Here is a 576,716-nt window from a genome sequence, read left to right as displayed (position 1 = left end):
TTAATTTACCAGTGACCGATAGTAGCCCATCCTCCTCAGGTATCTTATATATTAATTAATGTTACCCCCATAGTTGTTACCATGGCACAATACAAGGTAGGCCAATTGTAACCAGATCCATAAAGGTATAGACAGGTTTAATGTTGAACCAAACCAGTAGCTCTCCCTATCTAGGGCATTAGCCACTTCTCAAATATTGCTAAATACACTGTTTGTATACTTCCCTTACACATTCTCTCCACACTCCTAGCACAAGGAGAGGCACATAGCAGAAACTCAATGATATGCATCTCACGAGGTTGTTGTGGGAGTAAAATGGGATAATAAAGGCAAAGTACTATGATCTTCAAGCTACAAAAGTTCTAGAACTTTCTTCCCATGAAACTTTTCTTTTTGGACTATGGGCATTATGCTATTCATAGAATCTCAGAACTGGAAAAGACCTCAGAGCCTCTCTAGTGTACATAATATAACTGACGATTAGTTACCCAGGTTTTGCCTGAAGACCCCTAGTGAGAAGGAAACCACTACCTCCTGAGGCAAACCATTCCACTTTTGGACAGATCTAATTGTTAGAAAGGTTTCTCCCCCTTATTTGGAATCTAAATTTAAGTCTGCAACTTCCATCCATTATTTCTGGTTTTACCATGTAATGCACAAATTACAAAATAATTATATGAGTCATAAATAACATGATTGTAGTTTACTGCATACCGGTATTCAACAGCAAACAGCAGCTTCAGCTTCAGAATTCTAAAGTTGGTTTTATATCTAACTTCCACTGAATATCCTGCTCTATTCCATCAATTTTTCCACATAGTTATTTCTATACTAGTAAAATGAAGTGTACCATTTGGCAAAATAATACAGGCACAGTGATTGTTTTTTGCTAAAAATGTTAGTAAATACTTTAGCATTTCTGTAAAAGACCAGTGGCAATTTTTACTGAATTAAGTAATTAATTCAATAAGTATATATTTATTAATCATCTACTATAGGAAGTACCCTTGGGCTACTGAATCCAAGTAATGAATTATGTGGATACAGTATCACTCAAAGACTATTAAGTCACAAAGAAGCTGAGATCTACATCAGTGGACGGAGTAATCACACAGTTGATATCACAAACCCTACACATTTTAAAGTACACAGAAAGCATATGTATCACCTACATTTACTTTGTATGCCACCAGAGCCACAAGTAGGTTAGGGTAACCAGGGCTTTGCCCCAGTATTTCTCACATGAGGGATTAATTTCTTACATCTTGAGGTCTTTTGCTTGCCCCATTCCACAGAACCACCACATCTAATACAAAACCACTTCATGCCCTTCGCCTAGCCCTGGGCAGCCAACTCCTGACAGACTTTGTCTGTCTTCAGAGACCCAGTGGCCAGCTTGATGCCACACAGAGACTTTCTCACATCCCAGGGTCAAAGGAGATAACTATTGCAATACCTTTGCCCACCTCCATAGACAACCTCTATTCCCCCAGGCTTCTCCTCCTTGGAGCTGGGAGAGAGGGTCTGTGGGAATGGGTTAGAATTTAGGTCTTCTTAAGTTAGATTGCTTCTCCTCTAGTACAAACACCTAACCAGGGAGTACTGAATTCTGCACTATGACCACTAGCTTGGGAACCGGCCAAGATGGGAATCCCAAGAGCTTCAAACTTAATATGTAAAACCCTCTCTATCGTGGTACGTCCTTCAGTTTCTCTTTCCCCTCACCCCCCCAACCAATGAAAGTTCCTCTAAAAAGTCTCCCTTAAGTCTTTAAGGCATTTATTTGTTCTAAGTACCAGAATTTCTAATAATGGCTCTGTATACCACATAGTTTATACAACTTAAATGGAAGTGTTTTTTTTTTAAAGCTATTGAAAGGTTTACTATTTTAGAGCGAAAAATTAGCCAGACAAAACTAAAAACAGTCTCACACAATAAAAATTTCTGCCATGTACAGCTCATTTTAGCAGATGACAATATGACATACATAAAGCTGTCAGGTCTTCTCCAAAGGACAGTCCTCTAGTTCATGTTTCATATGCCAAATTAATTCTTTTTGACATTTAATTTATAACCTAAGGTACTGTGGATTTAAAACTTGACTATGATAACAGCAGATTAGAGCAGCGTTCCATTTGACAGAATCAATTTATCAAGGTATTTTCATTGTGAGGGTCTTGATACAGATTCCTGCACATCAAATGGACAGGACATTGATTCTTTTCAGCAAAGTACACTTTCTCACCCTCCTCCTCCCTCACATTCTCTGTTCATTTGGAATTAAGTAGCTTGATTCTCACTATGCATAGGGAAAACAGACTGATATAGTGATATATAACCATTTTCTCACTGTACAATCGGGGGAAGGGGGAGGGGATGATTGTCCCTCTCCCTGACAAACTGTCTATCTGGCTGGTTTGCACAGCATTCTGAGGAAGAATGCTCAGGGGGATACACAGATCATCTGGCTACAAGAGAGCTATGCCAATTTTCCCCCAGCTAGCTCTCTTAAAGAACAAAAATTATGCCTACTTCCTGTTGGCCATACTGAATTACGGAATTTTAGAGTGGGAGGGGACTTTTAAGATCATCTTGTCCATCTCCCTGATTTTGTAAATGGGAAAACTGAAACTCAAAGACATTAAAAGACTTGTCTAATTCACACATTTGATTAGTGACAGAACCCAAGTATTCTGACTCCTAGTTTTTAATTCTTTACACTATAAACATATATGCACTTTATTTCCCTTGTTACAGAGGTTCTAAAGTTGCCTAATCGTGACTGAAGGCAGAAGGAAAGAAGAAAAACATAAACATAACAACCTCCTAGGCTTGAAGACAAAATGGAGCCTATATTCATTTTAAATAGAAAAATTTTAGCAGCAGCTTTGATTCAAGTATACCACCTACTGGAATTATGAAGAACTGTGTATGAGGAAAACGAAATATGAAATATTATGCCATCAGAAATACTTAAGCCAATTCCTTGGGTGCTGTTTAAATTGCTACTTAGATTTCCTAATTCTTCCACTATGAAAGTTAATGTGATAAGTTAGCTTCTCCAAATTATCAATAAAAACAAACAGTAATAACAATATAATTTCAGTTAATAATACTATCAATTGATAATATCATCATTTACAAATAGCTTTTCTCCAAAATGCTCAAGCTTATAGCAATTGGAGGTAGTTTAATATAGCAGAAATAAAAATAGACATTTTATAAAAACCCTTATTTTGCAAAGTCCTTTATGGAGCAGGAATTGGATTTCAGCACACACCAGGGAGCATGCAGGGGAACATGGAGTATCACGTGCGGAGCTGAGCCTGAACCCTGACTACTCCAAGTGACACATCTTAGCTAAAATACTTCCTACAAAAGCGAAAATGTGCTCTGGTCCCTTCTGGGGCTCACACACCTTACTAAAGAATATGCACGGTGAGAGTTTCTTGGTCCTTTCCATGGTCCTGATCACTGGACACTAGGATAATTAATCACTAAAAAGGTCCACCCACTCAGTAGTCTTTACAAGAAGTGATTCTGTCCTTTGCTCTGTTAAGCATGTTGGGACTCTTCAAGGTCTCCTTTATACTTTCACTGAGAGATAATGACTTCTTCAACAGCTTTGGGGACCATTCAAATAAGACAAGGAAAGCATGTGCTTGTTTAGGTGATCAACTTGGTTAATCTCTTTCTGGGGGACCCTAGACATAAGCCAAACCTAAGCTTTATTTAAAAGACTGTCCTCAGGGCTCTGAGGTGGGGACATAATGGGTCAGAGACTGGCCAGAAAACAAAAGTCCAAATCTGATCTTTTCTTTTAAATGTTAGGCAGCTCCAGAATTGAATCTGTGGGAGAAATTACGATTTGGCTCCCTACTCTATTCCAATCAGCATTAATCATTTTGATATGAATCCATAGGGATAGTGATTATAAGTTCTGCATATTAGGTACCAGAGCTATGAACCACAGATTGTAAATTCACTTGTTCAGTCATAGGAAGCTAACTAGAGGTCTGCCACCCTTGTTTTTCCTTGTTATTCTGATCGAGTCCAGAGTGATGGAGGTGACTCAATTACATGGAAAGTCCTCCAACTTATTTTTATACCTTCAGACCATTCTCTCTTGTCTAACAGTGCAAGCAACCATTTTATGACCACTTAATCAGTGGAGATGTGCCACGTTTCACCCAACCTAAAACCCCACTGCTGATGGACCATTTCTAGTTGATGCATCATTTTTGGCAGAGAAGCAAGGTCTATCAACCAAGGTCTATAGTCCCTCTAAAATGTTCAAGTACCAAATCTGGTATGCAGCCTTATAAAAATAAAGCCCTTGAAGAAGAAGTCAACTCAGATTGTAAGGAAGATCTGAGGTTCACTTCATTAGAGCAGACCATTGGGCAATTATAATCTCCCACATATGGTCCAGAGGAGCCCAGAGATGGGGCCACTGAGTAGACAGAAGCACCCTACCCACTAGGCTGTGGGGTTTACACATATATTATTTCATGTGAATCTCATGACAACCTTATGAAAAAGTGCTACAATACTCTATGTAAATTGAGTCCCAATGCAAATTGGTATGCAACTCTCTCTGAACTGGCAAATATCAATTCACCTGCATTACAGGCAGGTGAAACTGGTGAAAGAAGAGAGTCTCTTCAGTCTTTGGTTTTGCTTTGAGTTTCTTCAAGTCTCTTCAGTTCTTGTGTCTCTTCTGATTCAAGCATTGCAGTCACTCCAGGCACTTCTGGCCTCCAGTTTCAAGAGAGAAGATGGAAGACATCAACCCCACTTCATGTTGCTGAAGGAAAAGACTGGGAAGAAGCCAGCATGAGAGGAGCCCACAGTCTCCAACATGTCCCTATCCTTGCTACATTATAGACTCTGAGGAGTTACCCCTTGGGTGAGATCTAGAACTCTATCTATCTATCTATCTATCTATCTATCTATCTATCTATCTACCTATCTATTTTGGTTAAACTGAGTTATCTCACTCCCAGTGAGAAACCTCCTTCACTCTGTATCATCTAGCATATATTCTCCTAAAATATTACTCAGAGTTTAAAAATTATTTTTTGTAAGACTGGTGTTTACATATATTGATACAGAAGAATGCAAGACTTTCACAGAGAAGGGTAAGCAACTCTGCCCTCAGGAACCCCATTGTTAACAAAACTGACTTCATCTTAGAACTTATCCATGTCTACTACTTTCATCTTCTAACACCCATACTCTTTCCCTCAAGAGAGTGAACTGCAACCTTGGCAATGCTCTTTAGTCCTGGATACACATTCTCTCATCACCATCACCCCCCAACATGGGACCAAGAAAAATAGTGATACTGCTTGTTCCCCATTGTTACTATCAGACCCTGTCTCTACTAGATCCTGGTGGCAGTTGTCCATCAACTCCCAATCCATTCTCTCTTTTTATTTTTTTGGTGCCTCTTTTACCCATCTGTTAATTCTCTTTTCATAATTTTCTTACATCTTCTCATTTCTTTTCCCACTTTTTCTTCTACTACTCTTATCTATTCCTTTAATTCTTCCAAGAATTTTGTTCAGCTTGTGACCAATTAGCATTTTCCTCTGAGGCTTTGGTTGAAGTTGTTTTTGTGTTATTGTCTTCTGGTGAGTTTGTGTCTTGATCTTCCCTGCTACAGTAGTAGCTTTTTATGGTCAAGTTCTTTTTTCAATTGTTCATTTTTCTAGCCTTTTGTTTTTACTTTGAACTTTATGTGAAGGTTGGTCTGGGTGGGGAGGCACTTCTTCAGGCTTCAGGCTTTTTCATGCTGCTGTCTTCAGAGTCAGCTCTGAGGATGCTAAAGTTTTCAGTGCTTCCAGGGTGCTGTGATTAGCGGAAAGGTGTGATCGCTGCTCTCCTAGTCCGAGCTCAATTCTTTACCCAGAAAGAGCCCCTGCAATGTGACCAACCACAAGTGCTACTCTCTGTCCTGGAACTGTGGTCCAGTATGGTTACCAATCAGTGCTAGCTGTACCCAGTGCCAGCAATGGGTCCCTGTAATCTCTTTCTGACCATTTGTCTGACCTCCTTACTGTTCTGGGTTGAGAGATCCCAAAGCTGTTGCTGCTGCTACTGTATAGCTATGTATAAGCTTTGTCATTCATTAAAATGTAAGCTCATTAAGGGCAAGGGCAGCTAGGCTGTACTGTGCATAGAATTCTGGGCCTGGAGTTAGGAAGACCCATTTTCAAATTCGGCTTCAGAGACTTACTAGCCATTACTATGGGCAAATCACTTAACCTGTTTGCCTGTTTCCTCAACTGTAAAATGAGGATAATAAACTACCTCACTGGGTCCTTGTGAGAATCAAGTCAGATAATATTTGTAAAGAGCTTAGCAAAGTGCCTGGCACATAGTAGGCACTTAATCAGTGCTTGTTGACCTAGCTTACCTACTATGCATAAAACAGTGACAGAAGTGAGGGTGCAAAGTTAAATATAGATGCTCATACACAAATAAATACAAAACATTTACAAAATGAATGCCAAAGGGAGCAAGAGCACTTAAAAACTAGAGGCATCAGGAAAGGCAAATGTCAAAGACAGCGGCAGAGCTGGGCTCTTAAGGAAGCTAGGAGTCCTAAGAGGCAGACGTAGAGTGAGCACCTTCCAGAAGGGAATGGCAACTCATGCAAAGGCTTGGAGGTTGAACATTGCCATAGGAGGGGACAGCTTAAAAGGCCAAGAAGGGGAGGAATATGGAATGACTGGAAAGGCGGGTCAGCGCCTGACTGTTGGTTAGAAAGAAGATTTTTGTCTTTCACCCTGGGAGCCATAAGGGGGAATACTTCTCAATCGAATGAATCATTCCCGAACCCAGGGTCCACCACCTGCTCTCCTGTCTTCGAAAGCTCCAGAAAGAAAAGGGGGATTTCCGGTGCCCTCATCCGAGAGCGCTGCTACCCGGTCTTCCCACACCCTAGGTCCACCTTCGCGCCTCCCTATCCAGCCCCAGAGTCTCCATTACAGCAGCTTCCCTTCCCACGAAAGCCCCGGAAGAGCCCCAACCTGAAACCCACGTGGCCGTCACCTCGGCCCCGCCCCGATCCTTCGCTCCGCCTCCTCCGCGAGGCACGTCCCACACGCCCCCCTCCGTCCAGCCAATGGCTGAGGGCGCTTGCGGCGTGCCTTACGTCCCCTTCTTTACGGAACTTCGTCGTTCTCCGTGCCCCGCGCGTCCTCCTCGGTGAAGTCCGCGAAGATGGCGGCGGCGGAGGACCTGACGCTGCTGGAGAAGTTGCTGGGCTTGAGGAGAGGGAACAAGTACAGCGCTCAGGGAGAGCGCCAGGTGAGGGGGGGAGGGGCGTGGGCGCGCGGCCGGTTCTGACGAAGGGACGGGAGGGCGCGAAGGGCGGCCGGGAGCATGCTGCTTCCTGGATTGCGTGAGCTGGGGGCCCGCACGTGGGCGCGGAGCGCGGCGCCTGTTCCCTCCCCTTCCCCTGCCTGCCGCTCCCGCCCTCTCCCTCCCCTCCGCTGGGGGGCTCTGCCCCGGGACTGAATGGAGGGGACCCACCTGCAACTGCCCCTGGAGACTGGTCCTCACCTGGACCTGGGAAAATGAGAGTGAAGGGGGACGGGTGCCTTCCTCATCCGTGGACTGAGGAGGCGGTGAATTGGGTTTGAATACAAATCCCCCTCCCCAGCTTTAGTTTTATTTGCCATCTCATTGGAGACATTTCCTTCCATTTGCAGAAAAAACGATGAAATTGATGACCCTGTCCCGGTTCAATGGCAGTGGGTCGAGGCTTGCCCTGATTACATAGTAGTAACGTTTTTGTAGAGCTCTAAGTTTCTCAAAGCGAAATATGTATCAAATCTCTTCAGATGCTCACGACAAACCCTGCGAAGTAGGTGCTGTTGTACCCATTTGTGGAGGAGGGCAGTTAGCCGAACTGACTGGTTAAGTGACTTGCCCAGGGTCACATCCCTGAGGATCTGAGGCGGAATTCCAGTTGGGGAAAGGGACCCTCTTTCACATTTTGGGAATCAGAATGCGGGGCGGGGGGCAAGTATGGGACCCTCTTCTCTTCGTCTGCACCGCGTTGTTAGAGTTGCTCAAAGCTTGCTTTGGCATAAAAAGCAGTGGACTAAGACGGACTACGTGAACGGACTAATACGTACACTGCATTTATAGCAGCCTTGTCGGGGCAAAAAGCTGGAAACGGGAGTGGGGTCTAGAGGGTGCAATCACTTGGGAATAACTGAACAAAGAGTATATATGAATGTTAGTGGAATGCAAATAGTGCTTCCAGAAAGGAGCAAGATAATATGGAAGACCCACATAGACTGAAGAACTGATGCAGTGGAGTGGTGCCAGGAGAGCTGTTTGTACCGTAACACCAGTATTAGAAAAGAGGATAGTTTTGAAAGACATAAGAACTCTGATCAGATAAACGGTTTGGATTCATAATTGAGAAGGATTGTTAAAGAACACTGCCCACCTCTTGACAGAGGTGATAGACTAATATGCAAAGTAGGAAAAGGGTTTTTGGATGTGACCAATGAGGGAATGTGTTTTGTTCAGTTGTGCTTATGTGATGTGAGGGTTCTGGTTTTTTGGGAGGGGTGTTTTTGTTTTTTGGCAGGGGGTTTTAAAAATGGTCGAAGGATACGAACAGGCAGTTTTCAGACAAAGCAATCCTATAGTCATACAAAAACAATTCTCTAAATCACTGTTGTTGAGAGAAATGCAAGTTAAACACCTCTGAGCTACTACCTCACACCTGTCAGATTGGCTAATATGACAGAAAAATGTTGGAGGGGGATGTGGGAGAATTAAAACACTAATGTACTGTTGGTGAAGTTGTATACTGATTCAGTCATTCCCAAGTGCAATTTGGAACTATGCCAAAAGGGTTATAAAACCATGCCTATATCTTTTGACCTCGCAGTACCACTACTAGGTCTGTATGTATCTCAAAGAGACTTAAAAAATGAAAAAGACCTATGTGTTGTACAGAAATATTTCTAGCAGCTCTTTTAGTGGTGGCAAAGAGTTGGAAATGGAGAGGATGTCCATCTATCAGACAATGGCTGAACAAGTTGTATATGACTGTAATGGAATACTGTTGTGCTTTTAAGAAATGATAAGTAGGATGCTCTCAGAAAAACATGGAAAGACTTAGGTGAACTGCTGCAAAATGAAATAGCAAAAGTAGGAGAACATTACACTCAGTAACAACAGTATTGTATGATGATCTACCTTGAATAACAACTATCCTCAGTCATAACAATGATCCAAGACAATTCTTTTTTTAAAATTTAATTAAGTTATTTGCTTTCGGTTTTCAACAATCACTTCCATAAGTTTTAAATTTTCTCTCCCCAAAAATACATACATTCTTATCAAACACATGATCCAAGACAATTCTGTGGAACTTAAGGTGAAAAATGCTGTTTACCTCCAAGGAAGGAACGGGTAGAGCCTGAATGTGGATCAGAGACTTTTTTTTTTTTTTTAGGGTCTTTTGTTTGTATTTTCTTTTTACAGGATGTCTTACATGAAAATGTGTTTTGCATGGCTACACATGTATAGCCTATGTCAAATTGCTTGCTTTCTCATGGGGGGGAAGGAAGGGAGGGAATTTGGAACTCAAAACTTGAAAAACAAATGTCAAAAGTTGTTTTCCATGTAATTGGGAAAAAATAAAATGTTAAATAAGAAAAAAAGTTTTCATCCTGAGATCTTGGTTCTAATCTCAGATCTGCTACTTATCTGGCTTTGTGATCTTAGCTGAGTTACTTCATTTCTCCAGAACTCAGTTTTTTAATAATGTATAAAGTGAGTGCTAGGATCCCTAGGATCATAGATTGAAAAAGCTAAGGATCTCAAGGTCACCTAGTCTAAAACCATCATTGTATAGATACAAAATTAATCTGGAAAGAGTTAAGTGATTTGTGTAGGAGTCAAACCTAAGTCCAGTACTTTTCTACATTTGTTATCTTTTTCCTCCTGTAGATATACTTGATGTCTTTGTGAGTACCTAGCCCAGTTCCATGACACAGGGTTCTTTTTTTATAATAATCAGCTACTCTGTGCCAGGAAACTCTGCTAGGCACTGGGGATACAAAGACAAAATAGTCTCTGCCCTGATGGAGTTCATGGTCTACAATGTATCTACATTGTGTATAATTAGGTAACATTATAAGAATATTAAATAGAGGTGGTATGTGTTTGGTTTTAAGAGCCAGAAAGATCTGGGTTCAAAATCTACCTTCATATACCACTAGCTGTATTGAGCATGATTTGATTACTCCATATCAGTATGCATAAGCAACTCTGTGGGATTTAACTGCTAAGTCTGTATCTGTGCCCACTAGTTTGTTCCCCACAAGCTGATGAAATCACAGGGCTTAAAAATAATAGTGTGACTTCTTTATAAAAGTCCCTTTTGAGATATTCAAAAGAGTAGGGTTGCAGAGAAATCAAGGATTCCACCTTCATAGCGTCTATTTGCATCCAGCCAATCATTCAATTTTCACTGTAACCCTGTAGTTCAGGCCCTCTTCTCTTCCCTCCTGAACTATTTTAATGGCTTCCTAGATTGTCTCCCAGCATTCATTCTAAATGTTTCTGCCTAAGTGATCATATAACTCCTGTACTCAAAAGTTTTTACTAACTTTACCCTATTAACTTCTGAATTAACTCTGCTCCTAGCCTTCAAGACTGTCCACAGTTCTGCTACAACTTACCTTTCTAGCTTTGTTCCCATCTGACTTCTGTTTTCATGTCCTATGCTTTCTCATCTTTGTGCTTTTGCTTGTGCCAACCCCACAGTCCTGCAATTAATTGACTTTTGCTTCAGCCCGCCTTCCCATTTCCATCTGTTTCAGCCCTGCTCTTTAAAGCCCTTAAGGGCCACTTTCTCCATGAAGCCTTCCCTGATCTTCCTCTCTCTTAGCTAAAGTGATCTCTAATTTTTCACTTGTACCTTTCACTTGCACTTATCACACTTCATTGTATCATGCTTATTTATGTACAGGTCTTTTTCCCACTTTTCGATTGTGGGCTTTCTGAGAGCAGGATTTGTACCTAGTTTGGTATCTGACATACTACAATACTTTGTATACCAGAGACCCTTACGTGTTTATGAAATTGAGCTGAAATTTAGGGTTTTAGTTCCACTGTCAAATTGTTAATGATTTAGTTCCTCCATGCTTTTATCAGTTTTTTTTTCAATTTATGAGGAAAATTTGCTTCAAAAAAAACCTGGTTTCCAACCCTGCCTTAGACACCTATGGCCACAAGCAAGTTACTAAACCAGTCTCTCTATGCCTCTAGTTCCTCATGTGTAAGATAATCAATACTGCAGAGCTGTTGTAAGACTCATGAGAAAATTATGTAAAAGCACTATCATTATCTTTAAATAACAATGCTTTCTGGTGCTTGAAAGGAGGAATTAAGTATTTAGTCATAATAATTTCATGGAGTTCATGTGAAGGATTTTTATTTTTCCTTTCAGATTCCAGTCCTTCAGACAAACAATGGGCCGAGTTTAACAGGCTCATCTACTATTGCAGCTCATCTGGTCAAGCAAGCCAACAAAGAGCATCTGCTGGGGAACACAGCGGAAGAGAAGGCACTCGTTCAGCAGTGGTTAGAGTACAAAGTAACTCGCATTGATGGACACTCCAATAAGGAAGATATCCGAAGTATATTGAAGGTATTGATCATTTCTTTGTCGTTAGAATAAATGGATATTTTTAAACAACTCATGGTTTAACTTGCCAAGAAACAGAATGCTATAACTCTACCAACTAATTAATTCCTGTTTATTGTATATGTGTGTGATATATATTGTTATATATTATATATGTATATGTTCTGTACATGTGTATATGTGTGTGTGTGTATATGAACTAAAATCCTAACTATTGTGTTTTAAACATAAATGTTTTGTTCATTTTATAAAATGTTATTTGGTCAGGCATTTAAATAGAAGCATTGTGATAACTGGAAATGGTCTTTGATTAGGAGATTTCTGAAAGGTATTTATTATTGAGTTAAAACATACCACACACATAGACTCAGGTTACACTTATTTTCTTTCATGCTGGCTAATGACTAATGTTGGAATTTATCCTTTTGTAATCAGTCATGTGTCCTCATTTTCTGAATTTAATGCCTTTTAAAATACTTAAATGTAATTCTAAACTTAGAATTATTGTATACTCTTTTTCTACATATAATTAATTTTTGTTCAATTAGCAGACTTTTAATATCTTGAAAATGAAATACAAAATAAATACAAAATATTTTGCCCTTCATATGGTGACATGATATTCTTGGATATAAATGTGTAACTTACGTTCTATTACTACTATGCCTGTATTTCACCTTACCGTATATAACCCTAAAAGCCAGCCTTTCAGTAGTCAAACTGGGTACGAGCATGTAAGGTTTAACACTTTTCCATTCATAGACTGCTCTGTGCTTACTAATCTAAATTAACTAGAAGCAGCTGACTGGTGAAATGGATAGAGCCCTTTACCTGTAGTCAGGAAGACCTGGCCTTGGATGCTTCACAGCTGTGTGACTGCAGATCACTTGGCCTCTGTGTACTTCAGTTCCTCAACTGAAAAATGGGGATAATAATAGCATCTGCCTCCCAGGGTTATTGGGAGACAACATTTGTAAGGCACTTAGCGAATAGTAAGCTCTCCATAAATGCTAGCTGTTACTAGTGTTATGTTGTTATGATGATATCACTACTGCTTGTTATTTGAATACTCCTTTAAAACCCACCCAAAGCATATACCCTCCTAATCTTGAAGGAGTTTTTATATCTGAAAAAAGTACATTGTATCACATGTATATTTTCTACGTGTGTTATATAGACCCTCCTCTGTTATCAGTTTATACATGAAACATGGGTAGTTTCTGTTATGAAGATCTTTCACAAAATACTGTGTTCTTCACTGACCTTCAGAAGGTCCTGCGTGCCTTGCCTCTGTTGCATAAAATGTTATGAAAGAGCTTTTATTACTGATTGTTTTATATGCTATAATGGATTACCACCAAACAGAGCTTTTCCTCAGTCCTGTCCTTTCAGTATCTTGACAGAATCAAGGATACAGACATTTCTTAACCCAGAGGAGCAAAGAATGAAAAATAAAATTTCTTTTAATATTTATGATGTCCTATTCTGAATTTCAAGATCTAGCTAGATTATCTAGATTTAGATAAAAAGTATAAAGGAATCGCAGTTACAGATGTAGAAATGCCTTAAACCATAAAGCTTTCTTATCTTTCTGAAGCCATAATTAATGTCAATATTTTGTAGTTTGTTACATCTCTGAAAATACGTAGAATTTGTTCAGGCACAGAAGTTAAAAGGAACAAAATACATGAAATTAGCAACATAAAGATAAGCAGATTTTTATTGTAGTATTTTAAATTTAATTACAATAGTATATAAATGCATCTTTTAATTTGTAGAATTTATTTTATCTAGGAAGATACTTGAAATCTTTTCTGAAGAGTATTAGCTCTGGCATTAGAAGACCTAAATGCAAAATCCACCTCAGACACTAACTATATGACCCTTGGCAGGTCACTGGGCCTTAGTTTTTTCTTTTGTAAAATGAAGGAGTTGGATGAAGTGGTTTTTGAAGTCATTCCCATCTCTGATCCTGTTTTCCAAAAGTCATGACACAAAGAAAAGATATAGATAGACACTAAGGATTATTTTTTTATGTCATATTATATTTTTATGTTACTTCTCAAGCTGGAAGATATTACCATTCATTCACATGGAAAATGTCATTTAAATACTTTGTCCAGAAATTTTTATTTCATCATTTGCTGCTAGCTCATTGATGTTTTTCATAGCTTAGAAAGTACACAGTATACAAAGTAGTCATCTGCTACAGTTTTTTTTCCTAATTTTGTGGCTACCCCAAAAACCAAACCAAGACAAAGTTCTTTTATATATATATCAAAACTGCACATTTTTAGGAGATGAACTGTCTCTCATTCTACAACTTAGCTATGGAAATTTTCTGAAGACATTTAGAATATTCTTTCCCTGTCCTCTCAATTTTTCTTTTATTTCTTCTGGCCTTCCTGCATGCATATATAGATATATGTCTCTTGACTCCCAGAAGTTTTGTTTTCATTTACCCTTTGAAAGATTTATTCTTTTAAAGAGAGGCAAAAGGTTAATTCTGTAGACAAGCTTATAGTCAGTGAGACTGATGAGTTCTGCCTGCTCACATCCTCTTTTAAGAAGTATGCAACAATAAAGACAGTTGTATTTTTAGAATAAAATCTTAGCATTTCATTGTTACCAAATGTGATATTCTGTCCATAGTACTTTCTTCCATTGAATTCAATAGTTCTCTTCAATCTTGAGAGAAATCTCTAAAAGAAGTCCTTGTTTGTAAATATTTGGTTGTAAAACATTTCTTAAAAGTGTATTAATATATTGTCATTATACTTCCTATTCTGTGATACTGGGAGTTGTGTAATACCTAGTAAAATCATGTTAAAATAAATTAGTGGGAAAGACAAAGCATTTTGAATAACTTTTTAACCTCCATTTTTCTTCCCAAGAAATAAGTTTATTTTTCTTTGCCCTGGCCTATGTAATATTATAATTTTCATATTGTAATAATATGATAATTTTAATATTATAATATTCAGGTTCAGGACTATTTAAGTTTTTGCTTTCTAACATAATTTTTCAAGACACTCATTGGTTTCTCTCAGGGATCCTTTTGCTTGGGGAGAATATTGTCCCACCACTTAAAAGTATGAACAGCTTTTTCCTTGTCAGAGAAGATTTTAAGCTAAGAAAATCATGGGGAGTTTTAAGAGTTCTGGAAATAAAAAGGTCATCAGCTTTTTCCATGGTTGTCAATTTAACATTGATCAATATGCCATGGATGTCCAGTGGGCAACAGAACAAGGGTATATGCCTCTATCACACCAAGTCAGTGAGCATTATTAGAGGAACCCAATGTGTCATTTACGGACAGTGTCTGTAGCGTTGTCATGATAGTCTCTGGATAAGGGCATTCAGGAAAGATTTTCCTTGAATTATTTTTGATGAGCCTTTGTTTGTAAAATAAACTTTGTTCATGTGTTAAAGGGAAATTAAAAGCATTTTCTAGTGACTGTTTCTTTTTAAGTTAGTCAAAACTAAAAGAGTGGTGAGCATACAGTTTGCAAATTTCTACTATTTTTGTTAATGTCAAAGATGGATGATGAGTTGAATTTTAGAAAACATGGTCTTCCTAAGTCATTAAGAGTTATCAGTATGTTGCCAGACTGCTACTCTCATTTGTAATTTGTTAATTTTTCTCTTTTAGGATCTTAACTCATATCTTGAAGATAAAGTCTATTTTGCTGGTAACAGTTTTACTGTAGCAGATATTTTATTGTACTATGGACTTCATCGTTTCATAGTAAGTATTTCCTAACTTTTTTCTTTTAGGGGGGAAGGTGAAGTAATTGGGGTTAAGTGACTTGCCCACAGTCATACAGCTAGTAAGTGTCAAGTGTCAGGCTGGATTTGAACTCAGGTCCTCCTGACTACAAGGCCAGGGCTCTATTCATCGTGCCACCTAGTTGCTCCTCCTGACCTTTTTTAATGCTTAACATAATTTTGAAATAAGAAATGATTTTTTTGTGTTAGTGTTTGTCACTTGGATTTGTATCAACAGGATTAATTTTTGCAAGAAACGTTTGCACAAACATCTCATTTGTTCCTCACAACAGTCTTTTAAGATAGATATTGTTATTACCCTCTTTTTACAGTTGTAGAAATTGAGGCAGGCAAATATTAAGTGCCTTCCCTAGGGCCACACAGCCAGTTAGTGTCTGATATCAGATTTGAACTCAAGTCTTTCTGACTCCAGACCCAGTGCTCTATCCACTATACCACCAGCTGCCATTAGAAAAAGAAAAAAAAAGTTACATTTATAGAGAAGGTATTACCATTTGTGTAGAGCCTTAAACCACACTTAAAAGTGTTTTCTTGCATTTTATCTCATGATCTTCATGAGCGTATTATAAGGTAGTCAAGGATGATGATAGCCCCACTTTACAGATGAGAAAACTGAGGTTCAGAGAGTATCTTGATCAAGGTTATAAGACTCATAATTACTGTACTTTGTGAACTTACTAGCTACTTAATCTCCTTGCAGTGCTCTTCACCATTTGGAACAAAAGAGTTCAGATTTATGTACTTTTTAAAAGTGTAGTATCAAGGTAAAAATGTTTTTAATAAGAATGCATGTGTAGAACCTATATAAGGTTGCACACCGTCTCATGGAATGAGGGGGGGGAAAATCTGAGCTATATGGAAGTGATTGTAGAAAACTGAAAACAAATTAGAAAAAGAAAAAGAAAGAAAGAAAGATGTAGTGTCCTAATTTTAGTCCCAGCTCTGCAGTAACTAGCTGTGTGAGCTTAATTCATTGATTATTTTTTTAATGTTTCATTTTCCTTATTAGGCACTATGTAGCAGGAGCCTAGAGCCAATTGACTTAGGTGCCTCATTGAATGGGAGTCCGGGCTAGGGACTCACCACTCAGGAGAGTTGTCATCTCTGGGTGGTTGCTGACATTGATATGGAGAAATCCACAGTGCAAGGGAGTGGATCTCTAAAATTCAGTAGTTCTTTGATTCTAGTACTGAGGCATCATCAGATAATCTGCCAGCTCTATAGGTAACACCGTGAGGGCAGGACTTGGGTATTTTGTATCTTTATATCATTGTATTTAGAGTAGTACCTTATACAGTGTTGAGTAAACTCAAGCTTTTTCTAACTAATTGTAAGTGAGGGGGCAGTGTTGTAGTGGTTAAGAGTGCTAGCCACAGAGTTAGAAAAACCTGGGTAGGTCACATAACATCTCTTAGTATTAGGAACTTCTTTAAGATTGTCCATTTAGAAATCTGAGTTAGTAAAAGGTTCCCATGCTAATGAAACCACAGGGCTTGATATTTATCTTCATGATTTATGGTGGTAGCAAAATTCAATTTACTGAGTATTTATTAGGTACCAACTACCCAGCATGATGGACAGACAATGAAACAAAATATAAGGTGTGAACTTTTTCCCAGAAGACTGTTATATATAAATTCAGCGTGCTAGCAGTAGCACATGAAACAGCATACAGAACAAAAGTACTAATTTATGGTAAAAAAAAATATTATGTTAGTAGAGGAAAGAAACAAGGAATCTAAAAAACCTGTGAAAATTGTTTTATCTTGGGCATCTGAGAGAAGTCTCATTGTTGACAGCTTCCAATTAATCCCTTAAGTAGTAGGCAAGATAAATAGGCTTGAGTTTTGGCTATAAGGATTAAGAATTTAAAGCAGTAAAATTAAAGAATGAGACTGTGAAGATGCTTCTAGCTTTTCAGAATTGAAGAAACCATTCTGACTGAAAATCAGACTTGAGCAGTAACTGATTTTAATTGGAAGAGATTGTCACTGAAAGATTCTTTTTATCCTATTTCTGGTTGAGTGCATACTGACTACTTTATACTTTAAAATAAAGCTCATGTATTTCTCTAGAACTTTTAAAGTTTCATCACAACCACCCTTGGAGATAAACAGTACACGTTATTTTACTTAATTTGCAGGTGGGGTTCAGAACAGGTTAAGTGTCTTTAAAAAGTTACCTCTAAAATTCAGTCATGTGACTTCATCGCATTTTAAAGAAAAATCCTCAGAAGCTGATAGAGACTTTGCCATTGAAATATTTCTATATGATTTTTGAAGGGGGACAGGGTAAAAAATCCTGTAGTATTTCACCTTGAAGGAGTTCTATAATGACAGTGGAAGGTGGACTCTACCAGAAATAAGTACTACCATTTTGTAAATGTGTGCCAAAGTCACTTCATAAAGCTATGTTTTAGTATAGCTGAGAGTTTTGTAGTTCATGCCTCATATTAGTGGCAAATTTGTACTTAATATCATCTATGATAAAAATGACTAGTTTGAAGAATAAATAAGATTAGAGCTTAGTATACTTTCTTATGAATTGCACTTTTATAAAAAAAATTAAAATGTAACCCTTTTAGAGTTAAACCTAACTATTCTTGATTGGTACTAATTATTTTAAAATATAAGGCACATTAGAGCAAGATTTTTAAAAATACAAATACCTACATATGTTTTAGGACTTTTCTCACCTCATTAATGCTTAATTTATCAATCCTCAATTACTCTAATCCTGATTCCTATCCTGCCTCCCCCTGAGTAGAATACTCAGGTCATAGCATACCATACCATGTATGGTAGACATAGTCTTGACCCAAGTCAGGAAACCAGTTTGTAGGTCTGGCTCTGCCACTCAAAAGTTGTATGACCGCAAATGAGTCATTTAACTTCTCTGATCCTTAGCTCCATCTTTAGTAAAATTAGGTGATTTGATTATATTTGAGGCATCTTAGGTGGCTCAGTGGCTAGAGTGCTGGACGTGGAGTCAAAAAGACCTGAATTCAATTTCTGTCTCAGGCAGTTAATAGCTTTGTGACATTAGATTCCTCATATGTAATATAGGTATAATAGCATCGCCTACTTCCCAAGGTAGCTGAGGGGATAAAATTTATAAAGTGTTTTGCAAATAGTAAGGTACTATATAAATCCCTAACTATTTTTATAGGACTTACATTATTTAGTTCTAAAGAAAATAAAGATTTCCAATAATGACCGGAGTTTCAATTGGACATTTATTAAGTATTTATCCTGAAGTACTGGTAGGCACTGGCAGTGCAAATGTAGATCTGACATCAGTTGCTTAAGATCAAATGGGAACAAAAAACATTTACACAAATAATGAGGACTATGAAGTGCTAGGGAGAGGTCACATACAGTAAGGGAAAAGGGAAAGCTCACTTTCTACAGGGAAGGATTCATGAAAGAGATGGTTCCTTAGTTGGACCTTGACGAAAGGGAAAGACTACAATGGGGAAAAAGAAAGGAGCAAGCATTTATTAAGCACCTACTATATACCAGGTACTATGCTAAACATTTTACAAATATTATCACATTTGGTCCTCACAACAACTCTATGTGATAAGTGCTATTATCATCCCCATTTTATTGCTGAGAAAACTGAGGCAGATAGTGATTAAGTAACTTTCCCAGGATTACACAGATAATAGATGTCTGATATGGAATTTGAACTCAGGTCGATCTGACTTCAGGTCCAGCATTCTCTCCATTGTATCATCTAACTGCCTCTATGGCGATGTGCGAAGGAATCAGTTATAAGCATGGGTGATATTTGAGCAGAGTCACAGAAACAGGAGCAGGAAGGAAGAAAATGAGATGGAGTATGTTTTTTTTACTCTAAAATATAGTATAAAGGTGAGAGGCAGATTGGGGCCAGATTCTAAAGGGTTTTGAATTGCTTGAATCAGGAAGTGGGGAGCCACTGAGGCTATTTTTTTTTTACCGTAAACAGTGCATTAGGAGTGTTCGTTGGGCAATAATATGAAAAGGAATAGTCTGAACTCAGAAGGACAAGTTCAGAAGTTATTGCCATAGTCATTTACAGAGGAGTGGGAGGGAGGGAGAGGGAACCATGACAGGCTCTTAGGGGCGCCCATCATTAAGAGGAAGGAGGAAGATGAAAATGAAAAGAGAGAAGGGTCAGAGAGATAAGAGGAGAACCATGAGAATGCATGAAGTATTACTGAGTCAGTAAAAAATTATGGGATGGGCAATAGTGTCAGGTTTGGGGAAGAGGGGAGGGGAATAGATGTAGTGGAAAAGTTATCTCCTGAATCCAAGCATTTTCATTGTCTGTCTCCCACACATAGAATGTTCTCCCTCCTCATTTGTCTCCTGGCCTTCCTGGCTTCCTTCAAGTCCCAGCTAAAATCCCACCTTCTACAGGAAGCCTTTCCTGATCCCTCTTAATTCTAATGCCTATCCTCTGTTGATTATTTCAGATTTATCCTGTATATAGTTTGTTTGTACATAATTGTTTGCAAATTATCTCCCTCATTATAGTGTGAATTCCTTGAGAGTAGAGATTTGTCTTCACCTTTTTTCACCCAACATTTGCACAGTGTTTGGCACGTTGTTAGGTGGTTCATAAATGCTTTTTGACTGATTCACTGAAATCCATCCAGCGATCAGTTATCTAGCCTCTTCCTGAAGACCTGACCTCCAAGAATTGGATGTCATCCATTACACTTTTGGACAAGTCTAATTGTTAAGAAAGTTTTTCCTGACATCAAGGCTAAATTTACCTCTTTTTGACACTATCTTTTGCTCCTTTCTTGTTGTACGCTCTAAGACCAAACAAAACAAGTCATTGAATCAGCGAGCACTTTTCAAAGTCATACTATGTACCATGCCAAATGCTGGAGATACAGAAACAAAAGCTAACTCCCCAGTGGATAAGCAGTCAAGGGCTGTGAATCTGACCTTTAGATTTTAGAAGAGTAAAGGAGTAGGAGAGGTGGAAGGACAGGAGATTTTTCTCAGAAAGGGAAATTTCACATTTGGATCAGATTGATAGCAGAAACCCTTAAAACTGGGAGTAGTGGGACATACTTGTTATTCCTGAGACTAGTAGATCCCTTGAGCTCAGGAGCTTCTGAGCCACAGTGAGCTAAAGCAGATCAGCTGTCACCAATATAGTGAACTAGTTGGGGTGAGGAGACTATGGGGCCACCCCCATTGCCCGGTAGTAAGGGTAAGCTGAACCAAGCCAGAAATGACTACTGGTTAGAACTTGGCTCAGTAGTGGTACTGGCCTGTGAGTAACTACTGCACTTCCAAGGAGTAAGAAGGGGAGACCCAGTCGGAAAAAAACCAAGCAAATCTCGCAGCTATGACCATAAGTACTTCAGGTTGTAGAATCATTCCAATTACTGTCCTTCCAGTGAGGCTGAAGAAATTCCTTACATGCTTTAATTCCCTTCTCTTCCAAATCCTTTTCCATTCCACATGACTAGTCAGAAGGCAGAAATATTTTTAGAGAGACACATTTGCTAGGATGAAACATTGATTGTCTTTTCCAATCAGAAGAAATTATTTCCGGTGTAACTTCTTGCAATGGAATAGTATGAGGTAGCTGGTGATCCAGGTGGAAAGACAGTTCCTGTCCTTTATAACATTACAAGATTGACTAAAATTTGGATTGGAACTTAGAACATAAATAAGTATATAGAATTTTAAGAGAGAATCTGTAAAAAGAATCTAGGAACACTAGCCATAAAAGCCATAGCAGAATGTAGCACTGACCATTCCAGCTTGTGTAACAAGCCAGCTAGCATTTCATCCTAGCATGATCATTTGAAGATTTTATTCACATTTGTGGGAAAATGGTAAATAAGATTATAATCTTAGGGCCTTAAAAGTTGAAAATAATCACAGAGTGCTGTTGTAAATAATATGGAAAGATTAGGAGCAGCCTGCCAGGTGCAGTTGAATAAGCAATGATGAAATGGTAATTAAAAATAGATTAGATTGATTATTGCAAACTAATCCTGCTAAAAAGGCAAAGTATAATACTGTTAGTCTAAGTGAAATGGTAGCCTACGGAATCCCATTAAGAAAGTTCTAAGTTTTCGTGTGTTTAAAATTCATCTGAGCTAAATATGTTATTTACAGTAACCTATTTACTATGTCTATATAACAAACATTAATGAGGAAAAAATTATGATCAATCACAATGTTCACTTTTCTCAGATTCATGGGACAAGTAGGTAAATCAAACCAGAAAAACAGAAGAGAAGTGGAAGCAAAAGTCTTTCTGAAATTTTTTTTTTTGTGCTTCAAATCTGTTTGTAACCTTACTCGTAAGACCCAAAATATGAAATTTTTATCTTGGGACATATTGATTGGTGTGAGGGGCTTGCTACTTGATGTTGCTCAGCAACGTTAAGATTTGTTTCCTTCTGCTTGTTTGTTGTGTCAGACAACAGGGAGGTCAGCCCTCTGCCACTTTGTGAAATAGTATTGAATGTGACATTTCCTTTGACTCATATTCTGAATATATATTTTATCAACCAAGTTTTCTTTTTAGAAGATCCTGGCAGCTCTCTTTAGTTTAATGTTCAAATCCAACCATTGAATAACTTGATTACATAATAGCTAAAGAAAAAGGAAACTGAGTTGTTTTTCTTTATACTGTTTTGTTAGTGATGGTAATGTCTGTTCTTAACTCATCTTTTGGGAAAACATTCTGAGTAGCATTTGTTGCTAAGCATCAACCTCACTAGAAAATTTTATTCAAAATAAAATGTAGCAAAGTGAGTAGAGATTTTAAAAAATGTTAAACCTCTTCAAAAAGACACTAGAGAATTATAAATTATAAGTTAACTGTCCAAATTTGGTTTAAACACCTGGCCTATTAAATACATTGTCAGATTCAGATTTGGTTGGAACTTAAAGAGATCTGCCAGAACTGCTAAATTTCTGAAATAAATACCAATTTTAATTTTATACCCCTTTTTTTGGAAGTTTAAGAAATCCTTCTAAATCCAATTTCACTACTAAATATGTCTGCACGTGGAAAACCAAAAATCAAGAATAGTTTTCCAAATTTTCACATAGTTCTGCTTTCTGGTTCCTAGGTGAGTTATATGAGAGATTTTACAATCACATTTAAATATTTTGCAATATCACATTTGAGAAATTTTGTAACACTCAATAGAAAAGTAAAAGGCAGCTTTGATAATCTGTAATGAGTTCAGAATAACATTTAACTAATGTGTAAACATGAACTTAGTCTGAATTACATTTTATAAAAAACATTCTCAGCAAGTATAGTTTACTGTGTATGATTCTGTTGGCACAGACAGGTAGAGAACTCTTTTGTGGCTTTGCTGCAGTCTCACTTCTATGAGAAAACAAGTTCATTTTGTTTTTTCTTTCTTTAAAAATGAAGACTGATATCCAATAAAAAGGACCAGCTAGTTCTGGAACCTAGAATACGACTGCTACACACTATTTTGCCCAGGTTTACACTGTTCTTGGAGAAAGCTTTGTTTATCTGATTCTTCAGACAGGATACCAAATTTAATATTTCCACAGATGGCACTAGTGATTCAGATGTTTGTTGATTGAGCTGTGGGGGGAGTAAAAGCTTTTCTTTTTTTTTTTGAGGGGTCAACAGTCCACCTTAATCAAGCACATATATATCATTCACTTGGTTCAGAGGGAAAAGTTATCACGCTAAACTTCAAAGAAAATACAGAGAAATACAGATCAACAGACAGATCCAACTGCCTGACTATGCATACATACCAGAGAGATAAGCAGTAACATCTGGGTTTTCAAAGCCAGGGGGTTCCTGGATACTTACAGATTTTCCACTCGCCGAATAAACACTTCCAATGAGTAAGCCCCAAAGTAAAACCTCACCTCAGAATACTTATACATTTTTCAGAGCCAGAGGGCATCACAGTCCTTGAGAAGCAGTGCATCATTAACAAAAGGTATAGGCCCTCCTAAAAATCTTACCCAATCAAATTCCCATTAATGGGTGGCAAAGATCTTTAATAACATTAAAATAATTAACAATGCAAATACATATACTCTTTCCCTAGTTAAAGACTCTTGATTAATTCAGTCAAAGGCAACAATCACTAATCAGAGGCACTTCATTATACTAAAACAAAAACAGCAAAAGATCCTACCTTGCTTGCCATTACACTCCACCCTTCCTGGATCCTTGGCCTTACAATTTAAGTGGCCCTGGATCCTGGAACGAATAGAGGTATTATACTTTTGCAATCCCAATCCAGGTGATTTAAGCAGATTAAGCCTATTAATGAATGGGAAAGATCTTCCCATTAAGAAGCAAAATTACATTAACAAAAAGCAAAAATGCATTATCGATACAGGGGAGAAATTGACTGTGCTCCTCCTGTCTGTGGTTTGTGTGTTAACTGCCTTTCTGTCTTTGTCCTCAACCTTATAACTCATAAAAATTAAGTCAAATATTTTCTCAAGGAAAACCTTCAGAGTCCCTTGTTTGAATTTGAACTTGTACTTACCTGACCATGCTGCTTTAAAATAACAAGGATCCACACCAACTCTCACCTCCTCCATCCCACTTTTTATTGCATGAGTCTATTTAAATCAGATTCAGAGGAATTTTTCCATTCAAATGTTAATTCCTTCCTGTGTTACACTGTATTAGGTCCTGGAGATACAAAGAAAATTAATACGAGTTTTTCCAGTCCTTATTATCTTATTTAGAAAAGGAGAAAAAACTGCAATATTCTTGTCGTGTTTGATAAAATGTATTCAGTTTTACTTTGAGTTCTTCACAGCAAGAAATCGTTAGTTCTCACATCATTTAGCATCACTCATTTGGCCTAACAACTGGTTCCAACAATACTTTCTTCTGAGTTGTGCACTATGACAAACTTTTGACTTTAGTTGAAGTGAACATTTCTCTCTGGATTGTTGTGCTCTGCTCTTTTGTTAGATAACATTTTATCTAACATAGTTTAATGTGCTTACATTAAGTGTGTCAGAAACACTGGGGAAATCAATTGTATCCTGGTCCTTTGTTAGCTCCCTTTTCCTTAGGAATCTCACCTCTTCCAAAAGCTTTTAGAGCTTCCAGATCCTCTCAGGATATGACTTTGATACGAACTGGCAGTTGATGAGCCTCGCTGCATCAAACATTGGTTTTGAAGTGAACAAAAAAAAACCAAGCCTATGCACACCTCTACCCAGTGGTTGGAACTTTAACTTTTATCCCATTGGTGGCCTCAGAGAGCTGGTCTTTGCAACTTCCTGCCTCTTACTCTAAAATTAACTGAGCTTATGTAATGTCTGTTTGGTTTTAGGTTGACCTTACAGTTCAAGAAAAGGAGAAATATATGAATATGTCTCGCTGGTTTTCTCACATTCAGCATTATCCAGGCATCAGACAACATCTGTCTAGTGTTGTTTTTATCAAAAACAGACTTTATACTAATAGTCATTAGAAGATCATCAAGATTTCCATGCCATACGGAAGAGTAATTGAAAATTGTTTAAAGAAAATGGAATTCTGGACCTTGTTATTAAATAGATATCCAATCCTTTGCAGGCTAGAACTTTTGATAGCATGTCAAAGTATGTCTAAATGTTTAATTTGTTCTTTAGAGTTTACTTTCCAGCTTTTTTACATAAAAATGCAACTGTAGTTTTTAAAAACTTGAATCAAAATCAAGTTCTAAATTGCCATGTTTTGTAGGTGAAATTTATTTTGACAAAGTTGAAATCAGTGACTCAATCTTAATGTGAAAAAATCTACGCTTTTAGTATTTGCTCCTGTTTAGCTATTTATTGACCTCTGTACCATATTTAAAATTTCATTTTTTTCATCCATAAATGTTTACACTAGTTTGTTTACTATAAGACTTTAATAAATTGTGCCAAGGATACTGAAAGGGAAGAGAGATTTGTTTGCAAATATTTATGTGATCTAGTAAATATGGTTGAAAAAAGTCTTTTTTGTTTCTTTTCTGCAGTCAGTATTCATTGGGGTGAAATTAAGAGCTAAATTGCCCTTAGGGGAAGTGGAGTGGGGGTGTGTGTGTGTGTGTGTGTGTGTGTGTGTGTGTGTGTGTGTGTGTGTGTGTGTGTGTGTGTGTGTGTGTGTGTAAATATATATTCTCTTGAGTCGATGGATTTTGTTGTTGTTGTTGTTGTTGTGTTCAGTAAAATGCAGTGAATAAAGAGAGAAGGATAATACCAGGAGGTTTCTCACTGATTTAAGATATAATGAAAACTGAATTTTCTAACCTAAGTCACATCACTCAAGAGTTTACTTCTTAAGTTAATGTAACAGGAATAAAGAAGGTCGTCAATATATGTCTGTATAGCTTTGAACCCATATTAACAAAGTCTCCCTTTCAAAGCAGTGACATTTGGGTTCTCATTATTCAATATTGCTTAAAGTTCTGACTACTATTACAATGATATTAGAAATATTCAAGAGATATCATGATAGAATTCTTAATGAGCCCTTAATTGTATTGCTGTGTAACTATCTAGAAGGGGATTCTTAATCTTTTCTCTCTCATAGACCCCCTTAGCAGTCTGACAAAGTAGATCAATTCCTTTGCAGAATAATTGAAGGAAATAATAGATTTCATTTAGAGGTTAGTCAAAATAAAGATGTAGTTTTTTCCCTATCCAACTTTACAGCCTCCTCCCCCAAATCAGTCCTCTCATCTTTTGAGGTCCATGTAGCCTGAGTTAAAAACCCCAAATTTGGAACATGTTTAATTTTCCAAAATGACATTTAAACCAGAAACTATGAGGTCTTATTACATTATAGTCACAACAAATATTGCTGCCCAGTCTCCAACTTTAATTTCTTACCCATTTGTGATAAAAAGGTACTCCTTTCCTAGACAGCTTCTATCCCCTACTCACTTTTTCACTGTATATCTTCCATCTGTACCCTAAATTAAGGAAGTGATGTTTTTAACGTGGAAGAAAAATTTCTCCTCCTACTTGCAGGGTTGCAACCAGCCAAATTCAAATGTTTGATCCATTCCCAAATTGAAATGAATTTTCCCTAGAAACATTGTTATAAATTGTGTTTAGATTCTCTGCTACTCTTGGTAGTATGTATATTTAGTCTACATTATAAATTGACTATCCTTGGCACTTGATTTGTTTGTTTCACTTATGCAATTTTCCTTGGTTTTATCCACTCCTTTCTTTAATGCCACCATTTAGGTAAAGACCTTTATTATCACCCACCTGAGCAGCATCTTCTAACTGGTTTCCCCACCAGATTCTCTCTCCTCTCCAATTTATTCTTCAACCTGATTCCCAGTCCTGGCCAACTGAATGACACATCTGTTGTCTACTGAAACACGTGCTTTAAGGTCCATCTCTACTACTTAACTCCATGAAGTCCACTGATTCTCTTGAGCAGCCAGAAATTCTTTAATTCTTTAGACATCTCATATCACTTAGTATTTCTCTTCTCTCATAGAGTTGTATAGATACAGATGTCATCTCCCTCCACTTTCCCTCTATTTGTACAAGTTATGAGCTCCATAAGGACAAGAGACCATGTTTTAATTTTCTTTGTCTCCATTTATAACAGTGACACACTCTTAATCACATTCTTCTAGTACTCCTTGTCATGATTTTCCTTTTTAGATATATATATTTTATACTTTCATAAAGTGACACTGAATTTTAGTTTAATTATTTTAAAGTTTGTTACTTTAAAATTTTTGTAACTGAAATAAATACCTAATTTAGTTTTACTATGGAGTCATAATACCATGCTTTGTATTTAGTAGGACTTTAATAAATTAAACCTTAAAATATGCTTGTGGGTTTGTGGTACCCAACCATCATTTAACATTTCTTTGGGGAATGGTGCTTCTAATTTTGAAACAGAGGACTCCCTGTATAGATCTTCAAAGGCTTAGGGTACCAGCAACATAAACTATACGGCCTAGAATTAAATCTAAAGTGACTTAGAAGGGATTTCACTGTCCGGCAGTTCCTCCTGGTCATCTATTATTTAAGTACCAATAAAGTTATAGATGATCCAACTTTTGTTAGCCCTGATAAAAAGTTTGGTTATAGAGAAAAAAGGCATACATTTTACTTAAAAAAAAAAAATTACGTAGACATGAGCTGCATTCTAAAAAAGTTGAGTCATTAGTGCATGGAGTTACAATAACCTATTGACGTCCCCTGATTCAATGGACAAGATGAAACCTGTTAACACTGCATTATTTTCTTGTCCTTTCAAACTTTAAGAAACTCTCCTCTACCCCCTATTTTTTCCTTTAATTTCCAACGTTGATCGCATTACACTAGAATGAGGTATTTATTGACTGTCAGATTTCATTCTTCATCCAGTATTTTCTGTTTCAGACAATGTTATCAAACTTGAAAATACCTATTCCTAAAGTTAACCAAGGCTAAAAGCTCTAAATCGAGTTAACCTGGGGTTCACAAACTGGTTTTGTAATATTTTAATAATTATTTCAATGTAAATGGTTTCTTTAGTAATCTATATGTTTCATTTTATGAATTTAGAACATTTTCTAAAAAGAGGTCCATTCACTTCAACAGATTGCCTAAAGAGTCCGACACAAAAATGGTTAAAACTCCTATTCCAACATCTAAGGCTTTTAATATTAACAGCTTCTGGCTAGAAAGCTGAAGAATGCCAGCTTTAGTTATGTTTTAAAATATAATACATAAAAAAATAATACCTAATACATCTGACCTTTACAAAAGGAAATTCTCAAAGCTGTTAAGATGTTTTATTAGCTAAAAAGTACGGAAAGGCATGAGGTGTTTTATATCTCCCCGTTCATCACTACAACATTCTCCTAATGTAAGCCAAGTTAACCTCATTTAATTTAACTTAGATCTTGGCACTGGTTTAGTGCTTATGCCTGCTTATCAATGATTGATATAAAAATAAATCAAATTCACATGGAAAATACTCAATATCCATGAAATCTAGCAAAAGAAAAGTAATGTGCTTCAATGTATCTTTGCCTAGTTATCGTCAGCAGTAGTCAACAGATATTAGATGCCTAATATATGCAGAATTTTATGCCATATCAGGCAAATTAGCTAAAACAATTGTCTTCATGGAACTTATAACCTAGCAGAGAAAATATATACAATTCTAAAACAAAATGGTGTCTGAGAAGGCAAAGTACTATGTGAGGTCTAATTAAAGGCAAGCCTTTATATGATCAAGTGTCTTGTGGAGTAGGATGTGATCAGGGGAGTTACATAAAGGTGGTGTTACAGCTGGTCTTTTAAATGTTTGGTAGAATTTCAACAAGTAGAGAGCATACTGTCATTGAATTAAAAGTTAGAAGGATATTTAATTCAACTCCCTTACTTTGTAGATCAGCAAAAGCACAGAGGTAGAAAATGCTTGGGGCACCTAGGGGACCTTGAGTAGTTCAGTTTGATTTTTTTGATTTGAGAAATAAGGTTCAAAAGGTAAGACAGCACTAGTTTGTGGGACTTTGAATGCTAAGCTTTGATGTTGACATTTTTTTTGCATAGGTATAGTGCAGAGCTATTAGAAGGCATCAAGAATTGAAGTTATAGAAACAGATCTACGCTTAAGGAAGATTAACCTTTTTCTTAAAAAAATTCTTCCGGATCTCTTTTATTTTTACACGACCTTCCTTTCCCAATGTATTCCACTCTCTTTCTTACCCAGAGAATCATCCCTTAACAACAAAGGGAGAAGGGTGCAAAGTAGCACAAGGTATACAAGTGGTACAAGGACAGATTATAAAGGGCTTTAAATGTCAAAAAGAGGATTTTGTTTTTAATCCTGAAGGTGATAGGAAGCCACAGGAATTTATTGAGTAAGGGAGGGGAGAGTGATATGACGAGATCTGCACTTCAGGAATACTACTTTGGCAAGTGAGGAGAAAGATAGACCGAAGTGGGGAAAACCAGCCAGCAGGCTATTGCAATAGTCTAGGCATGAGGTGGAAAGACCTGGTTTATTTAGGGTGGTGGCGATTTCAGAGGAAACAAAGGGGTATATTCGAGAGATGGGATAAAGCTAAAATTGGCAGAACTTGGCAACATTGGATATGGCAGGGTGATAGTGAGAGTAGTCAAGATTGGCATCTAGGTTTTGAGCATTGGTGAGTGGGAGCACTGTGGTATCCTTAGCAATAATAAGGAAGTTAGAAAGAGGGGAAAAATAATTCAGTTCTGGACATGTTGAGTTTAAGATGTCTACTGGACATGCAGTTCAAGATATCTAATTGGCAGTTAGGAGAAAGGAACTGGAAGTCAGCAGAAAGGTTAAATAAGTGGAGTTGAAAATCATCAGCATAGAAATAACTGAATCCATGAGAGCTAATGAGATTACTAATTAAAATAATAGAGAGAGAAGAGAAAAGAATCCAGGACAGAGTCTTGAAAGATCCCCACTGTTAAATATTCAAGGAGAGAGGTTAGGTAGAGAGGAGAACCAGGAGAAAATCATGTCACAAAAACCTAGAAATAAGAGAGTGTCAGCAATGTCAAAGGCAGCTCCTATCCCCCAGGAGCTTTGATCCCCATTCTCTGGAGGCAAAATGAGTGGTCTCTCTAAGAAGCAAGTCCCTGTAGATCAAACCTATTATAAGGTCCCCATATGCCTTTATAGAATATTTCTCTCCCCCATGCTAGTGTTCATCAGTCATACCCCTTCCCACTACTGAAACCAGATTTTCTTCTTTCTTTCTCCCTATTTCAGTCCTCTTTGCCTCTTCACCAATTCTCCTATAGGCTTTCTTCTTCCCAAGAGAATACAGGAGTTATCACTTTCAACTTTTGACTTGATTATGTTATATCACATATGTCCATCTTCTTCCTCTCACTCCTTTTATGTACCTTTCTGTTCTGTAATTTATTCCCTCAAAAACACTGACATCTATATGCAGGGTGCTGGGGATTCGGTTCATGATTTTCAGGTCTGCTTCTCCACCAACACTTCTGTTCACCTTCTGCCATCCCCCTTATTTCTTTTTGTACTTTTGGAGAGAAGTCTCTTAATGATCTCTCTGTTACTTTTTGTTATTTTCCTTGGTTGCCATGTTGGTTTACTTTTCTTGTAGTTCTGTAATCTAGAGTGTTTAGAAAACAAATAATTTGTTCAAGGCTTGTTTCTCTTTCTAGTACTGCTTTGAATGCCTTTTCTATTGAACTTTCGTCTTTTTTTCATTGTTAGACTCAGACTTGTAGAGTATGTCACCTTGGGTTGTATACTGAGATATTTTGCTCTTTGGAACACATTATTCCATTCCTTTCTGCAGTGTGTGGTGGGTGCAAAATAGTCTTATGTTATACAAATTCCCTTTCCTTTAGATTTGAAGGTCTCTTGCAGATTTTGTTCTTTGTCCTTGGAATTGTTAGTAATCTTAACCGGTGTATGTCTTGGAGTTTGCAGCATTTTTTGTTTGTGTTTTCCTAGAGGCAACCTCTGGATTCTTTCAGTTGGCACTTTATTTTCTGTGTTTAGAAGTTTGGAGCAATTTTCTTGCATTATTAATGCTCAAGTATTTTGATTTGTCATATTTTTCTGGGAGACCTATAATCCTTAAATTGTCTCTTTGCATCCTATCTACAAGATCAATATGCTTTGATTTTATGGTGACTTTTAAAAAAAATACTTCATTGCTTTTTTCTTCTTTTCTTCTAAATTGTCAATTCTGTATGTTTTCATTACCATTCAGTTATTCTCATTTTTGTTTCTTTGGTGAAATTTACCATGATAGATTCAAGTTTTTTCCATTGTGCAGACCATAAATTCTGCTTTCACAATTCTCATTTCTCTTTTAAGTCACTCAGGGATATCCTGCTGTAGTTCCATGCTCTCTTGGGAATCCACATGGCCCTCTGTCTCAACTGGTATTGAATCATTTTCCCTTGTCTTGTTAATATTTAATCATAGATGTTTGGACTCATTTAATCTGGAGGCCAAATTCCCTTCTGTTATCAATATCTTCCCTGTTGGTTTATCTGTTTATCTTCAAAGTCTTTAATTGGGTTTTATTCCTCCTGAGATCTTAGGTAACTTCAGGGGCTTCTTTTCCCCATATCTTCCCCTGTTGCTCACTTTCTGACTTTTTCCTCTTTAATGTTGCTTACCCTCAAAGCTGTCTCAGCTTTCTCCTATGCTGCACAATTCACATTTTGCTCATCTCATTCTCTGCTCCCAGTTGATTTCTGGGTGTACAGAACGAGCCCCAGCTGGATGCTGGGCCCAGTGTCTGGCAGGCTTGGTGAATCCATACACACTTTGGTATCCCAACCCAGTTTTCTGTATTCTTCAGTTTGCTGGCACTATTGCAGTACAGAGAATTTCACTCCCAGACAAAGCAAGCTTCTGCTTTTTGGTTCAGTGGCACTGGAATGTGGGGGAGGGGGAGAGGGGGAGAGGGGGAGAGTAAGTAGATTTGAGTTTTATTGCAAGCCTGTGGGTTGGCTTCTCTAGCCCTGCCAAAGTGTGGTAGACAGTGGTAGGAATCAGAGATTAGTCTTCTCTGTTGTTAGTTTATTGGATTTTTAACACATTAGGGTTCTTAGTAGCCTAGACCCTAAAGATAAATCTGAAATGGCTCTGTATTTTGCATAATTCTTATTTTAGACATATTTGAAGGTTGTGAGGATCAGAGAAGATGTCTAGTCCTCCATCTTTTTTGTCACATACCTCTAGATGATTCCATTTGTTCTTTATATAGTTCATATATTTGCATGCGTACATGTTGTTTTCCCCCAAGTATAATGTAAGCTCTTTGAGTTTCATTTTTGTCTTTGTATTCCTAGTGCTTGGAATATATTAGACTTTCAACAAATGTTTGTTCCCAATTCCACTTAATTTTAGTGTCTTGTGTTGTCTTCTCCATTAGATTGTGAGCTCCTTAAGAGCAGGGGCAATTTTTTACATTTCTTTGTATCCATCGCTCAGCACAGTACTGGCACATAGTTGGTGCTTAACAAATATTTGTTGATTGACTGTTATATTAAATAAAATTATCCATTTGGACCTTATTGCAATATATGGTATAGCATTCTTAATTCTTACCCAAGTAGTTTGTATTCTTGGGTTTACTGAAAACTCATCTACTTATGTTTGCATCTAGTCTGGTCCTTTGCTCTCTTTTTCTGTTTTGTTTTGTTTTTTAACCAGTACCAAATTTTTTTGGTGATTATTGTTTTGTAATAGAACTTGACATCTACCTTCTTTCCTGCTTTAAAAAATTATTTTCCTTGAAATTCTTGAACTTTTTTTTCTTCCAAATGAATTTTGCTGTCAGTGTTCTAGTTCTATAATGCCTTGATAGTTTGGCATATAAAACATTAATCCTGTACAATAATTTAAATGGTTTCCTTTCTATTATATTTCATTAGTCTAACATAAACAAATCTCTCTTGAATTGTTTGTTATCCTTTATTTCTCTAAAGAGTATCTTGTAGTCCTTACCTATATAGTATTTTTGCAGGTTAACTCCCAAATATATTATACATTTTTTACATCTTTTGAATGGGATTTCTCTTATCATTTCTTCCCTGTTTCTGTAAGTACTGTACAGAAATGTTGACAACTTTTTGCGGTTTATCTTACATGCTACTTCATTACTGAGTTAGCAATTGTCTTGATTAGTTTCTTAGTTTTCTTCTATTAAATCATCATTTTTGACTACACTATCTGTGAAATTGTCATTGCAGTAAACCCCTGGTATGGGAGTTTTCCTTTCTGGCTTCAAGATGGGATTGAATCCTACCTCCACCCAACTCCTGCTTCAAGAAAGCCATAAACATTTGGCTGCCATTGCCTTGCATGTTCTTTCTTGAGTGAGACCAAGTGACAACTTTTGAGATGAATGTGTCCAGAAAGTAATAACATTGTGAATTTAAAAGGTTCAGAGGTCTGAGAGTGTAGTGGTAGTAGGGTTCACTGCAAAGGCAGTGGAGGTGTTGCCCAAAGTGGATGTGACTGATGTAAGAGAAAATGTCTGCACTGGAGAGGATAGCCCCCAACAAGAAAACTGGGCTCAAGTCCAACTCATTTTACCAGCAAACAAGTAAAACCAGGAATAGTTGGAGAGTGTCATTGCAAGGCAAAATGTAAAATGACTTAATTGACAATTTTGCAGCTTTTATGGCCTGTGAAGTTTAAATATTAGCTTCTCAGCAGAGGTTACAAATTAAGATGCTAAATCTTCTTAATACCTACTTGTAAATTATTTTTATTTAAATATAAAATGTTTAAACATTTGGAATGTAGATGAATAAATTATTCCAACTCTGGGTTTACCCATGATTCATATTATACATTAAAAACACTTTTTAGTTCTCTTTTGGGGAACCCCTTAGGCTTGTGAGCCATAATCTAATTTACTATAATTAAAATTGTTCCTGGGATCAATATGGAGGCCTAACAAGCCAGTTAGAATGAGAAAAGGTAGCCCAAGAGGCAGACTTTCCAAAACTAAATCCCATGCAAACTACATAACTGAGTACTAGACAGACAGTGGCATAGTACTCTTGTGGGTCCAGCTGAGCAGTCCCAATGATAGACTTATTTTCTTGGTTTTATTTAAGACATAATCCCATCGTCTCTTCAAAAATACCAGGGGATATGTCGTCTTTAAAAAAATGGTATACCAAGCATGTGAAAAGATGGAAACAGTCAATATTAAAGGGGTTGTAGAAAGTCAAACATACTAAAATATTGTTGATGGAGCTGTAAATTGGTATTAAACATTTTGGAAAGAATATTGGCATTATGCTAAGAAAGTGATTAAAATATCCATAACCTCTGACCCAGAGATCTCACCACAGATATATACCCCAAAACAATAACAACAATAGCTAACATTTAACATTTGTGTCTAAGGTTTATACATGTCATATCAAGTGATCACCAAAGGGGTAGTGATATAAAGAAAAGTCCAAAATAAACTTTGTTGATGTTTTTTACATCACCAAAATTTCCCCTAGTGTCTCTCTCCTGAGCTATCCCATATAACAAATAATATTTTTTATGGAAAAAAAAAGATAAAATCAGTAAAGTTGATCAATACATTGAAAAAGTCTAAATTTAACTACATTCATGGATCTTTCACCTCTGTAAGGGAGTGGAGGGGGCTGTCTTCTCATTTCTCTTCTTTGGAACCATGCTTGGTTTTTTGCAATTTTATAGTTTTCATTTTTTCAAATTAAATTTTATTTTTTAATTAATAAGTCAATTAATTTAATTAATTAATAATTTTATATTTTAATTAATAAATTCCCTATTGCCAACCCCTTCCCAAAAGAGAAAGAAGCAAAACCCCTATAATAAACATGTATAGTAAAGCAAAACAAATTCCCTAATCAATCATGTCCAAAAGAAAAAAAAAGGTTTTGATTTGCTTTAGGAGTTCTCTACCTCTCTGTCAGGAAGTAGATAGCATGTTTTATTTTAAATCCTCTGGAATCATAATTGGCCATTACGATGATCAGAATTCCCAAGCCTTTTAAATTTCTTTGTCTTTACAATATTGCTGTTATTACAAAAATTGTTCTGGTTCTACTCATTTCATTATATAAAAATTCATAAAGTTCATAAAAAGAAAGTTCATAAAAATTTTCTCATGATTCTCTGAAATTGTTCCCTTCATCATTTCTTGCAGCACAATAGTATTCCATAATATTCACATATCATAAATTGTTCATCCATTGCCCAATTTATGGCACTTCCTTAGTTTCCAGTTCTTTGCTACTGTAAAAATAGTTGTCATAAATAGGTCATTTTCTGTATAGGTCATTTTCTTTATTCTTAGATTTCTTTGAAGTATAGACATAGTTGAAAAGTTATGCATAATAACATAGTGACTTTTTGAGCACAGTTCCAAAATTCCTATCCAGAGTAGCCATACCAATTGACAGCTCTACCAACATTGCAATAATCTGCCTGTTTTCCTGCAGCACTGCCCCTCCCCCAGCTTTTGTTGTTTTCTAATTTTGTCATCTTTGCCAATCTGATAGTTGTGAGGTAGGACCTCTGGATTGTTTTAATTTGCATTTCTCTAATTATCTCAATCCAGTGACCAGATATCCATCAGGATGACTGGAGATGACCCAAGATGAGAAAATTGGGGTTAAGTGACTTGCCCAAGGTCACACAGCTAGTAAGTGTCAAGTGTCTGAGGTGAGATTTGAACTCAGGTCCTCCTGACTCCTGCACTGGTGCTCTATCCACTGCACCACCTAGCTACCCATTTATCAGTTGGGAAATCCTTAAGAGATATAAATGATACAGAATTAAGATGAGACTGAAAAAACCAAAATCATATCATTCCAGGTTTCCAGCCTTCCTAGGGTGAAGAGGTTAGAAACAGGAGAGCACTGGGCATCTCTCATTTGGGCCAAGTGGAGTAGAATTACTGTTTAGTATGAATAGTATACAGAAAGGGAAAACTTCAATTTTGCTAATTTTATAATTTAGTTGAGGCAGAGAGATAATATACTCTAGGTACAGAATGAGACAAATTTTCAGACTTGACTAATATGGAAATTAGGTTTACTTGAAAATGCATATTTTTGTTTTGTTTTTGTTATAAGGGTTTTCTTTTTTTCTATTTTTGTTTCAGTTTAGAGGTGAGCTGGAAGGGAAAGAAAGGGTAATAAGAGAGTAGCTAAAAAGAAAAAGAAAAAAACAAAACAAGGTCATTGAAGTGTTTTATCTTGCTTTTTGTTTCTGTTTTAATACACAAAAGAGAACAGGTGGAAAGCCAGAAGGAAATACTGACAAGTAGGATAACTTTGAAAATTCCATATTGAGAATTTATATATACTAGAAAGGAAAACCAAATTTTACATAATAGAGATTTGCAGTTTCATGTACCATTCTTTTTTCCGTTCTACTTTGTATTCATGCCTATTTGATTTGGTTTTTTTAAGTTCAGAATTTTAAAAAAAAAATTTGAATGAGTGCAGATCTCCTTTTTAAAAAAAAACTGTGAATACCCAAATCTCAATTGTGCAGGGATGTTTTTGTCCTTTGTAGATATACCTGTTTGGAAATACTGATACATAACATATAAATGCTGTTTTTCAGGATTTATGAAGTTCGATGCTGAGAAGATTCACACTTTTGTGATAAAGATAAATATTTCCGTGTAGATAGAACTATTAACCTGTAAGCTGTAACCCACACATGTGATTAAAGGTGTCTATCAAATCTGCCATCCAAATTCAAAAGCACAAAACTGCCATCACTGATGTGGAGTACACAGCGATACTTAGTATCATGATGCAGCGAGTAAGTAGAAATTCCTTTACAAAGAATGATTCTGTATAGCAAAACTATTTCTACATGCCAGCAGATGGCAAGAGTATCGTGTTGATCTGGTTACAGTTCATTTGATGTGTTAAATCCATTTAATAAATGTTTTCATTGTTCTGGCCCAGATAGTAATAAAACTATAACAGTAGCTCTTGATTGTAAGCAGGGAGAAGAAAAGGAAAAATGGAGGAGCTCCATCTAAATTTAATTACTTTTTTGTCTTGGTCTCAAAGAGAGCCTTTAAACTTTGTTCCTTTTCACCCCAATCATAACCAAAAACTAGTAATGGAACAAAAACAATTAAAAACATAGTGGTGGGTACATGACACCTCTTTTTGTTCTACTAGGGTCAAAGGACTTTTAACTTCCTAATTTACTATCAAATACCTAGTTGTACTCTTTGTTCTAGATTCAGTTTCTGTGACCTGGCAATGGGTATTGTATGTTATAATTAAAATTCTATTCTAATTAACAAAGCAGTGCCCTGGTTTTGCCACTCACCATCTGTGTGACCTTAAATGAGTCACTATTCTTTTCTGAGTCTTTGACTAGAATCTAGATCTCTTGATTCCCAGGTGTCAGTGCTCCTTCCACTAATCATATTATTGCTTCTTAGTAGTAAAGTAAAAGCCTCCAAGTGATTTATAGGTAGAGTGCTTTTTATGTTCCCTCAGCCTACCTCAATTAGAGAAGTAGTCTGTTGTTTTATGAACATACCGCAGCTTAACTTATAACCTTATCTGGAAACTCTTCTCTTGCCCTACCATCCACCTCCTTAATTTGTGCCATCCTCACTGCTCCTCCCCCTCCTAAACTCGTAAAAGTAATACTACCATTGGATTCAGTGACTGAACCCAAGAAATATTCCAATGAAGTTGGGTTCCTCTCCCTCCTCAAATTTTCCTGGAATGCTTTATCTGGATCTCTCTTTACTCTCTCTCATATTTACATATTTTTGTGCATGTTGTATCTCCCAACACCAAACAGAATGTAAGTTCCATGAAGACAAGTACTTGGTCATTTTTTATCTTTCTATGCTCTGTTGGTATTACAGTACATGTGATGGCACTTACTAGATCTACACAGCTGATATTATAATAGGCTTATTATTTCTAATGATATATTTGACAGGCTTCAAAAGCATATTGAAAATACTGGGGGGGGGGTGTTTAAAATTATAGGTTAAGTAATTATAGAAAAGTCCTTTAACCATGTATATTTATAACAAGATGCTTATAAGACTCCAAGGACAGAGTGTCGCAGTTAGGAATATGCAGTAATCCTATATCAGGTAAGAACATCTGGCAAATTCATAACGTATATGTCAGGATACTATTTTGTCATCAGAGTTCAGTGTGTGTTTGATTAAGTTAGGACCTTTGCTTTGATCAAAATTGTTATTTCCTATAAGTATGTAGTAGCCTGTCTCACTGATATAAAACTCAAGATTCTGAAATGTAAAAAAAACCACTTTCATTGATTTTAACCAAACCATGATGTTTTACTTTAGCATCTTTCCATGGGAACAACACATTCACGAAAACACAACTTTATTAACTTGTCAATTTTCTTCTCTTTGGGCCTGTCTTCTACCATGGACATCCATTCTGCCTTTATGTCTACTATGCCTTATACATACATGTAACAGTTGGAGCATGTTTACAATTGCCCTTCCTGGCTACACAGAGGATGTGTTCCTATCCAATATGTAGATCTTTGGAAGCCTGTTTCCTCAGACTGATATCCATTATCTATTCTACTTACTTATAACTAAGTACATAGTTAACAATAAACAGTCATCAGCTTTCCTGCTATACCCAAAAGTAAATAGGAATTGATTCTCCACTCACTGTCCACTAACCCTCTCCAGGATGCACTTGAGACCTCACTTAACTCTCTCCACTGAGAACTTTGCATTATATTTAATAGGAAAAAATTGAGATCATTCGCTGTGAGCTCCCTCTTTTCCTCTCTTTCTCATCTTCCATCACTCAGATGCCTCCTGCCACTATTTCCTTCTTCACCCTTGTCTTACATGATAAAGTGACCTTACTACTGCAGTCTCCTCTCTCTCTAATTGGATAGCTTCTTTCAGAGCCTGCATTTAAAGAAAACATCCAGACCAGCTATGTCTCTTTCCTCTTTGGTAGTCTGAACTTCCTCTACCATCTCTCCTACCCACTCTACTCTTGTACCTTTTGTTTACCCCTCCCAGCTTTATAACTTATTTTTATATGTTGTCTCTGCCCATTAGAATGTAAGCTCATGAGGACGGGAACTATCTTTCTATTTGTACTTTTATTCCCAGGCTTACACACTGTACTTGACACATAGTAAATGCTTAATAAAAGCTGGCTGACTAACAATGCATCCTCACCCAGTGAACCTTGCCATCTGATAATGTTATTTTGCTAATGAGTAGTACTCCTACCATGGAAATTTCTCCTAATTCAGATCACTGCCACCTATGGTTTAGTAAAAACAAAAAACAAATTAAAAAAAAGTCCTAAGGAGTAGTCAGAGGATATACAGATAAAACTAACTTGCTCAGAGTCACATAGCTAATAAGTGTCAGCGATGGGATTTCAACCCAGTCTTCTTTACTTCACTCTCAGTATTCTCCCCACCATTCCACAGTGCTTCTAAATATACTTTGAAATAATTAACATAGTTTAACAAGGATTAATAACCAATGTCTCATACTTCCTACTAGTGTATCATCTCCCCAGCCCCAAGTTTTCTAATCTGTAAAATAAGGTAGCTGTACTAGACAGTCTCTTAGGTTCCTTTTAACTCTAGATCTCTGATCTGGAACTACTGAAAGGTCATCCTGAATTTTTTCAAGATATGTTGAGAAAAATTAAAGAGCTGACACTGAAAGAGGATGAAAAAATACAACTGTATTATCAGAGAGATCGCCTCAACATCTAGAGATCAAACTTAAATCACTTGACAAGTACAGTGTTTAAATTATCATTAACTGTAGCTTTTTCACTTATATTTTCTTTCCAGGGATCTACTTCATTTCCTAAAAAAAACCTCAAAGTCTACCCATGTTAATATAGTAGTTGCAGAGGTATGGTGGTTTAATGGATTCAAGTATTTGACTTCTTACCCCAGAAAGTAATATTTCTTCTTTGCCTCTATAATTAGATAATCTGCTCCCACCCGTTACCAGAGCACTAAATTTCATATTCTCCATACACCTGAGTACACCACTACATATCTGGCCATTTTCATTTGAGTCTTGATTTATTGAAACTGCATTATACTCCTAACTCTTCTTGGAGCTCAGGGGCAATTTTATTGCAAAAGCAATGGGGAGAAAGTTGCCATCATATATCTCTCTTGGTATGTCGAGCCCTTGGATACACACAGGGCTCCATAGCCTACTGTCCCACGTCTTGTGTGCTGGATTTATAATATTGTGTGCCCCATCTCTGGGGTGACATATAGGTATATCAGAAAGAGCAGGGAGAATTTGATTTTGCAATAATGATTACTTGTTGCTGCGACTCATTCCTGCAGGCTTGCTGTTATTTCCCATACTGATAGTGAGTAAAAATTATTCCAACTGCTATCTAGCCTGGCTAAACTCATCTTTCACTTGCTAGGGAGAGACCAAAAGGGGGATGGGGAGAAAAGGAGGAGAAAATTGAGATGCTGGTCAGTTTTGTTCTCCAGGGTTTCTGCTCTTGATCACAATATTGTCATAGCCCCTTTGGTAAAGCTCTAATATTACCCTCCTCTGTTAGAAGAATGAAGTTTTTTTCATCCTTTCCACCCTGGTGGACTAATTTGACAGCTCATTGGTGATGTCTCTCCAACTTCAAAGAAGCAATTTCCCTAGGGCTAGCCAATTGTATTGTGGATACTGCAGAGTTGACTTGCCATTCCTGCTGGGTGTCATCTGTCTTCTCAGTCTTGTAGTGGATAATTTTTGTCTTCCTTAGCATCATCTGCTTGAGCAGCCTATGCCTGGCAGGCCTGTCTGTACAGGTTGAACTCAAAATACAATAGCCATATAGTTAATTTGACAAGGCACGTCTCCAGACAGTGAAGCCCCAGGCTGGCTTTGACCAAGATCAGCATCATGGTCCCCAAACATCCAACTGTCTTGATTTCCATCTCAAACGTCCTCCCTGTTGCAGCCCATGAACTATGTTGCTCATGCATTGTAAGTTCCCAGATCTCCAACTTCTCGTCTTCTCACACACACAGAAGCAGGACCTTCTCTTAAGGGTTATTCTAATGACTTTATTCTCAGGAGTGCCTCAACAAGCTTGGGTTACCTATGGGTTTTTTCAACATTTCATATGATCTTTGGCACTCAGGAAGAATAGCCCCTTTAGTGAATGATTACTGCAAGAAAAACAACAGGATTTTACATATACACACATGTGTATGTGTGTTTGTAATGTGAGATGTATGTATGTATGAAATTATCTCATCTGATTCTCAAAACAACCCTGCAAGGTAAGTGCTATTATTATCCCCATTTTACAGATGGAGAAAATGGTGCAGGCAGCATTTAAGTAACTTACCCAGGGTCACATAACTAGTAAGTTCCTGAGGTAAGACTTGAACTCTTGATTCCAGGACAAGTACTTTATCTACTGCACCATCAGCTGCCTCTGTAAGTCTTCCAGGGCATGATCATTGGTCCAGATGACAAGGTGGATGGCCAAAAGAGTAAGATGTTAGGAAAGTTAGCAGTGATAATGAAAGGCTGGGCATCTGAAGGAATATTTTATATTGGTTATGACTTTATTATAGTCTACTTTTGTAGATTAGCACCTTTTCTAATAGCATATAAGCATCTTTCCAATAATCACTACACTAAATGGTAATGGATAGTTCTGATACTGTTCAAAATGCTAAGATTAAATATAAAATTTAGATATAAAATCTGGGTGTAAAACAGGTGATACTTCCATTTTAGATTTTTGATAGGCTGATTCGGTAGAATATAAGTTCTTAGAGGTTAGAGAGTATTTCATTTTTGTCTTTGCATTCTCAGCATCTAGCATAAAACAGATACTTTGCAAATGCTTATTGAATCAAATAAAAACATTCTATTAGCTAGAGAAATGTAATACTTAGTCTCTTCAACCACTATTTTCCCTCTCTAAGAATTACAAAGGTAGGTGTAAAAACCATGGAAATGGGAAAAAGTAATAAGCCCAGGAGGTCAAAAATATATGTAAATCTAAAACTAAAGATTTTTTTAAAATAATTTTTCCTCATATGACTCTTTTACCAGTCTAAGTTTAACCCAAGACAGATTATCATCATGAACTAGAGGTTATTTGAGAGTTTATCTTGTCTAAACTCTTCATTTTACAGATAAAAAACCTGAAACCCATAGACAAGAATTATCTTTCCCATACCTTCTGACATGAATCTCCACATCCAGGTATGACACTCTATGGGATTCTAACGTCACAGGGCTTTCCAGTGAACGACTGTGCCCTTGCCTTGTAATTTTGGGCAATTGAGTCATACTGGAAAGCTACAATTAAGGGCAACATGATGTGCCCTGTTACACATACACTTCCTATTTCTATTTTGTTTCATATTACTTCATCATTTAAAATGCATCTGAAATGATTGAATAAAGTGTTCAGTGTTACTGAGAGTCCTATTATCTCAGCTGTGCTGTTCTGGTTCATGTTTCTATACAGGAAGCATGTCAGCTATTAAGAATGTTAATGCTTATTTAAGTGAACATTCACTTAGCATTCTAAAATCATAAATTTGTTCCTCTAATGCATTTTCTTTGAAATGGAGGGGTGTGGGGTAGGTAATGTGGGTGATAAAACATTGCCAACCTTTAATAGTGCTCTTGATTCTGGATGTCTTTGTGCTTTTCTAGCAATGAAATATGAGGTCCCAAGAAGCATGACCTGAAGGGACATGACGTTTCAATGTACAAATCTGCCTTCATCTTCAAGAGCATCTGGAAGTTCTTTGGTGGGGAGGTGATATACAATGACTATATCAATGATCAAAGATGCTCTCTTAAGTTCAATGTGGTTTATCCTTCTGAATAACTCTCCATTATCTTCAAGAAAGAAAGCTCGAGTCAAACTGGAGGAACAGAAAGCTCAGTTCCATGGGCCTAAATGACCATTAGACAGAAGCAACAGAGTCTGATAATTCTGTATAACTGATATGCTGATAATACTGTGAGGTTTCCTCCCCTTCACATCATTTGTTGGGGCTCCTTGAGAGCATCATTTGGCAAAATGATACATTATGTACATATGGTAAGCCATATACCATATCTTTTATTCTCCTTTTAAGGATATAGTTCCTTTTACTTCTTCCAAGATGTCATGGCTGAACCTGATTTCACTTCACTTTACCAAGGCAGATCATCACCTGTTCTGCAATTCATGGTTTTAGAGAGTTATTTGGGGGTATTAAGAAGTTAAGTGAAACTGGCTTCCAGAGGCCAGTCTTCCAGACCTTCAGTCCCTACTTAATATTAAACTATCAAGCACATTAGAGTCAGAATAGCATTCCTAAAATACTGCCTACATCATAAGATCATAGATTTAGATAAAAGAGATTTAGAAGTTATTTAACGCAACCCTCTCATTTTGCAGAAGAAGAAACAAAGGCACAGAGACGTTAAGTGACTTGCGCAGGATCACAGAGCCAAACCATATGTCAGAGGCCGGACTTAAACCTAGTTTGAACTGACTCTGGGGCTAGTCTCTTTCACTCTGCACTGTCTCTGTTATGTAATAGCACAATATAACTTCTTAACTAAGATTAACAAGATCTACAATATAATGATATTAAGATTAATAATGATATTAAGATTAACAATGATGTTAAGATTAACTGAATATAAAGAATATACAGAATTGTGTGGAATATAACATATAAAGAAATCTAAAAACGTCTTTATGAAATAAATGCAAAGTGAAAAAATCAGAACCAGAAGAACAGAATACACACTAAGACCATAATTGGACTTATTGACCTCTGAGGTCACTTCTAACCCTAAATTTATGATTCCATTATGCATTTAAAAAGAAAGTGAATGAGAATAAACAAGGAATCCTCACTGAAACCTGGAGTGACTAAAAAGTTATGATATTTGCTGAAATTCAATAAATCCAGTATAAACTAATGTATGTCATACATTAACATTTATTTGTATCTCAAGCTTTTCTGAACATGCTCAGTTTGTCTAACATGGAGTCCACTGTGTCGCCTTCCATGTGGGTAGAGATAGCTTCCTTTGATTGGCTGCCTATGTCTTTAAAACTGGTAAGACTGAGCTGTCACTCTCCTTTGTGCTGCCCAGCTTGAATGCCATAAACTGAACTGTTGAGAGAGGAAGGAAAATTCTTCCCAGCTCCTTCTCTGCAACCCTGGCTCCAAGGAATGGATCTTGTTCTGTTTTGTTTGTCCCCAGTTTCAAATATGGAAGGTGATCCTCACTAAATCAGAGTTCGGGCCATAGTGACCTTGAAGTCAGGATTGCAGGTGAGATGGTGCAGCCAGCCATTCTGGCATGGAAACCCTGAGTAATCAGTGTCTAGGACTAGAGTCTGTAGGAGGGTTTTGGACTATGAACCTAATACTCTCCCCCTCCTCAGAGACTGAGGTGGTGCAAAGGGAGGGGGGAGATTATGCCTCCCACATGTTGGGGGAGTAAGTTTGAAGTATATTATACCTTTTGAAGTAAATATTTTCTGGTTTTTTATTAAATTATTTTATTTGTTTTCAGTATTCTACAATCACTTCCATATATCTTAGATTTATCCCTCTCCCTCCCCCTCCTTCCCTGAGACAACAGACAGTCTTATATAGGTTCTACACTTACATTCCTATTAAATACATTTTCACCTTAGTTATGTTGCACAGAAGAATTAAAATTAATGGGAGAAACCATAAAACAAAACAAAATACAAAAGAAAATGGACTGTTTCATTCTGTGATCCAATTCCATAGTTCTTTCTCTGGATGTGGAAGGCATTTTGCCTCAAATCCATTGGAAATTTTTAAGTCCTTGCATTGCAAAGAAGTACTAAGTCTACCAGAAAAATTCCTTGTACACTGTGGTTGCTGCTGTGTACAAAGTTCTCCTGGTTCTGCTCCTTTCAGCATCAGTTCATATAAGTCTTTCCAGGCCTCTCTGAAGTCTTCCTGTTCATCATTTCTTATAGAACAATAGTATTCCATTACATTCATATAACACAGTTTGTTTAGCCATTCCCCAATTGATGGGCATCCTCTTGATTTCTAGTTTTTGTCCACCACAAAGGGAGCTGCTAAAAATATTTTTGTACATGTAGGATCCTTTTCCATTTCTATAATCTCTTTGGGTTACAGTACCAGAAGCGATATTGCTGGGTCAAAGGATATGCACATTTTTATAGCCCTTTGGGCATAGTTCCAAATTGCTCTCCAGAATGATTGGATCAGTTCCCAGTTCCGCCAACAATGAATTAGTGTTCCAACTCTCCCACATCTTCTCCAACATTTATCATCTTCCTGTTTTGTCATGTTAGTCAATCTGATAGGTGTGATATGGTACCTCAAAGTTGTTTTGATTTGCATCTCTAATCAATAGTGATTCAGAGCATTTTTTCATATGGCTATATAGATAGCTTTAATTTCTTCCTCTGAAAACTCCCTATTCATATCCTTTGATCATTTATCAATTGGGGAATGACTTGTATTCTTGTACATTTGACTCAGTTCTCTATATATTTTAGAAGTGAGGCCTTTATCACAGGCAGCAGTTGCAAAAATTCCCAGTTTTCTACTTCTCTCCTAATTTTGGTTGCACTGGGCTTGTTTGTGCAAAAACTTTTCAATTTAATGTAATTAAAATTATCCATTTTGCATTTCATAATGATTTCTATCTCTTGTTTGGTCAAAAATTTCTCTATTCTCCATAAATCTGACAAATACACTATTCCTTGCTCCCTTAATTTGTTTATAGTATCAATCTTTATACCTAGATCATGTATCTGTTTGGACTTTATTCTTGTATATGGTGTCAGGCATTGGTCTATGCCCAGTTTCTGCCACACTGTTATCCAGTTTTCCCAGCAATTTTTGTCAAACAGTTCTTATCCCAGAAGCTGGGGTCCTTGGATTTGTCAAACAATAGATTGCCATATTCATTGCCTACTGTGTCTTGAGTACCTAACCTATTCCACTGGTCTACCCCTCTGTTTCTTAGCTAGTACCAAGTGGCTTTGATGATTGTTCCTTTATAATACAATTTGAGATCTGGTAGGGCTAGGTCACCTTTCCTAGCATTACTTTTTATTAGTTCCCTTGATATTCTGGAACTTTTGTTCTTCCAGATGAATTTTGATATTATTTTTTCTAGCTCTAGAAAATAATTATCTGATGGTTTGATGGCGTGGCACTGAATAAGTAAATTAATTTTAGTAGAATTGTCATTTTTATTATATTGACTCGGCCCACCCAAGAGCAACTGATGTTTTTCCACTTAATTAGATCCGACTTTATTTGTGCAAAAAGTGTTTTGTAATTGTGTTCATATAGTCCCTGGGTTTCTTTTGGCAGGTGGACTCCCAGATACTTTATAGTGTTGACTGTAGCTTTAAATGAGATTTTTCTTTCTATCTCTTGCTGTTTGGCTTTGTTAGTAATATATAGAAATGCAGATGATTTATGTGAGTTTATTTTGTAACCTGCAACTTTGCCAAAGTTATTTATTATTTCAAGTAGTTTTTTACTTGATTCTCTGGGATTCTCTAAGTATGTCATCATATCATCTGCAAAGAGTGATGACTTAGTTTTTTCTTTGCCTATTCTAATTCCTTCAGTTTCTTTTTCTTCTCTGATTGCTACAGCTAGCATTTCTAGTCCCATATTGAATAAGAGTGGTGATAATGGACATCCTTGTTTCACCCCTGATCATATTGGAAATGCATCTAGTGTATCCCCATTACATATAATGCTTGCTGATGGTTTTAGGTAGATACTGCTTATTATTTTATGGAAAGTTCCTAAATATTTTCTTTTTGAAAGGTCCTGTGTTGTTGCATATTTTCATATTACTATTATGAATGTTATATAAATGCATTTTATTTTTATTGAAATATATAAATATTAATTATATGATATGATAAATATATATATTCAATGAAATATAACTAATTGCAAAGTAAGTCTAGTTTGTATTGACATTTAATATTAGTTTTATAAAAAAATCACTTAAAGAGAGGGAATTAGGAGGGCCAGAGTCCTTAGGGAAGACAATTTTTGAAGTAGAAATAGAACTGGGTCATGAACTTTGGGTAAGTAAGGTTTGGAATGGCAAACAGAAAGAAGGACATTTCCAGCATGGGTAAGGACAGCAGCCAAAACAAGGAATCAGTCATGAGCATGGTATATTCCTAAGAATGAGAAGATTGTCTTGGCTAGAGTAGAGGATCCATATTGAAAGTAGAGGGAAATAAAGTTGGAGATGTAGAATGGGAGAAGATAATATTAGGTTTTCAAAAGCAGAAAGATGAGTTTGAATTGATATAATATAACAGAGAGCCACTGTAGGTTTTTTCTAAATAAGTTCTATTTATAATTTGTTTCTATATGACTTGAATTTTCCTTTGCATCTAACCTCCTCCTTCAGAGCCATTCATTATAATGAAGAATTTTTTTAAAAGAATGCTGTACTTGGTTGGAGAATTTAGTTCAAATCCTTGCCCTGTCACTTAGTTGTATGACTTTGGGCAAATCACTTAATTTCACTGTGCCTTAGGTCCTTCATCTGTAAAATAAGACAGTTAGGTTAAATGGTTTCTAAGTCTCTTCTATTTCTAAATCTATGATCCTAAGATGTAGGCAGTATTTTAGGAAGGGGGCAAGTAGGTGGTGCAGTGGATAGAGCACCAGTGCAGGAGTCAGGAGGACCTGAGTTCAAATCTTACCTCAGACACTTGACACTCACTGGCTGTGTGACCTTGGGCAAGTCACTTAACCTCAATTGCCTCATCCTGGGTCATCTCCAGTCATCCTGATGAATATCTGGTCACTGGATTCAGATGGCTCTGGAGGAGAAGTGAGGCTGGTGACCTGCACAGCCCTCCCTCACTCAAAACAAAGTCAAGTGCAAGTCATGTCATCATTTCTCTGATGGCAAGGTCTTCTTCGGCAATGAAGGATGAACACACACACACACACACACACACACACACGTTTTAGGAAGGAATTCAAACTCTAATGTGCTTGATGGTTTAATATAAGTAGAGACTGAAAGTCTGGAGACCTTCAGAATGGCCTCTGGAATCCAGTTTCAACTTGAAGAAACACTTATTAAGCACTTGCTATGTGCAGAAAACCTTGCAAGGATCTCGGAAATAATACAAAGACTGAGTAAGACGTGATTGCAATCTACATGAAGTTGACAGTAGGACAGGGAGACGCAACATACACCCAAGTCACTAGGAGGTAGTAAAATCAATCCTTGAAGTGATGTGTACTCAGAGTTGCTACAATGGGAATGGAAATGAAGGCATGATAAGAGACACATATCGAATGAAGAATCAACATTATCTGGTGACTGAATACAGTGCATTAAGGAGAGGAAGAAATCAAGGGTGTTGAAGAAAAATATTGTACTCTGTGTTTGTGGCAAAAGGCTACCAGAGCCAATTTAAAATATATATATTTAGTATTTTATTTTTTCTCAGTTACATATAAAAACAATTTTTAACATTCATTTTTAAAACTGAGTTCCAAATTCTCTCCTTCCCTCATTTCCTACCCAGCCCCTCATTGGGAAGGCATGCAGTTCGATTAAGGTTATACATGTGTAGTCATGCAAAACATTTTTATATTAGTCACATTGTGAAAGAAAACATAGACCTCCCCCCAAAAAAAACTCAGGAAAAATAAACTTTACAAAAGTATGCTTCAGTCTGTATTCAGACACCATCAGTTTTTCTCTGGGCATGGATAATATTTTTCATCATAAGTCTTTCAGAGTTGTCTTGGATCATTGTATTGCTGAAAATAGCTAAGTCATTCACAACTGATCATTTTATAACATTGCTGTTACTTTGTACATATTACATTTCATTTTATATTGGTTCATGAAAGTCTTTCCAGGTTTTTCTAAGAGCATCCTGATCATCATTTCTCTTAGCACAATAGTATTCCATCGTAATCATATACCACAATTTGTTCAGTCATTCCCCAATTAAATTTCCAGTTCTTTGCCACCAGAAAAGATATATATATATATATATATATATGTATACATATATATATATATATATATATATATATATATATATATATGTCCTTTTCCTTTTTTTAATCTCTTTTGAGACACATACTTAGTAGTGATATTGCTAGGTCAAAAGGGTCTGCATAGTTATAAAGCTCTTTGGGCATAATTCCAAATTGCTCTACTGAATGGTTGGATCAGTTCACTAATTCTACCTATCAGAGCCAATTAAAAAATAATAATAATCTGCTCTAATTCTAAGCATCTCTGCTTACAAAGAGATAATCCAAAAAAGACAGAAATCCTTCTTGCTTTTATCTGAACTTTGTCCAAAAAAAATTTTTTCAGTAGGAAAAAAAATGGTAAACTCAAGAGGAAACTCAGAGACAAAAAGGTTAACTTTCACATCTATCACCCTTCTCTGCAAGAAGTTTATAAGGAACATCCATCCAGTCAAAACCAACATGCTCTATTCCTTGAAATATCACCCAGGTTTTTTCCAAGAAGACCTTTGGATTGCACATTTGTCTTGGAATGTCCTTAGAAAGCTGTGTCAATGATTAGACAACAGGATAAACTTCCCAGAGTCCATTCAAAAAGCAGGGGAGAGGAACATGGGGGGAAAGCTATTTAAATTTCATTTTCTTTCCTTGTGACGACTTGTCTCTTCCTTCTCCTCCACTTCCTTGGAAATCACCCTATCTCCAAAGTTTCCTTGGCCTCTACCACCAAAGCCCCCGTGGCCCATTCTAGCACCATCACCACCACCATTGTCGTTCCAAAGACACTGCGTTTAGCCCAGTCCAGAGTTACTTTGTTTCCACCAGTTTTCTCATCTTCCAGGACCTCTTTCACAGCTTTAGCATTTTCTACTGAGTTGAAAACCACAAGACTGAACCCTTTAGATGTCCCTGTCTCCTTGTCTGTCTATCCTGGCACCAATGAAGTCATGAAATGAATCTTTAAATGTTTCTTTTTTTTTTTGTAATATTTGATTATTTCTTTTTTTAAAATTAATTTATTTGCTTTCAGTTTTCTACAATCACTTCCATATATCTTAGATTTTCTCCCCCTCCCTTCTCTCTCCCTTCCCCTTCACTCCCCAAGACGGTGTGCAATCTTATGTACACATACATTCTTATTTAATACATTTTCACCTTAGTCATGATGCATAGAAGAATTTAAATGAATGAGAAACCATGAAAAACAAAACAAAACACGAGAAAATAGTCTGCTTCATTCTTCAGTGTTTCTTCTGTTGTGTATTCAGAGAGACCACTGATGAACAAAGTTTTGTAGGACCAGCTCTTTGTGCTGTATTGGATCTCCTCTGTCCCTACAAACCATTTTTGAGTGACAGCTTATAGCATTCTTCCCCAAAAAAAGTTCACAATAAAATAAAACTCCAAAATAGCTCAGATGAAAAGCTCAGTTAATGTTTGCTTCCTCAAAAAGAATAAGAACACAACTTTAAGTATACCAGTGAGAACCACTTAACACATTGTGACAGATAGCCCAATAAGCAGGCTACTGCAGTAATCCAGTTGAGAAATGATGAGAGGCCTGGCAGCATCAGAGGAGATAAAGATATTGAGAACAACAGGACTTTGGAAATCCCTGAGGCAGTTAACTTCACTCAGTTTTGGAAAGCTTGCTCTGGGGTTGTGTTTTAGCCCACTATAACTAGCAGGTCTCAGACCAGACCATGTTTCACATCAAGGTAGATGAGCTTTGGAGTCTGGTTGTCAGGAAAGAATTCAGGGGATAGATTGTCCTAGTCAGGAGGGCTTTATTGACACAAAAGTAGAGAGCTAGTCCTGGAAGAAAGACTAGCAACTGAAGAAAAGATAGGGGACAAGGGGACTTTTATACACAAGTCAACTAGGAGTGAGGTATGCTCTTATGAGGTCAGTTAACTACGGGGAAGGATGTCAGGAAGGGAAAGCAGGTGTGTTGGTTCTTTACAAAACAATTTAGGGATGCGGTCACAAAGCAGGTAACTTAACTTGCAATGTTCAAGGATATGGGCATAAACCATAGGAGTTAATCAAGTATGCAGAAAATAACCACTCTAGTATCTCTGCCAGGAAAACCAAATGGGGTCAGGAAGAGTTGGACATGACTGAACAACAACAGCTTTAAATGCCAGGCAGAAAAAAAATTCTATTTAATCCAAAAGGTAATAAGAAGTCATTGAAAATGGGGAGTTAGGGGAAATAAGTGGACAGCTTTTATCAGAAAGGCTTATTTTCTCATTCTAACTTACAAGCTGTGACCTCTTAGGAAAATCAAAATGACAAAGTACTCCTTTCTTTATTTCCAGGACCAAGATAACAACTTTCCCAACTACCTTAGCAGGTAGTCTAGATTAAGTGAAACAACACGTGTGAAAGTGTTCAGTAAATTGTAAAGTGACTTTACAAAAATAAACTATTATAATTCCACACTAGCTGTATTTTCAGAGTCCATATAGACCTACAGACAAACCTACAAAGAGTCCAAGGACATTACCTAAATGCTGGTGAAAACCACCGCATGATAGCTAGATCTATTCGTTTTTATTGTTTTTTATTTAGTCGTGAACTTGCCCTGCAGGACTACAGAAGGATACAACTGGGCTAGGTTATCTAGTCCGGAGCTTCTCAGGCTTGTGCCAGGCTCAGCCCCTTCAGCGGCTCTTCAACTGCGGTACCAGAATGTCTAGTCCAGCTCTCTCCCTTGACAGACGGGAAAGTGAGACCTGGACAGGGACTTGCCCAAAGTCAAGCAGATACTGAATGTCGGGGCTGAGTCTGGTATTCTTTTCCGCTCTTAACAAGCTCTGTCTGTAATAATTAATAATGATGACGAGGGTGGCGATGATTATTATAACAATAATATTTATATATCTCTTACTCTGTGCCAGGCGTCGTACTAAACACTTTACAATGAATACTAATGCTAACATTAACATAGCTTACTCTGGGCTAAGTGCTTTTTAAATGTCGTTTATAAAATATAATAAATAAACTATAAGCTTTATGTCATTTGAGGCTCACAACACTGCGAGGTAGGTGCCGTTATTATCCCCATTTTACAGATAAGGAAAGCGAGGCACACTGGCAGAGGTCCCACGGCTGCTGAAGCATTTCGGGCTCTGAGCAAGTCTCTGTTTCTCTCCTCTGGCTTTCTGTCTCTGTCTCTCTGCTCGCTCTGCGCATGTCTCTGTACCTCTCACTGGGTCAAACCTTCCAGAACGCACCCCCTTTCCCGGTTCCCCAGTCGCACACACCACCAGCAGCTTCACCTCCCGCCGCCCCTGCCCTAACTCATCATGGCAGCTCCGGCTTCACCGCCCCCAGTTCCCTCCTGGAGCCGCGAGCTCCCTACTGCCACCGTCTCCTGCTCGGCTTCAAGCGGGCCCGGGCGCCCGAGGATGACGTCAAATAAAGACCTAAGTGGGATTCTGCCCGAAGCCCCGAGGTGTGAGCGAGCTGGGCAAGCGCAGTGCGCGCGCCGGGGAGGCTGTTCTTCCTTAGTCGGGATGAGCGGCGGAGGGACCGAGCCCCCTGCGGGGAGCGAGGTCGCTGCCGCCCCTGCCTCGGTCCCAGTGGGAGGCAAGAAACGAGACTCGCAGGGGCCGGCGAGCTCGCCAGTTCACCTCATTATCAAGGGTAAGGAGTGGTCAGGGCTCCCCTTCCCCACCGTCCACCTCTTCGGCCCGGAGGACCAGGCCAGGCCCCGAACCCCTGCGGCCTCCCAGCTGTGGTGAGAGGAAAGCCGCTCCTCCCCACCCCAGGCCCGGCGCGGCCCCCAGTCCCACCCCCAGTCTGCTGCGGCGCCCCCCGCCCCCGTCCCGCACTCGTCCCCGAGAGCCCCGCCCTCCCGGCCGCCTCCCCGGGAGCCCCGCTAGTTTCTGCCCTGGTCCGAGGGTGGGACCGCTCGGGCCTGAGACGTCCAGCAAGGGGTCGGCCTCTCGTCCCCTCCCCTCCGCGCTGCGTCCTCAGGCGCTCCTGCAGACCGTCCGCCGCTGTGATGATCAAGCGCCTTGTGTGTGCCTCGCGCTGTGCTGAGAGCGAGAAGGGCAAAAGAGCCCCTGCTCCCCAGTGTTCAGCTGCTAAATGACGTGTGCGTATGTCGTGCTCATCCGTTATCTGTATTGAGTATGGTAGTATGTATAATGTACTGTGATGAGATAATATAAAAATACAATATTACTTATATACGTATATATGTATTATCTCACTTGATCAGTTGCCAAGTGCTCTTTCTCCTAGACAGACACCATTCTGGTTCTCAGAACCTGGGTCCAGCCCACCTTCCATGGGTTCATGGACTTAGAGCTGGAAGGGGCCTGGGAAGCCTTCTAATCCCAGTCTCTCGTTTTATAGTGGAGGAAACAGGTCTAGAGAGGGGAAGTGATTTACCCAAAGTGACACAGGTAGCAAATATTAGAAGTCAGTCAGCCAACAAGCAATTAAGTGCTTACTGCGTACCAGGCAAACAGAACACCAAACCCAGGGCTCTTGTCCACAGTGACTTCACATTCAGTGATTGGTTAAATTTTAAAATAGTGATTTAATTCAACAGTACTCAAATCTTGTGTTCATGTTGCTCTAGTTCACTTCTGAATTTTATATTTCAAATTGAACGACTGAAAGAATGACATTTGAAGGGCTAGCCTTATTAAGATTATCCAATGAAAGAAATTTTGATGCATACAGAACAATTGTCTGTTCTAATGGGAAAAGATCAGTGATGGAAATGGCTGAGCAAGAGGACATCTACCAATCCACTGATCTGAGAAGTGTCATCTATAAAATTAAAATTAAAAGTGTATTAAAAATTCACAAAACAATAAATGTAATATAGATTTAAATAAACTTTATTTTAAAAAAAACTTGTAGCACTTATACCTCTGAAATTTTTAAGGCTTAAAACTGCACTAAGATGTAAATGGATGGTGATCTCAGAGAAATCCCTCCTCTGAGTAGATGGAAAAGGCTTCTTGCAGAAAGGGGGATTTGAACATAGACTTTAAAGAAACCAGAGAAAATAGAAGATAGAAATGAGGAGGTATAGCATTGGAGAGGAATGGGGGACAGCCAGTGAAAAGACAGTTAATGGAATAAAATGTCTCCTGTATGAGGAACAAGACCAGTATAGTTGGATTTTAAAGAATATATGGAGGAAAGTAAAGTATAAGAAGACTAAATAGTAGAAAGGGTCCAGGTTTGAAGGAGTTAATATGCAACGCGTATTTGACCCTAGAGGAAATAGGGGAGCCCTTGGAAGGTGTTGAGTGGCATGTTGGGTGATGAGGGTAGAACTTTGTTTTAGGAATCATTTTGTCAGTTGAATGGAGGATGGATTGGAGTAAGAAAAAACAAGGCAGGTAGACCAATTAGAGGGTCATTGTAAAAGAACAGGTGAGTGAGAGATGATAAAGCTTATCAAAGGGTGGTAGTTTGTGAATAGAGAGAAAGGGACATGTGAGAGATGTTGTAAAGGTTGCAATCTGGATATGTAGGATAAGTGTGAGTGAAAAGTCGAGTATGACAATGAGATTTTGAGCCTAGGTGAATGGGAAGATGGTGATGCCCTTGACAGTAATAGGGAAGTAGGAAAGAGAAGGTTGGGGCAGAAGGAGGGGAGAAAGCTAATGAATTCTGTTTGTACGTGTAGAATTTGCTCAGAATCCTGATCCTCTAACTCCATTAGGCATTGCCTAATGCCCTTTCCATTATATTGCTCTCTCTTAATTGATAGTCTTTATAGCTGCCAAATAAATATTCCCAAAGCACAGGTCTGATCATTTTCTCTTCTGTCCTGTTCAAGATGGTACAGATTTCCTGTTGATTAGGATAAAATACAGTGTCTTCTGTTTGACATTTAAAGCTTTTCACAATTGACTTATGTCTACCTTTCCAGGACAATTATACGTTACTTCCTCCTCGGGTATCTTATGTTCTTGCCAAACTGGCAGCCTTGCCATTGTTTCAGAATTCTACATTTATACAGGTTGGCCTTATGTCTGGATCATTCTCCCTCACCTCTGGCATTTGGAACCCCTTGAATAATTAAAGTTGAGAATTACCAGAGGGGAAATAGAGAAGAGAATCAGCATATGAGCAGGCTCTAGTACCTTATAAGGAAAGTATAGCTAGTAAATAGGAGGGCTACTTACTTAGGGAAAACAAGGGATAAATTATAAATAATCTGCTTGCTCTTATTGTTATCCCTGAAATCTCAGAGGAAATTGAGGAAGGGAGTCCAGCATGTTAGGTGGACTTCCAGTGATGAATTTATGAAAGGATATGGACAAGGTGTACAGGATGGGCAGGAATTGATGGCAAACCTACTTGATCAAAGGGAGTATCCATATGAATGAATTTACAGTTCCATAAAAGTATTAGAATATATATATGTTTTTATATATACCTATGGAAGACTACAGTTAAAAAATGCCAGAAGAGTTATTTTTGTGTGTCTTTGTTTGTGTGTTCTTTGGGATAGGTAGTACAGAAAATCCTGGACTTTAAGTCAGTAGAGATCTGAGTTTTGATCCCAACTCTGACATATTAATTATGAGGTATTGGACAATTCACAGTTCTTTGAACCTGAAGTTTCCTCACCTGTAAAATGAGAATAGTGTGCTTAAAGGACTGTAAGGATCTATTCAATTTAACAGATATTTGTTGGGTGCCTATTATGTGCAAGGCAATGTAGTAGGTGTTGAGTATACAAAGAAAACGATGAAACAGTCTTTAAAGGTTTTTGCATTCTGATATAGTAAGGAGAGTACAACACATACAGTCTGTGGTATAAGTATAATGCCAGGTAACAAGTGAGGGGACAAAGGAGGTGTTTGAAGAGGGAGAGCATTTTAACAGGGGGTTCAGGAAAGGCTTTGGGGAGATAGCCCCTGAGCTGAGCTTTGGAAGAAAATAAATGTAAAAGTTGGCAATGAGGTGGAAGTTTATGCCAGATTTTGTGGATGTTTATGTGAATGCAGGAAGGTAGAAGATAGCTCTTTGAGTTAGGAAATGTTAGGAAAATTCATTTAATACTAGTTTTCTGGAATTTAAAGTGGGTAGAAAGGGATTATTATAAAAGGAACCTAGAAAAGGAAGTTCAGCTAGATTGTGAAGGACTTTGATGCCAGGGTAAGAACACATTTTTTTTTTTCATCCTAGAAGTGATTGGAAAACACTAAGGCATTTTTTAAGCAAGCCAGTGACATGGTTGGACCTATGCCTTAGGTAGAATATTTTAGCCACTGTTCACGAGATGGATTGTAAAGAACACTGGCAACAGGGAGACCAGTTGGTAGGATATTACAGTAGACTAGACAATTGACAATGAGAATTTGAACTAGGAAATGGCATTGCTAGCACTGTGAAAGTAGAATTGATAGGACTTGATAACTGATTTGGAGGTGAAGGAGAGGAAGAATGAAAATGACTGAAATTATGAACCTAAGTGACTGGGAGGATGATGGTGTCCTGCATCAAAACCAGAACATTGGAGGTTGGGCAGGTTTAGGGTAGACAATGGTAAATTCAGTTTTGGACATGTTGAGTTTGAATACCTTCAGAACATACAGGTATATCTTTCTAGCAGGTATTTGGAGACAAAATAGTAGTACAGTAGAGACTGGGTATATAGATTTAGGAATTACCTTCAGAGGTGCTAATTGAACCCTTGGAAGTTGAAAAGATCAGTAAGGGAGAGGATAAAGAGAGAAAATAATAAAAGTCCAGTATTGAAGTTTGGGTGATAGCTACACTTACTGGAGAAAATTAGCCAGAAAAAAAGGAACTGAGAGGAAACAATCAAGTAGAAGAATCAGGAGTGGACAGTGCCACAGAAGAGAAGGAGGAAAAATACTTAGGAGCAGGGAGGTAAGCAATAGTATCAAAAGAAAAAAGAAAAGTCTAATGGAAGAGCAGTTTGAAAAGCAGTATTTAGGGCTGGGATTTGAAGAGAAGCTTTTACCCTTTTTTGGCATCCCCAGTGCTTAGCGCATTGCCTGGCGCATAGTAAGCAATAAGTGCTTTTTGAAAGACAGACTAGTGAGGAAGTTGTACCAAGTACAGATTAATCAGTCTGAGGACTTATTTGTGAAACACATAGCACTGATCAACATTTAACTGTATTTAATAATTCAGTTTCTCTAGAAATTTCAGGTTAGGCCTTGTACTTGTTAAAAATATAGAATGAATAAGTTGACCTGTAGATGACAGGTAAATTTCTAAATTATAACTTTCTTGAACTTTCTTGTTACTTTCTTGTAACTTTTCCTAAATCATAGAAGTTTTAGAAGAAATTTCAAACAAAAAAGCTTGTGGCATTACTTCTAGCTAGGAATAGTATCTAGATTTACAGCTAAAAAGGACTTAGGAGTCATCTAATACAGAGATGTCATTTCTGCCTCAACACTTCAAGTACAATCAAATCAGATTACAGTAACATTTTAGCAAACATTTAACAGAATAAATTTATAGTAAAATAACTATAAGAAAATAAATTTAACAAAATAAAACATTTAACAAAATAAATTAAAATACAATGGATCATCGATAACGTTAATATGTGTGTTTGTTTTTTTAAGTCAGTATGTGGCACTAAGGCTGTTTCTTTGTGAGTTTGACCCCACTGATCTAGGCTAACTCCCTCATTTTGTAGATGAGGATACTGATGCTCACAGGGATTAAGTGACTTGATCAAAATCGTATTGGTAATTAGGGAATAAAATTGAGGTTTGAATCCAAATTCTCTGACTCCTAATACAGTGCTTTTTTCCATTGTTCACACACATTACCAATAACCTGACTTATTTTGTCTTTATAGATCTGGGAGAGATTCATTCTAGGCTATTAGATCATCGACCAATTATTCAAGGAGAAACACGTTACTTTGTGAAAGAATTTGAAGTGAGTATTTATTTTTGAAATATTTTGATTAAAAATACCAATTACTGGTTAGAATTCTGAATTGGAGGGAAACTCCCTAAGTTTTAATTCCCCAAGCTCAATTCTTATGTCCACAGCATGGTAGAAAATAAAACCTTTAAAAATATAGAATAAATAGGTCAACAATATTTGAATACTTCAAAAGTATTATTTAAAGTATTTTCTTTTTTAAAAAAACCTTATTTATACTGGAAAAAATAATGCTGACATTTTCCAATCAGTACACCTCTCTTCCTTTCCTCACCTTCCAGAAACCCTGTGGTGAAAAGAAACACAGACCAGTACATTTACTATTATTTACCATATGCTTTATGCCCTACTAATAGTTTTTGCCTTCTGTGGAAAAGAGAAAATTAAATTTCATCATAAAACTCTAGGGCAGAGCAGTGCCATGGAAAGAATGTCATACTTAGAGTCACAGTCTTGAGACTCTGAGTCTGGTCTCCCACTTTTTAACTGCATGTTTTTGGGTAACTCACTTAACCTCTCTGGGCCTCATTTTCCTCAAATGTAGAATGAGAATATTGGACTAGATGACCTTTATGTTTTCTTCCATAGTTGTTTGATCTTTTGATTCTCTTGATTAATTGTTCATTGAATTCACCTCTACTTCTGATGATTTTAGTGTTTTCTTTTACATTGTTATGGTCATTTTGTATATTTTTTTGGTTTTGCCAACATTGATCTATGTCATATAAAGTCTTCCTAAGTTCTTCTGAATTGTTATCTCCTTCCTTCCTTTCAAAGGCTTAGAGACTTACTCCAGTTACTATGATGTTAAAGGATTTGTCCAGCATTACCCAAGCAGTGTCAGACAAAATATCTTCCTGACTGATGTTAACTCTCTATTCACTGTCTTTTTCCATAGCAAAAGACTAGAAACAAAGTAGGTGCTCATGTACTAAGAAATAAATGACTGAACATATATATTGGTATATGAATGTAACAGAACATTCTTATATCATTTCTTACTTATTGCTCCACCTCCATTTTCTGCACCACAAAGGGTGTCAGTATGAACATTTTGTTATACGTGAGACCTTTCTGTCATTGATCTCCTCTACTTGTTGGCATCATTGAATCCAAACTTATGAACAATTTAATGGCTATTGTCATTTCTCACATAGTTCCCAAATTGTTTTCTGCAGTGTTTGGACCAATTCACATATCCACCAACATAGTGTCTGTCATCTTATAGTCTCTCCAATATTGATTTTTTCTTTTTTTTAATCTTTGCCAATTGGCTGGGTATGAGGTTAACTTTCAGAATTGTTTTAATCTGCATTTCTTTTTAGTGATATGAAACTTTTTTTCATATTGGTGTTGATCATTTGCATTTCTTCTGAAGTGCTTTTTTCATATTCTTTTATCCTTCCTGTACATTTTCATTTTAAATGATAATTACTTAAAAGTATTAATTTTCTAATGCATTCTTCACTTTAAAGAATTATAACTTAAAACAACTTGTGGGTCGCAGTTATTTCAGGAGGTCTGTTAGTTCACATGTGCACTTGTTATTTGGCCGTTATTTTCTTCGTCAGTGAATACTAAGCAAACCTGCTATCCTGTCAAGAACTGTGAATTTTTTTGTTAAAAAAGATCTTTATTAGTCAAAAAAAAAACAAAACCCTGACATTTATATAATACTGTAAAGTTTACTAATTACTTCACATATTTTGTCTCACTTGAACTTCACAGTAACCCTGTTAGATTGGTACTACTCATACAGATTGCTTTTTTTTTTATTTTATAAATAGAACACTGAGACCCAGAGAGGTTAAGTGACTCATAGAGAATGTATGATACAGGATTTGAATCCAGATCTTCTTACTGTAAGTCCAACACTCTACTATGCCATACTGTCACTAGAAAAGCCTGGGAACCATTGCCTTAAATTTTAGAGCATGATGCAAGTAGGTGGCAAAGTGGATAGAGTACCTGACCTGGAGACCAAAAGATCTGAATTCGCATCCAACCTCAGACATTTACTAGCTGTGTGACTTTGGCCAAGTCACTTAATCCTGTTTGCCCCAGTTTCCTAGTCTGAAATAAACTGAAGGAAATAGCAAGCCACTCTGGTGTCTGTGCCACAAAAACTCCAAATTCAGTCATGAAAAGTGGGACATGACTGAAATGAGTCAGTAACAGGATGAAAACCTGTAAAATAGGCAGCTTCTCTCAACACTTGCCTAGAGCTCTCTCCTTCCTGATCCCTACCTTCTGGTTTCTCTGCAAGGTTCAGCTAAAAATCCTACTTTTCTGCAAGAAGCTGTTCCATTCTTCCTTAATCTTAGTGCCTCCTCTTTGAGGTTATCTACAATCTAACCTATAGGTATCTTATTTGTGCATAGTTGTTTGAATGTTGTGTCCCCTCTTAGATTGTGAGTTTCTTGAGAATAGGAACTGTTTTTTTCCTTTCCTTAATATCCCCAGTGCTTTGCACGAGGATTGGTACACAGTAGGTGCTTGATATTGACTGGTGAAAATATGTTTGTAAGGGGGATGCTTACTAAAGAGGGTATACTTTTAACACTTAAGAAAGTATCTTCACAGTGGTAGTGGATATGTATGCCCTGTTCCCAAAAAACCCAGGAAGGAAAGGATATTGAGGAGAAGAAGGTAATGAACAGTGTCAAAGGCTGCAGAGGGGTCAAGAAGTACAGACTGAGTAAAGACCACCGTGTTTGGCAATTGAAACATCCTTGATCCCTCAAGAGAAAGCAATTTCAGCTGAATGTTGAGAATGGAAACAGAATTGTCAAAAGTTTAGAAGAGAGTAAGAGGAAAGGAAGTGGAGGCATCAACTGCAGACAGCTTTCTCAAGTTTAACCATGAGGGGTGAAGGCACATATAGAAGAGTTTCCCTTGGCAGGGAGAAGGACCACCTCTTCATGTGAGACAGGAGTAAAGGAGGAGATGATGGAGGAAGGTGTCTGAGTGATGTGAGCTAAGGAGTAGGTGAGAACAGGAAGCTCTTGGCAAATGTCCTCAATTTTTTTCAGTAAAATAATGAGGCAAACTTCTCAGCTGGGGGTGCGAGGGTGGTATAGGGAGCCATGGGAGCCTTGAAAAGGAATGAAAAGGCTTGTAAAAACTGCCTTGGTGGAGGGAGTTTATTATTGCATGTGCATAAATGTAGTAAAACTGCATTTTTTTAAATAAACATTTGGATTTTCTAAATTTAAGACTGGCCTTCCCTCTGAATTATTACAAATTTCATTTCCCATCCGACTCAACTGTGTTTTCTGTTTTTCTTCTGTTAGAAGAAAAAAATAGAAATTTTTATGGAACCTTAAGGTTTATATGTAACTTTTAGAAAACTTTGATCTTAGTCTCTAATATACTTCATTATAATTTGTGGGGCTTTTGTAAGAGGTGCTTGAGGTTGAAGAAAAAAAACATTATTGTTCATGATTGTAATCATTGCTGTGTCATTTTAACTAATTTTAAAAGTATAGTACAATAGTCAAGCAATCCATGTGATCCATGGTTTATGGACAAGTCAGATTGATAGATGATTATATATAGTTCTCATTTTTCCTATTTATGTATGTCAGCATTTCCAATAGAAATTAATAGAAGGAAGTATATACCACATGGTGGCAGTATTTACTAGAGAATTGGAAGGGTTCTGCTATACATGTTTCTACTATGCTTTTGTGTTCCCTACTTTTAAAAATGATCAACCTTTCTCCTGGCTAAATGTATATTTATTCACATTGGTTCCCTTAGAAGTTATCAACAGAGTTTTAGAACTTCTTAGCTTTTTTATGGTGAACATTCTGCTGATAGATCTTTATCTAGTTATCACTCAGTAAAAGTGCAATAAGCTTCATTTTTCTGTGACTTCATCTTCCAGCATTTGAGGAGATTTCATTTTCTCCTTTCTTATACATAAGGAGGGACCTATTTATTAATTGATCGAGCAATCAAAAACATAGCTCCTACTCTGGAGGCACTGTTCTAAGTGCTAGAAGGTATATGTGAAGTTCTTGTTGGATTCATATCATTGTTCTAGTTGTTTGAAGTCTTTCAAGTGAAAATACTACAAATGAAGGAGAAAAAGTCATCATTTTAATATTCAGATAAGCATTGTAATTTCAACTTTGAGGAGGTTTATTGATGAGTTAGAGAGGAGATTTGCTTGATTAGGGAAACTTTTCTGGAAAAGGACTTTAATTTGAAATTTAAAAGATAGGAAAAATGAAGCAAGGGCATAAAAATCTGTGATCTAGAGAGGACTGTGTTCACAATTGTAACCTTCTATTTCTAGTGCACAGTGGGGGGAAAAACAACTTGCTAGAATTATCTATTTGATTACTTCTTAACATGCAGTATGTAGTTATAGATGCCAGGTAGGTGGATACATATTAGATTTAGTTTCTGTCTAGCTGGCTAATTCTTGATAGAAGGAAAAATTTAAATCATTTAGATCAATTTTTACCCCTTCTTCATAGTACCTCCAAGTAATATAAAGAACTAGGATTGCCTTAATAACTTTATAGAAGTAACTTGTTACTGTAATTAGTTTAATGAGAAATCAGTTTAATCTTCCTATTTACATTCTTGGAGTATAATCCACATACAACTGACAGGCTTTATGGTATAGTAGCCAGAGAGCCAATTTGTAATCAGAAAATCTAAGTTGAAGCCTGATACATACTTGTGAAAAAGTGGAAAAGTCACTTTAATCTCTCAGTGACTCCAGGCAACTCTTTAAAACCATAAGTTGGTCTTGAGATGTTATCAACCTACCTACATCTGTAGAAGGATTTTTCCATATGCTCAGTGATAAAATTGTAAGTATAGACCAAAAAAAATCTGCAAATGACTAAACTTCATTTTTTAAGGGGTATTTTCATGGAGCTATTATTTTAGTTCAAGTTCTTTTCTAAAACATACCAACATTAACACATATTCAGTAATAAAAAATATGCAAACTTCCATATACACATACTTATGCCAGATTTAAGCTTCTTGAGTAATCATATTCATTTACTAAAAGCCTGCTATGTACCAGGCATTGTGCCAGGCACTGGGAATAAATGACAAAAATGAAACAGTCTTTCCCCTTTAAGTATCCTCCATTCTAAAGAGGTTAACATTTACAAGTGTATTCAAAATACTGTACAAACAGGTTAATTTTCAGGAAGAAACTAGTAGCTAGGAAGAATCAAGGAAGATCTCAGTTTAGAAATTGGTGTTTGAGTTAAGCTCTCAAGGAAACTAGGGATTCCAGAGAGGCATAGATAAAGGAGGGAGTGCATTTCAGGCACGATGAAGAGCCTGTTCAAAGGCCTGGACGTGGCAGGGAGAGAGAGAGGAGAGAAGTCTGTTGGCTGGGCTGTAACGTATTCAGAGGGAAGTAGTCATTGAGGCTGGAAAGATAGATTTAAGCCTGATTGAAAAGGGCTTTCAATGCCAAATAGAGGAGTTGTTTTTGACCTTTGAGGCCATAGGGAATGAATGCATTTAATATGTACCTGTCACTGGGAAAACAAATAAAGAAATAAGATTGACCTTTGCTCAAATAGTTTACATTTAATCAGAGAAAACAGCACATATAGGGAAGTAATGGTCAGGGAAGGGAGTCTTGATTTGGGAATTCACTAGGATGGTAAGTGAGGCTATAAGGCAGGCAGTTGACACTCACCCCTTACAGAAGTAGTATTACTCTTGATTTGAATATTGTATTCAGGGTGAAAGATTGAAAACAAAGAATGAAATTGAGGATGCCCACATGTTCTGGCAAGCAGGGCAAGATGACCTAGGTGGGTGATTGGATGGTATGTGAAGATGAAACATTATCAAGGTCTTGGGGCTACCTAGGTGTAGTGGGCTAAACAGACTCGGTTGCATTCATTCTGAGCCACTGGAGTTTATTGAATCGGGGGAGTGACATGAATAGGAACTGTATCCTCTTCTATCCTGCCTAGCACAGTTCTTTGAATATAGTAAACACTCGGTAAGTAAGGAATGAATGAATACATGTTAAGGGGCAGCTGGAAAGAGTAGGATTCCAAGTTCTACTGCAGTGAATGCCCTTTGATGGGAGCTGATTTGGTCTTCTGAGCTTTCTTATTGTTTTATAGTTGAGGAGACATTAGTTCTCTTCCTATTCAAATAATTAATCTGCAAAAATAAGAGCTTAGGTCTTCCTTACCTTCTGCTTACTCCAAATTATAGTTGAGAATTGGAACTTATAGTAGTATACTGTAAAGCCATGTTTTTAATAGCTATTTGTTTCTAACAAACTACTTTTACCATCAACCTTTACATTTAGGAAAAGAGCAATAGTCTCGCTCAAAAGGTGTTTACATTTCAGCAAGAAGATTATATGTACATATGTAAGTATATAAAATATAAATGTAGCATAAATTGAAGTAGTGACTGAAAAGAAGAATGTATGAACTCTTAGAAAATAGAGTCTAAGGCACTTACCTTTTTTGTGTAACAAATCCTTTGGTATTCTGGTAAAGGTTATAGATCCTCAGAAGAATGTTTTTAAATACATAAAAAATAGGATTACAAGGAATTAATTTATATTGAAATATGATAATTTTTTTAGATCATGGACCCTAGATTAAGAACCCCACTTCTAAGATTTCAAACAACTTATATGGTAGTAACTTACCTTTTCATTTTTGAATAGGAAAAACGGGGTCTCCGAGAAGTGAGAGTTCTTGAGAATTTGAAGAATGTAATCCAAGAGACAAATGAACAGATTCTTCCTAAATGTACAGAAACAATGCAGGATTACCTGAGCCAAACTCTCCAGAGATGTAAGCCAGCAAGTATTTGTCTTTTAAATTAATTTTTGAGGAGTATAATGCCAACAGTTATGTCTTGGTGTTTTCTCTTCTAGTTCTATGTGCTTTCCTTTTGATTCTGTTTCAAAAGAGGAAAGGCTTTTATTAAGGGTAAAGACTAGCGAAATTGTGTCACAAAGAGGTAGGTGCTAAATGGTGAATGTTATGATATTGTTATCAGTATTATTAGAATTGTGTTATTAAATAGTATGAGGTTACAGAGAAAATATTTGTTGGACTGTTAGATTTTGTACATTTTTCTTATGTCTGTTATACTTGTTTCCAGTACACAAAAATGTTAAAGATATTTATTTTAGTCAAGAAGAGAATAAAGCATGTTAAATCATTTATTTTGTTTCTTTCTTTGAATGAAAAGATTTATTTATAAAAATGGGGGAAAAACCCCTAATAATATAGGAACAAACCAGGATCATAATGTCTCCTATTCATATGTCAGAACATTCAGACTATTCATGGTTAGTTACAATAAATAATGCCCATGTACAAGGAAACATCATTAAAAAGAAGAATCAGAGAGATGTCCTCCAGCTGTTTAAAAAAAAAAGTTGTCCTAAAACAAGAGAATAGTCTCCCTAGACACTTAATGAATATTTTTCCCTCGAGTAAGAGTAGAATCTCTTTTCTAGTTGAATTGAAATATCTCACTTATGGTGGGAGAACTCATTCACTCTGTATTTTCTGATATATCCTAATCTGTAGAACTTCACTGATTTCTATTTGCTCTGTGCTTGCAAGAATGAGTTTACTTTGTATTCACTGTTTGTGATGATCATTTATGTCATTAGTATTTGGTGGGAAGGAGTTGAGTCTGCATGTATATGGGGTGTAACCCTCTATCCTTAAGAGAGAGCAACCAAGAAAACTAGCAACTTTGTAGCTTTTAAACTTTAAAGATTTCCATTGCTCTGTACCAGAAATATTTAGGAAATAAGATTGGGGCAGAGAGATACATTTCCAGTCTGTTCTCCCCCACCACCCCTCCATCTCTCAGAGGAAAACAATGTAGCTAGCTTTATGACCCTTTCTCCTACTGCCCTCCAGGCAGGAATCAAAGTTTTCCTTGGAGAAGGGTGGGCAAGATTCCAGATATATCTGTATGCCATCCCCATACCACCGTATTGTGGATCTTGGGGAATGAATTCTAGGTTCAAAAGCAACAAAGCTACTGGCTTACTGGATCACTGTCTCTTAAAGGGAGACTTATAACTTATAATCACAGGTTTAACTCCTTCCCAAATGCTAGACCATCATGATGAATAGTGAGTAAGCCCATTTATCTAAGCAGGGAGCAAACAGAAATCAGAGAAATTATACAGATTAGAATATACCAGAAAATACACAGAATGAATGAACACTAAAATGGAAATGAGATAACTCAACTAAGCTCACCCAGGGGGCTTATCTCTATATTTCTTCCTTCCAAAATCTATGTGTGTCTCTCCAGATGTCTGGAATTGGTCAATCAGTCAGTATTTATTAAGCATCAACTATGTGTCAGGCACTGTGCTAAGCACTATGGATACAAAAAGAGGCAAAAGACAGTTTCTACTCTCAGGAAGCTTACAGTCTAATAAAAGAGACCACATTCAAGCAATACATACATGCACATATGTATGTATGTATGTATGTATATATATATATATGGAGAGAGAGAAAAGGTAGCTATGTACAGGTTAAATAGAAATAGGATAGAAATAATTAACAGAGGGAAGGTACTACAATTAAGAGGGGTTGAGAAAGGCTTCCTTTAGGGAGTGGGATTTTAGTTGAGACTTAAAAGAAACCTGGGAGGTCAGTGGGCAGACATTTCAGGCATGGAAGACAGCCAGAAAAAATACTCTATTGAGAGATAGAGTATTTTGTTCATGGAAAAGCCATCATAACTGGATTGGAGAATACATGGTGGGAAGTAAGGTATTAGACTGGAAATATGGTAGGAGGGGTTTGGATTCCAAATACAGTATTTTTTCTTTGATCCTGAAGACAGTTGGGAGCCACTGGAGTTTATTGAGTAGGAAGGTGACATTGTCCAACTTATGCTTTAGGAAAATCACTTTGGTGGTTGAATGGAGAACAGATTGGAGTGGGGAAACATTCATCAGCAGGCTATGGCAGCAGTCTAGGTGTGAGGTTATAAAGGCTTACACTAAAGTGGTATCAGTGTCAAGAAGAAAAGGGGACTTACTTGAGAGATGCTACAGAGATGAAATTGACAGACCCTGGCAGCAGGTTGGATATGAGGTTGAGAGATAAAACAGAATAGAGAATGATTCCTAGAGTGTAGTCTCGAGGGACTAGAAGGATGGTGTTGGTAGGAGATGGGGAGGATTTAGGGAGAAAGACATGTTGAGTTTAAGATGTTTACTGGACATCCAACTTGAGGTGTTTGAAAGGCCATTGGAGATTGGAGATTGAAGGTGAACAGAGATATTAGGGCAGAATAGATAGATTTGAGAACCATCAGCAAAGATGACTCTCCCAAGAGTCTGGAACCATACATGTCCTCTCTCAAAGGAGAAATAAAAAATATCACTGATCTCCAGTGCTCTTCCATCAACTTTATTCTACACCAGACATGCAGTGGGTCATCATTCTATCTCTCATTGAGTAAAATCTAGCGTGAAAGCCTCAAGCTTGAAATATGGGTTACATATATATTTTAGATGTGGAGGTTCTATATAGCATTATTCTTCTTCTGACTGTATTTGTGATGAATAAAGTTTTGGCATTGGAATTAGTAAAACCTGGGTTCAAGACATGATTGACATGCACTTGCTGTGTGACTGTGGGCATGTGGCTTAACTTCTTATTGCCCCAAGATAACTCTAAAACTACAAATTATAAAGAAGTCACTAATCTGCATTAATGGGAAGGGTTTCTGTGCCTGGATGAATTCACAGATGCTGGGATATACCAATGAAATTACGCCAATAAAATCACAAGTTCTGGATACAAATAATCAGAACCATTTTAAAATGGAGGTGATGCCACATTAAAATATACTAATTTGTTTAGTTGTTAGAGTAGTGGCAATTCTGATGTCATGGTCAACATCTTAAAGCGGGAATTCTTAAACTGGAGTATATGTCCATGGATCTGTGGACAAAGTTTAAGGAGTCCTAGGAATTTAGATGGGAAAAAAAATTACATCATTATCTTCACTAAACTTAAACTGAAATTTAACATTTTATTCAATTATGAATTTAGGCAGTAAATTATAATAGCATTAGCAGTATTAATAAGAAATTGGACCATACCCTCCATCTCTTGCTGTGGATGTCCTCTGAGAGAAACTGGCAAGGGGCCAGGCCAACTTGAATTTGCCCTGAATTAACATCCCCCTGCATCCATGAGATTTTCACTTCCTGCTGTCTCCCCCCCACACCCCCACTAGTTCATCCACTAGTCTCCTGCCTTAGTTGAGAAGAGAAGCAGGACCTTCCTTTGACCTTTAACAGAGCCTTCTATTTCCTGCTGCATGCATCTCCTGAGGGAAGGCTGCTAGAGAGCAACTGAGCAACTTCCATCTTTGCCAGTACAAGGCAGTTTCCACCTCCTGCTCTGATGTGGAGATCCTCAGCGCAAAGAGGGTCAACCTTCCTTTTGACCTCAGACGTTCCATCTTCTGCTCTGCCTGTCCTTGGAAGAGAAGAGAAAGAAGAAAGTCAGTGGGGAATGGGACTTCCTTCTGTGCAGATTTGACTTCCATCTCCTGCTGCATTATTTCCTGCCTTCTTTTCAGAGGGAATAGGAATAATGAAATGAGGCTTCTCGTTTGAGCGTTTGCCTTCCATCTCATGCTGTACTGATCTCCAGCCTTCTAGAAAGAGGAGTGAGTGGTACCTTCCAGTCAGTGATGAACATTTATTCTTACACCTGGTCATACCTTATACATCCCAGTGATTCTGAACCCTAATAGATCATCATCAAAACCCCTTTCCCTCTCCCCCAACACCTGATGCCTTATTCCCATCCCCCCCTCAACCCTTTCACCCCAAAGTTCTAACCACATGCCACCTACTCTTTCCAATGTGTCCTCTGGAATGCTTGTTCCATAGGCAACAAATTTACCTTCATCCTAAATTTTTTCCTCACCTATTCCTTCCGTCTTCTATCTGTCACTGAAACTTAACTCCTCACCGATGACACAAGCTCCTTGGACACCCTTCCCAGTGCCATCTACATCTTCACTTATTCCTCTTGGTTCACGTCAGGGTACAAGAATTGGAATACTCCATGCTCCGCGTTACCACTTCCATATTCTTCTCTTACCTCCTTCACTCAGTAACCTCTCTCTACTTTTGAAGTTCATGCATCCAATCAAAATCCTGGTAGGCAGTTGTCTACAAGTTACTTTCTTTACTTTGTCAACCACACACAAAGATAGTAAACCTTGATCTTGCCATCACCCACGTAGGTACCACCTCTGCGTTTAAGAAATCTGAAATCTCCTTATCTAACTACATTCTGTTGGCTTTCCACCTCTCCCTCTGCCTTCCCTTGCCAAACCCCACACTTCATCCATTCTGTAATCACAACTCTTCAGTTCTCTCACAGGCCTTCTCCCTTGCTCTTGCCACTTTTTCCCCATTTGACCCCTTTTGGTAAATCTTATCTCTTGAGTCCCTGACCCCCTTATTATTGCTGATTATGTCCTGTCAAGCCTCAGCTCTGGATTGCTCCTACCATCTGCTGACTTTGCTCTTCTACCCGTGCTACTGAACAAAGGTGGAGAAAATAAATCATAAAATCATTCCGACTAGGTTCCCTATAAACTTATGTTACATAATCTCAACTTTTGGGCCTTCATTGCTGCTAGGTAGTCCTACTATACTTCCTTTATCGACTCACTTTTTCCAGTCTCCACAGGAGCTCCTCCAAACCTTTTCATCCCTCCTTATAACTCCCATGGCTTTCCCTCTCACCACCTTCTCAGCTAAGAACGTAGCCTCGTATTTTACAGAAAACTTGGGACCATTTGTCTTGAGCTTCTTCTCCCCTCTTCTTCACTTGATATTATTCATACGCTTTTTGCCATTGTCTTCTCTTTCACCTTTGTCTCCGGAGAATGAAGAGGTGACCTTACTCCTTCCAAGACTAACCCTTCAGCCTGCATAAACAATTCCATTGTATCTCATCTCCTCTGACAGATTTTCTCTTCTGTAGGCTCCGCCCACTTATCTTCATTCTCTCCCTGCCTACTATCTTTCCTACTGCCTACAGATATGCCCACATCTCCTTTATTTTCAAAAAAACCTCATTTGATCCTTGCTAAATCATTTAGGTCAGGTCTGACCCTTCATAACTCCATTTGAGGTTTTCTTAGCTAAGATACTAGAGTGGTTTGCCATCTCCGACTCATTTATACAAATGAGGAATTGAGGCAAACAGGTTTAAGTGACTTGCCCAGGGTTACACAGCTAGTAAGTGTCTGAGGCCAGATTTGAATGTAGGTCTTTCTGACTCCAGGCCTGGTATTCTATCCATTTTCCCTCCTTTCAACCCCTCATAGTCTAACTTCCAATCTCAACATTCTACCAAAACTCCTTTTTCCAAAGTTATCAGTGATCTTAGTTGCTGAATCCTATGATCTTTTCTCAATTCTCATTCTCTTTGATCTCCCTGTAACCTTTGATGCTGTTGATCCACCTGTTCTCCATAGGTTTTCATGACATTATTCTCTACTGGGTTCTCCTGCTGCCTCTCTGAACACTTCTCAGTCTCCTTTGCTGCATCTTCATCCAGGTCATGCCCCATAGCTGCAGGTGCCCCATAGGTTTCTGTACTGAGGCTTTTCCTCTTCTTGTTCTATACTACTTTACTTGGTGATCTCATCAGCTCCCACTGATTTAATTACCATCTCTATTCTAATGATTTTCATTTTTATCTGTCTTGCACTATTCCATCTATCTCACATCTCCAGCTGCCTTCCAGACATTTCATACTTGATGTCTTATAGATATCCTAACTTCAACATATCTAAAACTGAATTCATTATCTTTCTCCCTAAAACATTTTTCTTCCCAGCTTCCTTATTACCATAGAGGCCAACACTATCTTCCCAGTCCTTTAGGTGCCCAACCTAGGAACCATCCTGGATTCTTATCTCTCATTCCCCATATCCAATCTGCTGCCAAGGCCTGTCAATCATTTTTGCAACAACTCTCAAATTCACCCCCTTTTTTCCTTTGACATTGACAATACTCTGGTGAAGGCCTCATTACCTCCTGCTTGCACTATTGCAATAGCCTGCTGGTCATTCTTCTTCTTTCACGTTTTTCCTTATTCCAATCCATTCTCCATTCAATCACTCAAGTGATTTTTCTAAAGTACAAGTACTTACTTAATAAACTCCAGTGGCTCTCAATTGTCTCCAGGATCAAATACAAAATGGTTTGGCATTTAAACTTCTTTATAACCTAGCTCTCCCCCTACCTTTCCAGTCTTCTTTCAGTTTACTTCCCATCATGTATTTTTTAATCCAATGACACTGGTGTTTTTGCTGTTCCACAGACAAGACTCTTAGTCTGTCAGCTCTGGGCATTATTTCTGTCTGTCCCGCATGCCTGGGATATTCTCTCTTGTCTCTGCCTACCAGATTTCCTAATTTTCTTTAAGTTCCAACTAAAACCCTACTTCTACAAAAAGTCTTTCCCAGCCCTTCTTAATTTTAATGTCTTCCTTCTTCCTATTTATCCTTTATAGAGCTTATTTGTACATATTTGTTTGCTTGTCTCCCCCATGAGACTCGAGGACAGGGACTATTTTTTGCCCCTTTTGCATCCATAGAGCTTAATACACGGTCTGGCACATAGTGCTTAATAAATGCTTATTGACTGACTGACCTGTGACTTTGTCACCAATAATTAATATTTTCATATCACATTATAGGTGTGGCAGAGATTTCAAAATATCATTTACATTCATCAGTACTCCAAAATTACTATAGCTACTAGGCTACATATGATCTAGATAGATTACTTTATCATAAATTTGTTATTTTCGATATTTTTCTAACTTTCCATGTAAGTGATTTTCTTTGTATATTTTATTTTATGCATTTAAAACCATTTTGAGAAGAGGTCTTTAGGTTTCATCAGTCTAGGAAAGGAGCATATGACACAAAAAAGACCAAAAATTCTTGTCATAAAGATGCAGTCTCAAAACACAGTAGAACAATAACATTAATAATCTGTAGTCCAGATTATGAATGTATTTCCTGGACTAGAAACTTAATAGAGTATTTAGAACTAAAACACAGAAGTTAGGAAATTAATAATTAATGTTCCAACATCTGTTGGGAACATTGGACTTCCTTATTACCAATGAGTGACTTTCCAAACTGTTTTCGTTATAGAGGCAAGAGAGGCTTCAACAGGCGCCAACAAACTTTCTTTTCTGGTTCCTGTTGTACTGTGGGTCACAGAGGGCTAGTGGAGATAATAATCTACCTACATTCCAGATGCAGCTTTTTGTAAAATTAAGATATATTTAGTTAAAATTAGATTCTAACCTGCTACTTGGGAGAAATATAGTGATTGTAATGATTAAAATATCATGTTGCACCTGAATGTTAAATATTACGATTTGCCCAGTGACTGAACAAAAAAATTGTATAAAAGATATAGCCCTATCAAAGTCATACCATGCAGTGCTTTTATGACTCTTGCTCTGTATATATATTATATATATATATATATATAGCTTGTTTGTAGCTATCACTTTCTATTCATGTTTGAATGAAGTGCTAAAGATAACAGTTGGCATGTTTATTAATTTTTACTAGTTCTGAAAAAACTCAAGACATTTATTTTTAAAAAATGTTTTATTAAAGTCCTTTATTTTATATCAATTTCATTTCTGAGTAATACTCTTCTCTCTTTCTCCCCTTACTTATAAAAGCCAAAAAAAAAATCATCAAAAACAACCAGTAGAGTGATTACATCAGACAATGTATACAACACTTTTCTTAAAATCCTCTGGCCTTTGAGGGGAGGGAAATGTTTCTTTGTTTCTTTTCAAGGGCCATTATTGGTTTATCAGTCACTTAGAGTTTGGCTACTTATCTTTTCGTTTACAGTCCAGAAGTTCCCAAACTTATTTAGCCTACCTCACCCTTTAAAAAATAAAAATTACTCAGCACCCCCCTGGAAATCTACCTTCTTTTAACCCTTTAAATCTGTTTTTTAAAAATTTACATCATTTCAAAAGATATATAAATTTTTAAAAGATAAATGATGCATCTTAATTTTAAAAATTTATTGTAAATTTGTGCATTTTTTCCTGTATTGAAATTTCCTGTATTGTATTGTATCATGTAACCGTATAGTATTGTATTGTAAACAAGTCATTACATGCACATATTCCTGCCAGTGCATGCTGGAGTTCCTGACAGTGCACAACATATTCACCTGCCAACACTTGCTTGTTAAGACTTGTCAGTGAACTTGACTACTGATTGGTTATAACTTGCATTTTGTGTGTTTATTTGGAAAATAATGTAATCACTGTAACTTTAATTGTGTTACACAACATGGGAAACCTCTATGAACTGTTTTTCAAAATTTTTTTAATCTTCTTTCCTTATGCCCCCTTCCACTGCCCCCTTATTTTTATTCAATACCCCCCTATTGCACTCAAGGTTACTGCCATCCCCCTGGATCATCCCAGCATCTTTCAAGGGGCAGTATCACCCACCGTGGGAACCTAACCATTCATACATGTTTTATCTGTTGCATACATATACATATATCCAAGATATATGTGTATGAAATATGTAATTGACAGAGGTCCTCGAATGACAGGCTGGATTCAGAACTTGATCCTATTAGCAGTTGTGACTTGATAAAATTAGTAAGACTAATCTGGCTATGAGATACAGGATTAATTGGAGTGGGAGAGACTAAAGATGGGGAAACAGTTTGGAAACTTGGATTAAGCTAGGTATGAAGAGATGCTTAGATTAGAATTGTGACAATTTAAATAGAAAAAGAAATATGGATAAAAGATTGAAAAAAATATTTGCTTTAACTTATCAGGCATTTTACATTTTTTTAGATCCTGAGAGGTATATAATAATCATAGGAATTTATAGGTTCCTTATCTCATTGGTTTCTAGAGTGCTTAAAGAATGAAGTTTCTGCTTTGGTTTGTAGTGACTTTCCTATATATATATTGGCAAACATTTTCTTGGCAAATTGATATACTTGCAAAATATGTAGTGATATTACAATACTTTAAAGCCCTTAACATTTTTTGATTCAGTTACCAATCTAGCTGTGTACCTACCAAGTTTCAGTCTTCCTCTCCAAATCAAGAGGGTTGGACTAATCGAATCCTGATATCTTTTTCAACCTAAAGTTGTAGGAATGTATTTTTTTCCCTATACACAGACTGACATCACTTTCTGTTCTATTTCAGTGCAAGCAGCCAGCCATTTAGTCTATAAACTTCAGCAAAAGGAGCAGGAACAAAGAAAGGTAAAATCAAATAAAGGATATATATTTTTGACTTAAGCAATTGTCATATTACAACTGAAAATATTAACAAAAATTTGTCTTTTGTCTAACTTATTAGTCATTTTAAAAAATTTTAAGATGATGAAATAATTCTTTAGCACAAGGTTGGCAAATTGCCAGAGAGCTAAGAATGGTTTTTTAAAATTTTTAAATAAATAAAGTTTTATTGTATTTAAAAATGTAAAAATTATACTTAGCTTACAAGCTGAACAAAACTGGAAGTGGTTGGAATTTGCTGACTCCTGCTCTAGATAAAGGATTGTGGAAAGAGGTAGAAGTACCTAACTTACCTGTATCCTGAAAAGCAGGATCTTTTTTTCTTTTAGCATTTTCCCCATTTGCTCTTAAAAGTGGTATTTCTCATGAGAGAGAAAATAAGGCTCACATGGAACAAAAATACCAGAATGGAAATGTAAGTCTTTCCTTGCTGGCCAGAAACATCAAATTTCTTATATATATTCCTTGTAGAAAAGGAAGTATTTCATGCCTGCAGAGATATTATTTTTAATGAATGATCATATTATAGGATGATGTGAATCATTTGTTGGGCAGTTCTTTGCTTATATGAATTAGAACAATAAGTCTCTTCTGATAGTTTGTATTTTTACTTTGAAATGTTCATAAATTATACTTGATTTTTAGTTGTTCTCTATTTACAAAAGTGCAATTTAAAATTATACAAACATGTTGGAAGTATTAAAGTCACTCTGGAAATAACTTCCATACAAAAAAACCCCATAATCTTCACATTTCCCTTTCTTTGGAATTTAATTTGCAATGAGCAGTGGAAGATAATAATTTTGAAATGATTCAATACTGCCACCCACCAAAAAATAATAAGAATAATAGACTCCATCAGGCTGAATTTTTCCTTGTTGTTGAGAACAAGGGCTAAAGTTTTCTTACTGTTGAATTCTATGTTGAGATAATACCAAGATAAAAAAATCACCAAAACCTTTGATCATGTCTGGCATATATAAAATTCTCCCGAATTTTGAAATGAAAGTTTAAAGAAAATCCATAAATTGGAAAAAAGATCAGTCTAACTCAAGTGAAGTTGGACAGCTGCTAATACTCTGACCTGAGAACTGGGTTAGGGGGAGCTGCTGAATGTCTTGAATGAAGAGTGTACTGCAGTCACTGACTCTTAGAGGTAGCCAGGAAGAAGGCAGAGTGCTATTGCATGGCATATAACTGATCTTTACTTTATTGTGAACATTGGGTGTGTGAGATTGAATCACAGTCCTTTCTGATAAGGGCCTCACTAGAAAGTTGGGATAGACTATTCTTCGTTGCCCTTTGTTAGATGTTTGATTGAGAAATGACTAAATGAAGTGCACTACTTAGTCATTTGCCTGTGAGCATATAGGAAGATATTAAAGCACATATTCAGACTTTTGGAATATATTTTGCTTCCATTATGTAAAATTTATGCTTTTTTCAGAACAAGGAAAATGCTATATTTATGACTGAGAAAAGGCAGAATTATTTGACTGTTTTGCTTCCATCTTTGCCATCAAGGATAATGATGTTCTAACTGAAAAGGATAATAGAACACAAAGAAAGAATTGAAGCCTAAGAGAGGAAGCAATAGCCATTTTAAATTAAAATGTTCAGGCTCAAATAATATCATAGGAAATAAAAAGAAGTCATAGATGTGCCTATAATCTTTAAGAGTAATGTCATGAAGAATATCATATACATTGCCAGTTGTTATCTGTATTTGATATTTTTGTTTCACTGTTTTTCTTTGTCACAAAAGGAGTTTCAGTTAGAGTAGGGGAGGTGGAAAATGCCTGCAATGTGAAGGAAAAGTCATCAAGTGTTATTATACATAGTATATATGTGTATATATGAAATGTCCCGATTTTTCAAAAAGGTGGTTTCATAAATAAACTTGGCTTTATTAGTTTCTGTATAAATTCTATAATGGATTCTTAAATGAATAATTTGAGTGCACTTGAGAAAAAAGTGGTGACTACTAATACCTTATAAAGATTCACTAAGAACAGATTATGCCTAATTAACTTTATTTCTTTTGCTTTGATAAGATGTTGTGTTAATTGATCATGGCACTGCCACAGTATTCATTGTTGTTGTTATTGTGTTTAGCAAAGTCTTGTGATGTCTTTGTGGGTAAGACGGGTAAGTACAATGGTACTGTATTATAGTACCACTGAGTGGATTTGCCCTTGTTTAAACAAAGGTAACCCAACCAAGTTAATTAATTACTTCAAATTGATTTCAGTGTCAGCCTGGTAGGAAGGTATTTAATGGCACAACAGTTAGCTGTGTCCTTGTCCCAGTTATGTTGAACATTTTTAATCAGTGGCATGAATGAAAACGTGTAAGTCACGTTTATGAAATTTGGAGATGATTAAAGCCAAGAGGACCAGGAAGTCCAATTGGTGAAATCAAGGTTCAAAATGATCTTGATCTTTTATGATGTGCTGAATTGGATAAGATTAAATTTAGCAGGAATAAATATAAAATCCTCCATATGATTTTAACACTATGGAATTGATTTATATTGATTAGAAATGCACATGAAAGAACCCTAGGTGTCTTAGTTAACAAATTCAGTGTATCTGTAGTGTGGTGAAAAAGATATGTAGTCATAGGCTGCATTATTAGAATGATGGTTCTACAGAATATTGGAACTCTAGGGAGCTTAGAGATCATTTTACAGATGAGCAAACAGAGGCCCAGAGAAGAACGGCTTGTTTCATGTCATATATCTATGAGTGGTAGTGTCAGAGCTCTTACCTAGCTCTTCTCATTATTCCAAGTTTGGCTTTCTTTTTGCTACATCAAACTCAGAACCCTATTGTATAGCTATCGTCCTCCTTTTCTTCTTCCTTTCCCTTTTACATTTCTTGAAAAAAAAATTCTGTACCTGATGCCCCTACTTCTTTGCCCCATTCCTTACCCCTACATCCTAGTTTCTGCTTTAAGTACTATACTGAAACTGCTCTCTTAAAAATCACTAGTGATATCATAATTTGTAAATCTAATGGCCTTTCTTTAGTTATCATCATCATCATCCTTGACTTCTCTGCAATTTTTTTATACTGTTGCCCAACCCTTCCTACTGGACACCTCCTTCCACTTGAAATAGCACATTTGCCTCATTCCTTTTCTACCTCTCTAATTTCTCGCTTAGTATTTCACAAGGGAAGAATCTTTTTTTAATCTAAATTCTTATTTTTTTTTAAAAAGAGAATCTTTTAATATACAAAACATCCCACTAATCACATGTATTGGTCTAGCCCCTTATAGCTAGATACAATGGTTTTCGAAAAAGGGACAAACTTTCTACGCTCTCCATTATCTAGCCCAGGGTTCATTATACAGTAGACATTAAATGAATACTTCTAGAATGAATTATAACCAGCTCTGGATAGACCGCATTTCAAGCATGGTCAGTTCTGGGACATTGAGGGGAGGGAGGGGCATTTTTAAACTTGAGTACTTTCAGAAGGATGTGGTCAGGATGACAAGAAATCAGAAATCCTTATCAAATGAGTGTTTGAAGGAATTAGAGATGTTTGAACCTGGAGAAGAGAAAACACTGGGGAGTATGATAGCTATCTTTGAATGTTTGAAGGGCTGTCATATAGAAAACGGTAATAGACTTATTCTTTGGTTCTCCAGAGGATAAAGGCATGGGCACTGGTTAGAAGTTGCAAGAAGGCAGATTTCAGTTCAATATATGGAAAAACTAATTTTTTGAGTTGTGCAGTAAAGGGATTGCCTACAGAAGTAGTGAGGTTCAAGTGCAGGTTGTATGACTGTAAGTTCATGATGTTATAGAAAGGTGGGAGGTTAGACCAGATAACTTCCAAGATCCTGTTCAATTATCAGATTATATGAGGAGAGGGTTCTGAAACAAGCAGATATTTGTGCCCTCTTATTTCACAACACAAAGAACAGTGTAAAAAGAGTAGGATATAATGTTGATTGATGGTGGTAAGAGACTGTAGTGAGATAGAGATGGAAAATGAAATGTGTGCTTAGGACAAACTGATTTTGTAAGTTGATAAAAATGTGAAGGGTGGAGTGCTTCAAAGAAATTTTCTAACTTATCTATAAGTCTACTTTAGAGATCCTTGTAACAGTCTATCCAAATCTTGCTAAAGGAATGAGGAAGAAAATCATGGGTGATGCAAAATGTTGAAACATCAAATTCTGGCTTTTGCTTGTTTTATAAAATAATAAAAGGATTAAGAATGAAATGTGTTGCCTGAGTAAAAGTTCTATCTTACTGTTAATATTTGCCCCAATTAAAAAGTGAAAACCAGAATATTTTATGTGAAAAAAAAGAACTCTAGGTTATAATGCTACCTCTAGAAATATAGGTCAGATAACTGGGACAAAGAGCAGGGCATTAGGATCATTAAGTATCTTTTGTTCATCGTCTTGAATTAGTTCCCATAGGAAAGAAATCCCTCTGACTATTTTAAAATTTAAAAGATAAAAGTTAATGGTGAAGGGAGCATTTATTTTTACTTACACTAAAATATTAAAAATTTTGATAAAAAGCAACATTAAATCAATCTTATGCAGTCATATCTTTATCAAAAGTTTTTCAGTTTGAGATCATATTTATTTGAAACTTCATGTTTAAATGCAAAAGAATTTATTCTAATAATATTTTGCTTTTTTTATATAAATGAAATCCAAAAACTCAATTTGCAGGAAGCAAAATCTAACGATGATTTTGTGGAGTTGAGCATTATTTTAGTCATGTTTAAATTGATAATGGGTAATGAAGTACTCACAAAAATTATGAGTTCTTACAAAGGTTTTCTTTTGAAGAGAAAATGTTCAAGAATGGTAGACAGTGTCTAGAGCAGTGATTTACTACTTTTTGATTTGTAATTGCCTAGTTTGATTTCTTAATGAATTTCATATTCCTATTGTAAGAGTGCCACATAGAATGTTTAGTTATTAATTATTCAAAATTAATTTTATTTAGAATTTTCTATTGAGATTACTGGAGTGTTTTAAAATTAGGGATCTCTTGTATAGAGAGATACTTGCCAGTAAGCTATATTATGTATATATATATATATTATATTTATATATTATTATATTTATATATTAATATTTCTGTTAGCATCAGATACTAGCTGTGTGACTTAATACTGTCATCAGTTTCCTCATCTCTAGTATGGAGATAATTATAGCACCTACCTCCCAGGGTGGTTGTGAGGATAACATCAAATAATATTACTAAAGTGTTTTTCAAACCTTAAAACACTGTATAAAGATAGCTGTTATTATTACCACATATATTTATATATACATATATATAAAACAATAGCAGTTGACATCTGTATTGCACTTTAAAACTTGCAAAATGCTTTACATATGTTATCTCACATGTAATGGGTTGTCATTCTCTTTTTTCTTTGATATTATTTATGCATTTATCATTTTTATATAAAATATTTCATCTTACTTTAAAGTCCTGCAATTACATACTATACAATAAGTGGCAATAAGATGTGCATATATGTAGATATGTAAGTATATACTTTTGAATTTAATATCTAGACTTCAGTATCCTCAGATAATGATCAATATATAATTGTGCTGAACATGTATAATGAATTTGTTTCTGTGCTATGGCTTATTAAAAATTATAGGCCATGTCTTGGTCTCAGTACTGAATGGGTAATAGCTGTTGTCCAAGGAAGATTCTGAATGACGTATTTTTGCCAAATATTTTAGTTCCTGAACTCACAGATACTGTATTTTCCAAACCACTGTCCCTGAAATGTAGCCCTTTTTCCTCCTTCACTCTTAATTTTACTGACTGTATCATATTGAGGGAGTGAAAAACTCACTTTGGATCCAGGTAATATTATTAAAGAATACTGAGCCCCATTTTTTTCTAAAGCAGCAGTCTACCTGGACCATTTCTAAACCAGGAAACAGGCTATCCTTTCTGTCTCTTCTTTTAGAAATTTTATACTGTAGTTTGTGTATCATTAAAGTTAGTGATAAGATTCCGATTCTGTGATGCTATGATAACATTTATCAAGAAGTTTCTGTTATAATCCCACTATGATAGATCTAAGTTTGTCATACTAAGCTGTAGCGGTCTCTCTTACTAAATCTTGACTATATTAAAAGTAATTAGGAGTTTAGATATTCCAGCCACTCTTATAACATAGTTACAGTTCCAAAATATCTAGAAATAGTTTTTTTTTACTTTATTGTGCATGACTGCCCCTTTTGTGAAACTAAGATGTTAATTCTCCAAAACAGTCAAATTGTAATAAGTAGATGAAAATATTTTAATGACTGTAGGTTATCTTTTCAGAGCAGTAATACTGTTTACACTAAGTCTGTTCTATCGAACCAGTTTTCTAGCTGGATTGACTTATGCACAGAGAAGTGGTGACACAACCCAAGTTACACAGTTAGTAAACATTTCCTGAATAACTAGACTTTGTGATCACTGAGGAATAAAGAAACCATCTAGTAAAAAAAATATGAAAAATATAAAAGCCAATTCTTTTTAATAAAAATACAAATGAAAGACTTTTTTGTGATCTATGAAATATCTTTAGGCAAAAAGTTTCTTATTTATTGTTATTGATATACTGATACTTTGCTATAAAATGATTCCTTTTGTTATTAATTTCTGAATCATGTATACACTGTGGCCTGTGGTACCTAAAAGTATTTTCACATGTCCTGTGTTGAAAATGCATAGTCAACAGAATTCAACATTGTTAGTCATCTTTTTAACATTTCATGCTATGTAAGATAAATGTATGTAAATGAAGTTTGTTGTCGTGTAGATGTCCTGATTATATGGTTCTCAGCTAATGTATAAGACAGAATGGAAAGATAGTGGTTATGTATATCATGTGTATTGAACCTCTAGGTATGAAAAATCTAAACTTAATTCAGTCAACCAATCAAGTATTTATTAAGTGACTACTCTGTGCCAGATACCAGATGCAGGAGATCCAAGTACAAAGAATGAAAAAGTCATTTCTTCAAATGACAAAAACAGGTACATATGAAAATGTAGAAGGCATAAATATAAAATATAAATACACAAAAAAATTAAATACATGGTGGTTTGGAAGGGAGAGCAGTAGCAATTGGAGGAATCAGGAAATGGCACTTGTGCTACATCTTAAAAAAAAGAAAAAGGGATTCTCTGAGGAGAAAGTAAATAGGAAATGCATGCTGGGCATAGAATTGACCAGTGCAAAGGTACAGAGATACAAGGTGGAGTTGCATGTATGAGGAGCAAAGAAAAGGCCAGTTTGACCAGATTTCAGAGTGCCAGCGGGGGAGTAATATCCAGTGAGACTAGAAAGAGAGGTTGGGGCTAGATTGGTAGGGTTTTAACAGAAAAACAGTACATTTTATATTTTATCCTAAAGGAAAATTCAGTTGAACAAACATTTAATAAGCACTCTGCTGTGTGCAGAACACTATAATTAATTCTGGGGGAAATACAAAGTTTAAATTAATCATGGTCCCTGCTGTCACAGAACCTACAGTCTTTTGGAGATACACAACACATGCACAGATAACTATTCTACAAAATAATCCATGAAGGTTTCATTAGATAGTTGCAAAGCAAAGTACTATGTAAGGTCTAGAAAGAAAAGGTTATTATTAAATGGAGAGATTAGAGAAGGTTTTGTCTAAGTGTCATTTGGGTTGGGCTTTAAAGAATAGGTTCAGCAGATAAAGTGGGAGAAGTCCATTTCTGGGAGAGGGTGAGGCAGGAAAGCACAGAATATGCTGTAGTCCACTTTGGGTACAGTAGAGAGTATAGAGGGACTGTAGGGAGGAATATGAAATAAGCCCAGAAAGGAAAGATCTCACCAGAATTTAGAAGACCTTGAATACCAGGCAGAGGAATTTGAAGTTTATTTGGTCAGCTAAATAGGAAGTCAGTATCTGAGCAGGAGTGACATAACCAGAAAAAGAGAGGCAGAAATATCCTGATACATACCTTAAAGAGGAAAATATCTTTTTGGTAGAAGACAGACTTTTGTCATCAGTTGCCCTACAGCCAAGACTTTATTCTCAGGTCTGAACATTTTTTTCATTTGGAATTCAAATGTTCAGAAGTGTATTTCTCATTGATTGTTGAGCTAAAAATAACATAGAAAATAATCATAACAGATTAGCGGCCCCTGTTGTTAGCAGTCTTTTGACACTCAGAAATAACACATTATGTACAACTCTATGTTGTAGGCAATATAAATATCTTCATTGTAAAGATGAAGAAATTGAGTCTTGGGTTATATGGTAAACAACTATTAAATATCAGAAGCAATACTCAAGCAGAAGTCTGAGTCCAAGTGTTTTTTCTGCTATCTTTCACTGCTTCCCAGTATACTTCACTGTTGCTCATGAAATACAGCTAAACCAGGAATGCTATTTCTTTGTAATTTGGCTTTGCTTTTTTTTTGTATTTGATGCATTCCAGAAAAGTTAAATACCAAAAAAAGATATTTGCATATTTGAATTACCATATATAATCCATGAGTTGCCAAATGTTTCTAACTCCGAATCATTTCTTGTATATGTCCCTATCTCTCCACTCACACAGCTACTACCTTGTTGAGACCCTCATTATCTCTTGCCTGGATTATTATAATAGCCTTCCAGTTGGTCTCTCTACCTTGTTACCGCTATATCATTTTCCACAGTTACCAAAAGTAATTTTCCTAAAGCACAGGTCTGATTGTGTCAGTCCCTTACTCAGGTTCCAGTGGGCCCTACTTATTTAAATTTCTGGAGTCAGATAGAAGCTCCTCTTTTTATTATTTAAGAGTCCTCACAACTTGGTCCTTTCCTGACCTTTGTATTACTTCTAACCTTCACATGGTGCAGTTCAGCTATATTGGCTTACTTGCTGTTGCTCACATGTGATGCACTGTCTACCATGTCTTTGTGTTTATAGCTATACTTCGTTTCTGGTGCTCTCCCTCCTCTGCTCTGCCTCTTAGATCTCTAGCTTCCCTCATTATTTGACTCAAGTACCACCTTGAGCTGCAAGAAGCCTTTCTTTCTTCCTCTAGCTAGTAGTAACTTTCCCTTTAAGATGGCTTTTTATTTACTTTACATATATTGTGTATATATACACTGGACCCAGATGGCTCAGGAGGAGAAAGTGAGGCTGGTGACCTTGCACAGCCCTCTCTCACTCACATCAAAGTCAGCTGCAAGTCATGTCATCATCTTGATGTCATGGTCCTCTTCAAGAACAAAAGACAAACACAACTTATGAGTGAGTAGCAGCTCCTCTCCCTCTCCCTTTCTGACTCCTTCCTTCTCCCTCTCCCTAGATTGGACAACAAGTCCCTGCCCACCTAGAATGAATGTAAAATACTAAATAGTAACTGTTTCTCTTTTGCCCAGGAACTCTGAGGGTCTTCTCCTCCCAGTTTTTTTTTTAAAGGGGCTATCCCTTGAGTAAGTACTTAAAGAGACCTATTCATTGAATGGGTATAGCTCACTCAAAGTGAGAATACTTACTTTTCAAAGTAAGAAAGACCTAAATGCTTTAAAAGTAAGTATCACCTGACCAAAAGTTTGAATTGCTTTATCTGTTATAAACTGTGTTAAAAATAAATAATTTTTAAAAAAAACCAAAGTAAAAAAAAGTCCTTAGCCAAAAATGGCAAGAGTCCCCCATTGAATCCTGGGTCACCTCCAGTCGTCCTGATGAATATCTGGTTACTGGATCCAGATGGCTTAGGAGGAGAAAGTGAGGCTGGTGACCTTGCACAGCCCTCCCTCACTCAAATCAAAGTCAACTGCAAGTCATGTCATCATCTTGATGTCATGGTCCTCTTCCAGAATGAAGGACAAACACAACAACAACCTGTATATATGCTGTACCTATATATGCACATGTTTTCACCACTAGAATGTAAACTCTTGAGGTCAGGGATTGCTTCATTTTTCTTTGTGTCCCCAGTGGTTTGCTCACTTAGTGCCTAGCACATCGTGAGTGTTTAATAAATGCTTGTTAATTAATATTTTCTTGCTAGTGGGATCCACACATGCTTTATTGTTTGTTATTTATATAAGTAGCTTCAGATTTGTGGAATGTTCATCTAGGCCTTTAAGTAGAATAATTAATGGAATTTTTGACTAAATGGAATACTTTGAAAGTATTACTTACCAAAAGGAAATGTTATAAAATATGGATCAATGTATATTGATACATCTTCATTTTTAGAAATATTAGCCAAAAGTTTATTCATTTAATCTATTATGGGTCCACCATGGCTGATAGAATTTATGTTTCTGAACTACAAAATGCTTTCCAGATAACCTTTTGATGTCAGTAGAACAATATTTTTATTCCCATTTTGTAGAGTTGAGGGTACATATTAGAGGTGGGGTTTAATCCTACATCTTATAAATCCCAAATCCAGTTTATTTCCATTACATCATATTGCTTCAATAAGATGGATTTTTTTTTGGTCTTTGATGAATTGTATGGTAATTTAATTTTAACTAGGAAAAATCCACTTATGATGTTATTAAGTAATTGTTTATTCACGAGTTTAAAAGGTTGGTAAACTTGCCTTTAATGACCTGGATTATGTAAAATGCTTGCTGAATAGTTAAGGGCCTTTTCATAAATTCCCTTCTTTTACTTCATTTAACCCTCTAATCTGGAAATCATGGCTGTTATAGTAAATAAAGGGTTGAAAATAATGGTTTCTTTGACACTGGTGCCTAAGAAACAAATTACTAAATTATGAATGTATTTACCCTTACATTATTTTGGTGTGTCAAAATATCAATGATTTTATCAGTGTGGATATTCCATCCGTAGCCCAGATTACAACCAACTGCTTTATGCCTTATCAGATGGCCAGAAGTTTCCATGTCTAAAAAAATCTATCACCTAATGACCAGACTTAAATAGATTACAGACATGGTTTGTTTTCAGTCTTTACAATTCAGAGGAAAACTATTTATAATTAGTAGGAACCCTTAGATTTTATATCCTCCTAATTTAGCATTTCAGTACTACTTGGCACTGCCATACCAGAGACACTGGGACAGGACTTTTGGGGAAATCTTACATAAAATCAAAGTAAATTATTTCTTTCAAGTTAACTGTTTTGAAACTATTAAAGTCATTAGTGCCCACATAGAAACGATATATTGGAAGAGGCAGGAATTATACACATCTTGAATTTCACAGTATAGATTTAGTCTTCAGATTATTGTTTTGCCTATAACCACAACATTGTGTCTTACTAACATGTTATTGCCATAGGATTAAGATCTGAAAAGGAGCCTTAGAAATCATCTTAGTCCAACCTGCTTATTTTACAAAGAGGAAACTGCAGCCAAGAAAAATTAATTATTTAATTAATTAAATGACTACATTACTCCTTCACAGTTTCTTTTGCTGGATCATCATTTTGTCATGTCTTCCTTATTGTACATGTACCCTAAGATTCTGCCTGGGTCCTTCTTCTTTTTCTCTGTACTCTCACTTGGTTTATTACCTTCCATGGATTTATGAACTCTGTAAATCTCCCAACTCTATTTATTCAGGCCTACTTTTGTTCCTAAGCTCTAGTCCACTGGACCTTTTGAACTGGATATTCTGTGGGTATCTCAAGAGTAGGTGACGTGGTACACAACAGAAAGACTGGAGTTACATCTCATACTCAGGAGTTATAGAATTTGGGTTCGAATTCCAGTTGTGCTACTTATTACCTATATGATATAGGACAAGACATTTAATTTCCATTGGCTTTGGTTCCCTCACCTGTAGAATGAGGATTTATACTAGATGGTTTATGGAGTCTCTTCCAGTTCTAGATTTATGTGATTCTCAGTCCAGCATAGAACCCATTATCTTTTCCTGGAAACTCATCCCTCTTCTGAACCTCTTCCTTTCTGTCCTGGCTACCACCATCCATTCACCTTATTGCTTTTCTTTCACCTGTTCTGTGTCTTTACATTGACTGTGTCCCAAGTCTTGACTGTGAGCTCCCTCCCACTTTCCCTAGGCCTCTTGGAATCTCTGTCTTTCTTCAAGACCAAGATCAAGCACCTCGTGTATAGCGTGTTGTCCTTCCCCTATTATCTTGTACGTTTTGTTTATGAAATTCAAGATGTATACAATTCCAACATACATGCTCCAATGATACATGATTCAGCTATACCTGAGCACCTGTAGATGTGCAAATAAGCTCCTTAAAGAAAGGGCCTGTTTGACTTTTGTCCTTCTATTTATCCGTAGCCACCAGCATAGTACCTAATGCATACATGATTCCTAATTGAGGCATTCTCTTGCATGTCCAAAGTACAAACATAACCCCATTAATATCAATTCTTCACTATTATATATTAACCAGTGTTACTTTTTGTATAAAACCAATGTCTTCAATTGCAGTCCAATATCAAACAGAGAATGACAAGTATAGAATGTTGTGTGGTTGAAGAGAAATTTACAATTATGAGTGAAACATACGCTCTTAAGCCATAGCTAAAGCAATTACAAATAATTTGCTTAAGATGTCCAAAAATATTTTTTCTTAAAGCTGCCAAACTCAGATAAAAATGGTATCTTTGACAGATAAATTTGTTTCCCAGGTTAGCTTTTAAGACCAAGGAAGTCCTTATATGAATATCAACTTACCTTGGAAATTAGTAATAATAAAACTTATATGGATCTTCAAATTAGTAACTTCTATTACAATTTCAAAGATAAACTATTATAATGAAAAATGATCCTAAGAAATAATAAAAATCATACTTAATCTTCACTTCAAGGGTCTCTCTGCTTTTGAAGTTCATAGTCTTTTCTATTTATTTCTTACAGAAATTATTGTAGAAGGATTGTTAGCCAAGGATTTATAATCATGTTTCTGTTAAAAGCTTAGTTATTTAAAATACACAGACCTAGTTATGCCTCTTTGTTTGGGAATTCCAACTAATCCATGAGATAGAGATTTTCAAAGCAACTACTCTAACTGTCATTATTCCAAGTATTCAGCAGACTAACTCAGTAGGAGAGCTATATAGGTAATTTTTTTTTTCAGTTAGAGGCCAGACAAAAGTAGTAGTTATTAACATTATTGAAATATGGCATGAGAAATTACACTATAAAAAACCTTCAGAATCAGTGAATCAAATTCAGATTCAATTTCAGACTCAGTCTTCCTCTCTTTAAGAGTGAAAGATAGAATAAATATGACACATTGAGACTGATTATATAGTTTGTGATTAATAGAGATATCATCCTACATCTCTTTTGCCATCCATTCTCAATCTCTGAATTTGTTGTCTCTCTCCAGATCAATTATATTTTTTTTCTTAAGTTCTTGCTGTCTTTTCCTTACTGATTCAGGAAAGATACTTAAGTATCTACTGGCAGCTTTAAAAAACATTTGTAGATGATGATTGATCTGTATTTGAAGACCTTTTAAAGTATTATTGGTAGCCATTTCGATGGTTCTTTTAAAACCATGACTTTGCCAGAAACTCCAAAATACGTTAATGTAAGACATTCAAGTATGAAAATTGAATTATTGGCCAACCTCATTTTAGACTGCTCCAAATTAATGTATGCAGAGCAAAATTGACCTCAACTTCAAAGCGTCAACTGATGTTATTCACTGCCTTCCATAATTGGATTCACTTTGTTACATACACAACAAAGACTGGAGTAGTGATTAGGTAAAATAAAATATTAACATTAAGCATGAATCCTTTTATGTCAAGACAATTTGTGGAATTCTGTGGGAAGTGAATTGTGATAAACGTCATTCTTACAAAATCGTGTTTCCCACAATTGATATTTAGGAAAACAATAATGCACATTCCCTAGTTACTTGACTTATGACTAGAAAATTGCCACTAATCCAACATTGGATTTTTCTATGCTGGCAACAAGAGTAATGAACAAATGGGAATTACAGGCATCTTTTAAAATCATTGACTCTTACAAATGTATTATCATTCTCAAGGGAGATGTAGGTGGTGCACAAATTTCCCCTTCCCTAGTGCATTTGTGTGGGAATATTCTAACCTAATATTATCCAAGTTTTAATTGTCCAGGAGTTTTAATAAAATTATGCTTGGTGATTATAATAGAAATATGACAGGTAGTATTTTAAATAACTTTGATATGAATAAAACATTAGATAAATCTTTGTAAACCCTAAACCATTATACAGATGTGAGTGACTATTGTTATTATTGTTATATTAGACCACTTTGGAAAATCACTTAGCTGACTTTTGTTTTCACTATTTCTCTATATTTGCATATTAGGGGGTTTTTTGTTTTTTTTTTTTTCTTGTGGGCAACATAATTTAGCAGAAAACAACGGAATTGAAGTCAGAAAACCTGGTTCAAACCTGGATTGTTCGCTAACCTTGGGCAAATCACTTAATTTTTCTGAGTCTCGGTTTCCTTATTTGTAGAATAGAAATAATACTATTTCTTAACCAGGGTTGTAGTAACTATCAAATAACAAAAGTATTTAGTAATTATAAAGCAATATATCTTTATTATGTTTTTAAGGAAAGAAGTATAGAAGAGAAATGTTACATTTTCAGACTAGTTTTTAATATTTTTGTTTTCCTACTATAGAATACTACTAGAAATAATTATTCCAAGACTCATGTCTTTAAGCAGTTTAACACCAGTTAATTTGTTCCCGAGGTAAATGTTCCCCTATTTCCTTTCAACATAGTATTATCTGCTTTTATTTAAAAAGTGAAATGTTGTGTTTGGTTTGGGGCACCACATTTTAGGGAGGATATTATTATGCCAGAGAAGTAGAAAATAAGAATGGAAAAGAACCTTGAATCCTTGTTATATAATGATCTTATGAAAGACTTAGGGGTATGTATAGGAGAAGAAAAGTCTAGGGTCAAGTAGATAAAAATTGGTCACATGGAAGAGAAATCTGACTTGTTCTACTTATGAATAGTATCCTAGGGTTAGAACTAGAAGGGACCTTAGAAATTATCTAGTTTCACTCCTATAAAAAAGGTTAAATGATTTGCTCAGCCACATAGATGTGGAAGAACCAGGATTTATATTTAAGCCTTGTGAATCCCAAGTTCAGCACTCCAAGCTAAAAATTCTTTTCACTGGACCACATTGCTTCTCTCTACAAGTCAGAGCTAGGAGCAGTAGGTAGGAGTGGCAGAATCAAATTTAGTCTTGATGTATAGGAGAACTCCTTAATAATTAGAACTGTCTAAAAAGGGAATGCTACTGGAAGTAGTAGACTCCCCTATATTATAGAAGCAGGGGAGCTTCAGGCAAATGCAGGAGAGCTGTTATGTTACAAAGGGGATCATTTTTCATTTATAGCTTGGTCTCGATGGCCTCTGCTGCCTGTCCCTCCCAACTGCAAAGCTCTGTGATTCTGTATAAAAGGAAATGAACAGTATAATAATAGGTTGTTCTTCAAGATCTCATTATTTAAAAATACATTTAATTTCATTTGTAGAGGGCCCCCAAACTTCTCTTAATGTCAGATCTTTTTAGAGCTATCTCTTCTTATCAGAATGAATAAAATGGAAAAAGTGTTGTTGTTGTTGTTGTTGATCATTCTTCGTCTTCAAAGAGGACCAGTGACATAATGGGATGATGTCTTGACTCACACATGAAATGGGATTTAAGTAAGGAAGAATATCATAGAGTCATCAGCCTCTTTCAGAGTTATTGAAGTCCAGTGACAACACAAAAGTCAGGATGACTGGCAATGGCCAGGAATGCAGTGGATGCATTTTGGCGTCTTTGATGCCTGACCAGACTCTAAGCACTCTCCCAGCTCCTGCTTCAGCCACCTTCTTGGTTGTTGGAACAAATTGTTTTCATCTGCCCCATTCCACTGGGGAAATCTTCATATGTGGGGTACACACCTCCCTAACTCATTAGTAGGTTTGAGATTTGAGGCCCCTTGATTACCCTCCAAATGCTGAGATGGGTTTACCAGGGTGTGGTCACTTTACATGCTACAGCTTCTTGGATCCGTAGGTGAGAGCTGAGTGACAGATAGACACCAAAAGGGAAATGCACAGCCCTGAAAAGGGCTCATCAAACCCACACTAGTCTTCCCTGAATGTTCCATACAGTCCCTGGGGGAAAAAAAAAAAAGGAAAGATGGCAAAACTAATCAAAAGGTGACAGCACTTTTCTTTATAAAAAGTATGTTTTATTCTGATCATCTAAACTTATATGACTCTTTGCTTCATGTTTTTTTCAGTCAGCTCAGAAATGCTGGTGGTAATTTTTAAAAAGAACTTAGCATCTTTCATTTCTTTGGTATCTTCCCCATCTTTCTGATACCTTGAGAATTGATATCTAAATTTTCTCAAAATTATGTTGCTTCCAGCATGGACTTCCTCTGTGTGTTCTTGGGCTAATCTAGCTGCTTTTTCCATCTTAGTTTTGTTCAGATTTATTTCCATTTCCCCTAGGAAGTATGTCCAGGACTGGGATTTTAAAATCCAGATGTGGTAATTGCATTGACCTTAATGATAAAAAGAGTTCATCTTATCAAGCTTTGTAGATTTTGTCCATCTTTTATCTGCCATGCCTCCAGCTTCATCCCTAAATGCACTTAGTCTTTTGCCAAGCTTTCTTCAAATTGTTTGTTCATTATACTACTTCTCTGTTTTAAGAGAGGAATCTCACCATCCTGCTCCATAAGATTTTACAAATAACTTTATGCTCCGAACTGTGACTGCCCTTAGCTGCCATATACCTCTGTCAAATTCAATCATGGGTTTCTTAACTGAGAACATTTTTAGTCTTTTTTCATTTCCTTAGTTGAGTCTTCTGGTTGATTTTCACTGTTAAATTACATTGGTCTATATAAAATCACTAATGCATGCCAGTACCTTGCCTCCATTTCGTGTGTGTGTGTGCGTGTGTATGTGACTTGTTTAAATGGGTCAGGTTGAAGTGAATTGAATGCCATCTATTTTTCTCATTTTTATTCTTCTAGTTTTGTATTAATTTTAATCTTTAACAATTTGGAGATACTCTTGTACATAGTCAACTGATTAAGAAATGAGCCTTATGTCAATAAGAAGTTGTTCTCTGTGTGTTAAAGTATCCTCATTCTGGGTTTTTTCTTTTCTTTTTCATTAATGTTATTGGATGTGTGCTGTATCCAGAGCATTCAGATCATTTTCTTGAAGAAAATACCCTTGATATATAGATTTGAGGCTTCTGTGTAGTATACATCTGATTTCCCTTGTTCCTTGCTCCTGAATCCTATTTTCTGATATATTTCTTACTGTCTTTACCTGTTTCCATCTTTACTTAGAAATCACCAACTGGCAAAATTTATCATGATTTAATTTGGAGGATTTATAGATTTCTTTGTTGAAATTTCTCTATACCTTCATTCTTTGTAACAACTCTTGGTGAGTTAGCTACAATTATTTCCATAGTGATCAATTTGCAAATGCTATCGCTGAACACAGCAATATGAGATAATCATATGTCCCATGTTGATTTTAGATATGTGATCAAACCAACTTCTGATTTCCTTTCCCCAGAGAATCCACAAGCCACCCTTTAATTTATCTGCAATATTTTTGTGATGTCTAGCCAAGAAAAATGCCAAGATTAATACAATTTAGTTAATCTAGTAGTTATGTCTATTGGATAAGATCTCACACTGAAAATACCAATTACTAAATTATTTTTTATAAATGGTCTAAAAACTATTTGATTCTCAGAGTCCTTTTCCTCCTTTTATTCTACTCTACAATTATCATTGCAAGAGCTGCTTTCTATTTTTCTTTTTTATAGGTTATGGCCAATAAGCTCATTATTAAGTGTCCAGCCTACCAGTAATGAGCCTCTCATATTTATCTAGACCTGTTGTCAAGAAACTGAGCTCATTGTTGGGACCATACTTGAAAGATGCGTAGTTTTTAGGGTGACAAATCAGAATAAGGATTTGTGGAGGAATTGCTTGTAGGTGATTAGCTCCTACAGTGTTGTGAATGACATTATGCTTAGTACATTGGACCTGGAATGCAATAGAGATTCCTAAATGAGATTTATAATCATCCTAATAATTTTGGCCTAACTAGCCACATAAAGAAAATGCTCATTGTCTAGCATATGATATGCAGTTGAATGACTCATAGAGCTCATCCAGACTAGTAGACTTGTCTTTGAATAAACAATAAGTTGTACCCAGAATTGAATAAGAGTAAGAAAGTAGGCTGGATTTTCTTTAGGAAACATTAAAATTATTTTAATTACCCCATGTTTCTCCCTTGAACAAGGATATCGTATCATCTTTTTTTTTTAATAGCATCTCTTGGCAACATTGTATAACTATGAGTTATAGAAACCTACATTCTCCACAGAATTTAAAAACCACCCAAAAGGCAATGGAAAAGTGAACAGACTATGACACATTACAAATGAGGAATTATAAACAAGGCATCCTATCAAAGAAATGTAAAAGTAAAAAAAGCTATAGTGAACAGGTCCCCTATGAGGGAGGGGATAAGTAATAGATAAGTCACATTCTTCATTGGTATGACAATGACAATTTGCAGTGACAAGAGAAATTGAGAAAACTCAGAAGGTACTTCTGTCACCTCCTACCCGTAAGCCCCTGATGAACTTTTAGGGGAATTGGATAAAAGTCACCCAAGATTGCGGGCAGGGATAGTTTTGTCATGATCTGTATTGTTGGAAGAAATAACTACATCAATGAGATCAAAGATCCTTTTGAGTAGAAATATGTTACTGATGTGGAATTCTTGGCATTAGGCTGTGGTGGCTGCAATTGTTTTCTGATCTGTTGAGTTTCCCTTTTGGTTATATGCAGTGCCATGCATTTTATGTCCACTTGTGCTGTGATACTTTATAAATTTCCCTTAAACTTGGTGTTCCTTAGCTTCAATACATTCTCTACAATGAAGATGTTGGTTAACATTAGTTATCATTGTTTGCACATTTTATTGAAAGATTTAAAAATAGAGCATTTACTTTTGTCATACTAAGTAAAAAGTAGCTTCATTTTTTCCCATGTTATTTAATATAACTTATATGTGCTTTCTTTTACCTTTTATAGAATGGCAATTCCATTCATATATGGAAAGATACTAGAATAGAACCAGTAAATTATTAACAACTTAGGGTATTAGTGGGTAAAGTAAGTAACATTAATATGTGAAAAACAAATTAGGACAAACTAGTGTAATTTCCTTTTGTGTTAGGATAGCAGGCACCTTTTGTAAACTAAAGGAGAAGAGGTAAATGTTATTTGTCTTTATTTTAGTAATTTTTTTGTCATATCACAGGTGATATTCAACAAGGTAAACAGGCAATTTTCCATGCAAGATAACATTTATTGGCAGGGCATTCTGCCTACCCATAAAGGAGTTAGTGGCCTTCCTCTGTATATACTAAAAATCCCTAGCAGATTCACAACTCCCCTTTTATAGGTTTTTGGGAGTCTGTATAGAACAAATTGCAGAACAGTGTGATGTCATAGAGTTGAGGGCAGCATGATTGGCTATGGAGCTTTGAGGTGCAGGGAACACATGATTGGTTGGAAATTTGGTAATGAGGGGTAGCAACAGTCCCTTCCTTCTTCCTTATGATCATTGTTTGATTCCACCAGGCATCCTTGAAGGGTAACTTGGTGGTGTAAAGGTTTTAGGCCTGACTTCCTTATGTTCACTCACACACATCATCCAAGGTCAGTTAAATTTCTTGAAGCAAAAGTAGATTTTCCATACTTGAAACACATCAAGAGGAGAACATTTACCTGCCTGAAAACATGGAGTTAGAATAATCTCTCAAAGTCTCTTCTAATTCTCATAATTTATGAGTCTGTAAAATCCACCATAGTGTAGTTAAAAATACTTTCTTAAATCTTTTATTTGTTGTTGAGTCTGTGATGAGGAAGAAGCATGGTAGAGTGGAAAAAATGCTAGACTTGAACCAAAAACCTGAGTCCAAATCTCATTTCTGACATGTGCTTGCATTGTGACCAGTCAAGTATGTAATCACACAGTATGAACGTAAGATGGGATATCAGAGGTCATCTATTCCACCTCTTACTTAAAGAGGAATCTTATCTTTAACATCTACAACAACAACAAATCAATTTCACAAGTACAGGATAGAAGTTGTTCACAGAAAGTAATGGGACAGTAAAAAATCACCATGCATTCATTTATTAAAAGTGCCTACTGTTATTATATAACAAAACACTGTGTTCTTCCTGGGTTTACCATTCCAAGAGAAAAAGTACCCTGAGGCTTCTACAAGGTTCATGCCTTCTTTCACCTGCCCAAGACCACATACTTTTCATCTAACCAGTCAGTCTTAGCTCCATAGATAATTGGACACTATTTGTATTGGGTTCAGTATTTGCTATGGACAGGATACTAGGACTAGTTTGCTTCAGGATGAAGTTTTTATCAGCAAATCTCTCCACACAGTTATCATCACCATCATTGTCATTGTGTCATGCTTCAGTTTCATATCCCATCCATTCATCAGTCCACTCAGTCCCAGACCATTCACTATCTAGGTGTACCTCTACCACCACCCTTACACTCCCCTCCACCTTCCCAGAACAAAACATTCCTCCCCATGTGGTTACTACTCCTTTATATAAATTGTCTTCTCCTATTAGAATATGAGCTCCTTAAGTAAGAAATTCTCTCTCTGTTTTTTTCTCTGTTTCTCTCTTTGTCTCTTTTTCTCTGTCCCCCTCCCCATCTTCCTTCCTTTCCCCCTTCTCTTTGCTTAGTATGGTACTTGGCACATAGTAAGCACTTAAGTGTTTTTTCATTCATTCATTTATATGAAGTCACCACACTGGCATGTGAAGCTAGGAATAATTCTGTAACAGTGTAGCCTTTGTAACCAGATTTTTCGTTTGTTTGTTTTTTATCTTTAGTGCTTAGAGGTGAACTTTTCTGTTTTCTTTTAGACTCTTGTCAGCAAAAACACAAAGTTGCTGTGTTCTACAGCTAACTTGTCTACACTAATGTCTGAAGAACATAATAGGGTTGGCCATGGGTTAATGGTGGGTCAGGCAAAGTTGTGAGGTGCATGTGGCAGTGTTTGCAAGCTCCCCTCTCCCACTATTTCCATCTCATTAGATAAGACCTCTTGTATTATATTTCTGTCCTATTTTTTAATATTTTTGCCATGCTTTCCAACTGCATGTTATCTGCAGATTTGATAAGCAGGCCAACCATGCCATTGGGGAGAAAAATTTGTTAAACAGAACCAGGGCTAAGGACAGATCCCAGGAACCTTTCACTAGAGAACTTAGGATCATAGGGACCATAAATTTAGAGCCAAAAGGAACAAAAGAGGATATCTTAATCCAACCCCCTCATTTTTCAGATGAGGAAACTGAGCCTCAGAAAGGTAAATAATTGAGAATCAGGCAGGTAATAAATGACAGAAGTAGGATTTTTAACCTATATAACCTGAGTCTATAGTCAGTTCTACAGCCACTGTAGTATACTGTCTGCAAGTTCTTTCAATTCATTAATCTACTCTTTGGGTCCTGTTATTCAACCAGTTCTAAATGTACATAGTTATACTTTAATCTAGCTCGTGTTTGTCTATCTTGTGCACAGAAATACAGTGAGATACTTTTTCAAATGCTTTATTAAAATTCAGGTACATTGTCCTTTCTTCCTTTTGAAAATAATCAAGCTATCATTTTCTAATACATTTAATCGTCTTGTTGGGAATCAAAGTAAACTCCCTTTTTTGAGAATCAGAGTATTAATCTACCTCCAGGACTATGGCAACTCTTCTTATTTCTATATATTTTTTAAAGAGATTATGAGGGATTTTTCAGAAATCCTAACCACCAGTTCTTTCAATACCTTTGGTTCAGTTCTGACCTAAATGCTTAAGGATATCTCATCTCTTATCTTGCCATTTCTTCGCTTATCTTGAGTTCAGCTCAGTTGACTGTTTTCGTTTATTCTTTTCCAGGCCAAAATCCTTCAAGATTCTTTTCCTTGGTAGGGAATTCATTTCATTTCACCAAACCTTTATTAAATACCTACAATGCACTAGACACTGTTCTAGATTCTGAAGATACAAAACCATAATATAGTTACTGCCCTCAAAGAGCTTACATTCCACTTGCACATAGCAACGTGTATACAGTACATGTTGAGAAGCAAAATACATCATGACTGCTAAGTAAAGGTATTTGATGCATTTGATGACACTGGAAGTAAAGGTATTTGATGCACTAGAACAGGATCAAGGAGAGCATTTGCCAAGACATTTGTTAACTCTGTATAGCTGATCATTATGTGAACCATCTCCACCTTCCTTTAGCAACTTTTTATCTCTAATTAGAAAATTTAGATCTTAAGAAACCAGGTCCAGTGTGTCTGCTCTGGTTTCACAGCATGTCTTAGTTTCCCATGATCCATTTCTTTGAGGTGAGCCATCTTCTCAGATTGGACTCAGCTGCTGGTATGTAGAATCTTGTTGAATAAGGATTGTCTTGTTTTGCTTTTGTCTTTGTTTTCGTTACTAATAGTTGTAACTATAAGCCATTTGGGTTTTGAGGAAGGATGTAATAAAGACCCAAATCCACAAAAGACTTGGGCCCAGAATAATATATCTTGTCTGTACATACAGTTTGCATGTCATCTGCCCCATTAGAATATGAGCTTTTTGAGGGCAGGGATTGTTTTGGCCTTTTTTTGTATCTTCAGTGCTTAGCACAATAACTGGCATGTAGTAAGTACTTGATAAATGTTTGTTGAAGTACTGATATGGAAATTACTGTGTATTATACATTAACTTTTCTTTACTGACATGCATTGGGGTAAAATTTCCTTATCTGTTCTAATTTTTCTTAATAGTTTTGACCTTTAGCTCTTAAATAAGACTTTGGTAGAAAGACAACTTGGTTAGCTATATGATTAACTCTTAGTGTTCTAGAATTAGTGACATTACTCCTACCAGCCCCTACATGATGTTCCTTTCATAGCTGGAAACTGGTGAAAACTGAAACAAATTTAGAATTAACTAGTTCTGCCTTTTCTTTGTCATCATCCTTTCCAAGGGGTAAAATATCCCTGTTTTTTTGTATTCATTATCAGCCTTGATTTGTTCTGTTTTAGTTCTGATACTAAGCTTATAAGACTAGGCCACTCTTGTGTTCTTCAGTTAAATGCCCTAATTTGATAAATGAGTTCCCTGTGTATACACAGTAGTCTCTTTAGACCGTATACCCCTCCTTTTCCTTCTTATTAGAGTTATCTGTGTTTGTCTTATCAGAATTTCATTCCTGAGAGTCTCTCACCCTCCCTGGCTTAATTTCCAGATGAAATTTTATACCAAAAGTTACTACTTATCTTTTCTCTGAACTTTTGAAATCTCTTTTCCTAAAACCTAGGCCATACTTTGGACTATACTTATCTTTCCTTATCTTTTGTGGATCCTAAGATAGAATGGACAAGTACCTCCTGAGGTTCTCATCACTTCTACTTCAGCAACTAATTCTTTCTTGATTTAAGTCAAAATAGCATTTCCTTTTGTTGCTTCTTCTGGTCTTTGAAGAAGGAAACCATTTAAAGTTGTGATCTTCAGTTTCTCAGCTGTAGAATGACAATAATAAGTTATTTGTTACCAGCTCCCTAGGTGGTTGTAAGGGAAAAAATATTTCAAGTGCTTTATAAATGTGACTTATTAACCTGGTTTTTTAAAATTGCTTGATATATTAACAAAAATGCATGTAACTCTAAGGGGCACAGAAAAGAAGAGATAAGACATATTGAAAAACACATTTTTTTCTGATGTTTCTATATATTCACATTTGTCTTTATGTTTTTAAAGATAAACTTTAAAAAAATTAAGAAATGTGAACATTCATGTTTATTCATAGTTAGAAGAATATCAAATCTACTATTCCTAATATGTTGCTTTTTTTCCCCATTTACTTTTCTAATCAGAAAGAAACCATGCTTTGTTATTATGGTAATTAACTATCAGTTTTGCTTTTTGTAATTTGGTTTAAGACAGAAATGTGTATGTCTTCTCTGAATGTAAAAACAGCCATATCTATGAAATGTTGCATGACCATGTTTTGTTTCCTCAGCTTAATAATCAACACTTACTGATTAGTGAAAAACAGCGCATAACCCAATGGGAAGATTTCATGACAGAGCAACACAACAAGCAGGCTGCAGTGGATGAAGAGCACAGAAAAGCCACAGAACGTCTTAAAGAACAATATGCTGAGATGGAGAAAGATCTGGCTAAATTTTCATCATTTTAGCATTTAAGTAACAACAGTACAACAATACAAAAATTTTTCTTTCCACTGTGCCAAAAAAAAAAAAAATCACCAGACTTACTTGTCCTACTGTAACCAAACTTAGCAGTATGTTTTGGTGGTAATGCTATATCAAAGAGTTGATAATAAAGATAAAAACTTTTGGTAGAGTTCAGATTTAATGTTCATTATAAAAAGAAAGGAGCCCTCTATGCCTCCAACTTTAAGTGCCTCTGTATAATTATTTAGGTGGGTATAGGAGGAAGAATGGGATGAACTGATTCTTAGACCATCTGAATTTGCAGTCTGTGCCTGCCCACTGAATAGATAAGAAGATGGCAGATGTAGCAGAATCCTCAGGCTATGAAAGATAATCTAATCCATATTCATACATGAGATTTCATTTAGCTTGTTTAGACAACGTATCCAGCTAATTACCAGTCATCCCCAGATAGAGGAGGCGAATGCAAATTGTTCTTGTGCGAGTATCGCTCACACACTACCAGCCTTGAAACAGCGTGGAGTAAAGAGTTGAAAATCAAAATAGTTTGAGCAACAGCAATATCTTTGTTGAACAATAAAGTGCTTACTTTAGGATATTAGTGTGAACTGTGCAGTCACATCATGACCACACACTCCAGTGGACTAAGACAGCAAAATTCTCTCCACAGAGACTAGTGGCCTTTTACCATGTAAGAGTTTGAACTTTCAAATTTTCTTTAAGGAAGAGCTTACCAAAAATCTGGGTTGTGCTTTTTACCCTTTTCAAGAACCATGATCTTACTCAGTATTTACCTCATTATATATCTGTTTTGCAGGGGATTAAGCTTTTTAGGTTAAATAGTATGCACACATTTTACAGCTATTTGAGTAATCAGTTCCTCTGGGACTGCATATGTATTCTGGCTCGGGAAGAACCAAAAGTGTTGGCTCATGTGGCATAAAGGCCATGTTAGATATCAAGATGTTTTTAGTGATAATGTGTGTTCTTATAAACAAATGTATTATGGTGTAAAATGTAACAATGCTGTCATCACTGTGATCTTTAAAATATGCATTTAACAATCTTACCAGGAGAATGTAAGTTGTATTTCTTTATTTAGTCTTTGTTAATCAAGAAGAAATCAAATGCAATAATAAGAGGATATATGTTGCAAATGAATCCTAAAGCATGGATAAATATTTCAGATTATATTATAACTGCTATGCAGTGAAGAAGGGAACAAGAAAAAAATATCCAGCCCTTGTTATCTCAGTGTTGTGACTACATAAAATCGACAATGGCTGCCTGTGTAAATTTATGGCTTAGTGTCAAAGCTCCATTCTTGGCAGCATGTTGAAAATGTGATTAAAGTTAGTAGAGGAGACAGAATAAGTATTTGAGATTTCTTTCAATAACACTGAACTTCAGCCAACTTTCTCTGTCCGCTACCGTAAGCCTGACAGGTTCATCAATCATCCTGTAGTACATGGAGTAAAAAGAGTTCTTGCCGACAGTAAGGCATGTTGGAATTTTGTTAATTCTCTTTAGTGGATGGAAAAGAAAAAAAAACATAGTTCTAAAATATCCCACACATGAGAAATAAAGAAAGCCTTAAATAAAAATCCCTTTTTGAATGGAAGGTAGCTTCTGGAATGTCTTTACATGTAAGCACATTCAACAATGAATGTAACTAAAAAATTAGGACTGTATGCTTCATCAAGAATATATTCAGAAAGATGATTGCCTGACTGGAGTATAATTTTTCTCTTTGCTTGTGTTCAAGCTCAGTTGAAATGAACTTACTTTACCTTATACAAACTCTAAAATCATTTGACAGGAATTATGAACATTCAGGAGTAAAAATGCAAAACATATTCTTTGTAACAATCCTAATAGTATCTCTTTTTCACTGGAGTTTGATGCTTGATAATGATTTCCTTGTAGTGCACACTATCCCTCCTATTGCCCAGAATGACCAAATCACTTTTGGTATATACTACAGACAAATATCAAGATAACAACAATAAAAAGTTCCAGAATTTGTTTCTGATTTTTCAGAAAAACAAAAGACACAAGTTACTATACAAAAACATAACTTTTGACGTATTTTTGTAGTAAACAAAATGAAGATTTAATAAAATCTACTGAAGAATTACCTTTTCAGTCTTAAAACATAACTGTGCTATACTATTAACTATATACATATGTATGTATCTCAAAGGCTTCACTAAATAGTCATGCCTTCTTGACATTGATAATGCCTTATGTATTATAACAGACTGTGTCTAGTTTTATTACTATTTGTAAGCAGGTGAAGGGGAAACAGAACAGGGCAGCATTGTATTCTTCCAGCCCATATGCTTTACAATTTTGGACTCTTTCCAGGTTCTTTGGATTATCATTGTGGTTTGTGGAAATGTCACTTCCAAATAACATGGATCAAAGATCACAGATTTAGAACTAGAGGAGACCTTAGATACTAGTGCTACTGCATCATTTGCAGACAAGGAAACTGAGGGCAGAAAGACTAAGTGGCTTATATAAACTAATAAATGACAGGGGCAGGATTTAATATGAATATATAGTTTCTACGTCAGTAGTTATGAACTAAAGTGCGGTGAAACACTTGGGTTTCTTAAGTACCAAAGGGTATTCTCTTTTTCACTTCTAGAAGGACACTAATTTTGCATGTAGGAAAATCTCCATCTACTTGCTGAAGTGTTTCAAGAGTGTTTGAACTTGTGCCATTAATGTTGCCCTTGATACTTGCGGCTGGGGCTGTTTATTTTTTTCTTAAGAGGAAAGGTGCAAGTAAAATATTTTAAAATGAATTTAAGTTGCCTTCAGTCAAAAAATTGGGGGACCATTATAATGGATATTTATCTGATGCTTTGCTGAGTTTTTCAGAACTTTGCAAACGTGTCATAATTTTTCAACAGCATTATTATGAATTGAAGCATGTAGCAAGTAGTATTCCCACTGTAAAAATGTAATCATTGAACTTTTGAATAGTTGTAACCCAAGGCAATAAATGTGTCCTTGCTGAATTGAGAAATAGAAGCTGGATTCATTAATACAATTCCACTGTATATTCTCCTTTTCTTCTCCAGCTACTAAATACCATGCTATTTTTAATGATACAACTATCAGCACTATCAGCTGTGCAAAACTATATTATACAAACCTTTGTATAGATTAAAATGTCCACTTCATAGGGAAAGGTCCTTTAAAATTATTCCAAAGACAGTGTTAAGTGTACTCCATAAATAATGGAAAAATACATATAGATTTTATAAGGTGATGCATTTCTATCTAAAATAAAATTATATCATGTTCTTTTAAATTGATCTGTAAAGCTGTGTTTTCTCATCTTGCTGCACCCCTGCCAAAAATGGATTTTAGGTTTTGAAGGAATAGGAAAGGCCTCTTCCTTTCTGTGCTATTCATGTTTTACTGTCCAAAAAATAATGGTTCTGAAAAAATAAGCCTGACCATAGAAAAAGACTGCAGTTCCTCTTGAAAATACATTTAGCTGACATGAATTTATCTTGATTTTAAACTTGGTATTTTCCATTCAACTTTTGGAAAGGTTTTTACAAAAGAACTATGCATGCAATGAGTATTCAATAAATGTTTTGGATGATAATGAAAGAAAACTAATCATTAGTAAGTCATAACCCTATTTATAAAAGCAAATTAATTCCAAGTTAGTTTATCTCTAAAGATAGAGTAAAAGCATAGTGGTCTAAGTCATAAACTTCAGTATATTAAGGTGAAGAAATATAAAAAATTAAAATCCTTCCTATTTGGTTCTATTTCAGAAACAGTAAAATGGGTAGGAAAAAGGGAGACATTGTTGTCCACTAATTTAGTAAATCATCAAAAAATTACCAGTATTGTGTAGCTGTCAAATGATGCTTCACATTCTAAGAGTGAATATTATTGAAACTGCATAGTGAAAATTTATCAAAGCAGAGTATTCTTTTTCCAGCTACACATTTTTTTTTCATTTACAAAAGCTTTCTCAGACAGAGAAAGGTAGTGTCTGAAATTCATCTATTATGGAGTAATATGGGCTTTAAAAATAATTTAATACATTTTTTAAAGTGGAAAATAGTGTGGGATATATGTTTTCCACCATCTCTCCTCAAAATAAGTGAGCATATTTGCTCTTAAGTTTTCCAGGAAAATTTCACCTTTAAGTTGTGACCAGACTTGGAAAATTTCAGCCCCCAAGGCAGATGTTTCAGCAGTTTTGAGTGATAGGTGTAGCTCTGAGAGTTTCATATATGCTGCTAGGTAGACAGGAAAAATGCATGGTTACAAAATTTTCAATTATGATAGTTCCTGTTTATTTTTATGACATTAGCTATACTTGTTAGAGTAGTGCAAAGAATGACATATGTCCTGTCTTTTTTCTTGGATTCAGTATAGTTATTTTCCTTGAAAAAAAGAACAACACGTAATTAACATTTATCTAACATTAAATGCAGATTTAACTATTTGTCAGGGATGTATTGTAAAAATACTTTTTTCAGGAAGTACCCCCACAAAAATTCTGCCAAAAAGTCACTAAGAAAAAAGTTTCCTTTGTTGTCTACCATACGTTTAATCAAATGATTTTGCAAATAAACTAATGTAATTTAATCTTCAGTAAGTAAATTTTTAAGGTTTAAAAGTTTGTTTTTAACTTGGATTTGAAATGTGCAACTAAAAACCAGCAGGTGTCACTGTATTAACAGATTTTTTTTTTTCTCCCCCATCTTTCCAGTATGTCTATGACCACAAAGTGAAATATTAGGAAATATATGATTTTACTAGACTTAAAAATAAGTTAAAATACCAGTTTTTGGACAAGAAAAAGATCAAAATCCAGTAATACATTATGTTTTTTTAGAAGTTGTTTAGTAATTATATTTAAAGTTGTCCTTGTTTGCTAGGAAGTTAAATATGTCCAAATATTTTCTAGCAAGATACATAGCATGGAAAGGGTGATAAACTATTGTTATTAGACTTTTTGTACTAGTACTAGATATATTTAAAATCTTGTGTCTATATATAACCATGTTAAACTCTTTACTAATTTCATATTAAATCAATTTGCATGAATAACTTTACAGGCAGCAGAGCACAGTGGATACTATATTGGGTTTGAATCAGGAACACCTGAATCAAATCAAGCCTCAGGGAAATTTTTCTTTTCAACCTTTTCAGTCATGACCTACCTTTCATGACCCAGTTTGGAGTTTTCTTGGCAAAAATATTGAAGTGGTTCACCATTTCTTTCTCCAATGGATCCATGATGTCAGGCAGTCAGAGATTAAGTGATTCGCTCAAGGTCATATAGCTAGGAAGGATCTGAGACTGGATTTGAATGTAGGTCTTCGTGACTCCAAGCCCAGTGCTCTATCCATTGTGCCATTAGCTGCTTCCAGAAAAATGGGTCACTCAGGTAAATGACCCTAAAAAAATCATTTAACCTGTGTGCCTCAAGCATGTTCCTAAGATTTAGCTTCTTAGTCACAGGCAGAAAGAAAAATAAACTCATTAGACAATTATAGAATTTTACTATACTCAGAAACTGTTGTTCATGGTCCTTGACTTCAAGAAGTCTACAGTCTAACTGGGAAAAATCAACATTTATTAACTATCTGCTTTGTGCAAAACACTGTGTCAGGTGTGTCAAGATATGTAAAGACTGGATAAAAATGATCCTCAAAGAACTTGTAGTCTAGTAAAGCATTAAGTGATTAAGATGCTACTGAGAATGAGTTTTAGCCAAAGAGGACTCCGTGAACTTAACTGGGCCTTAAAATCATAGTAGAACTCAGAATGGTAGAGAGAAGGGAGGGAGTATTCTGGATATGGGAGATAATGTTAACAAAGAAGAGACTCAAAAAAAAAATGGATTTTCCCATGAGGACTACAGTGCATACCATGAAAAAATAAAGCAAGAGATAGCTGTAAACTTCCCTCTTGAGTAAAGAATTGGAAGGAGAATAAATGGAAGATAAGGTGGTAAACCTTACTCAGAATACTCCTTGAAAATTAGAATGGATTGCAAATCAAGGATTCCAAGAGAAAGAAACAACATGAGAACAAAGTCAAAAGAATATAAGAAATGTAAGATATCTGATATCAAAAACTACTGAATGAAAATAGGTAAAGAAGAGATGATTTTACAAGTCACTAGATTACTTGAAAACTAACTTTGAAAAAAAAAAAAGAGCCTGGACACTATATTTTAAGAAATCAAAAGGAAACTACCCAAATCTGTTAGAATAAGAGGGTAAAGTCAGAATCCACCAATCATCTCCTGAAACTCCAAAAGGAAATGTCTCAGGAATCTCAGTCAAAATCCAGAACATTCACTTAAAGAAGGCAAGGGAAGATGACAAAGAGGTACTGAAAAAGACATGCAGTTTTTGGTCATGGCAACCAGGTGAATTCATTTTCTTTACTATGCTTATTTGCTGAAAAAAAAAATTTTTTGTCTTTTGATTTTTAATTGGGAGGTGAGGAGAAGTGTTAAAGGGTTAGCAATAATAATGAGAGAGAGAGAGAGAATATTTGTAAAATTATGGAAAAGAAAAGAAGGAAGTTAAGAATCACAGGGGAGCAGGACAATCTTAAAAGTACCATGTAGAATTTATTATATATATTTTTTTAAAAAACAGTAGTATGAAATGGAATCCCATTGTTTGTTATAGTCCTTTTTGTTTTCTACTGTGTATATGGAAATGCTTATTTTTGTGTTTTAAGCTCAGAATAAAAATAATAAATTTAAGTTATTACTAAAGCTGTCATTTTTTAAATACACCCTCTCATAGTTATGAAAAGAAAAAAATACCCCCCAGAAACATTTCAAGCATTGAACTGATTTAATCCACGAGGATAAATATCTTTTGGGAAGGGTAAGGCCGCACATGTAGTAGAAAGTGCTCTGGACTTGAAGTTGCAAGATTTGTATTGATTCCAGGCTCTGGCACTTACAAGTTTTATGATTAAAACCTATCTGATCTTCAGTACCCATTTGTAGAATATTTATAATATTTATTCTGTTTACTTACGGGGTTGTTGTGGAGAATGCACTTCATAAATCCTAAACTACCTTTTATTTAACTGTATCTGTTTCATTTTAATTAATTTATGCACAATTATATACATACACATCTTCCCCAGTAAAATATAGGACTTCTTGAGACCCAAGATTCTTTGTCTATGTATCCCTAAATCTTAGCATAGTTCTTGGAACATAAATTTTTGATTTACTGATTGATTTCTATTGGAGGTTGGACTCTATGACTTTGAAGGTCCGTTTTTAAGATTCCATGATTCTCTTTGAAACTTGCAACTTTCATTTACTATGGTAAGGGAGGGCACTAGCAACAGGGAAGAGCATGAAAGGCTTCTCTTGCACTGTCTTGAAGGAAACCAGAAATGCCAAGAGGTGGAGGTTAAAAAGGGAATGCATCACAGGCATGGGGGACAGCCATTGCAAAGAGATGTAGGATGATAAAGGATCCCAAGATTGTGCCAGCTGAAGATCACTTGAGAGAACTGGGACTGGTTAGCTTAGACTAGAGAAGATATGAGAGCTGTCTTCAGTTATCTGAAGGGCTGTCATATAGAAAAGGATTACACTTTTCCCATTTAGCCCTGTCACAAAACTGAGAGCAATTTGTAGAAGTTGGAGAAAGATTGAGATTTGATATAAAGAAAGACTGTAATTATTAGAGCTATCCAAAAGTGGAATGGACTACCTAAGAAAAATAATAGATGGTCCCTTGCATAGTATTTATAAGAGAAGACTTAGATGGTCCCTTTCCTGGTGTGTAATAAAGTGGATCATTGATAAGCTCCAGTTTGGACCATTTGGCCTCTGGGCTTTCTTCCAACTATGAGATTCAATGATAATTTGATTCTGATCAAGTCAATGGTGAACATCTCACCTGACCCTTAGAAAACACTGTAAAAGTAGATACTATAGATATTATAATCTCTTTTACATATGAGGAAACCGAGACAGAGGTAAAATTATTTGCCCACAGTGGCAGCTAATAAATATCGGAGACAGGTTTCCAATCCAGGTTTCTTCTGACTTTTATGTACATTACTCTTTCCACTGTACCTCACTCACTGCCTGCTCCATAATATATTTGATGGAATTCCTGAACCACCGGGTGCTTGGATTCTGTACTGCACCATTATATGTATAACATCTATATTTGATTCTTTCTTAATTCAGCACTTCAAAACTGGACCTTCACAATCCTTTGATTCTCTAAAAAGATGGTCCAAAGTTGTTTGAGCTACTTAAATTTTGGACAGTCAATTCCCTTTGCAGCATTTAGCTGGATTATGTTATTTTCTATTGCTTTTAAATTTGTATTAAGGAGTCAAGTTTTGTAAATCTTTACATGACACACCCATACAGCTGCTACCACAAATGATGTCATATTTCAGGAAAATGGCCTAATATATTCCATGTTGTCAAAGGTACTTCTTAGGATAAATATGTTTTATTTCTATTTCATAGAATGTTACATCTGGAAAGGAACCTTAGAGATCATTTAGAGAAAAGTTCTCATTTTACAAATGAAGAAATCAAGATCTAGAGAAATTAAGCAATTTCCCCAAAATCATACTTGTAGGGGTAAAACTCATATTAGAAACCAGATGGACTGATTCCCAAGCCTAGTACTCTTTCCATTATATTACCACTTTAGGCTTCTATGCTGTTCTTCTATTCAGCGCAAATTAGAAAAGTCTTGTTTATTCAATGAATCTGCTGGACCATTTTCATCATAATGGATTTTGTGCTAAAATTTTCATTCCTGAAAACTAGCTTTGCTTACGATTCCTCTAAAGAATGCTATTGGTATGTGGACAGGTTGTCTGGGGCCAGTTTCTTATCTAGACCAAATTGAAAAAGTCTGGGTACAGAGTAGTGATTTGGACTACATGTTTTTGTTTTTTTAACTAACACATGTATGGACCTTGCTAAAAGCACATTGCTGCCCCCATCTAGGAACAATGCAGCACACACCATTTCCTGAAATAATGGAGTTGGAAGGCAATTATCTACTCACAAAACAGGCTGAAACAACAGTTCCTGATATTCTTCTCAAATAGTTTAACTTCCCCAAGAATCCGGAAAAAATAATTCCACGAGACGGTGTTGTGAATGAAGGTATGACATTTCAGTTTCCTTCACTGGAATCCAATAACCAGAGGCAATAAATTACTGAGCCATTTGGCATTATTAAAAAAGGTTCTGTCTGTGGCCAAGTGTTTTTCTTCATTTCAGGAACTGTGTGCTACCTTTACATCCTCCTCTGTACGATGATAGCCTCACGTTCTTTCTTTATCCACCTCAGGGAGCCCTTCCAAGAATTGCCTGCAAAAGCCACATCTTGAAATGAACTTGTTTCTTGATCTTAAGTTTATCTAGATTTCTGCAAGAAGACTATGGGACTTTTACTTAAGCATAGGCAATATTAAAGCAATTCATTTATATTTGAATGTTTCTTACATGAGTAATCTATCACCCCCTTCCTCACTCAGTAAATTTCATTGGGTACCTATTACCTCTAGAATCAAATATAAATTCTCTGGCCCTTAAAGCTCTTCACAACCTGGCTCCTTCCCTTATCTCCAGGCTTCTTACACCATTCTCATCTCTACCATCCAGACATATTGGCTGCTTGCTGTTCCTCACACAACTGTCCTCCATGCCTCAAGTGTCTTCTCCTTAACCTCTACTTCTTGGAACCCTTTGTTTCCTTCAAGACTCAGTTCAAGTGTCATCCTTTCCTGGTTATTCAGCTACTAGTGCCTTCCTGTCTAGGGAGGTACATTACATTGTGAATGTTTTGTATGTATCTTGTATATAATCATCTAATTTTGAGAAATTGCTGCTAGACTCACATGGAACTGGAGTACCCATGCCCTTTTCTGGCCCCAGACATGCAGTTTGGTTTGATTTAGTTGAGTACCCCTAATGAAAGGGGACTAGACAGTCTCTTTTCAGATTCTAGCTTTTTAAAACTCAATTCTGGTACCCCAGAGATGATTTTACTTATAGTTCAAGTTGGTTCATGTCTAGGATTTCCCCTAAAAGGAGGAAGAAACTAGTACTCAGCATACAATATTAATTAATTATGGAACACATAATTCCTACACACAAAAGAAACAGTAAACGTAAAATACTCACATTGAGAATTCACAAACCACCCTAAGAAAGGGTTCAGTAACTTGTAACTATATTGATGCAATCTTCTGGGAGACTGATACTTAGGCCTCATCAGAACATAAAGCAGTTTGTCAAACTGCTCATTAGACATTTTACATTCTTTCTTCACTTTCCAAACTACTTTATACATGTCTACTGATGAAACAGTCAAGCTTGGGCCAATCTCTTGTTGATCGGGGACCATCTAGCCTCCATCCCAATAGGACCGAGAGCCTCTGAACTTCTCAGACTCACAAGGTCACTTCCATAGTTGAACAAATCCATTTCAAGATAAGTATTTGTTCACCTAAGATCAGTAAAGACCAAACACAAAAAGAGGCAGCCTACATCCAGGCTCTGCCTGCCTTGGCAGGCTTGTACTTTATATGTCATGTTCTCATGGCTGCATGAAAGCCATTTTGGAATTAGAACAAATCACCCATTTCTCCCGCTCCCCTCTTGGGAAGTAACTCAAAAGAATCCTAACAGAATTTATAAATAAAAGGAAAAATGAGATTGAGAAGGTGGTAATTCCCTTTTATACATCCACTAAGTCATTGGTTCTTCTACCTCTTCAACCAATAAAGCAATTCTATCACCTTGTTAACCTTTGCATCACACACATCTGGAAGTAGCTTCCCAAACTCCCACATGGTTAAGTAGGACCAGGAATGGCAACTCTGAGTATGTTCCATGAGATGGCCTCTGTAGGCTCATCAACCTTACCAAGTTAGGACTCTTTAGTTTGGTATCCCTAGTGATCAACATAGCACCTGTCATATAATAAGCATTTAATTAATGCTTGTTGATTGTTTGAACAAAAACATATCCATCAATAATTACAGATAAGAAAACATTTTGATCCAGGGCTCATCTTTCTTCTTCATGTGAACAAATGGCTACTAAACAGTAGCCAACTACTTTGTCATCTGGCAATCCAACCACAGTCATTGCCCTCATTATTATTAATAGCTCATTGAGGTTAGCAAAATGCTTTCTCCATAACAACCCTATGAAATGGTAATGCAAATATTTTTATCCCCATTTAAAAAAATTTTTATCCCCATTTTACAAATGAGAAAACTAATACTCCAAGATAAACAATGAATTGCCTACGTCATTTCACATAGTAAATTGCTACAGCAGGATTTGAACCCAGTTTTCCCGACTCAAAGGATCTTAGATTTAGAGCAGAAAGGGACTTTTAGAAGTGATCTATTCCACCTCATTTTCCACATGAAGAAACTGAGGCCCAGAGAGTTTAAATGACTTGCCCATGGTCACATGGCTACTAAGTGTTTGAGATGAGAATGTTAACTCAGATCTTCCTGACTCCAGGTCTTTTAGTCTATCCACTGCACCATATTATTTCATTACCAGCTGCTATTCAGAGTTCTCTGGAATTTAGGTTACATTCTGTGTATATTAGGCAGGCCTTTAATCTTCAGAGGCTCATTTCCTAATTGTCCTTCTGAATCTGGTCAACTTGGTTCACAGAATAAATTATTTGAGTATATATCAAGTTGTCTTTTTACAATATCCTGACAGAAAATGGAACCAGTTCTCAAGATGATAGTTCTTTTTAATGCCAAACAGCTGTATATTTGAAAACATTCAGGTTATTCCTCAATTATATAATATTTAATCATTATAATTCTATATAGATGATACCTATCTTTTCTTTACAGAACTTAAAGTAAAATATTTAATAAAAGAATCCTAGGTTGTAATATTGTAAAGTATATTTGATTAAGCCATGTGATATAATTATATCTCAGATTTTCATGTGGCATAGATAGATATCTGATCTGATCCACAAAAGAGACTGTAATTTCCACCATTGTGGAGAGTAAGAGGAACTCAGTGCCTACACTGAACACATCTAGGCTGGAGAAGGGTATGTAGGATCTTGAATCATTGTGGCTGGGTGCTGTTTCTACTCTCTATCTCTAAGAAAGGTGTTCTCTTAAGCTAGAATTATTTCTAACAACTACATAACAAATATCTGTAATGTAAGAATACAAGGGATTCAGAATAAAAGCCACTGATCACTCTCATGGGCATGGTAACAGTTAAATTAGTCTCCATTTTACCTCCTTTCTACTAAATACTGATTATACAAATGAAAGACTATCACGAATAATAGTAACTCTTTATCAAAGTAAGGAGAAATATGGAAATAGCTGATAGACAGTATAGAAATATAGAAACCCAGAATAGAGATTGTATGTTGGAATTATGGGAAATGAAATTGGGTAGTTAAGGAGAGGCCAGATTCTGGAGGATCTTAAAAATCCAGCAGAAGCTCTTTTTGTGCTGACTAAGAATTAGAAATCAAGGGGATGTCCATCAGTTGGGGAATGGTATATGGTTGTGAAGGAATGCCATTGTGCTTTAAGAAATGACGAGCAGAGTGATTTCAGAAAAACTTGGGAAGACTTGTATGAATTCATACAAAGTGAAGTAAGCAGAACCAGGAAAACGTTGTACACAGTAATAACAATATTGTAAGGATAATCAATCCTTGACTGTGACTTAGCTGCTGTGATCAAGACAATGATCTAAAATAATTCCAAAGAACCCATGATGAAAAGTGCTATGCACCTCCAGAGAGAGAACCAATAAACTCTAAATGCAGACTGAAGCATACTTTTTAAACTTTCTTTATTTTTATTGTTTTTTGTTTGGGTTTTCTTTTGCAACATGACTAATATGGAAATATCTTTTGCATGACTTCACATGTATAATCAATATCAAATTGCTTATTTTCTTGGGGGAGGGCAAGAAGGAGGAAGAAAATTTGGAACTCAATTTTTTTAAAAATTATTTTAAAGAAAACTTTTGCATGTAATTTTGAAATACTTGACAAAATAAAAAAAGATATTTTAAAATCTAACAGAATAGTTTAGATTCCATACAACAGGCAACAGAGAACATCATGGGTTATTTAGTAGGGGAATGACATCGTGAAAGTTGGTTTTAGGAAGACATAAATGCTGGGAGACTAATAGCAGAAAGGCTTATCTGGGACACTATTTCAATAGTCTTGGGGTAAGATGATAATGTCTTGGACTAGAAAGTGACAATGAAAATGGAAAGGGGAAAAAAGCAAGTTCAAGATGAATTTACAGGAAAGAAACAACATGATGAATTGGCAAATTGACTATAGAGAACAAAAGGAAGGGGAGAGTCAAAACAGATTTTTCACTTGATGTACAGAGGAGTTTTCCAGACAGCTAGAGTCTCCCAAAAATAAAACAAGTTACTTCATTAAGTAGTGAAATCTTCATCACTAGATATCCTTAGGCAGAGGCTGGTTGATCATCTGTCAAAGATTCTTAGAGGGGAATCCCTCCACCATGTAGAAAGTTAGACTATATTACTTCCGTTTCTGTGACAGAGAGTTAATAGCTGAACTTTCTAATCTGAGAGGCTGGAAGAATGATGGCACTACTGACAAAAATGGAATAATTGAAAAGAGGGTCCAGGTCAAGTAGAGGATATAATGCTTTGTTTTTGGTAAGTGAGGTGGAAGCGACACTAAGAAGTGGGGATGTTCTCCAAGCACATGGAAATAAAGTGCTCGAGTGAGGCTCCAGGCCAGGAGATAGATTTGGTAGACATCCACCTGGAAATGACTGTAGCAAAAGCATTTCATGTTAGATTGTTACACCTTTTAACTTATGTATAAATTGGATTTAAGTGAGTCAGAGTTTTGCAAAGTTGTCAGCCTCATTATCTTCCAGAGTTATCAGAGTCCAACGACAAGACAAAAGTCAAGACAACTGGTAATGACCTGGGATGCAGTGGATGATCTTGGCATCTTAGATGTCTAACTAAGCTCCAAGCACTCCTTAGCACCTGCTTCAGCCACTTTCATGGCCCATTGAAACAAAATTTTCACATTCTCTTATTCTGCCAGGGAAGATTTCACATGCTTGAGGTAGACACCCCCTAACTCACCAAGTTTAAGGCCCCTCCATTACCCTTAAACCTGGTACAGCCCCACTACCAAGATAGTTTTATGGGGATGTGGTTGCTGAACATGTTACAGCTTCTGGGAGCCACAGATGAGAGTTGGATGAATCAGGTGGACACCAAAGGTGGAAAGCAGCCCTGGAAAGGGCTCAGCAGCCCTCACACTAAAGGTACTAGTCTTCCCTAAACACTTGTACCCTCCACAGTTCCACCTATAAGGTAACACAATAGTACAGGCTCCAAAAATAGCCTCAGAGTGAAACTTCAAGCCATGTAATATGATGAAACCTGAGGGATATTCCTTGCTTAATGCAAGGCTTTCAGTATCATTTTCTAAAACATGAATTTAGGTTAAGTGAAGCTCAGTTTTGGTCGATTTCATAAAAATCAAAGATCTATGCCATGAGTAATATATTGACCACTAGGTAAAAGCAGCAAGCCAACTGTGAAAGTTGAACTTAAAGGGAAAATTGTAGCTTTCTGATTTGAATATTATTGTTGTTGTAGTCTAAGTCACAAAATAAAAATACAGGATGAAAATATAATTCAAAACCAGAAACAGGGAATATAAATGTGAGCCTCATCCTGTCTCATATATTGTTCCTCCTTATCAAGGTTTAAGCAATTTGGATAAATTTTTTACTCACCTTAACATTTCCAGTTTTACATCCAAGATCATTCTTTCCACTTCTTTTGTGTTTTATCGTACAATTTTTGTATCACTTGAATCTACTGGCCTTTCTCAAGACATCCTGACCATACCCATATAGATAGGACTATCTCATTGGGCAAATGGAGAATGCAAGCAAACCTGAGTGCTGCTATAGCCAGTCCTTTCCTAGCAATAGAGGCTTACCTTTGACTCCTGGGACATGTAAGTACACATCAAGTAGCTAATTTCTGTCAGTGATAATAATATTGATAATGGCAACAATAAATTATATTTATTGGTCTTTTAAAATTTGCAGTTTTTTTCTATTCATTATCTCCTTTGAGTATCACAACATCAAGTAAGTGCTATAGCTATTACTATTCCCATTTTTACAGATGGAGAAACTGAGAAAGCAAGTGACTTGTCCATGATTATATGAATAAGTGTCAGAGGTAGGATCTGAATACAGATCTTCCTGATGCAAAGCTTTGCATTCTGTGTGCTATGTCATGCTGCCTATCAGCAGATTATTAGATTGTGTTTTCCTTGACCAGTCTTTACCCGACTTTTGTCTGCTAAACTAGCACTTATCTTCATTAGAAATTGTTAACCCATCAAACCAGAATTTGGAGAGCCTGGAAAAATGATAATTACCAGCAAATGTTGCTCCCTTGCTGCCTTCAGGAGGGTAAGGGGAAACAGTTGATGTGAACTGTAAATGGTACGTTGAAACAGCATCAGGAGCAAGATGAGTGACATGAGATTCTCCTGTGTTCTGTGAATGCAGGAGCTTTTGCTCCTGGCTTTATTCATGAACTGCTTAAGCTCAGAGTTCTATTCAGTTAATTTCCATTAAATCAAGGATATATTTATTTGTATTTTTATTTTATTTTCATTTCCCTTACCTGGTTTTTCCCCTTTCTAGTTGGTTTGTTGACAAAGATAATTATTGCCTCTCACTTCCCTCTTGTTTTTCTGGTATATTTTGGGATGTATGTAGGTAATTAAGTTCAGAAGTCATTGGGTAGGAGGCTAAGCAGCGGGATAACCAGTTCATCCTTGTGTTTTAGATGGGCAGAGGAGCCCTGGGAGTAGTTACACCTCTGAGACCACTGCTCCTAGTCCAACCCTCATACCCATCAAGGGGGGAAAGCAACTCCTATGGAGAAGAAGCTAGCCATTTCCACCAACTTACAACCAACTGCTATGCAAAGGACAGGCAAACCAGCCAAGGTAAAGCAGTAAGGTATCCTGAGGGAAAGGAAGGTGGCAGCATGTGCCAAGCAAACCAAACCACTACTGCCATCTTGACCATACTCTCAGACCCTTGAACTCAAGGGCCTCAGGAATAGCAATACTTCCAGCCCAGTACCTTCAACCATCACCTTTAGAGGTGATGCAAACTGCTCCTTCAGGTGCTATAGCCATAGCTACTGAAGACCCCAAAAAGAAGGTTCTTAGCACCAAAGTCCTTGGCACTGCCCAAAGGTTCAACAATAGGAATTGATTGTTTTTGTCAATGGAAATGACATTAAATAAGAATCATCAACATCAGCTTTGCCTCCACATTCTAAGGGCCATGGAAACTTGCAACTGAAACCTTCCATCCGTGTTGTCTCATTTAGAATGTGAGCTCCTTGAGAGCAGGGACTGTCTCTCCTTTTCTGTTTCTATGTCTAGTGCTTAGCATAGTGCATTACCCTTAGTAAGTGCTTAATAAGTATTGTTGTTGTTTTTAATTCATCTATTCATTTGGCTTGCAGGTTCCTGCACATAATGTTGTTCTTTACATAGGACTGACCCTTAATGAAAACTCTCCCCTTTTTTCCCATCCCTACTTCACCAAAGAATATGCTTCATCTTGGAAAGAGGAATTTTGGAAGGTAGAGAGAGGACATTGATTTATCTAACTGAAAAGGGGGATAAATATGGCATGTACAGTCTGTTCTTTTCACCCTGTTCTCTAATGTGAGAACAAGGGGACACTTGATAGAATTAGAAGCTGGTAAATTTAGAACAAATAAAAGGAAATAGTTTTTCACACAGCATGTAGTCAGCCGGTGGAATTCACCACCACAGGCAGTCACAAAGTCAAACACTCTGCCTGTATTTTTTTTTAAAGTCTGGTCTTTTTATGACCAATCACAACATTTATAGTTAGATAATTGTAGATAAGGATAATCAAATCTGATGCCACAGGATGTAAGCTGATCATTGCAAGGGAAGGAATTTCCCTGACTACCCCTTTCTCTCCGTTATTTGTCCCTGAAAATAAGATTACACAATTGGCCAGATCTGTTTTGAAGAATTGAAAGTGCTTCCTTTGAATCATTAGGTATTGCCCATTGCCAAGGGACGGATTCCAGACCTGCCAATGCACCAGACCTCATAACTCGTTCTTTCACACCCAGAGTAATGGCCCCTCTGGCTCAGTTAAGCATTTTGGCAGAGCAGCATTCCTGCTGCTGCTGCTGCTACTCTGGCCATTAACCATAAAGAACATGTTAAAAGTGTGGGGTGGGAGGGAGATAGTGGGATTTAGTTCCTAGTTTGTTGGATACAGTAAATTCTCAATTATTCAGGGGTTGATAGTCCAGTTACTAGATTATCCATGCCTGACCTGCTTCTCTTTCTGGCTGAGAGCCTTTAGGTCATTTCTCTGGTTATTAGTGTGTCCTTCAAAGGATCAGTAAAGGAAATTAGAATAGATATTAAAGTTGTTTTGTTTGGTCCCAGAAAGCAGAATCAGGAGCAATGGGTAGAAATTCAACGAGGAAAATTTTGGTTCAGCATTCAAAAAAAATTCTTATGATTAGAGTTGTCCAAAAGTGAAACAGACTACCTCACAGCATAATGCATTTCCCTTCTTCAGAGGTTTTCTAGTTAGACTGATCGACTGTCTGGGGGTTATGTTTCTACAAAGGATTCCTTTTTAACTATAGTTTAAACTACATAAGGGCTCAGGTCCCTTTCAATTCTGAGATTCTATGAAATAGAGAAAGCATTTATTTTTTCTAGTTGTTGATTGTCCTGAAGTATTTGAGATCATAATATGATTAAAAGGGGAATTTAGTTTCCAGGAAGTGCCACACTTAAGTGCTGGAGGCATACATTATTTTCCATGATCACTGATTATCAAGAGTACAATGTATCAGATTTTGTTGTTGTTGAGTTGTTTCAGTCCAACTCTCTGTGACCCCATTTGGGGTTTTGTTGGCAAAAATATTGGAAAGGTTTGCCATTTCCTTCTCCAGCTCATTTTACAGACGAGGAACTAAGGCAAATAGGGTAAAGTGACTTGCCTAGGGTCACAGAGATAATAAGTGTCTAAGGCCAGATTTGAACATATATCCTCCTGATTCCAAGCCCAGCATTCTATCCACTGCACCACCTAGCTGCCTGTGTTCAGATTTACCCAGATTTAAACAACTAAATGGAGTATAGCGTGTCACACTGTAAGAATAAGTAAGATAATTTAAAGATCTCAAATATGCCACAGAACAACTTAGCATCATCTTCTCCATCTAGGCAGCTCAATAGCAAACTTTTATTTGGACAGTTTTAAAATGTAGTAGTGGAGTTGTTCAGGGGAGCCCCCGACCAATTGACTTTTCCTCAGTTCAGTTGAGTATTGTCGTTGTTGTTGTTACTGTTCAGTCATCTCAGTCACGTCTACTCTTCAAGACCCCATTTGTGAATTTCTTGGCAGAGATCCTGGAGTGGTTTGCCATTTCCTTCTTCAGTTCATTTTACAGATGAGGAAACTGAGACAAACAGGGTTAAGTAGCTTGCTCAGGGTCACACAGCTAGTAAGTGTCTGAGGCTGGATTCAAACTCAGTTCTTCCTGACTCCAGGCCCTACACTATCCACAGTATCACCTAGTTGCCCTAATCATTTTAAGTAGGAGGTAAATAACAAAGACAGGCTGTTAAAACTCTCCAAATGTAAAGAAGTCCTTCAGTCTTGATAGAATAAAAGAGCTACTAGACCACTGACCCTTTATAAAATTGAGACACATTCTCTAAAGGAGTCTAAAGTTGTTCATGTCAGCTTTGAAAATAGTGACCTCTGGCAGTGGAGAAGAGAGCCAACTATGGATTTACAAAAGAATTACCGTGACAGTTGGGAGTTAGGCTGCAGAGAAAAGTTGGCCCATGGAGCCTATTTGAGCAACTTACCCAACAGAGATAATACATCCAATGGAGGTAGCAAGGTCAGGGTGAGGTAGGGTGAGGAAACTGAGAAGAAAAAGGACTTTGGGGCTCTGATATACTGAACATGTAAGGTGCCTTGACTGCATGTTTTCCTTATGCATATGCTTCTTTACCAGTATGCGCCATATATGTATGCACTCTTCCCACTAAATTTGTATTTCTGGGAGTGTGTACCCCATGTTTATGTGGAGGAATGTCTTATAATTACTGTTCTTACTATAATATCTCAATAAATGACTGAGTAATTGTCACCTCTGGCTGACTATTAAAGGTAAGCACATTGGTTAGGCTCATGAGCTTTTAGGAATACAGAACAACAGTACATTATGACCCTAGGGTAGTAATCACCTGTTATAGACACAATCTGCAGTATAGCAGTATGAGTTGGGAGGTAGCTCCCAAGGTGGGAGGGAAGGTGCTGCTACATAAAGCATCTCTAATTTCTAATAGCATTCCTTTTTCTAATCACATAATTAAAACTAAATGGATAGAGAGATTAATGTGTGTGTGTGTGTATGTGTGTGAGTGTGTGCATGCAGATGTGTATAGGAACTATACTCTTCAACTCTCCATCTTTTGGTTAGTGAAGGTTTTCCCTTCTTTTAGGCAATATCTAAGTGACTCTGAGATAGCATGATTAGTGGATTCTTGGCATTATCTAGTGGTTGGACACTTCGGCACAACATCTTTTGTATTACCCACAGACAAGACTCAAAACAATCCAATTATCCAAACACCCAAACTGTCAGAAGTCAACTTATTTTCATCATTATTTACCTTAATTACCTTTTGGAAGGTTCCAATTAAACTTTTAAAAAATTATGGATCTAATTTTTCAAATTAAAAAAAAATCTCCCCTTCTGATTTTTAAACCTATTGGCCCCAGACACAATCCCAGCCTTCAGCCTTGTAAGAGTGCTGCTATCCTTTGGATCATTCCCTATTACTGTATTTGTGGAGATCAGTGGTAAGCTTGGGAAAGTAGATCTGTAGAGGCTGGCCTACCCTGTATACTGGGTTACTTATCCTTGTTGCTTTAGAAATTTGCCCACCCTGATCTTTCTGTTCACTTCCATCATTCCTTTTCTGTACACAGGCTGAACAATGGCATTCTGAGCTCTCTCAATTCTCACTTTCACTGAGTTTTGGCTCCCTCTTTAGTATGGGTAGGTCAGAAGTACCACAGTTGTTTGCTTTTCTTTTTTGCACTAAGGGTCAGTTTCCTTTCAGTTTCTTTTACCAGAATTAATATATCATTGGTCCTCTTCCAAAAAGGATGAACAACAACAATATTTCCTGTTCTTTGAAGGAGATGCTAATGAACTATGTTTCAAGTCAAGTTCTCCATGGTGGTCATTAGGCAAAAGTTGCAAGTGATTGTTAAGGTACCCTCACAGACAAGTTTGTAGAGATATTATCAAATATTATAGTTGCGTTACCAAATACAACAAAAATAGCAATAGTCACCAAGAGTAACCAGAATTGTTCCCGTAAATAATATCATTGCCTCAGACAAACAATTCCGTGGGAGCCAAGAGCAGACTTATGGATTTGAAAGGTTAATCTCAAACTCAAGTCACTGTTTACCTGATTGTTCACCCTGCTGATGAAACTATCTTTGATTTCTTAAGTCAGAAGCTTCAAGATTATCAGCTCTACAGCTTCCACTGCTTCCTCCTCCTTCTTTCCTCTCTATCTTACTATTCAGTTATAGTTATATTTTTTTAATTTTGAAAGTCCTTAACATTCTACTTATGAAATTTTCTTTGCCTCTAGAGCCACCCAGACCCAAATTTTGTGGTATTGTCAGTCATCTCTCTTTGGTTTTGACCTTGTACATGTCATATCTTTACCAAAAGTTCATCCTTACCCCATGTATCTGAATCAACTGTAATAAATATTTCAAAATTTTTTTTCATATTCAAATGATTAAGTTCAGTACTTCTGTTATACTCTCTCCTCAAGGGGCAGATATTACATGAAAGAGGTCAACAGGGAACATACTCATTGGCTTATTTTCATTGTTGTCTGTCCCCCTCATGCTGTTATCACCACTTGCAACATGGATATGTTTAATATTGAATCATAATATTTATATCTGCTTGGGAGATATCAATGAGGTTTTGGTTGTTTTTTTAGACTGAATTGATAGTAAACTGAGTTGAATACATTAACAATAGTGATAACTAATAATAACTAACATAAAGTGCTTTAAGGGTTTACAAGGCACTATATATATCTATCTATCTAAAATCTCATATGATTCATACGTACATATGTAAAATCTCATATGAGCCTTACAGCAACACTTTAATGTAGGTGACATTATTATCTCTATTTTGCAGATAAGGAAACTGAGCTAATCACATAGCTAATATGAGGAAGAATTTGAACTCAGATCTTTTTTTACTTGAAATCCACCACTTTATTCAGAGCATGACATACTACTACTGTTATATCACTGAGGCCTACCATTAACCTTAGTTGGTTGTCCTATGTCCTATTGCCCTATATCTCTGCCACCTAGGACCTTTATGGTTATTAGAATGCGTTATGGGACCAACTTAAAGATTCTTTCCCTTTTGTTTGTTTTTGGACATGTTTTATTGATGCTTTTTGTTTCTACATTCCAGTTATTAATAGATGTGCTCTCTATACCTTGAGTTCAAAAAAAAAATTTAAAAAGTAAGTGAAACTAACATGTCAAGCACCTCTCAAACTATATGCAACATTCAATATTCATAGTGTCTCCACTTCTGTAAGGAAAGGATTATTTCCTTATTTTTCCTTTGAAAACACATTTTGTCATTTTGATTACTCAGTTTTTAGTCTTCATTTACATTATTATCATTACTGTATAGATTGATTTCCTGGTTCTGCACACCTGATTTTGCATCAGTTCATAGAAATTTTCCCATATTTTTCAGAATTCCTTGTGTTTTTCAGAATTCTTCATTTTATAGAAGTCTAATATTCTATTGTATTTACATGCCTACCATAATTCTTAGCCATTTCTCAATTAATAGTCATTCATTTTATTTCTAGTTCTTTGATATCAGAAAAAGTGCTGTTAGGAATATGTGTAATATATGTATATGCAGAACTTTTATTTCTGTATTTGAGTTCTCTAGGTTATATCCCTAGCAGCAGAATTCCGAGTCAAAATGTAAGGACTGTTTAGAGTCTTTTTTGCATAATTCTAAACTGTTTTCCTGAGTAGTTGAGCCAAGTTGTCACTAGTCCAGTAGCATATATAGCATGCCTATATTTGAGGAACCCCTCCAAAATCAAGTATTTCTGTCATTTATCCTCTTTGCCAATCTGGAGTATAAGTTAGAACATTTCTTTTATTAGTAATTTGATTCAGTGCTTCATATGCCAATCTAGAAATTCTTTTGTGTCTGGTGGTACCAGTCCAGAGTGTCCAATGTGGTACTGTAGTAAATAGAATCTGTTGGTCCCAAGACTGTACTAACTAAAAAGAACCCTGATAGTTGAAGGTCACCTTTAACTAGAACAAGTTTAGAACAGGTTATTTCCCCTGGATAATATACCAGCCTCAAATAAATTTCATTGAAACAGTTAATTATTTAGACTGAATTAGAAATAGACCAGTGTTTGTCAGTTGTTTTTTCCCTGCAAGCTTATGCTCCATTCAGACATTAATATTTGTTCCCCCATAATCAGTAGATAATTTGTTCTGTCATTATTATATGGAAATACTAGATTTGAAGGTACTTGAATGAATGATTGTCTGGTGCTATTCTAAGCACTGTACTTTACATGTAGGTAGGCAGGCACTTCAAAAGAATGTTTCAGATTGCTCTCTCACCGTAGTGCTTTCTAGACAAAGGTCAGGGTGGTTTCTTTGTGTATGAGATGGGGGTGGGGGAAACGGAATAAGTGCTGTGGAGACAATAGGTGTCTTGGTTGAGCCAGTGGATTTCCTAAAGGGTAGAGTCTGGCCAAAAAAGGGAAGATAAATGAAGTAGGAGATATAAATTTATAATTAAGAAAACACTACCACCAGCACCAAAAAATACTTTCCATGCTATGTAAGTTATACATCAACATTGCCACTGATTAACATTTGATAAACTATTAACTTCCCCCTTTTTTGATAGGAAGGCTGCAGAGTGAGATAAAACAATGTTGCTCTGTGGAGGACAAACATCACGGCATCCAATAAACTCCAGAATGGTTCTTTTTTTTTTGTTTTGTTTTCAAACTGGTTCCCATTTCCTTTGTGACTTGTTTATTAATGAGTTGACTCATCTAGAGTCAAGCTCCTTGTTTCCACATCAGTGAGATGGACTTGCACGTTTGCCAAGTGGAGTCCTAGCAAGAGATAACAGCCAGCGACAACAATAGTCTTCCTCAGTCCTCTTGCCAAAAAGCATTTGGCAGACCAGACTCTGAGAATAACTTATCGCCGCCAGTGCCCTAAAAGGCTCTGAAGTTGTGGAAGCACAAGGTGGTTGTTTGCCAAAGGCAGATAACAGCAGGATGCAACAAAGAGCCAGACTTACTCTAGATAGCAAAGTTTCACCTGACTTGCTTAGAAGAGGAAAGAAGGGTCAAGCTGCCAATTAGCACGCCATTTCCTGGTCATCGAATAGGTGATATTAACACAACTGTTGATTTTCAAAGTGAGTCAACATGTATTTATTGAGCTCCCATGGGGCATATGAAAAATAGATGTGGTCTCTGACTTTAGGGAAGGGTTTCGACATGAGATTTATTGGTTGATTAATTTGATTGATGCAATAACTGACTTTAAAGAGAAAAAAGTATGTATTTCTGACTGTGATAAAAATACATCATTGTATAAGCAGGTGAGGGTTTGTTTTTCTTATGTTGTCTTTTCACCATTTGGAGGACACATTCTTGAATCCCAGGGGATTGTTTGTGACTAGAGAGGCAATAGAGTTTACCTCAGTGGTTATGCCTGCCAGTTGGTATTCTGTTAGTTTGGTTATTTTAGCTTTTAATACCCTTCTACCCTCATAAGAAGACTCAAGAGCTAACATGCATAATTGATTGCATTCAATTTTGTATGTGGAGATGATTTGCATTGCTTTGTAATCCTTCCCCAAGCTCTGTATTCTAGCTTTTTAGCAATCTGGTTCAGTGTTGTGTCCTACAGCTTCATTTTTGAAATGGGAATGCTGATATTAGGCTTCTGGAACTGGAATAATAGTGGAAAAATGGTACAATACTTTTTTTAAAAAACATTGTATTCATTAAGTACTATTAATTGTTTTCTTGTTAATGACAATTACAGATTTGAAGACAAATGATCTTGAAGGATCAATATTTCATAGTTACTCCCTCATTTGACAAAGTTACAGTTTGTTCTACAAAGTAGACTTGAAACAAATTTCCTAACCTGCCAATTGTTGGAGTCATTGAGATTCCCAATTAACCCTTAATGTGCAACTTCCTATGTAGTTGTAGTATTTATAGATCCCTTGCTTACCTTTTACTCATAACTAACTCATGCATGTAATTATTATAATTTTATCACTATCATCTTCATCAAAAGCATTTATCTATGCACGGTACTATGCTAGGTGTTCTGTAAAACAAATTAAAAAGATAGGGTCTCTGATGACAGGGAGAATTTTCTTCTAGTCTCACATTTATGCCTTCTAGTTTCTCAATGCATGGGTGGGTCTGTTTTTGTCTATTATTTTTGTGCATATTTAGATTATAAACTTCACAAAAGAAGGGACCACATGTCTGTAGGAGTTTTGGAAGGCATCCAGAACTTTGTAAGAACTTTATTCATAATGACCTATACTTATGAGATAAATATGTTCTGGACACTTAGGTTGACCAAAGCAATTTTCCAATCTATGTGATTTTTATTTTGTTTGTCAGTGAAATGTAAAAAACTTGAAGCAAAACTTTAGGAAATTTTGGTTTCCCCCCTCTCCCCTTTTTTAAAATAAAACTGTCTGACATATGGTATTTAATAATGATGGTTCAGAAGGCAAAATGGTGACAATAGAGAAAGGTAATCATAATGATAATTAATATATATAGCTTTTTAAGGTTTACAAGGTACTCACATGAATTATCCCTTTTTATTCCCACAACAACCCTGTCAAGTGATATTATTACCTCCATTTTACAAATGAGGAAATTTAGGTTGAAAGAGGTTAAGTGATTTGCCCAAGATCACTCAGCTAATAAGTGCTTGAGGTAGTATTTGAACTCATGTCTTCCGGAATCCAAGGCCAACATTCTATCCACTGTGACACCTAGCTACCTCCAGATTGTGAATGTAGGGGCTAGGAACAGGTGAGATTTCCAGTCTTCCTACAGCATATTTCATGTACTCTGCAATCCAGTAACACTGGCCTCCTTGCTGTTTCTAGCACCCAGCTCTTCATTTCCTGACTGAGCACTTGCTCTGGCTGTCCCCCATGCCTAGAACTTCCTCCCTCCTCACTTCCGCCTCCTGGCTTCCCCAGCTTCCTTCAAGTCTCAGCTAAAGATGTACCTTCTCCAAGAAGCCTCTCCCAGTCCTCTGCTACCTTAGTGTTTTCCCTCTGGTATTATTTCTGCTGGACCCTGTTGACATTCTTTTTGTATATAACTGTTTACATGTTCTTTCCTCCATTGGACTATTAGCTCCTTGAGAGCAGGAACAGTTTAGTGCCTTTCTTTGTTCCTCTGGTGCTTAGCACAGTGCCTAGCTCAGAGCAGGCACTTAATGAATACTTGTTGACATACTAACTGGTGTATGGCATATGACTGGACAATGCAATGATGTCAAATCATATATCATTCAATTAATCAATAAGCAGTTAAGGTGCCTACTATGTGCCAGGAGCTATGCAGGATGCTAGGGATAGAAAGATGAAGATGAAACAGTTGCTGTTCTCAGGGGATTCTTATCCTATTGAGAGAGAAAATATATATATACAAGTATACATAAAAGTATACGCAGTATACTTTTATGCTATGCATAAGTATATATTAAATAAACATAAGGTAATTTATGAGGGTGGGAGCAGTTAGGTGGCACAATGGATAGAGTGCTGGGCCTGGAGTCAGCAAGACTCATCTTCTGGGTTCAAATCTGGCCTCAGACACTTACTAGCTGTGTGACCCTGGGCAAGTCACTTAACCCTATTAGCCTCAGTTTTCTCATCTGTAAAATGAGCTGGAGAAGGAACCACTCCACTATCTTTGCCAAGAAAACCCCAAATAGGGTCATGAACAATGAGATATGACTGAAATGAATGAATAACAAAATTTATGAGGAAGACACTAGCAACTGGGAATTCCAGATGGGAATTGAGCTGAGATATCAAAGAAGCCAGGGATTTTAAGGAAGGGGAGAGTAAAAGGAGAGAGAGCATTCTGGGCATGGAGGACAGCTAGTACAATAGCATAAGGTCAGTCAGAAATACAGTTCATATAATTGATTTTACTTTAAAGCAAGTTGAACTAAGCCATTATCTCTGTATATACCCCTGGGAATACTCTGAAATGTTACTTTCATGTTTTGAGTATCTACTGCTTACCCATTCTTTGTTTTAGTAGTTGAGAAACAAATTTCAATGAATGCATGAATGAAAAAAGCACTTATTAAGTGTTAGTCAGAGGCAGCTAAGTGGCTCAGTACTCCAGTGGCTAAAGTAGCTCCAGGCACTGGGCCTGCTAAGTTCAAATCTGTCCTCAGACACTTACTAGCTGTGTCACCCTGGGTAAGTCCTTTAACCTCTGTTTGCCTTAATCCATCGGAGAAGGAAATGGCAAAACACTCCAGTATCTTTGCCAAGAAAATCTCATGGACAGTATTGGCATTCTTCGGCGCCTGGGGTCACAAAGAGTCAGACACAACTGAACAACAACAATCGTACTAAGTGCTAAGGAAACAAATATGAGAGTCCTGTCTCAAGGATCTAAGGGGAAAGGAGAACACATATAGGTTCCTGGTAGTCAGGAAGAGGTAAAGTCACAGGGGTGTTGAATGGAGCCATGGGACAATCCATTGACATACCTTTCTAGAAGCAATGGTACCATTGATTTAATTACTGTTTCCAGAGCAAGAGGTAGAAAGGGTGTGTGTGTATGTGTGTGTGTGTGTGTGTATGTGTGTGTGCGGTGGCATGGCAGGAAGATGGTGGGTACTTGTGGTTAAAGAACAGAGACTAGCTAGCTGAAGCTGGCACTTACCAGAGCAGAAGTTGGAGGCCTGGTTAAAAGGATATAGTGGGAATACTTTCAGCTCTGGACTGAATCTATAGTCTGTGTCATTACTGTTCAGATCCATTTTCTGATGTATATGGATACTGAAGTGGCATAGGTCTCCTACATGCAAACACAGTGGGAATATAGGCACACCAGTAACAAGAAGTGAACAAATATTTATCAAGGATTTACACCTGTGCCGGGCACTGTACTAAGTATTGGGAATACAAATGTATACACATAAAAATAAATATAATATAAGCAAAAAACAAATTGTTCTAGCTCTCAGGGATGGAATAAGCATGGCTGACATGAACATTTCCTCAAAATGGAGGTTCCAAGAGAAGCTCACTAAATAGATGAGGAGACCATAGAATGAATGGCTATTCGAGGGTGAAAAAGCCTCTAGGACTTGCTACAGAAGTCTGGAGAGTGACACCAGAGATGGGTGAGGTATAAAAGAGTGAGTCAGTTCACTTTAGCTGGTATTGAGGTTTAGACAGATGAAGTTGCAAACACTTTACATATTGTATTTGATCTCTATGACAACCCTATGAGGTAGGCATTGTTATTATTATTATTTGTGGGTGAGGCAATTAAAGCCAAGAGAGTCTAAGTGACTTACTCAGAGTCACACAGCTCATGTCTGAGTCAGGATATGAAATCAGCCATTCCTGACTCAAAGTCCAGACTCTAACCACTGAGCCATATCATTGCCAGAAAAGCTCCTAGTGCCTTTCCTAGAGGACAGATCTCCTTATTCTGAAAAAAAGATATGGAGGTTTTAGTAGACTAACTCAATAGAATAATCAGTGTAACGTGATAAAAAAAAGCTAATGTTCTTAGACTACATTAAAAGGGGTCAAGCATCCAGGAACAGGGAAGGGATAGTACCACTGACTTCTGCTTTCATTAGATCTCATTGGAGTTTTGTGTTCAGTTCAGGGTATCTTGGTTTAAGAAAGATATCAGTAACCTGAAGAGTGTCTTGAGAAGGGTACCCACAAAGAGAAGGGAACTTGAGTTCTTGCCATATGATGACTGATTGATGGAATCAGGCATGTTTTTAGCCTGTAGAGGATTCAGGTTATCATCAAGTATTTGAAGGGTTGTCATGTGGAGAATTGATTAGATTTATTCTATCATATCCCAGAGGTCAAAAGCAAGAATAAGAGGTGCTATTTGCAAAGGGCACAATTTAGGCTTACTATCAGGCGAAAAAAAAACTTCCAAACAATTAGCTATCCTAAAGTGGAGTGGGCTACAAAGAGAGGTGGGAAGTTTCCCCTCCTTGGAGGTTCTCAAATAGAACTCTAGACAAGCATTTATCTGGTATATCATTGAGGGATTTCTTTTGGCTGGAGTTGCTGAGGTCCCTCCCAATACTCAGATTCTGAGACTCTGAGATTTTGTAAAGAGTAGCCCGTAAGTTCCAAGGACTACATAAAGGCAAATCAGCTTGGTGGAGTGTGGATAGAGAGCTAGTCTTAGAAGACCTGAATTCAAGTCTCATCCTGGTTTATGACCCTTAATGTTTCAGTGCCCTCTAGAACTATAAATGGCAGAACAGGTGGTAATCTGCATTAGTAGAAGAAGTTCTTCACTGTCTTATCTGACCCCATTTGGGATTTTCTTGGCAGAGATACTGGAGTGGTTTGCCATTTTCTTCTCTAGCTCATTTTATAGATGAGAAACTGAGGCAAACAGGGTTAAGTGACTTGCCCAGTCACATAGCTAATGAAGGTCTGAGGCCAGACTTGAACTCAGGTTTTCCTGACTCCAGGCCCAGCCTGTTTTCACTATGCCACATAGTATCCCTTTCCATCAATGAAACCATGTGTCTTATTGAAAAAAGAAAGTACATGTCTATAGGAGGTTGGGAGGTGTAGTTAGCATTCACTTGATGGAGCCTATTCATATATATTTTGTGTACATATTTTGTGTCTATTTCCAGATCCCAAGCTATATCAGCTACTACTTAAACCAACAGCACTGCCCTATCAACGGACCTAACAGATGGCACAGTACACATTTACTACACCCTTTCCATAGACCTACTGGATTTTATATGCTTGTTATGCTCCCAGTTCCATGCCCAATATAATCTAGTCTATCTTGTTTATGTAGACAGCCACACTGCATGGTTCTTTGCTTGGATAGACTCAGCATATCACAGCTTACTGAGGTTTCTTTGGGTAAAAATGCAAATAGTTCACAGTCCTCCTAGGTATTTTAGCCGTGGTCTAGGGTATCTGATGTTCTTGGAATCTTGACTCTTTGCATAGGAGCCCAGTTTGACCTATCCATACCTAGAATTAAGATTTCCTTTGCATTTGACTGTACGTAGCTAGGAGATGGTTGAACAACCCAGCAAACGACAATGAAAAACTATAAACGTGATGATTATAGTAAAGGATTCTAGAAGAAAATTCATTTACTCATCCAAGGATCCACTTGGAAGAGAAACCCTATCAATCTAGTTAGTGTGGCATAGGCTTTATTCAGAGAACATTTCTGTATTCTCATGAGTTCATTTGGGAGAAAAACTCTGTATGTGTAGTTAATGTGGATCACACTTCTAGTGAGATCAGAAAATACTCCCCATCGCATTTCTGAATGCAAAAAACCCATTTTGTGGTTGAGAAATGTGCCCTGGTTCAGAGATTCCTTCTGGCCTTTATTCTCAGTTTCCTTATACAAACTGCCCCTGAATATCAGGCAAGGAAGTTTTTAGGAGTTAATGGCAAGTGAATCCAGTCTGTGAAACGGTCAGTTTCTCTTTTTTTGTTTTTCAACTTCTCTGTACTCTCTGTGGCACTCCCAGGAAGCATAACATTGCAGGCCCCACTGTCTGCTAAAATCAAAGGGACCTCACACCAAGGATGGCAGGAAGGGTGTTTGGCCTTGTGGGCAGCTTTGGAATTTATAGACTTAGGCCAGAAGTAGTTTGGCTAGTGCTTGGCTTTAGCTCATCTGATCAACTGCGCATTAGTTGGTATCAAGGAAGTCGTCTTCTATGTTACAGTATATGATCTAGGCATTAACCTTCCTTCTTGGAGATAAACTTCCATGCAACCTTTGATCAGGGTTCTTTCCTGTGTCTTTTAACTTCCCTAAAAAGTTTCCCTTTTTTTGCATTCGTTTCCTACTACCAGATAAATCTTTCTGTATCTTTTATTTCTTCAGATTGTTTGTCGTATAACATTTAGTTTCCATGGTCTTTTTTTTCATTTTGCATAAATGAATCTCCTTTCTATTTATTTATAAGCAGTCAGTTTCTGTATTCATGGCATATACAGTTATACTCAGTCTGAAAGGCTTGGTTTGAAACTTTGCTAATTTCAAGGATATTGGTGGAGAGAAAGCACATTTTTGGGGAATATGTCTGAGGAGTTAGTACGAACAGGTACTGAGGACAGTGAAATGTAACAATGGTCTTTGAGGGGCCCTATGCACCATAAGTGGAGATGTTGTGTAATAATGTTGCTTTTTCATAAGCAAGGCAGCCCACAAATGACTGAATAGCTTTTTATGAAATGTTGGTTTTTTAAAAAATCATTCTTGGACTGAGGCCAAGTATGAGAAGTTTCAGCTCCAAAACTTTCTGAGTAATTTTAATAAGGAATTGATTGAGTTTTGAATGGCCAGAATATCATGATTTGAGGGGACCCTTTGGCTGTGTGTCAAAATTGCTGGGATGTTGTTAGAATAGAAAGGCAGTCCATTCCTAATTATCTACTCTCATGGATTAGAGTAGTGGTGTGGATATTTCAAAATAACTTACATTTAGCTCTGGAATGCATTTCTTCTACTTGCATCTGAATATATTAGCCTTTTAATTCACAACACTTCAAAGAAAGTAACCAAACACTAAGAACAGGAGGAGATATAAAAGACTATATTATTGACCCATTCTTCTCCTCTGTTCTAATTACAGCTAAGTGTAATGGGAAAAAAAAATTGCTCTGAGATTTGGAAGACTTGGGTTTAGCATTGCTATCTACCTGTGTGACTTTGAGCAGCTCATTTAAGTCTTCCAGTCATTGGTTTCTTCATCTCTAAAATGAAAAGGGTGGAGTAGATAAACCCCAAGACCTCTTCTAGATCTTGTGATCTGGGATTTTATATTACTCAGATCCAGCATGCTACATGCCATCACCTTCAGAGGCTGCTTTGGCCTAAGCAAAATTTTTGTTTTCCTCTCCCTCTCAAGAATTTAATGTGTGTAGAGTTTTGTATTATAATTATCTGTGTATGTGTCTGGAGCTCCCTAGACTATAAGCAATATAAGGGAAGGAACATTGTTTTTTTAAAACTTTGTATAATTCCCCCATTGCCTAGTGTAGGCACATCGTCTGAGCTGTTCCATAAATTCATCCTTGCAGGTAGGATGACCAGGAGGTAGCCTATGGGGCAACCCTATAGGTGGGTGTTCCAGAAACTGTAGCTCCACCCATCTGTTGTCTCTCCAAAACTTTCTCCAGCTCCTAAAATGAAATTAAAACTGCTAAAATGCATTCAGCTCTTCAGAGGTCCCAGAAGTGTGACTAAGCTGTTTGCTCAGACTATTGCACCCCATCCCTTCTTGACCCAATCAAAGACGTTCACACATACAGCTGTGTGACCTGGTGAAGTCATTTAACCTGTCTTCTTGATTTCTTTCACTGTAAACTAGAAGCAATAATAACACTACTTCACAAGTTGGTGTGAAAATCAAATGAGATAATATTTGTAAAGCACTAAACACAGTGCTTGGTGCATAGTGGGTACTTAATAAATACTTGTTCCTTTCTCTCCTTCCCTTAATGAATGCAATTACAATTGCAGAATTTTTTAGCCAGGTATAGTGCTGCATGCCTATAATCTAGAGTTCTGAACTTCAGTAAGGTTAAAGCTAATAGGATATCTGTACTTAACCAGGTACCAATATGATGAACCTCAGAGGGGAGGCTGCGTAAGTAGGGGTCCAGGTCAGAACTGTAGTGTCAATCATCAGTTGGATAGACCCATCAGTCTGATAGGGAGAACAAGGCTCAATTTTTTTAAAATGGATTTAGTCACTTTTTTTGGGTTCTTAAAATAATAGCTATCTTTGACATCTGATTACATCTCAATGGCATCTTCAGGGGCAGAGGCTCCTCTTTTCCTGTTTTCTCAAGCCTGGGATGCATGGAAGGTGTGAAGTCATGTTTGTTTGTTTTTTTAATTTTGATTTAATATTTTAGTTTTCCCCAATTACATTAAAAGCAATTTTAACATTTGTTTTTTTAACATTTTTGAGTACCAAATTCCTTCTTTCCTCCCTCCCTTTCTCTCTTCATTGAGAAAGCAAACGATTTGATATAGATTACACATGTGCAGTCTTGCAAAATATATTTCCATATTAGTAATATTGTGAAAGAAGACACAGACAAAAACCCCCAAGAAAGATAAAGTATATTTTGATCGGCATTCAAACTCCATCAATCCTTTTCATCATAAGTCTTTCAGAATTATCTTGGGTCATTGTATTGCTGAGAATAGCTGTCATTCACAGTTCATCATCATACAATATTGCTATTAGTGTGTAAGCAGTCTCTTGTTTCTGCTCATTTCACTTTGCATCAGTTCATTTAAGTCTGGGTTTTTCAGAAGGTATCTTATTTCTAATTTCTTATAGCATAATAGTATTCCATCACAATCATATACAACAGCTTGTTCAGCCATTCCTCAATTGATGGACCTCTCAATTTCCAGTTTTTTATCACCTCTAAAAAAGCTGCTATAAATATTTTTGTACACATTGGTCCTTTTTCTTTTTGATTTTTATCTCTTTGGGATACAGACCTAGTAGTGATATTACTTGGTCAAAGGGTATGCATGGTTTTATAGTTCTTTGGACATAGTTCCAAATTATTTTACAGAATGGTTGACCCAATGGTTGACCCACATGCTAAGGTATGAAGTCATATTGATGTTAATCATCTGGGTGCAAATGAAAAAGCTCTTAAGGGATATAGACTTGCTTGCTAACACTTATGATTTGAGTAAGACTTTGCATTTTAAATGTTACAGACACATGTGAAAATACTTATTTCCCATTAGATATTCTAGAATAGATCCATTTTCTTTTTATTCCTTCCTTTTAGCTTTAGCACTTCTACCTTCTATCAAGGACGGGACACCCTGGACTATTCTTTCCCGAAGAGTCCTATTTTTCTCTTACTTAGCTGACATGTTTTAGGAAAAGGGAGCCCCCAAACCCAGTGACTGCTCCTTCCTGTGGCCATGGTACTTCTAATTCCCTTTCCTGCCCCCCTCATCTACAGGTAATGGCATAGGAACAGACAACATCATAGTGGGCAGGAGTGGAAGGAAAAAAACATAAAATATAGTTATGATTTCTGGGTAGGCCTTCATTGGAGCCTGGGAATTTATTTTTTGTTTCCAAATACATTTATCAAGGATCTACTATGTACACTACAACGTTAGTATGGAAAATAAGTCTTTGTGGCTTTCCTCGAGAATAAAGTCTATTCTAAATTAATTCTGCTTTTTGTGCTTGGACTTGTGATCTTAGGTCTATTTTTTTCTTTCCTTTGATAGAGTACCTATGAAACTGGAATGACTCTTCAGGGCAATTAAGAATAATGGTTCACAAGAAATACTTCCGTGGTACTCACCAACATACAAGGCATCTCCAGCTGAATCCAGTGTTACTGTAAGAATTCCATGGTTCATGGTTTCCCTTGCTAAAGAGTATGTGATGCCTGACACCTGTACATTAGGTTTCCATTTTCTGGCGACTCCTTCTGCCTTTAATGTATTTTAATTTTTCCTAGCTACTACATCTGGGAGGGATATTATTTCTTTCTCTTCAGTGAATCACAGTTTTATTTTTCTCTGAATTCAGTGAAAGATTGGAGTATTCTGTATCTCAAAATTATTTCAAATATACCATTTTGAAACTCAGAATCTAGTTGATGGGGCTATGACTTGGTAAGCATTGAAATTTTCTCTGAGAGGGAATGACTTAGTGGTTAAGGTCTCAGCCCTCTGAGACACCACAACAACCGGGAACTATAGGCTTAAATCCCTATTGGTCCATCTCATTCCTTAGAACATCCTTGTAAATAAACCAAGTTCTATGAGTTTTTTGTGGTTAGAATCTTTGGGTTGAGATGCCTTAAAAACAATTCTTATTTACTCTGATGAGTACAAGGATCTTGGGAAATATTCTGTACTGAGAACTTGTCCTAATATCCTGAACAAAACTTCAAAGGAACTGATGCTAAATCTTTTGGCAACTAATAAAATAGTCCATCCCAGGGGTAGGGAACCTGCAACCTTGAGGCCACATTTGGCCTTCTAGGTCACTGGGTGGAGCCTTTTGACTGAGTCCAAGTTTTATGAAACAAATCTTTTTATTGAGGGAATTTGTTCTGTGAAATTTGGATTCAGTCAAAGGACTGAACTTGAGGACCTAGAGAGTCACATGTGGCCTTGAGGCTATAGGGTCCTCACCCCTGCTCTATCCATAGAGAGGATTTTGTGAATTGCATACTTTATATACAGAGTGAGCACAGCAGGAGAGGTTCTTAACTTGGGGTCTGTAAACTTAAAAAAAACCAAAAGATAACTCTATTCCAATATAATTAGTTCAACAGACTAGAGTTATGAACCTCTAGGATGGTAGATTCCTGTCTTTGAAGTCAAGAAGAGGAAGGTTCAGTCTCTTGCCTATGATAATCCTGACTGGTTGCCAATGGGCAAATTACTTAACCTCTTATTATACCAGATATTTTGCTTTGGTGGAAGGAGTTTCCACATTGAGTCTTCTATACCTATGACATTATTTTTCAATTACAAAAATATATATATGTATATTATATAATTTTTCAATATAAGAACAAAACCTATAGTTCTTATCTTTTTCCTGATATTCCTCAAATCACTCTTCTGACTCTTGATAAAAAGCAGTAAACTTTAACCCATAACTCTATTTATCACTCAATTCATTCATTTAGCCAACAAAATTTGAGTTTACTATGTTCCAAGTATTATGCTAAGCTCTAGGGGAGTGAAGACAAAAATGAGCATTTTTACTCCTGACAGTAATCTCTGCACTTGAGGTGATTACAGTCTCTTGGGGCTGGAGTGAGAGGTGAGGAACAAGAAATAGAAAATTAATTACAAAATATTTACAAACTAATTTTTAGGACAGAGCTCTGGCAGCTAAGGGGAATTGGAACAGACTTCCTATAGAAGATGGTATTAAGCTACACTCTTAAGGAAGCAAGGGACTCTAAGCAGGGGCTGCAGTAGTGGGAGTTCAGGGGAGGGGAGAAGGAATAAGCAAGAAATGCAATATTATGTACTATGAACATCAAACAGGCCAGTTTGGTTAAATAGTAGTGTGTGAAGGTCAGTCACATGGAAAGGCAGGCTGCAGCCAGATTATGTAGGTCTTTGTGACACTTTAAAAGACAGTTTCTGGGTAATTTCAGGGTAACCCACTCAACACTTATATGCCTGAGGGTGACAATCAACTCTGGTTGGTTAACAATTAATGAGAGAGAATGAATATTATTACAATGAGGAGCTGGGCTATGTTCCAGTGAGTGTCTTGGGGGGTATTTGACTTGAGTCTCTCAAGTCTTGGTCAAAAAGACTTATCAATTTCCATATCACCTGTCTGACAAAAGGGAGAATCCACATTTTCCCAGACCTATTGGAGTAAAAACACTTTGGAGTAAAGCAAGAATCCACCCATTCCCCTAAACTTAGAATTTCTTTTACTGTCTTTCATTAGATCTTAGCCTGGCTACCTAGTTATGTCTTTGCCCAATATTTCCCACACTGATTGATTTCTGGATGAGGAAGCAGAAAAGGAAAAACCTTTGTCCTAATACAATAATTAGTTATTAAATACAAGAGAGAATTTCTCTCAACTTTAAGTGCCAAAAAGAAATTTGTACCTTATTGAATTGTGTAGAGGTGTTATTCAGTTGTTGCAGACTTTTCTTAGCAAAGATACCAGAGTAGTTTGCCATTTCCTTGTCCAGCTCATTTTACAGATGAAGAAACTGAGGCAAAGAAGGTTAAGTGACTTGCCTAGATTATACAGCTGATAAGTATCTAAGGATTTGAACTCAAGCCTTCCTAACTCCATGCTCAGTACTCTATACACTGTATCACCTAGCTGCCCTATAGAAAGGTAAGGGGAATCAACTGAAGCTTCTTGAGTAGTTGGTTAATGTGGTCAGCTTATACTTTAGGAACACACCTTTCTTAAAAATTATTTTAAATTGTTTTAAATCTCCCTTCCCACAATTGAAAAGAAAAGGTTTGTAACAAATATACAATTAAACAAAACAAACTTCCACATTGAGCATATCAAAAAAATGTTTTATTCTTGAATCCATTGCCTCTCCATCAGTAGAGGATAGTACATTTCATTGCTGATATGCTAAAATCATGAATGGCCATTACATAAACCAGAGTTCTTGAGTCTTTCAAAAATTGTTCGTTACATTTTTATTGTATAAATTGTTTTAATTTTACTCACTTCATTCTGCATCAGTTCATATAGTCTTCCTAAGTTTCTTTGAAGGCATCTTTCATCATTTATATCAGTAAAATAATATTCCATCAATTCATATGCCATATATGTTCATCCATTCTCCACCTACCAGGCATTCTCTTGGTTCTGAATTCTTTGTCACAACAAAAAGAACTATAAATGTTATCATATGGATGGGTTCTTTTGATTGCTGCCAGGTATCTTCCTTCATTATTAATCTGGGCATGTTACTCTTCTGTTAAAAAAAATTCCTTAGCTCTCTGATACTCTTCAAGGATCATCTAAGCTCCTTTGCCTGACATTAGATGCCTCCCAGTCTGGTGCTACCCTACCTTTCCAGTTTTATCTCATATTCCTCCCTTCCACACATTCCCTATGCCAGTCAACTGTCCTTTAAACATGCTTTTTTCCCCAGCTTTATCATTGTTCATTATGTACTCTGTATGAAAAATATCCTCCTTCCCCCTCTTCACCTGCTGGATTTATGCCCATTTAAAAAAAATTCAAAAGCAAATGCCACCTCCTCCAATGAAGCCTTTACTGATCTTCCATTATATCTAACGTAACACTTTTTTTCACCTCTCTAATGTACTAACCATGTATTATTATGTATTCATCATGTGCTGCTCTATTTGATTCTGAGCTCATTGAGGGCAGGTATTATGCCCTAGGTAAACCTTATTTCTCCCTAGTACCAGGCATTGTACTTTGAACATATTAAATTTCTTTTTGGATGAATGAAATCCACAAGAAGTCCTAAACAAAATAGCTCCAGTCTATAAAGTGGAGGAAAGACCACAAGTTTTGATAGGAAAATGATCTCTACTAGAAGCAGTGGGGTGTGCTAGGCTTGGAATCAAGTCGATAGGGTTCAGATCCTACCTCTTCCATAGATGCTGTGCAACTTTGGCACAACCCTTGCCTCAAGTAACTCCCTAGAACTTATCTACTAAGGTGAGTGGTATAGTGTCTCTGGAATCCTGGGTTCAAATTCCACCTCTGATGAGTATGACCTGTGTGACCTTGGGCAAATCATTTCTCTACTCTAAATCTCAGTTTCCTCATTTAAACAGGGGATTGAATTAAGTGACCTATGAGGTCCTTTCTAGCCCTAAGGATTAGTTCCTGAAAAGAATTCTTTTTATGATCTTAAATCAGAGATAGTTGTCATCTGCATTGTTAAAAGGAGTTACTGAACAGAATCTCACTGATCAAATCCCAACTCCTTTGGGACTATCCACTTCTGTCCCCAGAGTACATGCTATTAATCAACATAGTTCCTTAAGATTAATTAAAATATTTTTTGAACTTCTTTTTATCACAGTGGTTCCAAATAGGGGCTAAGAAACAACCAATAAATCAACAAGCATTTTTTGCTTATTGTGCCTCCTATTTTCCGACTACTGTACTAGGTACTAGAGACATAAACACTAATGCAGAAAGACAAAAGACTCAAGCTTACATCTTTACAAGTTCACTAACATTCATATACGTATGTATGTATGTGTGTATGTATATATACAACACTCATACAGAGAAGATACAAGGTATTCTGAATGGGGATGGCACCAGAAGGTGGAAGGAGTCAGAAAAGGCCACATGAAGAAAGAGGTGTTTGAGCTGAATCTGGAAGGAAACTAGGCATTTTCGGAGCTAGAAATGAGAAAGATCATTTTAGGCATGGGGAACAGGCAGGGCAAAGGCAAAGAGCTGGGCGAGGAGTAGACTTGATTCTTTCTTAATAGAAAGTCACTCTCTTTATAAATTATGCATATTAGTAGTCAAATAAACATGGTAGTCAAATAAAAATATAGTACTCAGTGCTGTTGCCTGCAGGAGATTGGCATATTATGGTTAGCCATGTGTATTTCATTCAAGAGCCCTCCTCACCTTTTTTCTTCCTATTCTCTATCTCAGAACCATTTTGTTCTTAATATTGACAGAAGTTATATTTGTTAAATTGGAATGTGTTAACTGATTGTGGGTCCTATATTGGTGCTATTGGGAAGTTGGTTGAGGTGGGGGTGGATGACTCATCCTATGTAACTAATTTGTTCTTTTCAGGAACTAAGCTCTCCCATAAATGTAGAAGCTCCAACACCAGATGTCAAATAGACAATCTTTATTTAAGAAAGGAAGTATGTCATTGAAAGATTAACTCCCAGAAGTTATAGTTAAATTCTTCTTGAAGCCACTGAATTTCTTTTAAGAAGTCACCTTTCTTCTTTACCTTGTAATCTGAAATATTTACTAGACATGTGGGGTTTCCTGTGAGAAAAAGGGTGTTAATGTCACAAGCTTCCTTTTTAATGTTAAACCATAAATTTAATCTGCATAATTCAACAAGAATAATTTCTTATTAATAATTTGTTGCAGGTTAATCCAGAGGATTTCAGGTTTTCTCAGAATCTTATTTTGCTACTTTTAGAGAGAGCTAAGATTTCATTTGGTATAGATATCTCCCCCACTTGTGCATGTTGCACTCCTTCCATGCCTTTTCATCCTTTGCAATTCTTGTCCATGTCCTTCCATAAATTATTCACAGTAGATCTATTGATCATAGAGTTCTTTCTCTGTATATTTAGTATTTAAGGAATATAAGTGCCTTGTTCAGTATATCCATATGTTATCCCTTGCTCTTGTTATATAACCAGCATGTCTCTTTTATTAGTCATATATGTCCATAAGAATGTATTTAAAATATATTTTATTTGTTTTATTAAATATTTCCCAACTACATTAAAATTTTTAATTCATTTTTTAAATTTTTGAGTTCCAAATTCTCAGTCTCCCTCCCACCCCTTCTTCATCCCTGAGAAGGCAAGGAATATATCAATTATATATGTGAAGTCATACAAAACACATTTCCATAATAGCCATGTTGCAAAAAAAAAATGCACACACAGAAGTAAAATAAAAAAATAAAGTAAAAAAAATAATCTTCAATCTGCATTCAGAGTTCATCAGCTTGCTGTCTCTCTGGAGGTGTATAGTATTTTTTATCATGGGTTCTTTGAAATTATCTTGCTCAGAGTAGCTAAGTCTTTCACAGTTGATCATCATTAAAATATTGCTGTTACTGTGTATAATGTTTTTTTGGTTCTGCTCACATCATTTTGCATCAGCACATATGAGTCTTCCCAGGTTTTTCTGAAAACATCCTGTTTGTTATTTCTTATAACTCAATAGTATTCCATCACAACCATGTACCACAACTTGTTCGACCATTCCCCAATTGACTGGCATCAATTTCCACAAAAAGAGTTGCTATAAATATTTTTGTACAAATATGTCATTTTCTCTTTTCATCTATCTCTTTGGGATACAGACATAGTAGTGGTATTGCTGAGTCAAAAGGTATGTGCAGTTTTATAGCTCTTTGGGTGTACTTCCAAATTATTCTTCAGAAAGGTTGGATCAGTTTATAACTCCACCAACTGTGCTTTAGTGTTCCATGATGTCTTTTAAAACTCTTCTTGCTCACAAGGCAACACTGTTATACACCATGTTGTAGATCATGTTAATGTACCATCTATTTATACTCAATATGCATCTTTCCATTGACCTTTGGGTAACCTGCCATTTTGATTTCTTGTTCAGTCAAGACACAAAGGACTAGCATTTGAATATTAATGTTAAAAGGAAGAGCACTGGCAGAAGAGAACAGCTTGGGATAGTCCGGATTGCTCTCATCTTATTCAGTTCTCTGTCCAGCTTACTGTTCATCTGCAGTATCTGCCCAAAATAATGAATTAAGTCAAAGGAGTATTCATGCCCCTGATTGCATGTTATAGCCTAACAAATACGCATCCTTCATCCACTTAGTTTTCCCTATGTGGACTGGATGGCCAATCCCTTTTTAGTGACTTGATCTCATAAAAACATTTCTATTATCTAATGACCCAATGGAATAAGTGCAATAATACAAGTAAAAACAAAATAAGAAGAGACATCTGGATAACCTCAACATCTACGGACTTTCATTTTCCATTTGGATTTTGCACAGAAAAATCCTCCATAAGTACCTATTATGTACCAGGTACTAGGGATACAAAAAAAGTAAAAATAGCCCCTCCTTTCAAGGAGCTCATGATCCATTGCAAGAGATAACATATGAACAACTACATAGAAATAATATACATACATACATATGTGTATACAGATGATATATATATATACATATATATATATGATAGATGAAAGATTATCTCAGAGGGAAGGCACTAGCTTTAAGGTGGACTAGGAAAGCCTCACTGAAAAAGTTGGGGTTTTAGCTAAGACTTAAAGGAATTGAGGGAAGTCAGGAGGCAGAGATAAAGAGGTCTGGGGAACAACCAGTGAATATGTGCAGAGTTGGGGTATGGAGGGTTTTGTTCAAGGATTAGCAAGGAGACCAGTGTTGCTGGATCGTACACTACATGGAAGGGAGTAGGGTATAAGAAGATTGGAAAGGCAGGAAGAGGACAGGTTATAAAGGTTATGACTATATTTGGTACTGGAAACAGTAGAGAACCACTGGACACTGGATATGATGATGTGGTCAGATTTGCATTTTAGGAAGATTACTTTAATAGCTGAATGTAAGATGGACTGGAATGGAGAGATATTTGAAACAAGGAAACCAACTAGAAGGCTATTGTAGTCATCCAGGCATGAGATGAAGATGACCTGCATTAGGGTGGTGGCATTGTCAGAGAGGTTGTATATGAGATGTTGCAAAGGTAGGATTGAAAGACTTGGCAACAGATTGAATATGAGCAAGGAGAAAGAATGAGGATTCTCAGATGACACATAAAATGTGAGCCTGGGTGGCTGGGAGGATGGTGGTACCCTCAACAGTAGTAGGAAAATTAGGAAGAGAGGACAGTTGGAAGGAAGGGTCGGGAAGATAATGAGTTTCATTTTTTAACAATATATTAAGTTTAAGATGTCTGTAGAACAAACATTTCAGTGGTTAGTGGGGGATCTAAGACTAGAGATCAGGAGACAGATTAGAATTAGAGGAATAGTTAAATTCATGGGAGCTTATGGAATCATCAAGCAAATAATATATAGGGAAAAGAGAATAGAGCCCAGTTCAGAGCCTTCGACAATAGTCCCTTGATAAAGTGAGAGGGTTTTTTTTTGTTTTGTTTTGTTTTTGACGATGGGGAGGCATAGGGAGTTTAAACTCACATAGGCAATAGGGAAGTAGCTACTAGAGAGAGATTGAAGATTAGTGAGAGAATGGAGGTAACAGAAAAGGCAATCTTCTGAAGAAGATGGGATGTAATAGGATCACCTGTGCCTGTAAAGGGGTTTGTCTTGGCAAGGAGAAAGGCCACCTCTTCATGAGAAACAGGAACACTTACACACAAATTCACTCACACACACACACACAAACATATACACATACACACACACACACATAATCCACAGATCCTTAAAGTGTAAGTTTACTTCATAGGAAATAGTATGTAGTAATGTAGTAATGACTTTCCAAATGGAATCTTCCATTTGGTTTTTAAAGATAATGCTCTTCCCAACGTTTCCAAATTATTTTCAGGGAGATAGATATACATATATATATATATATATAGTACAAATATCTCTTTGACTGTCTTGTTTTAATGGAGACAAAGTAGATAAATTAAAAGATCTTTAAAAGAAGAAATTAGTAAACTGTGATTTTACAAAGCCAGTGTAATATACAGAGATATTTGTGTTTATGTGAAAACAAGTAAGAAATATGTGCCGCAAGACCCTAGCTATTACAGTTTTCCCCCATAAAATGGGAAAATATGCAATTTCAATTATTTGGAAGAAAGGGTGAAGGCCTTAACTTTTCTCTGTGCATTTGAAAAGAAAATCAGAATTTGGAACTCAAATGAAATCCCAGAATCCTTAAGTCATCATTACACAGATGCACAAACGAAACTTTTTCTATTTTAGTTCAAAAGCAAAACTTCTAATGCTATACAAAGTGTTATCAAAATAAACCTTGAACATCTATTATTAAACTTTGTTTCCTGGAAATGTTACAAAGGTTCTCTTAGTTCCAGATTCTATAAATGTTATCTAATGTGAGTATCCAACTCACTTCAGAAGATACAGTAGATTCTTGAATGTCATGACATGTTGACAATGTAGAAAAGTGATCTGATTGGTTATCTACTGTTTCTCAATAATGTAAGCCAATCTTGAATATAAACAGGGGTCCAGTAAATCAAACATAAAGATGTCTGTAGGGGCATGTTGACTTAGAAAAACACATGTTAACATTATCTATGTTTTATTATATATTTTTTATTTTGTTAGGTATTTCTCAGTTACATTTTAATCTGATTTAGTTGCATTTGGGAGTGTTGTGTGTCCCTGAAGGCACAGCCCTTGTGTTTGACACTAGTGTTAGGAATCATGTAAGGTAAGTCAGGCTCCAGAATGGATTTGGCATAGCTTCAGTTTAAACTCACTGGGTTTAGCTCATCACTCCACTTGGTTTTGGTTGAATGTTCATTACCTTCAGCTTAAAACAATTTTTATTACATCTTATGTTTCATAGAATTACTCAATTTTAAAGTTAGAAGGAACTTTTAAACCCAGTCCATTCATTTTCTTTCATCTTTAAACCATATGCAAACTGGTGACATATTGCTCTTCTAAACTTTTCCTTTGGTGAATTTGGTGATATCTCTGGAAATTTTTTTTATCCTCTCCCACAAAAAAGTCTCAAGTACCTCATTTAAAAAAATTGCAAAACTTAATTATCTGTCCCCAAAGCAACTTAATCCTTTCTTAGAAGATTAAATAGATAAAAAGACTTGATCATTTCTTGGCATTTTCAGAAAAGCAACAATATATAAGCCGACAAGTCTAATAGCTCTATCATCACTTCTGAACCATAGAATCATAGAATCATTCCCAAGTTGGAAATGGACTTTATAAGTCATCTAGTGAAAGTCCAACCCTTTATCACATCCAAGTATCCTTCTACTATCAATTGACAGTGTATTGTAATTAAACTCCTGTTAAATGTTTACAAAAAATTTCCTGGCTTATCAGTGCTTCATGTCTACGTTTCTCTTTCTTTATGTTTGTGTAGAGGAAGGTAAGTTAGTTGGTATAGGGGAAGTAAGTTAGTATTTACTTGGCCTCCTGAAGTTATGTGAGAATCTTTATATTTTCAGTGGCTGTTCTAATGACTGAGTCTACCTTAGGCCTGATCATTTGAAAGACATACAGCTTCCATGTAAAATCTTTTCATTTGATTGGGTGATGTCAAGGTAAAGACACTTAAGCTCTAACCTCAAGGGAGATGGAAGTGGGGGTCAAATAGAAAGAACTCATACTTCATCTGTTCTTCTCTGCCTCCTATTTCTACAAACCACAGACATAAGGAACAACTCTATTCAAAACCACAAGAATGTACACTGAATTCAATAGCTATCTGCGTTTTTCTTTTTGGTCTTATACCCTGTTTTAATGTCATAAAACTGTCTTCTTACTAAGAATCTCAGAGGGCATGTACTCCAACACAATACTGAACAGGAATTCCTTGACAGCATTTCCAAAAAGTGGTCAACTAAGGCTTTAAGGGAAAGGTAACTCTCTTCTTTCTAAGACAGCTCATTCTACTTTTAGAAAACTATACCTTGGAAGTTTTTCCCCATTTATATCAAGCCAGTGTCTGGTTTCCCAAAAATTCTTGTCATTCCTCTTAGTTCTTTCTTCCAGAGCCAAACATAACTGGTCTAATCTCTCTTCTACATGACAACCTTTCAAATACTTGGAGGCAGCAATCATATTCCCACTTGCCTTGTTCCTTTCCATCCAGGAGCAGGAATCTTTTAAAAAAATTATCTTATCTTTATTGAAGCCTTGTTTTTACATTACATTTGTTTCTGATTATATCTCTCCCCACTCTCCTACCTAATGAACTATGTTTTGCAATAAAGATGAAAAGAGGAAAAAAAAGAAGTTCAGCAGAATGACACAACAGCTATGTCTGGCAGAATATGCAATATTATATACCCATAGTCCCCCCCCCCAAATCTCTTCAAAGGGTGGAGTAAACTTTTCTTGATTTCCAAACTTCATCAATTTAATTATGAATTGTTCAGATTTGGGGTTTTCCCCCCATTTATAGTGTTGTAGCTCTTTATACATGTAGTTTTCCTTGTTGTTTCTTGTTCACTGTTCATCAGTGCATATACATCTTCTTGTGCTTCTCTGAATTCTTCATAATCATTGTTTCTTTTTCTCTTATTTAGTATTTTATTTTTCTCCAGTTACATGTAAAAACAATTTTTAACATTCATTTTAAAAATTTTGAGTTTCAAATTCTCTCTCTTCTTTCCTCCCCATCCCACCCTCTCATTGAGAAGGCAAGCAATTCTATATAGGTTATACATGTGTCATCATGTAAAACATATTCATAATAGTTATGTTGTGAAAGAAAATGTAGACAAAAAAAACTCAAGAAAAATGAAGTAAAAAAAGATGTGCTTCAATCTGTACTCATCTACCATCAATTATTTCTCTGGAAATGGATAGCATTTTTCATCATAAGCCCTTCAGAATTGTCTTGGATTTGTTATATTGCTGAGAATAGCTAAGTCATTCACAGTTGATCATCTTACACTAATCACTGTTTCTTAAAGTCTAGTAATATTCCATTACATTAAAGTACCACAATTTATTTAGTGATTTCTCAATCAGTAGGTCTGGTACTATTTTTAAGCATGGTATCAAACATAGCAAGGGATAGGTTATTATATTCTAGATAGTGAGCTTTAGCTTATAAGCTCTGAAAAATACATGGGTTAGGTTTTTTTCACTTGTTTCCTATGTCAGAAGATTATGTATATATGCCATTTCATGGATGTAGTGTCATGTTTTTAGAAGGAAACATTTTCCTTGCTGGAAATAAAATTAAAAACTAAATATGAAGGGCCAGGTTACATCCTAGATACTTCTTTCTCTCCTATATAGTTAGCTAAATTTAAAGGAAACACAATTCCTATATATTTTAAGTTTCTATATATTATTTTATAACTATTTTGCATATTTATTTTCTTTCAGATGCATTTTCCCCTTTAAATGTGTGTTTTTAAAAGGTTTGTCTAGTTCTTAAGTGTGATGTTTATTATGGCTTGATGCCAAAAGTATTTTGGAACACATCTTCAGTTTTATAATGTAAGTTAGTCAGGAAAATGTGATTCAATTTACATAAATGAGTTTTATAACCAACTTTTCAGGAAGTATTTGTGAGGGGATATCCCAAAGCAGGAAAGGCAGAGCAATAACAACTGGCTATGGGACTTTCCTTCTTGTGAGTTTCCCCCTTTCTAATAGCTGTAGCTCTACCTGTTCCCCTAGAGATGTTCTAATCCCCCTCATTTTTCTGTCTATATGTGGATAAATCATCTTACTCTTTAGTCTAGCTCATGCAAGGTCGGCATTTTTCAAAAGGAACTTTATTAGGTAACTGAGGGGATATAATGAGTTACAGATGTCTTGTCTTAACCTAACTATAGATAATATATGTGAGCTCAAGTTAGCCTACAGACTGGTATGGTTGACACATTGGTGTGATTAACAAAGCTTATGTCATCCTGTCTGATAAACAAGAGTTGAGGAAGACAATTTCCTCATCTGATTCAAAAGATCCCTTCTCTGTGATTCAGGTTAACCTTGCAGTTACCTCCTCATTCCTTTACTTGGTGAGCTCTATGGCTTCTGGAAGTCTTATTTTCTCCCCTCATATGTTTCTATCTCTCTGACTTGGTTTGCTTAGAGCTTATGGAGTAGTCAGTTGTTAAGGATGATTCCTCTAGGCCTCAATAGACAAAACCATCATTGGGAAGTACACAATTAGCTTTCTCCCATTCCCAGAAACAGGCTCTTCTGTATCACACTGGATCTCTTAAAAGGGGTGATTTTCCAGAAGTCTATGTGCTAATCCAGTTTCTACCTTTTTTTTTTCTGTGTAAATAGGATAGCCTCCTTTATAGATAACTAATATTCCCTGGTTAGAAGTGAGGCTCTTGGTTTGGATGACCTCTTTGTAGCCACCATAGTATTTAGTTTTTGTACTTGGCTTTATCATTTCACAGTATATTTTCTGAGCCCTCCATATGAAATTAGAATGTCTGATTTGTTCATTTTGGTCTACTAGTAGACCAAGAAAAATGATGCCAGATATTGGAAAAAAGGTAAAGAAAATCCTTGAGTTGTAATTCAAGGTTTGAAATATTCACCAGATGCCCTGCCAATCCACTGAACAAATGCTACAAGGCACAGCCAATAGACTCTCTGACACTCCCTCCCTCTCTCTCTCTCCCCCCCTTCAATTTAATGACTGATTAATATCATGTAGTAGTTACTAATTTTCCATCTTTTTCTTCCTAACACTTTGTATTCTTTTTCTCAACTTCCCTTAGGCATGACACAACATTTGAAAATGTTGAAATTTCAGGGAATTTCTTACATATATTTCTGACTGGAATCCAACACCTAACCAAATTGGGTTGGGGAGGGACAAGCCTGTTCTGACAGTTGCTGGCAACATGATTACAACTTGGAGGGGAAAATGCAGTTCGGAGCATAGAAGGGCTGTCCCTCTGTTACCCAGCTTGGTTAGAAGTTGGGACATACTGCAAATGGGGAGGGCTTCTTGTTTGTGAAATAAAAGGCCTTTGGAAATAGGATGGCAGTTAACAATAGACCAGAGCTTTGAGTTCCCATATAAAAAAATGGGAAAAGTATTCTTTACAATTGTCCTGTCCTAAGAAAATATACCTGTGACTATAACATAGTTTAAATTTATTGGTTTAAATATTTAGTGGAAAGTTATTTGAGGTCATTAATGAAAAACATAAAAGTTATATTTGTTATTTGACAATATTTGCAGTAGTATTTCAGAAGCTATAGAACAGCATAGTGACCAAATAAATAGTTGTCTTAGGGATCTTTTTTTAAAATTGGATGCAATATTTTCCCAAGCAAAGCACCACGAGAACTCTCAAGAAATTGTTAGGTTCTCAGACATAAAGTAAGGAAGCTGGATAGCTTCACTTCCAAATGATCCCTCAAAGGTCTAAGAGCACCTTGGTGCTTGGTGCTCACTGGTCCTAGTAAAGCTATTTCTTGCTTTGTAGTTGCACTCATTTTGGCTGTGCTCCTGGGAGAGAGATTAAGAAGAGCTACAAATCACCCAGGAAAGATAATGTAGGGCATTTAATAGAAAGGGACAATGTTATAGCTAATGGACTTTTGTGAAAAGGGGGAAATTTTGCTTTTAAAAATCTGTATACAAAGTCAAAGTACATGTATGTACATATCAGTTCATCTAAGCCATGAACTAAGCAAATGGTCGCTATTGTGCCTCTTTATAGAGGTTTAGTCAAGGGATAGTCAAGAGGGTTCAGCTTTAGTAGCTCTTCCTTAAGATGAGACTATAAATGTACCCTTAACTGGAATGTGGAAGAAGAATCAGAATTTTTATTTTCTTCTCAGCCTTTAAAGCTCTGATATTTAATTTCTGTTTTTTATGTATGAAATCATACTCATAGTTGGCATTGTCTGTGTGAGAGCTGAGGCCCAATGAACTCAGAATTTCAAAAACACTAAAATCATGTGACACATCGAATATGTAAAATAAACATTAGGCAATGATGACCTTGTCATTTAGAATTATAACAAGTAGTCCTCTAGAATCTTCATTTACCAGAGAGAAAGAGTTGTAGAGAGAAGTGAGGAAAGGAGTGGGAGTGGAGGGAACTAGGAATATCCCCTCTATTTTGGGTTCCTAAATTATGGTTCACTTTGAAAGATTACCACCCAAATATTCTAATTCTACACTGGTTGATAGTGTAGTTCATTAGCTGTGAGTGGCCAGAAAGGCAAAGGATACTTCAGAGTAGAACTGCTGGTTAAAATATATGTAAAATATAATATTATATGAAATATAATATAAAAATAATATATTTATAAAATATAATATATAAAATGTAGTTTTATATATTATGTAAAATATAATATAACCATTTCCCTACTAAAACACACATAGAAATAGCCTAATCCTTTAAGCAACTGTTACTAACTAGTCTGATACTCTTTCACCTCCATGTCTTTGCCCTTTTCCCATTCTGTTCTCTATTCCTAGAAGATCTCTCCTGACCTTTTTATCTACTGAATTAGTCCTTTACACCCTTCAGAAAGTTCAACTGAAATGCTGTCTCTTCCATGCAGATTTTCTGAGCCCCACCAGTAGATAATGGCCTTCCCCATGGATGCCACATAGAAAGCACTTTGTTTTGTACTTTTCTAACAGACTTATCATTTAATATTGTGTATTATAGTTATCTCTGATTCTTACCCCAATACTAGACCATAGGCTTCATGCTAGCAGAGACTGAGTAGCTTTGTATCTTCCTTAGCACCTCTTATAGTACTTCATACCCAAAAGATACAATAAATGTTTACTGAAAGAATGATTTGTTTCTGTGCAGGAACCATTTTCTGGTCCTATTCACATTTTGGGTATTTCATTATTTGAGTGCAATTTATTTCTTCTGATTTAGGGCAGCAGTGAAGAGAATTCATCACCATGTCAAAGAACTGCAATGAATCCAGATTCCATAGTGGCAGATAAAAGCAGCTATAGGTCACTTAAAAGAGGATGTATATGCTTTGAAGGGGGAAAATTTGACCGTGGAAAAAATATCTTCCAATATTCCATCAAACACACTAAACCAGCTGCAGAATTAATAGCTGGGAAATGCTCTCTTTATGATCTATGACAACTTCACTATATAGGTTATTATGTGTAATGAGCACTAGCTGTCTCACTAAAAACCTGGATGATTAACATGATATCGCAGAAAATGACAACTGAAAACCAAGAGCTTAAAAGCAAATAACCTATCGCTAAGCTTAACCACACAAGGGCTCCAAGTAGTGAAAACTGTGATAGGAAAGGATTCTAAAGAACCAAAATTTCCATCCAGAGGGAGCTACTGACTTTGCCTTTGGGGGATCTCACAGCCTGATTTTGTGGTCTTTGTTGCAGTATAGTAGCAGTTGCCAGACCAAGGGGGAAATGGAGAAAATAGCAAATCTGGCTTAAAAAAAAAGAAATTCCCCCTAGAAACAAAGAATTGTTAACTTAGTTTGAAGTTGTGCTCCCCTCATTACTGTGACATCTCCTAAGCTGTCAAACCTATAGTGTTTTGTGGGTGGCAAGATGATGTCATCTTTATTCAACAGCTTGTAGTAATTTCCACTCCCAACCCTGTTTGAAATGTTGAAATTATGGAAGTCAGTAGGATCTAAGCTTAGAGATGAAAGTATCACTTTTCTTTTCCATTGAGATCACAATACTTGTCTTTCTAGCAGAATGACAATTGTGCTGTCACCAAGATTACATCATTCTATCTCCCTTGAAATGGCATCATTTAAGTGTGTGAGGACAGCTGTCAAAACAAAGCACACTTGGCTGTGAGCTTTGTGAATCCCTAAGGCACATACTAATTAGTTTACTTTTTCAGATTATTTAAAGAGAGGAATCTAGAGTAATACTTTATATTCCACAGGAATGCCTTTGTCTCACAACCTTCAAAATCCATACAAAAAAAAACCCCAAAACAAAACCATAAATCATCACATGTATCCAAGGTAGGTAAGGTACACAGAATAAATGTTTGTATATTTTGTGAATTTAATTTTATCATCACCACCCATTCATCTAACTCTTCGACTTGGTGTTCGTATGTTGTAATCTTTTAGGGAAGTCATCCAGGGCTTGCACGAAGAGTGGGAGAAATCATCTTTCCCAGTTCCATAATATTCTATCTAGAGATTTGGGTGAGAGAGTTTTTTTGACTTCCAGAGATTCTCTAGAGCTAGAGGAACAATATGAAATGAGGTCTTCCAGTGTTCATGTCACCTTATAATATCCATATGAGGAGCTCATTATTGTCTCCATTTTGCAGAAACTTTGCCAACAAGTAATTGGCAAAGTCAATTCTGTAACTCACAAGTTCCAGACTTCTAGTGCATGAGTGACAGAGATGTAAGGGGCTCTCACTACTGACATGTAGCTCTCCCTGGTGGGATCCCCAACAGCTGTTTAACAGTACAGAGCAACACAACCCACTTGAGAACATGAATGCTGTATCCCTTTGAAACTGAAGGGAGAATACAGCTGGTCATGTTGAGATTTGGCTAGAACAACAGGAATAACACTCCTGTGTTTATGAAAAACGTGAAGTGATCTTTAATTGAGCAGAAAAGTAATAGTGACATCACTGGGATTTATCCATCATTAAGTACATTTAGTTTATTTATGTTATACTCCATCTGACCTACACATATGATGCTATCGGTTATTCAGCCTTCAGTAAGGGTCTGTGCAAGTATTTAAATAAGTCATTTAAATACTCAAGACCTTATATTTATGTGTCAGCTAAAAGATAACAGCCCCTCTGCAGTTCTTGAAGTGTTTTGGCTATGAAAGCAGTTGGGACATAGATCTTTTCCTCCTCATCAGTGTCTGAAGGGACTTAATTTGGGTTGGAGTTTTTTTATATTTAATCATTTCCACAGAAGAAAGTGTGATAGGACAGAATGAGGATGCTGAATTCCAGGAGAGAAAGCCTTGGGAGAGGTAAACCTCCTTTAAAACATCTCTGGGTTCCTGTGGAAATGCAATGTATACTGAAAAACTAAGGAAGAAAAGTAAAAATAGAAAAAATGTATTGGATAATTTTCTTTTTTTTTTAATGTGTTTCCAGGTTTTTTTTTTTGGGGGGGGGGGCTGCATAATGTATAGAAAGATTTAAACTCAGTTCCATGGCCTTATTTATGCTCCAGAAAACTTGGTTCAAAAGAAATCTTGATAATATTCATGATTTTTAAAGAGAAGCATTGCTATTTAAAAACATATAGGAACAAATTAGCATCTTTGACTCATGTAAATATTATAAGTAGTTTATTTCTGAGACGGATGATAACTGATCTAACAGCAGGGCAAGACACTAACACTGAAAGGTGCTAAATTAAAAACAGCAATTCAAATCTTGGCTCTTATTAACTGGGTAAAGTGCTAGTAGCTGAGTTCAACCTCTCTGGGCCTTTTCTCATCTGTAAGATCTGAATGATCTGTCTCATGGGATTGTTGTGAGGAGAGCACTTTGAAAACCTTAATATAAGTGTGAACTGTTACAATTCAGTGACATGAACTTTATAAGTTTTTTTCTCCAAGAATAACTAGAAACATGGCTAAACAATTATTTCACTTCGTGAAAATTTCCACTTTCACATAAACTTCAAAGGAGAAGGTGCAAGCAGAGTCTCAGATTTTGTTTAGAAACATACTATTTAATATTTAGTCCAAAGCACAATATGAACGGCAGCTATATTTTCATTTTTATTGGTATCTTTTCTATATCTTCATTCTAAACACATCAGTCCCATTCTCCTACTTAATTAGTCACCTCTTAAGGCAAAGATTAAAACATGGAGAAAAAAGAAACAGTTCAATAAAAACCAACCAGCACATCCACCAAGTCTGACATTATGTGCACTACTCTTTATCCATAGGCCTCTCTACTTTCCCCCCACCTCTGCAAAGAGGACAGGGAGATGCATTTCTCAACTCTTCTCCAAGGCCAGACTTGGTCACTGTAATTATTATACTCTGCTCAGTTTTATATTTTTGTTCTTTCCATTTATATTATTGTAGACATTGTGTAGATTCGTTTCCTGGTTCTGCCACATTATACTGCATCAATTCATAAGTCTTCACATGCTTCTATGAATTTTTCATGCTCCTCATTTCTTACAGCACAGTGACATTCCATTATATTTTTCCTAATTTCCTATCCACCAATTTCCTAATCAGTTATATTTTTTAGAATTTAAAACCCATCCATTTGAGGTAGCAGCATTTTATTTAAATCCTATTGAAGGGAGAAAGGGCATAACCATGATACTAATCATCCTAAGAAACAACTTAGATTTATATAAAACTTTAAGGCTGCCAAAGAATTTTACAAATATTAACACATTTGATTGTCACACACGCAAAGAAAAAAACCCCAAAACAGTAAGGTAGGTAATGCCCCATTTTGCCCATGAGGAAACTGAAATGCAGAGAAGTGAAATTACTTGTTGAAGATGGCACAGCTCATAGGGTGGAGCCAAAGGTTTTCATACTTCATTCTTATTGTTCTGTGGACAATACTAAACTTCTTCTCATATGATGAAAATGGTGCTAATAAGTATTCTTCCCCCAAAAGAACAATAAGCTAATATGAGATTAGCTGCATGCTGCTACAAATATTGAATCAGTCAACAGATATTTATTGCATTCTCAGGATGTGCTCAGTACTTTATTGGGTGGTATGGGGGATTCTAAAAATCTTCAATGAAAATTCATTTCAACAAACATTAGATTGGAGTTCCTTCTAAGGGCAATGCAATGGCCTTTGTCCTTAAAGAAATTATAATCTAATTGAGGAGGCAGTGTTAACACAGAGAACAATTAGCAAGTGAAAGGAGATAGTCCAGAATTAAGTGTGAGCAGTGGCAACAGGATGTTGTAGTTTGAGAATGCTGGAATGAGACTCACAAAGACCTGGGCTCAACTCTTATCTCATATTGACTGACTGGGTAACCCTGAACAAGTCACTTAACCTCTCTCTGTTGGCCTCTGTTCCTTCATGTCTAAAATGATGGGATTGGCCTCAATGACTTCTACTGTCCCTTTCAGGTCTAAATCTATGCTCCTATGATCCTAAGGGCTAAAATTATGTGGCTTGCACTCCTAAATTCTGAAGATGAGGGAAGAGTTTGTTCAGACAGTTAAAGAAGTCAGAAAAAGTTTCATGGAGGAAGTAGTACCTAGAAGGATGGATAGGATCTAGATAAAAGGTAGTCTGTGGAGGGCATTCAAAGCCAAAGGAACTAAAAGTGTGGGTGAAAATGAGCCTAGGATATGTGAATGGACTGACTTAATAGGGGCCAAAGGATGTCTATAGGGAAGTATTAGAAAATTAGGATGCTTATCTAGAATGTGGCCCTATTTGGGGCCTGTGGGTGGGGGTGGAATGGAAAGCCAGATAGGATAGTTTACATCTGATACAGAATAAAATCAAGAAGTATTTTTAATGTTTTTGACCAGAGCAGTGACAACATGAAAATGGAATCTAAGGGAGATTAGTCTGGTGGTAAAATGCAGAATGACCTGGAATTGGAAGAGACTGGAGTCAGGAAGACAAATTAGGAAATCATCATAGTCCAAATGTAATGAAGGGTTGAGGTAGCAGGGTGGTAACAGTGTGTATGTTACGTGTTCGTCCTTTGTTGCTGAAGAAGACCATGCCATCAGAGAAATAATGACATGACTTGCACTTGACTTTGTTTTGAGTGAGGGAGGGCTGTGCAGGTCACCAGCCTCACTTCTCCTCCAGAATCATCTGAATCCAGTGACCAGATATTCATCAGGATGACTGGAGATGACCCAGGCTGAGGCAATTGGGGTTAAGTGACTTGCCCAAGGTCACACAGCTAGCGAGTGTCAAGTTTCTGAGGTGAGATTTGAACTCAGGTCCTCCTGACTCCTGCACTGGTGCTCTATCCACTGCACCACCTAGCTGCCTTAAGAATAGAGGAAGAAAGGATATTTCAAAGGAAGTGTTGATAAAATGTGGCCAACATTTGAAAAAAATGTGAGAGCCTTTATATATTTACATGCTATCTTTCCACATGGATGAGAATAAGACCTACTTATAATAAGTAGTATAAGAATTGCTTATTAGCTATAAATAGGTATATATGGAGCATGAGGATACAAAACAACATACATTTATTAATTATATAACAAAAAGCACTATAAGCCAGTCATTCACTTCCTGAGTGAAGCTCAACCATGAGCAAATGTAATCCTTTAGCGAATACAGTGTTTAACAATAGGTTTTATCTTCTTGTTCAGATGGATCTTGGGATATTCTCAGCATAATTACTTTTTGAAACAATTTAAGGGCCAGTATCCCAAATGTTGAATTTTTTCTACTACTGGCAGGCTTTATTTTCTTCCTGGATATACTGGCTTCCATTTATATGGCATTTTATCATTTTCAAAAGCAATTTCCTCACTAACATCCCTGTAAACTGTATGCTGCAGGTATTATCATACCCATTTTGCAGATAATGAAACTTGGAGAAGTTATGTAAATTTCCAGGATGATGTAACTGCTAAGTATTGAAGCTGGAACTTGAAAGCTTCCGCCTGCAAGTCCATTGTTATTTCCCATACAACACGAACATGAGAGAGTTATTCTCTGGTTCAGTACCAGTATCCTTCATTATTTGGGAGATTCATTGTCATTGGGAGATTCGAGTGTCATTGGAGATGTCCCAAATAAGAAATGTTCAAAATCCTGGGATCTAAAGGATGGATGCTCAATTCCTCCTCAACTTCACCATGGAAAATATAGACATGTAAACACTTATAATCCTGAGACTTTCAGTTTTATCATTTATAACTCAAATACTTTTGCTGTCGGCAGATTAAAGAGAGGGAAGTATGAAGGTAGTCAAGTCAGGTCAAGAAGCATTTGTTAAGCACCTATTACATGTCTGCTCTGTGCTAAGTATTGGGGATACAAAGAAAGGCAAAAAAAAGGCAAAAGGTTCCTGCCCTCAAAGAGCTTACATTTAATGTGAGAGAGAGCATGCACACAACTAGTTACAAACAAGATATATGCAAGATAACCTGATGGTAGTCTCAAAGGGAAGACACTAGCATTCAAGGGGATAAGGAAAAGCTTTTTGAAGAGGTAGCATTTTAGCTAAAATATGAAAGAAGCCAGAGATACAGATGGAGAAGAAAAGCATTCCCAGGCCTAGGGGAAAGCTAATGAAAATGCTGGGAGTCAGAAGATGGAATATCTTGTGAAAGGAAGAGCAAGGAGGCCAGTGTCACTGGAATACAGAATACATGGAGATAATAAAGTGTAAGAAGATTGGAAAGGCAGGAGGGGGCTAGGCTATGAAGGGCTTTGAACACCAGATGATTTCATATTTGGTCTTGGAGGTAATAGGGAGCCAGTGGAGTTTATTGGGTAGGGAGGTGACATGGTCAAATTTGCACTTTAGGAAGATCATTTAGCTAGCTGAGTGTAGTATGAATTGGAGTGAGGAGAGACTTGAGAAAAGGAGACCAACCAGCAGGCTAATACAGTTGCCTAGGTGGGAGGTAATAAAAGCCTGCACCAGAATGGTGGGAGTGTCAGAGAAAAGGAGGAGATGTATGTATACAAGAGTTGTGACAAAGGGATCACCAGCAGGATTTGGCCAGGGATTGGTTATGGAGGATGAGAGAAGTTGAGGAAGATGACAGGTATTTACTCAACATTTTTCTTCGCTAGGCTGGCTCTACAGCCAAAGCTTATTGATTCTTGCCTTCATCCTTGATTCTGTGTTCTCCTTTGTCTTCTCTGACAAAGATGAGTCTGAACAAACCAGGTATATCAGTGGTTTCCTGCTTAGTGTCAGTGCTGGCACCTGTCTAGTATTACACTGTACACAGCACTTTGAGCCTGTTACAGGGAGTGTGCAAAACATGAAGATCAGGCTTTGTGCTTTAACTTTGATAAATATATATATTTTTAGTTTCCTGAGATCATACATTTACTAACTGAACACTAACAAATGGGAAAAGTTTCAAGGTAAAATGGCAGACAGACAAAATTGTAAGGAAGTTTAATGTTCATTTAGTCTGACCTGTATCTGGGCCAGAATCTGATTTAAAACATCCTAGACAAGTGGTCATTCAAATTCCAGTTGAAAACCCACCAACTACTGAAACAATCCATTCCAGTTTTGGATAGCTCTAATTTTCTGGAGTTTATTCCTTAATCTAAGTCTCTGTGACCTCTGCCTACTACTCTTATTATTGCCCTAGGGTCAAGAAGCATCAGAACACTTCATCTTCTATTTGGCAACCCTTCTAATACTTGAAAACCTCTATCACCATTTCCCCTGTCTTCTCTTCTCCAGGCTAACTATCCTTAGTTTTTCCTAACAGAGCTGTCCCAAAGTGGAAAGGGCTACCTATGGAGGTACTGGTTTCCCCTTCCTTGGAGGCCTTCAAATAGAGACTGGATGACCACATCAGCACATTAGAATAGGAAGGTCTCCTCTCCTTAGGAGACACCTGACTTTCTCATTTTCCTTCCTAAAATGTGATGCCCAGAATCTAATACTTCAGATGTGGTCTGACCAGGACAGAGTAGCTGACAGGGCAAACCACTGGAATTAATACCTTCCTTGTTCTGGACACTATGGCCTTCTTGCCATAACCCAAGTCTGTATTAGATTTTCTTTGGCTGTCATGTCACACTCTTGATACATATTAAGCTTTTAGTCCACTAAAACTCTCAGATCTTTTTCATACACTCTTGTTTGGTTATGACTCCCTAATCTTGTCCTTGTAAAATTGATTTTTCCTTATATGCATCAGAGTTTATTCCTATTAAATTTTATTTTACTGAATCAGTTTGGGGCCATTTTTCTAGTCTGTTGAATGTTTTTGGATGTTGGTTGTCATTTAAAATGTTGCTACCATTTCTACCTTCCTGTTATCTACAAGTTTGATAAAGATGATATCTACAATTAATTTGCTTATAAATATGGCATACTGAACAACTACTGAACTAGACTTTCGGATGCACTGTCCCCTGGGTACCCCATTTTTTATAATGGTCCTTTTTACCTTGTTAGCTGCAAAATCAAGAACTTCAACACAGAATACTATATTTTTTCTCTACCATGTTAGAGCTACACTGTAAGAGTGCTGGATTTAGAGTCAGAAGTTCTGGGCTCAAGTTCTGCTTCTGCCATTTATGATTTGTATCACTTTGGGCAATAAATTTTATCTTAGTTCTTCATCTGTGAAATGAGAGGATTGGATTAGATTAACACTGAAGTCCCTTCTAGCTATAAATCAATGATCCCATGAAACTGTGCTGAGCAGATATTTTCAAATGTTCCCGCTTTGTAGAAAGCATTCACTGTCATATGGCATCTCATTTTCTTTTACCTTTCAGAAAGTGGCATGGTGCCCATGGGTTCTTTCCCACATACGTGTATGTCTGAGATACATGACTGCAAAGGAAAGAAGCAGCACAGTCTTCTAAAAGGTAAAAACAATTGGAGGTTCAATGCAGATTTAATTTTGTTTTATTTCAGGCACTTTAAATCAAGATTTTCCTTTTCTTATGGGTTAGACAAGAGAGCCACTGAAGTCCCTTGCAACTCTCAAATTCTATGATTCTGTGACTTCAGTGGCTTTAGTCTCTCTTTAAACTTGCTCTAATAATTGGTTGGAAGCTTCCCAACTTCCTCCTTCACACCCAGAGCTTTTAATTCTCATCTATCAAATTTTAAGTCATGGAAGCCCCCAATGACAATGTGGTTTCTCTTCTCCTTTAGGTATTCTGCCAAACAGCATAAACAAGAGCATGAAAATATTTTTAGTACCTACCATAAATGTAGCATCTGCTTCAGTTTCTATAATCTAAGAACCATGACAGGATGCACCTGTTATAATGCTTCAAGTAGAACCACTGCATCTTTACCCAATGAACGTTTCCTAAAGTTCTGGTACTTCTTGGTTGATTCCATTTGTAGGAAGTAGGAACAGCCATTTTTCCAGTCATCAGCAGCCCGTGTCATGCTTTATTGGGACTGTAAAATCATAGATTTATGAGAAGAGACATAAAACTGATCAGAAGCAAAGCCTCTACTTTTATAGCTGAGGAAACATAAGCCTAGAGAGGTTAGTGACTTGCCCAAAGATGTGCAGCTACTAAGTTGGAAGATTGACGATTCAAACCCAGACCCTCTGTCTCAAAATCCAGCGTTGTTGGGGTTTTTTGCTTTTGTTTTTTCCACTGCCTCTAGGGAGGTCTCCATAAAACCTGGACCTCCAGACCACTCCTAACTCTCTTAATTGCTTTTATTTTTTTGAGGAAACACAGCTCCTTTGAAAAGTTATGAATAACACCAGATACTCTGTCTTACAGTAAGGTGATACCACAATTTGGAAAGCAAGATGCTATTTTGTTTATCTGTAATGCATTGCATATGGTGGACATTTCATAAATGCTGACTGAATGAATGTGACTGCAATCATATGTAATTCTGAGGTACTTTATGTTGGAGCAATTGTGGTCAGTGATGTCTGCTGAAATCAGACAAATGAGATTTCTTTGCCTTCCTATTTTTAAAAATCTTATTTCATTATGAAATTAATAATTAACAAATACAAGCATTTCAAGAAACAAAAAACCCACAAAATAGGATTGAACAGGAAACTATAATGTAGTTCAAAAATGAAGAACAACCAACCAACCATAATGTAGTTTTTAAAAAGAAATACATAAAGTATTATCTAACAAAACGACTGTATGTGTATGCCCCCATTTTTTTCTTTTCTTCTATGTGCATAAAAATGTTTTGCTGATGCTCCTCTTTTTATTTCTGTCATTATCCCTAGCATATCTTCTCTACAACTTTTTTTCTAAACAAAAACAAAAAAGTTAAATCAAGTAAAACAAATGAATGTTTTGGTCATGTCTGAGAATGTATATCTCATTCCTCATTTCTAGTCCATTATTTCTCTGCCAAGAGGTATGAGATTTTTTTCATCATCAGTCTTTGGAGTCATAATTGGTCATTACTTTGGACATAATTCTGAAGTCTTTCAAAGTTATTTCCCCTAACATTGTTACTTTGGTCACAGCATAAATTATTTGCCTGGTTCTGTCCATCTCACTCTACATCAGTTCATATAAATCTTGTTATATTAAAATATCTCTGAATCTGTCACATACATTATCACAATAAAATTCCATTCTGTTCACTATAATTTGTTCAACTATAATTCAATTACATGGATGCCTACATGGTCTCCAGTTTTTGCTATAACAAAAGGAACTGCTATAAATATTCTTGTAGATATTCACTCTGTTCTTAGTCTCTCTGTGATACATGCCTAATAATAATATCACTGGGTCAAAGGACACATACAGTTTGGTGACTTTTGGACTATAATTTCATATTGTTTTCTATAATGACTGAACCAATTCACATCTCCACCGAAATGCTACCTTGCTATTTTCTAGATTTCCTCTATCTTTCTGTATAAGGCTTTATCTCCTGAGAAGACTGAGGACATTAAAATCTCTTGTTTTCATTTGTCCTCTTCTCCTTTTCTTAAACATCAGAGGATGAGAAGGCTCTCCTCCTTTCCAAGGTTAAACCTTTCCCCTGTGCCCTTAATCCCATCCTGTCCAGTCTTATCTGGTACCTTTCTCCATTTGTTAACACCTTTCCCTCCTCTCAATCCACTCTCCCTTTTCTCACTTGCAATCTTTTCTGCTCTTGGCTCCTTCTCCTTTGCCTACAAAAAGCTCAGTTCTCCCTTATGAGGAAGGGAAAAAAACATTCTCTGGACCCTGCTCTCTTAAGCGACTGTCCTATGTAGTTGTTGTCTTACACTGCTAAACTTTTAGAGTTGTCTATACTTGCTTCTAATTCTTCATCATCCAAGTCACTTCTTAACCTGCTACAATAAAGCTTCTGTCCTCTCCAGTCCATTGAAATTGCTGCCTCCAAGATCACCAGCAACCTCTTAATTACCAAGTTAAATGTCCTTTTCTAAATCTTCATTCGCCTTGACCTTTTTTTTTTTTTTTTGGCACTTTTTGGCATTTGACCAATGCTTCCTGCTACTACTGTGTTGGCTTTTGTGACACTGATCTCTCTCTCTCCCATTTCTTCTACCTATCTGACCATTCCTTCTCTTTCTTTTCTCTTCTTTTCTTTTCTTTTTTTATTTTGTAATGTTTAACAATCACTGCCATACAATTGCGATTTTATCCCTCCCCACCTACTCCCCACTACCCCCCTCCCTCCCCACGACTGCATACAATTCTGTATAGATTCTACATATACTTTCCTATTGAGTATATTTTCACTATAGTCATGCTATGTAGTCAGACTAAGATAAATGAAAGAAATCGTATAACAAATCAGAACATGATACACAAACACATACACATACACAAACATGATCTGCTACAATATGTGAGTGACTTCCATATTTCTCTCTCTGAGTGTGGCAGGCATTTTGCCTTGAGATCCTCCATTGGGATTTTTTTTTTTTTTTTTTGGTAAGAAGTTCTTGTGTTATTACAAAAATCTAAGTCTACCAGAAAAAACTCTCACACACTGTGGTTGTTGCTGTGCATAAAGTTCTCCTGGTTCTGCTCCTTTCACTCAGCATCAGGTCATATAAGTCCTTCCAGGCCTCTCTGAAGTCTTCTTGTTCATCATTTCTTATGGCACAATAGTACTCCATTACATTCATATACCATAATTTATTCAGCCATTCCCCAATTGATGGACATCCCCTTGACTTCCAGTTTTTGGCAACTACATAGAGTGCTGCTATAAATATTTTTGTACATGTGGGACCCTTTCCCATTTTTATGATCTCTTGGGGATATAGTCCTAGTAGCGATATTGCTGGGTCAAAGGGTATGCACATTTTTGTAGTCCTTTGGGCATAGTTCCAAATTGCTCTCCAGAATGGTTGGATGCGCTCGCAGCTCCACCAACAATGAATTAGTGTTTTCTCTTCTTTTCTTATAGTAAGTTTCTATTGATGTAGTTTTAACATCACCATAATTTTTTCCAGCATTCCTTCCTGTCCTCTTCCCAGAGTTAGTCAGTCATTAAGCATTTATTGTCTACTATGTGCCAAGCTGCCTGAATGGGGATCCAGCCAGTTGGGTAACTCAGCTCATCCTCTCCCTCTCCTTCTTCTTCTCCTCTCCAAAGGAAGGTAAATTTTGATGGCCAGAAGTTGTCCAGTTAACTTGGGGTATACTGGCTAGATCGATCGATTGATCGATCCTTCCTTCCTTCCTTTCCTTCTCCCAGTTCACTTTGGGGCTTATAGATTGGACCACAATAGGTCCCTGCCCAAGCTCCATTTAATGGTTGCATTTTGGACCTTCCTGGCCTACAGTGAATGTCAATGGTAACTGTTTCTCTTTGGAACAGCAACCCTGAGGGTCTTCCCCTCCCAGCTTGATGTTTTCCTTCTTTCCTAATTAAAGGGGTCATCCCTTGACTCACTTTTTTTTTTTTTAATGTTTAACAATCACTGCCATACAATTGAGATTTTATCCCCCCCACACCTACCTCCGACTACCCCCCTCCCTCCCCACGACTGCATACAATTCTGTATAGGTTCTACATATACTTTCCTATTCAGTATATTTTCAACTATAGTCATGCTATGTAGTCAGACTAAAATAAATGAAAGAAATCATATAACAAATCAAAACATGATACACAAACACATACACATACACAAACATGAGCTGCTACATTTTGTGAATGACTTCCATATTTCTTTCTCTGAGTGTGGAAGGCATTTTGCCTTGAGAACCACCTTTGGGATTTTTTTTTTTATAAGAAGTTTTTGCGTTATTACAAAATTCCAAGTCTACCAGAAAAAACTCTAGCACACTGTGGTCGTTGCTGTGCACAAAGTTCTCCTGGTTCTGCTCCTTTCACTCAGCATCAGGTCATATAAGTCCTTCCAGGCCTCTCTGAAGTCTTCTTGTTCATCATTTCTTATGGCACAATAGTACTCCATTACATTCATATACCATAATTTATTCAGCCATTCCCCAATTGATGGACATCCCCTTGACTTCCAGTTTTTGACAACTACATAGAGTGCTGCTATAAATATTTTTGTACATGTGGGACCCTTTCCCATTTTTATGATGCCTTGACTCACTTCTTAAAGAGGCCTATTCACTGAGTTGGTATTACCTCACTCTAAGTGAGTACCTGAAAAGGCTTTAGCCAAAAGGGCCAGGGTCTTCCATTGCATCCTGGGTCATCTCCAGTCATCCTGATGAATATCTGGCCACTGGACTCAAATGGCTCTGGAGGAGAAAGTGAGTCTGGTGACCTTGCACAGCCCTCCCTCACTCAAATCAAAGTCAACTGCAAGTCTTATCATCGTTTCCCTGATGTCGTGGACCTCTTCGTAAACGAAGGACAAACACAGCAATAACAACCACGTGCCAGGCACTGTGCTAAGTGCTGTGGATACAAAGAAAAACAATTTAATAAGGGAAACAACATGCAAGCAACTATGAACAAGCAGTTTGTTCCAGGATATTATCCTGGATGATAATCCAGGATAACTGAGATAATATCAGAGGGAAGACACTAGCATTATTGGAGAATAGGAAAGGTTTGTTGCAGAAGGTAGAATTTTAGATGAGAACTGAAGGAAGACAGGAAAGTGTTGAGGAGGGAGACCATTCCAAGCATAGGAGACAGGTAGTGGAATTATCGGGAATCAGGAGATGGAGTGTCTTATGTGAGGAATAGCAATAAGGCCAGGGTTACTGATGGCAGAGTATGTGGAGGAGAATTAAGTGTAAAATGACTAGAAAGGTGAGAGGGTCCAGGCTACAAAAGACTTTAAAAGCCAGACAGGAGACTTTTATTTAATCTTGGAAGTAGTAGGGAGTTATTGGAGTTCATTGAATAAGGAGGTGACATAGAAACATATAAATAACCAAATATGTAGAAGATACGTACGCAGTAACTCAAGGTAATGAATGCAAAAGGCATTAGCAGTTGGGGGTACTAGGAAACGCATCCTGTAGAAGGGAGGATTTCAAGCAGGCAGATAAGCAAAAAGCACTTATTAAGAGCTTACTATATTCCAGGTATTGTGCTCAGCACTGGGTATACAAATAAAAACAAAAAGATAGTCCTCAAGGAGCTTATATTCTAATGGGGGAAGACAGCACCTAAGAGAGATCTGAACACAGGGAAGGAGGGAAAGAAGGTGCCATAATCCTGTCAGAGTAACAAAGTCTAGAAAGACAAAAGAGGTGGAGAAAGAGGAGGAGAAGAATGAAGGTTGACTGACTTGAGTTCCCAAAAGGAGCTCACTAGTGGGAGAAAGAGAATGGAATGGAGGAGTTCTGGAGTGGAAAGGCCCCAGAAGATGAGAAAGGTTCAAGGGTGAGAAGGCAACTGAGCCATTGTGGCAAGTCTGGAAGAGTTAGAAGTACATCCAGGAGGACTATGAACCATGGCTGGTCTGGGTCCATCCTCAAAATGGGGGCCCCTAGAAGGAACTCACCAGTGGGAGGAGGAAGCCAGCATGGTAGACTATTTGAGCTCTATCATGGAAGAAGCCAGGGAAACTAAGGTCTAGGGGCCTCCTTATTCAACGAACTCCAGTGAAAAGGCATGGAGTTGGGTATCATGTGCAAGGAACTGCAAATAGGCCAGCATAGCTGAATAGTAAAGACTGTGGAGGAGACTATAAGAAGTCTGGAGAGAGTTTTAAATGACAAAGGAGTTTATATTTGATCCTAGAGATGATCAGGAACTGTATATAACAAGATGGATAACGATCCTTTCCAATATAGTTTAAGTTAAATTTTTCCCTAAAAGGAGTCAAAGCCAATATTTAGACCAGGGACAGGGCAAGGTTTGAGCTATGCCTCTCCTGACAGAGCTTTCTGGTAGCCTCTGGCTGTGTTGCTGTGGCTTCTTGATCACTTAGAGGCATAAAAGGTACCACCTATATGAGACCAGTGCCCTTCAGACTTGGAAGATATTTGAAGACCATGTGAGTCATCATGCTGATTAGACATATTTCCATGAAGGAACCCCATCTACTCTAGCTAAGGATTTGGATATCCTTGCTAGGCTAGAGCTAAGGAAACCTCCTTCTGCTTACTGTTCAATGACCTATGAGTACTTCATTTCTTCCCAACATCTAACCTGAACAGGTACCAACTTGAGTCAGATAGAAGAACCAGGAGAGAACAGTGTCACAAAGGCTTAGAGAGGAGTCAATATCCAGAAGAAGATGACTGACAGTGCCATTCTAAGAGAGGTCAAGGATGATGATGACTGAAGCAAGGTTATTAGATTTGGCAGTTAGGGGGTCATTGCTAATCTTGGAGAGGGTAATTGCTGTTGAGTGATAAGGTCAGAACCCAGATGAAGGATGAAAGCAGAGTACAGCAGCAAGTGAAAGGAGAAGGAAGTAGAAACACCCATTGAAACCTCTTTCTCAAGGATTTTAGCCATTGGGAGGAAAAATATAGGATGATTACAAAGTGGGATGGTCAGATCAAGTAAGAGTTTAAGAATTAAGAATGAGAGAGACACAGGACTATTTGTAGGAAGCAGGGAAGGAGTTAGTAGATAGCAAGGGATTGAAGATTAGAGGAAAAGTGAGAATGATCCTTGGGACAATTTGCTGGAAGGGATGGAATCCTTTGTCTTGACAAGGAAAAGAATCATCTCTTAATCTAAGTAAGGCAAGAATGAAGGAGGAAGTAATAGAAAAAAATCTGAGTGGAGAAGAGGAGAAAGGGGATCTCCTAACAAATGACCTCTTTTTTTTTTTTAGTGAAGTACGAGGCAAGTTCTGTGCCTAAGAATGTAGGGGAAAAGAAGCTGCTATCACAGGCTTAAGAGAAGGCTTTAAGAGAAGGCTTTAAGAGAAGGCTTAAAGCAGTTTCTAGAGAGTGTAGGATAGTGAACTGAGAAAAGAAGAATAGAGTTCCTTCCTAGTTGCAGTGAGGGCTCAGTTGAGTTTAGATCACATAAATTTCTAGTAGGCCCAGTCAACATGATTTCATGGTTTCCTCCAGCTCCATGCAATAGCATGCAAATAGGAAAGAAGGAGGCAGAGGGTGGGAGTAATCAAGAATTAGAGTGTAGCAAGATGTGATTTGAAAATAAGAGAGCAAGGAAATGAAGGGTGGAAAATATTGTTGAGCCATATTGGCTTTCCAAGGTGCCTAGTTAAAGAAGAGAGGAGAATGCCAGTGAAAGGTTGAAGGGAAAGAACTAGGAGTGAAAGAAATAGAGGTAATGATGAGAACAATGAACAGACAGGATTTGTAAGGGTTAGGGAAAAAGGACTGATTAAAGATTATTATAAGATAAAGGAATTTCAGAGTTCGAGAATATGGAAATGTAACACTTCTGGTTGATTGGAAGATAAAGGGCGTGACAATCTCTGTGTGTAGCTGAAGTGGAGTGGAGGAGATCAATGGAACTGAGTAGATTGAGAAACTGGGAAGGTAAGGTATTTGAGAGTATGTATGTTGAATTCACCTGGTGTAGAGAACCTTGAGGGGTTTGAAAGAGCCTCTTATCAAGAGTTCCCCTCCTCCAAGGGAAAATGATAGCTGACTTGAGAAGTTAAGTGATATATTGTTCTCAGGTGCACATCCTTGAATTTGGATGTTGAAGTTCCAGGAATCAGGGCCCCTGCTATACAGGATAATATTCCTAGAAAAGAGACCCTGAGGCCTCCCTTGCTACTTATCACGATCTGTTCTATTTTCATGCCTCAATCACTACCCCTATGATTTTCTACTATATATGCACCCTGACCCCCTGATTTGTTGGCTCAGTATGTCTAGAATAAACTCAGCTTGTTCAGACTGCTGTGTCCCGCCTGTCTTTTCATCCTCGCTCTGTGAGCCCCATAACCGCCTGGACCTGCCTGACTACACTGGCCGCAGCAACCTGGTATAAGGGCAAGAGATGGGGAGGAAAGAGTGTGAGCCAGGCACTGGACTCACTTTGGAAGGAAGGACAATGTGCTGGAGGTTGATAGATAGTAGCCACCTAGATCTAGATTGGGTGATAATTTGTTGTAGCATAAACCTAAATGGCAGAGACATTGCTTAGTGAAAGTGGTCAAAGGAGGGTACAGAAGTGGCAATGGGGAGCAGGGAGTTGAGTTGATGGAAATGAGAGAAAACATAGCTAGTACTATAGGGAAGTGTTGTTATCAGGAAGAAGACATGTCTCAGTGAGAGTCAGAAGATTAAAGTGATAAAGATGTTTAATGTGAAAGAAATCTTATTAATTATAGGACAGGCATTCCAGAAGACATAATGGAAAGGGTAGGCAGATCTGAAGGACATTAGGGTAAGAAGAGAATTGAGGGGAATAGGCATGATGGAGCAACAAGTCTAAGATGAGAAATGGTCTTGTACATCAGCAGGATCATGTGGATGGGGGTAAGTGTAAAGAGAAAGGAGTATGCAAACCAAGTATTAAGTCCAGAAAGAGTATCCAGTAGTGGAAGAGTTCATTGAAGGACACGTGAGATTAGATTGTTTAGTCTTCCTTGAGATTTAGCCTCCTTGAAGTTGGAGATGCTATATCTTATAAGATTCAAGGAGTACTACCTAACAATAAACAAGGGTAGGCTGAGGTATCCTGTCCAGGATGCCTTGTTTGTCCCAGAGAAGGCCAGAAGGATGGAAGAATTCTTGTCTGAAGAGAACTAGAGAAAATCCCAATGAAGGTCCCAACTGGGATGGGAGATAGGCAGTGACTCCTCTCTCCTACTCCATACTTACGGTGTAAGAGAAGACCTAGGAAACTATTAGAGGTGCCAGTGTCCTCCCATTCCCATTTACCAGTACTGCTGGAAGTAGTTCCAACTCAGCTTCTGATATGAGGAAGTCAGGGCACTGACATGCCTGGGCTCTGTGCTGTTGCAAGAACAGTGATGAAAAACTACAGTTTTGCAGATATCTGCTGGAGCCTCCCTGGCTGTCTGACTGTCTGTCGGTCTATGCCTAAAGTAAAGCAGCTAACAATTTCTTGAATTGCCTTTATGATTTCCTCCTCCAAATGGTGGGGTGAGCCAATAAAGAGCAATTCTATAAGGTAATGGTTGCTGCGGTGAAAATAATGGGAACCTTAGGAAGACCACTACCTCTCAGAATTTTTGAAAGACAACAAGAAGAGAGGTGCTGTGTGACATGTATCCTAGATTTAGGGAGAGCAGATTTCAAAGGGTTAAGAGCTTTCCATGGACTAAAATTCTACAGAGAAATTTAGCCCAGCATGGATAGGATATTATCAAGAATGAAATTCTGAAAACACAAATGGAAAAAATTCTGATGAGAAAGAAAAGTACTAGGTGCTTAAAGAGGTTCAAAGAGGAGATAACATAAGTATAAAACCATGGTAAAGAAATGGAAGAAGTGCTAAGAGTCAAAGCAGAGGAGAGATAAGGATAACAAATAGGTCTGTGTGTTTTTGCAGCCATATTAGAAGAAAAAGAAGTATCAAAGTAGAAAAGGACTTGTACCCAGGGTGGATAGGATGATAACTGCCAACAGAAAGAAGGCAGAGATGCTCAATTTTAATTTTGCTTCTGTTTTATCTGCCAAGGAGAAACATTTTTTAATCAGAAATGATAGAATAAAAATAGATAATTTGGTGTTGAAAAGATAAATTAGGAGGCAGGAGAATTTTGATGCCATCGAAGAATTTAAGTCACCTGACCAAGATGAACTATATTCTCAGGTATTGAAAGAATCGACAAGCGGTGACTGCCAACTCATTGTCAGTAATATTGGAAAGATTGTAGAGTACAGTCAAGGGACTGGAAGAGGTCAAATGTTACCCTGCTTTTTGAAAAGAGAAGAGAATAGTTTGCAAACTGTAGGTCAGGTGTTTCACTGCACTTCCTGGGAAAATTTTGAATGGATTATTAAAACAATGGCTAGTGAACCTCTTCCAAAAGAAATAATTGTCACAAAAAGCTCCCATGGCTTCAACAAGAACAGATCATGCCAAATAACCTTACTGTTTGGGGGAGGGACAGTTATTAAATCTGGAGATCAGGATAATTCTGCAAATACAGTTTACCCTTATTTTAATAGTGTTGATAAAGTACCTGATGTTAGGCTTGGGGAAAGGATGGAAAAATGAGGTCTAGACAATAGTGCAGTAAGAGCAACTCAGATCTTTTTGAATGACTAGACTCAAAATGTAGTCATTAGCAGTTCAATGTCAACTTAATGTGAGGTTTCCAGTAGTGTCCTTTCCAGAAATTAGAAATCAGAAAGTTGAGGAGGGAAGACAAGTTCAATCAAACGCATGTCTCTCATTTTCCTTTCATAACAAATTCCTATAAACAAGTCAGGTGAACAACAGAAATTTCTATTGTTGTTGTTTAAATACTAAATCTATTAGTTAATAGATCTGCTAATAGTAGATCTGAATTACTATAATAGGATGCAAGTATGAAAGGTCTTACTATTTTAATATGAATTTGTGGTCAACTCCATATCCTAAGCAACCAAATAAATAAGTTCTTAGGTTTGCCATTCCCTTCCTAATAATTATATATTCATGTATAAGATTAGATTCTTGATTAGGTTCTTTCAGGATGATATGAGGAATACATACACACATACACACACACGCACACACACACACACTCTCACTCTCTTTCAAAAGAGAGGGGTAAGATAAAGATTTAAGAGCTTTTAAAATTAAATGGAATAGTAAACTTTGAAAGGACAAGATTAGACTGTTAGGAATCTAAAGATAGGATAAATACAAAGTATTGGCTTCCAAATGTTTGTAATGGGAGTACAGGCTTTGAGTATGTTTTAGTAAAAAGTTCTAAATTGGACTAAGGATTATACGAATAAAATTACATTAACAATTATTTTAAAATTGAAGTCATTTCCCTATTTTAAAGTCTCTGTCCAATAATATTAAGGGACAAAAGAGTTCATTTTCCAAATCAGGTCTTCATGGATCCTTTTAAGATTTTTCCATCAGCCTTTTGATGACATCCGTATCAGATACAGAGTTTGGGTAAAGATAGAAAGAGCAAGTGCTATGTAAAAACTAAAGTTCCAGGTGAATTATGAAGTCCTAATTTGGTATTCTTATAGTTCTGATGTTAATAAGATTAGATTCATAAAATTTGAACTGGGTTTTCACCATATGAGCTAATTACTAGAAGGCCAATCTGATTAGATTTTGGCATGTTTTATTAAAGTATACTAAATCTTATCATTAGCAGGCTTTAGCAGCATTACCTAGAGAATCTCCATAAGTGACTTCGAACCCAGAGATGGTCAAGAAAAATACCTCCACAAACTTTCCCTGATCCATACACAATTGTTTTAGCAATGCATAGGAGGTACTTGCCAGACTCCTGAAGATCATGGATGCTGACAAAGGACTTAACATCCTTAAAGCTACAGCTATATTAGGTTTCTTCATTCACCCTATTGTAATCTTGGTTGTTTTATTAGTTCTGTGTCATGAACTGATACTGATACTACTGCTATTTCTGTCATGGTTTGCCCACAGTGTTTATGCATATGCCTATCATGTGGTTTCTGACTAACTTTCATGTCAACAGTCAATTCCTCATGGAACAAAATTGTGGCAAAAGGAATAGAGTAAGTGGGTGGCCCTACCCATTGAACACCTGTAAACTGACTTTATTTAACTTACAGAGTCTAATGGCTACAGTTATATTTTGGTGTACAACAACCAATTGAGTGATTGGGTAGGGGCTTTTCCTTCCAATAAGTCACACTAAGGTTACTAAGTGGACAACCTTAGATACATAACTATCATGTGTTGCCTGCCTCACATCCTTAATCCAGCAGAAGAAGCAACGCATGATCCTCGTACCTAGTTACCCTAAAAACAATCAGTGGTCTTTGGCCACTTGTTTGTTTTAATACATAGGCCCATCATAAATTAGTACCAAAGTCACCCACTAGGACTGTCAGTCTGAGTGATCCTCATGTTTTTTAACCTTGTTTGTTGTTTTCGTCCTTCATTGCTGAAGAAGACCATGCCATCGGAGAAATGATGACATGACTTGCGTTTGACTTTGTTTTGAGTGAGGGAGGGCTGTGCAGGTCACCAGCCTCACTTCTCCTCCAGAGCCATTGAATCCAGTGACCAGATATTCATCAGGATGACTGGAGATGACCCAGGATGCACTGGGAGACCTTAGGCCCTTTAGGCCAAGGTCTTTGCAGGTACTCACTTAGGGTGAGTCAAGGCCCACTCAACCTTATTTAACCTTTGGGTATGGTACTCAACCAGCCTTCAGGAGAGGACACAGGCCCCTTAGGACTAATCCCATCTCATTGTCACCTGAGGGCTACTCTCATCTCCCAGTGAGGATGTAATGGGGAGGAGCTGAGGTGACACTAATCCCATCTCTACCAATGAGGATTGTTTTACCCTTATATGTTAATTATTTTGTTGTTGTTATTCAATCATTTCAGTCTGTCTGACTATTTGCTGTGGCATCTGGAGTTTTCTTGATAAAGATACTGGAGTGGTTTGCCATTTCCTCCTCCAGTTCATTTTACATATGAGGAAACTAAGGCAAACATGGTTAGGTGACTTGTCCAGGGTCACACAGCTAATAAGTGTCTGAGGCTGAATTTGAACTCAGAATGATGAGTCTTTCTAACTTCAGATCCAGCACTCTATACACCATGCGACTTAGCTGCCCTGTGTAAATTGTTTTACTCCCATCTATAAAAGCAGTGGGCAGTTTGAGTTCCAGAAGCTGCCCATACTCCAACTGCTTGATGCCTTGGGGTCCAGGGTGAAGTCCAAATCTTTTTTTTTTTTTAACAAGAAGTAGAGGCATCTATTGTAGAGGGCTTTCTCAAGGAGTGTGGCCAAGAAGGGGAGAAATACAGGATGTTAACTAGCAAGGATTCAGGATCAAGTATGGGTTGTTTTGTTTTTGGTTTTGTGTTTTTTTAGGGTGTGAGAGATATAGATATGTTTGTAGACTTCACAAAGCAGCTAATAGAGATCGAAGATTTATGAGAGTATGGGAAGGATGGAGAGGGCAATTTGCTAGAGAAAATAGGAGGGGGTGAGATCAAAGATACTGTAGAGGAGTTTGCCTTGGTAAAGAGAAAGGTCACCTCATTATCGGGACAGGCATGGATAGCAAGGGAAGACGTCCATAAACAAGCATTTAACAATAAAATGTGTTTTCTAGGCTAGATACAGTCTTTATTCTATTCAGTCATTCATTCATTCGAGAATGGATGTCCCTATCTAATCCAAGATAGAAGCATAGTGTGGCAGACACCATTGCTGGTCAGCATAGAAACTGACTTGCTTTCTGAGAGGCACAGGGAAGGGGGAGGGAAGTAGTTCACTTTACCTTGGCAGCTTGGTATAGCACCCTCTTTCTCCCACCCTTCCCCCAGGCTCACTATGTTGGTGTTAGACAACGTAGATACCTGACTGACTGAGGCCTGAAAACTGCTGAATTCAGCCTCCCATAATAACAGGGATTACAGGTTTCTGGTACTATACCCATTGGCCAGATTCAACTTGACAGGAACTCACATGATCTTAGAGTCAAAAAGGGCTTGAGGAGTTAGTCCAAGTCCAAGCCCTCTCCTTTCTGTTTTAAAAAAAAAACAAACAAACAGAGAAGTCAGAAAAAGCTGGCTCAGAGTTGAGGTTGGGATGGTAGGAAGAGAATGAGGACGATGAGCTCGATGTGCAACATTCAATTCAATTCAACAAATATTTATGAAGCACCCAATATTTGCCAGGCATTGTTCCGCACTTCTGAAAGAGAAAAAATGAAACAGTTTCCACTTTCAAGGATCTTTAGAGGAAGTATGGGTGGGTATGATACATACAAATACAAGTAGATAAAAATGTATACAGGGAAATACAAAGTAATTTCAGAGCCAGAGAGAAAGCACTAACAAATGGGGGTGGGAAGGGGGGAGAGAGGAGGGTGATCAGGAGAAGCCCCGTGTGGAGATGTCCTTAAACTGAAGTTTGAACAGAGCCAGGAGTTGTAAGAGGCAGAGAGGAGGAGACCATTCTAGGCATGGAAATAGCCTGTACAAAGCCATGGAAACAGAAGGTTGCAATCATATATAACGAATGAATGAATGAATAAAAACCATTAACTATTAAAATGTACAAATCACTGTGCTAGGTGCTAGGGACAGATAAATACTAAAAAATTAAGACAGTCCCTCTTCTCAAGGAGCTCACCATTCCAGTACAGGAGGCAACATACACAGGTTTCAGCTACATCCTCAGACAAAAAGTCCCCAGGGGTTCTTAGGATGCAAATAATTAATGCCTCTTCTTTAACGACATTTCCACTGATAAAATAATTTTCTTATGTTTCTCCCTCAGGAAGTATATCAGGCCACTTTATAAACCAATTTGGCTGAAATAGATTGTGATGTCAGAGGCATGTTCAAGTAGACATGTCAAGTAGTTAGCAATGTGGAATCAAACCTAGGTGTTTTTATAGATTTGGGAATCTTCCATGTAGAAGAGATAAATGAAACCATAGAACTGGATAAGTTTTCTGAGGAAAACATTTTAGAAAGAAAAGAGGACAAAGAGAAGAAACTGGTTTGGCTTGACTGTTCACTAGATTGAATCCCAGAACACAGTTCTTTTGGGAAACCCCACCCACAGCAGGAAGGACTGGGACTCTGAGGATATCCTAAACACAGGTAAGAATTCCTGTGGCAGGTCTCCTGCAGGCAGGGTCTCAGTGGGACTTCAGTAATAGATGTCCCTGATCTGGGATTTGCCTTCCGTGGGCTCAGAGAACTTCCGTTAAGCCCCAATGCCATTTTCCTGGGCACTTCACTCCAAATTTTTGTCTAGGGTTTTGTGGATTGATGGATCTCAAGTAGCCACCTTTATTTTCCCCCACCCTGTCTTGTTACCTCCCATTAAAAATAAGACTAGGAAGATGAAAGTTTCTTCATACTATAAACTGATTTCATCACATCTCTTAGCCTAAAGCTAAAACAAGAATTTGACTAACTCCAACTCAAACTCCACCCTGCACTCAGTGCTCTCTAAATTTTGCTGAGGGGCAGTTTTCCCCCTTTAGCCTGAATCAGCAGAATTTTTGTAGCTGTGTAAGCCTGGTATATAGGCCGCCTGATATATAGGGGAGAGATTAATGGATGGGAAACAGGTGACCTGCATTTGGTTCTCTGCTCCCATACTTGGGGGCAGGTAGGTGGTAAAGTGGATACAGGACTTTTAGAGTCAGTCTAGGTTCACATCCAGCCTCAGATACTAACTAGCTGTGCAATCCTAGGAAAGTCCTCATCCTTATAATGGGGATAGTAGTAGCACTTACCTCACAGGGTTAAGATGAAATGAGTAAACTTATATAAATGCAAACTATGATCCAAGTCATCCTGTGTGACCTAGGGTACGTTATTAAAGCTCTGGGTCAGTTTATCTACAAAATCTGCATAATGATACCGCATCCCTTTACCTCACAGTGCTTGTGAGGAAAAGCTTGGCAAACCTTAAAGCACTCGATATGAGCTACAATTATTAGGGTGGCACACTGGATAGAGCGCCTGGCCTGGAGTCAGGAAGACCTGAGTTCAGATGTGCCCCTAGAGACTTCCTAGCTGTGTGATCTGTGATCAAGTCACTTTACCGTGTTTGCCTCGGTTTCCTCATCTGTCAAATGAAGGAAATGGCAGACCACTCCAGTAACTTTGCCAAGAAAACCCAATAAGGGGACATGAAGAGTGCGACACGACTTCAGTGACTGAACAACAACAAGTATTATTAGGGCCATGATATTTCTTTCACCTAGAGATCTTATTTACTGCCCGTCCTTCTCCTGCCTCCCACCTGACTCTGGATCCTAAAATAGAGGGTTAGCACGTTAGAGACTTTCAGAACTTCTCATAAGGAAATTACGGCCCAGTGACTCGCCCAAGGACCTACAAGTAGCAAGCAAAAGCCTGGAGAGCGGACCTAGGTCCGCTCAGTCTTTCCACTAAAACTTGAGTACATTAACATATTAAAGCAGTTCCTGAAGACAAAGATTAAACTGAATTCACTGCTCAGGTTTGTGTTTTGAGGGGAGGAACCAACCTTTGGTCCTTCCACCTTCGGCGACATTTAAGATCCGTGATTTCATCAGTGTGCGACACCCTCCCCACTTTTGTAGACGCTCCTGGTGCCCTGCAAAGTCTTCCTCCCCCCCAAATCATCACCTGGCGGTCAGTGTTCTGGTGCTGAGCGTCCTCGTCTTCATGGGCTGGGCCTCCTGTTTTGCCCAGAGCAATCCCCCAAAGATCAGGCAGTGACAGAAAGGACCGGGACAGGGAGGGGACACCAGAGCCTCCGCCTCCACTCTCCAGGGCCTTGGGCGGGTAGTCACCTCGCCAGGTGCCGCCCCGGAGAAAAGCCTGGCGAGGCCGCCCCCTGACCTGCAAGGCTGCAGCCGCGGGGGTGGCCCAGCTCAGCCGCCGGAGCCGCTCTGATAGGAGGCCCAGGGAGGAGGACATGGAAGGAAGGGGAGGAGGCAGCGGAGCTGCTCGGGAGGGGCGAGGGAGGAGCGCCTGGCTGCCCGAGCGGCGGCGGCGCAGTCCGGGGAGCTGGGCGGGCTGTCGGCTGTCCCGCGGCGGCGGCGGCGGGGGGAGCGGCGTCTCGCGTGTGGGGGTGCGACTGAGCGCGTGTGCCCAGCGCCCAGCATCCAGCACCATGCCCGTACGCCGGCTGGCCTTTTCCCGGCTCCTGCTGCTGCTGCTGCTGCTGCTGAGCGGAGGCAGCGGCTGGGGCTTCGCGGCTTGGGCCCGGGCGGAGGAGGCTGGGGAGCCCCCGGGCACCGAGGGAGCGGACCAGGAGGACCCACATGCCAAGCACCTGTACACGGGCGACATGTTCACCCACGGCATCCAGAGCGCCGCGCACTTCGTCATGTTCTTCGCGCCCTGGTAAACTATCCTCTCCCTCCCTCCCCCGCCCCCACACCCCTCTCTCCTATTTTTCCTGTCCCTTCCCTGCCCACTTATTGCCTCTGCTGCCACCCCAGACTCTCTCCCTCCCCCAGCCCTCGCCGTGGCCCCCAGGATTGCTTAACTTCTCCAGCCCTTTAGCTCCAGTAAATGCCCCAAAGGTCTCTCCAAACCACTGGCTCCAGCCTGCCCGGGAAGAGAAAGAGTTGTTGGGGAGTGGGGAGGGGGTGGGGAGAGAAAGGACTGCAGTCGGACCCCCGAGAAGGCCGGAGGACCCCAGGGCATCGTGGCACTGTGGCAGCCTCGTGGTCCAGACCCGGGGTGGGGGTGGGGGTGGGGGTGGGGGCAGGCACTAGGGTGGGCGAGGCCCGGGCTCAGGGCCTCTACTGTTGACGTGGCACAAGGAGCCCCAGACTTCTGAAAGAGCTGGCGGTCTGAGGAACCCCTGGGGAAGGAGGGAAAGGGAGAACCCCTGCCCTGGGACTCTTAGTTTGTGGGTGTGTGTATGGGGAAGGGAGGCTCAGGAGCTCCTTTACTTAACTTAGCTCCTAAATATCCCTTTACCGTACACCACCTTCCCTTTCTTCTTTACCCTATCCCCCAAGGCCCATGCTTTAACCCTCCCCTCCTACAAATTCGGGTCTCTAACTCCGACTGCCTTCTGAAAGGCTCAGCTTTGACCTAATGGCTTCCTGGTATTAAATGGGACACTTAAAGGAGATGCGGTTTGCTTCCTGGTCGGAGTTTAGGAGTTGAATACACACGGACAGAATTCATGATACGCTTTTATTAGCCCAAGCCACGTTGCAAAGACTTAGTTGCAAATTATTAACCAATATATATTTGTCTTTACGGGTTTGAGGATATTTTGTTTGTTTTGTGGGGTAAGGGAGGAGAGAGAATGGACTGTAAAAGAAGTGTTTTGTATTACTGGCACTTCTAAACCTACCATCCAGAAGTTAAGGAGTAAGAATTATGGAAATTTTCACAGTATCTATTTTATATCTAGTGCCCCAGATTATAGAATTATAGATTTAGATCTAGAAAAGAACCCATACAGACTAGTCCATCCTCCCTTATTTTACACATAAGGATCCTAATGTGTATACATAGAGTTACCTTGCCCAGGACCAACACATTTAAGTATGAGCTGGAATTTAAAATTCAGGTCCTCTGATTCCACAACTAATATTCTGCTCTATCACATCACCCTACTACATTTTTCCTCCCAATGAAACCTTATTGAACCTATCCCTAGTGCAGTAATGAGGTATGATTCCTCATTTTCTTTTCTCTTGTAGTTTAATATAAGGTGTACTAGAAACTGTCTTTTGCCAATTAAATTGAATATTCCCAATGAAATATTTAGTCTTTGTAGATAACTTTAGGATGGTATCATCACTGCTAGGTTCCTACAGTTACTGTGATATCAGATCAATTGTTATGTTATTGAAGTACTAACCACTAAAGGCAAAACTGATGAAAAGATAAAATTCACTTATCAATCAATAGGCCTTTATTGATTACTGTGCAACTGTGCTTAGCGTAGATGAAAGTGAAACAGTCCTTTCTTTTCCCTCAGGGAACTTATATTCTACATTAAGAAGGACCCATACATTTAATATACCCCCAGTATCAACTCCCAAATTTTTACTGTCATAAAAGTTTTAGCAATAAAGACTTTTAGAGAATCTGGGTTCATAGGGGGAGAAAGAACAGCTTCAAACAGCTGGACTGAGGAGGGCATATCTGTGCCAGGGATGGGGAACCATGGCCTCGAGCCTGGCTACATGTCATCCTCTATGTCCTCTTGTGCAGCCCTTTGAATGCAGTCAGATCTTTGATTTGTTCTGTGAAGTTTGGCTTCAGTCACAGCCACGTTTGAGGACCTAGAGGGCCACCTCTGGAACCAATGCCATAGTTGGAATGAATGCCTTTGTGATGGTTCTTCTCATCCTCAAATTTTTTAGTTCTATGCGGACTGAAATTCCTTCAATTAGAAATTAATTCTGCACAGCAAACATCTCTTTTCAAAATGTAAATGCTTCTACTAGACTAGTTATCAGTTATTCAGTGAGAGTTAGCTAGTGGAATTATTTTCTTCTGAAAGCTTAGCTAAGAATATCAATCATGAGGGCCACAGTGGGAAACGCTGGAAAGCTTGACTACTGCTGTGGAAGTTTTCAAAGAAGCAGATTTATGCTTGATTTAAGGAACACCTACCTATTAGAGCTATCCAGGAGTGGGAATGAATGTCCTTGAATAGGCCGGATGACCTCTTGGATATGTTAGAGTGAGAAATCTTTTTCCATTATCAGTTGGACTAGATAGATGTCAGCTGATATCCCTTCCAATGCTTAAATTCTGGTTGGGGAGGGGTAGGAGAGTTTCAATGATAAACTTTGTCCATCTTAATTAATATTTTGCAGATAACCAGGAAAAGGGGGAGAAAAGTTATCTACTTCTTCCCAGGTTCTAAAACTCAGATTAGCAATGTTAGTACTGTAGATGAGTCATGTTATTAAATAAATAGGCTTTTGTGACTTGGGAACTAACTTGGAAAATATTCCAAGTTAAAAATGACCAATTTAGAAATGAACTTTCAAACCCATTTGTAATTTGGGTGCTGTATCTATAGCGTTTTATGGCAAAAAATGAGCCCCACTGATTAAGACATAATACTAGTCTAAGTAAAGTTGTGAAGAACATATGCAGCGTATCGTGATGTGCTGACAGAAGAACATAGCTGTGTTTACATAGTGCAAGTGATAATTTCGTTTAAAACAAATTAATTTTTAACTTGGAATCTTCTTCATCAACAGGCAGCTGGTAAGTAGATGAGAGAAGATCAAATTTGAGGACTTGACACTAAATAATTTATCATCTTTTGTGGCTTTCAGAAATGTGGATATTTCCCCCAAATCAGTCCTGAATATGTTTTTTCTTCTAATTATTTCATTTCAAGTTACCAACAGAGATCTGTGGTTTTTGACAGTAGTGTTAAAAAAAACTTTTATTTAATAATAACAATATATTATTGAGTAGTAATATAAAGATTTGCTCTCAAGAGAGAAAATGCTATACGATAAAACCCCCAAAAGATTTCATTTACAGTAAATTGTGCTTCATTACTCTTCTAAAAATTTGGTATTAGTAAGTTGTTCCTTGAAAAAAACACTTTAAGGATTTAAAGGATTTATTATATGTTGAAAACATAGTGATTTTTTGTGGTTTTATTTTAATCTTTGAGCTCCATAGTGCAAGATGTTACAGCTGTCTGTCCTCCTTTTGGAGACCTTATGCAATGACACTTAGCTTCTCTGTGGCCAGTTCAGCTGGAGAGACTGAACATGGTAATGAAGTCAAGGTCTGGGGACCAGTCCTCATGAGGGTGAGTTAGCTTTGCCCTCTTTTATGATCACAGATGGTTCCTCCAAACTAGCTATCTTGCTGATACTCTTGGTCACAAGAGGAACCACACAGGAGAGTGTGGATAGGGGATTAATGTACATTAATCAGCAACACTACTGGAAAAATAGGATGAACACATTCTCTGGCTAGTACTAGTATAGCAAATCTTTACTTGCATTTCTTCAGAGCAATAGACAGCAAATTTCAGTAGGTGCCATCAGACACAACCCTTTGTCTGAATTATTGCTTAGCAAAAACTTGGCTTTCCCCTATAATCACTTTATTTTTCAAGTTAGTCACTGATACTTTTCCAGGATTTTTATTAAGATGATTGAGTAAAGACCATAAACTTTAAATTGTCAGTAGTTAATAAGCAGTGTATCATTTATCTCTTTATAGGTGTGGACACTGCCAGAGGCTACAGCCAACTTGGAATGACCTGGGAGATAAATACAATAGCATGGACAATGCTAAAGTCTATGTTGCAAAGGTGGATTGCACAGCAGATACTGAGTTGTGCTCTGCACAGGGTGTTAGAGGATATCCCACGTGAGTAGAAGAGGATGTGTGTTGGTGACATTTTTCAATTTTTTTCCATACCCATCTGCTGACTAGATGAAGCTAAATTCTAAGTTAAATCTTTTTGTAATTTCCTTTGTAGTTTTGTAGTTAGTAGATGCTAAATTTAAGCAAGCATTCCACATTGCCAGAGAAAAGTTATTTTTATTGCATCTATTTAAATTTTTTTTGTAATATATTTAAGAAAATGCTTCATTAAATAACCATTGGATTTTCCTTTTGATCGAACATCTCTGAGGCATGAGAAGGGGTCGTGTTTTAAGTTCATCAGCATTATTTTCCCTAAAACAGCGACTTTTCCAATTAGAGAATCAGAGATATAGTACTGGAAGGGTGCCTTTGAAGCCAGTTAGTCCAACCTTCTCACTTTACAGTAAGAAGGTTAAGTGACTTGCCCAGGATCATAGAGGAATTTACATTAAAATCTTTGTGTATGCTCACCATGCAGGGAAACAGTATATTGTAGAATTATGCCTTCCCTTTAAGGCAGGGGTTTTTATCCTTTTTTTGTCGTGGATTCTTCTGGCAATATGGTGAAAACTTATGGACTCCTTAGAATAATGTTTTTAAATGTAGGATTTAAATTACATAGGATTACAAAGGAAGCCAGATATTAAAATAAGATTATAAAAATATTTTTAAAGTTTATAAACTTAGGAAAATAGGTCCACGAATGTACTGTTGGCAGAATTGTGAACTAGTCCAACCTTCCTGGAAAGCAATGTTTCATGTTCCAAATGTCCATGTTCCAAAAGCTATAAAACTGTGCATTCCCTGTAACCCAGTGATGCCACTACTAGAGCTATACTTCTAAAAAGATTTTTAAAAAGTGGACAAAAATATTTATAGTAGCTCTCTTTGTGGTGGCAAAGAATTGGGAACTGAGGGGATGTCCCATCATTTGGATAATGTTCATCAGTGGGGACTGTGTTATATAAGGGAATGGTTGCAGAAAAAAACTGGAAAAGATTTATATGAGCTAATGCAAAGTGAAGTAAGCAGAACCAAGAGTACAATTTACAGTATTGTAAGAATAAGCAAAAAGACTTTAGTAACTTCAGTCAACACAGTGATCCACCACAGTTCTAAAGGACTCATGAGGGAAAATGCTGTCCATCCCCTTATAGAGAACTGATGAACTCAGAGGGCAGATTGAAACATTTTTGTCCTCTTTCTTGCTTTTTATTATTTTTTTTATTTTGGTAGGGACATGGCATATGGAAATTTGTCTTGTATGACTTCATATTCATAATAGGTTTTATATTTCTTGTTGGGGTTGGGGTTGGGGTTGGGGAGAGGTGGAGGGAGAATCTGAAACTGAAAATAAAATAAAATTGAATGGATTTTTAAAAAAAGTTCATGAACTCCAGGTTCAGAACCCTTACTTTAGGAAGTACTGGTTAGGATGTTGTCATCTGATTGGCTGATGAAGTAGATAAAGTGTTAGGAAGATTTGAATTTGAATCCAAGTTTAGACAGCAACCAAGTGACTCTGGACAAGTCAATCTCTCTCTGCTTCAGTTTCTTCTTCTGTAAAATGAGGGGGCCGGACTGGATGCTAGATCCCTTCCAGCTTTAAATCTGTGATCCTGTAATGTTATCAGAGAGCCGTTGACTAATGAAGAAATAGAGACAGTTGTTCATTAGGGATTAGGTTGAGACCAGAATGTCCAAATTTGGCATTTTAATTGTAGTCTCTAGGAACTAAAAGTCTCTTGTAAGTTACTTGCTAATCTGAGAACTGTAGTAACAGTTAGATGTATGAGTTCAGTGATGGCAAATTGAATTGTCTAACCTGCTTTTAATTTATCGTAAGATTGGAGAAAGGCATAGGGAGACACAAATGGCATACGGTTTGATCAAAGTTATATAAGTGCTAACTTTATTTTAGAAAGAGCTTTTTTAAAAATAGATTTTAGCAATTTTATGTGAAAGAAAAAAGCAAAACAGGTTAGGGCATCAGCTTTCCTCTGGGCACAAAATGGACAGAAAGATTCCAGCACTTATTCTTACAGTCTGCCAGTGATCTAATCCTTCATCTCACCCTCATTTTTTCACTTAAATTTCACATAAATATTAAATTAATTGCCTACTTCAGCTAATGTATTCATATTCCTTCAAGCTCTTTTTATCTTTGTTTTGAGATTAATAGGTAGTAAGCATTTTAAACTAGGAATTTTGATTTCTGTTCATATTGGCCACTTAAAATTCCTGTATTGCACAGCTGGCACTTACTAATATGACATGACAGCCAGTTATAACTTGTTTTCTAATCTTTAAAAACTGAACATATTCTAGACAGTATTTTTTTTTAATCCAGTAATCCCTTGTCTTCACCAGTGTCAACTTCTCTTAATGAGTTTTATTTATAATAAATTTCTTTCTCACCCTACAAAATAGTAGCATGGTTGTAATCAGCAACTGTCCCTAAAGTTATATTAGTTTAGTTTCATGGTCTCAAATCTGTTGCTTATTACTACAGGAACTGTCCCTCTAATTCGACTAAATCCCTTCAGGATCAAATGCATCTGGTAGAAATGAGACTTCTTTTATGTGATAAAGTACACTGCAGAATGAAAGGAAGCAAATCTCTTAGATGATCTATAGTGTTGGGGTTGTCTTTCAGCAAGACAGCACAAACAATTCAGTGAGCAGTTTTGCTGCTAAAGGCAGTTTTGTTACATGTATTCAAGATTTATGCTTTGGAAAACTAGCTGAATCTCTGATCTCAGGGTAAGTATTTAGAAAATGAATTCACCGCAGCCTGATGCAACTGTTTGTGACTTCTGCTAATGAAATAGCAGATAGCTGACCTGTTATGAACAGCAGTTGATGTTTTTAGACCAATTTTGAAAATCATATCTAAACCTAGGAAGTTGAGCTTTTCAGTTTCAGTTTTGAAACGTAAACTTAGAAATATTCTGCCAAATGAAAATTGGTACCTTAGACTTTAGGTCTACACAAAAGTTCAGCCTTCTTATTTTTATTTGGGATGCTTGAATGAGATATAGGTTATGTCTTTAAAGTTGAGAATTGTATAAATAAAAAAATTTCCTTAGCTATCCAACTTTTTGCTTTTTGTTTCCTTTAAAACTTTATTAGAAATTTGACATCAGAGTTTATTTTTTAAAAATAATTAGAAAACATACTTGGTCCTCAGGAAGAAAATGCAGCATCTTGAAGTGATTCGAAGTGGTTTTGAAAATATATACATATTTACTATTTCTTTATCTGTTCCTTTTTTTTTTTTTTTTTTTAACTTTCAGCTTAAAGTTTTTCAAACCAGGTCAAGAAGCTGTGAAATACCAGGGTCCCAGGGATTTCCAGACTTTGGAAAATTGGATGCTGCAGACACTAAATGAAGAGCCAGCTGTAAGTATATAAGAAACTTTTCTTTCCTCATCTGTCAAATTAATAGTGTTCCTATATAAGGAGTTAGTTTTTGTTTTCCAGTAGGAAAATAATTTTACTAAATTATTTTCCTGAATAGTAATGAAACTGGTCAGTAAATTTAGATGGATAATTATCCTAGGATCATAGATTTAGAGTGGGAAGGAACCTTAGTAGTTCTCTAATATTAAGCCCTCCACTCTTTTTTTTTTTTTTAAACCTAAAGAAACTGATGCTCAGCAATGTTAATTGACTGGCCCAAGCTCACACAGGTAGTAAGTAGCAGAGAGGAATTCTGAATCTAGATTCTGTGACTTCAACTCCAATATGATATATACTGTACAATGCCACTTCTCAAAATGTATAAGCCACCTTTGTTTTCATTTAAAAGTCACTGATCTTGTAAATAAGCAAATCATATTATAACATATTGTAAACTAACAATCCTAGCTCTCGGCAAAAATTGAATTCTGTGAAGACTTCTGAATCTCTCTGCTATCCAGTATGAAAAAGTATTGTCATAGGAATCTCAAGTAGGGACTGCTTTATGGAATTAATATTTTCTCCCATTCTTCTCCTTCCTGACTCATAGTCTTCTTTGCTGATAAGCTAATCCAACCTAATCTATTATTACTTGAATAGCTCTTCCCTACGATACCCTGTGCTAAGCCTTTCATAATCTGATTATTACAGAAATTCATACAGTGATAGAGTTAGGAGAGACCTTAGAAACCATCTTTTCCTACCCCATCATTTTATAGATGAGGAAATTGAGGGTTAAAACTCATAAAAATCATAGTCTTTTAGAGCTGGAAAGGTAACATAGAAGTCATCCACTCCAATTCATATTTGAAATATGTATTCCCTCTTCAACATGCAGTAATTACTCTTTATACAGAATAAAAACCCTGTAATTTTCCCTAAAATATTACAGTTGAGTTATAGAACATGCATAAAGAAATATACACTGATTATTTGAAAAATCTACATGGTCCTCCCACCCTTGCTTTTTTGCATTAACATGCAGAGTTATAAATTTATTATCGTCCACAAGTCCGTATTAAGTGTATTGCCATTTGGTATGTGCTCTTTGGGCATTGGATAAAATAAGACCTACATGAGGGCAAGTAAACAAGTTTCTTTTTAGTTAAATTGGTGAGATACTAGGAAGATAATCTATGTTTATATTAAACATCTCCATAGGATGACGCCATCAGGACTTAGACTAAAATTTGAATTTAAACAAAGCTGAGTGCTTTCTTTTAACAGATAACTTTCAAATGTATGACTCACTATTTGGCAGATGCTCAGTTTTCTCTTAGAGGCCCTGTAATTTGTTGTATTCCATATGATGCCTCCAATAAAATGAAAATCTTTGGTGTGGCATTCAGTTTGCTGTAGTAATTGTACTCATCAAGAGATTCATTGGGCACCATATACAGTACACACAGATGTAATGAAAGTAATTCCTTCAATGCTGTGTGGTGGAGAACAGATATAACTTGTCAAACTTAAACCAGTTTTAGACTATTTAAAAAAAAAACAACAAAAAAACTCTACCTTAACTACTGGTGAGTAAATTTATATCTTAGTTGTAGCCAAATTTTGATATTGTCAAGTGTAACTTTCACGTAGCTTTGAACTTTGAATGATGTATTTTATGAAAAATATCCTTGTTCTTCTTTAAAGTGACTTATTTTGAAGTGAAATTAAAATCTTTAAAATAAACATTTTTAGTATTAGAGGGAGATTGATAAATCTAAAAGCCAGTCAGTCTTTAACTCAAAGTACCTTAGAAACCAGAAGCTATTATTAGCTTCTTAAAAAAGAAAACGAAACACCTCTGTTCTTCTTTGTCCAAACTTGAGAACTGGGGACAATTCATAGAAATAATTAATATAAAACTCTTAAGCCATGCTCTTTTTTTCTTTTTCCTGTTCTCAATAATGCCTAACAATTTTTAGGTTCACATATTATATCTCATTTAATACACAAGTTGAAGCACTCATTTTGATATAGTATCTTTTAAAAATTAAGTGTGGTGTTGTTTTCATCAGTATCTTGAAGTAGTATAATTCATAATGATGTATTTTTGGCCATTAAAATTTCTTGAGTGTTATGGTGTGACAGTGGCTACTTTGCTGCTTGCCAAAGGGCACAGATACTAAGCCTCCAAATGGCATTTAAAAATTTGTAGTCCTCTGGATTTTGTGTTGTGAATAACTTGTGTAGCACGGGACATCATTTGATTGCAATTCAATCTGGTATTTGAGCATTACCTTTTTAGGCATGCTTTTGTGTGCCTGTAGCACTTGGAATGGTATGAAAAGCTAGCACATTTTGCATTATTTATCTATTAGGATTTTTTAAAAAGATTAACTGTGAAGTCATTATATGTGATATATGAAAAGATTATATGTGAAGTTCTTTGTACTCATAAATAAGCACTATCCATAGTCATCCATGTAGATACCTAGGGTGGCATTTGAGAATGGACCTGTCATGAAGGTTTAATTACTGAAACACCCAAAATAGTTCATGAGGGGGACAAATGACATGAATTACAAGGATGGCATAATAGCAAGTTATCAATACAGTGTAGTTAAAGAAGTGGATCTCCAGAGAAGTTATAGTTAGATTGTACCTACAAGATTTCATTGTCTTTACTATTTATTATGTAGACAACTCTAATTACTTTGTTGCTGCTTAATAGGCACCAGAGCCTGAACCAGAATTGCCAATAGCCCCAGAACTCAAGCAGGGACTGTATGAGCTCTCGGCAGCCAACTTCAAACTACATGTTGCAGAAGGTAATGTGTGCATGTGTTCTCTTCACATTTGTGGGCATCCAGGGTCTGAGGAGTGCTGAGTAGAATGTATGATGGAATTCATCCCTTTGAACTATCTGCCAGAGGTGAGATATCACGAGTTCCTCTGCTCAGTTTGACTCTTTGGAAGATTTCTGAAAAGCGCAGATACTACTCTCCTCTCTTCCCCCTCCCCATCCATCCCAGTCCCCCACCTCTCACTCCTTCCATTTAAGCTCCCTATCTATAGTTACTCTGCACATATGAGAGTGCAAGGAGGATGGTGTTAGCCAAGAACATGCTTAATCTGTGTGCTTGGTAATCCATCCTTACATCACCAAAAGATGAACAAATTGTCTTTAGTAACATTTAGTTGGAAGCAGATCACACTTTGCTGACCTGTGATAAAAATGTGACTTTTATTCTTTTGTTTAGACACACAAGTTTTTATATGTTGTGTGAAATTTATGAGTGAAATAGTTTATCTTTGCATATACATATGCAAAGATATGTGCACATACACATTTTATCAAAATGTCTGGTATTTTTATTATACAAGCATCTTTTGCCTTATAGATGTATTTTGGCAAAGGTGGCTGCAAAGACAGTTTTTCCAAAATAAACCCTGTTTTTCCCATTGACTTCCATGATAAAGTAAATGTTACCCTGGTGACAGAAATCCTCATGAAGATATAATTAAAAATTTTTGATGACCAAAGGCTAACATTGTAATTTCCAGTTAAAATTAATTAACCCCCAGTCTGATGTTGGTTAAATATTATGGGATGTTCAATTTCTGTACAGTTGGTATAGAAAGTTACTAAATCTGCAGTGTCAGTTTATATAATGAATAGAAAAAGATTCACAGCAGCTTTCCCTCCCTCCCTGCCCCTCCCTACAATTGTTCCTCAATACGGGTTATTTGAGTATAAGATTAGACTTTTGTGAATCCTATCCAGTGGAATTTTTGTTATTGTAGCATCAAAAAGATCTCATTATTACTTGATACATTGTATGTGAAAAAGGTCCTATAACCATGATGTACTATATAATTTAGTAGCTCATTATTTTTGAACAGTCTTGCTGTAAAGGTGGTCTACATCATTATTCAGGGAGAGTGTTACTAACAGAGAGGCTCTCTGGTGTTTTGAGTACTAGGTTTTGTGTTAGTGCAGATGGCTCTTGATATTTATTTCTCAATAAAGGTCTTATTAATTTTGTAGACATCCTTTTTCTGTTTGCTTTTATAATTTTACACCTTATCATCAGTATAAAAATAGAAGTCACTGAATTCATTTGCCAGGATAAACTGTCTGGATAAGCTTTACAGTGTCAGCCTTGAGGATTAATGATAGATGCTCTTTTATTAAAAGTGTGTTTCCCAGTTTTCTTCCTCATTGATGATCTTAAAATGATACCTCATTCAGTGAGTAGAAGGATAGAGTATTTCTATACCAGGACTAAGAAGCATATTTTAAACTTTTAGTAATTTATTTTTCCTACTCATAGCTTAACATCCTTTTAAGAGCAAGCCTGACAGTTTAATTCCTGGACTGATGAGCTCAGCAGAACCTAGATTACAATATTCCATTTTAAAAACCACTTATAAGTTTATTTATACTTTTCCTGGCTGAAGGAGTGATAGTCACTTTACATATTCTGCCTTCTATTATTAGAATTACAGTAAATTTAGAGGTTTATTAAATATCAGGATGGTGTAATGGTAATTTAAATGGAAATATCTTCCCTATCCATTAAGAGGCCCATGTGACCTGCCTGGGTCACATGGAAATCTGAGTCACGTGGAGCCTGTGGCGGGAGGAATTTGCTGAATAGGCAGAGCAGGAAGTGAGTCAGAGCTGGGAAAGAGAGCAGGCAGAAACTAATGTGAGTGGAAGAGCTTGTTTGTGATTTGTTTAAGGGAACTGGTTTGTGGGAAGGCTTGGGGCTGGTAGTGTTCCCTGCATTGTTATTGTGTATAGATTTCTTTGTTGCTATGATGGATTTGGTTTTCTGGTGTCTGAATAAATGTTTTGGTTCTGTTTTCCATGTGGAGAATCTATTACATTCTGCAATTCAAAATTGTGCTGGCATATTCATAGCTGCCGTAGGCACTGCGAATATTGCATTGGCACTACAGATGGTTGTCTTTAGCTTTAACTAAATTTATTATTACATAAATTAAAGGTTTAAATTGCTCCCTTCCCCCCACTTCTCCCTAATTTCTTGACATTCTGTTAAAGGCAACCACTTTATCAAATTCTTTGCCCCATGGTGTGGCCATTGTAAGGCTTTGGCTCCAACCTGGGAACAGCTGGCTTCAAGTCTTGAACATTCAGAAGCTGTCAAGATTGGCAAGGTAGGTGAAAGCTCTTCTTAAACTGAAGATATCCCTCTTTTGGCAGGATTAATTAAGCAAAGTAGCATATTATTCATTTTATGTACTGCGAGTCACTGACTTGATTTATTTAACATCTAGTGTATCTGTCACCTGATAATTCACTGTAACAGATAATGATGTGCTGGTCAACTTACGGGTTTTTTCCACAATGTACAGATAAATTATGGCTACTGCTGCTTTGTTTAATTGGAAGACTTGGACAATTCTGAATGGCGAAGACCTAATTATCCTTCCAAGGAGACATAGCTCCTTTGATGGACTTGGATACTTCCCACGTTTGATCTCATCCAGGAGATGAGGTTTAATAATTGATTTAAGAACTTGATGGGAGTTCAGAAGGACTTTCTGAATTATGAACACTGTATTTTTTCTTGTTCAACTTTTCATTGAGAAGTAAGAAAGAGGTATGCAGCTTCTTCTGGAAAATCTTGGGCTCCAAAGGAACTTCAGGGTAGTTAAACGATTTTTATCCAACTTGAGTTTTCTGTTTGTATTTTCATGTGAATTTTATTTTTATTTTAAAATTGATACTACATTTTTCTTTACTACTATTTAGAAACATAATCAGCTATGGAGATTGGTTTGTATGCATGAGTAATACTGACTTCTGCAGAGCAAATTACCCATTTGATATGCTGGCCCATTTTTATTTACTGAGAACTAACTGGATATTTTTTCCTTTGGCATTTATAGGTCTAAAATACACTGAAACTTATTTTTAGTTTAGCCCTTTAAATGACTCATTGTGGATGATTATAAAATGCAGATGTTAATGACATGTGAAGATGTAAGACAAATACAAAAAAATCCCCTCTTTGTACCACGTTCTTTCTACCCCTAGAATTCATACTTACAAAATTAAACAAAAACTCTTTGTTGGTGAAGAACTTTCTAGCTCTTTAGATGAAAACTGTCTTTTATCACTGATCAATATACTTTGAAACAACTAAACATGAGATTTTAACTTATCTAATCAGTGATATTTAACAGGCTATAATTTATCTAATATATACTAATGATATAGGCATTCATTTGGAAGAGTTTTTTCTCAAAATACTATGTTCATGCTGCATATTACAAATTTATTGCTTTCATATTTGTTGTGTGTATTGGGGGGCTTTATGAGCTTGATTTTCTTTATTAAAGATATTTCTATTTAATTCCTTCTGCCTGCTTAAAATAATCTAAAATCAACTTTATCCCATTTATTCAGTCTTTGTGATTGCATATCATAAGAAGCAGAATGTCGCTTTGGACAAAATAACTAAAGATTTAAAATGACATACAAGTATAATCTTTATAACACTGAATGAAGCCTTTAGTTCATGGCGTGTGTCCATTCCATTCTCAAATATTTGGATCTCATATGTAGCCTTGAAGAGTGACTGGAAAACACTGCATGAGACTTGTAACTCCATTACTGATGAACTTAACTAATAGAATTAAGGACTCTATAGTATTCCACAAAAGAGTCCCTCTCAAGAGTAGAGTTTGAATTTTGAGAAATCATTCAACATTTTACTTTCAGGTACCTAATGTGTGACATTCTACTTAGTGATAAAATTAATGCTGGACTTCAATTTGCATTTTAGGTTGACTGTACACAACATTATGAGCTTTGCTCTGGAAATCAAGTACGTGGCTATCCCACACTTCTGTGGTTTAGGAATGGTGAAAAGGTGAGACTTCATCATGTTAAAGTTCAGATCCTGATTTGAACTGGGGATGAGTGTGTAAGGGGCCAAAGAGCTGCAAGAGAGTTAGGAATCTTAGTTGGGCACTGGTCTGAAAGACTATGTATATTGGACAAATGAAAAAATGAAAAATTATTTTGGGTATGTGGGAAGTAAAGCTTTCCCATTCAACTGTCAGTTCTAGTAATATTTTGAAATATTTAAAGTAGTTTGGTTTCTAGTGCAGTTACATGGTGACTGCTTCTGACCACAGTTTTGGTGGTATTGGTTATAGTAAGGTCCTTGCAGATCTGATGTCCATGATTTGTCCCTGGTTTATCTTTAAATTACTTTGAAAGGTATACCCATCAGCATGAAGGAATTCGGCAGGATTTTACCAGTTTTATGACTTGTATACAACTCACCAAAGGAAAGAAAAATATTGTTGAGGTCTAAAGGCACAGCCAAAATAATAAACTCTTGATTACATACCTTATATTTTTATTTTTCAAAATGCAAGGGATTTTATTACTAAGAGTGAGCCTTCAATTGAACTGTTAAGACTTGATTAATTAAATCCTCCAAGACTTGATTATTTAAATAAAATTGACTCAATAAATGTTTGTGTAATATGTCATTGTGTGTAGATTGACCAGTACAAAGGAAAAAGGGATTTGGATTCTCTAAAAGAATATGTGGAGTTGCAGCTACGGAGTGTTGTAGGGGAAGCCTCAGAAGCTCTTGAGGCTGCTGAGGCCCCAGAACTCGCTGCAGAACCTGAGGTAGGTGCCACAGAACAATGCATGGGAAACTCCATTCTGCCCCTATACAGCACTTCCCCTCAACCTTTTGGATAAAAACGTAATTTAGTGATCTGGAAAGAATAAATATGGTCATCAGCTATACTAAAATTAAACACCAATAACTTTGTTCAACTGATTGTACATATTTGAGTGGTAAATGTATCAGTTAAAAGCCTTTGTTTTAAAAACTTGGTAAGTCATGGAGAAAAAATATTGAGGATTCTCCATTTTTATGTACTAGGTTTAGGGGATAAATGTATTTTCAGGATATTTGTAATCTCAGGCTAATTTTCATCATTCAGCCTCACAAAGCAGCAGTGTTCTGGAGATAGCGACATGTGAAATAAATTTCCACCTGAAAATTTGTTAGGAGCAAGATAAAATGCAGTAGGAATTAGTGGTATCTTCATTCTCACCTGGGTTGTAAACTATAAGTTTGCACACAGGACACATTTTTCCATCAAAATAGTGCAGCATAAAATAATAATGATAATTCTAATGAAAGCTGAGATTTACATAACCAGTGCCAGGCACTGTGCTAAGCACCTCATACAAATATTAACAAAGAAATCCTTTGTAGCTCATAAAATTCTTGAAGTAGATAGTAACACTGTTGCCATTGTACCTAACCACTATTTTAACATTATTTCTATGATAAAATGTATTTCAGTCTTCAGTTGTGTTTCAGGAACATTTCTTCATCTTTCCCAACATGGAAAACAGGGAAACTCTCTTTGTTGGAGGGAAGGGTAGGAGATAAAACTAGGTTCTGAAAGCTTTAAATCTCCATATTTGCATCAGGTAAAAGTACCTGCCTAGGTCGTTCTAAATTAAGAAACAAAGGGCAGTTTCCCCTTAGGCTTTCTTGCTCCCCTTTCATAGATGAAGGGTTAATAAGCTGAGGACTGCCTGTATCTTAGTTTAAAATTGGCATCTTGGTTTGAGAAATAAACAGATGATCTTGCAATTGTGACCACATATATTAGATGAGTATGTGTCATGTTGGCTATGAAAAGTCATCCTTAACTGTGTATAATTATATACTATTAATATTTTCACTAAATACAGAACTCTTTTTATTTAGAAAGTTTTCCACATGTTTAAGTGGGTTGTTCAGTGAGTGACTTAATATTTATGGACTTTAAAAAATATGGTGGTGTTTCACATTGGTTCCAACTTGGCAGTTCTTTATTTCAGAATCTTTTCAGTTTTCCACAAAGCTTCTGCTTTAGCTACCAACATTAATACAGAAATATATTACTCATTTCCAGACTCAAAACAGAACAGCCTATTGCATTTTAGCTTGAATCCACATGCTGTGTTATCCCTTTTGCCCTCCTGGGGGAAACTGAAGACCTGTTTTAGAAGTATCTTGAAGTAATCCTTGATACAAGTCTTGTCTAGAGAGAGTCACTGTAAAATAAACTCACTTACAGCCATTTTTACTTAGATGCTCTAGCCAAAGCTTAAAATAACTAGTATATTTTTATGGAGGCAATTTGCTGGTAGATACAATTTGTTTTTCTGAGCATTTTGGTCCACATCTCCTGTGGTTATATGCCTCAAAATATGTGAGTTATTCTTAAAGAAAGAGTAGCATTTCTCAGATTGAGTTCTTGTGAATTCAGAAGTGAAAAAGAAGCCTGTTTTCCCTTTAGCCAACATACTATGTATGGAGGAATTGTGCTTTGTGTGGTGAAAAGGAAGGCACATGGATGTTCTCAGAGCCATTGAGAAGGCAGAGGTAACCTGAGCTTAAGGAAGAAAAAGGCATCCTATGAAATATAAAAAAGTAGCTTCTGCTATTCACCGAAAAGATGACAATGATAATAATAACCACGCTTGTATTTTGCCTTGAAGTTTAGCAGCCACTTTGCAATCATCTTACTTCAGAACCTCACGACAACTCCAAAGATGCTTCCAACTTTTTGGCAAAACATTCTGGCTTTTAGATTTTAGAGACAAACTCAGGTTCTGTAGCTGCTCCAAAACCAGTCCAGTTTCACTTGGTGCCAGGCATAGGGGAACACCTTTATGGCTGTTTTCCTTCTAGTGTTTGTCACGCTGTTGGGGCAACCATTTGGAACAGTCTAGGTTTGCTGTTTAGAAGAGAGGTCCTTTCTTAATATCTCCTGTTCCTGGATCCTGTATGAACTGTAGTAGTACAAGAATTCTTACCCTAAGGATGCTACTAAATGACTTTTTACTCACTGTGTGTGTTTGGTGTGAGATGTAAGCTTTGGTGTGAGATGTAAGCTGTGGGTACCTATATTTTTATACCATTCAAGGAGTAAGAAGGTAGCAAATTGTATGAATCATCCTATTTATGTTTTTAAAAGTTAATTAATAACTGCCATACTCTGATAAAGGATTTTTGCTTTGCATGGTTTCCTTTGATAGAGTGCTGTGCTCTCTCTCTCCGAAAAGGACTTTGATGACACAATTGCTGAAGGAATAACTTTTGTCAAGTTTTATGCTCCATGGTAAGCAGCTATAAATGAATTTCATTAGGAATTAAGTGCTAGAATACTGGAACATATTTTTCAATTCATCTGTCAGCACTTTAGACTCATATAGGTAAATTTTGTCCCACGTGTTGCATAGTTTATAGGGAGCTTTGATCTTGATGTGCTTAGGATCTGCTTCTGCTACTGCTAATAAGGGGATGTTATAATCTTATGTGACTGATAGAGAAAACAACAAAATTGGGAGGAGATGTAATTGAGTGCTTTTTATGTTCATCCTTCTAGCTTTGAGATGAAGCTTGGTGTAATACATAGAACTAGCCTCAGAGGCAGGAAGACCTGGCTCCAAGTATTTGCTAGCTGTGTGACCCACGGCAAATGTCTTAGCCTGTCAGTGCCCCTAAACAAATCTCTAAGTCTGTAAGTTGCAGAGCAGTTGCTGATCTGTGTTGGTAGAATGTCCTTCCCAGAAACTGCCTAGACCAATGGGATCACAAAGCCAAACCAAAACAAATTGGGTTAAAAAGTCATAGTACTGTCAAGTACAATTTACAGCTTTCAGGTATACCCAGCTAGATAATTTTGATTGACAAAATAAAAATCAGTGCAGGATGTAATTTTGATTGAATTAGGTTCATCTTTGGAATTCCTTGAAGTTCTTGGGAGATTTTTTTAAAAATTATATTTGCTAAGGGGGAGAGTTAGGGAAGAGTAAGGGAAAAGAAATGATGTGAAAAGTACAGGTGTAGCCCTAGAGAGAATTTAAAGACTTACAATTTTCTCAGCCTAACTTGATTATGCTATGCAAAAGAAATGAGCTGCACGGGCAAAAAAATTAATTTCAAGTGACTCTTGAATCCAGAATGTTTAAAATAGATATTTATCCTATTCCTAGGTGTGGTCACTGTAAGAATCTGGCTCCTACATGGGAGAACCTCTCCAAAAAGGAATTCCCTGGCTTGACAGGAGTCAAGATAGCAAAAGTAGATTGTACTGTCGAACGAGCTATTTGTAGCAAATATTCGGTAAGTATAAGTAGTTTAAAGCTTTTCACATAAATCTAGACATTGATGTCTTGAAATTTGAAGAAAGCCAGATGATTTTATCCTCAGTTTACTCACTTCCCTTACTTAGGAAATTCTGGGCCCAGCACACTTCAGATACACTATTTCTCTTTGAAAATCTTCCTTTTTTTGTTCTTTCTCCTCTTAGATAGGAGATTTTCCCTAAAAATCAAAAGAAGCTTTAAAAAGAAAAGCCATTGTGTATAGCTTTACCTCCATTAAAAAATGGGAGGAAATTTCTTCATATGTGTTTTTTGTAGTTTTAAGAAGAGTATGTCTAAGACTTTTCAGAAGAGTCCCAGATTATTTTAATTGTTACCAATTGTTACTAAATTCTTACCACCAAGGGTTACCAAATGTGAGCGATGTTAGATTGTGGTGCCACCTATGGGACTATATTGTATGTTTCATCAATTCCTTTTTTTTCTGCTAGATTTCATCAATATCTTTGTTATAGTTATAGCTTTGCTTAGTTCTCAGATTATTCAAAATTTACATATATTTAGATGAATGCTTGTACAAAATCGTGACACTCTGATAGTTTATTCTTCAAGACTGTTACAACTAATAAGACGACATGTCCATCAATAAATCTAAGCCCAATGTAAGGGATTATTTATTTACGGGGGATCTCTGGCTTATGAAAACTTTATCCAGTTAGGGAGAAGACTTAGAGTGAACGTGACATTTGTCTTTGATTTTTTTGGAAGGGCTATTAATTGGAAGAGGGATTAAGCTTGTTCTACTTGGCCCTAGAGGGCAAAATGAGGACCAATGGGTAGGAATTGTAGAAAGGCAGATTTCCATGTGATGAAAGGAGAAACAGTTAGAGCTATCCAGCAGAAGAATGGGTTGCCTGGGAAGGTAATGGGCTTCCCCCACGGAAAAAGCTAGATGTCCACTTCATTGAATGGGTTGTGGGAATGAGGTCTTGATCAGGGATGAGTTGAGTTTGGTGGCCCCTGGGGTCCCTTCCAAATCTGAGATTTATTAGGACATCCAATAAGATACATTTATTCCTTACAAAATAATAGATCCTGTTTTCTTTAACACACTTTTGTTGTAAGAAAAACCTCTGTTAGCAGTTTTTAAAAAATCTCTAAATTGCAAATAAAAGTTTCATAATTATAATTTTTTCCATTTTCTGACTGATGGACATTACCAAACAACTGTACAGCAGAACTCATTAGACATGCCTAAAGAGTAAGTGATGGGACATAAAAGTTGTATTCTTTAGGATGAGTTATTGCCTTCTCTTTAATGGTCCTTTAAATTCAATAGTGAGTAAACATTTCCACCCCTCTGGTTTTTGAAGATGTCTGTTAAGATTTGCTTTATTTTAAAAATTAAAGAACTTCTTTAGATTCTGACCATAAAGAAGATTCATCTAATTTGAACGTAATTGGCTAGTTTAGGAAGTGATTTGTGTATGATTGAAAATACTTGTTTTAAAACATGCATTTCTGTGTTTTACATCTTTAAAGGTACGAGGCTACCCAACATTGCTGTTCTTCCGTGCAGGAGAAAAAATTACTGAACACAATGGAGCTAGGGACCTTGAAACATTACACAACTTTGTTTTGCGACAGGCAAAAGATGAACTGTAGAATCTCCTTTGGGAGTCATTTCCCTGACTGTTCTCCTATGCTCAACTTGTAGGAGTTAATCCATGTTAATGTCACTGGATCTCCAATGGTGGTTATTTGGAAAACTGAATGTACTAAATTTGTTATATCTTACGTGTGTGCGCGTGTTTTTTAAGCCAGCACACTGTACTGATTCTTTATTAGGTTTATCTGGGTAACTATCTAACAAATAGTCACTGTGCAAACTGAATAATTTCAGTGGCAGTAGAGCAATAACTGCCCTTTGACCTCCTTTGATGAAATTCATATGGTTTCCTTTAAGACATAAATAGAAGTGAGGAAAATCAAATTAAGGGAATCAGCAGACTATTTTTGGCATTAGGATGATCTTGGTCAAAAGCAGCTGCCAAAGTATAGTTTGTGAATTGCTCACAGTTGCTAGAAAGGTGGGAACCTGTAGAACTCCTGTTGTTGTCTTTAAAAGTAAAACTCACCACTTATTAATTAGACTTTTGGTAACTCATTTGAAAAAGAGTTTAAAAATCAAACTCCCACTTTTGGAAGATCCTGAAATGCCACCACCATGGGATTCTCGTTTCTGTTCCTGTTTCATCATGGGAGGTTAGCCAAAATACAAGTGATGGTACTTTTAACCTGTGCCTGAGTAAGATTATGTGATACCATAATTATACGTGTGTATGTGTCTCTCTACATGTCATGTGAATTGTTACTTGAGATTCTCTCATTTGTTCCTGATGGGGCAAAAATCACACTGCTTCATTTCTCTTTACTTGAAGCTGGAGTATTCTCAAACTTTAAAGTTTGGTTATTCTACTCATAGAGGAGTAGGAGAGGTATCAAAGAGCCTTTTTTTTAAAAGTATCTTTAAAGCTCTCCTAAACTTGGAAAAAGGCTATTTTAGGAAACTTTGAAAGTAGCCCTGAGTATATTCTATTAATAAATTTTTTAATTCCTTAATGAAGATTCAGATTATACTCTTCACCTGAAAAAAGTAAGAAGTAGGGGGGCCTATTGTTTGATCATTCAACTAAGTGTGATCATAAGGACATGAAATACTGCTGCAGGGTTCTTAAATGCAGAACCGTTGCTAGGATAAGCTGACCAGGGCTTTGTTACAGGGCACTGAAATTTAAAGGGCACAAAAATTTAACACATCTACTTAAGCTAGATGCTGCTGTAATATTTGCTTCCTCCTGCTCAATTAAATTCATTTAATTATATGTATTATTTTTCACACTGAATTCGCAAAGTTGATTTGAGGGCTCATTTTGTACTTTGTCCTAAACACACATTTTGTGCTTCTTGCCCCGTGGGCCAAAAATTGCTAGTTACAGCTCTAACTGTAACCTCTCCAAATTCTTCCTAAAAATTAAGTGATCCTTTAAGAAATTTAATTGGAATATGGATACTTTGTATTGCCTTGAAAGATGACTCTATGATGTTCAAGTATGCTTTTCTCTAATCCCTCCCCCCAAGCCCCTTGTGACCAGAACCAAAGAATTGGTGGTATGTGTGTAAGTCTTTTTGGAAATAAGCAGCTCCATGACTAAATTCATTGAAGTTGTTTCTCTTGTGTTATTTGCCATGAAATTAATTACATCTTGATTAGCCACCTTGTTTCCAGTTCCCTTTTAAAAATTCTTCTTCCCTGTCATCCTAACTTCCCCCCATTTACCAGTTTTTCCCTTTCTCTGTTCCAGTTCAAGATATCTCATTTAACACAGGGTAACAGGTGGCAAGAAGTCTTACCCATTATTATATATATTTACATATGTATGTATATTTACATACATATGTATATATATTTTTTCTGATACTTTAAAGCAGAGAATTAACTAGACCATCTTACCCATCTCTGCCTAAGGAAGTCTTTATTAAACACACATGGTTGGTTCACAAATGATTTTTAAAAACTGTCTAGAGAAGCACAATCCTCATGAATGGCTGGAGCTTTGCATCATGAGTATCTTGTATTAAAAAAAATCAAAGTGGTACAATTTGTTTACACTGAAACTTTCTAAATAAACTCTTTTTTAAAAAAGTCTAGTCTTTCTTTAAATGATACAGCAAAAATGGATATAAAATAATGGCAATAAATTATAGTTTATATTTACAAAAAACTGTAAGTGCAAATAGTTATAGATCATAAATGTATTGTTTAACCAGTTTAGCATGAAACAGATTTCTTATTACATGGTTGCCCAAAACAGATTTTTTTAAAAATAATCTAAGATTTAATCTTAGCTTGACCACCTCTACCTGAGACTGTGGTTCCTTTTCTTCAACAGTGTAATCACCCAACCCACTTCATAAAGCATGGGGGTACCTTCTGCTCGCTTCTGTACAGACTTTAAATTTCACCTTAAAAAAAATTTTTTTTTTGATTCTGGGATAATGTATGCTCTGTAATAAGAAAAAAAACCACACCTACTTCACTGACATAGATGGATTGCTAGATTCAGTTTTCCATCAACTGCTGTAATTTTCAAACAAGATCTTCTTAAAGGTGGGGTATAACACTATTTTCGCAAGATATACAGTCTGTCAAGAAGACAACTGTTAAAAGTACATCCCCCCACTCCAGATTCACCTCAAAGGAAGATGGGCCAAGTGCTTAGTACTTACATATATAAATTCAGTGTATGCTCAGACCTAAGGGAAAGGAGTTCTAGTAGGAGGATTGAGGCATGGGAAAAAGTTTTCTTTGACTGAAATAAGTATTCTCACACCAGCAAAGCTCCAACATACACAGCAATTATTCTCTAAAACAAGGCACTTCCTGAACCCCCCAGATATGCCTAGGGGTGTTAGGGTTAATTCATAACAAAAAAAAAAAATTAGACTAAGACCAATGATTTCCCTGTAAAATTTGTCCCCCAGCCTAATTTACTTATAACTTTTACCTTTGACAGACTGATACATTAGCTTTACACAACCAATAGTATCTTTATTCCCGTAAGTTTTACTCTTCACTCTCAGGCATTAACACCGTGAATAGCTTGATCCAAGCTAAAACAAACTAATTTTGGCAGACTTTTCTTTGGGAAAATCTTTCAAATATATTTCTGTAGTTAAACCCTCATACCGTCTTGTTACACCCATACTAAGCTTCCTACAAACCAGCGCCTACTCACATTATTTATCCAGTGAGCGATTTATCAATGAAAAGTCCTTTAATTCTTCTTTTTTTTTCCATAAGGCACCAACATGTAATTGTTTGACAATCTACTCAAATTCAGCCATGCTTCTAGCTTTCCTCACAGCAGATGTCACCTAGGAATCCAGGATGGAATTTCATATGGTTTTTACCAGGTGAGATTTTGGCTTTCAGGTCAATGACATCCGCAAGCTCTCACCACCATATTTCTGTATTTTTTCAAGATGACATTAGAGTTGTCATCAAAGTAAAGCACTGAAATAGCATTTAGCTTGGTAGGCGCACAACATGGCTTAGGAACATAATCAGGATTCATCAGGTGAACCTATTAGAAAAGAAAAGAAAAGTCACAAACTACACTTGTTGCCTGACATTCTCCAGTTAGAAAATCAAATCCGTTTACTCACTAGAGTCTGTACAATTGCATGGTTTGTTGCATTCATGTGTGCATTGAGAGGGAAGGAACATTCTCCATCGCAGTAATTGGCTGCATATCCTTTTGGTGCAATTATCCAGTCCTTTAGAAGAAAACAAGAGCAGTGGGTTAGGCCTAAACAGTCTACTACAGAAACTGAATTCTAACTTATTGAAGTTCCAATTTTGTTTATTTAAAATTACTATTAACTTGCCATTTCTAATGTAAATGTGATCTCCAAAAGTCTCCCTTCTATGACCCTAGGACATGTCCTAGGTTTTTTCTATAAAACCTTTGTTTTTAAATGAGGAATTTGTTTTTTCCTTTTTTTATACCAGAAAGTAGCACTAGTCCTCAGGTTTGTGACAATACTATTTGAAGAACTCATCCATGCTGTTCGGCTACTTGACATAAACTATTTACATCTTTAATCCCCATTACTGACATGACACCCCTGCTTTCAGTTTCTTAAGAGATATTCCATAATTTTCAACACAAAAAAAATTTTTTTTAACTCTGGTGCACAAAAGTACCCCATTGCTTCATCCTGTGGCATCGTTTGTCTGTGAAGTACAGGTACTACCAAATGGGAAAGCCTGTCATCCAAAAGCCAACCTCTCTGTGTTAGGATAGGTTTATCAGTAAAAAGCTGACCCCTGGGCGATGAAGGTTTTGGCTATAACAATTCATAAAACTATCTACTAGGTTGTAGGTTTTCTCTCAAGGATATACCTGTACTCCAAAGCTATCGATCTTTGTGAATTGCCATAGGATTTGGGTGTCACAGAAGGAAGGTCTTTTCCTGGAGCATACTACAATATCCAGAGAACCCACCTGCCATCCCAGGTCTTGGAAGCTCACATAAAGCTCATGCTTTCTGCAGGCTGTTTTTAAGTCACTGCTGTTATAATCTGTCAGAGAAGGAGAGTCATAATCACATACATTAAACAAACTTAGAAGTAAAACAAATTCAATGGTATTTGTACAGGTGGTAGATGTCTTTCCTTTGGGGGCACTTTTCTTATCTATCCATACAGGAATCAATCAGCTAGCAAATATTTATAATAGGACATTCTGCTAGGCACTAGGGTGATAAAAAGTCACTGGGGTCACTGCCTTCAGGGAGTTTACAACCTAGGTGGGAAAACCAAACACACACACCGAGAGAGAGATGGAGAAAGACAGAGAGAGAGACAGACAGAGAACTAACAGTAAATGCATTCCTGTTAAAAATCTAGCCTGGTAATAGTCCATAATCTTTGTGATGCGTTACCTCCTTGATAATATTTTGTTTAAAAATTTTTATATCAGTGTTCAGTAGGGAGAGTGGTCTAGTTTTCTTTTTCTCTACTGACTCTCCCTGGATTCGGTATCAAGACCATATTTAAGTCAGAGAAGGAAGTTGGCAGAATTGTATTTTTTCAGACAGTTGATGTAGTATTTAAATTAATTGTTCTTTAAATATTTGGTAGAATTCACTTTAAAATCCCTATGGTCCTATTTTTGCCTTTGGGAGTAAACTGTAGCTTATTCAATTTCTTTTAATTAAAAAAAAACAAAAACAAATGAGCAGTATCAAAAATGAAAAAGGTGAATTCACAATCAATAAAGAATAAAAGAATTCGGGGCAATTTTGCCCAACTATATTGCCAATAAAACTGACAATCTAAAAGAAATGGATCAATATTTATAGAATTATAAACTGAGATTAATGAAATGGGAAACAAAATTTTTAAATAACCCTACCTTAGAAAGTTTTTGTTTTGGTTGCGTCCAACTCTTTGTGACTTCATTTGCAGTTTTCTTGGCAAAGATACTGGAGTGGTTTGCCATTTCCTTCTCCAGCTCATTTTACAGATATGGAACTGAGGCAAATAGGGTTAAGTGACTTACCCAGGGTCACACAGCTAGTAGTGTCTGAATCTGGATTTGAACTTAAGTCTTCTTGATTCCAGTTAGCTAATGATAAATGAATTAATTCTACACATTGAAAATTTTTTCATTGGTCCTCTTTTTTGAGGGCATCACTATCATTTACTCTCTCTTCCACTCCCTTCAAATACCCCCTCCCATTAAAAACAAAGAGGAAAAAATTCTTGTAAAAATAAGCATGGATAAGCAAAAAAAAAATCTATAGTGACTGTCTAAAAATTTATTTCTTTTTCTTTGCCTTGAGCCTGTCACCTCTCTGTTAGTAAATGGGTAATATGCTTCACCATCTATACCTCTGAAGATGTGACTGGTCATTACATCGATCAGAGTTTTTAAGTCTTAAGTTCTTAAGAACCTTTAGAGTTTAAAGCACTCTAAAGGTCCTTAAGAGTGTTAATGTCCTTACATAAATTATTCTCTTGGTTCTACTTCCCAGGATAAAATTGTCTCTTTTGTCATTTCTTACAATTAAATAATATTCTGTTATATTCATCATAATCAATTTATGGGCACCAACTTAGTTTTCAGTTCTTTGCTTTTAATCCCTCTTCAGGTTCAGGAAATTTTTTGGTCACAACTTTTTCCTCTCCAGTATTATTCTTCCTCTTAACCATCCCCTCCCTATTCCACCTGCTTCCCTACTGAGTTTGATGCATTCCTTCGCCAAACCCTTTATACAAGACTCTGTGTGTATGTCTGTGTGTGTGTGTGTGTGTGTTCAACCCTTCTTCGTGCTATTTATGACTTGAATGTTATCCGATGCCCGTTCTGCTACCCCTTCTTGATATACCACAATTTAAGAAATAGCAAATTTTTCCTCCTTTCTACACTAGTATATTTTTTTTACACTTCTTCCTTCTTTATTCCTTTTTCAAACCCTAAGAATATAACCAATCTACCCTTTGTGTCATGTATTTTTTTTCCTTAATTCCCTTAGCACCTTTTGAAGACCTTGTTTCTTTCTTCTCCTCCTATTAAAATGCCATCATTATAGAGTACAATCTCCCCAAGTTAGAATATTTATTAGCATGCCATTGTTATACAATACAATTGCTCAAAGAAATTTCCCTTTCTAGATCTGGATGGATTCTTGTATTTCAAAGTTCCAACTCAGCTGTTTTTTTTTCTTCAGAAGTTCTTGAAAGTCCTCTATTCCATTAACAATTACTTTTTCTCCTGTAGGATTATACTTAGCTTTGCAGGTTATTCTTGGTTGTAAGCCAGTATCTTTTGTTTTTTGTAATATAAACATACCTTGGAGATACTGAAGGTTTGGTTTCAGACCACCACAATAAAACAAATATCACAACAATGTGAGTCATCAACTTTTTAGTTTCCCAGTGCATATAAAAGTAATGTTAATTAAGTCAATTAAGTGTACAACAGCATGATGTCTGAAAAATGTACAGACCTTAATTAAAAAAAATTTTATTGAAAAATATGTTCACCATCATCTGAGCCTTCAGCAACTTGTAATCTTTTTGCTGGTGGACGGTCTTGCCTTGCCTTTATATTGATGACTGCTAATTGTTCAGAGTGGTGGTTGCTGAAGGTTAAGGTGGCTCTGGCAATTTCTTAAAAAACAAGAATAAAGTTTGCTGCATAAACTGACTCTTCCTTTCACTTGAATACTTAGAGGCCATTGAAGGATTATTAATTGTCTAATTTCAATATTATTGTGTCTTATGGAATAGGGAAGCCCAAGGAGAGGGAGAGAGACAGGAATGGCCGGTTGGTGGAGTAGTCAGAACACAAAACATTTATCAGTTAAGTTTGCCATCTTATGTGGGCATGGTTTATATTGCTCCAAGACAATTATAATAGTAACAGAGATCGCTGATTACAGCTCACTATAACAGACATAATAATGAAAAAGTTTGAAATATTGTGAGAACTGCCATAATGTTATAGAGACACAATGTAAGCATGTGCTGTTGGAAAAATGGCACTGATAAACTTGCTTGACATAGGGTTGCCACAAAGCTTCAGTGTGTAAAAAAAAAAGCAATATCTGCAAAGCACATATATGCCTGTCTTGTATTCCAAGATCTCTCATTTATAGGAAAAGTTGTGAAATTGTCACATCTTCTCTGATCCTGATGGTACTTTGTTAGTACTTGGACTCTTTTCCAGAAAGTTTTGTTTTGTTTTGTTGACGTAGAAACTCTGGATTTTGGCTATGATGTTCCTAGGTCTTTTCCTTTTGTAGTTTCTTTTAGGAGGACATTGGTGGTAGATTCTGTCTCCACTTTGCCTTCTGGTTCTAACAGATCTGGGCAGTTTTCATTCATGCTTTTCTTAAATATAATGTGCAGACTTTTAAAGAAGTCATGGTTTTCAGTGTGTCTACTGATTTTTAAGTTATTCCTCCTTGACCTATGTTGCAGGTCACTTATAATTGATATCAGTTCTCCTATATTAATCTTCTCTTTTTTTAAATCATTTGATTTTCTTCTAATATTCCTTGCTGTCTTCATGGAATTCTGGATTTCTGTTTGGTCTGTTTCAATTTTCAGGGATTCCCTTAGATAAGGGTTTAACATTTTTGTTATTTTTTTGTCCTTCTAGTTCTTTCCTCTACAGTTTTGTGGTTTTTTTAATTCATTTTTTTACCTCTCGCTCCATTTCTTCTAGGTATTTATTAGTTTGTAGAAAATCCATTTTTTACTTTGAGTCTCTTGAAGAGTAATGGCACTATTCTCCCTAGCCTGGATTTTGGGATATCTCTAAATGTACAATAATTCTTCATAGTGGATGTTTTTTCTTAGCTTGATTTACTCCAGCCTTAGTTTGTATGTGTCCCTCAGGGTTCTGCCCTGATCCCTTTTCTCATCCATTTGTACAACTTCATCTGGTGTACAGGTCTCATGGATTGAATTGCCATCTCTATGTTACTGATTCTCAAATCTACCTATCTCGTGCAGAACTCTCCACTCTCACCTCTCCAACTGCCATCCAGACATCTCAAACTGGATACCCAGAAGACTTCTTAAACTCAACATGTCCGAAATGGAACTCATTATCTTTCCCCTTAAACCCTTCCCCGCTTTCTCCTTCCCTCCCTATTAACACAGGGGGCAACACCATCCTCCCGGTTGCTCAGGCTTGCACCCTCGGAATCATCCTGGATTCCTCACTATTTCTTTCTTCCTATATCTAATCTGTTGCCAAGGCCTGTTAATTTCACCTTTACAACATCTCCTGAATATGCTTTCTTTTCTCCTCTGACAACTGCCACTACTCTAGTACAGGGCCTCATCACCTCATCAGTGGTCCATACCTGGACTACTGTAATAGCCTACTGATGGGTCTACCTTCCTCACGTCTCTCCCTACTGCAATCCATCCTCCACTCAGCCATGAAGTTATTTTCCTAAAGCACAAGTCCAGCCATGCTTCCTATTGCTTCCACGATCAAATACAAAATGCTCTGTTTGGCACTCAAAGCCCGTCATAGCCTAGCTTCCTCCTATCTTTCTGGTCGTCTTACACCTTGGTCTCTGACACATATTCTTTTGATTCAGTGACATTGGTCTCCTGGCTGTTCCTCAAACAAGACACTCCATTTCTCAGCTCTGGGCATCTTTTATGGCCATTCTCTATGCATGGAATGCTCCCTCTCCTCTACTCCACCTACTGACTTCCCAACTAAAGTCCCAACTAAAAACCTATATATAGTTCACCCTGTATATATATTTATTTGCAAGTTATCTCCCCTTTAGATTGTAAGGACAAGAATTGCCTTTTGCCTCTTTTTATATCCCTAGCACTTAGCACATAGTAGGTGCCTAAGCACATAATAGGTGCTTAATGTTTATTAACTGATTAAATTGGGGCTTTGTTCCTGGGCTAAGCTCTGTCCTATGCTACACTTTTGGGTGGGATGGTTGGGACAGTTTGATTTTGCCCAGGGTAACTTGGGTTCTTGTGCTGACTTGGTCTCTTTGGGAGGTCAGAAACTGCCTCTTCACAGCCCCCAGTGGCATTTCAGGACATTGTGATAGGGACATTAGAAAACTGAATTTCCTTTTTTGCAAAAGAAACTTTAACAAAAATAAAACATATCCTCCCCCACTCCCCATTTAACCACACACATGATATGACCAGAACATTTTGAAGGAATTCTTGGTTGGAACTCCAGGTATGGTTATAATTTAATATTACCACAGATACTTAAAAGTTCCTTTGAGTTCTTGGGATTATTATGGCTTTTTTTAAAAGTGAAGTTTATGTTACCAACCTGTCAAAGATGTCATAATAATTTCTAAAAGGAAATTATATTAGAAATATCTGCAGTAGGACCATAGCCAGGATGACCAGGCCTGAACACTGCCTTACCAGACTGGTCTCTTCACTGCAGCCCCCACTTGCTTCCAAGGTCACCACTGTGGGTTTCCAAACACTCTGGAGCTTTCTTTGGGGAGTTCTCTGCTCTTGCTCCCTCTGAATATAGAACTTCACAGGCAACATTTCTCTCCGGCCTGGCTCTGTCTGTGCTGGGAGGATGCTATCCTGTTTGCCTGCCCTGTCTTTGTTGGCAGCCCCCTTTTCTAATGCCTGTGAAATTCTGGCTGTTTTTTGTGCATTTCTGGAGTGGATGAAGTCACTGCAGTTTCTCATTGGATTTCCTGATTATTATTCAGTCTGCTTCAATTTTTAGGTTTCTGCAGGGGTAAGTATGCGGAAGTTGGGCTGTTTGCCTCCATTTAGGCAACTATGTTGGCTAAAAGTCCTAGTCTGCTGCTTTATTCATTCTAAATGATTTTCATAGGGTTTGAGGACCTGACTAAAGGTTAAAAAAAAAAGTTTCCCTGTTTTCAAGTCAGTAAGGATTTATTAAGTGCTTACTATGTGTCAGGAACTGTCCTAAGCACTAGGTATAAAGAGAAAAGCAAAAACTTACCTTTGGAGAACATTTTCTCCTTTTTCCTAATGCTAATCTGAACCAGCCTTACTAATTATGGCTATATAGCAGTGTTGGCAGCTAGGTGATAGAATGGATAGAATTCTGGGTCTGGAGTCAGAAAGACCTGAGTTAAAATCCGGCCTCAGACACTTAGTAGCTGGGTGACACTGGACAAGTCACTTAACCCTGTTTACCTCAGTTTCCTCATCTTTAAAATGAACCGGAAAAGGAAATGACAAACCTCTTCAGTACCTTTGCTAAGAAAATACCAAATGGGGCCACCAAGAGTCAAACATGGCTGAAAAACAACTGAACAAAATTAATATCAGTGTTAACATCAGGTATTGGATTAGCAGTATATTTGATTAAAAGACACCCTTGGAGTCAGGAATACCTCGGTTCAATATGTGCCTTTGGCATACAATGACTCTGTTACCCTGGAAAAATCATTTGGTTCTTATTACAAAGGCAGCTCTAGACTATAAGTTACAGACCAGCTATTAATCTTCATTGCTGGAATGAATTGCCACATTATCAGTTTCTCACACCAGTGAAATCATATGTGTATGTGGACACAGACATGTAGGTATATACGTAAACAATAGATATAAGTGTGTACATAAGTATACATGTGTATGTATGTATGTGTGTATATTACTGTGTATATATAAACATGTGTATACACACATACACCCATCAGAAAAGTCTGTTGCTCTTTATTGTCTTATAATTGGTAGTATATTAGAGTAGAGATCTGGGTTTCTAATCCTACCTTGGACACTTATTAAATTGGTGACCATGAGTGAGTTACTTCAATTCTCTGAGCCTTGAAGGTTTCTTCATTGTAAAGTGGTGACAATAATATACCTTTAAAGCCTAGCTCACAAAGTCATTGTGAGAATTAAATGATACGATGTATATAAAATAATAACGATGATAATATAGTTAGCATTTATAAGTGCTCTATATCCATGATCTTATTTGACCTTCTAAACAAAGGTTGGTTTAGAAGGCAGGTTCTATCATGATCTCTCAAACAGTGAAGGTAAGGGATTTGAACAGGGTCGTGCAGTTAGTAAGTGTCTGAGGTCAGATTTGAACTTTTTGATCCCAAATCAAGTACTCTTACTGTGCCATTTAGTTGTCTAAAAGTATTCTGTAAACTTTCAAGCACTCTGAAAATGTCAAATCATAATAATTTTCACTGATATAGTACACACACACACACAGAACTAATGATTAAATAAATCTCCCCTTTTCTCCTTTTCTTCCCCACTTCTCGGACAATAAAAGATTGGCAAGCTTACCCCACCCTGCACAGGAGGAGTGAGAGCCTAAGAACCAATAGAATGCCACAACAGTAAGACCTCCAGTCATAGATCATGACTTTAGAGCTGGAAAGCCTCCTTAGAGGCCATTGTCTTCAGCCTCAATTTAACAGATAAAGAAAATTCAGCTCAGAACCATGAAGAGCTCTGCCCAAGATCATACAGGATGATTATGAGAGCCTGGATTCATTAAAAAGCATTGACTATGTTTTAAAAAAAAGTTCATTGGAACAAAATCTCAGCCTCACCATAGAATATGGTTATCACTGAATCTTAGAGTTAGGGTGGGGTAGGGAAGGGTAACTTCAGTCTAATACTTTGCTGAAGCACTTCAGATCTTAGTTTTTGTAATTTTTCATTCATTTATTCAACAAGTCCACTATTAAATGTCTACTATTTACCAGGAATTGCACAAAGGCTGTAGATGGAGAAAAATAAAACAATTCTTGCCCTCAAGGAGTTTATATTCAACTGAGAGAAAGCAACATATACGTAGAAAATGTAAATATGGAATATATACAGAAGAGTCACAAAGTAATTTGGGAAAAGGTCATACTAGGGAGGTCAGGATATGTTTTTGAGTGAAGGATTCAAATGGCCAGACCTATTCTGCTCTTAGCACAAGGCCTTAATGTTTATTGAAAATGGAACGTGACTGGAGAGTGGGAAAACTGAAACCAGAGAGACTATTTTGGAGACTGTTGCAACAGTCCATTTGAGAGATGATAAAGCCTTAAAAAAGGTGATGGTTATATGAGTAAAGTGAAAGGAACAGATCTGAGAGATGTGGAAGTAGGATCTATAAGACTTGGCAACTGACTGAATCTGAGGAGTAAAGCAGAGTGAAAAGTTGAAGTGCAAAGTAAAGAGTTGAAAAGTTTGATTCCAAAGTTGAGAACTTAGATGATTAGAAGGATAGTGAGAACATCTACAGAAATAAGAAAGTCAGGGAAAAGGGGTGGTTTGAGGTGAAAGATGAAGAATTTTGTCTGGAACATGGTAAGTTTAATATGCTTATAGGTCATATTGTTACAGATGGCTACAAGGCAGCTGGTGGTATGGGACTGAGGTTCATGAGGTTAGGACCACAGAGAGATTTGGAAATATTGAGCACAGAGATAATAGATGAACCTTTGGGAGCTGATGAGGTCACCAAGCAAGAGACTTGAATGAGAAAAGAAGGCCTAGGATACAGTCCTGTGGTACCTCAAGCAGGAAGTGAGATCATCCAGGGAAAGAGACTGAGAGAAAGCACAGGTGGGAGGAGAACAATGTCATGGAAACTCAAGAAGGAGTGGCTAAGGCAGGTTTTTAAACTAAAGTGTGTAAACTTAAAAAATACATTTTTGAAACTATTTCAACATAATTTGTTTCCTTTCTAATCCTATGTATTTTATTCACTTAGAAATATTATTCTAAGAAGGGGTTAATAGGCTTCATCAGACAGCCAAAGAGGTCCATGATAAAAGGGAAAAGGCACCCAGTCCAGAAGAAGACAGATAACAGTGCTGACTGCTTTAGTGAGGATCAAAAGGAGAAAAAGCCATTGGATGTGGTAATTAACAAATTGGTAACCTTGACAAAGGCAGTTCTAGTTGAGCAATGAGATGGGAAGTCTGACTTCAAGGCACTGAGACATGAGTGGAAAATGAGAAAATGGAGGCAATTAGCATAGTAGACTCTTCTTACTCCAAACATGCAAATGTTTGGCGATGCCACTGTTATGAGAATTACCCCTTACAGCACGGTTCACAACTCATCCATGTTTGCCCACTCTTCCTAACTCTTGTTCATGTCCTGTCATCAGTTTTCCTCAGAGGGTCTACACACTGTTTTAGACCTCCCTCACTTTCTTCTATCTGAGGACACCACTGTCCATTTCTTATCCTTTCTTGAATAAAACCACTCTTTTCCTCCACACAGATCCCTCTCTCTAGAATCCTGATAGAATCATAGAATCAGGAAGTGATCTCATTGATCATATTCAGCACAATCTGCTCACTTTACGGAGAAGGAAACTGACCCAAAGGAATTCTCTGGAATTCACATCAGTTTGCCTCTTCAGTATAGACCTGAAGCAATACTTTGTGAAAGAGACACTCCACCCTGCTACCCTAACCACCACGTACCTGACCTACACACCAAAAATGGAACACATGGCCCAAATCCTTGATCTGGGCCTTTCCCCACTTTATTTCACTCCAACAGACTGTCAGTGTTCTAGTAAGCAGACTTCTAACCACCTTTCCTGTGTTGGGGACCAAAAATCTTTCAGAGCAATGGAAACCTGAGCTCTTGAACTGGAATGTGGCCTGCACATGGGATTGGGCAACAAACTTGCATGTAGACAAAGGCAGGTGAAGGAAGCTTCAGACTTTCCATTTCCCATGACACAGATGCTGTGATGACATCACTGATGGTACCTGCACCTGGGGCTTCCCATCTCTCTTCAGAAACTTCATGGAAGTTTCTGTTTGCTTGTGAATTTGCTTCTATTTGGACCCTCTCGATGTTGAACAAAGACAACTTTCTATGTTAAGAACAGCTGTTTCTTTTAGAGTTGGACACTGGCATTTTTGTTGTTTCATGAGGATTGGGGCCGGCAGGAGGAAAAGGAGGAATTTAACTCGCATGTTTTTCCTCCTCCAGATACGCTTACGCCATGCTTATGTTTCCTTATAACTTCTATGTTAAGTTCTGGCAAGGAATATATAAATATTTACAGAGGTTAATTCCCCCAAGAATACTTCTGACTACTCCTAGGTTTTCTGGGTTCCTCAGTGAATTTAATGGCTAGACCATTTTCCCCCCAGGGCATGACAGAAGGTTCAGAAACTGACCTTTCCCCCTTGATTTAGGTGATTTGCCTGGATAAAGCCAGTGTAAGCTGATCACAAAGTTAATAACAACCCACTTAATATGAAAGCAATCTGTTTGGAGGAGATAAAGAAGGATGGCAGGTCTCACATAAACAGGCATTTTGATCAGAAGCAGGGTAGAGGGGAAGTAGAAATGGGGGCAGCATTTGTGGATTCATGAGGGGAAATCAGGAGGCTGATTTCCACCAAAGCCGTAGTAGTACTGACAACTGCTGAATACAGAGTCTGCCATATGGGAAACTAATCTGAGAGGGGACTCAACCATAGAAGAAATGCTTAAGTAACCTGTTTTGAGCTCTTCTGGTGCTAAACACTGGAAGGGAAACTCAGCTTTCATTTGGCTTCCCAAGTCAAGTCCAGGGTCCTATAAGAGCTGGCACCCTCCCTGACTTTCTAGCATTTAATTACACTATTCCCCTCTTTACATGCAACCCCTCAAAACACACCCCATAGCCTTGCCTCAGAACCATTGTTCATACTCTTCCCTATTCTTGGAATGTCTCCCCCACCCACTTCTGCCTGTTTATTTAATATGCCAAAAATTTGGGACTTTAGGGGTGTGACTAAAGCTCCTTCCTTCTTCCTCCTTTCATCCCTCCCCATGTGGATTATACTGCTTCTGTTGTAACACAGATTGTGTTAGGAGAACACCTAGAACAACTTAGGAGACTGTTTCTTGAGTGACAATAGCTGAAAAAGGCAACAACCTTCTGATTAACGGCTTTTCTGATCTCTTTGGGGTATGAGCCCAGCCCAGTATCAGTTCAGTGACTTTTGGGGAATGGTTCAAAATTGCTTTCTAGAGTGGATGAACGACTTCACGGCTCCATCGGACGGGCAGTGCATTAGGGCGTCTGTCCTCCCATAGCCTTACCAACAATGGTCATTTTTCTTTTTTGGTCATTTCTGCCGACCTCTTGATTGGGAGGGATGAGGAAGAATCAGCATTATTTTGGTTTGCATCAAGTAACATAGATTCTTTTTCTATCCCCAGGGCTTACTTAGCATGGTGCCTGGCACATCATAGGCACTTAATAAATGCTTGCTGACGATTTAAAATAAGGAACTTGAAGCTTAAGACCATGGAGTTAACAAGGATTTGAATTCATATCTGAGTATAATTTCTCTCTCTACTGTGTCACATGCTCACAAATAACAAGGTCATGGTATAGAGATGGTTTATTATCATGACAATTCATACATGTCCCACTGCCCTTGGTGAATAAGCTAATTTTGAGGGCCCTATGCTTTAAAGTATAAAAGCTCCAGTGATTAAATTTTCCTCCAATTAAAGGAACGCAACTTTCTACTCTACTCTTAATTAAGGAACATTGTCCCTCCCAATAGTTTTCTGCTTGAAATGACCAGCTGCAATCTAACATACACACACCCGTCCAAAGCTCTGGGACTCACTTAGCATTGTGTCATCTGACACAGCTGATCACTTTCCTCTCCTGAATACTTTCTTCTCTCTAGGTTTTCCTGATAATGATCTCCCCTGGTTTTTCTCCTGTGTATCTGACTGCTCCATCTCAGTTACTTTGCTGGTTTTCCATCTAAAACAGGCTCACTAATCATGGGTGTCCTCCCAAGGCTTTGTCCTGGACCTTCTCTTATCCCTCTAAGCTGTCTCACTCAGTGACTTCACTTCCCGTGGGTTCAATGATTATCTTTATGTAGACTCTTCCCCAATCTGTAAATCTAGACCAGAGGTTCCTAAATTTATTTGACCTAACACCCCCTTTAAAAAATTACTCAGCATTCCCTTAGAAAGCTACATTAATTTTTAAAAATTTGCATCATTTAAAAAATATGAAATATTAAATTTAATATCTTAAAATCTTAAATTTAATAATTTATTATAAATTTGTGGGGGTTTTCCTGCACTGGAATTTTGATGATGCAATATTGTGTCATGGAGCCATATAGTATATCTTATTGTAAACAAGTCAATACATGTACACATTCCTGCTGATATATGCTGGACTTCCCAACAATGCACAACAAGCTTGTCTGCCAGTACTTACTTGTTAAGACCTGTCAGTGGACTTGACTCCTGATCAATTATAACTTGCATTTTGTGTGTGTATGTGGAAAATAATGTAATTACCATGGCTTGAATTCTGTTACAAAACAGATGAAACCTGTACAGATGGTTTTTGAAAATTTTCTTCTCTTCTTTCCTTCCATCTCCTTATTTTTATTCAATACCCTCCAATTGTACCTGAGGCTACTACCATCTATCTGAATCATTCTAGCACCCCCAAGGGGTGGTATCATCCACTTTGGGAACCTGTGACTCTTGATCAACCCCTCTGCTGAGCTCTACCATCATCCATCACAGACATATGTTTCTCAGGCATCTCAAAAAAAAAGAATATGAGCTAAGTAAGGGCTGTTCCTACCCCTTTCTGGATCTCCAACGCCTAGCATAGTGCCTGACATTTAGTAAATGCTCAATAAATAATTGTTGACTGTTAGCAGAAAGCTTCTCATAATTGATTTCTAAAGAAACTTAACATTTTATTATACAATCACTGGAACTATGTTTATCTTTATTGATGATGGGAGTTGCCCATGTCAGGATTTCCCTACACCAATAAAATCAAAGGTACAAATCCAATCACCACAACACCCCTTCACCCCCACACACACACATTTTTTTTTCCAGGGCAAATACTATAACACTATTGGTCTTTATTTCCACTGCCACCATGATCAGACAGGCCCACATTATTTTCCACCTGAAATATCATATTAACTTCCTGATGGATCTTCTACCTTCCACTCTGCTCCCAATGGGGAAGGTCATGTGTCCAAGGGTTATCAGCAGGGAGGCATTTTTCTAGGAAAATGAAAAATCTCAGTTTTAAAGAGTCAGGGCATAACTGACTCCATGGCTAACCCTATACAGAAAAATGACCCTTCAGTGCCATCAGAGAAGGGAGACTGGGGGGCTGGCAAGACTCATCCTCTGAAGCTGAGTAGAGCTGGTCTGGAACTAAGAGGAGACAATCTAAAGTGTATACTCTCTGGATTACTGTAGATTGGCAGACAGCAAGGTCTTAAAGAATGGTCTTAAGTCCATTTTCCCCTACGCTTTCCTAAGTTTTGTTTTCTCTCTCTCTGTCTCTCTCTCTCCTTCTCTCTTTGATAAAACAAACAGATAGGTGGTACAAGCCCTGGAGAGTTTCTGTTTAAATGAATATGCTGAAGATTAAATGCTTTCGGAATCTTTCTGGATCTTCCCTTTTCTGGGACAACTATTGGGGAAAAAAAAAACTTGAGTATTGTGAAAGATGATTTTTCTTGGTATATAGTACCTACTCAGTGCCATCTTCAACTCTTTACTCATCTTACATCTTCAACAGCTGCCAAATATTGGCATTTCTACCTCAATGTCTCTCCTATGCATGTCCTTCACTCCACTCAAAGATACTACTTTAATTCAGCTCTCATCACCTTTTGCCTTGGTTATTATAACAGGTTCCTAATTGGTCTCTCCATCTCAAGTCTTTCCTTACCCCAATCCATCATACATACTGCTGCCAAAGTGACTGGCCTAAAGCTCAGGCATCACTTTTTGTTCAAGGTCTTTCCTGGTCTCCTTAGCTGCTAGTGCCTCTCCACCTAAGTTTATCTTGTATCTGCTTTGGATGTGCTTTTTTCGGGTCTTCCTTGGCTCCTCCCAGGCAGGAGGTCTTTCTTTTTAACAATTCTTCTTGGTACCAAGCTATGCTCCCTTAGTCAGGGAACACCATAATGTATGGTGGCTACCTAGTTCCATTTCCCAGATTCCTGCCAGTCTTATGGGCAAATGAGCAGCTGGGGACAAAGGCACTAAAGCAGTCTATGATCTGGATGAATTTTCTTGCCTCTGTTGACCTTTTCATATGCAACTGAATTACTCTGAGCCCAAAATGTCCTACCAAGTGAAGCATGATTTATTTACAATGAAAAGTTTCTCTGTCTTTGCCTCTTAAGACCTTCAATTTTACTGAAATCTGAATGGGGTACCTCCTTACAAATATATTCAACAGACATTTATTAAGCATCTCATGTGCAGAATATAGTACTAGGCAATGGGAAGGACAGTCATTTAAATATGACATGATCCCTATCCTCACTGATCTTACAGTTTAGAGAGGAAAGATGACATGAACACAGGTATTACACAGATATTACACAATGTTACATCACAAGTGCTTGGTAGAACTGAAAAGCAAAGTGCTATATGAAGTCCAAGGTGGGAGCTCATTACTAAGGGGGAGGATCAAGAAGGTAGCACTGAATAAAGAACAGATAAAATAGAGAGTGGAAAAGGACATTTCAGGCATAAGGAAGAACAGGCATCTAAGAAAAGTGAAGGAATCCACACAGGAGGCTTAGGGGGTCAAAGGATTACCCAGCATCCCTGGAGCACAGACTATGGATAATATGAGAAAAGTCTAGAAAGGTTCGGCAGAACCACATTGGGGAGGACTTTGGCAAAGGAATGTCCATTTTATTCACTAGGCAAAAGGGATGTATTGAAGATTTTTGAGCAGAGGTGTGTTGTAGCCAGATGTATACATGAGGGAGATTACTCTGACAATGGGCAAATGTAAAGAATGAATTTCAGGGGGAACAGATTGGAAGTGGGAAAACTGGTGAGGATTTTATTGTAATGTTTCAGGTAGAAAGTAATGTAGGCCTGTATTAGGGTTGTAGTAGTAGAAACAGACAGCAAGAGTATCATATATTTCACTTTGAACATTTTGGGTTGGGAGGGGGTTAGACTTGTAATTTTACTGTGGGAGAATTCCTGTTATGTTAGCTTCTCCAGCAATAAAGACTGGCAACATGTCTATAACTTAAAATCTTAGTGCCTTAATTGATTTTTTGTTTTTGTTGTTGTTCATTCATTTCAGTTGGGTCTGACTCTTTGTGACCCCATGTGAGGTTTTCTCGGCACAGATACTAGAGTGGTTTGCCATTTCCTTCTCTGGCTCATTTTACAGAAGAGGAAATTGAGGCAAACAAGGTTAAGTGATTTCCCCAGGGTTGCACAGCTGGTAAGGGTCTGAGGCCAGATTTATTACTCATGAAGAAGAGTCTTCTTGACTCCAGACTCAGTGGTCTATCCACTGAGCTACTAACATGGCTAACATATATCAGAATCAAAAACTGAACCCAGGTTTTTCTGACTCCCAGACATGGCCCTAAGCCATGCTGCCTCTTCTGTTCTGAATACTACTTTATTATGGAGCATCATTCATTAATGGGTGGCAGAGTGGTGGAACAGAAAGAGTACTGTCTCTGAAGTGAGAGTTCAAATCTTACTTCTGATGCTTAATGCCTTTCTGACCTTGGGAAAACGCCTCTGTAAAGATGAGGGGATTAGACTAGATGCCTCTGAGGTCCTTTCCAGATCAATATCTATGATCTTAGTTTTAACTATTGGAATTAGGGTCCTCAGCATTACTTTGAGTACCATTTCCCTCTCTTTGCTTTTTTTTTTTAAATTAAAAAGCCAGACTAGTTTGACTCATATAGGTTTCTCCTCCTGTATCAAATGAATGTCAGAAAAATACATTCTGAATGGCATGGGAATGACAAGGCCAACAAGTCAATCTCTGGGGGAAGATTAACTGAATCGCCAAAGGAAGCAGTGATCCCCCAAACAGCCAGCAGGGAAGCTGCAGCCCCAGGAGCTAGGGAACTACAAGCAAATTCCAACCCAGCTCCCAGAGGGCCCTGGCATCCCGTCAACTGCCCTTTGCCAACACTGACTGAGAGGGAATGAGAAACACATGGGGAAGAAAACTATGCAGACAAAGGCAGAAGAGATACAGGGCAGAGAAAAAGCCAAGCAGCCAGGTGGAAAGAGAGGGCAAAGGAGAGAAATCGGGTCTCAGGGCCCTTTCCTCTTCCACAGTTGCTCAAGATGCTTTTCTTGGGTCTCCGGTCACATGACCAGGCTCCAAGCCCAGGCCTGGTCAACCTCACAGCAGGCTACACATGAACATACCCTGTTAGAAAAATACCAGAACAGCAGGAGTTCAGGATGGAGTAGCATTTTAAAATCTGAATTTTCCAGCATCTCTGAACTCAAGCTACAAATTTTCCCCAAAGAAAATTTATTTTTGAAGGGAACGATTAATTCATTTCCGATTCCTTTCCCCCTCTACCTACTCTCCTCCCAACACAAAAAGTGACTGTGTTGAAATGGCACCTTCTTTCTCGTTTCACATAGCTACTCCCTCCATATCTTCAAGTCTTATCTGCTGACTCCAATCCAGAATAAGTTTCTGGCTCCTGTTAGCCTTACAGAATCAATACGGCTATTGAAGGACAAGCTGGAGGCTCCCCAACCCACTGTGTCACTACAATGCAGGAGGCAAAGTTACCATTCCAGGATTCTGATTTCTGCTTTCAGTCATCTCAAAAGGTACCGGGGGTGGAGAGGCAGGGAACAGTTTGGTTCTCATATTCTGGGTTTAGTTTACAATGATCTAGATGGTTGGCATGAGGCAAACTGAGGTTCTTCCTCCATGATTTCTAGATCTCGTAAGCCCCATTTACAGTTAGGGACGTTTATCTCTTCTCAGCTACTTTCTTAAATATAAAAATACAGTGCAATATCAATGATATTCAAAATATCCTGAAAGTGTCTAACCAACTAGAGATTCTACTATATCTTTTATATTCTTACTCACTCATTAGCAACACTACATAAATAATTTCAACGATTTATTTTCCATTTTAAAGTTTACCCAGGCCCTTGTAATTCCTACTCATTCTTTATGTTGTTTGCCTTTGGCTTCACTAACCACCAGCTCATCAGAAAAGGAACAGGAAGTAAAACTTGGGAGTCTATTTAGGGAAAGAGATTAAAGTTGTAACAAATGTGAATTTGGGATAATCTGTTTTTAAATGATCCATGTGATCCTTGTTCCCCATAAGTGTGGGGGAAAAAAAGTTGATTTTAGGATGAAAAGCCCCAGAAAGCTAGTCTTTTTTATAATTTTTGTTCAAACCCAGTTTTAGGTCTCCCCACATCTTTCTGCTTTTAATAACCAAACAAAGGATGGTAACAACCAGCACTTCTGTGGGGTTTTAAGGTTGACAAGGCATGGTACTTCTGTTATCTTACTGGATCCTCGCAGCAATCCTGTGAAGTAGGTGCTATTATTATTCTCATTTTACAGATAAGGAAACAGAGGCTAAAAGGGGCTAAAGGACTTTTTCAGGTTCCCAAGCTAATGCCCATTGGAGACAGAAATCACACTCGCAGTTGCTTAAGAACCCCAAAGAATATAACTTTGAAAGACTAAGGACCAGAAGCTCTCAAAATCTCCCTTTCCAAAGTTTATCAATCTCTCTATCAGATCCCTGAGCTAGGTAACAAACCATGGGAATAACTGTGTAACTAGAGGGAATGCTAGATAGAAACTGAAAAGCTAATTGATAGAGACAGAGACAGACAGACCAAGAGAATGAGAGATAACAGAGACAGAGACATTCAGTCACAGTGGAGATGGGCTCTCCTTGAATTCTAGGGCAAATAACTTCGGAGTCATCACTTTTTCTTTTTAATGTTGGCTAGAAGAAGATCAAAAGAATTCTGAATGCCATCCGTGTGCTAGCAGCATGTCCGCTGGTCTTAAGTGGGTCCTAATTTAAGAAGTAATTGTTATTTTCTACAAAGAAATTGTATGGGAGAGACAATACTAGGCCAATAATTCCCTTGGTAGTCCTTTTAGTTAATTATCTGGATTATTGGGAAAGCAAAGGGATTTCTTTTATTAGCATCTAACAAAGGAATAGATGTTAACCTATCCCTACAGTATAGAGAAGAGACAGCTATTTCTCTACTAAGGTCACTACGGACCTTAATGCCAAATGAAAAAGCTATAGGGGCTGTGCTGTGGCAATAGCTTTTATGTTAACTGGCAAAAAAGAAAAGAAAAGAAAGAGAGAGAAAGAAATAAAGGAAGGAAAGAATGAAGAAAAAGAAAAAATTTCTATCTGGGAAAAAAATCAAATATTCTTTATTCTGTGTTGTCTTCCTTTTGGTGGGGTAGAGAACATCAGAGATTCACCAGCCTGGAAGCCCATCAAACTCTGCCCCAAATGCCTTACATCCGGAAGATGGACCCTACATTCACTGCCCCAGCATGATTTTTGCCAACTATTTTAAGAGACTACAGAGGAAAATCCAGTATCTGAGATGACAATAAGAGAAGGATAGCACAAAGAAATCATAGGATTTAGAGTCAGAAGAGACTAAAGCAGTTACCTAGCTCTGCCTCTCCTTTCACAGATGAGGAAACTGAGGCTGGAACAAGGAAGAAAGGATGTATGAAGAGAAGGCAGCAATCACACTACTTTCAAACACAGCAGACTGGTGACCATCAGGTCCATCAGGTCCATGGAATTGCTAGATTCCCTAGAATCCCTGTGCACCACACAGCATGGGTTGGATTGAGACTAAGAAACCGTGTGTAAAAACAATACTGTCCAGATGACATCCAAGACCACTAGAGAAGTTCAACATTAGCCAATGACCATCATTCATTCAGAACAGACAGCTGCAAAGAAGCTAGAGCAAGTGGAAAATCATCCGGGGAGACTTTCATCCAAACCCATCATCCAGTACATTTGTTTTCTGAAAGCCTAGCTTGAAAGCAAAGTACAGATGTTACAAGAGAAGTGGGAGGAGGATTCTTGGCCTTTCTATTGTTGTGAGTGAGCTCTGCAGTCTCAAGCATAAACAGTTATGTTCCAAAAATAGCTACATATTTCACTGTCATGTTCTAGCCCGATGACAGCTAGTGTGATGAATTATGGTAACGTCTTTACCCAGATGCAGGACAATCTCTGGTGGGTTTCTTCTGGCTCTTGTTTGGGCAAAGATATGCTATTTCAGGAGGAGCACACTGTAAAAGAAGGGGGCAGCAGAGACAAAATAATCTCTACCTCATGTCTTTTGAAAGGTTTTCAGAAAGAAAAAAATATTGCCTGAAATTCAGTCCAGAGACTGAAACTTAGTCCCTACTGGATTTTGAGTTGGAGGACTGAAGTTCAAATTCTGGCTCCATATTTTCTACTTGTGTGATCCTGGGCAAATCATTTCATCTCTCTGGCCCTCACTTTCATTCTCCACAAAATGAGGAGCTGGACTAAATGACTTCTAAGGTGGCCCTCTAGCTCTAAATCATGAGTTTTCAAATAAAATTGGCTCTACAGAGGCATACTTTGAGAGGGCCAAGGTTCCAATTTCAACTCTGTTGTTAATATAAATGACCACTGGCAAGCCATCTCATCTTTTTTGAGGCTCTTTTTCCTCATCTGTAAAATAAGAAAGTTGGGATATATATAATCCCTAAGATCCCATTTACCTTTAAATATTAGGATTTTATGGGCCTATTGTGGGATGGTAAAACAAGAAAAGTGTGGAATAAAATTCTATATTGTGTCACTTCCTGGACACAGACCTTTGTCTGTATACACGGCTGCTATCATCTAAGCATCTCTGTGATTTAAGGAGGGCCACCACCCCCAGCATATAGGAAGGGGGTATTTTTAGAGCCAGTAGATTGACAGCAGAAACCCTATACAAACTTTGGCCATTTCAAAGGCTCTTGATAAAGACACTTTTGTTTAAGTGTTATTATAAAAAGGAAAATTCAAAAAAATAGAAGGTTGGGAGAAAACTAAAAGAAATAATGCCAATTCTTATATCTTACTATTAATAAATAAAAATACAATATTCATATTCAATTTATAAATCCATCAGGTTTAATGGAATCTAGAGGAGTTTTAAAAAATGAAAATAAAAGTATCAAGGACAGTATGTTTTCACAATGAAAAATTAGGGTGAGGATTGGGAAGATTGGGAGGGAAATAAAGCAAGTAAAATTTTTATCTAAAACAAGGTAACAGTCAGTGGTTGTTTCAGTCTCTGGGCATCCCTCTAGTCAGCAACAAAGTTGCCCAAAATTCATTTGAATGAAGCCAACTTAAACAGCTACTGAATTCCTAATATATTCCAACACTCAATCAGTAAGCATCTATTAATTACCTACTATGTGCCAGGCACTGTGCGCTACGGATACAAAGAAAGACAAAAGACAGTCCCTGCTCTCAGTGGTCTAAAGGGGGAGACAACATGCAAACAACCGCGCATGTATAAACAAGGTAAATACATGTTAAATTGGAAACAACCAATAGAGGAAAAGTACCAAAATTAAAGGGGGTAGGAAAGATCCACTCCCTAGTAGAAAGCACCAATATTACTAACCATATTGAACAGATTTCTTCTGCAGGAAAAAGAGAAAACATTTCCCCTTTCTCTTACCCCAGCCCTAACTGTTCCAGTGTCAAGCACAGGAACACTCATGCTGTGCAACACTTCCAAAGGATGCCAGGATAACAACAAGTCCCATCAGTCTGTAGACCTTCAAGTCCCAGAGTTAAAATACTGGTAAACACAAACGACAAAGTAAGCTGAACTGTACCAGCAAAGAAGCTTCTCCCAAAGGAAATGGAAAACTCTGAGAAGTTGTATTAACTCTTTCAGGCCATTGAAGTATCGGTTAAAAATAACAAAGAAACAACCAAATGAATCATGAAAAGCCTGGGAGTACTAAGGCAGCATCTCATTTGCTCCCAAGAGGCACAAACAAGAGGGTGGAAAACCTCTTCTCTTCATCTTCTTCTCTCATTTCTATGCTACTTGATACAGGATGTTACCCAGCAAAACAATCTCCAGTGAAATTTAATGACATGGGGACAGTGCTACTCTAGAAAGCACTAGCGTGATGGGAGGCTGGCTACTGATGGCTGTGTTCTGGGAGTATGTGGATTTAATGAGTCTGCTTCTAGAAGTACCTAATGACATGGAATTGGGAGCAGGGAGGGTGACATGTGGGTAGGGTGGGGAAGAGGGCTATTTGCTGTCTACTTCAGAGCACACTTGGGTATTCTGTGACTGTTTCCCATCCTCTAACCATGTGGTGAAGAAACAGAGTTTGGATTGGCTGATGAGACCAGCCTAGGTATGCCTTCAAAAGGCATTCAGTGGACAAAGTGAGATTCTCTTTCCTGCCTGGCTACACTCAGGAGAAGAGAAGAGAACTCATATAAATGTCCAGGTGAAGAGAGTTCAACTGAAACCATGAGCACAAATCACTATTGTTGTTTCTGTCTCTGTTGTGTTCACTCCATTCTGCCTTAGGGAGATGGAACAGACTAGGCTGAGAACCTGTAAGCTTTAAAATGTTGAGAGAGGTGCCAGAGGTCCATGGTTGGGAATCCATGCCGGAGTTGGCTGCCATCATATCCCCCTTGGTACCTGTGGTACCAAGCCCAGCAATGAATTGGACCCAGCCATTTTCTAGAGTGACTCTGTCCTTCATCTATGCCACAATTAGAAGTGAAGTTGTTGGGGTGAATCATATAGGGCAGGTGTTCTGTACTTTTGTTCTTGTGAAACTGCACTGATGTTCACTGTTTATGACACAAGACAGCTGCCAATGAAATAAGGGAGATGCTAACTATAACTGGAGATTGGGACTGGTACGAACACTGGCTTAGAGACTTCAGCTCACGGAATTAGAAAGATTTAATAGTGATAGGCATATTAATGCATTATTAGTGGAGCTGTGAATTTATACAACTGTTTTGAAAAGAAATTTGGAATTATGAAAATAAAGTGGCTAAAATGAAAACACCCTTTAACCCAGAGATTCCAGCACTAGCTATATACCTCACAGGAGTTGTTGTTCAAAAGAAAAGTCCCATTTAAAGCAAAATATTTATAGCAGCAATTTGTGGTAGAAGAAAAGTGAAAACAAAGAGGATGCCTACCAACTGAGAGTAGCTAAACAAATGGTAGCACATGGACGTGATGGAATATCACCGTGCTGGAAGAAACAACAAATTTGATGAGTATAGAAAAACAGTTTTACATTAACTGATGAAAAGTAAAGTAAGCAGAGCCAAGCAAACAATAATACACATTGATGACAACAATGTGAATAGGATAATAACCATGATACAACTGAAAATGAATGTTACAAAATGATAAAGGATAAACTTCACCCCAAAGAAGAGTTAAAAGGGGATGCTTGTCTCTGCTACTTTGCTGTGTGCATGGGGTAGGGGGGAGGGAGGAGGGAGGGGACACAGAACAGTACATATCTTGTCATGTTTTTTATATCTTTTGATTTTTTAAAAATTTTCTTTCCTTTCATTAAATAAATACACAGGGAGAAATTTAGGGTATGTAAAATAAAAAGATAACAATAAAATGAATTTAAAACAAAATTAAAAGACACTCCAGTCCCTCAGGGATATCCCTGTAACTCTGAAAGAAAAACCAATGCCTCATAGGCTGTTAGAGATTAAAGGTATCATAGCATCACTGAATGACCTAGGGGTCATTTAGTTTAACCCTCTCTTTTTATACATGAGGAAACTAAGACCCAGAGAAGAAGTGATATTTTAGGTCTCAAAGTGATCAACTGAATTGATATCTCCTTACAAATAAGATAAAACATTCTGCTTCCAGGCACCACCCTACTTTTTAGTCTCTCTTACGAGGGGGTACCGACGAGTGAAATGCTAACAACATCAGAAGTCCAGATTTTTATTGGTTGTAAGATAGTTGCTCACTGTAGTAGAGTGATAATTCTAGGTTCTTAAAGTCTAAAGCAGTTGAGTTTGTGCTTCAGTGTTTCCTACTGAACTGGAAGATTACAAGCATGGATCTCATGATGGACTTTCTTTCATATTAGCTATCTTCTAAGAGGTTCATCATCAGGTTAGCTGAATGAAAACCACATCAAATCTCAAAGACCATTCACTAAGTCACAGGGGATTTACAGCCTTGAATTGGTGGTAGGAATACCTACACCAATGAAATAACAGATTCTTGAAATGTTAAAGTCGAAGAAAAGCATGATAGAGCTAGAATGAAATCCACACGATTGGTCGCATAATTTGGGATCTCTCTTCCATAGGGGAGAGGTGATGGAAAAATATAACAAAGTGGAAAAGCATCCACTGCAGAAGGTGACATACAAGGACCTCTCCATCCTTCAGGCAATTCCAAAATTCTAACATCTACTCTTGATGTATCAAGTGAAGGCATCCAAAGTCTGGATAAACATAAAGCTGAAATGAATCTCACTTATTTGTATTAGACCAGGAGTCCTTAACCTGGGTCTATGAAGTTGGCTTTTTAAATAACTAAACAAACAAACTAACTAATAAAAAACGAATGAATGAATGAATGAATATGTGTGTGTGCGCTGATAATTGAATTCCAATAAAATTTATTTTCTTTGTAATTCTATATATTTTATTTCATGCATTTAAAAACAATCTGAGGAGTCCATAAGGTTCCACCAGCTTTGAACACTAAAGGTGTTCAAGATAAAAAGAAAGGTTAAAAATCCTTGTTACTAGCATCTAGGGACGAGATTCATGGCAATCAACTCTGTCAGCTAGAATCAGTGTATAAGATCATTTCCCATGACTTGTGAAAGCTGCTCATCAGCACTGAAATCTCTCAATAATTAAGTATATTACAGTAACACAGAAAAACTAAGATCAGAAAGCCAACCTGGACTCTTGAGAGAAAGAGTGACCACCCAAACCTACCAGTGGCACTGGAAACCCTGGAGACGTCTTGCGACTGCGTGGAGCGATTTCTACTCTGTTGCCTTCGTCGATTAGTTGCTGATCTTGTGGTACGGACGTGAACTTCACTTACTTTGAAGAATGCTACCATAAAGGGTTGTTTGTCATAAGGGCCATTTCTGCCCACCAGACCAGCAGCTCTTGGGTTGACACTGAGACCTTTCAAGGAAGAAAAACAAATACATTTTCTCCTTATTCCTCTGAGTACAATTATCACAATTATACAATTCGTTCCCCTTCTCCCCTCCACCCTATATCCTGCTTTGCTTCCCAGGCTCCACAAAAGTGGGATATTTAGGGGAAAGTATTTTGGGGGAAAAGAATAATACTAATACACAACCGGATGGGTGGTTACAACAAATGAAACAATTTAACTTGGAATATTTCTTTAGTAAAAATGAGCTGAGCAGCAGTCACACAGGATTGTGTTTGTCCTTCGTTGCCAAAGAAGACCATGCCATCAGAGAAATGATGACGTGACTTGCACTTGACTTCGTTTTGAGTGAGGGAGGGCTGTGCGGGTCACAAGCCTCACTTCTCCTCCAGAGCCATCTGAACCCGGTGACCAGATAGTCATCAGGATAACTGGAGATGACCCAGGAAGCACTGGGAGACCTTTAGGCCAGGGTCTTTGCAGGTACTCACTTAGGGTGAGGTAAAACCATTCATTCAATAGGCCTGTTTAAGAAGTAGCCAGGGCATGGCCCTTTTAATGAGACCAAGAAAAAGAAGGACATCAGGCTGGGAGGGAAACAGCAACAGTTACTATTGACAATCACTCTAAAGCCAGGAAGGTCCAGAAGAGCCCTTGGGTAGGGACCCATTTCCCAGCTTCAGAGATCAGGACTATCTGGGTTCAGACACTACCACTGATACACAATTATCTGTGTCCCTGTGGGTAAATTACACAGATAATATGAATCGGTGGTAGGATTTGTCACTCTTTGAGCCTCAGTTTTCTCATCTGTAAAATGAAGGGGTTGGACTAGATGGTTCCTAAGACTATTTGTAGCACTGATACATATGATCCTATGGATTCTAAAGATCTTCTCACACCATCTTCTTTCTTTTTAATATCCTATCCTACCCAAAGGTATAGCTTTACCGCAAAGCCATGATAATGCTTAAGTGCCTATGAAGGTTTAGAGATGGGGGAGAAGTTATCGCAGATAGCATATTGAGGCTATTTTGGGGAGGGAGAATTGGCATCCCCATCATACCCCAATATAATTTTGCTTGGGAATGCAGAAATCAAATTTCTATTCCTGTCTGCCTCCTGCCCTTCTACAGCCTCCTATTCTTTTTCACCCTGATTCTGCTTTAAAAGTTGTCCTGCCCAAGCCACTCAGAAACTTGCCCAGCCTGCTTGATGAATGTAATCTGATCTCTCTCTGATACCTGAAGAAGAAGGAATTTTATAAAATGAGATCATATGGGGACAATAACCTTGATTATTGACTGAAAACTGTACTTTTTACAACCAACCCCTATAAATAAGAGTGTCAAAGACCACATGTCCAGGGTTTAATGAATGCTGTGCTGCAACCTACCATCCCTGGTGACCACACTCAGCTGGAGCCCCATGTTATGCTGCGGAGTCATCACCCACAGATTACTGGTAGCAGTGATGTCAAACTCTAACCATCCTTCTTCTGAGGCCCATACTACTCTGGTGTCCAGCAGAAACAGGTCAGAATCTCTGAAAGAAACAGACACCAGTTAAGTTACATGGTATATCTTGTGTGGATTCTATTTCTTGCTTTATTGCTGTCAAAACAGAAGACACTAAAATTAATTACTGAAATTATTTGGGTAAGCTCAAAACATAACTTTAAATGGATTGAATAAACTATAGGAAATATGAGTCACAATGGTTACACTTAGCATCCCAAGTTAGTTTGGTCCGGTTTCCCTACCATCCTTATCCCTTCCCACACCCCGAGATCACAGCAGTCGATATAGTTCTGCTCTAAAGAATTTCATTTTTCCTGTACTTCAGTGGGTCATTGTACTCCACCTAAAGTCATGATATCATTGCTTCCTTTGTAATGTAGCTAATGAAAATTAAAACTTAAAAAAAAGAGAGAGAGAATTCAGGATTAGTGTAGAATGTGCCCTAAAGCTTTTCTTGCCTTTGTTTAATAGGAACTGAAAAATTCCTATGCCCTGTAGGGTGTGGAGGAGGGAGGAGCCCTATCTAATTCCTGGATAATCAGTTATTCTTTGATTTTAATGAAAGCCTTTCAATGGCCTAAAATAATGTTTGAGTCAGACACCTTTTTTAAAAAGACAACATGGTTTTTGGTCTGGGCTTAGGCTATCTTGAGGTTTATCCAAATACAGCATGGCCAGGACTCACTTAGTGTGCTGAGTTTCTGGATTCCAATCCTGCTAACAATTTCTTGGAACCTATCCCTTTCCCTGGGCTACATAGGAAACATTTCTTCAGCGGTCAACAAATATAAAAATCCATGAATTGTTAAAAATATTTTGAAAGGGGACTCAGTAACTTGAAATGGGATGTTTTTGTTTGCCATCCATGGGACTATGTCACAGTGGTGTCAGAAGACTGGTAATATTTCAAGTGTTTCTAAGCTACACAGAATTTTAACTCAAAGTCCCTGTAGCCACTGGCACAAAGACCAAGGGAAGTGGGTTAGGAGAAATTCATCTGATGGATTTCTATATTTCTAAGGACAAGAATTTTTTTTTATTATAAAGCTTTAAATTAATACATAATAGGCACATTTATATTGGCACTGTAAATATTTTACTGAAATAATTGCTACCTTGCAGAAATAGAAGCTTGCTTCTATATGTATGTGTGACACACACACATACATACACATATATGTATATATGTAGATAGATAGTTTTAAGAGCCAATACACAACAATGGACAGAACTGAGTCACTGATCTTTCAAAATCCTTACAAGTGGGGAGAAACATATTGTTGTTTAGTTGTCTGAATCATGTCTGACTCTTCATGACCCCATTTGGAGTTTTCCAGGCAAAGATCCTGGAGTGGTTTGCCTTTTTCTTCTCCAGCTCATTTTATAGATGAAGAAACTGAGGCAAATAGGGTTAAGTGACTTGCCCAGGGTCACACAGCTAGTAAGTGTCTGAAGCCAGATTTGAACTCAGAAGATAAGACTTGCTGACTCCATATCCACACTCTGTCTACTTTGCCACCTATCCAATAGGAAAAAAAACCTTCCTGTTTATATTATACATTGAGGTTTAGAGGAGACTCTTTCAGATAAAAAATAGTAGGTGCAGTTAAAGGTAAATTAGTTGTTAACAATTCTCTATGGTGTTGCCCTCAGGCTTGCCATCTTTAAAGAGTGAGTGTGTGTGTGTGTGTGTGTGTGTGTGTGTCGCATACACACTCCATGTCCTCTGTGGCTAGTGTTCTCTATTACTATAGTACTGCCATATGTAGTTGTAGCGATGAGAGGTATCTGTAGAAAGCAGCGGAAGGGGAATTCAAATCTAGTTCTTTCAGGTAGCAATGTAAAAAGCAAAAAAAAAAAAAAAAGACACTTAAAACACAGTCTCAGGGGAGGGATATATTTAGAAAGGTAGGGGATATAAAAACAAATGCTACCAATACAAACACAATACTGTTCTAGGTGTTTGTTGGAATCCAATCCCCAGCAGCAATGCAGACATGTGAAAAAATGACCCAGCTCCTCAAGGAATTATAATAAATGATAAAGTCAGGGGACTAGAGTTAATTTTAGGAAGACATGGATAGAAGCATAAATGTCTTGATAGATAGTCTCAAGATGGGGAGACTGGTAGACACAGTAGGAATAGTCCTGGCTCCAGGGTCAGAGGATGGGCTCAGATTCCACCTCTGGTACCACCCATGTAGAAAATGAAAGCAAAGTTATACATCAAACTGGAATGGAAAAGTCTTGATGAGAAAGTTGAAGTTATCCCCAAATGGAAGGAGATATTAAATCTACAGGGGAAAATAAATTTGCTTAATATTAGGGAAGGCAGCATGATCTAGTGGAAAAGAAGGCTAAGGCTAAAATGAGGCTAAGAATCAGGAGAGGTGGGTCTTTATCTTAACCTATACCACTAAGTAGACATGTGTTCCTAGCCGAGTCATTTAACCCCCTGATGTATCTTCTGTAAACGGGAAGAATAAATACTTCCTTTAGCTACTTCAAAAGGTTTTCCAAAACTAATTGTGTGAGGACTAGGTAAATGTATGGCATTACTGTTCCCTTGGAGATGTCAAAGAAAGAAAGGAGCATATCTATATACCTAGAGAATTTGCAATGATAGGTAAATGGATTTTCTAAATACTACATAGGATATTGTAACACAGGCAGGAAATCCAAAAAGAACACTTTGAGGATAAGGGAAATGAATGAAAATCTGAGCTAGTAAAGGCTGGTGATGGAGAATCTTTGTATACAAATATCATAAGTTCCACTAGCAAAAGGAAAACATTAGGAAAGGCAAGAAAGACACCCAAGGTTAATAGGTCAGAAATCATGAATAGGAGATGTGTAAATTCAATGTAATTCAACATTTATTAAGAGCTTACTGTGTACAAGGAAGGCATTGTGCTAGGTACTGGGTGTACAAAGACAAAACATATTAGTTCCTGGCCTCAAGGATTTTACATTTTACCGAGAGGAAGCAATTTGGCACAGAAATAAGTCAACTCCCACTAATTTGTGAAGGGAGAGACCATTAATAATAGTGTGGGGTATTAGGGAAGGTTTCAGAGGAAGTGGCGTGTGAGCAAGGCATAAAAATGAAAGTCAGTGCTGGTATATGCAGAGACACATAAAGGCAAATTCATGTTAACTGTGAGTGCCTCTGTGTACTCATTGGCAGATAGCATAATGCTTATTATATCAAGCCTAAGAGCATTACAAAGCCTCCAAAATAGGATATGTAATCACTCAAAAGAGTTCAGCTTAACCATCAGCTTGGAAAAAACCAAATGAATAAGAAATGCGTATAATCTAGACCATGACATGAACTTCAATGGACAGTCTCTAGAACTTGTCAATCTGTACAGACATTGAGAATGAATAATTAGTGGGGAAGGAAAATGAAAGAAGTTTGGTTTACATTTGGGAAATAGTATTTTGTTTTTAATAATTTCTAGCACAAAAGTCCCTTTTTGGGGTGCAAATGTTGCTTAGTGGGTCCGTATGGTTGCAAATCTTGGAACACCACAAACTCCAAAGAATCAAAGTTGCAGATGACCCAAAGGTCAATGAAAAAAATGCATGGTGGGTACCAGTCAGTTAGTCAAGAAAGTTATTAAGCACCTAATATGTGCCAGGCACTATGTTAAGCACTGGGGATATAAAGAAAGACAAAAAACAGTCCCTGTCTTAAAGGATCTTATAGTCTAATGAAGGAGACAACATCCAACAACTAAGCACAAACAAGATATACACAAGACAAATGTAAAATAATCAACAGAGGGAAGGTACTAGAATTAAAAGGGATTGGATAAAGTTTCCTGTAAAAGGTGGGATTTTAGTTGAGATTTGAAAGATCCCAGAAAATCTAGGAAGAAGATGAAGAGGGAGAGCTGTAGCATATGCCTAGAGATCTATGCATAATAAATGACAAAATGAATATCATTTAAGACATGTGTGATTCAATTAGAGTCAACAAACATTTATTGAATACCTACTATTTGTCAGGCACAATAATGTTAGGAACTCAGGAAGTTCATTTTCTACTACAAAAATATGATAGATATAGATAACTATAAGACATCTATCTGTATAGAAATATTCTATATATATGTATTCTATCTATATATCTATACTATATATTCTATATCTTTATCTGCAAAAATGTATTATATAAAGATAGATATCTTATATACTCTATCTATAGTTATAGATAGAATCTATTTATATATCTATTAATATACCTTAATGCAAAGATGATACATGTAACCCTCAAGAATTTTATCATCTTTAGGAATGACAGAGGGCATGATGTTAGTCTATTATGCAGAGACGATCTTAAAAGAAAAGTGAGAGGCTGAGACAGAAAGATGTGTGGGGAGAAGGGGGAAGGAAGAGAAAGAATAGGGGAAATTATCTCACATAAAAGCATGTAAGGAAGAGGGATTTTTTATTATTTGATTTTTCAATGAAGAGAAACATGGTGAGTGAGAAGTGGGCAATGTTTAAAGCTGGAAACTTACTCCTACCTGAACTGGTTTTAAAAAAAGGAAGTGTACACACATATATACACACACACACACACACACACACACACACACACACACACACAGAGGGATATAGAAATCCATCTTACCCAAGATTGCATGTCTTCATCCTTCGTTGCTGAAGAAGACCATGACATCAGAGAAATAATGACATGACTTGCACTTGACTTTGTTTTGAGTGAGGGAGGGCTGTGCAGGTCACCAGCCTCACATCTTCTCCAGAGCCATCTGAATCCAGTGACCAGAAATTCATCAGGATGACTGGAGATGACCCAGGATGAGGCAATTGGGGTTAAGTGACTTGCCCAAGGTCACACAGCTAGTGAGTGTGTGAGGTGAGATTTGAACTCAGGTCCTCCTGACTCCTGCACTGGTGCTCTATCCACTGCACCTCCTAGCTGCCCCCTACCCAAGATTGCAGTAGGAGGGAAAAGGGCTAAAAACAAAAGTGGATGATAAGAGGAAGGGCAGATTAAGGGAGACAGTGCAAAACAGACTTTTGAGGAAGGGCAGTGTTAAAAAAGATAAGAGGATAAAGAGAAGATATTAGGATGAAGGGAAATACACAGTAATCACAATAGTGAATGTTAATGGGAAGAACTCACCCATAAAATGGAAACAAATAGTATAATGGATTGGAAACACTACCAATGGAGATGAAATTTAAGCAATTATTAAGAGTAATTTTGCCCAATTATATTCCAAAAGACTGATAAGCTAAATGAAATGGACGCATATTTACAAAAATATAAATTGCCTAGACTAAAAGAAGAGGAAATAGAATACTTAAATAGGCTTACCTTAGAAAAAAGAAATTGAACAAACTATTTATTAACTCCCAAAGAAAAAGATCCCCAGAACCAGATGGATTTATAAGAGAATTCTAACAAACATAAAAAACACTAATTCCAATAGTACATAAATTACTTTAAAAACAGGTAAAGGAATCCTACCAAATTCCTTCTATGACACAAATGTGTTTTTGATATCTGAACTAGGGAGAGCAAAGACAAAGAAAACTATAGACCAATTTCTCTAATGAGTATTAATGTGAAAAGTTTAAATAAACTATTGGCAAGGAGACTGCAGCAATTTATCACCAAGATCATACAATCATACACTGTGATCAGGTGGGATTTATACCAGGAATCCGGAGCCACCTCAATATTAGAAAAACTATGAGCATAACTGACCATATCAACAAAAACAACAAACATCATATTATTATCTCAATAGATGTAGAAAAAGCTTTTGACAAAGTATAATACTCATTCTTATTTTTAAAAAAACTAGAAAACACAGGAACAAATCGGGTGTTATTTAAAATAAGTATTATCTTGAACAAGCATTATCTGAAATGGGGATAAATGAGAAGTTTTCTCAATAAGATAAGGGGTGAAGCAAGAATGTCCCTTATCACCATTATTATTCACTATTGTACTATAAATGGTAGCTATAGCAATAAGACAAGAAAAAGAAAACTAAGGAATAAGAACAGGCAAGAAGAAAACAAAAGTATCTCTTTTTGCAGATGATATGATGGTACACTTAGAGAACCTGAAGACAATCAACTAAAAAACTAGTCAAAACAAATAACCAGTTTGGCAAAGTTGCCCCAATATAAAATAAATCCACACAAATCGTCACTATTTCTATATACTGCCAACAAAACCAGGAGAAAAAGAAAGAAATATAAACACTTGTGAGTCTACTTGCCAAAACACACACAAGAATTATATGAACACAATTATAAAACACTTTTCAGACAAATGAAGACAGATCTAAACAAATGGATAAGTATTAATTGCTCATGAGGTCAAGTCAATATACTAAAAATGACAATACTGACTAAGTGAATTTACTTATTCAGTACCAGACCAACCAAACTACCAAAGAACTGTTTTACAGAGCTAGAAAAAATAATAACAAAATTAATCTGGAAGAACAAAAGGTCAAGAATATCAAGAGAATCAAGTGGGGGAAAAAAGTGAAGGTAGGTGACTTAGCAGCACCAGAACTCAAACAATACTAAAAAGTGGTAAACATCAAAACAATCTGGTACTGGATAAGAAATAAGGTGTTTGATCAGTGGAATAGATTAGATACTCAACATGTAGAAGTAAATGACTACAGTGATCTAAGGTTTAATAGATCCAAAGATCCAAGCTTTGGGGGCAAGACTTATAATTTGAGAAAAAGCCTTGGAAAAGTGGAAAGCAATTTGGCAGAAACTAGGCATAAAGCAACACCTCACATTGTATGCCAAAATAAGGTCAAAATAGGTACATGGGGGCTGCAGGGGGGTGCAGAGCCAAGAATACAGAGTAAAATCAGGGACTTCCTTGGACTCTCCCCCAAAGCCCTCCAGATATCTGAAAAAAATGACTCTAAACAAATTCTAGAGCTACAGAACCCACAAAATGACAAAGTGAAACAAATCCCCAGCCTAAGACAACCTGGAAAATTGGCAGGAAGGGTCTATTGCACCAGGCAGGGAGCAGAGCCCAGTCCACCATGGGCTGTCCTGGCACAGATGGCTGAAGCAGGCCTCAGAGCACTCAATCATTGGCAGCTGTGGCAGTTTCCAGACTTCTCAACCCACAAATGTCAAAAAGGTCTGTGGGCAAACTCTGTGGGATCTGGGAGAAAGAGGAGTGCTGTCTGGTCAGGTCTAGTCCCAGCTCCAGGGTGGTGGAGGTGGTGGTGGCAGCAGTAGCAGGCACAGCAGAGGCTGCTTCAGGAGCTCTGGGACCACAGACAGTGGGGGACTGAGCTGCTGATAAAAAAATCCCTGAAGCCTGGGACAATACATCCACCCCCACCTCCATCCTCACTGGAAGGTGAGTCCTACCTTGACAAAGAGTTAGAAAGTCAAGTATTTGGCTGGGAAGATGAGTAAACATTGTAAAAGAACTCAGACTATAGAATCTTACTTTGGTGACAAAGAAGATCAAAATATACAACCAGAAGAAGACAACAAAGTCAAAGCTCCTAAATTAAAGCCTCCAAGAAAAATATGAATTGATCACAGGCCATAGAATAGCTCAAAAAGGATTTTGAAAATCAAGTAAGAGAAGTAGAGGAAATATTGGGAAGAGAGATGAGAGTGATGCAAGAAAATCATGAAAATCAAGTCAATAGTTTGATAAAGGAGACTCCAAAAATACTGAAGAAAATAACACCTTACAAAACAGGTTAACCCAAATGGCAAAAGAAGTCCAAAAAGCCAATGAGGAGAAGAATGCCTTAAAAAGCAGAATTGGCCAAATGGAAAAGATGGTTTAAAAGCTCACTGAAGAAAATAATTCCTTCAAAATTAGAATGGACCAAATGGAAGGTAATGACTTTATGAGAAATCAAGAAATTATAAAACAGAACCAAAAGAATGAAAAAAAAAAGTAGAATACAATGTGAAATATCTCAATGGAAAAACCACTGACCTGGAAAAACAGATCCAGGAGAAATAATTTAAAAATTATTCCACTACTTGAAAGCCATGATCAGAAAAAGAGCCTAGATATCATCTTTTAAGAAATTATCAAGGAAAACTGCCCTGACATTCTAGAACCAGAGGGTAAAATAGAAATAGAAAGAATCCACTGATTGCCTCTCATTCTAAAAGAAAACCTTTCAGGAATATTGTAGCCAAATTTCAGAGTTCCCAGGTCAAGGAGAAAATATTGGAAAGAGCCAGAAAGAAACAGTTGGAGTATTGTGGAAATACAATCAAGATAACACAAGATCTAGCAGTTTCCACATTAAGGTATTGAAGGACATGGAATATGATGTTCCCAAGGTCAGAAGATCTATAAATAAAATCAAGAATCACTGACCGAGCAAAACTGAGTATAATCCTTCAAGGGGAAAAATGGATATTCAATGAAATAGAAGACTTTCAAGCATTCTTGCTCAAAAGACCAGTGCTGAATAGAAAATCTGACTTACAAATACCAGAATCAAGAGAACCATGAAAAGGTAAACAGGAAAGAGAAATCATAAGAGACTTATTAAAGGTGAACTGTTTACATTCCTACATGATATTTGTAACTCATGAGAACTTTACCAGTATTAGGGTACTTGGAGGAAATGATAGGTAGATAGAGGGCACAGGGTGAGTTGAATATGAAGGGATGATACCTAAAAATAAAATTAAGGGGTGAGAGAGGAATATATTGGGAGAAGGAGAAAGGGAGAGATAGAATGGGGTAAATTATCTCCCATAAAAGAGGCAAGAAAAAAGTTTCACAGTGGAGGGGAAGGAGGGAGGTAAGAAGGAATGAGTGATCCTTACTCTCATTGGATTTGGCTTAAGGAGGAAATAACATACACACTCAACTGAGAATCTTACCCTACAGGAAAGTAGGGGGGAAGGGGATGATAGAAGGTCGGACAGACTGGGGGAGGGGGTAGTCAGAAGCAAACATCTTTGAAAAGGGACAGGGTCAAAGGAGAAAATAGAATAATTTGAGGGTGGGATAGGATGGAGGAAAATATACTTAGTCTTTCACAACATGACTATTATGGAAGTGTTTTGCATAATTATACATGTATAATCTATATTGAATTGCTTGCTTTCTCAAGGAGGGTGGTGAGGAGGGAAGAAGGGAGAGAATTTAGAACTCAAAGTTTTAAAAGCAAAGGTTTAAAAATTATTTTTTACATGCAATTGGGAAATAAGATATAAAGGCAATGGAGTATAGAAATCTATGCTGCCCTTCAAGAAAGTAAAGGGAAAGGGAATAAGAGGGGGGGGATGATAAAAGAGAAGGTAGACTGGGGGACAGGGTAATCAGAATGCATGCCATCTCAGTGTGGAGGAGAGGGAAAAGATGGGGAGAAAAGCTGGAACTCAAAATCTTGTGGAAATGAATGTTGAACACTAAAAATAAATAAATAAAAATTTCAAAGTAATAAAGTGATTTAGATATAAATGGTAGTATCATGACCAAATTAAGGGAATATGGGAAAACATTACCTGTCAGACGTATGGATGAAGAAAAAAATTATGACCAAACAAAAGATGGAGAGGATCACAGAAAATAAAATGGATGATTTTGATTACATGAAATTAAAAAAGTTTTAGACAAACCAAAACTAGTGTAGCTAAAACTGTAAGGAAAATAAGAAAGTGGGAGAAATATTTTATAACAAGCTTTGTTGATAAAGGTCCCATTTCTCCAATATATAGGGAACTAAGTCAAATTTATAAAAATAAGCCATTACCCAGTTGATAAATGGTCAAAGGATATGAACAGGTAGTCTTTAGAAGAAATCAAAGTTATCAATAGTCACATAAAAAAAGTTCTAAATCACTAATAATTAGAGAAATGCAAATTAAAGCAACTCTGATGTACTGTCTCATACCTATCAGATTGGCTAATATCTGGCAAAGGAAAATAACAAATTTCCACCTTATTCCCCTTGGAGGGAATAAGGTGGAAAAATAAGGTACACTAATGCACTATTGGTGGACTTGTGACCTGGTCCAACCTCTCTGGAAAACAATTTGGAACTATGGTCAAAGGACTATAAAACTGTACATACCCTTTGACCCAGCCATACCACTACTAACTCTATTCCAAAGAGAACAAAAGGAAAGGATAAAGACCAATACGTACAAAAATATTTGTAGCTGCTCTTTTTGTGGTGGCAAAAAATTGGAAATTGAGTGGATATCCATCAATTGGGAAATGGCTGACGTTGTGGTATATGATTGTGATAGAATACTATTGGGCTGCAAGGAATAATGAAGGGGATGATTTCATAAACACCTAGAAGACTTATACGGACTGATGTAAAGTGAGGTGAGCAAACAGTAACAGTAATTACTTGGCTACTTTGATCAATACTATAATCCTCGACCATTCCAAAGAATTCATAGTGAAAAATGCTATCTACCTCCAGAGGGAGAACTTACGAACTTTGAGTGCAAACTGAAGCCTATTTTTTCACTTTATTTTTCTAACTATTTTTTTTGCAACTAATATAGAAATATGTCCAATATAGAAAACATATAGAAATATGTTTTCAATGATTTCACATGCATAATGAACATCCTATGTCTTGCCTTCTCAATGGGTGGGAGAGGAGCTGGAGGGAGACAATTTGGATTGGACAATTAAAAAAACAGCAAGAAGTAGAGGGGAGAAGCAAGACTATTCTAGTTATGAGAAATATCCTGTGCAAACGTGCTGAGGGAAGAAATGGATTTCTGTGGACAGTACACAAGTAGACAAGCTTGCTTGGAACATATATGAAGAACCACTAGAGATGAAGACAGTTGTATCATAAAGGTAATGAGGCACTACTCAAACTTCTTGAGCAGGCCTATGGCCAGAACTGTTCTTCAGGCATATTGATTGGTTGGTGGTACGGAGGATGGATTAGAGGGGTGAGAAGCTGAAGGCACTAGGAGCTGATTTCAGTAGTCCAGAGGAGAGATAACAGAAGCCTAATATAGAGTGGTTGTTTTACGAGTGAGAAGAAAGAGATGGATATGATATTCTATGGAGTCAGAATTCATAAGATGTGGCAATTTCTGAGATGGGAGTGAGGGAGAATTGAGAGTTGAAGATGACTTTACTACGAACTAGGGTGCTGGGAAAAGTCATAGTTCTCTTGAGAGAAATAGGCAACCGCTTTGGCTGCACCACCCAAAATTTTAGAATGTTGTCTCACTGTCATAATCCATCATTTCTATGATTTGTTACTTGACACATCTTTAGGATTAAATTATTTAGTCTCCAGTTGATCTTTAATATTTTTTCAATGGTTCTTTAATATAATTTTACTATACTGCAATTAGTAAAAGATGTGAATATTTCTGCTCTCATGAATTTGTTTGTGAGGTTTTTATGTCCTAACACTTAATCAATTTTTTTATAAGGGTGTTGAGAAATATTTATACTTCTTTCACTTTCTATTCAATAAGTGCCAGAGGTCTATCATATCTAGTTTTCCTAAAATTCTGTTCAGGTCCTTAACTCTTTTCTTGTTTATTTATTTTGGGGAGTTAGACTTATCTAGAGCTGATTGAGGGGAGCAAATTGAAGTCTCCTATTATTGTAGTTTTCTTATAATTGTTTTTTCAGTAATTACCTTATGCATCCAGAAGTTTTTAAGGATATTTGCACTCCTATATGTCACAGGGGTGCATATATCCTAAGTACAGAAATAGATTCACAGCTCATGTCAACTTTCAGTAAAACGTAGTTTCCCTATTTATTTCTTTTAATAAAGTCTTTTTTCCCCTAACGATAGTAGAGGGTAAGATAAGAAGTTCAGTTTTAGACCTGCCAAGTTTGAAATCCCTATGGGACATCCAGGTGGAGATGTCTAGGCCAGGAAATGGAGATATAGAACTGGAGTTCAGAAGGGAGATAAGGGCAGGATATATAATTTTGGAAGTAATTTATTTAGAGATGATAGCTGGATCCAAGGAAACTGATGAGATCAACAAAAGAAAGAATGTAGAGAGGGAGGGGCTGACCACAGAACCCTGATCTATACTCATGCAAAGAAGGCAAGAAATATATAATGATCCTGCAGAGAAGACCAAGAAGAATTAGCTCATGACCACCACAATAGATCATACAAGTCCAAGGAGGTACTTATTTCAGTAACACATCTACAATCCCAGAGAGGAGAGAATATGCAAGAGGAGATCAGAAAAAGAGGTGAACTGTTCATGTAACAAGTGAGGGATAATAAATGGACAGTCTTAGTGAGGCTTTGGTACCTATGACATATCTATCTAAACATACATACACATACTTGTATACACTTGTATATGGGTATATATATATATATATGCATGTATATGAGAAAAGGTTAAATAAATCCTGTGCAAAAGAGCTCCTCAGCATCCAAGCCATACTGCTTTAGTCAGGATTAGTAAATCTTAAGAGCATTTATTTTCCTCTGGTGAGAGCAGAAGTGAAAATTGTAGTGATCACAGAAACATAGATTTAAAGCAGAAGGGGAACCCCCTCACTTTACATATAAGGAAACTCAGCAAAGTGATTTGGCCAAGGTCACACAAAGTGACTTTGTGAGAGTCAGAGGAGGAATTTGCACCCTGGTCCTCTGACTCAAAATTCAGTGGTCTTTCCACTGTATTAAATACCAAAATAAATTAATTTAGGTGTAAAAAATGTTTCAGCAAGTAAGTGTCCTTAATTGAATCATACATTTCTTAAATAATATCCCTTATAAAAACATTTAATTTTTAAAGCACTTATTTTGCCCATAATATTTTGTAGGTATTTTACAATAGCTTTATCAGTTTATCATGACTGGGCAGCCTCCTTTAAGGTATCCTTGACACCAGAGCAATAGATTTCAGTCCAGAAAACTGGCCCAGCTGTGTTCCAGGGCTTTGTTGCTTGATGCTGAATATAGAAAATACAGGTGGCATTGAAGAAAATCATTAGATGTTGCAGTTCTGTTGCCTATGCTGAGTCCAAGTCTCATAGGACTACTGCAGATTAGACACAACCACAATTGGAGAGGTGTCTTCCTCTTGTTCTGACCTGGCCATAACGCCATATAGTCTCATCAGTTCATCTCCCTAAGATAAACTAGCCAACTTGATATAACTTTCCACTTTTCTATTGTCAGGCAACATAGGTTCGTGTATTCATGGGACTTAGAGATCATCTGTTCTAGCTCTTTTATTTTACAGATAAGAAAATTGAGGCCCAAGGAAGGGTCTGGCTCTAGGTCACATCAGTACAAAGCAGTGGAGTCAGAAAGCAGTTTTCTGACTCCATATTCATCTTTTTGAACTTTGCATTTCTAAAGATACACATTGTCTGTGTGTTGTAACCTGTCTTTTATATATTGACCGTAAGACCGCTTGACCCTAAGAAATTAGTATGATAGCCTTTTCCCTTTTAAGATCTATGAGCCAGAGGGCAACTGGTGGGAAAATAAGATTTTAGAGAGATGGAGACAAGACCCCAGAGAGCTGTAACAATAAATCATAACTTGCAGAAGTCTACCAGAGAAGTTTGAGGCAATCTGGTAATAAAGAAAGACTGGTGTACTTGGTATTAGGAAGTCCTGGGTTTTACTTCTAATATTACTTGTGAGACCATGTGTTTCCCCTGCACCATTTTCTCCATCTCTAAAATAGGGATAATAATACCCATACTACCTATCTCAGGGTTAATGTGAGGTTCAAATTAGATAGCACATGTGACTCACTATATAAATGTCACCTGTTAGTACACTTCCCAATCCAGCTTGGCTTATTCTGCCTCAAAGAAATATTTCCATGGGCCTGGTGAGAACAGACTACTTACCCAGTCAGGCTAAAGGCTTCATTTTAATGACAGCTTAATAAGCACAGCTCTTTCTCCTCTAGCTTCAAAGCTCTCACTACCTAGGTGTTCAAAGGATTGTTCTGCACCAATAACCACTCATTGAGCTGGTAATTACTGCAAGTCTCTAACCCTTTCCTCATTGATCCCCTGTCTGTTTACTTTTCTACAAAGACAAGTGAACCAAACAGTCTAAACACTAGAAAACTGCAACATCTAATAAGATTCAATTGATTTTGTATTGTTTAAAGTGCTGTATGAAATAAAATGTGTGCTCATTTCTAATGCTTTGTCATGGCCAGTCTAGTTATTCATATCTCAAACAGTTACATCACATCCTAATAATCACATCCTTATGATAGTACTACTGTATTCTTCCTGAGTCAGATGATATCTGGTAAATTATGTTTAGTACCAGATACCACATTGTTTGGTTCTTGATACCCTACAGACAAGCCAGAATTTATCCAGAGGACATTAACAAAGATGGCAATGGGCTTTAAGAACATGTTATTTGAAAATCTGTCAAAGGAACTGGGGATATTTAGCCTAGAGGAGAAAGGATATCATACCTCTCTTCGAGTATTTGAAGAACTATCATGTAGAAGGACTACAGAATCTCGGAATTTCTGAGTTGAAAAGGATCTCAGAGGCCATTCAGTCCAGACTGCACCTGAACAAAAATCTCTCCATAACATATTGAATATATAGTCATCTAGCCTTTGATTAATGGAGAGGGGAGATGTTTGAATCCAGGGAGTTCATGGAATCACAGAATATCACTGTTTAAAGGAGCCACAGAGACCATCTGGTCCAACCCATCCCTAAAAATTAGTTCCCCCTGCAGCCTACCCAACAAATGATCATCCAGTCTTTGTTAAAAGACCTTAAATTAAGGGAAAACTTAACGACCTCCTGAGGCAACCTGTTCTATTTTAGGACAGCTCTGATTGTTAAATTTTCAATTACATCCAACCTAAATTTGCATCTTTGCCAATTCCTTCCATTGTTTCTAGTTCTGCTTTCTGAGTCCAAACATAACAAGCCAAATCCCTTTATATAGACAGCTTTCAAATACCTGAAGACCTCTATCATATCTCCCTTCAACATTCTCTTCTTCAGGCTAAATATTCCTACTTCCTTCAACTGATCTTATTATGGCATCCTGGTTACCATTTTCTGGATACTTTCCAGATTATCAATGTCTTTCTTTAAATGTGGTTCCCAGAATTGCCACAGTACTCCCAATGTTGTCTGAGCAGGACAGAGTGCGGTGAGATTAGCATCTCTTTATTCCTGGATGCTAAGCCTTTCTTAGATTCTATGTCACATTGCAGATTCATGTGGAGCTCTTGATTTTCTTCAGATGAACTTTTATTTAGCCACACCTATCCTGTTTTATACTTGTGATGTTAATATTTGTTTACCTCATATGTAATACTTAACATATATCCTGTTGAATTTTATTTATTCAACTCAGCCCAATATTCTACACTGGCAAGATTTTTCTAGATACCAGCTCTCTCCCCCAGTATATTTTCTAATCTGCCTAGTTCTATAAATTTGAAAAGTACCGAAGTTATGCTTTTGTTGAAGTCATGGAATATTGTGTAGCACAAGAACAAACTCAGAGGTCCTGAGACACTCCACTGCAACCATTCCTGTAAGTGTCATGACCTGTTTTCGATGAAGACATGCTGGTTCCTTTTTTTATCACCATTTCCTTTTCTAGATTTGCACTACTCATCTCTTTAAAAGCATGTTCCAAACTTGTGCCAAGAATTGAACTGGCCTAATGTTTGAAGCCTCTGCTCTCTTCTGCGCTTTTTTTTTTTGTTTGAGAACTAAGATATCTGTCATTTTCGACTCTATGATCTCTCCCCCGCATATTACCCATACTGCAAAAGATAAAAAAGTATGCCTCAATCTGCACTTCTTCAGTTCTCTTTCTGGCAGTGAACAGCATTTTTCACGCTATGATGTCTCAAAGACCAGTGAGAGTGCTTACCAATCACATCTACAGTTTTAATATTCTAGGATGCAGTTCATCTGAGCCAAATGACTTGAACTCATCTGGGCGAACAGGTGTTCTCTTATTGTGAGTATAAATTCCTTATTAGTCATTTTGTCCAGTCCAAAGATCATTCTCATTGGCAGAGAAAGCAGAAAATAAGGATTGAGCAGCTATATCTTCTATCATTAGCTTTCAACATGCCATTCACATTAAGAAGTGGTCCTTCACTTCTCCTTTTCCTACTAAAGCTTTAAAACCCTTTTTATTATCATTATTTTTAAAACCGTAATCTTTCTTGAGTTTTAGCACTCCTGACACTATTCTTACAGAATTTTGCCATCGTTTTGTATTCATTATCTGTTCCTTTGACAACCTGCAAAAGTCTTTTAAAAATCTAAATTGCTCAATGATTTCTCTTTGTAGCCATATCAGTCTCTTTAGACAACTCCTCAAGTTTCTTCTCACCAAAACGCTTTCTTTGTGTGTCCTAAGAATTTCATTCCTGAGAGATTCCCATTATCTTCTCAGTTTATGTCCCTTATGAAATTTTAGGTCATGGAATCTTACCTGTCCTTTTTCTGAACCTTTTGAAATCTGTTTTCCCCAAACATAGGCTGTTTGTAAAATTATTTCCAGATTTCCTTGCCTCTTCCCCAAATTCTAAGATAAAATGGTCACTTACTGCCATTTCCACTCTATCAGCAAGTTATTCCTCTTTGGGGAGAATCACATCCAAGACATAATTTTCCTTTTTTGATTCAGTTCAATAAATATCTATTAAGTACCTGCTGTATGCAAGGACGGATCATCTAGGTGGTACACTAAATAGAGTGATAGACCTGAAGTCAAGAAGACTTCTCTTTCTGAGTTCAAATCTGGCCTCAAACACCTCCTAGCTGTGTGACCTGGGCAAGTCACTTAACCCTAGTTTGCCTCAGTTCCTCATCTGTAAAATTTGCTGCAGAAGAAAATGGCAAACCACTCTAGTATCTTTGCCAAGAAACTCTAAATGAGGCCATGAAGGGTCAGACATGACTGAAATGACTGAACAACAACAAATGTCCAAGGTGCTATGACCTTAAGAAGCTTACAATCTACATACTACTATACGAACTACTTACAATCTACATACTAACTATGTACAAAATAATTTCAGAGAGAGAAGATAAATAACTGGGAGAATCAGGAAAGGCCTTGTGTAAAAATGGGCACCTGAGCTGAACTTTGGAGAAAGCAAGGAATTCTGAGAGCGAACATGGGAAAGCAATACTGTATAACCATGGGAAGCCACTATCCAAGAGAACAGAGGGAAAAGAGGCAATGTTGTGTTAGAGCATAGTAAGTAGACCAGTTTGTCTAGAAGGTAGAAGGTAGAAGGCATAAGGGAGTGTAACATGAACTAAGTCTGTTAAGACAGGCCAGAATCAGACGGTGAAGGGTTTTAATGCCATACACAGTAGTTTATCCTAGGACAGATATTCTCACATACAAAGACTACAGAATACCAGAACTAAATAAATGTTTATTTCCACTGGGTTTATTGCTAAGGTAAAAAATGAAAAGCTAAAAGAAAGACAACCAATTATTAACAATCACTCCCTTTTCCCCTATTTTTTGCCTAGGATCTTTGTATAAGATCTTGTTTGTTTTCACAGAAAACAACCTACACTGGTTCTTCTGCCTTCGAAGGTGATGTCTCTAGCACTGAAAGATGAAACTATCATTAAGGCAAGTCAAGAAATTATAAGCTACTCTGGTTTTGGCAGAGAGAGTTACAGCAGATGTGTAGACAACTGAAGCTCCCCATGAAGACTACATGTTGTCTGGGCCAGGCTTATGATCTGTTTCCTCCAATACTTACCCATTCCTTCTTTTTTACTGTATAAATATACTCTGATGGCAATACAACTTCTGTTTGTTCTCCACTAATCTTCACCGAAGTGGTATCCGCCATGTTTTGCCTACATTTGGTTCCTGGCTGTCCTCACATGATATCCAGTAAGTTTTACCCTTCATGAACCACAGGTATTAACTCATCCATCCCTCAATGATACATATAAGATCAACTTTGCCTCCGAGAATTAAAAGCTCTAGCTAATTTATAGATATCTGTGTAAAGGAAGACCAAACTTGAGACATATATACAAAGTAGTCCTGATATAGCTTTCAAAGAAAGAAGAGACCAAAAAGAACCCTGGCAGAATAGTGAGGAGTCCCTATTGGTCTTCAAGACCCATTACAGAATTCCACTTTGCCCAAGAAGTTCAGCCAGTCCCTATGCTGGCTACTAGGAATATGCTCAGAGGAGGCATGAGTCTGATTACCAGCTTCCTTACCCTACTTTCCCATAAAAAAATGAGATCATTTCCAACCTTCCAATAGATCTTTCCCCACCTCCTCACCACTAGAACTTTCAATCCCATTTTCCCACATGGGGAAGTATTGGAAATTACATATAATTGTATGTGGGTACAGGGGACGTTTTAAAATGTTTGATTCTATTCAATATATTTCTTTATGTCTTAACTTTTTTACTATTGTATTCATGTGTTTCTTGCATGGTGTTGCAATAGATAGCAGGATAGGGACACCAGTCATGAACTATGTAATGAATGATCCCAAACAAGAAACACAGAATCTAAAACATAGTGAGAGGTTTCAGTTGAATCCTTCTTCCAGGTTATTGCCTTTCAAACGCAAGAAAACAGCTATTATGCCCCTTTTACCCTTGCCCCATATTTTCTCCTCCTTAGGCTAAATATACTTAGTTCCTTAAACTGATCCTAATATATTACGAATTCTATACTCTTCCCAATCAGAAGATTGATCTCTTCTGTATGCTAGACAGTTTATCAGTGTACTGCCTGAAATTCATATTATTATAAAGAAACACAATATTCCAGATGTGACCTGAAGAGGGTAGAGGGGCAAGGGGTAGTTTAAACTTGTTCTCTCTGATCCCAGAGGCAAGAAACAGTATGGAGGAATTGAAGAAGAATAAGATTGTAGCTAAATATAAAGGGAAAAAAAACTTTCTAACAGTTAGAGGTATTTAAAATGAAATGAGCTACCTGGGGAAGCAGTTACAAGCTCTATTATCCTTCAATAGATGTCTTCAAATGATGGATAGATAATCACTTATTAGGTATATCATAGAGAGGAATCTCAATATTGCTACACACTAGAAGGTACACGCTCTGAGATTATGTGATTCCACTATAATTATAAGCCATCTTTATTTATTATTCATTATCCCAATATCCTCATATTCTTGTGGAAATAGTCACTCTACTTGAGCAAATGAGTAATGTCAGTTGAGATAATTTTTTAATGACACTTCAAAAATAACATTATCATTACAGATCGCTGCCTCCCAGAAAGCTTGACATATTGCCAAGGAAAGATGCACTAAGACAAAGAAAGTAACCTATTTCTGGGAATGAATAATACACATAGAGCATGGTTTTCAGAAATAAAACCTATTTTCTTTTCTCCTTAAATGTTTCCCTCGTGGGAAAGCAGTTCCACAAGAAGTGGTGCCCCCTCAACTCCCCACCACACCCTGAATCTCCCCAGGAAAAACTAGCACTATGTTTAGTGTATGAAATTATTTTTAGTAATTTAACCCTGCAACTACACCACCCTCTTTTGTTTTATCCTATCTTATAGGGAATGGCTATACTAAGCAAAGCTATCTTCTACATTTTTGTAATATCATTAAGATTCCAGGTAGATTGTTCTGAGTTTAAGGAATTTATGCCACACTGGGGGACAAAAGATTAGCTAATTAAAATATAAATAACCTGAGCAGTGGATGAGAGTTACTCTCCTTATTTTAGGGACAAGAATATAAAACAGAGAAGAGTTAAATGACTTGCCTGAGTTCATGTAAACTGACTGAGTGAGCCAAATAGTACAAAGCAGACTAAAGAAGAAATTACAGGAGTCCCTGGGAGTCAATTCTGTGAAAGTCAGAAGTAAAAAAACAACAACCAAAAAACAAACAAATAGGTATGGCTGGATATACTGCTTAAAGATTTTACAAATGCAGAAAATCAGAAATATTAAATGTATCTTTTATAGACCATAATCTAATAAAATTATATCCAACAAAAAGTCTTTGAGGTAAAGATTAAAAATTAATTGGAGACTAAATAACTTAGAGCTAAAGAATGTAAAGGTCAAAGGACAAATCATAGAATCAATAATTTCATTAAAGATAAAGACAACATGACAACATACTAAAATTATTGCGATATAGCCAGAGCAGTACGTAGGAGAAAATTTATATCTCTAAAATCTTTCATTAATAAAAAAGAGAAATCAGATCAATGAAGTGAGTATGCAACTAAAAAAACTTTACAGTTTTTAATTTTCTCATTTTTGGTTTTCTTACCAAACAAATTTTTTAAAATCCCAAATAAACACCAAAATAAGAATCCTGAAAGTCAAAGAAGAGATTAAGAAAATTGAAAGAAAAAAACTTCATTGAATTAATAAAAGTAGAAGGTGTAAAGTAGATAAGCCATTAGTAAACTTTATTTAAGAAAAGAAAGGAGAAAAGTGAATTATCAGGGTAAAAAATGAAAATTGTAATTCACAACCAATGAAAAAGAAATAAAAAAAATTATCAGGACCTATTTCACCCAATTTTGTTGATAAAACTGACAACCTAAGTGAAATGCATGAATATTTATAAAAATTAAAATCTCCCAGATTATCATAATAGGAAATAGAATATTTAAATAATTTATCTTAGAAAAAGAAACTGAACAATTCATAAGTTAATTTCCAAAGAAAAATCCTGGGTCCAGATGGATTTGCAAGAAAATTCTACAAACATTTAAAGAACAATTAATATTAACATTACATAAATTATTTGAAAAAATAGGAAAAGAAGGGGTCCTACTTAATTCCTTTTATGGCACAAATGTAGTATTGATGTTTAAAAGGAGAGTCAAAACAGAGAAAGAAAACAATAGACCAATGTCAGTAATGAATGTTGTTCATTTGTTCAATTGTGTCTGACTCTTCATGACCCCAGGGACTCATAGCATGCCAGGCCCTTCTATCCTCCACTATCTCCTGAAGTCTGTCTAAGCTCATGTTCATTGTTTCCATGACACCATCCATCCATCTTATCTTCTGCCATCACCTTCACCTTTGGCCTTCAGTCCTTCCCAATATCAGGGTCTTTTCTATTGAGTTTTGTCTTCTCATTGTGTGGCCAAAGTATTTAAACTTCAACCTCAGGATCTGTCCCTTCAACGAGTAGTTGGAATCAATTTCTTTAATTATTGACTGACTAGATCTCCTTGCTGTTGAAGGGACTCAAAAGTCTTCACCACCACAATTTAAAAGCATCACTTCTGTAGCACTCAGCTTTCCTTAGAGTCCTACTCTCACAGACACACAATACTACTGGAAAAACCATAGCTTTGGCTATATGGACCTTTGTTGGCAAGGTGATATCTCTGCTTTTTAGTATGCTGTCCAGATTATTGATGCAAAATTTTAAAATAAATTATTATCAAGGAGACCATAGCAACATATCACAAAAATTATATACTCTAACCAGGCTAGATTTATACCAAGAATGCAGAGATGGTTCAAAATTAGGAAAACAAAAAACATAATTGACCATACTAATAACAAAAATCATATAAGTATATCAATGATGCAGAAAAAGCTTTTGGTAAGATACAACAATCATTTCCGTAAAAAATACTAGAAGGCATAGGAATAAAACGAGCTTTCCTTAATTTGATATGTAGTATCTATCTTGAACCAAGAGCTAGCAAAATGTGTAATCAGGATAAATTAGAGGCCTTCCCAATACGATTATGGATAAAGCAAAGATATCCATTATCACTATTACTATTTAGTAGAGTGCTAGAAATAGTAGCTATTGCAATAAGACAAGAGAAAAAAATCAAACAAGCAACTGTAAATAGAAAGGAAACAAAATGATCACTTTTTGAGAATACTGCAATGGCTTACTTAGAGAACCCTCAAGAGTCAACTAAAAATCTAACTGAAACAATAACTTCAGCAAAATTATAGGATATAAAATAAAGTCACTCATATCAGCATCTCTGCATATTACCAACAAAAATCCAGTAGGAAGAGATAAAAAGAGAAATTCCACTTAAAACAATGGTAACATAAAATACTTGAGTCTATCTGCAAAGATACACAAGGAACTATATGAACACAGTTATAAAACATTATAAAAAACAAAGACAAGTCTAAATAATTGGAGAAATATCAAGTGTTCACAGGTAGGTAAAGCCAATCTAATAAAAATACTACCTAAATTAATTTACTTATTCAGTGCTACACCAAACTACCAAGGATCCATCTGGAGAAACAAAAGGTTAAGAATTTTAAGAGAATGAATGAAAAAGAAAAGTAGAAAGGAAGGGGACCTTGAAATACCTGATATTTAACTATGATACAAAGCCATAATCATTAAATCAATTTGGTACTGAACAATAAACAGTGAGGTTGATCAGTGGAGTGGATTAGTCACACAAGGTAAAGAAGCAAATGTACACAGTAGCCTAGTGTTTGATAGACCCAGAGATCCCAGTTATGAGAGTGATAACTCACTATTAGATAAAAACTGGTGGGAAAATTAGAAATCTGTCCAGCAGATACTAGATATAGACAGACCAACATCTCATACCATATAACAAAGACGACCTATAAATAGGTATATAAAGAAATTAGAGGAGCATGGAAGAAATTAGTTGTCAGATCTGTGGATAGGGGACGAGTATATGACTAAACAAGAGATAGGGCAGTAGGAGGTAAACTGGGCAATTTTGATTACATAAAATTAAAAAGTTTTTATACAAATAGATGCAGCTAAAATTAGAAGAGAAGCAGGAAATGGGGGCAAGGAACCTTTGCAGCAAGATCCTCTGATAAAGGTATCATTTCCAAGATATATATGGAATTAATTCAAATTTTTAAGACTAAGAGCCATTCCCTCATGGATAAATGACCAAAGGATATAGACAGGAAATTTTCAAAGAAAGATACCTAAGCTATCAATAATCATATGAAAAAATTCAATATAAAATGCTCTAACCTAGTAATTATAAAATACAAATTAAAGCAATTTTGAGGTTCCACTTCACACCAATCATATTGGCAAAATGACAAAAGAGGAACATGACAAATATTGAGGGGCTGTGGAAAAGCTGATATATCCACTGTTGGTGGAACTGTGAACTGGTATAGTCATTCTGAAAAGCAATTTTGAGCTATGCATATGCTTTGACCTAGCTATTCCATCTAGTAGAAGTATATGGCACAAAAAAATCAAAGAAAGAGGAAAAGAATCTGTCTGTACAAAAATATTTTTAGCACCTCTTTTTCTGGTAGCCAAAAATGTGAAATTCAGGGAGTATTTTATTGGGAAATGGCTAAACAAACTGTGGTGATATGAATGTAATGTAATATTATTGGCCCATAAGAAATGATGAAACAGACAATTTCAGAGAAGACTGAGGAGGCCTAGCATTGTAAAGACAAGCAACTTTTTAAAGACTTAGGAATTATGATCAACAAAATGACCAACCATAGCCCCTGAGGATTCATGAGGAAACATTCTACCCACCTGCAGATAGATAAATGATGCATTTAGAGTGGAAGTTGAGGTATTTTTTGGGATATTGCCAATGTCAGGATTTGTTTTGTATGACTATTATCTATTTGTAATAGATTTTCTTCTGCTTGCTTTCTCATGGGACTATGGAAAAGAGGATAATGTGATATAATGAAGCAAATGTGGACCTTGAAATGAAATAAAATTCTGTTTTTAAAAAGTTAGGAAGCTACCATAGGGCAAACTGGAATGAACCTCTCCCCAGATCCATTTTGCTTTCCATCCACCATTAAGCATCCTCTCTTGTGGAAACTTTATAATAATGAGACGATGTTATTCCGCCTCTCAACTGAGGCAGCACTTTATCATGGGACTTGTGTGGGTATGCATTGTAATAACTACTCTGCATCTAAAAACTCCAAGTTATAGATCTGATGGGAAAAATTATTTTGGAACAACTGCATGAGATGGCAGCTGACCCATTTCATATGAATGTCATTACCTGAGCCAAATTATAGGACACTCTCAACTTTCATGAGGAAGTATTTTGGAAAGCTCCACAAATGAATAAATTCCTGAATCCTATACGATATCAGCAGCAACAGTAGCTCATTTTTATACAGAAATTTAAGCTACAAAAAGTCTTGAAAGAACATTGGGTTTAGAGCCGGAGGACCTGCATTCAAATCCTGGCTCTGCCCCTTAATGCCTGTGTGATCTTGGGCATATAACAGTCTCAGTTTCATTATCCTTAAGCTATAAGGGCCTGGACTAGATAATCTCTCTGGTCTCCTCTAGCTCTAAATCTATGATCCTATGAACCCTATCTGAATGGAAAAAAGCTTGAAAATAATTAAGTATGAAAAGGTTGCATATCCCTGACCTATTTGAACAATTAGATGCCAACTAACCTTCCCCTAAACCAAGAACTGCAGAAGGAGAAGGAAATTATCAAGATGGGAGGTAGTGGAGGATCAGTAGAAGGGGGAAGGGGAGGGGGAGGAGTCTAGTCTACTCCTAAGGGATAGAGGCTGTAGGCCCATTGGGGACAAGGAATTAAAACCAGAAATCCCAGGTGGGGATTCTGTCCTTGAAACAGAGGAAGAAAGGTAATGATAGAAAAAAAGACAGAGAAGCCAGGTTTAGAGTTCTTAAGGAAACAAAAGTAATACAGGAGAAGATTCCTTTAGATGAGAAAGGTAAAAAGTAATTTAGGAAAAAAAATATTTATGGCAAATAAGTGATGAAAACTTGACATCTAACCTACATAAGAATCTACTAAAAATGTACAATAGCAACTCCCAGTCCACAATGGACAAACTGATCAAAGGATATAAGCAGGCAATTTTCAAAAGAAGAAACATATTTTCATAACACCATTTAAAAAGTAACCTCGGGGGGGAGACAAGATGATGGAGTAGAAAGATGCACATACTCTAGCTCTTCCCCCACAGCCCATAAAATACCTGTGAAGAAAGACTCTCAACAAACTCTAGAGCAGCAGAAGCCACAGAACAACGGAGTGGAGGAGATTTCAGCCCAGGGTAACCTGGAAGGCTGACAGGGAAGGTTATCACATTGGATGCGAAGCCGAGCCCAGCCCAGCCTTGGCTGCGCAGCACTAGGAGGAGCAGGACCAGAGTAGGTGGCTTCAGGGCTGGAATCACCTGCAGCAGTGGCAGTTCGCAGATCCCTTAACCCACTGGCACCAAAGGTCAGTGAGAAGGCTTTTTCAACCAGAGCAAGAAGGGAGCAGGGTCTGCCCCTAGCCCTGGCCCCAGGTGGTGGCCAAGGCAGCAGCCAGGGTCCATTGTGGGAGCACTCAGCTTAAAGCCCCTGGAGGAAATGAGCAGCAGATCTGAATCTCAGTCTTGGGGGTGGCGGAGCTGGAGGCCCCTGAGGAGTAAACTCCTCTCTCTTGATTGTGCTGCCTTGGAGGAACTGAGAACACACAGGTCCCCAGAGTATACCCTACTCTTGACAAAGGACCCAAAAGTCAAGTAACTGGTTGGGAAAAAACCCAAAAAAGGGGAAAAAAATAAGACTATAGAAGGTTACTTTCTTGGTGAACAAGTATTCTCTCCCATCCTTTCAGATCAGGAAGAACAATGTTTATCATCAGGGGAAGATATAAAAGTCAAGCGTTCTGCATCCAAACCAAATATGCAATGGTCCCAGGCCATGGAAGAGCTCAAAAGGATTTTAAAAATCAAGTAACAGAGGTGGAGGAAAAATTGGGAAGAAAAATGAGAGTGATGCAAGAAAATCATGAAAAGCAAGTCAACAGCTTAATAAAAGAAAACTCAAAAAAATGCTGAAGAAAATAACACCTTGAAAAATAGGCTAACTCAATTGGAAAAAGAGGTCCAAAAAAATGAGGAGAAGAATGCTTTCAAAAGCAGAATTAGCCAAATGAAAAAGGAGGTTCAAAAGCTCACTGAAGAAAATAGTTATTTCAAAATTAGAATGGAACAGATGGAAGCTAATGACTTTATGAGAAACCAAGAAATTACAAAACAAAACCACAAGAATGAAAAAATGGAAGATAATGTGAAATATCTCACTGGAAAAACAAGTGACCTAGAAAATAGATCCAGGAAAGACAATTTAAAAATGATGGGACTGCCTGAAAGTTATGATCAAAAAAAGAGCCTAGACATCATCTTTCATGAAATTATCAAGGAAAACTGCCCCGATATTCTAGAACCAGAGGGCAAAATAAATATTGAAAGAATCCACAGATCACCTCCTGAAAGAGACCCAAGAAGAGAAACTCCTAGGAATATTGTAGCCAAATTCCAGAGTTTTCAGGTCAAGGATAAAATATTGCAAGCTGCTAGAAAGAAACAATTCAAGTATTGTGGAAATACAATCAGGACAACACAAGATCTAGCAACTTCAACATTAAGGGATCAAAGGGCATAGAACAGGATATTCCAGAAGTCAAAGGAACTAGGATTAAAACCAAGATCACCTACCCAGCAAAACTGAGTATAATACTTCAGGGTAAAAAATAGTCATTCAATGAAATAGAAAACTTTCAAGCATTCTTGATGAAAAGACCAGAGCTGAAAAGAAAATTTGACTTTCAAACACAAGAATCAAGAGAAGCATGAAAAGGTAAACAGGAAAGAGAAATCACAAGGGACTTACTAAAGTTGAACTGTTTACATTCCTACACGGACAGATAATATTTGTAACTCTTGAAACTTTTCTCAGTATCTAGGTAGTTGGAGGAATTTTACACACGAACACACACACACACATATGTAGAGATAGAGACAGAGAGCATAGGGTGAGTTGAATAGGAAGGGATCATATCTAAAAAAACAAAAGTAAGGGTGAAAGAGGAATATATTGGGAGGAGAAAGGGAGAAATGGAATGGGGCAAATTATTTCATAGAAGAGGCAAGAAAAAGCTTTTCCAATGGAGGGGAAAAGGGGGGAGATGAGAGGGAAAATGTGAAGCTTACTCTCATCACATTTGACTCAAGGAAGGAATAACATGCACACTCAATTTGGTACGAAAATCTATCTTACACTACAGGAAAGTAGGGGAGAAGGGGAGAAGCAGGCTGGGGGGGGCGGTGATGGAAGGGAGGGCAAATGGGAGGAGGGAGAAATTAGAAGTAAACACTCTTAGGGAGAGACAAGGTCAAAAGAGAGAATGGAAGAAATGGGGGGCAGGATGGGATGGAGGGAAATATAGTTAGTCTTACACAGCAAGACTATTATGGAAGTCATTTGCAAAACTACACATACATAGCCTATATTGAATTGCTTGTCTTCTCAGTGGGGATGGGTGGGGAGGGAGGGAGGAAGAAAAGTTGGAACTCAAAGTTTTAGGAACAAATGTTGAGATTTGTTTTTGCATACAACTGGGAAATAAGAAATACAGGTAATGGGGTATAGAAATTTATCTTGCCCTACAGGACAAGAGAGAAGACAGGGATAAGGGAAAGGAGGGGTGTTAGAAGGGAGGGCACATTGGTGGAAGGGGCAATCAGAATGCAAGGTATTTTGGGGTGGGGGGAGGGAAGAGATGGGGAGAAAATTTGGAACTCAAAATTTTGTGGAAATCAATGTTGAAAACTTAAAAATATTTACAATTTTTTTAAAAAAGTAGCCTCACAAATAATTAATGACATACATTAAAACAACATTGGTATACTACCTCAAACCATGAAATTGGCAAAAAAAAAATAATTAAAAGCAAAGAAATTCAACAGTGGTAGATTTATGGAGAAATAGAAATAAGCATTCATTCCTGATTGATAGAATTACAAATCTGTAGAATCTTTTTGGTGTGCAACCTGCCAGCATGTAATAAAATTACAAAAATTATTGTGTCCTCTTACCTAATAAATTCCATTGTTGGCAATATAGTCTAAAAGTGTTATTATAAAGAAGAGTTACCTATTGAAAAATTTTCATAGCAGTTATACATAATTGCAAAAAACCGGAAGCAACAAAATGTCTAATCATATGTGAAAGGCTATACAATTTGTGGCCCATTAATGTAAGGGAATATTAAGTTAACATTAAGAAAAGCATGAAAAACAAAGAAATGTGGAAAGACTTTCATGAAATAATGTTGAAAAAAAACAACACCCAGAACTAGAAGAGTACATATGACCTTATAAAAGAAAAAGTAAATGAGAATGGACAAATACTGACAGGGACCTAGAGAGAGTGTCTACAAAGATTATGTAAAACTTAATGGGTTGAAATAAATATACTTAAGATAAATAGTTTTTAGAGCTTAGATGGATATACTGCTGTTCAATATTAAATTTCAATAAAATGCTTGTTTTTTTTAAAGTAAAGTTTTTTTAAGGAGATTTCTTGGTTCCAAAACTTTGAAGCATATAGCTGGGCTGGAGATACTGCCTTTGACCCATTCTACTTACTGCTCATGAGCCAAATAACAAAACATTGTGGCTAACTTTCCCATGCCTATTTTTCCATTGAAACAACTGAGTATTACAGTATATGTTGATTTAGTTTTGAGAGTCTTATTGACTTCTGCATAAAATTTCTCTATTTCTTAATTCACTGTAATAGATGTTGATATATGAAATGTAGTTTTCTTCAGTGATCTTTATGAGCACTGAAATATAAGATAACTAACAATCTCATGAAATGATATTTCTTGCTGCCTTTGGACACAGAAGAAAACCTTCTATCAAACTCATTATTGACTTCTCCAAGGAATGCCTACATGTCTATAGGTTTCACTTGTCACAGGAATGACATTAGCATGATCACATCTAAAGCAAAGGAGCTTGCTTTATCCATTTTTTGTGTCATATTGTTTTTCAGAATGTTTTTAAATAATTTTAAATAACTGAAGGAAATGCTAAATTTTAGAAGTTAGTAAAATTAAAGATGCAATTTTTTCCTATCAGTGTTCAAAGATATGTTGAAACTTATGGAATGTATAATCAAAGTCCCAAAATCCTTTGATAGATCCCTATCAAGATGGTATGACTGATGAGGATATTCACACCTATCCAGCATATAATTTTAGCAAGTTGAAATGGCTCACCAGATGAACTCTTCTATATATACAGATGAGAAAATTAAGACCTAGCAAAGTCAAGGGACCTAAGACCATACAATTTACTGGCTAATCTGAGCTTTGAACTTATTAGAGGTCTTTCTAATACACTCAATATCTCAAATTTGGTAGTGGCTGAGAATTTAGCTACCTGGTGAGGCAAAAGGAAAGAAGAGATGTATGACCACCACAGCAAAGATTCCTACTACAAGTCCAGTGTTTTCCCCCACCATACAATGCTGCCTCTTTAAAAGAGAACAGTAGCTCTCTAAGTTGTCTGATCTAGGGCAAAATCTGTTCACTTCCCTCTTGATTTGATTTGTTCCAAAACACTTTGATAGTCTTCAGCTACTCCAGGGTAATTCTCTTTGGCTTAGCCTACTTCATCTCCATACCCTCGTTTCTGGGACAAGCCCAGAACCAAACCAACCATCTCTGACACTGATGCTAACACAGTATACTATTCTCTTCAGGCAGTTTAACCTTAACTTCATGGGTTGACTGTCAACAAGCATTAAGAGCTATGAAAGCAGTCCATTGAAATACCGCCTGCAGTAGACTAAACACTGCCAAAACCTACAACCACGGCTCAGTGTAGGATAGGGCAAATTAGGGCAATTAATGGAAGCCCCACACTGTGGGCAGGTCCTGTGGTTGCTACATGACTGGCAACTGAGCAGTGACATCCCTTGGGTTATGTGTTGCCCTTTCGTGACCTCTTGTTAAGGCCCTCCTTAATATTCATTTTAACCTGATTTCACCTGTATAAAATCATTGAAGGGGTATAAATCACACAGTGTGATTTGTCCTGGTTCTTATATACTTTATAATGTGACTCTGCCCACAGCAGAGACGTGATCTGAGAAGGGAGCCAGCCATTCTGATTCTCACAAATTCAACTGTATTTCTTTATTTAATTTTTTAAAAAAACTTCTGAACTTAAGTACTAAATAAAATTAGCATTTCCATTTAAACTGTAGAACAGAAGAAGGGGATTGTTCATAAATCTATGAATCTCTTAGGTAGAGATTGCTTTTTCTTTGTAAGTATATAATATATTGAACAAATAATTTTCAAAGCTGTCCTACTTGTTTGCAACTCCTTCTGATTTTCTTATTGTTTTCTTCTCATTTCGGTGGGGTTTCTCCTTCCCCAGTTGAAAAGAAGAAAAACAAAATCCTTTAACAAATATGTATAATCAAGTAAATCAAATTCCCCCACTGATCATGTCTCTTTTTAATCCTTTCTGCTATCCTCTTATGTGTTGTGAGTTAATTCATTCCATGAAAGTTCAGTGATGATCTTTATTGGGTATTTCTCTCCTCCCTCTTCTCTTCTATTTTCTTCTTTTCTTTGCCTTTTATCCTTTTTACAAAGAAAAAAATGTGGTGAGAGAAGGTGTGGACAGCACATTCCACCATTAGATTGTGAGTTCCTTGAGTGGGAAATCACAATTTCCAGACTAGATCATGTAAGGAGATATCTAGAGACCCACAAATATTGGAGAAAGAGTTCCAAGCTGGGATCACCCACATAGATAAGTCCTTGTAGCACAAAGACTGTGCTAGGGCCTGCAAAGACCCTCGGGGATCCAGCTTGGAAGGGGGATGAGGCTGTGTACCAGGCAAGGATCAGGAGCACGTAGCCTAGGCCTGAAGTTGTACATGGGTCAGGAAGCAGTAATAAGCCAACAAAGGTGACCCAGGCTATGATCTCAGAGCAAGATCTTGGATTCCGCTCCTAGGCCTAAGCTAGAATTTGCAGTTAAACAGCAAGGACAGGGAGCTCAGATACATGATGAGTAAGGGCAGTCCTATCATTTGCAGCAGATAGATCTTTCTAACTGGATGATAAGAGCTAGGGCCAGCAATTCTAACCAGGGGAAGGCTTGAGGTTTGTGTTACAAAACTGGGGTTAGGAGCCTGCAAAAGCTCAGATCAGGAGGAAAATGAACAGATTTTCCCTAGATTAGACAATTTGGAGATGGCTGAAAGTTTGCAGAAGTCTGACAGGAGCCACCCCTGAGACCACTGAAGATTAAAACATTCAACATACAGAGAAATCAGCAGCAAGAACCAAGAGAATAAAAAACACGACCAAGCAAGGTCCCAGTGTACCCTCTGGAATTGATCAGAGTTTGACTTTCACACAAAATCCCGAGAAAATATAGTTCAAAAAAAATGAGCAAACAAATAAAAAAGACATTTGTGATACAAGAGTTTTTATGGAGTCAGGGATGCCCAAGGCATAACCCCACAGAAAGATAATAACTCTACAACACAGACATGCAAAACCTCAAAATAAAAATACAACCTGCCAACAAGGTCTACTGGAATTCCTAGAAGAAATGAAATCATATTGTCAATCAGTCAATATTTTAAGAAACAAAGTGTTAGAGAAACTCATAAGGTCATAGACTTAGAGCCATTTTCTTCATCAAGAAGATACTTGTAGGAAATCACAAAAAGGTAACATGCAGCCGTTAACCAATCCTGCCACTAGGCAATTGACGATATTGCCTTTGGTTATTAGCAAATAGACAGCAGTTATTGTGTATTCTTTGGCAATGGGGAAAAAAATCTAAACAAAATAAAGTGAATTGAGTTACATTACTCTATACCAGTGTTTTCCTAAAGAAATATAATTATAAAATGGTATCAATTGACTTTTAAATGTGAGAAAAGCACAATACCATTAAAAGAAAAGTCATTTCAAAGTACAAAAAGTAAACTCTACTATACTTAACTGTGAAGGAGGAAGATCAGAACAGAGTTAAATTTAGGTTGGAATACCAGCTCCTCTAATTACTACCCATATGACCTTGTGCAAGTCATGACCTTTTAGTGTCTCTACTTTCTTACCTGTAAAATGGGAAAATAAGAGTCACTGGCATTCAAGATACTTTCTAGTTTTCCAAGTCTTATGATACACTTATAATTCTAATTATTACAATTATTTATCCAAATCTTATGTATAGGCAGGTAACATACAAGTAAATGTTCAACAACTAACTGGGAGGGTAGAGGGAGGATGGAAAAAATAGAAATTTACATGATAAATTTGTAACACATTTAAAAGAAATGGCAAGTTGTACATGACAGATTTGCAGTTTCACGTGCAATCATCTTTTTAAAAAATTATACTATGTTACAGAAATGCTTGTTTTATTCCATAAATTAAAAATAAGATAAATAAAAATTTATAAAACTGGCTCTCCTGGAAAAAAAGTATGCCTGACATTTTTTAAGTTTAATCTGCATTATTGACATTTTTTGCATCACTTTCTTAAGTCTAGGCAATCAAAACAATTAAATCAAGACCTGATTTCTAACATTTGCTGATTTATGAAGTATAAATGTTCACACTGAAAATGAACAATTGTCTTTCCAGAGTTGGTCTGTGCTGTCTTCAGCACATCCCTACATAGACGCCTTTATACCTTTTCAAACCTTTTGGTCTTCTCTATGCCAATGTATTGTCTCAGATCTTAAATTATTAAAGGGTTAAACACCACCATAACATTTCCCTGTTATCATGAATACCCATATCTGGGTACATGACTTAAGTTCACCTAGTGTAAAGCTTATGTCCTAAAACAACTAGCTTTTACAATGATAACTTCCATTAATTTGTAGCACAACCTACCCCAGCCTTTTCTAATCAGGATTTCTGATCTGCATTTTATACTAGAGACCCCATGATGTCATTCCATCTGTCCCAGCTGGGTATGTGACTCAGCACTTTACAACCTGAATTTTCTTTTTTCTTTTTAAAGAAGGCAGACTTTTTTGCAGCAAAACCAAACATATGCTAAGCACATTTAATCCATCAAATGCCACAAATATAAGTTAAACAAAGATGAAAAAACAAAATAGATTTCCTCACAACCCTCTCAGTAGTTTTCAGCCAAGACACCCCAAGATGTTGCAGGTGGGAAGATCAAACCCTTCCACACCAAGGGAAGAGCCCTGGAGTTAGAGTTGGACAACCTTTTGGAAGAACTCTTGGAGACAGTGGGATGCCTCGGCTCTTGGCCCAGAACTTCCTGGCCTAGAAGAGATAACAGAAGAAAATCCTCTCCCCTCTTACAATTTAGAACTACACACAAGCATGTAATTCTCCCTCTCCCATGCACACAAAAAAGTCAGAAGCTCCTGTCCTAGAATCCAGGGAAGCTCCAAGCTTTTCTGTAGCAGAGTATCATCAAAGGGTGGGACAACAGAGGCTTTTATATTACTTTCCAAACTTGCTTCTGGCCCCAAGGAGGTATAAGATGACCATTTTAAGAACAAAGCAGCTGTTTTTTGTTGGCTGTAGTTCTGCATAAACCTTACAAATGTTGTGCTGGCTGCTCTTGAAAAAGAAAAAAAGAGGAAGAAAGGAAAAGACAGGAAAAAAGCCATAAACAGGACCCCCAATATTAGCGCTTTCTGAGTATAACTTTGAGCCATTTTCTACCAGGCAAGAAAACAATATATTTAAACAAATTGTAGAGCTTGAAAACTTTTTAGAGTCTTCAAAGGCCACTGACCACTGACTTTTGCAACTGCAAAGCTTCTCTCTTGAAAAGTGAATTCAGCGATTGATTATATGATTGGTAATTGACTGACAAGGTGATTCCAATCAAATCATCTAATTGAAGTCCTGAAAAGAACATTAGTAAAGAATTGTTTATTTATGGAGTACTTCATCTGAATAAGAGTTCATACACCACCTGTGTCAGTCAACAAGCATTATTAGCACTGACTACGTATCAGACATTATTCTAAGTCCTGGGGATACAAACAAAGGCAGAAAGGGAAGGAAAAGAAAAGGAAAAGGCATTTATACGGCACCTATTACATACGAGGCACTGTCCAAAACACTTTATAAGTATTATTTCATCAGATCCTCACAACCACCTTAGGTTGTGACAATTTATAGGTGAGGAAACTAGGGCAAACAGAGGTTGTAACCTGCCTGAGGTCACACAGCTAGTAAGTATTTGAGGCTAGACTTCACCTCAGGTCTTCCTGATTCCAGGCCCAGACTTTATCCAATGCACCATTCAGCTGCCCCTAAAAGCAACATCCTTGCCTTCTCAGAATTTAAATTCTAGAAACAACATTCAAACCAAATGTGTACCTATAAGATATACAGAGGATAAATGAAAGGTAAACTCAGGAGGAAGGCACAAGCAATGGGGGAAACTGAGAAAGGTCTCTTGTAGAAGGTGGGCTTTGGATTTGTAGTCACTGAACCTCACCTAGGGCATCTAGATGGTGCTGTGCATAGAGTGCCAGGCACGCAGTCAGAAATACTCATCTTTCTGAGTTCAAATCTGGCCTCAGACTCAGATACTTAATAGCTGTGTGCCCCTGGGCAAATTACTTAACCCTGTTTGCCTCAGTTTCCTCATGTGTCAAATGAGCTGATGAAGGGAAATAGCAAACCATTCCAGTATCTTTACCGAGAAAACTCCAAATGGGAAGATAAATGGTCCCACACCACTGAAAAACAACTGAATGAAAGAAACATAGAACAACAGACCTGACAGATTTACTAGGCTGTGAGCTCCTTGAAAGAAGTGACTATTTTTTGCCATTCTTTGTTTTCCCAGTACTTAGCACAGTGCCTGGCACATGGTGGGCACCCAATGTTTATTAAATATTTATTGACTGATAATTATATAGACATTTTATATAATTATGTTACATACATATTTAATATATTATAGTTATATATATTATATAGATATTATGTGTGAGCAGAGTTAAGGTTGGAATATAGGTTTTTGACTCCAGATTTTTAGTAGACAATGCATTTATTCCAAAGGAGGGAGTGGGTCAGCAATTTTAATTGCTACAGAAAAAGACTTTAAGCAGAATGAGAACTAAAAAAGAGCCATTGGATTTGGTTCTGAGAAAGTGACATAGTATGCTTATTTCCAGAATACAATCCACCTATTCTTTGTGCATGCTTGGGTTACTGTAATGGAGTCATAAGGAAAAGAATAAGGGATGATGCATTTGGGCAATGTGATATAATTGCATGTAGACAGCAGGTAGTCAGAAAAAAACCATAAAATCACAGAATTTTAAATCTGAAAAGGACCTTAAGAGATCATACAGTTCAATACCCTCATTTTTATAACTAAGGAAACTAAGGTCTAGAGAGGTTTGTCATTATACAGTCATGTCTGATCCTTCCTGACCACATTTGGGTTTTCCTGACAAAAAACACCGGAGTGATCTGACATTTCCTTCTCCAGTTCATTTTTTACAGATGAGGAAACTAAGGCAAACAGGGTTGAAGTGGCCCAGTACTCCATCCACTGAATCACTTAGTTGCCCCTTTCATTTCTTTAATGGCTTCGAATAAAAAAGGATAATTAAATTCAAGTAGAAGAGAATGATTTGTAAATAGTGTCTATTATTTCATTACCTAACCTTTTACTAGTTGTCTAAATAAAAGTTGTCTTCTCCATCCTAAGCAATCTGAAGAAAAAAATGATGAAACAGATTTATGTTGCATCTAGCTAAAAATTGATAAGCCTGACATACATGGTTTTCTTTAGTAGAGTACATTATTTTCTTTTCTTTATGGCAATCCTCAAACTATGCTTCCTGCATCCTGGTCTTCCTCTGCCTCCCCACTAGAACTTGGACTTCCACCTGCGGGATCCAGAGCTCTGATAAGTGAGCTTTCATCTTTTCTTGCTTAAAACCAGGTTACTACACTACTTCTCAGACATCCCAGAACTCTATGTGTGTATACCTTCTGCCACCCGCACTTAACTATACCTTCCATATATGTGTATTCTTCCCCAGTTAGAATATAAGTTCCTTGACGGCAGGGACTGTCTTGATTTTGTATTTTCCCTGAACTTCGGCTAGTACTTAGCTCATAATAACCATTTACTAAATACTTTCACTCACTTAGCTGTAAGTGGGCAAAACCTCTAACCTATTTTAGCTTTAATCTACTTATTTGTAAAATAAATGTGCTGGATTTTGCTTCTAATAAGATCCCTTCCAACCCTAAGTCCTTTGAATCTTGTGAGGAAGGTCAGGTAAGATCCAATGGACTAAAATTCTAAAATTCTACAGGAGAAGTTTGTCCATGATATATAGGAAACCCTTAGTAACAAAATTTGAAGAATTTTTATTTCAGAAAAATGTTCTGAAGGATATTATAAAAGGAGGAAAATTCTTCCTTTTAGCTTGGAGGAAGAAAAGAATATATATGTGTGTATGTATATTATATATACACATATATGTCATTAATTAACTTAGATTTAAAACAGTATGTACAGATGATTGTGACTTTTGAAAGGTCAAGATAAAATTTCTGGGTAATTATTCACTTCATTAATAATGATAGCATTTTAACAGAAGAAGTCTGTGACCCTCTGAAATGCCAAAGACAATCGTAGCAACCGCAGGCACATAGTTTATATGTCCTTGGAAAAGTGTGTTTCAGAGGGGAGGGGGAGGGGAGGAAGAGGGGGAAGGGGAGAGGGAAGGGGAGAGAAAACGAATATTAAATGAGAGGCTGGACCTATTCTAAAGAACTTTGATTATGTCATTTAATTCTAAATTACCCCATTTTAGGCAATCTAAACAAAGAATTCACCCCCACCCAAAACTGAGTAGAACACAATGGGATTAAATTCCCTGTAAAGTTGGGTGGGGTGTAAAATTGAGGGGAGTTAATTCAACCTCTTTATCAGTAATGTCCTTCACGAAACAGAGCTTTGAAATGAGAACTAGAGAAAGAGGGGAAACTCTGGATCTCCCCAAATCATTGGTTATTAATAATCATGTCTCTCAAGATGGAAGCAAAGGGAATTAACAGGATAAATATATAAGGGTGACATGGTAGAGTTAGGAATTGTAGTTTCTGAATGAGCTGAGGTTGACAAAGGAAGCAAAGGATAAGAAAAATGATTAAAAAAAAAGTTTTACCAGGGAAAGAAGAGGTAGCTGTGGTATAGTGGCTAGAGGGCCATCTTTGAAGTTAGGAATATACAGTCTCAGGCTCAATGGCTGTGTGACCTTGGGTAAGTGAATAAAGACTAAATTGGAGAGCAGGTGTTGATCTGCATCTGTAGAGGGAGTTCACTCAATGGGAATTCTCTAAAATAATGAAATCACAGGTATGGGAGGAAATGGGGGAAAAGAGAAGGATTGCAATAGGGATAGGTTGATGACTGAAGAGGAATGGGATGATGAATCAAAGTCAAGATCAACGATCTATAGTTAGAACACCTAATTCTCTTCCTTTTTTAAAAAAAATCTGAATTGCCAATATTTGCCCTCCTCTAATTCTCTAGTAACTGTTCTCATTCCCTACAATGTCTAACATTACTGACAATGACTTATCAATCACAATATGCCAGTTTTTTCAAAAATTAAGCAGAGTTGATTTGAGTCAAACATCATGAATTCAGTAAGTGCACACTGCTGAGCTCTTAAAATTTCATTTATCTTGGGTTATCTACTCCCAATAAGTAATTTTTTCGTTCAAGTCAGCCAGTTCTTTTGATTCAAAATGTAAATTCTCTTAGAGAAACAGGAATAAAATAAGAATTAAACATCAGTTCTTCCTCTCTGGCAAAATTCCAGAATGAATTATTAGAGGGATCCTTTGTAAATATCTAGAAAAGGAAACAGTGATCAAGAAGAACATGGTTTTATCAAGAATTAAGTTCATGCCAAGCTAACCCTACTTCCTTTTTTGATAGAATGTAGAGATGGAGATTACCAAAATTTTCACCTAGCTGCTGTTCTGAACAACATCATATAGAAGGACATTGAGAAGTTAGGAGTGTCCAGGAATGGTGAAGGACCTCAGTCATTCCATGTGAGGATTGCTTGAGGGAACTAGACACGTTTAGCCTGAAAGAGAAAGAGTTTGGGAGAATAGACCAGTTGCATTTAAGTATTTGAAGGGTTGCATTATCAAAAATGTATTAGACCTGTTCAGTTTAGATTCAGAGGGCAAAACTAGGAAAAATGGGGCTAAGAAGAATAGATTTAAACTATATTGTTAATGCATTTTTGCATAATGGATTAATATGTTTTTGCTTAAGGAAAGATCTTTCCCATCCATTGATAGGCCCAGGTGACCTGCTAAAGTCACACAGAAGGAAGCCTAAGTCACATGGAACAAGACAGGGTGGAGTAGGAAGGGTGGAACAGGAAGAGGCGGGGCTAGAGCAGTACTGGGAGGAAATTGGTCAGAGCAGTCAGAACCAAGGGAGAGACAGAAAACAGGCAGCTGGCTGTGAATGAGACAGCTTGTCTGTGATTGGTTTAAGAGAGCTGGTTTGTGGGAAGCCTAACAGGGGGAAGGCTCAGGGAGGGTGTTGTCCTCTGCATTGTTATTGTATATCTATTTTTGTTACTTTGATGGATTTGGCTTTCTAGTGTCTGAATAAATGTTTTGGCTCTGTCTTCCATGTGGAAAGTCTGTTGTATTTTGTGATTCCAAATTGCGCTGGCATAGTCATGGCCACTATAGGCACTGTGAATATTGCATTGGCACTATACCAATCTCTGCAAAAAGGAAAATTAAGGTTGAGGTGACAACAAGTTTCAACAATTAGGGCTCTCCAAAACCAGAATGGACTGGCCCAGTAGATAATGAGTTACCCATAGGTGAGGTCTTCAAGTAAATGCCAAATGACCACTCTCAGATATGTAGTTAGAAATAGGGATTATTTTAAAAGTAGGCATTAGAGCCTTGGGTCCTTCCCATTCTATGATTCTGTTATTTATGGGTCTTCTCCTAGCTTCGAAGACAATATACCTACTTGGTATTCCTCCTACCCTTCTAAAAGGTCTTTCATTGCTTCATCTTAAGCCCTTATGGTAAGTATTTTTAAAGGTCCTTGGCTTCTCTACTCTTTCTCCATTCACACTTTGACTTTTATAACTTCAAGTAACATCTCTATGCAGATGACATCAAAATTTCTGTCTCCAGCCTCCAAAGCTCTAGATTCTCTTCTCTAACTTTCTATAAACAGCATACCTGGATGAACTAGTACCCCCTCCCCAATCTAAATTTCAGATTATTATTTTCCCAACCAAAATTTTGTTATGCTTCTGACTTCACTATTTCTATCAGTAGGATTAAGATTTACACAGTCTTCTATGTTGAAAACCTTGGGATTATCTTGGACTCTTCTTTCTCCTTTGACTCCTCTCTCTTCTCTTACATCCCCATCATTACCAAAGTCTATCCATTCTATCTCCATACTATCTCTTACATCTCTATCTTACTTTCTTTTGTTACTACCTCCATCCTAATACAGGCCCTCACATCCACTTATTGTAATATCTTGCTAACGGGTCTTCCCACATCTACCATCTTTACTCCTTCAGTCTGCTCTCTAGATCCCTGCCACATTCATTCTTCTTCTGAAAAGTTCTGGTCATGTCATTCTTTACCCCAAAATCTTCAGTGGCTCCCTGATGCTTACTGAATAAAGTTCAGACTCCTTTGCTTAGTATTTCAGGTGCTCCAAATGTGGGACCACTTTCCTTTTCTATCGTTACCTGTGACTATCTTCTCCATAGTCTATGTTCCAGTCAAACTGAACTACTCTCTGACATATGTTTTCCCACCTCTGGGTCTTTGCTCAAGCTATTTCTTATATCTGGAATGTTCTCTCTTCTACTCTTATCCAGGAGAATTTCTTCACAGTTTTTAAATCCTGGATTAAATGCCAATATCAGGGTTTGAACTCTGACAGTTTATAGTCTCTGATTCTGACAGAGGCATTCATTAACAATCAGTAAAGAGATCAGAAAGAACTATTAAGATGCAACTATCAAGAACTTGTCATCATCAGCCCCTTAATGTATCATACAACTCAATGCCCAAAACTTTACTGGATAAACATACAACAGTCACTCACTAAGGCAGACATACAGACAAAGCCACTGAGGAACAACAAACTCTCCAAAGCTATGCTATTCTGTCACTGAGAACTTTTGCCCATCATTCTTATTCTCCTTACTGTCAAAACAATAATTGACTGCAGCCACAGGCTGAGAACCAATTTAGAAATACCAGCCCAGTGGTCCAGGCACCCCCTACCCTTTTATAGTAGTGCTTCAGAATGCCCTTCTTATGACTCTCAGCAACAACTGCTGCCTTCCTATTCCCACAGCTCAACTGCACTACCACCCTAATGATGATCACAAAATATCCTCCCTTTGAAGATCCTTCCTTCCTAATCCTTGGAGGTGGTATGTGGTCTCAGCTGACCACCCTGAATGAACCTAAAGAGAACTAGTCTGTCCCACTGAAAAGGTATGAGCCTTCTCTCCTCTGTTGGAATACAACATTAGACAATATATCTCCCACAAGCTGTTCATTTTTAACACTCTGCATTGTGTATCCTTTTATCCACTATTCAGAGCAACTGAAAGCTTATATTATATAAAACTCAGAGCTTTAGTACTTAGTTATCTCTTGTGGGGACTGTCTGTCTCTCAAAAGACTAGTCTGGGCTAAGCACTACTCAGTCATTTTTATTACTTCCTTTGTACCATCAGGATCCAGCCAAATGGGGTATGCTTAAATATCCCACACCTTCTTTTCTCCTGGTCTCTTATGTGAGATGAAGCCCTGAACTTAAAGGCCTTAACTCCCTGAAGGTTCATCTTCAGATTCAAAGATGCTCAGTCTAACCTGTTGACTCCAAAGATAATGGTAGCTCTAACCTACTTTGATATCTTGTCTAGGTCTTGAAATCTATCTCCTCTCAACACACTTTAAAGTCCTACTGTAATGAGGGAGTTGTGAGGCACTTCACGGACCTACTTTCACATAGCCAATCCAGCAGAAGTGTATTGCCCAGATCTCAATTTGTCGTTGGGATAGAGTGGCTTCCTCCATGAGTAAGCTAGAAGGGCAGCCCAGTTTAGTCACACATTGAAGAATCAAGGACTCTAACTCATCTCTGCTGACCTATATCCATCTCTCTCCTGCCTTCTCTTAAAGGCCTCCTATCCTATTCTGACCATAGGACCACTTATACTTTGGGGCCAGATGACCAGGATCTCCATACCTTGAAATTTCTTCCTTATGCTATTTAACTCAGCCTTGGATAGTCGATACTTCCCAAACTCCCTCAAGCCTCTTCTACCTTTTGATTGGAGGGCTGGCAGGTAGAGTACTAAAATCTTCCCAAAGCTTACCTTTATAGAGGGTAGGATCTGGAATTTGCAGTTCACTTTCCACTTGCCATCTGCATCTCTGCTTAGTTTGAACTCCATGAAAGATGATGCCTCCATGCTAGATATTCCCTGGTGTCCTCCCCTCCCCCACTTTCCAGCAGGGACTACCTTTCTTTTTCTTATTTGTATCACTAGCACATAGCACTGTACTTGGCATACAGTTGGTGCTTAATAAATGTTTATTGAACTGAAAATCTGTATTTTAAACCCAAGCTATATCACACCTAGTATTATTAAGCTTAGGAAGTTTGCCCCTGCCAGCTTCTGGGGCTTGTAGCTCTCTTGCACTTCTTTGCTACACTCCCTTCTCTTAGTTTCAAGCTCCCCAACTTTTTCCTGTAATTCATATAGTCACCTGGTTGCATAAGTATGCTAATTGTGCCTGCAAGGTAACTTAAGATGCACTTCCTACCAGTCTGAAATAGCTCTTAACTAGTAGAATTCATTTATGTACATAAATAGGCATCTCTTTTCCTCTGTATACCTAATGTATACAGAAGCATTCCATTTCCTATGAAGGTTTTCAAATAATATCCAGAAATTGACATTTAAACACTGGTAATCTCTCAGCAAGCATTAACTCCATCTTCTATAAAAGGAATTGTTCAATCTAGTTCCCATTCCCCTCCTCTGAAATTTTCCAAGAATGTAAAGTATCCTAATTAGACCCACTGCAAATGTTATGGGGCTAGACATTATAAACCATTTCACAGTGATCTAGGAAGGCTAGTGTCTGCTTCTACTGTCCCTGAATAACCTCCATCAGATCCTCTGGGGTTGAGTATTTGGAGAGGACACATAGACATCATGGCTGCAAGGCCCACTTGACTTCTGGCATAAGAATACTCAAGAGAAAGAGAAGAGTTTAAAAGGCACTGTCAAGGACCCAGTGATCGATCACCGATTTTATGATACATACTAATAACTAGGCCCTACGTAGCCTGTATCATACCCTAAAGAGTTTTATAAGTATAAGTGTAACACAATATAAAGAAACTAAAAAACATGTAAGAAAAGTTACTTAAGAATATGGCACGCCAGAGCTATATGGCTTTAATCTAAATTAGTTGCACTTCTCTCTCTTGTTCCTCTTCCTATCAATACAGTCAGCTCTGCAGTCACAGTATAAGGGTCATCTTGGAATTATTAATCTGATGGTCTGAGCATGCAGGTAGCCTCAGAGAGAAAAGAGTGGCTGATGCATTCGTTAGTGCTCTTGGTGCTGAGGTTCCCCAATTTTGGTGAATCCAACCTCCCCTTGTAAAACATTATGTGTTTTTTTACATCCACTAAAGTTGTACTTTGATAACTCATCATGAAATGACAACGACTCTGGGTTCCCAAAGACCACTAATACCAGCAGATTACAAGCTCTAGCAGGTACTACCAAAGTGGAAAGGGATTAGAGAATAAGTCCGGTGATTGAGGAGCTTTATTTCTGATGTCCAAAGGTCCACCTATCTAAATTTGGAGCAGCACATCACCATATCATCTATATGATGGTGGGTTTTTGCTTTTCTCTACAACTCTCAAAGAGACTATTGATGAAGATAGAGGGAGGCTGTGATAGGCATCAGTGGAAGGAATACCCACACTGATAAAATTGCAGATCTTTGCAGTATTGAAGCTTCTTATATGATACTTATCTTTGTGTCATATCTCCCTATTCATTGTGGGCTCCAAAAGGGCAGGAACTCTGTCTTAATTAAGCTTGGCACTACTCTTAGAAGCTAACATAATGTTGGACACACAGAAGGCATTAATAGATAATTGCTGAATTGAACTGAATTATCACTATTTTTGTCATCATAATCATAAATTAATTAGTTTATTATCCTCATTCACAGAGTCATTATTTGTAGCAGGAAACAAAGCTATCAAAGTTATACGAAAATCTGCTAAAGGGACTTGGAAAGTCATTGGACTATGTCTATAACCATCCAAAGACCCCACCATAGAGAGTGGAGGTGGGGCAGAATGGTGTTTATAAAACAAAACAGCAAATTCCTAGCAGGTTTCTAAACAGTTTTTCCCCCAACTAGACCGAATGTATTTCACATTTATTCCAACGTTAGTGATGCTGATGTTAGGCTACAATACCCTTGTTTCCTTATTTGTGCTTTCTACTCTGGACAGCAGGGTTGGTGTACCCCAGGGCCTCCCTGAACTACCAAACAACACACTAAATACTCAGGAAGATCCAAGGTCCAAGATTCTTTGGCAAACTTACCATCTTGCTCTTTAGTATCCCCCAAGCTTGGGATAAATGTTAAAGACAAATTTCCAAAACACATTAGCGAACCAAGCAAAGACTGTTCTCTACCTTCTGTGAAATACTCAGTTTGCACGGCTGGATACAACAAAGTAAATAGTCATAACGTTGAGAAAAATGCAAACATGGTGCTCTTGACATACTGTCCTACTATGTAAATATATGAAAGGCTTTCCTTTCCTAAGAAACACTATGATTGCGTCCAAGCAGGATTTTTTTCCTTGACTCCCTTCCAATCTTCCCAATAATGTTATGGCTGTTTTGTTTGAGATCTTCTGGTATAGACCCCAGAATATACTTCTAAGCAGCTGTGTTGTTTTCTTTCCCCCTTGAGCAGTGAAATTTGATATTGTATCATATAATATTTTTATTAAGAACTTTGTTACTTTGAACTTAGGCAACTTTACTAAAAGAGAGAAAAAGAGAAAGGCAGAGACAGAGACAGAAGGAGATAGACAGAGGACCAAATTATCACTAAACACTATTTCCGTCACTCCAAATTCTCTTCCAGTGTCTCATAAAGAATATACACATTATTACATAGTTGTATTTCAAAGTAGCTGATTTTAAAAGGGGGCTGGCATCATTCCACGACACAGGAAGAATGTAGGTAAACAACGTTTTGGATATTAGATTATATGGCTTTCTGGATTGCTCCATTGTTTTAACCTGGAAAAATTTTGTTCAGTTCTGATAGGAAATCATTTATATGACATTAGTTTGGATTTGTTTTTAACAGCGTCTTGGTAGGTACGCTCATGCTTTTGGGCTTATGCTCTCTCCCCTCTCCCTCCCTCCCACTGGACGGCAAGGTAGGAAACAGCATCTTTTGACTCCTGCATATCTCACCATGGCATCTTCTCAGGATGTGCACTTAGTAAATGTTCACTGACTGGCAGTTGGATTAAGACACCATTTGGACTATCTCCCACTCAGCTACAACAAACCCAATTGCCAGCAAATTGCCTTTACCCTGCCAGTCTGAATAAATAGCACAACTTCATGTTTTGCTCCTGAGCCCAGAATTACACTTCCAACAAACACACTCAGAGCCACAGAGTGAGAGGATGGGAATGGGGGCAAGCCCCATCCTGTGGGACACCCTGAACCTTCATACCTGTGCTGGTGCTCCTGCAAGACTTGATATATGCTGATAAGAAAAGTTTGGTTTTTAAAGGTCCCCATGACACAATCCTTGTAGATTCGAAACTCAGCAGCCGTCACAGCCTCTCCCTCAGGAATCTGGGACAAGTTGAACTTGAATTCCTTGTGATGGCGTTGGCGAGGGGAGAATTCCTTGTCATACTCCACTATAAGATTGAACAAGAGAGAGTAATAGCCATTGTTACTTCACTAAACACCACATGGGAATCTCATTCAAGTCTTACCATTTCACCTGGTTTTTGCCATGCCCCAGTTGTGAAGCTCATCACAGTTAGTTATCTAGGACATCTCCCTTTCTCCCTCATCTCTCTGAAGACTCATTTCACTGTTCACTGACGCTCCTACCAGAGATCAGGTGGATCATAGGAAAAGAGAATAGGGAAAAGATCCCTTGAGGCTCTGGATCTCATTGAGGCAGGTAGGTGATATAGTTAGGAGGAGTGGTGGCCTTATATCATATGTGGTCTTTTGGCAAAGATATAAGACCGGTTTGTCATGACCTTTTTCAGTTCATTTTACAAATGAGGAAGTAAGGCACACAGGGTTAAGTGACTTGCCCAGAGCCAAATGACTAGTACGAATCTGAGGATGGATTTGAACTCAGGCCTTATATTCAAACTGAGTTTGAATCCTGCAATCCTCATATGCTTATAAAGCTGTTTCGCCTCCAGCAAGTCACATGAACCTTCTGTGCCATTTGACTGTAAGTTCCTTGAGGGCAGGGACTGTCTTTTTGCCTCTTCCTATCCTTAGCACTTAGCACAGTGCCTAGCACATAGTAGGTATTTAATAAATGTATACTGAATGAAGGAGCCCAAGTTTCCTTTATAAATGGGGGATAACAACTTTATAAAATGGGGATAACAACTATCTACTTCACAGGATTGTTGTAAGTATCAGAAAGTATATAAAAAACATTTTGCAAATCTTAAATTGCCACATAATTATTAGTCATTTTTGTTATTATTGTTCTATAAATTAATTCTATTTTTTAGCAGTTTAGGTTTCAAAAATCCAGGTAGAATATAAACTCCTTAAGAGCAAAGACTTATTTTTTTCATATTTACAGCGCCTACCCCAACTACCTTGCATACATTAGGTGCTTAATTCACGTTTGATGAATTGAATTAAATTGAATTTTTAAAAGTTTTGGTAGAGAGAGGCTTTTTAAAATCGATTGTCTATTATATCTCTCTCCCCTTTGAATACAGATCATGGAGAAGTGCCTGTAACTGCAGTTTTTCAGGAGTGACTTTTCTGGGGGTCGATTTGAAACCCGTCGCAAGGGAAGAAAATATCAAAGTTCAGACATTCAGCTAACAAGCTTTGTAAAAAATAAAAAAGAACTGCCTATTTCCCACAATAAATCGTTGGTGTTGTCACTAGTGGTAAGAAACAGGCCTGCCTTGTTGCTCCTTTTCTTTCAGTCTTTATGGCAACCACAGCTAAATCTCAGCACCAAATTAATCCTTTATGGCAGTATTTTCTTGAGGATTTGGGATGGGAGAAATTTCAAATTATTCACCTGCTTCAACCCCTCCCCCCTTCCACACAACTTTCTCTCCAGCACCATCAGAATAAAATTTAGCAGAGTAGCATTCATAACTTTCAGGGTTCCTGAAACCTCAACATGGTATAAATGAGTAAAGATGAGCAACCTGAAAGGCACAGGGCCTTTAATGTAGAATTTAAATGAATGATGATCTCGATGTGTTAAAAATATTTTATATTAAATTGTTTTCTTTTTCTATCTCCCTCACCCTCAAATACTTGGGGGGAGGGCAGAAAGGAGTTCTGTTTCAGTTTCATTTGCAAAAGACCAAATAAAAGGATAGGGAAGATCAACTAAAGGAAAATTCACTTTACAGACCTAACACGAGAGTAGTTTTTCTAATTAGTGACAGCCCATGAAAAACAATATTGTTGAAGAGTTCACCCAAGGACATCAGCACATGGCTATCACTTTTCGCTACAATTGATATGCCTTTTAAGCTTGATTTATCCTTGTTGCTTTAAAGTAAAGACTATCTAATTCCCCTAATATGCCTGGGGAGAAAAAAATCCACAATTCCACTACACCTATGACATGGTTTTGTTATTAATTTTTATATTATCAGCCGAAGATACAGCTGAGGTGTTTCTGTAAGAGTTAAAGTTAAAAACCTGCAAAGGAATCTTTCAAGTCCTTTAATAGGTGGTAATAATCATCAGAGCAAAACAAAGCAAGAGTCAGATTCAAGTACAAGGTAACCCTTAAAATCTTTCAATAAGAGAAGGGGCTTATTCAGTCAGAGAGCAAAAATGGGAGGAAAAGAACCCAACAGCTACTCAGAACTTGCCATGGTACTTACCAAGCCACAAAGTTAACTTGTTACTATTAAAAGTTATGACCAAACTATGAGCGTGAGAAAATGAAAACTATAGAGTATTAGGCAAATGGAAAGGCCAATTGTAAAATATTCAGTGCAAAAGGGACAATTCCCAAGATAGGCACTTGTCTTGAAATCACTTTGGTCATCATGGTTTCCCCATTTCCCTTCCATCAAGAATACATTTTTCTGGTTTTCACTTTAAAGTACTTGTGCTTTATTCTACGTTTCCTGTTTATTCTTTTCTAGAGTCCATCCAGAACCATTGTACTTCCAAGATGGTTGTTTCCTGTTGTTATCCCTGTGAGAATCGGTCTTTATCTACTCATTCCTGAATTTCTTCATTCTGTTTCAGTATAGTATCCTCAACACCCCTCCCTATGACTTTTCTCTACCCAAAGCTGCACTGCCCTATTCGATCTCCTCATAACATCTCAGCTACTGAATCACTTCCCTCTCATTGAAGTTCACTTGGAAACCTCCCCTTCCTCTCCCACCCTTTTGCCCAGAATTGTATTTGTATAGAGTATTTGGTAATGCTTTCTCCTCAGGATGCTGCAAATAAATGAAGCTATGCTACAGCCTGTATATGGATTTAAGGATCTGGACTCCAAGCAAGCCAAGTCTCCTTGCTTTAGCATGTCCCCTTTAAGCAATATGAGTCTGACTTCCTGAAACATTAAACAGTTAAGTACATAGAAGAGGGCAGATAATTGAGATGGGTGTGATCTCAGCTAACACCCACTGTACGAACTCTGTACTGGTTTGATGTAGTTTCTAGTATTTGGCACAGCTCAGTTGGTCAACACATGTTGAGTTCAACTGACATTGTTCAAGAAGTCCTCCCTCCTCTGAGACAAGGACCATATTTTTACTCAGTGATTTTCTTTTATTTAGGAGGGCACTGAAAGCTCTCATTTATGGGTCCCCTAATGATTACAAGGCAGATAACTGTCCTGTTCCTCTAAACTTTTTTTCTCTCTAAGTACTCTATGAAGAGGAATGGTAATGTGTACTCTTGATGTTCAATTTGCTTCTGTAGCACCTACCCCTATATTTTCTATTGAAGAAAAGTGACAGATTTAATCTTTATAACTTGAAAACACATTTAGGTTACATTTCCCTCAAAAATGATGAATATTATTAATTAAAATAATCATCTTGATCTAATTATTAATATTTATTTAGTTGAAATGAATAAATATTAGTAACATTATAAAAACAACATGATGCCTTGCATTTTATTTCTCTGAGCTTCAATTCCTTCATTTGTAAAACAGGAAAATACTAATAATCAACTTCATAGGGCTGTTATAAAAATAATTTTTATTATTTAATTATTATTATTACTATTATTATTGTATTAATTGGTTGCCTATCTTCCAAAGAACTTAAAGCATCATCATGTATGTATACACACACACACACACATCCAGATGTGTGCTGGTGTGTGATTTAACTGGCTTTGGAGAGCCAACTGTTAAATTTTCTTTGTGACCATTTATACTCCAGAAATCTGCAATCACTACAAATCATGACTCGATTTATTGTTTCTTTGGTCGTCCAGACTTAAGAAAATGTTAATAATGCAGATTAAGTTTGAAAGTAGCATGCAATATGGTTTCAGGGGAACCCAATTTTTAACATGTACCAGCAGACTCCTGCATCCATCTACAATGAAACAGACAACTTGGAGCGAAATAGATAGAATTCTAGACTTGGATTCAAGATGTGAGCTCAAATCTTGCCTTGGATACTGGCTGTGTGAACATGGGCAAGTCATTTGACTTCTCTAAGCCTCACCTGTAAAATAGGTATAATACCACCTACCTTTCAGAGATGTCTTAAGGATCAAATAAAATAATAGATATAAAGGGCTTCACTACCCTTAATGCCCTATGTAAATAGTAGTTACATATCATCTTATTTGTCTTTAAGATAGACAGGAAAAAATATTTCCCCCATTTGATAGATATGAAAACAGAGAGAGAAATGATTTTCCTGTTCCAGTGTGACAATTCTAGTCACCCAGATGGTGGTGTGAAATGGGAACCACACTCAAGTCTCCTGATTCCATGCCCTATGCTCATTCCAAACTAACATGGGAGGAAGTATGGTCAGAATGGAGATAGAGGCAATCTTGGCACGTGTGTTGGTAATGTGGGTGCAAGTATTGCTGCTGGCACGTACAGTATTGACTATGTGACCTTGGCAGGTCATTTAACTTCTTGGGATCTCAAACAACTCTCCAAGACTATATATTACAGTGCAGTTACTAATGTCCATACAGGTAATATCCTCATCAGGCATTCCACTTTAAAAAATTACTCAACATGTTTTAATCTGAGGGAATAATAAATGGAATATGTTTGCCAAAAGGAAAGAAGTTCCAGTACAATTGGTTCAAAATATCAATTTGCTGATTGAGCAATATTGTCAAATAAGTTAAAACTTTTTTTTTAAAAATTAAGCTATGACAGTTTATCAAGGCCCTTTATTAAGGACACAACACAGATGAAATAAATAATTTCTTTAAAGAAACCATCTAATTCATTCCTTCTATCCTATACAGTGATTTAGAAGGGGCTGCTTATGTTGGCCTATCTCACCTAGAACGTCAGCTACCAAAGAATCCCCATCCCTATGCCACTCTCATCTATAAACAAACATCACATGGAAGATGTCATAAAAGGAAGGTTTAGGGAAGGCCAAATACTGCACTCTTTGTCTTCAGTTCAATTTAGCATGAAACAAAAGGACCAGAGCAGGGTTTCTTAATCTGGGGTCTATGATCTTCTGTTTTTGTTTTTGTATCTCAATGTAATTCAATATAATATAATTAGGTTTCTTTGTGATTCTATGTGTCTTATTTTATGCATTTACAAACATTCTGTGAAGAGGTCTATAGTCTTCATCAGACTGCCGAAGAGGTTCATGATATAAGAAGTTTAAGAAACCCTGAACTAAATAAAGAGACACTAATAGTATAGCCTGATTATCAATAAAAAGAAACTCTGGAGGTAGAAACAGGAGAAATGACAAGAGAGAATGGAAGTCTATTTGAAGAGGCAAAACTTACTGTCAGAAATAGTCCAAGAGGGAGTTGAAAAGAGGGGTTTTTCTTTTTTAAACAGTCACTAACTCGTTCCTGAAAAGTTATGAATCTTCTGGACTTTTCTCTAGTAGGGTCATACCTAAGAATCTCTCCATCACTATTCAGCTCTGAGATAGGACCAGGCAGTGTAGACAGCATCGAGATAAGTGAAGAGAATCGTAGAAACCACAAGGACATAGTCATCCTCTGGCTATTTGTTCAAGTCAACAGCCTCAGACCCCACCTGCTATAATCATCAATATTCTCTCTTTTAATCCTGCAAAAGTTTTAAGAGAGTTACTTGAAATACACAAAGGATCTCTTGAACCCCACTGTGTCAAAATCTCCAAATGGTTCCCATCAAAACACTTACTGGGAGCAAATATAATATAGTATAAAGAGTCAGAAATCCTGGATTCCAGTTCCAGATCTAGTATTAACTTATTATGTGACCTTGTGAGTCACTCACCTCTCTGGTCTCATACAACAAACAAATTGATCTCTGAGTCCCCTTCCAGCTCTAAAACACTATGGTTTTCAACCTCTATTAGCAGAAGAAAATGGACTAAAAATCCTCTCTATTATCACCTCTATGAGAAGATAGCAAAGAAAGAACCCAAGAGGGAAAGAGGAAGGCAGGAAACAATGGGCATGAATAATCTACAAACTGGATCATCGACTCCTGAATAATTGAGAGTTGGCTATATTGGGCAATATTTTTCAGTTTGGGTGGCAGCTTGAAAAATAATAAATTCCAGTATTTCTCCACAGTGGACTTCTGACCATGACAAGGAAACTATTCAGTTTCAACTGAAAATTCAAGTTTTGAAAGCTAAAAGTAACTTGCAGAGGCCAATTCCCTGTTGCAGTTCCCAGGATTACTTAGGATTCATCCTCCTATCTAATTACACTGCATCAGATGACCTATTATTCACGGCACAGACCAGGCGTGCCAAGCACAGGGACATGTGGAGAGTTGTTTCTCATGCCTCCTTCCAACCTCTCCTAACTGTGAATTGGTTCAGGTTGGCCTGACCACTGAGAAGTGAAAGCCAATACTAATTTCTAATCTGAGGCATCTGTATACAACACTCCCCATCCTCGACAAAACCATAACCCAGTGGTGATGGAAGAAGAAAAACGGATGTATTCCTGCCAATGACTAGAACAAGCCCGGACCTGGAGAGAACAACTGTTCTTAAGGCCTTTGCCATATTGGCCAGGAAAATTTACAGAAACAGATTCTTGAATGCATCCCTATCAGATGAAGAATAATGGCGGCAAGCCACAGGAGGCATGGACTACAGAATTATGTTGTATAGCTATGCCTAGAGAAGTTGTAATAAGAAAATGGACTAATGAGCAGCCTCAGGAGTAACATTTATGCAAGAGGGTGGATAAAGCAAGAAGGAAAGGGGCAGTCCTTTCTTCCAACAAGAACGGAGGTAGAAAAGGAAGCCACCCCCAGGTCCATTCTCACCGTACGCCTCTTTTTTTAAGGGACATCAAGTCCTGCTGAGGCCACTCGGGCAGTTACTGTGTATGCTTCCAGTCTTGTATTTAAGAGACTCATTACTGTAGGCATTTATTTCAATTGCCAGTGTTTCTGCAATTCAAATAAACTCACTCAGAGTGCTTACTTGGATGTATGATACAGGAAAAAACACGTATGGTATACCTAAATGTAGGAAATCACAGTTTTTTACTCCCATCTCTGATTTTTCTCCCCAAATAATCACCAAAAGTGCTTTGCATATAATATTCTGAATTCACTGGGGAAAAGTCTGGTTTCCTTTCTGGACTGCCTATAATTCTTTAATAACTTTTATTTGTAAACTCAATTAATTCCAATCTGCCAAACTTAATTGTCTGTCCTGAAAACCAATAAGCTAAAAGTTGGCAACTGTGAGAAGCTGGCAACTCTGGGAAATATTCAAGTGTGATAGATCTGTGGAATACATATATTTATATTTTCATTTGGTTTCTGCTAACTAATTAACAAACTGGGGAAAATAAGCCCCACATTTTTATTGAGTTAGAGGCTTCTCCTCTCACAGCTTCCCTTCCCCACTTTCTGGATCCTTCAGTTAAATAGTCACACTGGACTGTGGTTCTGCAGTAATTTCCGTGTCAAATACAAGCTGAGAGCTTCACTGTCAGATTAAGCACAGGAAAACCAGGACTAGAGGAAAAAATTCTTATCCAAGTATAGGGGTAGGTGGGTGGCTGGGGAAAAAGGAAAAAGAAAAGTGGCCAGCCAGAGATTTCTTAATTACTCTCTCCCTCCTCTGATTTGAAACATTATTCTTCATTACTGGTAGAGCACCAGAAAGCACATTCTTTTCTTCAATGATTCACTTTATTTTCCTCAGTACACAATGGAGTGAGTATCTAAGTGTTCAGTTACTGATTTGCCTCTAGATTAAGTTCAGGCTAAACCACTTAACATTTAGTTTTCTCCAAAGCAGGGGCATCGAGACATGGTGGGTGGTTCCTCCATCCTCCCCAAACCCCACCACCCCCCATTACCTCTCTCTCCAAGTCACTAGATCCTTAGTCTTTCAGGTTCTTGAATCCAAGATTAATGCCACTGACAAAACAGGTCTTTTTTTCTAAACAGGCTTTAAAAGTAGCAGCAAGTAAATGTATGAAGATACATGGAATGTGGCAGAAGATATTTACCACTGGTTTTCAGCTTCCCAGGGGAAACAAATCATTTGTTTGTTCTATGGGGCACATACTGCAGTGTCACCAAGAATAAATAAAGTACAGAGTAGCAGATTAGAAGGAAAGGGATGCCTGTCTCACAGAGGAGCACCACCAAGTCATGAAGGGCTTCCTGGGAGTTCTTGGACCAAATGTTACAAAAGAAAAAGCAACTGCCTCTCTTTCTTCTAATCATTCAGTCTCAAATAATAATAGCTGACAATAATATAACATTTTAAAATCTGAAAAACACTTTTCATTAGAGCCTTACAACCTAAGGAGATAGGTACTATAGATGTACAGGGCCCACTTTACAGATGAACATACAAGTTCAGAGAAGGGTGAAGAGACTTGCCCATGGTCACAAAGTCAAAACAATTTGGTGGTAGATTTCAAGTCTAGATCATTCCAGCTCCCAATTACAAGGTGCTCTCCACTACACCACCTTGCCTTTAATAGGAGAAAAGTTATGAAGTTTTTACTTAGTCCACTGGATGATTGCACTGGCTTTCTTTCACTGTATCCTCAAGGTAGGTGGCCATTTTGACAGGTGCACATTTGGTTACAGTTCTTGTATTACATTTTGATTTGCTGGGAATTTTTTCCTTTCCTTTTCTGTTACTGTCAGACAGAGAGAGAACTCACAGTTCTTCATGGGTGACATGGAAAACACACATAAATACAAAACATAGATAATTCCTCAAACTTGGCTTTAGCCATTGACTTCAAACTCTCTACCTCTCTCTTATCCCTCAATATTCTGCCAAAGCTTCACACTAGGAACAAAATTAAGTCTTAAATTTCATCTGTTCTTTAAATTATTCCTCTCTTTTAGTGGGGTGTTTATGGAAGTATGAAATCACCAAAAGATTAAGCAGTAAGGGAGCAGGGGGAACAGCAGTACTGTGCTTTGATAATCCACAAATGGAATTATCAGCCTCTGGATAAGCATTGTTACAGAATTTTCCAGCTACCATGGTCACATCCCTGGTCTATTTCCACCTTTTTCAGTTATTTAGCTTAAAGGACAAAGGTATAAGGGAAAATGTGATTCATTCAAGAAAATGAATCAATGAATTGGTAGTAATCAAAACAAGAGAAATGGGTTTTAACTATCAGCAAGAGGTATGGGATTTCAGAGAACTGAAAAGAATATTGGTACTACTGTCCCTGAACTTCTTTGGAATGGGAGAGGAAGGTCCCTGTTCTCTTGATACCATTAGAGGCTGGATTCAGTCTTTCTAGTTCATGACCTTTGCCCAGAAAGGCATTTGGCTTAGTGTCAAGGAAAGCAGGGAGACACACTGTACTGGTAGGCTACTACATATGTATGCTGAGGTATCTTGTCATGTCCCAATAGGGTGACTGTCCTTGGTCTTCATCTTTTCTTATTCTTTCAAGTCAAGAGCCATTTATAAAGCACCTACTATGTGCCAGGCACTGTGTTAGGTTCTGGGGATACAAAGTCATAAACACTCCTTGAGAGCAAGGATTTCACAGTCTAATTGGGGAGACAATATCCAGTCTTCTCTGTTCCCATTACCATTTCTCTAGTTATTCATTCTTTGTTTTCAAAGAGGGTCAATGACATTATGGGGTGATGTCTTGACTCTCAAGTGAACTGGATTTAAGTGAGGCAGAGTTGCCAAACTCTTCAGCCTCAGTTTCTCTTCCAGAGTCATTGAAGTCCAATGGCAAGATAAAAGTCAAGACGAGACAGGCAATGGCATGGGATACAGTGGACAACCCTGTTGTCTTGGATGTTCGACCAGTCTCTAAGTGCTCTGTAGCACCTGCTTTACCCTCTTTAATGGCAGTCAGAATACATTGTTCTCATCTGCCCATTCCACTGGGAGAAGGTTTCACATGCTTGGGGTTGACACCCCCCTAATTCATTGATGAGTTTGAGGCCTCAACCTGGTTTAGCCTTTCTGCTAAAATGGTTTTACCAGGGTGTGGCCACTTCACATGCTTCAGCTTCCTGGAGCCATAGGTGAAAGTTGGGTGGCAGGTGGACATCAAATGTGGATGAGCAGCCCCGAAAAGAGATCTGCTGGCTCTCACACCAGAGGTGCTAGTCTTCCCTGATCAAAACTTTAGCATGGAAAAGCTCTCCACTTGTCTGCTATCTTATGTTCTGCGGGGACAGCATCTCTCCAGTATTAACACAATCACAGAAGCTCCAGGTTCTTGGAAGCCATCAAGCACAACCTTTAGCTGAACAATACCCCCAACAACATTCCTGACAAGTGGTCCTCCAGTGGAGCAACCCATCCCTTCCAAAGGCTGTCCATTTTACTTCTGGATCCTGTTAATGATCAGGAAGTTTTTTTTACATCAAGCTTAAATCCATCTCTTTGCAAGTCCCAAACATTGTTCCTAGTCCTACCCTCTTGGGCAAAAGCAGAGCCAATTAAATTTCCCTTTCATATGAAAGCTCTTCCAGCAATTAAAGGTAATTATCATACTCCTTTTCTCCCCTGTCCAAGTTTTCTCCTTTTCATAATAAATATCAGAGTTTCTCCCATTGGAGAGAAAGGACAAAACAGTGGGAAATGTCCAGCCCTCACATCATTAAGGAGAAATTTTTTTAAGGGACCTACCCTTCTCATAACCACTAGCAACAACTCCTGGTCAACCGTCACCAATGGGCCGATAGGCGCAGGAGCTCTGAAAACAGCAATACTGCTCAGACCACCATTCCAGCTTCCAGCCCAGCTCTCATAGCCAATACTTGAGGGAAGAAACTCTTTTGAAAGAACAGTTGACCATCCCCCCCACCAACTGCCAACCAAGTGCCACACATAAATGGAGATAAGCCAGCTTTGCTGAAGCACCAACGTACCCTGAAGAACAAATCAAACCACCATCGCTACTTTGACCACAGTCTCCCCTCAGACCCTGATAAGGGGAGCCCTGGGTCCTGAACTGAAGAAGATCCCTGGGAAGAGTAACATTAAATAATGACATTAAAAAGAAACATTACTATCTACTCTGGTACATACTGTATCCTAAGGACCATGGGGCTTCAACTGATCTACAGCTAAAACTTTCCATATATGTTGTCTTCATCATTAAAATGTGAGCTCCTTGAGAATACAGACTGTATTTTCTATGCATATCCTTAGCCCTTAGGACAGTGCTTTGCACATACTAAGCACTTAATGAATGCTTTTTTTCACTCAGTCCTTCAAATGATCCTCACATGGCTTGATCTCAAAGTCCTTCTGCATACTGATCACATCCTCTGAATGTTCTTTAGCTTTAGCTATCTGTAAAAATTTTTCCCCCTAACTTTCTGTTTTCCTTCTGATCTTCCCTACATTTGTTTTATTTGTACAAAACCTGTTTAATTGATGTAATCACGATTATCCATTTTACACCTCACACTGTCCTCTACCTCTTGTTTATTCATAAATTCTTCACCTATCCATAAGTCTGATAGGTACTATGTTCCATGTTCTTCAAATTTGCTTATAATGTCTCTCTTCGTATCTAGGTCATGTAACCATTTTGACCTCATCTTGGTAAATGGTGTAAGATCTTGGTCTATGCCCAATTTTTGCCAGACTGCTTTCCAACTTTCCCAATAATTTTTACCAAGTAATGAACTCTAATGCCCAAAACTTAAATCTTTACACTTGTCAAACAAAAAGTTACTATAGTCATTTGCTGCTATAAATTGTATATCTATTCTGTTTCCCTGATCTCCCTTAATATTTCTTAGCCAGTACCACATAGTTTTGGTAATTACTGCCTTAATAGTTTAAGATCTGGTACTGTTAACAATATACTTTCTAAAATGAGTCATTCAGAATTGAACATGATATTCCACATATAGATTAACAAAGTCTGAGTATAATAGATTATCACCTCTATAATTATACCTAGCCCAAGATTATATTAGTTTTTTAATGCAATAATCACTCTATTGACTCATATTAAGATTGTAATCACCAAAACCTCCAGTTGTTTTTCAGACCAACTGCTCTCTTATCATACTTCCCTCATCTTATACTTTTAAAATTGAGTTTCTTGAATCCAAGAGGTCCAATTTATCTCTAGAATACTCTAAAGTTGATATGAATTCTGTTTCTGCCTCCATTTATCAAAATATTTTCCTCCATGTTTCTCCTCTTTGTTTCTTGGGTTTCCTGACATGAATTTACCTTCTTAATAAACAACGCAACTCCATAGCTCCCTCCCCTTTATCTGCCATGCCTTTCTACAGCCATAGTCCAACTATGAGTCCTAATTCAGTATAATGTCAAATCTGCCTCTTCTCTAACCTTGTACTCTGTAAAGCTGTGTAGAAACATCTGAAGTTCTGGGTTTTACTTTCAGATTTTGCTTCCTGTGAACCTTGGGGGACCTACAGAGCTGTTCTACCTACAATGTGGGCAAGATTATGGGATCTAAGACTTAAATCTGGAGGGGAATTTAGAGATCATCGACCTCCTCATTTTACAACTGAGGACAATGAAGTGACCATATAGAGATTAAGTAACTAGCACAGAGTCAAACAGCTATGTAAATATCTAAGTCTGAATTGGAGCCCAGGTCTTCCTGGCTCCGATTCTGGTGCTCTATCCACCCTATAACATGCTGCTTCACTATGACATCGAATTTGGTAGATACACATAGATAATTTTCTCCCTCCTCCTTTTGATTAGATTTTTCAAGACTCCAGGGAGGCAGACTTCAGCTGACTATAGGAAAAAAGTTTAAAAAATCAAAATGGCCCAAAAAATGAATTATGCCGCCTCCTCAGGTGCTGATTTTCTATCACTGGAAATCTTGAATGGAAGATGAATGGCCACAGATTATACTGTAGAGGAAATAATCATTTTCAATAGTGGCTGTACTACAAAGATAATTTCTGAGCATCCTTCTAATTCTAAGATGCTATGAATGTTCCTACAAGAGAGAATTTTGTTAGGTTTGATTTAGGAATTTCAAGAGGCCATGTTATTTTTTTCTATGATACATAATCGTTAGGAAGACACACAGAATACTACAAACTCCAACTTGGGGAAAGGATTTATTTCTAATTCACTGATATTTTAAAAGATACTTTATGTGGTTAGTTTTTTTAAAACAATGATATAGCATCTCTGAGAATAACATCAGTCAAAGGAAAAAATAATAAAGAGAGAGAGAGTATTTGTGTTATGATTAGGAGAATGAATAATACAGTTGTGCAGCAAAAAAGAGCAACTCAATTGTAGGTAGCCTATATGCAGTCAAAATACCTCGGGCTAATCTAGACTTTCCATTGCCCCACTGTTTAATTTCCCCCTCCTCTCTCAACCTCTCATATTCCAGTTTCTTCAATAACAAAATACTGATTAATTTAGCAATTCATCCCACCTACAAGTGGCATGTGAAACCCCTTTAAAAACTTGGAAAGGATTTTAAAATACAAAACTTCTAGGAAGAGTCAGACAGGTATTAACATCATGATGAATGGGCTGGGAGTGAGGAAGTCTGAATTCCAGTCTTAATTTCTGCTACTTTGGGCAAGGTCCTTAACCTCTCTGAGCCTCAGTTTCCAAACCTGTTAAAGGGGGACAGTATTAACTGCCCTCATGGGGTTGTTGAGAATTTCAAATGAAATAATGTATGGGATGTTCTTTTGGAAGTTTCAAAGGGCTATAAAGAAAGATCAAAGTATTCTTCTCCTCCCATTTCTGTCACCTACTAAAGAAGGAGACAAACCTGCAAATCATTTCAACAAAACATGTTATTGCAAGATTACCACAATTCAAGGAAAAGAAGTTTGAGGCCTGTCCACAGATCCCTTGCAGTGGTGAATGCTATAAACGCTCACTCCAAGAATGCACACTGGGATGGTGGTGGGGAAAACACTAGGGCAACAAGGGAAGACAAGGGATTATAGCTGGTCACAGCAATGAGTACTGGAAATGATGTTACGTGGCCTCTTCTAGAAATCTTCTACTTATCTCATTTAAATTATTCTGCTGACATGGATTCTGTTATGAGAGAAAGCTAGACATATTTACTGGAATGGATACATAAAATAGAGTACATATACTTTAAAGACATTAATTTAACTCACACACGAGTACTGAAGCAGCCCAGTGGTCTACATAATTAAACGGGCCCATGAAAAGAAGGTAAGACTGCAGAGTTCATCAACTCTCCAACCTTCCTGAATTCAGGTATTGATGACTTATGTAATTCAGACATTTGCAATGTACACCATTCTTTTTGTAGTGTGTACTCTTGAAGTATTATTTTGTGTTATCATTCCCAGAGTTGTGATAACATTTAGGGAGGGAGAAACATTTTTCAAAGGTGGTAAGAAAGAGGAGACAGCATTAGGGATTAGATAGAACACAAATGATGTAAGAGGAGGGAGGGGGAATGACAGAACTCAAGACTATGAGAACTAGGGCAGGATGGGGTCAGGGATAGAAGAAGGATTTTTTTCACATGCAGAGACTGAAAATAAAACCCAATAGAAATAGGTCAGTTAAACAAGAGTTTCAGGCTGTGTTCTGGTGAAAGATGGTACAGTGGGGAGTTACACTCTCAGTGTTAGAGAAATAACAGAAGCAAGATGGAAATAAACTGAACACAAAGAGAAGGGAGAAGAAAGGAGGTGCTATGATTCCTACAGATTGTCTCTTATTCTAAATGTCAAACAAAGTTCCTTGATAACACTCTCAAACAAGATCCAGTTAACTTTCAATTAAATGTCTTAAAGTCATCTAGGAGCAGTAGGGATAATTGACATTCTTAAATAATCTGAAACCCTGTTTGAACTTCAAACTTTTCCTTATTACCTTTTTTCCCTAAAGCTACTAAAAATAATTTAACTGATCGATTTGAATTTGAGCTCTTCCCTTCTCTCACTGAAAGACAAGGGACATTGAAAAGGCTAGAATAAAGATTATAAATCAAGAGGCATTTATTAATCACCTACTAACTTATCAGACATTATGCTAAGCACCGAGAATACAAAGAAAGGCAAAACAAAAATAAAAAACAAAATCGGAAAGGATTCGGGAAGATGGCACAGTAGGTAAAAAAAATTTCGAACTCTCAGATTTTACCCTGCAAAAGAGATAAAAGAGCAAACAAAGTGTGGGCAAAAATAAATAATAATAGAGGCACAAGAGGGGTCTTCCTGGGACAACTGGAGAAGATCAGAAGAAAAATCCCAGGAAGAGATTTGGTGCAGGCGAAGAGTAAACACCTCCAGGATAGAGTTTATGTTAACAAGAGGGAAACCCTGGGGATGGCTGGCTTGGTAGGCTGCCTTGGCCCCAACCACCAGAACTGTTACCCCCAAGATAGGAAGGGGAGTTGGGCGTCTGAGCTGGGAAGATCTAGGGAACCTCTGCTGACAAGAAACACCAGACCCAGCTGTGCTGTGGACAGTGGCAGGGGCAAGAAGGAACCAGCCCAAGCCCAATGAGTGAAGAAGCACTGGGGCTGTGGGCACTTACAAGAGGCTGGAAGTTTAGCTTTGGTTCCAGCTTAGAGGGAAGAATGGAAATTTGGGACAATAGGCACCATGCCCCATACCCCAGGGCTAGAGATTATTACAAAAATTAAGCTATTACTACCAAAAAAAAAAAATGCACAGGCAAAGGAGAAAGAATCCAGCCACAGAAAGTTATTATGAGAATAGCGCAGGGTTCATCTTCAGAGGAGGATATTGAAGCAAAGAAACACTTTTTTACCTCAGAGTAACATCAAATGGTCACCTGCCCTAAAAAGAATTCATAGAACTTTAAAAAGACTTTAAAAATCAAATGAGAGAAATGGAGGAAAAATAAAAAAAAAAATAAGAAAAATCCAAGAAAAACAGGAAGATTATGAAAAGAAAGTCAATTAGAAAAGGAGATCCAGAATCTTAAGGAAGAAAATGACTCCTTGAAAATGAAAACTGTGCAAGGTAAAGCCAGCAAAATTATAAGAGATCAAGAAATAATTAAATAAAATATGAAAAATGAAAAAATAGAAGAGAAAGCAAAGCATCTTATAAGAAAAACAACTGATCTGGAGAATAGATTAAGAAGAGAAAACATAAGAATAATCAGACCACCTGAAAGTTATAATCAAAAAAGAATCTGGATACAATAATGCAAGAAATAATTAAGAAAATTGTCCTGGAACATTAAAACGGTGGGGAGGGGGGTGGGAATAAAATAGAAAAAATCCATCTAATATCAGTTGAATGAGATCCTAAGAGGAAAACTCATAGGAATATTACAGTCAAATTTCAAAACCCCAAGCTCAAGGATAAAATATTAAAAGCAACAAGAAAAAATCAACTTAAATATGATGGTGTCACAATTAGGATCACACAAGACCTAGCAGCAGAGACACTAAGGGACTGCAGGTCTTGGAACACTATGTAGCAAAGAACAAAAGAACAGGGGCACCGGCCAAAAATAGCACACCCAGCAAAGTTAAGCATAATCCTGAATAGAAAAAAAATGGACATTTGATCAACAGTCAGACTTCCAAGACTTTGTTAAAAAAAAAACAAACTGAACTTAATAGAAAATTTGGCATACAAAAGCAAAGAGAAAAATAAGGTACATACTAAAGACTGATAACAAAGGACTCAATAAGGACAAACCATTTACTTTTTATATATGTAAAATGTATATATGTCTAAAATTGTCATTATTTATTGGGTCATTAATAAGAAAAATTGGGGTAGACCTGAACAGGATATGACTTAAAATAAGATCATTTAGGAATAGCTGAAAAGAGTAATTATTTTATACAAATGAGGTGCAAAAGGAAGAATCTATACAAAGGAATTAGAGGGGGGAGGAGGACTGGTAGTTCTGGTAACCTATTTTCATTGGGGATAGGTTTAATAGGGAATATATATATGTTTATACATACACATATACATGCATACATACACAAACATATACATACACATGTATGTGTATGTATATATCTATGAGAGTATAAAAGTCTTCTAAATTCAGAAGAAATAAAAGAGTAAGGGGATAGGGAGGGAGGAGAGGGCAAAGGAGGGATCTCTAGAGGGGAAGGTGAGGAAATAGGTTAAAGGGGGGTATGGAAGTGTGCTTAGATCAATGGGAAGGGGAGGATATGGAAGGAATACTTGGAAGGGAGTAGGCTAAGCAACAGAAAAACAAGGTGGCAGGCAGAAGTAAAGCAGAGGAGTCAGGAGGGATAGGAAACAAGTGATATGGACAAACATAAAAACAAAGATCAATTTTTTTAGGAAAAGTAAATGTCTATATATGTATATGTGTATGTATATATCTGTATTTATATAGTAATACATCCACACTTAATTGTAGCCTTCTGGGGGGGGGGGGGAGGATGAAAAAAGAACCAAGTAAAAACTGCACAGCAGAAAGCAAAAGAAAACACAAGCAGATTGGCTAACATGACAAAACAGGAAGATGATAAATGATGGAGAAGGTGTGGAAGAGTTGGAACACTAATTCATTGTTGGTGGAGCTGTGAGCTCATCCAACCATTCTGGAGCAATTTGGAACTATGCCCAAAGGGCTACAAAAATGTGCATATCCTTTGACCCAGAAATATTGCTTCTAGGACTGTATCCCAAAGATCGTAAAAATGGGAAAGGGTTCCACATGACAAAAATATGTATAGCAGCTCTCTTTGTGGTGGCCAAAACCTGGAATCAAGGGGATGTCCATCAACTGGGGAATGGCTGAACAAGTTGTTCTATATGAATGTAATGGAATACTATTGTGCCATAAGAAATGATGAACAGGAAGACTTCAGAGAGGCCTGGAAAGGCTTATATGAACTGATGCTGAGTGAAAGAACCTATATAAGATTGCACACCATCTCAGAGAGGGAGTGGGGAGGGAGGAGGGAAAGAGAAGGAGGGAGGGGAAAAAATCTAAGATACATGGAAATGATTGTAGAACACTGAAAACAAAATAATTTTTAAAAAACTTACAAGGAAGCAAAGAAAAGAAGGACCGCACTTAACACAACGTGTAGTATTTATCATATAGGTTTTCTTGAAATGAAAATTTATTGTTACATATTTTGAATTCTCTCTTATGTTCTGCTCTGCACATGACAGGCTTTCTTTTCTCTTCTTACTTTGTATTTAAGTTCTACTAGTCAAGTTTATATGTTTTTTCTTTTCTTTATTCTGTATTTACGTTCTGGTGCTTAAGTCTAAAATACAATTTAAAAAAAAATCAATCCCAGATCTCAAGAAGCTCACAATGTAATGGGGAAGATAGCATGCAAACAACCATGTACAAACAACATATATACACATTATATCAGAGATCATCTCAGAAGGAAGGCACTAAGATTAAGGCAGACTAGGAAAGACTTCTAGGAATCCAAGTTTAGAAATTCAGTCCCTATGTACTTAATAATTCATTCATTAGCTTCACAAACATTTATTCAGCATCCTTTACATTTATTTAATCCCTAACATTTATTTAGCTTTCCTAGGCAAAACCCTATGGGGAATACTGAGTCCCTGGACTCAAATAGCTTATGATATAACAGAGGAGATAAGAAATACATAAACAAACATGCAGCACTGGAGTATCGAATGAGTTATCTGCAGCATGAAAATCCCCAAAGATCTCAACAGACTGAACTAATGAGATAAATCTAATAGAAAAAAGAAAGTAATAGATTTAAGTCTCAAGTCATTTTGGTTCAGAAATCTATTACAGAAGCCACAGATGGGGTAGGCATTGCAAGAGGCCAGTTCATATGAAAAAGAAATGGGAGGTTTGAGTTGAGGGCAAGCATAGTATGAGTTGATGCCAAAAAAGCTCATGTAATCTTTGGGTACCATTACCAAAAGTATGTTGGGCAGAACAGGGAAGTGGTAGTCCCTTTAAATTCTCAAACAGATCACATACAGAATCATGAGTTTAGTTCTAATAACCATATTGTTGGAGACATATTGACAAGTTCCTTGAAAAAGCCTAGTTGCAAAGGCTTTAAATGATATCCCAACAAAAAAGTTTATGTTACTTGATGACCAGCTTAGCTAAATACAGAGAGATTTGTCTTTAATAAGATTGCATTATTCTGTATGTACCAGATTATAAAATATTCCCGATGTGACAAGGGCAGGGCACAGTGGGACGACCACTGCCCTGGTCCTATGCTTCCCCTAATTACTAAGATCACATCAGGATTTTTGGCCTCCTGTCACTGATACTGACTCATATTAAGATCATAGCCCAGTATGACCCCCAATTTTTTTCAGATTAATTTTGGTTCAGCCACACTCCTGCCATTTTGATAACCATGGCCTTCAGATATATGCTTAATAAGCTCATTGCTTGGTTTCCTCCCCCCCAAAAAAAGATTGCAAAGGAAAAGAATATAAAGTTTCATAGAAACAATGTGATAACTTGGAAGAATCTACCTCAATGGACAGAGTTCTGCTTATAAAAACTTAAAATAAGCACAGAGATGAACAACAATATAGGATGACATATATGATATACACATATATACATCTATACACACATATATGTATGAGTATATATTTATATGTGTGTGCACATATGTATACACATATATATCTGTCAGAGATTTGAAAAACCATCTAGTCCACCATCTTCATTTTACATGTGAAGAAAGTGAGTTTCTAAAAAGTTAAATGGACTGTGGGTAAATCATATAAATTGAAAGAGGGTGATATTAGTGATTTTCTCACATTCCCCGGGATTGAATAATATAGCTTTCTGATTGCTTAGCCTCAATCCTTTCTACCAGTCAGAAGGGGTATGATTTGCCTAGTTCAGAAGGGTGGGAGATAGTCACTATCTTCAGATTTGTCAAAAGGTTCTGTGGCCTTTATATTATGCACTGATGACATTTTCAAATAGCCCTGGTTGAGGGAATGCTATATGAAAAATATCTATAAAATAGACTTTTTTGTGGGGAGAGGGGAAAGATGAAACAATATGAATAAAGCTCAAGTCAAAGTGTGCTGCTAGCAGCATGTTCTTGAAGTTTTCTATCCACAGGAAATATTTTCCTTAAAAGTCATTGACCTGTGAAGCCAGTGAAGGTCACCAGATCACATTCACTTATTTTTTTTTTTTTTACATTCACTTATTTTCTAAATCATTACCAACTTGAATTGGATTAGAATTAGTGGGTCAACATAAAAATGTCTGTACCCTTTCACCATTTCTCTAAGCCATCTATTGTAGCTTTAGGGAAATTTAAAAAATGAATAAACCTTTAAAAAAAACCTAACCCACCAGAATCATGAAAGCTCACTTTTTAAATAAAATATTCCCAGACGGCTAGAAACAGAGTTGGAATGCATCTGTCCATCTGATAAAATGATTGGACAATGCATTCCAATTTAGGATAATTTTACTAAGAAGGATATGTAGCTTTTGCTTTTAGTTGAGTCTTGTTATTCCCTTGACTTCAGTACGAAGATGGAAAAATAACATTTTGAGATTGAAAGATAATCTTCATTTGGATGCTGAATTGTGGAATAAAATTGCAATTGAGGAAAAAATGCAGAGTTACATGAAACTCAAAAGACTTTCCAGAACAGATTCATAGTTTCAATAATTGGGGTAACTTCATTATATTAGCATTGTGGTTGATTTCCCCAAAAATATCTTCGGCAGGAAAAACAGTTATCCTTTCCAAGTTAGTTCACTGTTTCTTTTTCTTTTTCTTCTTTTTGAGCTCTACAAATCAAATCCTACATTCTAAATCCAGATTAAAAAAATGAAAGTAACATGCAAATGATCCTGAAACATTAGCATGTAAATTGACCTAGATGAACTCTGGCTCCATAATGGTGAATGATAAGACAGATAATACAGCAGATATGTAATGATATCCTGCACATCCAAGCTTCAATTTCATCTGGATCACTTTCACCAGCTGAATCTCAAGGATGAAACTGTGAATAAGTAACTTCTACATGACACCCCGATCAGAAAAATGTCCTCACAGACTTCATGATACTCTCCCCACAGTCAGCACAGTTCAATTTAATTAAATAAAAAATCTGTTGAATTTTTTCAAATGAAACTACTAGGTGCAGAGTACTGTGCTAGAAGCTGTGGAAGTTTGAATAGTACACAATCAAGCCTTGTTCTCATGGACTTTACTATTTCTTTGACAAGATAAAACGTGTGCACCAATACCATATCAAGTCAGGAAGACAAGGCATGCTAGAGAATAACTATAAACGGTGCTTCAAATGATGAAGGAATTAAAGGAGGTTTCATGAAGGAAAAATAATCTGAGCTGTACCTTGAATGATAGGTAGAATGTCAATGGATGGCAGTGGAAAGACAGTTCATATGGAAGGAACATTATGTATGGTGTGTATGCATATGTACATATACATACCTATGTATATATGTGCATATATGTGTGCATATACATGTGAGTCTGTGTGTAAATATGCTGGGCAGTTAGGTGGCACAATAGATAGAGTGCCAGGCCTGGGAGACTCATGTTCCTGAGTTAAAATCTGGCCTCAGACACTTACTAGCTGTGTGATCCTGGACATGTTTAACCTTATTTGCCTCAGTTTCTTCATCTGTAAAATGAGATGGAGAAGGAAATGGCAAACTGCCCCAAAATCTTTGCCAAGAAAACCTCAATGGAATCACAAAGAGTCAGACATGACTGAAAAGCAACTGGGCAAGAAAATATAAATGTATATATAATTCCATTTCACATCCCAGCTGGGTTTTTTTCCAGCTCTCCTCTTTTCCAACCAATTCTTATAATTCACTCTTTTCATCATTGACTTTGTTTTTCTTCTAATTATTCACGTCCTTTTATCTTGCCCTGGGTTGGTCATGGTATATTCCTTTTCAGATCTGCAAAGAACTGTCTGCCAACTTCCATTTGTTTCTCATAGAAAGCAATAATCACCTCCCCAAGAACCTTACTTTTGCACAACCTTCATATCCTTTCCCTTTCCCAAAATTATCAAATGGTCTATAAAAAAGTGTTGGTGAGTTTTACATTCATTACCTAGTCACTCTGTGAGCCGCCTGTCTAAATCAGAGGTAAGTTTATTCTAACTCCTGCTCACTTGTGAAAGTTGTGCATACAAGGGACACAGGACTGAATCTAAGTTTAAAGCTAATTGATTTGTTTCAGTGTGCTCATTTGAGAACATTTCAGACATTGTCTATAGCTGTAATAAAGAAAGCTACAAGTTCTCCCTGTTGGATGCACAAGCCAGGAGCAGCTACATTATAACTATACATGACTTACTGCAAAGTGAACATCTAAAAAAATGCCTGCCTGCCTGACACAATAAAGGACTTCCTCCAGCTAGTATGAAGAAAATGGGTTGAAAATGTGTGACTTACATAAAAATGTCAGTTACTGCCTCCAGCTGCTAGCGAGTTTGGAAAACTCTCCAAATGAGCAAGGCAAGTGCTGAAATCTTCTGACTGGTGGCAGGAGGATTAATACTGTGATTCTGGAAGGGATGCTATAGTAAATGTTGTTTTCTTCCCAAGCACAAAAGCAGCTTCTTTAAGCAGTGCCAGGTATAAAATGCCTTTGGAAAGCAAAGTAAAAACAACCTTGCTACAGAGACCGAGACAAAGGCAAAAAGACACAAAGAAAACCAGATTTAAAAAAAACTGCATGAAATCTTGTGTTTACATTTGTACACTGATAAGAACGAGAAGGAATAGTTATGTAATCCATTGAAATTCTTGCTCCTTTCTTGAGAAAAATCAGCAGAAAACTTAGTCTAAACTATGGATTTGGTCTACTTTATGCTATTTTAATTTTTTTGAGGAAATGGTCCAATTACAGATTTATCAAAAAATATCTATGTGTGGACATGGGGACATGTTTTACATATATATGTATATTACATATACATATATATGTATATATACACATATATTAAATATGCTTATATCCTTTATAATAAAACATACTGACTTAACTATAATGCATCTGGAATAAGCTTTTCTAGTTAATTTAATTTTCTGGGTAGCTGATATTTAAGCCAAAATCTTTTTGTTTTGACACTAGAAAGCATAAGGCTACTTTTCTAGCTTTCAAAATATAATATACTACAGCTAATTGAATCTTTCTTTGATAAAGAAATACATTTCAGGGGGGCGGAGCCAAGATGGCGGAGTAGAAAGACGCACATTACACATAGCTCCGAACCCACAACCCACAGAACAGCTAGAGGGGAGTAACTCACGGCGAATTCTGCACCCAGAGGCCACGGAATATTGGAGCGAGGGAGATTTCTGTTCCGGAGAGACCTGCAAACCTCTCGCGGGGGGTCCTTCGTGCTGTGGACTGGGCGCCGGGACTGGGAGCTGAGTGCAGCCCTGCGGCCGCCGCGACACCGTGGGGAAGGGATCCGGGCGGGCTGTGGAGACGGGATCTCCAGCGGCCACGCGGTTCCCTCCACCCTCAGAGGGACCTGCAAACCTCTCGCAAAAGGTCCGTCGTGCTGCAGACGTGGAGCCCAGCCCTGCGGCGGCCGCGGCTCCGAGAGGTACAGATCCGAGCAGGCTTTAGGGACGGGATATCCTGTGGCGGCACAAGCCCCCCCACCCACAGGTGACGAGGGTCGGTGAGAGAGTCTCTTTGGCGGGTCGAGAGGGGAGTGGGGTGTCCCCATGGCTCGGGCCCCCCTGGGAGATAGAAGCTGAGAGGCGGCTGCAGACAGGGGCTCCCCAAACGGGCGGGAGCCTGGATCCATTGTGGAAGGTCTGTGCATAAACCCCCGAGGGAACGGTGCCTGAGAGGCGGCCCTGCCCCTACCTGACCATCTGAACTTAATTCTCACACTGAATAGCAGCCCTGCCCCCGCCAAAAGCCCTAAGGCGGGAAGCAGCATTTGAATCCCAGTCCCCAAACGCTGGCTGGGAGGATCAGGAGGTGAGGTGGGTGTGAGGAGAATATTCAGAGGTCAAGCCACTGGCTGGGGAGAATGCCCAGAAAAGGGAAAAGAAATAAAACTATTGAAGGGTACTTTATCGGAGAAAAGACACTTCCTCCCTTCCTTTCTGATGAGGAAGAACAATGCTTACCATCAGGCAAAGACACAGAAATCAAGGATTCTGTGCCCCAGCCTACCCAATGGGCTCAGGCCATGGAAGAGCTCAAAAAGAATTTTGAAAATCAAGTTAGAGAGGTGGAGGAAAAACTGGGAAGAGAAATGAGAGGGATGAAAGAGAAGCATGAAAAGCAGATCAGCTCCCTGCTAAAGGAGAACCAAAAAAATGGTGAAGAAATTAACACCTTGAAAACTAGCCTAACTCAATTGGCAAAAGAGGTTCAAAAAGCCAATGAGGAGAAGAATGCTTTCAAAAGCAGAATTAGCCAAATGGAAAAGGAGATTCAAAAGCTCACTGAAGAAAATAGATCTTTCAAAACTGGAATGGTACAGATGGATGCTAAGGACTTTATGAGAAAGACAGATATCACAGAACATAGTGAGAAGATTCGAAAAATGGAAGATAATGTGAAATATCTTATTGGAAAAACAACTGACCTGGAAAATAGAATCAGGAGAGACAATGTAAAAATTCTGGGACTACCTGAAAACCATGATCAAAAGAAGAGCCTAGACATCATCTTCCATGAAATTATCAAGGAAAACTGCCCTGAGATTCTAGAACCAGAGGGCAAAATAAATATTCAAGGAATCCACAGAACACCGCATGAAAGAGATCCAAAAAGAGAAACTCCTAGGAACATTGTGGCCAAATTCCAGAATTCCCAGGTGAAAGAGAAAATATTACAAGCAGCTAGAAAGAAACAATTCAAGTATTGTGGAAATACAATCAGGATAACACAAGATCTAGCACCCTCTACATTAAGGGATCGAAGGGAATGGAATAGGATATTCCAGAAGTCAAAGGAACTAGGACTAAAACCAAGAATCACCTACCCAGCAAAACTGAGTATAATACTTCAGGAGAAAAAAATGGTCTTTCAATGAAATAGAGGATTTTCAAATTTTCTTGATGAAAAGACCAGAGCTGGAAAGAAAATTTGACTTTCTAACACAAGAATGAAGAGAACCATGAAAAGGTGAACAGCAAAGAGAAGTCATAAGGGACTTACTAAAGTTGAACTGTTTACATTCCTACATGGAAAGACAATATTTGTAACTCTTGAAACATTTCAGTATCTGGGTACTGGGTGGGAGTACATACACACACATGCACACACGCACACATACATAGAGACAGAGTGCACAGAGTGATTTGAAGAGGATGGGATCATATCTTAAAAAAAAAATGAAATCAAGCAGTGAGAGAGAAATATTGGGAGGAGAAAGGGAGAAGTTGAATGGGGCAAATTATCTCTCATAAAAGAGGCAAGCAAAAGACTTATTAGTGGAGGGATAAAGAGGGGAGGCAAGAGAAAAACATGAGGTCTACTCTCATCACATTCCACGAAAGGAAATAATAAAATGCACACTCATTTTGATAGGAAAACCTATCTCATAATACAGGAGAGTGGGGGACAGGGGCACAAGCAGGGTGGGGGGAGGATGGAGGGGAGGGCATGGGGAGGAGAATGCAATCCGAGGCCAACACTCATGGGGCGGGAAAGGATCTTAAGAGAATAGAAGTAATGGGGGACAGGATAGGATGGAGGGAAATATAGTTAGTCCCATACAACACAACTAGTATGGAAATCATTTGCAAAACTACACAGATTTGGCCTATATTGAATTGCTTGTCTTCCAAGGGGAAGGGGTGAAGAGGGAGGGAGCTAAAGATGTTGGAACTCAAAGTGTTAGGATCAAATGTAATGTTCTTACCACTGGGAAATAAGAAATACAGGTTAAGGGGTTAAGAAAGCTATCTGTCCTTACAGGACAAAAGAGAAGTTGGAGACAAGGGCAGGGAGGGAGGATAGAGGAGAGAGCAGATTGGTCACAGGGGCAACTAGAATGCTTGGGTATGGGGGGGGGAGGGGATAAAAGGGGAGAAAATTTGTCACCCAAAATTTTGTGAAAATAAATATTAAAAGTTAAATAAAAAAATTTAAAAAAAAAGAAAGAAATACATTTCAGTGTCTCAACATCTATTTTCCTTGTAAAGTATTATAAATGCCGTATAAATGTCTGAAAAAAACTTATCATTTGTCAGAACAAAAAAATCAATCCAGAAAAATTATAACTATGCTACTTATGGTGATATTAGCATTTGAGCCTTATTGGTATATCTGAGAAGGAATCTTTCCAACACTGCCTTAATTGTTGAATCATAACAGTCCCAACAACTGGATAAATGGAAAATGTATATGCATTAAACTTTGGGAATAAAATTCCAATTTATGACATCAGATGTGGATAGCATCAATACCAGCACTACATATCAGTATTTCACATGAGTTTTCACCCTCCCTCCAACCTTGAAAGCAAGTCTTCTCCACTTCTGTAAATGAAATGTCATCTATTTCTATGGCCAAAATAATTTCTCATCTGATAGCAATCCTCTTGTGGTAAGTTTCCTCAAACTTAGGTTGGTCTTCAAATGGCAGACATATGGATTGTCAGCACGTTTGTACTCAAAGCCTTTCCAGCTTGTTAAAACCTGCCAGAAACTTGGGCTCCACTGGCATAATCTTCAAGAAACAGGGTCACCTCCATGTTACCCTGAGGTATCAGAATGGAATAGATGCAAAAGTGTTTTTCTATTTTTGTTTAATTAATTAATTGAGTTTCCTTTCAATGGCCATCTATTATATAGAGCTGTGATCTAAGTGAGTAGAAAGTGTGTCTATACTAACAAATTACAGATCCTTGAAATATTTAAGAAAGTAGTGCTTTTTGAAAATGAATAACATTTCAGTGACAACATGAGGCTTCAAAAAAGGCTTTTTTATGTAAGCTGCCTTAGGGAACCTAACTGCCACTCATGACATTGCTTCTATGGAGAAATTGGTCTCGACCTTCAAATAACTGGACTTCAATTTACCGTGTTGAACATACACTCATTTAACAACATTTGTTAAGTAGCAACTAGGTAGGAGGGTCTGTGCTGGCTGCAAAGGATACAAAGTGTAAAAATATGTAATAGCAAGCATTTATGTAGCACTTTGAAGGTTTGAAGAGCATTATTTATATCAGCCCTTTACAAGGCTAAAGTCAGAAATGCTACCAAAAGTGAATACCAATGTTTCAACAGAAGAAAGTATGAAAAGATGTCTCATTTTCTTTAAGTCTGAAATTCACACACTCACTTTTGTAAAAGTTACTACTGCTTCAGTAAGAAAATCAGTTGAGTTGAAAGTTGCATGTTTATTCATTATGGTATTAAGAATTCTCATTTATTTATCTGATCCTCTCAACAACCCACAGAGGTGGGTATTATTATTACCATTTTACAGATGAGGAAACTAGGGCAGACAAAGGTTAAATGACTTGCTCAGGGTCACATAGCTAGGAAATGTCTGAGTCAGGATATGAATTTAGGTCTTCCTCACTCCAAGTCTAACCACAGTGCTTCTCAGCTTCTTCAATACACAGTTCCTGCCCTCAATAATCTTATAATCTTTGTAGGATAATGACTTCTAATGATCTGGGGGAAAACTGGATTCCTTAAAATTTTAAAGTATTTTGAAAAGTAGCATCTGGTATTTGTTGGAAGACAAATGTGCAATATTTTGATGTGCAATATTTTAAATCAGAAAATGGCAACAGCTGTATGCATGCTTGGTTATAATGACACACAACAAATGACCATAGAAACCCTAATTTGAATGACAAATCAAAATTTAAGGATCTTGAAACAGAGAACATGTTATATTAAAGCAAAAACTTCAGAAGGCACAGGAAAAAAATTACCTTCTTTATGTGCAACCAGCAGAGAAAGCTTAGCTGGAAAGAAATATTTAATAGCAATTTCTCCCTTTGTCCCCTATGCTGGAATTTCTAACAAAACTTACTTATCTAGGAATAGTAGAAGAGGAAAACAGCAGTAATACAGAAATTGTCATTCTGGCTTGATACTTGATAGACAATTGAATTTTGCTAGTCATCTGTTAATCAACAGTGCTTGCCCTGTGTTCACTGCCAAATTAAAATCTCATTGCAATCTGACTTAGTGAAATTCAGAGTGGGGTAGCATTTTCAATTTAGAGAATTTCTATGACCTTGAGTTTTGGAAGTCTATGCAGGAAGAACACAAACTCTGGTAGGTTCTGCTGTGCTGGAAAGACTTCTAGTACAGGCCTGAAGACAGATTGCTTATCTGTTGTCTGAAGATTAGACAAACTAGATCTGCCAAGGCTCATCACCAGAGGAATGGGCACAAAGCAATGCACTTTTGGGGCCATTATAATTCATGATAACTATCTAATACAGCATGGACAAGTGCTCATCTGTCAGCGGAGGGTTCAATGAAATTATAGATCTTAGAACTTAAAAAAATTGAATGTGAAATAGTACTAATCAGGTAAATCTAATAAGCATCTGTTAAGTACCTGCTAGGTGTAAGATGATATAAATTTTTGTCTATCTTGATTACTTATTTGGGAGGAATGCAAGTTTAACTGAAGGAGCATAAAAAAGTAAAAAAGATTTTATGGATATTCTGAAAGAAATTTCTTAAAGGGATTTTAAAAGTTGGTATTGGTTGTAATTTTACTTAGAAAAACTTGTATTGCTGTTTTCCCACTATAAGAATGCCATTAGCATTATTTTTGTGCTTACTAGCCACCACTGGCTCGAAAGTTGAATGAAGGAAGAAAGCGCAAGAAGGGAAAAAGGAGAGGAGAGGAGGAGAGGTAAGTGGATTAGAGTTGGAAAAAAGAGAAAAGAAGGAAGTAGATTAAATAGAAGGCATATGTGTATGATTACTAGAGTTTGTGAGTGGTAAAAAGTCAGAGAGGAAAAGGGGGGATGACATGTCAGATCATACTATAGAAAAAGAAAAGAGGTGGTGGGGAAGAGATAATTGGAGAAGAAAAGGTCCATGTATTGGCCACTAGGTGGAGTCACTAGTCCAAGACACCTAAGATACTGCCTGGACAAAGAGTATGGAGAGGGAAGTAGGAAATCAGCTATTTATTTTCAGCTAAGTTCCAATGGATACAAATGACAAATCCCAAAGGGGTTAAATTACTTGAATTTTGCAGACATATTTCCACTGGGCTAGAACAAGTTATATTTTACATAATTATAACTTCAAACAACTTTAATTTGAATATGTGTAATGGCATTCATTATTTACACCAATCAGGACCTAGCAGTACTGGACACTCACATCAATAAACTGGGTGTTCTTTTAACTGGGGAGTACTTACAATGGGTTAGCAAGGGAGGCTATGGAATTTTAAGAGAGTTTAAAATATTATCATTCAACTGGTGTGATTTGACATGAATCTGATCAAAGAGATGAGGATGACTAGATGACCTATCAAAATCCCTGCCACCTTCTGAATTTTTAATTGTTGTTGTTGTGTTCACCTTTCGTTTTCAAAGACCAACAGAAACAGCAAGTAAAAATTTAGCAGCAAATAGTTTTCTTCTTCCTTCTTCTCCTTCCCTCCTTGTTCCTTCGCCACCAATAATAATATTAACCTGCTTTAATACTGACATAGACATCAAGAGCAATACTTAAAGATTATCAGTGTTACAGTTATAAATTCACCAGAAATATTCATGTCAGAAGAAATGTTATCTGATTTGCAATATAATCAAATCCATGCTACAAGGAGGAAATTTTTACAAAGGAATTCAGTTGCCTTATATATAGTCTTTTGCAGGGCATGGGTGGGGAGGGGGAGATTAGAAACTATTTCATCCCTGTAGGATATTCTTGATGTGAAAATTCCCAGCACCACTGCAGATCAGCAACTCTAACTCCTTTGCAATTTATATACTTAAAGAGTTACCTGGAATACTGCAAAGCTGTTTTCCCATGATCAAACAGCTGATATGGGTCAGAAGTAGGACTTGAACCCAGGTCTTTGAAATTCCAAGAACAACACTGTATCCAATAAACTTTAATGAAATTAAATAAAAGTTTCTCTATTTTGTTAGTTTTTTAATCTAGTTTTATGTATCAATTCAATGTGGTTTTGCTTTCAATTTTTATCCCTTTAATTTTCAGTTGTTATTGTGTTTACTTGAGGTATTGATATGTTTTTATGATTTTTTAGTTGCATGCCCCATTCATTGATCTGTTCTTCCTCTTTTGTTTATGAAAGTGCTTACGTGCATACACACACACGCATTTTCCCCCAAACTCTTTAGAATTATATTACTTAGTCTCCAAGTCCTAATCTTTTCTTCAAAGATCTTTTCTTTATTATAATTTTTGTGTTGTGGGAAGTAAAGAATATTTGATATTTCTGCTTTTCTATAATTTTTGAATTTCTAGGCCTTAGCAAGTTATCAGTTTTTTTAAAGATGTTATGCAAATCTCTGAAATACGTATGTACATATACACATATTTATATTCACTTCAATTCCCATTCAATACTTGCCAGATATCTGTCATATTTAACTTTTCTATAATTCTATTCAGGTATTTAACTTTTTTGTTACCTTTTTGTTAGATTTGTCTAGTTCTAAAGAGTGTACATTGAAGTCACCAACTATTATAGTTTTTCTTTCTATTTCTCCCTACAGGTCAATTAACTTTTCATTTAAGTACTTAAAGGCTTTACTTCAATTCATATACATTAAATATTAGTATCATTTTATTATCTGTCATTTTTAAAGTATAATGTGGCTTCCTTGCTTATCTCTGTTTTTCCCCGTGTATATCTATTTTTACTGTTCCTTTGAGTGAACTCATGCTTTGATGCTCTGCAATTTTTTAAATTTTTCGGAGGCATAACAAATTCTGTCTTAGCCCTTCATTTTAATTTTATGTGAATCTGCATGTTTCAAGTGTATTTCTTATAAACAAAGTATTGTTGGATCCTCTTTTAAATACATTTTTCTTCTTCCATTCACTGTTATGATTATGTATTATATTTATTATATACTTATATATTACGTATATATAATATGTATTGTATTTCCCTCTATGATATTGTCTTATAATTTTTCCTCTTTTGTTCCTTACCCCTTCTTTAGAAAGAAAAAGTAAAGAAAAGAGAAGAAATCTCTGGGCAATCTATAACTGAAATGGTCTGTTTCTACTCCTCAATCTCTCTTATCTTCACCCAGCCCAGATCCCACTCACTGGTTCTTACAATTTGTCCCCTTTCAATTCTTGCTTTATGATCTGTCTTCCACAGTTGACAACTGTCTTGCTTATAATAACTTCTCCCCAAACTCTAACTTCCCCCTTAAACCACTTTTTCCCGTCCCTAACCACATCTATTTCCTATTGAGTTTAAAGTCCTTCTACAATAAACTCTTTGTACTTGTAAGCATAAGTACCATGAGATGTCTTCTTCCTCATCCCCTCGTCCATATAGCTATACTTTTCTGGCAAATTCTAGTTACGAGAACTTACTAGTAAGTTCCTCCCACTTCTTCCTCATTTATTTGCAAGGTAACAAATATTTATTTTTAATAATTCTTTACAAGTACATGTGAAGACAATTTTAACATTCATTTTTAATAAAATTTTGAGTTCCAAACTTTATCCCTCCTTCCCTCACCCCCCTCCCAAGACGGTAAGCATATTTGTTCAATCATGTAACACATATTTCTATATTAATCATCTTGTGAAAGAAGAAACAGAATAAAAGGGAAAAAGGTGGAAAAAATAAAATAAAAACAGTATGTTTCAATCACCATTCAGACACTACCAGTTCTTTCTATGGATGTGGACAGAACTTTCCATTATCAATCCTTTGGAATTGTCTTGGATCACCGCATGGCTGCGAAGAGCTTAGTCAACCACTGTTGATCATTGCATGATGTTGCTGTAACAAGCATTTTATTAAGCACTTACTATGTGCCAAGCTCTGTGCTAATCACTGGTGATACAAAGATAAGCAAAAAAGAAAGTTCCTGTCTTCAAGGAGTATTTAGTTTAAATGGTGGAAAACAACACATAAAAGGGATCTGAGAAACAAGTGTGGAGTTGGGGAAGAGCAAAGGAATCTGCAAGGGGGTGGTAGTAAAGTCCATCAAGTTAGAAGCACTGCCAAGAGGAGAATGAAGCATGGCCAGCCTGGGCCTATCCCCAAAATGCAGGCCCTGAAAGGCACTCACCGATGGGAGAAGGGGGCTGCCCTGGCAGAGATATTCCAGGGTGAAAATACTCCCATGTGGGAGGGATATCTGAGGATGACACAGCAAATGAATCGTTGGCGGCAAAATGCATAGACTTAGAAGTATGTTTATTTACTAGTGACTTGCTTTCCTCCTTTTTCTTTCCTCTATTAAAGCCAATAAATCAGAACAAAAACCCAATTTTTGTCTTTCTTGACTTCTTTTGTAACCGTTAAAGACAGCAATATCCTGAAGACACACTTGTTTCTTAGCTCCCGCTTAGAATGTGAGTATTTGATCTTAATATAGACCATTCCAATTGCTCAACTGGACCTGTTCAAATTTCTCTTTGTCTCGTGTGTATTGCAAAAGAATCTATCCATCTCTGGTCTTCTATTGGGAATTTTTGAAAATCCTTTATTCTATTAAAGATCCATTTTTCCTCTATAAAACTGTACTCATTTTCCAAGATAAGTTATTTTTTTGTTGTGAGCCTTCCTTTTGGTATTTATACTCTCAAACTTAGAGTAGTTATAGCACACTCACATATGGTCTTGACTATATTTCACTGGTATTTGAACCCTTTCTTTCTGTCCACTTGCAATATTTTTCCCTTTGACCTGGAACTTCAGATTTTGGATATTCCATTCTTGAATGTTTTCAACTTGAGGTTTCTTTGAGGAGATCAGAGGATTCTTTATCTCTGTCCTTTTGTTCCAATACATCTGCATAGTTTTCTTTTATGATTTCTTGGAATAAGGCATTCAGACTTTTGTTTGGTCACGACTTTCTGGGAATCTGATGATTTTTAAATTCTCTATATTTGACTTATTTTCAAAGTCCATTGTTTTTTTATAGTAAATGCTTCATAGAGTTGTCTAATATTTTTTAAAGCATTTTGTCTTTGGTCTAACATTTTTTCTTGCCTCATTGAATCATTAAATTCTGTTTATTCCATTTTAATTTTCAGGAAGTCACTTCTAGGGTCATATTTTATTGCTTTCTCTTCTAAGCTATTTATTCTCCTTACATTTTTTTCCCCTCAAAATCTCGTTGTTATTGTTCAGTTGTTTTCAGTAATGTCCTATTCTTCGTGACTCATTTGGGACTTACTTGGCAAAGATACTGGTGTAGTTTGCCATTTTCTTTTCCAGCTCATTTTGCAGCTCAGTAAACTGAGGCAAACAGGGTTAAATGACTTGCCTAGAGTCACACAGCTAGTAAGTGGGTGAGGCCAGATTTGAACTCAGGAAGATGAGTTTTCCTGATTCTAGGCCTGGCACCCTATCAACTGCCCTATTTACTTGCCCCCATTGAGTAAGATATCAAATATACAAATTAAGATGGCTACAGGGATTAAATCTTAAGTGAGAGGCAGATGAAGCTTTTATTTAAGTATTACCAAGAATTCGTATCATTTGTTGTCTGTCTAATGTAGAAAGAAAAGTAAAATTAATGTCTTTCTCAATGTCTTATAATCTCTAAAATGGCATCTGACATTCAGACCACCATACACACAAGCTGGCAGGTAGTATGTTCTTGAGAAGAAAATATATCTTTCTATAAACCTAGCTCTTTATTCCTTAAAAGTGAAAGAGCACGTGGAATTTCATATCTTGGTGAATTTTTTTTTTTAAGCAGACACATTATCTGGAATGATTTCTGTGTTAATGACATTTGTTCAGGTTGTAGGATTGCCCAGGGCTCTCCTAAAATCCTTTCCTACCTCATAATTCTACAACAAAATAATTCCATTTAAAAATACAAAGGATATTGATTTTTTTGTCAGCCTTTCTGCCATAGTGAATGTGAGGGAAAAAAATACTAACAAATTTGGGAATAATTTGGCTTAAGGGTACATTTTCTACATGTCTGCCTATACACTAATACAATGCTTTGAATACAGCTTTTTCTCATGAGCATTTGTTAAACAAGGCATTCTCTTGTACAAAATTTCCTCATGCTAAGAATCTAAATTCAAAATCAAATATTTTCATCCAATGTAAATTCCTTCTCAAAGTGTAACTGTGACACTAATGTAGCCTATATGTTGCAGAAGCTATCAATGGGTAGCACTGACCATACACAACAAATTAGGTTTAACAACCAAAAAAAGTGTAAGAAAGGAATCAATGTGAATTTCATAAGGAAAAAAAAAGTTATGCTCAGGACAGTGAAGTCTTAAATCAATTAAGCCAGATTATACTCTCTACTGCATACACAAACCTCATTTATTATAGCTCCTGAAGTTCACATTCAAACTCAATAAACACTTATTATGCTGAAGCAGCAGAAAATAATAATACGATGAATGAAGGCCCTAATGCAGGTCTACAAATATACCCATCACACAATATCCCATTAATCCTCATCTTAGTTCTGTTAACCGGTAAATCAGAAACTTCCCACTGAGAAAGCTTCTCCCTGGGGAAAAATAAATTTGCCCTAACATGGGGATCATCACTATGGATACTAGTGGAAGGGCTAATACGGCAACCAGTTGCTAAGACAACAAGATCTCCATGTGTGCCTAAGAACCCTCTTTGACCTTTTCCTCCTAACTACTCTTTCTCTCCACCCCAATTTTTCCCATTGCTTTCCTATGTCCCCTAGATTCTCTCCTCTAATACTACCAGGTCATTAACTCCCAATTACCAAACAAACCCTTTTTCTTTCTCTTCTACTGGATACTTGAGCCTCAGATACAATCTTCAGGTCCTACTTTGGGGGAGTCTAGGGGACCTGGGAACTGCACATGGGATGGAGTTAAGAAATAGTGCCACGGAAGAGTCATTCTTTTAGATCTGGAGATTACTGCAACAGTAGTAGTATGGACTACATTACTGCTATGTCAAGGGACCAATTGCTACCATCACAAAATTTTTACCATCTCTGAGACTGTTTTATCATGTCTTAGAAGACTACCTCCTATGAGAGGTATGCTCAACCTTTCAGGTCACGAAGATGTTACTTAGCACTGACCCAGATAAAGACTTCAGCAGTCTTGAAGAATCCAACACCTTTCCCCAAGTGCCTGTTAAATACAGACCAGCATATTAACTTGGCAGGATTTACTTCTCAAATACTATCCTCTAGTTTTCCACTTGGGAAAAATATGAGGTTTTAAAAGGCTCAGATTAGTGCACAGTGCTATAAAGTATGCTGAAGGCAGGGCAAAGATTACAGGTCTAGGCTTCTCGCTTATTCACTGTTCCTATTACCATCACAACCTATAGTTTATTTTATGTATGTTTATCTTGAGTCTCTAATCACCAACGATCTGGTATTGGTCTGGGATCTGCCACAAACTATGCAGCAGCTTGCAAAGGCTTATACTTTACGTATTTTGAGAACCTCCTATTTTGCAAACAGAGTTTTGTTGATATATTTTCCTTTCACATCACCTAGATTTCTGTCCTATCCTTGCCCCTCCCGCCTATCATAGAGTCATCTCTAATAAGAAGGAATTTTTAAAACAGAAATACTGATAAAGAAGTAAAGAAAAAAGACAGCAAAACCAATCAATAATAATTTAAGCTAGTATTTATATAGCACTTTAAGATCTGCAAAATGCTTTGCAGATATTATCTTTTTTTTCTTCACTACAACCCCAGAAGGTAAGTGCTAATCAATATCCTTATTTTACAGATGAGGAAATTGAGGCAGACAAAGCTTAAGTGATTTGCACAGGTCACACAGCTCGCATATCCCTGAGGTTGGATTTGAATTCAGGTCTTCCTGACTCCAGTTATAATGCTCTATTTACTTCACCACTTAGCTGCTTCTGCAAGCAATGAATAACTTGTTTTTATATGCAGAGTTTCACATTTGTGGACCCTCCACCTTTATAAAGGAATTGGGAAAAGTATCTTCTCATAGTTTTTCTTTGGGATCAAACTTGGAGAACTATCTTCATTTAAGAACAAATGCCATGTAATATGACACAAGCACTTTTAGTAAAAGTATGGGCACACTCACTACAAAGTATTTCTTTATACAAGCATCTTTCTAGAAGACCCTCCTTAGTTCCAATCTCAATTAATCCAGCAAGCATTTATTAATCACCTACTATGTCCTGGGAACATAAAGACAAGAGATGAAAAGTCCTTGACATTAAGAAAATTCTATTCTATTGGTAGAATATGAAAACCTAAGATAAGATGGAAAAATTCTTAGAGAAAAATGACAGTAGAATGAAAAGAATACTGGCTCCGTGGTTTGAAGATTTGGTTTCAAATCCTGATTTTGCTACTTGAAAATACTTGTGTGACTTTAACAAGCTGTTTAACCAATCTTGGTTTCAGGTGACTTTTTAAAGCTCTATGATCTCCAAATTAGGATGTGGTACAGACATATAGCAGTGTTCCCAAACTTTGGGGATAATAAAAAATACCAAATAGCATCACCATGCTCTTGCTTTACAAAACTGTCAAATTAACAATGAGAAGAAAACAATAAAGTGTAACTTAATAGGTGCACAACATACAGAAACAAACAAACAGTGTTGGATCAACCTAAATATTCAAGTTATTGGGGGAAGGACTCACTATTTTACAAAAACTTCTGGGAAAACTGGATAGCAGTCTAGCATAAATTAGGCTTAGACTAACACCTCATACCATGTAGCAAGATAAGCTTGAAATGGATACGTGGCTGTGATATAAAACATCACATTATTTTTTAAAAAATTAGAGAATGAAGGAAGAAATTAGCTTTCAGATGTGTGGCTAAGGGATGAACTGATGACTAAACTAGGGATGGAGAGAATTACATAAGAAAAAAATGGACAATTTTGATTATATAAAATTGAAAAGATTTTGCACAAACCAATAAAATGCAGTAAAAAAAATAGAAAGGAACAGGTAACAGAAAAATCCTTGTAGCATTTCTAAGATATCATTTTCAAAATATGTAAGGACAGGATTAAACTCTATAAGACTATAAGCCTCACTTGAGTTTCCCCATTTGGGCTAGGCAGTGAGAGTTTGATACCTCTGCTCTAATCTAATAATTAGAGAAATGCAAATTAAAGCAGCTTTGAAGTTCTACCTCACACAAATCAGACTGAGAAAGATGACAAAAAAGGAATATGACAAATGCTGGAAGGGCTGTACAAAAACAGGCATACTACTACTGCACTGGTGATGGAACTATGAATTGATTCAGCCATTCTAAAAATGAATTTGGAACTAGGGTTAGAAAGTTACCAAAATGTGCAGAACCTTTGACCCAGCTATGGTATAGTTGGGTATATGGCACAAAGAAATCAGGAAAGAGGAAAAGTATAAAAATATTTATAGCAGCTCCTCTCATGACAGCCCCAAATTAGAAACTAAGGGGGCATCCTCCTGTTGGAAGGGCTGAACATTTATGAATGTAATGAGACATTATTGGGTAGTCAGAAATGATGAAGTGGACAGATCCAAAGCAAGCTGAAAAGACCTTTATGAACTGATGCAAAGAGAAGTGAAAAGAATTAGAACGATACATGCTATTGCATTATAGACAAAAACAACTCTGAAAGACTTTAGAACTATGACCAACACAATGATCAACCAGGAGCTCAAAAGAATGAAGGTAAAGCACTCAACTCATGATGGAGAGGTAATGAATTAAAAATTCATAAGGAAACACATTTTTACATATGGCTAATATGGGAGTTTGTTTGCTGGACTGTGTACATTTTGAGGGGTTCCTTTTCTAAAACTGCTCATTAGGGGTATAGTGAGAGGGACAGACTAACAAAAATGCTCTTTACTTGAAAAATAAAAATAAATTATTAGAAATAAAAATTAGAGATTTTTATCCCCAATTTCTCCTGTTCTCAGTATACCTGAGTATATGTATTATTTCCATTAAATATCACTATCTATTTTTAAAGAAAAGCTATACCTGATTTGGAGACTTGGACATGAAAATATGGAAATATGTAAAACTAACTTAAAAAAATTTTAGCTACCAATTCCTCATTTGGAATATAGAAGAGAGGCATTAAATATTTCTTGAATCAATGGGTGAATGGCTGATCTCTTATCACTGGTGTGATTTGTGGCATTGGGAAGAGAAAAGATACACTTTTTATAATCAGATTCACTTATTCATCATTTCTATAAAATGAGCTGTTATTATTATTTCAATCCCAAAAGACTTCATAAGCAATTCAAGATAATTAGGCTGTACTGCACATGCTAAATCTCTTTTCCTAAGTCTAGCAATACAAACACACACACATACACAAACACACACACACGCACTCTTCAACTCTTCAGTTGCAACAGCTGAAAAAGATAAATAGCCTTGGAGACAACAATTATGTCTTAGCCTATTTTACAGATTCTGAAAATTCCTACTGAATGGTGGGAGGAATGTGGTCAATGGTCAGCAGCATCTCCTGCATTAAATGCTTTTTAGGTAGTCCTCAGAGGAGAGGAGCAGTTAGTCTGCATTTAATTTTTAAACCACATTTCATCCCTTTCCGCCTCTATACAACCACACACAGGAAAAAAAATCCTACTGTTCATGCTACGCATTCTTTTCCCAATTTTTTCTGGGTTGTTCTTCCATTCCTATTTAGAACAGCTAATCTTCCACAAACCTGGAGTGAGTACAAGAGCTGCATCCTTCACATCCACAATCACACAAACGTAAATAAGGTTTGGACACAGTTAACCCTTTGGATAACATTTTCCAGTCTACTAACCCAAGGAATCCTCTGAGGACATACAGTATCTATTTCTTCTGGCTCCAATAAGTTTATTACAGGTTGAAAAACCCCAAAGTTCCATTTAAATAAGACCAAAGTTTTTAAAAATAGAGATTAAAAAACTAACCACTATATTTTAATCTTTATCAACACTGACATTAAAGAGGATGTGCCTGTGCTATAACCCAGTGAAAGAAAGATAATCCTTGCCAAAGCACCACATTTTTAAAAATTAGCTCTAACTTTTCATTATGGTCACAAGTTCTCAGGAGTTTGAAGGCACATAAGTGCTAATGGGAAGCGGATGCTGCTGGTCACAGTGGTTGAATGTTTGCCCGGTTTGTTCTTTCAAGGTAAATAAAATCTGACAAGCTTGGTGCCTGTTGGGGGAGGAGGAGGAGGCAAGGATGGAGGATATTCCTTGGACCTCCCATGTCATAGGAACAAATCTAAGATTTAAAACTGGCAATTTAAAACTTGGAATCTAGAGAAGTTATTTGCAGTACAAAAATTATGTGTAATTGATTTGATTTGACAAGTTAGCTCTAGTCTTCCTCCCCTAGACACTGAAAAATACATAGTAAGTTAACCATGCATTATTAGTCATTCTATCTGAGAGGGACCTCAAGTGTTCCCTCAGCAAGTGTTCACACTATAAAATCTTTTAAGTGTATATATTAGAAATGGACTTCTGGGGTTGGCAGTAAATGTATTGGAGGCTTAGCCAAAGTTGACATTTGTTCCATTAAGATAAAATCTTTTTGTGATATATTATTGGGTCCTTCCTAACACTTGATGCCCTGAGTTATTACATGGTTTTCTCAAGCAGTGGACTACCTTGTTTGACTTTAGCATGGAAGCATTCTACCTCTGTGGACAAATTTGGTATCTCTAACATTTAAATAGTTTGGATGAGAAGTTAAAAATGCTTGGATTATTCCCAAAGTGGTAGATTTGGAATGGCGTTTGAGGTGAATGGGAGAGGGGAGAAGGGAGAAGAAAGAGGGAAGAAGGAAGAGGGAAGAGGGAAGAGAAAGGGAGAGAGAGAGAGAGAGAGAGAGAGAGAGAGAGAGAGAGAGAGAGAGAGAGAGAGAATCACAGTTCTTCCTTCACTAGCTTTAATTCTGCTCTTTCAAAACATGTGTAAGTCACTCAGTGGGTACATTCGTGCCACCTTCCTACATTATTTTTCTCCTCATCCCACTTTTATCCCAAGGATCAAAATACTTATTTTAGTGGTGGAGGGATAGGAATGTATGAGGAAGATATGTGAGATCTAGGGTTGGTGGGAAGTAAGCATTCCATTTCCTTCCCAATGATTTTCCCCTGTAGCTACAAGAACTGCCATCATGGATAAAAAATGCCCTTATATAAAGTTGACCAGGTATTTTCTAGCTGGGGAAAAGAAGAAGAAATGAATTTAAACCTCAGAATGAGGAATTCAGGTTCAATGTAATTTAAGACACACTTATTAAGCACCTACTAAATGCAAGGCACTCTGCCAGGTACTGAGACTTTAAAGATGAAAAAGGCAGTCCCTGCCTTCAAGAAATTTATAATCTAATAGAGATAAGATGTATACTAATAAATAAGATTCAGAGTAGAATATAATAAGGGCAAAGAAAGGATCTCAACCAGGAGTTCTTAACTTTTTTTTTGTTTGTTTCATGGACTCCTTAGGTGGTCTTGGGAGACCCTATGGATCCCTTCTCAGAACCATTTTTATTTTCACATTCAAAATGAAAGGAAATGTTAAATTTCAGTAAGAGGTCAGTGAAAATAAATTTGCAAGCTGTGTGACCCTGGGTAAGTCACTTACCCTGACTGCCTCATCAAAAACAAGAAAAGAAAAGAAAGAAAAGAAATTTGTAATTTTTCTTATCCAAGTTTACTGATTCCCTGAAATCCATCCTTGGGCATCTATTAAGAAACTCTGGTCTAGACAAAAATCCTCTTACAAATATAAGGTAATATATGAACTAGATTTCCTGCTAGTGAGATACGTTAAATATTACAGTGGTGGTTTAACAAAGGTGAGGGATTCCTTTTTCCAAAGCTCTTTAGCATATCTCCTCTGTCTGGGATGGATTAAGTACAGTCTTGTCTCAAGACAGAGAAGAAACCAAATGGGCTCTCAAGAATGATTCTAATCTTAAATTAGATGCAACCTTTCTTCTGCTACCTATCTAGCTACAATGTGCTAATCATTTCTGTAAAATAAGAACAATTTAGTTCTGAGATATATTTTAATTTATATAACTCCATGGAAGAAGATGAGACACTGTTTGGCATAGGGGATAGAGAGCTGGTCTTGACATCACGAAGACATAGCTTCATGTTACATCTCTGATACATACATACTAGCTATGTTGCCTTTGACAAGCCACTAAATTTTTCAGTTCAGTGCCACAAATGACTCTCTAAGTTTTAAAACTGCAGAATAGTTGCAGATCTACATTAGATCTACATCTTCAAAAACCTCTCCCTTCGAGAAAAATTGGAACTCAAAGTTTTAGGAACGAATGTTGAGAATTGTTTTTGCATGCAACTGGCAAATAAGAAATACAGATAACAGGGTATAGAAACCTATCTTGCCCTAAAAGAAAATAGAGAATATGGGGATAAGGGAAAGGAAGGGTGTGATAGAAGGGAGGGCAGACTAGGGGAAGAGGTAATCAGAGTGCATGGTGTCTCGGGGTGGGGGGAGAGGGGAGATGGGGAGAAAATTTGGAACTCAAAATCCTGTGGAAATGAATGTTGAAAACTAAAAATAAATAAATTAAAGTTTTAAAAAAGAAAAAAAAAACCCTCTTCCTTCACCAACATTATAACAGATTCAAATACCCTAGTCCCTAAGAACAAAAAAAACTAAAAAACTTAATTAGAAAAATAAATTCATTTATTATTTTTAAAGTTATAATTTATAAAGTTTTAAAATAATCAAATGCAAAGGAAACATTCCATTAAATTCTTGGAGACTACTTATATCCATCAAAAGTCATCTGTACTTATTTTACATAAATGGGGCCCCACAATTTTTTCTGGAGCATGTAAAAATGTAATAAATTGGTACAGGGAAACTTCTAGCTCTAATCTGAATGTTCCCAGATGGAACACTGTTCCTAAATACTCAAGTATAGTTATAAGCCTTTATCTACCTTGTATGAAAACTATTTTTTTTTATTTTCTTGGTTCCTAAAGGGTACAAATAGAAAGTATGAAATATGTAGAAACATTTAGAAAATAGGAATATGTAGAAATATGTATTTTTCAGAATAGTAAATATTAAGAGTCACTAAAGGCTATCCACACATTCCTTAAAAACCTTATAAGCTTGTGGGTCAGCCACAGGAGAAAAATACTAGAACTGGCATTTGAGAAAAATTATAAGTTCCCATGACAAAGTAAACAGATTACCATATTTCTGTATATGAAGCAGATCATTTGGTTCTAGGTTCCAGAAACAGGACATATCTCAGGGTTGCTAGGTTCAAGACACTGCCAGTGACAAAAACATAAGTAAATATAAATTGCACACTTGGATAAAAAAAATAATTAACTTCATAAGTAAAAGATAGGATATGTATGTATGTATGTATGCATAGATGTACATATTTCTAGTCCAATAATCAAGGGCTCTCTGAGGACAGCAGAGTGGTCAAGCAAGCTTCTCACTTCAACCTCTTGCTTCCTATTCTGGCAGGTATTAAATTCAACCTACACAATGGTCCTCCCCCCCCCCCCACATTCCATATGTGGAGGATAGCCCTCATTACAAAACGAAGTGTTAATAAAGCACATTAAACTTAGAAGTGTGTAGGTGAATAGATTGTCCCCTTGGGAGCCCAGTTATTAAACATTTGCCAGCATACTACTGTACTGTTACAAAAGTATTGCTTGAGTTCAGCAGGAATGGAGTAGAAGTCTCAGGGAATGAAATCATTGGAAGACTGGAAGCCTGGTGACTGTAGGCTAACAATAATTGATGATTAATAATAACAATGATAAATATTTATATAGCACTTAAAATTTGCAAAGTACTTTATGTACTTTATCTCATTTGAGCCTCACACCATTTCTGCCTGAAGAGTGTTCAGTTAAGGGCACCGTATTGTACAAAAGACATTGCTAAGCTGGAGAATGACTAGAAGGGAGCAACCAGAAAAGGAAAAGGCATGGTATAGTCGAAGTAACTGGGGATGCTTGGATGGTGAAAAGAAAACTTGAGAGAAGACAGGATGGCTGTCTTCAAGCAGCTGAAGAGAAACACATGGAAAAGAGCTTAGACTTATTTGACTTAGCCCCAGAGGGATGGTCTAGTTGCAATGGCTGGGAGATGCAAAGAGGAAGATTTGGGTTAAATGTAAGGAAAAACTTTCTAACAATTAGAACTCTACCTAAACAGAATAGACTGCCTTGGCAAGTGGTTGGCTCCTCCTCACTAGAGATCTAGCAAAAGCTAGCTGACCACTTGTCAGGTATGTTGTAGAGAGGATTACTGTTCAGGAACAGGCTGAATCTGGTCTCTGAGGAGATTCTGAGGTATCTGTACTATAGACTGATGGGATGATTTGTGGTTTCTTTGCCACATGTAGATTTCCATGACCTGGGCTTCCTCATTACAAATTGTGATGGAAATGGAAATGTGAGAAATAAATCTAATGAGATCCACCCACAACATTTTTACTTTGCTGGTGGACCTGTAAGATACTTTCTCCTATATCCTTGTATACTGCAGTCTATTATCACTTGGGTGGTGTGATTTAATTTATTTAACAGGAAGAAGGAGATAAGACACAAGTATTCATAACATTGATATAGAGGAGGGATACCAGGATGGTGAGAGAACTGGAGAACATGCAGTTAGGGAGGATATGATGGATGTTTTCAAGTATTTGAAGAGCTGCTAGGTGGAAGTGATAAGGCTTATCATGCTTGGTCTCAAAGAGTCGAACTAGGGTCATAGATTTAGAGAATCCATGAACTTCAACCTCCCCCCCTCCATTTCACAGATAAGGAAACCAAGGCTCAAAGAGGTTAAGTGACTTGGCCAGGATCACAGTAAGAATCTGAGGTGGGATTTGATTTCAGGTCTTTCTAATTGCAAGTCTAGTATTATGTCCAATAAACTACACTGCCCCACCACAATGAGTTGAAGAGAGGCAGGTTTTTGACTTGATATAAAGAAAACCTTGCTAACAAGTAGAGCTATCCCTAGGTAGGATGGATGGGCTGCCTTGGAAGGTAAACATTTGTAAACAGAGGCTAGACACCTGACTGGATATTAGGGATATTGTAGACAAGGTTTTCAGTTGAGAACTAAATGACTTCTGAACTTCTATGCATATTTTTAGATTCTTTGATCAGTCTTTGCTCTTAAGAAAAAGAAATTTTGTGATGTGGGGGAGAGACATTCTTTAGGGTGTCAGGAATCACTACTGAAGCACTCCCATGTTTACTGAGCAGTTGAACTTCTGACATCCAGTGGTTAATTTTACATGCTTAGCCAGTTTAGTAGAAAGTGTGCTCCATGCTAATCTCCAAAATGCATCCAGCCATACTGCTGCCCCCACATCTCAGAATATAGCAATCGCACCGTGTGAAAGGACTGCATTCTTTTTCAAATGATCACTTTACACTTCAGCAGTAATGAGACTAAATTTGAAGGTAGTCATTACAAATAGAGATAAACAGATCCAAATTTCCTTTCCATGATGGTCTCCATGAGTGTGGGAAGATTTAGTGGGAAATTTTCCACATAGTAACATATTTCAGATACTGAAGCCCTTGTGACTTCTGGGTTAGTCTTTTATGATCTCTGCTGAACTCTAAGATGCTCTTCATGGGGTTTTATTTAGCCCTACATGACTTTGTAAAGGCTTTTCCAAAAACTGAAAGAGCTCTGGAAACAAATATTGACCCTGTTTGTTTTCTCCAGTCATAAGGAAATATGTGATAATTGATTTGCATTCATTCCTGTTACATGAAACTTCAACAAAACTCTAATGGGGATAGATCTGGTTTCCTTCCAGAGTATCTGATACATCTGTACAATTAAAATTCCATCCATCTTAAACCATTAAAATAAGACAGAGAGATAGGCTGTTTAAAAAAAAAAAAGCAGCTAACAGAGAGGAATGTGAATAGTAGCCTCTAAATGTCTCCACTAGAACAGGACACTAGCTAATTTCTGGCTACCTTTTGAGCTAATTGCTACTAAGATAATAATCTTGTATGTGTTGAATAGATACAGGTCACTTCACATACCTGTGTTTCAGTGTATGATTTCATAATCCAAAAGATAACATTATGTATGAACTCAACATTGTTTAAAGCACTGACAATGAACTCAGTTGTTAAGCTGGTGCTGCCAAAAGTCAGAGTGATTTGACAATTGACAAAGCTCTTTAAACAGTGTCCTGGTACTGGGAAAGAAGTGGAGTAATGGGGAAGGGAATGCATCACTATTCCTCTCCTTCTTTGTGTTCTATATTGAAAAATAAAATTAAAAGCTAATGATACATTGTTAGACTAAATTGGCAATACACTTATTTTTTCGAACTGAATTATGAAGAGTAAAAGCAAAACTTCAAAAAATTTTCTATGTGTAAGATTTATTTTTATTAGCATTAGTACTAGTATTTTGCACGTATGTTGTACTTCAGGATTTGGAAAATTTTTTTCTCACAACAACTCACTGAGTTATTTAGTGCCTGGTATCATTATCCTCATTTTAGAGAGGAGGAGATTCAAACTCATAAAGTGGAAAAGTGACTTATTGATGGGACCACACTTAGTAAATGTCAGAAATGGGGCTGAAAGTTAGGTATCCTATCTCATGAGTTTTCTACACTGGCTGTTATTTTGGAGGCAATCTATTAAGTGCTGATGAATATTTAGTTTGCCTTATGTGGAATGAATGAACATCTAGGTAGTCGCTGTCTTGGTAAATTAAATCATAACAAATGTGAATTATTATGTGAAGACATAAAGAATCTGTTATGTGATCAATGTAGGCATCTCCTGGTATGAGGTCTCCCTTCAGCAATATGTATTGAACCCCTTAATAACTTAGTAGGTAAGTTCTAAGGAGTTGAACAAGGAACATATTGGTTCAGTTGCTTACCCAGAGTCATACAGCTAATAAGTGTCAGAATCAGGCTTTAAACCCCAGTCTTACTGACTTGAAGTCCAGCTCTCAGTTTAGAATCATGGGTGCAAAAATCTTCTATACTATGATACCTCTAGGAATTACCATCAGATGAAATAATGTGTCAAAATCACTTTGCAAATTTTAAAATGCTACATAAATGTCAGCTATCGTTACTGTCAGTGGTAATGATAAAATTATCTAATAGTAATAATCATGAAAGACTGATTAATCTTAGAGAGGTTACCTATATTTTAAAATTATACTTTTCATTTGTATGGCAGTTTACAGTCTATAATATATGTAACACATATCTTACTTGATTCTCAAAAAAATACTGTGAAGTAGGTAGGGAATGTATTAAAATGCCCATTGGAGGTAAAGGAACTGAAGCACAGAAAAATTATTTACTTTTAATTAATTAATGATTTAATTAATATTGTTTTATATAAATGAATCATAATTTAGATAAAATAAAATATATAAATATTTTAATAAGTATATAAATTGATAAATAATAAGTTAATCCATGCCTTCTGGTTCTATCTCTGTAGCACCACTTAGATGAAGTTTCTGTTTCAATATCTCCCACCCCTACACTACATAAAGCAAGCTCTTAGTGTGACCAGTTGTGAAAGGAAGAACATGGACCAGAATATATCAAACATTACCTATGTCCTCCTAGTCTAGATACCTTTAGCCACAGTGCAGCCCAGACTGAATTTAACATTCTCATCTTTAATAAAGTGTTAAGGGTTCACAGATAGCACTTGGAAAACTGCCAGAAAGACTCTTGAATTCTATCCAGACAGGAATTCTATCTAAGAATGAACCTTTTTTAGGACAATGAAGTGTAACTGGGGTCTTGTGCATGAGCTGAATCGATCAGCATGCTCCATGAATAAAGCTTCTCCTTACCCCACCCCCCCGATGGAAAAATTGAGGTGATTACTTCCAGAAAAGTCAAGATGCCATTTAAGGGAACTGCCTTGGAAAGACTGTGGAGGATAGACATTCTGTAACTGATTCTGGACTGAGAGCTTGGAGATCAAGGGCAGTCTTGTGCTTTTCTTTGTATCCCCAGCACTTAATTCAGTGCTTAGCACAAAGTAGGTTCTTCACAAATGCTTCCTAACTGACTGTGGAAGAATTCAAAAGGTCTTAATTGGCTTGCTGTCATGTCCCTTTTGCCTCAGTTCTTTTGGCTACTCTGTTCATGGAGTCTGGTGAAAGAGTAAGGGAGAGGGACCTTGGGACCTTCTCCCCTCTGGGACTAGGTGCTTCTGAGCAATGATCAGTAGCCTTTGACATCTATTATTATGTGAACTCATCAGTGATTTCTAGGCAAAGGAAGTGAAGCTGTAAGAGAGTTATAGGAATCTGGGAACTGAAGCCCAGGCTGGATTTGGTAGCCAATCCAACACTGATACTCTAAAGAGCAAGGAGTAACTTTCTAGATTAGAACCCCAACCCAGAAGGGGCTGAGATGGGAATTCAACAAGATTCCACTGGCATCTTTGGACTTCAATATGGTGGCATCCATGTTATGTAGGAATTGAACTAAAAGTATGCTCCTAAGGTGTTGAAGGGAGGGATGTCAGCACCTTATTCTAGATATTTCTTTAAAATGTAGGTCCTTTTGTAAAAGCTAACTAACATTAAGTGGTTAAAAGTAGCTGGGGCCTACAACTCCAACCCTTGTAGGTACTTTAGAAGCATAAGAGGGAGAAGGAGCAGCTTAGCACTGGAAGAGTGGTATGAAGGAAAAAAGAATTAAGGGTTGAACAGAGTTGATATGACATGATAAACTGTGACAAGAGAAATGTAACAGACATTAGATTAAGAAAGTCAGAATATCTGCTACTTTTCTTAAAAAAAGGAAATCATGGTCTAGATATGAAAAGGAGTTAAAATCAAAAGACAATAAATGATCATATTATTGTACCTTTAAAGAGAAGCAGGCAGGTTAACTCAGGGGAAGTTTAAAAAAACTACCTTTTCATCCAAGCTCTGTCATTTATCTGTCTTGTGACTCTGAGCACATCTGACCTTGAATTCTTAAACTGGGTCTCAATTTTCTCATCTGTAAAGAAAATAATGCCTCTCCTACTGTCTATTTCATAGAATAGATAAGAATATCAAATGAAATCACAGATTTAGAGCTAGAGGGGACCTAAGAAATCATGTAATTCAAGCTTGACATTTTATAGATGAGAAAATAGACCCAGAAGACTTAATTGGTTTGTCCAAGATCACACAGGGCTCAAATGATTCTGAGTTCTGTGATTCCAAACCTCTGTATTTCAAGTGCTCTTTGTGCATCATCATACTTCCTCTCTATTGAAGAAGATAGGGGAAACCATCAGACCATGTAGGTATGACTTAAATAATATCCCTTATGAATATGAATTAGAAGTGATGTAATACTGTGCAGGAGAAAGCAACAATTACATCCCCCCAAAAAAGAAGAGCAAGAAGCAAAGTGGCTGTCTGATGAAGCTTTACAAATAGCTAAGGAAAGAAGGAAAACAAAAAGGAAAGGAGAAAGGGAAAGATATGTCCCACAGAATTCCAGAGGATAGCCAGGAGGGATAAGAAGGTTTTCTTAAACAATCAATGCGAAGAAATGGAAGAAAATAACGAAATAGCAAAGACAAAGTATCTCTTCAAGAAAATTAGAAATATCAAGGAACATTTCCTGCAAAAATGGGCACAATAAAAGACAAAAATGGTGTGTACTTAACAGAAGCAGAAAAGATGAGAAAGAGGTGCAAGAATATGTAGAGGAATGATGCAAAAAAGATCTTATCATCATCAATATTCACCATGATCCAATGATCTGGAACCAGACATCCTGGAGAATGAACTCAAGTGCGCTTTAGGAAGCATTGCTAACAATAAGGCTAATAGAGGTGACAGAATTCCAGCTGAGCTATTTAAAACCTTAAAAGATGATACTGTTAAGGTACTTCATTCAACATGCCAAAAATTTGGAAAATTCAACAGCGGCCACTGAATTGGAAAAGATCAGTTTATGTCCCAGTACTAAAGAAGGGAAATGCCAAAAAAAAGTTCAAATTATCAAACTGTGATTATTTTAAAGGTTATGTTTCAGATTCTGCAAGCTAGCCTTGAGCAATATGTGAACCAAGAATTACCAGAAGTATAGGCTGGTTTTCTAAGAGGTAGAGGAACTAGAGACCAAATTGCCAACATTTGCTGGATTGTGAAGAAAACAAGGGCATTCCAGAAAAGAAAAGAAAAAAATCTACTTTTGCTTCATCGACTACACTAAAGCCTTGACTGTGTGGAGCACAACAAAATGTGGCAAGTTCTCAAAGAGATGGGAGTTTCAAATCATTTTGCTTATCTCCTGAAAAACTTGTACCACATCAAGAAGTAACAGAACCAAATATGGAACAACTGTTTGGTCTAAGATTGGGAGAGGAGTACAATAAAGCTGTATATTGTCACCTTATTAAACTTATACATAGCAATGCTGGGCTGGATGAATCAAAAGCTGAACTTAAGGCTGCAGGGAGAAATATCAATAATCTCAGATATACAGATGATACCACTCTGATGGAATAAAGTGAAGAAAAATCAAGAAGCCTCTTGATAAGGGTGACAGAGAAGAGTGTAAAAGCTGTCTTGAAGCTTAACATTAAAAAAAAAAAAAACTAAGATCTTGGCAACTGGTCCCATCACTTCATGGCAAATAACTGAGAAGAAATGGAAACAGTGTCAGATTTTATATACTTGGGCTTAAAGAAGACTGCAGATGTCAACTAGAGCTATGAAATTCAAAGAAACTTGCTCCTTGGAAGGGAAGCTAAGGCAAATCTGCACAGCACACTTTTTTATCCCTTTGCTCACAAAGGTCCATATAGCCAAAACGATGATTTTTTTTTCCCAGTAGTATTGTATGACTGTGAGAGCTGAACTATGAGGAAAGCTGAGCACTGCACAATCAATGCTTTCAAATTATGTGGTAAAGAAAACTTTTGAAGGTACCCTGGACAGCAAGGAGATCAAAGCAATCAATACTTAAAGATATTGATTCGCACTATTTGTTGGAAGGAAAAATACCAAAGCTGAAGCTTGAATATGTTGGCCACATAATGAAAAGATAGGACTCATTGGAAAAGACCCTGATGTTGGGAAAGATTGAAGGCAAAAGAAAAAAGGGATGTCAGAGGATGAGATGGATAGATAGTGTCATGGAAGCAATGAACATGAGCTTGGACAGACTCTGGGAGATAGTGAAGGACAGATGAGTCTGGCTATAGTCCTTGGGGTCACAAAGAGTCAGACAAATGAACTACTAAACAGCAAAATACTTCCTCTTTATACTGTATGTGAGTGTTTTGAAAATTGTAAATACTTTGCAAATAATATTGTATATTTCACTACACTGCATCACATTGTATATCATACTGCAACATCATATTATATTATCATATATCGTGTCATAAGTATCATGTTATATCATGTTTTATTATATTTTTCCTTTAATTCTCAAGCCAATGACTTCACTTCTACTTACAGATAATTTTGGCTCTAATTCACCAGAAGAATATAATAAACAAGTATTTTCTTACCCCAAATAAACTGCTTTTATCAAGTCACCTTCCTCCCCAAGTATCTCAGACCTTTTCTCCTGTGGCATCAAATTAAGATTCTCTGGCTTGACATTCAAAGCCCTCTAATAACTGATCTACCTTTGCTTTAGGATGTTTCATACTCTTCTATTCAGATCCCCTATTACAAACAAGTTGACTCCCTTGTTTTCCCTCACATTATCTCCCTTATTTCCAAAATATATATTTGCTCATGTTATTCCCTTTATCTTGAATGCCCTCCCATATTTCCTTTATAGATCCAAGTCTGTCACTAAGAACTCTTGAGATTAACTTTCTCCACCATCTTCACTGACTGATTCCATGCCGACAACTCATTTAATTTGCATTCCCTTAACTTTGATGTATCTGAAAACGGTCCCTCTCTCACTGCAGAGATTCTAAAAATCCCGAAGAACAGAAGAATCGACATGTAAATTCTTTGAATAGCTACGCATCTTTCTTTGCCAAGTCTTCGTTATTTTTTAATGTTCTAGTAAATCTTCTCTCAACTAAGTTCTAATTTGTCTTCAACTTCTCTCAAATCAAGTCAATAATAATTAAGCAATTGTGCCATGCACTGTCCTAAGCATTAAAAATACGTAGAAAGGAGGAAAAAAGGAGCTCACAGTCTAATAAGGGAAACAATTTGCAAACAACCACATACAAACAAGATACATACAAGGTATCTCCAACTAAAAAGGATTGCTAAAATTCCTTTAAACAATAAAGATTATGCTCCAGAAGTAAGATTCTAATAATACTGGGAAGAAAACAAATATTTGCCTAGCTGTAACGAAATGGTAATCCCTAAAATTCTTCTTGTGGGTCATATCCAAATTCTGAAATACTTGAAGAGTCACAAGTATACTGGTCTGTATTATAAAGCTGACCATGTTTCCTCTATAAGCCTTCACTATACCTAATTTCTCTGTCACAATGGGCAATGGTAATAAATTAGTGGTCTCATTTCTATCAGTGATTTATAGTAGACTCAACAGATAATTGCATTACTTGATTGATTTCCCAAATAAGAAAAAGCTCAAAGTAACTTTCAAATGAGAGGTTTCCTGGTTCAATGAATAAGTAACTTAAAAAAAACTTCTGGTTCAGTGTCAAGTTGGAAGGTCTCTAGTGTAGTGTCCAAGGCATGATGACATGAAATTAACCCTGAATTCCCAAAATACATTGCATCAGCTGTGTAACAATATACCTTGCACATAAGTGCTTAATAAATGCTTCTTGAATGAAATGGAAATGGAATGAAATTGGCAGGTCCCACCACTTTGATTATAGGACTAGAATCCAACTGTATGCCTTGGATCTGAGGATCAATCTAGCTAAGTTCAAAGAGGCTCATTTTGACTTCAGGGTGACAAAATTTTCAGCCATAATAATTTGCAAAGACCATCAACCAAGATGGAGAAAGGTTGTAATCTGCATCAGTGGAGGGATCATGTACAATGACAAAAACCACAGGTTCTTCTAGTATTCTGCAATATTATAAAGAGTTCTGAGGCAGATATTTCATTGTGATGGGTGATCAGGGAAGTCTCCATGGAAGATGTGAACTTTGAAAGTACATTGTATTTACATAGGCAAGAGAAGAGGATACGGTCATTCTAGGCAGAAGATTTGAGCAAAGACTCAGAAACTGTAAAAGGTTCTTTCAGGGACAGTGGAAATGAAAATTTGTTTAGAATATTAACACTTTGCATTTTCTCTTTGGTTCACATAGAGGGATAATCGCAGTTAAGACTAGAAAGGTTGAGATGAGGTTGTAGAGGGCTAGGAAGCTTAAATTTTACTCAGTGTGCAGTGAGTGATCATTATAATTTTGCCATATTATGAGTTTTCCTTCACATCCTGAATTTGAGACTCTCTTAATTTCCATAGCTACAGACTTAGCTCTAGCCTTGATTATCTCTTTGTGGGTGATGCCCAAATATTTCTAGCTCAAACCCCTCTTCCAAGCACCAAAAACAGAATTTCAACTTTCTGCCTCCCAAATCTCAAATTCAACATGTTTAAAATCAAACTTATTGCTCCTTCAGTAACTGATCCTCTCCTAACTTTACTCTTCCATATCTATGATGCCACCATTCTCTCAGTCACCATATTCATTACCTTGGCATAATCTCAATCTCCTCCCTTTCGCTTACCATTTATATACAATCAATGGCCATATCCTATAAATTCTATCTCTGCACTGTTCTGGGTGTCTGTCCTCTTCTTTCCATTGCCCCTGATCTCCACCCTTTCAAGATACTATTAAGAGACACGTTGTTTTCCAGAGCTAAGGCCCAGAAAGCAAATAGTGGCCCAAGCTTGGCATAACAACAATCCTTTGTGCTCACCCTTTGGATGAACTGATGATCCCTGAGCTTGGGCAAGTACCAACAGAACCAGACATGAAGCCCTGCTATGAACAGACTTTTTGTCACTAGACAACCTTACCTCACGGTTGCTGTTATGCCCCACTACTGTTGCTACACACTACACTGTCTGACTCTTTGTCTAGCCACAAGTATATAAATCAAGGCTCAGCCCCACTGCCTCAGGTCCCCCCACTAGAGGTGGGGCCTTGGCACATGCGACCTTGCAGGCAAGCTATTTCTCTAACTTTGAAATTAAACTTCTGTTTGATTCTGTACTCTCCTCTCTCTAGACTGCTCTGTTTGGCTCCTGCCATCCACAGGTTAAAGGCCAGTTTGGTCCAGCTGACAACCTCCATAATTCAAGCTTTTAATATCTTTCACCTGGACTATGTTCAAGAACATCTTAAGTGGTCTCAACTCTATCCCCTCTACACTATATACACCACTGCCAGATGAATCTGCCTAATGCACAGCACAAGACATGTAACTCAGTTGCTCAAAACTCAACATTCATAGTCCTTTGCAGTCTGGCTCCCACCTATCTCTTTAACATCATTAGGCCTATCCAGCCTAATGCCATTAATTATCCAACAGTAATTAGATCAATTCACTTCTATAGCACTTTATGTTTTACCAAATGCTTTCTTTACAACTACTCTGCGATATGGGTAATGCCAATTATGATTATCACCATTTTTAATGCAGCAACTACGGGGGACCCACAGTCATATAGCTTATTGATTATCAGAGCAGGAATAAAATACATATCCTTTAACTTCAAATCCAGTGTTCTTTACAATTTTTTCACTTCCACAAAAACATGTTTAGACAAAACCACATTACAGTGGAACTTATTTCCATAGGAACAAATCAGAACTGAGCAGATGATCCTGAGTTGCCTAGGTAAGAAGACTAACAAACAAAATATGAGGAAATTTGTGCTGGAGTATGTTTCTTAGCACCCTCTATCCTCTTTCCCATCACAGGGCTGCCATAACTGTAGAAGCAGAAAGGGACCACATAGGACTGAAGAACATTTGAAATTTGCCTTTCTTTCATGGGTTGCCATAGCCAAGAAACCATTTCATCAACAAGTATGGGGGAGGGAGGCAAGGCAATTGGTGTTAAGTGACTTGCCCAAAGTTACACAGCTTAATAAGTGTCAAGAGGCCAGATTTGAACTCAGGTCCTCCTGACTCCAGGGCTGGGACTCTACTCACTGCACTACCTAGCTGCCCCAGGTTATATCTTTCCTGGAGCTAGTTCATGCTGGTTTCTGAAGAAACAACTGGGTTGTGACATAAAACAATAGAGATATGTGCTGGCCATAGGTGTCATGTAGGAGATTTAGTTAAGAAAAAGTTGAAGAAGAATTTGCTATGAATGGTGAGATCCTCTGGATATTATCATTTGCAGATGACATCAAGTAGATGGTATCAAGTCCTAGAATATGGTGCAGCCTCTGGGAAGATATATGTAACCACTCTGAAGAGCTTGGCTTCATTTATGAATTGTACTGCAATTTGTGTCATAAGTAACGATGAAAGGGATAGTTTCAGAAAAACCTAGAAAGACAACTGAACTGATGCAGAATGAAGCGAAGAGGATCGAGAGAACAAGTTTTACAGTAACAGCAACACTAGAAATAATTTTGATCACTGATCATGAAAAATTCCAGAGGACCAACTAGAAGTAACCTGATTCCACAGTACTGATAATGAAGCATACTACTCATTTTCTGACACAGAGGTGATAAAACTCAAGATGCAAAATGAAACATACATTTTTGGACTCAGGAAAGGCAGGAATTTGTTTTTTTCTGACTAAGTATATTTATTACAAAGGGTATTTTTTTTCACTTTTTAGCTTGAGTGAAAGTGAAAGAAAATAAATGCTTGTTAATTGAGAAGACAAAATTTATAAAGGAAAGGAAGATTCTATTGGCCAGGGAATCGTGGGATATTTACTGGGAAGTAGGAGAAAGAGAACATCAATAAAACATTTTAAATTAAAAATACTGTATTTTTGGCAGAGCAAGCATTGCTTAAAAGTTAGTGCATTGATATTAAAAATTATTCTTTTATTCACTAATTTACATTCATTAAATAATAGTTTTTAATCCAAAAAAAGAAGAGAGATTAAAGATATGATTTACATTGCTAACAAGGCAGGACTCCCTCAATTGAAACTTGATTGGTCCCCTAAAAAGAGGCAGCATTCCCAATTACCTTTAAATCTGGCCTAGTGCTTGGAACATATAAAGTTTTATTTGTCTCCAATCTTCATGAGGAACTGAGGATCAGCAAGAAGTAAGATAATTACATTTGACATTATTAGATCAGGAGTATAGGGAAGGATTGCGAGAGGACATAGGATTTTCCTTCTTTGTAGTATTTTTTTTTTTGTAGCTTTGTCAGAGACCATATTTACCCCTCAGAGAGACTCATATTTATTCCTCTCTCTCTCTCTCTCTCTCTCTCTCTCTGTTTCTCCCCCCCCCTTTCTCCCTCCCTACCTCACTCTCTCTCCTTTCTTTCTGCCCCGCCCTTCCTTGCTTCCACCCATGTGAACTTATGCTAAACATGCCCAGTGGGGCCCTTGGATAGGTATGGTTCTCTAATCTAATTTCATCTTCTCTGCCAAAATGCTTGTCTGTCTGCATGCTATGGGTTATTGTTTGCATTATATCCTCAATTTATAGAAGCCTTTTTATGTTTTTATTGAGCCAGAAAACTTCCCCCCAAGTCCTTGTAGTTTTAAGTCCTTTTTCATTGTTAACAAACAGGTTGTTATGTCTGTTTTATTGAATGAGATTCAGCTTAACACAAGGCTCTCTCAATTGGTCATTTGCAAAAAGCTTACGAGAATTTCTGGCTAAGAAGAGATTCTCTTCCCAAAGCAGTGTTCATAACAGACTGGCAGAGAATGCAGAGTAGTGTTGATTACAGATGTATTGGAGGGAGAGGGGAAGGGGCAAGGGCATAGAGGAGTCATTTGAAACAGCTGGCCAGACTAGAATTTGTCTAGTAGAAATACACTTTATTGCCAGGTGACTGTCCAAAGGGAAAGGCTATAATCATTTCAAGGTGACAGTCTCCTCTCTGCTTAGAAATATGCCTTGAATAAGCTAAGGCTCTACTCTTTCTGCACCTCATCTAAGCATTCCCCCTTCTATCTGGGTTAAGATTGGTGGTAAAGTAGAGTGTCAGGGTGGGATGCAGAATTGTTCTCCATTTCACATCGATGATAGGGTATAAAACTCTTCCTGTACTTACAAAAAGAAGATCACTTCAGAATCACCACAAATTTAAGTCTCAAAGCAAAATAGTATGTATACCTAATCTTTGAATTTTCAACTTCTCACCAATATTCTTTGAAATATCAATATCACAGTCATCTGAAAAATTCTTTTATGAAGGATGATCCTCAAGGTCATCAGATCATAGAATCATGGATATAGAGCGATCAGGGACCTCAAAGATTCAACCTTGCTCTCCATCTTACAGATTAGGTTCAGGGAAGTTGTCACTGAATCATATAGGGGCAGCCAGGTGGTACAATGGATAGAGCACCAGTGCAGGAGTCAGAAGGACCTGAGCTCACATCTCACCTCAGACACTTGACACTCACTAGCTATGTGACCTTGGACAAGTCATTAACCCCAACTGACTCATCCTGGGTCATCTCCAGTCATCCTGATGAATATCTGGTCACTGGATTCAGATGGCTCTGGAGGAGAAGTGAGGCTGGTGACTTGCACAGCCCTCCCTCACGCAAAACAAAGTCAAGTACAAGTCATGTCATTACTTCTCTGATGGCATGGTCTTCTTTGGCAATGAAGGACGAACACACACATTGAATCATATATCTGGAACTGAAAGGGACCTCAAAGACTATCTGATCCCAGTTCCTCATTTGACAGATGAGGTTTAGGAAGGATATGACACTTCCCTGTAGTCACAAAGAAAGGTAAGATTTAAACCCTGGTCCTTTTGCTTGGAACCAGAGCCCTTTCCATTGATTTGCTTTATGAACTACTGTTAATAAGTAAAAGTGACAAAGATCTGAACCCAGATACTCAGACTGCAGATCCATTTTTCTATTCTCATATACAGGAGGTCTAATTGTTGATTTGGCTGTAATATTCTCTTTTCCTTCCCCCACTTTATTTTACCTCACAATATTTATTTACTGTATTGAGTTTTTCCTTATTTATGAATTTTGTTTTATCTGTTGGTTTATCCACAAGTTTTTGTTATTGCTGCAGTTTTGGTATGTGGGCATTATTTTTATTTTTCTTTATGTGGCACATGTCTTACTTTTCTGAGAGGTTAAAGTGGGGCTAGACTTATGCATGACCATCACGCAAACATCCTGTCCGAAATCCATGAAGGTCTGATATCACATAGTAGCCTTTTGGGTTGCTTCACTTTAAAGTTTTCATGCCTGTAAAACCCTCAAATCTTTTTTCATATAAACTATTATCTAACCATATCTTCCCCATCACAGATCCTTCATTTTCTATGTGAAGAACCCAAGGTCTAGAGAGAAGTTACTTGCTCCAGATTCCATAAGCAATTCCACAGAAAGGCCAGGACTAGGGGGCAGACCTCTTCTCCCTATCATTGATCATTCCAACGTACCTCAAGGCATCTTGCTGAATACTGCTTCTTAACAGACCATCTGCTAAGTAAATGGAACTTTGTAACAACTCTTTAGGTACAATGATCAAGGAGAGCTTATTCAAAAAAGAGAAAGAAAGCTATCTGGGAAACTTTTAAACAGTGGAGCTTCTTTTGAGTTTTATAGGTTTGTGTAACAAGCTACAACTGGCTCACGTTTCTTCTCCAAGCTGCAGACAGATCTCCCAGGCAGTCCACCAACATGCCTTCCAAATGGTCTATTGGCAACTTCTTAGTGTTCACATGGCCAGTATAGAATTCATTCTCTGGACCTTTCTGTGCTTTAGAACATTCTGTTGTCTCTTCCATAGCCCTCTACAGCCTTCCCGGCAATATATGTGTATCTCTTTGATCTGGATCAAAATCATTCCCTTCAGTCACCCCACTAACCTAACAATTGTACCTGAAATTGCTACATAGAATTCATCTATACTGCTACTTCTGTATTTCCAGAGTCTCTGGACCTACTAAATCATGAAATCCATCACCTGCCAGCTAAAACCCTTAAAGTCTTAAGGAGACACAAACCGCATCTGTATGTAGATTATATTTTCAAACCCTTTTAAGTTTCTATCTCCATTTTGTTTGATGCTCTAGCACAACCTTTTTGGAACAAAGGGAAAAAAGAAAAGAGGAGGAAAACTGCTACCGTGTCATTTTGACACAGGTCTTCAGTCACATGGAAGATGCCAAGCCTGTAGGAAAGCATGACTTGGCAACATCCAATTGTGCTAGGTCTCAGTATTTGATCACTCTGGATTAAGATCCAGAATGTTGAATGTTGACCAAGTGCTGAATGTTGACCAAGAGGAAATGATTTCCTGCTCACTTGGATTTGCTCTTAAGAATTCTTTCAGATCCAACCTGGCAGAGTCCAGCTCTGAGCGTCAGTCATCACAGGTGTCTCTCTATCGAGTTTCTCAATGCGTCAATGCCCGAGGATGAAGAGCTGGATTAAAGTCCAGTTGCATGGGTCGATGCCAAGAATAAGAGAACTGGGGCCTCAAGAAAACAACAAACAAAGTGGCTGGGGAAATTTGCAAGAAAGATGTGTAAGAAGGTATGGTTCAGGTTACTTAAATGCTTTGGATGAAAAAGTTAATGCTAAGCTACCAATTGAATGAATGAATAATATTCATTTGCATGGGCCTAATCAATACCAACTTTTCTGTTCCTTTAGCTTTGCCCATGTTACTACAGTCCAAGACTGAGGCCCACATCTCTTTCTAAGGCAAATGTCCAGGGCAGTCTCATGTCTGAAAGTATTATGTACTTCCCTCTCTGTAACTGATTAGCTAAAATGGTTGTATTCTAGAGCTAATGAGGGCAAGATCATTCCATATGAGCTTTGCTCTGTTCCATAGAACAGCCTGAACTCCTAACCCTTACCAGCTGGGCTAGTAAGTGTGACAGCATCAAGACCTCCACATCTCTTCTGTATACCCCCTTCTCTCCTCTGACACTGCCGCTACCCTAGTGTAGGCCTTCATCACTTCATGCCTTAACTACTGCAACAGCCATCTACTTGGTCTCCTTGCTTTGAGTCCCTTCGTCTCTCCAGTTCATCCTTTGTTCAACCACTAAAAGGATCTTCCTAAAGCACAAATCTGACCATGACACACACATCCAATCCTGATTCAATAAATTCCAGTGGCTCCCCATCACCTGCAGAACCAAAGATAAAATCTTCTGTTTAGCTTTTTAAAGCATTCACAAACTGGTACCTTCTTGCTTTTCTGTTCTTCCTACACTTACTCCTTTCTATATACTATGAGATACAGTGACACTGCTGTGCGCAGTGCCTGAAATACAGTAGGTGCTTAATAAATGCTTGCTGACTTGACTTGTTCCTCACACAAGACACTGCATTTTCATTGACTATTACCCTTTCACCCCACTCCACACCTGGAATTCTCTCCCTCTTCATCTCTTCTTCCTGGCTTCCTTTAAGTCTCAACTAAAATCTCACCTTCACTAAGAAGCCCTTCCTGATCCCCCTTATTGATAATGGCTTCTTTCTGAGATCATTTCTGAATTTATCCTCATACATATCCTGTTTGTACATAATAGTTTACTTATCATCTCCTCTATTAGACTGTCATCTAATATGAGCTCCTTGAGACCAGGGGCTGTCTTTTGCCTTTCTTTGTATCTCTAGCACTTAGTACAATGCCTGGCACATGGTAGGCATTAACAAATTCCTGTTTGTTGTGGCATCAGCACAAATCAATAACCGTTGAGAAAAAATACTTCAAAGAACATTATCTACTAATGGTGGCAGCAGTAGTAGTATCCTTGCTACTGTGCATATAGATTCATCAAAATAATTTTTCTGTATGTATCCTATATGAATATACTGAAGTTGATTGTCAACTCCTGCAGAAAAGTTTTCAAAAAATTTTACTCCTGGCATATATAATTCTCCCCTGGACTGAGTTGTAGAATAAAATTTTAAAAAGACCACCCCCCAATTAAGGCAAATAAAACAAAATAATAGCATCATTACAAGAATCATTTCTTCTACTTGGCCAAGAAGAGACATGATAGAACTCCCTGAGTTCACAAGTAAGAACAGAACAAAAGGAGAACTTGAACCTGAGATTGACCTGGTTTTTGGTATACAAGGAGAATGAGGAGGGAAGGGGAATTAGGACAGGGGCAGTATCAAGCTGAAAATGTTGGTGGAGACCCTGTGGGACATTCTGGAGTTGAACTGTGAGGCCCACATGCAGGAAGAAGAAAGATCAAACCTTTTACTCTGGTATGAAGTTAAATACTCTGCAAGAATTCTGTAGATTCTAAGTGATGTACCCAGGAAAACTTAAAGGACATCTAGACAATACCAGGTACTAGACAATGTTCTTCAAAGTACTGATGGTATAATGAAGCAACAAGAGAAGAGATGGTTCCTTACAGCTAAAAATGTCACTTAGGAGAAAAAACTGCCAGAAAAGAGGAGGTAGCGGCACTTGTTATTGAGCACAACTGGTACTGTGTTAAGAACACTGAGTCTGGATACCAGACTCAGTCCTAAGTGAACTTAGGCTAGTCATTTTACTCCTTTGAGACCTAGTGTCCTCAACTGTAAAATGAGGGAAGTAAACCAGATAACTTTTCAGGTCCCCCTCTGCCAAGATCTCATGGAGAGATAAGTAGATATGGATGAGCTGCAATGGGATAGGCTTAAAGAATGGAAAACCATTTCTATGTCATTATGAAACATCAAAATATGAATTTCTGGGAGGATAATATGTATTTGAAAGTAATAAAGTTATTTTGCCTTAAAAAGTTTTATGAAATCAGTTTTCATTTATTTAGGAATAAATAAAAAGTTATAAATTAGTGAGCTTTACCATAGACTTAAAAGCATCAATACTAAGAGAAATATAAATTTAAAAACACTATAGTTTTACCTCATACCCATAAAAGTGGCAAGATTGACAAAAAGTAGAAACAGTCAATGTTGGAAGTTCTGCAAAAAAAAAGCACACTAATACATGATTTATGGAGTTTTGAATATACTGGAAAATAATTTGGAATTATTTGTGAAAAGAATATGATCTAAATTGTTAGTACCCTTCTACAGAGTCATCCCACTATTAGATATAAACCCCAAACAGATCAAAGAGAGAAAGTTTCCATAAATACCAAACTACTTCACATCAATGTTTTTTGTTGTAAGAAAAAAAATCTAGAAACAAAATGGGTGCTGATCAGTTGGCAACTATGAAACAACATATGGTTTATAGATGTAGCATATTATTTTTCACAAAGAAACTATGCATGTGACAAATGAAGAGAAACTTGGGAAGCTTTATATAATCAGATGAAGAGTGAAGGAAGTAGGACCAGGAGAACATTATATATAAATTTAAAAGAAAACAGCATGAAAAGGCAACGACTCTCTGATTAGTTATAATGAGTGGCCTTCGTCCAGAGAACAGATGATAAAACACACCTCCCTCATCTCAACAGAGGAGTGGGGAACTATGATTATGGATCAATGCACATGCTATCAGATGAAGTCACTGTGTTGGTTTTTTTGTTTTGTCATAAGGTCCTTCAAAGGTAAGGAAGAGGAATACCAGAAAATGACATATAGAAAATAAAGTATCAATAGAAGTTTAAGATAAAATATTATTAAGATTTTACTCTATTTGGCTTTAGAATATAGTCAGACACACAGATAACCATCTTTTGTATGCGTGATACTTATTATGTCTTGTAGATGGTATGGGACCTGGATGAGTAGCAAAAAGATGGCAGGGGAGGAATTGAGTCCATATGGATAACTCACAAACAGATATTCCATATGATATATAATCAAGCATTGAGTGAAATGATTTTTAATGAATGATGTTGACACCCAGGTTTCAAAGCGCTGAAAGCTCACTGAGTGGAATGAGCTGTTCTCTCCCTTCTGCCTCTTAAAGAATTCTAGCCAGATTTTGGCATCCAAGTCCTCAGAAGCCAGGGGAGCTAAAAGTTCAAATGCTTTATGGTGGAAACTACGAGTAATTGCATGGATTGATGCAGTATTTAAGATATTGACCAATTAAAACAGTATATGAGAGGGCAAGGCCAAAATAGCAATAATCAAAATGATGTAATGAGATGATCCAGCTTCCCAAAGCCTGCCAGGAGGAGGGCTGATTACTACATGCTATTAAACCATGGGCTCCTAGTTTCTTGATGTTCTGCATCACATTGGTTTCTAGCCACAGAATCTGTGAAATATTGGATCTTAAAGTCACCACTGGTCCAGGAACAGTTTCTTTGGGATGGGGCCAGGGCTGAATACAGCACACTCTCTAGACTTCAGGCCAATGTCCAACTTAATCCGTATGTAGTTCATTTCCCAATCTGATATTCTGTGTGTTGTGAAAAAAAATGCTTAGATTACTTCAAAGTAGTATTAGCACATAAAACAGAGAGATGTCAGTTTCCAGAAGTATTCACCACTGTGACAGAGGAAATCCAGTGCAGAGTCCAGGTCAAGGAATTGTGAATGGTGAGGTTCTCCAGATGCTTCTGTTTGGGTATGACTGCATCATGCACCAAGACACTGCAGAACGTCCTAGAATAAATCTGAAGTGATTCAAAGGAGTCTGGCCTGTCCATACAAACAGGGAAGACTGAATGGATGAAGAACGCTTATTGCCCAGATTTCAACATCTATCTGAAATGAACACCTTTTAGTCCTTGCCCAACAATGTATACCTGGGACAGATGATACAGATGGACAATGAACAGAGCCCAGAGTTGAAAAGGAGAAGGAGGGCAGATAATTATTTTTGGGAAATTGCAAAACACTTTTGCTCACCACAAGCTTTCCATAACAGCAAAGTCTCATTTTTTTCAATATAAACATTTTACCAGCATTCCCTGGCAGCAACTGCCTTTAAAAGAACCCAAAATGAGCATCAGACAGGTGGCAACAAAAAAGATGCATGGTGGGTGTGAGTACACTGCAACACATAACCAATGAGGGAGTCTAAAGGAGAAGAGGAGTAAAGGATATCATCAAAGAACTGAATGACAGAAAAAGAAGATAGGCTGATCTCATGGTAAGAACAAAGGATAGCAGAGGGATGGCCACAGTGTTCCACTGGTACCCTCATAAAGTCAGGAGAAAGTGAGGGTGGTTTTCGGTATACAGGATGGACCTGTGATGGTGAATTTTTTAAGAGAATGTAGACACGAGTTGCAGGGGTGGGCAGGCAAGGATGAGTTGTGTGATCTATCTTAGTGAGAATTCCAAAATGGAATTAGATTTTAGCTTCATTTAGAAGTACTCAGTTGGTTACTTGTGCCTTCAGATTATAAATTAGAACTATTTAAAAACAAGACATATAAGCAAATTCATTTTGAATAAAAGCAAGAGTTTGAATTTATGTATCTGATGAAGTGTTGTAGCAATTTAATTTGCATAGCCAGGACCGTAGGCAAAATTGTGCATATATAGTTTCACTCTTCTTTACTCTTGGGTAAACAAAACAAACTATTTGTACTTCCTTCTCAGAACTCCTTCAGAAATCAGTGCTTTCATAATCTTTCATTTCTCCTTTCTATCAAAATCTGCTCTCCAGAAAAGTAGCCTGACCTAGTTGAAAGTGCTGTGTGATCTAACCCATTTGGACCTCAGTTTCCTTGTTTGTAAAATGAAAATATCAGTCTAAATGTTATTCAATGTCCCTTCCAACTCTAAATCTATGATCTGATTACATACACGCACATGTACACATGCACACACACTAGCTTATCAGTGCATAACATCTCACCAATAGAATGGTTTAACTCAGCTTGGCATGTTGTTCAGTCTCTGTTAAACTATTCCATTACCCAGGTTAAGTGGCTTCTGAACTTCCCTTTTCTTTTTTCTATATATATAAAAACCCTCATTCAATTACCCTGAGATGATTGTGTTCTTGAAGTACCTTCAATTTTTCTTTTGCTTCCCAAATTTTCTCATCATGCATTCTCAATCTGCTTATGACATGGAAAAAAGTAGGCTTCCATAATGCAAAAGGATATGAGCCTTGACTTTTTCTCTTCATTACTGTTTTCCAATTAGGTACTGAAGACATGAAAGAATCATTTTTTACTTAAGCCCTACAATTGGAAAGGGACCTAGTCTAGTACTAACCTGGGCATTAATTAGTTGTGACTTTGGGCAAGTCACTCAACCCATCTGGGCCTTAGATTCCTCATCTGTAAAATGGGAGGTGAGATTAAATTTATTTCCATGGTAGTTCTTCAACCAGACAATTGACCACTGTGAGCTACACTGTTGTTCCAGCTCTAAAATTTCATGTTTCTATTATCTTCCTCCTGACACAAATTTGGTATGGAGGTGATTCTGAGTTCTCAAAGAACTGTTCTATCCTTGGATTTTAAAAGTCAAGATATTTCAGAACAGCCTGAAAAAACAGTCCTGGCAACAGATTGCTTTCTGAGGTCCAGCTTAGTATATGCAGCAAGGTTCATTACCAATAGGTTTGCCACTCAGTGATGCATTCTTTGGCCATGGCAACCCAAGAAACATACAAAAAATACCATTTTTGAAGGGATCTCAGTTCTACAAGGCTTCCATATGCTTCTGTAGTGATCATGGAAAAGTAACAGAAAGGGAGACAGAGAGTTCTAAAAAAATCTGACAATTTTTAGATTAGAAAGTTTAACTTGGTACTCTAAATGGAAGTATTTATCCTGGTCCAATAAGCAAAAAGTGGACAAGCTGCAGGAGGAATGCAATCACATCAGTCTTAGTATCATGATAATTAAGGCCAGCAGAAAGAAGGAAGCTGCAACAAAATGGAAGGGTGGCTGACAGATTCTCCTCAGAGAGAAAAATAAGGAATTTGGTGGAGTTATTTTGTCATGTGTACAAATACAAAAAGAAACATTATTCCACGAGTTGTTAGATCATTTCACACTGTGTTGCTCATGAAAAATATTTGAAAGAAAAGTACCATGAAGACAATTCCAGGTTATGGACCAATATCTAATGCAGATAATGAAGAGCTAGTAAAAGAGAAATAAAGGATTCAATATGCCCTACAAATCAAATATAAATATGCTTTGATACTTGGCAATGTCAATGTAAAGGTGGGAATAGGTGAGCATGGGAGGAAATATGTTTGAAAATATGGATCAGATATAATGAATGAGAGAAGCTGAAGACTTACAGACCAAGCAGAAGGTTCATGTTTATATAAAATAAATACTTTCTTTGATAAAAGAATCAGAAAGTGCTAGAAAAGATGAACATTGAATAACATCAGCAAAACTACATTGACTACCTTAAACATGTAGAAAATGCCTCATTAATGAAATGGGAATTATTCATATATCAGTTCTCTGTCTGACCACTGACATATTAGAGCAAAGATAAAAACTATGCAACGGTAGAACAAAAAATGAGGGAAAATTAGTTGTGCGAACAAACAATTCTATCTTGACTCTTTTTAATGAGTTATTGATGATGAAAATGGGATATAAGTGCAATAAATGACATAGACACAGCATAAAATAATTGCCTAAAGAAGTTAACCAATGCAAATTAATATCATAGAAAGAAGAGCAAATTAGCTTAAAGTATACCATGGGCAAAAAGCACTTGACTTACTTGGCAAGCAATCAGATAACACAGCCAGAGTTACTAGTGACTTAGAATATAAACGCTTTGCAAAATCTTAGGAAGAAAGATGATGGGAAATTCTGCCTGGTATCCCATTATAAAACATAGATAAACATCAGAGGACAAAATTCTTTTAAAGAAAGACTGTCAAGAAACTCAACTAAGCAAAATCATCCAAGGGCATACAAGGAGGAAAACAGAAAAGGGACAAGAAACAGAAAACAAATAGAAAAGATCTGCAGGGTTTTGTTTAATATAATAAGTTTTTCTTTTAGCCATCAAGCACAGCAGGTCCACACTTGAACAAGAACACTACAGTTCAAAATATACTTATATGGGAGGTAGAAATGACACTAGACATCAAGGACAGGAAATTAACTAGACTAGAACAAGCACATAGGGGAGATACATGCTGAAGGTGATGCAATTGTGAGGGCACTGAGGAAACAAATGACAAGATGGAGAATATACCAAAGGGGTGGTGAGAAAATGTCAGACTTTATTCATACTTTTTCAAAAAAGAGAGACCAAAAGAACATAAATAACTGCCAACTTAGACACACACTTTCCCATCTATCTAAAAATTTTATAATAATGCACACATACATAGAGCGGATCCTTCATGGTGATTTTAGTAGGGAAAAGTAAGGTTTTTGCAAACAATATTCCACAAAGGAGCACATTTTTACCCTCATGCAACTGACAGAAAGATGTAAAGAATACAAAATATCCCTTTACTTGTTTGTTGATTATAAAAAAGTACTTGATTCAGGGGGGACAAAGTACCATCTTAACAGCACTTTTTAAAAACATTTCAACATCAAAATTATTCAAGATTACTTGAAGATACAACAACAGAGATCACCTTATTCATTAGGACAGGTAGGTGGCACAATGGATAGAGTACCAGGCCTGGAGTCAGGAGGATTCATCTTCCTGAGTTCAAATCTGACCTCAGATACTTAGTAGTTACATGACCTGGTGCAAGTCATTTAACCTTGTTTGCCTCAGTTTCCTCACCTGTAAAATGAACTGAAAAAGGAAATAGCAAACCACTCTACTATCTTGGTCAAGAAAACCCCAGATGGTAGGGAAGGTGGCCTAGCTCTACCAGATTTCAAATTGCATTATAAAGCAGCAATTATCAAAACCACTTGGCACGGGCTAAGAAACAGAAAGGTAGACCAGTGGAATAGGGTAGGTGCTCAAGACACAGTAGTCAATGAATATAGCAATCTACTGTTTGCTAACCCAAGGAACCCAGCTGCTGGGATAAGAACTCACTGTCTGACAAAAATTGCTGGGAAAACTGGATAACAACGTGGCAGAAACTAGGTATAGACTAATGCTTGACACCATACACAAGAATAAAGTCCAAATGGGTACATGATCTAGGTATAAAGATTGATACTATAAACAAACTAGCGGAGCAAGGAATAGTGTATTTATCAGATTTATGGATAAGGAAAGAATTTTTGGCTAAACAAGAGACAGAAAACATTATGAAGTGCAAAATGGATAATTCTGATTACATTAAATTGAAAAGGTTTTGCACAATCAAAATCAATGCAACCAAGATTAGGAAGGAAGCAGAAAACTGGGAAAAAATTTTATGCAACTAGTGTCTGTGATAAAGGCCTCATTTCTAAAATATATAGAGAACTGAGTCAAATGTACAAGAATACAAGTCATTCCCCAATTGATAAATGGTCAAAGGATATGAACAGGCAGTTTTCAGAGGAAGAAATTATAGTTATCTATAGTCATATGAAAAAATACTCTAAATCACTATTGATTAGACAGATGCAAATCAAAACAACTCTGAGATAGCACATCAAACCTATCAGATTGGCTAACATGATAAAACAGGAAGATGATAAATGTTGGAGAAGATATGGAAGAGTTGGAACACTAATTTATTGTTGGTGGAGCTGTGAGCTGATCCAACCATTCTGGAGAGCAATTTGGAACTATGCCCAAAGGGCTTCAAAAATGTGCATATCCTTTGACCCAGCAGTACTACTTCTAGGACTGTATCCCCAAGAGATCATAAAAATGGGAAAGGATCCCACATGTACAAAAATATTTCTAGCAGCTCTCTGTGTGGAAATCAAAGGGATGCCCATCAACTGGGGAATGGCTGAATAAATTGTGGTATATAAATGTAATGGAATACTATTGTGCTATAAGAAATGATGAACAGGAAGACTTCAGAGAGGCCTGGAAAGACTTATATGAACTGATGCTGAGTGAAAGGAGCAGAACCAGGAGAACTTTGTACACAGCAACAACCACAGTGTGCGAGGAATTTTTCGGGTAGACTTAGTACTTCATTGCAATGCAAGGACTTAATTCCCAATGGTCTCTTAAGGCAAAATGCCTTCCACACTCAGGGAAAGAACTATGGAACTCAATCACGGAAAGAAGCAGATCATTTTTTTTTTTTTGTATCATGTTTTGGTTTGTTTCATGATTTCTCCCATTCATTTTAATTCTTCTATGCAACATGACTAAGGTGAAAATGTATTTAATAGGAATGTATGTATAGAACCTACATAAAACTGTATGCTGTCTCAGGGAGGGAGTGGGGAGGTAGGGGGGAAAAGGGGGAGGGAGGAGAAAAGTATAAGCTATATGGAAGTGACTGCATAACACTGAAAACAAATAAAACAATTAAAAAAAAGAAAACCCCAAATGGGATCACAAAGAGTTGGACACAACTGAAAAAGACTGAACAATGACAAAAGGAGCCAATATTAGAATCAGGAAAGGCACAAAATATAGACACAAGCTTGTCAAAGGTGTTATTCATTATCAGGAGAACCATCACAGGGTCCCAGTTAAAGAGGAATTCTCTATAGATGGTAAAATCTTTCAGATGGTTATGTTTGCAGATGATATCTCCCAGGTTTCTTTAAGCTTCAGAATACTTTAACGCCTCCCAGAAAAGATCTGCAGCCACATAAGAATATAGGCTAACCCACAAAACAGAAAAAGCAAATATATAACGTGCAATTAGATGCACAAGCTACAGAGCACACATACAACAGGATTTGACAATTAATTGGACATGTCTGACAAGGAATGTCAGAGATGGCTTCAAATGCGAGATTTGAAAGATCATGGTCTTATTAAGAGAATTACAGACGTTAAGAAGAAGTGTGCATTTAGGGCAGAAAATAATGAGATTAGATATATTGAGGTTTGTCTGCTTGTAGACAATCTATGTAAAAATGTTTAATATGGGGGGGTGGAGCCAAGATGGTGGAGTAGAAGGAAAGACCTGCTCTAGCTCTCCCCACCATAGCCCATAAAATACCTGTAAAAAATGACTCTAAACAAATTCTAGAACAGCAGAAGTCACAAAACAACAGAGTGAAAGAGATTTCCAGCCCAAGACAGCCTGGAAGGCCAATAGGAAAGGTCTATCGCACTGGGCTCAGAGCAGAGCACAGCCCAGCCTTGGCCTCACAGCACAGCAGGGACAGGACTAAAGCAGTCACCAGGGTGCAGAATCATGGGTAGCAATGGCACTTCCCAGATTTCTCAACCTACAAAAACAGCTTCAAAGATCAGTGAGAAAGTGCTTTCACCTGGGCAAGAAGGGGACACAGTCTGGACCTGGCTCCAGGACAGCAGCAGTTGCTGTGGTAGCAGCGTCCATTTTACGAGCCCTCCTAAAGACCCTTGGGGAATTGAGCGCCTGATCTAAGTCTTAGTTCTGAGTGGCAGTACTGGGGTGAGGAGGAGCGCTACCTGGAGTGGTGGAGCTGGCAGAGGCTCTGGAGAGGGAATTCTACATGCAGATCCTGGGCAGAAACACTTGTGGTTGTTCCCAGACCAGAGCATAGGCCAGCAGAGGAGCAAACTCCTCTCACTTGACGGTGCCACCCTGGAGGAACTGAGAACTTACAGGTCCCAAGAGTATACCCTCCACTTGACAAAGGACTCAAAAGTCAAGTAACTGGCTGGGAAAATGCCAAAAAAAGGGAAAAAAATAAGACTATAGAAGGCTATGTTCTTGGTAAACAGGTATTTTCCTCCATCCTTTCAAATGAGGAAGAACAAAGCATACCATTAGAGGACGACATCAAAGTCAAGGCTTCTTCATCCAAAACCTCCAAAATAAATTTGCAATGGTCTCAGGTCATGGAGGATCTCAAAAGAGATTTTGAAAATCAAGTTAAGAGAGGTGGAAGAAAAACTGGGAAGAGAAATGAGAGCAATGCAAAAAAAATCATGAAAAGTGACTCAACTGTTTGCTAAAGGAGACCCAAAAAAATGCTGAAGAAAATAACACCTTTAAAAATAGACTAACCCAAATGGCAAAAGAGGTCCAAAATGCCAATGAAGAGAAGAATGTTTTAAAAACCAGATTAGCTAAATGGAAAAGGAGGCTCAAAATTCACTGAAGAAAACAGTTCTTTAAAAATTAGAATAGAGCAGATGGAAGCTAATGACTTTGTGAGAAACCAAGAAATTACAAAACAAAACCAAAAGAATGAAAAATAGAAGGCAATGTGAAATACCTCATTGGAAAAACAACTGACCAGGAAAACAGATCCAGGAGAGCCAAATTAAAAATTATTGGTTTACCTGAAAGCCATGATCAAAAAAAGAGCCTAGATATCATCTTTCATGAAATTATCAAGGAAATCTGCCCTAATATTCTAGAACCAAAGGGTAAAATAAATATTGAAAGAATCTACCGATCACCTCCTGAAAGAGAGGAAAACTCCCAGGAATATTATAGCCAAATTCCAGAGTTCCCAGGTCAAGGAGAAAAAACTGCAAGCAGCCAGAAAGAAATAATTCAAGTACTGTAGAAATACAATCAGGATGACACAGGATCTAGCATCTTTTACATTAAGGGATTGCAGGGCTTGGAATATGATATTTCAGAATTCAAAGGAACTAGGATTAAATCCAAGAATCATCTACCTAGCAAAACTCAGTATAATAATTCAGGGGGAAAAATGGTCATTCAATGAAACAGAGGACATTCAAGCAGTCTTAATGAAAAGACCAGAGCTGAATAGAAAATCTGACTTTCAAACACAAGAATCAAGAGAAGCTTGAAAAGGTAAACAGGAAAGAAAAATCATAAGGGACTTCCTAAAGTTGAACTGTTTATATTCCTACATGGAAAGATAATATTTGTAAATCTTGAGACTTTTCATATATATATTTAGAGAGAGAGAGAGGGAGGGAGGGAAGGAGGGAGAGAGAAAGAGAGAGAAGGTGAGTTGAATAGGAAGGGATGATATCTAAAAAGATAAAATTAAGGTGTGAGAGAGGAATATATTGGGAGGAGAAAGGGAGAAATGGAATGAGGCAAATTATCTCTCATAAAAGAGTGAAGAAAAAACTTTATCAATGGAGGGGAAAGGGGGGAGGGGAATAGGAAAAAGCGAAGCTTACTCTCATCACATTTGGCTTAAGGAGGGAATAACATGCACACTCAACTTGGTATGAAAATCTATCTTACACTACAGGAAAGTAGGGGAGAAGGGCAGAAGTAAGGTGTAGAGCTAATGTTAGAAGGGAGAGCAAACAGGAGGAGGAAGTAATTAGAAGTAAACACTTTTGGGGAGGGACAAGGTCAAAAGAAAGAACAGAATAAATGAAGGGTAGGACAGGATGGAGGAAAATATAGTTAGTCTTTTACAACATGATTATTATGGAAGTCTTTTGCATAACTACACATATATAACCTATACTAAACTGCTTGCCTTCTCAGTGGGGATGAGTGGGGAGAGAGGACAGGAAAGTAGTTGGAACTCAAAATTTTAATAAGGAATGCTGAGAATTGTTTTTGCATGCATCTGGGAAATAAGAAATACAGGTAATGGGGCATAGAAATCTATCTTGCTCTACAAGAAAAGGGAGAAGATGGGTATAAGGGAAGGAAGGGGTATGATAGAAGGGAGGGCAAATTGGGGAAGGAGGTAATCAGAATGTAGGGTGTCTTGGGGTGGGGGAGGGGAGAGATGGGGAGAAAATTTGCAGCTCAAAATCTTGTGGAAATGAATGTTGAAAACTGAAAATAACCAAATAAATTTTAAAAAGAAATATTTAATATGTACTTGAAAATAAAAGACAATCATCTCAATAAGATAATATATTAAAATAGTAAATGAAGCTGTGGAAGTGGATGAAACAACAAATGAAAATAGAAGATATGGAGAAGGGAAGAGAAGGCAGGAAAAGACAAGAAGACAAGAGAAGAGAGAAGAGGAGACTAGGGACAGAACCTTGGAGAATATCCACCTTAGAAGAGGAGTTAGGAAAAGAAACAAAGAAACAAACATTTGATGAAGTAGGAAGAGAAAAAGAATTTGTGTCGTGGGAAGTAAAGAAGGAAAAGGATACTTAGAAGGACAAAGTGGCCCACAGTGTCAAAAGTTTAAGAGATATCAAGGAAGAGAGAAAAATATTAAATGAATTTGACAATAAGGAGAACATTGGAACAACTGTTTCAATAAAGTGGTAGAAAGAGAAGCCAAATTATACAACAATTAGAAGAAATAATTCTATCCCAGAAGGAGGAGAGTGAACAGACTGATAGGTTCTTAACTATCTATGTTTCTCAAAGACATTGTGACAGAATAAGTTAAAGGAAATCTTGTAAGTTAAAACATATGCACAGATGAGTGCCCTGGCTTAGGTAAAAGGCTGGTGGAATCTAAAATAAATTTTCAAATGACACTGAAGCTTCCAGAAGTTTGCCTCTATCAATCTTTTTATTGCTAATAAAATCCAGATCTAAGAGATGTGCCAAATAACCAGCTGGTAGAAGATGAATTGCTGGAATATGAAGTCCTTCATGGTGGAGTTTCTCCAAAACCTTGGAGAAAAAGAACTCCTGGGTACACTTGTCAACAAGACCTAATGGTAACAGTGGAGTGATGAAATACCTCCCTCTGCCAGATGGCAGGGTTGGGAAACCTGCAGCCTCAATGCCACATGTGGCTCTCAAGGTCCTCAAGTATGGCTCTGTTCAGTCAAAAGGCTGCATCTGAGGACCTAGAAGGCCACATTTGGCCTCAGGGGCACAGATTCCTCACCCCTGGCTGGTAGCTACCTCTAAGCACCCACTCTGCTTCTTACCTAAAAACACAATTTTACACCTTCATATAATTTATAAACATTGAATTGCCAAAGTCCATTGCTAAACTTAACTTAACCTTTTTCATTCAATGAAAACTTAGGCCCTAAGGATTAAAATATATCATTCCTTAGAAAATTAGCTCTCCATCTTATTATATGCCAAGAGAAAACTGAAATAATCATGCACGTAGTTGCCTCAGAGTGCTGCATTCTGGATTTGTAACAGCATATGTTTTGTATGGAGAAGAGTGTGGGGGCTGCTTGCACTAGATTTATTTTCTAGTCTGAAAACTTAGGGACACATTAAATAGAGCATACATTTAAAAACAAGCAACCACCTGAAATTTCCAGTGTGTCATCTCTAGAAAGATTATGACGATGTATATTTGTTGTAGTTACAGCAAAGTTTCCAATTGCTTTCCCAAATACTCTACTTTATGGATTTGTTAGCCTGTATGGAACCATATTTTAATTTGTTTTTTGTAAGCATATTTCTACTCTCTGACAACAAAAAGGAGCCCTCTTTATCAACAATGGATTATTTAAAGGATAATCTTAGTACCAAAAGCAGCTACTTAGTATTGGCCAACAGAGTTTTAAAACCAAGGGGAAAAATCTTCTATGTGACATTTTCTATGATTCTAAAGTTGCAGCTGCATGGTTTAGTGGAACACTGAGGGAAAGGTACAGAGCCATCTGAATACCTGAAACCAAGGCAAAAGCACAGTGTCTGAGGCTTTTTGCTCGAATTATTTGTACAATTTTGTAAATCTTTCACTTCTTTTTAATACTGTGAACGCAACTTTAGAGCAAACAACCTTTTAGTTTAAAAAGTCTATTAATAGGGCCATCAACAAATTCTTGATCTAATGAAAATAAAGCCTAAATGTTCATTACTGATACTTAATAAATGTTTGTTCAAGTAATTATTTTAAGAACAAGAGAAAAAATGAAAGAGAAAAGGGAGAGGAAGCCTCATTTGTTATACAAACACTTCCAATTCTAGGAGCCATCACAATTAAATCACTCAATAGAACCTACAGACTTGGAAGTGATGTTTGTGCTTATCATAATCTGCCTTCTGCCATACTCCTTTCAAGTCTTTTTATACTTTATAATTCCCCACATACTCTTAGATCTACCTTGATGTTTCTCAAAGAAGATACCCCATCTCCCTATTCCAGGCATCTTCACTGCCTGACCTGGAATACTCTCCCTCTTCATCTTTGCTCAGTGTTTCCTTGACTTCCTTTAAGTCTCAACAAAAATCCTACCTTCTACAGAAAGCCTTTCTCGATCCCTGCTAACTCAAGTGCCTTCCCTCTGTTATTTCCTATTTTATCCAGTATACAGCTTATTTGTACACATTTCCCCAATTAGATTGTGACCTCCTCGAAGGCAGAAACTGTCAATTCCCTTTCTTTGTATCGCCTGGTGCTTGGCATATAGTAGGTGCTTTATAAATGCTTACTGGCAGATTGACTGTTGCTTCATTGAATATATGATCTCATCACTATGAACAATCTCTAATTGCTCCATATTTCAACCCATCCACACATTCTCTTCCGTTATTCTTGGGCCCTTCATAGATGTACCCAATGTACTACAAGCCTTATTATAGTTCTATTAATTTTTCATCTCATCTCTAACAAGTACTTGCTATGGGAACTGAAGATGTCATTTAACTTTTCAGTGCTATATACAACTTTCTAAAACTATAAATTGCTATGAAGTTTCCATCCTAATTTGTTCAGGCAGAAGATCTCTATGTCTATGAATTTGTTGACTACTTCCTTTTCCAGTCATATAGGTACTTGCTAATTCTTTTACACTACTTCTAAACAAACATCTTTTAGTAATATACTGAAACCTCTTTACACCCACCATACATCTTTCCATTGCTCTTTGGATCATCTGTGTCTTAATTGTTCTGAGACCATGGTTTTTTCATGACTTTTGAGTGACATAGCATCAGTGGGAGAATATTTGGTGTTTAAAGGATAGGCTTTTGTGGCAGAGAGGAATCTACAATCATTGAAAGCTCTGCACAGTTTCTTGAATGCAATCCATCTCATTTTTCTTTCCAGATCAATTCCAGGACCAACTTTCACAATAACGAAGAAATTTCACCTGGAATTCATAAAATTATCTAATTAAAATGGTCAGAATATATCAAAGGAACTATAATCTACACAGAAATACTAACAAGATTATAGAGGTAAATTGGCTAAGAAGTTCTGTCTTCAAAAATATAGCTAAGACTTTTTGCAGTAGCCAAGAATTGTTGTAAAGACTGAAAAGTCCTCATGCTATCTATAAATAAGCTACCCTTTCCTGTTTTCTGATATGGAAATCCCCCCAACATCTTAATTAGAAAATGTCAAATATTCATAATATGGTAGAATGTTAGCTATATTATTATTAGCTATATTTTTATTTAAGCTTTACTGATGCATTTTGTTTTTATGTTAAATTCATTTCCACACAAACACAATGATCCTTCCCTTGAAATAAAGATTAAGAAAAAGTTCAGCAAAAAAAAAAAATGGACCCATTAATTGCAATATGAAATAATAGCATATGAAAAATTATGTACCTTTAGTCCCCTAAATCTCCAATAAAAAAAGAAGCATTTTCCTCTCTCTAGGGCTGGCCTTCATCGTTATAATTATACAGCATTCCATTTTATTTTATTGTTCTTTTGGTTTGCATTGCTGTTCTCACTGTACCTTGCTTTCCTAGCTCTGTTTGGGGAAGCTAGGTGGCACAGTGGAGAGGGCACCTGGCCTGGAGTCAGGAAGATTCTTTTTTCTCAATTCACATCTGGCCTCAGACACTTACTACTTGTGTGACCTTGGGCAAGTCACTTAATCCTATTTGTCTCAGTTTTCTTTATCTATCAAATGAGCTGGAGAAGGAAAAGGCAAAACACTCTGGTATCTCTGCTAAGAAACTCCCAAATGGGGTCACAAAGAGTCAAACGCGACTGAACAACAACAACAGCTCTGCTGACTTCATTCTGCATCAGCTAACAGATTTTTATTATCTAAGTTCATTTTATTTGTGTTTTCTTTGGGCAAAATAATATTCTATTCTGCTCATATACCACAATTTGTCTAGCCATTCCCCAGTTGATAAGTACCCACTTTGCTTCCAGTTCATGACTTATTGTTGTTCATCCATTTCTGTCATGTCTGACTCTTCATGACCCCATGTGGGGTTTTCTTGGCAAAAATACTGAAGTGCTTTGTCATTTCCTTCTCTGGCTCATTTTGCAGTTGAGGAAACTGAGGCAAACATGGTTAAGTGACTTGCCCAAGGTCACATAGCTAGTAAGTGTCTGTCACAAGCCAGTTGTGAATTGAGGAAGATTACTCTTCCTAACTCCAGGCCCAGCATTCTATGCACTCCGTCACCTTTCTGAGGACTGTTACGTTAAAGTATGAAGACCACTGAAAAAGGCACTATTGTTTCCTGCACTAGGACTTCATTTACTTCAATTTAATTCAACAAATGTTCGTCAAGTATATTATATATGCCAGGAATCTGCTAGACATTGGCTGTCCAACAGTGAGAAAGGAAGGACACCGTCTTTGCCCATGAGGAACTTATGATGAGTATGCAAACATCGTTGAGGTCCAAAAAATGCCACTGTGGGAACAGGAAATGAATTAAGAATATAAGGAAGAATGACCCGATTGATTTGTCCTTCTATGTTTGTGGCTTATCTCCTTTTGATAGATCACAGGATCACCAATTTAGAGTTGCTAATGGACCTTAGAAATCATCTAGTCAACCAGTCTTATTTGCAGATGAGAAGACTTAGAGAAATTTAAATTATTTGTCCAAGGTCATAAAGACAGTAAAGCATCAGAGCAGGGAATTGAACCCAAATTTCCTTGACTTTCAATCTAGTTCTCTTCTCACTGCACCACACTGCCTCTGATAATGCCTGAAGCTACAAGCCCTCATCTTGTGAGAGTCTTCTAAATCTCTTAGGTGATGCTTAAGCTCCTCTCCCACTGCTTCATTCCTACATGCTTATCTGATGTGGCAATTAGGGAGACACAAAAGCTTTGGACAAAGACATTAGCCATGTGACCATGCAGTGGCTCCAAAGAATGACTTGCGAGCACAAAACATAGAAAAAATTAAACAAAAATTAAATATTAAACAACACCAGCCAACATTAGCAATATTGAGAATAAGTGATGATGAAGGCAAGGGAAAGAAAGTCCAATATTTGAAGTTTAGCAATCAAAGGTCAGGCGAGCTAGTAGAGGAAGGTGGAGTACCAAACTACTCCCAATGCTTTCCTTTATAGTGAGCAAAAACTGGAATTCTGGGATCACTCCACTTTGCATCTGATGTTCTGCCTGGTTTCAACTGCAAGGAGCAAGACGTCCTTAAGCCAAGTACCCCAAGTCCTCCCTCTGCCCCTACCTTTCCGGCCTTCTTTTGGTTTTGTCTCTCCCCACCCCCATTAGATTGCAAAGCTTCTTGAGGCCAGGGGCCATATTCCTTTTTAAATTAAATATATCATCAGCATTAAATGTTTACTGGATTGGATTAGAGGAAATTCAACAAAGAAGGTAGTTAAATGTGTAAAAGGCAGGATGGATGCTCTTCTGCAAAACGTGACTGATTTTTGTTGCTTGGTTGACCCAATTTGGGGTTTTCTTGGCAGAGATACTGGAGTGGCCTGCCATTTCCTTCTCCAACTCATTTTATAGGTGAGGACCTGAGGCAAACAAGGTTAAGTGATTTGCCCAGGGTCACACAATTAGTAAGGCCAGATTTCAGATCCTGTGCCCTACTCACTGAATCACCAACCTGCCCATATGACTGATTAAAGCCCAGCAAAGGGGACCTCACTAACCTTAGGAAGTTATGCAGGCCATTTCATGTAGGTATACGTGTATTTGTGCATGGATTTTGTAAATATTTTATGGTAATCCTAAATACACCACAATCATTTCTGAATATATATATATCCTTCCCTAAATCAGACTCCTTTGTATAACAAAATAAAAGTTAAGCAACAGTAATCAAATAGGATGACCACTTCCTACAAACATAAAATATTTTGCCCAAATTCTCTCCCAACTCTGAGGACAGGGGTAGGTTTGTTTCATTATCTGTTCTCTGCGATATTTGTTTTTTCAGTTACTTAGAATTTGGCTTCTTTGCAATGAACTTTTCATTTATACTGTATCATCATTGTGTATATTATTCTTTAGGTTCTACTCGTTTTACTCTCAGCAGTCCTGTCAGGTTTCTCTGACAGGAGAAACCTTTATTTATTTGATCTTTATTTATCATTTCCCACTAAACAATAAATATTGCATTATATTCATCTACTACAATGAGTCCTCAATCAATGGCTACCCACTTTGTTACTGGTTTTTGCCAATGGATATTTTGGCAGATGTGTTGAACATTTCTGCTTTTGCCCTTCTTAGGGATATCTGCCCAGCAGTCAGGAGTCTGGGACAAAGAAATAAAGAGTTTTAATGACTTTTCTTGCATAATTATGGTAATAGTTTATTCCATCATGGTTAGACCAAGTAATACCTTCACCACAGGTTTATTAGCATACCTATTTTCTCATAGTCTTTCCCACTGTAACTGTTCTTTTGTTGTACTTATCAGCTTAGAAAGATCATATTAAAAAGGACACAAAAGAGACATTTTCCAACAGATAGGAAATGTCTACCCACAGAACTCCAAAAAAGAAGACTGACTATTCCTCTTTGGAAATTACCCGTTGGAAGATCACAACCCTTGCTCAGTAGAAATCATTTTGAGAATTTGTCAATCTCTTATGTACACATACTAGTTAAATCAATATTACTCCCATTTTTTTCCATTCAGGAACTCTTTTCCGGCTAAGTTTTATAGACTGTACTCTTCTTTACATTATGACACTGAATTTTTCCCTTTTTTTTATCTTTTTTTAAATCTTTACAGTACCCCTAGGACTACTTTCATTTTTTCTTGTAAATATAAATAAGCACCTGTCCCTTTTCCTTCACAAATATATACTGCAGATACTACTCTTTAAATACTCATCGCATTATATAACCTCATGTACTAAAGCCTTACTCTGGGTAATACCATTTCATCCAAATACAGAGAAATGGAAACAAATGTGGTCCCAGAAATTTACACTGGAATAACTGCAGCTGTAATATTTAAGAACAATCTTCCCTTCTCTCATGGAAAAAAAAAAAAAAAAACCTCTTCATTGTACCTCATTACCCTTCAATCGCTTACCTCTACTCCTGGCTGTTATTTAGATAAATATAAGTTTAAATTGTGGCCTTTTAGGTGAAATTTTACAGAGTTCTTTTTTCCAGTTCATTGATCCAGATATACATACATGTATATGTACACATGTATGTATACATACATTATACACATACACATGTATATATACACACATGTATGTGTGTATGTATGTTTTCCAAGCACTGTAGACATAAAGGTCAGAAAATTCCCAAGTAACATGGGGGCTATTGGAACACCACACATAATTAACTGTCTAATTCTTTACAGTTTCATGCTTAGGCTGAGCTTTTCCCCTTCCATTGTTTTCCAGCAATACACAGCTTTCACATATTGTTTGAAACAACTTCAAAAAGTACATCCATACCTAATAGATTTGTTAAAAATAGTATTCATACTTTTTAAAAATTTGACATTTAAAAACATAGCTTGCTCCAATTCCCCCCCAGTATATTAGTGGCATAAGGTTCATTTAGCCAGGAATGTGGACAACAAACCCTAACTATCAGCCTGGAGACCAACCTGACAATTCCAGAGTAGAGAGGAACATTTTCAAGGGGAAATAGAAGGTTGCATTTCATTTGTCTCTCATGAGTCCACTGGTCAATTTCAAAGTGGTTTTAATTCATGCCAAGGGAGATCTGGGTCAACTCATCAGCAAGAAGGGAAGACTGCCCCACAAGGAAATGAAAAGGAGTGAATTTGTAGGACTCTGGGGAAGAAGGGTTGTTATTATTATGACAAAAATAATGACTCTTTGGAAGCAGTTTGGAAATACAAATTCCTATAATTTGTAAACTAGTCTGAAGTATTGACTAAATCTGGAGTGTTCTACTCCAACACCACATATAGACACTGTTACACTCTTGCCTTGTCACTTCAAACACCCAACAGTCAATGTTTAGAAAGGGTGGTCAAACCACATAGCACAAAGTGGCATCTTGGTTTGCTCACGTGAACTGTTGTTCCCCACTCAAAGTAAGGGGCCTTACAAATTCCTCTTGAAGAAAGATTGTTCACAGCCTGCAACAATTCGTCTGTCAAAAAAGTACATGAATGGGAAAAATCCAATATCAGAGCCAAGGACTGTGTTGCAACTGTCTTAAGATTTTTGATAACTAGCCAAACACGCCTTTATGGATTGCTTTTCCTTTCTTGGCTTAATAGTATCTCATCTCTAAACATTTGATAACTTTTTTTAAGAGATGCAACTTCATTTCAGAGACATTTCCAGTTTATGTTCTCAAAGAAAAACTCACATACATATTCAACCAGGATGGTGTGTGTAAACATGTACTTCATATGACAGCCTGCCCATCAAAGGACTGCCATATTACTGAAAGCCAACATCTATCTATTCAGGAACTGAGGACTCAAGGCTTTTGCTTCTTTCCCATGGTGCCTATCCACTAGCTATTTCACTGCTCATTGATACCTAAACCAAAGGGAACAAAAGGAGGTGAAACTAAAATTCACCAACTTTGTTTCTTGTTAACATCTCTGGGAAAAGTCTAGTGTAAGAGGATATGAAAGCTATTGCCTCAAGTGAGGTTTGGGGATTGTCTGAGAATTTCAGTTATCTACAGTCAGCCTATCCCCAAGAGTCCCAGATAGGCTTTACTTTAAGTATCCAAAATGAGACAAATTATAACACCACGACTCCCCTCCCCCCTCCCTTCCTCCCTCCTTGTTAAAGAAAGCTGGACTGGGTTCCTGGTGTGAGACTTTTCTGTCTGGTGCTCAGACTGAACAGTTTCTCCAGTTGTCAATGAATGCTTTTCCATCTCTTCTGTGGGCTGTTTTATGAAATGTTAGATATGTTAGACTTTTCACTAGGGGCTGACAGTCCTCAGGTTGATTGAATCTGCAGGATTCTGACATACCACATATATATACACACAGAGACACAAAGATACATACATACCACATACACACACACACTCTTCTCAGCTCATAGGGACAGCAACCTGTTAAATCGATAGACCCTACTGTAGTAACAGGTGCTGGTTGTGAGCATGTCACTGTATGGTATGCAAGGGTTTTTACTGAGGAAACAATTGCCAAGGCTGGGAGCTGAAAGGCTTCCTGAGGGATTTGATTTAAAAAAAGGAAAAACAGACTGAAGAAGGGAAGAGCAGCTGTTTGGAAATAAACTGTAAAAACATCTGTAGCGCACAATCAACCTTCTCTTAAGCACAATCATGAAGAATTTTAAAAGGACATGGCCTTTCATGAAGTTTTAATTACGTAGCAAATGCCACTTATAAGAAACCAAAGTTTTTTTATAAGGATAGAAAAAGGATGCATGGGCACTTGTGGATATATGAGGAAAAGAATAATAATTCTATTTACACCCAAATCACTGGATACATTTTCCACTCAGAGCAAATCATGCACTGGAAAAAGAGTAACAATTAAATAAAAACATCACGTACTTTTGTCATCTGCAATATCCTAATAAATTTGTCCTTCACCTGCCTTGGACTCTAAAATCTCTAGCCGCCCTAGACACTGCTCTCCCTCTACTGGAAAAGATGAGTTTCTACTGAGTAGATTTTCAGAATCCACTATGGTACATTAGTTGATAGAAGAGCAAGGACACATTCTAAAAGTTTATTCAGCTTCATTTGCATCACTGCAATAGAATTCAGAATCTTTTTTTTTAAATCAAAGTTCAAGGGTCTAAGTGGCTCAATTTATTTTTCAGTAACTAAGTTACCAGAAACTCGTAGCGTGGCTGTATTTATTTTCTGAAGGAGGCTCCAAGTTGGCAGAGGGGTCCTTGGAAGTACATATTTCTTCACGTTCTCTTGATCTCAGTGTGTGGAGATTCGCTTAACAGCTGTTTTATGTACAAGTGTTTTTTCAGGCACGTCTTCCCCCACCATAAACAGATTTTTTTTTTTAAAGGCAAAAGAAGTCTGTAAGACACAACAAACTGCTAAACTTCTCATTGCTCTTCAGTCAACAGGCAGAGATGGTCAGAGTCTGAAAGATCATTGTGTGGCTTGGTTTCCATTTATTTTGTGGACAGCAACAAGAGAGGGCTTGAAGGGTACAAAAAAAGGTTCTCTTATTTTACTGCACCAGGTAAAGAAGCAATTCCTAACCCACAGCTGTCAAATGAATATATTAGCTTTGAAATGTTACGGGAAATGCCACTCATTTACTGACTAATCTCCTTGGTCCTTCAAACACCAAAGAATAAATCTCCCCTCTGACTTTTAGGAATAGCAAACACCAAGTCCTGGTAAATGAAACCAATCCACATCTCCTCCTGCTTCATGTACTTATTAGTAAATGCTATTGTTGAATTTCCTTTAGTATCTCCCTTCCTAAGAGAGTCAAATACTGTAAGTATCTTGCTCTCTCATTTATTATACCTGAATAGGAAACAGGTATTATTTACAGAAACCAAATCTCAACAAAACTCAGTCATAAGCCTAAAGTCATCAATCAATCAAGCAATGCAGAATGGAGTAAGACCTTGGAGTCCTCACTCCTCATCCCTCCCCTCTCCATATCTGATCAGTTGCCAAGTCCTGTTAATTCTACCCCCACAACATTTCTTGCATTCTTGCCCTTTTCTTCATGCACACAACCACAGGCCTAGTTCAGACCCTCATCCTCTTGCCTGGACTATTTCAATGGCCTTTTAACAAGTGTCCCTGCCTCTAGCCTTTTCCTTTACAAACAATCCTTCATTTAGCTGCCAATGTAATTTTCTTAAGGTACATCTTTGACCATTTCACTTCCATGCTCAATCACCTTCAGTGATTTCTGATTACCTTTAGGATAAAATATAAACATCTTGACTTATCATTTGAAGCCCTCAACAATCTAGATTCAAAGCCTCTGGCATTATCTTTGCAAAAGGAAGTCACTTAAGCATTCAGAATTCCAGGCAACACTCTAAAATCATAAGTTATAGGTAATTTGCTTTAATGGAAGGAGTTTCTTCACTTAGAATTCCCTGCTCCAATAAAATAAAAAGCGTATACAAAAAGAGGTGAAGGGAAGCGCTTTCACTGGAAGGTTGATGTGAGGATTGAATGAGAAAATAGATATAAAGTCTTCATAACACTTTGAAAGACTAAATAAATGTCAACTATCATTATTCTCTCTCCTCTGTTAACATCATCATCATCATTATTTTTCCTTATAACCTTATGCCATATTCATAATATATATATATATATATTTTCAGAAAATAGCCAGAAAGCACCAGGCATGGTGAGCGCTAAACATACGCAAATAAAAATGACAGTTTTGTTTTCACAGACACAAAGTAATCGAATACTGATGTGGGAGTCATTTCAGAATCAGTTGTCTCTGTGAAGTCACATGATTAATTACTCAGAGCAAATTTTGAGATCAATATTAATTCATTTCAATTAAACATTATCTTATTTAAGATCTTAAATGTCTTTAAATTTAATGTGCAAGGCACAGTGTAAGTAGGAATAGAAAACAGGAATAGAAAAAACAAAACAAAAGCATTTCCTGTGCACTGTACTTGAGGAGTTTATATTCTAGTAAAAACTGAATTAGAAGGAAGGATAAAGACAAGGGGGAAAATGCTACCTGTTCAGTCATATCCAGCTCTTCATGACCCCATTTGGTGTTTTCTTGGCAAATATACTGGAATAGTTTGCTATTTCCTTATCCAGCTCATTTTACAGATGAGGAAACGGAGTCAAACAGGATTAAGTGACTTGCCCAGGATCACACAGCTAGTAAGTGTCTGTGGCTAAACTCAGAAAGAAGAATCATCCTGACTCCAAGTCCAGCAATCTACCCACTGTACTACCCAGCTGCCCCTAAAGTTTCCCACAAAAACTTTGACCTGACCTATTCAAACAAGTCATGGATGCTAAAAATGGAAGATAAGAAAGATACTGACATTCATGATCACTGTCTCCTTCAAAAATTTCCCAATGTAAATTGGTCAACACAACAAGGAGGCCAAAATATCCAGAAACCACCTTTGGCAAAAAAAAGTTTGAGCTCCATACTTAGCAGTGATACACAGTAGAGGAAAATACCAGTTTAGAAGACAAACACAGAAGGATGGCAAAAGATTATGAGCAGCATTGCCTTATAACAGCAAAAACCAGTGAAAGTAAAAACAGATCTGTAGAAAACTTGGTATGAAGCCCAAGGAATTGACATCAGCAGTGGAGCATTCAAAGATGAAAATGAAAGCAGGACAACAGAGAGAAGAAAAAGAGAACAAATTTCTCAGTGTTTCTATAATGATCTATTTTCAACATCGGCAACAGCATCATTTTGGACGTGAATATCTGGCTCCTGATGCACTGATTGAGAAAGTAGAGGAGCAGCTGGACCAGACCAAGTACACACTGAGGAAATTCATCCTAGAGAAGACACAAAGCATTGAGGGATTTTTCTAAAAAGGTATCTTGAAAAAGGGAAGATCAAAAGAAGAGGAAAAAATTATGGATGGAACTAATACTAAAAAAAGAGGACACTAAAATACCAACTCATGTCTGATTTCTGATCTTTATAAAATTGCTATAAGAATGATCTATACATGTATGGAGGATATCCTTGGTGAAATATGAGATAGAAACAGGCAGGCTTTCATAAACAATTTTCTACAGTTTACTCTGTTTTTGCAGTCACGTAATTGACTGAAAGGCACAGAGAACACAAGATCTCACTGTGTTTTTCTATTAATTACAAAAAGCATTTGACTCAGTAGGGCAAAGGCAGCCTCAAAGGCTCTCCTCAAACAAGGAGTAATTCATGCATGTTAAGATCATACAAGACTCCTGGATAAATGCAACCACAGTGATAAATAACTCTGTTGAATAATCTGATTATTAACCTCAATTGAGGCAAAAAAAAAAAAAAACAAAAAACCAGGGATATGCATGATCGCCAAAGTTATTCACCATTTTCACAGAGTACTATATAGCCTGTACAGGGTCCAAATGGACATGAGATTCTTATAGATAATATGGTCTACCACATGCTGCTATCTGCATATGGAACTGAGGTAATTATATCAAGCCTAAAAACATTATGGAACATCCTCAATGACACCCATGATTACAAAAAATAAAAAAAGATTAGATTAACCATCCATAGGGGGTCAAAACAGATGGATAGAAAATGTCTATTGCCTAGGCTACAGCATATAGTTGGAAGGCAAGTTTATTAAACCAGTATATCAATACACATAGCTGAGAGAGGCACTGCAGGCGGTCAGTGAACTAGGCTGGAGTTGAAAAGGAGGAAGAGAGTGGGCTAGACTGCATTGGTGAAAGGTGCCCTAGGCAATGGGGCAACCCATGTTGAACACAAGTAGGCTGCCATGTTCCCCCCAACAACCTCATGTGTATACAACAAAATGGAATAAGGAATAAAATCTAGGAAATCTATGATCAGAAAAGGAGAAAGGCTCGTTATATAATTCGTGAGAAAGGTAACTCCGACTTAGCTAGAATGCCACAATGTTACATCCCTCTTCCACGGGCAAAGGAAGGGGGTCCAGGAGATGTGCAGATAATTGAAATCTCCCATCTCTGCTATACATTGCCTACCCATTATACTATATCTACCTGTCAGGTCTACAATCGATTTCCCAAACCCATTAAGGTAGTCTGTACAATAAAATCACTTCTCTTTCTGCCTCTGTTTTTGAAATTTTTATCCCTGGAATAACACAACTTCATTACTTGATTTTATAGTGTCACTTTTGATAATACTTTTTCCTATTACATAATTTTAAGAGCTCACACACATGATGACATTTACAAATAGCCAATTTTTCCTTATTGCTTCTAAGGATAATAATGCCTGGAATATACTTAAAGAATAATTTAGTAACAACTAAAATAATATAAGAATAATTTAATAACTAAAACAAATAAATGATTTAAATAAAATATATAATTTAAATAACCTTTAAAAGAATGAGAGGGAGACATAAGTCATAAACTTAAGAGTGGCAAATAAAGATTTCCAGTGATCCAAACAGGAAGTCTCACTGAACAAGTGAAAGGAACATTTTTTCCCATTATGTACATGATTAAGAAAGAAGAAGCAAAAAAAAGAAACACATTTTCAAAGACATAACAAACCCAACAACGTGATATATTCAAGTTGCTAAAGAACCTTCTACCAGGAATGGAAGAGATATAGAATCTTGGTGTTAAGACTGTGGAAATACCCTATATTAGACTATACACCTGTTTGCAAGAGATTGGGTACTGTGTAATGCTGAAATAAAAAAAAAAATTATTGTTGTAAATGGAATAAAAGACCAAGAAGAAAATTCTGAAAAGGTCAGGAAATTATGGACAAGGACAATAAGGATTTGTCCATCAAATTAGAGAATACTGTGATTAGAAAGTACCCTCTGAGGATCATAAGAGTAGCTAAGTGGATGGAGGACAGAGGGTTAGACTTGGGAGTCAGGAAGATGCATTTAAATCCTATCTCAGACACTAGCTGTGTAACTATAGGCAAACCTCTGTCTGCCTCAGTCTCCTCATCTGTGAAATGGGGATAATAATAGCACCTGTCTCCCAGAGTTGTCGCGAGATATTTGTAGAGCACTTTGAAAATCTTAAAATGTTATATAAATGGTACCTATCACTATCATCATTATTAAAGAGACAAGAGAACAAATATAAAGTACTATATTGGACTAGAAGTTGGACCAGGAGTCAGGAAGATCTGGATCTGAATCCTGCCTTGAGCATTTACTAGCTACTTGACTTTTGGCAAGGAACTTAACCTTTCTGTGCCTCAGTTTCCTCATTTGAAAAATGAGATAATAATAGCACCTATCTCTCAGGCTCATTGTGAAGAGCACATCACATGTAAAGCACTTTGCAAACAGAGTTCTATGCAAATTATTATTATTATCATTATTATTGCATAGGTTTGGTATCTCAAGAGACAGAGGGTGAAAATAATAACAGACTCAATGATACTAAACAAAACATTCAATCACAAACATTAATTTTATTGTTCAAGGTACTGAATAATAATTGAGAAATTTTTCTGAATTTTAAGGGCATAGCAAGATTTGAAAGAAGTTCTGAATTTCTGAAGTGATATCATGAAAGGTAATCATACTGTCACACAATTCATTCCCGTGGCGTTGCTCCTACTGACTATAGAATACTAGGCAGATATGAGTCTGACCCAGTATAACATTTCCTAATCAAACAGGTTCAAAGTAAAAAGATCTGAACTCTATGATATTTGGAGCAAGCCAATGATCAATTACTGGAACTTGTAACAGAGGAGAGGATACTTGGAATTGGAAGGATGCAAAGATGCACATTAAGTGGTTACAGAATTAAATCAGGAACACTATACGATTTCGATTACTCTGAAAAAGTGCCACGTGTGTGGAATGGCTGAGTGGAAGGAGGAGCACAATAGTAAATCAACACATCTGTGTTGCATATAAATTCTACCTATTTTAAACACCCATCCAACTAATCATTCTAGAGTATGAAGCAAGATATAACAATATGAAACAGAGCTAAAATGTGCCTTTTCAAATGTACCTTGTGGCTACAGTAAAGATGAACCTTGCATACTCAACCACCAACATCAAATCTGTAGAGAAAGACTCAGCAACTCTAAGGAATCATTTCTCTCTCATTGTTGTCTTGACCTCAGCTAACTTTTTCTTAGTATATAAGTATCGTTCCACATTTTAATCTCCTCATCTGTAAAACAACTATGACTGGGGCAGTTAGGTGGTGCAGTGGATAGAGCACCAGTACAGGAGTCAGGAGGACCTGAGTTCAAATCTTACCTCAGACACTTGACACTCACTAGCTGTGTCACCTTGGGCAAGTCACTTAGCCCCAATTGCCTCACCCTGGGTCATCTCCAGTCATCCTGATGAATATCTGGTCACTGGATTCAGATGGCTCTGGAGAAGTGAGGCTGTTGACCTGCACAGCCCTCCCTCACTCAAAACAAAGTCAAGTGCAAGTCATGTCATCATTTGGCATGATGTCACGATCTTCTTCGGCAACGAAGGATGAACATACACGATGCCTACACAGAATTGTTGTGAAAACAAAAATTAAATAATGTATCTAGAACCAACTTTAAAAATATAAAGCACTATTTAAGCACAAGGCCATCCTTTAACAAATATTTGTGAATTAAAATCCTCATTAGTCATTAAAATCCATCAGGGTAGAAAGTAGAGATAGTCATTCTCTTTGGAATCATAGGCAGAGCAGAGGATCAGGGATCTTCTAGCTCTAACCTCTAGAGGGAGTTTGAAGTAAGACAGTGCTGGACTTGGAAGATCAGAATTCAAATCTCAGCTTTGCTCTTCACTAACTGCATGGTCACAGGCAATTCACTTCACCTGACTGAGTCTCTGTTTTCTTACCTACAAAATAAGGATAATGATACCCATAGCACCTAACTTATTGCAAGGCTCAAATGAGATCACAGAATCTAAGAGTTGGAAGACTCTAGTGGGTTATCGACCAACCCATAAATGACAGGAGTCCCCATCATAATATATCCCACAAATGATCATCCTTCTTGATAGTGAATAGGAAGCCCTTTATAAACTTGAAAAACACCATATGCAGTATAAATAGGAAATAGTTAACAGAAGGCACTGGAATTAAAAGGGATTTGGGAAGTATAAGTCATTTTACATCTCTGGGCTTCACATTTCTTGTCAGTAAAATGAAAGGTTTAGAGATCATCTCTAAGGTTTCTTCCAGTTCTAAATCTGTAATTCTGTGAGTGTGTATTTTATCTTAGAGGGAAGAAGTTACTAGAGTCTCTTGAATAGGAGAATAACATAGACCTGTGCTTTAGGATATCTGCTATGATATATAGTTTGAGATAAATCATTCCCTTTATCAGTGCTGTTGGACAGGACTTCTTGATATGGATCTGGGTCCCTCTAATAGCATCCCTGGGGGTATCAATGCATTCCCAAGCCAATGGGTATTTGTCATCTATTGATGCCTGTAGGCTGTGTGACAAGTCATTTGCCTCTATGGGACTCACTTTCCTCATCTGCAAAATGTGGCCTTTTAGTTGATCTTTTGGGTCCCTTGTAGCTCTGTGAAACTAGATTCAATAAACGTTTATTAAGTGCCAAACAGAGTATAAAGCACTGTGCTAGGCTCTAGGGATACTCCAAAACTCTAATGAATCTGTGTTCTCATTGATGTAGGTATTCCCACCAAAGATGCAGCTCACCACCATCCATGCCTGCCTATTCTATATGACTCTTGACCATGTCTTCCCATAAGCTGGCCACAGGGCAACCACCTAAAGCAGAGTTTCCCAAACTTATTTAGCCTGCCACCCCCTTTAAAAAAATTACTCAGTGCTGCCTGAAAAATTGACTTTCATTAACCCTTTAATGTTTTTTATTTGCATCATTTCAAATATATGTATATATAATATATGTCTTAAAATGATGCATCTTAAAATTAATAATTTATTGTAAATTTGTGGAATTTTCCTGCATAGAAATTTTGATAATTGCATCATGTAACCATATAGTATTGTATTGTAAAAAGTCATTACATGCACATATTCCTGATGATGCACACCTGCCAACACTTGCTTATTAAGACCTTTGGTGAACTTGACCACTGATCAGTTATAACTTGCATTTTGTGTGTTTATTTGGAAAACGTAATTACTATAACTTTAACTCTGTCACACAACAGATGAAACATGCATGAACAGTTTTTCAAAATCTTCTCTTCTCTCCTTATGCTTCCACTGCCTCCTTATTTTTATTCAAGGTCCCACAATTACACCCAAGGATACTACCACCTTCCTGGAGAATTCTAGCATTCCCGAAGGGGTGGTGTCATCTACTTTGGGAACCTATGAAGTACAGGGGTCCTTCTCTGTATTCTCTCAAAATCAAGAAAATACACCCCATTGGAGCACAAAATCTGTCCGTAGAATATTTCCTCCTTTCATTATATAATAAGCACAATAATGATAGCAGTAATAATAGCTAACATTTATACAGCACTTACCATGTGCCAGGCACTGTGATAAGTGCTTTATAATCATTATCTCATTTGATCCTCACACTATATGACCTGTCCACCTTCTTTTTTGATCATACATTCATTTGATGGCATCCTTTACACAAATTCTCCTGGATAATTCCTTGTTTTTAGTATGTTACAGACCACTCATCCCCACCATGGGCCATCTCCATTGCCCTCAACTTCAGTTCTTCAGAGAGTGTAGTGTTTCATGACTCTTGACCATACAATATCCCTAGGAGAACAACGGCATTAAAAAGATGGACCTTCAAGGGACTTGCATTCTACTGAAAGGATATAACGCATGCACACGTAAGTAAGTACAAAGGAAGACAAAGTAATGTTGAGAGAGAGAGAGTGAACCAACAGATATTAAAACTGAACCCCTATTTGAGGTTCTAGGTATTCTAGGTGTTTAGATGAATACAGCGAAGTATAAGATATGTTCTATGATCTTGAGGACTTTAACAATTTAGCTGGAGAGGTAAGATGGAGAAAAGATAATCAAGCAATTGCCAAATGTGTGGAACAAGTACTCTTATCTTCCTAAAAGTCTTCTTTGATTAATTGCAACTAATGAACTGCAACTAGTTCTCCACTGTTGTTTAATGCATTCTCACTGTGTCCCTTCCCAAATCAAGGCCCCACCCTCACCACTATACTGCAACCTTTCCAGAGAAAGACCTTTTTTCCCCACTCCTCTTGTATTTCTCTATAGCATTTTCAATAATGTTCTCTTGAATAATATTAAGTGTTCAATAAATGGTCATTTTGAATGATTTTTAATGGTAAATTTCCTTGGTCTTGGTAAAGAGGAAGCTAGATGGTACAGTGGATAGAGTGCTGGATCTCATGATAAGAAGACACGGGTTTAAAATCTAGACTCAGACATAAGGCATGTGGGGACTCCTGTTACATATGGGTTGGACTAGAAAACACTAGAGTCTTCCAACTCTTACATTCTGTCATTCTATGATCCTCTTTGAGTTTTGCAACAACCCTAATAAGGGAGACACTGTAGGTATTAATATTCTTATTTTGTAAGTAGGAAAACACTTGCCTATGACCATGTAGTTAGTGAAGAGCAAAGCTAAGATTTGAATTCTGATCTTCCAAGTCTAGCACTCTCTTACTTCAAACTTGAAAGCATTAATATTAATGTCAGTTATTTTTATGCCAACACTGCTACTTTTCATTTGTGACTCATACAATTAATTAACCTCTCTGAACATCTCAGTCTCCTTAGCTACAAAACAGCGATAATGCAATCTCTTGATATAATGATGATGATGATGAATGGATTTACTCTTCTGAATAACATCACAGAACTGAAGGAGAAAAATATCTACTCCTACATGATACATTGGCTATTTCAGAGAATCATAGAGACTCAAGAGTTGGAGGAAGTTTCAGAAATCATCTAATCCAATCTCTACCTAAACAGGAATACCCAACACCCCAATGTAAGGGTAGTTCTGATGGGGAGCACTTGATCAAATTGAAGAGTATTGCGATCAAATTGATAAAGTTACAATGTGCGGGTCATTGTTAGTCCATGATAAATTTGACAAGATCCCCCACCCCAATAAAATTGATGGGACACAGAGAAGGCCAAATTCAATTTATTAATTGAATGAAAAATATACCTATAAAATCAGCTGATCATGTTCTTTGGACACCTCATTTCTTTAGGACTAACTCTAACTCATTGCAAGTAAGGGAAGGGGTTTCTTTTTCCCTCTGTCCTCAATCACTACCAGAAGCAACAATGGAAGAAAAGGCACATGGCTGGGGAAAGTATGAGCTTGCAAATGGACTCTGAGATGAGAAATTCAAGGAGTCCATTCTAACCTTTACTTAAACACCTGAGGGGGAATCCACTACTTCTGAAGCCCACACTGCTTTGGGATACCTCTAATTATTAAGAACTTTCTAATTACATTTAGTCCAAATCTGTCTCTTTAAAACTTCCATCCACTGTTCAAAGCTCTTCCCTCTGGAATCAAGCAGAAGAAACCTAATTCCTCTTCCATGTTACAGTCCTTTAAATATTTGAAAATATCTCTCATGCTCCCTCTATAGTCTTTTCTTCTCCATATGAAGACTTTTACCATGTTTCTAAGAGAAAAATGTTGAAGTGGGGAGAGGAAGAGCTGACTGGCAAGTAGAAGACACAACTGGAGAACTAGGAGAGGGGAATGTACTCTACAAAGGCTGAGCAAGTTATTGCTTCCAGATCAACCAAGCAATTACCTTCTGTTAGCGAGGGTCACTGGTACTAAATAGTTATCAACTGAATTTTTCCAACTCTAAATTTCTAAGTATGTTTTGAATACGTTACTAATTTGGTACTTCTGACTTCTTTATTTAAATTTATACCTTCACTTTTAGCTTTCTCTCCTGTGTTTACAAGAAATAAGAAGCACAGAGGGATACAAGAGCTTTAGATTTATGTGTGTGTTTAGTTTTATTTTAGTATTGGTTCAAGGGGTTCCTCCTTCTCTCCCCCCAACATTCTATAAATGTCAAGACTCTTCTATGAAACAAGGTAGCTCCTTTAACCTCACTGGTCTCATAGGAATAAAGTTTTCTCTACCATCTACTACACTCTAGTACAGTATCTGCATTTAGAAACAGGGAAGCATCTTCCACAAAGAACAACTTGTAACGAGTGCAGCAGCAAACATACTAACCCATCCAGGATGGCCTGCTAGCACAGGTTCTTAGATCTGCTTTTCTAAAAGGAAAGCAACTTTTGAGGGGTCAACAATCTTCTTTAATTACATTCACCAACAGAGAAAATACAAACAGAGGAAATAAAGACCAACAGACAGGGCTTCTAACTCTCTGTCCATAGGCAATACATACATCACAGATCAATGGAGAGATCCAACTGTCTGATCATTACATACATACATAGTTACCAGAGAGAGAAGCGCCAACATCTGGGTTCTCAAAGGGTACACGAGGGGAGGACTCTGGCACAGGAACCTTCTTTCAAAGAGTAAGCCCCAAAGTAAAATCTCACCTTAGAGAACATTTACGCTTTTCAGAACTGAAAGGCATCATGAGCCTTGTGACCCAGTGTCTCATTAATAATTAACAAAAGCTTTCCTTAATGGGTGCTGCCTGAGGCCTTTTAATGGGTGGGGAAAGATCTTTAACTCTCATTACAAAGAGACCCCTTTAGAGTTTCCTACAGAAAATGTTTTAATTTATTTAGCCCTGAACACCTTGTCTTGCTTACTGTTTGTTTAGCTGTTTTTCATGATCCTATTGACTCTTCATGATCCTATTTGGGATTCTTAGCAAAGAAACTGTAGTGGTCTGCCATTTCCTTCACCAGCTCATTTTACAGATGAGGAAACTGAGGAAAACAGGGTTAAGTGACTTATCCAGGGTCACATAGCTTGTAAGTGTCTGAGGCTGGATTTGAACTCAGGAAGATGAGTTTTCCTGACTCTGGGTCCCCCATGCTATCCACTAAGCTGCCCTAAATATATTCATAATCATACTTTATTCAAGGATTCTCATAGGAATTTTATAGGAATAAGAAAACAGACAAACAAGTCAGTGATTATTGATGCTGTCTCAATTACTTCTGAATAGTTAATGCATTATCTGTAAGTTTTTCCAGTATTATATAAACCTTTCTTTAAGATATCTTGAAAACTGATCTTTGAGTACCTTTAAAACTGTGTGGCCTCTAGCACAGATTTCTTGCATTTAGTCAGATTATTTTTTCTGATTTAATCTTCTTAAATGTTATTGCCATTTTCTCCTACTCTGTATTGGATGTTGAGGTAGTAGAATTGAAATGTAGTAGGTTCACTACTGATTCTGATGAAGACAGTAATGATAGAAATACTAGCATATCTAAACCACTTCTTACCTATTATTTCCATTTAGGTTTCATCTACCAATGCACCATGGATGATTTGATTTAGCTGGATCTCTGCAGGCTCATTTTCTCTTCAACTGCTTTTCACTATTTTTTGAGGTGATATTGTCCCTTAAACAGGCACTATGCCATCATGTCTCCATGCCTTTGTTCACACTGTTCCCTTCAATGCCCTTCCTCCTCCTTTTTGTTTGTTGAATTATTATCCTAAGGCTAATGTCAAAAGGACCAACTCCTCCATCAAGCCTTATTTCATGCCCATGTCAGTAACAGATAAAAATAGTACTTTGTTTTGAAACTATTGCACTTCTCAAATAATTTCACGTGATCTGGTTATCAGTGTTATATCTTATCCCTGTAGTGATTTTTTAGCTCTCCAGGGGCAGTGCTATATCTTATCTGGACTTTGGATTCATTCCAGCATTTAGCACAGTGCTATTTCTATAATATTTTGCCACCAAACTTGTATTTTATATTGGTGTTGATTGCCCTGGACTATAATGTCTGTTTGGCAAGAAGTTAAACGTTGTTGGCAGTGGGAAGTTTTGAGCTCCTTCAATTTCATTCTTGTGGCAGCTTTTCTTCATAAGTTAAATTTCTCTAAAAATGACAATAACCAGTCAATTTCCTTATTTTTGTTCATTTCCCATTTATAGGAACTAATAGCTTATTTAAAGTATTTGCAGTTGATCTATGATTGCAAGGAATGTCTTCTCATTTTTATCCTTTCTCCTACATGGAGGATGATCAGGAGAATTTGAAGGGAGCACCTCCCATAGAGCTAGACATAAAATCTAGTTCCTTACTGATAGGCATAGTGATGTCTCCTGATCGCTTCCTCATAAATGGAGCTGCATTCTAATGATTGTTTGAAGTCTGGAAGAAGACTGTTGGAAAAAGACTTTTTTCTTAGGTGTTTAACAAATGCTCTATTTATCCAATCTTTCTTGAAAATGCAGCTTATACACTACCTTCTACGTGAACTCTTTCCTGATCCTCACTTTCCCAGTTTCTAGTGATCTCTCTCCAAAACTACCTTGTCTTAGCTACTGTGTATTTGTTCTCTTTATGTTTATTCTGTATATACTTATAGTATATGGTATTTAGTCCTCTCCAGGACTACTTCCTCAATCCTTTCTACATCAGGTTTAAGGGATAGATGGCATACGTAGTCCACTGATGCCCTCTTGATGTCAATATAAAATGAGGAAGGTACCCATTATGTTGGTTGGATTCTCTGTGGTGAATCATCAACAAGAGTTGCATAGGATGGGCAGACATTGATGAATGTTGAATTGCACTGGAACATCCACATTGAAGAGATTATAGATCCATCTGAGTATTACACAAAATGCATTGAACTCTAGAACACTACAAAACCTCGTCACTGAAATCCATAACATTGAGAATGGATAAAAAACACAGACTTCTCAGGCCATGGCATACCACCAAATGAGCTCATTAGTCTACAAGCATGTGTGGATGTGGATGTGCATATATGTGTGGTATAAGTATGTATGTTGAATAGAAAATGCAGAGTAAGAAGTGGAAGAAAATAGGGCTGGATATTTAAGAAATTATACAATTGTTTCAATGATCCCAAACCATTCATTGCCAAAAATGTCCATCTCTTTAATACCAATATCCTTCCACTTATACTATGTATCTACTGATTATCGAACACAATCTCAAAAGAATCAAATTTTAAGTAGCCCAAAGGACAATAAAAAGACAGTGATTGATAGAATGTCATAAGTTAGCAATTCAACTAAATATTTGTTGACTGCCTACTATATGCATGACACTATACTAGGCACTAGTAATACAAAAATAAAAATGAAGAAAATGCAAAACAATCTGATGAGGAAGGAAATACTAACTTAATGCTAATGTCTTCCCTCTATTGCTTATCCTAACTTTATATATCTTATTTTTCCCCAGTTATTTGCTTGTTGTCTTCTCCATTAGACAATGAGCTCCTTGAGAGTAGAGGGGTTTTGTTTTTATTGTTATTTTGTTTGCCTTTCTTTATGTCTCTAGCACTTAATATGGTTCCTGGAACAGGGTAGGTGCTTAATAAATGTTTACTGACTGACTGAGTGATGCCTGAGTGGATGTGAAAAGGCTTCCTGTAGAAAATGACAACTGAAGTGAATGCTGAAGCAAGCAAGATTTACAAAGCAGAGCTGAGAAGGACATACACTCCACGTGTGGGGACAGACTAGGAGAAGGTAGGAACACTGGAGATGGAATGTCAGGTTTGGAGATAGCTGGAAGCCTAGTTTGGCTGGACAACAGAGCACATAATAAGGAGTGATGTTGTATAAGTCAGGAGAGGTAGGGTGGAATCAGACTGTGGAGGGCTTTAAATATCAGGCGGATGATTTTGTATTTCATACTAGAGGCAACAGATAGCCATTTAAGATATTTGATGAGGGAGTGATACGGTCAGATCTCTACATTAGGAGAGTTGTCTATGAAGCAATATAAAAAATGAAGTGAACAAGGAAAAAGAAAAGCAGGGAAATGAATTAGGAAGTTAATGTTATAATTCAAGCTAGAGGTAATAAGAGCCTGAATTAGGGTATTGTGTGTAAGAGAAGACAGGGATTGATGGAGAGAGAATTTGAAGAGGTAGAAATTGCAAGATCTGCCAATCAAGTGGATATGGGGGAAAGGGTTAATGGAGAGAGAAGAGTCAAACATGACTCAGGCAGTGGACTTTGGTTTCTAAAAGGATGGTGGTGACTTGCTTATGAAAATTAGCCTAAAAGACATCAAGGATATGTACGACGAGAAAATGAGATGGGCTGGTCACATAGTGAGAGTGAAAAATAACAGATGGACAGCCCAAGTGCTACAGTGGTACTTCCAAGGTATTAAAAGAATGCAAGGAAGTCCTCCAGCACACTGGATGGATCCTCCATGGAGAATTTATGGAAAAACACGGATAAGAATCACACAACATGAGAAGTCATGCAGGGAATACCCACACCCATGTGGATGAAGTCATTGAAACACCAAAGTGTAAATGTCTACAGTTAATCCTCTTATAGTTTAATCTATGCAAATATTATTAAATCTAAGTTGCTGAATTTTTCAAAGTAAATGTCATTTCCTGAGACTGCTCAACAGAAGTTAGAAATAGAGTATATAACAATCCAGTTCTCCAAATATTGCTGATTATCATCATAATTATCATGATGGACGCACAATACTTGACTTTACAGAACAGATGGATTCTTGAAAGGCTACTTTTTTCCAATTCAGTCACACATTTCCCTAATGACTAACCAAAAATTACAAAGACGTTTCATCTGAACTTCTAATTGATCTTCCATTGTTAGAGAATCCTATCACTCAGTCTTAAATTTCTTTGTCTCTCTTTCCTCTAAACCCTCCCCTATCCAGTTACTAGGATATAAACAAACATTAAAATGCTAGGGAAGTTCCCATTTAAAGGAGCCTGTGATTCACCTTTTATGAAGCAAAAAATACTTTCCTAGTCCCCAACTTATCCACTGAAGTTCTCTTAAAATTATGTAAGCTTTTTATTTATTATTATTATCATCATTATTACTTAGAAGGATATATTGATTTGTTTCTACAAATTACTTATCTTAATAGTTCCTTAGAAAAAAACCTTGAGGCAAAATTAATCCCAATGTTATAGTACTTGAGGTTTTACAGTTTTTAGCTTGTATTTTGTAAGACCTGGATTCTAGTCTCATCTCTATCATAACTATGACCTTAAGCAAGTTACATTAACCCTTTTGAGTCTCCATTAACACCTATGCTAAATGAGGATGTTGAACTAAATGATGGCTAATTTTAGAAGATTAGTCTAAGAGAAGAATTACACCTGCTTTTTAATGGAGCTATGTGTGGGAAATTGGGCATGGTTAGTGTTAGCAGTGGATGTGGAATTTACAGTTACTACAGATGTCTGCAGTCTCTTAAGCTAGGGAATGGTGTGCATTGGGGGGAATAATCTTCCACTGAATTAATACATAAAGTGAACATTTTAATCTAAGCACCATTATTGGTGCAGGTTTTCAGTAGATAGCTAGCTAGCTAGCGCTCTAAAAACCATTGAGATCTGTGCCTGTGTAAGCAATTCAGGCAGCGACTCAGCCATTAAACCCAGCATTTCTCCTCTAGAATTAGCTTAGTCACAGAGGCAACATCTGAAAAAAGACAACACCCAAAATAAAGAGGATAAAAATGTTAACAGCTGATTTCTAATCATTATGAAAGATTGTTTTTATTCTGACCCTCAACAACATAACAGGTTAAAAGCTCTGTTCAGGAATTTTAATTGAAGAAAAAGTAAGTTTGCAGACACTTGATTTAAATAATTATCTCACCCAACACTGGAACAAACAAGGCAGAAAAGGATAATGGATTGAAGGCTAAACCAGGGAGACTTCAGTTCAAATCTTGACTCCTGTGACCCTGGGTAAGTCACTTGATCTCTTTAATTCTCAGGCATCTCTACAAAACTCTTTCTTGGGTTATGATCTGCTTTTGTGCAGCCTTTTGATATATAAAGTAGGTAGTTTTTCTGTTCACTTAAATTATACTTCCTCTCCAGAAACCCTGAAAATGTAGATTAAAAAAATTTTTCCCCCAAAACAATGACAGCACAAAAACACCCTTTCATTAGCTCTAGACTTAGAATCACACAGAGACAGCATAACCTCATGGGAAAGGAAGAATAGTTTTGCCACATACTAGGAGTGTGACCTGGGGAAAGTCAGTGCCTATCTCTGGGCCTCGCTGGTCTCACCTGTCAAATGAGGAGGATAGATTAAGGGATCTCTTAAATATCATTTCAGCTCTGATACCCAGTGACAAATGCTGAACTAAACCATGGAAATTTGAGAGCATTATCCACAGACTCGTTAACTATCTTGGCCTTCCAATTTCTACAGAAATTTTTCTAGAGAAAATTCTGCTCTCACACCTAACAAATGCCACTTAAACATTCTAAAAGCATTTACAGCGTTTACTTGATCACTTCCCTTCCTCCTCCCTCCAATATCTACACCAGAAATGTCCCTAGGGAATAGTAAATGTGGGTGATGATTGCTCTGGATCTCATGGTTAGTTTCTTTTTTGGGGGAAGTACGGTGTTACCGAGTTGTTATAGGAATCTGATGCCTAGAACACAAGCAAACTCAAAAATGCGAGCGGAGGATAAGAGAGGGGAAGGGAGTTGTGAAAAATTGAAGACAGCCCAATTTGTGCTAAAAAATTTTTTTTTTGAAAAATTGAAAAAAAAAAAAAAGAGGCAAAGGGTTATGAGGGAGAGAACACTGGATCTGAAGCCAGAGGACCCGAGTTCTATCTTAGCTCTACTACTTACTACCTGTGTGAATTTGGGGATATAATTTAAATTCACTAGGCTTTAGTTCTTTTCATCTGTGAAATAATAAGAGTTGGATAACATGATGAATAAACTTTTTTCCGAGTTTTAAATCCTAAAACCTGGACCTGACATTCAGCCAATAAGGAAAAAGGGGAGGACTTTGATTCCTATTAACTCTAAGCACACTTCCACTTTCTTTGAAGTTCATTTTATTTCTCTTGTAAGGAATTCTTAACGAAGATGAACACAAGGAAAGGACAAATTGCCTGGGTCCTTCGCTCAACTGGCAGCAAGCAGGAGCTGGGATTTAAACCCCTGGGGTCATCCGTTAAAAATCCACATCGATTTCCACTACATTATTCTGCTGGATTTTTGTTTTGTTTTGTTTTATTGAGGCTTTTGGTTTCACATCACAATCACTTTAGAATATATCTGCTCTACTTCCAGCGGACCTCCCCTTCTAATGAAGGACAGCAAGAATCCATCGTGGTCATCTGCGTCTCTGCAGATTTTTACCAGTTATTTGATGACAATGACAAGGAGTAAATAAGCTCTTAGGCCTAAACTGAATACACATAGGATGCAAGGGAATTTACACAATCTTGCCTTGTGCTGTGGGGCAAAACCGTGGACTTAGGCCAATTTAAACACTTCTAACACTACAGCTTGAACTCAGCATACTCAGTGGGGACTCTTTTACATGATCAGGCTGTGCTGGTGGTAGTGGGGAGTCAAAACAATCTGAATTCTGCAGACACAGTGGGAACATTCCTTCTATTGTGTGCACACCATCCACTCTTCAGCCTGCCTGAGGATAAAGCAAGCAACCATATTGAAAGGGGGATTGCATATAAAAAATAGATTAATGATTTGTGGTTTTGTGATTCATGTCATTTTATACGGACACTCCAATAAAATCATAAAATTTAAGAATCAAATCCCTTCCCCAGTTTTGTAGATGAGAAAACTGAGACCCAGAGGAAGGAAGTGACTTGCCCAAATTAAACATCAAGTTAATTGCTGAGCTAAGACTCTGAACTTGGGTCATCTGACTCATAGCATTATTAACATCATAGATCTAAAACTGGAAAGCAACTTAGAGATCATTTACTATATTCCCCTCGTTTTCATAAATACAGGTAATGAGACCCAGAAAGGATAAATGATTACCCAAGATCAAACAGAAAATTAGTGATTAATCTCAATATACGGTTCATGTCTAATGACATGTACTGGTAAATGTTTAACAACCAGCTCTCAGGAAAAAAAATTTTATGCATGACACATTTTTAAACTTAATTTTCATTAACATCTTCTTCATCACCTTCTTAAGTTTAGACGATCAACAAAATAAACCAAGCCTTGATCTGTAACGTTTGAGGGCTTCTGAGGTATAAATACGCACACTAAAAATTTAACAATTGGCTCAAAGCCTGTTTGGTGTGGCTCCAGCACACTCCTGCCTGATTCCCAGATCAGTGAGAGTACACATGTCCCAAAACAGCACACTGCCTCTATGATATACCTCTCTTGAAGAGATGTTTGTATTTCAGTTGTTAAGCTTTGCCCAACCCCAAACTTGTTACTCAAGCATCTGACAATGATTTTTTTTAAATGCCTAAAAGCATCTGTTTATATACTTTAAATTTTCAAGGTATTCAAAGTCAGGGAAAAGGAAAGGGATGTATATCCACCAAGAAAACAGTGACCAAATGTTTTATTTGTTTTGCTTCAATCCTATTATTCAAACACTATTCTTTAGGAAGCAGATCTCCTATTACCAAACCTTACTATCATATCACTGTCTTCAAGTTCAAGAATTCGAAGTTTACTTACTAGGAAGAGCCCTGCAAATGGAAGCTGGGTAAGGAAAGAGAAATAGAAAACACAGTTCTATAACTCCTACTCCTATCTCCCCAGTATGCAAATGATATACAATGGACACATATTTAATAGCAGGACAGTCAGATATAATTTCTGCATGGCATAAATACTGACTGGAATAAATTTAATTGAATTCTTAACCCTTTAGGGGAATACCCCTCTTTTGTGAAGAAACAGTAGAAAGTGAGAAGATGAAGTAGGAATTCGTTTTTTAATACAACCTCTTAAAACATTCATATACATACTTGGAACGTTCCTATAATATCTTTTTTCTAAATGTAGGAAGACAAGTAAGGTTTCTTTCCCAGGCAGAAGACAGGTGGAAAAAGTCAATTCAACAAGCATTTATTAAGCATCTACTATATACTGCGGTATGTGGTATGCTCTTGAGATACAAAGAAAGTAAAAAATATTTCTGGCCTCAAAGAGCTCACAAAATATTGGGGGAGATAAACAATGATGTGCAAACAAGACACATACAGGATGAACTGGAGATGATCTCAGGCTTTACCTAGCACTTTTTGGTTCTTGCCCCCATGTCCATCAGTTTGCCAACCAGGAACACTATGGGAACTGAGGAGGAAAGCGAAAGACATCAGCTCTATATAGTTCATGCAGAGGAGTTGGATGGAATTACTAAAATTTTGGGGGGGATTGCAGACTGACAAGCAAGGATCTGAAAGGAGTTAAAAGGAATGTTTGAACCCTAAATTACATAATGAACATGCAAACAAATATGTACAAACAAGATATGTATGTGTGTGTTTATATAACATATGCGTGTATCTATTTATCTAGCTATATTTGGGCAAAAACCCAACCAGGCTAAGAGAATTAGTGAATTCCTGTTCATTGTGTTTAGTCAGACAGGTCTGGGGTAGGAATAGATCACCTCTCCAGTATGTATATTGATAAGTCTCTTTGACCAAGACTTAGGTAATCTAAGTCATATACTCCCAAGACCCTCATTAGAATGAGCCCACATCTCATTATAATACTCATTTTCTCATTAATTGTTAGCTAACCAGAGTTGATTGCCACCCTCAGGAACACCTGCTCTTCCAAAGACATGTAAACTGTGCACCACCACCATGAGGGATCTTTGGCATTAGAGAGTACCACTGACCTTTTTTTATTAATAAACATGCTAGCCTTATTAATACAATGATGAAATTACCCAGAAACTATGTCTCTTGGACTTTTTAAACATCACACCTCTAAAGGTCAGTTCCTATATTAGACCTTTCCGGATCCCCACTCTGCTACTACGCCTCTCCACCTCCATATTGCCTTGTATATATTTTGCATGTATTTACATGTGTTTATGTTGTCTCCTCCTATAGCATGTAAGTTCTTTAGGGATAGGGATCATTTCATTTATATTGATGTATTCCCATCACTAGCACAGTACCTGGCACATCATAGGTACTTAAAAGTGCTTGTTGATTGATCTTAGTTAGGCTTCCCCTGTTGGAATGCCTAGATGGGTGTAACTGTACAGCTTTGCATACTTTTCTATGTTAGTTGAAAGGAGATAGTAACCAAGCACTAGATAGCCCTGGGGAGACTACAGAGTTGAAAACCAGCAAATGGTAGCAGAGAACAGCTCAACCCATACTGCACTAAAAACCAGAAGAGATGTCCCAGGGAAACCAGCGAAAAACTCAGTGAAGATGGAGTAGGATGTGCAGCGACAGTGGCATGATGACATCATAAGAGAACTTTAGCCATTCTGCAGCCACACAGGGGTGAGTTGCCCCAAGCATTATGAACCACTTCTCAGAATAATGTTTTTAAACCAATTACATCAAAATAAAATATCAATTTTTAAAAATGTATATACCTCAGGTTAAGAACCCTTGCCTTAGCCCTATTTTCATGCATTTTCTTTAGGAAAGCACAGGACTCTAAGAGAAAGGGATGTTGTCATTTGAAAGTCCTGGGATTCAGAGAAGAACACAATTTCCAGGCCTGGAAAAAGGAGAAGAGATCGTTAAGAAAAATAAGGCTTCTTTTGTTTTATTCAATTTTACTTTATCTTCACTTCCAGATTTTCTTTCTCCCTCCCTCTTCCCCACTCATTGAGAAGGCAAGAAATAATCAAGTGGCAAAGACTTAGTAACTGATCACCACAATGATCCACAACAATTCCAAAGAACTCCTGATAAAGAATGTTATCTACTTCCAGACAGAAAACTGATGGGCTCAGAGTACTAACAGAAACATAAGTTTTCTGTATTGCAATTATCACCTTTCATTGCTGACTCTGGATAACTTCCTTCCAACAATCTTCTCTAAGTCTTTTAAAGTCCTTCATTCCTCCTTCAAACCTTGGACCATTCCACATACTCTAAAATCTATTGATCCTGGTCTCCTGGGTGTTCCTCACACAAAACACTCATCTCTGGGCATTTTCACTAGTTGTCCCCCAAGCCTGAAATGCCCTTCCTCCTCATCGCCATCTCTTGATTTCTCTGGCTTCCTTCAAGCCTCAGCTAAAATCTCATCTTCAAGAAGCCTTTCCAGTTCCCCCTTAACAGAACTATCTTCTCCCTGAGATTATCACTTATTTTCCCTGTATATATCTTCTTTAAGATTTAAAAAAAACAAAACAACCCAGATGCTAATCATGGAGAGCCTACATTCTACATTTACCTAGTCTTGGTCTCATCCTCAGATTTCTAAAGAATGTTTCCTTCTAATTCACACAGAATCTTTACATTGGAGATAGGGTCCTGAGTTCACAGAGCATTTAGCATCAAAAATTCCTCCAGTATTTTGTCCCAGACTTTTAGTTCACTTGTATTTCTCTGGCTTAGATACAATGAATAATTCTCATGCTTAAGCATGAGAGGCAGCCAGATGATTTAGTGGATCAAGGTCTGCACCTGGAATCAGGAAGAACGAAGTTCAAATCCAGCCTCTGACACTTACTAGCAGTGCGACTCTGGGCAAATCGCTCTTCTGTCTGCCTTAATCCATTGGAGAAGGAAATAGCAAACCACTTCTGTATGGCTACCGAGAAAATTCCATGGACAGTATTGGCAAGCTCTGGTCCATGGGATCACAAAGAGTAGGACATGATTGATCATCATCAACAAAGTCTTGTTTGTACAAAGCTGTTTGCATGTTGTCTCTCCCATTAGACAGGGAGCATCTTGAGGGCAGGGGCTATCTTTTGCCTTTCTTTGTATCCCCAGCACTTAGCACGTCTGGCACACAGCACGTGCTTAACCAATGTTTGCTGACTTGACTTTGCTTAAGACAGCTCTACTTGGGATAGGAATGGTAACTAAGACAGGTAATTGACAGCCTTGGGTTATTTGAATAATAAGTGCTACGGAGAGTAAATGGGGAGGGAGGTGGTAACTTAGGTGCCCTGTTAGTCTCAGGACAAGGTTGGAGAAATCCGTTGGAAAAGGAGCGTCCTAATCCTAATGTTAAGTGATAGGAAGGACACCAGCTTCACAGTGTATCAGCAGGAGGGGAAAAAGGGGGATGTCATTCTTCACATGCTCTGCATTCCAACCAGACTAACTTGATCTTCTCCATATACAACATCACATTTACCATCTCGGTGACTTTGCATAGGCTTTCCCCTATGAAAGGAATAATCTCCCTCCTCACCTCTGCTTCAGGGAATCAGCAGCTTTCCCTCAAAGCTAAGGCCAAATGCTAAGTCCTATAGAAAGCCTATCCTGATCCACTCAGTTATTAGTGTTTTCCTCTCTCCAGAATGTTCCATGAACTTTGAAAATGTTTTGCATATACTTATCTATGTGCATTTTTGTTTCCTCTAATAAAAGATAAGCTCTTTGAGGCCAGGGATTTCTTTTTCTTTTTGTCACTAGAACCTAACAGTGCTTGCCACATATACTGTAGGTGCTTAATAAATGCTTACTGAGTCAATTTGAATTGAACCAGGGCTGGAGAGAGCTTTTAATCCTACCTTTAACACACAGGGTCAGTCCTACTGGCTATCATTTAGTTTAGGGAGAATTTAGGACATAAGTTCCATAGGACAGAGGATTTGCTGTACAAAGGTGACACCGAGACCATGTTGAATGGATGCATGGAGCATGCAAATGCCAATGAGATGTAAACAACTGTGATGAGCTTCAAGAAAGGTAAATAACTTCGTATGTTGACCCTGTTCCCAAAATATAGCCATAGACACCCTTGTTAAAACAATCATCCAACAGGTAATCTTTCCTTTGCCCCATCATATTCTACCTTGTGTTATATTTCTTTGTGTACTTCTATTTTCTACTCTCAAGAACTTAAGTGCCTTGAAGGTAAGAACTGCATTGTTTTTCATCTTTATATCCCAAATGCTCTAGCACAGTATGTGACGCACAACAGAAGATTAATAAGTGTTTTGAATCAAGTGGAATTAAGTAATATTACAGGCACCGTCTCATGTTTTTCAGTTAACACAGAATGGTTTTTAAAGCACTGAAGTTAGTTTTCGTTCTCTCTCTGATCAATTGGCTTTTCTTGCCCAGAATCTCAGAGTTACTGTCCTTCCTTTCTAGGCCAGGCCAAGGTAGGGTGATTACTCTGATCCCATGCTGCCTAAAGACACAGATCACTGTGTAGTAAGGGCAGCATCAATGTGTCTTTCCATACAAGTTCAGAGGTTCTTCTAAAAAAAAAAAAAATCTTGCACAAAAGTGAAATGAGCAGAACTAGAACACTGCACACAGTAACAATATTGTATGATGATCAGTTGTACATGATTTAACTACTGTCAGTAATTCAATGATCCAAGATAATTCCAAAGGACTCATGATAAAAAATACTATCTACCTTCCGAGAAGGAACTGATGGAGTCTAAAGGCAGATTAAAACATACTATTTTTCACTTTCTCTATTTTTTTATGTTTTTTTTCCTTTGAGTCTGTGTCTTCCTTTACAACATGACTAATATGGTATTATGTTTTGCATGACTGAACATGTATAACCTATCTGTGTACCAGTTCAGGGAGAGGGGAGATAAGGGAGGAGGAGAGAATATTTGGAACTCAAAAATTCTTTAAAATAAATGTTAAAAATTATTTCTCCATATAGTTGAGGGGGGGATAAAATATTATTTTAAAAATAAAAATTTTTAAATGAGGAAAAAATCTTGCATAGCAATGAAGATAAAAAAAAAATACTGGCACCTTGGATTGTAAATACAGGTTAAGTACTAATTTATTTAGCCACTCTTGAGAAATTTTCATATGCCTGTCTTGTTCTGGTCCAACTGCAAAAAATGCTTGCTTTAGAATCATCGAAAAACTTAATCTCAAAAATCTTATATGTGTCCATCCAACTAAAGCTGCAGTCTTGTATGTTTACCTACCTAATTCTCTCATACTCTTTGGCATTATAATTTTTAAAATCCAGGCCACTAATTGAGGCTTATCTCAAAATGTATATTCTGATTAGTGGCAGATTTCCATTATACATATTCAATTTTCATATAAATACCTTTTCTGTACTCTAAGCCTGTGCTTACAGTATAGGATTATGGCAAAGTTAGATTTACCTATTTTTCTTTTTCTTATACAATCTGAAGGACCCTCCCTACAGTGACCTCTGCTTTCTTGGGTGGGGACTAGAACTTCTGAGCTGTTACTCCCTAGAACCCTGCCCAACAACGTCCACTGGGGAAATTTATTGTGATGAATGGACCCTATTAATACCAGATGTTCCATACTCTCTCTTTCCCTCCCTAACACCCTCTGGAATATGGAAACTAAATGGGAACTCTTCAGGCTTTGCCTATGATGCCATAAGCATAAACAAATCCTCTTAGAGTTATATTGTGCTATGCCCCTGAGTGTAAATAAATGGAGAAGAAAAGATAGCACCAGGATTGAACATGAACCATTTGGCAGAGCTGCAAAAATGTCAGACTTTGAAAAAAGTATCACACAATCAATGGGTAATATTCTGTGAATGAAAGTCTTAATTGTCTCCTTGGCTACAGTTTAACTTGGTATATCAATTGTTTTTCAAGTTACATTCATCAACATATAGGGAGATGCACACACAAAAATGTATATTTTCTTGTATACTGTATATTTTCCACACACACGTATACATGTATATTTATGCATCCATATGTAGATATAGCTATGGATAGATATAGATACTCTGAGTCTCACCTTTGCTATATTTAGCTACCTTGGTTTTGCAGCTGTTGGATGTCTTCTATTATCTCTAGCTTCACTCCCTAAAAATTCATTTTAATTTACTATAACAAAACAAACATGTGCCACATTTAGGGAGAAATATCCTGATATTACAAAACCAACCAATATAATATGATATCAAAATTTAAATTAAAAAAACTAACAACTTGGGAATCACTGTTTAAGTGTGACCATTTTATTCTGTTGACAGAACATTTTTCTGTTTGGGACATTGTGCTAACACTAAACCTATAGTTAGCAGTAAAGAACACATATCCCCTTCCCTCTCCACAAATATACTTTCCAACAGTATTCCACAAAATCTGGAGAGAGCACACCCAATTGCAATTTGTGGTTTCTATTAATTCTCAAAATCATACTTGCTTTATTCTTGTTTTTGTTGGTGTGAGAACTAAAAGAAACGGAAAAGAGCATCTAATAATGATGTAATAAACACATGTTTTAATCTTGCAGTAAGTTCTTAAATGCTGAGATAATTAAAAGTAGATTCAGTTTCTTCAAAATTGGTTTATTGCTGATGATGAAACACACCACTCTCCTCTTGGAAGAGAAGTGGTTGACCACAGGGGCAGGTTGCTAGAGTTGCTGTATCTTCTGATTTTGCCGATTTTCTTTGTTAACATGTGAAGGTTTGGGGGGAGTGTTGGTGAGAAATACTGTGGCATAAACAACAAAAAGCACTAATTAAACTTTTAAAACTAAAACATAGTGCTTTGTTGTTCAGCCATGTCCTATTCTTTGTGACCCTTTTGGGATTTTCTTGGCAAAAATATTGAACCAGTTTGCTATTTGCTTCTCCAGCTCATTTGACTGATGAGGAAACTGAGGTAAATAGGGTTAAGTGATTTGTCCAGGGTCACACAGCTAAGAAGTGTCTGAGGCCAGATTTGAACTTAGGAAGATGAGCCTTCCTGCCTCCAGCCCCAGCACTCTATCCACTGCATCACTTTGTTGCTGGTAGTGTCTAAAATAATTTAATCTATGTAGTCCTAATTCAATAAACAGCGAATTACAGAAGTGGTAGGACTGTGTTGCATAAGCTATTAAGCTTGGGCACTATACTGGTAGGACAGCTGGCAGCACAGTGGATAGAGTTTTGAGCCTGGAGTCAGGAAAGCTCATCTTCCTAAGTTCAAATCTGGCCTCAGACACTTCTTAGCTGTGTGACCTCGGTTAAGTCACTTAGCCCTGTTCGCATCACTCAGTTTCTTCATCTGTAAAATGAGTTGGAGAAGAAAATGGCAAACCACTCTAATATCTTTGCCAAGAAAACCCCAAATGGGGTCATAAAGAGCTGGACATGGCTGAAAAATGACTGAACAGCAAAAATTATATTGGTTGCTACAGAAGTGGAAGGGCAATTTTAAAAGACTGGAATTACTATGATTAAAAAATAAAAAGTTATCAATAAAGTTTTAAAAAAATAAATAGCCAGGTGATGCCACTGTAGTGTAGTGGAAAGAGTCTGGCTCTGGAGTCAAGGATCTGGATACAAATCCCAACTCTGTTAACAACTACGTACGTATGAGACCCCATACAACTCATTTAATCTCTCTGAACCTCAGTTTCCTCATCTGTAAAGTGAAAGGGTTGAATTGAATGATCTCTAAGGTCCCTTTTGGCTTTAAATCTATGATTTTATGAATAAGGGGAAAAAACAGGCTTATCATAAGGAATCACAAAAAGTGGTTTCACATACAGCCCTCTTTTTTGTTCTTTGTCGATTTAAGTGTTCCTGTTTGTTGATTATTATTGAGTTAATAATAAAATTTTTGAAAGAAGTTTAAAAACAGGACATACGGAGGAGGAATTAAGCTATCTTTTTAAAAAATAAATGTTAATGCAATGCCAAGGCACTTTATAGGAAATACTGCAAGTGTTTCCTCATGCTTGATTTATACCAGGTGTCTGGACCAGATAAGTCTTTCGGATTTAAATTCAGGGGTCAGAAAACAAAACAAAAATTTTAAATCCTTACAAATGTGATGTTAACAGGGCATACAAATTGAACACACCTGTGTTTAAGATGACCACAGCTCAATAAATTTTAGATTGAAGATACTCTCAGTTTATGCCTCATTTTTGGCACTTATAGAGTTAAGGAGAATTAATGGAACATTAGCTCACCTGTCCTTCCCATCAGGCTAGTCCCTCTACCATTGTCCAGACTCCTTTCCAGTTCAGCAATCATATGGGGTATTTGGGTGGATTTTTGTTTTCTTTTGTGTATATTTTCTCCCATCCTGCATTGCTGCACTAATTTAATTCATTACACATTTCCTGAATGAATTTAGTAAAAATTGACTGTATTCTCTTTCGAACATGTTAAATAAGTTACATAAATAGCAAGAACAAACACTAAATTGTTGTCCAATCCATTCATTGGATACAGACTCAGAAGGGATCTTAGACAAGATCTAGTTCAGAGGTTCTTGACTTGGGACGTGTGTGTGTCTGTGGATGTGTGTGAGATGGACTCCTTTGGCTGTCTGGTAAAGCCTATGGATTCCTCAAAATAATTGTTTTAATTGCTTAAATAGCTAGTATTTATATAGCACTTTAAAATTTGCTAAGGGCTGCACACACATCTCATTTTATCCTTTCAACAACCTTGGAAAGTAGGCGCTATTATTTTCCCAATTTTAAAGATGAGGAAACAGGCAAAAAGTGATTTTGCCCAGGATTAAAAAGGTTGTAACTGTCTGAAGCTGAATTTGAACCCAGGTCTTCTTGATTCCAGGACTAGTTTTTATTTGCTGTGCTACTTAGTTGCCTCTAGAATTACAAAAAAAAAACAAAAAACAACCCAATTGTGTTGATATAGTTACAAAATCTTTTTTTTTTTTTTAAGTTCATGGACCCTAGATAAAGGATCTCTGATTTTTACAGATGAGGAAACTAATATTAAACTCAATTCAACAAACACTTAGGAAGAACCCGCTACCATACTGGCATCATGCTGGTCACTGGGATAAAGACAAAAGTGAAAACAGTTCCAGCCGTTAAGAAGTTACATTCTCTAAGGTGATACATTATATACATGCAAAAAGGGAATGGGGGGGGCTGGCCAAAGAGCACCCACAATACAGAGTACTTCTGGAGAAATGATCAGCTGTCCTCCCAGGAACCAATCATCAGTGCTAGTGGGAATTGGGGAAGAACGCTACATGTACATGGATTATGAACACAAAGTATAAACAAAGTAATTTCAAAAGAGACTGCTAATCACAGAGAATCTGGAAAGATCTCTTCCAGGAGGTGGGATATAAAATGCTTTGAAGGAAGCTGGAGTTTCTAGACACATGGATTTCCATTCCATGCCATGTATCTAATCTGTTGCATTGATTGAACTCTATTTCCTTAATCAAATTATTTTGAGTAAAGTTTGAAATCTGTCTCTGCCTTGCCCCCTTCATTCCCACTTTTTCTCAGTTTCCCTTAATATTCTTAACCCTTTTATTTTTGCCTCCATGTGATTTTGTTGTGGGGTTTTTTTCTTATTAAAATAATTCTTTAGTAGCTTGATTGGAACGCATGGAGTAAGTAAATTAATTTAGGTAGTATTGTCTTTTTTATTAGATTGATTTGACCTACTCATGAGAAATGAGTATTTTCTAATTATTTAGGTTTATTTTTATTTCTTTAAAGTGGCTTATAGTATTTATACAGTTCTTGTGTTTAGATACACTCCCAAGTATTTTATATATTCCGTGGTTATTTTAAAGGGAATTCCTCTTTCTAGCTCTTCCCACTGGGTTTTATTGGTATTATATAGAAATGCTGATGATTTGTATGGAATTATTTTATACGCTACAAATGTGCTGAAGATATTGTTTCAACTTATTTTTAGTTGGTTCTTTATAAGTGTGTCATCATATCACCTCCATAAACTGATGGTTTGGTTTCTTCTTTACCTATGCTTATTTTCTTAATCTCTTTTTCTTGTCATTTCTATAGCCAATGTTTCTACTATTATGTCAAATAGAAGTGTTAATAATGGACATCCTTTTTTCACCCCTAATTTTATTAGGAATCTAATTTATTTCTTTTCCATGTAATTGTACATTTTGTTCTTAGATATATATTATCTATCATTTTATGGAAAGAACCATTTATTCCTATGTTTTCTAATGTTGATAACAGAAAGAAGAATTATATTTTGTCAAAAGCTTTTTCTGAATATATTGATATAATAATATGATATTTGTGGATGTTATTTTTAATATGCTTAATTAAGTTTACTGTTTTCCTAATATTAAACCAATCCTACATTCCTGGTATAAATCAAACTTGGTCCTAGTGTATAATAATGTGATATATGGTTTTAATCTCTTCTAATGTTTTATTTAAAATTTTTGCTTTGATGTTCATTGGCAATATTGCATTATAGCTTCCTTTTTCTGTTTTGATTTTCCCTGGTTTATTTATAAAGACAATATCATTAGGCAAGATCTTATTTGCTATTTTTGTAAAGTTTATGCAATATTGAAATTAACTGTTCTTTGAATATTTCTTAGGATTCATTGTGAATCATCCATCTGGTCCTGGAGTCTTTTTCCCTTAGAAATTCATTTATGATTTATTTGGTTTTGTCTTTTGAAAATTGCCTTGTTTAAATCCTCTGTTTTTTATTCTGTTATTCTGAGTATTTCATGTTGTGCAAATTTTAATTTATTTCAATTAAGTTGGTTTTATTGGCTTATAGTTGGGCAAACTAATTTCTAATAATATCCTTTACTTCTTTGTTATTTGTTGGGAATTTTCCATGTTTACTTTTGATACCGGTGGTTTGATTTTCTTTCTTCTTTTTAATCAAATTAGCAACTGGCTTGTCTCCATTTTTTAAACTAACTTCTTATTTTATTTATTAATTCAATAGGTGAAAAACCCCATTTTCTAGCTTTTTTATCTCTTCTTTGATTTTTAAGGATTTCTATTTTGGTGTTTATTTGGTTTTTTAACTTTTGGTTTTCTAACATTTTTAGTTGTATGTCCAATTCATTGATCTGTTTTGCATTTATTGACGAAGCTCTTTCCATCCCAAGATAGGATCAATTTTGTAAAAGGATCAATTTTGTAAAAGTGCCTTTTCAGATGAGAAATATGCATGGTCCTTTCTGTTTCCATTTAATAATTGCCAGAAGTCTATCATATCTGCATTACTAAAATTCAATTCAGGTCCTTAACTTTTTTCTAGTTAATTGTTTGGTTAAATTTATTCAGGGATGATAGGGATAAGTTGAGTTCCTCCTATAATATTTTTATAATTTCTCCTTTTAACTCATGTAGATTTTCCTTTAAATATTTACGAGCTGTGCTCTCTCTCTCTCTCTCTCACACACACACACAGAGTACTGAAATCAATCACCAATCTTACCTTTAGTAAAATAGAGTCCTCCCCCTTATCTCTTTTATTAAGTCTATTTCTGTTATTTCCTTTACTGAAACAATAACTGATACTCATACTTTTTTTATTGTCCCGCTTATGAATAACAAATTTTGCTCTAACCCTTTATTTTAATTTGCTATAAGTTTTTATGCTAGGTACCAAAGTGGTTCAGTGGATAGATTACTGATCCTGGAATCAGGATAACCTGAGTCCAAATCCAGCCTCAAATACTTACTATCTCTGTGATCACAGGCCAGTCACTTAACCCCTACATGCCTTAATTTCCTCTACTGCAAAATGGGGATAATAACAGCATTTGTAAATATTTGTAAACCACTTAGCACAATATATTAAGCTCTGAATAAGTATTTGTTTACTGTTTTTACATTTTTAAGTATAAGCTTTGTAAACAACAGATTATTAGGTTTTTTGCTTTCTACTCCATTCTGCTAATCTCTTCTATGGGTGACTTTATCCTATTCACATTCATAATTAACAGTAGTTGATTGTTTGTGTCCATCTATCCTATTTTCTAACATATATTGTATTCTTCTCTTCCAGTTTACTTTATCATCTATTTTCCTTCCCTTTAATCTTCCAAACTCAGGGTCTGCTTTGCTTATGACTAATCCCTCCCTGAATTTCCACCTCATACATCCTTTCCTCTCATTTCTATTTGTACCCCTGTTGAGTTTAATGTACTCCTATGCCAAATTCTGTGTGTGTGTATCTGTGTCCTGACTTTTTTGAACAGTTTAGATAACAGTGAAGTTGACATGAGGCCTACTCCTTCCAATCCTTTCATTTTTGTGTATGCTTCTATTTGCATGCCTTGTTTATGTTTGTTAACAAGTTTCCCATCTTTCTTCCCAGTTTCCTTAATATATCCTTTCTAATATTTCCTTTTCCTTTTTTGTACCTTTTCAAAACATAATAAAACAATAAGTCTTCTATCTCAATTCTATCTCTAGAACCCCTTGCACCACTAGGATTCGGAAAGAACTCTTAATGTCCTGGCCCATTAGAATGCAAATGGTTCATCTTTAAAAAGTCTCTTCTTACAGTTCCCTTGAATTTAAGTTTTAAAAATTTTTCTCTTAACTCCTGTATTTGTATTTCAGAGCTCATTTTCAGCTCGGTTTGTTTTTTAATTAAGAATGTTTAAAAGTTCTCCATTTCATTGAAAACTGTTTTTTGTTTTCCCTTGCAAAATTACCCGTCATTTTTCTAGGTAAGTTATTCTTGTTGTAAACATTTATCTTTTTTCTTTCGGAATATCCCCTATATTCTTTGTTCCATTGTACTGATAGCCTTTAAGCATTATTTAATAATAATCATATTTAACAAATCTTGATTGAGGTTACTACTGATATTTAAATTCTTTCTTTTTGTTTCCAGAATATTTTTCTTTTATCTCAAAACTTCAGATTTTGGCAGGGACATTCCTAGTAGTTTTCATTTTGTTTTGTTTGTTTTTCAGGAGATGACTAGTGGATTTTTTCCCCCTATTTTTATATCACCTTCTTTTTCTAATATTTTTGGGCAATTTTCTGTAATAATTTTCTTTAAAATATGATATCCAGGTTTGGTTTTTTTTTTTTTTGGTTATGTATTTCAGTCAGTAATGATTCTTGTGTTCTCTCTCCTTGATTTATTTTTAAAGGTTAGTGGTTTTTTTGATTAGCTATTTTCTCACTATTTTGGCTTTGTTTCAAGAATTTTTGTTGTCTCTTGGAGTCATTAACTTCTGTTTGGTCCATCCTGAGTTTTAGAGTGTTTGTTACTAGGGTAGGATTCTGTACCTCTTCTTTTAGGTTACTGATTATTTTTTAGGTTTTTCTTCTACAGCTCTTATTTCTTTTACACTATCTTTCTAAAAGTCTTCATTTCTTCAAAAACTTCTAATATGCATTACTTTCCTCTTCTGAGTTACTGTCCTGGTACTTCCGGTCTTTTTTGGTTTTTGTTTGTTTGTTAACTCTTCTTTGTTGTTGAAGCTTTAGCAGTAAGTTATGCATCTTCTTTACTCAGGAAATCAAATCACCTTTCCTTTGCCTCCAGGGTCTTTGTTTAGGCAAAACTTTCTCTCTCACTTTCCTCTGGTTAGTGTTTTGACCTATGCCTTATCCTTCAGCACAGACACTCAAGTTCCACTCTCCTATGATATGCTTTAATTAACAGCCCTTTCCCTTGGTAAGAGGATTTTTTGTTGTTGTTTTGTTTTTAAAGATACTTGGTCAAATTTAAGGTTACCTTTACAAGAGGGGTAGGGGAAAGAGGAAGGACTTTCTATTTTTATTTAATTCATTATGTTAAGATCCTTTGCTTCCCACAAGCAACTACAGCCCACGCACTCCTCCCTATTTTTTTCCTTCTAAAAGAAAAGGGCAGCCTGCTGGAAGGCTTTTTTCTTCATACTGAGTTTCTTTCTATTGTTTCCTTCTGCTCTTCCACACTACTTCTTAAGACTGGTTGGTTGGTGGTTGTCCTTTGTTCTCGAAGAGGACCAAAATGACATCACCACGATAAAGTGAAGTTCTGTCTGTCTGACTGAGGCTGATCAGACCAATACGAGCTCAGAATGCTCTACCACAGGTTGGGCACAGATAGTCCATGTGAATATTTGGGGTGAATATCCCAAATTTGTGCATCCTGCATTTACTTTGTGTTGCCTCAATTCTGCTTTGCTCATAGAGCACAGCACCCTTTCTGATGTAGGCACACCATGCTGAGCGGTTCTGTGCCAGTGCCTCCCATGTTGCACAGTCAAACCCAAAGTTCTTGAGAGAGACCGTCCTTGTATCACTTCTTCTGATCCACCATGTGGTCACATGCCCCATGTGAGTTCTCCATAAAATAGTCTTTTTGACAAGCATACATTTTGCATTCTGCTTTATAGCATGTAGGTGCTTAGTATACATTTGTTAATTTTGTAACCTTTTGCATATGAATGTGACCTTTGTTGTTTTTTAATAGTGGCAGCTGAAGATAGTAATCCAGTTTGCACTTTATCTCTCCAGTAACTGAGGCCTGTACTTGTGACACAATTATTCTGGGTTTATGGGATATAACATTGCTTTTTCTCTACAGGAAGATAAATGGGCCCATGCAAGGATTAGATCCACAGCTTTGGCTTTATTAAAATCATTTGCTAATTGATCCTAATGAACTGGGGAGGCTCCAGGGAATAAAAGAAAAATCCCACAAAAACCTTGCAAGTCTCAATTGAGACTGTTGCAGCAGATTTGGAGTGCCTTAGACATTAGTTCTCACCAATCTCTGTGACCTTGGACAAATAAAAACTTCTCTAGTCTGAATTTCCTCATTTATAAAATGGGGTAGGGATTGCTAGATGACCCCCAAGGTCCCTTCCAACTAGGATCCTATGAACAGAATCTTCTCATGATGCGGACTTCCTTGTTCTAAGAGGGGAAATAAGGCTTTATGTGGAAAGAGAACGGGATATATTCCACTGACATTTGAAAAGCACATTTTATATGTGTTAGACAGAAGTCTTCTTTAACAATGGTAGAAAGACCAGGGGAGAGATGTTAATCTCTATGGTGAAGCAAGTCATCAATTAATTCCCAAAACACACAACAGCCCCAATTTTTAACCTGGCAAAACAGAATGGGTATTGGTGCTTCTTGGTCCATTTGATCATTGGTGTGCATGGTCAGCTTTAGTAAAAATTTCAGCTACACTAAACTGTCCAGTCAGACTAAGAGACTTTCTCCACTGTAGTATACAGTTTAAAAGTGAGACTAGATTTAATCCTTGAAGTGAATCTCCTGATTTACACAAGTTACCCAAGTTTTACAAGCCCGGACTCCAATCTGTATTACAAACCAGGAACTGAGAACAGGGATGTGTAGTAAAGGAGAAACAGAAGTCTAGAATAGGTCTTATGGACTAATCCACAGTAATAGAAAGAGAAGATTTTTTTGTCATGGCTACTAATAACTGTGGCAACTGGCTCTGGAGCCACTTTAGTGACCAGTTACAATAGTGATAACATCTCCATGACAAGGATGGAGTCCTTCTCAGTCACCTTCTCCAAGTTTTCCAGCAATCACCTAAATTCATGGCCACCTGACCATTTGAGATTCTTGAAGCCACTTTTCCCATAGTCCTCTCCTCCTTGTCTCTGAGCAGGAGACCAAGTACCAGAATTTGTGAGGCAGCTAAAAATTGGTAGATCACCCTGTTGGTGAAATCTGGCCACCACATTAAGTAGTGAAAGGAAACCACTGACAGAGTTTTAAAAAAAAGTTTGTCACATCAGAGTGACAGGTTCTCTGTAATGGAAAACATCTTTAGCCCTTTCAAGTCAATTGGCAGAAGATATCATAACACAAATCTAAGTTACTGGGAGGGAGAGGGGGAGTCCAAGACTCAGCATTGCCAGAAATCTAGGATATTTGGCCCATGGATAGCTAATGTCTTTTGCTCAAAGTCGTGCACTTTTGAGAAAAAAGCATAAGGTTTGTGCCTCCTACCCCATCCCACCCAAAAGGCAGCTAAGAGCCTATTTGTGAACTAATGGTTAAATCTGGTAAAGCAGCAGAATAAACTGCAGATTTCTTTTCTTCCCCTAAATTTTCCCATGCTGATCATTCTTTACCCTCAACTGTATTAGCTGAAAACACAAAGAGTTCACTTTGCTCACACCCAAGTTATCTTGGAATACACAGATGAAGATATACAGTCCAAACCCAGCTGAGGACAGCCCTCTCCTCCTGGAGCCTTATAACGTAACTTTTTTCCCCCTGCTGTGATCTCACTCCCAATGCATCACTGTTTTTTCACCACATCTGAGCACTGATCACTCAACAGCTGTGTTTGTTTACAGGGCTAGAAATGAACACAGGACAAATGGACTTCATCCAGCAGATTTTTTCTTTTGGCATTTCCCACTCCACTCGACAATATATTATTCCTTGTAGTCTAATTATTTGCCATCAGCATGAGCCAAGAGGGTGGGTGAAAAGCCCACTGGTCACCATCACCATGAAGGGAAACCTTTTTCATTAGTTGCTCAAAATTCAGAATTATAGAAAAGCAGGTCTAGCCCCTCCCTGTCAACAGGGCAAGGAGGTCACACCTGTACATCTGCCTGTACCTGACGTTTTTTCCACAACACAGGAAATGTGTCCCCACCTCTTCATTCCCTCAGTGACAAGCCCCAGTAAAAAGGATGATGAATTCCAGCAGTATTTTTGCAGTTGCAGAATCTGCCAGGGCTCTGCACAAATAGAGTTCAGCTTTCAAAATCCAAATCTGTAACACTATAAACTAAACTTTTATATCTGGCAATTTACCCTCCATAGCAAACCATTCTTTGTGTGAATTCCACTAGATTCTTTTCCATGGAGGCTATGTTTTTAAAGAGAAAGCACTGGTAGGGGATGATGGAGTAGTAATGTACAGAGGAGCAAAGAGGTAAAGTTTGTAGAGTTCTTTTATACTTTGAAAAATATTATTTTCAAAATTCATGGTAAAGAGCCATTTTTATGCTTTTATTTACTTGAAAACTTTTTAAATACCCCTCTTGGAGAAGCTAGAACATTAGACTTAATTGCTAAATTCTAAGTTGGTATCTGAAACATAGCTACAGTTGTATGTAGTTGTATCTCAGAGACACAAATTACTAAAATATCATCCCATTTACCAAAAACTTACAAATCTATTTATATGTGCAAATCAGAGCTTGGGGATATAAACGCACATGCAGGTTTTGAGGTCACTTACAAAACTTGGCCTATAATACACTGTCACATTTTACGGGCTGTCTCTACATCTTGCCAGTTGTTAGAAGGTTTCTGTTTCCCGACTCTGCACTCCCCGTGTACAGTAATTACAAAACTTGACTTCAGCACAGCTGGACGTCTCCATCATCAGGCAGCTTTTACATCAAAAATATTACTAAGATTCCCTGTGTCAGCTTATTGCTTAAACCCTGATGGAGAAATGTGAGAATATGGATCCATGAACAATGTTTTGATACAAGATATTCTAAACCTAATGGGAATCATTAAAAATGTGTGGCATTACATTTATGTAACTTTCATAAAGTGAGTGGTGCATTATCCTACGTTAGCATTGTTATTTAGACAATGTCTAAAGTCTACAGCAAAATGGGACAGTTAGCAAATTTGTGGATGAGGATTCTGCTTGTGTATCGTAGTATATGTTGTCTATGGCACTTCTAGAGCACTTAACATGGACCTCCTTCTCTCACACTACTGCCCTTCACATACTCAGCAATCCTGACAAACTGACATATTCTCTACCCACTAAACTTGTTCGGATCTTGCCTGTTTCCACATATTCTGTCTTCAGTTTCCACCTGCTGAGATCCTCCTGGTTCTTTAAGACCTAGCTCGAATGTCATTTACTCCATGAAACCTTCCTTGATGAATACCTCTGATGTCCCACTACCAATCTCTTATAGCACTGTATACTACTCACGTATACCTTATTCTATTTTGTATCAGTTACTTGATGTCTTATCTTTCCTACTAGACTTTAAGCTTTTTGACAGAACTGTACCATCTTCATTGTAGCATTCTCCAGGCTTCGCACATTGTCCTATATATCTGTGTCTATATCTGTTTTCTCACTATTTCTTTACGTCTGTACTTGGGAGAAGAGTTCAAACCTGTGACATCATTGGTATAGCAAACTATCGGTATATGTGTGTGTGTGTTCGTCCTTCATTGCTGAAGAAGACCATGCCATCAGAGAAATAATGGCATGACTTGCACTTGACTTTGTTTTGCACTTCATAATGCTTTCTATCTCTTCTTTAGCTTCTCCACAAATCTGATAAATACACTATTCCTTGCTCCACTAATTTGTTTATAAGGGGCAGTTAGGTGGTGCAGTAGATAGAGCACCACTGCAGGAGTCAGGAAGACCTGAGTTCCAATCTCACCTTAGACACTTGATGCTCACTAGCTGTGTGACCTTGGGCAAGTCACTTAACCCCAAGTGCCTCATCCTGGGTCATCTCCAGTCATCCTGATGAATATCTGGTCACCGGATTCAGATGATTCTGGAGGAGAAGTGAGGCAGGTGACCTGCACAGCCCTAAGAGCTCTCTTGAATAAGGCAAATAGGGAAGCCATATTTTATACAGCTTTGTGCAATATTGCACAGTGTCTTGCACTATCATATGATTGAAGCTTGTAGGGATTTTGGAAATCATTTGGTTCTGTTGCTTTATTTTGCAGATGAGGAATTAAGGCGGAGAGGTTAATTAGTGCCTAAGGCCCCATAGGTAGAAGAAAGTGATGGGACTCAGGATTTGACTAGTTCCTTTATCAATAAAACTCTCACAGGCCAACGCTTTGAAATGAGGGAGGAGAGTAAAGGGATGGTGGGTTCCTTTTGTTCAGAAGCAAACACCATAATCATTACACTATGGAAACTGCTTGAAACATTAAATATTTGTTGAATGAACAAATGCTGTGAAGAATTTGTTAAACTATGTTCTTGCTTTTACGGCGGGTGCCAATACATAAAAGTGTTGATTGAGCCTAGAACACTGCTCTGAAATACAAAATATACTTTGAGTCTATGAAACAGATTTCCTTTACTTGGGGCTATTTATATCCTAATTAATAAGGGGACACTTAAATCCTACGTAAAAGAAGATAGGTTTACAACCACAACCAACATTTTTTGTTTAATAATAAATATAGGCAGACCTAATATATGATCCCTTAGGTGTTTGGGGCTTAAAAGAAACATCTATATTCCAAGCTAATCCTTCACCACCCCAGGGTATAGTTGGTTTTTTTCCTCTTGTCACTAGATGGCAGGGATAATAAGAACAAAACTTAATAGTAGACTAATGAATATTTTACCTGATGGAAGCAACTGATGTAATGGAAACACTATTTTACTGGGAGTCAGGGGTTCTAGTCCTGCCTCAATAAGATAAGTGACCTCACTCAGACTTCGCTATTAAACCATGAGGACTACCTATCCTATGGTACAGAGCAATCAGAGAAGGAAAAAGGAATCCAAAACAACACAGAGTGGATCCTGAGAGTCTTCTGAGAAGGATAGGAAGAAAACAGTGTGACAGAGGGAGAGAAGAGAGGCAAGGACAAGCTCAACAATTTGTGTGCGCGCCGTGTGTGTGCGTGTGTGTATGTGTGTGTGTGTGTGTGTGTGTGTGTGTGTGAGAGAGAGAGAGAGAGAGAGAGAGAGAGAGAGAGAGAGAGAGAGAGAGAGAGAGAGAGAGAGAGAGACAGAGACAGAGACAGAGACAGAGAGAGAGACAGACAGACAGACAGACAGAAAGAGGTCAGGGTGGGGAAAGAGCACAGAATCAGGAATCAGGGGACCAGTGTTCTAACTCTGTTCCGGCAAAAATTATGTAACCTTAAGCAATTCATTTAACACTTAAACCTTAGTTTCCTCCGAAGGGGTTGAACTCAATGATCAGAATACTCCCAGCTTTTACATTCCAATATTCTATGAAAGATAGATAAAATCAGGGCTGGTATTTATGCCCACATATATGTATATGTAAGTACATATCTATGCATCAATACCTGCTCCTGATCTTACCTTCTGTGTACCACTCAGTGCTATTTCCATCAGCAATGGCACTGCCAAAGCGTAGCCCAGTTTAAGGCTTGAATTCCCCTTACATGTGCCCCTGTCCCAACTACACTGTTCACAGGAAGGCTCCTCAACATTGATTGATTCCAGTGCAGAACAGTACTGTATGTCTTAAATCATAAAAAGAGGTTTCAGATCGAACTTCTATCAGTTTAGACACATGGAATTCTATACTGAAGCGATATACTGCTTTTTTTTTTTTCTGTCCACTACCCAATTATGTTAAGTTGGAGCACACTCCTGGAAAATCTACTATAATTAGTAGCTAAGTGCTGAAGGCCATAATGTTTTGATTGTCAAACAGGTTGTACATGATGCAAATATATGACTTAAGAAGTGATTTCACAAACATTTTGGTAACAGTAATCTGACTCATAAAATCCAACAGTCTCATAGCACACAGCTGTGTGTTATAAGTAATCTGAAGATTGTCTTTAAGCAATATCAAATACCAAACCCACAGGATTAGTGAATAAAGTTGTATCCTGAAAAGGACATTGTTTTGCATTGTACTTTTACTACTCACCCTCCAATGTTATATTCCTGTATGTGTGTGTGCATAAAAAAGAAAGATGATCTCTCATTCGCATTGATAGTCTTAAACTAACTTAATAAAATAAAATATCATGAACTAATTTCTTATAAATCATCACTTTAGTTATTGGAAAAGAGTCCCCTGCTCACTCCACTTACTTCAGAATATTCTGGCATTATGAATGACAACTAGGTATAATTTATTTTCCACCTAGATAAATATCTGTAATATTTATTTTAGAACATTCATTCATTAGACATTTATTAAGCCACAGCTGTGACCACGGCACCATGCTAAGCATTATAGCTTCTAGAGTACCTTGCAACTTTAACATTCTATGATTCTCCTCCTCAATTCATTAGTAAAGATGCTGACTGATGAAGTAGCATATTTAAATAAACAACAGAGAATTTTTCCTTTAATCACCTGATTAAGTAACAGGTGTTTCATACTGGGACTTGCTTTGATAATCAATATCTAAAATGTTCTGAAGCTTTTCTTTAAACAACTAAAATTATTTTGGTGACATATCAGAACTTTTTAAAAATATCACCAGAGATAATACCAGGCACAAAATAAAATTCTAAGAGTGAAGCTGGCTCTTTGGTATTATTCTCTGCTGCTGTATGAGATACACTCTGACCCCTGGCTGACACAGTCTCTTATACCCCAAGCTAATATAATATTTTATTACACCCTCCTAATAAAATTATGAAGCTGTTCAAGCCCTTAGGCAAGGCCAGTTAGAAAAAAAAAGGAAGTAAGGAGAACAAGGGATAGGAAGAAAACATCTATGAAATAATTTACTTAGTTATTCTGGTAAATGTCTTAAATATTAGCTGCATTTCTGAGTTGGCAGCTACTTTCAGAGTCATAAGAATATATGACAACCTTGGGGCAAGAGTTTTTGTACACTGTTCTTCCAAAACCATCTCCCTTTAAGCGATTCTTACAGAAGGAGTCTTTAAAATATCTCCTCTATCTCTCTAATGTACCTATTATGGAATATTATATATTCTAGTTATCTGCACTTTTGTCTTACCCCTCTACTAGACAATAAATTCCATGAAGGCAGGAACTGTGTCTTATTCAAGCTTAATATGTTTACCTCCCCACTAGTACCTAGCACATTTTTCTACACAACATAGATGTTCTCTTATTTTTATTGAAGTCTTTTGCTTTTACATCATATTTATTTCTAAATGTACCCCTCCCTCTTCCCCCACCACTCAACTATCTCTTGTAACAAAGATTAAAAAGAAAGAGGAAAAAGGAAGTTCATCAAAACAACCATGACATCAATCACATGTGACAGCATATACAATAGTAGATGTGCACTTAATGTTTACATAATGAGCAATGAATACATTTTATTTCTGCTATTGCTGCTTTCTGATATGCACTATTGATTAGTATGGAATATAAGTAATAAAGTAAAATTACACTCAGCTTCTGGTTGTTCTATGGTTTTGGTTTGGTTTTTTTGAAAATGGAAGGGAGAATGGTTACAAATAATTTAGAGAAGCAAATGATCCCAAGTAGATTTTCTGTCCTGTGTGCCTGTCATAAAGTACTTTCTAGTTAACAGAATACTCTTCTCATGACAACTCTATGAGACAGTGAAAACATTACTATGCCCATTTTATAGATGAAACTGAAGTTCAGACAGGCTAAATAATTTGCCTAGGGCCACACACCTGGTAAGGGTACAAGGTAGGATTCAAACCCAGGTCTTCTTTCTCCACCACCTACCATAATGATTCCATTTGCACCAGATAATGCCTTCCTGTATCTGAGTTGCTTAAGCTCTTGTAGCAAAATGAGCCTTGATTTTCTTGAGCAGAAGCTCATGGAGAAATAGGAGCCAGATGTATGCTTGGTAACCATCCTGGGATTAAAAGTTTTCTGTAAATAATGCAAACCCCCAAAATAGAAAGCTGCTTATACAAAATGTTATGACTCTTCCAGAGTTAATACAGAATGCTACCTATTTCAAAATAGTCTCAATTAGTTCTGTAATAAATAATCTTACTTGCTCAGTTTAATTGGAATCCTTTACATTTAGCAAGGAAATCATTTACCCTGAAAAAATGATATAGTAGTCAGCTCATATATGATTGTCTTATTGAAGTGGCCTCCCTGAACAGGCTCCATGTCTTAAGCTACAGCTATCAACAAACATTTATTAAGCACCTACTGTGTGCCAAGAATTGTGATAAGTTATCATAACTCACGCTGTGTGTGATTATTCCACTGCGCTTTGTAAATTCAAGCCAGTGATTTCACCTCATAATGCAAATTGCCATTGCATTTTTGTGGTCTCACCCTCAAACAAAAATGGATATTTCAACCCAACTACTCATTTTAAAGAATCTTTCTTCTACACTATTGGGATACTAATGATTATTGGGGTCCTGTATGACAACATTAGGGTCTGTTGCCTGGAAATTCTAGTGGGTAGGCTACAGAAAGCATACAGTAATGTTCCTGTGGAGTTCAAGGAAACATCATCACCTCTCACTTTGAAAAATCAAAACTAGTCCTGAAACATAGTAAGTTAAGCACCACCTTGTTGAGAACCTTCCAGTTTGGGAGGTTGATGTCTTCACTTTATTTCAGTTGGCAAGAAGCCCCATGGGGCTGATGTAGGATCCAGTCCTCTGCCAAAGGAATATACTTTGCATTTCTCAACGCAACACTTTCTGTTCCCAATTTGGCAGAATAATTGGCAAAACCTGGAGGTAACACAGCAAGTATTGTAGGTCTGATGGTACTTGCTGGTACCAGAGAGCAAATGGACACCAGAGAGGAGGAGAGCTTCCAGGCAGAGCCTTCAGGAAAGATGGTACACTGATAATAGAAGCTGCCTGAATATGACCTTTGCATCAGGTATATTTTGAATCTTTCTTCATTATATATAATTTAATGGATGTTGTATAATAAGAATGGGGTGTAGTAGATAGAGAGATGTCCCAGAAACCAAGAAGACCTGGGGTCAAGCCTTGCCTCTGACACATAATGGCTATGTCATCCTCAGCAAATTCTTTAAATTCTGTATGCTAGGCAAGTTTCTAAGACTTTAAGTTGCAAAGAGGTGCCTACCTTCCTTGGTATAAGATAGTTCTTCACCTGGGAGTTCCTTGCATCAATGAAATCACAAAACAAGTGTCTGTCTCGGCATAATGGGGACCTACAGATCATACTTGTGTACTCAGAATAATCTGTGGGACTGAATATTCTCTAACTGATAGAGGGATGAGTATAGTGGACAAAAAGACAAGAGAAGTTTCTTTCACTTCCCTCGACAAGACAGAAAGGAGCCAGAAGCCTGTGTGCAATGAGAAGGAATAAGACAAAGAAATCATGAGGAATATGAAGCTGGCTGGAGGAAATAACAATACTGCTAGAGAAATGCCAAGAAGTTTCAGGCCAAGCAGGGAGCGATGAGAACCACTATAGCCGGTGGTCCCATCCAGAGTGCCACTGGATCTGGGCCACACAGAAAGATGGTGGAGAGACAGAGAAAGCTTTAGGGGGGACTATCAATACAAAAGCAAGGACATTTACAGACCTTCTTCTGAAGGAAGAGTAACTGACAAAGAATTGGCCCTTTGCTAACAGGGCTCTGAGTTCCCAAGGAGGGGGAACTGGGACTGAACCTCCACAGGAAAGGGAATCAGAGCTCACCAGAAGAGAGGACTGTAACTGTTGCTTTGCTAAAGGGGTCTATTTTATGCTGGCTTTGGTTTAAAAAAAAAAGTTCTGTTGTCACTGGTTTTTAGCCTGGATGTTTTCAGGGTTCTAGAAGTTTTGATGATCCAAAGGAGAAGGCTATTGGTAACCCTAGATGCTAAGTAAAAAGCAAAAGTAATTTTTAAAAAAAACAACAATCCTCCAGTGTGTTTTTAAAGAGTTTTTACCTAAGAAGGTTCAAAGTAATGAAAAAAATTAAGTGTTTCCCCCCTAGGTTTTGAGCGAATAAATCATTAGTTGACATTTACATAATCATAGAGCTTAAAGAGATCTGAGAATTCAAATGATCAGATCCCTTGCCTTTAGGCAGATGAATATTTAGGCTATCCAGAACACATTTTCTTTAAGATCCACAGCTATGAAATGTTATGGTTTTTGCCCACTGAGTAAAACCAGCTTCAGGGTAGGGATTTATAAGCTTAGTTGCATGGTGGGTAGGAGAGGGTCATGCATTTGCCCGAGTCAATGTATTTCTCATAACCGAATTGGTTACACAGAAGCTGCCATACTAATTGTTCAGGTAGGTATTTGCAAGCACAGAAAGGACAGTTGGATAAGAGTTTGATCTTCAGAATTAAATGTAATTATCTCATTTGGACAGAGCATGGTGTGAACTGATTGATCACTGCATGGGCCAAAAATCTTTGAATACAAAAAAACTGTCCACAGGCATTATAAGACCACAAGTTTAGAGGAAAGTAACCTAGACACCATCCAGTTCAATCCTCTTCATTTTACAGATGATGAAACAAACAGAGGCCCAAAGAGGGGAAATGCCTTGAACACTTCAATAGAAGGCAACACAGGCAGAATCTGAACCATCTTTCTTCAGTTTCAAACGCAGGACACTTTCCCTTATCTATAGACTATATGCCACTAACCCAAGGCAGCCACCTCACAAGTGGCTGCTGTTGGCTACAAAATGAGCCAGGTGAGAAGATATAGATTCTAGAAAGAACTAAACATATTTTAAAATGCATATAAGCTATTATAAATGATCTTGTTTTAATTCTAACAAGAAGTAGTGGGAAGATAGCAGGCAGAAGGCTGACTGCAGAATGTGATAGCATTGGGCTCCAGTTCTGCCACTGCCCCAAATGAGTTATATGACCTTATGTGTATCATTTAACCTCCCAGGTCTCTAAGACCATACAGAGAGTTGCTTTTCTGTATCCATGAAAGGATTTTCCATACCAAGAATTCCCCACACAGATGAAATCACGAATCCACACCAAAAAAAAAAAAATTACAACCCGAAGTAGCATTATCCTCACAGGTCATTATTTTCAAAGGTGTAGTTCTTCCTCATTAGAGTAATCACATTATGATCTTAAATAGGAGGAAGGATAGAAAAGCATGTGCTTTATACTTTAGCTATTCATTTTTAATGACCACATTCCAAACAAAGTTGCAATTCCATTTTAATATCGTAGCTTAAGTAGATGCATAGTCAATCATGACTAGTGTATTGAAAGATACTTCCTGAATTTAGATCAGCTTGCTTTAGTGTTCATGAATGAGCAAATCCTCAGAGGCCAGGATGCCAGAGAACCATTGTCACTAAAACTTCTAGAATGTAAAATGTACTGGCAGGACGCACATGTTTATCTTTTCCATGTGCTGTTTAAATTATTCTTATGAATAGATCTTTATCTAGATAGCTACTGCTTTTGTCCTTCATGAAAAAAATTATGTTAAAACAATTAACAGAGGATCTACAACTTGGAATTTGCTTCCTCAAAGCTTGGGAATATGAATCACAATATTCACAGGAGCAAATACAAAAGCTAGATATCCAAAATGGAAAACCCATAGGGAAGAGTTTGGTATGGAAAACCAGCTGCTCAGAAGAAAAAAGGTCACCTTTGGAAATCACGAAATGGCCAGTATCCTGAAATATATTGTGAGCAGGCTTATCCTTCTAGAGCCTCCCCCGCTACCCTCTACCCTACCCCTTCTACACAATTCCCTCCACCCCCCTTCTTCACCTCTCAGGAAAGGATGAACTATACCAGTACCCTTTGTGGTTAGTGATCTTTATTGGCCTTTGAGAAGGCATTTAGTCCAGCTGTTTATTTCCCTGGCTAGAGTACCATCACACTATCTGCCAAACAAAAGGGACAAGGACTAGATGATTTCTAAGTTTCCTTCCAACTCTAAATCCTATGATACAATGACTCCCACCGAACATTAATTGATTCCATAAAACTAAGACTTAGGCAAAGCACAATCGTTGGACGGAGCAGTTAGTTCCCTAAGAACTATGTAATAAATGAGAGATAAATTCCTGCACTTGAGGGATGGATGGGAGTTGGCAGATGCCTGAACAGAGTTGGTATAGTGGGGGACAACTAGAGGGGAGAGAAGGGCAGAGAGCTGAGCATGGCAGGGAAGAAGGAAGGCTCTGCTCTGGTATCCCAAGACTGGATTAGTTTCTTAGCAGCGTCAGATGATGTTAAGGCAGAAGTCTGGTTATAATGTATTAAGAAAGCTATGGGAAAATGTTCCTAATAACGGCAACTTTATGTAAGGTATGCTCTGTCAGAGAGATGAAGGTTTCACTTCATCCTCCCCAAAAAACAAATTTCTATGGCAACTAGGAGGTATAATAAATACAGTGGTAGGTCTGGGGTCAAGAAGGACTGAGTTCAAATCCAGCTGCAGACACTTACTAGTTGTGTGAACCTGGATGAGTCATTTAACTTCTGTCTGCCTCAGTTTCCTCAACTGTAAAATGGAGGTAACAATAAGCACCTACCTCACAGGCTTGTTTTAAGAATAAAATGAGATAATATTTGTAAAGTCCTCAGCACAGTGCCTGGCAAATAGTTGGTGACAAATAAATGCTGTTTCCTTCCTTCCTTCCTTCCTTCCTTCCTTCCTTCCTTCCTTCCTTCCAATCTTCTTTCCTTCTTATAACTGACAAAGAAGTAAAAGGGATTCTGAACACTATCCATCTTAGGAAAGAGATTTGCTTGGGGAAAATGTTTTGTAGAGAATACAAAATATATAAAAAATCTGAAAATTGCTGTGCCCACATCTGCTAACCAGAAGCACTCAGTCTCCATCAACCCACCTGCTAACTCTCTTAACCGCTCAACATGGTGTTGCTGATTCCTGTTACCTGCTTTCTGGAGTTACACCTACCACCTAACCCTCAGGGATGCTGCTGCCAGAGCCAGCTCCTGGTGGACCCATATGGAAATGGACCCTCCTGATCCTATCATGGGGATTGTAGAAGCATCTAAGAGAGACACTGGTGGCAAAAAGATGAATCTAGGAGTTGGGGTTTACCTTATATATTTCCTAGTGTTCTTAAGGCAGATGCTCAAATTGCCAGAAAGAATATGGGCAAAGAGTACCTGCCTACTGCAGGACTGGCTGAATGTTGCAAGGCATCTTTGCAACTAGTGCTGGGTGAAAATAACAAGGAGTTGAAAAGTGGCCAATATGTCATTGTACAGACTATTTCTGGAACCAGAGCATTAAAGACTGGGACCAGTTTTTCACAAAAGTTCTTTAAGTTGAGCTGGTATATCTATCTTCCCAAACCATCCTGAGAAAATCACATCCCCACCTTCAGAGATGCTGGCATGCAGTCCTGGCTACCATTATTATAACCCCAAGAGTTGTGGCTTTAACTTCACTAGAGTCATGGAAGACATATTAAAAATCTCAAATGTCATCCTCCTGCACACTTGTGCTCACAATCCCATGGGATACAATCCTTGCCCTGAGCAACGGAAAGAAAGAGTGCCATGTAAAGCAAAAGAAACTGCCTTTTTAAAAACACGTTGTGCCAGTGGAGATAGCAACAAGGATGCCTGGGTTGAGTGCCACTTCATTGAGCATTCTGTTATATGCCAAGAACATGGTTCTATACATTGAACATGGGGGAGCCTTTACCATGGTGTACAAAGACACTAATAAAGCCCAAAGGGTAGAATCCCAGATGAAAATCCTGATTCATCCCATAAATTCCAGCACCCCTCCCAATGGGACCTGAATTGCTCCCACTATCCTGAATAGCCCTGATCTGAGGAGTCAATGATTGCAAGAGGTAAAAAACATGACAGATCATATTAATATGTCAACTCAACTGGTTTTCAACCTTAATAGAAAGGGCTCCCCCCACAATTGACAAAACAGCACTGACCAGCCTGGCATGTTTTGTTTCACTGGTCTAAAATCTGAACAGGTAGAATGGTTGACCAAGTTATTCTCCACATATATGGCTGCATTTCTATAGTAGCGTTCACATCAGGCAACGTAAACTACTTTGTCAATGCCATATAATAAATAACCAAATTATTCTCCGTGGAAAGATGGAGCAGAGGCAACCTTCCCATCTCCAGACTTTGCTAGTTAAGATTCAAGGAGATGACTAGGCTGGCAAGGATGGGAATGGTGGTGATAACTTCTTCACACACAGTTCTTAATGCTCAACCATTGAATGTATCTCAGAAAGAGATATGTAAATAGAGTAAAGGCATCTGAAACTGGTGTTTAGAGCTTTGTGGATCTAACACAAACTTCCCAAACCCATTCTCTACAACTTTCCCAAAACATTTTACATTTACAGTAACAACCAAAAATCCCACCCTAAAACCAGAATTCCTCAACTTCTCCCCTTCCCCCAGGCTTTGACTCTCCTGGCATTAAAATGCTCAAGAGCTTTAATCAAGATATCAAATACCATTTACACTACATAACAAAAAACATATCATATGGTGCTAAAAACCTCAGAAGAAGGCCTGCATAGTAGTTCTAATGCCTGCCTCTTACTGGCCCTCCATGACTGATGGAGGTGGCTTGAATTGCAAGGGTTTGTTTTATGAAAATCATGAATGCTGCTACTGCTGGCAGAAAGGAGAATAAATCCTTTTTCTTGGTTTTAGAAAAAAATGGCTCTTGCACTTTGAACATCTAAAAACTTTTTAACTTTCCCATCCTCCCCCATTTTTATTGCTGGTTTCTCCCCTTTGTTCCAAAGATCCAAATCTGCCCTTGTTTCTCTCCCTATCTCTGCTCTTAAATGAACCTTCAGACTTTCCTATCAGGATACAAATGCTTTGAGAATTAAGTAGAACATCATTTAAAGAATGAGCATGTTTTCTCCTCACTTTTCTCAACAAAAGACAAAATGACTGCACTTTAATATCAGCCTCACTGTAAAATTTTTACTTATCCCCCCTCTGCCAATATTCAGTCAGACCACTTTATCACAGTTGTCCAAAGCCTGTCTCCTGATAAGTCTGTATAGGGCAGTCCCAGGAGATGAGTATTTAGAGCTGTGATTATAAGCGTCTCTGTGTCTCTAGCCAACCTTAAAAAGGGCACCTTCCAATGTAATCTTGTAGGCCTTTATGCATCCTGGGTTTTGTAGACTGGAAAATGTATGCATACATACATACACATATACATATACATATACACACACACACACACACACACACACACACACACACACACACACACACACATATATATATATATATTCTGATAACTGGGAACTAGAAAAATAATAATATCCCAATATCCTGGACAAGCTAACTCAAAGTGAACTGACAGAATTAGCTAGCCATTAGTATCACAGGGCTAAGTCTGTTAAAACATATTAGAAAAATGCCCTCAATGAATTTTGACTCTAGTTCCATCATCAATTTGCTGTCTTTCCTTGGCAAGCCACTAAATTTCTCTTTGCCATCTGTAGACAATAGTTATGATTTGGAAAGGGGTTGAACATCATCTAGATCACTGGGATAGCTAGGTGGCACAGTGGATGGAGTACTGGGTCAGGACAGACCTGAGTTCAAATCCAGCCTCAGATACTCAAGTGGTTCTATGACCCTGGGCAGGTCACTTAACCTCTGTCTGTGTCAGGTTCCTCAATTGTAAAATATCATAATTTTGTTAGGTAGGTTGAGCCCCTCCTCATAGGGTTATTGTGAAGATCAAATGAGATAGTATTTATAAAGCACTCAGCACCGAGCTTAGCATATAGGAAGCACTTAATAAGTGACTGCTCCTTTTCCTCTCTTATTCTACAATTTTTTCTTGATATGGTTCAATCCCAACTTGTGCGGCACCATGCTTCTAAACCTTGTTAAGATATTGATGTTGACTACCAGTCTGCAAGTATCATCAGAACAGAGGACCTGGTCTTTTCTAAGCCTTTTAACATGCCCCCTTCCATGACTCAGTCCCTTAAACAGAATAGGTGTTTAATAAATACTGGATGAATTGACTTGAGTACTCTACACTCAGTCTACCCTATCAAATGAAATGAGTAATAGGTTTATGAATTTTGTGCTTCTACTGTCTGTACCAACTCCACCTTTTTCCCCTTCTCCACCCCTAGTTCTCTGCAGTCTAGTATACATGGAAAAACAAAATGATATTCAAGACTCTACTAAGGAAGGCAAATTTACAGTAAAGTCCAAAACATCAATTTGTTCTTAGTTCTAAAACTAGAGCATCCTTTTGTAGGATAATCTACGTACTAAAAAGAAAAGAGATACTAAATCTTATTTGACTTTAAGCAACATTCTTTATAACAGTCTGTAAATATAGGCATTAGACTCATGTTTCACATCTTGTATGTGCTTGCTACAATTTGACATTTTTTCCAATTCATTTGGACGCTATTTTATTCCCACTTAAGTAGTCTCCTTGGATTGGCTGCTCACAGTCTAATTCTCCCTGATTCATCTCCCCAATGGTCTGGAAAGTTGAGGGAATAAAGTTCTGGAGAGACAGTGATGCAATAATGCACATCTGTTTTAGGCAACCAACCAAGAGACCAAGCAACCAAGAGACCACCATTCCCTACTTCAGCAACACCTCCTTGGCTCCTGGATAGGAGTATCACAAACCTGGCTAATGGCTTTGATCTGTTTTCAGTTTTTAAATGCTCCCGGTTGCCTAGTGGGGAGCTAAGTGACTTTGCTTCAATAGACATTATGTCACCCCTTAGCCCTTATATAAACAGAACGTCTAACACCTTCATAACCAAAGCCAAGCAAGTCTAAAGCAGAAACTGACAAGATAAGTGCTTTTTTGCATCTACACCTGCAGGAAGAGTCTTGTTTACTAACACGCACGCTTTCTCCATTGTATAAAGCTGGAAGGAAAATTTTCAGACACAGTAGAAGTATGACATGGTTCTGATGAATGCCTATTATATCTAATGTTTAATAGCATGCAAAAGTGGGGAAATAATATTTCTTCATGCTCAGAACTTTTCGCCACTCCAGAAATCCACAGCAAGTGACTCTAATGTAAGCTCTGAGAGGGTAAAGCAATTTGTCATTCACATGCTCTAATGAGATTATCCACATTAAATGATCCTAGCGATGATCATAACAAGAGCATCCTAAAGATAGAGAACCTCGCTTTCAAAGTTCTCAAAGGAAAATTACATCGATCATCCAATTTATATACTGTTGTGTTCTGTTTGTTTTGGGTTTTATTATTTGGGGTGAGGTGAAGGGTAGGGTTGAGCTGTTTTTTCATCAAGTGAAGGACCTCCTGATGTGGAAACTATTTTCATCAATGCATATATGCAATTGTTCTTTAATTTCTACTCTTAGAAAAGTGCCTGGTACACTAAGAGATTATGACTTATCCGTGGCCATGTAGCCAGTACGTACCAGAGGCAAGATCTGAACCCAGTTTTTCATGATGCCAGGACCCACTTCCTATCCACTACATAATGCAACAACTCTTTGTGCTATTTCAATACATGTAAGTTACTCTAAATAATTTTCCCCAAATCCACAATGCCATATTGAGCACCACTGTTTAAAAGGAACATGAACAGTTAGAACAGAATACAGTTGTTCTTGGTATAAATATAAAATAATAATCAGCTGTTCTTTGAGGTAAAAAGTCATAAGGAAGTACTGTACTTATCTTTCCTTATAAATAACATCCGTCAGGTCTTGGTCCTTGTCTCTGAAAACAAGTTATTACTTAAGCTTATAAAACATTTGGAGGATGCATTGAGAGAAAAAGCTGGGAGTGAAATGGGGTCTACGTCCTTAGAGGTCTTGGCTGTCTGCCCTAACCAAATTTCCAGTTTCAAACCCAGCAAAGAATTTTTACAATGTTTTCTAGAAAGATCAAGTCTTTTTCGTTTGAATATAGAAAACCAGCAAGATGACAGGGATACGGACAAACTAAAACTGTTGTGGATGCTTGATCTAGATATCACTAAGGCGCAGAGCCATCTGCTTTTACTGTCAGGATGGCCTCTAAAATAAATCTGATCATGAGGTGAGTTGTGGGGCAAATACAAATTAAAACTAAGAGCAGGCTGGATATCATTTAAAAAAAAAAAGAATATATCTATGACCATACACAATGGTGTTCTGACCAAGAGGAATTCCTCTAATTGGTCAGAAAATGAGCTTCAGCAAATTCAGTTAGTAGGAATGTCCAAAGTCTGTAAGAATGGGCATCAAAAGCAGCAGCATGGTAATGAAGATGGAAAATTTTACAGCTTCCAGTGTGCATTTGGATCAACTGTTTCATGCCAAAACTGAGGTGGGAGGGGGCAGTGCTTTTAAAAAACAGATCAAAGAAGGCTGAAAGGGCAGAATCAAAATGTTACACTTGGAAGGGTCCTGGTACATCTTCTACTCCAAGTTCTACATTTTCCAGTTGAGGAAAACTGAGGTGCAGAGCAGTTCAGGGATTTATCAAAAGTCACCAAAATAGCTAGCGGCAGAATTGAGACTAGAACCCCTATTGCCTAACTCCAGTGAATTTTCTATTATATTTTAACAGTTTCCCAAACCTTCTGAAACCATGTCCTAAGTAGTTACTTTCATGAGGATGACATAAAATAACACAATCCAAAGAGAAATACAAATTCTTCTCTACATATCAACCTCAAAGGCATTCAAAGCCTTTGTTGAAGCTTCATAGAATTCACAGGAAAGTTAACTTTAGATACAGAAGGAAAGAATGCAATGGGAGTGGTAGATTTGGGTCTGAAAAAGTATGGGATCCTAACCAAAGGATCTCTCCCCCACCAAACAGCCCAGTATTCATTTACAGTGATAACTGGAAAAGACAAGAGTTAACTATCTGAAAATATCTGTATCTCTCAGAATTATTTTAAACCAAGATTACAACAAAAAAACCTATCAGTCCTTACTTGATGTAAGCCCTCTTAAAAGCAGTGACATCCAACTATATGTTTCCTGGGACTACAGAAAAAATTTAGGCTTATGGAAAACTTGGAAATGATGAAGATTTCTGGCAAAAATTATACGCATGCATCTGGATCACACTCCCTTCAGAATACTGACTGGCATCCCAAGATGCCAGACTAGTAAGGAGAGCTAGCAGAGGTAGGAGGAAGGGGACTGTCTCTAGGGCTGTTTCAGGAAATTAGGAAGGGACTGCCAATTGACTGTTAAAGAACCTGATTTTCCCACAAGTCATTAGGGAACTACCCAAATTCACTCCAAGAATAGAAAAAGCAGAAAACTCTGTGATGCAACTTTTTAAAATTATTGTAATAATTTTCTCTTCCGCCCTTGAAGATCAATATTTTGTTCTTTTTATGTCTAAATGCACATTCCTTATGCATTTACTTACTAAGTAATGTTAAGAAGCATTCTCACTTACTGAGATATGTTAAGAAACAAATCTAAGTTTCAAGATACCATTTGTTTGCCCTTTTCCCCTGCTTCTGTGAGAGATTTCACCTATGTAAATGAATAAAAAGGACAGACAATATGGCTAACATTCAACACAGCCAACCCTTATTAGTTTGGATCAGTTAGAGGAAAGGTTGTCCAAATCAGTTTAAAAAAAGTGAGAATTTCAAATTTGCTTAGAGTAACAAATAAATGGCTAACAAGTTGTTGCCAAGTTACCTACCAACCACCTTGCATTAAAGAGTCTATAAGAATCTTTTGTATTTGACCCAGTAGTGGATAAAGTATTGGACTTGGTGTCAGGAAGATCTGAATTCTAATCCTGCCCCAGATAATTGTTTTCTCTCTACCCTCGAAGAGGACCAAAATGGACCCTTTGGTAAGTCACTTAACCCCTGTCTACTTCAGTTTCCTCATATAATAATCACAGCTATTTCACAGAGTTATTTTGAGGATCAAAAGGGATAATAAATGTAAAGCACTTTACAAACCTTACAATGCTATGTAAATGCTATTAGCTATTATTAACAATTTCTTGAGCAGTGGACTAATGATATAGATGAGGTAACTAGATTTGTATTGAGGAAAGCCTAGTTTCAAATCTCATCTCAGACATTTCCTAGCTATGTGACACTGTGCAAGTAGCTTAACTTCTTGGAGCTTGGTTATTGTTTTCTCCTGAAAAACAGTTTGGGTTAAATCTATGATCCTACTATTCTTAAATAATTTAAATATTTGCCTAGTATTAGTTACCTATCCGGTTAACTTGTTTAGTAAATAATTTTCTTACAGAGAGCTTAAGGAGAAATCAATCCAAGCCTTATCTGAAATACCCAACTTCTGATTTATGGACTTCCCATTAGGTTTTACTCTGTAATATGTGTTATCTTTGGCATTCTTTACTTGCAGAGACCTGAAAGAATCCCAGACATTGCCTCTACTGACAGTAAGATCTTTGTTTGAATTCTCCTAACTTAAAAGTTAAGGTTTACAAAGTCCATTCTCACAGCAACTCTCTAAGGTGAGTAGCTCGCATTATCATTATACTTTTTTTTAAAGAGATAAGGCAACTAAAGCTCAGAAAAGGTTGAGTGACTCGCCCAACTGCCAAGATTTGAATCCAGTTCCATGTTTTTTTCCCTCCAATATACCATGCTATGTTAGTCCATTTGACTTTTTAGAAAGCTAGTGAAAATATTCTGGTCCCCCTCATGCCTCTGCCACAAAAATTCTAATAGTTTTACGAAGTCAGAATTCCTACAATTCTTGCCCATTCTTTAGCTTTTCTTTGTATTCTGCTCCCTGAAATCCTGCAGAGCATGGATCAAGTAGAGCACCAGCTAGAGAGAAATTTAATCACTCATATCTCTGCCTGACTGATTGTCTAGGTACTATGGTGACAGACACCTCAGAGAAAGTATGTAGAGGAAAAGAGATTTTAAAATTCCTAGACTTTAAAAACCCAAGGAAACTTCAGCACAGAGAAGCACAGAACATAAACATATGCATGTAAATTAAAAATTACATATTTATACACCAACCAAGCATCAAGCATAATAGAATATTTTTAAATTTCAAATGTTAAAAATTACATTTTACTACCTTTCAAAAATGCACATTTTATATTTAAATATCTTTTATGGTTTCTTCCCAATAAAACCTTGCAGATACTCTAACAGGTATCTGCTAATATCTGAGTATCCTTTCATTAAAAATGGTAAAAAATCAAAATCATAAAGAAATCCTTCGGTTTATTGGCAAATATTTTAAACAACAAAAAATACTATCCAGTTAGAATGTAAAGGTGAAAAAGGCCTCTAAGTCAGTCATTGAGAATGTTCATATAAGATTCATGGAAAGAAAAAGGAGGGAAATCATTTAACCTCAAAGATTAAGAAAAACCATTTCCAGGATCTCTTTCTTCCCTGAACAGGACAGCTCAGTCCATTAAGACCAAGTTAGTTTATGCTTTGCTGATACACAAACCAGCATTTTAAAAAAAAACATTCATGTACAGGAAACTAACAAGACTGAAAATACAGGAACAATGATCAACAAAGGCAGATGTTTAAGGCTAGAAGTCACATTCTGAGCAAGGTGAAAAGGGTAAATGGTAGCTACAGGAAAGTCATCATAATGAACACAGCAGTTATTAAAGTTCACTTGTTGGGGGAGTGGAGAGGGAGTTTCACTGAGCAACTGCTCAGCAAAGCTTAATCTGTACCACAGCTATATACCTGACATAACTGACTGATGATGCAAAAAACAGTAGAAAAGTAAAGTCAGTGTACTGAACACGGCACATTACAATCCTCAGACACTCTCAACATGGCTAACAGAATCCACAGTTGAGGGCTCATTCGTGTCAAACAGAGTCAGGAAGGTTTGCCTACCTAAAAGAGAATAATATTCTGAAAAAAAAAATGGATTAAGCAAAGTCCTGCACTCAGCTAACAGTATCTACATTTTCAATAACAGGGCCATAGGGACATATAACAAAATTACCTGATGCAATTTAGTTATTGGATCCACCACATTCCAAATCTATCTAATAAAGGGTGATGGAAGGGGAAGAAGTGATACTACATTGACAGGATAGTAAATTAAATATCATTTCAGGCAAAGTATTACATACAAATCACTTTATAGGGGAAAAGTTCATTTGGAATAATAGTCCAAAGTATAAAACAGACACATACATACATACATATATATATGGCCTTGCTACTATCTGTATGTCTTTGGTAAAATCACTTTCTCTTCCCAGTCCTCAGTTCCCTCATTTGTAAAATGCAGGATTGGGCAAGATGACTTCTTAATCCCTTCTAGCTATACGCCTCTAATTCTCCTACCAGACAAATGCAGAAAGTCATATATACTATCAGATGTGGTCACTGTGCCTATTTTGTTTTGTTTTTTTTTCACTATTATAAGGGAAGATTCAACGCTAGAGTTGGGGGACCCATAATCAGAAATTACTCTGATATAAAAAAGGCATCAATAAAACTTGATTAAAAATAAAGACCATGAAAAGTCCAACAGTAACATGTTATTTGCAGGATGGATTTGCAAGACTGCATTGATTCAATTGGTTTCATAACAATGGAATTAGCACTTTATAGCCCAAGCCATCATAATGTAGCAAAGACACACTGTATTGATGACCAAACCTCAGAGATACAATAATGTTTGGAAATAGATGGAGAGTAAAGAGAAGCTGGCCTAGGAGTCTTAATCCCTAATTAAACAGAAAATGATTGCTATTTAGGCCCAGTAGGGTACTAATACATAATTAGAAACTTAAGGAAGTGGCCCTCACCTCCAAATTCATGATGAAAGCTTCTGGGACACATGGTGAGACCTGTGCAGCAACAAGCTAGTCTCCTCCTTCCTTTGACCACCTTACCCCTATAACAGAGTGTTCCATGGAATTATTATGGAAGGACCTGGGGCGGAGGGGCAGGTTTCCTTGTCCTCACCCAACTCAACACATGAGATCATCTGGGAGGAGGGGATAGAGAAAGTCAGTATTGTGAGGAAGAAAGAATTGATATGACCATGATCAAGATTTGATGGCTTCAAATCTCTGGAAAATGTAATTTGACTGTATAGTATAAATGCTTTTTCCCCCAAGAATTACCTCCTGCAGTACACTTTGTCTAACATCAGGTGAGGTATAAAATGTAAGACACACTTGCTGTTTGGTTGTTTTGGTCATGTCCAACTCTTCATGAGCCCATTTGAAGTTTGCTTGGCAAAGATACCAGAGTGGTTTGCCATTTCCTTCTCCAGCTCATTTTACAAATGAGACAACTGAGGCAAGCGTCTTAGGCCAGATTTGAATTCAGAAGTTGAGTCTTTCTGACTTCAGGTTCAGCACTGTATCCATTGACACCATCTATACCATCAACCTGCCCTATAAGATACTTTAAAGATCTGAATTTAATCACTTTTTGCCTTGATGTCTTATTTTGCTGGTATCTTTTGGTATCAACAGATTTTTCACTTCCTCTTATAAACCTTACAGAGGTTTCACAGTGGATAGAGGATTTCTGGATTCAGAAGTTCAAATCAAGTCTCAGAGATTTACTAGCCATAAGACTCTAGGCAAGTCATTTAACCTGTCTCCTGTTTCCTCACCTGTAAAATGAGAATGAGAATCATATCTATCTCCCAGGATAGCTGGGGATAAAACTGGATATTTGTAAAGAGCTTTGCAAACCTCAAAGTGCTATATAAATTCCAGTCGATCCTGTTGTTGCTATTTTTATCATCACAATTTTCATCATCATTGTCATTATTACTTCACTTGTACATTAAAACAGGTGTGAAAGTAGATTCTTGGTACCTACCCAATCCCCACAGATTTCCCAAGAGGAGAAGATAGGATGTGAAGAGGCATCCTCTTCGAACGTATATCTCCCAATGCCTTAGGAGACTAGAGGGAAGAGGGATGCTCCAAGAAAGCATTATGTTAGGTGATTTTTCAGGACTCTCAATAGCCACTCTTCGTACCCTCAGAGTTCAGCCCAATGCCTAGAACATAGTTGAATAAAGACTTGGTGACTGATTAGCTACAAAACTGGCAACAGCCTAGGATCTCTTTAACCACAGCTAACCTCTGACTTATTCTGTACCCATTTAGTCACTATATTACATTGTGTTGTGCTGTTATATTATATTATTATATTTAGTCCAAACTGTCCTATATCTGAGTTACCTCACTACCCTCCCTGCCCTGGTTAAAGTCCTAGACCAAGGATTCTTAACCTTCTATCCTTGAACATGGTTTTTCAAAACATTCTGATAACTGCATTTTGTCATAATAGGTTGCCTTTGTAATCCTATATATTTTATCCTATGCATATAAAAACATGATTCTGAGAAGGGCTCCACTGACTTCAATAAACTGCCAATGAGGAGGAGGTGTCCATGACGTAGAAAAGATCAAGGACTCCTAGACTAGATGGATGTCTAAACTTAAATATTAAGTGCTTTAAAATTCTCTAAGAAATACTTTTTTGGTATCAGGAGGAGAAATGTCTTAAATACTTAACAAACTAAGCTACAGGAAACTCAGTGAAGCTATTTGCCAAGGATAGCAAATGTATTTTCTCCTAATATAATGTTTTCTTTGTTTCAGACCCACTGATAAACTTTTTTGATAGTCATTTTCCTTCTGCTCCTTTCCCATAGTTTTCCTCAACATCTGAGCTATAAATAGAGGGTCTGGATTTGTGACTTCATTAATACAGAAAACTTGCAAATGAGGAAACCCCCTCTACCAATACAGAGGGCAACCCCTAGTCTTAAAGAGTTGCCTAGAGCATTGAGGGATGCTGTTTCTTGCCTGGGGTAGTCAGAATGTGTCAGAAATGAGGATTAGAACCAAAGTTGGCATGATTCCTAAACCAGCCCTACTACCTTACTTTTCAGGTGAACAGGAAGAAAACAGTGCCTAAAAGAATGATTTTGGAGCTGCTATGGGGCACTGTGGATAGAGCACTGGCTCTGGAGTCAGAAAGACCTGAGTTCAAATTTGATCTCATACTTATTTAGATGTATGAGCTTGATCAAGCCATTTAACCCCACTGTTTCAAAAAAAATGAATGATTTCAAATAAATATTTCTACTGAGAAATCCTTACAGAGAAATAAATACCTAAGTTGTTGCACCTATACAAACAAAATGTTTAAGCTTAACTTGGACACAGGCTTTGGTGCTTATCTCCTTAGTGTCTTCAGTCAAGTCACTTAACCCTCCCTGGCCTTCAGTTTCTTCATCTATAAAATAATATGGTTGTACTAGATGGCCTCTGAGGTTCCTTCTGGTTCTAACTGCAGCTCTAGGATGTGATGATGGGAGCTCCAACACTTGCTGAAGCAAATGCTTTATGTGGAAAATGTTTGTGGAACATTGCTTGAGGAGTAGGTTTAGAGGGGCATAAGAACACAGGAAGGCACTCTGAGGGCCTTTAAAGGCTGATGGCACTACTTTGTAAACTGAGTCTACATTCAAAATGAGTGGCTTTCTTTTGATACAAATATGTCATTTTTACAAACATGAGGGGAAAGGGGAATAGGTTTGATTCCCCATTGAAAGAAGGAGAAAGAAATTTCTGTACCCACACACCAACCCCCACCCACCCCCACATAAAAAGGGACAGGATCAAGAGATCCCCTCAAGCTATTCTTAGGCTTATTGACTATGACCTGGGCTCTTTGGGAACTTAAAATAGGGCAAGGGAAAAAAGAGGGAGAAAAAAATTGTTTTTTTCCTGAAAAAGAGAAAGGAAGATGTTTGAAAAATTAATTGATCTGAAAGAATAAAAAAAAAAGTAAGCATAATAGTTGCACAGAAATTTCCCAGAAGCAGAAAATTGTATTCAATAAAAACTTATTAAGCCCCTGAAATACATAAGGCACTGTGCTAGACCCTGAGGGTCCAACAGCAAAAACAAAACCAGTTCTTGCACTCCGGAAGTTTATATTCTACTGAGAAAGGTGGCCTCTACTGAAAAACAGGTCTGAATATAAGGCTGTTGTCTGGACAGGTTATAAATACATGGGGAGATCAGGTTGAGTTTTGAGGAGACATAGAACTGTTCACATGTAAGGGACACTAGAAACATTCAGTCTCTGTAACCTCAGGGAATGCCTGTATTCATTTCTATTCTCTCCGAAAAGAGAAGATTTTTCTTAAATTCCAGGGAGGATCATCAACGATAGCTAAAATAATTTTTTCTCAAGTGAGGGGAGGGGTTCTTACTCTTTATCTGTCTCATAAACTCCTCCTGTAGTCTGGAGAAGTCTATAGACTCCTCAGAATAATATTTTTAAATGCAATGCATAGGATTACAAAAGAAACCAAAATTAGTTAAAGTATGTAATTTTTTCTCATCCAAGTATGGAGAACTCTTGAAAGATTCCTTGGACTCCTGGTTAAGAAACAGTTTTAGAAGCTCCTTCTTGTCTCTGATCTCTCCTGTCTCCAATCCATCATGGTGGCTAAATTGATATCCCTAAAATACTACACCACTCCACCTCAAAGATAAAACATAAACTCCTCTTTTTGGCTCATAAAACCCTTCCCAATCTGATTCTAACCTGTTTCCTACTTCAAAATACTTTAGTCCCCTTTACTTACTCTATACCCTAGTTCCAGGTAAACTGGACTGCTTAATGGTTCCTGTACATGACATTCCATTGCCCATCTCTTGTCTTTGTATAGGCTGTTTCCCATGCTTGGAATGAACTCTCTTTTCACCTCTTAGTATCTCTATTTTTCTTTAAAATTCAACTGAAGTGCCACTTTCTCCAGGAAACCTATCTTGATCCTTTCCCATCCCAAATATATACTTTATATTTAACTTTGAATTTAATTTAATTTTCTTTCTTTTTTTGGAGCAAATCAGGATTAAGTGACTTGCCCAAGGTCACACAGGTAGTGTCAAGTATCTGAGGCTAAATTTGAACTCAAGTACTCCTGACTACAGGGCCAGTACTCTACCCACTGTTCCACCTAGCTGCCCCTATATTTAATTTTCAATATACATGTTGTTTACTCTCAAAAGAATGTAAGTTCCCTGAAGACCACAACTTTCATTTTTGTCTTTGTATCTCAAGTACCTAGTATATAGTAGACTTTACTATTTAGTGAATTGAATTGAATTCAGAGAAGAGGGAATCCTTACTTCACTGAGGTTATACCCATCCTGAAAACGGTTGTTAGCCCTTGAGCTGGAGATGACTGTGACTCAGCAAGTCTTAAAGGGATTATTCCCTATTACATTTTCATTCTTAAAAGGACAACCAAAGGAAACACCTTCTGTGATCTGAACAATGCTATCTGCTTGCCCTTTGATCTCAGTTTAAGAACATTTTGTACATCTGTTTGGGTTTTTTTTATTTTGTGTGGATTTTTTTTTAATGCCACTGACTTTTGCAGTTAGTATTCAGGAGAGTAGAAGGTATTTAGGAGAGTGTTTCACCCTCCATTTCAAACCCCATTCTTACAAGCAAATTCTCCATTTTAGCAGTAATTAACACATACATTTAATTTTATTCTCTGTTCCTGAATAAAGGCTACGTATGCCTCGTTCTTGGAATGCACTCACTCCTCAAGTCTGCTTCTTAGAATATCTAACCGCCTGTAACACTCAACTCAAGTTACCTCCTCCATGAAGCGTTCCTTAATCCCTTCAATGGCTATTGCTTCTGTCTTCTCTCTGATGCCTCCAATGCCACCTCCCATCACCTAATACTTATTTTGTTTATCCTTATGTACATACATGTGGTCTCCCCTTAGTTGAGGACAAGAACCACTTCATTTTTGTCTTTGCAGCCCCAGTGTCTACCATAGTTCCTTGCACATAGTAGGACATTAATAAATGTTTGCTTATTGATTGACTGGTAACTAAACTTCCCTAAGTTGGAGCAATTTAGATGAAAAGAGGAGGATTCTGATAATGTGTTTAAAAGGCAAAGTCTGAACAAACATTGTGCTTGGCTATAAACATGAATAGTGAAAATACTTTTTCAGTTTTTCTTCGACTTTATATCTGCTGAGAGTGATTATGTCCAGAAGATTGCCAGTATTTGTAGTACAATAAATTTCTTACTGCTTTTCCTGAGATAGAGAAGACACTGACTTTTTCAGTTCTTTTTTAACATCTATCCATATACATTAACACCCCATTAATTCAAATTAAGGAAATGGAAGGACCAGTTCAAATGAAGGATGCCTGAACTTTTATTACTTTCACGTGCAGTTTATCCGCTGAAATCCTACTCTGATGTCTTATCATAATGAAGCACGATGGTTACTGGAAGGGTATACCAGTAGAATATAAGCTATGTCCTACGAAATTTAGAAAAGCTTCAAGTATCAAATATACTCCAAATCAATCTAAGCACTTATGTATAAGGCACTCGGCTGAATGCTGAGGATATAAAGAGAAAGTGAGAAACAGTGCCTACCCTTTAGGAACTTCTATGCTATTGAGAATAAACAACTGTATAGACTCAGTACCAGGAAATAAGCCATAGGATGACAATTTTTTCTTTTTTGTCCATAACAACTCATTAAATTGTCCACTAAATCATGAAGAGTGTGCCATCTCCATGCGTGAGAGAGTATTCATACTAACAAAAATGTAGATGTTTCAAAATAAGTTGAGGAAAGCACATATTATATTATAAACTAAGAGAAATAAAGGTACTAATAAGAAAAAATGATTCATTATATATGAAAATATTAACTGACATGTAACAGTATACTATAAGCATATATCAATCAATAATCACCTATTAAGCATGTGCCAGGCATTGTGAATGGTTCTAAAGTTACAAGGCCCTGCATTTCTTCATTTACCTTCAAACTTTTACATAATAAAAATAGCAAGTCCCACGTACTTAATTTAAAACAATTTAAATCAACAGTATATGAAATGGTAAACATTTTAATATAGCTTTAGACTGGTATTTGCCCATACTTTGATAAGGTCAACTCAAACCACAGAGGGCAAAAACCAGTCTGTTCGACCTATTAAAAGACTGAATTCTGGAAAACCAAAGCCTGGAAGGCAGGTTATCTGGACTGCCAAAAAAGATTCTTAGCATCAGAAAACAAATGGAAAAGAGCAGTGACTGAATTCATGCTCACATACATACATACATGCGTACATAGGCATACACCTTATGTACACATCAGTAGCAACAACAGGGACCAAGTTGCTTTAAGTACTTGAATCATTATAAATGTTCATTCTGTTCATTCATAAAGATTTGGAAACAATCAGCATAAATAACAATGAGCTGGCTTTAGTGACCGGTAGTTCAGATGTGAGAGAAAGTTTCTCTTGTTGATTCATACTTCCTGATGGTCACCCTAGATGAAAGGCCTCAGTGTTACTTAAATGTATTTCATGAGTAAATCCTCTGTTTTACATAAGATTCATGTCTACAGCTATGCAACCACTTTCCTTTGTGCTTTTTCTTCTCCAGTGCCAGGCACATAATACACTTAGTAAGTGCTTGTTGACTGTCTCTTAATAAAATGTTTAATCCGATGAGTTCTAAATATGTGCCAAAAGCAACATTATAAGACCCGATCTTCCTGTGGTTTTCATGAGAGATGAGTCATTTAAGTACAGCCATCAAATACCACTGATATAGATTAGGGAATCAGAAAAATGCTCCCCAGAACCTTATTCTAAAAATGCAAGCAATAAAAATCATAATAACAAATAACAGCTAGCAGTTATGTAACACTTTAAAGGTTTCAAAGTACTAGAAAAATTATCTCATTTGATCTTCACAATAGCTGAAAGGTAGAGGCTAGTACTGTCCTTACTGTACAGGTAAGGAAACTAAGGCTGACTTGCTTGGGGTTACACAGATGGTATCTGAAAAAGGATTGGACTCCAAGTTTTCCTATTTCCAATTCCAGCATTCTATGCACTACAGCACCTTTCCTATACTAAGGTCAAAGGATCATAGATTTAGGATTGGAAGGGACCTCAGAGATCATCTAAATCCGATCTTCTGCTTTAAAGTGGAGGAAACTGAATCTTGGGAAGGTGAAATAATTTGCTTCTGGTCACAAAGATAATAAGGGGGTATAGCTGGGATTTAAACCGAGTCCCTAAATGCCTTTGATTTCAAATCCAGCAGGCTTCACTAAAACCTCTCTTCTTTATATCTATGAGGACCACAGTTAACTACTCTACCTCTTGGGATAAAATCTCTTTTCAGCACTTCAAGACTTTTGTCAGTTTGGGGACCCCTACCACCACTGCATGTCATTTGATCGTCATCAGTTGCTGTAACTGAAAAAAAAAAATTACTACCTTGCACTCAACCTTCTGGGGATGAGCCTTTCCTTGAATTTAATAAACGTTTACACACTTTTTAAAACCAAGTTTCTGCTAGAAATTTTTCCAGCTTCATAGATTTGCCAACCTAGGGTTCTACAGGTATAACAAAATGTAGGTCACCTCTATGCCACAAGTAAGACTATATTGGAAGCCTTTATCATTATTCCTGTGTTAAGGTTGATTTCTGAAGATTGGCTGAAAACTAGAATAGTAGTTAAAGATGTATAATAAACTTACCTAAAAAGCTATTCTAGTCTATCTTCATGTATGTTGAATGAAAGGAACACCTAGTGGTTTGATTTGAAAGGTTCCAGTCAGAATTCCTTACCTTAGTATCTCCCTCTTGTGCTCTGTAAACCTATTATCATATCTTTGATGCTGCCATCAAAGATTGAGATTCATTCCTCTGAGTTTTTAAAAGTCCTTTCTGAAACTGCAACTATTTCTCCAAGTTGTAAACCTTAACAGATAACAAGGATAACCTCACAAGTGTGGAAATGGGGCACTGAATAGGTCTTTAAAAAATAAAAGAGAGGAGCCTCCTCTGTGATAGCTTCACACACACACACACACACACACACACACACACACACACACACACACACACTAGTTAAAAGTTCCTTCTTCCCTGCTCAAATTATCTTCTCTTTACCTATCAATGCACATGGGCAGCTAGGTGGTGTAGTGGATAGAGCACCAGTGCAGCAGTCAGGAGAACCCGAGTTCCAATCTCACCTCAGACACTTGACACTCACTAGCAGTGTGACCTTGGGCAAGTCACTTAACCCCAAGTGCCTCATCCTGGGTCATCTCCAGTCATCCTGATGAATATCTGGTCACTGGATTCAGATGGTGCTGGAGGAGAAGTGAGGCTGGTGACCTGCACAGCCCTCCCTCACTCAAAACAAAGTCAAGTGCAAGTCATGTCATCATTTCTCTGATGGCATGGTCTTCTTTGGCAACGAAGGATGAACACACACACATCTATGCACATGGTATAATCCCAGCAGAATGTAAAGTATTTTAAGAGTAGTCTGTTTCTATTGTTTCTTTCTGTTGTCTTTGGTATTCCTAGTACCTAGTACAGGGCCTTGGCCAGAGTGCACACTAAAGTGTTTGTGACTAAACCTAGGCAAAGAGCTTGTAGGAAATCATAAAACAAGATAAAAATAAAAAAGGTCATGCACTTCATAGTCTTGCTTAGGGCTAGCCTAGTCTGGGTCTATAGCAAATCAATGTAATGGATAGAAAGCAGTTTTTCCTTAGGTAAGGCAGTTTCTACATAGCCCTTGGATGAACATTACTGGGACATCTTAGTGACCACATATCTTCAGAAATTTTGGTTTATTGACAGGGAGGGAATCTAGGACTTTCTCTATTCTAGCTGGAAATGGGATTACCCCCAAAAAGCAATTGGACATTTTTCCCAGTGACCTGTGGATTAACTTGTACTTTTTGGATGTGCCCAGGGTGGAAGGGGGTGTTAAGGAAGAGAGAGGAAGCAGGGGAGGCAGGACAAGGAACAGCCTTGGCCTGATGCCCCTGGAACCATTGCTTAGTGGCCTGGAATCATGAGAATTTGTCCAGCCTGCTTCATGGAGGTAGTCCAACCCTCACTTTGGCAGCCATCATTTGTGAAAATTCCTGCCCAATCAAAATCCCTGGATACAAAAGTTGCAAGGCAGACCCTGAAGTATTCGACACTGGCAGGGTTGGCAGGCTCAGAGGCTGCACCTGCTATGAGATTTGGTTTTGTAAGCTATTGAGAAACCATACCTTGCCATTTCTGGTTCCATCTTCTTCTCTCCCCTCAAAAAACAGCAGCAGCAGTAGTAGCAACCTGAAGGCATGTTTGTGAATCACTTTTAGATTCATTTGTGAAGAACTAGCTATTTCCCTTGAGTAGTGCTGCAAGTCAGCAATGCCCTTAAAGTGACTAGATTTTTTTTGTTTTGCTTTGTGTTTGGATGGCTTTTCTGTGTGGTATTTGAGGAAAGTATTTGTTCCCTGCATTATTTTTTCTACCTACCATGTCTTGGAACCTAGAAGGCACCAATTCTAACAACTTCTTTGTTTTTTTAATGTGTGAACACTAGACTCTAGAGTCCCTAAAAACAATCATTTTCTCTTGAAATGACTGTACCAAACCACACTGACAAAGTAGCACATTCCACACAGGGACAGGAGGGGGAAAGACATGAATGGGATATATTAGGAATATTAATTCAGGGGGAAAAAAACTTAATCTCATCCTAATCTTATAGATGAGGAAACTTCAAGAGAGAAGTTGAATGACCTATCCCAGTTTGCAGGATAAATTAACAGAACTAGATTTTAAATCTCATTCTCTTCCTCAAGCAATCCTGTGAGATTTCTGAAACCCTCCTCAATCTCTTCCCAACATTTTTTTTTTATCTTTTCAATCTTTGAGAATGAGTTGGATCCACCAAACACTGATTTCAGAGCTATGGCTAAAAACATGCAGGATTATATATAAATGCTACCAGACAATTCTCCCTAAGAGTGGAATTCCCATTCACTACTGTTACTCTATAGAAATGTTCCCAGCAGTTCTCAACAAGGTCCCAACTTGTATTCATCCTTTCTTTTCTTCCTTTATAAATTGCCACTCCCCTTTCATTAGGCTTTACAAATTTAAAGATTTAAAGGTAAAAGACTTAAGAGCCATTGGTTAGCTTGGAAAGCAAAGATAATCATTTGGATGTTAAAGGCTGCTCTAATTCTCTTTCTACAGGCTTGGTAAGCTCTAGGTTTTGTATTTCTCCATGAGCAGGTTTCCTTCTCCCCAAGAACAAGGATGATGTTCACACGAGAAGGGCACTGAGTATACCCTGGCCACCTGGGGATACCTGACCACCTAGTTCTCAGTCACTGACTGAAAGAAGTACCAAGAAGCTCTCCTTTAAGTAAGGCCAGACACTTCTAACCACTTAGCTATCAGTGAAAAGGGGAGGGGGAGGAGGAAAAAGGACCTCCAGAAGTCAGCCTGTGTCTTTCCCCGTTCCCCTGCAAGCTAGGGCCAAAAGCACGCCACTAGAGCCGCTCCCAGCCCTCCGGGAGTTGGCTCACCGCGGCCAGTTAGGAAAGTGCAGGTGGGAGCCCAAACACCTGACTGCGCCAGCTCCCCAGGCAGGAGCTCTGAGGGCAGTCATGGAGAGCCCAGATGTGGAGACCAGCCCCCGAGAGATCTTAGGGATGATCACTCCGACCCCCTCACGGGACGGGCCCCGAGAGAAAGCGATCTGTCCCATTCCTACAGCTAGGTAGCGGCAGGGCTGGCAGCAGAAGCGGGGTATCGCGGCCATCAGACCGGGGTGCCCACCCCTCATTAGTGTCACTCCCCCGTCACCCGGAGGCAGGGAATGAAGAGGAGTGACCTACGTGCCTACCGAGGGCAGAGCCTTACCTAGGTTCACAAAGCTCATGACCATGTCGGCGTCGCTGAGGAAGGCGCTGTCCTGCGCGCTGGCCAGCGGGGACGCCCCGCCGGAGCCACCCGGACCCGGGGCCAGGAGACTTTTGCGATGCAGGGCATGCGCCGCCGCGCTCGGAGCCAGGGGCCGGCTGGCCGGCGGCCGCTGCTGGGACCAACCCCTCCGGTCGCCCCCTCCTTGGGGCGGGGGCTGCTGCTTCTCCTCCTCCTCTCCCCTCTCTTCGCCCTCGCCCGCGGACAGGGCATTGTACAGGTCCAGCATGAAGAGGGGAGCCGACTTCAGCCTCCCCGGCGGCGGCGGGGGCGGAGGGGACGGCAGCGCCCCGCGAAGCTCGGGCTGCGGAGGTGGCGGCGGCTGCTGGGGCTGTAATCCGTGCAGAGGCCGGGGCCGGTGGGGCAGCCCCAGCACCGACAAGATCTCCTTCTGCATCTCCCGTTTTTCATGCGTCTTGAGCCTCCGGTAGAGGAAAGCAGAGGAGGGGGAAGAGGAGGAGGAGGAGGGCGGCTGCGGGGTCGGCGGCGGCTGCTCCCCGGGGCTCCCGCTCTTCCCGCTGCCGTTCCCGAGCAGCGCCCCTCCGGTGGCGGCTGCGGCCGCGGCGGGCAGGAGGGGCAGCACTGGCGGGGGGCAGCAGCAGCCGCACAGGAGCCCCCACCACCAGCATAGCCACTGCACTCTCCTCCCCAGCAGCGGCATCCCCCGCCTGCCCGCCCGGGGCCCCCTCTGCCGGGCTGCTCCCGCTGGCCCCCCCTTGGATTCCCACTTGGGAAAGGGAACCGAGGAGGACGAGGAGGACGAGGAAGAAAGAGAAGTGAAGAGGAGGAGGGGGGAGCCGCTCGTGACACTTTCTGTGATTATCCCCCCTCCACCCTCCCCTCTGCTACCGGCTCTCTTCCCCTTCCTGGACCTCAGTCTTTATCTCGCATGGTCCTCCTAGGCTCCCCCAGTTGCCCAGGTTGGAGGGGTGGGGGAGAAACGAAGGGGCAAAATGAGTGAGGGTCTAGGGGGAAGATCCCAAAACAACTCGTGCGGAAGTGCGAAGAGCTTGTGGCAAGTTCCAGGTGAGCCGCTCCTAGTCCAACGTGGCCCCCGAGCCCGGCTTCCTCCGGCCCTCTGCAGACCCCTGCGGTGTCCCCTTCGCCCCCCTGGCCAGCCCAGAGCACACACACAAACACATCCACGTGCGCTTGCCCCGTCTGGCCTTCCAGGGTGCGCGCTGGAGAGTCTGCCTTTCTGTCTGTCTGTCTGTCCGTCTCTCTCACTGTGGGGCGGGATGGACGAAGGATCAGTCCGGAGGCGAGGAGCTAGCTGCTCACGAGAGCGGGGAAGCACCCCGCATGCTGCACCCGAGCCCCCGCAGCAGAAAGGGCAGCGACGGAGGTACCGCAGCGCACTCTGGGTTGAGTTTCGGGACTTGTATTAAAAAAATTAAAAATAAAAAACAACAAGGTTGGGAGGGGGGAGCCAACTTTCTCCACAACACCAAAGTTTTTTCCTTTCACTGATTCCCTGCGCTGGTCTCCCCACCACCTTAGAGGTCGCTCCCCTCTAAGGATCTCCGCACTCAGCCGCTGAAGTCCCCGGTGGAGCCGGCAAGGGTCTTGTTTTCCGTACTGTTCTCAAGGAGCTGAGCTGGAACCCCGGCACGTACTGGGGTGGCAGAGAAGGAGCAGCAGCAGCAGCCTGTGTCATGGGAAGCCAAGTCACCGATGTTGCCCGGCCGGCTGGTGCGTCTCTCCCCAAGCCTCTCCGTTCCCCACTACGCGCAGCATTGACTCAGACGCGAGCCTCTCTCAGGTACCACACTCCAGCCCCCAGATCGCCCCGCCTTCCTGGAGGATCGACAAGGGCGGCGGCCAATAGAAAGAGCCAAGCGCCCTCTATTTAAATAGCAGCTCCCTCGCCCCTCCCACAAGAGAGGCGTTGCCTCCTTCGCCCAGCTAGCTAGCTAGCCCCGGGACTGCCAACTTAGAAGCAGTGTTGTGGGATACGCGAGGTACTGAAGAGGGAGAGGTTTTCTGGGGCGCTCTCTTGTTTGCAGGCACTATCTGAAGTCCCCTCTCACCCACCCTTGTTGTGCCAGCTCGAAACCGCTTGTTTTAAAGACCAGTTAAAGGTATGAACTCATGAACTAGGCAGAAAAACCATGCAAGGGCTGTATCAGATATTATTATAAGAACAGAAAGGGGTGGATTTCTTTTTTGGTGCTTCTCCTAGTTTCTCTATTTTGATGTAAACTAGGCGTTTAGCTGACACGTGGCTTTTAAAAGACAGCTGGAAGTGAAGACACACCCTCTGAGGAAGCTGCTTACAGGCTTGTTACAGAAGGGGATAAATGTAAACCAGACCTTGCATTTCCAGGGTTTGGGGCCCATTGTTTTGATTTTGCATTTTACTGGCTTTCTCTTCTCTCCCCCCCCCCCCCCCCCCCCACTCCACCTCCCTGTTGTCAAGAAACCAGGGGAAAAGTTGCCCTGGTCCTTTAGATTGTTATCACCCTTGAGGACTCAGGAGAGTTTTTAGACAATGCTTCAGGTTAAGAGATTTCCATCTGCCAACAGTTTACATTAATTGAGAATATGTTGGAATAGGGCAGCCCAATTGTTCCCACTATAATTATGAAGAGGAATATTGTGATTTAACCATTATATATCCTTCTTATATATTATTCAGCTCAATTCGACAGACGTTAAATTAAATGCCTATGCTGTCTAACACTGTGATAGGTGAATGGGATACAAAGGCAGAGTAACAGGCACATAAAAATAACTCAAGATGAACATAACAAAAAGACAAAGATAACACAAGGTCCCTTCTTAAGGAGCTTACAGTCTGGTGAATATTAATCTTCAAAATTAGTGCTTGATTTAATACATCTATGATACATGAGTTTATCATTGTAGATAATACTTATCTGAATGCCTCTGACAATCCTCCTATGGCTGAGCAGATTAATGTCTAGGGTTGATATGTTAGAAAACCCTCATCATCTCAAGATAGATGAACCTCTCTGACTTTAGCTAAGTGATCCTCAAACAAAGTTGGGTATTACTTGAAGCTTTTCCAACTTGGTAGGAACTCTAAGAGCTCACAGGAAGTCTTCCAGTCTAGCCCCCTCATTTTATACATGAGAAAAATGAGACAAACAGGTTAAGTGACTTGTACAAGGTCACACAGCTAGGAATTATCTGAGGCAGGCTTCATACCCAGACTCACTCCAAAATGAATATTCTGTGGTGCCATGTTGTTGTTCAGTTGTTTCCGAGTCTTCATGACCCCATTTGGTATTTTCTTGGCAAAAGATACTGGAGTGGTTTGCCATTTCCTTCTCCAGCTCATTTTATAGATGTGGAACTGAGGCAAAAAAGGGTTAAGTGACTTGCCCAGGGTCACACAGCTAGTAAATATCTGAGGCCAGATTTGAACTCAGGAAGATGAGGCTTCCTAACTAGAAGCCCAGAACTCTATTCACTGCACTACCCAGATGCTCTTATCCATGCTTGCTATACCCTTTGAGAATGCAGGTATTCTGTGTCACAATGGAGTATTAGAGTAGAACATTAGTGGAAAATTGAGAATTGCTTGTGTTTTTTAAAGCAATCATAATCCATTTTTTGAGAGACGCTTACATAAATCTTTTCTCATATGGGAAATTCATATTCCAGAAGAGTCATAAGTTCTGTCCATATCCAAGTAGGTTCCTATTTCTTCTTAAGACCACTAAACATAATCAAGAATATGAGAAGGCATGTGGTGTAGTACAAAGTGTGTTGGGTCCAGAGTTAGGAAACTTGAGTTTTATTCCATGATTATACGACCAAGGGTAAGTCACTTATCTATAGTTTCCTTATCTGTAAAATGGGGATAATGGCGTTTGTATTATGTATTTCACGTATTTCTTGTAAATACAGTATTTTGCAAATTTTATAGTACCATCTCACCATGCCTAGAATCTTACTCCCTAAAAGATGACAGAATGAAATCACCCCAAAAGCATACAGTGCTTTACTGTTTGTATCTGGGGTGCAATTACCTTGCTAACTGAAGTGGAATGGGCAAATTAAACTGACTCAAAATGTACCTGAACATACCTCACCTACAGGCAGATTTTCTTATCTCACAACTATCACACTTTTTAAAAAAAGTCACTCTATATGAACATGAAATTTTCAGCGTGTGGCCATGACTACTTAAGTTTGGTAAATATGGGCATAGTCTGAGGAATAGTGATGAGGTACCTGAACTCTCTACTCCTTCAGCAATAGCTTCTCCATCATATGATGATTTTTCCTCCAGACAAAATTTTGCTAAGTTTCTTGACCAAACGCTAAGTGCATTCATTGAGTGACAGATCATAAATGTTTGGCAGAGGAGAATGAGTGATGGTTCATCATTCTAGATCCTAGAACCTCCCACCTGAAATGTCTTCCTCAGTGGAAGCTGTGGCTATACCCCAAGCCAGGCTCTGCACTTGGGAAATCAGAATAGCTATTATGATAATCTCTAGCTCTTTTGAATACCCTATAACCATTTGTCTTGTTCCAAGCCAAAGCAGTCAGCCACAAAGGAGAGTGGTCCCTCATCAACACATTCATAAAAGTTAGAATCACTTCTAATTGTTTAAAATAAAATCCGATTCTCCCCACTATAGACTCCTTCCTCACACTAAGCCAAGATTCTCCTCAGCAGTTGGCTCAATAAATATGGAATAATGACCAAAAAATAGTAAAAGCTAGGATAACTCTCTACTTGAAAATTAAGCCCTGACACAAGCTTTCAAGTAGTAGAGTACTTTTCATCGTTTAGGCCTCAGTACTTTTTTTTAGAAGTTCCATCAAATGGCATATTATTGTGCTGTAAGAAATGATGAAGGGGTTGATTTCAAAAATACCTAGAAAAACTTCTATGAACTGATGCTAAGTGAACAGAATAGAACCAGGAGAACAATCTATATCATGACAGCAATACTGTCAAGAGAATCAATCCCAAAAGACTTAGTAACTCTGACCAATATAATGACCCACCACAGTTCCAAAGGACTTGTGTTATAAAATACTGTCCACCTTCAGATAGAGACCTGATAGACTCAGAGTGCAAACGGAAGCATTGTTTTCTCTATGTTTTTTTTTTGCTTTTTTTTTTTCCAGAACATAGCCAGTGTGGAAATATGCCTTGCATGACTTCATATGTATAATGGGTGTCATTTTTCTTGCCTTCTCAATGTATGGGGGAGGGGAGAGGAAAAGAGAGAATTTGGAACTGAAAATAAAAATAAAATTTTTTTAAAAGCAAGTTCCATCACCAGTTGCTTTTCTAGAACTGCTAAGAGCATATAGCTCTAAAGGTCTTGGAGTACTAAGCAGACCTCCAAGGTTCCTCTTCACATTCCCAGAGGAAGGGTCTGGAGTCTGGATCTGAAGTCGGAGCACTTGGGTTTAAAACTCAGCACCTCTACTTCATACTTGGGTATAATCTGGACAGGTCATTTAATCTCTCTGGGCCTCAGTTTCCTCATCTGTTGGACCAGATGATGTCCAGATCCTTTGAATCTAAGATCATTAATATCAAGAAATATGCTCAGTCTCTCCTCAAAATACTTCTCTTTTCCTCCAAACAGGCAACACCCTCCCTTAGAACCTTTTTGCATGTACCATCATCCAGGCCTGGAATGCCCACACTCAAATCTTATTTCGGATACCACCTATTGCTACTGCTGTTTCCTGACTCTCCAACTTCTGGGGTCACCCAATGAACTTGTTTTTATGCATTTATTTGGCATATTTTCATAGGTCTTTATAGATGTACCTGTCACTGTTCCCAATGCTTCTTGAAGACATGGACCATTGCTTTCTTGTTTGTGTCCCCAATACTTAAGCACTGTCTCCCAAGTAGGTATTCAATAAACAATGACTGATTAAAGCAAGAAAAGAAAAATAAATGGCAACTTTAAAAGCAACATTAAAGATAACACAATACACAGAAAATTGTCCTGAAATAGACTACAAGTCTCTGTAGGACAATGCTCTTTACATTAACTTGACCTCTTATTCTCTGTAGTTATTGTTGTTGTTCTATCATTCTGGTCATGTCCTATTCTTTGTGACCACATTTGGTGTTTTTTGGCAGAGATACTGGAGTAGTTTGCCATTTCTTTCTCCAGCTCATTTTACAGATGAAGAAGCTAAGTTAATTGGCTTGCCCAGGATCACACAACTAAAAGGTGTCTGAGCCTAATTTTGAACTCAGATCTTCCTCACTCCAGGCCTAGAGCTCTCTCTACCATGCCACCTAGCTGCTCTGGTCTTTGTAGACTTCCTACTATATAGAAAAATCTTGGGGTTATTCCTAGTAGAAATTGTTTTATAGAAATCCAAATCACCAAATGTTTATTAGATGCCTTCAATATGTAAGGCATTATGACAGGTCCTCTGAAAGAACTTGCAGCTTAAATTGTAGCACTTACATTTCAAAACATCTGGGACATGTGATATCAAATATGAAGTGGATCATAACCCCTATATGCCTTAAGAGATGGTTTTTCATAAGATGGCCATGGCTAACCCTCTGCTGATGAACTTCTGAAAACTTTGCTAGTCCATTCCTTGGATAATAGTTACACTGTCTCTGAGCTTGTATTTAAAGCCGTTTCAGCTTGGTAAGGTTGAAAAGTCTTTCCTGCTAAGGTTTGTGAATAACTTACTATTGTATTCATTCATATGTGAGTAGCCTTCATGTCATAACAAGGCATCAGAAGGGAACTTTATCCAAGGGATCTTTATGACATGGGGCAGAATGATACACAGAGTCAGATATACTCTGAATAAACATCTGGACACTAAGGAAAGGGCAAGTCACTGGAAGGACTTGTTCATAAAAATAAATGCCTATGACATAGACATATATGTATATATACTATATAGCCTATCACAGTGTCCTGTAATATACATATATACATATGATTTATGCATAGATATGTATTTTACATATATTGTACACATAAGAGGCAGTGTGACATACTGGAAAGAGGGCTGGCCTTGGAGGCAGGAAGTTCTGAATTAAAGTCTCACACTATCACATGCCGGCTGTGTAATCCTGTGCAAGCCACCTGCCCCCCCAGCTCCACCCCTCTCCCTATACCCCCAAGCAGCATTGTAACACTATGAATTGCAAATAAGGCACTGGCCTACATTGGTAGAGGAAGTTCTTCACTGAGATCTCCCTACTGCTAAAATTATGTATCCAATTTTTTTTTTTAAATTAGCTCTACAATGTGTTAAAGTGACAGATGATAACAGACTTGCAGTCTTAATTTGAGAACAGGAAGATGGAGAAACACTCAGGGCAGAAATGTTGAAGAGAGGTATTGTTGTTTTTTAAGGTACAGGTGTTACTGATAAGAAATGTAATGTCTTTGGTTGAGTTAGGGGGACTATGAGATCTGTGCTCAGTTTGCAATATGATAGAAACATCTCCCTCAAGATCTCCGAAAAGTGTCAGGTTTGGCAAAAGAATGTGATGTCCATAAGGTTGTAGAGTGAGAGGTGGAAGGGACATTAGAAGTCATTTAGTCTAACTCCTTCATTTTATAGATGAGGAAACTGAGCCCTGGGGAGGTTAGGAAATTTGGTTCTAAGAAGCATAGTCAGCACTGAACTCAAGTTTTATAACTCTGTATTTATCATACTTTACCTTTCTGGTTAGGATGGAATAAAGAGAGAAAAAAATCCAACTGAGGGCAACAAAAGAGAATAACTGGGTTAGTATGGTCTCCCGTTAAATTCTTCAGCCCAGATTGCCATTCTCCATTCCCTCCCACCTGCAGACATCAACATTCTTGTTCATTTCCTGTGGCAGCTGTTGCAGGTCAAGGGAAAAAAATACTCACAGGATTGGGGACAAGGACAAAGAATAGGGAAGACAGCAAGTCATGTTGGCAAATACCTATAAACTTAGTGTAAGTGCTACATATACTAACGATCAACCAGAAAAAAGTGATATATGTCAGGGAGGGCAATGAAGTAGAAAGTAGAAAGCCTTAGTTTGTCACCATTTCCTTATAATTACATGAAAATTTGGACATTTATAGTATGACTGTATGGCTGTTGGGCAAGGATGGGGAGGGTCCAGAAAGGGGAGAAAAGGAAAAAAAAAAAAAGAAAGAATATTTTAATCAAAATCTCTAGTAATCTTGCACGTCTCTTCTCCAAATTTTCCAAAGGTAATAGAAACCCTGAGTTTAAGAATAAAAATACTAACTAGCCTTTATATAATCCTTCAAAGTCTGCAAAGCACTGTACATGAGTTATTTCATTTGATCTTCAAAACAACCTGTGACCAAGGTGCTATTATTATCCTCATTTTGTGGATAAGAAAGCCGAGGCTGAGAGATATTAAGTTATTTGCCCAGAATCACACAACTAGTATGTGTCTGAGGTGGATTTGAACTGGTCCACCCTAAGTTCTAAGCCCGAAGCCAGCATCTTAACAACTGTACAACCTAGCCATCTAAGGAGAATAGATTTTAAGAACCACCCTCCCTCTCCCCAATGCCCACCCCAGCTACCCAAGGGTCCTAGGACTAGTAACTAGATTAAGCCAGAACAGGCCTATTGCAAGTCACATTCTACATGTTGAGGGTGGAGGGTGGGCCAGAGAAGGCTGCATGACTTTGAAGCCTCTTCAGATATGAATGTGGGTTGGGGTGTGGCAATAAACATTTCCTAACACCAAAGCAAACTTTTACTATGGCTAACTGTATGGTGAAGTGTTAATTGTACCCCTTGAAAGACACCAAAATTTCACCATCTCCTTCTCTATGTGGCTGTGTATGCAACAAAAATGTCTGGATGGAAAGGAGGGGAAAAATCAGTCATTCAAATGTCTGGTCTATACAATGCCAAAACATCTGGAAATATCTGGTTGGTTGACTGAAATTTCATTTGGTTTGTTAATACCATAATAGATTGTCCTAGTCCTTTTTTTTTTTTTTTGATAACAGTGTTTTACCTCCTTCCTTTTCCCTTCTTCCTTTCTCTATTTTCTTTCCTCCTCCCCCCAATAAAATGAGGGTATGGAAAGTCTCACTATAATGGATACAGTTATACTATAGCCAAATTATGTCCTCAAGTATATAGCAATGCCAGGTGCATACCTTTCACTGAGACACAGAAAGTTTGTAAGGCAGGTGTTATCCTTAACCTTCCCCCGCAAAAAATGGGGGTTCTTCAACACTATAAAAAGGTTGTCCTCAATACTGAATATAACATAAGCTGTATTGAGATAAATGTTATTTGTAGAGTGTATCTGTTTTATACGTTCCATGAATCTTAACTGTTTGATATCTGTATCCTTTAAATGTGTTAATTTCTAAAGTGTTTTACTGGTAAATCTAAATTGGCTTATTCATAAGATCACAGAAGCAGAGATTTAAAGCTGGAAAGGATTTTATATGTCATTTAGTCCAACTCCATCTTTTACAGAAGAGAAACCTGAGTTCTAGAGAGAAATTGTTTCTTACTCCAAGTCACATAGGTAGTAGCAGAACTGGGATTAGAACCCAGATCATCTGACCTCAAATCTAGCATTCATTAGCAGAAGTTTCCTAATGATATAAACAGCTTGCTCATAAATAATTTAATGCTAAGAACATTCTAGGCTTTTGTGATACTAACTTAAATAGCAATCATACAAACACTTTTGGAATTCTTGGGCAATTCAATTTCAAGTTAAGGATTTTTATCTATGTGTTTTATAAAAAGGTCACAGTATTTCCCAATATCCATTTCTACATATAATAATTCACTTCAAAATGCAGATATTCATTTCTGAGGTGAGTGCAAAGGAAGTATGTTAAGTAAATATTTGCAAAGTATGAAAAATGAAAATTTAAGAGTTAACCAAATATTGCTTCTGAAAGCTACACCTGTAAAACAGCCTCCAAAACACACATCTCATCCAAAACCCTGTGGTAACATTTACATTCACTCAGACTTTCCTTTCACTGTCAAATATTCAAAAATGCTGGGCATTCACAGTCCAAAATATCACTCAAGTCATCATATTTTCCTACTCATGGAGGACATCTGGTGGCAAAGTGAAAAACTAATACATAAATCTGTTCCCAGAGTTTCCACACTATACCCCAAACAACAGATTTGTAATCTATTAAAACATTTTCCCCATAAGGTCTTTCTGTGATTCATTCAGGCTGTGTCCAAATAACACCAAACATCTGAATAAAAAGGGAATAGCTCAGTAACTCAGATATTTTTATTTACTCAAAGTCAAAGAAATATTTAGAAATACTTAGCAAAATTCAGAAGACTGGATTAATTTTTAGACTTTCATTTCCATGGTTGGCATTGTGTAGGTATACCCTTGACTGCTTTAACTTTTATTCATTATAAATACTTGTGTGAATGCATATACTGCTTCTAAAAGTTCCATCCCGTTACTTATCAGAAGTCCAGCATATTAAAACATAGAGTTGATGAGATCATAAAGCTAATGAGCTCACCAGTTTCACCCTAGTTTTGTTCAATTGACTTTATTCTGTGATCATATGATTTTCTTTGGTCAATGGGATTCCCAGTGCTTTCATACAGGCAGAATCTTGAGATGAACCAAAGTGTGACAGAATGGAAAAATCTCTTGACTTGGAAACGCCAAGACCTGGGTTTGGATACCTGGTCAGCCTCTAATTAGCAGTGTGACCTCAGGGAAGTTATTTCTGTCTCTTGGCCTCACTTTCCTCATCTACAAATGAAAGGATTTGACTATATAAATAGGGGGAAAGCCTGGAGTAGTGGATAAAGTCCTGGCCTTGGAAGACCTGGGTTTGAATACTACCTCAGACACTTACTAGCTATATGACCAAGAACAAGTAACAACCTCGAGGGGCTTCAGTCTCCTCATCCATACAATAAAGGAGTTGAAGTTAATGGCTTCTAAGATGCTTTCCAACTCCAAATCTGTGATTCTGTGGTCTCTAGGGTCTTTTTTAACATTGTATTTCCATGATTCTGTGAAAGGAAGACTGGAAGAGAAAAAAAGGTGACTTGTCATAAGACGGAAAATGGAACAAAGCAAAGGGAAGTTGGTGCCCTGTTGCCCTGAATGATGTTCCAGGTGCATGTGAAGGCCTCCAGTCACTTTTTAGCACCAACCAGTGATGCCATCTCCTCATACTTTTGAACTCAAAATGCTTGATCTTGTCATTGGAGACAATGCAAAACTCAGGGACAGGACAAGCACCCCAGTTTTTGGGGTGCTTTTTAATAATAGTTAACATTTATATGGTTTGCAAATCACTTCATATGCTTTTGTAATATTATAAATGCATGTGTAGATATATATATATATGTATGTATGTATCTGCTTGTACATGTTGCGTGTTTAGAAAACAGCCAGGTTGCACAGTGGATAAAGTGCCAGGCCAGCAGTCAGGAAGACTTGCGTTCAAATGTGACTTCAGACACTAACTGTGTGATCCTGGGCAAGTCACTTAACACTGTTTGCCTTAGCTTACTACTCATTTGTAAAGTGAGCTAGAGAAGGAACTGGCAAACCATCATGAAGAATCAGACATGAATGAACAATGACTGATTGAGTAAAAACTATACTGATAAGAAAATGATGTCTTTGGTTGAATTACAGGAGACTAAGAGGTTTGTGCTCAATCTACATGTAAATAATTAGGTACATGCCTAAATGGCACAGTGGATAGAGTACAAGGCTTGGAGTCAGGAAGACTCATCTTCCTAAGTTCAAATCCAGCCTCAGACCCTTACTAGCTGTGTGACTCTGGGCAAGTCACTTAACCCTGTTTGCCTCTGTTTCCTCATATAGAAAATGAGTTGGAGAAGGAAATAGCAAATCATTCCAATGTCATTAGCAAGAAAACCCCCAATAGGGTCATGAAGAGTTGGACACCACTAAAATGGCTGAATGATAACATCTCTCTCTTTCTCTGTTTCTCTCTCTCTGAATATATTATATATATACACATGCGTACATATACACATACATATATATACATATACACATGTCCTTTAATACTCACAACAACCCTGAGATGTAGGTTCTGTCATTATCCCTGTTTTACAGATGGGGAAACTGAGGCAGAAAGCAGTCAAGTGATTTTCCCAGGGTCACCCACCAATGAAGAAGCATCTGAGGCAGGGTTTGAAATGGTCTTTCTAACTCCGAGGCCAGCATACTATCCACTATACCACTCTGCTGTCGATGTGTATGCCATAGTGAGAACAGGTTAGTAGCATAATCTTTGAATACAAAGGCAATTTCAGCCAATTCTCAGATTTGGAGGTTCTTTAAATGAGAGCCCTTGTGGAGGGAAGGGAACCTCCATGCTATTGTATCTTCTTTGACATGAAAAAAGAATTGTGGAAAATAATTTTTTAAAAAACCATGTATGTATTCTATATTTAAAAGAACCACTGCCAAAATGAAAATAAATATTAAATTATTTGGTACAACTCACATACCTAAGAAAGACAGCCCCTGCCCTCAAGGAGCTTACAATCTAATGGGGGAACAACAGACAAAAAGAAGCTGGAAAGCAGAGGAGGAGGAGGACACCAGAGGGTACTTGGCACAGGGACATTTTTTTCCATGCAATTGTGGCTCAGTGTCAAGCAGAGCCATAGATGGAAAGTGGACTGAGTTGCAAAGTCCAGGTTCTGCCCTCTATGAAAGAAGACTTTGGGTGGATTTTAGTGCTCCACCCTCCAGTCTTCTGGTCAGAGAGGTAGTATCAAAATGACAACACTATTTCTATTAGCCCTGTAAGGTTTAATGTGTGTTTTAATTCTAGGATTTTACTAGCGGTAGCTGTAACTCTCTCCACTTTTCATCAATTCCTCATGCCCGAATCATGGGATTTGAGAGTTGGAATGGACTTCAGTAGTCTTCTAGTTCAACCCATTCATGAAAGGAATCCCAACTCTGACATTCCAACAGGAAAACTTCTGGTCTCTGCTTGAAGACCTACAAGGATAGGTTCCCCATCACTGAATCAAAGCAGCCCATTCTCCTTTGGAGCAGCTCTGAACGTTAAGGAGCTTTCTTCTGACATCAAGCCTCTGCACCTTCTGCTTATTGTCCCTGATTCTGCTCTCTGGGGCCAAGCTGAACAAACCTAGCCCCTCTCCCACCTGACAGTCTTTCAGAATATTGAAGATAACTATCATGTCCCACCTGAGTCTTTTTCTTAAGCTAAACAGCCTAGTTCCTTCAATGAGTTCTCCTATGATATGGACTCAAGGTCATTCACCATCCTGGTTGATTCCTCTAGATGCTATCTAGCTTATTAATGGTCTTCTTAAACCATGGTGCCCAGAATTAAATACAGTGGTCCATAAGAGCTCTAAAGAGAGCAGCGAACAACAGGACTATTATCTCCCTGTTGCTGAAAACTGTGTCCCTTCTAATGGAGGGAAGAGGACAATTTGTTCCAATGGCCATGAAGTGGCTATAGCAGGTGCTGGGGAGCACTTAGAGCTTGATCAGATATCAAATACATCAAAGTCATCCACTGTATAAAGGCCATTGCCATTTGTCTTAACTTTTGTCTTAGCACTGAACTCTGATGAATCTGAAAGAGAGAGTGAGGCTGTAGACTTTGTGCAACTCTGCCTCATTCAAATCCAAATCACAGGTGAGTCAAGACATCATCCTGTGATGTCATTGGTCCTCTTTGACAAAGCAGGGTAAACAACAAAGTGGCTAGATCATACTATTGACTCATATTGAGCTTACAGACCACTAAACCTTTAGTCTAAAACCCCTCAGAGCTTTTTTCCTTTTTTCTTTTATTTTTAATTTATGAAATAACACAAGTATTTTTCTAATGAAGAAAAAATGAAGATGATTGCCCATGAAACTGCAAATCTATTATGTACAACTTGCTATTCCTTTGAAATATATAATAAAGTTATCATGAGGACAAAATCTTTATATGGTATCTTATTAGATCCACTTCAAAGAGGCAGCTAGGTGACTCAGTGAATAGAGTGCTGGGTCTGGAGCCTGGAAGACCTGAGTTCAAATCTGTTCTTAGTTATGTTCTAGCTATGTGACTCTGGATAAGTGTCTTAATCCACTAGAAAAGAAAATGACAAATCACTTCAGAAAACCTCATGGGCAGTATGGTCCCCAGGGTCACAAAGAGCCTGTCTAGTCTAGCCAGTGTGCTACCTGTCCTTCCCAGCTGCAGGTTTCATGACCACATCATAAATATCTTTACACAAACCAGATAAAAATGGCCAGAATCATTCTTCTTGGGAGTATGAATGTTAGTGGGGCAGTGGAAAGAGTGCTGGTCTCAGAGTCAGGAAGCCTTTAATTCAAATCTTGGCTGGAGCACTTACGTAGCTATGTGACCCCGAGTAAGTCACTGAACGCTCTCAAGCCTTCACTTCCTCTGCTATAAAAGGAAGAAAATAATATAACTTACTTCATAGGGTTGTTAGGTAGCATATGCAAGGTACTTTGAAACTTTAAAGCGCCATATAAATGATAGCTAGTATTATGAATGCTGTTCTTATCATATGGGTTTTTTTATATGTCATGTTTCTGCAGCTAGGTGGTAAAATGGGCATAGCGTCTGTGTTAGAGTAAGGAAGACGAGTTCAAATCCAGCCTCAAACACTTAACTAGTTATATGACCCTGGTATAATGCTAATAGAATAGGAAAATCTTCCCTGCCCATTAATAGGTCTAACAGGTGAGGCCTGTGGGCACATGGAGCCTGGGTCACATGGAGCTCAGACTGGGAGGAGCTTGTCCAAGGAAGAGGGACAGACAGACAGACAGAGACAGAGAGCATAAGCAGAGAGTGAGAGCAGGCAGGATACAGAGAGAGAAGCAAGTTGTGAGTGAAAACAGTTGGCCCAAGGAGCAGAGAGAGAGAAAAGCAAGCTGTGAATGGACAGAGGGAGGAATTTGTCTAGGGGAACTTGTTTTTGTGGGGAGGCCTGACAGAAGTTTAAGATGCTGGTGCTCCCTGGATTAGTGATAAGCACCCTGTTAAATCTTACCTCCTAGTATTCTAATGATGTCCCAAGTAAATATTTTGCTTTTGTCTTTGAGGAAGAGAGTTTATTATATTTGCAAATTTGGGGAGCAGCCAAGATGGCAGAGTAGAAAGATACACGTATGCTAGCTCCTAACCCACAGCCCATAAAATACCTGTAAAGAAGAACTCCCAACAAATTCTGGAGCAGCAGAAGCCACAGAATGGAGCAGAGGAGATTTCTGCTTCAGAGAGACCTGAAAAACTGACATGAAAGGTCCGTTGCACACCAAACCCGGAGCAGAGCCCAGCCCTGCCTTGGCCATGGCAGAGAGAGGAGCAGATCCAAGCAGGCTTCAGGGACAGAATCTCCAGCACAGGTCCCTCCACCCACAGGCGCCAAAGGTCAGTGAGAGGGTCTTTTCAGCTTGCTGAGAGGGGAGCGGGGGTCTCCATAACTCAGGTCCCCTCGGGAGGCAGCAGAGAAAGCAGCAGCAGACAAGGGCTCCCAAAGCAGGCAGGAGCCTGGATCCATTGTTGAAGATCTCAACATAAACCCCCTGAGGGAACTGAGCCCTGCTTGGCGGCCCAGCCCCCACGTGAGCACCTGAACTTAATCTCACACTGAATAGCAGCCCCATGCCCTCTGAAAGCCCTGAGGCTGGGAAGCAGCATTTGAATCTCAGACCCCAAACGCTAGCTGGGCAGATCTGGAGGTGAGATGGGTGTGGAGAGGAAACTCAGAAATCAAGTCACTGGCTGGGAAAATGCCCCAAAAAGGGAAAAAAAACAAGACCATAGAAGGTTGCTTTCTTGGGGAACAGATATCTCCTCCCATCCTTTCAGATGAGGAAGAACAATGCTTACCATCAGGGGAAAGACATAGAAGTCAAGGCTTCTGTATCCCACATATCCAAAATAAATATTCAATGGGCTCAGGCCATGGAAGAGCTCAAAAAGGATTTTGAAAATCAAGTTAGAGAAGTGGAGGAAAAACTGGGAAGAGAAATGAGAGAGATGCCAGAAAAGCATGAAAAGCAGGTCAACACCTTGCTAAAGGAGACTCAAAAAAATGCTGAAGAAAATAACACCTTAAAAAATAGGCTAACTCAATTGGAAAAAGAGGTTCAAAAAGCCAATAAGGAGAAGAATGCTTTAAAAAGCAGAATTAGCCAAATGGAAAAGGAGGTTCAAAAGCTCACTGAAGAAAATAGTTCTTTAAAAATTAGAATCAAGTAGATGGAGGCTAATGACTTTATAAGAAACCAAGAAATCACAAAACAAAACCAAAAGAATGAAAAAATGGAAGATAATGTGAAATATCTCATTGAAAAAACAACTGACCTGGAAAATAGATCCAGAAGAGACAATTTAAAAATTATGGGACTACCTGAAAGCCATGATCAAAAAAAGAGCCTAGACATCATCTTTCATGAAATTATATTTTGCAAATTTACCCTGGAAATGTGCATGCATATTCATGTATGGGTATCACGTTGACATTTAACCCATGCTTGCCTCAGTTTCCTCATCTGTAAAATGAGAACAATTTTATCACCTACATCCCAGGTTTATTGTAAGAATCATAACATAATAATTTTAAGGTACTTTGCATAGTGCCTGGCATATAGTAAGCACTATATTAATATTAGATGTCATTATTATTATTTTGTGTGTATATATGTCATGTATATATTTTCCATATATACTTTTATATACATCTATGTTTATACATATGCTTACTTTCCCTTTTTAAGGATATATCGCTCAGCATTAGAAATATAAAAAATCAACCCAGTGACACAGCTTGGAATAAGTTCAGATCTGGTTTGAGCAATATTTTTAACACTATCTACAAATAACATCCTCATTAAGACTCACTTTCCTCATTTATGCAATGGAGGTACTGACACCTGTGGTAGCTACCTTATAATATTGTTGTGGAAGTTAAATTAGGTAGTGTATATAATATGCTTTGGGAACATTAAAACCTACACTTTTGGTTGATGACCAACAAGATAGAGGACTAGACATTTTTTTCTGATCCCCATGACTCTTAGACCTCTCTAAAACTGAAATTATGCACCAAAGATAAAGCAGCTTTAGCTATCTCCATGGTCTAGGAAACCTGGAACCCCCCAAAAAGGTTAAAAAAGCAACTATGAACTGACACTTATCCTGAGTTCCTGAAGCTCTCCCTCTCCTTGCACCAGCTACACTAGCCAACCCTACCCATAGACTTGCAGCAAAATGTAATCCCACACCCCAGACTTCTCCCCTCTCTGTCCTCCAGGATGTAGAGGCTTATACTAGTCTTGGTGGCCAGCCCTGTGGCGGCATTCTGTTCTACAAAAGATTTCTATGGGAAAGTGGGGAATCAGAGTGAAAAGGGCTGGTGTCTGGGCTTGAAACAGAGCTTAACATCATATCCCTTCCTTTCTCCCTCCCCAAAGAGCCTTGGAGACCAAAACTCTAAATCACAGAAATAAACCACTGACAATAGCACGAATATGGCAGCACTCTGAACTGCCTTGCCAAGGAACTGGGGTACAGAAGGAACACAATAGGACACCATATGTGAGGAGGCTGGGCAGCACACGACTGAACCTGAAGGAAAGATCTCTGCATCCATCTGGGGCCAGTTCTCTCACTCCCAAAGTCACTTGAGGCAGAGACCTAGGCTTTTGAATTATGAATGCTTTGAGATTCAATCCACAGGGAAACTACCATCAGAGGTAAGGGAGTCAGAAAGTGTAAAATAGAGGCTGTGGGGGGAGGAGGCTGAAATCACCCAAGATCTACAGAAGAAGAAAACTCAAAGACCTTGAACATAAGTAGATAAATCAACAGGGAAAACAAAAAGAAATAGGGCCTTTGGATCTAGTAAACAAGTTCATGTATCTAGGAAGAAATACTGCAAAATGAAGAACAATGGTCTAACATTTGATGTGACAGAGGACCCTATGAAATATGAGAACATGGAGCCACAACTGGTCCTGACTGGTTCAAAAAAGAAATGAGAAATATGAGAGAGCAGAACTCATGTCCTGCACAGCAAAAATAATTGGCAGAATAAAAAACTTAGATCTGTGATGGCAAGTCTCATTAAAGGAACAAAAGAAAGAATGCTTAATTGGGAATGCAAATCCATAGAAGTGAGGGAATATCTAGAAGAGAAGGAAAACATTATATTAAAAGAAACACTCATTATCCAAGTAACACATATTAATCTCAGACAGTATGCAGTCAACCTAAGAATTTTAGTTCTCCCAGAAGAAGATAATAAGGAATATTAAAGCTCTATATAATTGTCATCTATTTGTTATTATCATTTTTATTATGAAGGGAAGTGACTTAGTGATTTTGAGAGTGTATAGGTGAATCATGGATATGTATATATAATATTGGACACCTGAAAACTATGAGATCTCCAGATGTGGTCAGTTATGCCAAATATGACCCAAGCCCTATCCAATACAACTGCTTCTTTTATCAGAACACCTAGAAATCAAAAATCAAATAGGAGAAGCATTTAATGTAAATAACAAGAGGGAATCAAATAGTAAGAATCATTCTCTACTTCACATTCACAAATGGGTGGAATCTTTTATACCTCCCTAGGTGATGGATGGGATAGAAGCCTCCTGGGGATTATTTATGAGGGAATAGAAAAACTGTTCCTCAGCACATTAGTGGACAGGATAATAAGTTGTCAATCATTCCCTTGTCTTCTCTCAGCAAGTCTTCAGCGACCAGCATGGACATCTATTAACCTCATTGGGCAGGAGAGAATTTGCTACCACCTCTTGCGTTGGCTCTGGTATATCAGAATTCTGCTGGGACTTAGGTTTGGAAATGTCATAATGGGACTATTTCCCACTGTGACCACAACTTACAGCTTTACTGTCCATCTTTGTTTACTTGCACAGTTCTAACAGACCTACTTTTCTTACTATCAAAACAAATTTTAGCTCTTTGCTTATGACTGTTCCTAGATCCCTAGGACTTTTTCTATACAGTCCCTTCTCCCTTTCCCCCCTCACCCATATCCAATTTTCTTCCCTTTTCTATTTCTATCACTGACACAATCCTCAGGTCTCACAGAAGTCTGCCTTCCCGGAGTTTTCTCTAATAAACAGCAGTACCTTTGCCTAGTCATTATGAGCACTTGAAGCTCTACTGAAAGACCTCTGTTAAGGGCAAAGGCAACCTTTGTCCATCTTACACATACCTCTGCTAAATTGGAGGCATGTATGACTGCCATCTTTAAACTAGCTTCCATTTCAGTATATGAGATATCATTTTTATTCTTCACCTTATGACTATATTTTTGACTTTCCCAAATTCCTTTTCTATGCTAGCCATAGAGCAAGACAACATTACTTTGCTCTGCTCCCCTAAGGTCAATAATTGATTAGTAAGCTTCTGCCCTTGAGGTTAGCTATAGACCTGGATTGACTGCCTTCCATTTTTCTGCCATCTATACTCTATATGGTGGTAAAAAATTGTTTTTGTTCGTTTAGTTAACATAAGAATGCTGTCAAATGACATCTCTTCCTGCTATGGTTTATAATAAAAATTAATTTTCTTTACCTGACATTCACCCAAATTATTTGTGAATGATGGTCTTATTTTTTTTTTTTGCCCTGACAACCCTAACTGTAACTAATGACACTTGCTATCATAGGAGTACAGTGAACATGGACCAGCACACCTGTTCTCTATGCATACCTATACTTCTCATACTCCACTGAATCACTGTTGTGGAAGTGTGTGGGTAGGCCGGGAGCCATGGCAGCTTCCTTGGGCTAGTTACTTGAACTCACAGTGGAGAGAATGTTTTGTGGAGTAAACATGACCTGGACTCAGTTGATCTTGAGCTGAATCCTCAATGCATATAATCTTTAATCTAGAATCCATATTTAGCTACAAATCCCTTTGAAAGTTAAAGTTACACAGCTGTAGTAGAAATTCTATTCTGTCTTATCCATGCAGGTGGAAACATTTCTGGAGTCAGGAGAGATAACAGAGCAGTTCTAACTACTTTAGAAACATCTAGAAAGAGAATGTTTTTTGTGTCTCTAGGGATTACTCTTTAAAGTGCTTTCTAGCAAAATAGCATTATATATGTTGTTTGTGTTAGAACGTGGGAATCTTTTAAAAGTAGGTCAAAGATAACCTATGTTATTAAATACAATATTATCCTTAGAAATGAAAAAAACAAATAGAATTAGCTACTTCTAAATTCTAACTCCCAGCATAAGCTTCTATCCTAAATTCTATCCTAAAGCTTCTATCCAAAATTCAGCATATGAAAATGTGGTGGCAAATGAGACTATCTTCAAACAAATTTAAGGACCATGGAAATATGGAATATTAATATAAGCATATCAAATCATCTAATTTTTCATATATGCACACTTAGCTCTATGGTAAGACCAAAAGCATTTCTGAATATGAGTTAAGTATTCTCTGAAAATTATCACTAACCTCAACTCAGTTACCAGTTTCTTCAATGCAGTAAATATTGAGATTCTAAAGGAACATAACAATAAGTACTTACATAGCACTTTAAAGCTTGAAAAATACTTTACATCTGGGCTTCTTCAAGTTAAGTCAACAAACATTTATTAAACCCCTGCTATGTGCCAAGAACTGTGCTAAGTGCTGGAGATACAAGGAAAGGCAAAAGACAGTCCTGGATCTCAAGGAATTCACAGTGTAATGGAGGAGACTACATGGAAACAACCACGTATAAACAAGATGTACACAGGGTGAATTGAAAAAAACAACAAGAGGAAAGGCACTGGCATTAATAGAGGATCAGGAAAGGTTTCCTGTAGAATGTAGGATTTTTGCTAAGATTTGAAGGAAACTAGAGAAGCCAGAAGGCAGACATGAGAAGAGAGAGTATTCCAAGCACGGGAGACAGCCAGTGAATATACTTGGAGTTGAGAGATTGTATGATTTGTTTGAAGAGCATCAAGGAAGTCAGTGTTACCGAATCATAAAATATGTGTCCAGTAGGGAGGAGAATAAGATGTTAGAATATTGGGAAGATAGAAAGAGGTGACATTATGAAGGTTTTTGAATTTCAAAGAGAATTTTCTATTTGATCCTGGAAGTAATAGGGAACCACTGGAGTTTACTGAATACAGGTGACGTGGTCCGAGCTGCTTTAGGTATATCAATTTCAGCAGAGGATGGAATATGGGAGGGACAGACTCTAAGCAAGGAGACCAACTAGAAGGTTATTGTAATGTTCCAGGCATGCGGTCATGAGGGCCTGGACCAGAGAGACAGAGTGCCAGAAAAGAGAAGGGGGCACATACCAGAAATGTTAAGAAAGTAGTCAGCAGAACTTGTTTCCCTCCCTCTTAGGTCTTAAACTTGTCTTATGGTCCCATTTGGCAGTCTGGTGAAGCCTAGCACCATAGAAGAAAACAAAATTACCCTGCTCTGTTCTGCTATGGACTGTTTCTCAAAATAATGTTTTTAAGTGCATGAAACATGTAGGAAATGAAACTAATTATATTGGAATACAGTTATCAAAATATTTTTAAAAAGTTTACAGACCTCAGGTTAAGAATCTTTGTTTTAGATATGTTAGTTCATTTTACTGATCCTCATGACCACCCTTTGAGGTAACTACTAAAGAGATAACTATTACCATTTTACAGATGAGAAACTGGGGCTAAGAAGTGTTAAGACTTAACTTGAGTGACACAACAAGTAAGTATCTTAGGCAGAATTTGGACTCAGGTGTCCTGATTCTAAGTCCAGGTATCTGTCTAGAGTGCCACGCTGGCTCTTAGTGTCATTAATTCAAAAATAAGGTTATTCTTAGTATATGTTAATTGCATCCTGCTTTTATTAATAGCAAAGAATCTTTCAGGAACTTAAGTATAGTAACTGAAAGGTATAGTTTAGTAGCAAAACTATACTAAAAACAGAGTTCCTTTTCCTTTCATAGAAAATAAATTACCAATTTCAATCTTTCTTCATCTGTTACTTTATGAATAACCATTTTACTTTTTTTCAATCCTGACAAAATATGTAGCAAATGTACATACATACATACATACATACAGTAAGATGCCAGAGAAAGAGGAACCAGAATGTGAAGGATTTTAAAAGCCAAAAAGAAAGCAAGGTTGAACTGGTCATGGATGAGTGTTTAATCACTGCCTTAGATTATGTTTTGTTTAGCTATGGAAAACCCAGGACCCACAGGTATTGATGATAATCCTATATTACTTCATTTGAGCCTCAACAACCTGGTGATGCACTACACTCAGAAATACCAACCCTTACTTTTTTATATCTGAGGGAAAGCATAGCATAGTGTACAAAGAATTGTTGTCAGAACCAAGAAGACCTAGGCTCAAATCTTGCCTCTAACACATACTGACTGAGTCACCCTGTGCAAATCACTTAACCTTTTCGTACCCTGGCAACCTTCTAAGACTCTACATTGTAAAGAAGATGCTGACTGGCATTGGCGAAAGGAATTTCCTTATCCTGGCATTGCCTATGCCAATGAAATCACAGATCAAGCTCTATCCCTCTCTAAGAGATTTTTGTTGTTATTTAGTTGTTTCAATCATGTCTGACTCTTCGTGACCTCACTTGGGGGTTTCTTGGCAAAGACACTGGAGTGGTTTGCCATTTCCTTCTCCAACTCAATTTATAGATGAGGATACTAAGGCAAACAAGGTGAAGTGACTTGCCCAGGGTCACACAGCTAGTAAGTGTCTAAAGCCAGTTTTAAACTCAGGAAGATGAGTCTTCTGGCATTTTATCCACTGTACCACCTAGCAGCTCTTCCCTTGACTAGACTTCACTTTTCCCATGGACATCTTACCAGTGTCCCCAGAACAGAAGTGTCTGTTGGCAGTGTTTAAAACTGGGAGTCGAGGACAGACTGGAGTAGACAAACTGAGGAGGAGCAGCTCTGGCACTTTACAAGAAATTCTAGGGAAAGCTGCCTCATCCATACCTAAGGGAATCTTCCTAAGTATCCCACAAAGAAGAGAGGAAAGACCTAGCAACCAGGAACTGAGCTACCCCTTTGTCACATGTGCTTTCTAAGCCTGAGTCCACTTTTCTCTGGACTCTCTAATTCCTTGTGGGAAAGTATACCCCACCCCTGCTCCAGACTTTTGGGGTCAATGATTCATACCAACTGTTCTTTGTATACAACCCTAGTAAATATTCTTAACTAAAAGCTAATTAAGTGTGTCTAGCTAATTAATGTTAAGTGATAATCAATAGGAGAAACGCAGTCATGGGGCCTCTTGTGTGGTTGCATTAGGAAGGAAGCCCTAAACCCCTCAGGTTTACCCCTCAAACCCTGAAGTAGTCAGTTGAGTTCTGGGAATCTGACCTTCCAGGGCAAATGGGTGTTGGAAGAGTAAGTATACTCTGCACCTATGTTATGTGCTCAAGTATGAATTCACCTGAAATGAAACTCTGGAAGGACTTCCTTTATTGTATGACTCATAAAGAAGAAACCCTTTATTCCCTGTATTATTTTGTGTGCACCTAACTCTGGGAATTTTATATTTGCCACTAAAAAAATAATTTAGATTTTGTGTTATGTTGATAGAAGAGTCTGCAAACAAAATTTGTATTTTAAATATATGTTCCAAATCTTGTTTATAATCTTTCCCCCAAAATTAAAAAGAATAAGGTGATCAAATAATACATCCAAATTCCCAGAAAATTAGTTATTGACTGAATTTTTAAAACATGGGCAGCTTTAAGAAATATGGATGATTTCTAAGGGCCCTACTTTCTTTCCTTTCATACTACTTCATGCTAATTGTTTTTGATATCAGAAGCAAAATCAATTTTCCCATTCTTAGAATGCTGGATTCTTTGGATCTCCTTTCCTTTTCCAGGAAAGTCAGTGACTTATAATATAAAGAGATCTGGACTGAGATTAAGGAAGCCTGGGTTTTAATTCTGGGCAAATTCCTTTACTTCTCTGGGCCTCTGTTTTCTTGAGAAAACTAAAAACCAGATTTAGAGGACCTTTCAGGTTCCTCTCAGTTCAAAAATTCTCTGATTCTCTCTGGTGTGTAAGTTTTTAAAATGAAAAGGAACGCCCTTTCCTAAATCACTTTCAGTTTTATAGCTTTCAAATACATGTAATAATTTGTTAACAAGTCGGGGGACAGGGTAAAGTAAGCAACAGTCATATTAGTTTAAAATGAAAAGAGACAGCTGCTACTGGGTACTCCAAGTACCTCCACCAATTCAAGATGAGGTAACTCAGTAGAGTATCTTCCTTCTTCCTTCTACAGGAAATGTTTCAAGACAGCTCTGGAGAGTTTTATACATTTACCTTATGGAGGTAGTTCCCAATCCCATCAGAAGGTTAGCAGCAGAAATGTGTTTTCTTTTAGAGTCAAATCCTGGTGACTGATAGGAAAATGCCAAAATTGTATTTCCACACTTTTAATCTTCTTGTAAGTACCTACACCAAGAGCTGACTCCTGCCTCATCAATGACAAAAAGTTGATCATTCATAGTATTAGCTGGGAGTAGCAATTTTTTAAAATGACAGATTCAAAGAACAAGCATAGCCATAGAGTATACAACCTGACTCTAGTTGCCCAAAGATAAAAAGCAATTGAATGTATAGACTAGAGTAGGTTGTCCCATTATTGGTTGGATATGACTTTTGAGATTTCCCCTAATGCTAAGATGTGATTGTATGGAGGAGATATTTTTATTATTTGCTGTTCCACGAACAATTCCATCTCTCAGCTCTGGACATTCTCTCTGGCTGTGTGCCAGAAAGCCTGGAATGCTGTTCTTCCTCATCTCTGCCTACTGCATTCCCAGGCTTCCTTTAAGTCTCAACTAACATCCCACCTTCTACAGGAAGCCTTCACCAATTTCTCTTAATTCTAGAGCCTCCCCTAAGTTAATTATTTTCGATTTAGCCTGTCTATAGTTTGCTTTGTATATATTTGCTTGCATATCGTCTCCCTCACTAGTTTATGGACTCCTTGATGGCATGGCAGGGACTGTCCTTTGTCTCTTTTTGCATCCCCAGCACTTAGCACAGTGCCTAGTACATACTTCTTGTTGTTGTTCATCGTGTCCAACTCTGTGACCACATCTGGAGTTTTCTTGGCAAAGACACTGGAGTGGTTTGCCATTTTCTTCTCCAGATCATTTTACACATGAGGAACTGAGGCCAAACAGGGTTAAGTGACTTGTCTATGGTCACATAAGGCACTTAACTAAATGTTTATTTTTTATGTTATTTTATTATTTACTTAATTTAACTTTTTATTATTTACTTAATATATTGATTAAGATAAAGTATATGGAAGTGTTTTATAAGCCGTAAAATGATATAGAAATCTAATTTTGTCACTGTAATTCTCCTACTAAGGTCCTCTTCCAGTGCCTCATGGTGGCACAGAGGTAGGTTAGCATAGTTTCTTGGAGGTCATGCCAGCAGAGGGCAAGCTCTGGCAGCTCCTGCAGAGTTGGGAGGGCTTTGGGCACAGGGGCTTTGATGCCAGTTGCTTGATAGTCAGACTAGCTAACTTTTGAGAGGATCATCATCAGTTTGGCTTCAGAGTGAGATTTTTTTGGTCATGGCAATTCTTGGAGATCACCTATAAAGTTATAGTGAGAAGAAACAAACAGTGAGGGACTGTAATCTGCATCACTGGAGGAAATATCACACTGTCGGTATCATAGGTCTTGGAAGCATTCAGGGCATACCGTTGTTATTATCATTATTATGGTAGAAGGCGCATGTAGAGTTAAGACAACTGGCCTTGGAGAAAAAAAGACTGATAGTTAAATTCTACCTTTGACACTTATTAGCTGTATGACCCTGGGCAAATAACTTAACTTCAAGCAACTGCTACCAAGCATTTACCTACTAAGTTAGCAGAGGGAGTTCTTCCCCACTTTGCCCACTTCTCCACATAAGGGAAATTCTCTATGTTATCACAGATCGTTTCAGCATTCTCATATAAATATTACATTTACTTTTGATTAATATCTCACTCTGATACCTCATGATGCTGTGGAAGTGACTAGAGTTCTAGGAGGTGCTACTTAGCTGTCAAGACATCAAGGATGGACCCCATCAAGTGAACAACTATGTTGATCATCTTAAAACCAGCCTAGCTAAATTTAAAGAGGATTGTTGCCAGAAATCTGGTCATGTGAGGATCATTTTGGGGGGAGGCTTTAATTTTTTTTTTATTGCTATCTTTTTTTTTCACATCACCTACAGTTCCCAATGTTTTCCTCCTCCTGATCCCTAGCAAGGAATCCTTGTGTAAGATACACCCCTTGTTATGTGGACATTTTGTTTGTTAGGGGAGGGAAAAGGATATTGATGTAAGAAACACTGATAAATTCAGGTTGGAAAGAAATACAGCCCCTCAGGATAAAGTGCCTGAAAAAAGACAAATTATTCTGAGAAACTGAAGGGGGAAAAAAATCTACCTCTCAAATAAATGTAAAGGAGACCATTTGAAGGCAGAAAACTGACAGTTAAAAATGTCTGTAAGGCATTATGGTCCATTTGCTCATTTATATATGACTATTTTCAGAGTTTTGAAGAATAGTTGAGAAATTACAAATTAAATTATATGGTATGGACTGACTTCTAAAAAGACCAAGGACACCAAAGCTTGATTTCCAGTCTTTAGCTGGCCTGATTATGTAGGTTTCCTTACTCATCTGCCTACTTGCTAGATTTCTACCTGTATCCACTCTTTCGCACAGACATTATATGTATTGGTGGAAGAATGTGACCAAAGTTTATAGGTGGACTGTCATAGTTAATCCTGTGTTTGCTTTCCATTGAGTAAATCTAATGGCTATTCTTGCTTTTGCCTTCTTGCTAATAAATATTTTGCTTTTGAGTTAATAGTATTATTGTAACTAATTTTGTATAAAATGGTGATTAGTAGAAGTCTGTCTCCTCACACTAGGATTATTCCTGGGACCCGAAAAGAAAGGTGAGTAATAGCTACCTGATCGTGATAATGGCCATCCTCTAGATGTACCACAAAATGGGTAGATTTGGGAGAATGAGTCAGCCCTAACTCAGGGAAAAGAAGAGAGCTTGAAAGGGCTGGGGAGGATGTTCCATTTGTAACAAATAATGGAAAGAGGGGGAAAAGAGTTCTGCAAAACTAATCAACATATCAACAAAAAGTCCATCTTTATATCTAGTCACACTCCTCGTTCCCTACCTCAGCAAAGAAGAGAAGAAAGCTGCTTTCTTCAGTTTCCATTTTGGGGCCAAGTTTAGCCATTATAATGTCACATAATTCAGTTTCAATTTTTATTGGGTTTTTTGTATTTTCATAATTATAGTTATTGATGTTGTCATTATTTTTATTGTTTTCCTGGTTCTGCCAGTTTACTTTTCATTGGTTTCTATGTCTTTCCACAATTCTCTGTATTTATATTTACCATTTCTTACAGCACAGTAATATTCTATTACATTCACACACCACAGCATTTTTAGCCATTCTCAGATCTATGGGAATTTCCTTTGCTTCTAGTTCTTTGCTACTATTTAAAGAAATGTTGCTATAAATATTTTGGTATCCATAGGCACTTTCTTTTTGCCATTGACCTTCTGGGATGCCTAGCAATGGAATACCTGGGTCAAAGGGTATTTTAGTTATTTTCTTCACATAAATATAAATTGCTTTTCTGAATAGATGGACCAATTCATAGTTGCACTAACAAAGCTTTAATGTGTAGGAATGATTTTTATAACCACAGCTTCTCCTTGAAGATCATCTATTAAGGCATACAGATGAGATCTGGCTCTGTGAAAGAAACATCTACATTGAAGAAATGATGAATCTTTTGAAATAATAAAGTAATATCATAATAAAGGGATCAATTTGAAAAAATTTACCTAAAACCACAAGATCTTGCATGGTCAGTTTGCAGTTCTACTTGTGTTTATCAGATCAGCCCCCAAACTCACAATATTTTCATCACTAACCTTTATTTTATATTCAAAAGATATGGGGGTGGGAGTGGGGAGAGGCTGAGGAAGAGGGAGGCTAAACTTCTTCAAATCTAAATAGGTTTTTTTTTTTAAGTTAAGTCTTCAAAGGGCCTAGGTAAATGAACTAGTGTGATGACTAGTAAAGGCCATGCCTACCTTCCAGACGAAGTGTACATGTAGGTCTAAGCCCAAGGCTTCATTTTGTGACTATAGATTAGCTTTAAAAATATAATTAGAAAGCTATTGAAATAGTTTCTTCTTTTAGGTGTCCTTTTCAAATGTGTAGTCACAAACTTTTAATCAAACAAATTCTAATTTTAGTTTCTTTGAGGTGGACGTGTAGTGAGACAGACTTTTACCTCTGAAAAGTAAGTCACTGCTTGCGTAAAACAAACACCCCAAAATGGAAAGCTTCATCATTCTTAGCCTGCAGTGGAATTTTGGGAACTGTGCTGACGCCACTCAGAATTTCGTTTGCCAAACAACAACTGAGCTCATCTGTATTGAGTTGGTAAATTTGAAAAGGTAAACTATGAGAAATATTGCATAATGATACTATAAGAAAAAAAGTCATTTCTGAGTTAGCTGTGCTTTAAACTCTTTGAATTCTTGCTCCAGTGGCTCTGTTGAGTCAGAGCTGTGATCCATGTTGGCATGAACCAAAAATAACATGACTAACTGCAAAGGTTACCAGGGTTTTGGCCAGCTTTTTATGACCATACAGCAATACCTTTCTGTTGAGTGGAAATATAACATTTAGCTTGTAAGGGAAGTCTATCTAAAGCAGGTTCTTATTCAAAGTTGTTTTGGTTTTGCTGAAAACCTTTGTTTCTCTTCTCCTGTAAGTTAGAGTGATCAGATTCCTTTAATATATATATATATAATATACATGTATGTATGTATATACATATGTATATATGCATATACATACATACATATGAATGAAAAAACATTTATCTTTGGGGGCATCATTCATCAGTAACTCTCATGAATACCCCCACTGCAGGATGAGGCCGCTTGATCACTAATGGAGAAAATGAAGTATGTTCTTTGAGTAATGTACAATCAACTTCTACATCTGACTTCCATTAGAAAACATAAACCCTATTCAGGTTTTTCTCCCCCTTCTTCCCCCTCAGTAGTACTGCAGTCAGTGTCAGGTTTTCCAAACATACAGTGATATTTGGCAAGTTCTCTTGGTCTCATAGGGGAGGGGGAAGAGGGATGAGGAGGGGGAAGAGGGATGAGGAGGGGGAAGAGAAAGGAGGGGGGGAAATATATATATATATGTATATATATATATATATATGTTCAGTTGATCACTTTGTGCTTTATCAGAATTTCAGAATGTTCAAAAATAGTTAGATTGTTTTACAGACAAATATTGGCTATTTCAGTGACATGATGAGAGTTTACTTCTGTTGTTTAAGAAAGAAGATGTTAACCCAGATAGAATTCAAAACAAAACAAAACAAAAACTGCTTCCATTTATTTGGATGAATTTACACACTTGAATATTTGTCCCAAATGCAAAGAGATAATAATATCTGAGGGGTACGTAGTAATGAAGGATTTACAAAAGTATTCTATCCATTACCACATTAGCTCCCCACAAGAAGTTAGTATGGGTATTATTATCTTCACTTTATAATAAGAAAGCTAAGGTTTGGGGAGATGATGTGTCATACCAAACATGTGACAAACCACACTGCTAGTGGAATCAAATTCAGAATATCTACATTCAAATTCAGTGTTCTGTCCACTATTTTTTTCTATCTACTTTTGTATGAGGAATGGTCGATGTGGTGTTTGCTGTCCAACAACTCCAGGAGAAATGCCAGGAGCAGAATAGACGTCTGCACACAAGGTTTATAGATCTGACCAAGGCCTTTATCATTTATGAAGGCTTATGGAAAATTATGTCAAAATTTGGTTGCCCAGAGAAGTTCATCAGTATTGTATGTCAATTTCATGATGGCATGTTTGCTCGGGTTCTGGATAGTGGACAATACTCTTGTACCTTCCCAGTCACTAATGGAGAGAAACAGGTGTGTGTGCTTGCTCCCATGATTTTTAGCATGATGTTTTCAGCCATGTTGGCAAATGCTTTCAATGAGAATGAACACAGCATCAAGGTCAGCTACCATACTGATGGTAAATTCTTCAATTTGAAAAGGCTACAAGCCAAGACCAAAGTGGAGGGAGTGTTGGTGCATGATTTTCTCTTTGCAGATGATTGTGCACTCAATGCAGCCTCTGAAGCTGAGATGTAACAAAGTATGAATCAATTCTCTGCTGCCCGTGCTAATTTTGGTCTAATAATTAACACCAAGAAAACATAGGTGCTGTATCAACCACTACCACACCATCCATATGTGGAACCATCAATTACAACAAATGGAGAAGTTTTGAATGCTGTGGATAAGTTCACTTACCTTGGTAATGTACTTTCCAGGGATGTACACATTGACAGTGAGGTTGACACAGGCATTGCCAGTGTTAGCTCAGTGTTCAGGAGGCTCCAAAGAAAAGTTTGGGAGAGAAGAGTTATTAGACTGACTACCAAACTGAAGATCTGCAGAGCCACTGTGCTGACCTCATTGTTGTATGTCTCTGAAACATGAACAGTCTACCAGCTCCACGCCAGGAAACTGAATTGCTTCCATGTACCAAATACTGAGGTCTTTACCCAAACTAAACTGCCAAACATTCAAACTATGCTTCAGAGAGCACAACTCTGATGGGCTAACCACATTGTTCAATTGCAAAATGTATGCTTGCCAAAAAGATTATTTTATGGAGAGCTCACATGGGACAGGCAATCACATAGTGGTCAGAAGAAGCAATACAAGGACACTCTCAAGGTCTCTCTCAAAAACTTTGGATTTGATTGTGTGACATGGGAGACATTGACACAGGACCTCTCAGCATGGTGTGCCCACATCAGAAAAGGTGCTGTGCTCTATCAACAAAGCAGAATTTAAACAGCACAAAGAAAATGTAGGATGCACAAATGTGGAGTAACCACCCCAGATGTTCGCACAGACTATCTGTGCCCAATCTGTGGTAGAACATTCTGAGCTCGTATTGGTCTTATCAGCCACAGTCATTGACTTTATCATGGTGGTGTCATTTTGGTCCTCTTCGAGAACGAAGGACAATAATCAACCAATCTGTCCACTCTCTCACCCTTATATATTTAGATGAGCCAAACTAGTTATTCCAAGAATGCAGAAATTATTGATTTCACTAAAACCTACCCCTAGTGATATATTTTCTATATAAGCATAACATAAGAGACAGATAATGGGTATTCTTAAAGTAATCAGGATTATTATTCAATAAATAAACACACACAAGCCCCTATTATGTTCCATGTGCTAAGGAGGCAATGAAAAATTATATGGAATGATCCTTACCCAGAAGGAGCTTACATTCTAATAGTAGAATATGAACAGGATTCTTTATCATAAGCAAACTTTTAATAGAAATCTATTGTGTTAATAAATAACAGTAATGGTAAAAAGCATCATTGAATGTTTGAGAAAGTTAGGAGGAAGTGCAATGAGTTCAGTTTGTAGGGTTACATTAAGTTAGATTCTAGTCAACTGCTAGATCATAAATTGAGGGGTGGGAGAGAAGGGGTTGAGGGGTTGAGTACATGTATGAAAAGTATGAAAGAAGCCCAGGGCCCTCAGACTCCAGAATCTCTATCAGTGAAGAAGTAAGAGGTATGTATGATCCCCAAGACTTGGGGCAGTGGTGCAAAGAAACTTAAAGATAAAATTCCACAGACAATTGCTTTTATTCTTGGCCTTGTTAACAAAACCTTATTAATCCAGACAGATAACACAGCTGGAATAAAACGTGCAGAAACAATTTATGGATCCCAGCAAGCCCAGGACTAACCTTGACTATCATGAATGAATTGATTTGAATCAGAATCATAGAGTCTCTACTTACAAGACTGCTGTGCTAGTTTGGGTCATCACCATCTCTCAGCTGGATGGTCACAATAATTTTCTAGTTGGCACCCCTGTTTCCAGTCTCTCCCTGCTCTAATCTGTCCTCTATACAACTGCTGGACTGATATACATAGAACAAGACATTACTATCACTCCCTTATACAACAACTTCTGGAATCAAATACAAAATCCTCACCTTTGCATGGAAAATCCTTTATATTCTGGCTTCCATTCACATTCTCAGTCTTGCTTTATATTTTTACCTTTTACATATTTTCCATTCTAGTCATACTGGCCTGCTAAGTGTTCCTTGTACATGATATTCCATCTTCTAAGTGATCCCCCATACCTGTAGAGTACTCCTTCCTCATCTCTACCCCTAACATCCTTCAAGGCACAGTTCAGGAGCTATCTTCTGCAAGAGGCCTTTCTTGGTCCCTCACATGATCTCTTCTTCTTGAAATTACTTTGTATAACTTGTGTATGTTTTATGTTCACTTAACTGTGTATTCCCTTTCCATACAATGCAAGCCCTCTGAGGATAAGGATTGTTTTCTTTTTTGTGTGTTTTCAAAGCACCCAGGACAGTGTCTTGTTAAGCCAACCTCCCATTTGGTGTAGTATTTCTTCTCTGAGTACCTGCCTAGCCTCTGCTTCAGCATTTTGGATACAGGGAAAGGAAATTTGAAGGGAATTCATTATTTGTTGAAACAGTCTATTGTATGTTCAAGCCCTAATTGATAGGAGCTTTTCCCTTTCCTAATATCAGAAATCTGTCACCCTGTAACTTCCTTCCATTTATTGGTCCTAATTCTGCCCTTAAAGCCACAGAGAATAAATCTAATTTTTCAGTCAATCCAAACTCACCCATCTCTAGAGCATAAATGGGATGGCTACATAAAATGAAATTTATTGTCTTTGGCAGGTGGAGGCTTGAGAGTCTTACTGGGTTGCTCTCAGTGGAATATTTGTGGAAAAGAAAACAGAGAGGATCATATACTTGGATCTGGAAAGGTCCTTGGAGACCATCTAGTCAGTCAGTCTCCTAACATTTATGAAGTGCCTACTATGTGACAAGAATTGTGCTATTCACTGGGAATACAAAGAAAGGCAAAAGGTAATTCCTGTTCTTAAGGAGCTTACAATTTCATAGAGGAGAAAACATGCAAACCACTATGTATGAACAAGATCTACACAGGAAAAATTGGAGATAGTCAAAAAAGAAAAGGCATTAGTAGGAGCAGCTAGGTGGCACAGTGCAGAGAGTGCCAGCCCTGAAGTCAGGAAGACTCATCTTCCTGAGTTCAAATCTAGCCTCAGACACTTATAGTCACACAGCTGTATAAACCCAAGGAAGACACTTAACATTGTTTGCCTCAGTTTCCTCATCTGTAAAATGAGTTGGAGGAGGAAATGACAAATCACTCCAGTGTCTTTGCCAAGAAAATCCCAAATGGGATCATGAAAAGTCAGACACAACTGAAAAACAACTGAACAATATTAGCATTAAAGGGTATTGGAAAAAACTTCTGTATAGACTGTAAAACTTTAGCTAAGACTTGAAGGAAGCCAAGGAAGCTAGAAGGTGGAGATGGGGAGAGAGCACTTTCCATGAAATGGGGAACAACCAGGGAAAACACTTGGAGTTGGGGATGTCTTGTGCAAAGAAGAACAAGGAAGCCAATGTCACAGGATCAAAGAATACATGGAGGATAGTAAGGTGTGAGAATCAGCAAAGGTACAGGAGAGGCAGGTTATAGAAAGCTTTAGAGGCCAAACAGATGGTTTTATCTTTGATCCTGGAGGTGAGAGGGAACCTTTAAAGTTGATTGCAGTGTGGCATGACATGATCAGACTTTCCCTTTAGGAAAATTGGTTTGATAATTGAGTGGAGGATATACTGAAGTGGGGAGACGCTTGTGGTAGGGAGACCAACCAGAAGGTTATATTGCAATAATCCAGGCATGAGGTGATGAGGTCCTACAGCAGGGCATAGCAATGTCAGAGGACATATGGAGACATATATGAGATGCATTGCAAAGTAGAAAGTACAAGACTTGACAAGAGACAGGATACAGAGGATTTAAGAGAGTGAGGGGTCAAAGATGACCTAGTCAGTGAGCCAAAGCAACTGGGAGGATGGTGGTATCTTCAACAGTAACAGGAAAGTTAAAAGGAGAGGACAGTTTGGGAGAAAAGATAACAAGTTCAGTTTTGGACTAGGACATCCAGTTTGACATGTCTCACTCCTCATTTTACAGAAGAGGAAACTGAGGCTCAGAGAGGTCAAGAGATGTGCCCAGGATCAGTGGAGATGCTGCCCTGGGTCTTACAGCAACAAATCCAGCATTCTTGACACTGCACTACATTGTCTCAAACTCAGAATGTCTTTGGTATTCCCTAAAACGATTCCTTAAACACATTACAAAAAAAAAAAAAAAAAGAACAGTATTGGCCAGTCCTGATTCTGGCAATCTAATCCCTTTCTACAAGAGAGGGAACATGACCAAAACATGTCAGCCTGCAATTAAAATGAAACTACACCAAGTATAGCAGTCACTCTTGAAGACATTTTCAACCTCTTGGATCTCAAAAATGATCCTGACATTTTTTTTACTCAAGTTATTCTTGGCTCTTCATATGCTCTGATAACATTCTCTTGATCATCCACTCACTAATTCCAATTTCTTTTTAGCATTTCTTATATTTCTAATAGATCAATGGAACCCTGAGGGTCTTCTCTTCCCAGTTTGATTTTTTTTTTTAATTAAAGGGGCCATCCCTTGAGTAATTTAAAGACTATTCATTGAAGGGTGTATCTCACTCAAGTGAGAATGCTATAAGACCTTAGCTTGAAAGGGTCAGGGTCTCACGTTGTATCCTGGGCCATCTCCAGTCGTTCTGATGAATAATAGGCCACTGGACCCAGATGGCTCAAGAGAAGAAAGTGAGGTTGGTTACCTTGCACAGCCCTCCCTCACTCAAATCAAAGTCAACAGTAAGTCATGTCATCATCTTGATGTCATGGTCTTCTCTGAGAACAAAGGACAAATACAACAACAATGGATCAATGACTCTATACCAGGGAATCAAGGAAAAGTTGGAAATTTGTTGATCTGGATATTGCAGAAGAGATTGGACAAATATTTTCACCTGAGGCCCCATACAGAAGATGACCAATTCTGGCTTCTTAAGTTATTCCTTATACCAGAAAGCAGCTGAACAAAGTTAGACCCATTCATCCCACCCCAGAGCCTGATCAAGAATACCCATCTTTGGCTTCTTTTCTTCAAAACTCTTGGCTCTGTCAATGGTGTGGTGCTTTAACCTCTATTTCATTTCCATTTTCACCTTTGGTTTTTGATCTTTTCCCCTCAAACTATAATGCCTCCCTACTTTGGCTAAGGCTACTGGATGTTGATTATTTTTTTTTTAAAAAGAATTTAATTAACTGAAATATATTTTTCTCTCCTTCCCATCATCCACTTCTTCAAAAGGAAAAAAGAAATTCCATGCAGCAAATATGCATAATTAATCAAACCATATTATTTCATTGGCTGTATCTGCACCTACAATCTGCGCCCAAATCTATGTCAGGCTATTGACATACTGGACTTGAAATCAGAGGACCTGAGTTTGACTCCAAGATCTGATTGCTCCTTCTCAGTCTCCTTTGCTGGATCTTTATTCAGATCACACCCACTAACCATGAGTATCTCCCAAGGGTCTGTCCTGGGTTCTCTTCTCATTTCCCTGTCTCTGTGTATATTATACTTTGTGATCTCATCTGCTCCCATAAATTCAACTACCATCTTCAATGATTCCTAGATCTATGTATATCTTTATATTTAGCCCTCACCTCTTCTCTCAACTGCAGCTTCAAAATGTTAGCTAGCTGTTTTGGGGCATCTCTAACTGGGATGTCTCGTAGACATCTTCAAATAATCTATCCAAAATGGAACTTATTGAATCCTCCCCTTTACCCAACGTTATTACTATCCAAAACACCATTATCATCCCAGTCACCTGGGCCTTTTTTTACCCAGCCATCAAGCATTTATAAAGCACTCACTATGTGCCAGACATTGTGCTAAGCTCTGGGAATAAAAAGGGAGACCCAAACATTGTCCCTGCCATCAAGAAGCTCACATCCTCATAGAAACATAGTAAAATAACTAAATACGTGCAAGATGCAAATAGAAGGTATATCTCAGAGGAAAGCCACTAGCAGCAGGGAAAGATTGGAAAAGGCCTCCTACAAAAGGTAAGATTTAAACTGACTCTTGAAGGAAACCATGATGTGGAGGTGAGGAGGAAGACTATTCCAGGTGTGGAAGCTAGCCTCGAAAAGGCATGGAGTCAGGAGGTGGAGCGTCTTGTGTGTGAGCGACTGCAAGAAGGCCCTTATTGTTGGATTATAGAGTATGAAAAGAGGAGTGAAGAGAAGGGCTTTAAAAGTCAGAGGATTTTATATTTGATCCTAAAGATAATAAGGAGCCACTGGAATTTATTGAATGGGGTGTGTGTGTGCATGTGTGTGTGCATGTGTGTATGTGTGTGTGTATGTGTGTGACACACACTCAGTTTTGGCAGCTGAGAAGATAGATTGGGATGGAAAGCGGCCTGCGGCAGAGAAACCAGTTAGAAGGTTAGTGCAATGACCTAAAAACAAATTGCGAAGGTGGTCGTTTGAGTTGTAAAGAATGGATTTATGTGAGATATTGTGGATGTAAAAATGACAAGATTTGACAAGAGGTTCAGGGAGGAGTGCAGATGAGGAGTTTAGAATAACACTGAGCTTCTTTCTGTGCCTCTTCCAGACTTCTCTTTTATATTGAGGGTCCCACCATCTTTCCAGTCATCCAGGCTTCCAACCTCAATTTCATTCCCAATATGTCTCTCATACTTACTTTAAGTGTCTAATCTTATTGTCCTTTCTACCTTTAAATACCTCAGGTGTTTATCCTCTTCTGTCTATTCACAGGTACCAGCCCACATCACTTCTCATCTGGACTATGGCAACCCCTTGCTGTTCAGTCCCATTCCCTCCAGCCTTTCCATCCACTCAGCTGGCAGAGATTTTCATAAAGCACACATCTGTCAATATTATTGCTCTAATCAACAAATTCCAGTGATCTTCAGGTGAACTTCAGGACTGACTATGAAATCCTGTTTGACTTCTAAAGTCCTTCACAATGTGGGCCCCTCCTGTCTTTCCAGCCTTCTTACACTTTATTTCCCTAACTTCAGAGGAAGTCACATGGTGGAGTGGCTTGAGCAGGGATGAGGAACCTTCAGCTTCAAGGCTATATGTGGCTTTCTAGGTCCTTGGGTGTGGCCTTTTGAGTGAGCACATGGTTTACAGAACAAATCCTTTTATTAAAGAGATTTGCTCTGTGAAGTTTGGATTCGGTCAAAAGGCCGCCTTTGAGCATCTGGAGGGCCACATATGACTTCAAGGCCACAAGTTCCCCACCCTGGGATACAGTCTTGGACCTGGAGTTTAAATACCAGTCTTATAAAGTCTTATACTGACTCTGGGCAAGTCACTTAGCCTTTCTTTGCCTCAGTTTCTTCAACTACAAAATAGGGATAATAATAGCACTTGCCTCCCAGAGTTGTGTGAAGATGAAATGAGGTAATATTTATAAAGCACTTAGCAAGTATCTGACACATAACAGTTACTTAATAAATGTTTATTCCTTCCTCTTCCCCTCTGTATATGATCTAGCCACAATGACCTTTTTTTGAAGTTACTCACACATAGCATTCCATTTCCTGATTCCATGCCTTTTCCATGGCTGTTCCCTATGCCTGGAATGCTGTCCTGCACCTCTCTCCTGGCTTCTTTGGTTTCATTTACTTATTTCATTTAAGACCAGCTCAGATCCTATCTTCTGCAGGAGGCCTTTCCCAGTCTTCCCCATCTTAGTGCCTTTCCTCTGAAATGTATCTTCTACTTGCATCACACAGTTATTTTCCTGTTATCTCTGTTAGAATGTGAGCTCCTTGAGGTAGGGACCTGTGTTTTTACCTTTCTTTGTGTCTACAATGCCTGGAATATAGTGAGTACTTGCTGAACACTTGTTGACTGACTGTGTAACCTTTTATAAGTACTTTAATTTCTCTCAATCTTAGTTTCTTCATCTGTATAATGAGTAATTAGGACTAGATGATTGCTTTCCAGCTCTGCCTATGATCTTAGGACTTCCTAACTATTAATAGTGAGACATTGAATGACGTGAAAACTCATACTGGCATCTAGCAAACTCTGCCTAGATTCCTCATAGTCTCTGCTCTGCTCTCTCAGAAATCATAATGGATATGCCATACAGCACCACTGGGTATGTTATTCTCATACTTTAAAATTCTTGACCAAACTGGGGTCCATGCTGGTGTGAAGAGATATGGTTTTGCTCAGTGAGAGGGCAGGGCACTCCATAACTGGGGAAGCCAAAATTCAGCTAGACCCTGGAGGAAAAGTCTTACCCAGTCTCTACTGCAATATCCAGATCAACATATTCCCAGCTTTCCATTCCCTGATATGGAATCATTGATCAAATTTTCTTCTTCCTCTCCCCTTGTACATTATACAATAATATATCAAGAGTTGGAAAGGTTCTTAAAAGTTATTTATTCCAATCTATTCATTGTACAGATGAGAAAAATGAATCCCAGGGAAGTTTTGACTTGCCTAAGATCCCACAGGTAGTAAATATTAAAGGTAGGATTTGAACCCATCAGACTCCAAAGTCTGTGCCCTTTCTCTCTTAAAACACACATATATCACCTACCTTCTTCCTGCCCTCACAATTTCCTTCTGGATTTTATCACCATCTCTTCACCAAGAGCTAGTTTGGGTAGACCCATATGTCTAGAGCCTCTCAAGACATAAAGAGCCCAAGTCCACTTGGAAGGATTTTCTTCATTCTCTCAGTTCTCTAATGTCCCCTATTCAGGATAATGAAAATGATTCCTTGCTTGCTAATATACAGTACCCAATGACACAGAAAAAATTTTATTTAAAGGAGGAAAAAAAAAGAGACTCTTGAATATGCCTATTAGTCCCAAAGATATATAAATATTAACATTTTGGGAAAAAGGTAATGAATTCTCCTTTGGGTACATTGAGTTTGAGATGCCTACTAGAGATCCTGTCTGAGGTATACGAAGGCAGTTGTGATGTGGGACTAGAGCTCAGAAGAGAGGTCAGGGCCAGATATATAGGTCTGAGAGTTATCTGTCTAGGGATAAAAGGTAAGGTCTTCCCTGAAGATGGAGAGTGAGAAAAAGACCAACCATCTACCATAGGAGGCCTCTACTTTCTTAACCCTTGCAGATCCTGGCTCTCCTCTTTCACATAACCTTCTGTGGTAATGAGAGTTTCCAAACTGAATGTGCCCCTTCGGAAAAGTTGTAGCTACTCTGGCTGAGTCCTTTTTCTTCTGCTCCTGCTCCTGTGAAGCACAACCTTCTCCCTGAGGAAAATGTAAACTCTTAGGTCTTTAATATCTTCCTCATCCCTACCCTTCCCTTCTCTTTTATTGAGGACATCTTGGGGCAATAAGACAAATGAAGTTGCTCTTACTACTTTTGGTGGATTTTGCCTTAAGGATATGACTGAAATGAACCCTTCTGGGAGCCACAGTTAGAAGCCCAAGGAAGAGGGAAAAAATCATCTATATTGACACCTCAACTCAATGACTCATCCTTCCCAAAGGGAAGGGCGGGGTAGCCAGAAGTAAATAGAGAGCAGAATACCTAAATCCTAGGCAAAGACACTATCTAGGGAGCGTCTTCACCAGGCATAGAGTATAAATCAACAACACAGGGACTCTGACTTGAAGGGGACCACTGTGAACTGGCTCTAATTAGCACTGCCAATTTTCTCTTTAAAAAAAAAAAAAAACTGGAAAATTTCACTCAGGTCTTCAGCAAATATCCCCTTGTTTTTGTTCCATGGTTAAAAAATTAGAGTTTTCTCAATTTAGTTGCTAATGGCCACCTTTCTTAGCCATGTCCTTGATTTCAGCCCTTCCCAGTATCTTTTTTCCTCCCCCCTCTGCCTCAGAAGTGTAATGCTTGTAGAGGGTCCATTAGACAATTAAATAGGGTTCTCTGATCTTAGCCCTTGCTACCCCAACCCATTTATTTGAAATATAGTTTGTTAGGGGTGGGGTGAAGGAGAAAGAGGACACGGCTAAGTACTAGGCAGCACTATGGAAGGCAGATGGCAGGGTGAAAGAAGGACGCCAAACTGTAGTCTCAGTCTGCCATAGAAAACTCAAGAGAAAGTTTAGCATGGTGGGCAAAAATATTGGACCTAAAAGTTAGGAGATCTGGCTTCGAATTGTACCTCATCTTTATTTAAGACTCAGCATAAGTTCTATTTTTTTGCCAAAGGCCTTTTTTTAGTGACACCCTCTGCCCCCATTTTGAAATGTCTACTCTCTAAGATTACTTTCCACCAGCTCTGTATACATTGTGCATGTGTTGTTGATGTTCAGTTATTTCAGTCCTGTCTAATTCTTCACGACCCTATTTGGAGTTTTCTAGATACTGGAGGGCTTTGCCATTTCCTTCTCCAGCTTATTTTACAGGTGAGGAAAATGAAACAAATACGATTAAGTGACTTGCCCACTCACATAGCTAGATTTGAGCTAAGGAAGAAGAGTCTTCCTGACTCCAAGACTTGTACTCTATCCACTGCACCCCTAGATGCCTAGGTATGAACCTAGTTATTTACATGTAGACTCTCCCTTTAGAATGAGACCTGGAGAACAGGGACTGTCATCTGCCTTTGTTTATATCTGTAGTGCTTAGCACAGTGCCTGGCGTGTAGAAAGTGCCTAATAAATTCTTGTTAGCTGACTGACTGACTGTAGATAAATCACAACTTCTCAGAGTCTCAGTTTCCTCCTCTGTAAATTATTTTGATATTTTGAGGAAGTTGTGATTTCACTGGTATAGGTACTTCCTCTAAGGATGTATACTGAAACCTATCCAAATTTGTTGTTTATCCTGTGAGAATCTAATCCAGATTCTCCCACAAAGCCTCAGGAGATAGAGGAGTAGGGTGTACCCTACATACAAGGGAGAAAGGGGTCCTCTTCCAGATCTCTCGGCAAGGAATAATAGAAGTTACATAATCTACTCTGCAGTAGTGGAGAACATACTAGATCAATGGGAGTTATGATTTCTAAAGTCGTCTCCCCTATGAGATGGAGAATAGAAAGCTGGCTTTGAAGTCAAGAAAAAAGTAATGCCTTTGACTCATACTAGTTGGGTCACTCTGGACAAGTCACTTAACCTGTTGGCGCCCCAGGACATTCTGTAAAACAGTTATGATGGAGTTGCCAATCTGCATCCTGCGGGAAAAGTTTCAACAGCGGAAATTGCCTACATTTATGAAATTACAAGTCCAACCAAAAGAAAATATAGAACCTCTATTCAAGAAAATGCAAGAATTGTCCAAGATCAGCCCTGTAACATATACAATAAATAGATATGGAACACACACTAAATATTTTTATAACCATTTAGCTGAAGAATACTTGAATTCAATATTTCTTCCAGGTCACCGAGTATCAACAGAAAAAATAAAAATCCTAATAAAGAACTGACCAATCTAGAGTGCTGCTATAAGTTATTATGACTATGATCATTTCTGAACTATATAAAGTAAACAAGAGAATAGTAGAAGCACTATATGAATGGTATAGCTATATCATATCTGTGAGGACAATCTCAATCTCATTCTCAATATTGCTCCCAGAACTGCCAATGGATGTTGGAGAAAGTCATAGTATCAAGCTAATTTCATCCTCTACAATCTGTGATGGCTAACTTCAGCTGGGTCTTAACTGCCATCTTGAATTATAGACCTAGAGTTGGAAGAGACCTTAGAGGTTATCTAGTCCAAATTCATTATTTTGCAGAGGAGGAACCTGAAACTCAAAGATGTTAAGAGATTTGCCCAAGGTCACACAAACAGTAAATGGCAGAGGTGAGATTCAAACTCAGGTCCAGTGACCTCAAGTCCAGAACTCCTTCCACTTCATCAAGATAGCTGCCATACTTGGTGATGTTTTATGAATTTCCTATCATTCTCTACCAAGACCATTCCCCATAAAAACTTTTTCCTGCTGCCTCAAGTCCAAATTATGTCTGAGAGAAAGACAGAGACAGAGAGAAAAAGAGACAGAGACAGAAACAGAGAGAAAAGGGAGATGGAGAGGGAGGGAGGGAGAGAGAGAATGACTTAGTCTTCTAATTCTACAAATAATATTTAGCTTATTTGACAGAAGCTCTTTTCCAATTCCCCTCTACTAATTCTTGGGACTTCTTGGTATCATTACTTCCAATCTCAGAGGAAAGAGTATTTCTATTCTTCCATGAGAGCACTTCCCATGCCATTGACCCTGCCTCCTCTGCCTCCTTTAGTACTTTTCTATAAAAGATCACTCCTTTCCCATGTAGCTTTAGTCTCTCCTCCTCCACTGAATTGCTTCCTATCTATTTACAAACAATCTCAAGTTTCTCCAATCCTAAAAAAAAAAACCAAACCCTCTCTCAAGCTCTATCCATTTAATATCTTACCTCTCCTCTCCATCACTGTCAAATTTTTGGGAAAAAGTAGTCTGCACCCAATGCTTTACTAAATTAAAGTAGGTATTTAACCCACTTTATCCTTCTCCTTTTGTAATCTCATTTATTTACTCATTACTTTACCAAAAATGCTCTAACGAAAGTCTCTATCAACCTTGCAATTACCAAACCACATAGCACCTCTTAATCTATTTCAAATGACTATTAATAATAGTCCTCAATAATCTATTGCGTATGACTATAAATAACCCTTTCCTTCTGAATTATTTCCCCTGCCCTGATTTCAGAGATAATACATCTTCCTAGTTCTCCTTCTATATATCTAACTATTCTTTGCTTCCTTCACCAGCTCTTTAAGTTGGATGTTCCCTGTGGTTCTGTCTTTAGCTCCTTTCCCTTCCCTCAACTTCTCCCTTTATACTCTCTCAGCAATCTAATTTTCTCCCAGTGACTTCAATTATTATTTCTGTCCAGATGATCGCTAAATCTTTATTGCAAATTCTGTGTACCTTCCCTGCACAATTCTGACATACATATCAAACCATGTATAGGACACCTCCACCTGGATGTCCAGCTGACCCCTTAAACTCAATGTAGAAATAGAATTCATAATCATTAATAACCTTATATATCTCTTCCATGTACCAAACTAAACTAATGTTTCCTCTAAAACCTGTTCTTCCTTCAGACTTCACTATTTCTATCTATGGCATCATCATTTATCTAATTGCCCATATTTAAAATCTTAATATTACATTTAACTGTCTCCTCTTCTTCTATTTCCAATCAATTACCAAGTCCTTTTAATTCTACCTCTGAAATATTATGATCATATAGGTCTATAGACTTAGGGTATTTGAGATCATCCAATTCAACCACTTTATCTTTCAGATAAGAAAAATTAACATTGGGGGCAGAGCCAAGATGGTGGCTTTCTAGAGCCTTCCACTAAGCCCAACCAAATACCTGTAAAAAATGACTCTAAACACATTCTGGAGCTACAGAACCCACAGAATGACAGAGTGAAGCAAATCTCCAGTCCAAGACAGCCTGGAAGGTCACTGGGAAGTGTCTATCACACCACACTGGGAGCAGAGTACAGTCAGTGTGGGCCATGTGCACAGAGGGGACCTGAGCAAGCATTGGGGAGACTGAATCTCTCACACCTGTGGCAGTTTCCAGACATCATGACCCCAAAATGCTGAGGATAAATTGGAAGGTCAGTGGGAAAAGCCTATGGGACCAGTGCAGGAGAGTGGAGTGGTCAGACCCCAGTCCCAGAGTGGCAGAGGGGGTGGAGGAACCTGTGGCAGTCATAGCAGCAGCAGGAGAAGTTGCAGGCACTGTTTCTGGAGCTTTAGGCTCACAGATTATGGGGGAATCTAGTGGCTGACAGTACACCCACCAACCCCACTGGAAGAAGAGAACTACCTTGACAAAGAGCTCAAAAGTCAAGTAAATGGCTGGAGAAATGAGCAAAAACCAGAAAAAGAATCAGGGTATAGAACCTTACTTTGGTGAGTAGGAAGATAAAAGCATGCAAACAGAAGAAAGCAAAGTCAAAGTTCCTCCATCTAAAGCCTCCAAGAAAAATATGGATTGGTCTCAGGCCATGGAAGAGCTCAAAAAGGATTTTGAAAATCAAGTAAGAGAAGTAGAGCAAAAATTGGGAAGAGAAATGAGAGTGATGCAAGAAAAGTATGCAAAACGAGGCAGCTGCTTGGTAAAGGAGACCCAAAAACTGCTGAAGAAAATAACACTTTAAAAAATAGACTAACCCAAATGGCAAAAGAGATCCAAAAAGCCAATGAGGAGAAGAATGACCTAAAAAGCAGAATTGGTCAGGTGAGAAAGGAGATCCAAAAGTTCACTAAAAAAAAAAATTCCTTAAAGATTAGAATAGAACACATAGAAGCTAATGACTTTATAAAAAATCAAGAAATTATAAAACAAAACCAAAAGAATGAAATAATAGCAGACAATATGAAATATTTCATTGGAAAAACAACTGACCTGGAAAATAGATCCAGAAGAGACAATTTAAAAATTATGGGACTGAAAGTCATGATCAAAAGAAAGAGACTAGACATCATCTTTCATGAAATTATCAAGGAAAACTGCCCTGATATTCTAGAATCAGAGGGTAAAATAAATATTGAAAGAATCCACCAATCACCTCCTGAAAGAGATCTAAAAAGAAAAACTCCTAGGAATATTGTAGTCAAATTTCAGAGTTCCCAGATCATGGAGAAAATATTTCCAGCAGCCAGAAAGAAATAATTTGAGTACTGTGGAAATCAAATTAGCATAACACAAGATCTAGTAGCTTCTACATTAAGGGACTGAAGGGTTTGGAATATGATATTCCAGAATTCAAAGGAGCTTGGATTAAAACCAAGAATCACCTACCCAGCAAAACTGAGTATAATACTTCAGGGGAAAAAATGGTCATTCAATGAAATAGAGGATTTTCAAGCATTCTGGATGAAAAGATCAGAGCTCAATAGAAAATTTGACTTTAAACATAAGAATCAAGAGAAGCATGAAAAGGTAAACAGGAAAGAGAAATCATAAGGGACTTACTAAAGTTGAACTGTTTACATTCCTACATGGAATGATAATATTTGTAACTCTTGAGACTTTTCTCAGTATTTGGGGAGTTGGAGTGATTATATAAATATAGACAGAGGGCACAGGGTGAGTTAAATAGGAAGGGTTGATATCTAAAAAAATAAAATTAAGGGATGAGAGAGGAATATATTGGGAAGAGAAAAGGAGAAAAAGAATGGGGCAAATTATCTCTCATAAAAGAGGCAAGGAAAAGCTTTTCCAATGGAGGGGAAAGGAGGAAGGTAAGAGGGAAAAAGTGAAGCTTACACTCATCACATATGACTTAAGGAGGGAATAACATGCACACTCAATTTTGTATAAAAATCTATCTTACACCACAGAAAAGTAGGGGAGAAGGGGAAAAGTGGGATGGGAGGGATGATAGAAGAGAGGCAGATGGGAGGAGGGGTAAATACTTTTGGGGAGGGACAAGGTCAAAAGAGAGAATAGAATAAATGGGAGGCAGGATAGGATGAAAGGAAATATAGTTAGTCTTTCACAACATGACTTATGGAAGTTTTTTGCATAATTACACATATATTAAACTATATTGAATTGCTTGCCTTCTTGGTAGGGATGGGTGGGGAGGAAGGAAGGGAGAGAAGTTGGAACTCAAAGTTTTAAAAATGAATGTTGAGAATTGTTTTCATGCAACTGGGAAATAAGAAATATAGGTAATGGGGTATAGAAATCTATCTTGTTCTACAAGAAAATAGAGGAGATGGGGATAAGGGAAGGGAGGGGTGTGATAGAAGGGATAGCAGATTGGGGGAAGGGGTAATCAGAATGCACAGTGTCTTGGGGTGGGGGAAGGGGAGAGATGGGGAGAAAATTTGGAACTCAAAATCTTGTGAAAATGAATGTTGAAAACTAAAACTAAAAAAAAGAACATTGTTCACAGAAACAAACAAACAAAAAAAAGAAAAATGAACATTTAAGCTCCTTTAAGAGGTTTAAATGACTTGCAGTCATTACACAGTCATACAGGTAGTAAGTAGCAAAGCAGAGATTTGAACCTATGTCCAGCTCTTAGTCTGCACTACCTTTTATTCCTCTCTATTCCTCTGTTCCTTACTTTCTATTCTTAAATGTGCCTGTCTTCATTATCACTTTCATGGAGTATTCTAAGAGCATCCTAACAGGTGGCACAGTACATATATGCTTTTTGCTTTGTTTGGCAATCAGTATTAAGTGACTTGCCCAAGGTCACACAGCTAGTAAGTGTCAAGTCTAAGGCTGGATTTGAACTCAGATCCTCTTGACTCCAGGGCCAGTGCTTTATCCACTGTGCCTCCTAGCTGCTCCCCCCAATACTTATATTCTAGCCCTTACAATCCATCACTCACATTGCTATACAATAATCCTCTATAAGCATATATTTGGTCATGTTAGTCCTCAAATTAGCATTTACTAATTTCCTCTTATGTATAAAGTGCTGTATTAGGGGCTGGATATACAAAGACAAAAATGAAACATTTCCTGTTCTTTACTAATCCTCTACTTATAATCTTTTTAATAGTTCCCTACTGGTTACTGAATAAAGTTCAAACTCCTTAGCAAAGCATTCAAGTTCCCCTATAATTTGGTGCCACCCTTCCTTTCTCATCTTACTTCATTTTAAATACTTCCACATGGTCTTCATTCTAGCCAAATGGACTACTGGTCATACCTCATCCAAGCTTTATGTTTTAAAACCTCTGAGCTTTTATCCCTTAAGCTTAGAATATCCTTTTCTCTCTCTCCTTCCATAACCTGTTGACTTCCTCTCTATCCTTTAAAGTCCAACTCAAATGCCACCTTTTCCATGAAGTCTTTCTTGATTCCCACCATCAATATTGAAATGACCTCTCTCTCTGTACAGCATCTACAGTTTTACTTGTACTTCCATATCATGTGTTATATTGCATCATTGTTAATTACACATGGCATCTCCTCCGGGATACTCCCCAATTCCCACTCATGGGCTTGCAAGTTGAATTTTCAGAAGGATGACTACTTCAGATCCTAGGGTTAACTCTGTGGAACTCTCTTCATGATCCTCTACAAATATGCTTCAGTCCACTAGTACACACAATTATGTCTTATCAAAGACATTTACTAAGATGACATAGTAAAAACAGAAACTAGAAAAGATTTCCCTTAAACTTAGAGCATATTTCCCCACAAATACACAAAAGTGTCTATGGGAAGAGTGGTCTGCAAACTTTGAGTACAATGATGATGAGGCACGATTGTAGGACACATGTGTGGCAAAGACAACTCACAACTTCTGAACGTGTAACACCTGGAACTCTTTTTGTAACTTCCTTACACAGTTCTTTTGTGTAGCATCTCTGATGGATATGCTGCTTAGCTGGGTTTCCAAGTTCTGCTCCTTTCCATAACTCTACTCTCAGTTCCCATAGCTAGTTCTCTCTTGAGTTCATAGCTGGCTCTTTTCTCTGCAGCCAGGGGTTCTGTTCCTCAAAACCTCTTCCTCCCATAAGCAACTGCTTTTCTGTGTCCATGTCTCCTTGGGCTGTATCTCTGCTTCTTCAACTCCTCAACAGACTTTGTATAGGGTGGCTCCTTTTAGGCATGTATCTACTAGATGCCATAGCCAATGGGAGTGGGGAGGAGAGAGAGAGATACTTCCCCACCCCCCACCCCCCACTCCACATCCTCCACAAAGAACTCTGAATTTATATTCCCTCAAATCCCAAGGGTTTTGCCATATAAAATCCCACAGGCACAGTTAGTTTGTGTGCTGAGCCAATCTCCTTGTTTTCTGCTGACTCAGAATGATGCTTATACTTTATAACAGGATCACAGCTGTGGCTGCAGTTTAATAGTTAAACACCTTTCCTAACATTCAAATCTCATGATTTGTGATGAAATTCTCTGACTACCTCAACTGAGGGCATCCCTTCTCTTAGATGCATGTATGTCATATCCTACTACCAGAACAAAATAGCAACCACGAAAACAACAGAAAACTAGGAAAATTCCATAAGCACAGGGGCCATATCTCCTTTAAACCTTGTGTTTTCCCCATTGTCTGACATAATGCTCTGTGTACAGTAGGCACTTAAAATTTGCTGAATTGAATTTTCAGTTCTGCATTTGATCTTTTTCATTCTTTCTTTTATCCACATTTATTAAGCACCTCTAGAATATTGTGCTGAGTAGATAGAGTAGATACGAGGCAACTGGGTATAATGGAAAGAATGGCCAGTTATTGCTATGTATACATAGGTATTTAATTTAATTTAGGTTTTTAATCTGACTTTACATTTCCTTTCTGTTAAGATGGAGATAATATCTGAGCAGTTGTTGTGAGAAAAGCACTTTGTAAACCTTAAAGAATTGTACATATGTAAATCATTATTATGCATATGAATAGAACTGGAGTGCCAATAATCTGGCTTAGTGAGGGAAAGGGAAGGTTGAGAAAGCTAACTTGGAGTAGCAAAGGTTCTGACATGTAGCATTTTCTTCATGGAAACTTATGCCCAACTTAAACTTTCCATTCCATAAATAAAAGTCTATAATTATGTGAACAACACCAGGTTCTCTACTAGGTTCTCCACTTATGCTGCCAAAAAAGAATTTTCCTTTTCATCTGTAACAGAACCCTTACATATGTGTGTTAGAACCCATAGGGGCATCCTAGGGCTGGAAGTATGGAGAAGGAAGGCGGAGGCAGGAAATGAGTTAATGGACTTGGAGTGTCATTTGGCCAGGGCCTGTTCTCCAAGGCCAAACCTATGAGCACCTCTGGATGAGAGCAGCTACTGAGTAGGTTTTGGTTGCACTGCTGGTCACACCCTGCTATAGCCCATCCTCCCCCTAAACTACAGTCATATTGAAAGTGGACAATTAAAAGAGCAACTGATGAGCTGAGTTTTGTCCAAAGGATCTAAGAGTGTGAGACTTCACTAAGGTTTCAAAATAACAGAGCCATTTAGAATGCTTCGAAGAATTTATGCTACATTTATCATATTTATTGTTTGTGAAGACATGTTTTAATAAATTTAGATGGTCAGGCATTTTGTTCATATGCTTTTTTTCCTTTCTGTGGCTCAGTAACTGCTAAGAAAATAAAATCTGCCCCTACCCAGAAACTCAGAATCAATACTCCAGGTTCTATCATTGGAAAGAATAACAAAAACGAAGACCAGTGTAATTGGCATTTACCACAGAGTACTCACACATGCACGTACACACACACACACACACACACACACACACAATCCTTGGAAATTCCTAAAGGAATTTGGACCTAGTCATTCTGGGATCAGGCTGGGACCAGATTCTGACATATGGATTTACTTTTACTGGAGGTTTCCAAATATTCAAGTTTAGATCAGACCTCAGCGCAATTTTTTTCATGTTTCTTCTCCCCATGGCTTTTACTAAAACAGAGCAAAAGTCAAGCACGATTTCAAAAGAACAAAAGAAGAGAATGTTCATAGATCATGTAACTAGTAAATGGATAAAGCAAGGATAGATTATATGACAGACTCTATATACCAGACTATTTGAAGACTTCCCACTCTGGCCAGAAAAAAAAAGTTCCAGCAAACGTAATTTAGGAGGGCTTTAAAGAAGCAGTATACCGGGCATTTGCCCAATCAATTTATCCCAGATTTTCTTGAATGGGTTAGTCTGGTCTGGCAGCCCTATACTACAAACAAACATAAAACATATCATTCAAAATGACCTAGGTAAGAATTATACATACCTAATGATTCTTTTCCAGATGAAAATGCTTCCATGTTACTTGCCATGTTTCTACTTAGGCTATCAACAATTGCCTTTGAAATATAATCAATTACTAAATAAAACAATGAGAACTTAGAAACTTGTAGTTCTTCCAGGACCAAGAATCAGTCAGATAAATAAAAATCCCAGAACCTCATATAAAATCTGATGGAAGAAATATAACTCATATGCAATTAACCTCAATTCAAAACAGTATACTGTATTGAAATGCACATGAGTAAAGCTAAAATATAGATAAAATAATGACTAACAGATAATGTTGAAGACGAAAATTGAAAAGGCTCCATTTCCTTAAAATTAGTGAGTTGAATTTTCAAAATAAACAGCCTACTCAAATTCCTTTATAGTTTCCATCACGCATTTTTAAAACATAATATTGATATTGAAGAGTTTCCTGTGAAATTTTCATTAAAAATTATCAACTGACATTTATATAGTGCTCTGTAAGTATTCTTCTTTGATCTTCCTTGAGGTAAGTCATAGCATCATAGATTTTGGGCTAAAAGGGACCTTAGAATTGAACTAGTCCAACTCCCTTATATTATGGATGAGAAACTGAGGTCTAGGGAGGTAAAATTAATTGTCCAAGGTCATACAGACTGTAACAAAGTAAAGATTTGCACCCAATTCCTCTGACTCCAAGTTAAATATCTTTTCCATTGAACCATGTTTCACATACTTTTGTCCCTCATTTTATATAAGAAGTTGAAACTCCAAAATACTGTATGATGCTCATAGTCATGTAACTAGTAAGTGGCAGAGTGATGACTTGAACCTTCATTCTCTGACTACAAATCCAGTTCTCTTTCAACTGCTCTACTTTTGTTTATGAGAATAAGCAGAACACTTACTGTTTTCAATATACTGTTCCAAGCAAGTTTAAAATTGTGAATCATTGTTAGTAAATAATTCAATAGACAGCATTTCATGGTTGTTGCTCAGTCCTTCAGTGATGTCTGACTCTTTGAGACCCCATGGACCATAGCGTGCCAAGTCCTTCTTTCCTCCACTCTCTCTTGAAATCTGTCCAAACTTGTGCTCATTTGCTTTCATGACATTATCTGTCTCATCCTCTGCTGTCCCTCTTCTCCTTTTGCCTTCAATCTTTCCCAACATCAGAGTCTTTTCTAATGATTCCAATCTTCTCATTATGTGACCAAGTATTTAAGCTTCAGCTTTAGGATTTGACCTTTCAGTGAATAACCTGACAATTTCTTCAAGTATTTATTTATTTGATCTCCTTGCTCTTCAAGGGACTTTCAAAAATCTTCTCCAAACTATGTCTAAAGGCTATAAAACCTTGCATACTCTTTGATCCGGCAGTACCATTACTACATCTATATACCAAGAGATAAAAAGGGAGGAACCTATTGTACAAGGGTATTTATAACAGCTCTTTTTGTGGTAGGTAAGACTTGCAAACTGAGGAGGATGTTCATCAGTTGGAGAATGGCTGAGCAAGTTATATGATTGAAATGATGAGTAGGATGATTTCAGAAAAACCTGGAAAGACTTACATGAACTGATGCAGAGCTAAGTAAGCAGAGCCAGGAGCATACTGTACACAGTAATAGCAATATTGTTCAATGAAAAACTGTAAATAACTTAGGTATTTTCAGCATCCAAGACAATCTCAAAGGATTCAAGATGAAAAATTCTATCTGCCTACAAAGAAAGAACTGATGGAGTCTTAATATAGAACAAAGCATACTATCTTTCACTTTCTTTCTTTCTTTTTTTGGTGGGAATAGTCTTCCACAAAATAACTAGTATAGAAATATACTTTGCACAATTGCATATATATAACCAGATTGCTTACTCAGGGAGGGAAGAAGGAAGGAAGAGGGGGAGAGAATTTGGAGCTCAAAAAATTTCAAATGAATGCTAAAAATTGTTTTTACATGTAATTAAGGGAATAATAAAATATTATTTTTTAAAAAGAAATTTTCTCCAGCACCACAATTTGAAAGTGTCAATTATTTGATGTTCAGCTTTCCTGATAGTCCAACTCTCACAGCCATACATTGCTACTGGAAAAACCATAGCTTTGACTGTGGACCTTTGTCAGTAAGGGAATGTCTCTGCCTTTTAGTATACTGTCCAGATTTGTCATAGCTTTCCTTTCAAGTAGTAAGTGTCTTTTAATTTGTGGCTGTAGTCACTATCTGCAATGATCTATGAGCCCAAGAATGTAAAATCTGACACTGCTTCCATTTCTTCTCCTTCTCCTTCTATTTACTAGGAAAGGGTGGGACCAGTTGTCAAGATCTTTTTTTTTTTTTGAGGTTAAGTTTCAAACCAGCTTTTATATTCTCTTCTTTTACTCTTATCATTCTTAATTAATCATTCTTAATTCTTCTTCACTTTCTGCAGTCAGCGTGGTATCATCTATATATCTAAGACTGTTGATATTTCTCCTTGCAACCTTCATTCTGGTTTTTGATTCATCCAGCCTGGCATTTTTGCATGATATACTATGCATATAATTTAAATAAATAAAGTCACAATATACAGCCTTGTCATACCCCTTTTTCAATCTTAAACCGATCGGCTGTTCTATGTTTGGTTCTAACTATTGCTTCTTGATCTACATATAGGTTCCTCAGGAGAAAAGTAAGATGATCTAATATTCCCTTCTCTTTGAGGACTTACCAAATTTTGTTATGATGCACACAGTCAAAGGCTTTAGTGTAGTAAATAATGCTATCAGTGAACTAGATGGTTTTTTCTGGAACTCCCTTGCTTTCTCCATAATCCATCAGATGTTGGCAATTTGGTTTCTGGTTTCTCTATCTCTTCAAAAACCAGCTTATACTTCTGGTAATTCTTGGCTCACATATTACTGAAGGCTAGTTTGCAGAATCTTAAGCATAACTTTGCTGGCATGAGAAATGAGTGCAATTGTTTGGTAATTTGAACATTCCTTGACATTGTCCTTCTTTAATATTAGCATGGAAACTGAACTTTTCCAAGCTAGTGGCTACTGTTGAGTTTTCCAGATTTGATGGCTTGTATTTAACAGCATCATCTTTTAAGATTTTAAATAGCTCAGCTGAAATTCCATCCCCTTCACTAGCCTTATTGTTAGCAATGCTTCCTAAGGCCCATTTGACTTCATTCTCTAGGATGTCTGGTTCTAGATCAGTAACCACACCATCTGGTTATCAGTGATGTTAAGATATTTCTTGTTTAGTTCTTTTGTTTATTATTGCCACCTATCTTAATCTCTTCTTTCTCTAAGTACCTACCATTTTTGTCTTTTATCATGCCTATTTTTTTCAGGAAACGTTCTCTTGATAGCTCTAGTTTTCTTGAAGAGATTGTTTTCTTTGCATTACTTATTTAAGAAAACCTTCTCATCTCTTGTATTCTCCAGAATTTTTATTTAGTTGGGTATATCTTTCCCTTTCTCCTTTCCATTTTGCTTTCCTTCTTTCCTCAGCTATTTTTGTAAAGCCTCATCAAATAGCCATTTTGCTTTCTTGCTTTTCTTTCTCTTTGGAATGTTTTTTGTTACTGCCTCCCTGTATAATATTGTGAATCTCTTGCCATAGTTCTTCAAGCACTCTTTCATATCTAATCCCTTAAATCTATTTGTCATTTCCACTTCATACTTATAAGGGATGTTATTTAGGTCATACCTATATAATCTGATGGTTTTTCCTGCTTTCTTCAATTTAAATTTAAATTTTACCATAAGAAGCTGCTAGCATGAACCATAGTCACCTCCGGGTCTTGTTTTAATTGACCATATAGAGCTTTCTACACCTTTGACTACAAAATATATAATCAACCACCGTTTCATCATGAGCTTATATAGTTCAGTGAAACTATGAGGTGTGCCACGCAGGGCTACCAAAAGAGGACAGGTCATAATGAAGAGTTCTGACAAAAGGTGATCCACAGGAGAGGGAAATGGCAAACCATTCTGCCAAGAAAACCCTGTGGACAGTATTAAAATGAAAAGAGATGACATGGGAAGACAAGCCTCTCAAGGCTGAACATGTTCAATACATGACTGGGAAAGAGAGGAGGTCAACTATAAGTAGTTCCACTACTAATAAAATAGCTAGGCCAAAGTAAAAAAAAAAAATCTCAGCTGTGGTTGTATCTGATAACAAAAGGAGCCTCTGATGCTCTAAAGTTTAATATTGCATAAGTCACCTGAAATGTAAGATCTATGAACCAAAGCAAGCTAGATGTGATCAAATAAGACATGGAAGAATTAAACATCAATATCTTGGGTGTTGGTCAACTTAAAAGGATGGGAATGGGTGACTACTGTGGGCAAAATCCCTTAGAAGAAATGGAATAGCCCTCACAGTCAATCAAAGGGTGAAAAAAGTGGTACTGGAGTATAATTTTTAAAATGATAGGATGATATCTGTTTGAATCCAAAGCAAACCATTCAACATCACAGTAATACAAGTCTATGCTCCAACCACTGAAGCTGAAGAGGCCAAAGTGGAACAATTCTAGGAAGACCTACAGCATCTTCTAGAAATAACAACAACAAAAAAAAGATATCACATTTATCATAGGGGCCTGGATAGTGAAAGAGGAAATCAGATGATAATTGGAATAACAGAGGAGTTTGACCTTGGAGTACAAAATGAAGCTGGGCAGAGGCTAACAGTTTTGTCAAGATACCTTACTTGTTTCAAAGTAAACACTCTTTTTCAACAATCCCAAAGGTGACTTCACACTTGTACATCACCAGATAGTCAGCAGTACCAGAGGTACAATAATAACACTAACAATAACTATCAAGAAATACTCAGAGACAGACTTGAAACACAACTACGGCTAAAGTAACTGGCTAAGGTGATTGAAGCTTGCAGAAAAGTGTTGAAAGATTACATCAATAACTAGATGATACGTTAATGCACTTCCTATTCAAGCTTGAACACTATTTATTACCCGATTAAAGACAACAAATAAGAAACAAGGGGGGAAATCCAGAAAATAAAAATGTTAGAAGTTTTAGATTTCCTTAATTAGCATCTGAAAGCACAACGATTAAGTTGATTTCAGAAGGTAACGGTGCAAAGAATGAAATAAACATTTCAGCACCAATGAAAAACTGTACTACAGAGAAATATTTTGTTGTTGCGGTTATTTTACTCATTTTTGACTTCATGACCCCAATTACATGTAAAAACATTTTTAACATTCATTTTTAAAAAATTGGGATTCCCAGTTATCTCCCTGCTTCACTCACCACCTTTTAACTAGGTTGGTAAACTATTTGATATAGATTATACACGTACAGTCACACAAAACATTTCCATATTATTCTATTATTTTGTGAAAGAAGACAGACCTAAAGGGAAAAAAACAACATAAAAAATAAAGTGAAAAATAGTATGCTCTCATCTGCACTCAGGCTCCAGCATTTCTTTCTCTACAGGTGGGTAGTACTTTTCATCATGAGTCCTTTGGAACTGTCTTGGATCACTGTATTGCTGAGAACAGCTAAGTCATTTGCAGTTGATCACTGCACAATTTTGCTGTTACTGTGGATAATATTCTCCTGGTTTTCCTCATTTCACTTTCCATCATTTTGTGTAAGTCTTTCCAGATTTTTTGAAATCAGTCTTTGTCATTTCTTATAGCCCAATAGTATTTCATTACAATCATATACCACAATTTGTTCAACCATTCCCCAATGGATGGACATATTCTCAATTTCCAATTCTTTGCCACTAACAGAAAGAGCTACTATAAATATTTTTGTGCAAATAGATCCTTTTTCCTTTTTAAAATCTCTTTGGGGTATAGACTTGGTAGTGGTATCGCTAGAAAGACCAAAGGGTATGCACAGTGTTATGGTTATTTTGGTAGAGTTCCAAAATGTTCTCCAGAATGCTGAGATCAGTTCACAACTGCACCAACAGTGCATTAGTGTGCCAATTTTCCCATATCCCCAATGACATTTGTCATTTTCCTTTTTCTGTCATATTAGCCAATTTGATAGGTGCGAGGGAGTATTTCAGAATTGTTTTAATTTGCCTTCCTGTATAGATTTTTCTTAAGGCAAACTACTTTAAAGGAACCCTTCCTCATTGTTATGGGTGCAAAGTTGATTTTTTTAAAACCCAAATGTAAGACTTTATATTTGTCTGTCTTAAATTTCACTTGCTTAGATCCATCCCAGTCTTCTAACCTGTCAATCACTGTATCATCCATAAATATAATATATATATATAATATAAATATAATATAATATATGATAATATAACCTGTATGGTGGCTATTTCTTTCCCCAGGTCATTAACAAAATGTTAAGCAGCACAGGTCAGAGCATAGCTGTCAGGGGTGTTTACTAGAGACCTCCATTTAAGTATTAATTGTTAATGAATTTTGTATAAGTCTGGCTTGATTCACTGACGTGAATCAAGCTGTACTATTGTCTAGACTACATCTCTCTATCTTTTTCACCAACATAGCAGAAGCGTTTTTCACATGCTTTACTGAAATTTATCTAAAGCATCCCCCTTTATCTAGTCATTCTATCTGAAAAAAAGAAATAGGGCTTGTCTGTCACGATGCATTTTTTAAGAAGCCATACTGGCTCTGTGTTATTTGAACTTCCCCTCCTCCTTTAATAATAGGCTCTAGAATTTTCCCAGGAATAGAAGTCAGACTGAGAGGAGGAGGAAGAAGAATTAGAAAAAGAATCAGAAGAAGAAGAATTAGAAGAAAGAAGGAGAAGAATTAGAAGAAGTGCTACCTCTATTATCTTTCTCTTTACGAATAAGAAGTACAGCATCCATTCCTGTATCACTTCTCTCTTGCACCATGGTCATTACAAGATCACAGTGGCTTAGCAGACACATGATTCAGTTCTTTCTATATCCTGGACTATAGCTCATCTAGGTCTGTTATCAAGGGAAGCTAAATCTTCTCTTATTATCTTCCTATCTCCCTACGTATTTGGGGTTTCAGCTTAACTATTAAGTATTTTGGTTCTCTCTTTTCCAGTTCAAAGGTCATTTTCCTTAGCTGAGAAAACAGAAAGAAAATAAGAAATGTTTGTGATAATCTTCCCATCCACCCTGAACTATGAATGGTCTTCTCTCTCCTGTGGGCCTCCTTTTCCCCACTTATATAGCTTAAAAAATAAAACAGCTCTTATTTTCCTTAGGTATTCTCTGCAGCTTAACATATTTAACGTTTTGGTGCTCCTCTAAGGCACTAACTTTATAGGAGGTAGTATGGTTCAATGAAAAATTTTATTCTTTTGGAGTCAGAAGACCAGGATTCAAATCTCTTCTATTACTGTGTAGTTGTGGACAATTGAGCCTCTCTGAACCTTAATTTCCACATTTTAAAAATGAGGGAATTGAACTAGATGGCCTTAAATTCTCTTCCAGCTCTAATCCTATGCCATGCTTTTGAATTCATCCTGTTATCTGCCTATGCTTTTCTGTACCTGAGGCAGCAGTTGAACTCAGGGCTTCCTGGTTCAACATACAGAAATCTATCAACTGCACCACCTCGCTGCTCTCATCTTCTCTCTTCTCCCAGTAGCAAGGGGTGGTAGCTGACAGTATAATGACTTAAATCTCTGCATTGTAAGGAACCATGATTTTGTCTACATGGCGCTTCCCCTATTGGTTCAGTGTAATCCCTAATCAGCCTGTACTTCTTCAAGAGTTGCTGTAATTGGAATAATCACTTCCCTGCAGCCAAGTGAGTAGTAAGCTCCTATGAATTCAGCCAGGCTGATGCCTAGGGACCAGACCACAGACACATAGGCCATTCATCACAAGACCTATACTTGAAGCCTGTCCAGTTTGGTAGGACTTGATAGAGTCTGCAATATTATTGGGAAAATCTCAAAAGCCCAGGGTCACCTGGAAGCCACTCTGAGTAGTACTAGTGGAGGTAGCTAGGTGGCCAAGTGGATAGAGCACTGACCCAGGAGTCAGGAAGATGCGAGTTTAAATCAAACCTCAGACACTTACTAGCTGTCTACTCACTTAACCTCTGTTTGCTTCAGTTTCCTCATCTGTATATACAATGGAAATAATAGTAGTGCCTACCTTCCAGGGTTATTGTGAAAATCAAATGAGATAATTTTTTGTAAAGTGCTTAGTATAATATCTGGCACATAGTAGATGATATATGAATTTTAGCTAGTATCATTAGTGAAGGATTACTAACACTATTAAAATCTAATGATGATTTTATCAGCATTACATTATAATCTTTCACACGTGGATAAGGCTGCAATTTAGTTTTATGCTTCCCTATAGAAAAAAAATTCAGCGAATTAGTTTTATAAAAGAACATTTATACTTGCAAATAAACAGTCTTCAAGCAATTAAGAAGCATTAATTTATAGAGATAATTGATTTGCTTTAAACTCAGAACTTCTTTTCAGCAAGCTTTTATCTGTAAAACTTAGGTGAGTTAGTGTATACAGTTGGAAGCTTGTCTCTCATTAAAAATAGGCTAGTATCCATATTATTGATCCTCCCTGATCTTTTTTGATTCCCCCCCAAATCCTCTAAATTTCAGTGCCTTCCCTGTAGTGCCTTTAACCTATATATAGCTTGTTTTGTATTTATTTGTTTGCATGTTTTTTCTCCCATTAGATTATAAGCTCCATGAGCACAGGAATTGTCTTTTACCTCTTTTTTTTACCTCTTAATTGTCTTTTTACCTCTTACCAGCACTTAGTATAGTGACCAGTAGGTACTGAAATATTGATTGATTGAAAAATCTTCATTGGCTCCCAATGGGCTTCTAGTTTAAATCACAAACTTCTCAGACTTTAAGGCACTCTCCAATCTACACTCAACCAACTGCTCAGCCTTATTTTACATTATTTCCCTCCAAACTCTTCAATCCAGTGATTCTATAATACTAGGGACTCCCCAAACTCATTCTATGTTTCTTCCCTGTACCTCTGGACAAGGTGATCCCCAGACCTGGAATGCACTCCCTCTTCATCTGCATTGATTAGAATCCTTAACTTGCTTCAGTACTTATACCTCCATTGCCACCTCTTTTTTGAAGTTTTTCCTGTTGTTGGTGCTCTCTCCCATCTCAAGTCACCTTGTGTTTACTTACTTGTGTACAAATTTTATCCTTCCAGTGGGTTGTATGAGGTGTTCAGGGAAGATTAGCACCTTTGGTATGAGGGTGCTAATTTACCTTTAGTGTCTATCTGTCACTGAACTCTTGCCTGTGACTCCAAGAAGCTGAAGCATGCACAGGGACTACACCCTGGTAAAAACTGTCTTGGCAGATGGGCCAAACCAAGTTATAATCAACAGGCCTCAAACCCATAGGTGAGATGGGGGATGTCTACCCTACTGGAATGGGCAGATGACAATAATTTGTTCTAACAGTCATGAAGGTGACTGAAGTAGACACTATGAAGTTTAAAGCTTGAGCAGACATCCAAGATGCCAGGGTCATCCACTGCATCCTGAGCCATCACCAGTCATCTTGACTTTTGTCTTACCTTTGAACTTTGAGGACTCTGGAAGAAAGAATGAAACTGATGTCTTTGTGCAACTCTGCCTCACTTAAATCCAAGAGTCAGGACATCAACCCATGATGTCATTCATCCTCTTCAAATATGGAGGATGAAGGACAATATCCTCTTGGTAAAATGAAACACTTTGAGGCCTGGGAATTTTTCATTTTTGTCTTTATTTCCCAGTGCCTAGCACATAGTAAATATTTAGTAAATGCCCATTGAATTGAAATGGGAAGGACTTAGGCATTGACTGTGTCCAAATGACATTAAAAACTAGATTCAGACTATGGAATTTAGTCTGTCTAGCTTATGACAACTCTTTGACCCAGCAAAATCACATGGCTGGGTTCTAGAAGCAAATACAGCCACCATTCTTAGGGCATTAACTCATTTCATGAATAGGAGCCAACTACACCACTGCTCTTTGTTCATTATGGTTATTAAAGCACAGCCATGGTATCATTCATTGTCGCATCATCAGCATTTGAGGGAAAAAGTAAATTAAATTACCCAGCGGAAATATGTTAACCTTTTTTCCACTTAGTTCTGGCTGCATACATCTAGTTATATTTATAAACTCAGAATGGAGATTTTATGCTGTGTCAATTAAAGGACAGTCATCAAGCTTCGACTTTAGATCAAACAATTTTCATATATGGAGACTTCCTCAACTATAGCTGCTAATGTCATTAGGGAGAGATATGTTAATTCCTGGGTGAGTGAAGGGCAGAAAGAAGCAGAGGTGAAAGAAGGGAAGGCTATTCATGATAGTTGCCTATTTTGTGTCTATTATTGATCCATAGAAACATCAGATATTAGCTCTAGGGAGGGGCCTTAGAATCCAGCCCTCTCATTTTACAAATGAGGAATCTGAAGCCTTAAGAAGTTAAATGACTCGCCTAGAGTCACAGAAGCAATGGCAGAGCTGGAACAGAGTCCAAGTGTCCTGATTGCCAGAATCACATACTTTATACTACAGTAGGCTATGTTTCCTTATAGACCTTGTTAACTATGCAAAATGGGTTATTCCAAGTGACTCCCAAAGAGTGGTAGCATTGCTTGGATATACCACATACTGAAAAAGAGAGAATACAAAGTGTGAAAGCATCTTCATACCCCCAGAGTGGAGCTTAGATGACCACAATAAGGGCAAAATTGGAAAACCCAAGTTTCCATCTTGGGTCCTGCTCTCTGTCACCCCCCTCATGAGGGGTTCTTGGTGCTGGAGTCAGGTTTCCACTTCCACTCCCTGCCTGCTTGAACTTTTCTTCTCAAGGGAAAAAAATTTCCCTTTAAGGAAATGAATTAGAATGTTCAATCAAACAATCAGCAAGCACTAATTAAGCACTCACTACGTGCCAAGGCATTGTTCATGGTACTGGGGTACAAATACAATGACTGAAACAGTCTCTATTCTCAAGGAGTTTATACTCCAATAGGAAAGACAGTAAGTACATACATAAGCATATACAGAGTAAATATAATAAATGTATCTATAAAACATGTATGTAAAATGTTCCTATATCAAACAATAAATAGAAAAATAATCATTATAAGTTGGTAATTACAAGATCACTTAGAAGGGAGGGTACCCACAGTTGTGGGGATCAGGAAAAGTTTCGTGTATAAGGTGGTGTTTAAACTGTATTTTGAGAGGGATCCTATGAGGCGGAGGTGAGAAGGGAGTACATTCCAGGCACAAGGGTCAAACAGTATAAAGACCCCAATACAGAAGAGCATATGTAATAGATAGAGTCATCTATGAATCCATTGTTCTCGCAATTATTTGGGTCAAACAAAATGCATAATTGCGCTCTACTTTATCAGTCATGAAAACAAACTATAAAAACCAAAGAAATCTGGTAATAGGCATAAAAGTCATTTAGGCCCTTCCGCTATGTCTTTTTGTTTGTTTGCTTAATTTTTAAGAGTATCTAGAGTCAGGGAGAATTTTTCTTTTGGTAATTTTTTCTTTTTGTTATTACGAACTTTGCAAACATCAACGGACATGTACATTTCCACATACAAAGAACAGAAGAAGAGGGCTGCGTGTAAATCTGGACTCTCCACTGCATACAGCTTGAGGTTTTTTCTACATTTCAAATTTAGCCTGGTTGTTCCAACCTTGCTCGCTTGTATGCCTCAGCTTCTGAACTTTAATCTCTTCTGCTTATTTTTTTAATGATAAATTGATGACTTTTTCTTCATTTATTTTAGCATCATTATCATTACATCCCATTGCCACTCGAATTCTACTCTCCTCAAAAAACCCTCTGTAATAACTAAGTACATTCAAAATGTACTTAATGTACTCAAAATGTACAAAATAAAACCACATATTGTCTGTATCTGAAAATGTATTTCTCATTTAGTACTTCTAGTTCATCCCTCTCTGCAAGGGGTGGGTAGCATAATTTATCAGTTTTCTATAATTGTAATTGGTCATTGCATTGATCAGAATTCTTAAATCTATCATAGCTATCAACCTGTATAATGTTGTAGCCATTGCATATATATCATTCTCCTAGTTCTACTCATTTTTACTTTGCATCAATTCATATAAGAAGTTTTGTGTTTCTCTGGATCCATCCATTTCATCATTTTTTAATGGAGCAATGATATTCTATTATATTTAGATAGCATTATTTGTTTCATCATTCCCTAGTTCAAGAGTCAATAGTCAACAAATATCTATTAAGCTCATATTATGTTCCAGGTCCTGAACTAAGCATTGGTGATGCAAAAAGAGGCAAAAAACATTTTCTTCCCTCAAGGATCTCACAATCTAGTTGATGGAAACCTCCTTTGTTTCCAGTTCTTTGCTACAATAAAAGAGCAGTTATAATGATTTTTGCACATGTGAGTCTTTTCCCTTTGTCTCTGATCTCTTTGGGGTCTTGTTGGACCGAAGAGTCCATACAACTTAGTGATTTTTTGACCGTTGCTCCAAATCGCTTTCCATAATGGTTGGACCATTTAATCATTCTACCAGTAAGGCATTAGAATACTTGTTCTCTCACAGACTTTCCAATAATTATTGGGTTTTTTGTCACTTATGTCAATATCATGGGTATAAGACAGAACTTCAGAATTGTTTTAATTTTCATTTCTCTTATTAGTTGTGACTCAGAATATTTTTCATATTTGATAGTGTGCTGTTCTTTTGAAAACTACATTTCCATGTCCTCTGATCATTTGTCTTTTAGAGAATAGCTCTTATTCATACATATTTGTACCAATTCCCTATTTATCTTGGATGTCAAATCTGGGAAGAATTACAAGTATATTTGTTCCTATCCATGGTATAGTAGAAAGTATGTTGGATCAGGCATCAGAAGACTTGGGGTCTACTATGACTTGTATTGTTAGTTACTCTTTTTCCTCTAGCCTGGGCTTGCTGACCTCAGCAGTCCCTTCTAGCTCTAATAATCTGTGAGTGCTATATGGCTTGTGATATGAGAAACACTGGAGGGACCAAAAAGGAGGAATTAACCAACAAATGTGAGTGACGTCAATAAATACTCTGCAGCTGCACTAGAACTCTCAGTGAGTTTTGAAAACTATCTGCATAGTCCCTTTTGTCCCTAGTCCATAGGGACAGAAATGCTTCATGCTGCAAATATTAAAGAAATGTATTTCAAGGCTTACTCAGCCTCCTGTTGCACACCATTCTTTTTTTTCTCTCTCTTCACTAAGCATAAGGTCTGCATTTTCTCCTCCTTGGCTGTCCACTAGACCAAGCAATATGCTAATCTAACTGAATGAATAGTAAAGCTATTTGATTTCTGCAGTGAATGTTTAGAATATCTCTGCCATAGAGCAAATCTTCCTGCCCACCATAAAGACATCAGACACATGCACAGGGAAGACTTAGTGAATGGACTCTAGAGACAATGAGATCAATCACAAGGGGATAACACAAAATTACAGAATGTACTATTATTCATCTAGCAAATATTATGTTTCCAAATAAGCAATATGCCACAAGTGGAAAGGAGCAAGAGTCTAAAAAATCCAATTTTCATGAAAATAGTGGCTGAAAACATGGCGGGATTAACTCTGACAGTTATACTTGCATGAAAACATCTGCTCTAGCATGTGGGTTAAAACATCTCATCAACTATAACTCAGGCATCAATGATCTAGTGTCCAGTCCACAAAAGACACTGTGACATGAATAGAAAAAAAAGAAGAGGAAAAATGTATTTTAAAAAGAGGAAAGATTAAAATGAAAACCTTCTGATGAGAAGAGAAACAGAGAAACAAAGACTTCTTTACCCAGACTAAATAAGGAAGGGGACAGATTAAGCATAAGGAAAACTGAAACTTCAGTAGGGGCAATGCAGTGGGCCTAAATGATGGTATAAAGATGGTATAAGGCAAGCAAGACTATTTTCCAGGAGCAAAGAAACTGGATTTGAAGTCAGAGAACATAAGCTCAAACGCCCGTTCAAAACCTTACTACATGTGTGATCCTGGACAAGTTATTTGACCTCTTTAAGTCTCAGTTTTCTCACCTATAAAATGAAAGAGCTAGATTAGATAATGTCTAAGATGATGTCTCTTCCACTTTTAGATGTGTGACCCTATGATTTTTAACACAGAGTGAACACTGAATACTCTAGAAACATTGGGGAGGAATCTGGAAACTGATTTAGAAATTACCAAAACCAAGAGAGAAGAAAGTCCCTTGTTATAGAGTTATACTTTTTGACCATATGCCAATGATCATTTAAGTATTTCAACATCATGCTTCATACATTTACTCCATAATCCAGACTAATGAGGAAATATAACAATTAAAGCCCAAGAGGTTCCTCACTTTCCAGTTTCCAACAGTGCCTAGGATGTGGTATGGCAAAGTGGAAAATTTAAGAAGAAAATCAGCCTCGCCCTCCAAAGCCACTTTACCCCAGACACATACCAAAATGCCTGCCAAATGCTCCAAAAATGGCAACGTGGATCTCAGCCAGGAGAGGAAGCTAAGTCCTCTGGCCACCTCATACCCACTGCCTACAGCAGTAATAACAAGCCTAGACAACAGCATACAGCAGTGACTCAAGCACCATAAACAAAAATCTGAGGGTCAAATGAAGGCAGAGTCCCAGCACTAAAGGATCCCCAGCTTACAGTGTTACCTGGTGGACAGACCACAGGACTGAGAGTAAGGAAGATTTTCAATTTCCAAAGCAATTTCACCAACAACATGCTCTGATAGTACTCTAGCACTGGGTAGCTTTCTTTTACCCTGGACAATGGCACATGACTTTCTTCCCATGCACACGTATCCCCATTTCTATGGAATCATCCATTCAAAGAATTGCACAATGTTCAAGATGGAAAGAACCTCAGAGATCATCAAGTTCAGGTATCTGATTTTAGAGATGAGAAAACAAGCCTCCAGAATGAAAGGAACTTGCCAAACATTAAATTGTGGCAAAGATCCATGTCTCCTATCTTTGTGCGCCAGTATCCTTCCCACTATTCCATACTGCTACTCATATCAGAGCTTTAAAATATTTCATATTCTGAAGTGTGAATCCAACTGTCACCTGTGGCTCCAAGAAGATATAGGATATACAGCAGCCATATCCTGGTGAAAGTGTCTCTGCAGATAGGCTAACCCAGGTTAAGGGTTACTGACATGGGCTCAGATCCATCAGTGAGCTAGTGGGAGTCCACTCCAAGACTTTCCTTGGCAGAACAGGCAGATGAGAACAATTTGTTTCAATGGGCCATGAAGGTGGCAGAAACAGGTGAAATTACTTGAACTTGGTCAGATATGGATGATGCCAAGTCATCCACTGTATCCAGAGTTATTACCAGTTGTCTTGACTTTGTCTTGCCACTGGACTCTGATGGCTCTGGAAGAGACATTGAGGCTGATGAATTTGGGCAATTCTGTCTCACTTAAATCCAATTTACACACAATTCAAAAGACACTGCCCATATCATTTTACTATTTTATTATTTTACTGATCAATTATTTTATAATTTTATTACTTATTACTTCACTATATTACTATTTTACCTACCTTGATGTTCTGTGATGATGGGCTAGTGATGAAGCAGCAGGTATGGATACACTGGAAGCTGCAGTCTCAATGCTGTACACAGGCAGCCCAGGTCATAGGGTCATCTTGTCACTGGACTAAAGCAGTAGTGGAATTCAGTAGCTCCTGAGTATCTGAGTAGCACTCTTAAGAATGGCACTACAAACCTTGTGGGGTGAGAAAGGGACTAGAAAAGGTGCCCTAAAAATTGTCTGTTTCACCAAACCTTGGCCTGCTTACTGTAGCAGGTGGGGAACTCACCCTGAGGTCAAAATACAAAAAATATATACAAAACCTTTTGTGAAGATGATTCCACTCACCATCGGTACGTAGAATGTGTGCATGCTATGGACAACAAGAACTTCAGTAGACCTGAAAGACAAACAGTTCTTGTTGTAGGAGAACTCAGCAGGTATCATATCCAAATATTAGACCTGAGTGAAACAAGGCTGGCAAAGGAAGGCCAGCTTACTGAAGTCAAAGCTGGAGAAACATCTTTTTTTAGAATGGTTGCAGTGATGGGGAATATGGTGTAGTTGGCATAGATTTTGCAATCAAATCTAATATAGTCAATAGTCTTGTATACCTCCCAAAAGGAGTGAATGACAGGTTCATGACAATGTGATTGCCCTTGCAGGAAACTGGCACACTACCATCATTAGTGTCTATACTCCCACCATGACAACCCTGATAAATTCAAAGAAAAAATTTTTGAAGACCTACATACCCTCATCATCAATGTGTCAAAAGAGGACAAGCTTGTAATTCTGGATGACCTTAACATGAGAGTAGCCACAGACTATCAAACATGGTAGGGAGTCCTTTGGAGGAATGGAATCAGAAACAGCAACAGGAATGGTCAGATGAGATTCAATTTTACATTGATAGTAACAATCCAAAGACATTTGTTGCATCTCAACTACTCAGCTCCGATGGAGCCACACTGATCAGTCATAAGGACATGATAGTGGAGAATTAGGAGAGTTAGGATGAATATTTCCATAGTGTTCTCAACAGACCACTCTATACCTCAGATTGAAGTCAATCCCTCTCTAGTTTAACTGGTTTTGAAAGCCATTAAGCTCCTCTCAAGTGGCAAAGTACCTGGTGCTGATTTCATTCCATCAGAGTTCCACAAAGCAGGGGATTCACTGTTCATACAAAAGCAGACAGAAATCTTCTAAGTTATATGGCAAGAGGTGGTTATCCACCAGGAGATCAAGGATGCCTCTATTGTTCATCTCTATAAAGGAAAAGGAAATAGATTGTCCTGTAACAATCATGGGAAAGGGCTGGGAGGAAGAGAGAAAAGTCTCCCTCTCTTAATCATTGCCAGCAAGATCCTTGCCAGAGACCTCTTTAATCAACTGGTCCTTCACCTGGAAGTTAGTCATCTATCTGAGAGCAAGTGTGGCTTCAGAGTGGGCCAAGGAATGGTCAATATGGGGTTTGCTAACCAACAACTCCAGGAAAAAATGCCAGAAGCAGTACAGAGGTCTGTACACAATGTTCATCAATCTAACCAAGGCCAGTCATGAGGGCCTATGGAAGACCATGACAAAACTGGGTTGTCTGGAAAAGTTCAGCATTAGTGTACATCCATTTCATGAGAGCGCACTTGCACAGATTCTGAATAATGGATAATACTTTCACTCTTTTCCAGTCACCAGTGGAGTGAAGTAGAGTTTCCATGTTTTTAGCATGATGTTTTCTGTAATGTTGTCAGACTCCTTCAACGAGGAAGAAAGTGGCTTCAAAGTTAACTACACACTGACAATAAATAATTTGACTTGAAAAGGTTACAAGACAGGACTAAAGTGGAGCAATTTTTTGTTCGCAAATGATTGTGCACTCAGTGTAGCCTCAGAGTAGGGATCAATTCTCTAACACTTGTGCTAATTATGGCCTGAAAATTAACATCAAGAAAACAGAGGTTCTCCACCAGCAAGCACCACACCATCCGTATAAACCATCATTTATAGCAAATGGAGGAATTTTGAGTGATGTGGATAATTTCACTTACCCTTGGCTGTATACATTTCAGGGATTTCCACCTAGATGATGAAGCTGACATACACATTGCCGGAGCTAGCTCAGTTTTTGAGAGACTCCAAAGGAAAGTGTGGGAGAAAAGAGTTATTAGGCTGCCCACCCAACTGAAGGTCTACAGAGCCTTTGTGCTGACCTCATGTTGTATGCCTGTGAAACCTGGATGGTATACCAGTACCATGAAATTGCATCACTTCCATTTGAATTGTCTTAAGAAGACTGTGAATATCACCTGGCAAAATAAGGTACCAGACATTGAGGTCCTTTCTTGAGATGAACTGCCAAGTATTCAAACTCTACTGCAGACAGTGCAACTCTGATGGGCTGTCCATGTTGTTTAAATGCCAAAAGGACATTTGTCTAAAATACCATTTTATGGAGAACTTACCCAAGGCTTGATCACAAAGAGGTCAGAAGAAGTGATACAAGGATACTTTCAAGGTCCCTGAAGAATTTTGAAATTGATTATGAGACATATGGCACAGGACTGTCCAGCATGGTGTCCCCTCATCAAAGAAGGCACTGTGCTCTATGAGCAAAGGAGAGTAGCAGCAGATCAAAAGAACCATGAGATGCACATTTAAAGACATCTCCACTCCAAATGTTCATATGGACTACTTGTGCCTGACCTGTGGTAGAACTTTCCAAGCTCATATTGATCTGATCAGCCACAGTCAAACACACTGTACCTTGACCCCAACATAGTGGTGTCATTTGGGTCCTCTCTGAGCACAAAGGCCAAAAAAATAAATAAATAAAGAGGAAGATAGATAAAATAAAACAAAAAATCAGGAGCATGTTCTGGAATCACAATTAGTCATTTCATTGATCAGAGTTCTCAAGTCTTTCAAAGTTTCTTTATAATGTTGAAGAGATAGATAGGTAGATAGACACATAGATGGATAGATAGATAGATAGATAGATAGATAGATAGATAGATAGATAGATAGATAGATAGATAATTCTCCCAGTTCTGCTTACCAGGTCATGATCATATATGCATCATTCCCCTGTATCTCTTTGATATTCAACTTTTTATCAGAAGTGATGAATGCAAAGATTTTTACCCCATTTAATAATTTCTCTCCTTATCCTAGTCACATTGTGTTTGTTCATCTAAGTTTTTTTTTAACTTTATATGATTGGAATCATTCATTTTTTCATTTGTAACTTTCTCTATTCCTTGATTTGTTATGCATTCACCTTGCAATCACGTATATGAAAGGTAACTCCTTCCATTCTTCTCTAATTTTTTAATGACATGACTCTTTTGGTTCAATCATCAATCGGTGTTTATTAAAGTATGCTGTTCTGAATCTTTATTTTCTGCAAAACTTTTTTCCAATTTTCCTAGAAGTTTCTGTTGAGTACAGAATCCTTTCCCTTATTTTTGCCTATCTTATCTGTTCTATTAATCTACTCTTTATTTTTAAACCAGTACTAAGTAGCTTTAAATGTACTGTCTTATAGTTTGATGCGTAATAGTGTTGGATCCCCTTATTCATCTATTTTCAAAAAGTATTTATTTTTGTCCTCTAAATGAATTTAATTATTATTGTATAATTCTATTATCTCTTTAGAGTTTGATTGCCATAGCATTAAATATATAAATTAGTTTTGTCAGTGTCTTCATTTTTATTTTATTGGCACAGTGTAATCATGAATAATAAATATCTTTTGAATTATTTAATTCTTACTTTATTTTTTGTAATGAGTTCTTAATAGAGAAACTTCTGAAGATTATTTATTGGTTTGTTTTTTAAAGTATGGCTAAATTTCATAACAAGAGTGTCAGGAGCACTAAAGCTCTAAATGAGATAAAGCTGATGAGGAATGCTAAGGACAAAAACAAATAGGTTTTTAAAAGCCATATTAGTGTAAATAGGAGGATCAAAGAGAGGAAAGGACCACAGCTCTGAGTAGATGGGATGGTGGTAGTTGATGACATAGTGAAGGTAGAACTTTTATCTTTTGAGTTTGTTTTTTCTATCAATAAGAAGTATATTTGGAACAGAATGAAAGGGGAGCTGAAACCCAAAGTAAATATGAAACAATTAGAAATCACCTAGCTGGCCTTGATTAGTACAAATCCCAGGACCTCATTAACTGTGTTTTAGAATATTGATAGATCTGGCAGGTATACTTCCTGTTCCAAAGACCACAGAGTACAGAAAGGCAAATATTGTCCAAATTTTCAATTAAGAAAAGGGGGTGGGGTTTGCAAACGACAAACCAGTATTTCTAGAATGTGCTATTAAAAGGATGGTTAGTAAATGTTTAGAAAAGGAAGCAATGATCACAAGAAGCCAGCATGGCTTCAGATCAATCCAGACTAACTCCTTTTTTTTTTTTGATGGCATTAGTAGAACGATCAGTTTAAATGATAGAGTTTGCTTATATTTCAGCAAAGCATATAATAAAGTATCTTACATTTTTCTTGTATGAAGGATAGAGAGATCTAATAGATGACAGTCCAATTAGTGTACTCCAAACTGATTGAATGATGATACTGAAAAAATAGATATTAATAGTCAGCGTCAATTTGAAAGGAGGTCTCTAGTCAAATTTCACAGTTCCTAGCTTCCTTTAGGACTCAGTTCAAATACTTCCTTCGGGAAACAGCCTTTTTGGTCCCCTACCCCCACCCCCACCTCAACCTCAACTGCTAAAGTCTTCTTCTCTAAGGTTACCTTCTTTCTACCTACTTGACACTCACTACCTGTGTGACTTTGGGCAAGTCACTTAACCCCAATTGCCTCATCTTGGGTCATCTCCAGTCATCCTGATGGTCATTGGATTCAGATGGCTCTGGAGGACAAGTGAGGCTGGTGACCTGCATAGCCTTCCCTCACTCAAAACAAGTCAAGTGCAAGTCATGTCATCATTTTTCCGATGGCATGGTCTTCTTCAGTAATGAAGGATGAACACACACACACACACACACACACACACACACACACACACTCTGTTTATATCTTGTATGTACTCATTTATTTCTATGTTGACTCTCTCTTGGATTGCAAACTTCTTGAGGGTCAGAACTAGTTTTACCTTTTCTTTTTATTCTTATCGCTTAACACAATGCCTAGAATATAACTGTTTAATAAATCCTTGTTGGTTTATTGATTACTTTATCCTTTTATCAGTGACTTGGACAAAGTCAATTTTGTCAATTTTGTAGATGAAGGTAGAAGGAATGACATACACTAGATGACAGTCAAAAATTTTTAAAAATCAATAGTCTAGAATATTGGGAAGAAACTAATATGATGAACTTTCATAAGAATGAATGATTTAGTCTCAAATTGGGGTCAAAAAGTCAACTTCATAATCACAAGATGGTGGAATCGTGCTTGAGTCCTCTGAAAAATATCTGGGAGTGAGAGGTTCATTTTAAAGAGACTGAAAGCTCAGTGAGTCAATAGCATGTAGGCAATAACAACAACAAAAAAAGCTAATGAGATAGTTACTGATTTAAAGAAAATATAGTTTCAGAAAAAGGAAGGTGATACTCCCACTGTACTCTGCCCTTGCCAGTTCATATTGAGGGTTCTGTGTTCCGATCTGGATGTCTCATTTTAGAAAGGACATTAACATGCTGTAGTGTGTTTAGAAGGAGGAGGGTCACCATGATTACTTGAAGGAAATGGGGATGACTCTAGAAAATCAAAACATGAGGGATGTATGTTGGCTATCTCCAAGCATTTGAGGGGCTAACACAAGAAAGAGGGACTAGACTTACTTAGGTTGATTCCCAAGGATAGAACTGAGAATAATGAATGTAAACTGTGGTAAAGAAGAATTTGGCTGGATGTAAAGAAAATCTCCTAACAATGAGATCTATTCAAACAGAGAATAAGCTGCCTCAAGAGGTAACAGTTTCTTCCTCTCCAGAGGTCTCCTGGCAAAAGCTAGATGACCACTTTTCATGGATGTTGTAAAGATAATTCTTGTTTAGGTCTAGTGAGGCCCCTTCCCCTTTCCGAGATCCTGTGACTATCTAAGAACGTCTTTACTAAAGTGTGATGGGCCATTTAAATCTAAGAGTTTTATCCTTATCCTCTCTCCACCATAATACCCCCTTTGGGAAATGCCTGTGTAAAGCATGTCCACATAGCTGGAGAAGCAAAGCAACATATGATACCTATGAGTTTCTTTGTATTACAATAATAGCTGACATTTATATAATGAGATAATGTATATAAAGAGCTTTGTAAAACATAAAAACACTATAAAAATGTCAGCCATTTTGTTATTGTTATTACATAGCATTTTATGTTTATAATAAGATTTCACATACATTATCTCATTTAATTCTTACAACTTGTGACTTGGGTATTGCCCCCATTTTAGAGATAACAAAGCTAAGGACCTAAGAGGTTATGACTTGGCTAGGAGCACATTGTTTTCTTATGCCTAGATAGTAAATTACAACACTGGGACCTAAACCGTGAAATTCTGACTCCAAGTTCAATGTCTTATACTACAACGTCTCTCTTAAATTGTCCACAATGGAAACTTTCTCCTTCTCACTCTCCCTACTTACTTTTAACATCTAAAGACATGATAAGGAAAAGAGAATTGTTCCTTTTAAATATGGGCTGAAACTGTAAGTTGAGATCTGGTCCTTATTTTTCTTTCAATACTATTTCTTCAGTAGACATCAATGTCACATTCTTAACACACTAAAGAGAATCCATTAAACAATTTGACTTCTCAACAGGATACAGTTCCCTTTCTGCACATTATTTAAGAGGCAATTACTCAAGAAGCAATAAAAATCACCTTTCTAGAGCTGACACTTCATCTCCCTATGACCCCACTCTGTTCAAATATCGAACCATATACTGAGTGTGGAACATCACACACTGCTCTCAGAACTCCAGCCAAGTTTGGGTGGAGTGGGATAGGTCAAAGACAGAGTCTCAGTCATCATTTAAAATTTCATTTCTTCCATTGGCTTCTATCCTAAGTGTTATTTAATATTAGTTGGTGTTGATTTCCTTTGTGTCTAATATGAACCTAATATAAATTTAATCCTTTACCCAATGACAAGACAAGAGTCCAGAGAAAGCATGAACAATTTGGAATCAGGGGGTAGACAGATTTATCATTGCATTATGGGCTCGGCTACCTCAGAGTGCAGCCTAAGAGCTTTAGTTGTCCTGGTCTCAGGAAGAGAATGCTGGAGTGGGAAGAGAGGGTGAAGGATTTATGAAAGAGAAAAGAGGCACTGAAGGGAGATGAAGAATATAGAAATGAGATGCTGAATCCCATAAGCTGCTGTGCTTAAGCCTCTCAAAGGGCATTTTCTAAATTTTTATTTACCACCTTTACAAATGTGAAATGATGAATCAAGTTTTTGTGTGGCTCTGCTGAGAAAATCTCATAGAGAGACCACTCAACTTTGGACTCTTCATTTTGAAAAGAAAAGCCAAAACATAATTATTTTATGATATAGAAAGGATGGGGAAGAAGACAATGTAGGAGGAGGAAGGGAAGAATGAAAAGGAAATGAAAGAGGAGGAAAATTCTTTCCATTCATTTCACAACTTTCAAAGCACTTTCACATATATTATTTATTTGACCTTGACCTCATTGTGGGCAAAGATGAGAAGAGAATAAGCATCTATATAGTGCCCTCCTATGTACCAGTCACTAAGCTAAACACTTTACAAATATGATCTCATTTGATCCTCACAGCAACCTTGCAAGGTAGATGCAGTTATCCTCATTTTACAGTTGTGGAAACTGAGGCAAGCAGAGGTTAAGTGACTTGCCCGAGGTAATATAGCTTATAAGTATCTGAGGCTGGCTTTGAACTCAGGTCTTCCTGACTCCATCACCTGTGTTTTTTCTGAGTTACCTGGCTGCACAGATTATGGTTATTAGAAAATGGAAAGAATGTAAAACCATTCTCCAATTTAGGAATAAGTTGTGTTCCAAGAGTTTGTTTGTAAATCTGTTGTTTAGAACTTGAAATATACTTTCTCATAGAATCATTATGAGTGGGGCTTGGAGTTTCAGGCTTGCCTACAAATGCCTATTTTAATCCATAATGTATTTGGAATATATCGAGTGCATTAACTGTGCTATTCCAATATATCTAATCATAATGTGTCACATTATTTCTATTAAGCAAATGGATACAGATAGGTGTATTTGTATCTCAGTGTGCATGTATATGTGTGTGTGTATGTATACACATATATATACATATATGTATATATATGTGCATATATATGTATATATGTGTGTGTATCCATCTAGCCATCATCTATGTCTTCCAAGCCTTAACTCAGGATAACAGAAAGTGTTGGAAACATTCTAATCTTTACCCTATTCACCTAAGCAGAGGGTGGGAGGGAAAGCACAGAAGAAGGATACAAAGAACCTGTTAACTTGATATTTGTGTTACACCTACTCTGACCTAAATGAGTTAGGCAGTTTTCCTCAAGGAATATCCTGTGAGTTTCTCTGTGTAAGTATAAGGGGACATGAGTTCTTACTGGCTGAGCTTGTAGCTGGCTTCCATTAAAGTGTACTTAATATTTGCCTGTGTTTCCCATTAATTCCAGCAACTTCCTGGCTTATTCTTTCTAATCTGCCTTGATGACTGTCACATCCATGCTAGATAAGTATAAAATGGCTGAGCAAGACACTGTATGAGTGGAGGAGGGTGTATATCCGTGGGTTGGAGGGATTATTTCTTCAGAGAGAAAGGTCAAGTGAGAAGTGAAATACAGACTTTTGAACGGCAGAGTGGAGCCGCGTAGCTATGGACAAGTAAGGTAGATAGCTCCATTGTACCTCTAGACTTCTAAGGCCTACAATGTGGTTCCCTCTATATAGCTGGGCTGAGAGCTTAACTTGCTCCCAGATGAAAAGGTCATTTACTCTTGTGTATTCCTTGGTGTATTTTAATCTGTACAATTTTTCTGATTTTAGTTTTCTGTTTTACTTGAATAGAGAGGCTTTCTTGCTATTTGCTGTTCGTAATGTTTTGTTGTTGTTTAACCAGGGTTTGGAAGGTGATAAGCTGGTGAGTATATGCTAAAAACTACCTCCCCCTCAAAATAAATCGAAGTGGTTTTCATTCAGAATTCAAATTCATACCCCTGAAGATATTTAAGGGTTACTAGATAGATTTAATTATATTCCAATATTCCCCTTGGAGATAGTCTCAGCCATCCTTGAGTCTATTTATCCTTTCCCCACTACACCCCTCTCAGTGAGGCTACTGGTAGCTCCCCCAACTTTCTGAGAATGTGGGTAAATATCAGATGATATTTATCTATACTATTTGTACATATTTAGAAAGCCCCATACATATATGTCTTACATTTGCATACAAGAAAATGACTTTCTAGATTTGAATTAAGGTAGTTGCCTCTCTCAGTCAGTTATTCTCTCAATCCTCCAGACTTTGAGTAAGAAAACCAAGACTCTGCTGGTCCCAACATTATGGGAGCATTTTTCCTTTAAGGAATAGAAATGAAGTTGGCAGGTACCTACTGTAAATACAAGTCCCACAAGAGCATGCTTGAGTCAAACTGGCAATCAGTTGTTTCTCTATTCCAAGGGCAGTCTAATTTTCCTCACCTTGGGGCAGCAAGGTATAGAGAAATGGCCCTGGAGCGAAAAGCACTTGAGTTCAATATTCACTAGCTGTGTGACCCCGGGCAAGTCACTTAACCCTATTGCCTTGCCAAAAAAAATTTTTTTTTCCTTAACTTCATTGACTCTGGACTTATTCTAGTGTTTTTCTTTCAAATCAGTTTCAGTTCTTTGCTCTTACTTGACTTGGCCACATTGCAATGGGCCAAGAACAACTCTTCTCTTTCCTTTGATATGACACTTTGTTTTTAACTCTTTTTTCATCAGATCTTGACCTGATAAGCTTGCCTCTTTCACTAACCAACAGCTCTCCATACAACACATGGCAGCTTCCATTATCTCTTGCCCAACTGGATTTAGAAAATAATTACTACCTTCCCAGGGTGAAGGGCAGGGGTGGAGATCTCTAGAGGAATACTTCTTCTTTCTACCCTCCGCCTTACTTATATATAGTTAGTAAGTTCGGAACGTCCTATATAGCTAGATACAAAGGTAAAGGTAAAGAAGTACCTAGACACCTTAGAATATGAAGGTCCTATTATTTATAGCATGCTATGTGATTTAGGTTCGTCTTCTAGAATTATGTTTTCCCATAGATACTGAGCAAAAGAGAAGAGGAATAAGTGAGCATATGGCTTTTGTTTTTGTTACTTCCTGGCCTTGTCTCTATCCTTCCAATGACCACAGATGCCTACAGAGTTGCTTGAGCACCTGTGGCAGAGAAAAACATGGCATCCTGGATAGGATGCTGAACCTACAGTCAGGAAGGCCTAGGTTCAGATCTTACCTCTGATAATTACTGCCTGTGTAACCATGGATGGGTTATTTAATCTCACTGAGGCTGTTTCCTTATCCGTAAAATGTAAACAATAATATACAGATTATTCACTGTATGAGGTGATTATAAAGTTCAAATGAGACAATATATGTAAAGTGCTTTACATACTTGCAAGCACCACAGGGTGTCCCAAAAGTTCTGGTGCAGTTGAAAACTATTTAAACTTAAAGGCTTTAATCAAACTTTAAACTTTTTTAATCAAAAAGAATTAAGCTACTCAAGCTTTACACTACACTAGGACTTTCGGGACACCCTATATCTCCATCCACTGATTAACACCTGACATTCACATGCTCTTCCTTTCCTGATTGAGGAAATACATGATTAAGAGAACATTAGTGCAAACCCTGATATCATTGTTATTTTGCACACCAGCATCTTCCCCAGAAAGGCAAGAGAAATACCCCATGTTCCAAAGTTCCCAGGTCTCCAAGCTCATCTGGTGTTTCTGAAATTGTCTTCAAAGAAGGAAAAAAACAGAGCAACCTCCAGGTCACGTTCCCTGAAACCTTCGAGCTGCCATGGGGCACCTCTTGTAGCTTGAAGCATTTCTAAGCAGCTGCACTTACTGATTATACTCAGTTCCATTTATCATGGTTACCTTGAGAAACCAGATTTCTCCATATAAAAATGTCACAAGAGGAAGAAAGAAGTGGTCTACATGAGATGATTTGCCCCAACCCTCACAAAAATGACTTGATTTGACCCAGACTGCACAACTAGTCAGCAACAGAATTGGAATCAGAACCTGGATCTCCTGAGTCCTCGAAGATTTTTCCTTTAGATCATGTTTCCTCTTGAAATGTTAATCCATTGTCTTCTCCATCACTTTGACAGCTTCAAAACTCAAATGAAAGACCTTCTTTATAAAGTAAAAATGTCAACATTCCAGATTAATAAAATGCAAATCACTTACAGAAAGCTCTCTCTCTCTCTTCTCTCTCTCTCTCTCTCTCTCTCTCTCTCTCTCTCTCACACACACACACACACACACACACACACACACACACACACACAGACCCCTCTCCTCCAAGGATACATTTACAATAATTGATTTTATGAACAGAATAGAATCTGTTTTGGAGTTGAGGCATGGAATGTCCAACTATCCATTGAAATGTGTATAAATCTTAAATGACTTTATGGTGCAGTGAAGAAAACATTGGCTTGAGAATCAGAGTGTTTGGATTCTGATCCAGGGTGTCACTAACTACCTGCGTGACCTTAGGCAATTTTACATCTCTGCAACCCAATTTTATCATCTACAAACTGAGGAGTTGAACTCAATAATCTCTAAAGTCCCTTCTATCACTAACATTCCGTAATCTACAGACTACATAATGTTCAGGTGAGGCAGTGCTATATACTTAAAGATAGAATGAAAGGGCAAGTTTCACCTAAATACCCTATTTCCCAACAATAGAAAATACCTTTACTTGCCTCACTCCAATCTGTTCACTTCATTCATTCAATAAACATCTACTGAGAACCTATTACAGACAAGGCAATATAGTAGGGGCCACAGGGTACAAAAGATGTATAGGGTAAGGTCCTTGCCCTCAAAGAGCTCACAATCTATTTTCCCTGCCCATCTGAAAGGAAAGATTCCTCAACTGTGTTAATAAGGGGTTAAAAACAGATCTTTCTATCTTTATACGGTTTCTGCCTAGCTGCAGTAAATTCTCATTTGAACTACAATTGACCCTGAGCACACAATCATGTAATTCATATTCATATAAACAGAGGGTACAGTATGTATAATTTCCTAGATTTCTGGGAGGGGAGGCATCATAACCAGGCTCCTAGTTTTCCTTCAGAAGAGCAGTCCCATTTGTTTCTGGTTAGCTTCAAAGAGGAAAACTAATTTTTTCCTTTTATGTGTCAGTAACTTGAGTGAAATTTGTCACTTGTTTTTATGAAAAATTCTTTGCCGTTGCCTTCATCATTTTTAAAAAAAAAAAAACACCCACAACAACTCACACTTCCTACGTAGTGTAAGATAGTTGAAATGTAATGACAGGACAGTGGTGTGATTTCTAGTCATGGAAATTGACTTGAGTTTCACTGAATTGCCTGAAATCTGTCCACCCTGCTGGGGTCCTATTTCTAAGTCCCTACCATGGGACTAGGACCACTAGTGACATCTTGTTCCAATTTGAGCAAGGTTGAACTGTGGGCCAGCTCCTTCAAATCATAACCAGCACAGAAATTACCTCCTACAAAAAAACCACAAGTGCTGGTCTCTACAGCCATGAGCCCCGGAAAACTCCAGCTAGACTTGAGCTTTCCAATTCAGGCACATTTCTTAAGACACTCAGTCAAGTACAGTATTTTCATTTTGTTTAGTTTGGGGATTTCTTGTTTGCTGTGTGTTGGAGTTTCTTGGTGGTTGTGGGAGATGAAGACCAGCTTTATTTTAGCTTTAAAAAAAACCCACTCTCCTTGCCCACATAGCCTAAAGCCAGAGATATTTAGACACACACACAACCTATTTTTCACCTGGCTTCAGACCCACTTGATAAAGATAGCATTTCATTAGTAAATGACTTAAAACTCAAGCTGAGGTGACCTTTAAAAAAGTGACTCATAACAAACAGGATGGTTCGCCAGGAACACAAGTTCTCCAAGGGGACAGTTTTCTCTGTTATACTTCCGAACACTGGTCACAGGCAGAATTGGGACTCACAAGTAAAATGAAAGGTAGCTTCTGGGCTCAGCTCAGATTCATCGAATGTTAGAGAGAGGTCACAGCTGGACCTTGGATAAGTAATTTCTTCACACTGGCTTTCAATTGCCTCATAGACAAAATGAGGGAGTTAGGACTAAATGGTCTCAAAGACCCAAGCCCCAACTGTGAAAACAAAGGAAGAATTCTCTGTCTACTAATAACAAACTTCCCAAAAGTCCACTCCTGTTATGGTACCCGTCTCAAATGTCTATGAATCTTGTTGAACCACATTAAGAAGTATTAAACAAAGTTAACAAAAATGAATTCAGTTTCTATATGACCTTAGGAGAGTCACTAACGATTTCCTACTGGGCTGCACTCCTCTGGAATTCTCCATCATGCCCCTACAATTCTTCCCACCCCCCCACTCCCTTTGCTTCCCCTGTCAGATCGTAAGCTCCTTGAAGGCAATGACTGTCTTTTTTTTTATTTATAGCCCCAATACTTACCACAGTGCCTCACACATAATAGGTGCTTAATAAATGTTTATTGACTCAACTCTGAGCAACTGTAGGTTCTATTGTCACCTCTGTAAAATGAAGGAGTTTCACTAGATGACCTCTAAGATTTAAAATTCTGTGACTTTATAACCACCTTAAAATGATTTAAATGGTGTATATAGGAGACTTAACCTCTCTGGGACTCAGTGTTCTAGTAAGTAAAATGAGTGAAATCTGGGTCAACCTAGATCATTTCTAAAGTCCATCACAGTTCCAACAGTCTGTGGGTCTGTGAGACCAAAGTGGAACTGAAGATATGAGTATTATATGAATCAATTTTAAGCAATCAGAGTTGGTGAATAGGATGGTATGTTAATAATTCCCCACTTCCCTACTGGCTCTCACAGTGAGAAAGAAGTGACACTGCTTAACAAAGCCCAAGGAGGCTATGTTGTCTGTCTGTGTTATACATGGCTATCTATAAAGTTAGAAGTCATCTACATTCCATTAATCTAGAATATTGACAATCTTACTTTACAAACAAAGGTCTTTCCTTAGTTTTGAAATGGTCAAAGTGATGGAGAAGATAATATACAGTTATCTGTTCTATTAGAGATGTACTTGACACACAATAAAGTATCAAGGAAAATGTATTTAAAATGGATTTCTGAGGATGGAAGGTCTTCTACGCTCATTCCCTTGAATGAACGGTGGTCTCCAGCATGGCTACTAGAGACTACAACAAGGTCAGGATAAGGTAGAATTCTGAACTTTGAATCTTGCAGGCCACCGTCTCCTGGCCATGTGACTTTATGTTCTCCTCTCTGATAGACTTTCCCTCAAACAACTCATCAGGCTTGCTCAATAGGTTTCTGACTCTCACCTCACTGTACTAGGTCACAACCTGACCACCTGGAACTGTGGAAACAGAACTTCCTTGTTTCCCATAGCTTCCATATCATGACTGTCCCCACTGTGATTTCAATATATATCACAGGTTGGTGTAAGAAGTTAAATGGGAATTTGAGGGGAGTTTTGCAGAAGCCACAGACAATACTCATAGGCCATCAGATGACACAGAAAAAATTTAGAAAAAATGCGTAAAATATATGTATAGTATTGTATTATGTCAACATATTTTGTCTTTTAATATCATAATAATTCACACTTCTTCTCTGTTACAAATGGAGGGCCAAAAAAATTTTACTCAGATTTTCCAGAATGCTTGGTCACTGCAGCCCTAGCTCCCATGATGTAGAAGGACTGTACTAACATTTCAAGAGGTAAAATGACTAAAGAAAGATCCTTGACTGAGGGGTCAGGAGACCTGGGTTCTGATTCAGATTCTGTTGCCAACTAGCTGTACAATCATGTTCAAGTCAAATCATTTCTCTGGACTTTGGTTTCCTCACCTGTAAAATAACTAGAACTAGCTGTACAATCATGTTCAAGTCAAATCATTTCTCTGGACTTTGGTTTCCTCACCTGTAAAATAACTAGAAGCTCTCTAAAATCCCTCCCAGTTCTAATACCTTAGACATAGAGAATCTGAGTTCAAATCCTTATCATTTCAAAGAGTAGGAATGCTACAACTCTCCTATTTCTATTTCTTTCCTTCCTTTAATTGCCACATACCTAGAATGGATGGTCTGTACTTACCAATTCCATTTCCTTTCCTCCTATGTCTTTTCTGAGCTTTGGGGTCTGCCTTCTACTCTCACTACTGTAATAAATCTTTTAAGGTGCTATCTGTAGCAAGTTACCTTTCTCAATACTAATCCTATTTATGTACAGAAAAAGAGCACTGGGCCTATATTCAGAAAATTTAGGTTAGAACCCCTACCTTTGCTCTTAGTACCTTTGTGAACTTAACCAAGTCACAATCTCACTGTCTCAGTTTCCTCATCTGTAAAATGTAATAGGCTAAATGATCTTTAAGAGTTTCTTAATCTCTAAATTCCTTTGATTTAGTCTCTCTGCAAAAGTAATTGACATCATCAATGGGGACCCTTTGACGATGTCAATGGAAACCCTTTTTGGTTTCCATAACACTGACCATAATAATTCTCCTCCTACCTTTCTGACTTTTCCTATTTTCCTTTTCTTCTGCTTTTCTTCTTCCAGTTGCTAATTATGAGTTCTTCTCAAGGCTGTCTTCACTCTTCTCCCTTCACAGCCAGCCCTAAAAAGGGATCGTGTGCTCTCATGTCTAGTTGACTCATGAGAGCAAATACTGTATCATACATCTTTGTATTCTTTATTGCATCTTACACAACATTCAATACATAGTCGATGAATTGTGAAGATAATTGCACAAAAAATCATCATATTTTGTCATCAAACAAATGTATGACTGGACAAGAAGGCTGACTGTTATGTGGTGAGAACAGGGGATAATTGGTATAAACTGATGCACAGGAAGCATTGATGATAGTCACACAAGAGCTAGAGACTTAGAGGAAAAGCCTCGATGTGTTGAGTGGACCCTTTTTGGAGGATTTATAGGAAGATATGGAGCAGGATAATAGGGCATAGATGTGTTATAATCCATATCATTGGAAGGAATGCCATTGTTGATGAGACTATAGATTCATCAAAGTATTGGAGAATGTATGGCTATTTAGCAGGGTTTAGGGTGAATGACCCTAAGTGCATGGTACATTCATTAATTGACAAGTGCAACAAATAACCCATCTCTCTGTCTACTACTTGACTCATTTCCTCATTCATTCTTATCTTGGGTTCTAAATCCTAAAACCTTTTTCTTCTCTTTTTTTCATTCTATTTCCTCCTTTCTTCTTTTTCTTTTCAATTTTTCTTCTCATCTCTTCTCTTTTTTCTTCTTTCAATCTCTTATCTTTATAGACATGTCCTGAAATATCATAAATTACTAAAATTACAACATCTGTCATAAGAGTTCTATGATAATGTTTCTTTGTAAGATAAGAGTTAAATTGCGTCTCTCAGGAATGAAGTTATCTTAGTCCTTCATTTCTGTATCTCATTCTATCTCTCTCTAGCCATCACAAGTAACTGTCCAGGATGATGAACTCAGTCTCCTCATGGACTCCTTACAGATTGAGAAATTAAAGTGTAATTCCTCAAGATTATATTTCCTCTTAAAGATGCAAAATCTGTAAGGTCCATGGGAATTATTGAAACTGGTGTTGCAAACATAAATGAACGAATTCAACCACTACCTTTATGCTGATGATTCCCAAATCTGTACCTCCAGTTCAGACATCTCACATATTCTCCAGCTGTATTTCCATTTATCTTTAAGACATCTTAGTGTTGAAATCTTACTAATAACCCAAACCCAATATGTTTAAAATGGAACTCGTCATCTTCTCCTTTCAAATGAATTTCCTCCAACTACCTTCACCTCTATCAGTGATACCACTTTCTTTAAACTATAAACATTGGATTCATCTTTAACATTGTTTCTTGTGTGTTTGTCTTATCTTCCCAGCTAAACTGAGATAACTCAGGAGGAGAAATGAGGCTGGTGACCTTGCGCAGCCCTTCCTCACTCAAAACAAAGTCAAATGCAAGTCATGTCATCATTTCTCTGATGTCATGGTCCTCTTCGAAAATGAAGGATGAACACAAGCCAGCTAAACTGTGGTCCCTTTGAGTGACTAAGTCTTACTCTTCTCTTATGTCTTCCACATGTCCTACCTAGCACAGTGCTGAAAGATTATAGGCAAGTACATAATCAACACTTCTTGATTAATCAATTTCCAAAAAAAAATAATAATGAAATTCATCTGGAGGAACAAAAGGTCAAGAATCAGAAGGGGAAGAAAGAAAGGAAATGGGCTGGAAGGGGGCCTAGCAGTAGCAAATTTCAAACTGTAGGTAAGACAGTAATCATCAAAACAAGGTGGTACTATTTAAAAAAATACAGAAATCAATCTGTGGAAAATATTTGACACACAACATAGCAAAACAAATGAGTCTAGTAGCCTAGTGTTTGACAAACCAAAAGACCCCAACTACTGGGGTTAGATCTTACTATCTGACAAAAACATGCCCAGTAGTCTGTCAGAAATTAGACTTAGACCAACACCTTACACTATATACCAGATAAATTCCAAATAGGTTTCTTGATAACAGACTTTTGAGTATCTCATACAAGCAACAAATTTGAATACCCATGTAATAGGCCCCGGTAGTAGAGAGAGATAAATCTTGTACTCAGTTTAGCTTCTGCAAACTGGGATTTTTTTTATCAGTCTTTTTTTTATTATTAAAATCTAAGGAAAATAGGATTCAGCAATCTCAACTGTGTAGAACATAACTGAACTAGGAAGTAAGCAAAAAAGACTTCTGAGTAGCAAGAATAGCTATTCTCAAATATATACAATAAGTTCTTTACTCACAAGAGTGCCTTAAACTTCTTCATCAGAGCCTACTTAGTTTGAATTTAAACACAGAAAGGACAAAGAATTCCATCAGGGCACCATCCAAAGAGATGTTATTCACAATCTAACAAGCTTAGTTATATTGGTCTCCCTATCATAGGATCAGAGTGCTGTTTGCTGCTGCTACTGCTGTTGTAGCTTGAAAGAACTTTTCAGGATCTAGTTTTCTTGTTTTGCAGAAGGAAAAAATAAGGCACACAGGGTTAAGCTATTTACCTTATTTTCCCCATCTGTGAGGCAGTATAGTCTTTTTTGGATTTCCTTTCTCATCTTTAAGTCTTTCAAGAAAGAACCATAGAATTTGGTTTTTATTTTCTATTGGGGGGAAATAGAATGTGTTCAGTCTGGTAACTGAAGTATGAATGAAGACGGGAGAGTAGAAGAGTTTCTCAGGGGTCCACCCTTGCTACCTTACCTACCATCCACACCTAACACTCAAGTTTAATTCAACTCAACAAATATTTCATAAGCACCTACTATGTGCAAGGCACCATGTGAAGTGTTGGAGATGCAAAAACAAAATAAAACAGCCTTTACACTCACAGAGCTTACTGGAACAGCACAAAAGGTGTAAATGCAAAGTATATGCAATGTATATGCAAATATATATGCAAAGTATATGCTAAACAACATAAAGTGATTTTGTGAAGGAGAAAATGTTAGTGACTGGAGGAATCAGGACAGGTCTCTTATAGGAGATGACACCTAATCTGTGCTTTGAAGAAATCTAGGGAGTCTCAGGGAAGACAAGGAGGAAGTACTTTCCAAACCTGTGAGGCCATTTTTGTCAAGGCAAAAAAGTTGAAAGATGAAATGTTGTGCACATGGAACCACTAGCCAGCCCATTTGCCTGGGTAAAAAAAAAAGTATGCTAAAGGGGGAGCCATGTGAAAGAAGACTGTAAATATAGGTAGGAATCATATTGTGGAGGGTTTTAGTGCTAGGCTGAGGATTTTGCAGATTATCCTAGAGGCAGTTTGAGTGGGGGAGAGGGCATGATCACCTCTATGACACGATCAGGCCTATTTTAGAAATATCAGTTTATTATGTTGTAAGAAACAATGAGCAGGCAGATTTCAGAAAAACCTGGAAAGACTTACATGAACTGATGCTGAGTGAAGTGAGGAGAACCAGGGGAACATTATACACCGTAACAGCAACATTATATGATGATCAGCTATGATAAACTTAGCTCCTCTCAGCAATGCAATGATCCAAGACAATTCTAAAAGACTCATGATGGAAAATGTTATCCACACCCCAAGAAAGAACAAAGGATTCTAAATGCAGAGAGAAGCATCCTCTCACTTTTTTGTTTTTTCTTTCTCGTGGTTTTCTCCTTTTTTTCTGATTCTTCTTTCACAACATGACTAATGTAGAAATATGCTTAACATGATTGCACAGGTATAACCGATATCAGATTGCTTACTGAAAGAGGAAGGAAGGAGGGAGGGAGAAAAATTTGGAACTCAAAATGAATGCTGATAATTATTTACATGTAATTGGAAAAAATAAAATACTATTTAAAAGAAAAGAAATATCAGTTTAGCAGCTATAGAAAGATGGACTGGAGAGAAAAGAGCCTGTAGGCAAGGAGACCAAATATTAACTATTGAACTTGATTATCAAGATCTCATTTACACATAGCAAAATTCAACTAAAACCTAATTTTCCAGATAAAGCTTAGTCCAGACAAAAATATTTTTAATTTGAAACATTTTATGTAAAATTTCCCAAAGAGAAATTGAATGTCTTTCATCCTGAACTCTTTGCTCTTACCAATTCTATTTCCTCCACATCTCACAAATTCATTCTCTTTTCTCTCTTCACATGCTACCACCCTGATTCAGGTCATTATAACCTCTCCCCTGGATTATCGCAATAGATTCTTACTTGTCTCTGTTTCAAGTTCCTCCCTTCTCCAATCCATCTGCCACACAGCTGTTAAAGTAGTTTTTCTCAAGTACAGATCTGACCATGTTACTTTGCTACTAAACAAATTCCAAATTCCCTATTGCTACTAGGATAAAATGCAAAATATTCAGCCTGGAACTTCGCAATCTGAACCCAACCTACCTTTTCAGTCTTAATATGCATAGTCTTATTCCCTTTCGTATACTCCTTGGTTCAGTCAAACTGTCCTCTTTGCTGTCTGTATGCAACACTGTATCTCCATGTCTTTGCACAGGCAATCAATCTTCCACACCTGAAATGCTGTACACACACACACACACACACACACACACACACACACACACACACACACACACACACACCTCTCACATAAACTTGTTAAAATCCTTGCAGGTTTTTTCCCCCAAAAATTAGCTCAGCCACATTCCACATGACCCCCAACCCTTACCCTTGACCAGATTCTAGAATCTTCCCTGTCAAAAATATTTTACATTCTGTACATACTTTGTATGTACATCTCCCTTTAAAATGTAAGATCCTTGAAAGAAGGTACTGGTTGTTTTGGGTTTTGTTTTTGTCTATGTGTCCTCAGTACCTAGAACAGAACAGGGTACTTAGTAGAGGTTTTTAAAATGCCTGTCAATTAATTAACAGATATATTCCAATATATCCATAGCATTACTTTTTTACAGCATTAAAAACTGGGGATAAAGTGAATGCCTATCAGTTTGAAATGGCATAAAAAACTGTGGTATATGAATGGAACCAAACGTAATTGTGTCATGAGATTCAGAATTAAGAGAAAATTGAAAAGCTTTATAAGAACTGATGCAAAGTGAAGTAAACAAAATCAGGAGAAGAATTCCTATAAGAATTATAAGAATATAAATGAAAACACCAAAAAAACATCAGAACTCAGATTATATGCAATATCCAAACTTGGTTTCAGAAGACCAATTATGAAACACAGAATGTTATATACAGTGGCAGATATGGTTTTTTTGTCAGTTCATTTTACTCAATTATTTTTAATAACAGACAATTCCATGGCAGAATGTGAGGGTATTGAATAGGGACCATGATATAAAATGCAAATGAATCCATAAAACACTTTTTAAAAATAATTTATCTAAAAAAATTTGCCCATTCATGAGTTTCATGTTACAGTTTTTAAAGTTTTCTAAAATATTGTCAACAACATTCCCAAATAATTTTTTACTTTAATGAATACATAAAAGTAAGCTTTTTTTTTTCCTTCCTGGTATTTGGAAATTTTTTTATCCTATCAAGGTCACGCTTTCCTCCTACCCATTCCAATGTGAGTAGTCAGAGATTCAGCTATCCAATACTGTACTTGGGACAAACTCAGTTGAATGAGAGGATAGCAGCTCAAAAAACAGACTGACAGGTAGGATGGAGGCAAATATTGGACAATGATGCATTCACATAGAAATCTGTGGCAGTGGGCATGTTGGAGCAGAAGACAATCTAACAGGAGACAGGACTATGGTAGTACAAAGATCAGTTTCGCTGCTAGAGAGGGGAAGGGGTCAGCTTGTCCCCTAGGGTTTCTCAAGGATGAATGAGCCCTGTACCTATGGAAAACCACAAAATGTAGATGCAACTGGCCCCTGTGGAAGAAAGAGTGGAAGTTTGCCCTCCAGGGAAGGAAATGTGCACCTGTAGCTTATGTCAGAGACCTGAGGAAAAGCCTCGTTTGTCCCATGCTTACAGTTGCAGTTCTGACAAACAATAGTTTTATGTCATGTGAAATATAAAATGAGGCACTTTTTTAGGATAACAATGCCCCTCCTCCTCCTCTTCCCAGCATCACTCTATCTGAAATCAGACCAGGATGGACCATGACACTCAGATACTTAGATACCTAAAAATTTATGAAAATACAGCCTTGTCCCAACAATGTCCAATCCAAGGGTCCCCATCCCACTAGGAAACCAGTTCAGTTCCAAGCTTTGGGAGTTTGTGTATGACTTTAGACAAATCTGGAATTACTCTTAGGATGATTTTGAGTACTAAAAATTAATGTAGGCTTCTGGGAAATCTCCAGAAGACCTCTAAAGGCCATTCCAGACTGCACTTAGAACTGCGTTCATCTGGAGTAAGAAACACAGTTCCCAAAACTATCTAGCCCTGAATCCTAAGGGCTGAGTTAGGAACAATCTGGCCTCTAGAAGAAGAGCAGGACATCACTCACCCCCTTTCCAATCTTCAGTATACCAGTGTATGCCACTGAAGAAGTCACTGGTTGATAGCTAAATAGAGTTTTAGCAGATACTATATCATTTTCTAAATTAAGATAGTGTAACATTTGCACACAAAAGTTTCTAAAGTGATATTATTGGAAAATTTTCCAGATTTCCCTAAATGTTAATTTACAGTCTCAGATAAAGAATCAACATAATCCCAGTTCAATTCAATCCAGTTGAAAAAGCAATTTTTAAGTTCCTACAGTGTTCAGGGCACTATGCTAAGCTCTAAAGACACACAGACAAGAATGAAAAAAAAAATCCTTGCCCTAAGATGCTTACAATCTATTATAGAAATGCAACATATAAACAGACAAGTAGAGACAAGGCAATTTGAGGAGGAAAGGCTCATTAGCAAATGGAGAAATCAAAGAAGCTGGCTTGTGAGCTGAGATTTGAAGGAAGTTATATTACAAAACTAACATAAAGTGAAAAAGACTTTGTCCCAGGACATTTGTATCCAGCCTGGGGTAGTGTTTTTCCTTTGGATGTGGGAGAGGGGGAGTTCTTATTTTCCCATCAGTGTGCTTCCATTTACACAAATAATGATGCCCACAATAATGGTGCTTTCAGATGTAAATATAACCATTTTCTTAACAATAGACAAAAATGATAATAACACTATAGGTACTCATATATTAAAGTAAACGCAGGAATAATAAATACATTATAATCCATACATTTGTCCCATAATCATGGATCCGTTCTGGTGTACCCATTGCTATAATCTGCTGCAGTTTATCACATACAAAATGAAAACCAACTGTCTCAGAACTTTCCTCTCCAACTTTTCTGAGTGCAACGTTTCCTCCCTTAGGGCAACTGTACCTGCAATCTGACCATTTTATATGCTCCTGCTATCACCACCCCTACCTCTATCATTCAACTCTTCTTACACAGATGAAAAATCTCCTAGTTAAGACTCTACTACAGATTCAAAGAGGCAAATGTGAGAAGGAAAGGCATGCCTGGCATGGGGGAATAGACTATGCAAAGTCACACAGATAATGAAATGGAATTTTGAATTTGGATAACAAAAAGTAGGCCAGTTTGGCTGGCATGTAGCATATGTGAAGCAAGTCTAGATAGGTCTGTTGGAGCCATATGGAGAAGGACTTCATGGATCAAGCTGTGGAGGTTGTCTCTTATTCTAGAAGCAATGGAAGATTTAAACATTGAAGACAGAGACCATGTTTGTGTTTTTCTTGGTATCTCCAGCACTTAGTAGAATGCCTGGACTATGGGAAATGTTCCATAAATGCCTGTTGACCGATTAACTTGCTGGGTTCACTCTCTCCAACCTGCCTTCATAATTTCAGGTCTGTGGTTCCCAGAGGACCACCACCATACAGTTACACTCAAACTCTCTTGGGTGAACCTATAAGTTCACCATTTTGTAGGGAAATATACTTCCCTACTCACTCCTTCAGTTCTTATTTCCCCAAGAGTATGCTTCCATTTACGCAAATAATGATGCCCACAATAATGGTGCTTTTCTTAACAATAGACAAAAATGATAATAACATTCCCGCTACTCATATATTAAAGTAAATGCAGAATAATGAATGCATTTTAATCCATACATTTGTCCCATAATCATGGATCAGTTCTGGTGTACCTATTGCTCGAATACACTGTAGTTTGTTACATACAAAATGAAAACCAACTGTTTCAGAACTTTCAATCAAAGTAACTATTTTTCCTAGAACTTTAGGCAGACTTACCTCAGCCACAAAACTGCCCTATGTGGACGGGGAGTATTTCAAGGGATAATAGCTTACACTTATATGTGTACATGTTGTCACTCCTGCTAATATGTAAATTGCTTGAGGACAGAGACCGTCTTTGTCTTTGTATTCCCCCATGCAAGCCATAGTTCCTGCATATAGGTAGAAGTTTAACAAGTATTTATTGAGTGTTAGCTTGACTGCTGTCTATGGAAAACAAGAATCAAAAATCAAACAGAATTAGAAGACATAAATGAATTGCCCCCACTGATGAGATTATCCATTGATTCAACTATTAAAAGTAGATAAGCCCCAGTTTCTGGGATAAGAACTCACTGTTTGACAAAAATTGCTGGGAAAACTGGATAACAGTGTGGAGGAAATTAGGCATAGACCCATACCTGACACCGTACACAAGAATAAAGTCCAAATGGGTACATGATTTAGGTATAAAGATTGACACCATGAATAAACTGGAGAAGCAAGGAATAGTGTATTTATCAGATCTATGGAGAAGGGAAGAATTTTTTACTAAAGGAGAGATAGAAAGCATTATGAAATGCAAAATTGATAACTTTGATTACATTAAACTGAGAAGTTTTTCCACAACCAAACCCAATGCAACCAAAATCCGGAGGGATGTAGTAAATTGGGAAAGAATTTTTACAGCTATGCTCGGGGATAAAGGCCTCATTTCTAGAATCTATAGAGAAATGACTCAAATGTATAATCATACAAGTCATTCCCCAATTGATAAATGGTCAAAGGATATGAACAGGCAATTTTCAGAGGAAGAAATTAAAGATATCTATAATCATATGAAAAAATGCTCTAAATCACTATTGATTAGAGAGATGCAAATCAAAACAACTCTGAGGTACCACATCACACCTATAAGATTGGCAAACATGACAGAACAAGAAAATGATAAATGCTGGAGAGGATGTGGGAGAGTTGGAACACTAATTCATTGTTGGTGGAGCTGCAAGCGCATCCAACCATTCTGGAGAGCAATTTGGAACTATGCCCAAAGGGCTACAAAAATGTGCATACCCTTTGACCCAGCAATATCGCTACTAGGACTGTATCCCCAAGAGATCATAAAAATGGGAAAGGGTCCCACATGTACAAAAATATTTATAGCAGCACTTTTTGTAGTTGCCAAAAACTAGAAGTCAAGGGGATGTCCATCAATTGGGGAATGGCTGAATAAATTATGGTATATGAATGTAATGGAGTACTATTGTGCCATAAGAAATGATGAACAAGAAGACTTCAGAGAGGCCTGGAAGGACTTATATGACCTGATGCTGAGTGAAAGGAGCAGAACCAGAACTGTGTGCACAGTAACGACCACAGTGTGTGAGAGTTTTTTCTGGTAGACTTGGAATTTCGTAATAACGCAAGAACTTCTTAAAAAAAAAAAAATCCCAGTGGTGGTTCTCAAGGCAAAATGCCTTCCACACTCAGAGAAAGAAATATGGAAGTCATTCACAAAATGTAGCAGATCATGTTTGTGTATGTGTATGTTTTTGTGTATCATGTTTTGATTTGTTATATGATTTCTTTCATTTATCTTAGTCTGACTACATAGCATGACTATAGTGAAAATATACTCAATAGGAAAGTATATATAGAACCTATACAGAATTGTATGCAGTCGTGGGGAGGGAGGGGGGTAGTGGGGGGTAGGTGTGGGGGGGATAAAATCTCAATTGTATGGCAGTGATTGTTAAACATTAAAAAATAATAAAAAAAAAAAAAAGAAAAAAAAGTAGATAAGAATTTTTCATTCCTGTGCACAAGGATGTCAGAAATGTCTCACAAGATATGAAGAAAACATTGTGACTTTTTTGTTACACAGGCAATGTCACTTCATTATTTCCATCACTGCCAATATCTATATAGAAATATGCTGTATTTAGTAGCCTTCCTGAAGCCTACACTCATACTTTCAACCAATATGGTAACATATTTCTAAAATGATTCAGAAAAAGCAAGTGGAAGAGTCTTTAAAATAATCTCAAATAAAGTAATCTCAACTAAAATAATCCCCAAAATAGCAAAAATATAGAAGAGAACCCATTTCCCCCACCATGTGGTACAGAGGAACAACTAATACCTGACAAAAAGACATGAGAAAGTGAATTACAAATGGGTAGAGTAGAAGACCCTGCTCTTTCTGAAAGGTTCTGAAACAACTATTGGGTCAAAAATATTTCAGGATACTGGAAATTACCACTAATAGATCCACTTGTTTGAGTTAAAGTATCATCTCCAGAAATTTCCCAATAATATGGATATATATGTCTTGGGAGAGGTAATACTCATTCTATAGGCAGAGATCAGGACCTCAGGGAAACAGGGCAGGTCTGTGATATGGGATGCCATCATGGAGGGCTTTGGGTAACATTGAAGTAGTGAAGTACAGGGCAAATTGTCAAGGTTGGGGATGGGGGTGAGGCAATTACCAAACAAGGTGAGGTTCCCAAGGAATGAGATGGGGGACTTCAAGTGTAAATTCTACCTACTTTGTTTTATCTACTTGCCCCAAGCTGCTCCTAAATATGCTTACTTCTATTACTCATATGACATTTCTGGAACATCAATAGCAAAGTTGACTTTGGGCATTCCTTAAATTGAAGTACATCGAGGGACACATGTTGACTGGCAGGGACATAGGAATATATTGACCATTTAAGTTGGAAGTAGAATCTAGTTAAGAAACAGCTGTGATTTTATTGAAAAGACGAGAGTACAAACAGTCCCTGACTAACAGAAGAGATAGAAAAACACTATTTAAAATTGACTGCTTTACTCCTAGCATACTGAGGATGATTTGGAGTTTCCTACAGAGGAAGGAGACTTCAAATATAATAGTAGAAAACATTCAAACTAGGTGACCAAGGTAATTTAGTTCAACTAACATTTATTAATTATGTACTGTGTCTAGGGCATTAGACTGGGCTTCAAGGAAACAAAAATGAAATGAACTCTTCTTACCCTTGGAGCAGTGAGGTGGTGCTTTGGGTAGGGTGTAAGACCTGGAGTCAGGCAGACCAGAATTCAAATTGGGCCTCAGACACTTATTTATTTACTTACAGTGTGACCCTAGGCAAGTCATTTAACCCTGTCTGGCTTAGTTTCCTCATCTGTAAAATGAGCTGGAGAAAGAATGGTAAAACACTCCAGTGTCTTTGCCAAGAAAATTCCAAATGGGTTTACAAAGAGTCAGATACAACTGAATAACAACAACAAATTCTTGCCTTAAGGAGCTTGAAATCTAGTAGGGGAAACAAGACCTACACAAATAATTTTAACACAAATCACATTATAATTAGTATATAGAAGAGGTAAGAAATAGTCCAGCAATTACATCAAACACATTATATAGTTCTATAAGAAGTCAGCAAGCATAGGTCAAAGAGGGCAAAAACTTAAAACTGATATAAAGGTTGTCACAGTCTGTAAGTTAAAAATCAATGGCATCTTAATAAACCAATAAGATCTTATTATAGATATTCTATATTTGGTAGTGAGAGTGACTTCATCGGTGAAGGGAAGATCCAGTGTGGAAACTCCCCTCACTGAAGCAAATCAACAATTTATAAGTCTGAAACTTAAAGTCTTAAATAGTTTCTTAACACAATAAAGGGTTAAGTAATTTTTCTTTTTGTTTTAGTTTTTAAAGTCTATGTTTTTTATTTTGAATTTAATGAACACTAACGAAATAAACATAACCATGTATATATGCATATATACATATACAGTAGGACAGAAAAAGAGGATTACACATAAAATTATGATCCTCTATATTACATGTTGCTTCCTTTTTAAGTGTATAATAAATTCAACATGTAAATTTCAAAGCTGCCCTGTTTGTATGAGTGGCTTTTCCATGATCACACACATAGTATGTTTCAGAGACAGAACTTGAATCCAGGTCTTCTGCACGCTAAAGCTGATTTTCTACTAAGCCCTGCTACATCTCAGCTGCTCTGAACAATATGATAAACTTACTATAATACTACAACAAATAAATAACTATAATAAGTTCATTTTTAGAATATGTTCTAAGTTAGAACTGTATATGAGTGTTGGTTGGCCTATGAAAATTATCTGACAAGTAAACATCACTTTTCTTACACTTAGAAACTTTCAAAGAGCCTTGAGAACTCCCATCTCCTTTGCAGACTGTTAGCCCTCCAATCCATAGAACCTTTCACCTAGTTAGCCTGAGATAAATGATTGCCAATTGCCATTACAAGTTCACTCAGAAAAAATGAACAATGCATGCCTGGGTTCTCAAGACAAAGAAGAACAGGGACTTGAGGCAGAAAGTTTTTCTCATTGAAATATAACACAAGAGGAATACGTGCACACAGGAATCCAACTGTCCCAAGTACAGACAAGAAAGAAGAGATAAAACTTCAGATAAAAGGAAAGAGCACTAACTTTCAATGATATCCTTTGGGTTTTGTTGAATGAAAGAATTCAGTGAAGGGAGACTCAAGGAAAATGCTGTCACACCCAGGAGGGAGCTGCAAAAGCTCAGGAAATTCCCTCTTCCCCCAGGGCCTCACCCACCCCTTCAAATCCTCCCCTATTCACTCTAGCTTATTGTTAGTAACAATGAATTGTGAGCTGCTGTAGGCCTGGAGTCAGGAAGACTCATCTTCTTGAGTTCAAATCTGATTTCCCACATTTGCTAGTTGTGAGTCTCTGGGCAAGTCTCTAAACCTTGTTTGCCTTAGTATTTTCATCTGTAAAATGTGCTGGAGAAGGAAATGGCAAACCACTCTGGTGTCTTTGCCAAGAAAACCCCAAAGGAGGTCAAGAATTGTGTGTGAACAAATGGGAGTTCCCACATGAACGAATGGCAACTTTTAGTACAGTACTCAGCACATAGTAGGTGCGTAATAAGTGCTTGTTGACTTGTTGAGTAGGCTGGCATCACTCTTTACATCTGTGTAATTGGATGCTGGGTTTTTTGGTTTAGCAGAGTCTTTCCAAACAATAAATCTTTAGAAATCATATAATTTCTAGCCATTAGCTCACTCTTCTAAACTCTATATTTTTGCATCCCTAGCTTAATCTGGGGATGGAGGGTTGGGGGTGGAGTTTATTATTGATTGGGCTGATTCATCTAATTAATGGCATCTCTTTCCCCAGCCTAAATGAATAAGGACCTGTTTTATTTTCAAGAATCTTGAGCAAAGAAATCTGAACAGTTCATTCATGTATCATGTTCTCTACTCCATAGAACTGAAACAGTGTGACGTAGTGGAAGGAGTCAGGAGGGACCTGAGTTCAAATCCAGCTTCTGACATTTATTAGCTGTGGGAAGATGGGCCAGTTACTCAAGTAGATGGAAACTGTCCCGCACAGAGTCCAAATAGGATTCCCTTTCATTGCCATGGTTCTTATGTACAGATGAGATATTGTCCTGGTTGCATCAAGCCCCAGGACATTATAAAGCCTTTTCAGTTAAATTGGTAGTCATGCAAAAGTGCATGGGCCTAACCATCCACAGTGGAAAAACACATAATGACCAGATACTGACATGTAGATGGACAGGCAGCCCCTTGAGTTAGTCTGTCAGTGTATATTTATCTTGGACAGACTCCAGATGGACAATGAACTGAGTCCAGAATTGACTAGGAGGTGGAGATAGGGCTGGATGGCATTTGGGAAATTACACAGTTCTTTCAATAATCCCCAACTGCTTGCAGCTGCAAAAGGCCATCTTTTAAACATGAATACTCTGCCCATGATGCTATATGGTTATAAATTAGAGAACACCACGGAGCATCACAGAATTGGAGAGTTGGAATGGACCCAGGGGCCATCTAGTCCAACCCATACCTGGAAGGAATGCCCACATACCAACAACTGGTCCTCTACCCTCTGCTTTAAGGGTTGCCACTGAGGGGAAATCACCACCTCTCAAGGCAGCCCGTGCCACTTCTGGATTGATCTAATTATTAAGGAAGTTTTTCCTGGGAGCGTGCTGTAATTGTGTTTTGGGTTTTTTGTTTTTGTTGTTGGGGTTTTTTTGGAGGTGAAATAGAATAAGTCTAGTCTTGTGTCCATATAACAGTACTTCAAATACTTGAAGGTACCTGGGTTCATTTACACACACACACACACACACACACACACACACACACACATGCATATTCTGCATCTGTTCTTCTCTAGGCTAGCCATCCACAGCTCCTTCAACAGATCCTCATATGCCATGGACTCAGAGTCCTTCACTATTCTGTTTGTCCTTCTGTGGACATTCTCTATCCTATCATTCTCCTTCTACATCCATGGCTCATTGAATTGAATACAACACTACAAGTGAGCTTTATGAGGCTAGACTCCACTAGACTATTAACTCCTTATTCATGCCTTTATTAAAGCAGCCCAAGATCATATTAGTAAAAATTTTAAAAGCAGACAAGTCAAAGAGTAATGAAAAATAAATTATGATTATGAGTAATTCACCATTAGAAAAGAAAGAAAGGAATGAGAATTTATATTGTACCTACCATGTACAAGGCATTGTCATAAGTACTTTACAAATATTATCTCATTTTGATCCTCACAACAAGCCTATGAAGTAGGTGCTATTATTATCCCCATTTTACAGTTGAGGAAACTGATGCAAACAGAGGTTAAGTGAATTGCCCAGGGTCACACAACTAGTAAGTGTCTGAGGTTAGAGTTGAACTCAGCTTCCTGACTCCAGGTCCAGCACTCTATCTACTGTACCACCAACTGACGCTAGTGACTTCCAAGTGAGAATTAGCATAAAAGATCATCAAGACCTTAGATGACCAAGAAGGAAGGTAGAGTTGGCTATAAATCAAAAGTAAAGGTATAAAACAAACATCATGAATGAATTCTTCCATAGAATACTTTCCCCATCCAGTGCATTGAGGAGTCCTTTATGAAGAAATTTTGATGAGTTATGGACAAGAAGGAGCTGTCACCTGTACCATCTGCCTCGGTAGAGATAATTCCATCACTGATAATATCACAGATTAAAGTATATATTGTAAACATGTTTTTACCTTACTTTTGATTCAAAAAAATATTATTTTTTCATCATCTCTTCTCTCTTCTTGTTCCTTCTCTCTATATATTTGTCTAGGGATTGAGATTTGTTGGGCAAAAAGATGCTTAGTGGAAGAGACTTGAACTGAACCTGGAAGATGAAGTAGATTGAAGACAGGCAGAAGAGTGAGCATTCCTTGTGGGGAGAACTTGATAAAAAAAGGATTTCATACTCAGTAAGTTTGAAATCACCCCCAAATTATTCCCAAAATAATCAATTCTATTTTTTAGACATTTTTACCCTAAATTTTCATTTTTTTAATTTTCATTTTCAATTACAAATTCTCTTCTTTCACCAACCCATTGAGAAGTCAAGAAATACAATAGCTGAGAATACATACAAAGTCATGCAACACCTATTTCCACATTAGCCATGTTCTGGTTGGGGAGAGGGAGAGCAAGAAAAATAAGAAAGGAAAAAATATGCTTCAAGTTTCATTCTGAGTCCATCAGTTCTGTGTCTGAAGGTGGATAGCATTTAACATCATGAGTCCTTTGGAGCTGTATATTGTTGTACTGATTAGAATTACTAAGTCTTTCACAGTTGATAATCATGACAATATTGCTGTATTGGATAGACTGTTCTCCTGGTTCTGCTCATTTCATTTTGCATCAGATCATATAAGTCTTCCCATCTCCTTCATTATTTCTTATAGCACAATAGTATTCCATCACATTCATATATCATAACTTGTCCAGACATTCTTCAGTTAATGGGCATCCCTTCCATTTCCACAAATTCTCATTTTTCAATTCTCATCCCTCCCCAATCAACTCCCTGATCTTAGACTTTCTTTCATCAAACGACTGATATATGAGCAGTTGTTATGTGCTTATTAACTATGTTATAGTTATCTATACAAACACCTATTCATGACATGAGGGAAATTGTCTTACCATAGCTTGTAATAGAACGACACTACCCAGAATACCTGCCTATCATCCTAGAATTGCAGAACTGCTTAGAAAAGCCCCTTGCCTTAAAAAGTCACCTGCATCTGCTCACTGACACTTAGAATTCCTTTGACAAGGCATATTCACCCTTCATTCTATAATTACAGAGAAGGCTTAAAATATAAGTGTCCTAGAAGAAATAACATCTTAAATTCATATTAAAGTGAAAATGATTGATAGTTAACTAGACCAGGTTTTAACAGGTGACAAAAGGAAAAGGGATATATAGAAGCACTGAATACTTGAAGCAAGGAGGGATTGTGACAGATAAAAGAAAGGTAGGAAGCAGTCGCCAAGGGTCTTGTCCTCCTTATATAGCTCTTTGTACCTCTCTAAAAACACTTTTTAAATTTTTTTCTTTTTTATTGTGAATTTAATAACCAAATGCAAACATGAACATTTTAATATATAAAGAGAGGGTTATATAAGAACTATTATATGCTATTAGGTATAATTTTTTTGAGGAATGTATTTTAATTTATTATTTATAAGAAACATATACTATTAGGTAGCTAAGTGGCGCAGTGGATGAAGTGATGTCTAGGAATCAGAAAAAGTTGAGTTCTGATCCAGCCTCCCTCTCTTCCTAGCTGTATAATCCTGGGCAAGTCACTTCACTTCTGTTTGTCTCAGTAAACTCATCTGTAAGAATGGGATAATAATAGCAACTATCTCTAGAGATTTTGTGAGGAAATGTGAATATATAAAGTGCTTTATAAACCTTAAAGTGCTATAGAAATGCTAGCTATTATATTCAATTTATCAAAGCAGTAACAAAATTGCTCCATATCTTGTGTTTGTTTCCCTCTTTGCAATTAAATCTTTTATTGATGCCCTTTTCTGCCATATCTACTATTACCCACTAATCTACCACCATCCCGCCTTGGGAAAAAAGCTCTCCTGTAAAAAAAACCAAAAAAAACCCAACACATAATGCAGCATTGTCAAATTAACACATTGTCCAAAATGCTTTTCTCTGCATCACTGATTCATTATTTCTTTGAACTTATCCTACAATATTATGTGTTATAATAATCTGTACTGGTGTCTTCTCCCATTACTAATCTGTAAGGGTCCCATGAGAGTAGAAGTTATATCTTATGCAAACTTTGCATCTCACTGAAGTCCCAGCACAGTTCTGCACACTGTGGGTGGTAAGAGGCAACATGTTGTAGCGGAAGGAACCTTGGTTTTGGGGTCAGACAGCCTGGATTTGAATATTGGTTCTGGTATTTATCATGTGTGTCTCAGGCCAAGTTAATTAAACATCGTGGGCCTCAGTTTCCTCATTTGTAAAATGAGAGAGTTAGACAAGGTGATCTCTAAATCCTTCTGGTTTTAGAGCCCATGATGTATGATTTAAATGGATGTTGAAGAAGTGTTTGTTGATTGATGAATCATTTGAAACAGCTTAACAGAGTAACATGCTGCTCATAAACCGGAAATTAACTTCTCTTCCCTACAAGACGGCATTAAAGGAAAAACCCAAAGGGACATTATGTACTAGTCCTGGACTGCTGAAGGTTAGAGGGTGTACCCCCTCCAAAGAACTGGTGCCAACTCATGCACTTTAGCCCCAAGGTGCTGGAGGCCTGAATCCACAACAATTCATCACAAAGCAACATTGTGCAGTGAGTGGTTACTCCATCTCCTTCCCAAGAAAAACACCCAAAGTGTATCCAGACTCAGAGTATACCATGGACCTGGTAAAATATCCTGCTGCTGTACTCCTATCATTTCTCCTTCTCCTTTCAGGCTCTGGAGTTTCCACAGTCAGGAGTAGGGTTAGGTTGGATAGGGCGCCCAGAGCTTGTCAGGGGGCTGGAACTAGAAACTAAGGACGAGTAATACAGAAAGAAAAAAGCCAGGGGTTATAGGAGCAGGACACAGAAAATAAAGAGGATTGAGTTTTTAAGCATCATATATTTAAAATGCAAGGAATTCTGGTGGTGTTACAGACAAGTCTAAAGATCAGTATGAGTAAAATTGTCTTATTGGTCCGGGCAAATCCCCTGAAGCTCCCAAACATTGCCAGAACTAAGGCATCAAGTCCAGATCATGAGAGAAGAAAAATCGAAGTGTGTGGCATCACTTACATGTAGTGCCTTGCATCCCTATACTCCAAGCCCACCCCAGGCCAGCACAACCAAGTCCTACGATGACGATGATGATAAGGATGGAACACTATATTAATAATTACATTTTAAGTACATGTTGCCATACTGAATACTCATAGCCCTCATACTACATAGAATACAAAAGTCTGAAAATATAGAAATTTAACTGAAGAAATATACATTGTGGGAGCCGATTGAAATTCATACTATTCCCATGTCCTATCTGCTACCAGAGGTGTCCAGGAGATTCTTTCAGTGAGTCTACAGAAGATGAGGTTACATTTCAATATTGTTATTCAATTATAAAAAGTGGTCATTTTATCCACCTGCTCAAGGGTCCATCAAAATCCAACATAGGATAAAAATAATAGGCTAGCCACTTGCCCTGGGACCATTTCTATCTGAATTCCAACAAATATAAGTTGAGTATAATAACAATGATTATATTTACTGTCATTATCATCATAATTATCATTATTAAGACAACTCTTATTTATATAATGTTTGCTATATTGACACTTCCCAGAGATTAGAGATTAACACAGGCACAATCCCAGGGAATCTGCTCAAGCCTGCAACCATTCTGGTGGGGAAGTCTACAATAACAATGTGCATTTACTTTATTACTTTAAAGTTCTTAGAATAAGAAAGTAATAGATTTAGAGCTAGAAGGATCCTTAGAAAATTACTTTTTTGTTGTTGTCATCCAGTTGTTTCAGACATGTCCAACTTTCATGACCCCATTTGGGGTTTTCTTGGCAAAGATACTGGGGTGGTTTGCCATTTCTTTCTCCAGCTCATTTTACAGAAAAGGAGACTGAGGCAAACAGGGTTAAGTAACTTGCCCAGGGTCACATAGCTAATAAGTGTCTGCATGCAGATTTGAATTTATGGAGATGAGTCTTCCTGACTGCAGGCCTGGCACTCTATCTACTGTGCCACCGATCTGCCTTAGTATAATTATAGTATAATCTGGCACCAGCTCCCTTCCTTCCCACTTTTTTTCATTATTTCCCTTGAGATAGTTAGCTTTTTGTCCCCTCCAGATGAATTTCATTATTATTTTGGCTAGCTCTATAAAATAATCCTTTGGTAGTTTGATTAGTATGGCACTGAATAAGTAAATTAATTTAGATGGTATTGTAGCAGTCGATTTTATTATATTGTGTCATCTTCCCATGAGCAATTAATATTGCTCCAATTATTTAGGTGTATCTTTATTTCCATAAAAGAGTATTCTGTTGCTGTGTTCACACAGTACCTGTGTGTACATTAAATTTTAACTTCCTCATTTTACAAATGATTGAAGTGAGATTTAGAGACTTCCCCTAGTAACCTTCCCTAGATCACAGAGGTAGGAAGTGATAGGGTCTGGGTAGTTAAAGGTAGAAAGCAAAAACAATTGTGAGAACTTCCTCTTATCATTCCCAACTTTGAAAAATGGGAATGACCATCCTTCCTAAACTGCACCTTTCTCTTCCCACTGGGAAAACTTACTCCCTAGCTACCCTCTACCCCACCACAACTCCATGCTAGGAGGAAAGAAGAAAGATACTATGGCCAATCAATATTCTTGAACCTCATCAAGGGCAGACCAACTTCCAAAGGAAAGGAACACTGCAGAAAGCTATTTACCTCTGAGAAAAGCATCCTGAATCCACCCAGCTTGCTCATGTCACCCAAAACCATTTATTTAGGACTTCTGCATCCCAGAGGGATGCTCAGCCCCTCCCATATTTTCTGCAACTGAAGAGCTGTAAGATAAAAATCAAAACAATAAGATTCTTTCTCAAGCATATCAGGCCCCAATTAAGAATTTAAAAAACCCCAACAACCTAATGTTTTAGAACAAGGTTCAGATCTCCATCCTGTTTTATCTCTGTGTACTACAAGTTATTCATTGACTCTTCCCCTAACAACCCTTCACCTTAAAAATTAAGGATGTATACAAAGAACATACCAGTTAGGGCAGGTTATAATTTTATACCAAGGATGAGGTAGCTTTAAAAAAATGTGCAAATTAGAAATCATGAGCAGTTTAATGAATAAAAGCCTGAGGATTGAGGGGAAAGGGTGAGGAAGGGAGGGGGAAGATGCTTTACTAGTTTTTGGAGATTTCAACTCCAATATGCCCATCCATACTCACTTTTCAGGTTTTTGATTTTACCAAGTGCCTCCTTCTGCTAACTTCAGTAGTACCAGGAAAGGAAGACCTTGACCTAATGTGTGTGATGGGCTGTTGGAGATGCTCTGTTTTCTGTTATCATTGTGTGTGAGCCTCTGACTTTGGTGTCTTAAGCATTTTTTGTGGTGGAAGAAATAATCTACTCTCCTAAACTTAAAAAAATTAATGAAGAGAAGTTTTGTCGCTTGGTTCTTATTGCTTCACATTAGTGTGTTCTACCATTAAGACTCCTTTTGGGCAAAGAAAATTAATGTTTTAATCTTTATCAAAGCAAGTTGATCACAGTTTCTCACTTCTTGCCAGAGGTCACTTTCTCATTCTTCCCATTTGCTATTGGACAAAATGATTCCTCTTTAGTGGTCAAATGGTCATAATGAAGGTTGGTGTCTTCCAGGGGGTAAATGTAGCCTATGTAAAAAATATTCCAAAAAGCATGGGAATTTTCACAGAGGGAATCCTGGTAACCAGCAGAGCTGCATCTCTGAGGAAGGAAAGAGTCCTGGGGGATGCAGCTTTGTAGATAAGAATAAAAACACCTTAACAGGCCACAAAAATTTAACCAATTATTCAGTGCTACAAAGGTAGTAAAATAAACAAAAATGACATTCTTTACTCAGTGTGTATAACTCCCGGCCCCAGGAATATGAACAGAAAGTTACATACCTGGCTGATTTAGTTATGAAATGCTTATGGTCTCCCAGTGCATCCTGGGTCATCTCCAATCATCCTGATGAATATCTGGCCACTGGATTCAGATGTCTGTGGAGGAGAAGTGAGGCTGGTGACCTGCACAGCCCTCCCTCACTCAAAGCAAAGTCAAGTGCAAGTCATGTCATCATTTCTCTGATGGCATGGTCTTCTTTGGCAACGAAGGACAAACACAAAATGCTTGTCTGTTTGTTGACTGAGTACAACAATCCCCTGAGAAAATTCAAAGGTATGGTTTTTTTGTCATGATTTCCTCAATTTCCCATTGAGGAAAATAGTTAATTATCACCTTGAACTCCATCTGGGGTCAGGCCTTTTTCAAATGATTTTTCTATCCTTAGGAAACAGTTCTTTGAAACGAATGTGTTGCCATTAATTGGTGATAAAGTTTCTTTTTGAGGAAAATGTTTTCTTAGATCATTTGTTGGGGATAGAACTTTGTTTTGAGACAATTTCCTAAGACTACCTGTTGCAAAAAAGATGCTGATCTATACTGGTAGTGGAGAATCCTCACTGAAAGCATCCAACACCAATGATATCCCAGGTATGGGTTACTCCTAAAATGCAAGAGAATGCAAAAGAAAACTAACACAGGTGAATTAACTAACAAATCTTGATTTCATGACATTTATTAAATGTTTGCTTTTAGTTGTGATGCCCTGAATAAAAGTTGCATTGATGTTTTGGTTTTCTCCTATAGAATGAAATCGTAAAAGGAGAAAGATGAACAACTCTATGGCTCCATTATTTGCCGGGCTAAGGTATGTTTAGAACTCAACTAATGCTTATGTTTCAAATGAACAATTGTCTATTGTGGCCCATGTGAAGAGCATTTCAAACCAACAACTGTTAAAGAGTAATGAGCCACTGTCAGAATTTAGCAGGGCTCTGGGTCTGAGGTGGAAGAGGTGGGGAGGGTTAACATTGGTCTGCATCTGATGAGAACTAGGCAGGGGAGAGGAAGGACTCCTCCACTGACTGTTTGTATTGGATATCTGGGAGCCTTTGGGGACTAGGAGACTGGGAAAGTTATTACCAGAGGGGAGGAAAGATGCTAACAGGAACACAAGCCATGGCTAAGTCATGGCTAGGTCATACATCTGTCATCACACAAGCACCATGCCAATTATGTACCAGTATCATGCCAATTACGTGCCAATGGCCTATAGACACAAGGATCTGTCACAATACATCATGCCAGTTATATATCAATGTTGCACAAATGTCTTACTAATTACATGCGAGTGTCTCCAAACACCCTGTTGGTTACCTGCAAACATGCCACTCACACAAACATTGCCCTCAAAATTAAACATCATGCCAATTACACATTAATACCATACAAACATACCAATTGTACACCAATGTCATGCAAACTTCATGCCAATTGATCAATAATCTAATATTTGACAAACCCAAAGATCTCAGTCGTTGGGACAAGAACTCATTATTTGACAAAAACTGCTGAGAAAACTGGAAAGTAGTCTGGCAAATCTGGACACAGACCAACATCTCACACTATATACCAAGATAAAGTCAAAATGGGTACATTATTTAGATATGAAGGATGTTATCATAAGCAAATTAGAACACTGAAAATTTTACTTGTCAGATCTATAGATAAGGGAAGAGTTTATGACCAAACAAGATAGAGAGGACCATGGGAAGTAAAATTGATAATTTTGATTTACATTCCATTAAATTTGCACAAACAAAACCAATGCAGCCAAAACTAGAAGGAAAGCAGGAAACTGGAGGTAAACATTTTTACGGCAAATTTCTCTGGTAAAGTCCTCATATCTCAAATATATGGAGAACTGGGTCAAATTAATAAGAGTGAGCCATTCTCCACTTGTTAAATGGTCAATGGGTAAGAACAGGCAGTTTTCAGAAGAAGAAATGAAAGCTATCTGTAGTCATATGAAAAAAATGCTCTAAATCTATTGATTAAGGAAATGCATATTAAAAAAACCTCACCTAACGTTACAAAAGGAAAATGTCAGATGCTGGAGGGGATGTGCAAAAAGGGAGACATTAATGCATTGTTGGTGAAGTTGTGAACTGGTCCAACCATTCTGGAGAACAATTTGGAATTATGCCCAAAGGACTATAAAACTGCGTTTACTCTTTGACCCAGAAATGCTACTATGAGGTCTATATCCTAAAGAGATTTTTAAAAAGATCTATAGGCACAAAATTATTTAAGCAGCTCTTTTTGTGGTGGCAAAGTATTGGAAACTGATAGGACGCCCATCAATTGAGGTATATGATTATAACAGAATACTATTGTGCTATAAGAAATGATAAAAGCTGGATGGTTTCAGAAAAACCTGGGAAAACCTGTATGAAATGATGCAAAGGGAAGTGAGCAGAACTAGGAGATCATTGCATACAATGACAACAATATTGAAAAGATGATCAACTGTGAGAGATTTACTTTTGTGATCAATACAATGATCCAAGACAATTCTGAAGGACTCATGATGAAGCATGCTATCTGCCTCCAGAGAGAGAACTGATGAATTCTAATTGCAAATTAAATTATAATGCTTTCACTTTCTTTATTTTTCTTACTTTCTTTGTAACATAACTAATATGGCAATGTTTTACATGATTTCACATGTATAATTGACATCATTTTGCTTGCCTTCTCTGTCATTGGGAGAGAAGTTAGTAGGAGGGAAGGAATTTGGAACTCAAAAAAAAATTTAATGAATGATAAAAATAAATATATAATACATTTAAAAAAAATAATTTCTGGATTCAAATGCTACCTCTGATGCTTATTACTTGTACAACTTTGGACAAGTCACTTAACCACCCTGGGCCTCAGTTTTCTCAATTTGTAGAAAATGAGAGGGTTGGAGTAGATGGCTACTGAGGTCTCTTTCAGATCCATATCTGTGTTTTTTTGATCGTTCTGTTAACTTCTCAGGAAACCAGGTCATTCTCTAAGACTTTAAGTTGCAGAGTGCAGTGGAGAGAGCACCAGTGCAGGAGTCAGGAGGACCTGAGTTCAAATCTCACCTCAGACACTTGACACTCACTAGCTGTGTGACTTGGGCAAGTCACTTAACCTCAACTGCCTCATCCTGGGTCATCGCCAGTCATCCTGATGAATATCTGGTCACTGGATTCAGATGGCTCTGGAGGAGAAGTGAGGCTGGTGACCTGTACAGCCCTCCCTCCCTCAAAACAAAGTCCAGTGCAAGTCATGTCATTATTTCTCTGATGGCATGGTCTTCTTTGGCAACAAAGGATGAACACAGACAAATTGCAGAGCAGGTAATGATCTGCATTCTCTCCCTGGCTGTTTCCTAAACCAATTAAATCGGAGGGTCAGCCCACCAAAAATATGTGCCAGGCACTGTGCTAGGCATGGATAATACAGAGACAAGAATTAATATGGTTCTTGCCTTCAAGGATTATTCTGTCAGAAACAATATGGACACATCTAAATAAACACAAAAATATACAAAGTAATTTTGGATGCATGGGAGTCACTAGCAGCTGAGGTGCGTCAGGAAATGCACCACATAGGATGTGGTCTGGAGATGAGCTTTGAAGGAAGTTAGGATATTCTAGCCACCAGAAGCTAGGTGGCACAGTAGATAGAGTGCCAGGCTTGGAGTCAGGAGGACTCATGTTCCTCCGACACTTACTAGCTGTGTGACCCTGGGCAAGTCCCTTAACCCTGTTTGCTTCAGTTTCCTTATCTGTAAATTGGGCTGGAGAAAGAAATGGCAAATGTTCCAGTGTCTTTGCCAAGAAAACCCCATCATGAAGAGTCAGACACAACTGAAAAACAATTACAATTACAAGGATGTTCTAAAATTTGAAAATGAGAAGGGAGTGCATTCCCAACATGGAGCCTGTATGTGCAAAAGTACAGAGATGAGAGATGGAATTTTCTTATAAAGAACAAATAAACCTGTCAGGCATGGAGTGTGTGAAGGGCGGCAATCTGTAATAAGCTTTCAAAGGTTGCAAAGGGAAATTTTGTTGTTGTTCAGTCGTGTCCAACTCTTTGTGACCCCATGAACTGTAACACACCAACACTGGGCATGGTGTTTTCTTGGCAAAGATATTGGCGTGGTTTGCCATTTCCTTCTCCAGGCAAAGGAAAATAATATGTAATAAGTCTGGACAGGTAATTGGATTGTGAAAGGTTTAAAATGCTAAACAGAGGAGTTTATTTCTTCTCCCAGAGGCAACTGCAAACCTTAACATTCATCCTGTGTTTGGGCAGGTGGGGGAGGGGCCCAGGTCTCAGAGGCCCCCCTGGACTGTAAAAGTTCTCAAGATCATAGGACCATAGATTTAGAGTGGGAAGGAACCTTGGAGGCTGTTGGGTCCATCTCCTTCATTTTACAGATGAGGAAACTGAGATAAAGAAAAATGAATTGATTTGCTCACAGTCACATCAACCAACCAGAAAAACAACCCTGTTGGTTATTTATTTAATGAATTAACTTTTCAGCAAAATTGTGCTTACCTCTTTCCTAAAAATCATACCACTACCCCCACAGGGTATGCTAGGTTCTAGCAATGATATTTCCTGGGGAATGACAAGATGGGAACGGGGGAAGACATGAAATGTACAGGACCCAAAAAGTCATAGAAAGATTCAGGAAACCAAGAAAGTGATGTCTCTGCTAGGGAATGACTTACACACTTGGGGGTAGAGGAGGGGGGGAGGAGAGAAGGAGAGAGATAAGGGAGGGGAATGCAGGGGAGAGGGGGGAGGAGGGGAAGGAGAGAGGAGAAATGAAAGGAGAGACAGAGACAGAGAGAAAGAGAGAGATAGAGAGACAGAGACAAAGACAGAGAAACAGAAAGAGACAGGCAAATACAGAGACAGAGAGAAACACAGAGAGAGAGCCAGGGAGACACAGAGAGAGAGAGAGAGAGAGAGAGAGAGAGAGAGAGAGAGAGAGAGAGAGAGAGAGAGAGAGAGAGAGAGAGAGAGAGAGAGAGAGACTACATCAGGCTTCAGAATCCTGGATTCGGAGAACCCCAAACCATCTTCCAGTTTTTCTCCCTCCAGCTCTCTCAAAGAGGTTCAAGGACCTTGAAGCTGGTGCTGAAAGGGAGTAGGGGGCTCTAAGGAGAAGCAAGAGAACTGACTCGAATCTGGAAGGGTCAGGACAAATCAGCCACTGGCTTTACTTTCCCCGCAGATGGGCAGGATCTGTTTAGGGAAGGGTTCCTTTTTCGCCGCCCCCTCTGCGGACGCCCCCAGCCCCGGCGCCCCGCACGCAGTCCTGCGCTAGGCTCCCGGGTGCCCCTGCAAGCCGGGCGCAGTAAAGAGAAAGTTGTCTCGGACGAGACCGGGCCAGCTTCTCCCCAGAAGGTCGCCTTTGGGTCAGACCAGCTCCTCCCCGTCCAGGGCTCTGGGCTTGGGGTCAGGGTTCCAGCCAGGAGCCAGTGGCTGGGCTTCCGGCTCTCTTGGGCAGGCACTGCGCACTCCACCCGCCTGGCACGCTGCGCTCTGCCTGGAGCTGGGGGATTCCCACTTCTGCCCTTTGCATCAGCCTGGCGGACTGGGCTGCGGTATTCATGGGGATCATTTTACCTTCGGGTTGCAACAAGGAAAGTGACCTGGGGGAAAATGTCAGTGGTTCATTATTATAGAAGTTCCACCCTCTATAAATAAATGCTTTCTATAAATAAGTGCTATTAAGTAACCTTGCCAGCAGGGATTACGATAACCAGTCTCCCATTCAGACTCCTTCAGGGTCTGTGATCTAGTGGGAAAAGGCTCTTAGTTGAGAGTTAAAAGTTCCTAGAGTTTCTAATATAAAAATTAAAAAATCACCTCACTTTTTGGGGATTCTTCTGCTTACTCCCCGCTTCCCCGCAACCTCCTCCTCAAAAATAACGATCTTTGTTCCCAGGGTGATCCTTGGGATTGGCATAGAAACCATATTATGGACCTTCTTACACAAAAAGACATTTTTGTACAGATGAAGTCCATTTAAAATTAACATCAATAAGTATTTATCAAGTGCCCACTATGTGCTAAGTGCTGGATACAAAAAGAGACAAAATATAATCCCTACCCTCAAGGAGCTCACAATCTAGTAGGAGAGACAACAAATATATATAAACTTTATGTAAGATAAATAGGAAATAATTTTAAAAGGGAAGACACTAGAATTAAAAGAAGCTGGGAAAGTCTTCCTGTAGAAAATCATGACCCAAATGAAGAAATGAAGGTAGTTCACTGAGAAGAGAGAACTTTAAACTGGGTGATAAAGGTTTCATTCATGCTCTAATGATGGGACCATGGCTTTTCCTTGGTAACAGTTGGGAGGCAGAAGATTCACAAGCTGTTGTATGCGTAGGGTCGTCCTTTAACGTTAGTGAACATTTTCTGTTATTATGTCTGGAGGTCAATACTCCTGACCTCAAGTAGCTTTTATTTTGGACACACACAAGTAAAACGTATGAAAAGATTAGAGGCAACACAAAATAGTACAAAATCAAGTATTAAAATAGGGGGAAAGAATATATTACTTTTCTCTTTGGTTCTTAGTTTTCTTGTCTATAAAATATGAGGGCTTGCACTAAGTTCTTTTCTAGATCTAAAGCTAAAAAGTTTGCTCCAGTGGAATCTTTCATTCCTCTTGAAATGCACAATTACTTTTCCATAGACGTTCTTATTTTTTTTTTAGCCATATTCTTCCACCTTCCACAAAATCAGGATTCCTCTCTGCCCAAAAGTATCCTTTTTCTTCATTGTTTCCTCCTAGAAATACCTTCTTTCAAGAAACATTTCACTCTCCCCAATATTCTGAAAAGTTGAAATATATTCCTCCAGCCCTTTCACTTAAGATCAACATAGATGCTACCTGGTGTTGGAAGGGAAACTCATAAACATAGCATATACTCTCTGCAAGTCTATGCAAAATTCTTGTCTTTTATACTTGCTTGAAGATAGAAATGCAATTCTTTATTTTTTTTTCTTTTTTAACTCTCTTGACTAGCTTTTTAGCTTGATTTATTTAAGATGTTCATCCCACTGGATCTGCTCAGATGACTTTAGCTGGCAATTCTCACTTCCCTGACATGTCCTAATACAGAGAGAAATAGAGGTTAATAAGCAAAAAGAAATCTAATTATCTAATAATATCTCCTTGCCACAGAACTCCAGATTTTTCCTTGCCTTCTTGGCATTTTTCTCTTCCTTTGTATAAACCTTAAAAAAATAGAAGAGAAGACATTTCTTCACAAGACCATTGTTACAAGATGATGTCACAGACCTTAAGGATAGGCCTAGGGAAGAAGGTGATCAGTTTCACTAGCTGATATTAAAAATAAATAGACAGAGAAAATTCCAAGCCAGTAGGGATCAAGAACTAGGACTAGTCTTTGGTGCTCTATAAACTGGGTTTTTAACCTAGGTTCACCTTATCTGTCCAGGGAACTGGAATTAGACAGGCTACATGTTAGACAAACTGTGCCTGCTCAAAAACCCCTCAAGGTCAGCTCCATGTTAGGACTGGGAATGCTTAGAAGTCCAGGCTATACGATATATAAGACAGTCCCAGGCAGGAATGCTCAGAGCGTGCTCAGTAGATCCCTAGGGTAGTCAATTGACCTGACTTTTCTAGGAACAACAGTAGCAAAGTAGTATTGATTTGATTACTGAGTGGGGGAGAAAGGAAGAGGACAAAGAGAGAATGTGGTAAAGGCTATGCCATGCTGGATAGAAAGATGGCTGGGGTAGGTGGCTAGTTGGGATATGAAGCATGGTCTGGTAAGAGTAAACAACTTTGTGTACTCCAAGTAAGGAATGATGTAGATTCACAGAAACCACTAGTAAGAGGTCATTTAGTAAGGGTCAGGAGAAAAAGTGGTGAGTAATGGTGAATAGTGACCCCCTGTCGAGAGGTAACAAGGCAGCCAATTGATGAATTGCCTTCAAGAGTAGAGAAATCTGCTTTCTTCCTGGAATGTTACATCCCAAGCAATGACATGCCCAGGATGTGACACAGACTTGTCAACTTGACAGTAACTACCCATAACTAGTGATTCACATATTGACAAATGATCCCACCAAAGGGAACTTCTAAGACCTTGGGGGCTCAAGTAATGAATGTTCTTTAGACTCATGGAGTTACACATTTAAATCTTTATTAGCTCTCACCAAGATTACTGCAACAGCCTCCTAACTGATCCCTGCTTCAGGGCACTTCCTACTTCAATTAATCAGCAAGCATTTAGAAAGATCCTAACATGTGCAGGGCACAGTGCTAACAAAAAGAGACAAAAATACAGTTCCTACCCTCAAGGAGCTTACAATCTCATCGAGGAGACAAAGACATATAAAGCAAGCTATGTACATGGGATAAATAGGAAATAACTGAGGGAAGGTAGTGGAATTAATAGGGGCTGAGGAAGGCTTCCAGTAAAAGAAGAGATTTTAGTAAGGACTTAACAGAAGTTAGTGAGGACAGTATGTGGAATGGAGGAAGGAGAATGCTCCAGGCATGGAGGACAGCCAGAGAAAATGCCCAGAGCAAAGTGATGGAGTATCTTGTTTGTGGAACATCCAAGAAGCCAGAGATACTGGATCAAAGATTAAAATGCAAAAAGACTAGAAAAAAGATAAATATTTTTCAGGGGCTGCAGAGAAACAGGCACATTGATATACTGTTGGTGGAGCCCAGAACATATTCTGAAGAGGAATTTGGTACTCATCCCCCCAAAACAACTAAACTGTGCATATCCTTTGACCCAAGATCAATACTCCACACAGGTCAAAGAAAGAGGAAAAGTATTCAGATCAAGACATTTATAGCAACCTTTTTAATGGTGGAGAAGAATTGAAAACTAAGGGGGTGCCCATCGATTGCAGAATTGCTGAACAAATTACAGTATATGACTGTGATGGAATACTATTGTACTGTAAGAAATGGAAAAAGAAATGGTTTCAGGAGAACTTGGGAAATTTGTGTGAATTGCTACAAAGTGAAGTAAGGATAGAAGAACAATGTGTACAGAAACAAGATAGACAGGACAAACGACTTTGAAAGACTTCACTGTGATCAATGCAAAGAGAAGCCATGAGGAAAAGAATGGATGATGACGCATACTATCTGCCTCCTGAGAGAGGGGATAAGTAAAGATGCAGAATGAGACATGGACAGCAATAATGTAAGAATTCATTTTTGATTCACTATGCATGTCTGTTATGATGGTCTTGCTTTCCTTTTTTTTTTTAAATGGGGAAACAAATGCTTGTTCATTGAAACTTATATAGATAAAATAGAATAGGTTATGCCACACCTATGCCATACTCTCTTTTTCTAATGGGCTAATTGATCTGATTGATCAAGAGAATGACATAATATAAGTAGATTTTTAGCCAAAAGTTTGACAAAATCTCTCAGTCTTTGTGGTCAAGGCAGAGAGCTGTGGACTAGGTAATGATACCACTATGTGAATTTAAAATTGGTAGAATGACCAGGACCCATCAAACCTTTAATTGGCTGATGTCAACTTAATTGCTGGTAGAGTGTCCAAATGACCCATCCCTTTCTCTGCCCTGTTTAACAGTTCCATTAATGACTTCAGTGAAGGCAGAGTTGACATGCTTATCAAATTTGCAGGTGACAAGAAGGTGAGCCAAAGTTAACACACTTGATGACAGTCAGGCTCCAAAAAGGTCTAGACCCTCAGAATGATGAGCCAAATGGAATAAGATGAAACTTGATGAGCAAAACTTTATAGTTTACATTTGTGATCAGCCTCATACACACACACACACACACACATACACATACACACATATGGAGAGATATGACTAGACAACATAAATTCTTTTTTAAAAAAACTCTTTTATTTTTCCTCCTGTTATGTGTCTAGACAATTATTAACATTCATTTTTTAAAAATTTTAAGTTCCAAATTTTCTCTCTCCTGAGAAAGTAAGCAATTTAATATAGGTTATACATGTTTGATGATGCAAAACATATTATCATATTAGTCATGTTGTGAAAGAAGACACAGATCCAAAGGGAAAAACAAAACAAGAAAAATATGAGAAGTGAAAAATAGTATGCTTCAATCTGCATTAAGATTCCATCAGTTCCTTCTCTGGAGGTGGATAACATTTTTCATCATGTGTCCTTTGGAATTGTCTTGGGTCAGCTAAGCCATTCATAGTTAATCATCATTCAATATTGCTGTTACTGGGCACAATGTTCTTCTGGTTCTGCTCACTTCATTTTGTGTCAGCTCATATAAATCTTCTGAAATCATTCTGCTCATCATTTCTTATAATACAGTAATGTTCCATTACAATCATATATCACAAATTATTCAGCTATTCTGCAATTGATGGGCATCCCCTCAATTTCCAATTCTTTACCACTACAGAAAGAACTGCTATAAATATTTTTGTACAAGTAGGCTCTCCCTTTTTAAAATCTCTTTGGGATACAGACAGTAGTGATATTGCTAGATCAAAATATATGCTCAGTTATATAGCCCTTTGGGCATAGTTCCAAATTGCTCTCCAGAACGGACAACATAAATTGAACATAAATCAACAGTATAATATGGTGGCCCAACAAACAAAAGCTACTATTTGGGGCTATATTAAGGGAGGTAAACTTTCACAGAATCAGAAAATTTTGGAGTTGTAAGGATCTTTAGAAATCTGGCATTCCAACGTTTACTCAATAAAAATCTCACCTATAACATTTCTAAGACGTAGTAACCCAATCTTTGATTGAAGATTTCCAATGAGGGGGAACCCATCACTTCCCAAGGTGACCCATTCCACTTTGGGAGAGCTCTAATTATTAGGAATTTTTTCCTTACATCAAGTCTAAATCTGTATCTCTGCAACTTGTATCCTTTATTCTTAGTTTTGCCATCTAAAAACAGAGTAACTAATTCTCCTTCAAATGACTGAAATGTGTACGTGTTACAGCAGTCTAACAAAAACCTTGTACTTAAGTATCTCTAATTCTCTGCATGTACCCACAAACAATTTTTTGCAACGTTGGTGCAAGCAATAGGATGTAGTAAAGTACCTGGGATTCACCTAAGGTGCTCCTGTTCTGTCCCATCTGCTATTTTGTGGGAGAAAAGGCTACTTTAAGAGATGTCACAATGACTGTTCATGGATTTCATATGATAGTTGATGATGTATTGGTAATAGTGGGTTTTTAATCCTGATTTGATGCTACCAACAAAGAGCTGGAAGGCTTTTTATGAGACAAAGCCACAAGGCACAACTTGTTGGCTAAGTTTTACTACTCCTATTAAGAAAAGAGGACAGCAGAATACAGTGACTCTGTACTCTGGATTCAGATGACTTGAGTTCAAATTCTGCTTCTGATCATCTATATGAGCTTGGACAAGTCTTTAACCTCCCTGAAACTCATTTTCCCCACCTGTAAAATGAGGAGGTCTAGTTTAATGGCTTCTAAGATTACCTCCAGTTCTAAATCTGCAATCCTGTGAAAGTGTATAATGTATGTTGGCTATGTTTTCTAGAACTGCTCTATTGCATGAGGCTGCTTCATAGCTTCATATATGCACAGAAATCTCAATTGAAATATTTCAGGAAGAATTTTAAAAGGTGAATCGAGGACTTTTTAATTGTTACAATTCAGTAATCATAAGCAGGCAGTGGCTACTCAGTGCTTGAATGCAAATGTTAAATAAACAGGTATGACTTATTAATGGATTAGTGGGTTATGGCTCAGACCCCGCTGCGTAGGAGTCAGAAATGAGGCAGCCCAACAAATTCTTTGGCAAACTAAAAGTAGAAAATTCCACAAAGAAGGTTACACTGTATTCTTTCCTAGTCAGATCTCATCTGGAGAATTGTGTTGAGTTCTTAGCACCATTAGCACTTTATTCATTTTTTGAAAAATCATATTTTATTGGTGTCTTTTGTTTTCCATGTCCCAAATGCAACCCAGAGACCCATTCCTTGTAACAAAGATTTTCCAAGGACAGATAGAAATAAAGCAGGTCCGTAAAACCTGTCAACACATCAATCACATCTGGTAGTATATACGTTGTTCTATACCGATTGTCTTCCACTTTTGCAAAGAGGGAAGAGAGATAAGACAACATTTTAGGAAAGCTATTGACAAGTTTAAGCATGTCTAGGAAAAGGCAACTGGGATGATAAGAAGACTGGATCCCAGTATCATATAATGATCAACTGATAAAACTGGGAATGTTTAGAAGACTTAAGATCAAAAGATCATAGATTTTAACCAATAGGGACCTTAGAAATCATCCAGTTCAGTGATTCTTACCCTTAAGTCTGTGAACTTTTCATTTAAGAAAAATTTAGATAAGTATTCTTGTTGAGTTACTTTTCAGTCACGTCCAACTCTTCATGACTCCATTTGGAATTTTCTTGGCAGATAGTAGAGTGGTTTGCCATTTCCTTCTCCAGCTCATTTTTCAGATGAAGAAACTGAGACAGACAGACAGACAGGCAATTGACTTGCCCAGGGTCACATAGCAAGCAAGTGTCTGAGGCTGGATGATGAACTCAGAGAGATAAGTCTTCCTGACTCCAGGTCCAGCATTCTATGCACTGAGCCACCCAGCTGCCCATTAAATCTAAGGTCCCTTTTAGTTCTAAATCCTACAATCCTGCGAGATCACCATAGTTTGTTGTTTGTCCTTTGTTTTCTAAGGGGACCAGTGATATCACAGGGTAATGTTTGATTTGTGCATGAATTGGATTTAAGTGAGGCAGAGTTACACAAAGTCATCAGCCTCACTCTCTCTTCCAGAGTCATCAAGGTCCAGTAGCAAGACAAAAGTCAAGACAACTGGAAATGGTTGGGATGACCTTGGCGTCTTCATTGTCTGACCAAGCTCTAAGCGTTCCACAGAGCCTGCTTCAGCAGCCTTCATAGCTGTTGGAACAAACTGTTCTCATCTGTCAAGTCTCTCCCTGGAAATGCAGGAATATATGAGGATTAGAACAGAGTAGTGGATTATAGGTGTTCTCATAGCATTACTTTATGTTCACTAGATCCTATACATTGTACATGTGTGCTGATGTAGTTCTCATAGTGTAGGAGAAAGCACTTTTGGACTTAAAGCCAGAAGAACTGTACCTAAGTGCAAGTTCTCCCCATTTATAGCAAGGTATAATATATGTGTGTCTGGATGTATATGTGTATATGCATATATGCATATATACATGTGTATGTATGTATCTGTAGATATTATATATATAAAATGCTTTGCAAACCTTAAAGTATTATAGATAAGCTAGTTATTATTATTGTTATCATTAAATGACCTCACTCTTTCTGGCCCTTCATTTCCTAATCTGTAACAGGAGAGGCTTGACCTAGATGATCCGAGAAGTCCCTCCCAGCTCTTATATTCTCTGATTCTTTTCCAGACAAACACAGATATTTAATACTATAAACTCTTCTGAAAGGAAAGATAAAACAACAATGAAAAATTATCAGAGCAAACAAATGTGACAGTTACACCTTCTTTAATTGCTTAAGATTCCTCTGCTCTGGCCTTGCACAGGTATCGTCACAAACCAAGCGAAATTTGCCCCCCTTAAAGACTGGACTTTCAATGTGATGCAGAAGCCAGCTTGTACCAGCTTCAGCCAATTGTTAAATTTTCAGTATAAGTATTCACACCTAGAAAATTGACAAATGCTATAAATTAGGGCTTGATTTACTGTCAACCAAGAGTTGACAAACTGCTCCTGAGAACCAAATACAATCCATCGCTGTAGAACCAGCAAGCTAAAAATATTTTTTTTACGTTGTTAACTACAATAAAACTTTATTTTAAAATGTGAAAACCATTCTTAGCTCTCCTGCTAATCCTACATTTGGCTTTGGAGATCTTCCTAACTTTCCCTTCCCCTGATCTTTCTACCTTGTCATAGACTTGCCATATATTCTTCAGTCCAGTGATATCTGCCTCCTTGCTTTCCATCAACAAGACACTCCACCTCTTTGCTCCCCCATCTCTTGGCTCCCAGCATTGTCTCTGGCTGTCCCTCATTTCTGGAATGCTCTCCTTCCTCATCTCTGCCTACTACCTTCCCTAACTTCCTTCAAGTTGAATCCCATCTTCTACAGGAAGCCTTTCCTAATTCCTCTTAATTCTAGTGCTTTTAATTACTTCCTATACTTTCTCAATGTCACCATCCATTTCAAGAGTGAAGGACAAAACAACAGACATTTCTCTCGTATGTAGCTTGCTTTTACATATTTGTTTGTTTATTGTCTTCTCCATTAGATTGTGAAGCCCCGAGGATCCCCAGTGTTCAGCACAGTACCTGGCATACAGTAGGCACTTAATAGATGTTTATTGATTGACTATATACGATAAAGGGTGTGGGTAGATATCTGGTCCTAGTTTTTTGATCTCTGATCCAGACTTAGAAAGTGATGGAGAAAATGCTAATGATTCAGATTTAACTACAAAGTGTGTTATGGATCCATTTTGTTTTTTCAGAGAGCCATATGTTAAGCAATTACCAGTATACCCTTGAATATGTCTTTTTACTTAAATAGTGCAAGAGATCTGTAATATCCTCAAGGCAACAAAATCCCTGATCATATTAAGGCCCATTACAGATCTTCATGAGGTGCTGGGGCCAGAAAAAAATCATCACCTGGTAACCAACAGTCAATGATGAGCATCTCTGAATTTAGGTGACTCTTGGACAATAGATACTCAGTCTGTCATTGATTTTATACTTAAAATGTTTCCACCTTGGAAGATCCTCTCAAATTCTGTTTTCTGTTGGTACAGCTTGTGAAAATTCAGTGTCATCTCCATACCATGATGACTTGCTAGAGGAAAACTTCATTGGAGTCAATAGATGGGAACCTATACTACATACATACATACACACATATACATATATAATATAATATATATAAATATACACATATACATACATGTATGATCTAGCAATATTAAGCAATAGCACTTTTCTTTTAATACATTTTTAAGTTAAAGTTTTATTGCTTTCTTGGAGTTTTACACTACAATTATTTCCGAATAACTACATCTCTCCAACTTGTCGAACACTGAACTTTCCCTTATACCAAAGAAAGACAGTTAAGCAAACTACACCTCTTTGTTACCAAGGTGTGTGTGGGGGGGAGGTTTCTACTAGGAAAGGAAATAGGAGAGTCACTGGGAAATGGCAGTAATGTTTTTTAAAAATCATGTGCAATCAGGAAATTGCTGTTGTCAGATTTTCAGCCAATTTATAATATTATACCCCAGACTTCTCTTTAGAAAATTAAGCCTGCATCAAGTTTTTCAGTGTGATGTTTATTTACTTAATTTATAGTCCTTGAGTGGAAATTAAATGTATGGTTCACTTAAAAAAAAAAAGAAAAACAGGTAAGCAAAGCAGAACGACAAGGCAGAATTCCTCTGGATATCTCCATCATGCCCCCAAAATCTCTCCACCTTGAAAGATTACTATAGCCATGGAGCTCACAACTCATCAGTGAGGTCCCTATCTCCTCCCAGGACCTCCACTTCAGGAGGGAGCCCAGGGCAGTCATGCTGCCATTTTGCATCCAGGTGCTCTCCTCTGGACTTCATCATGCTTACTTATTTCTCTACATAATATTTTATAGTCTCCTTCCATATCTTTGTATAAGCTGGTCCCCAAGTCTAGAATGATTTCCCTCCTTACCTCTGCCTCTTAGAATCTCTATCCCACTTCAAGGAACAACTCAAATGGTACCATCCACATGACATCTTTCCTGATTCCGCTCCTCCCCACCCCCTCTCCCAGGAAATGAATACTGCTTTCCTCCCCTCACAAAATAACTTTGTATTTACTTATCTATGCACATGTGGTCTCCCTTCAATAAAACGTAAGCTTTTTGAGAGTAAAGACTGTTTTGTTTCTCTTTTTGTCTTCAGAGCCTAGCACACAGGCACTGAATAAATGCTTACTGAGTTGTTTGTCCTACATGAGGATGATGACTTTTCTTTTAATACATTTTTAAATTAAAGTTTTATTGCTTTCTTGAGTTTTTGCACTACAATTATTTCCAAATAACTACATTTCTCCAACTTGTCCTCATCATTGAACTTTCCCTTATACCAAAGAAAGATAGTTAGGCAAACTACACCTCTTTGTTACACAGGGGAGTGGGGGGGGGAAGGTTTCTACAGGGAAAGGAAATAGGAGAGTCACTGGGAAATGGCAGTTCAATAACATTCGCTGGTCACAATACCAGTCTCTTACTAGATCATTAGAATTAGCATTAGAAGTACTAATTATATTTTAATTCTATTTCAAATCTCCTCTTTTGTCTAATACATAGAAATCTAAGTCTCATGATATCCTTAATCCAAATTCAGAATTTTTACCCTAGAAGAAATTTTGGTTTTTTGAGTACAATGTCCTTTGTTTTTTTTTTATTGGAGGTGGAAACTGAAGGCTAGAGAGGTCAAGTGAATCACCCAAGTCCCAAGAGTCAACCAGCAAGAGAGAATTACTATTAAGCGACTATTTGATCTCAACTTACTTTGCTCATGTCCAAGAACATTTGGTGATGTTCTCATAGTTAAGCTTAATTTCTTAGTTTCTACTACACACACACACACACACACACACACACAGAGAGATACATATGTATATATAGAAACCTTTTTCTCTTTCTTGTAAGCACTAAATGAATGTTTCACAGAATTTAATTCAGATTTTAAGGGCTGAATACCTACCTCAGGAGGTCACCGTCAGCATCTTGCCACTAGACTTCCATGACTGGAAGAGAGAGTAAGGTTGACAACTTTGTGCAACTCTGCCTGACTTAAATCCAATTCAGAGGCAAGTCAAGACATCACTTGTGATGTCATTGATCCTTTTCAAAAACAAGGGACAAACAACAACAAATATAATAAGAAATGTAATAGAAATGGTAATTGAAAAGGCATTAATAAAAATAATTCTTTAAAAAGTTCAATTAACCTATAATTTTGTTAAGTTTTTAAAAATTCCTTCTATAAATATTATTATGTACATGTGGAGATATGCACACGTGGGGAGACACAGGTATACCATGTTCCCCAGAGCTGTATTCTCCAAAGTGTTTTTTTTAATCAGGAACCTCTATTAGTAAAAAAAAAAAAATGTTGAGCTCATACTTATATAAATTTTATACATATGTTACTGTACTAATAATTAGACATAATATGCATTTTTTAAACATTCATAATAATGAACATTTAAATGAGATGAAATAAAAATGAATTGATGTTGATCCTAGATCAAGAGGACCATTGGAATTTATTGGAATTTATTAGAATTTATTGAGTAGTGTGTAACATGGTCATATTGGATTTCTAGGAAAATGCTTTTGGCAGCAATATGGAAAATGGATTGGAGAGAAGAGAGACTTGATGGAGATACTATTTAGAAGCTATTGCTGTAGTCAGGCAAGAGGTAATAAACCTGGAAAGTAGAGAGGTGGGTGTGTCAGTAGAAAGAAGGGATATATCTGAAAGATGATGTGGGCCTAAAAAACAAGATTTAGCAATTGATTGGATACGTGAAGTGAGGGAGACTGAAGAATAAAGGATGATACCAGGATTGGACCACAAAATGACACTTAAGATGATGGAAAGTGGAAGGATCCTGGTATCCTTAACAGAAATAATGAAGTTCGGAATTGGGGTGGGTATAGGAAAGGATGATGTAATAAGATCTTCTGCTTTTTGCAAACCATTTACAACTGCTCATCCTGTATGACCCACTCTTTTCCACCCCAAATTAAAAGGGTAGATTATAACTGCCTCTAGAGGCCTAAGCTTGGTGCAGAAGGGGAGAAGCTGGGAATTTATATAGCATGGGAGAGTGTGGAGGGATGAGTGTAAGTGGGGATGCCTATCTTTTTACCTTCTGATAAGAAGTCAGTCTACAACCTATTCAGAGTCAAACCATGTCCTGCCTTCTCCCTTTTGGAAACCATTATTCTAAATAATCTTGTTAGAATATACTCCAGAGTTTAAATCCAATTCTAGCTCTTTTATTGAGATGATATATATTTTCTAAATCTTATACTAATTCATATTAGTTACTATAAGACACTGTATTAAGCAAAGAATACTGTAGAAGACTTCATAAGATCATAGATTTCCAAAGAAAAAGGGCCTTAAAAATCACCTAGTTAAACACCATTAATGTACAGGTGAGAATATTGAGATCTAGATAGGGAGAGTGACTTACCCAAGGTTGCACAAAAGGTAAGAAAGAGCATGAGGAAATGAACCTGGGTTCTCTGAGTTCAAATATAGTCTTCTTTATACTATACACTGTTACTGCTGCCAGAGCACCTTCAATCTAGTTTGGGATTCCAAAAATATACAAGTAAACTAGCTCAGGAACACTTGTACGGCAACATCTGAGACTCATGTCCAACTGACACTATTCCCTTTTAAAATCTGTAATGAGACTGAGACTGAGCACACCAAAGCTAGTGTGTGGGAGCTGTTCAACATTCCAATTGAGTTGCCTCCAGGTCCCTAGTTACTATGTGTGCAGAGGTTAAAAAAATCTCCCAGCCCACAAGCATTTCAGGGACAAATTAACACATGCCCATGTGCCTGAAATAGGTCAGGCTGGACCTAAGGAAAGTCAGGCAGCAACTTGTTGGGAAAACATTTGATGAGCTCTGCTCCCTTCATTTTTAGCCTAGTGTTTGGGTTATTACAATCATTTAAGATGGGGAATTTATGACAGAGGTGGATATAGACTGAAGAGTGCTGTAGAAAAAGGACCAGACTTGGCTCCAAATGACTTAAAGTCAAGTTGAATTTCTACTACTTATTAGTCAGGTGAATATGGGCTAACTTAGAGGCAGTACTTGTATTATTTACTTCACAGGGCTATAGTGAGGTACATATTTTGAAAACTGCAAAGGGCTTCACAAATATGGGCTATTGTTAAATTTACCAGAAGCAGAGTCTTGCTCTCCTAACCTCGTAATTCACAGTACCCCATCAAAGATTTATTGCAAGATTACCAAATGTAGAGGACTGTGCTTGGTGCTGGAGATAAAGAATACCCTTGACTAAGGGGCTAAAATCTTCAGCAACTGATATGCTTCAAACCCAACGCATGCCACAGAAAGGGTCAAATTATAGAACTGTGAGAAGAAGAAGGAGGACATCATCATCAGTCATCATCATCATTGTCATCCCTAGCAATCTCATTCACTCCTGTGGCTTCAGCTACTCCCTCTACAAGCAATTCTCCAAACTATATCTGATTCTGGAGCCTAGGAAAACTTTATCTCAGAGCTGTCTAATAAAGGGCAGTGTTCTTTTTGCATGAAGTCTCATTCTCTGAGACAGAATTGCAGTACCTCCAAAGAAACACGAGCTGTGCACATTTACAGCCATCTTTGATCCAAATGCTCACATGCGCTATTGGTGTCCGACCTGTGGTGTAGCATTCCGAGCTCATATTGGTTTGATCCGACCCACTGTACTTTGACCCCGACATGGGGACATCATTTTGATTCCCTTCAAACACAAAGTCAACAACCAACAACCATTCTCCTGGGAATAAGATCGGTGTGACCATGAGGCTACCTCTTGACTATAGCACACAGGTGGCATGGAAAGTAATAGACACGGACATGGCTAAAGATCCTTCTCGGTGAGAGCACTTAATTCCTGTAACAGAATTAAAATGGAGCTCAGCTCATAGGAGATTCAACAAAAAAGAGTTGCCTGGGCAGGCCCAACAGACACTCAACATTTCTACTTTGTTTTTATTTACTTCCTTTAAGAGAAGATGAAAGGGATTCCCTCTAAGTATAGGATTTACATATAGTTGTGTACCTAGGGTATGTGACGCCTGAAGGAGACAATTTGTAACACTTTCCTCCACTATCTGACAAATTTATTTGAAGTAAAATTCATGATATGATGTGAATAAGAATAAGAATAGTAGCAGCCAGGAAAGAAACACAATGAAAATTTTCTTTTAATGAACTTCCTATATATAATTGTGCCAGCAAAACAAATGAAATAAATGTTACAGGACAAGAAAGGATAAAAATAATGGATTAATACTGGTTTAATTAAACTGATAAAATGCCCTCGGGTTGTTCCTTCTCAACAAAGAAGCCCCTCTTAAGCTGTGGAGAGCTGCCCATTGTCAGGTCTTGGGAATTCTTGTGGCTGGATCTTGAGGTAATGACTCCTCCTGGGAGGAGTCTCCGTGCTCTCACTTTCAGGGAGAGGCTCTGATTCTTCCCTGCTGCAGCCCCCAGGCAGAGGCCCTGGGCTTCTAAGGTTTTTCCTCCCAGCCCATCCCCCCCAGCCCTGACGATTTATTCCTGTGGCTTTCACCAGAGACCTGATGTGGATGGAGGTGGTTCTTTGTCTTGGGATTCTCTGCTTTCCTGGAGGCGCCCTTTCCGATGCACCCCCTTACTGCCTGTACTGTGGGCAGATTGCCCCCCACTCCAACCCGCCACTGACACACATTAGGTCCTCAGCCCAGAGCTGACTAAGCAGTGGCTTCTTGTCCTGAAATTAAGCACATCCTAAGTGCCCAGACTGCCTCATCCCAACCTGGTGTGGATGAGTTACACAATAAATGAGTGAGTGGCACAGACCTAACAAGAACTTGTCAAATGAATGGTAAGTCCCAGACGCTGACAGGAGTTATCTCTTTTTTCTCCTTCCCATGAAGAGATGTGAGTTGTATCCCTGCATCAGTCACCCAGGCCCACTGTCTGTAAACTGCTCTCCATCTCCAATGAACTGAGGTATTTTGTTTAGAGTTCAGGGAGCATTAAGCTAGATCTGTGATAGGGTACATAACCCCATTATTATAAACGCAGAAAGGTAAGTGGAAGAAAGCCTTTTAGATATAGTTCAGACATTATGAATACTTAGTTACACTCAGCTATAACTAAGACAGGGCTTTGCCCCAGGATACCAAAATCTAAGAAGACACCTGCCAGTCCCATCACAGTCATCTCTCAGTCCTATATGGCACAGAATGATCACTTCCATGCCCTCACCTGGACCCAGGCTGCCACCCTGAGGTACCAGTCACAATGTACCTCTCTCCCTGTGCCCCCCTTTTCCTACCCCTACATTTGCTGCTTACCCTCCTCTGTCTCTTCCAAGCAGTATAACTTTGCCGTTCTGAGTTTGCATAAAAGTTACCTGTCATGAAGGTAAAAGCTAGCACATTCCATCTAAGGTACAATCCTGGTTTCTTTCCAAACTGTGGGTGAATTTTCCCTACTCTGGTCCTGTTCTACTCCCCCTGGGCAGTAGTTTTTCCAGCACCAATGTCCTAGAGTCTCTGTACATTAGTGCATCCTGGGATCTCTGGTAAGGCCATTGATGTATTGAGATCCAAGTTCTCTGCCTATATCCCCACAGAAATCTGAATTTGTTTCAGGCACCAGAATTTCTAGCTATAGCTCTGGGTTTGCCCCTTGAATTGAATGATGATCCTATGATCTTCCAACATTTGACTAATGAAATTTTTAAAACCTTAGATTAGTCCTTGACTCTCTCCTTTCCTTCAATTTTCTATCAGAGGCAAGGTCCTGTCACTTCCATCTCCCCAGCATCTCTGAAATTTATTCCATCTTTGCTATCACCTCTTCAACATTTCAACATATTAGCTAAAATTTACATAGTATTTATGACATGTGCCAAGTACTTTATAATTATTATCTCATCTCAATAATCATAACAACCGTGGGATTTAGGTGCTATTATTGTCCCCACTTTACAACTGAGGAAACTGAGGTTAAGGGACTTGCCCAGGGTCATACAGCTAGTAAGTGTTTGAGGCTGGATTTGAACTCAGGTCTTCCTAAATCTAGGCCAGGTGCTCTATCCACTATGCCATCTAACTGCCTTTAGTACAGGCTGGATTATTACAGTGATCTCCAAATAGACCTTTCCACTTCTACTCTCTTCTCTTTCTAATCTATCTTTCATACAACTTCCAGAAAAAAAACAAAAATTTTTGTGTGTGTGTATGAGATCTTACCATTTAATTCATCTGTTCAAAAATGTCATTGACCCTCTATTGCCTATTGAATACATTTAAACTTTTCTACCTGGCATTCAAGGACCTTTCCAACCTAATATCATCCAATTTTTTCCACTTTATCTCATGCTTCTCATAAGGTGCTCTATGTTTCAGTTCCCAAAGAATATATTTCTCTGTCCCCTGAACACACTCCATTCTCTGGTCCTCGTTCAGGTCGATTCTCTGACTAGAATGCTTTCTCTTCCTTTCTTTGCCTTTTGAATTCCTGTTCATCCTTTAAGACCCAATTCAAAGACCTCCTTCAGGAAGCCTTCCCTCATTCCCTGATAAGTAATAATCACCCCCCTGGGCTTCACAAGCACTTTGGTTTGCAGTGTTTGATGCACTAATTATGCAGTATGGTACGTTGCAGGCATCTGTGTGCCTTACACCCTACCAGATTGTGAGTCTGAGTACTAGACCTTAAGGACAGCAACTGGGTCTTATTTTAAGTATCTGCAGAGTACTTAGAACAGAATATATTCAGCTCATAGTAGGTTCACAATTAGTTCTGGTTGTATTTTATCAGCGTCAAGGGTAGCATAGACATCGTTTTGGTGTGAGCAGATTTGTCAGTTTTGATTATCACAAAGTAATGCTCCGTTATTTCTCATTACATTTTATAGTATGATCCCATGGACCTTACCTTCGGTCAGAACCAGGAGCCTTCCCATAAGTGATGCCAACTCCACAAAAATCATAAATTGACGCACTGTGCAATGACTAACTTTGATAGACTTAGCACTTCTTAGCAATGCACAGATCTAAGACAACTCCAAAAGACTCATGATGGAAAATGCTACCTACATCCCTAGAAAGAACTTGGGAGTCTGAATGCAGATGGAAGCCTACTATTTGTTCTCCTTTTCTTTTGTTGTTTTGTTTCTTCTTTCTTGTGATTCCTCCCATTGGCTCTAATTCTTCTTTACAACATGACTAATGTGAAAATATGTTGAATATGAATGTATAACTAAGGCCTATATACCATCTTGGGGAGGGGAGGGAGGTAGAAAAAATTTAAAACTCGAAATCCTATGAAAGTGAATGTTGAAAACTAAAAATTAAATAATTAATTAAAAAAATTAATGGGCACCATAGATGTCATGGTCAGGGTCTTCAGGCTCCATTGACATTATGTCTTAAGAATGGCAAACTTTTATTGAAAGTTCATTCCAAGCTATTCAATACTTTCCATCTATTGATTATCTCCATTTTATTCTCTCTACAGTTTGTTTGTACATAGTTATTTGCATATCACATTTCCCCAAAAGACTGTGAACTTCTTGAGAGCAGGGATTGTTTTTTGTTTGTCTTGTGACTAACTATTTTTTTTGGAGGAAGAGATGATGTAAATTGTGTGTCAGATGTGGGAGTGGATGGACCCCCACTTGGTGCTGATGATAGCTTTCACACTGGGTACAATGGATAGGGAAACAGGCCAATATGGTTGGCTTTATTCTTTTTGATGTCCCTCTAAAATAGTTTCTCCTCTACTAAATGAATGGATCACCCCACATGCAGGGATATCTGTTAGCTTCATTATTATTGCTTAGTCAGTTCAGTCATGTCTGACTTTTCATGACCCCATTTGAAGTTTTCTTGGCAAAGGTACTGAAGTTGGTTTGCCATTAAAAGTATGGGAGCAGCCAAGTGGCTCAGCAGATATAGTAATGGGCCTAGAGTCAGGAAGACCTTAGTTCAAATGTGACTTCAGATGCTTATTAGTTGTGTGACCCTTAACCTCTGTTTGCTTCAGTTTCCTTATCTGTAAAACAGGGATAACAATAGCACCTATTTCCCAGGGTTATCGTGAGGACCAAATGAGATAATAGTTATAAAGTGTTTAGTGCAGTGTGTGGTACAAAAAAGGAACTTAAGAAATGCTTGTTCTTTTTTCCCTTTCTATCTATATTATCGCATTTAGGTAAATGGAAAACAGTGTTGGTGATGAGGTCATGAGACGCATCAGCCTTCAGTAGTAAGTGATTGTTTCCAACTCCATTCCTAACAAGGATTCCCTACCATATCTGATAGTTTGTTCCTATTCCGGCATGAAAGTCACCCAGAGTTACAAGGTTGTCCTCTCTCGACACACTGATGATTAAGGTAGAAGGTCCAGGCTTTTGTAAAACTTTTCTTTGACCTCATCAGGGTTGTCATGGTGGGAGCATATGCACTGATGACGGTGTGGGGCTTTCCGGTGAGTGGCAATCACATTGTCATGAACCTGTTGCTCACTCCTTTTGGGAAGCATACAAGCTTGTTGATTAGATTAGTTTCAATTGCAAAACCTATGCCAGCTTCATGACACTCCCCTTCACTGAGGCTACTCCAGAAAAATGTGTATCCAGCTCTGACTCCAGTAAGCTGGCCTTCATTTGCCAGCCTTGTTTCACTCAGGGCTGCTATTTGAATGCGATGCCTGCTGAGTGCTCTCTCAACAAGCACAGTTCCTGGCATGTAGTAGGCACTATATAAATGTTAACTATCGTTATTATCATAACAGAAGGAGGACAGAGCTGCTATGGAAGCCCCGCTGAAATAGACGGAACTATTTCAAACCAACCCATCAAATTCAGGGCTCTGTTTCTGTTTGTTTTTTTTAGCTTATTAATATTAACCTGCCTCCCAATGGAAAAATAAATCAGTGTTATTATTTTTTCCTTTTATTTTGGAATGAGTTTGCTAGCATTTTATCTGCTTCTGTAGAAATGCAATAGGTAATTATTAAATACACATAATTTAAAGTGTATTTAATAAGCACTCATTCTGGAGTCAGAGGATCTGGGAGCAAAACCTATTTACGAGGCTACCTGTATGATCTTAAAATGTCACTGTATCCCCGGGCTTCAGTTTCCTCATCGATAAAATATGAAGGTTGAACTAGCTAACCTCTGAGACCTATTCCATATATCTATGATCTTTGATCATGGGCGTAAATTATAACCCGTACTGTATTCATTTTCTAAAATTTGATTAGCTTGGATGTTGGTCTGTGTTTTCTTGATGAATTGCTGAAAACAATACCCACAAATCTTATCAGTTTGCAGAATTTTGTGGTAAAGCATCTCTATAAAGTTTCTTGCCATAAGGTGGCAGTAGACTCCTATAGGTAAACCAGAGAAAAGGCAAAAAGGTACATACAGAAACTTGCCTTTGTTTTTTTGCCACTCTGGTAAGTGAAATTTCTTATTTTTACAAATATATTTTGGAAAATATGATAGTTATTTGGGAACTTATAGATATTCTGGGGAAAAAAACCACTGCTTCCATTCTTACAGTGGTCTTTAAGGCTGAATGAGAGGGAGGGAGTCATTACACCCTTAGAAATAAGGATTTGGAATATGAGATTCTGAACCAGAACTGCAAGGTTGCTTCTCATCATGGTCAGTCTTGCCATAGGTGGAATACACTGACATCACCGTGATATGATTTCACTGAATCATAATATAATGATGCACCTGGCTAGAGATGCACAATCATCTCTGCTGCCAATCCACCTGGAGGCTCAGTGAGCCTGCTTCCAGAAATTACTTATAGGGGATTTTTCCCTCCTACTCCATGGCACAGGCCAGTATCCTCTGATTGTTTCCTTCCAGCTTACTAGTGCTGACAAATTTAATTTGGTTTAAATTGATCCAACTGAGTGTGCATACAGAAGGTTCAACTAGATGAATTCTCTTCCGTAGTAATAATGGAAGTGAAAACTACTGTGGGCCTCTGGGTCAAAGAGAGAGGTAGCAGTAGCAGCTTGGCTGCATTTTCTTCTCACCGACCACCATGTGGTTATGTCACCACACTTCCTCTTCGCTCTTTGTGTCAGTTAATTCTTTCCTAATCTTAGGTAAATGAGTATTAGAGACACAAAGAACCTTGTATGCTATGAAAAATCAAAAGAGCCATCAGACGTTCCCTCAGCAACTTAAACTGGTAGAAGTAACAGTTGGGTCTAACGAGGCATCAGATCTAAACCGCAATCTACTTAACCCAACCCAGTAATGAATCAACTCAGCAACCGAGTTCTGCATTGGCTATCCCACACTGGCTATATCACATTCAAAAATGAACTTAGCATTCACTTCTTGAAGGGAGAAAAGAACTCCCAGAGTCAGGAATTATTCCTTTGGATGAGGGAAAATGTTTTGAGGTTTAAGTCTACCTTCCCCAGGGAGCAAGTGGGTTTGTACGTAGAGGGGAATATGAATCCCCAATCCAGGAAGGATATTTTTGTACTTAGTTTCTCACTAAATACCTTCTTACTAAATATTCCCTTTTAAAGGTTAATTAACATTAATTGGTTCAGTGACATTGAAGAAATGGTAACTAGTTAAATGACACTGGAGGAACACACCAACAAGGCGGGGGGTGGGGGCTTGGGGGGAGTGTCTTGGCCAATAGTATTAGAAAACACACCCAGCTCCCAAGGTTACCCTAAAACCTTGAAGGAAATAATGTTCAGCTGACTTGTGGGGATCCAAACTGCCAACAAGTACAAGTTGGGAGAATGAGCCCTAAACCTATGTTATAATAAGAGGATAGGAATTCTGAAAGGGAACTTAGAGATTATCCAGTTGAACTCCCACATTTTAAAAAAGATGAAACTGAGGTCCAACGAAGGCAGGCAGCAGAGCTGGGATTTGAACCCAGGCTTTCTGAGTCCAGATTCACACTGCATTTCAACCATACCAAGAAGCCTGCCTCTCTTTATCTCGTAAAAAACACTTCCCATACCACTTTATAAATGCCTGAAATTTTGCAGCTCCTTTCACTGGTTTCCTATTCCCAATTAAAATTCACATTATCTTGAGAGGGGAATACAGTGAATCTTCTCAATTATATTTTTTCACCTGGTTCAGGTAGCAGGATGTAGCATTTTGTGACTTTAAAAAAAATAAATGTTTTCCATTACTGAGCATTTTTTTATCCCTCCTATCTCCCCCCTACCCACTAAGAAAGGGAGAAAGGAAAAAAGAAAGAGGAGAGAAAAGGAGAAAGAAAGGGAGGAAGACAGGAAGAAAGGGAGGAAGGGAGGAAGGGAGGAAGGAAGGGAGGAAGGGAGGAAGGAAGGGAGGAAGATATTTTATTTATTTTGTTAAATATTTCCCAACTACATTTTAATTTGGTTCAGGCCATACTTAGGAGTGTTGTGGGCCACAAAAAAACCACAGACCACAAGTTTGGCCTCCATCAAATTTTGTTATTTTCATATACCATACCAATCAAATTTCTAAAGGAATACTATATAGAACTATAAAAAAAATTAAAATGTAATTAATCTGGTGACACAAAAGATCAAAAGTACCAAAGGAAATAGTGGGGGGGAGGGAGGAGTGGGAAGGAAAGGAATAGGATAGGACAGTATAGGATCTCAAACACTGTCACTTTAAATGAAGTGCAGTAACTTGTTTTACTCAATCAGTCTCCATTCTTACATAAGTATGTATAACATTAACATATCCATCCTCCTCTTGACAAGCCTCACATAGATTGGCATTGAGGAATTAGGAAATACTTCTTCTGAGAGCCCCTTCTTGATCCTTAATCCACCTTGGTACTGTTTATTGCTGTTACATGCTAGAGCTTGCCTTTACCCATATGGCCTCCACAGAACCATCTATTACAAATACATTCTCTCTGTGCAACATATTTTTTTCATTTAAGAAGGAAATTTCTTTTCAATTACTTTCCTCTGTATATGCATTTTAGATGTTTATTTATTTTAGAGATATGCTACAAAATTCAAAGTTTCTGCCTATATCCCAAGAAATATGATCTATTTCAGAATCACACTGATTTCTTCTAATTCTGACATTAACTCTCTTTGCATCAAGGACATGGAATGGATTTTCTCAGAGAAAACAGTAGAATAAGTGGAAAGTCTATTTCCCAGGATAACTCATAAAAGCTTATCTAAATCATAATGCAGCTGAAATGTACATTTACAATTAAAAGACAAAGAAAAATGATGCTGTTACGGTACTAATAATTAAACAAAACAACAGCTAGAACAGTAAATAAAAATCCTTTTTATTTATCTTTAATTCTGGTTAAGGAAAACGGTTTAATTACAAAGGGATAAGGAAGAAGATGCAGATTTTAGGAAAGATTTTAATAGTGACAAAACTCTGAGAAAAGACTAATTATTCAATAAACTATTGGGGAACATGGATAGCAGCATGGCAAAAAAAGAAGGGAAGGAAAGAAGGGAGGAAGGAAGGGAGGAAAGAAAGAAGAAAGAAAAGCTCAGTCATATCCTACAACCAGGAGTGGGAAACCTGAGAGCTTGAGGCCACATGTGGCCTTCTAGGTCCTTGGGTGTGGCCTTTTGACTGAGTCCAAGCTTTACAGAACAAACCCTTTTATTAAAGGAATTTGTTCTGTGAAGTTTGTCTTCAGTCAAAGGGATGCACTTAAGGACCTAGAGGGCCATATGTAGAGGCTACAACCATTTACTAAATCAATTCCAAATGGATTAATGAGCTAGACATTTCAAAAAGCATTTCAATTTTTTTCTGTTATGTTAACTGCCAACCTCAGTTCATTCTGGACTCCTGACAATAGTCTTACAGGATTGTTCTGCTTTTGTTTTAACTATTTCTCCTCAATTATCTGTCCTAGTTTCTACTTTCTACAAATATTTTTTAAAATATTAGTTGGATGATGAGGTTGACCTACACCTACATTGTTCTCTATGAGCATCTCCCCCCTAGATATGGAAGCTAGAGGTACTTGGGGTTGATTCCTATCTTACAAACTGTATGACCATGAGCAAGTCCCTTAGTACCTCTAAGCCACTAGTCCTTCAGCTTTAAAATGGTGATACTAAATACCTATATGCTTACTTAACAAAATTATGAGGACTAAAAGAGATATGTGTAAATGCTACATAAATGTCAGCTCTCATTATTAGAATCATTTCTGTTTATAACTTCAAAAGTTCATTTTTTAATAGATTTTTAAGCTGTATGCCCAATTCATTGATCTGTTTTTTATCTCTTTTATTGATGAATAAGTTTGTGATGATTAAGAAATTCTGAGGGACATAATTTCTGGGTTATTTAATCATTTTATTAATAAGGCCACCATGTTATTAATAAAAGGATGTTTATTTGGACATCTCTCTTTGACCAAAGACCTCTCCCTGCAGTGGACTTTCAGTTTCTATGGCCTTCAGAGAATAGGTGTTTTGAGGGATGCCAATCAACTCATGTTAATACAGTGGGAAGTGGGCTGTATTAAAATGAGGGATTAGAAATATGTGACTTACACTCACATAATGTAGCAGATCATGTTTGTGTATGTGTATCTGTTTGTGTATCATGTTCTGATTTGTTATACGGATTCTTTCATTTATCGTAGTCTGACTACACAGCATGACTATAGTGAAAATATACTCAATAGGAAAGTATATGTAGAATCTATACAGAATTGTATGCAGTCGTGGGGAGGGAGGGAGGTAGTGGGGGGTGGGTGGGGAGGGATAAAATCGCAATTGTATGGCAGTGATTGTTAAACATTAAAAAAATAAAAAAATTAATAAAAAAAAAAAAAAAAAAAGAAATATGTGACTTAGGTCACCCAAATCTTTGTCAAAGAGACATCAATTTCCATATCACCAGTCTTGAGAGAAAGGGAGAACTGACATTTTCTCAGACCTGTCTGAGCAACCACAATGTGCAGGAATATACCCATTAACCCAAACTTAGAATTTCTTTTACTGTCTGATTAGATTTGGCCTGGGTAGATTTTTAAGAAAGATTTCCCTCACTGGTTGGTTTCTGAATGAGGAAGTAGAAAAAGGGGGAAACCTTGATCCTGATTCAACAATTAGTTACAAAACATAAGAGAGAAATATTCCTTTCTCACAAATTTAGATATAAATTCCATCCCACACCAGCCAAGGACTATTTTGGCTGCATCTCAAAAATTTTGGCACTGTCAGCTTATTGTTGTCATTTTTCACAATGAAATTTTCTGTTGTCTCAATGATTTCTTCTTCAATCCAACATTCTTTAGGATGAAATTATTTAATTTCCTATTAATTTTCAATTATTTATTTAAAGGTGCTTTATCAAATATAATTTTTACTGCATTGATTTTGGCAAAGGATGAGTTTGATAGTTCTTCTCTTCTCTACCTATTTGTAAGATTTATATGCCTCAGTAGGAGGTCAGTGTTTGTAATGGCACTGTTCACATGCAAATCCCTTCCTGCTCTTATTCAGTAATCACCAGGGAATTATCATATCTAACTTTCATAAAGTTCTGTTAAGTAATAAAATGAATGGTTTCAGATAAACGTGGGAAGGCATAGATATAAACTGATTCAGAATGAAGTGAGCAGAGCCAGAACAATTCATACAATAAAAACAATAATGTAAAGAAAAACAACTTTGAAAGTCTTAAGAGCTCTGATCAGTTTTTTAAATTAAATTTTATTTTTAAAATGAAAATCTGACTAATCTCCCTCTCCCAACTTCCTCATCCTACAGAGAAAGAAAGAAAAATACTGTTACAAACACATATAATCAAAGAAAACAAATTCTCAAGTTGGCCATGTCCAAAAAAAAAGTCTCATCTGCATTCTGATTATCATTTTTCTTTTGTTAGAAAGGAAGTAGCACATTCCCCTTCTTCTCTACAATGTTCATGGAAATACTCCATTTTATTTGGGGTTTGTTTAGTTCAGATTTTTAAAAGAAAATTTTTAATTTTAAAAATGTACTATCCAGATTTTTTATTTCTTTCTTCTTTATCTTTTTGTTAAATTTTTCTAGTTCTGAAAGAAGTAAATTGAGGTACCCCACTATTATAATTTTACTGTCAATTTTCTCCTGCAATGCAATTAACTTTTTAAAAGTACTTAGATGCTTTCAAATTTGATGAAGATAGATAGATAGATAGATAGATAGAGATAGAGATAGAGATATCAATTCATTAGGTAAGCTAAATTTAAACATAATTTTCCTGTGCATCTCTTTTGTTGTCTTTCTACTGTCATCTCTTCTGAATTCATGATTGCTACCTCTGAGTTTGAGTTCATCTGAAGAATAATAGATTTTACTTCAACCTTTTATTTTATCTTCTGTGAATCTTTACATTTTACGTGTCTTTTTTGTAAATATATTGGTATATTCTGCTTTCTAATCCATTGCATTATCTTCTTCCATTCTATGAGTGAGTTCAACCCATTCACATTCATGGCTATGCTTGTTAATTGTGTATTTCCCTCCAATTCATCCTTGTGTACTTTTCTCTCTATTTGTCTCCTCTCATGTTTACAAAGGAGTTGTTAAAGAAGAGTTTGCTTAATACTAGTGATCTAGAATTGAAGCAACTTGTTTCCTCTCTGTTGTCTTTATTCTCTTTCCTTTGTCCTTCCTCTGATAGGTTTTTGTTCTTCCTTTCTTTTTAATTGCCTTTTTGTAAAAGACTTTTAGTTGATGGAGTTTTTTGTACTTATGAATATTCCCTCATTGACTCTGCCCTATATCTAAAGCCCCAGAAAGAGAAAGAGTGTCTTTTTGTCAGATGAAAGTGAGGTTCACAGGAACCACATTTCCCCCACCCCTGCCACTTTCTTCAAGTTTATACACTTTTCAGCTCATGCACCGTAATTTTCTGAGATAGAAAGTGCTCTCCCTTCTTCTCCTTTCCTCCTAACTTATATCGCTTTTCTTAAAACTATCAGAAAAGAGCAAAAACACCTGCTGACCTTCTTATTCAACTCCCTTTATGAATCTTTTTTATAAAAGGTTTATTCATATGCTTTGTTTTAATATTACATACATTTGTAAATTATATCCCTCTTCATGAAAGGTTTCTTATAACAAAGTAAAACAATTATGTAAAACTCATAATGCAGTGACTTATTCTGAAAGTACATGCAACATTCCACATCTGTAGCATTCAGCTCTCTATTAAAAATGAACAAAAATTTATTTTCTCTCACTCCTACCTCCTGTAATCCCAGGCAAACCACTTAACCTCTGTCTGCCTCAGTTTCCTCAACTGTACAATGGGGATAATAATAGCACCTACCTTCCAGGGTTGCTGTGAAGATCAAATGAAATAATATTTGTAAAAAGTACTTGGCACAGTGCCTGGCATATAGAGAATTCTATATAAATATTTCTTTCTTTCTTCCTTATCACATTCATGTGAATCACATTGCCCAACATTGGCCATACTTTTGATTTCCAGTTTTTGCTACCAAAAGAAAGAAAAAGCTGCTACATATATTTTTTTTTACATACAGGACCTTTTCTTCTTTCTTCTATCTATGCAATTCTAAATTGCTTTCTAGAATTGTTATACCCAAACACAGGTCCACCAACTATGTATCAATGTGCCTGTTTTTCTATAGTTCCTTCAACATTTATCATTTCTTCTTTTTGTCATCTTTGCCACTCTGAGGGATATCTGAGGTAGAATGTTAAAACTTTTAATTTGCATTTTTATTTTTTTCCAACTACTATCCAATTTTCCCAGCAGTTTTTGTCAAGTAATGACTCCTTATCCCAGTAACTGAAGTCTTTGTGTTTTGTGTTCATCAAATACTAGGGTACTAAATAGATTTCTTTCTGTATGTTATATACTACTTTGTTCATGATCAATCTACTTTTTAATCAGTACCAAATTATTTACTGAAAGAGGTTTGCCTTAGCAAGAAAAAGAAGAATCCTTTATGTAAGACAGGGGTGAAAGAGGAAGGAGTAGAGAATCCAGTAGAGATAATGAAGATGGGGAAAAGGGGAGTTCTTAGTGAATGGTTTCAATTTTTTCAGTAAAATGTAAAGCAAGATTTTCAGCTGAGATAATGTAGGGAATAGTATCATAGGAGGTTTGAAGAGGAATAAAAAGGCTTGGAAAAGTTTCAATGGTAAGTAGAATGGTGAATTAATTAGGGATGGGTAAAAGTTATTGCAAATGAGGGCCCCAGTTGAGATTTTGTAACATAAATTTGTAAGGAACTCCGTTCATTATAGTTTTTTAATTTTCTCTAGCTCAATTCAGCAGCACATGAATAGAAGTGAAGACAATGGCAGGTAGAAATCATCCAAAGCTGGGGTTTGACAAAGCAGGTTCAGTCATATATCCAAGGGACCAAAGTGTAGAGTTGAACTGGTTCACCAAAGTATCAGGATAAGGAAGTGGGGAGAGTGTGACCAGGGCAAGAGTGGGGGCCTGGGAAAGAACTGAAGGAGAGAGAGTTTGCAGGTCATGGTGACTATGTTAAGAGCAAGGTTACGGGTAGTAAGGCAGAAGAAAATGATACAAGATGGTGATCAGATAAAGTATTTCAGAGTTCATGAACATGGAAATAGAATACTTATTCCATCAAGGATATCATCAAGGGTATGACCACATTTTCTGTGTGTAGCTGAGGGGGGGTGGAAAAGTAGGTCATGAGAAATTAATAAATTGAGGATCTGGGAAGTTAGGACGTTTATGGGAGTATCAATGTGTATCTTGATATCCCCTTGCGTAAATGCTGGAGCTCCTTCTATTTAGCGCCCATGCTTTGTACATTTGTACATGGACATCTAGCTGCGTGACCCTGGGCAAAGTCACTTAACCTCTGTTTGCTTTAATCCACTGGAGAAGAAAATGGCAAACCACTCCAGTACCTTTGCCAAGAAAACCCCATGGACAGTATGGTCCAGAAGGTCACAAAGATTCAGACAGTTCTCAATGACTGAACAACAACAAAATACAGACATCTGAGGCCACGGGCTTTACTGGTGATGTCTTCTTGGTTATTGTCTCCTGTGAATTACTGGCTCTCTCTTGCCCTATTCATCTTCCTGTGTTATATTTTCTACTCTCTATGGCATCTGGCTTGGCAGATTATAAGTGGGATTGTTTTTCCTCCCTCCAGACTCTGGGCAAATATATTTTTATAAGCCCTAATTAGGTACATTCATTCCTGGCCAAGAGCCCAATCTTTCCCATATTTTAAGCTGTGGTAGGAAAACTGGAATCCCATTCTTATATATCATCCTCTTAGCCAGCTGTTCACTTCCCCTGTCTTTCTTCTTTGAATCCCCTGCCTTCAATTAACAGCAGCGATGAAAATACCATTGTGCCCCTGAGTTCTTCAGCATCTTGCCTATGTTTTCATAATATTTAGCAATGTTTCTTAGTTTCCTTCTGGTGGTATCATCTGTCCCCATAGGAATCACCAGAAATGAGTAGTAATTGTCAGGTTTCATGAGTCCCACAAAGCTCTCTGTAATTTCAACATCTACGTCCCAAGAAGACCACAGATCTTACCATTGTCTAGTTTGGTCCTACCAAATGGACATTTCTGTCTACTTCAACAAAGGGTCACCCATCACATCTACTCTTCTCTTCTTGCTCAGACCATTGCTGGATGATTTCTCACTCAGAGGTAAATCAGGGTGAGATGAATGGCCATTCATGGTTTGGGTCAGCAAATCATGGCCCTAGGGCTAAATCCCACCATATGATTCTGTGCAGTTTACAATAGTAAAATTCTGTAAAAACCATTCTTAGTTCATGAGCTGTGTAAAACAAAATAAACTACAACAAGAAAAAATCAGTTGCCAGGGGTCTTAGTCTGCAGTCAATCCTTGCCCTTGAAGACTGAAATTTAGAAGTGCAAAAGATTATTCAATTTAAAAACGAGCTATACTTACATTTTGTCAACAATTTGATTACTTTAGCAGCATAAAAATTAGTTGGCAAGGATAGTTAGTCAAACTCAGAAAGCTTTCTCTTCCTGTACTAGTCCCAAGAAGCCAAACAAGAGATGAGCTGTGGAACACAAGAATTATATCCTCCTGAAAGGGCCCAGTTTCCTCTTTATGGGAAAAATATTTTACTTATTACTTTGTCGCTTTTTTGGTGATACTTTTCCCCTTCTCTATTACATCTTTCCACCCTCCAACCTTCTGATTCAGTTTTTAATTACTCTCTGCTTTTTAATATCCTTCCCCCATGACTTTTAACTTTCTCCTTGACCCATTTCCCTCCATTCTTACAAGGAATATTGCCTTCTCCCTGATAAGGTGGAGAATAGAAATTATGCTTCCAACCTTTTCATCCCCTCCTCTAGAACAGAAACCAACTTGTATTTTACACAAAATGTTAGAAGATATTGAAAGAAATAGAAACATCACACAACTCTCTATATTAAACTACAAAATTCTTTGGTCTTCCTCTCGTGCTTGAAATGTGATCTTGTCTCTTTTTTTGTAATTCTCTTAACTAGCCCTAATGACTAAACGCTATGGGAAAGTAACCATTTGCCAAGCTTGCTCTGGACACTGAGCTCAGATACTAAGGATTCATCCACAAGAGCTTAAGTTATCCAGGGTGGGTTTTCATTTTTCTTCTTTGTAGAATTCTCTTGGCCACACCTATAGCAGGCATTTCCAAGGACATTAGTACACTAAATGTAGACAATATGAGTAGAAATCTCCCAGTCTTCTCCTCCTAGACCACCTCTCCCAGAAAGTTTAATCCTAACCTTGGGACAAATGGACAGGTTAAAGCCGGCTCCATAGCCCTTCCCCTCCACCTTTGGACTTCTAGGACAAGGAAGGGGTAAGGGTATGGGAGCCAGGAAAGGCAGGATGGGTGGAGGCATTGCTACCATAAACCATGTGTAGAGAGATTCTAGAGTGATGGTGGTGAAGATAAATCATGCACCAGGTTTATCAGAGGTGATTCTGCACTACTGAAATTCATTCACACTGCAGAGGCTAATGACTGGCATTCTCTCTGCCCTGCCCCTTCCAGTTTCCCTCTTGATCCTAAAAGAGCGAGCTGCTTTTTTAAAAATTTATTTTATTTTTAATTTATGGAATAAAACAAACATTTCCATAACATGGCAAATAAATAAATAAAAAATGATTGCGCATGAAGCTGCAAATCTATTATGAACTTGCCATTCCTTTTAAATACATAATAAAATTATCCTGTAAATATCTTTTTTCTTTTTTTCTTCCCTCCCATGGCTACCATTAGACACAAATAGAGGGTGTGTGTGTCTAAAGTTATTCTATACATCCTTCTATTTATCAGTTGTTTCTCTGGGGTAGACTGAGCTTCTAAACCTGATGCCTCAACCAATACACACTTGGGAGGCTTAAAGCCATTTCTTAAAAATCTGTTTGCTCTCTGTATTTAAAAGTTTATTTTGTTGCTTAAGCCAGTAAATGTGATGAAGCTGTTAACCAATCACTTCTCTAGACTGAGCGAGCTGTTGTTTGAGTACAGCATTGAAAGGTGAGATTAGAGACCTCTAGGAAGTGCCTGAGAGAGATGTAAAAGAGCAGTATTTCTGGCTGAGTGCCAGAGAACTAATGATTCATTTTTACAACTTCCCAGGGCAAGAAGAAAAAGCACATTCACTGTGCTAACACTGATCAAATAAATCCGCAACAATGTCTGGGCAGCTAAGTGGCTAGGATGGCATTGTGGCAGGCTTTCACCATTATTGCAGCTTGGTTTGAAAGGAAAACTACTTCCCCAGAGTAGGAGTAGGAGGAGGCCAAGGGAGTGGCTGGAGAGAAAGTTACACCCAAGGAGTGGCTTAAAAGGTCTGAGGGTGGGGGAAGAGGACAAGTGACTGACAGCCCTTCCTACCGGCTCACTGGCTCAGCAAATAGTCACCACATCTTCAAAAGTGGCCATTTTTTGCTCTTTCTGCTGAATTGACATCTAAAATAGTCTTGCCACATCCTGATATAAATAGGGGTCAGTCCCAGCTGAAATGCATTGTGCACCTTACTCTGCACTTTCTACCTTACTCTTGCTATCACCTTATTTACTGTTGTTGGTCAGTCTTTTTTCAGTCAAGTCCAACTCTTTGTGACCGCATTTGGGGCTTTCTTGGCAAAGATGTTGGAATGGTTTGCTACTTGCTTCTCCAGCTCATTTGACAGATGAGGAAACTGAGGCAAACAGGGTTAAGTGACCTACCCACAGTCACACACTAGTAGTAAGTGGCTAAAACCTTAGACATAACCCTGTGAAGTACTGTTATCCTCACTTTCCAAGTGAAGAAATAGAGGCCCTGAAAGATTAAATTACTTATTTATGGTCTTATAGCTTATATGGGCTGAAAGTAGAATATGGACTCAGGTCTCCTAACTCCCAAATACAATGCCATACCAATGACATTCATTTCTGCCTTATACTTGCCTATCCAATCCAATTCAATAAACTTTTATTAAGGGTTTATTAGATGCCAGACACCATGTCATGTGGGATACAAATGCAGAAAAGGAAGACAGGCCTTGCCCTTAGGGAGTTTATAATCTAAAAAGGGAGACAATACACAAAAGGACACCAACAAGGGTAGGGGCTCATGAGGGAGCCACCAAGGGGTACCCATTACAGAGGCATCTGGTTCCTTAAGCTGAAACCAGGCAGAGCAACACGTGCAAAGTGGAGTGGATTGAGGATTTAGTTTTAGCTATCTGGAAAGGAAGGCATTAGGAGGAGGTTGAGGAAGCCTTGAGTTAGCAACATGGTGATGAGATGAGAAGTGTGAGTTTATCCTCAGTAGGTCATCTTGACCCGTGGGAATGGAAATGAGGAAGACTAGCAGATGAGATGTCTCCTATGACTTAGCAAAGCTGATTCTCAGTCACTAAATACCATTAGACATTTACCTAAAGCCTTGCCAGCTTGGTGGTTCCTGCCCAAAGCTTACCTTCAAGAATCCAGATTGATCCAAGAATCAACCACCTTCCCCTAAACTCAGCAATGCACTTGGTAAATGTTTAACAATCAGATCTTTGATTTTTTAAAAAAGTTTAGTCTTCATAATTAACATTTTCACCATCACTTTCTTATATCTAGACAATCAACAAAACAGTAAATCAAGTCCTGATTTGTAGCATTCGCCAATTTCTGAGATTTAAGTGCTCACACTGAAAATTTACCAACCAGCTCTCTGCTACCTTAAACTGATTCCAACACACCCCTGCCTCAGCTCCATGAAGAAACATCAGAACAGAACTTCAATAAAGATGATGCTTATAATTATTGATTCTAGGTAATAATTTTAATTGATAACCATGGCAATCTGTCGTCCAGTTGAGTTTAAGCAACCAGGTCGCAGAACTTCCAGCGATCATTGTAATACCATAAAAGGAGGAGCTCACATCTCATTTGCCAAAGAGATTTTTCAGTAGGCCTTTAGCATCCTGTACTACATATTTCTTGTATATTTTGGGTTGTTGTCAAATTACTCAGTCCCTGAAAACCCACAGGCATCATTTTATTCAAAGGAGCCAAAAGCTGCATGCTGGAGCGCATTCAAGCTGGATGATGAGCATGAAGGGTAAGGGGGAATACAAAGACCCACTCCCAGAAATGAAAGCCATTTAGTGACAGCACCAGCATGCCAGAACACTGAAATGTTTTATGCACAGATGTGGACTTTCCATCCAAGATGTTGTTCTTTTTCCATGCCAAAGAAATATGTAGATTCAAGACTGGTTTCCAAGCAATGAGAAAATCTTAATTAAAGAAAGAGAAAGGAAGGGGGATGAAGAAAACAGAGCCAGGAAAGCAATATTCACAGTGACTACAATAAAGTAAAGAAAATCAACGTTAAAGGCAGCTGAAGTCAGATTAAAATAGAGTGCTATCATAGCCACATTTAGTTGACAAATTTCCCAAAATAAAAAAAAAAGAAAAACAATTTAAATAGTGATACCTTCCTGCCATTCTATCAAGGAGAATTTACCCAGAGTGAATGTAGGATGGGGTTTCAGAATCTGTCTCCTTAGTTGGTCTAAGTACCCAGATCCTTTCACAGTGAGATAGTCCCCATGTGTTAGGGTGGTTCAAGAATTCCCTTCAGGCTGTATTCCTAAGAGATCATAAAAATGGGAAAAGGTCCCAAATGTACAAAAGTATTTATAGCAGCACTGTTTATGGTGACCAAAAATGGGAAATCAAGGAGATGCCCATCAATTGAGGAATGGCTGAATAAATTATGGTACATGAATGTAATGGAATAGTATTGTGCTATAAGAAATGATGAACAGGAAGACTTCAGAGAGGCCTGGAAAGACTTGTATGATCTGATGCTGAGCGAAAGGAGCAGAACCAGGAGAATTTTGTATACAGCAACAACCACAGTGTGCAAGGATTTTTTCTGGTAGACTTAGAACTTCACTGCAATGCAAGGACTTAAAAAGTTCCCATTGGTCTTTTCAGGCAAAATGCCTTCCACATCCAGAGAAAGAACTATGGAATTCAATCACAGATTGCAGCAGATCATTTTCTTTCGTATTACGTTTTGGTTTGTTATATGATTTCTCCTGTTCATTTTAATTCTTCTATACAACATGACTATGGTGAAAATGTATTTAATAGGAATGTATGTGTAGAACCTATATAAAATTGTATGCTGTCTCAGGGAAGGAGGAGGAAGATGGGGAGAGGGAGGAGGAGAGAGGGAAAGAAAAAATCTAGGCTGTATTGTACTGATTGTGGAACACTGTAAATAAATAAATAAGCAAAGAAATAAATGAATGGATGGATGAATAAATGAATGAATAAACAGAAGAATTCCCTTCATCTGCTCCCCAGACAGTATATGAAGTAGGCCTAATGAAAGGGAAAGCCTTGCCTGGCATTTTGAGCCTAACTGGTCAGCTACAAAGTCTTTGTTGCATTCCCTTTTTACTTCCTTACATGCTTTCTTGTCTCAAGGTGAAGAATAAGAAAGAGGTAGGTGACAGAGTGTGATTGTCCTCTACAGTAATCACATGTGTGCTTGAAGCCTTTTCAAGGGCATTTCCTCATTGACTCAGTGCCCTCCTCCCATCCTTATCAGTTTTTCTTGCCAGTTTCGTGTTTGCCAGTTTTTGTTTCCTTCTGATTGAATAAGAGAAATGGCGTCTAGATGGTGGTACAGTGACTAGAGCACTAGACTTGAGAGTTAGAAAGATCTGAGTTGGAAACCTTTGTCAAATACTCACTAGCTGGATGACCCTGGGCAAACCCTTTAACCGCTCTCATGGTCAGCTTCCTTACCTATAAAAGAAGGGATTTGGACTTCATACCTTTTAAAGTCTTTCTTAACTCTAAATCTACAATCCAATGATTCTAATCTCAGTTCCCAACAGTCTTCTGACCAGTAGTTTGGTTGGGCGTTGTGAAAAACAAAATTACTTTCAATGGTTTCCATAGCAACTATCTCATACCCAACTTTTAAAAAGCCACTATCACCTTTTCAGACACAACTGGTTAAACTTTGTGACCCATTTAAGTAATTTTCAAGGATTATTTTTACTATTTGGGAATTTTACCTCAGTAACTGACTGTAGAACCTAATCCCTGGATATGATGTAACTCCACTGTACTATATCTAGCCTTAGTGATGGAAAATAAATGATGAAAACAGTCTTTTCCCTTCTTGGGGGAGTTGAGGGGTAGGGAATGATGGGGAGACCATGAGTACCGAATGGTGCATATAGTATCAGACAAAATGATGGTATTCATCAATTTTTCTTAATATTTTGCTACAAAGAGCATTATATTGGAGGAGAAGAGATCAGAAAATTACTATGGTATATAAAGTCCCAAAATATATTATATTTAAAAACTTTGTATAATGAAGAAATAAACAAAGGGAGATTCCAAGATGACAATACCAAATGTATACAGGTTTTTCATTATCCCTTTTTTATCCTTCATGGTAATTCCTAAATACTTTTGCTAAATTAAGGATTGTCTCTATATATTACTAAAATAGCTCACTTCAATTCAATAAAAAAATTTTTTTTTAAAAAAGTGATATGTACCATTATTCTCTCTACCTTTCCCACCCTCCCCTCAATCAAATAAATATTTGTTTAAATTCAAGCTAGAGAGGGGAAAAGGAAAAGAGAGGCCAAACTGGTTATTACATACAGCATCTACCTTTCTTAAACTTTAAAGTAGGGTTCCATTCTTCTTTCCAAGGCAGATCTTTGAAGAGGAAACCACTTTCTCTTTTCAGCCTTCCTGTCTCAATCTAATCTAACCCATGTCATGAATCACTAGGACTTTACTAAGAGGTTTTTCCCTTAGAAAAATGGGCCCCAATTTCAGGAATGTCATTTTTTTCTCCCCAATTTCCTCTAGTTCTAGAACTATTAATCATGGGAACCAAAGTGATACATTCTGGGATCCCTGGCTGTTACACGATTTCCATTTTCTGGCAAATGATTTATGTCCTGGTCCAGTTTCCTCAGCTATAAAACAGGGGTAACAATAGTGTCTACCCGCCATGGTTGTGGTGAGGATCAAGTGGGACAATATTTGTAAAGAGCTTAGCACAGTGCATAGTCCTTAGTGAATGTTTAATAAATGCTTGGCCCCTCCCTCTGCCCCCTCAGCTTGAAACTTGGCTCTTCAGAATGTGCAACCCTAGCTCTTGTCCAAAGCTGAACACAATTCCCTGTCCCCCAAACAGAACTTCATCATTGGGAAATCTCATCATCCTGAAAGATCCAATCTGCCTTGGTACTTACACCTCATCTGCCCCTCTGACTGGACAGTGGAGCCGTCTCTTCATTTCCCACCCATTTCTTTGGTTTTCTTCTTCATGCCCAGTACCTTTTCTCCCCACCACCTTTTCAGCTTCCTTTTGTGTGTACTGTCTTACCCTATCAGATGGCAAGCTCCTGGACATCAGAAACTGTCTTTCCCTTATTTGTAACCCTAAGCTTTGCCCAGTGCCTGGAACACGGTAGTCATTTAATAAATGTTTATTGATTGACTAATAGTAGCAACTGAACCCTAGACCTCAGAAGGTTCATTATACCTAACCAGAGGTCCCATGAGGTAGTATGCTCTAATAGAAAGACGATTTGATTTGGCATCAGAGGACTTTAATTCAGTCTAGGATCTGGTACTTGCTATATCTGTGACTTTGGGCAAGCCAAAACTTCTCTGGGTCTCAGTTTCCTCATCTGTAAATATACAACATAGCCCACCACCCTGACCCACATGGCCTCCCCAAGGCTCCCTGGTACCCTCAAAGGGACTAGGGGATGTCTAGGCTCTCTGCAAATAGCTTTATCCCCCACTAAAGGTGTTCCCTCAAATGTAGAGGGGACTCCCTTGCACCTCAGGTCCATTTAATCATTGATAGTTGCATTAGCTTTAACAAAGGAATATTTACTTCAGAAGGTATAATAACAGACATATAAACTTATTTTCCCAACATGGAGGAGGCATAATCCCCAGCCCTTCCTTATACCATCTCAGTCTTTGGTGAGGGAAAGGGCATTAGCTTTCTAACTTAGCTTGATTTCTGTAGAGCACAGCCCCAGTTCTAAGTCCAAAGTCCTCATTGCACCCCACCAGGATCATGTCCTGAACACCCAACTTCTCAGGGCTTCTATACCAAGCTGTCTGGCTATCCTGTCCCTCCTGGAATCCTGGCTCCAAGGTCACCATGACTCCAACTCCTGGGTCCAGTGAGGAATTACTACTGATACCTGAAACTGGGAAGGATAAGGACACAGTAAGGAAACAAAAACCTCCAAATCCATTTTTTGGGGTTGGAGTAAAAGAGGCAAAGCAGGGAAAGGAAGTTCTTCCCTTCTCACTGATTCAGTTCATGGCATCATGCTGTGGGTGAACTATGATCTTTACCCTCCCAATACCACATAATGACCAAAAAGAGCAACCCACTCAGTATCACTTTTAAAGATGAAGACAGGCAATCAAAGGAGGCTACCCCAAACCCTCATAGTAGGTATTAGGGAATTAGGGAATATGAAACTATTCTACATTAGGGAATATGGGACTGCTCCAAAGGCTCCTTGTGGGCACCTCCATGTTGGGCAAACTGGCCATGCCCAGAGAAGCATAGTTATACATTTCCCCCATTTTAAATTTGACATCCCTAGCAAATAGAGAGGGATGTGTTAAAAAAACATTCAGAACAGTTTACTATGGTTTCTGAGGGGGAATAAGCATTATTTTTATACTTGCTTCCCCAGTTCCATTCATTAATGTTTCTAATAGACAATGTTACATTATTACGTGGAATCTCACATGTACAGATGAAAATCACAATCATTTCCAAATACTGTTGTAATAATCTAGGCTAAAGGCAATGACAGTCTTAACTATGGTGGCAATTACATTAGTGGGGAAAAGGGGTCAGATGGGAGAGATGCTGTAAAGATAGAAATAGCAAGATTTGGCAATTGATTAGCTATATGGAACGTAAGAGACTGAGTCCAGTATAGCAATGCGATTACAAACCGGAGGTACTGGAAGGGAGATAGCACCTTTGACAGAAATAGGGAAGTCAGAGCCAACAACAGTAGCAGTCAGTATAAGGATAGGCCATGCTTTTTCTGGCCCCACAGTTATTCTAGAATAGATTCTTTATACAACAAAGTTTACCTCCTCCCACCTAGTTCACTTCTTTCTATGCCCAACACTCTGGGGGACTTCTTTGTCTACAGGAGTCAGGCAGTGGGTCCCGGCCAAAGTCTACCAGAAAGCTATAGCCAGAAAAAAAGGGAAGAAAAAAATATATAAATGAGTGTATGTGTTTATGTGTGTGTATCTATATGTGTGTGTGTGTGTCTCCTTTCTGTCTCTCTCCCTCTTTCTGTCTTTCTTTGTCTCTGCACACACACACACAAGCACATATACATATGTGTATATATACACATTCATACACATATGTGTGTGTATACATATGTGTGTATGTATGTGTGTGTATATATATATATACACACACACACATATACAGTTGTTATCGTTCAGTCATTTCAGTCAAGTCCAATTCTTTTGTGACCCCATTTGGGTTTTACTTGGCAAAAATACTGGACTGGTTTGTTATTTCCTTCTCCAGCTCATTTTACAAATGAGGAAACTGAGGCAGACAGGGTTAAGTGACTTGCCTAGGGTCACACAGCTAGGACCTGTCTGAGGCTGGATTTGAGTGCAGGCCTTCCTGACTCCTGGCCTGGTGCTCCATCCACTGCACCACCTGCCGCCATACATACACACACACACACACACACACACATATATATTCGTATATATTTATATTTATAAATGCATATGTACTTTATATATTTATGTAGAGATCTGTTTATATATCGTGCATGTATGTGTGTGCGTGTGTGTGTGAAGAGACAGACACAGAGAATATGAGAGAGAGATTGTCCATAGTGGCTTGCATGTTATCTCTCCTGTTAGACCACGAGCTCCTTGAGGGGATTACAGAGTCAGGCATAACTGAACTACTGAACAACAAATGTGCGTATACCCCCCCCCCCCATACACACACACCTATATATGCGTGTTATGTATATATGTGTGTACATATGTATGTGTATGTTTAAGTTAGGTCAGCTTTCAGCCAGAATCCTGTATAAAATTTAAATTTAAATTTAGAATACTGGTAAGGCAAGAGAATCTAGTACTATCATGTCATGGCAAAAGATAGCTGAGTTACAGAAATTGCAAGGAAGTATTTACAGTGTCGATAGTGCTGGATTAACTCAGGCTTCAGGGGTTCAAGAATTTAATGAAAGATTGGTCAAAGCTTTCAAAACAATGAAATTCCATTTCTTAACTACTCTGCACACAGAAAAGTACTTTGGAAGCTCCTGCTGAGAGATCTAGGGGTTAAGCACTAATTTACAATCTCAAGCCCTGATTCTGAGGCTCGAAAGACCAGTGTGAGGTGTCATTTTCATTTCAACATTTAGAAAGGAGCTTCTGGCATCAATTCCCAAGGTTTTCTCATTTCTAGAGAATGCACTGCAGGCTGAACAAGCCCAATTAAGTTGAATAAGAATTTATCAACCCCCTATTATATGCTAGGCACTATTCTAGGAGCTAGGGATACAGAGATAAAATGTCACAGTATCTGCCCTCAAGGAGTTTACAAACCAATTGAGAGGGATGGGAAAGAGGGGTCAGATATATACACAAATAAATGTTTCAATGTGAACTATGATCTGGACAGAGATCTAGGTAAAGGGCTCTAAGAAAATTGAAAAGAGAGAAATCACTTTCATTTGGGTTGGGGAAATGATATAGGGGAGAAATAGAATCAAGGAAGGTTTAATGGAGGTAGTGACACCCAGACCTGAATAGTAAAGGAAGAGGATTTCAATAAATAAGGATAAGGAAGGAAGGAATTCCAAGAATGGGATATGGCCATCCTCAGCATCCTCAATCTCAAATACAGAGACCATTAACTTTATATAAACCTTATATGAGGATCCCTAGGACTTGCACATTGACTTCAAAAACCACATATTAACATTATATGCGGAATATCGTATTTTTATTTATTTTGTTAAATATTTTCCAATTACATTTTAATCTGTTTGGGCAACACACTTGGCCATACTTGGGAGTATCGCCTGCAGGGGCTAGTTGGCCTAATTTTTGATACTTCTGGCTTGCCTGAAGATAAAACTATAGGAAGGAAGAGAATAAGGGAATGAAATTGGCCAATAACTAGAGGTCCATTTTGGCGAGATTAACATGAAGAATATGAAATAATTACATTTTGTTTTCTTAATGTAAAATTTTATGCTATCAGCAACATGATGTCAAATATATTGTGCCTTATGGTGGGCTGAAAAAAACATCCATCTTATATCTCAACATCCAACTGAACAAACCCAGCAGAGGGAGAAAACTCATCATCCACTAATGGATTCAATAGTAAAAGACAATATGGCACAGACTACAGACATTGTCTCCTTTTCTATCTGTTTCCAGATTGAAAACTGTAGACAACAAAGAGCCCAAAGGTAGTATTTCTTCAAAGTGGCTGGGGCACCTAAGGTGCATAGTGGAGAGAAAGCTGAACCTGAAGTCAGAAAGATTCCTCTTCCTGAGTTAAAATCCAGACTTACTAGCTTTGTGACTCAGGCAAGTCACTTAACCCAGTTAGATTCAGTTTCTTCATCTATTAAAATGGGCTGGAGAAGGAAATGGCAAACCACTCCAGCATCTGCCAAGAAAACCCCAAATAGGGCCATGAAGAGTTGGACATGACTGAAAAATGACTTAACAACTTTACCTCTATCTTACATGACTCCCTTTTGGCTCTAAGCACAAATACTCTGTTTAGTATTCAAAACCCTTCATTACTTGGCCCCCTCCTACCCTTTGCCAATCTTCTTACACTTTACTCCAGAGATACTCAAGCCAGTCAAGCTGACCTCTGGCCATTCTGTGAACTAGACACGCCTATCTCTGTCATCCCTCAGCCCTAGAATATTCTCCCTCATCTCCACCTACTGGCTTCCTTGGCTTTCTTCAAGTCTCCAAAATCCTATCTTCTACAGGAAATCTTTCACAACCCCCCCTTAATTCTTGTTTTTCTTATTTCTTATTTTTCCTACATATCACACATATGTACATACACATATGTACATTTATGTAAACATGTACACATTTATGAGAGACCTAGAGGGAAAATAAGAAACTTATATATACTGGTATGTTTATATATGACATGTATATATATATATATATATATATAATATATGTGTGTGTGTGTGTGTGTGTATGTGTGTGTGTGTGTGTGGGTATGGGTCTGTGTTCACTTGTCTTCTCTATTAGATTTTGATCTTCTTGAAGGCAGAAATTGTCTTTTGCCTTTTTTTGTATCCTCAGCACCTAGCACAGTACCTGGCATAGAGTAGGCGCTTAATAAATGTTTATTGACTGCAAGGTTCTCAGACAACTCCAAAAGGCTCATGATGGAAAATGCCACCCACATCCAGAGAAAGAACTATGGAGTCTGAATGGAGACCAAAGCATACTGTCTGCTCCCTCTTTTGTTTTGCTTCTTCTTTCTTATGGTTCGTTCCTTTGGTTATAATTCTTCTTTGCAACATGACTAATGTGAAAATATGCTTACTGTGAATGTATATGTAGAGCCTATATCAGATTGCATGCTCTTTGGGGGAGGGGGAGAAAATTTAAAACTCAAAAGCTAGTGGAACTGAATGTTGTAAACTAAAAATATAGAAATTTTTAAAAACAGATGTTTATTGACTTACTGACTAACCATTCCATCATGTTTTCTTCAACAGATTGCTTCCTCTATCATTCCCACTCTTATTTATCTTCAGCCTCTTCCTGTCTACTGCCTAAAAACATGCCCATGTCTCCCTCATTCTCAAGAAACCTGTCCCGACTAGTTATTGCTCCATATCTTTCCTGCCTTCTGTGACTAAACTCCTTGAGAAAGCTGTGTAAATTAGGTGCTCAATTCCTCTCTTCTGCATAAATCTCTATAGTCTGGTTTCTGACCTCATCATTCAATTGAAACTGTTCTTTCCAAAGTTACCAATGATTTCCCAATGGCCAAATCCAATGACCTTTTCTCACTCCTCATCCTTCTTGACTTCTCTCAGCTTTTGATGCTGTAAATCATCCTCTTCTCCTTGATGCTCACTTCTCTCTAGGTTTTTGGGACACGACTTTTCTCCATGTTCTCCCTGTTCCTTCTTAGTCTCCTTTGCTGGATCTTGAACCACGTCATGACCACTAAATGCTGGTCTTCCACAGGATTCTGCCCTGGGCCCTCTTCTCTTTTCTCTACATACTTTTTTACTTGATGATCTCATCAGCTCCCATGGATTCAAAGTACCCTCTATGTTGATAATTCTCAAATTTACCTATCCAGCTCTAACCTGTGCTGAACTCTAATCTCCATCTTCAACTGCCTATTAGACATCTCAGACTGGAAGTCCAGTAGATATTCTAAACTCAACATGTCCAAAGCTGAACTTATTATCTTTTCTCAAAAACATCTCACCTCTTCCACCTAGCTCCTAATCTCTCTGTTATAGTCAAGGGTGCCACCATACTTCCAGAGACCCAAACTAGATGTCATTCTCAACTCTTCACTTTCTCTCATCTCCTATATCCAATCTATTGGCAAGACCTGTTGATTTCAACCTTTGTGACATCTCCAAAATACTCTTCTTTCTCTCATCTGACATTGCCACCCCCTGGTGCAGACCCTCACCACCCCACCCCTGGACTATTGCAAAAGCCTGCTGCTTGATCTGCCTGCCTCAAGTCTCTCCCCACTCCAATGCATCCTCCACTCAGCCAGCAAAGTGGTTTTCCTAAATTGTAGGTCTAATTGTGTCAGTCCACTCTTCAATAAAGTCAGGATCAAATATATAATTCTCAGTTTGGTGTTCAAAGCCACTCATTACTTAGACTTTCCACCCCAAAGGCACACACATACCTTTCCAGTCTTCCTACACCTTCTATCTCCACACATACATACAAGAGCAACCCCTTTGCTGCTCCTTGAACAAGACAATGTCTATCTCTTGGCTCTGGGCATTTTCATTGGTTGTCCTCCATACTCGGAATTCTCTCTCTTTTCATCTCAACCACTGGTTTTCCTGAGCCCCAGCTAAGATCCCACTTTCTATAGGAAACCTAGTTCCTAATCTCTCTTAATTCTAGTGCCTTCCCTCTGTTGATTATTTCTTATTTATTTTTATACATGGGCAGTGGATGTGGGCCTAGAGTCAAGAAGACTCATTTTCCTGAGTTCAAACACAGCTTCAGATACTTACTATCTGTGTGACCCTGGGCAAGTCACTTAATCCTATTTGCCTCAGTTTTCTCATCTATAAAATGAGCTGGAGAAGAAAATGGCAAACCACTTCAGTATCTTTGCCAAGAAAACCCCAAATGGGGCCATGAAGCTGAATAAGACATGACTGAACAACAAATCTTGCATATAGCTGGGAGTTGCCTCTCCCATTAAATTGTAAGTTTACTAAGGCAGGGACTATATTTTGCCTTTTCTTTGTATCCCCCAGTACTTAATAAATACTTATTGACTGACTCACAGCTCTCCCTCTCTCCGTCACTGAAGTTGCCAGACTTCCTAATTACCACTGTGATCCAGAGACAAAAGACCTCTTCCCTCACCCAAACCTCACCCCAGTCCTTCCCTCTCTTCCTTAGACTCAGGATAGAGAGAACCTCCCATCTTCCTCCTACTGGGAGACTATTACTATTAGCAATGTTTTCTAACAAAACTTCTATGTCAGCCCACTATGGGCTGACCCTAACCCTAACCCATGGAATAGTTTAGGAAATGCTGACCTAGAACCAAGAAGGAAGATCACTCTACAAATATCTGTCCTAGGAATGATGACATGAGATCAAAGATTCTGATGATGGGCTTATCAAGTGAGATTATTTCCGCCCCTAAAGCATTCAGCTGGAAAACTCTTAAGGAAGGTGAATATCAAGTCAGGCAATCTTCAGAGATCACCTAAGGTGTTCAGCAGTCTACTTTGTTTTCAAATGGAGTGACCTATGCCTAAAAGTTATACATTCATTCTCACCATCCATCCATAGCATGATCTGATATAACAATAAGAACATTTTCACCCATCACTGCTATGAAAATAGTCACAGAGCAACTGAGGCCAAACAATTTCTATCTCCTTGGGAGCGGTCAAGCTTTTAGCTGACACCAGCCCACCCCACATCCACCACCCCTCAGCAGATTCTCATTGAGCTGGAGAGCACAGGCTTATTTGCTTCAGCTGGTTCTTGATAAAGGACCTTGAGAAGAGGGAAATTCATGGGTGAGGCAGGAAAAGGGAGTTTCTGTTAAAGTAAGGACTTCTGCCTTTTTATGGTCCTATTAGCAAAATCACTGAAAACTTTTCCCCTGACTAATTGTGTATACATTGTTTTTCAGACTCTTGGTGACCCCATTTGAAGTTTTCTTTGCAAAGATACTGAAGTGATTTGCCATTTCCTTCTCCAGCTCATTTTAAGTGAATTGCCTGCTGTCATATAGCTGATGTCTGAGGTCAAATTTGAACTCAGGTCTTTCTGACTCCAAGCCAGGCACTCTATCCACTGCCCTTATCCACGTTGCTCCTTTTATCCAATTATAATTAACCTACAAGCACCTAGAAATTTGGTTTTAACTTTTGCTTTTCACAAATCATTTAGGGTTCACACATATGTCTTCTAAGATGGGATTAACAGGGACTTCTCTAACTGGTAGTTCTCTGCCCACATCCAATTTAGTAGAGCTTCGTACTGTAGAAAATGAGATCTCTTCCAGCTCTTCTTAAACCGTGGGTCGTGACCTCATATGGGGTCATGAAGAATTTGGCAACAGTAAAAGGTTTCTCAACAAGCAACAACCAAAAATTAATTCAAAATCAAACATGAAATGAACTCGAGGTGTTTCTAGCAGCATTTGCCCATGTTGCAGGATGTGACTTCACTGCAGCCTTGGTTCTGAATACACAGCATATGCACTTTGCACTGCATATTCCCCTAGGCAACACAACCAACTAACACTGTTGAAATGCAAAAAGGGCTCATGAGTGGAAAAAGTTTAGGAGGCTCTGTATACAACCTACTCAAGTGAGTGGGGAAAGGATTCCAGGGCAGTGTGGCACAGTGAAAATAGAACTAGCTAGAGGGGCAACTAGGTGGCTCAGTAGAGAGACATCAGTTCTGGAGTCAGGAAGACCTGAGTTCAAATGCAGCCTCAGACACTTCCTAGCTACGTGACCCTGGGCAAGTCACTTAACCATGTTTGTCTCAGTTTCTTCTTCTGTAAAGTGAGCTAGAGAAGGAAATGGCAAACCACTCCAGTATCTTTGCTAAGAAAACCCCAATGGGGTCATGTCGGAAACCCTTGAAAAAATGGCTGAACAACAATAGTCAGAGGCCATGGGTTCAGATGACGTGCGTGATCTGCTTAATACCTGTGTAGTCACATAAGCTACCTGGGCTTCTGTTTTCTCACCTTGCACTAGGTGGCCCCTCCCATCTGTCCCAACTCTAGATCTATCTTTCTGTCATTCTAGTCTAATCTTGGCAACTTATCATTAAGACCCTAAGAAAATTACATCTCCTTTAAGGCTCTCAGTTTCTACATGTATAATAAAATGGAGATGAGACATTTTTCTATTGCCTCCAGGATCAAGTATAAAGTTCTCTTTTTGGAGTTCAAAGCTCTTCATAACATGGCTTCATCCTGCCATTCCAATTTTCTTATCCCTTATACCCCCCCATCCTCTGTGCTCTGCAATTTAATGACACCGGCTTCCCTGGCATTCCTCAGAGTAGAAACTCCAACCGAGTGTTTTCACTGCTGTCTGCCCTGCCTGGGGCTCTCTCCCTCCTCATCTCTGCCTCATGGCTTCCTTTGTTGTTATTGTTCAGTCCTTTCAGTCCTGTCCAACTCTTCATGACCCTATTTGGGGTTTTCTTGACAGAGATACAGAAGTGGTTTGCCATTTCCTTCTCCAGCTCATTTTACAGATGAAGAAACTGAGGTAAATGGGGTTGTGACTTGCCCAGGGTCACACAACTAGTAAGTGTCTGAGGCCAGATTTGAACTCAGGAAGAAGAGTCTTGCTTATTCCAGGCTCAGCACTCTATCCATTGTGCCATCTGACTTCCCTGGCTTCCCTGAAATCTCATCTAAAATCTTACCTTCTTCAAAAAGCCTCTCCCCATTCTCCTCAGTCTTAGTGTCTTCCATCTTAGATTATCTCAGTTTTATCTCTCTCTCTCTCTCTCTCTCTCTCTCTCTCTCTCTCTCTCTCTCTCTCTCTCTCTCTCTCTTTCTCTCTCTCTGTCTATCTATCCATCCATCCATCCACCCATCTATCCACCTATCCTACCTATCTCTTAGATAAATAGATATACACACATATACATATATGTGCATATATGTGTATTGAGGGGATTAGGATAGCAAGTGGTTAATTGTGGGAATACTATAAGCCACACTGACTCCATCTTGTGACTTAATTCTAGAGCTAGTTCAGCTCCTTTTCTATTCAGTTATGGGTCTAGTCCAATTTCTGTCTTGTGAGAAAACTATATTCAATTGTGGGAATTGTTAGAAAACCTTATTGTATTGTTTGAATGTAGTCCTGCATGACTAAACTGGACCATCTCTACCTGCTATTTAGAGACCATTAACAAAGGACCCAGGTTATGCTGACCAAGATCTGAAGACTGATGCAAGGAGTTTTCTCACAGTTGTACATCTAATGCAACCCATATGTCTTATTCAAAAACTGTCCCCATCCTGATCAATCAGTTATTGTTTCCATGTTCATTTAATTGTTTACAGACATTTGAGAAGAGTGAGAAACATTTTCTGATTTCAGGGAATTACATGTTTACTCTCCCCCTCCCAACTTGAAAAGTCCCTAATCTTTCATCCAATTAGAAATCAGATTAACTAATATTGTATTTTTCCTTCCAACTAATTGGCCTGATTTGATTGTTTCTAACGTATAAAAGTCTGTCTCTCCTTCTATCTGGGGTTTAGCCCTAAGCTGAGGAAGGGGTCTGGTCCCGATTTGTTGTCATGTTTTCAGTGCAATTGTCATGCATTGCTTAATAAATCAAAATGCTCAGAAGTTCGAACCTTTGTTTCCTCAGTCATCTTTCACCTACTGCACAGTATGCATGCATGTATGTATGTATGTATGTATGTATGTATGTGTGTGTGTATATATACCCATATAGATATGTATCTAAAAGGAAGAAGTATTTTTATATGTGTGCAAAAGGCACATATATATGCATATATATCACTGAACATGTGTGTGAATGTATATATATTTATAAAAGGACCAAGCATTTAAATATATTTCACTGAAAATATATATGTGTATGTGAAAGGAATAATTATTTATTTATATCACTGAAAGTGTTTATGTATATAAATACATATGAAAGGAATAAGCATTTATATATAAAATTTCTGAAAGGATATGTGTGTTTTCATATTTATATGAAAGGAACAAGTATTTAAATCACTGAAAGTGTATATGTGTATAAATATATATGAAAGAAATAAGAATTTATATATAAAATAATTAAAAGTATATATGTTTATGGATAAAATATATTTGTATGAAAGGAATATTAGATAGCTGCTATGTACCAGGCATTATATTAAGCACTATATATGATCTTATTTGATATTATATATACATACACACACACACACATACATATATAACAACCATGTGAGAAAAATGCTATTGTTATTTCCATCTTATAGTGGAGAAAACTGAGGCAAATAGCCATTAACTGCCTTGCCCAATGTCACACAGCTAGTACATGTCTTAGACTAGATTGAACTCAGATTTTCCTAACTCCAAGCCCAGCATTCTGACCTGCTGTACCAAAGTCTCCCTCACTACATTTTCAAGCTTCTTTTCAGCAGGGACCTTTCTCTGTATCTTCAGTGACTAGCACAGTGCCTGGCACATAGTAGGTGTTTAATAAATGCTTGTTGACTCTCTCACTCTTTTCTATCAACCTCAAGGGGCTATGAAGAGGACAAATGAATCAGTGTCACACCCTCACAATCAGAAGCTTAAACTGCTTCAATTTTAGGGAATTAGAACATTTCATTAATATAATCTGAAAAATGTGACAGGTGCAGGCCAGGTGTATACTTAATGGCTGCCCCATTGTTATAGGAGCAATTGCTGTCGGTAGCGGGCTTGTTTTCCTTGCTTTCTTCTACCTACAGAAAAGGCAGTCATTCACCAGCAAGGATGTGTAGCACATAATTTGAACTCTTAGACTACTAAACTCTTCCCCTAATCTAAGACTACAGAACCCTCAGTACAATACCGGCCCAATTAAAAATTTAGCCTAAGGGAAAAGAAATGGAGTATTGTTCTAAAATACTAAAACTATGGTAATTTCAGTTTGGCTCTTACAACCTACTTTGCATTTGGGAAGTCTGCTCCTACTCCCCTAATCTCATTCATAGGTCTTAGATGAATGATTTTTAGTGGTCACATAATTTAATAAAACCATAAAGTGAATAATTGTAAAAAGATCTATAGAAAACTGTAGAAAAAAGCTGGATACCACAGGGTATTCCAAAAGTCTTAGTGCAGTTTTAAGCTTTAATAAATCCATAAGTATAAATGCTACAAACTTACAAAAAATGTGAAAGGTTATTCAAATTTTAAAAATATTTGTGTATTACTTATTAAATGTCAACATAATTACTGTTCTGTTATACATCATACATTAATTTTCAAACTTGGTATAAATTTCAATTTACCCAATGACTGAAATGATTATGTTTGTAATTGTAGCCTTATAATCATCTGAAGAATGCAATTTTGATGACTACAGGGTAATTTTGACATGACCCCACAGGAAAAGGTCTAATGCACACAGATCAGGTGACTTCAGACCAGTCTGAGAATGTATTATTCAGAAACTTGCATACACAAATATCGTCTACTTAAAATTAACAATTTATAAAATTAACTTAAAATTTTTCATTAAAATTTTTTAAATTATAAAAATTTAATTCACAAAACTAAATAAAAGTGTAAAAGAAATTTAAATAAACTTTCAAATGATGTTTTTGTTACTGTCTTTGCTAAGAACCGTCTGTTCTACTGGCTGATTGTTAATGGGAAGCACGGTCAGGGATCATGAGCTATAGAGTTGGGAGGATAAATACAAGATTACCTGTAGAACTCAAAGTATAGGCCGTCCCTTCAGGGACCCAACGTGCTTGTTGTAGGGCAAATTAGGGGAGTGAATGTAGAGAGGATGTTACATACATACTGAGTCTGAGATGTGTTTGGGAAATGTAGGAGTGCAGCTTGGGAGAAAGTCTGAATATATATATATAGGAGTCATCTGCATTGTAAAGAAAGACAGCAGACTGGGAGAGAGAGAGAGAGAGAGAGAGAGAGAGAGAGAGAGAGAGAGAGAGAGAGAGAGAGAGAGAGAGAGAGA

The 576,716-nt window shown here is 37.7% G+C and overlaps 4 protein-coding genes and 1 pseudogene across 7 annotated transcripts; 4 read left to right on the top strand and 1 right to left on the bottom strand.

Moving 5' to 3' along the window:
- The first annotated feature begins 7,149 nt into the window (after nucleotides 1–7,149).
- On the top strand, nucleotides 7,150–42,825 carry EEF1E1 (eukaryotic translation elongation factor 1 epsilon 1). 2 transcript variants are annotated; one of them, XM_072603776.1, is made up of 5 exons: nucleotides 7,166–7,317; nucleotides 11,492–11,692; nucleotides 15,342–15,437; nucleotides 42,143–42,212; nucleotides 42,672–42,825. In XM_072603776.1, exons 1-4 carry the CDS (start codon nucleotides 7,231–7,233, stop codon nucleotides 42,191–42,193), a joined length of 435 nt encoding a protein of 144 aa, XP_072459877.1. In that variant the 5' UTR covers nucleotides 7,166–7,230; the 3' UTR covers nucleotides 42,194–42,212; nucleotides 42,672–42,825. The 2 variants fall into 2 exon arrangements, with proteins under 2 accessions (XP_072459876.1, XP_072459877.1); XM_072603775.1 differs by lacking the exons at nucleotides 42,143–42,212; nucleotides 42,672–42,825 and adding an exon at nucleotides 24,807–25,399 and having other exon boundaries at nucleotides 7,150–7,317.
- A 9,598-nt stretch (nucleotides 42,826–52,423) lies between these two features.
- Nucleotides 52,424–101,966, top strand: BLOC1S5 (biogenesis of lysosomal organelles complex 1 subunit 5). Of its 3 annotated transcripts, none has more exons than XM_072603772.1 (5): nucleotides 52,424–52,684; nucleotides 57,864–57,946; nucleotides 64,638–64,767; nucleotides 74,236–74,294; nucleotides 98,464–101,966. In XM_072603772.1, the coding sequence occupies exons 1-5, from the start codon at nucleotides 52,447–52,449 to the stop codon at nucleotides 98,641–98,643; spliced, it is 690 nt and encodes a 229-aa protein (XP_072459873.1). In that variant the 5' UTR covers nucleotides 52,424–52,446; the 3' UTR covers nucleotides 98,644–101,966. The 3 variants fall into 3 exon arrangements, with proteins under 3 accessions (XP_072459873.1, XP_072459874.1, XP_072459875.1); XM_072603773.1 differs by lacking the exon at nucleotides 52,424–52,684 and adding an exon at nucleotides 53,038–53,138; XM_072603774.1 differs by lacking the exon at nucleotides 52,424–52,684 and adding an exon at nucleotides 59,743–59,817 and having other exon boundaries at nucleotides 57,932–57,946.
- A 71,665-nt stretch (nucleotides 101,967–173,631) lies between these two features.
- Nucleotides 173,632–195,940, top strand: TXNDC5 (thioredoxin domain containing 5). The gene is made up of 10 exons (XM_072603770.1): nucleotides 173,632–174,159; nucleotides 177,991–178,140; nucleotides 181,437–181,542; nucleotides 184,274–184,370; nucleotides 186,611–186,726; nucleotides 188,361–188,447; nucleotides 189,089–189,223; nucleotides 191,645–191,727; nucleotides 192,605–192,734; nucleotides 194,258–195,940. The coding sequence occupies exons 1-10, from the start codon at nucleotides 173,729–173,731 to the stop codon at nucleotides 194,378–194,380; spliced, it is 1,458 nt and encodes a 485-aa protein (XP_072459871.1). The 5' UTR covers nucleotides 173,632–173,728; the 3' UTR covers nucleotides 194,381–195,940.
- A 1,594-nt stretch (nucleotides 195,941–197,534) lies between these two features.
- Nucleotides 197,535–420,131, bottom strand: BMP6 (bone morphogenetic protein 6). The gene is made up of 7 exons (XM_072603771.1): nucleotides 419,194–420,131; nucleotides 269,044–269,236; nucleotides 224,236–224,384; nucleotides 222,647–222,844; nucleotides 198,787–198,863; nucleotides 197,945–198,055; nucleotides 197,535–197,862 (listed from the first exon to the last, which is right to left on the bottom strand). The coding sequence occupies exons 1-7, from the start codon at nucleotides 419,912–419,914 to the stop codon at nucleotides 197,713–197,715; spliced, it is 1,599 nt and encodes a 532-aa protein (XP_072459872.1). The 5' UTR covers nucleotides 419,915–420,131; the 3' UTR covers nucleotides 197,535–197,712.
- Nucleotides 369,059–399,468, top strand: LOC140498728 (aspartate aminotransferase, mitochondrial-like; annotated as a pseudogene).
- Nucleotides 420,132–576,716: the final 156,585 nt, after the last annotated feature.

Source organism: Notamacropus eugenii, chromosome 4 (assembly GCF_028372415.1).
Source record: "Notamacropus eugenii isolate mMacEug1 chromosome 4, mMacEug1.pri_v2, whole genome shotgun sequence".
Classification (NCBI taxonomy): Eukaryota; Metazoa; Chordata; class Mammalia; order Diprotodontia; family Macropodidae; genus Notamacropus; species Notamacropus eugenii.
This window is presented reverse-complemented; position numbering and strand designations above follow the sequence as displayed.

Bases quoted from the DNA above. Each gene is read 5' to 3' on its own strand.
- TXNDC5 (XM_072603770.1), top strand. From the start codon at position 173,729: ATGGAAGGAAGGGGAGGAGGCAGCGGAGCTGCTCGGGAGGGGCGAGGG. The intron at 186,727-188,360 runs GTAGGTGAAAGC...TTTGCATTTTAG, and splicing joins AAGCTGTCAAGATTGGCAAG to GTTGACTGTACACAACATTA. The intron at 191,728-192,604 runs GTAAGCAGCTAT...TCCTATTCCTAG, and splicing joins GTCAAGTTTTATGCTCCATG to GTGTGGTCACTGTAAGAATC.
- BLOC1S5 (XM_072603772.1), top strand. From the start codon at position 52,447: ATGACGTCAAATAAAGACCTAAGTGGGATTCTGCCCGAAGCCCCGAGG. The intron at 64,768-74,235 runs GTAAGCCAGCAA...GTTCTATTTCAG, and splicing joins GAGCCAAACTCTCCAGAGAT to TGCAAGCAGCCAGCCATTTA. The intron at 74,295-98,463 runs GTAAAATCAAAT...TTGTTTCCTCAG, and splicing joins AGGAGCAGGAACAAAGAAAG to CTTAATAATCAACACTTACT.
- EEF1E1 (XM_072603775.1), top strand. From the start codon at position 7,231: ATGGCGGCGGCGGAGGACCTGACGCTGCTGGAGAAGTTGCTGGGCTTG. The intron at 7,318-11,491 runs GTGAGGGGGGGA...TTTTCCTTTCAG, and splicing joins GCGCTCAGGGAGAGCGCCAG to ATTCCAGTCCTTCAGACAAA. The intron at 15,438-24,806 runs GTAAGTATTTCC...GTTTGGTTTTAG, and splicing joins ATGGACTTCATCGTTTCATA to GTTGACCTTACAGTTCAAGA.
- BMP6 (XM_072603771.1), bottom strand. From the start codon at position 419,914: ATGCCGCTGCTGGGGAGGAGAGTGCAGTGGCTATGCTGGTGGTGGGGG. The intron at 224,385-269,043 runs GTATGAAGGTTC...TGTTTCTTTCAG, and splicing joins TTGCAGGAGCACCAGCACAG to AGATTCTGACCTGTTTCTGC. The intron at 197,863-197,944 runs GTGAGTAAACGG...CTTTTCTAATAG, and splicing joins ATGCAATTGTACAGACTCTA to GTTCACCTGATGAATCCTGA.